At 38.1% G+C, this 576,716-nt stretch overlaps 3 protein-coding genes, 4 long non-coding RNA genes and 1 other non-coding gene across 13 annotated transcripts; 5 read left to right on the forward strand and 3 right to left on the reverse strand.

The window, feature by feature from the left end:
- Positions 1 to 675: 675 nt before the first annotated feature.
- Positions 676 to 34,176, forward strand: LOC133527182 (uncharacterized WD repeat-containing protein alr2800-like). Its single transcript, XM_061864079.1, has 16 exons — positions 676 to 3,512; positions 6,898 to 7,058; positions 7,150 to 7,375; positions 8,003 to 8,112; positions 8,279 to 8,451; positions 8,766 to 8,922; positions 9,835 to 10,010; positions 17,792 to 17,961; positions 19,441 to 19,577; positions 20,409 to 20,663; positions 25,885 to 26,023; positions 26,602 to 26,721; positions 29,273 to 29,403; positions 30,286 to 30,409; positions 32,734 to 32,916; positions 33,489 to 34,176. The coding sequence occupies exons 1-15, from the start codon at positions 2,834 to 2,836 to the stop codon at positions 32,904 to 32,906; spliced, it is 2,931 nt and encodes a 976-aa protein (XP_061720063.1). The 5' UTR covers positions 676 to 2,833; the 3' UTR covers positions 32,907 to 32,916; positions 33,489 to 34,176.
- A 639-nt stretch (positions 34,177 to 34,815) lies between these two features.
- LOC133526877 (hemicentin-2-like) lies at positions 34,816 to 247,680 on the reverse strand. The gene is made up of 10 exons (XM_061863707.1): positions 247,269 to 247,680; positions 169,614 to 169,704; positions 47,087 to 47,244; positions 46,416 to 46,556; positions 45,967 to 46,060; positions 44,987 to 45,180; positions 42,132 to 42,237; positions 39,175 to 39,214; positions 39,010 to 39,081; positions 34,816 to 36,067 (listed from the first exon to the last, which is right to left on the reverse strand). Exons 2-10 carry the CDS (start codon positions 169,681 to 169,683, stop codon positions 36,022 to 36,024), a joined length of 921 nt encoding a protein of 306 aa, XP_061719691.1. The 5' UTR covers positions 169,684 to 169,704; positions 247,269 to 247,680; the 3' UTR covers positions 34,816 to 36,021.
- On the forward strand, positions 178,127 to 178,198 carry Trnaq-cug (transfer RNA glutamine (anticodon CUG)). The gene has a single exon. It is a non-coding gene; the product is annotated as a tRNA-Gln (tRNA).
- A 156,738-nt stretch (positions 247,681 to 404,418) lies between the features above and the next one.
- On the forward strand, positions 404,419 to 409,052 carry LOC133526977 (uncharacterized). Of its 3 annotated transcripts, XR_009800799.1 has the most exons (5): positions 404,419 to 404,611; positions 404,709 to 404,832; positions 405,231 to 406,121; positions 407,446 to 407,612; positions 408,863 to 409,052. XR_009800799.1 is itself a non-coding variant. In XM_061863854.1 (4 exons), the coding sequence occupies exons 2-3, from the start codon at positions 404,772 to 404,774 to the stop codon at positions 406,106 to 406,108; spliced, it is 939 nt and encodes a 312-aa protein (XP_061719838.1). In that variant the 5' UTR covers positions 404,419 to 404,611; positions 404,709 to 404,771; the 3' UTR covers positions 406,109 to 406,121; positions 408,863 to 409,052. The 3 variants fall into 3 exon arrangements, 2 of the variants coding, with proteins under 2 accessions (XP_061719838.1, XP_061719837.1); XM_061863854.1 differs by lacking the exon at positions 407,446 to 407,612; XM_061863853.1 differs by lacking the exon at positions 408,863 to 409,052 and having other exon boundaries at positions 407,446 to 408,261.
- Positions 409,053 to 431,091: 22,039 nt separating this feature from the next.
- On the forward strand, positions 431,092 to 438,312 carry LOC133526951 (uncharacterized). Of its 2 annotated transcripts, XR_009800792.1 has the most exons (4): positions 431,092 to 431,982; positions 432,078 to 432,256; positions 434,490 to 436,374; positions 436,893 to 438,312. It is a non-coding gene; the product is annotated as an uncharacterized LOC133526951 (long non-coding RNA). The 2 variants fall into 2 exon arrangements; XR_009800793.1 differs by having other exon boundaries at positions 431,092 to 432,256; positions 437,519 to 438,312.
- A 240-nt stretch (positions 438,313 to 438,552) lies between these two features.
- On the reverse strand, positions 438,553 to 441,264 carry LOC133526953 (uncharacterized). Its single transcript, XR_009800797.1, has 3 exons — positions 440,907 to 441,264; positions 439,148 to 440,650; positions 438,553 to 438,690 (listed from the first exon to the last, which is right to left on the reverse strand). It is a non-coding gene; the product is annotated as an uncharacterized LOC133526953 (long non-coding RNA).
- Positions 441,265 to 534,555: 93,291 nt separating this feature from the next.
- Positions 534,556 to 535,720, forward strand: LOC133526954 (uncharacterized). The gene is made up of 2 exons (XR_009800798.1): positions 534,556 to 535,125; positions 535,583 to 535,720. It is a non-coding gene; the product is annotated as an uncharacterized LOC133526954 (long non-coding RNA).
- Positions 535,721 to 535,960: 240 nt separating this feature from the next.
- LOC133526952 (uncharacterized) lies at positions 535,961 to 543,238 on the reverse strand. Of its 3 annotated transcripts, XR_009800795.1 has the most exons (4): positions 542,022 to 543,238; positions 539,618 to 540,370; positions 537,901 to 537,989; positions 535,961 to 536,756 (listed from the first exon to the last, which is right to left on the reverse strand). It is a non-coding gene; the product is annotated as an uncharacterized LOC133526952 (long non-coding RNA). The 3 variants fall into 3 exon arrangements; XR_009800794.1 differs by lacking the exons at positions 535,961 to 536,756; positions 537,901 to 537,989 and having other exon boundaries at positions 538,181 to 540,370; positions 542,022 to 542,200; positions 542,296 to 543,069; XR_009800796.1 differs by lacking the exons at positions 535,961 to 536,756; positions 537,901 to 537,989 and having other exon boundaries at positions 538,181 to 539,785.
- Between the last annotated feature and the right edge of the window lie 33,478 nt (positions 543,239 to 576,716).

The raw sequence follows: 576,716 nt of genomic DNA on the forward strand, positions 1-576,716 counted from the left end.
CGGGCCCATATTATTCCGCTCATCCATAGGTGGCAGTAGTAGTACCTTTGTTTGTAGCATTACTTTTCTTATTTTTGATTTTAATATATTCAGGGCTCGTAGACGTCATCCTACTTTATTAATGCGAAAGTTTGTATTTGGATGTAAGAAGATCTAGGTATAGATAAAATCGGATGACGAGTTTCTATGAAATTTGGCACATTTGAAAGTTTGAACGCTTTACTGTGGTTTCTTTCTTTCTCTAGTTGTGACTAGAGATGGGTTGCGGGTAAATACCAGGGTTACCCGGTATTTACCTTCTAAACCCGAATGAGCGCACTGAAACCGTATAGTTGAGTTTTTACATTTCTTCATTCACTTTGACGTACTGCACCAACAGATGGCGTTAGTAGTAGCGGGTTTGGAAATTTATTTCCTTTAAGAGCATTTTCTAGCTGAGCTGAGCAACTATTAAAATCTCGAAATTTTTAAAGCTATGTTTCTGTCGCGCTGCGGTAGACGGAAGTGCGTGCGTGCGATAAGGACAACTGCAGCTCGGACTAAAATTTCCACGCAAAAAACACAAAAATCGAGGTTTCCTCCTCCAAAACACAACCAAGCTTTATGAAACTTTGGAAACTGCAAGAGGAAGAAATAATCTATGCGCTATGTTTTAATTTTTTGGGTAATTGTTGTCCTATTTGTATACTGCGCCTTTTTATGCAGCCAATTCAATGGAGCTGACTTTGTGATTTTTGTGGCGCTGTAAGTTTCTTAAAATAAAATAATCCAAAAAAGCAAAACATAGCGCCACAGATGTTGATGATATAGATCTTATTTGAAAAAAAAAAACATTGCTCTAGGTTAAAAATCCAGGGAGTAAACTAGGGTGACCAGATCTGATTTCCGGTTTTTCGGGAAAACTGCATTACAAATACGGGATTCGAGGTTAAAATACGGGACAGGCCCTTTTTACCTAAAAGTAGTAAATTTCTATTAAAAGTAGTAGTGTGTTAACTGTTAAATTTATCAACATTAATGAATTTGCTTAAAAATGTGTTTTTGACAAATATACCTCTGAAGGCAAAGTTCTCTAGTTTCACGGTACCATAGTTAAAAAAACCGCCTAAGTGTGAGTCGGACTCGCACAGGAAGGATTCCGTACCATTATCTATAAAAACGGTCAACCATCCAAGTACTGACCCCGCCCGACGTTGCTTAACTTCGGTGATTGGATGAGAACCTCGAGATTGGAAAGAAATATATATTTTATTCTGTTTTTAGTATTTGTTGTTATAGCGGCAACAGAAATACATAATCTGTAGAAATTTCAACTGGCTAACTATCACAGTTTATGGATACAGCCTGGTGACAGACGGACGGACGAACGGATGGACGGACAGCGGAGTCTCAGTAATAGGGCCCAAACCCAAAAAATACAGCGAATTTAAGTTGTAAACTAAATCCCATCAAAAACAATACTTGTCAAAAAAACCAAGTCTCGCAACTCAGTTGTTCTGCGGTAAAAAGTTGTGAGATCCATGTAATACCAAGTCGGTTATTAATTTATTCAGTCTCTACTTAAGCGACTTTCTGTCTTAATACGTTCAGTCTCTAAGACCACGATCGTGGTCCATAACAATTGAAAATCAATTGTGTCTGGAATCTCCGTACTCGAAGCATTAAGTTGTTACGTAATAATTAACAGCATCTTATAGTGACGCATATCAATATTAAAATTCTTTAATGTTTTATATAAATATATTGAGACTTGGCCAACCAAAACTTACTGTGCTTACTGTGGGACTAGGTCAATTTGTGTAGTTTTGGCCTATAATATTTATTTATTAATGCTTAAAATTCCAAACAAACTTTTTAAACTGCCATAAATCTACATAGGATACCAAGTTCATTCACTTGTGTTTTTCCATTTTTCTACTTAAATAAAATAATTGATATAATGTAAAACAATGGGATACATCACTAATCGAAAACAGTAATGATGTAAACAAACTAGAATTCTACGCTTAGAATGTTAGAATTAGAACCCAAATGTTCAGTTGCTATATTGATTCCATAGAGGTGTGCGAGTGAAGGGATGTTGACAAAAACTACGTAACCACACTGAATAAGAGTTTGCAGGTAAGCGAAATAATTACATAGTTTAAAAAAAAAGTATAACTTATTAGAGTAAGTACCACAAAATGTTTACATGCAGTTTTAAAGTTAGAATCGGACCTTTATTTTTTTTTAATTTTTATAGTATGTATGATGTAGATATATGTATGATATATTTAGAAATAGGTATGACAGATTTGCCTGGATTTTTTTAAGTGGGTACATACCTATTAGTTTTTAGTAGAAATAATACTTAATTTTACACATATGTTGCCTTTTGGTGCTTGCGAAAAGCACAAAAAGTTGTGTCAAGGTTGTATCATAAACATGTCAAGTCAAGTTGGATTTTAAACTTAGAATCAACTTCTAGTTGTAGAATAAGGCTGCAGGTGCAGGTAACAGCGCACGGCGGCCGGCGCGCGCCGCCGCCCCGCCGCCGCCGGTGCATCGCCCGCCACAGCCGACACTTCCCATCATTACATCGATCCCGTTCAATCCCTAACCGCATAGGTTAACTCGCCGAGTTCAAAGTGTTATGCTCTATAAATAGAACGGCGGCTTCTCGTACAAACATAGGTGATTAAACAATGAGTAATGACGAGCCGAAGGCCGCGCCGGATCGATAGCGCCGGACACGCGACCGGCCACGCTTCGACACTCACCAGGCGACGACCTTCATTACAATGTACACGTTAATTGCCATGTTTTCGTTAAGACTATTATACGAGTATCAGTAATGGGTGCATTAATCGAGCGGCCCGTCGTCAGTCGTCCGCGGCGCGACAGCCGCGTCGCACGCCGTCATCAATCACACGAGGCGATTGACAGGCGCGGAGTATCGGTCGCGAGCGGTGCATCGATCGTGATTAGAGCTTACGTGGCCGTCGGCGGGATGAGCACGGAGCTGGGCGCGCCGGCCCTGGTGCAGGCTCTGCGAGCGCACGCCGGAGAAGTGTCGTGCTGCGCGGCGCACGGCGCACAGCTGGCGACAGGCGGCGGCTCGGCCCTGCGGCTGTGGCGGTGGCGCGCGGGCATCGGGTGGGCGCTGGCGGGCGAGGCGCGCGCCGCTCACCGCTTCGGCGTGACCTGCGCGCGCTGGGCGCCGAGCGGCGCGCTGCTGGCGTCGTGCGGCGTGGACGGCGCGCTGCGCGTGTGGTGCGGGCGGCGGCTGGCGGCGCGGCGGCTGATGGCGGCGGGCGGCGCGGCGGCGGCGCGCGCGCTGTGCTGGGCGGGCGGGCGGCTGCTGGCGGGCCACGACGACGGCAGCGTGCGCGTGTGGGCGGTGGGGCCGGCGCGGCTGCTGGCGCGCCTGCAGCCGCTGGAGGGGGCGGTGCACGCGCTGTGCGCGCCGGCGCGCCACGCGCTGCTGCTGGTCGCCTGCACCGAGGGCGTGCTCAGGGTCTTCGACCTCGATGGTGAGTGCCGATAGAATAATAACGGTAGCTTGAAGGATAACAGACAATGGGGAAGGCGGCTACCAAACTTTGCTACTAAGGTGGCGCCAATAGAGTTTGTGACATGACATTAGTTTGCCCCCACCTTTTTTCTTTGAATAAGTAAATTATCATAATAGTTAATGGAAAAGTGAGTTATGAAATAAGTTTTGTATTAATTTAATGAGATATTTATGTACCGGTCTAAATAGTTTTTAATATTAGACATGATCAGAGGTGGGAGCTTTGAATCTGCATTGATATCTCGGTACGAATTTACATCACAGGCGAATTCTGTTGGTGCCTCATAATCGACATTTAATGCTGGACCATAGCCCCCTAGCTACACTGGATTCAATTGAAAATTATTATTTTGGTCGTAAAATATTAACTTGTTGATATTGTACATTTTCCTTGATATTTTAAGCATAATATTTTCGAGTGAAAACAGTACATAGCCAAATATACTTAACCTTTCTATGAGGTCTTTTTTTCCTTTTACGGATGCCTTGAGTTCCCGTAAAAGCGCTTTTAACTGTCTTACATAACAGTCAGACGTCTATATTTTTCATAAGGATCCATTTTATTGCGTTAAACAGACGATTATTACGTCCATGAAAATATTCTACATGCTCCTGTCAAAACAAAACTTTTTATTTGAATGGCTTTGAAACTTTATCCGACAGTTTCTCGACCTCAGATACAAAGTTTAATAAGTATTTAGAGAGTTATTTATTATATAAGAATATAGAGAGTTTAATTATGGAGTTTCTTAAACATTGGTTTATTAAATATAAATATTTTTTTTAAGTTATACATTTCATACGAGTTGGTCGAGTTGCAATTTTGGTTGTAGTAAATAGTGGTCGCCCTGCAGGGAACCAAAATTCCCTGACTTTTCCCGGTTTTCCAGGCGTTATTTCAAGTTTTTCCCTGACCATAATCGTCCTTTAACCATTTGACATTCCTTTCTAGTCATTCGATTTCGAACCGTAATTCTTATAGTAGGGATGCGTTTTTGTTTGAAGTATGATGGCAACTTGTGCGAGTATGTTGCCGCTACGGTACGGACTAAAGGGTAAAACGACAACGGAAATAATAAGTAGTATCTGAATAGCTCAGTTGGTAAGAGCGAAAGCATAGTTAGATGGAAGTCGTGGGTTCACATCCGACGTCAGGTGACGTTTTTGTACTGTTTCATTGTATTTATAAATTGTATTTTGCTATCAGACAGTTCTACATACATACATACATATAATCACGCCTATTTCCCGAAGGGGTAGGCAGAGATCACGAATTTCCACTTGCTACGATCCTGACATACCTCTTTCGCTTCCTTCACTTTCATGACATTCCTCATACACGCTCGTCGGTTTAGGGTGCTCTTGACCTGGCCTTTCTTCAGGATTTCCCCGATTTGATCAGAGAAAGTCCGCCGAGGTCTACCCCTTCCAGCTCCCTCTTCTACTTCTCCCTTATACACTCTCTTTGTTAACCTTCTTTCACTCATTCTTTCCACGTGTCCAAACCATCTCAACATACCTTTCTCAATTTTTGTCACTACATCTTCGTTCAGTCCACACTTTTCCCATCACACTGTTCCTAATTCTATCTTGTAATTTTACACCACACACACTTCTCAACGCTCTCATTTCCACAATTACCCAATAATTCATTTAATTTATGACCATTTTTAGGGTTCCGTAGCCAAATGGCAAAAAACGGAACAATCAACATAACAACAATTAACAATCAACTCACACAATATCAAATAACAGTTTTTATTCATTTAATGTTTTCTCATGGGGACTTCAGCCCTTCTGGATCAAATTGGACCTGGAATCCTGTGGTTCTTGATCAGACCCTGGCTCGCCTACAGAGTCAGCCCCACCCACAGCCTCAGCCTCAGTCCACACAAATTTCATTCCTTCTTTTATGATGATTTCATCTTGGGAATACTCCCCACCCCCCTGCTACGTCATGCTACCATAATCCGATGTCCAGACCCCCCCTCTCCCAAATTTGAAATGACGTAATTTATGAATAGCCCCTTTACAGCGAAGCCTAGGTCGATTTCTTTCGCGTTTATCTGATTAGACTCCTTTTTCAAGTCAAGCGACGTGATATTAGTGGCAGAATCCAATAATTAATTGTTGGTGCAATAAAGAATATTTACTTACTTACTTACTCGTACAACCGGTTTAACAACTCTGTATGATTTTTTCAGTGTGGCCAAAAGTGATTCGTATAAAAGTGGAGCAAGTGATGCCTCGGATTGAAATAATGTTAAAATGGCTCCACTTGCACCGCCACCGATTGAAAAAGGGGCAATTATTTATAACAAATTATTAAAGGCTAACCTTTAGTAATGTCTTTCAATGCAGCATTCACTACTGTAAAGCTTGTGCTGTCAGGTGCTTTGTTTTCGTTTTAATTTCCCTGCACATATTTTTCAACGTTGGGTATAATTTTAGTGACACGTCAACAAGTTCTCGAGCCAACGTACTGCACAAAATTTAAGTGGGAATGTACTCGAGCCTGAAAACCTTGTATATTCTTCGCGTCGCGCGAATATGTAGCTACAACCTTTGACATCCCCACCGGCGTTAACATTAACATTTATTGATTGTGTAGGCTGTAGTCCTGCCCACGTCTCATCTCATGAACTACTCTGTGTATGTTTGTACTCTGTGAATTACTGTGTATGTTAGTGCTTGAAAAAGGAGACCTAAGCTATCCGAAACATGTCGCGCGAGTGACTAAAAATACGTGAGTGTAATCCGTAGAATTATTTTAATGTTACTCTGTATATGTTATATATTAACACTAAAATTTGCATTTCAAAATATCTTCCACACTCAAATTTATTTACGTACATAGGTATAATAGAGAATTATCGTTTTTTATAAAACTGCTACTCAATTTCTTCAAAATATCAACAATTGGTTTAAGATCATTTATTCTCATAAGAATTTACAATTCACTTATCGAGATAAATACAAAACAGTATATTAAATTTTGTTTAGAGCGCACAAATAACTTAAATATTTCATTTAACTTAACTAAAACAGGTAGTTTTACAAAATACTTATTAATATAATATAACGCACGAGTATCTATGCGAAACAAGTTTACAATTGGGTACACAGAAAGGTTAATACTAGACGTGGCATGCATACACTGAGCGTAGTTGAGTAAATGCACAACGTTAATATTCAAGTTTTCACTTCTGCCGGCACTCCCGGAGTGCAACCCGATTTATTTCTATTTTAGGACAAGCCGGAGCTTTGTCATTTCTTTTAACCCATAAAATAAGCAACGTTTTAGTGTACCTATATTGTCTAAAGCTTACGGATGTTTTCTGTAGAAGTTTGCCGCGGTGGTACCGAGCAGGGCGCGGGCCCCGCGCCGCTACTGGCCGAGTGCGGCGCGCACGACCTGGGCGCGCTCAGCGCGGCTCACAGCGAGGACGGCGCCATCGCCGCCACCGGCGGCCACGACGCTGGCGTGCGGCTCTGGTGGGTGCAGGTACGAGTTGGAAAACACTGTTAATACAATCAGAATACGTCCCTGGGGGCTTTGTTTCAAGTGTTGAAATATCTCCGGTACTATTCCACAGGGCCGGGGTCGCTCTCGGCTCGTAGTGGCCGGCGCGCGCCTGGAGGGACACAGCGCGGCGGTGACGGCGCTAGCGTTCGCGCGAGGTATCCTCGCGTCCACCTCGCTAGACCGCACGGCGCGGTTGTGGGCGCCCGCTGCGCCAGCCTGCCTGCACGTGCTGCACGCGCACCCACGCTACCTCACCTGCCTCGCGCTCGCGCACGACCTCTCCTACCTCGTTACCGGTAAAGCAACTCCGAACCTCCATTCCATAGTCTTCTATACATACTACAGAGTGACGTCCACGTAACCTCGGTCGGAATCACGAAACCAATATTGGTTGTTTCATTCATTTCTTTCTAATCAGATGTCGATGCTTTCTATGGCAGACCCAGCATTTTTTTCACAATATAAAAATAGCTCAGTTTAGCGAGTAGAATCGAACCCGGTATTTAAAGCCTCATAGTTTGTTTGTTTATTTATTTGTAATAGAAACTCGCGGGTTTGCGGTTGATCCCAAAACGCTCACAAGATAATATACAATGTCAACTTAAAAAAAATACCAGAATGAACATCAAAAATATACAAATAAATGAAATAACATGGCATGCTGCATTTGCTTACCAGATCAATTTAGCTTTGAAAGACTCTAAAATCGTCAATTTCGCGGGCATTTTGAGCGCCTAATTTCCTTGAGCACATTTTTGATGAAGGGTGTCTACAGTGATATTCCTGATGGTTTGGGAGTAGTCAGGAACAACATCAATCAAAATTAAAATGATCACCATAATAATGAAGCGCTTGGTCTTAAATGCAAAAGAAATTAGGGGGAAAAAGATGTTATTAGATTTGAAAAGATTGTGTTGGCGCAGGTTCGAACGACAAGTCGATTCGCATGTGGGGGCTGCGCGGGCTGTCGCTGCAGGAAGAGCTGGTGCCGCCGTGCGACGGGCTCGCGCACTTCGCGCTAGGCGACTTGCAGGTTCACCTTGTTGCAAACATATAAGGTCCATTACATTGCACAATTCACTACATTCGACGACAGATTGCTAAACCGAAATTGTTGGCCACAACCCTCAGTCATGAGGAAACCGACGCAAGAGAAGGAAGGCGGGGAGACATCTATCTATCTGTGTATTTGTTTGCAGGGCATCAGTCCATTGGACGACGATGAACTAGTGGAGCTGGACGGAGTGCAGGAGGAGGAGGGGGAGGAGGGCGAGCGCGCGGGGGGCGCGCTGCTGGCGTGGCGCGGACGCGTGCACTCCGGTGCTGTTAACTGCTTCGTCGCGCAAGGAGACCTGCTCGCCACTGCTTCTAGGTGACAACTTTAAAAATCATATTTTAATGTTTAATAACCAAGATAATAACCTATAGATGAAAGGAAACTCTCTCTAACGAGATAATTTAGAGCTCGAATGGATTAAGATGATCAAGTTAGTTAAAACTTTCTGCAAACATCCTCTCTAGAGACTAAATATAGCAGTCAAATGAAAGGCAGCCATTAAAAGAAATATCGTTCCTGTAATTCATTTATATCATCTTAGTTGGCAACGCCCTTGGACTTTAAGGCTGATGAGGGTTACTATTGAACTAACTGGTGTTTCTTAACAAGTTTCTACATTTGTCCAATAGTGATGGATTGGTGAAGGTGTTGCGCTGCGCGGGCGGCGCGCTGGAAGAGATGCACGTGTTGGACGCGCATCAGTACCCGGCGCAGTGCGCGGCGTGGGGCCCCGGAGTGTTGCTCAGCGGTGGACTGGATGGACAGGCCGTGCTCTGGGACATACAGGTAAGCCGGCGTGGAGCCCCGGGCTGCTGCTTAGCGGCGGACTAGATGGACAAGCCGTGCTCTGAGATACACAGGTATACCCGCGTGAGGCTTCGGGGTGCCGCTCAGTGGCGGGCTGGATGGACAGGCCGTGCTCTGGGACACACAGGTATACCCGCGTGAGGCTTCGGGGTGCCGCTCAGTGGCGGGCTGGATGGACAGGCCGTGCTGTGTATTAAGGTTTTCCTGGTATTAAGCTTATCATACGGTTAACTCACGTATGTTTAGTCAGTTGCGGTCAACACGATAGTTTAAATGTTTAAATTCGATTCTCCTCGTATCTTTACAAAATTGTATACATAGTATATTTATAATTTGTGTTCTATCGCCATGAACGTGCCGTGTTTTCACCGTTTAAGCCAATTTAATATGTACATATAATACTGAATAAACTTAATGCGTTCATTTATTATTCAAATCGAGTTGTTATGAAGGTATTGCTTGGTAATTGTACAAAATGATGGCAATTGAAATCGATTTTGATCAGACCTCGATTGCTTTACGCACTTAACTCTTGATTCGCCACGAATGAGTGAATTAGCCTTGAATAGCGTAGGTGACACATATACTTGACATTTAGTGCTCATAGATTACGTGAGCATGCACCAAATTCTACTCCGAACTTGACTGACGATCCTTACTCACCTTTTTTTTTGGTAAAAAACACTATTTCTTAAATAATAGGTACAAAAATGTTCAATTCCATACACAACATTTTATATAAGGAGAATACGAGTAAGACAATATGAAGCGACGCCCCGTTTGTCTTCACCGCTCTGGCGCCCACTCACCACTTTCAGCGTAGATGGGCTTTACCTATTCTTTTTCAATTTTGTTTGGATTAGCTTATGACTAGTATGTGCACTTGTGCAGGCAGGTTGCCGGCTGCGCACACTGTCGCTCGGCGCGAGCGTGGGCGGCGGTGACGCGGGCGGCGGCGGCGTGCGAGGAGCGGCCGTGTCGCCGCACCGCCCACCGCTGCTGCTGTTGGCCACGGATGACGGCCTCGCGCCCGTGTGGAGCCTAGACGACGACCCGAAGCCCATGCAGTAACTAGATTCTAGATTGTTTTGAAATGTCTACCTACTCGTATACATACAGCATTACTTCAGCATTGTTCATCTGAAAATCTGAAGTTTCTTTAAAAAAAAACGCTTTCTCGTGAATAAAATTTGGCAACTAAAACCTCGGCGAAAAATGGGAATATACTGTATTAGGGACATGGTGGCAATGATTTACGTGAAACGCGGTGTGGACAGCTAATACGAAGACCGAAGGCAGAGTTCCGCGTAGAGTCGAAAACCCGAAGCGTCCAGGAGGTCAGTGCTCATACAAACAACAATAGGTAGTAAAAGTCCTGATTTCAACTTTCACGATTTTTACACATTATTAAGTAATATAAACGGGACCTAATCGCGTGTTAAATTATTAAAAGAGGTAAATTTCAAACTTAATAACGCGATTAAGTCCCGTTTATATTAGTTAATAATAGTAAGTGTCTAAATGCGTAGCTCGAAACCCGAGCTCTGCGTACGGCCGAAGGCCCGAAGCGTTCAGGATGTTAGTGCTTAAACACAGAACAATAGTACAAGTGTCTAAATGCAATGGCTGAACTCTGTGCAGGCGTAGGGCCAAAGGCATGAAGTGTTCAGGAGGTTGGTGCTTAATCATAGAATAATGGTTACATGTGTCTAAATGCGAAGGCCGAAGGCCTCAAGTATTCAAGAGGTCAGTGTTCAAACACAAAACCATAGTACAAGTGTCTAAATGCGAACGCCGAGCTCCGCGTAGGGCCGAAGATCTGAAGCGTCCAGGATGTTAATGCTTAAACACAGAACCATATGTTTATCAATTCAATTCAATACTTTACTTTTTCGTCCAGAATATTAGTGTTGTGATGGGGTCACGTTCGCCGGGGCGGGCGTGGCCTCATACAACTCCCTTGTTCCAGACGGGAGCAAGGGTTTCCTAGTTAGCTCAGAGGAGAGAGAGGGTGCAGGGTGAGACAAAGAAACCAAAGGTAATGCTGTAACACAAATCGGCGGGCTTTTATGCCGGTTTATTATAAAATAAAGGTTTCTTAAATCTAGATGTCCTAGGCTAGGTACGACGCGGGGGATGATTCTAATTTATAGCAACAGGATTACGGGACGGCGCGGACCCTAAGCTACTCGCGAGTTTTGGGATCGGTATCCCCTAAGAGTGAAGGGGTGGTTTTGACGGGAGCGAGATAGTATAGGGGTGGATACCCCGGGTGCCCTCACGCGTCTGTAAACACGCCGGCACAACTGGGATAAGGAATCGGGAAGGGGTACGTACTCCAGGTGCCTTCACGCGTCTGAAAACGCGCCGGCTCGACTGGGCTACGGGGTCAGGAAGGGTACGTACTCCAGGTGCCTTAACGCGTCTGTAAACACGCCGGCTCAACTGGCCTACGGGAATCAGGAAGGGTAGGGTGGCTAGGGACCGGGAGCCTTAACGCGTCTGAAAACACGCCGGCTCGTACCGGGAGAGCAGCGGTCCTCACAGCAGAAGGCTGTGAGAGCGACTGCCTGCTATCTAGGCGACCGCGCTGGCTTTTATAGTGCGCGGCTCGCGGGGCGCGGGCGGGGGCAGCGACTCTCAGTCGCTCGGCGGCCGGCATGCGGCGCGATGGGTAGCTCGGGACAGATCACGCGGCGGTGGCGTGGTATTGTGATGCGTGGCTGCGCGCGCCATCACAGTCCCGTCACCCGTCTGGAGATTTTTACCTATTGGGAAAAATCACCGAATTAGTACATGATGGTTGAAAGATGTTACCTCTCCTCGTTTATTGTTGTTTTGTCTTTTTATTGATATTTACTGGATGCTATTCTATTTATCTATTATTTTTGTATTTATCCAAAGTATTTATTTGTATACCTATTTGCTGTACCTTTATTTAATTTGAGGCTTTTTTATTTTATGCTGCACCGGTATTTTGTATGCACATGTTTCGTTTATACTTGCTATCTTAATTATGTGTCTATTTATCTTCATTTATTGTTAGCCTATGTTCTCTGTTTTACCCGCGTCGTTTGTTTTTTAAAGTTATTTATTGTAACTATATTACTTTTACACTATTATACTATTCCCACTATATTGTTGTTCACTTATCGTAATGATACCAATTCACTTAATTGTTATTTACTTACCCAGTGTATGTATCCTACTTACTATTGTTATGTGCTTCTATGGTTTTATCCATTTACTATCTCACTTATATAAATTTATTTTAAAGGTATTTTGTATTTTATATGATTATTTTGTTGCCTTTTACTTCACATATTCACGGTTTATATTTTTTTTACTTTATAATGGTTTTGTTTTTCACTGCACTGTCTATTTATTTCACTACACTTTATATTTTTATGTGTAATTTTTTTTTTTTTACTTATCTGTTCAATTTTTATAGGTCTCTTTTTTTTTAAATTATATTTACGGTTTATACTTTTATACTGGTTATTATCTTTCACTGCACTGTATTTTTATTTCACTACACTATGTATATATCTAATTTTTTTTTTGTTATCTATTCTTCTTTTCCCCCTTTTCCTTCTTGCGGTGGCGTTCGTAGGGCGGGTGCGCGTGGCTTTTTTTTTTTTAATTCTATTCTGCTCTTCTAATGTATGGGTATCCCTTTGTGTATAACTTACTTATTTTACTCGGATTTTCTGGTTCAGTCGGATTCGCACCTTATGCTGTAGCGCGTTAGTTCCATTTTTGTATTCCTCCGTATATGTATTTTTCTTACGCTAAATTGTCGTTTAAGGATCCCATGTTCCTTTTCTGAAGGTGGCTGGTGCCCTCACTGGTTTTTTTTTAATACAACGCACGGTGCAACGTATTCAGTTGCTAACTTTGCCGCATGATTACGCTTTGCTCTGGATAAATTGTGATTTCTTTTCGGGACGATATTGACTTGCGGGGCTCATCCACGTTTATTTCTGTCATAATGTCCTTTATGTATGGCCGTCGCTTGTTCTTGCTTCCTGCGCCATCTGTCGTGTCCTTTTATGTTTAATATCTTGCACACATAACTTTCATTTTGTCTCGGGGCTTGTGCTTCTCTCGATCTGTGGGGCCTTTGCTCTTGCGTAAATTTTTCCTCCTTACGTCGAGGTTCCTGGTCAGCTGATGCCATTTTTCCTGGTACTATCCTCTCGCTGTACTTACTGGATTTCTGGATAGGCCGTCTGCTATCTCGTTTTGCGTTGCGCTCCGACACACGATATAGGCTAACCGGCCTGTGGGGTCCTTTATGCTGTTCAAGCAGTGTATTGCTTGCTGGTCCGTTCCTACGGTGAACTGGTCGCCTTCTAGAAATGCTTTCATTTTCTTTATACTCCCTCGGATTGCTAAGCACCTTTTCTCTTCTGTTGTATAACTTTCTCTGTGGTATTGCGTGCGCATCTTTCTCGGATATCTGGTTAATTTTACGGAAATCTACACAGGGTTGGTACATTTCACTCACGTGTTTATCTATTATTTCTTGCTGCTTCGGATTTCGTGGATAATATCTGTGTTTTACGGGTTCTGTTTGCTTCGGTTTTATCCTATGTTGTACCTGTGTGAGCGGTGTGGTTGGCTGCTGTTGACTGGATTCGGTGGTTGTGCTTTTCTGGTTTTCTTCTAAAGTATCTACTATTTGCTTTTCCTCTCCGTTTTCCTGATTTTCTTTCTGGGTATTCTTGTCATCGGGATCTTCTTCGTCTTGGCTCTCTCCTGGCCATTGTATGGACATACCGAGTCGCTTCAATACGTCCATCCCTATTATAATGTCCGTGGCTGACGGCAACACTCTCAGCCAGTGTCGGATCGTTACCTCCTTGATTACTATGTCGACCAACAGGTTGTCGTGTGCTTGCGTCCTGATTCCATTTGCTAGTATTATTTCTCTTGTTTTTACCTTATCCTGGTACGCGCGGTCCTTACATTCATTGTATACTTGTTGATTGATGTACGAGTTGGTGGAGCCTGTGTCTATAACGCCTCGGTATCGTCTTCCCATTATGCGTAAATTCATGTATAAGCGGTTGTCGCTCGTCTGTAGACTGTCGGCTGCTCCTACCTTTTCCTGGCCTTTCCAGGTTATTTTCCTGCAGCAGGCTCTGCTCAACACTCCCAGTTTTCCACACTGGCTACAAAATACTTGGCGTCTGCCTCTGCAGGCGTCTGCGTTATGTCCCGGTTTCCCACAGGACCAGCAACTCGTCTTGGGGTCGTACCTTGGATGTACTGCTTGGCTCGTACTCTCTCTGTGTTCCGGTTTCGGTTTCAGGTTGTTGTGGCGTCTGTCGTCCCTACCTTGGGTCGCTTGCTCACTGTTTGCTTGCTCGTCGTCACTCGATTTGGCGTCGTCGCCGGTGTATCGCCATGCTCCTGATGACGTAGTTGTACCGTCTATGGGTGTCCTTATGTTTTCATACTCGGTTCCCAGTCGTAATAGCTCTGGTAAGGTCTTGTAGTCTTGTCTTTTAATGTATAGCTTGTAGCTTTGTAACATATTCTCGTGGATGCGGTATAACTTTTCTCTCTCATTGAGGTTTCCGTACCTGCGCATTAGTGTCTGTATATCCGTGACGTAATCGGTAAACCTCTCCTGGACTCTTTGCTTTCTGGTGACGATTTTGGCTATGAGATCCTCTTCATGATTGGCCGGAAAGTAGTACAACTTAAATATTTGCAGGAATTGTTCCCAATCGGTCCATGATTCAACGTAATTTCTGTACCAGAGCAGCGCCCTACCTTTTAAGATGCGTGGTAGTGCTGGTAATATATCCTCCTTCTTAATGTTGCTCGCATTGATGAGTTCTTCCAGCCTTTCTATGAACTCGACGGCGTCGTCTGTGGTACTGAATGATAGGTTCCACTCCTTTATGAGTTTTGTTATTACCTTTGCTCTGTTTTCTGCCATGTCTTCGGTTTTTTCTTCTTTCAGGATCTCTACCAAGCCCTTACGTATCTCCTCTACGGTTAAGTCTTCGGTCGGGATGCCACGTTTCGAGGCCTCTTGTATCAATTCGGGTTTCTTCAGTCGGTATATCCAACTTGTAGGCATCTATAATACCTACCGGTAAGCAGCGGTTGTACGGTGAACGGTTATCTGTGCGGGAGTTGAATTTACCTGGATGAAGCGTCGGGACTCCTGATGTACCTCTGTGCGGGCTAGATGTGATCTACGGGTGGGCGGGATGCGACAGTCCCCCCAAATCGGTGCGGTGATGCTACGTATAGCGGCTGTACGGTATATATACCCGGTACGGTATATGGCAAATATGTATTTATTTATTTATTTTTATCCCTGTCCTACGTGAGTTATTTAGTTGGGCGCTAGATGTGATGTACGGATGGGCGGGAAGCGACACTCCCCCCAAATGGATGCGGTAATGCTACGGTGTAGCAGCCCTACGGTATATATATTTATTTATTTATTTATAATTACCCCTGTCCTCTCTCGAGCACCGGTTCCTTCCAGGACACCGTATGGACTCCTACGTGAGTTATTTCGTTGGGCGCCAGATGTGATGGGGTCACGTTCGCCGGGGCGGGCGTGGCCTCATACAACTCCCTTGTTCCAGACGGGAGCAAGGGTTTCCTAGTTAGCTCAGAGGAGAGAGAGGGTGCAGGGTGAGACAAAGAAACCAAAGGTAATGCTGTAACACAAATCGGCGGGCTTTTATGCCGGTTTATTATAAAATAAAGGTTTCTTAAATCTAGATGTCCTAGGCTAGGTACGACGCGGGGGATGATTCTAATTTATAGCAACAGGATTACGGGACGGCGCGGACCCTAAGCTACTCGCGAGTTTTGGGATCGGTATCCCCTAAGAGTGAAGGGGTGGTTTTGACGGGAGCGAGATAGTATAGGGGTGGATACCCCGGGTGCCCTCACGCGTCTGTAAACACGCCGGCACAACTGGGATAAGGAATCGGGAAGGGGTACGTACTCCAGGTGCCTTCACGCGTCTGAAAACGCGCCGGCTCGACTGGGCTACGGGGTCAGGAAGGGTACGTACTCCAGGTGCCTTAACGCGTCTGTAAACACGCCGGCTCAACTGGCCTACGGGAATCAGGAAGGGTAGGGTGGCTAGGGACCGGGAGCCTTAACGCGTCTGAAAACACGCCGGCTCGTACCGGGAGAGCAGCGGTCCTCACAGCAGAAGGCTGTGAGAGCGACTGCCTGCTATCTAGGCGACCGCGCTGGCTTTTATAGTGCGCGGCTCGCGGGGCGCGGGCGGGGGCAGCGACTCTCAGTCGCTCGGCGGCCGGCATGCGGCGCGATGGGTAGCTCGGGACAGATCACGCGGCGGTGGCGTGGTATTGTGATGCGTGGCTGCGCGCGCCATCACAGTGTTAAATACATAACGATTGTACAAGTGTAGATAAGTTGGGACCTTTAATAAGCCAAATTAACCGGGATCTGAATTCTATCCGCGATTGGCATCATCATTTGGCCTTACGGCCAATGCGAAGAAGTCGCAGGCAATTTTGATTGGGAGTTCTCACTTCATCTCCAAGTTGTCTGAAGTGACAATGCCTGAAATCATCTTCGATGGAACTCGCATTCCTTTCTCGCATACCGTCCGGAATTTAGGCATTGTCATTGATCAGGCTCTGTCGTGGGCTCCCCATGTGACTGAAACCAGTAGGCGACTCTTTGCTTCCCTGCACTCGCTTCGTCGTGTCCAAAACTTTCTCCGTATTCACACTAAAGTTATGCTAGCACGTTCTCTTTTGGTTCCACTTCTGGATTATGCCGATATCGCCGTGCTAGATCTCACTGAGGAACTGCTTGATAACCTTGAACGTCTGCAAAATGTGTGTATCTGATATATTTTTGGGTTACGAAAATTTTACCACATTTCATCTTTCCGCTCCCAGCTCAAGTGGCTGCCCATCCGTCGCCGTAGACATCCATATACTTTCCCTTCTCTTTAATGTCCTGTTTTATCTTTCTTCCCCTACTTATCACTAGGGTTTTTAAAGACGTTCACCTAACGTTTCACGTCAAAAAAAAAACGGAGGTTGTTTATTTACAGCCATACGTTGTTTCTTGCTATTTACAACCGATATTTAATAAAATTTACTATATATTGTGAACAAACGTTAAATAATCAAAGTACGAGTAAAGATTTTTGTGAATGTGGTAAGCGTGGAAAAATGTTACATTTAATGCGTTTGCGTGAGTCTTTTTCGATACGAGTTGATGTTTAGGTACCTTTAATTTAACGGCGTAAGGGCGGTTCTTCGACTGTCATTAGATAAGATTGATGATGACATATCGTATCGTAATAGCCTAGTATTTAATCGTACCTGTACTATAAATTTGAAAGCTCTACTTATTTAAACAGTCGAATTGTTTTTGTAATTTTATCAGCCGCCAGCTGTGATTTCGTCCATTTAGAGGTCGTTAAAAAACTTTTGATTCCGTTGTGACGCTCCTTCGCCTCCTGTAGTGGAGTGATGATGATGATCTCATTTAAATATCTATTTTAGACTAGGTTTGGAAAATATTATAGAATGCATTGTCTGTTTTACTATCTGTTCCTTAATCATTTGGCGCTAATGCGTTCTTATGTATCTACAAATACAAATATTTATTTCTTAGAATATGGTACAAAGATGGTCAAATTAAAATATTCTACCTCTATCGGCGTAGAAATATTATAATTAGGATGCTATACCTAATTCAAATAATTGCTGACATGCATACCTATATATTATAAACTACTACTCTACTCTTTACTTTGTCAAACATGTAACAAATTGTCCTAAAATGTTCAACATTTGTTTAACGTCGTGTGTTACAGTGTGTACCTGGTGGGTGAGGCGGCAGGCGCGGCGTGGTGCGTGAGCTGGGCGCCCGACGGGGCGGCGGCGGCGCTCGGTGGAGCCGGCGGCGAGCTGCGCGTGCTGGCGCCGCCGCCGCCGTACAACCAGCCGCGGCAGCTTGCGCTAGTGCCCGACGCGCATGACCTAGGTACTAGCGTCACAGTGTGAACCAGCGCCTGCTAGCGCTGGCGCCGCCACCGCCGTACAACCAAACGCGGCCCGACGCGCAGGACCTAGGTGCCATCGTCCACGCTATTATAAACCTGAATTTATTTCAAAGGTCGGCCGATATTCAGCTAGCATTGTTGATTGTTTCTCTTCCTATTTTTTTCCTCTACGGTATACATATTGCTTTTAAGCACCGTTACCATATGTATTTCAAAATAATTTCTTAAAAAATGTTTGAACAACCTAACATTAGCAGGTTGTACTTTGTACCTTCTTTCTTCTTCTCTTCCTAATTTTACTGTTGGTCAAAAAATATGGTATTCGAGTCCTTTTTTCGTACGTTTCTTAATCTGTATTTTTCCTTTATTTTTATTTGTTTATTTTTCGGAGAACCAATTGCTATCAATTGCACAATAGTTATATATGTAAATAACAAAGAGCCAATTAATGGTTGCAACCGGTAGCAACAGGTTAATAAACAATTGGTGGTTAGCACTACATTTTTACATCGTGTTATGCTATCGCATACGACTCGCTCAGTCAAATAATTTGTCTGCTAGAATCCGTCTTACAGTTGTTATGTTGCTATTAAAAACGTCTATATCCCGCTCCTTCGTTAGTTCATTTAGACTTTTACCAGCTCGTAGTAGAAAGCTATTCTTTTCTTTTTTTACGCGTTGAAAATGGAATTGAGAGGGGAGGGAAGTATCTTTTAGACCTAGATGGAGAGTTGAAGGAGAGCTCAGAGAGCAATTCAGGGCAATCAATGTTACCATTTAAAATATTAAGTTTATAAGTAACATCTGCAATATGGGATAAGGTGATGTTTTTTACACTTATTGTCATAGTTAGATGAATTATAAGAAATTATCAATTTAAAGCAAATTTTTATTCAATAAAAAAAAAAACTGTTAATATAAATATTATAACTGGGGTTCCAAATTTGAGACGCATATTCAAGTTTACTTCTGACATATGTACAATAAAGACCTTTTGTACTCGTAGTTTTGATTTTTGGTAAAATGTAAAGAAATATGAATTATGAATCCCAATGTTTTGGTCGAACTAGTTACTATATTATCTATATGAGTATCAATTAAAAGCTTTAAATTATGGGTGAGTCCTTCATACATGATAAATTTTTGTGCAAATGATCATTAATTATATATTGTAATTTTATAAATGTGTGTAGGGTGTATTTTTGATATTACCACAAACTTAAACTAGTTGTAGAACGTAGGTTAGTGCTGCAAAACAATTCTGAAAGTTTTTTTTATTTAGTGTTAACTACCAAAGCATAATTAATTTTTGAAAATTTTTAAGCGGCAATGTATTTCGTACATCATGGTCACTTGTGACAGTTGTGACAAAATATAGCAATTTGGAAGAGTGGAAACAATTACTGATATGCACGTACATATGTATTTAGTAATATACCATTTATATTTTGTGTACGTAGGTGTAACGAGTTGCGAGTTTGCGCCGTCTGCGTCGGCGGCGGGGCTTGACGCGGAGGTGGTGGGCGTGCTGCGTATGGTACTGGCCACCGCAGGAGGGGACTCGCTTATTAAACTCTGGATCGTCGACCTCGACATGGTGGGTTCAGTAAAGAAACACCCGTAGGATTGAATACGACGAGTATTTGGCGTCATTTGCTAAAACATTTCACGTACTTAATATACCGGGTACATACTCGTAAGAGCGTTTTCACAATGTTCGGTCCGATATCGGATGTAGGATCCTACATCCGCGTAGACAGGCCACGGGGGCGCCGTCTTTAGCGGTACGCACACTACAACAAACAGTATGCCTACATACGTATACAGACAAATATGTACTATCGGTCCAAAGGCTGACGGGGGGCTCCGACATGGCTGAAATATCAGAAGCGCCTTTCCTATATCGGATATCGGAAGGCGCCTATGAGAAGAATAAAACAGCTACAGGAACTCTCCTACTAAGGCACTCTCAGCTAAGGCACTCGCCTTATGGCATTTTTGCGGTATCTATAGTGATAAATGAATAAATAAATAGAGAAAACCACATATGTCTTATATTTTACGTTCATCTCTAATTAAAATACGTGCATGTTAACCGAAGACTATTTATTGTGTGACAGAATGACATGACAGCAATTCATATCAAAAACATAATTTAGAACATAACAGTTCCATATTTAAACAAACACAGATGGCGCTGCTGGATATCAAAAACTACACCATCGGACATTGTGAAAATGTTCTAATAGTGAAGTAAATTCAAACGTACGTTTTGATATTGTAAATTTGTTATTATTCGCATGTGCATTTCGCTCGTAATTATTCATAAATGTATTGGTGCGAACGAGACGTAAGTACTTGCGTATGATAACAATCGGCCATGGTTTTACTGTGAAAATGTAAGTTCTAGGTGTTTGTGGTAATTCAGGATACGGAAGGAGGTTTAGCACGCCTCCAGCTCGCGCGCCTAGTGGGCGCGCACGGCAGCGCGGCGGCGCGCGTGTGCTGGAGCGGCGCGCTGCTCGCCAGCGCCGGCGCGGACGACTGGGCGCGCGTGTGGGCTCCGGACGGCGCGTGCCTGGCCGCCGTGCCCGCGGCGACTGCCGGCGCCGTCGACACCGTGCTGTCAGCGGCGTTGGTCAGGGAGGACGATGCGTTGTATATAGCGTTCGGCACGCTGCAGGTAATCATTTTATTTCAAATTTACGCTTTCGGCAGGACTTGAATCCCGCAACCTCCGCAATCTGTTTTGTCCGTTGCCGGATGCCAGAACGTCATAATTTCCTATTGCTAGCCGGAAAGCAACTGAAATCCTTTGGCGTAATACAACTAAGTACATGCATTGAGTCTAGGCTCCTGCATTGAAATCTTGACAAGTACTTAATAGCAAAGCTCGGAAACCGGTTAAATTTCCAAACCGTTATCATGTCCATTGTCCATGGCGCAATACCTTTTTATTTCCGTTTCGCTCGAAAAACCGTTGTTTCTGAACCGGTTTTATGAGAACAGTACTTGTCTCATTAATCGGTTTAGAGCAATAAAACCCGGTTTTTTCCTTTGTTGGTGTCTATGTTTACGTGGCACACCGACCAGGCAAGAACCGGTTGTTTTAGGTTACAATAAAGTTATTAAAACGTTCGCGTTCTTATAAAAGTTCGGATAAAAAGCGAAATAAACCGGTATTTACCGGTATTTTATAAACCGGTTCCAAGCCTTGCTTCTGAAAGGTTCTTAGTCAGCAATAAACGTGTTACCAACAAAAATCTTTAAAATACGTCCACTTTATATGTAAGATATCTGCAACGCAGGCTTATAAGGTGGATATAAATGCAGATCAGCAACATGCTTCTTCATTTTTGAATAATAAATAAAAATTAAATAAAAATTGTTTATTTCAGACATGTGTCCATATAAGTATTAGTAAAACTTAAAAAATAAAAAAACTTAAAAAGACTAGGTTAGTTAATTTACATAAGTACTAAGTATAATGGGAACAAAAATTCGTGAAACAAATCCATTGGCAGAAGCAAGCAGTGAAAATAATTTATTCACTACTTGGTCCTACCAATGACCATACTTTGTTAGCGGGCAGTCCAGGCGCTCCGCCAACACCCTCAGCATACAGTTGCTGCTGCCACGCACTCGCTTTAGCATCGAGGCAATTCTTTTCCGCCTTATGGCGAAAAAGTCATCCGCCCGTGCCTCGGCAAACATGCCTGATGCACTGCAGTGCTTTGGCAGCCCCAGCAGCATCCTGAGGATGTTGTTGAACTGCACCCTTAATGTGTTATAGGACCTCTGAGTAAAGCTTACCCACAGGCTGCACGTGTAAAAAGTTTGACAATATGCTTTAAAAAGTGTCAACTTGACTTGATTGTTACAACGTGCAAACCTGCGGGCAAGCATATTGCCCCTCACTGCCAATGCCCTTCTTTCCCTCTCCAGATCGAAATCGTCATTCAGTTCCTCAGTTAGCATGTGGCCCAAATACTTAAACTGTTTTGCTATTTTAAGAGGCTCGCCCCCCAGCATGATCTTTGGCAGGGTGTTTGGGTTATATTTTTTCGCCTTAAATATAAGTACCTCACTTTTACTCGCATTATATTTAAGACCATGCTGTAGAGCGTAGCCTTCACATACTCTGAGTAATATTCGGATGGAGTCGACCGACGGTCCCAACAGGACCATGTCGTCTGCATAACTTATGTTATTGAAACAGATATCACCTATATGACAGCCGACATGTGTCCTGCTGAGCCGTTCGATCAGCTCATTCACATATAGGCTAAATAGGACGGGGGATGACAGCCCCCCCTGCCTTACACCACAATTCAGCCTATACATATCTGAGTCAACCCCTGCCCATCTGACGCGATTGACCTGGCTGTTGTACCAATATTTTAATAAAGCCACGCACTCCCTAGGAAGATTGGTTTTTTGCAGCTTGTCCCATAGTATATCGTACACAACCAGGTCAAACGCTTTGGACAAGTCCAGAAAACACGCATAAATTGGGGTGTTCCTGTCTTTGTAGTACTTGACAGCCTGCTTAACGCACAAAATTGCACTTTCAGTCGACAGACCTGGCCTGAAGCCGAATTGAGCGTCGTGAATTTTAATATGTTTACAAAGTTGCACGTTAATCAAGCTGTCAAGCACTTTTGCTAGTACAGTGGCCAGAGAGATAGGTCTGTAGTTCCCCATGTCCGAAAGATCACCAGTCTTGTTTTTGACCAACGGAATTACCACTGTACTAGTAAGTTGCTGGGGCAGATAGGCGTGCCTCATACACAGAGTAAAGAACATTGCCAGCACTCGCGGCAAGTGAACCCCAGCGTACTTGAGGTGCTCGATGCTGAGCCCGTCATGTCCCGGTGATTTACCCCTTTGCATGTCTTTAATGATTTTGTCAACTTCACTAGCTGTAAATCTCAGGGAGCATTCACCCATGACAGTCTCAGCATCACCCACCTCACTCACATTTGAACTCAGCAAGGGACTCACGGCAAACAACCTGCTGAAATTGTCCGCGATAGCCTTCCTGTCGCTTTCTCCCCCCACGCTCACAGGGACCCCTGGTTTCTTGTTAAATTTATTAGTGTTTTTCCAGAAAGCCTTAAAATCCTGAGCTGTGCGGTTCGAGGCAAGAATATCACTCTTAATTTGTTCTTGCCTGTCCTGACACCACTTCAGCTTGGATTTAAAAAGCTTCCTGGCTTCACACATGTCCCGGTAAACTGGCCCCATTTTAGGCCTATTGGCAGACACCCAGATTTGAAATTTGTCCCTGGCATCCCTGTGAGCATGAGCCACGTACCTGTTCCAGCCGGCCACCTGTCTCTGACTGCAGTGTTTTCCCTGCATTTTCTTGCTAGACTTTTTTGCTGCCTCCGTCAGCGTATTCACTATATAACTATGCATATTATCTAATACTAGTTTATGATTAGATTCGCTACATAGCCTATCTGCGCATGACGTCAACTCAGCAGGAAAGTCTAGCAATTTTAACTTACTGTGGCAGATTGCTTGGTAGAGCTCCACTTGAGCTGCCTCTCTTTCACCCCAAACTACGCCCTCATTCCGTGACGTCACGCTATCGCAAACAATCTCAACTTTATCCAGGTCACACTCCATTACAAGCGGCAAATGGTCGGACCAATACACGTCGTAGTCAACCTTGACATTTCGCACTGTTTTTCTCGCTGCCTCTGTGACAATGCAGTGATCCAACCATCTGTCACAACCGTGGGCTTCACTTGTAAAACGAGTTGACGTATCAGAGTCAGCGCCCAAAAGCTCAATATCTATACAATGCCACTTTTGTGTTTCACAAAACTGCAATAATTCATTGCAAAAAAGCTCATCGGGATGCGCATTAAAATCCCCTAAAATGTACACTGCCGCAATACCGGGATTGTCCTGACTGATAGCGCTAATTTCACTTATACACTCAGTGAATAACGGTAAATTTTCCGGGGAATTAACTGGCATATACACACTAAATATTAGAACCTCAGTATTTGCGATTGATATCTTAATGGCCGCTAGCCTAACACTACTACACTTCACAACTGATACGTCCTTAAACGCCTTTTTCCTCCATAGTACCGCTACTCCACCGTGCGGACGCCCAGTTAGTAAACCGGCACCGCAGTCGACCGCCGTAGTCCCAGTGTAAGCGAAGTCGTTGTGTACCGTGCCGAGCAATGGCAAGTCGTGCCCCAACAGCCATGTTTCTTGTAGTAATAGGACATCAGCTAATTCACACAACTCCCTTACTCCTTCTAACGACCGCTTTAGAGACTTACAGTTAAAACTTATCATTCTGGTTATGCTACTACTCATTTCGCTTCGAAAGATCCAAATTTCCACTCTCATAGTCTTGACTCGACCGCTTATCTTGCCTATCCCTGACGATAAAGCGCCTGAAATAAACACCCTGCGGCCACAAAGATTCATCCATAAATATGTCTAATTTTGCACTTGAGACGAACAGCTTATAAGAGTTATAGTCCCTCTGTCTCCTTGTTCTCACTTTTACTAAGGACACTACTTCTTTAGTTTTATGTTGAATATATTCCTTGATGTCATTCTCCGACACTTCCTTATGCACATTGTATATAAACAAAGGTATCTTATCCTCAGCCGCTTTAAACTTTAGATTAATGGTAGGTTCCGCATTACCCTTAGACCCAATAAATTTGTTCTTAAGTTTTTTTCTTTGAACCTTTTGCCATTCCTCGTCAACTTTTTGCGGTTTCCATTGCTCCCCATTTTTCAACAGGGCCGCAAATGTTTGTTTATCATTATTTCGCTCCGTTCCGCATACCTGTTTCTTTGCCGATAATAAATGATTCATATTAGATATGTCCATATTTTGCTGCACCGGAAACTCAACCTTATTGCCCGTTGACTTGGTCGAGAACGCCTCATCATCATGCTTCGTTCCCTCGCTAGACCGGTCCGGCGTAGTACATTCGGGCGGTAACTCGCATACGTCATCGTGCGCTTGCGCTAATGGCTCTGTACCTCTATTCGGCCAACTAATCTGCGCTGGCGCTTGACCTTGGCACGGTGAATGCAACCCGGCTCGGTCATTGCCCCCTGACTCGCCCGGTGATCTATCGCCTAGCGACAATATACCCATCGGGCCGCTGTTTAACAAATAAGCACCGCGTTTTGTATTAACATTCACTTGCCCGCGCACTAGAGCTGCATATTTATCTTCATTCCACTTGCTTTCCAGATTTTCTAACTGTTTGTTAGTGGCATATGTGCATTTAATTTCCTGTACTTCATGTTTTAGCCGAGCTATGTCTTTCAACAAAGCCGATGCGTCTAAAAAATCAAACGTAACGGCCGGTAGCTTGCTTAAATCTCTGGCCACAAACGTAGGAATTAACTCACTATCTACCTCTCTGAACACTAGCATTATATCTTCTAGGTCCCTCTCTGTTTTTCCCACATTTCTTCTTGATATTTTCTTCCTTCCTGTCTCATTTAAGGCGTCAAAAAGCAATCTTTTCGCCTCACTAATTTCTGCCTGATTAAAAGCAGATAGACAAACCGTTTCATGCTTTCATTGTCCATCAAACCCGTCTTATTTTGTACATAAGTCAACAGTTCAGATACACACAGGTTACAATTAACGCACAAGACGTTAAACGTCTTTGAAGCCATTTCGCTACGCATAGAACGCGCACTCACACACCCATTCGCGATCGCATGCGCGCGCAAACTCAATATAATAATTAAAGTTATAAAATAACCGCCTCAAATCGTATCTGGCTCAAATATACGCAACACACTGGCATCCCGCCATCAGATCTGTTGGTCTAAAATTTGAATAAGTGTATATTTAAAAAAAGTTGTTTATGTACAATCTTTTGACTGTATGACTGCAGGGGCAAGTGGCGCTGTGGAGGCTGCCGGCGGGGCTGGAAAGTGCGGCGGATGAGAGCGAAGAGGAAGCGCTCGACGCGCGCTGGTGGAGCGCTGCCGGCGTGCGTCACTGGCTCCAGGAGCACGTCACTAGAGTTCCTGGTAATACTGCTCTATAAAAGTGGCCACTTTCATCTTAAACCCTTATGCTTCGATCACAAAACGCACTCATAAAATAAACCATTTAAAACAATTAAAAATCGTATTAACGTTTAATACTTTAAGTAATTCCATATGAGCCTATAGGACACGACAGTAAATTTTATTATTTTGAGTAGCTAAAATGTAGTGACTGTTCGTTTATTTTCTTTAAATACTTAGAAATGTTCAAATTGTAAACGTTACTGTTTTCAAACATGTGTTGATATTCCATAAAGCAGTTAATCTTAATGAAAATCACTATAATGTTTGCTCGATAGATCATTTTTTTGTGCGTGCGCTCTAATAGTGTACATGGATATGATTTAACTAATGTTAGGCGTTAGCGTCGAACGTGCTCGCTTAGAGCGTGTGTTCCGTGATCTTCGGGTTAGTTAGGCTGAAATGATTTAGCGACCATAAACGGCCAATACAGAAGTGTTCTATATTTACGGCCCGATTCGACACATATTCAATCCAGATCGTATCTAGGACTAATATTTGGCGTATCTTAAATATAAATTTGGCATGTTTGTTTGTAGGGCACCTGTGGGACAGTGAAGCGGAGACGGCGTTGCTGGTGGCAGCGCGCGGCGCAGAGCTCACCGGCGCGCGGCTCCTCGATGACGCGCTGCCGGACTTGATGCGCGCGCTCGACTACGGTAATTTTCGAAGTAGTTCGAACGTGGCTCACGTGGGACGTAAAGCGGGGACGGCGTTGTTGGCGGCGGCGCTCGGCGCAGAGCTCACCGGTGCGCGGCTCCTCGATGACTCGCTGTCCGACTTATTGCGCGTGCTCGACTACGGAAGTATTTGCCACGTTGCCACTTTTTTTTACTCAAGTAAATTTCATTTATTTAAAGACCAGCTGAGATCACTATCGTTAATTCAAATAAAGCTTAAATAAATGGTTAGTATTATTATACACTATAAAACGAATGTCACTATAAGGTATTATGTGTGACCTATCTAAAGCATTCGACGTGATAAGTCACCCAATGCTATTGGATAAGTTAAAGTGTTACGGCGTGACGGGTACGGCGCATCGCTTAATTGCATCATTTTTGTCGGACCGGAGACAACAGGTTAAAGTATTGTCAAATGGAAAAAGGTTCCAGTCCGACATTGGCCATGTCAAATTAGGCATTCCCCAAGGATCAGCCCTTGGAAATACTTTGTTTCTAGCCTACGCCAATGATCTCCCATCAGCCATCACCGCCGGGCTGTCAGTACTGTACGCAGATGACACTACGGTCATAATCAGCGCGCAAACATACAAACAGCTTGGCGAGAATATCAACGAGGCATGTAGGCAGTTAAAACGGTGGTTTACTGCAAATGGATTACTCCTTAACGTCAGCAAGTCTAATGTAATGATGTTCTCTGGACGGACAACTACGGTGCCCCCATGTATAGTAAACTGCTCTATGCCATTGTGTAATGAAACGAAGTTCCTTGGCTTTGTGTTGGATTCGAATCTTAACTGGAAGTGCCATGTTGACCAACTGTGCAGTAGATTGAGTAGTGCAGTGTTTGCGTTACGGAAGTTGAAACCCCTTATTTCGTACATTTCATTAAAATCGGTTTACTATGCTCACTTCCACTCGCTAATGACGTATGGTGTACTCATTTGGGGAAACTCTACGGATGCCAATCGAGTGCTCATTATGCAAAAACAGGCAATACGAACGCTAGCGGGTGTGAAGCCAAGGCATTCATGCAGGGACCTTTTCGTAACGCACAAAATAATGACGCACTACTCATTAAAACAAGAAATATTACTTTGCTAATCCGCGAGAAAATAACGTGTTAGTCAATCAGTGCTAACCCGTTATACTTACTTGCGTATTTTTACATGCAATTAATATATATTATGCAATTATTATGCTCATTGTATTTATTCGAAATTATTATGTATGTCAGAAATAACTTATCTTTGTTTAAACGCGTTGTGGTATCTGGCATAAACATTAGATCTACTGGTCGATTACGAACAGTTCCACGTCGCATGGCACTTGCAGCAAAGAACCCGCGTGTCATCGGTCCGACCTATTATGAGCGATTACCTGCAGAAATAAGGACGGAAACATCCGATTCGATTTTCAAGCGTCGATTGAGAAACTTTTTGCTGGAGAACCCATTATATTCAATTAGTGAATTTTTTGACATAACTATATAACTTATTTTTGCATATTTGACATTGTTTTTGTTTCTTGATTCTATTTCATTTTTATTTTATTATTGTTTTTCAATAAATTCTGACTTGACGATCCTTTTCAGGTGAACATTTCCATTTATTAATTGTTGCTATCTGGATTATGATGTTATTTTTTGTCATTATTAGAATTTATTTTTGACAATCACAATATAGATTCATATAAATTGACATGAATGTAATTTGTAATGCAATCGTATGTTGTGTAATAAATAAATCTAAATCTAAATCTATAATAATTAATAATAAATTAAAAGTTTTAATTTTTATTTACTTCATTTTTTTATAGTGTTTCTTGTGTAATTTTTTATACGTAATATTTAGATACTTTACACAATTCTGAGTGATTATATTTCTACTACATGTAATTCCATTTTACGTATAATTGTTCAAGATTTATTTATAGACTTCTTGTATATAAAATGCACCTATGTAGATGTGTAAATGTGCCATCGTGGCCTGATTGCTAAATAAATGTTTAAGTTTGAGCGACCACGTGGCTCACGTGGCAAAAACGCCGTTGCTGATAGCAGCTGCTGAAAATGGTTCCTACATATTTTAGCAACTTGTGTATGTATAGTCAGCAAAATCATTAGCTTAGCAAGTTGGCACCCCTACATACATGCAAACAAATGTTTGCAGAGATGCTAAGCTAAAATCATACATCAATAATATTAATGTATGATTTTAATTCTATCCGAATTACTTGATAATTTAAACTGGAAATTTTTATTAGTATTAGTATTTTTTATTTTAATGTAATGTAGTTCAATTAAATGATTGTTAATTTTACATTTAATTTCACCTTACTTAACACTATTCTTGGACAAACTATTTTAATTGCTGACATGTGAAATTCTTATATTTTACCAATCAACGAGACCTTACCTACTATTGTCCATTAATGGGGCGGCAGTTGATTTTTTAATGCCTGGCCTGAGGTGGCTGAGGTCTGTATGTACCGTGTACCTACTTTATTCGTATTTGTGTAATTGCAGATTCAGCGGACTCCGACTTGGACGAGGATGAAGACTTAGCGCTGGAGTCGGAGGCAGAAGACGAACCCCCACGCGCGAGGCTTCGTCGCGAGCTACGTTGGCTAAGGCGAGGGCTGCCTGATCCAGCTGCGGTATGACCCCATCCATAATACTCCGCTTCTCAGATTTTCTGGTTGCATCCTAAGAGCTCGGGCTCTTCAGCGGTAGCATTTAGTAGGCAACATAATCCCAAGAATTGCTTTTGACGATTGCTATCGTCACCACCTGCCACCTGAACTTCCGAGAATACCGACTATTAGAATAGAAGGTATTAATTAATATTAATATACACCGGATGTAACAAAATTAGTGGGGATCCGTTTAAAGGTATATTCGGCAAAATTTTCTTCTGCTTTTTCCTAGTCAGAACATGATACTAAATATGCGGATTGACTTAACCGGATCCCCACTCTTTTTGTTAGTAAATACCTTGTATGTAATAACGACATTCCATAAAAGTACATTTGTTTAACTGTAAATATTCTGGTAACAGTGTGTGTGGTGTGGTGGAGGTGGTGGTCACTGAATATACAATTATAATTATTGTAAAAGTGAAGTAGGTAGGTTTGACCTGGATACTTCATACGGGAACAATTATCATGGAGTATCCAAGAGATACGTCTTCAAGGGATTTTTTAAACTAGTTTTTTGGGTCCCAAGCACCTACAATGTCCCCGGGCAAAGTGCACAGTAAGTAAGGTACACAATTCTGAACGTAACATTATGGAAATTGCTTCTAAAAATACGCAAATTTATTTTTGATCAAACTCATTGATTTCTTTTTTTGTTAAAACTAACAAAAGATTAAAATTCAAAAACATGATATCCGTGATCCCGGGCACGCCCAGCCACCTCGCTCATGCTTACGCTCAGTGAGAGCGAGAGAGGAACCTGAACCCACGGGGCTTTAGGTGTCCCATCTGTGTTCGAAGCTTTGTCTCTGGCATTTGCTGAAGGCAGTAAATGATTGACAGGAAGACTCGGCCCCGCACGCGCTGCTCTGCCCGCTGTCGCACCGCCTGCTGTGGTCGCCGGCGCGCGCGGCCGACGGCCTGACCTACGAGCGAGGCGCCGCGCACGAATGGTTCCTGGCCGCGGGTATGAGTTAGGGACCCCTGGGGAAGTTCTAACCTAGCCTAACCCTCTTTTTTAGGGTTCCGTACCAAAAAGCTACAAAAGGAACCCTTATGGTGCGACTGCGTCTGTCCGTTCGTCCGTCTGTCTGTCTGTCACATCGCTAAATATCTCAAAAACTACTTAAGCTATCGATTTGAAATTTGGAATAGTTATGAACGACGCTAACGCGGATACATTGAATTGAACTATGGAAAATGCCCAATATGAAGGGGTGCAAAATTTCATAGTCTAGTGACTAGGTCAAGTGGAGTATGTATCATTTGAAAGAACTCAAATTGTATATTCCAAAGCTATTTATGATCTCTACTTAATTTGAACTCGCACTTGACCGGTTTTTTATATAAACTGATCGGCGATTGGCCCTAGTCACACCTGATGGAAAGTGAAGACAGAGCCTAAGATGGAGCTCACCGGTTCAGTAGTAGCATATTCACTTTTATTTTAAAAAGACCTAGGTCATATTTATCAGGGAATACAGATAGCGGGAGCGCATTCCATTCTTTAGCCATCCGTACCAAAAAAGAGGGACCAAATCGATTCGTACTGAACAAATGGAACGTTTACCACATACGGGTGCATTCGTTTCCCGCCCCTGTCCGATGATAAAAAGGGGAAGGTGGGATCAGGTCGTGCAGTTCCTGTACGCACTCCCCGAAATGTATCTGATAGAACTTGACGGCGATGCTCAAGGCTCTGTAACTTTAGCTTGATAGATGGGTCATCGCCAAAGAGTCTATGAGCCCGGCGGTCTATCGAGTCCAGGGCTGCCAGCTGATAAGGAACCACCCCATAGGTGGCAGTAGTATTCCATGCAAGAGCGGACCTGTGCACCGTGTGTGACCCACCCCATAGGTGGCAGCAGTATTCCATGCACGAGCGGACCTGTGCACCGTGTGTGAGCGGACGTGTTATACTTGGTATAGGAAGAGAAGCTGTTTCGGCGTGAAATACCGCTTTTGCTAGGAAGGTAATTCCAAGGTAAGAAAATTCCAACCTAACCTAACCCATTTATGTCATGCAACTAATTATGGCACACAAAAAAATTATGTAATGTCACTTGTTAAAACAAATAATATGCTTTAGAGTATGTAATAATTATGGAAATGTATATTAGACGAAGTGTAAATATGACCTTATATTAATAATAACATTATGTATGCAGTTAATTAGCTATTACGGTAGTAAGTCATTTATTACATTATTGACAATAACGATATATTGAACTATAATATATGAAAAGTAATTATAAAAAATGTAGTGCACTAAATAACGACTCCCCAATCCCAAATTAATATTCTCAAACACAACAAAAAGAAGCGAGCCACTTGGGTGACCCAAGGTAATTATTTTAGCACGCAAGTGTGCGTTGGCAAAAATGATGACCAAGGCTCAGAAACCGGATCAATTTCCAAACCGTTATCGTGTACTTGGCGCAAATCCGCAAAACCTTTGAATTTCGGCTTCCCTCGAAAAAACGTTATTTTTAAACCGGAATTTATGAGAACAGTTCTTGTCAAATTCATCGGCTTAGAGCAATAAGCAATTTTCTATCGCATGTATAACGGACAGTGCTCCGAGGAATTGTTTGGATTAATCCCTGCCGCTTCTTTTCGCCATCGCCCTACGCGACAACATTTCAATCCTCACCACTTAGACAGTCCAGTTTGGCAGTCCTCAACTGTACATTTTTCCAGAAATTTTCTGCCTCGCACAGCTAAACTGTGGAATGAACTATCGCCTGCGGTATTTCCGGACCGATATGACCTTCAAACCTTCAATAAAAGAGCGTACTCCCATCTTAAAGGCCTGTACCGCACTTACAACTGCTCTGGTGTTGCAGGTGTCCATGGACGGCGGTAATCACTTCCATCAGGTGATCCGTCTGCTCGTTTGCCTCCTGTATCATTAATAAACCGGTTTCTTCCTATGTCGGTGTCTATGTTTACGTGGCACACCACCAGGCCACTCGTCGAATAAACCGGTTTTTTTTAGGTTACAATAAAGTTATTAAAAGTTCGGAGGAAACAGAAACAAACCGGTATTTACCGATATTTTATATGCCTGTTCCGAGCCTTGATGATGACAACATTCAAGGGACTATTGAAATAATTCAATTCGAGTGGCGGTAACAAAAAAAACATCTTATCAAAGAAACTGATTGTCTTTTAAAAGTGTTGTATCATGGCCTGCCTTCAAATAGAAAATGCAGCTTTCTACAACCTTAAACTATTTTCAATTGGGTCTTTAAGAAAAATAAGATCTTATTTTGTAATTATACATTGCAGAGGGAGCGGTATCGGGCGTGTCGGGTCGGCGTCTCCGCAGCGCGCGGTTACTCCCGAACTACGGCGTCCGGCGCGCGCTGCGTCGGCATCTGCGCACCGCGCGGGCCGAGCTCCTCCCCAACCCGGCGCCAGATAACGTGGACACGGCAGACCTGCTGGGGCTTGGAGAGTGATCCTTACCAAGTGCGTCTATTCTGTATCCTTGTCTACTACCCGCGGGCTAGACCCGAGCCCGACCCAGAGGGAAACGTGAATACGACAGACTTGCTGATTCCTGGTTGATTAAGGTGCAGGGAGTTCAGGTCCTTCTCCGAAAGCAGCTCGCTGAGCACTGAGCGGATGGGCGTGGGTGCACTGAATCGCGTATATAATTGCTTTTTATAACAAAAAAAGGAGTCGACGAGTTATTAGATCTAAATAATATTACGCGTTTTTAGAAGCAATTTTCATGTTATTAATGTTTTTGCTTAAATAATTGCAGTTTTTTTAATGGTGCATTATAGACAACGTCCGTAATTTTTTGGGGTTTCAAATTGATGAAGTTACTAGAGAAAGGCCTCAAGATTGCTATTTATATTTTTTGGTAAACATCATTATGATCTAAAAAAGCGCTACTACGATTTTTTTTAAACTCTGCTCTCTGAACGCACTGCACCTTAACAAATCCTATGCAATTATAAATTACACATATAAACGTGTACATAGAATAGTGTACATACAAAGTTATTAAAATATCAACGCCTCTTTTATTTCAGATATGTCCAGGCCTAATAGTTACGCTTACGTAATCTTTGATCTCTCAATGTCGGGCGGATGTTCATTGTCGCGCTTCAAATGCAACTATCCCGAATTTCTCTTCTACTTCATACCCGTTGTGATGTGTTTCTGATTATTTGCCAATCAAGGTACCTAATAGTAGAGATAAATTATATTTAAACTGCGCTCCTGCCCAATACAACTACAGCGTTATCACAATCGAAACGCGGTAAAAATCTAAATTGGAAGAAATTGGCAATTAAATAAGTAGAAAATTAAGTGACAGCTTGAAACTGATAGCCATTTATCAGGTAGCTTACCTTGTTTATTAAGATAAAAAGGCTTTTGACACAAATTGGTGGCCGAGCTCCACGCACACATTTAAACAAATCTTGTATACATAGCGCACATATAGAGGCGCATAAAAGTATAGATTGGTGAGTGTAGTTGTAGTGCCTTGGGAGGACGCACCGTTTAAAAATGGTTTATCTCGAACCTGGGTATTTCTAATAACTAATTCATACTTGTATTTCGAGCTTATTTATAGAAGTGATGATTGTTGTTCCTAATATTCAGATATTTAAATGTGTTGTTGAATGATCTGATCTATATACGTTGTACAACGTTGAAGTGCAAGTTTCATATCTTAAATCTTTTTAAATATTTATTATTAAACTTCGTTGGAAATGATCGTAAGTATTTTCAGTGCTACCAAATTTTTTATTGTTATAATATAGTAGTTCTTTGCAAATGTAAAATGATTACTGATGATTAATGATTAAATTTGCTCAGAACTATTATCAACATTATATTATATTTGATTAAAGATGGCTAAAAACGGTCTGGGTCAGAACCGAGGTATCCGATATATTATCGGTTATATAGAAAACCAAAACTTCAGATGACGCATCAGCCTGAATCCGGACTATTTTAGCGTGAATCATCGTTAATGAATTTGGAAATTAATAAAAACTGCTTGCATAATCCGCAGCAGAAGTAATCACGTGGGCGAGGTGCTCGAAATAAACAAAACACTACTTTTTTAAACCATCAGAGCGAGTATAGGTCGTTTTCAAAACTCGTCCGCTTAGCTACTGCTGGGAACTGTCCTTCTCCCTCAGTCTGTAGTTATTTAAACAAAAGAGCTACAAAAATAAAAACGAATTCTGAAATAACTTATACATACTACCTGCGCTACTTATACGCGAATACATATTTGCATCACATTTGCTTTTACGTGGATTTGCACCTGAGAGACCTATCAGGTCGCCAGATCGGGCCGGGATCGATTCCTAGATCGGGCCATGATGGCAATGAATACACTGCTGAATGTTTCAACGATCTCATCTTTATTCGTATCCTTATCATTAATTATTTACAAGTGAGGCAGTAACAGTGTAACGAAACTCCACTGTTTAACGGTAATACATACATACTGGCATTGCAACAAAGAACGCTTCAGAACGCATGTATTACTACAAGCAGAATGATCTTGCGATCTGAAGCTTTCTTTATTATGCTTGTGATTTGTATACAATTTTACGTTTGCCTTTGGTTCGTAAGTAGAATTTTCTGCCGTAACATGCGGTAAACTGCTACTTACGACCCGGGATAACGTAAAGAACATAAGACGCCGCCGTCGTCATTTCAGACAGTTCAAGCCAGCTTACTACTTATTTTTTATCTACATCAATGTTATGACGTAACTTAAAAATGAAAGCTTGACTGATTGATTTTTGAATGATTAGCTGGCCAGATGCTCGTTAGTACCTTTAAGTTGGAGTTTAGTAAAGAAGGTACTACAGGGCTTTTGTACGCAAAAGGACTACGGCGGCCCACTGCGGCCCGTCGACCCTTCACTGTTTACTATATTTACACAGAGTCAAAATAAAATGGCTGTCCATATATGCTTGACTGTCAGTCACTGAGACACCTAAGGTATCAATACATTTTGTCACAATCACCTGGAGAACCTAGGAAAAATTTACGATGATTTTATGAAATATAATTTAAGGGTTGCATTGTATCGACTATCATGTCTTGCGCCACTCTCATGTTTATATTTATCAGAAAGCGACAGCTACGACGACAGAAAAGCTCGCCCATCCTAGCCCCCCGGGTGATCAGGTCAGGTGTTTTCAGTGACGTCACGGGAGCGGGCCGGAGTGAATAACCCACACACGCAACACAATTCCTTTAGTTTGTACTGTTAACAAATCCTGAAAATATGTAAAGTTCGATGTCTGCCGGTGGCCCGGCGGCTGTTATATTTATATTACTTCATTAATATAGTAGACGTAATATGTACAATGTACAAGGGTATAGCTATAGCGTCCTTTCACTTTCACACCCTCGAAGTATCGAAATGTACAATAAGTAATGTAAGTGGACGTGTGGCGCGGCGCCTCGAGGCGGGGCGCAGTCGACGCGGGCCTCCTAGCGCCGGGCGCCGTCGCGGCGGGCGGTGGCAGTGCGGGCCTCCTAGCGCCGGGCGCCTGCAGTGCGGCGCGCCGCGAGCGCCGGCGGGCGCCGCTAGTGTCGCACGTGCGGCTCGCGCTCTTCGTCGTGACAGAATATTCTGCAATCAGGACATAATGTTCATTCATTACTTACCGAATGGCTTTGTGTTTGCTTATACGGGTAGGTAGAGATGCGTAACTCTGTAGATTTCATGAGTATCATTTGTATGTACTATAATGATAAAAGATTGCCAGCAGGGATAAAATATCTATTTAGGTACCTAAATTACAACAGTGTTCTGCCATGTTTCTGCCTGAACACTTAAAAGGTCAGGCAACGAATGCTCAAAAAATGTTTAAAGGGAAATGCTTGGAACACAATTTTTGACTTCGTAACTTTGTTTGGACTAGTTAGGAGGTGAACATATCAAAAGTCCCCGGCCCCCTGTGGGCGGAAATTCGGCTCTCATTGACATAGAAACCAAAGTTGTTATTTTTATGTTTTTTTTTTATTGAAATAAATTTTGCCCGGCATTGTTATGGTAACCTATGAGTTTTAGACGGTTTGAAATGAAAATTGTCGAGTTACGAATTTTTTTCAAAACCAATGGAGCAGGAACGAGAAATCATTATTACTCAAGAACCGCAAAACAAACCGTAATATCCTCGCAGGTTAGTTAGGTTATACTACGAATTATTTGTGATTTTTTATACATCTATCCGTCACGGGTGCGGTTTTTTTAAAATCATTAATTGTTTCTATGGAAAAAGCAGAAAAACCAAAGTCAACATTTTAAGATATTTTGATTGAAATGGGTTTTGCCCAGTATGTTTATGCTAAGTTATACCTATAAGTTTCAGACGATTTGAGTTGAAAATAGTAGTTATGATTTTTTTTCAAAAACAATGTATAGAGCCGGAACAATAAATCAAAATATCTCAAGAACCACAACAAATACAGTAATATCCTCGCAGACGGTTTTATTACGAATTATTTGTGATTTTTTTGGCAAAATACATATACCCGTCACGTCAACATTTTTTTGATTGAAATGGGTTTTAATGGGTAAATACTGGATTGTTATGCTAACTTATGAATTTCAGGCCATTTCAATAAAAAATAATCCTTAAAATGTTGACTTTGGTTTTTATGCTTTTTCCATAGAAACAATTAATGATTAAAAAAAAACACTGATGGGTATATGTCGTATGTCAAAATATCACAAATAATTCGTAGAATAACCGTATCACATTGACACCATTCCGAAGTAAAAACAAAATTAAAAAAAGAATTGTAACTCCTTTCCACGCTTAAACCGCAGAACCGATTTCGTTGTAATTTGGTATAGATATAGTTTGAGTCTCGAGACAGGACGTAAGATAAGTTTTTATAACCAAAATATTTTTTTGTGGTTGTGGGGTGAAAGTTTGTATGGGGATTCAATACAAGTTGAACCGATTTAGATGAAATTTGGGAATTTTGATTTAGTTGAAAATTATACCATATGTTCGATATACTCCTCAAATTAAACTCTTCTGATGAAGAACTCCAGGATAGTACTATCGTATTTTTTATTAACTTAATAACTATATACAGTAACGTTTATGTATTTTTGATAATCTATAAAACTATGTGTAGCCGGTTCGGCTGTATGGTGCAGTCTGATGTAGGTACACGGAGCGGGGAGCCGTGACGTATGTGTGTGACGTCATGTGTCGTCAACCGGTCTTCGTAGGAGTACTTAGGTTGCGCCAACACCATACATGACTTCAAACCTATTAAATATAAGCAGTAACCTCAGAAATACAGCTTCGGTGAAAAAGCTGAATTCCCCCCACACCTCCTTTAAAGGATGATTTTTGAGATAAAAACTATCTTATGTCCTGTCTCAGGACTCAAAATAACTCTATGCCAAATTTCAACTAAATCGGTTAAGCGATTTAAGCGTGAAGAGGAGTTTAAAAAAGATATTTTAAAGTTTATATGTTTTTCGGCTTCGGAATAGTGTCAATGTCAATGTCCATAGACAATATAGACATAGTGAGAGCCCCAAATAACTTCCAAGAAAGGAAAACTATTCAAGATACAGAAAAATCTAGCAAATTTAATTAGCTTTCGTTTTGTGTCGCGTAGTCAAGTCGCTAAGTCACAGTTTCCAAGATATATTAAGTGAAAAACCGAAAAATGGGACCTTCAATTCCTTCAAACCTCCCTCTTTCCCCCTACCCAGCTCAAGGGCTACGGCCGGGGACTTTAGATATGTTCACTTCCTAACTAGTCCAAAAAAAATTACGAAGTCAAAAATTGTGTTCCAAGCATTTCCCTCTACGAGTATACCTTCTTGTTGTTACAATAATAACAGTTCGGCCAACCCTTGTTATTGACGTTATTGTACGTTAGTGTTGTAAACAAAAATAGAGTATTCAGTTTTTGTTAATAATATATTTTTTTCCAAAAAGTACTGTTATTTAGAAAAAAAGTGTAAAGATGAATATAGTTCTTTTTAGGGTTCCGTAGTCAACTAAGAACTTTTATAGTTTCGCCGTGTTCGTCTGTCCATCCGCGGCTTTGCTCCGTGATAAATGATAATTAGTGCTAGAAAGCTGGAACTTGGCATGGATATACATTAAATCAGTCCCGCCGACAAAGTAGTAAAATAAAAACTAGAAAAAAATGTTTTTATGGGCCTACACGAGAAGGCGAGTAACAAAGCGCCACGGTCGTACCATCCTTTTCTCGAAGCACATGAGGCCATTTTGACCCCCCCCCCCCCCCTAGATATTCATTATGGATAAAACTAGAAGCCTGAATTTTCAGTAACGAAGCAGGCATTGTATAAACACAGTATATTTCAAATTTCATTCAATTTGAACCAGTAGTTCAGGAATTATAACTAGTCAAAGTTTCTTAATTTTGTCACTCACTCAGCACTGACTGACCGATCATCAAAACTAAGGCACTTCTATCAGACAGAAAATGTGGGCATCTCTATAAGGAGTACAAGTTGGAGCTCCCCCCTCCCCTCCTCGTACAGTGCAGTGATGAGGCGCGGGTACTCACGGCAGCAGCAGCGCGAGCGCCGCGGCGAGCAGCAGGCGGCGGCCGGGCGGGGCGGGCAGCGCGGCCGGCAGCACGGCGGGCAGCACGGCCGGCAGCACGGCCGGCAGCGCGGCCGGCAGCGCGGCCGCCGCCAGCACCGCCAGCCCGCCGGCGCCCGCCCGCCGCGCCGCCGCGTTGCCGTGCTGCATCGCCGCCGGTTGCTCGCCTGCCACACGCATTTAATCATCATTTATTAATAAATCCATGAAAAACTTTTATTTCAGGCTCCATATTAGATAAATACCTTAAAGGTTGCGTACATATTATAAAAAATATATCTTAAAACTAATCACTACAATAGTAGTTTATGTGACTGCCACATAATGAAAGGCACTAAACTACGAGTGTAAGTTTAAGAAACGAACGGAGTGAGTTTCTTAAAAGGACCACACGAGTGTTTTAATGCCTAATTATGTACAGTTACATACCCACACTATTGTATCTACACGAATATGAAATATATAAAACATAGATCACTCGCGTATATTTTAAGTCGTAAAACACTCGACATGTTTCACTCCTTACCGAGGAGTGTCGTCAGGACGTGAGTGACTCGTTTGTCATTATATCCGTGTGTCACGAAATTTTTGTTATTAAAATTATCTACACACATTATTAATACTATGATGTATTCCCTAACCACGTGTTACAACCGACATTGGGGCATCGTTGCTCTCTGGTGACACTTGCGGATATGAGATGGCCTTTCCGAAATATCTTTATCGCTTATTTTATTCGAAAATTTTGCTTTATACTAACAAACTAATTAAAAGATAAAGTGTACGTCAAATGGCGGTAAATGACACTACGGAAGGTGGAGATAAGGAACCAAAAAGTGTCATCAAAAAACTTTAAATGGGTGGCGCTACAATATCTAGAGTACTTGAACAAAAAATTCAAATCATAGACAGCGCAATTAACTCCGTCAATAACGCCTAGGTTCTTAGCTACTCTAGCGCTACTCTGGAGAGATTTGGAACTATTATTTATAGCTGACAGCTGGACACTTTTGCAACAGTTCTACCATAAGAGATGCCACTCCTCTTAATTCCACACTCCATAAATGACACCTTTTCTCAGGCAGGTTAGTTTTTTTTAAATTCAGAGACAAACTAGAATTTGGGGTCGATTGACATAACGTTCGATACCAACGATCATGCGAGATTTGTGAAAATTGTTTGCAATTGACATTTCATTTCGAATAAAACGTCATCTCAACTCATAATGTTCTGTACGTCATAGGGTTGCAATACATGTCGCCCTAAGTAGATACTAAAGATAAAGATATTTTGTCCAGTCAATATTCTCGTCACCGCGCAGATTTTATGACTTTGAGCCCTAGAAGCTCCTTAGCAGTTTTGCCGTTGAACCCTTTGATTAGAGCTTTCGAGTGTTATTATCCTTTGACGAATTTCGACCAGTCGATTGCTCTCGTTTTTTCTGTTGCTGAGCAGAGAATATGCGTCCTGTTTTGTGATTCCACAGAATCGATCTGGGCCGACCAGGGGTGTGTCTGCGCCGCTCCTAGCAAGTTCGTCCGCTTCTTCATTTCCGTTAATGTCGGAGTGCCCTGGTACCCATCTAAGTGTGAATTTGTTAGAGTAAGCCAGTGCATTTAGGTTTGTTTTACAATTCTGGACTAGTTTTGAGTTTGACTGAAGGGATTCTAGTACCAGCAGATCAGCCTGGCTGTCAGAGTTGATGTAGATCTGTTGGTGTCTTAGGTTTCTATCCAGGTTTATCTCCGCATATTTGTTGATAGCGAAGACTTCTGCCTGGAAGATTGAGGCCTATCTGCCCATGCTGTCGCTAGCTCTGAGCTTAGATCTCTCACCATAGATCCCACATTCTACATCATTGCCTTTCTTGGAACCATCCGTGTACCATATGTGGCTTTGTGTTGTGGTTCCTCGACATACATTTGATCATTGGTCCATTTGTCTCTAGGAGGTATTTCTAATGTGTACAGTTTGTTAAAATTACATTCGGTCTGCTTGTCATCAGTGGGCATGCTAAGAGTTCTATTCGAAAAATCTCAGGCCTTGAGTTTGATTAATGCTTGAGAGCGCCACTTTGGCCTGATTAGTGCGCATATTATGTACACGCACTGCTTGGCTTCCTTTTGCAACTGCAAGTGGAGTCCAGCATGTCCAGCAGTGCATCTAGGGCCGCTCCCAATGTCGAAGAGAAGGCCCCTCTTACTGTTAAACAAGCCGTGCGTTGCAGGCTGTTTAAAGTTTCTATTGCCGTCATTTGGCTGGTTTTGTTACACCAGGCTGCGGAGGCGTAGGTGATTATGGGCCTCACTACCACTGTGTATAACCACATAGTAATCCATAGTAAACCATAAAGTTAAAAAAAATGGGTTTTATGCCCTATCTTGCTCCTACTATTCGACAGCATGACCACATGGCCATTTTTTCATTTTCTTTTTTGTGTTAAATTTCTAGGGTTTCTAGGGAGAACTTTTTGTCGAAAGTGACCCTAGGTACTTAACCTGATCTGAGAACGGTATTATTTGCCTTGTTTGTCCATTAAGTGTTGGTTTAAGTTTTTAAATAGATGATCATTTGAACATAGTGTTTAGAGCTCCTTGCTTTAGGTTGGATATCGTGTGGAGGCAGGGGCTTTTGATTTGAATGCTCGGCATTATTTATGGATTTTGAAAGCACCATACAGGGTTTATGATATGTGTGTAGATAAACCACATTATGTCTGCGATGCATTATAAAATCCCGCAGTGTCAGGGAGCCGGCAGCGGAACCGCCAGAGCTTGACACTCTCCGGGCAAAATAATACTTGGCGACGGTCGCTAAGTATTCAGTTGGAACGCTCACCATATAAGAATTAAAACTTCGGGACCCTTAGGACGAATCTTGTAGGTACAATATTTTACGATGCCTTCGATCTTTGTAATACACACTACACAAATCATTTTGGGATACATCGTCAAATAGTTGGGTCCAGCGGTGCGGTACCGCACTAATTCTGACGAGCTAGCTCCTGCCTCTTGTTCGCCTTTTTGAAACCATCTCTATCCATGTTTGTTGCTTGTGCGGTACACATGAGGCGGGGCTACTGACCGCTGAGCACGTGGAGCACGACGGAGGCGGAGTCCAGGTTGGAGGGCGCGCAGGAGTAGTTGCCGGAGTCCTCGCGCCGCGTGTTGTACATCACCAGGTCGCCCACCTGGAATATCAATGCAACTATTAAATACTCTGTCAAAAATAAAGCTACACGTTTGACTCCTTCTTCTTTCTTGTCGATGTTCCCCTAAACAGTGGACGTCCAGAAAGCAGCGTTGCTGACAGCCCTGGCCGTCGCGTCCCAACTTCAACGAGTCATTGATGGAATAAGATATATAAAATTTAAGAAAATTTGTTTCTATTCTGAAAGCTGGCGCTATTTTTTACGATTCAAATAACTTGTGCGCCAGGTAGCACACTGTACTATAAGGTGTCGGGCACGTGGCGGTCCATGCGTATGTTGCACGCGCTGTGGCCGTAGTCTAACACCCGGGGTTGTGTCACCAGGAGTTGTAGGCGGCTGGCCCCACTGTACGCACCGTGGTGTCGGGCGCGCGGCGCTCCATGCGTATGTCGCGGGCGCTGCGGTCGTAGTCTAACACCCGGGGTTGTGTTACCAGGAGTTGTAGGCGGCTGACCCCACTGTACGCACCGTGGTGTCGGGCGCGCGGCGCTCCATGCGTATGTCGCGGGCGCTGCGGTCGTAGTCTAACACCCGGGGTTGTGTCACCAGGAGTTGTAGGCGGCTGACCCCACTGTACGCACCGTGGTGTCGGGCGCGCGGCGCTCCATGCGTATGTCGCGGGCGCTGCGGTCGTAGTCTAACACCCGGGGTTGTGTCACCAGGAGTTGTAGGCGGCTGACCCCACTGTACGCACCGTGGTGTCGGGCGCGCGGCGCTCCATGCGTATGTCGCGGGCGCTGCGGTCGTAGTCTAACACCCGGGGTTGTGTCACCAGGAGTTGTAGGCGGCTGGCCCCACTGTACGCACCGTGGTGTCGGGCGCGCGGCGCTCCATGCGTATGTCGCGGGCGCTGCGGTCGTAGTCTAACACCCGGGGTTGTGTCACCAGGAGTTGTAGGCGGCTGGCCCCACTGTACGCACCGTGGTGTCGGGCGCGCGGCGCTCCATGCGTATGTCGCGGGCGCTGCGGTCGTAGTCTAACACCCGGGGTTGTGTCACCAGGAGTTGTAGGCGGCTGGCCCCACTGTACGCACCGTGGTGTCGGGCGCGCGGCGCTCCATGCGTATGTCGCGGGCGCTGCGGTCGTAGTCTAACACCCGGGGTTGTGTCACCAGGAGTTGTAGGCGGCTGGCCCCACTGTACGCACCGTGGTGTCGGGCGCGCGGCGCTCCATGCGTATGTCGCGGGCGCTGCGGTCGTAGTCTAACACCCGGGGTTGTGTCACCAGGAGTTGTAGGCGGCTGGCCCCACTGTACGCACCGTGGTGTCGGGCGCGCGGCGCTCCATGCGTATGTCGCGGGCGCTGCGGTCGTAGTCTAACACCCGGGGTTGTGTCACCAGGAGTTGTAGGCGGCTGGCCCCACTGTACGCACCGTGGTGTCGGGCGCGCGGCGCTCCATGCGTATGTCGCGGGCGCTGCGGTCGTAGTCTAACACCCGGGGTTGTGTCACCAGGAGTTGTAGGCGGCTGGCCCCACTGTACGCACCGTGGTGTCGGGCGCGCGGCGCTCCATGCGTATGTCGCGGGCGCTGCGGTCGTAGTCTAACACCCGGGGTTGTGTCACCAGGAGTTGTAGGCGGCTGGCCCCACTGTACGCACCGTGGTGTCGGGCGCGCGGCGCTCCATGCGTATGTCGCGGGCGCTGCGGTCGTAGTCTAACACCCGGGGTTGTGTCACCAGGAGTTGTAGGCGGCTGGCCCCACTGTACGCACCGTGGTGTCGGGCGCGCGGCGCTCCATGCGTATGTCGCGGGCGCTGCGGTCGTAGTCTAACACCCGGGGTTGTGTCACCAGGAGTTGTAGGCGGCTGGCCCCACTGTACGCACCGTGGTGTCGGGCGCGCGGCGCTCCATGCGTATGTCGCGGGCGCTGCGGTCGTAGTCTAACACCCGGGGTTGTGTCACCAGGAGTTGTAGGCGGCTGGCCCCACTGTACGCACCGTGGTGTCGGGCGCGCGGCGCTCCATGCGTATGTCGCGGGCGCTGCGGTCGTAGTCTAACACCCGGGGTTGTGTCACCAGGAGTTGTAGGCGGCTGGCCCCACTGTACGCACCGTGGTGTCGGGCGCGCGGCGCTCCATGCGTATGTCGCGGGCGCTGCGGTCGTAGTCTAACACCCGGGGTTGTGTCACCAGGAGTTGTAGGCGGCTGGCCCCACTGTACGCACCGTGGTGTCGGGCGCGCGGCGCTCCATGCGTATGTCGCGGGCGCTGCGGTCGTAGTCTAACACCCGGGGTTGTGTCACCAGGAGTTGTAGGCGGCTGGCCCCACTGTACGCACCGTGGTGTCGGGCGCGCGGCGCTCCATGCGTATGTCGCGGGCGCTGCGGTCGTAGTCTAACACCCGGGGTTGTGTCACCAGGAGTTGTAGGCGGCTGGCCCCACTGTACGCACCGTGGTGTCGGGCGCGCGGCGCTCCATGCGTATGTCGCGGGCGCTGCGGTCGTAGTCTAACACCCGGGGTTGTGTCACCAGGAGTTGTAGGCGGCTGGCCCCACTGTACGCACCGTGGTGTCGGGCGCGCGGCGCTCCATGCGTATGTCGCGGGCGCTGCGGTCGTAGTCTAACACCCGGGGTTGTGTCACCAGGAGTTGTAGGCGGCTGGCCCCACTGTACGCACCGTGGTGTCGGGCGCGCGGCGCTCCATGCGTATGTCGCGGGCGCTGCGGTCGTAGTCTAACACCCGGGGTTGTGTCACCAGGAGTTGTAGGCGGCTGGCCCCACTGTACGCACCGTGGTGTCGGGCGCGCGGCGCTCCATGCGTATGTCGCGGGCGCTGCGGTCGTAGTCCAGGACGCGGGCGCCGTTGTGGTACCAGAAGATGTAGGCGGGCTCCTCCAGCGCTTGCGTGATGACGCACGTCACGCGCACGGTGCTGCCGGCGCGCACGAACACTTCGGCTTCGCCCGCGATCTCGATTTTCGGCACTGGAATAGATTGATGTCAGTCAGACGTGCTGTGAATATCTCCCCCATATCCTTCGCTTGCGTCTTAGCGATGCGTCTAGCGTCATCTACCGTAAGAGCATTACACTTCTTAAACGGCTACCGAAGTTCCAAATCATATTGGAAATTCACCAGTAACGATGCATATTGCATAAGGCTCATTTCTAGGTTTGGTGGAAATATTCGCTGTCTTCGGGTAAGTCTTGGTGGTAAGTATCCCAGAGTCGCGAGTTCAAGTCTCGCCCGAGACAGTGAATTTTTCCACTCTTCCTTTATTGCTCTCTTTTGAAGGTTTGGATATCGTATCGGTCCGGAAATACCTCAGGCGACTCAAAATAAAGAACCAGAATATAATATAGAAAAATGTCAAAAGTAGTTCTTTTTTTGAGACAATTTATATTTAATAAATCTGATTGAACTATACAGTTAGTAACTATACCATGATGTCACTCTGTGTTTCATATAAAAGAAACTGATTTGACATTTCAGTCAAATACTTTAAAATGTGCCTTTTTTCCTCAATTTGCTCCCAAACCAAAATTTAAGATTATTTTTTATTTAATATCATTATATAAGTATTGTGGTATACTGATATTTATTATGCCGATTTAAAGAAGCCTCCTATCATATTGTTACACTTAATGAGGCTAGAACATAGTTTTAATGTAGGCATAATAACTGTTCGGGCACAATCACCCGGTGGAGAGCAAAGAGGCACATTTTAACTATTTTAAGGTATCCTGTTTGGACAATCATTGGTGTACTGACCGACGACGTTGAGCTGCACGAAGTGACTCATCTTGGGCTCCGTGCCGACCTGGCACTCGTACACGCCTGCGTCGCGCGCCTGCACGTATTTCACCTGAAACCGGCATACATTTAGATCAACAAAGAGTATAAGAAAACATTTAAAGCATAGAATAGGTACCTGCTAGAAAAAAGTTCTTGAATATTAACATAACTTGAATTAATATTCAAGTTATGTTAAGCTTTTTACACAAACCTTGCTTGCTGCTCTTTTTACTATTTGCCGAGAAGACAAGTTTCATTAATCTCCTCAATGAAAACCATGTAATTATTTGTGCTTCGATTATAATCCATTTATATCATGGAAAACTAGGACACAAAAGTCTGTGTCCCCTGTCAGATCAAAAACAGTGATCACTAGATCTACAGCCAGCATATAGCCTACTGCTGGGGTTAGTCTAGCCACACACCTGCAGCGTCCAGGTGTCGGTAGCCTCGACGAGGAAGGCCTGGAAGCGTTCGTCCGCGATAAACGTGAAGCGGTCCACGGTGAGGATGTGCGCGTCGCGTCGCCGGATCCACGACACCGATTTGTTGCTCAGCTGCCGCACCTGAAACGTAACATGAACTTAATACGTCAGAGCTGTGAATGTTGCTGGAAAATATAACAAAAAACACCAATTTTGACGATGTCTGGTCGTTACTTGAGTAACTGGCTTGAGCAAACACTTCATTAGCTGCCAATTTTAGCCACAATATATTCGTATTAGGTATCTTCTTGACATTGACACAAGACCAGAAGAGTCAACGGAGCCACGCCGCTTTGTCGCCGAAATAGTGTTTAATTTTAAGTTTATGAAACTTGTGTGTATGTTAGTTTGTAGAGTATGTGTCTATGGGCCTTTGTTGCCTGATAATTGGCATTGCGGTAGGCGTGGATCTCCCAAATGGATCGAACTAAATACCAGTGTAGAGCGTAGAGCTCTAGAAAGCGTATATTTGTTATTACCTCGCAAGGTAGTCAGATAGGTGCGGGTCCGCAACTGCGCTATATTGTTGGGAGCAGTAGGTTTGAAGCACTGGCCGGTGTAGAGCCATATGTAGAGCAGTTTATATACTAACAAGGTGGTATGTGTGTTACCTTGCAGGGTAGGTAAGCGTGTGTCCCCAGTTGCGCTGTGATGTTGTTAGGCGCGGCGGGGTCGAAGTAAGGGCCGGTGTAGAGCCCCACGTAGCGGCGCGCGCGGCCCGCGCCCGCACCGGCGCCCGCGCCGCCTCCCGCCTCGCCACACGACAACACTGGAATATAAACACACGAACGTCAAACATAGTGTGCAACACAAGATCACACGTTTTACAATAAGTATTATACCTACTCAAATTGCAACCTAGAATTGACAGTTACCACCTTTAAATAAAATTAAAAGAAAAATCTTCAAATCTTTTCTTATAATCCGCAATTTATTTGTAACAATCGTATTCGTAGAACTTATAAGTATTCTCCGTAGTTATAACATCTAGAATAGGTCCAACGTATCAAACATAATAATATTATTATGATTTGCATAGTAAGAAAAGTAACTAGGTTTAGTATGGAAACTAATGTTTGACAACCATACGATAAGACTGGTATGATACAACTTTTGAAAGACTGGAGGAAAAGCTTGGATGAGTGTTGCAAGAAATAGACCAGAATGGAAGACTTTGGAAGAGGCCTTCGTCAAGGGACGAGTTGGAGTTGCTGATGGAAATGATAAATAAATATACTTACAAATGTAAAAACTTCAATAATAAAGGCTATTTTTATTTTTATTTTCTTATGTAAACTAATAAATAAAAAGCATTTTGCTAAGTAATGCCAACGAGATTTGAGAAACTCCGTCTACTATAATCTGCTCAAATGTATATAGAAAATGTAGAAACATATACTATTATATTATGTGTTTTCAGCGAAATTCCAATGCATTCGCAACAAGTTGTTAACGTTTATTACTCAAATAATACATAATTACACGAATAAATGCGACTGAAGCACATTATTATGAATCGTAAAATTCAAGTGAGCGTCATTTTGTCGAATGTATTCGTAATAAATAAGTTCTTATTACGTTAAGTTCTTAACGTTTATTATTTTGTTCATGGAATATTGATACATAAATATAATAATGAATAAACACGAGTATTCAGGCATCATTATGAAGCGTAAAGTTCAGGTCGGCATTTAGTAAAGTTCATTTAGCATCGATCTCGCCTGTCAGCAGCCAGTCTGCACAGGTTTACACTATCTCGCCATTATGAGCGCAAAAACAATGGCGCGGAATCAATTGTCGCATAGTGGAAAGTTACAAATAGCGGGGCTGTCGCTCAATCAAGTCTGTGGTCGATCAGACGCGTCGCGGCTATCAGGGCGATTTCATAATTATTGTTTTTAATTTTAATGTCGCTATAAATAAACTCATATCATATTCTGCTATAAATAAACTCATATCATATCATATTCTGATGTAAATAAGTGACTTTTGTTATAGTTGGAAGCATAGTGATACTTTATTATAAATTTGAGACCTACTGTTGTACATACCTATGTTTAACAAATAAATAATTTGGAATTTGGAGCTATCGATTTCGCCTTTCATCAATCTACACAGGTTTACACTCTCTCGCCATTATGAGCGGCAAAAACAATGGAGCGGAATCAATTGTCGCATTGTGGAAGTTGCGAGCTGCGGCCGCCGTTAGATCACGGCGGTCGATCACACGCGTATCGCGGCAATCAGGGCTTCATATTGTTTAAATGTCGTGTAATGGACGATTTTGTTACGGTATGGCAAGATGGTTGCGATACAACAATGGTAATATATAAGTTAATATTTTCAAATTTGATAGTCTATCTTTACGCTCGAGCACGAATGGCAGAGAAAGAAACACTTGACACAGAACATCGGTTTATGCATCGACAATTTACGAGAATTGATTTCAGAGCCTACTACATATATTTTAGGTAGGTACTTAGAGACATCTCCACTTTACATAATGGCTGGAATAGGATTTCATTTGTCTGCTTATAGTACAAAGTGCGGACACGTTTTTAGTCACAACTATATCAAATGTGTGATAGATTGTTATAGGTCTATAATTGGCGAGCAAGAGGAATCGGTAATCACAATTCCTTTTCTAGTCGTAGTGAGAGTTAAAATGCAATAACATTTTTTATATTTGGCTAGACTCGGATAAATCTAACTCTGCAATGGCAAAGTAAGCATGAACGTACAATTTTTTCTAAAGCTATTTTATGCTTATTATGGCACTTTCACACTTTTCCATGTCATAGTCGGTGCCTAAGACCGATAGTGGACGACTATTTCTCCATACAAAAGTAGTCCCCATTTTCCTCTCTCTATATTATTATTATAGGAAAAAAAATATATTGACAATAACAATATACATAATGGATATATACAGATGATTACTATAACTAGCTTATATCTAAAATAGGCCCTTGAGACATTGTACCAAGGATGCTGGCGGCATTTCCTCGTTGTATCGCAATACTGATACGTTGTGCGAGGAAGCCGCCAGCTCTTATAGGAAATAGTTTTACGCAATTTGATGTACAATCACGCTCCTGATTGTAGATCCATTTAGGGTTCTAGCTAAATTGGACCCTTCATAGCGTAAATATAGAACAACCAATTTAGCTAGGACCTTATGGCTAACAATCACGGAGCGTAACCGTAGATTAACCATAACAACGAAGGGGTCGCTTAATATATTTGTTTTTTTAATTATTATCAAAATTACGAGCTTATTAAAAAAATTGGATTACCTACATATTTGGGTGGCTGCCGTTCTCGGAGCAGCAGCTGACGTTCAAGAGGGTCCATTGATATAACCATAAACCACTTTACGAGTTATCGCCCGGGATGCTTTTGGTTATGAAAATCTGTTCCTGGCCGGCGGGTAATATGGAGAAGCGGTCGTGTAATATCGTCTTAAGTCCTTGAAAACGCGCACATCACAATGCCAATCAAAACACGCGGCGTGCCACGTGTAAAATGAGTATTGTTTATCTTGAAATTCCAGCTGAAGGCCTCAGCCAAATGGCTTGCTATACATACATTAATATTGATCTTTTTCACTCGGGTAGGCAGACTAATGTAATAACTTTATACTTGGGATAACTCGTGTTGGAGATTATCAGGATTTTGGCGTGTCGGCTTCGGCCTACGCCCCGTCAAGTTTGAGACTACTTCAATATTTAACGAGACACGTAATGCGTACTCGTGTTCCGCTCATTACTTTATAATTTGCTTGGTTGCTAAGAAATGTTCGAATTAGGTGCTACCCTTTTACGATTCGCGACTCATTTCTATATTCACATTGTTGTAATGTCTTGACTCCAAGCTGAGTGGAAACCTTTTCAATTAAGTTATAACATGTTTTATGGCTTTCTATAAAGTTTTGCTGTGCCATCTACTTTACTCCTTGTACATTAGATGTAACAGTACCTACACTGCTCCAGGCGCTATCCAAGTGTCAAACTTGCAATCGCTCCAAAAACTTTGCCTAATTCTAAAATGCACAAAGTTAGTGTCGAAAACAAAAAAGCTAATCCATGTAATGGGTCGTAAAGTTTACAATTGCCTTCCGCGTGAAATTGTTACTGCAAAAAGTGCGTCAATGTTTACAATTAGACTTCGAAATTGGCTCCTCGAGCAGACGTTCTATGACCGCAAAGAGTTGTTTATAAGTAAACCTATGTCATAGCATAAGAATAATATTAAGTAATACCTACATATTGTAGTACCTATTTGACATGTAATTTTATATTATTAATAAATTATGATTATGATTACACCACACATGAGTAGTAAAGAGCCATACATGTAAGACCGAGGGCAGTGGTGAAGACTTGCATACCTACATATACCACGCTGTACAATTGCTCGGAAGTATTTGTCCAGTCAACTGACAACAGAAAACGACCCGACTCTGAATGTTGTCCAGCTCGGCTTTCACGCACTGCTTCGACTGCGAGCGCGTTCAATATAAATTGATCCCGAAATTCGTAAGAACTATGCGTGGTCGGAGCTCAGACTTAAAATGGCTGGTTTATGTCGTGGAACAGCCAGGATAATTGTAAACCGTATTCCAAAGGTGTAAGGCCCACGGTCAATTAAATTGTTGTTACGTGCGGGAAGTGCAAATGCAAAAGAAGCGATTGTTGGCGATACGTCTGCGATAGAACACGGGCGAGGGTAAATGCTTCCGTTGAGGCCGCACGCATCCGCATATCAGTTCGCTTAAACATGTGTGGGTTTTTAAATAGGTCAGTAAGGCTACTGGATGTATATTGTCGTCACGCAAAAACTGTTTTAGGAGACTTTTCTTATTAAACTTATATCTTTAGGCAGGTTTGTTGTTCAAATATAACGTGCCTTTTTTTCGTACGTCATTTTTTCACAAATGAATTGTTTGATGCCTGATCATCACAAACACGACCACAAATTAAAAAAAAAAGTATTTTCAATGACGCAAATTATTTTAATGAAATTATAATGCAAATCAATCCTGCAGTGCTGTAAAAAACACATAACGTTAAGAAGTTTTTGCCAAAAATATTATTTTTGGTGCAAGTTTTTATCGTTGACTATACATTTTTACTACAGGCAACTAATACTCATCGAGACAGTTCTAAAAACCCCAAACACAATTAGGTTGCGTTGTTTCATCACAGAGCAGAGTTCTTATGGCCACATCCTATCATCAGATCAGTTATTATAATATTGCATTGTCACCCGACTTAAGTTCAAAGATTATTAAGTATTGTTTTAAAAATATATTATTCAGGGTTGGCATATACATGCGAAACAGCAGGAATTAATTGCGATAATAAGGCATCGCAATTTTCAGCATATTTACGCACATTTTCGGCGTTTGCTCACATTTGTGTCGGATAGTCGGTTTTAACTGTTTAAATGTCATCAGCTAGCATAGACACGTAATTTTAGATAGCCCCACAGAAATAAGTCATGAGCTTGGGTGTCATTTTATCTCGAAATGAATCAAGCAAACGTGTTATAACACGTTTGCTTGATTCATTTCGAGATAAAATGAGCAACACAAGTATTTGAGAAAAAATTGCTTGCTGTTAGAGGTAGACATTTGGCAGAAATTATCTTCCGTATACAATTGCCAACCCTGAATAATATATTTATGAAAAAATATTTTAAAATTGTGCACTTAATATAATTAAAATTTAAAAACAAAGTGTATCACTCTTATTTGCCCACCCTGTATTTGACCAGTTTGGCAGTCAATATCTCTTCTGCGGTATCAGCGTTTTTTGGCCATACCCATTTTTTTTTTATGGTAGAGTAGGCAAACGAGCAGACGGATAACCTGATGGTAAGCGATTACCGCCGCCCATGGACACCTGCAACACCAGAGGGGTTGTAAGTGCATTGCCGGCCTTTAAGATGGGAGTTCGCCCTTTAAAATACCTCGATATTGGAATATAGTCATCATACTAAGCTACATTGGTAGAGACGAACTGACAGCAGATACATAATGATTATTTAACATATAAAAACATGACAGTCACTTATTTTATTTTAAATTCTTTATAACCCCTTAATTTATAGTTAACCTTACCGTTTTTTTTTAACTAGGCTATTTAAGCGCATATGGAAAGGGAAGTAACAGTGAATTCATGTGATACTGCTAAATAAACATTCTGATTTATTACAATAAACGTAGCTAAACATCCCAGGCACCTGGCAACCCTTTCCATTCGCCTATTATACAGTTCGTAAACTTTACATATAGGAGTCGTGCACAAAGTGCATCCAACTTTTCCACTGAGGCTCGTCCGCGTGTGATCTGAACCCTTTGTGGGAATCACTCGATGGTGGGCTAATTGGAGCGAGGTGACAGGTGTGAATGGACTCGCAGTGCAAAGGAGGGTGTTCTGGGGGTGGTAAGCAGGGGAGGGGGGATGACAGTCTCGCGGCGACAATTAAACACACGAGGCTCGCGGAAGCGGCTTGCTTTGTTTATTCACTTCATCAGGCTTTACATTTGAGTCTTTGTCGGTGAATTTTGATTATTAATGTGACATTTATTGTTGGCATGTTGCGGGCGTATTTTGAGTTTGCTTGTATCGATTAACAAAAATAACGCCTGCCTATTCTATGATTTTAACCTTTTCATTTTTTCAAGGGTAGGACTATAAAGACGGCGAGATACCTTCGGTCATTACCGATATGTGTTAGGTATGTGGGAAAGTTAAGCGATACTGCAGGATACTTAGTTGTTACCAACTTGGGACAAAGCCAGGTAGGTCACGAATCTACTTGCCAATATTTCGACGCTTCCCGTTCAAGATCGTAGAAATGTACGCATTGGAAATCGTAATACACTAGCTAATACTTTTTAAATTCATTTTTAGATTCAAGTTGAATAGCCAAGTTAGAATTAGAATAAAATGTACTCAATAGTTTTTATTTGATCATATTTCGCCCGTTCACTACAAAGCGCTGAAATGGCCACCCCGACAGCGCTATGGATACTAAATCCTAAAACCTTTGTGAGAGGAGGCCTATGCCGTCGAGTTTTGCTTTATGCCCCATGGTTGGCTCGTACATACCTGAAACAAGAGAGCATGGCATGAGAAGGAGCAGACGTTTCACTCGTTATTACTACGAAGGCGGAATTGAAATAAAGCTGGCGGCACTGGCGACGCGGGCATTAGCATCGCGGGCACGTTTTGCATTCGGTCGCGGTTGTCGTGCACACTCGCCTAGCCTGGGAGTCCGCCGTGGATTACCCGCGTCATTGGATTTGTTTGTATTATTTTAAGAGACAATATAAATCTTTTGTTTCGGAAGTTTTAGAGAGCCACACATTGTTGGACTCCATGTAGATACATACTACGAGAACAATGCTAATTTCAATACAAAACATGCGTGGGACTCCGAGGCATGATACAAATGAAAACGCGAGGGACCCCGCGTTTTTATATCAAAAGTTGTTCGAAAATATCACATCTGTATAAAATGTAAGTAGCCCGTATTAATAAATTACTATAAAGTGAATGTTTTAGGTAGATAACCTAAAAAGTGCCGAACAAGTTTGACGAACAACATCTGATCGACCTCTGACAGGGAGAGAAGTAGGGACCTTCTAGCGACAGTTTTGTCAAACTATAATACGAAGTCCCATCTAAGTTTAAATACACAAAGGTGGATTGAAAGTCTCTTAGGTTACTCAATAATTTGTTTCCTTAAGATATACAATACAGACATTTACTTTTTATAAAAGTACCTTCCATGAAGTTTGAAATAGTTGTAGTACAATTTGTAAATGTTAGTTTTTCTTTTACATTTAAATAGTGTTTATAGCTTCAGAAAAGTAATGAGCTCAACATTAAATTTGCTTTATTATACAACTACAATTGATTGCAATATTTACTAATGTTGACATTCGTTGCCAGTTATCACAGTTAAGACGTTTTTGATAAATTGTTAAAGAAAGTGAATAAAGTAACATCGTTTCCCAGCCTATTCGCCGCGGTTGCGGTCGGCAGGGGACCCAACAATTTACATTGCGACAGACAAAATGTCGGAAAACAGCCGCTTCTAATTCTATACAACGTGTCCCAAAACTCAACGATAAGCCGGCACCAGAGGATGGAGCTGCTTATGATTAGTCGAGAAAAAATAAGGAAAAAAATATATCTCAATTATTTTAGAAATTACAGAAAAAAAATGAAATTCATCGAAAATCGACATCCCTAATGGTATTTTTAACGACCATGTCACAAATATTCAAATATTACTGTTTTTTTTTTGTTTTTGGAAACTTAAGTAGCCCTGCTATCTAATACAGTTCTTAAAAATACCATAATACATGTAGTTTTTACACAAAAAATAATCAAAATTCATTTTGTCCCTACAATTTTGAAAGATTTTTTCTTACAGTCCACTTTCAATCATCATGGTGTAAAAAAATAGTATCGACACCATTATGGCAATTATTTTCAAAAGTTGACGCAACTAACCAAGATTCCAAAATGGTATAATACTTTAGGAAACCTAGTCACAAAAAAAAACAACGAATTTTTATACAAGAATCGACATTATTTAATGTTGGCGGTAATCACTTTTACTGTACCCAAAAAAGGATTTTTGTTGTTGAAAAATGTTGAATAAATGCAAAGAAATGGTACAAATTTTTTTCCTTTTTTTTAAATTCATTTACTACATTATTAATAAACGCTAAACAATCCAGAATACGGAAAAAGTCCAATACACAAAACACAATCACAGTCCAAAATAATGCCAGGTCAGTACAGTTTGCAGATCACCAGTCCAAAAAGCAAAGCCAAGAGTTGTTAGTATGAGAGCCACATCAATTAATACGGAACGGTGCACAGCGAACAAAGGATCAGAGTGTACTGACTTGAAAATTGTATTAACTACCCACATTTTCCATTGAAATTTTAAAACTTGCAACAACAACCCTTTTCAAAAGTGATTAATATCAACATTTAAAAATGTCGGTTCTTGTTTAAAAATTCGTTGTTTTTTGTTGTGATTAGGTTTCCAAAAGTATTATACCATTTTGGAATCTTGGTTAGTTGCGTCAACTTTTGAAAATAATTGCCATAGTGGTGTCGATACTATTTTTTTACACCATGATGATTGAAAGTGGACTGTAAGAAACAATCTTTCAAAATTGTAGGGACAAAATGAATTTTGATTATTTTTTGTGTAAAAACTACATGTATTTTGGTATTTTTAAGAACTGTGTTAGATAGCAGGGCTACTGAAGTTTCCAAAAACAAAATAAATAACAGTAATATTTGAATATTTGTAGACATGGTCGTTAAAAATACCATTAGGGATGTCGATTTTCAATGAATTTCATTTTTTTTCTGTAATTTCTAAAATAATTGAGATATATTTTTTTCCTTATTTTTTCTCGACTAATCATAAGCAGCTCCATCCTCTGGTGCCGGCTTATCGTTGAGTTTTGGGACACGTTGTATACAACATGTACATAGAAATAGCCACATAACAGTAAGATACCACACAGGACTACTTGGCAAGCTTTAGAATAAACAATACAATAGCATTCTATTGCATTTCATTAAATATGGTGGTGTGAATATATATATAACTAGCTTTAGCCCGCGGCTTCGCCAGCGTAAAGCAAAAAAAAAAGGTTCTCAGTTTGACCCTTATGTTTGTTTGAACGCATTGTATGTTTGTCCGCAATTATTAGATTTAGAATCATGTTCTGAAAAATGCATGAAGTATTTCACAACTTTATACTTGCTAAAGTACTTCCTTATGAACAACATTTTTAGCCATGTTTGAAGTGGTAGCAATGGAACCAAACTTTGAGGTGAACTTACACGGGAGCACGCCACATAGAACTGATAGAACTGACCGTGGGGGAAACAGTCCTGTCGTAGTGTCTATTAGGATAACGCGGGTCTCGTTCCATACATCAAAAGCTAAAAAAGATCCCTTATAGGAACACGTGTGGCTGTCTAACAATCCATCTGTTAGAACCGATTTGCTCTTAAACTACTGGACCGATTGAATTGCAATTTGGCAAAAATACTTTCGACATTTTTCATGTCCACAATATTAAATTTTAAAATCATTCAATGCCTTTTTCGTAAATAACGTTGCAAAAAACCATACAAACCACACCCATATTGATATTTAGTCATTTCAACCCCAATACACCCCACCAGGGGATCTGTATTTCACGTCCATCTCGTTAGATTTTAAAATCGTTGTTATTTTCGTAATCAGTGACCCGATAAACCATAGAAATAATACCCATGTTGATTTTTAAACTTAGTCAGCTTATTTCCCCCTTTTAGGGGTTGAAATCTTTAAAAAAAAACCTGAAATACGTGTTTACTCATTTATCGTTAGGAATACTCTTGTATAGTTTCGAATAAAATAGTCTAACTAATTTTGTTTCACCATACAAACTTTGGACCCCCATTTCACCCCCTTAGGGGGTGAATTTTGAAAAATCCTTTCTTAGTGCACCCCTAGACCTTGTAAAGAACCTACGTGCCACATTTGGAATCTCTAGAACCAGCGGTTTAGGCTGTTCGTTGATATGTCAGTCAGTCAGTCAGTTACTTCTTTTATAATATATTTAGATTGAACTAAAAATGAACGAGACTAATTACGAATGTGACCAGCATCAAACGTATGGAACAAGTTGAGGCGTATAAGTAAATGAGACCAAAATCGATAGGGACTGAAGAATGAGTCCTAGGAAGACCGTGACGAAAAACGAATATATTAAGAATAAGACAGTTACAGAATTGGACTTAGGAAGACAGGGACATATAGCGAACTAGATGAAAAAAGAATCAGTGATGAATACAGAATGACACGAAATTAAAAATTGAACGAAAAACGAATGGGACGAATAACGCTGATACCGTTCCCGGTGCGAAGAAAGTTAGATAAACCGTGCTGTATTCCAACTTCCATCCCTAAGGGAAGTGTTGATTATCTCGCCGATGGACTCACAACCCTCTGTATTATTTACTTTATTTTACTTCTCTCTGTTTAACAAAGTTTCAACGGTATTCCGATTCCACAAATCGTTAAAGTTTCCACATTATAGACGACATAAGACGTACTACCTTGACATCACTCGATCATCACGTTGTTATCATTCGTCCGTGCGTCTCGCTTGCCACAATACATGTATACGTTCGTACAAGCAAAATGCATGCACCAATGACTACAAAATGACATCATTTTTCTTTAAATGTAAGTGTGCATTGGCCTTGAGCAGTGTATTTTGCGACCATTAGCGCGAGCGGTTGTATCATATCAATATTAAAATATATTTTTAATCAGAATTCTGTAACTGACATAAATTCAGAATTCACCCGTCTTTGCGAGTGAATATTGGCCAAAATTTAGCTGAAGTTAGATATTTGTTTGCAGAGCAAGTAAACGGGATCACAGACTTGGGCAACAGTTCGACACAACAAATAAGAGGATTTGCGGTTCATTACAGGGGCCCCCAAAATTGAGGAAATTTTGAATTTTAGCCTGCCACATCCGCGCTTATTTGGCGGCATTCACTTGCTGGATATACCAGCCCACCAATACGGATGCATGCGGCAAACGTGACCCGCCCGGTCCCACTTCAGCCTGGCGGTCTTCTCTCCCACGTCAGCTATACGTGTTCTGCGCAATACCTACACTGCGTAGGAACAAATACCCTAATTTATATTCTCTACTTCAAAGATGAGTCACAATTCTTATTATGATTTTAATATTGATTAATATCGACATACATAACATTAAGTCGATATAAAATTATACGCGCTGGTACTTTCCCCCCCCCCCCCCCCGAAAACCAGGCTATGTGCATGTACACTATGTTCTGCATCTGAACGCTTAAATAACACGCCCTACCGGATCCACTGGTATAAACTTACGAGTATGTGTTTACAATAAGGTTCACGGCAGTCTATTAACGATGGTACACTACAGCTTGCATCTGCACGCTTGGCACGCTCAATAGGATTGAAAACGAGCCACGTCTCACAACTATAACTACCAGATATTACCTAACTTTTATCTCCATGGCACTGCTTTAAAGCGGTTACAGGAATTTATTATAGAAGTTTGTAACTAGCATGCGAGTTTACTTACACTGCCGACTACCTCCCAGCTAGGTATCTGAAATCAATTTAACTGATCGATCAAATACCGCAATGTAACAAAAGCAGCTTCAACGGGAGCACGTGATAGCGGACCGACGCAGACTGAAGCTCCTCGTTATGAAGCGAAACATGTCGAGAAATCTTTAACATAAAATTCGTGAGGAGCTCGTTTTAATAAAGTATTAATAAGTAAGAAAAACCGCATATAAATTCTCGCAATTCACCTTTTCAGAAATGAGCTTTAACTCGGATTTATACGCACATTGTAACTGGGTGGGCATCGTCTTGGGTATTTTGTGACAAATGATTGAATTATTGATACTCCACTCGCAAAGAGTTGATGAGGAGTTTAATAACAGTTGCAATAACATATTGCTACTTGAACTATTGTATTGCTGCTGGTGAAAATTATTTTAAGCTTTTACGGTCGGCAACGTGACGTTGCATGCGCCCATAGGCTGTGGTGGCTGCTTAACGTGGAGACTTAACAACTATGTTTGCCGCCGTCATGGTATTAAAAAAAGCCCCAACAGAAGATTCACTGCACGAACCTATATCTCACTGTTGTACAAAATCTTTGAAAAGGTAATACTAATTATTTTTCCTATTCCGCTTATAATGAACATTACCTATATCATTACTCCATTAATAGCCTACAGCAACACCTATTCATCATTAATTCACCTTCAATGCTGTATTAGGATGGCTCAATAATATCTATTTACCCAGTGAGTAGGACTAAATGAACGTTACAGTTACTCGCTATCGGAAACTCGTTGGTTTAATGATGGGCAAGTATTATGTTTTCTTTATCAGATTACTAATCCTACTAATGTTATAAATGTGAAAGATTATTATATATGGATGTTTGAACAAACCTCCATCACGCCATAACAACTGAACGGATTTTGGTTAACACACACTTCCTGGAAAATAACATAGGATACTTTTCTCCCAGAATTTATCCGGAGAGCAGCTTAACGATTTCAACGCGGATGAAGTCCCGGGCATACGCGCGCTGTTCAATAACAGATGTTATTAAACAGCGTTTAGTTAAAAAAAGGAAAACCGATTTCAAAAAATAAAATATTATCCTTTTTAAATGCACTAGCGACTGATGTACGTTTGAAGTCAGTGCCAAGCCAAATCTTCCCTCAAGAGCCTTGAATCTATTTGAAAAAGTAATCCAGGGTGGCAGATTTTTGGCTCGTTGATTCATGCGCTGCTAACTGAACAGCATGTTTGTGCAAAGTCAATGTTATCCAGTAAGAATGTGCAGTGCAGTGCACATTACAGGCCATTAGGACCACGCGCGTCCTGAGCCCGTTGCGGAAAATGCCCTTTTAAAACGTTCTCGGAGCTGTGCCGGGGACGGGGACTCACTCACGTAACGAAACAACAACATAACAGTGTGTGTTGAACAAAATAACATCAAGTAACACACTAGTGATTAAAGTTAGTACAAAACAATTAAATACAGCCCACAAAAGGATTCCTTAAAAATTTAAAACTTTTTTATTTTCGTTATAAAGTGCAATTTTGTAATTCCAGCATTGCCAAAATAAGATCGACTCGTAATTCATCAGGTAGGTGGAAGTAGCTTTTTATTATAGGCAGATACCTACTGTAGAAGAACTAACAAGAAACACTTTTATTATACAGTATAGTGAGAGATACTATCTTTAACACTATTTGACAGCAAAATGGATAATTCCACAAGCTAAAGAGTAACTCCAGCGCGACATAGCCTCTGTAATCTCCCACAATTACGACCAATTAATTCCCTTCATTAACTCTAATTAAAGGTAAATAAATAACTAACGAGCAGAATAACGACCTCCTCTTCCTCCTTGTGACCTCCTTCAACCCCTCCGCGCTATAAGTGTTGCTTAAAACTCATGTCCTCTCCTTTAAGACTCAACTTCGTTGTTTAGAGTCTCATGATTCAGTCGAAACTAGAGTTTCCTTCAACTTGTTAGAAAACCGATTATTTTTATGAGATTTGATTCATTTCCAGACAACAGTCTTTTTTATAATAAAATCTAAAATCTTCGAGTAAAATTCATGGGTTAGGTACCTACATTACACAATAACGCTTATTTTTTTTACTGTTACCAGTATTTCGATAAAGCCTACAAAACTGTTGACGGAGTCTTCGGAGGCGCGAGTCCTTAGACCTCGACTTGGGCTTCAAAGGCTCGGAAGTTTTTTTTCGGGCGATATCTTGGAAAAAAAGTATTTTTTTCGAATTTAGACTCCAACGAGTCGAATTTCTACCAAAACTACTCCGCGCGTGTGCTATGAGGGGCGAAGTATTTCAATCATGGAGGTATTTAAAGTATGGCGGAACTAGCGGGCGAGGATCCCAACTTTATTTAGTTTTCAGGGTTGTTGGATGGGACCGTGTGTTCATGCAGAGAAGTAAACAGGTAGATAGATTAGTGAATTATTGGAGTATTTGACATCGCATATCTTTCTGAAGCCGAATCCCTAGTAATATTGTACTCGTAAGTGCGGAAGTAACTGTCTGTCTGATGAGTCTGTTACCTCGTCGCGCGTCGCGCTTAAACCGCTAAACAGATTTATGGATTTGGTATGGAGATAGTTTGCGGCCCAAGGCCTTCCTCGTTCCTTGATACAAACTATCCTATGTCCCTACATAGGATAGTTTGTATCAACCATCATCATCATCCCACGCAGACGAAGTCGCGGGCAGAAGCTCGAAGCTTTACGCACGAACTTTAACCCTTTCAAGGAAATTTATGAATATTAATGACGATTCTATTTATACATTAAGTACCTATGTACTTTTTAAACGTGTAATGTTCTTGCGGTAGATGTCGTTAGGGTCTTCTAGACCCATATGGTGGGAAAATATGCTGGCAATGGATGTGGTCTTGTTGGCTCAGTTGGCAGAGCGCTGGAGTATCGATCCGAGGCCGTGAGTTCAAGTCTCAACCGAGGCAGCAATTTTTCCACTTTTAAATTTATTCTAAGCTTAATAACATCGTTTGTAGACGTTGTGAGACTTGTTAAAAATTAATTTATGAACTTTTTATATTTAAATGCTGAGCTAAACGCAGCGAAGACGTTGAGTTGCCCTCAATTTTCTTTCATCCTTAATTCAGATGATATTTAACGTAATTATGCCATGGAAAATACGGGAAAATTAAAATCAGTAACCAAACACAAACATATAACAATGGGATATCAACACCACTCTGAAATGTAGCCATCGGTTATATGCCAGAACATCATGGAGAAAGGTTTGCAAGTTACAAACCTCTCGTTCATCGCTTCGGTCGCTAAAAACAACACGTAACCGACGTAACTTACATAGTGGGCAGCGTTAGCGTGACACTAAAATGCAATTTAGCTCTTGTCAGGGTCCTGTTTGATGCATTCGTCGATTGCACACACAACAGCACATCGGCGATAAGGCGCGCGCAGCTCGCGGCCGCGCCCGCCAATCAGATCGCATTAGCGATGTCGATGCCAATTATACTTTCAAATTCAATGATACATGCACAGGAATTTTAAGTGGAGTGAATTTGAGCTGTATACTTATGAAGTTAAAGTGGATTTTGCGTTGTAAGGCCGTGTCGTGCGCGCGGCCCGTGTGCGCTTTCCTGTCGCTTTGTAAAATATAAATAATTTGTATCCTGTTGTAATGGTATTCGGATCGCGACGTACAACGTACCGCTACTCGTGTATGAAAATTATTATCGCACTCGTTATAAATTGCACGTCGCATTCATTTAAATATAAACGAGCCCGTGTTCCGGCCTCAAATAGAACTGTTGTAAACAATTTGTAGCGGTGGTTTTACAAGTAATATGACGTCATAAACTTTAATGTATGCATGCACTTTGTTCCGATGTTAATATGGTCCGCTGCGGTCATGCGTTTTTTATAAACTTTGCATTGCACAGGTCAAAATTGGCTATCACAGTCTTTTCAATGACAAAGTCCTCACTTTGTCGAGTCCAGTGCCATCATAAATATTAATTTCTATAAAAATATACTGCCACACTATGTTTTGTCTGAGTATATAGTAAGTAAGTAGTAAGTATAGTAAAATAAGTAGTTAAGACGCATTCTAAAGTAATCTGAATTTGGGCAAAATTATATTTAAGTCAGTTCTGTTTAGGTACGTAAACAGTTAAAAATCTACATATTAAGTAAAATATATTTCCACTAGTGGCCTGACGAAAGAGAAATATAATGGAGTAAAAACTGAATTTTTAAAGCCAACTCTGCATTTCAAGCTATCCTGGTTCACCGTACGTCCGGAGTACTAATGCTAGAGATTTATTATCCACGAAGGCTTTTTATAAATTCAACCTTGCTGACTTATAGTACTTCAGTAAATGCCTGTTTTCATCGATTGACCTGAAAACAACTGGACTCAATAAAGCAAATACCTACGAGCAAATACATGCATTTGTACCGTGTAACGTAATAGCATGTCAATCATGTTTAAACGAAGCTCCAATACGCTATAAGTATTGATATAAACTATCACAATATTTATACACTACAATCTATTAAAATGAGACTTGAAGACGAAAGTGGAGGACCTGTGCGAAACCCCCGTTACTATACAAACGTAGTCCGTATTCCCCGAGGACTACGTTTCGAGAAGCGGTCGTTCCCTTTACTCTTAATATAAATACGAGTAGACTTGAAACTTTCCTGCGACATTCCGAGCGCGCACGTCAAATTAATAATTTTTAAGAAAAAATCCGACTCGAAAGATTATTGTAGATTTTGGATTTAATACAAAGAAATTAATACAAAAAGCGGCCAAGTGCGAGTCGGACTCGCTTATGAAGGGTTCCGTACCATTTATGACGTATTAAAAAAAAACTACTTAAAGCATAGTTCATATAGAATTGGTACGCACTAGAAGATTGTTATTTTTTTAAGTTAATAAAATAAGAAAGTTATGAATGGTGAATTTTAAATAGTAATGTATTTAGCTTTCAAATATGTATAAATAAATAAATAAACTCTGTTATGTAAATAATTACGAACTGTTTTCATAATGGACCCCCGTCATTTTCTGAATAACACTTTTGTCGACATTTTTGGCGTATTGATTTCTTGTAGATCGCAATGAATTGATACCCTGGACAATTTGACTAGTCTTATTTAAATTTTTTTCATGATTGCCCAGTAGTTTTTGATAGATTGAAATTGGGAACAATTCGAAGGATTCATCTCGCGGGGTATGTAATTGGCCTGATTATTAGCATACCATACCAAAACTTTTTTTGGGTAGTGGCAGCTGGCTAAATCTGGCCAACATTTCACAGGACCGTTATGGGTTCTAATAAATACCAATACTCATTTCTCTAAGCACTCTTTAATATAAAGGTCCGACTTCATTGTTGACTATGTTATAAAACTTTTCTCTTACAGCCGAAATTATAAATTCCTTCAAAATTCAAAAATTCAAATTCAAATTGAATTTTTGAATTGCCATATCATATGTTTTTTTGCGAACTTGTCAAGTTTCACGAACTTATATTATTCGGGTAAATTACCTCTATTATTGGCCATATAAAACTTCGAACCGAGTAGTTGATTAAAATCGAGTTTTACATACGTCTTGTCGTCCAACAACAAGCAACCTTCGAATTTTGTCAATACTGGGTCGTACAATAGTCGAGCTAGTGTTTTAGCTTGTCGGATCTGTTTAACAGTCCGATTTGGCTGTTTTATTGCTCGATAGCTCTTATAGCCACCTCTGAGGTGAATCATCTTTATCTCTCTAGAAGTTTCTTTGAATTTTTGGGATAAATCGTAATTAGACCGTCCTGAATTTTGTTTGAGTGACCTTGGGACTTTTTTCCCAAAATCTTGTTATTTGTCCCAGACCTCCGATTAGTTTGTGTTTTCCTGTCGGCTGATAGAGTCTCCTTGTAACGTTTTATGACCCTACAAATACTAGCTTTTACCATCTTAAGCGACTTAGCTGTCTTGGTCCGGGATCGATAAGAATTTTCGAAGTATTTGTGCACGATCAATCTCCTGTTCTCAATTTTGATGGCCGAAAACTTTAAAATGCATAAAGCTAGGAAAATAATATTTTCACCATTAATACTTTGAAGGTTGGTAATTGAACTGTAATTGTCAATTTTTTTCCCGCCATGGAATTATTATTTTTTAAACATTGCTAATTATGTGCCAATTCTATATGAACTATGCTTTACTAGATCTCGTTCAAAACAATTTTCGGTGGAAGTTTGCATGGTAATGTACATCATAATTTTTTTTTAGTTTTATCATTCTCTTATTTTAGAAGTTACAGGGGGGGGGACACATTTTACCACTTTGGAAGTGTCTCTCGCGCAAACTATTCAGTTTGGAAAAAATGGTATTAGAAACCTCAATATCATTTTTAAAAACCTATCCATAGATACTCCACACGTATGGGTTTGATGAAAAAAAAAAGAAATTTTGAGTTTCAGTTGTAAGTATGGGGAACCCTCAAAATGTATTGTTTTTTTTTTTCTATTTCTGTGTGAAAATCTTAATGCGGTTCCTAGAATACATCTACTTACCAACACAGTAGTTGAACAGTATAGTTCTTATAGTTTTGGAAAAAAGTGACCATGACGAATCTATAAGGGTTCCGTTTTTTGCCATTTGGCTACGGAACCCTAAAAAGACAGCGTTGTACGCCTAAGTGTGTAGATAAGGAGGTAAAATGGTTTTTTTTTGTCACTGCACCCACCTTGACACATTTCATTGTATTTAATAAATAGGATAAAAATATAAATAAAGAAAATACAAAAATCACTATATGTATGCCTATATGTAATTCCTTGTCTTGAAAACCTAATTTGCCTAGCAAACATAATGTAGACGAGTTCCATTCTCATCAGCATCAGCAGTTCCAATTCATCAAATGTCACTTTTTTTAATATAAATGCTTGATTTGTTGATAAAAATACAATGAAAATTGCAAATTAACTATGCCACTTAGTTTTCTTAAACGTACTTACCCATATCCCGGAGTTAATGAATTCAATAAAAACACGGTGTATACAACCGAATTGAGAACCTCCTCTTTTTGCAATCTCGAAATCGTTTAAAAATAACTTGTGTGTTGCCCGATGGCAGAACATTCAAGTTGATATTCATAGCCCGGTTGTTAGGGGCAAAAACGTACAATTGCTTCTGATTCATTAAATGTGACGACTTGAGTGTTAACGATATCGATAGTAATTACTCGTATTTTTTAAATTACAATGACAAAATGTTATTCGTCCTTGAAGTAAACAATATTAATTAAGAGTTTTAGTTCCTTTATTAATTTTATTATCAACTTGCACACTTTTTATTGCAACGGTAAATTTCAAACATTGAGTCTAGTCATTCCGACAATAATTTAATTTATATCAAATAATAATTAAATTTTATTGTAAAAGCAATTATAATATTTAAAAAAATACATAGCCGGTAATTTAAGCTTTCAAAATTCTTTCCTAGTGCACCAATATTTGAAGTATACATATTTAAGGTTCCTCCAAAAGTCTTACTTGCAATGATTGGCTGTACGTTGTTTGACAGTATCTATAAAAGCGACTTTAAAGACAATAACAAATAACGTCTCTTCCCCCGCTTTGACCTTTTTCTGTCCGAGCTCTACGCAGGTCCACTCCACACAATCACAGAGAACTTGCCGTCTTTGACTTCGTTCTCCGCGCTCAGCGCTCGCCTGACAGTGTCATTTTGCGATTCCTTTTACAATTGTAAAACTGAATGGACAAAGAGCCACGTAATGAAATTGTCCCCGGCGTGACACAATTAGTTGTAGTCTGAGAGTCCTACACCGTAAAGTGGATAGCCTTTTAAATTATTTTTAACCGGCTTCAAAAAGGAGGACGTACTTCATTTTTCGAGATCCTGTATTTTATTATTTTGGATGTTGAAGGACGTGTTTCTCAATTCGTCGAGATTTTTTTGTTTTTCTCCGAACCCTCGAAGATGGCTGTTACAGTTTCAAAAATTCTTCTTTTATTTTAACGGCCTGATCGGGGAGGTGTTCTTAATTTTTGGTCCCATTACCATCACATCATGATCTGACGATAGGATTCTGGAGGAATCGAGAGAAGTTTCAAAATGCAAGAGTTATCCTAATTACTATTGGAAAGCGATATTTGGCGAAGTGGAGCTGATGAATTACCATACAATGATAACATGTTACTCAAATATCAAATATCAAATATCAAACATTTATTCAGCAAATAGGCCACAGGGGCACTTTTACATGTCCATTTTTACAAACAATAAATTAAAAAAAAAAAAACAATTACAAATATCGAATCTATGAAATAATAAATACTTTATTAGAGATGTATACTGTCTCTAAATGTCAAATTACACAAAAAAAAACTATGATAAAAAAATAAAACCATAAAATACTAAAATTCTTTAGAGATGTATAAGTCTCTACGTGTCAGAGATAAAATATAAAAATATATATTAAATTATCCTTAGAGATGTAGAGGGTCGCCAAGGCTTGAATTCTTATATAAATAATTAAAAGACCAAAAAATTAAAACAGACAAGAACCGAATGAAGTGTCTCACGTTAATGTCACTCAAAAGTAAAGTTACATACTTTAACATAACCTGTACCCCGTGTAAGCTTAAACAGACCGGTCTCCACAAACAGCACCCGTTCACGAGTATGACGTGTATCTCAGCCATCGCCTCCCTCAACCTTCATTCGGGAAAGTGGCGACCCGATGGCGACTCGTAGACTGTATGCCAACAGACTGGTGCAACCCAGCTGAAACATCGGGTAAGGTACAAATATTGAAATTATATCACATTAAGCCCGTTAAACTCTTTAAATATGTCTTTAAAAACGTGAGAGTTTAAAGTATAAAATATATTTTAGACTGATTTGTCAAGTCGGTTCTGTTTGTGTTTAAGATTTTAACTTGCGATATTTCAAGCGTTGTCGGCGGAAAGTGACGACATGTTAGAATTAGGTCATGTCATATGACCCGGTGCTCAGTTTAAGAGGCACTTCGGAAAATTATGAGTTGAAAAATGTGTTACTGTAACATTTTACCGATCAGATGTTAGGGTAAGGTGCCAATTTATTTTTAATTTCTAATAAACTACATATAAACAAAATTCTCTCACTCAAAAATACCGGGAGGGCCTGCCACACGAGCAAATAATTAAAATATAGATTGTACTCCTCAAACGGTGACACGGTCTTTAGACTTCCTATTTTTATAAGGTAGAAGTACTAGTGCTCGACGCTGCACTAGTCATCAACATGGGCACTTTATTTCATGGAAATATAGGTTTTTTTTTTTTAATTGAAATCTTTATTGTCATATTGTGAGTTACAATGATCTTAAAATTATGTTAGGGTAGAATCATCACAATCAACCGCGATGCGGCGTACAATGTTAATACTAAAACTAATCTAAAGTTAAATTTGAACAACGAAGATTTTTCTGTATTCGAACTTAATCCTTGTCACTTTGACATAAAGTGCCCATGTCGAGTACTAGTGCAGCGTCGAGCACTAGTACTTCTACCTTACGTATTAAATATTATCTCCAATTTACGCTATCATCATTGTAATTTTGACGTCGCGTCGCTAGTCACGCCTTAAACATCACAAAATTCACAAAAGATTGCGTTTATGAATAAACTTTAAAGTTAGTAGTAGTTAGTAAAGTTACCTTGTGTAAAAATTCTCGATAATCCGCACCTAAGAGTTCTTTACCACAGCAAGATCCCATTTTTTGCAGGTACAGTAACTAGGTACGATTTTCTGCAGGGTCCCGTTTAGTAGTACTAACTTTCACACGGGCATCCTGATTGCAGTATCCAGCAAAAAACCGAACCGTTCGAATTTTGCTATTCGGCTTTGCCACTACAATCTATGTATGTGACATTGTCCCATCTAGCTTTCTGCATACCGTCTTTTGCTGGATGTGTCCAGTTTGCTCATTCTCAACCTGTGTGAAGTGAACACACATATTATAATTTTCAGGATTACGGGATTCAGTAAAAAACCGTTCCCTCAGAACAGGACCTCAGTGGAAAAAGGCTCTAACATTAATGTGTTGTTATTAGCGCTGAATGAGTTAACTAACAACGAAGGAATGGTATTCTGTACATTTGTAGCGATTAGTCGGTGTGAGGCGTGTTGGTTTTCCATCTGGAGCATTATGGTAATTATTCATTAGCGCGATGAATAATGCAGCGCCGCATCCGAGCGCAGCGCTGTATTGGCACATCCCGCGGAGAGCGCCGCTGCAACTATACCTACAAATATCGTAGGAATATACTAGCGCTGTCTTATGGGATGCGGGGCGGTTATTTCCCATTCTACAGCGTGTATTTTCAAAATAATCGCATATTGAATCGAAGCGTAGATTTCAGTGCCATAAAAACATTTCAGAAAATTCAAACTTACATTTACATTTTATGTGTATAAATATTATCCGTATGTCCATTAGCGGGATAACTGGAGCTGGCTTCCGAATTTAGGTCAAATCTGTTAAGCCGATTTAGCGTAATTGAGGAGCAAACTTCCAAATATTATTATCAGCTGGAAATCAAACCGAATTATCAGAAAGTACTACACATATCGTGTTCGAGTTACACGCGATGGCAACAAAGTTAGCAGTCGCCCGTCCTGCTGCACGCTGTAAACTTCGACCACGTTAGAGCGGTCGCGAACCTCTTGTTGTGAAGTTGAGAATTGAGAATATTACTGCTAGTTTCAATCATACGCGAATGTGGATGGTTTCATGTAGGTACAGTCAGCATCAATAGTAGCGGACGAAACAACGCGCCAAAAGTATCTGATATTGCGGATAACTTTTCCAAATATAGATAAATCTCTAAAATTCACGTTCTAAAGTATATCTTTTACAGCCTTACTTGTTCTACATATAGAAACATCACTTTTTGTTAAGCTGTTACAGAATGGTAGATACTTTTGAAACCTTGTTTGATCCGCTACTTTTGATGCTGACTGTACCTACAGTGAATGTCTCTACAGACAAATTTAGCAATTTGCAATCCAATGAGGATTACCTCCACCTCTGACAAAAAAAGAGTTGTATTTGGTGTCGACTTTTGACACACTTTCATAAAATCTTGACACACAATGGAAAAGTAGCTCATTTAATCACTCCGAGTCGAAATGTACTCCAACATTAATAATTATGCTTAAAACTATACTTACCTAACGGTAGCGGCCGTGAATTTCATAATATTATCTCATCAACCAACCAAACAAATCTTATACTTAACCATATAAATCAGGTCTAGTAATTTACCTTCTTGACTGAAAGTAAATCTTACTTACGCTCGCGATGGTCACCTTCGTTATCATAATTTTACGTGAATTTACCTCTATAGAAATCTACAATAATAATAATTATCTATACAATAGCAATCGTTTTGTGTAACATCAAAAAACTCGGGAAAAACTTTTAACAACGGAAAAATATAATATTTTTTAATTCAAAAGATTCAGGTGTCAACAATCTTTAATAAAAAGCAAATGCTGCATTTTATTTTTTACGAATTCTGTGAATACCTTATTCAGAACACAAAGGTACAAAAGCAGCATTAAATTGAGCATATTTGGTTCAATATTTGCTTTCCTCATTCTTTCCTGAGCTTTTCGAAGGTTTTCCTTACGTCGAATTTCGTAACTCGGATGTAAATACGTATCTAATTTCGCAATTTGAAGAAAAAGTCACAGAGAGATGTGGATATGATATTACGACATGCCAATTTTTTTAATTAAAAAATACTGGAGTACTTAAAAGCTGGGTCCTTAGCAAATAGGTATGTATTCCTTTCTTTACTAAGGTATAAATTTAATTATGTTAAAATATAAGATTAAATTAGGTAGATAGGAAGGGCACCTTCAATTGTCATAATACTCTAGCTGCCTATGCCTACAAAAAAATCTCTCATCCATTCTATTTCAAATCTTTATGTTGACAAATCAATTGCACTAGCCTTGGCATGTTTTGACGCGTTTGTGACCTGACGTTAGAGGATATTGTTCGAATTTAGAACACACAATAAACTAGAAGTTACCTTACAGAAGATGTAATCTTCTATAAGATAGCTATAAGATTACTACTGCTTATTCTGCAGACATGGCATGTATAACGTGTTCCGTGGTCCCGAGAATGCATAGTATTCATGGTGTCGTTCATTCATTGTGCCCCTTAACTTTCAACTAACTATTCTACTAAAACGGATCGTCAACAATCTCTGGAGGCGCAATGCTCAATAACTTCTCTAGAAACAGTGGCTTCTTGCCGTCACGCGGCCCCTTATACATATTTGCCACTGCCCTAGTATACAAAATTAGATAACATATATGACCTGATTCCAAAGTTAACGTAGCTATCTAAACACTGAACTACATTTTACTTCCAGTATCCGCTAAATCTATACAGATACCCGTTCGAAGAGTGCAAACATTCTCCTTGTTTTAAGGTGACATTGTACATATGTGTTACGTGACAAATCGTTGGCGTCTGTCTTTCCTCTAACGGTCTTTCCGATTATACAGGGTGATTCATGAGACGTGAGCAGGACTAAGCATACACAATCAGTAAATGTTAATGAACCGTTAATCATCATATTTAAGTAAAACAATCTCGCTTTATTTCTGTTATTTAACTTTTTGGGAAGGACAAATTTGATAATCTACAATCATGGACACCCTACAACACTTAATTAAGAAAGATAAAACCTCTTTAACCGTTATGACAGCAGCTTGATTATGAAGAAAACAAAATGTCACACTTGAGTGAGATACGATTTTTCAAAAGTAACCAGACTCCGATGACATTCAATTTGTCACTTGTTATGGATAAAACAAAGAGGGTGACCATACATGGCGTAAATAAATCAAAGCATTTTTTTTTGAACAGTAAAAAATAAAAGAACGTTAATCTCACAAATACTGGTACGAAACAGTTGCTTATAACTTACTGAATGCTCAAGCTTGATCCTGCTCACGTCTCCTGAATCACCCTGTATACCTATTGACACTATTTTGCAATATATTATTTGTTTTGATATATACGTACTCACGTATATCATTGTCAATAATACTCCATCCTGAAGTGAAGCACTGTAAAACCCGCTACCAAGCACCCCGCCACGCTCCCACACTTCCCTAACGTATTATACGACACATATATTCACATACGGCACCTCATCATCGCGACAAGCAAATGAAATTAGTCTGTTTGTGAATAAGTTAGCGAAGATTTACAGACGCACCGCCACCGGCTCGGTCGTGCAATATTCAAATTGCAATAACTCGCACGATTAGTGATGGAGTAGTGACTCGAGACCGAGATTTGGCGCGAGTTTTCTTGATGACTCGAGTTAGCTGTTTCTGCACTAGCTGTATTTTTGATTCGTATACCAACTGTCCATACTATAAGCAAGTGGAGAGATGTTGCAATTGCCATCAACTCTTCATGGATCCACGCAAAACAGTGATAATATCGTTTACCAGGAAAAATACCCTTAATGCCATGGAGCAACTAATTCTTTACGGAAGTGTACTAGAAATGACCGATGAAGTGAAAAACCTAGATGTAACACAAGATAAAGAACTCTAATGCCAGCCCTGGGCACTGGTAGCCTTGATCATGATCACGATATGACGATAGCACAAACATCTATTATTATATTCTAATATTATTATTAGGCGTTAATTTTCAGACTTACGACGAATGCCCATCTGCAAGCATTAGATCGATACCAAATTGAATCTACGAATTAGCCATTACGTTTCAACCGCGTTTACCGCAGCAGCTCGAAATAAAATCAAACCTCAACTCGATAACTCGAGTCGTAAACTCGTGTCATATACTCGAGTGGTGTCACAGCATCGCGGTCGCGCCAAGTGGCACAATGGGCCTGATAAATATTTCACGAGATAATTTCATCTGGCGGTAAATCGTGTTATCTATCTTCAGATGCCGTTAAGATGTATCTTCAGGCGTTATGATATATTCGAGAAGGAATCGCGGGTACGTGCCGTATAAAATGGAATAAGATCGGGTGATGTGTGATTCTAGAGATAAGATGAGTAAATGGGTTTTAAAAGCTTTTTAGAAAGTAATGGAGATTATGTTTATCATCGTGTCTAGTTTGTGTACTCTGCTCTCATAAGTAACTAATATGCGCCATCGTTCTTTAGATTTCATGTATACAAGCATATGAATATCTAGCAAATATATAAAATATCATGTGATAAATATATATATTTTAATGTTATACTCGTAGCTACTTAAGAAGAATTAGAAAAGGTTAGTGATCGTGTGTCTCGCAAACTTGTTTAGCAGGGCTTTCGAGCCCAGAATATACCCGTACACTATGTCAACCTGTAGGGCTGAGATGGTCGGCTCTTTATCATTTGTCACCATGGCTGTCACATTCTAACAAGTATGTAAGCGCGAAAGTGACGGGCATAGTGACAAGTTATTAAAATGGAACCATGCTGCCATCGCTGGTGCGGGACATGTACAACAATGTTTCAACGAAGGTCAGAAATCTGGTTGGTTTAAGCCAATCGTTCGAAGTTAAAGTCGGGGTGCACGTTGACAGGAGTTCTTTGTGACGCAAGCTCATAAACTAAGGGCAAAGTTAATAAGTCGGTTGTCCGTGCTGCATAATGTACGGCTCCGAGTGGACAGTCAAGAAGATGACAATGTTGAGACGGCGGGAGGTGTGACTCGAATGGATAAAGTTCGGAACGAGTATATGCGGAGGAGCTTTAAAGTCGCACCAATATATGGGAGCGGCTTTTCGGCGGCAGGTTCTCATGCCTCTTAAAGAGACGCCCATTTCGTATCGATCAGGAAATACATACGACGGGAGCGATGTCTATATTTATATTATTATATTAAATGGGTACTACAGTAATTCCAAATATTATTATATCACCTTCATCCGTAGGAGAGCACTTACAATTCATAATATTCATACCCGCAGCCTGCCGCACACACGGCGATTAACTAAATTCAAATATCGTATAATAGACGAATTACCATAATAGCATGTTGGGGGATCTGGGGTAAGGTGGGTACTCGGGAAGATTGATTGTCGAATTAGAGTGTTATTAAGTACGTGTATGCACATGAAACTATTCGGTTAACTTAGCTGGGCTGATGATGGAGTGCGCGGTTACAACTCGTGTTCAGTGGCAATGTAACATTGGAATACAGTGTGGAATTGCAATACTTGGAAATAAAGGCAAAATGGAAAAACTCACTGTCTACGCCGGGATTAGAGCTCGTGATGCCGGGTACGTAAGTCTCGGTAGATAAGTTGGTAGAGAGGCGGACTGGCATCCCGGAGTCGCGTGTTCGAGTCTCGCCCACGACGGTGACTTTTTCCCACTATTCCTTTATTGCTAAGCTGCTTCTGCTTAATGCAAAATACATTTCGGGTGGAATTGGACTTTTTTTAGCAAATGCGGGGTTATTTCGGCTTTATAGTAATAATCTATTTATTTAAACTTTATTGTACAAAAGTAAAACTCAGTGTAGGTAATAAAAAACGACTTTAATGCCTTGAGGCGTCTTTAGCAATAAAAATAATAAATAAATATTATAGGACATTATTACACAAATTGACATCAAGTCCCACAGTAAGCTCAATAAGGCTTGTGTTGAGGGTACTTAGACAACGATATATATAATATATAAATATTTATAAATACTTAAATACATAGAAAACACCCATGACTCAGGAACAAATATCCATGCTCATCACACGAAATAATGCCCTTACCAGGATTTGAACCCGGGACCATCAGCTTCGTAGGCAGGGTCACTACCCACCAGGCCAAATCGGTCGTCGAAAAGCAATAATACCTTAATTCGTGACAAAAATCTAATAGGGGAGGGCATAATGTACACAAATAAAACTAAATAGTTTAACAATAAATCCGTAAAGAATTAGCAGTGCAGTTTTCCAGGGAATCTAATATTTCTACTCCTTTCGAAGAACAAATAAATAAATTAAGCAGGTTAAGCCCTAACTCGTAGGGTTAGATTAATCATTCATTATTGTTAGTACAAACACTTTTCCTCAACGAATAGGAAATTAGTTACACATTACTTAGACAGACAGTACACACAGTTACTTACAGATTACATTAATTCGTTATTATTTATTATGTGTGATGAGCATACATATTTGTACCTGAGTCATGGATGTTGTTGGATTTGTATATTATATATGTCGTCGGCTGAGTACCCACAACAAGCTAAGGTAAGCTCAAGAAGGCTTGCCTTCTTGAGCTTACCGTGGGACTTAGTCAATTTGTGTAAGAATGTCCCTATAATATTTATTTATTACATTTATAAACATTTTCAGATGAAGTTAGGAATGTAATAACTCAGGAATGTTGTCACGGCCAAACAAGCGAGAACAGTATCGAAAATGCGGCTAATTGCGTATCAATTGGGCAACTGTTGCACGCGAGTTGCGGGCCGAAGGGCTTATGAGGAATTATGGCATCATTGCTACATTCACGAGCTTCAATGATTCTGTAATTGTCCAGGAGCCGGATTCGATTTTAATGTAATAACGTCAAATAAAGCTACACCGGCTCTAACCCTACACCTTTGCCTGAAAGGATTAAATTCCCTCCTAAATCGGAGGAAGGTATCCCAATATGGGACTGGCAAGAAACTCGGCGGGACACGTGAGGTTTGAACCTTATTCCTTGTCATGGTCAGTAAAGAGTGATGCGAAAAGTGGAATTTTGAGCGTTGCGAGGGTTTACAGGAACGAGGATTAAACAAACTTTTTCTCCGAGTGAGCCACAAAATTTTTCATCACACCAACGTGAGGAAAATACTAACTATACAATACCAAAAAAATCGAACCAAATCAAATCCAAATTAACGCAATAAAGAATTTATCATCACTCAAAATCATCACTTAAAAATCAATTCTACCGGCTAACATAAGGAAACAACTCAAAATTTGCATCTGATTACTTTGCCCCACATGTGGACAAAATGCAACTTTCTAATTAGTTCTGGGCCTTTACCAGTTGGTGTGGTGAAAATTATTTTAAATGGCCGTAGAGAGATCTGATGAAACTGACGAGATAAGGAAGGGTGGGACTTTACTTGTTAGTCTTTTCACTAAAACAAGTTACAATTAACCACCGCAAAAGGATTCCTTTGCTTTGTATCGAACAAAATCAAAGTTTTTTTTATATAATTTTTTACAAAAGTTCAATTTCACCATTGTCCTGTTTGTCTAATCACGCCTTAGACTAGTTAGACTACCTTCGTGTATGTCAGACGGTTCATATAAACGCCCCAAAAATTTCTTTTCCATGTGTTAAATCAACTGGCTTAGATAGCAATATCGTAATCCTGACACCTTAACGACTCACACGCACGGAGTCAGCGCCTCTCACTGACACCATTAATGGTGTCTCAGTGGCATTCAACCTTAGCGAGTAGAGGTTCAGAGTTACAGTATAAGCAGGCATAAGACTCTTCAATTATATACATGCTTGTTATGGGTGTTGAAGTTTTGAAATTAATGTATTATGTATATGTTCAAATATCTTACTCGTACAACATTTTCTAACATCTTTGAAAAAAAGAAAAAAATTGGAACTGAAGATATATGACTTAAAGCATCAAAGTACTAGGCGCTCATTCATACTCCACAGTGAGCTATTAAGATAGCTCCTGTTGATTACGGGTGGCGGTTTCCAACCAAAACCATCAATTTCGGTTGAGATGGAAACCGTGGTTCACTCTTGTGTACACTCTTGGCGACGGTCCGTCGGGAGTGTGCCACGAGCGGTCGGACTGAACGGAGCGAAGTCAGAAGGATTGCCGAAGATAGGAAGGCATAGCGCGAGCTCGTGAAGGTCCTCAGTAAGTATCTCTGGGGTGCCTTAGGATGACAACAACAACGACAACACCTCATAACAGCGTACTAGTACCATCATCTACACTGTCAACCGACAATTCACAAACCATACTGCAAGGACATGGTCAGTGTGAGTGTTGTTCTCATAATATTCTGTACCAGCATCATCTTTTATCTTTTATTAACTTCATGACAGGTTATCTAAGCTCCGAATCCATTAAAAAATATTTATAAAATATGTATTTAAGTGGGACTACTCCAAGAAGTCAACTCGTTTGCATAGGTAACACGGCCTGTTACAGGTCATCGTGCCGTCGTGAGACGGAGGGAGGGGTGACGCCAGTGCCGACGACATTCACAGGATTAACCACTTGAAGTTACGTTTATGAGGGCAGACACATCGGCTCTGTTAAGATTTCGTTCACCGACTGAATACTTTATTATCAGTATGTACCATAACACCCTGTACTATAATTATTTGTAACAGAGAAACAAAAATTTATTGGGACAACACAAAATGATAAAATACAGTAAAATTTGTAAGTATTCTGGAAAACACAATAATTATATTCTATTCTATGGGATATAATGTTAAGTTAGCTAAGTTGCTTTGAATTCTAGGAATAGGTATTTAATTATTGTACGTGGGAAAACGTCTGTTAAAGAAATTATAAATAAGGAAATAAAGGTATTTAAAATAAATAAAACACCAGGCGTTCCCCTGTGTAGAGAGACCCAAATGATATATATGATGGAAATATTTGCCGCTATTTGATAAACTATGATAGCTCAGTTGATGGGAAGGTAAAGTGATCTCCCTGGGTTCCGCTCGTTCGAGGGCGTGATTTGTTACTCTATTATTATTTCAATATCTGATTTGCGGTGACTCCGAAATCTTTAACTTATATACTATAACTTATATGTCGTCTATAGCTTATATAAAACAGACAAACAAAATAAAATTAAAATATGTTATATACAAAGGCGAGCTTATCCTTAAAATGATGTTTTATACAAGCCTTTGAGGTTTATGAAAGATTTCCCTGAGATTATTTGTTTACCTCAAATTAAAAGTATCTTTCTTGAGATGGAATGAAATGAAATTCTTGCTTTAAATTTCAGTCAAATTACTTTGCAGTTTTCATGTTTCATTTAGTACCTAAGTTTGGCATTACAGTTTTATTTATAGCTTGGACTAGACTATTGTTTTGTCTGAGTTTAAATTTGGAGTTCGTGGAACGCAGGCCATCTGTCTATAAATAACGAAATTCTGTAGTCGGTAAACTAGACAATTAATCGTCTTTATAAACATATAACGACGACCGGCCTGGCCTAGGGCGTAGTGACTCTACCTATGAAGCCGATGGTTCTGGGTTCGAATCCCGGTAAGGGTATTTATTTGTGTGATGAGCACGGATATTTGTGACTGAGTCATGGGTGTTTTCTATGTATTGAAGTATTTATACGTATCATATTCAATTATTTATCGTTGTCTGAGTACCCACAATGCAAGCATTCTTGAGCTTACTGTGGGGCGTAGTCAATTTGTGTACGAATGTCCAATATTTATAACATAATAAAATTAATATAACCTTTGTATTTGCATGTAAATACGATTGATCTACCTACTTCAAGTTTGCGTGCATGGTACATTCAAAGGGATAATGTTTAGTAAAGCAGGAAGTAACAGTGGAAAGTCGCTGATCAGTGGAAAGACTTATAAACTGTTACAAACATGTTACAGTGAAAGGCCAACAAAAGTATATACATAATGGATACATATACATCAATAAAGACTGGCTAAGTGCGACTCGACATTTTTTTCTCAGAGTAATTCACGTTTGTCCATCTTTTATTATTTTCCGTTATCTAGAATATTTGTCTTAATTATAATACTTAATTTCAGGTTTGTAGGTAACAGCTCTACTTAGACACAATAAAAACAAAAAATACGTCTATTGTATGTCCCTTTGTTTTTTTTATATTATAATTTGTTTTATTATATTTCGTGTCATCTACGATGACGCGCAGATTTGTTGAATCCAACCTTTAATAACATGAAGACACGAGTCAAGGCTAGTGTTGGTAAAGACTTAAGTCCTTTGAGTCCTCTGCTTTAAGACTCGACTCAGTTTTTCAGACTCTCATAATTAAGATGGAACTCTAGTTCTTTTCAACTTATTAGAAACTCGATTCTTTTAAAGAGACTTGAGTCCTTGTCGGAGAACTTGTATATTTTTACAAATAACTTCGAAATGCGTTGTCTTTATGTGAAATTCATGGATGTACATAACATAAATCATACAATAATGCCTATTTACTTTACTGTTGTTTAGGTAAAACCTATAAAATTGTAGACTCAGTCTTTATGCGGAGACTCGAGTCCTTTTGAGTTGCGTTCAAAAAATACTCAATAAAGGACTCGACTCGGGACTTAAAAGACTCAGAAGTTTTTTAAGCTGTGAGTCGCGAAAAACAAGTCGAGTTCTTCAATTTAGACTCAAAAGAATCTAGTTGCTACCAACACTAGGCAAGGCACGCGTCGTCGTGAATGACACGATCTATATTTGATTTTGAAGAGGTAACTTATAGAAAACAGAATGATAATATCTCCCCATTGGTACACTATTGAAATACGGCTCTCATCTGCTGACAGAGAGACCAGCAGACGGACAACGTTAACTTAGTAACAGGGTTTCGATTGTCATATTTCAGAAACGCAATCCTAAAAAATTTTATTCACTCGTCGTTGTGATATATTAATATTATTAGTCATTTTCATCACACTTACTCGAAAAAGATCTTATTCCATGCGGGTGTACTGAAGGACAAAGGCCTATTTTGTTCCCGCGGGAGTTATGGATTGTGAAAAAACAAAAAGCTATAGCTTTTTTCTTAAAAAATGGCGGACAAAAGTTTGATATGCCATCGTATTTAAGAATTATTTCGCTTAAAATTTAGTTTTTTCTTCGCAAGTGTGATGAAAAACATTGTGTGTAACTCCAAGGGTAAGAATATTGCAAACTCGGGTCTTTAATTCCCTCCAGCCTGCGGCCACCATTACCACCCTCGTATCCAAATTTTCACTTACCCCCCTCGTTGCACAATGTACTATTGTTTTACAAGGGGGCAAAGTTGTTGTTTAACAGCTCGTGCTAATATTGATACCCGAGCAAGCGAAAGATTGTAAAATTGAACCACGAGCGTAGCGAGTGGTTCGAGAAATGGAATTTTGAGTCTTGCGAGGGTTTCAAGGCACGAGGGTAAAACAAACTTTGCCTCCGAGTGAAACAAAAAATTTCACCACACCAACACGAGGAAAATACTAACTATAAAATGCCAAAAAAATCAAATCAAATCAAATTCAAATGAACGTAATATAAAATGTATCATTCAAAATCATAATTTAAAAGTCAATTCTACCAGCTCTATAAGGAAACAACTCAAAACTTGCATCTGATTACTTTGCCCCACACGTAGATAAAATGCAACTTTCTCATTCGTTTATGAACAATCAAGAGGGCCTTTACCGGTTGTTGTGGTAAAAATGTATTTTGTAATTTTGTCTAAGGTCGGATAGAGGGCTTGCATGACAGACACCGCTTATTTCCATACGCATGGAAATGGCTTCACGAATGCTTGTCGCGCTTGTCGGCCGTACACTGTGTTTTTTTAAACTCCGTTAACTTCGGGGTATGGCTAACTACATTTAAGGAAACTGAATGGAATAATGCTTTATTATTATTTTATTCGTAAAAAAGGAATTAATAGCGTTATTCTAACACAGACGTTACGAGTATATTTAAATCCACTAAATAATTGAAGTTTGAGTTAGGACTTGCGTTTAGTAGCAAGTGTATAAACTCATACTAAACCGTAATCAATATGTAAACAGGCTCTAAGGCAAGTGTACGCGCTCGTAGGAGCCTTATCAGATAAAAATTAATCATTAATCATCTCCAAAATGAAGTTAGTTAGAATACCGGTTTCTTAGAAAAAGTAACTTAATTTAAGCTCAGAAAAGCATTCTTGAAATTAATGGATTAAAACAAAACACCGTGTATATGTAGATGTGGGTATACTTAATATAGGTAATAACAGAGTCTGCACGGATGCTTCACAGTAACATTGATGAATGTAATAACTCACGTGATGTCGTGACATAAACAACATCAAGGTCAGCTTGTGACGTGAATGTAGGGCTAGAGGCGGTGACGACAAATGTTAACTTATTTCAGGTTAACGCAATAAACTTCTCGTGGTGGTGGTATTTATGAAACAAACATTAAAATTAATATGTAATGTAGCGTAAAATACAAAAATGAGTATATATTACTTATATACCTGGGCGTCAAGATTTATATTACCATACATAATTTTCAAAACAGAGAAGAAAATAAAGCAGGGGTTATACTTTTTTGGCGTCTATTAAAATAGAGAATCGCGTGCGCAAAGCGCGTAGCGTAGCGTCATCATCTTGTGAATCGGAATAATTAGCTACTCATAAGTTTTATTGCACTTCTCAGGCCGGAAACATAATTTCCTACATATAAGTATTCTTGTGCCACACTCGACCGGTTTGGCCTTGTGGTTAGTGACCCTGCCTACGAAGCTGATGGTCCCGGGTTCAAATCCTGGTAAGGGCATGTATTTGTGTGATGAGCACGGATATTTGTTCCTGAGTCATGGGTGTTTTCTATGTATTTAAGTATTTATAAATATTTATATATTATATATATCATTGTCTAAGTACCCTCAACACAAGCCTTATTGAGCTTACTGTGGGACTTAGTCAATTTGTGTAAGAATGTCCTATTGTAACAAAATATTAAACACCAATAGCCAATATGATTAGTTAAACTAGATGCCAACTAGATGGCGCTAATAGTCCTCGATTGTAACGTAAACATTGACGATATTTTGCCTTTGCCGTAATTTTAAAATTCCAAAACCTAGCGTAACTTGTATTATGCGTTGCGTAGAATTTTATGTAAACTCAGCGAATGTCTAAATCGAGATTAAAGTAATTGATTAGTTCCTAGGCAACCTGTAGTTCAATGCAACCTCACAAGATGGCCTTAGTAGTATCCTATGTTTATACTTAAATTTCAATGTTCTCAAAGCCTTAAAATTATGACACCTTGCGTTTCATACTACTTAGATTTTTACTAAAACGTAGCAAATGTCTAGATATAGAACAATGTACCCTTGTCACCTCATATAAATAATACACCTATGTACACCTAGATGGTGTTAGTAGGCCTATCATTTCTTACTTCTGAAACCTGTAAAAATTATATAACATCACGCAATATGTTTCTAAAAATATATTGCATGAATACAAATAGTTTCACACATAAAAAGCAATGGCCATGTACAACTTAGCCGTTTACCTAATTCACCGCTAGATGTCATTGTACAGTGCGCATAGTAATTCTACATGACGGTGTTAAGATTTTTATTAGTATAAGGACCCGTTACACCAAGTAATGTTATTGTTGAGATTAGTTCGGAGCTTGCACGGATTGTGTACCATTCGGGACCACTCCGGGCCTTCTTGTTATTAGTATTTAATATAAATTCAATTGTTACCTCTGCGTCGGTAGTTGTCCTTATTGGACGCTAGCTGGCCTTAGGCAGTCTAGTACTTAAGTCATAGCGCCGTCTGGCATATACTCTTTCATCGAATTCGACTTTGCTTTCGCCTTCATCCCGCACGTCCCACCCCTCTCCGAGAAACTACCTCTACACTATAATATTTATTTATACATATATAGAACTATAGCCCAAGCCATTTCGTGCATGGGATGAGACTTGCGCCCAGCAATGAATTAACGTATACAGGCTGAAGTAATAATAATTAAATTCTTATTATAGAAAAACTATTTTAACTTACGTTAAGTAGAGGTAACAGTAGTTCTGAGGTGTGTCGGGTCTGAAAATGTCATTGTCTTATAATTGCATTTAGTTTTCCGTAACTTTGCATTGTGTTTCGGTCCGATTCGAACTTTAAGACAAGTCAAATATTAGGATTAGATACGATACGAATCGGATATGTCAGTGTCAAAAGTGACGTTTTGTTTGAAGAAAACCTTTAAACCACATAAAGCCACCAATTGAATATTGCCGACATATCTACAAATATGCAAAAACAAAAATACCTACTCCAAATAAATAACTTCACCTAAAGTCCTAAACTTAGTGGCTTTAAAAATAGCTCACGATGTTATCATTCCCCTCGTGCCTGACTCATGCTCCGCTGTCTTAATAGGCCAGGGGCAGCCGAATGGAAGACCCATTTAGTCTAGGGCATTAACTACAACTTTCAGGTATTTAGTCCCGTGGGACATTAACCGCCTTTCAGGTTAATAATGACTGAATTTTCATAATGTTGTTTTGTTCTTTTTGCTAGTCACTCATTTAAGTTAAGAGAACGTTGAACAACCGCTTATCAATACAAACGCATTTATAAACGCAATATTTTCCTTTCTGGATATTGAGATCACGATTTGATGTATTTAAAACTAATCCCCTTTTTTTGACTGTCGTTTTAATCATTATAAAGATCTCCTGAAGACACAAAGCGTAATTTTTGGAGTTATTTGAACTCCTTGTAGTCTTGGAGGAATGTGAAACTATGTTTACTGTAAAAAATTATGTTTGCTATTTTAAAAACATATTCGTGCAATTTAACAAAAGTTCCTTTGTAATGTTGAAAGTGCATTAAATTTGACACATCACTCACACACAGACACTCACCCGCAGCAGAGCACCGTAGGTCAAATAATTTTAAGTAATATTTAAAGCTGTAACGGTCTGGGAATGAATTATATTTAACATAGCAATAACTACTTTATTTAGAAGTATATAACTAAGTACGAGTATATTTGCTAAAGATCGGAGCATGCCAAGGAACAGATGAATTGTACACGATTGCCAAAACTAAGGCATTTAAGTAAGGTATATATTGTACATCTTTTTGCGTATAAATATTGATTACTTACTTTGTAACGAATTTCAGATAATGTAAAGAATTTGTTTGACGTGACCGCGGGCGGGAGGTAATAGTCCATTGAATGAGTCCCTCCAAGGGGGGTCTAGAGTGCGTGAGTTAGTAACGTAAGATGTTTCTTCGGAAACATGTCAAGAGTCCCTAGGTAATAAACATACTAAAACCCCGGGACACTAGGAGGAGCCCCGGAGTGGGGGGAGGGGGGGAAAGGGTCCATTTTTTCATTTTTCGCTTAAATCTCAAAAACGGTACATGTTAGAGAAAAACTTTCAAGGAAAAGTTGAAAGGCCATAAAATTATCTACAAGTTGTACCTAAATCATTTTTTTCTATTCCCAGCCGTTTTCGAGCTACATCCCATGAAAGGTGAAAAATTCCTCGCCCCCGTTTCTCTAGTTCACACGGATGAGCATGGGGTTTTAGCATAAGCTTAACGAGGGCGGACCCCTTCCCATGCTACGTGTGAACCTTCATCGAAAAAATCCGAACAACGGATAATGTTGGGACATTGATGTCATATGAGAGGCACTAGAGGAAAAAAAAAAGTTCAAGTATCGTAACTACCCTAATAAAATTCAATTCCTCCTAAACGCCTCCATGGTGGAATCTGGTTTTTTTATCAATGATAGACCTAATTATGAGCAATCTATCGGTACCGGTCACAAGTTGCACTTTTGAGCTTTTTGGAAGAAAAAAAATAAAAAGGTCAAGTTGCGTAACTGCCCTAATATAATATTTTGACAATCGATTCCTCCTAAAGGCTTCCATGGAGGAATGTGTTTTTTTTACCAATGATAGACCTAATTAAGAGCAATCTATCAGTACCGGTCACAAGTTGCACTTTTGAGCTTTTTGGAAGAAAAAAAATAAAAAGTTCAAGTATCGTAACTACCCTAATAAAATTCAATTCCCCGTAAACGCCTCCGTGGTGGAATCTGGTATTTTTATCAATGATAGATCTAATTATGAGCAATCTATCTGTACCGGTCACAAGTTGCACTTTTGAGTTTTTTGGAAGAAAAAAATAAAAAGATCAAGTTCAGTAACTCAAACTACCCTAATATAATATTTTGACAATCGATTCCTCCTAAAGGCTTCCATGGAGTAATGTGTTTATTTTACCAATTATAGACCTAATTAAGAGCAATCTATCAGTACCGGTCACAAGTTGCACATTTGAGTTTTTTGGAAGAAAGAAATATTTTTTGATCGATTGATGTGATAAACATGGGTATGTAGTATGGGGAAATTGTTTGAGCCAAAATAATTTTTTACTGCGTGTAACTCAGAAACGGCTGGGAATAGAAAAAAATGATTTAGGTACAACTTGTAGATAATTTTATGGCCTTTCAACTTTTCCTTGAAAGTTTTTCTCTAACATGTACCGTTTTTGAGATTTAAGCGAAAAATGAAAAAATGGACCCTTTCCCCCCCTCCCCCCACTCCGGGGCTCCTCCTAGTGTCCCGGGGTTTTAGTATGTTTATTACCTAGGGACTCTTGACATGTTTCCGAAGAAACATCTTACGTTACTAACTCACGCACTCTAGAACTTTTTATTCAATGGACTATAAGGTTATGTTCCGTTTCCGACTGTAAACAATATTGTTACGCAATGTTTCGGTGTGTATATGTTAAGGTCAAGGCTTAATGTTTTTGATATTATTATTTAGTGAATGACATTTTATATATGTATATGTAGGTACCTAGTTTGGGATGTCACATGCGTTGACACCCTTGCGCCGTCCAACCTTTCGGGCATCAGCGGTGATGCTGGGCGTGCCCCGTCCGCGGCCGAAGACCTAACACGCCGAAAATACGCAACCTTTGGCAGCAGCTACATGTTCGAGGCGTTACGTAAACGCTGGGGTCTGGTTTTCAAAGGATCTAGCTACACGCCTTATAGATGTTGCTCTGCTTTAGGTACTGAGCCCTTATGATATCCCAGATTTTTTTAAGAAAGCGAATGCCATCTGATCTGTAAACACAAAAGAGGAGCTAGGCCTTGGAATTAGCCGGTTTGTCACGGAATGTTCCTTAGCCGAGTCGTTGACAAGAGTTGTGGTTCAAACCCGCGTCCTTGAATTGAAATGTCGCACGTAATATCGCGAAGCTATATCTAAACTAAATGTTAATCAAACTGATAAGGTTTTAATTAACATATTATAGCGCCCTCATTGCATAGTCAAAAGTCAATTAATTAACATATTATTGCAACCTTTGTGGTTTCCTAATTAAAGTGGAGCCGTATTCCGGCGCTTCCAATAGAATCAGTGGATTTTATGACAAAGAATTGTGTTAAACAGTAACAGAAGTGTTATTAGTTACGCCATGCAAATTGTAGCTGGAATCAAAATAAATAACCACCAACCTACTTGCCTTTTCAAGAAAAAAACATACTCCCATTTTAAAAGCTAACAACGCGCTTACAACCCCCGTGGTTTTGCGGTTGTCCACGAATGACGATAATCGCTTACCTTCAGGTGAAATTTATATCATAAAAAAATCACATCGCAAGTGAAACTACTTACATGTCACTAAAAACCATCCCTCCTTCATCATGATACAACCACGACCATTTAGAAAAGACTTTACGTGAAAAAGACAACCATGTGAAATGAAGGCTTGGACAAGTAACCATAGACTCTCGACGTATTCCTCAAAATAAATATAATTAGAGTCATGACGTCATTAATCATAATGCAGAACGAACGAGTTGGTCGTCCGAAACTTTAAATAGAAGTGACACAGAGATATACTTTTTGCTTTTGCCATAGTCGCACTTTTTATACTTAATTACTATTTCTTCTGTGTGTAGGTGACCGATCTACATGTATATTGTGTATCAGGTTTAAATTTCATCGCTAATTTCAAAGCAAATTGCCTGTCAGCAATTTCAAAAGGGATCAAGTCGCGTGGCGTGTGTTATCCCTCAAGGGTAACACGTGTAACTTGTCTAGAGCACCTATATTTCCTTTGAAGCGTGTTCTCAGCTTGTGTTTTACCGACTGTCGCTTGACAAGTTTGGATGCCCGATACGTGTTAACTGGCTAGAAAAAATAAAACGTGTAGCCGTAAATCTTATTGATTCGTTGTGATTTAAATTTTAATTGATTAGGCAATGAATACATTTATAATATACACACAAATAGATTAAGTTACGATATAATATGTTGTTGTTAGTCTAGGGCGTCTAGGCACTTAACATAGTTGTTACTAATCCAATTTCAAACATACTATAGAACGTGTCCTTCATGAAGACGCGTGCCTTAACTCGTATTATCATTTTATTAAAGATTAGATTTGACAAATCTGCGCGTCATCTTGAATGACACGAACTATAACATCTATGGATCATGTGCTTCGAAGTAAAGAATTTATTATTCCTAGACGTATGTAGGTATAACGTATTCCGACCTAAACTTTCCGCAGAGTGAATTGAATACATTATTACGATTTTTATGATTTTACGTTTTCCTGTTGCCATGCCTTTGGGGGAAATAAAAATCACGAGATTTTTTTGTTTACAAAGCACGCTTCGAAAACAAATATGATTGGTCAATGTTGGATGCCTACAGAAATATGGATTTAGCTCAGGATTTAGAAATTGACAAAAGTAAATACCGTGTGTCCGCTACAGATATATATTATGTAAATAGTTTGGTATGTCTTGTTGTTGACTTTCCGCAATATCGCTTGCGCTATTTCATTGGATTAAGTAGCCGAGCGGATGCCAGGTTTTTTTTAAACATGCTGTGGCAAAGAGCAAAGGCCACCATAGGAAGATGATGATGATGTGAATAGGTAGCTGCCTAGATATTTATACCCTTATAAAATAAATCATTATCTTATCCTTTCTTATTTCATATAACATGTTATTTTATTCAGACCTACGCTTCCTATTAATGTCTAATAATATGACAGAATATAGTGGTAACTTCAAACATTTTTCAATATTCTTGGGGTCACAAATTTAAATATTATGACGTTTTACATTACTATTGACAACAGACGTATTTTAAAAGCGCAATCCTAGCAACACGCAAACATACTTATCGTGGCGATGACGCGGTCGTTTTACGAGCTTTTATTCGTGACACATTTCAAAAGCGGGTGCCGACGACAGGCCGTCACTGTCGACCGCGGGGGGCTGCGGGTGTGATCAGAAAAATGTTTTAGTAATATTATTTTAATAGCAATTCAATGAGAAATTTTTCTTGATAAGATACGATACGATTTATGAATTATTGTTTTTCTGGTACCTTGTTGTATATTATCGAACTTTTCGATTTCTTTTCTCATCTACTTAAATATTTTGTGGATTAGAGATAATAACACATTCCTGCTTTTACTGGTATTTTTACAGGCTTTTATTTGTGTCACATTTGACGTTGCTTATGCGTGATGGGATGAGAAAGAAATATTTATTTTATTCTGTTTTTAGTATTTCTTGTTATAGCGGCAACAGAAATACATAATCTGTAGAAATTTCAGCTGGCTAACTATCACAATTCATGAGATACAGCCTGGTGACAGACGGACGGACGAACGGACAGCGGAGTCTCAGTAATAGGGTTCCGTACCCAAAGGGTCAAACGGGACCCTTTGACCCTTTGGGTACGGAACCCTAAAAATGATTAATATAAATTCAATACCAATTTACGAGGAATTCTGCTGCCTTTTCCATTTCTTTCCTTATTTACCTATGTACCTAGTCCCAGGATTCACTAAAAGAGATACATTGAAGAATTGAGTTCGCGTTGACATTCGCCCCTTTGTAACGTTTGTTGAGATGAAAGATACCAACGATTATAGAAAACCAATAAATATAGGCACAGGCAACATTGTTTTGAAGAAAAAATTAACATGATCCTGTAATTTTTTTTTGTTAACAAACTCAAATGTCAACAGTTTGCCAGTGCCTGCGTATGGTCCAGGCTGGCGTCTTAGCCTAGTTTAATTTAGTGGTTAAAATTGACCAAGTCTGCTCTGCGGATTACATTATGTGTTAGTAGCTGACGAACGAAGCCCACTTGCTGATCATGAACTATGGATTGACGATTTTTTTCAACTTAATTTCATACCTGAATAAAATAAACGTCAAAACGGACAAACGAAATTCAATGGCGTTTTAGATCTGTCAGGCATTTATGAATGACGCCATAAGAGCCCTTTCCAACAGCCTGCCGTGCTCGTTGGTCGCATCTGCGCCCGGCGCGGCCCACGGCCCGCGGCCCGCGGCCTGAGCCACCACAAAAAGCCGCGATAACTGATCGCCCGTGATTCATACCGATCGGAAATCCGCGGCGCAGAGTGAGACGCACGCACATTTGATTAACGATAGAGCGAGACACACTATACGCCGACAGAGATAACTTTGCGGCCGAATTTCAAAGTCTATCGAAAAGAGTATTTGGGAGTTGAAGTTGGCCGTGTGTTTTGGGATGTTGGTGAAGTTGTGACGAATGCCTCCATTAGTAAAGCTTGTCATACATACTAATACAAAGGCGTTGTTTGCGCGGATCTAATTGTGTAAGAGTTGGATTCAGAAAATTGTATACAAGTTAGGTAAATAAACAATCCTTGTTAACTATTAGCATGTGTTCATCGGTAGAGCCTAGAAAAAAGAGGTAGAAACAAATCCATTAGAGATGTGTACCTTATAGAATTGTGTGCTTTGAGCTCAATTTTATGCGGCAACGCCGATGGCAAAAGGGTTATGATATGAATATCACATTCTCTAAAATTAAAACATTATGTAGGTGACAGAACGGCCTGGTCCTTTTCTTAGTTGTTATAGCTTTATTATTCAGATGGAAGGGCTACAGTTCTTTCAACTGATTTGAAAACCTCTTTGTTAAGCTGCTACTTTGATCTTCACAGCTGTCAGGCATCGGGATCTAAAAACAACACTATATAGGATACTAACTAGAGAGTTTCGTAATTTCATATGTTATAAAAGTTCAGTTAAAATAGACAACATCCATAATGCATGAAATAAATATCCGTACGTATCACACAAATAAATGCCTTTATCGGGATTCTAGCCCTCAGACGAAAAAAGCCGTATACTTTATGTAACGTAGCGAAGCGTACGAATTGCAATCCGGAGTTCGCGGGTTCGTACTAATAACTTTTTCAGGACTTACGTACGAAATATCATTTGATATTCACCAGTCGCTTTCCAGTGAAGGAAAACATCGTGAGGAAACCGGAATAATCCCAATAAGGCCTAGTTTACCCAGAGGGGTTGGAAGGTCACATATATGGCAGTCGCTTTCGTGGAAACTAGTGCCTACGCTAATTCTAGGGATTCGTTGCAAAGCGGACCCCAGGCTCCAATGAGTCGTAGCATGCCGGGACAACGCGAGGAAGAACAAGCAGATACTTTATGTAACGTAAATTGTATTTATTTCCGGCGCTTACTCCTCGCGTATAATAAATCTGGTGTATTGATTGTGAGTGCGTCCGGCCGTCCGTCACCGGCTTTGTCTGGCCTCTATTCATTGGGGACCGTTTCGGCATCCTTATTTCAAGCGATTCAATATCTAATGGCGGTTTGGAGTTGTGAATGTTACCGCTAAAGGTTTATTAAGGTGCTTTGGGATAACTTCAAAAGCGGGACAATTTTGGAAATTGCTAATATTTACTTAACTAGAAGCGATTTCTACTGTAGCAACATCGTCATCGTCTCCTAGCCGTTTTCGGCTACAGCGACTGCTTTGTACCACCGTGTCGCTGGTGCGCTCTCAGTGACTGACGGAGCCAATCTCAGTAGCAACAGTCAGCCTTGGTAAGTGTTGCCGCGCGCATGTGTTGTCAAATAATGAAGTGCTTCTAATTTAGTAGATATGAGCGATTTTCAATTTTCCTCGGTTGTCAAAGTTACCCAATGCATCTTATATATTTAGTCTGGCAGGCCAATCCGACTTCCAGTTTATAACCAAAACGGTAGTTTTGACACTGAAAGATCAATATCATATAGGAAATAGATCGAATAACAAAAGCTCAAATTGGCCTTTTATTGAAGTAGACAATAAATATATCTCAGGATGTGAATAATAAGTAAGTAAATATTCTTTATTGCACCAACAATTATACATTTTACATACATGTAAAACTACAAATGAATTTTAAAGTAAAATAGAACCAGGTAACAACAGGCTGTCTTATCACTAAAAAGCGATCTCTTCCAGACAACCTTTAGGTAGCACTTACAAAACTATAATACTTAAAACTTTTATTACTAAGGATATCAATGATTATTTTTTATTACAAAACATGAACATGAAACAATTCGATTTTATTTTAAATTACGTACCAATACACGTTACATACTTTTTACCCCCTTTCACCCCCTTAAAAATTCAAAATCATAAAATATTCCACAAGTAGGCCTCAAGGGCTATTTTACAAGTCAATACAACATTTACAGTAACATCATATATACATCATATTTAGACATATTATTCCCAAAAATGCTTTCTCAGTGGAGCTCAATTAATTAATGTATTATTAGCACGAGTACATGCAGTACATGTACGGACAAGTACGAGCGAAATGCACGATAGCTGAATAACATCATTTAGATGTCATTTTGATGTCAGTGCACAGTGCAAATTTTATTGTACGAGTAGAACCTTCAACAATTTAGGCTGTATTTATAAATATATTATATTATGTGACAATGTCTCACAAAAGCTCTCAAATAAGTACCTACACATTTCTAAATATCATGTTTCAATACAAATAATTGACACAGATACTCAAATAAAGCGTGTCAATTGATATTACGGTTGCGTGTGACAAACAGAAACCGTATCAAAGCGAAGTGCCGAGACGTATCCGACGGTTGTAGGTAATGCAATATCGGCTGTCACAACCGTCCCTGGGATCCCCTAGCTGTCATAGGCGATATACAATACACGCAACATACCTGTCTGTTGTATACAAATTTATTGTTAAAAGCCAATCGAATGAACATTTTTGATCGCTTAGCAACTTTTTTATTTATAATTGTAGTTATACTGTTAACAAGCTGCTATTGTGAAACCATCCCAAAGTGGCATTATAATAATGTTGTAAATTAGATTTGTTTAGGTGTCTGTTTTGTCAGTTCAGGTGGCTTGTTTTAGCATACGAGCCCATTTCTCATTTTAATTTCATAATTCATAATTCTTTATTTGTAAGAAACAGTACAATTAAAAAGCTAAATCCTTGATCTACCTCGCTAGAAAAGCGTTTAGAATTCTAACGCCAGAACTTATGCATAAGATGTATAAGACATATGTTAGACCCACCTTAGAGGACGCTTTTCAAGTCTGGAGTCCTTATTTCGTCAAAGATGTTGAGATGCTTGAGCAAATGCAAAGTAATTTCACAAAAATACCTAAACAACTAAAAAACATGTCTTATGAAGAAAGACTTAAAAGTGTTGAAGCTCACAACATTAAAAGATCGTCGAGAGCGCGGAGACCTGATCAAAATGTTTAAGATTTTAAGATTCTGACGGGACACTACGATATAGACCAGTTTGACCTGTCTGCGAGGCCACCAATATAAGTTAATATCGGAACTGTCTAAAAACAGCCCCCGCAGACATTTTCTCAGCAACAGAGTGGTCAAAGCGTGGAACAAACTACCAGAAGATGTGGTCTCAGCACTGAATGTCAATCAGTTTAAGAACAGACTAGACACATACTTAACCAGCGCAAAGAATACATTTTAAGTGAAGATCACTCAGATACAGGCAAATATCAGTTGTTCCAACTGCCTGCCTGATTAATAAATAATAATTTGGTATTAAAATAATAAAAAGAACTACTACTGAAACTTTTATGGATTTGATCTGTCAGCTGTCAACAGTCACATTTCTAGCCTAAAGGCCGGTTTCAGAATAATAAATTTAAATCAGAAACGCGCTCCAGGTGTCTCCAGTCATAGGAGTGCAAATAGGAAACCCATATTATCGGACAATCATAATGCAATCTCGACAGTCACAAACGTCCCCGGGCTCCCCTCGCTGTCACACACGTTATATCTACAATTCACGCAACTTACCTGTCTGTTTCGGCAGGCAAATAAAAGGTTATGCACTTTGTTTTGAAAATTTAACTATATTAATTGCAAAAAAAATATAAAACATATTTTTTTTCAGACATACCTAGGTATATTATTCAGGGTTGGCATGCGGAACATAATGTCTGTCAAATGTCTATCACTACGTAACTAAGGTTATTAACTAACACTATTAAGATCAAAACTATAACAAATTGTATTAAAAAAATTTAAACTAGAATCCACCTGCTAATCCCGTTTCAAGACGTCGATCGGCCCGATTCGAAGAATGAGTTATGATAATGATAAGTTCTGGTATAGATAAGTTCTCATTTAGATATCGTTTGTATGTCGTATAGTTGACATTCGGGCAACCGATGTCACTTTGACGTTAGAAATGTCGTAGATAGATCTGACTGGGATCACAGCGGAACTTATCGTTATCGTAACTCATTCTTCGAATCGGGCCGACTATCGTATTTTAAATACGCACTGGCTACTCGTAGCTCTACGTCGTAGCGCCGATCGTAGCGCTACGCCGCCCGTAGCGGGCTACGCTCTAAATCGCCACAGTTTATTCGGAGCCGGAGCCATTCTACTCGATCCCATAACAGTTCAGTGCCTGGAGTTAGTGCCGCTCTAAACTACGGGCGCACCAGTCACAAGTTTATGAAACTGCGGTTTAAGAGATGGCGCCAAAAGAGATACAATTTATACAGCTTAAAAATCCGCAAATATAAACTGTATTTTTTAAAATATTTTCTTTATTGGGGAAAAACCAGATACAGACCAATAACATTTACAGGCATGGTTTCAAAATGGTATATATAGTCTACATCCTAAGACAATTCCCAATAGGAGGTCTGACAGTAGTTTTAGGGCAGCACGGAATTAAATAAACAGACTTATATTATATTTACACTAATTCTTAATAGTAACGACATTTGGACGTACTTCTGCAAACAGGAACCAACCCACACGATGGCAGTTTCGAGAAAAAGTAGTTTTTGTTTAAAACGTGTAAACAAAAAACATGCGAAAGTTAAATCAAAAAGTTTCATTTAAATACCGAACAAATCCTTATTTTCTACAGTTTTTACTGGTAACTTGCTCAAAAAACAAAACGTATATCGTTTTTTTTCTTTAAAAAGTCTATGGTTCATGTTAACAAAAAAGATTCAGTGAGGGTTGGTTCCTTGTTACTTTACTAGTAGGTAATAAAAAAATAAGCTATGTTTTACTTGTTTTATTTCAAAGAATATAAAGTACAAACACTAAACAGTACTCAATACTCGTACTTTACACAAAAACACTTAATTATTCAATACTTTACTCAAACACAGTTCTATGTTATCAAAATATCCAATTTTAACTTAAGACATACTTAAAATGAAATCTGTTGCCAATTTTATTTTGTTACTACTCAGTGGTTTCTTCCTCAATTTCGAAGTCTGGTTCACCTGAAAAGCCTTCCAGGTCATCCTCAATATTTTCATCGGGCATCAATTTAACATAGAAATCATGGTTCACATGTGGAATCAGATGCAGAAGGCTTTTCAAGTCCTTCAACTTTGCATCTGGGATAGGCTTTCCAGATGGCCACAGGGGCTCCATTATATCCTTCGATATATTGGTCACCCTTCCGCGAAGCTTTTTTTTTATGTCTACTTCGTTAAATTCCTCATCATAATTAGACCTCATATAACTTCATGTTTTCTCAGCTCAATTTCTTTCGTTGTCAGCTATGATACTTTAGTGCCGTCATTGTATTTTATCACTTTCAAATTATATGAAAACATGCAGGTTTGTCCTAGTCCTGTAGTATGCCATTCTGCCGTGCTAATTCAAAAGAACCAGATTTTGGTCAAAAGAGTTCAGAGTCATAATGAAATACGATGTAGAAATGCTCTGTACAGGCATGGCACGTCAGCATACAACGTTTATAGGTTCATCGGTGAAGGCCAGAGTAGAAGACCAATAAAAGGTTGTAAAATGCATTTAAAACAATGACTCCGGTGAACTAATTTACATTTACAAGACTACCGCTACCAAAAGGAAGGGTTATGTTTTGAGCAGTCCATGTAGGTTTCGATCGATTCGTCTTTATGGCATTGAAACAATACATAGAACCTAAATCGCCGCGCACTGTGCGGTTTAAGAGAAATTTCCTCCCGCAGATGCTTCGGCGGTGGAATGAGCTCCCTGCCGAGGTTTTCCCGAGGGGCGACAGTATGGGGTTCTTCAAAAAAGGAGTGTACAAGTTTTTAAAGGGTCGGCAACGCGCATGTTATATCTCTGGTGTTGCAGGCGTCCATAGGCTACGGTGACTGCTTAACATCAGGCGGGTCGTATGCTTGTTTGCGACCGACCTGGTATAAAAAATTCGTGTCAAATCTGATTTAACTTCAAAAACTTCAAAGTGTATCCCTTAACCGAGCCGACAGTTCAAAAATGGCAATACAACGTTAGGTATACTCAACTCATTGAATATAGAACATATTATGTAAAAGGTCCTACATGTGGTCACTATATCGCTATTACCTTGACAAAATGATAGTGAGGTTTATAGTAATATATACTATTTATCTATTTAATGGAATAAAATTGTGCTATTAGTTATTCTTAGGTATATTACACTACGACATTCGTCGGTGTAAGCATATACAATCAAATTACATACGTCCATACGTATATCCATTCTAACATCTATGAATAATCACCTATTTTATACGAGCACGTTTCTAACTCCATAAAAATGCATTAAAATACCGAATAGCGTTATCCGAAGGATTTCCCTTGAGGCCTGCTGCGCTACAAATCAGGTCCTATTTCTATCTCTCTCTCTGTACAGTATTTTAATATTTGTGCGAGAGAGAGAGGTTTTATAACCCACGTCCCGCGGGTGTTAATAACTACGTAAAACAGATAAAAGCGATACCTTCTTACCCATGTCTAATAAAAGTCATCCAACGAATCTTGAGCTCCAAATCTTCCAATTCAGGTACTTATGAAGGGCCAGTGTATATTTGTCTTTAATGTTATGGCCATAAGGGCTATCGCGACAGCAGTGCAAACAATACCCGGTCATTACACGCCTACCCATCAAACGTGCCGTTCAAATCAAAACCTTGCACGTAGCTCTTAAGACGCAAAATCGTTTGTAATGCACAAACATAAGTAATGAGCGGCGGAACACTTCGCACGTAATGCGAGATCGCGGCCAAGATCGACCACTGATCGATTTTGGACTGAATTCGCTTTGCGTTAAAGTCGATAGTGTAATAAAGTACGTTTGTTTGTCTGTTTGTGGATTGCAGCCGCAAGAGCGACAACTTGATTGACTTACAGAGCAAACGAAACAGCCGCAGTGTGCTTTAAAAGGGACAATCGGTTTAGAAACTGTTTCTACAAGCTTCCAAACTCTAAACTACTCTTTGTTTAAAGAGGATTGTAAAGCCAGGAAATTAGAAGGGCACAAAAGATGGGAGAGGAGACGTGGCCGTCGCGTGTTTTTGCGGAAAAAATAATCCGTGAAAAATTTATATTAAATTTAAATTTGCTATGGTATACATGGTAATTATATACAAAAACTGAAAAAAAAATGAATATTTTCGTGTTTTTATTCTACCAAGCCAACTTTAACGTTTTGAAGCTTTATTTGGAGTTTGCCCTTGAAAATATAGTCTAGTTTTTGAGTGATTTTTTCATGGCATTAATTCTTGATAAAAACGTGTAAAAAAATAGAATTTTGCGTTTGCCCCATCATAAATTCGTGGCCGTAGCTATGTATTATAGATGTTCTATATTTTGAATAAAATATACTTATACTTAGGTAGGCAACCCGCCGTGATTCAAGTATTACCGCTTACACAAAGGTTCGCTCACCTTCAGATTAATAAGGCAGCATTAAGCCCAGACCTTATTGAAGCAAACACTCAAGAATCCACTTTGTTAACAATCAAATTAGAGCGGAGCGAAACGCGGCGCGATTCTATTTGTCAGTCGAACGGCGCCCAATGCGCCGCGATTGTTGGATATACATTCTAATTGGGCAAGTCTGAGCGAGTCGAGTTCTAAAAACTACCAGTGCAATGAGCCACCAAACCATCCAAATCAAATAAACCCATCTTTAATTAAATTAAATTTATTTATTTAAAACCACATCTTAAAATTTAATAAGTCGATGTTAATTTATGATGACTGTTATGTAATTTTGACACATTTTACTTATGTAAACTATTATACTATTATATAATGTCTACTTCAAGGTTGAGTTACACTTGTTGTTATAAAGTCGATATTAATAGATATATGGCCCCGTCAAAATGAGGTATGATTGACCACAAAATATAAAAACTATTAGTCTTCGGAGATCGCACTGATTGACTTGAGTATCTACATGCTTGGTTAGCGTTTGGAATGAAACCTCTCCTGTCGCTCGCAAGAGGCGAATGAATTTACGGAAACAAATATAAATGCGAAGTCATTATTCTGATAGTAAAAGCAAATATTCACTGTCTAATACAATGTGTAGTTAAGACGGATTCGTGCTTTCAATTTGACAGCTATTAGATGGCGATGGGCTCCATATATTATGAAGTAAGTCCAAGGGCCTGTTTCATAATCCAAGTAAAGTCCTGAATAAGCTACTTGCTACTTATCTGACGAATAAAGTCATCGTTATCGTTTCACAATTCTCAAATAAGCTTAACTGGTAGATAAATACCTTTCCAACTTATAGGTAGCTTTATCTGGCAGTTAATTTATTTGTTAATTAGCTATCCAATACTTTAATTGGACATTGTGAAACAGGCCCTAAAAGTCAAAAGTTGATGTTGCTGACAGTTGAGCTATGAAAAAAAGTGCGCTGTAAAAGTCTGACGAAATGGAACGGATGAGCGGAAGTGCTAGCTCAAAGCGAATATATGTCACGAATTTTTCCACACATGTTTGCAGATTTCCTCACATTTTCATCAAAAAGCTGTAGCCATGCATTAAATATATCTACTTCTGCGGTCGCAGTTCTAGACAACCGCGTAGGTACTCGTATACAACTTGCTCTAAGCAAGCTGCTCTCTAAGGCAACCGCCGTTTTGTTTGACAAGCTACTGCATAAATAAACTAAGCACTAGGGACTTTACTGAATTTAGGTGTATTTAAGTTGGAAATATTTAAATAATAAAAGACCATTAAGCTTAAAACAGATGCGTCTAAATATAGAATCAGCGCAGTGTTCTCACAAGCGTCTTACGTGAATGATAAGTTTTGGTCATGCATTAAATATGTCTACTTCTGATCTGAGTCTTTGCGGTCGCAGTTCAAAACAACTGCGTGCTCGGATACAATTTGCTCTGTTGACGATGTATTTATTCGGAGGCTGCTTTTGAGTTGCGTTTAAAAGAGACTCAATAAAGGCCCCGACTCGGTACTTAAAATACTCGGAAGTTTATTACGCGCTGACTTTCGAAATACGAGTCGAGTTCTTCAAATTTAAGACTCATTGGACTAAAGTTCTTACTAATACTAATTTTTTTTTATACTACGTCGGTGGCAAACAAGCATACGGCCCGCCTGATGGTAAGCAGTCTCCGTAGCCTATGTACGCCTGCAACTCCAGAGGAGTTACATGCGCGTTGCCGACCCTAAACCCGCCCCCCCTCGTTGAGCTCTAACTTGAGGTAACTTTGTATTTTTCACTTGGAGACATACGAAACATTTTGAATAATAAAAGAACATTTAAGTATAGCAACAGATGTGCTTAAATATAGAAACGGCGCACTGTTCTCACAGACATCTTTTGTGAATTAAAAGTATAAGTAAGCTCGGGAAATCATACGAGTACATGTAAATTATACGAATAATAACATCATACATATAAGTCCCGGGAGGGACGGAGGATTACCGCTGCGTGTGTGCGTGTACTTAACTATATAATATGAGTATTGTATTCGAATACATACTAACAAACATGGAGACAGGTCTTTATTAGACACCTAAGATTACATTCTACTAGACCCCAAATATAATTGTATATTCGTAGCACGCTATGAAGTTTGTACCTACGAAACAATTATTTTTAATGACATTTGCTTCATATCATCAGTGTGTACATATTAATAAGAAGGACGTTGGCAAAAACATATATACAAAATGAACGAAATAAATGTGTATTATTATAAACGGATTATTTACCATGTAATTTCTTTGTTTCCGAAAGGATGTAGAAATTAGTATGTGCAGACCAAATATCGGGAACTCCAAGAAACGAGTGTACAGTCAACTGCAGAGATAGTTGACCCTCCATGTCAGCTATCCCTGCAGCAAATTCGCCTTTAGCTTGAAGTCGTATCTGTTTGGCTTATTAATGTGTAATCAGATTTACTATGTGTGTTGTTTTTGTCTGTTTGTTTCTAAGGTTTAAATAAATAAATAAAAACCATTAAAAGCAAATGAATTAAACAAAAGGAGTACGGTACTTTTAATCATCAGAGCTAACTAAAATGTGTTCCATTGAAGCGATTACTGGCATCGTCTTCAGAAAACGTCCTTTGCTCGCAATACCCCATTTCCGCGATTACGGGTGGAGCAGAACACACGCGTCTTATTATAGAACGCAGCCTCAGACCTGTCTTACCCAGGTAGCGTCACGGTATAATGGGAAAGCAAGGATATTTATCTACATAGACAAGGGATCTTTAATCAAATGCAAGGTTACTTTATAATTATCCGAAGAGTACCTACCGCTACAGAAAAAAAGGATTAATTTTTTTAATGGCAAAATTGATTAAAATGGGTCACTCATGTTTTTTTTTTTATGTCAGAGATGGCCCAATATATTTCGCTGCATAACGAGATACTGTATTAAGAATATCTAGAATATTCCTTGAGGCGTATTCTGATTCGTTCCCTTCACTCGAAAGCGGCCACCATTCCATCAACAATTTGGTCCAGCTGCCTGCCTGTTATTACAATAAGAATACGCCTCCTTGTTGAAACTGTATTGTGCTTTATTTTAATTATTTCGAAGAATTGCTTATGAAAATATAGATTAAAAAAGGCATACTAAGAAACTATCGTGAATGCACTAAATCTGTGTTTCGCTCGTTTTAGAAACCCCCGTAGTTCTTAATTGAGGCAATTCCGTTTTGTCACAGTCTTCCCTTATTTGATCAGCTAACTTATACTTCGACTGGTAACGGATCGCGCACCTGAGCTGCCGTGACGTCTCATTGATCAGTCTCACGTTTTATTTCAGGGACCTTCTATTATAAGTTACCAATGTCAATGCCATTTGGCAGATATATCCTAAGTTGCAAAGGATCAGAGGTCTAGATGAGTAAAACAAAAGTGACACAAAGGTCTGTTTCTCAGAATATGCCTACCTATACACATTACACAAGAAAGTGTTCTATTCACCTAAGCGGTCGTATTCACTTCTATATATAACAGTTGGAGAATGTGAAGTTTGCGTGAACTTTGTTGCAACTCATCTACATAGGTTGTTGACATTGACAATGTCGAGCTGTGGCTGATGACTACACAGACCACAAAAGAAAGAGGTTTTAGGTTGACTTTCGGAGTATTCAATATTAATTTTAGTAATAAATAATGAGATCTACGACACTTCATTATATTCTGGGCCGTAGCTAAGGTAACAAAGGTCAATCGAAAAGTTATGACAGATATACAAGTAAATGGGAAAAAAAAGATAAATAAATGCTTATTAGTAAATGGCTTACTATGACATCACCTGATCATTTCCAAACATTATTGCCTGGGCAAAAACCCTTTCGTACGAGTATGTCAAACCGTTTGCGTCTACAGTTTGCATTTGTCAACCGATTTTCGTAAAATTTTGTGAACGGGTTTGATAATTAGTATTATGAATTTATTGTCCATTCTGTTTTTTTTTTATGGCGGATCGATGAGGCCTATAGGCATTCAAAAGGTCTACAGCTCACATAGCCACGGGTCTATACGATTGTCACCATCACAAAACTGGGCTTGGCTGGGGTTTAAAATGACATCCAAACGACAACACTGAGATCGTTCCAAAATTAGACTATCTAAGCATACAGAGACAAGGGAAACATACAGTGAGTACGGTCCCGTCTTCCGTCAATCTATAACCCTAATCAGGAATTTAATTACATTCGTGATTAACGTTCCAGCCTGATTAAACTAGGATGTGATGGGTCGCGAGGATCAAACGCTTGTTCCTGTTGTTGAGGCCAGGTTACTGCATAAGCATGCCATCTTCACTGTTCGGGACGGGAACGGTACAATTTTGTATGCGAAAATTTAACTGTCCACTTTTCGAGAAAATTTTCCGTCGGCAGCTGTGCTGTTTGCCACTGAAATTAATTTTACCATTTCATTTTTATTTCTATTGAGAGTTAATTAGAATACTGTCAAAGAAACAATATTGAACAATGTTATTCTTCTTATTAGGCATTATATTACAAATGAAACAATTACGAATGAAATCAAGGCGTGAGGTTTCTGAATACCAGTATTATAATACGCTAAACAGAAAAAAATAGAGAATGAGAGCAATATGCGTACACTACAGAATTTGGGTCGGGTACCGCCGTCGCCGGGTGGTCTCGTGGACAGGACGTTAGCCGCGTTAGCTGAAGATGCCGGTTTGATTCCGAACTCGGCCACCTGAGACCCTGGTCACTTTTTATTTAGACATGTATTTCATATTATAAAAAAAAGGAGTTAAAGTGCTATTTTCTGTTCTGAAACCCATTACCTAACATGCTTTTAGTGCCTTATTAACCCTAAAAACCGAATGAACTTACAACATAACCAATAAGAACATACAAAACAACGATACGGCAGCAAGAAGTAAAAACTCCATCTTAAAAATCCCCGTACCTCAAGTGTCACGAGGTGTCTAACATGACTAGGGGATAAGGTTGGAAATGAAGCACCTACTGTGAGTGGCTGATGAATAATTCTGCTGCGAACGTGCGGCGTGGGGCTCGGCTCGACCGCTCGCCGAGCCTGGGCGAGGCAAAAGTTCAAGAGCTCAATTCAGATTTTACTATTTGTTTTGATCTTATTTGATACAACCTTAAAGATCGTTCACGCGTTCCGATTTGTGCATGCGAACTGAAGTGAAAGTCATGCGTGAGATGCGTGCCAATCACCTGTACTAGTTAAAATTTAATGGGCAAGCCAAACTCGAGCAAAAATATATGCGTAGTCAGGTCAAGTTACAGTGGATCAACGAAAAACACCCTCAAGTGAGTGTTCGCGCAAGCGATGAGAGTGCAGAGCCGCAGCGCAGTCGACTCGACCGGAATAATGCACGCACTAAGCGGTTGGTTAACACTTCAAGTCTGCACTGTACACTCCTGGAGCCCGATTCTGATTTGAAAACGAGTTACAGTTCTGTCCTCATTTTGATACGGCCTTGACGATCGCTCACGCTGATTGTTGCATGTGAAATAAAAGTGAAGGCAGGGACAAACTGCTATGACCTTATATCTCATATCTGAATCAGTTCTAATAGGGGCGGCGCGTCCAACATAATTCAGCAGTCAGGGTTTGGTTTGGAGTAAACTTATTGAGTTTTAGTACAATCGGATTAGGACCAGACCAACCTCGAAATCTTTGGAATAGTCATGAAATTTGGTGTAATGTAATTTGTAGGTGTGAAATTTGTTTACTGTCACTATTGTTTGAACCCCATTTAAGACTTAAAAATCTGTTTTTGCAATCACATTATTTAGCCCTAAAAAGTTTTCCTCCGTAAATTTTAGTAACTTTGTATTGCATAGCACTCGTGTACTAATTATGTCTATTGAAATTTGCTTAATAGTTTAAGCGCTAGAAGAAAAAATATGAAATAAAATTCGGAGTCCTCTCAAGGCGGTTGTTTAATTTTTCTGTAATAAAACAAGTGTAAACAAGGATGTAAAGAATCTACCGATACGTCATTTAAAAAAATCCGTCCAGTATCCTAAGCTACAGGATGTACTGAATCATCAGTACTTTAACCCATAACCCTACTTGCTGGTTAAGTCACAGTCGAGTAAAGTGTTAATATTGGCGTAGATCACGTAGAAATGTATAGTTGAAAGTGAAATTCAAATTCCTCTGAGTTTCCTATTAAGAGAATGTCCCCTGGAAGTGTATAAGCGTTAAACTTAGATTCAACAAGTATTTATCTATAATAAAATGTATTTTTTTCGCAAAGATATCGAGGATTTTTTGGTATAGAATTTAATAAGCTTTAATATTGCCTTACACTATATTTTCACAAAGAATGTAGATTTAGAGTAAAACGCGAATTTCTCCTGGATGGTACACATTTTCCAAGATAGCTTCGATTCCTCGAGGTTCCCAAATGTCAAATGGTGTGGGCATGAAAAAGAGGCCTTTAATTTATATACATACCAAATTTCATGACTGTTCCAGAGATTTCGAGATTGGTTCTAATCCGATTGTGCTATTGGCTTCGTTTACGAGTTTTACATATTTTTTTCATAAATTGAGGCAGGTATGAATTTACCTTTACGCTCCGCCATTGATACACTCAGCATTAAAGGTACCTATGACTTAAAAAAAAATGATCCGTTCATCAATAAGGGGAATTATTTTTTGTCGATCTATGTATTAGTTCCAATTGAAGATGTGCAAGCCGTAATACCATACCAACTTTTTATTTGACAAAGATCTGTTTTGTTTCCAAAATGGTATCAGTCATTAGTCCCGTTCACGTTCATACCTGAAACAACAAAAATATATTTTAGAAAAATCCAAGCATCACAATAGGCAAATCTAAAAAGAAAAACTTGTAAGGTTAAACCCCAAAAATTCAGTTAATAATACCCTTTTTAGGGTTCCGTAGCCAAATGGCATAAAACGGAACCCTTATAGTTTCGCCATGTCCGTCTGTCTGTCTGTCTGTCTGTCTGTCTGTCTGTCAGAGGCTTTGCTCCGTGGTCGTTAGTGCTAGAAAGCTGAAATTTGGCATGGATATATAAATCAATAAAGCCGACAAAGTCGTACAATAAAATCTAAAAATTTAATTTTTTTTAGGGTACCTCCCCTACACGTAAAGTGGGGGTGAATTTTTTTTTTCGCTTCAACCCTAGAGTGTGGGATATCGTTGGAAAGGTCTTTCAAAACTAATAGGGGTTTTCAAGAAACATTTTTTGATAAAGTGAATATATTCGGAGATAATCGCTCCGAAAGAAAAAAAAAATGTGTCCCCCCCCCTCTAACTTTTGAACCATAGGTCCAAAAAATATGAAAAAAATCGTGGAAGTAGAGCTTAAGAAAGACATTAAATGAAAACTATAGCGGACATGATCAGTTTAGCTGTTTTTGAGTTATCGCAAAATGTTTTCCCTTCATAGTAAAAAGACTTACTTTAATTAGGTACTGATTATGCAAATTTGCCTATTTGTTTAACTCGGGTGAAAGGTACCATTTACTACATAAAGTGTAGTAGTAGCTCCAGTTTAGCTTATTGTGACGGAAGAGTAACTACGGAACCCTACACTGAGCGTGGCCCGACATGCTCTTGGCCGGTTATTATTAGGTTATGTATAGCGTAAAACCACCCCACCATAGTTCAAAATCACCCAATTAGTTGTGGTTTAAAATCAACTCTTGTTATAGATGTCGGTGAATATCATTTGAAATATGCACTTTTAAGGCCATTTTCATAAATTTAAGAAAAAACTCAGGCAAAAACGAAAACAAAATTACTATTGATACTTAAATAGTTACGTATTGAACTAGTGATCCATCATTATGATCATTGTAGTATTGGAGCATAGTTGGATGGTTCTACGATACATAAATCTGCACGCTATTATACTGGAAAAGGTTTTCTAGTTCATATTTCACAGCTGGCCAGAGAGAAGATAACACTCAGCCCGGAGTTACCGCGAGTCGCCGCGGTACATGCAGAATGGGGCTCCGACGCTGCTGGTGAACTAGTTTATCGAAATATCACACGGAGAACTTGCAGTATTTCTTGTAGCGCGTTTTACAGTTTCAAACGAGGAGCTTTTCTAAAGTTTACATGTAGGCATGTCATAACAATTTACAATATTATAATAACTTACCCCATCATCAGGTGGGAATAATATTTATCAAGTCGAGAATAAAATGAACCGAAATAAATGTAACATACGAAAAAACGGTATAATATAGTAGTGTTTCTATTTAAAATATAAACAAAGTATTATATTGAAAAAATTGTTCCAGTAAATTATAATGACTTTTGTTTGAGGCAATAAATATTCATTTTCTCTTTATAAATTGTCAAATAACGTAACGTCAAATTGTGGCAGTCAACCATCAAATAGTAGTATATACGTAATTTGTTTTGGCTGTGTAAACCTGCGGATAAACAAATTGGCTTGTTGAAATTGACTGCATTGCAAGTTTGAGAAAGCACTACTTATACACATCTCGGCGAGAAACAGGGTTGCCGGCCGCGTATCCTTATCCGTCTATATCTACTTGGCCTGCAACGCTTCGAGTCCCGGCCTCTATAGTAATATGCTCTTATTAACTTTTCTTGGGCCAGCCTGCATTTATTTTATTATACTGCTTGCGCCCTGGAAACGCCCGCAGGGATGAAACTAAGCGTCCCGCTATCGAGCAGCAAACTTATTAAGCAAAATACGAGTAGTGTATCGCCGGACTTGTTGAAAGTAGTTCGTTGAATAGATTTCAGTTGTTTTCGCGGAGTTTCCATTTTGTTTTCAATTTGAGAATAACGTCTATTTGCAGTGTGTTGCAGTCAGCAACAAAGGTACAACTAATTACGGGATTTGAGAGTGTTAAATTGCTTGAAAAACTGTTTTATTTCATGTTATTTTACATTCGTTTCGTAAACGCGCTGTTGTATAATTTCATTAAATATTTAAATTGTTACGTTTTTTATGTTTAGTGAATGTCATTCCTATCTCGACATTGAAAAAGTAATTTAAGAAACAGCGAACAGTTTTGAACATAAGTGTTCAAAATACCTGCTGTTTACAAAGATTTCAACTATCTTTAACTACAAGTCAACTATATATAAATCAAATATGTGCGTGAACATTTAGAAACAAGGCTAACAAACACGTCCATAAAACGGCATGTCACTTAAGTATTTCCACGAACCATTTCGAGCTACGTTTTCAGCCTCTGATATAATTAACAACTTTCATTAAATCATAGAGACGGAACTTAATCGCGTATCGAGTTTAAAACTCAATAATGTGTAAAAATCGTGAAAGTTTAAATCAGAATTAACAATTTGTTTGATAATCACTATCTTTTGTGGTATAAACTATCTTCAAATAACTTCATAATAGCGGCAAGACAAAGAGATTCATTAACAAACGACATTATGTCGTCGAAAGCAAGAGGTGTATTATGTAATATGGTGTAAGTGAGAAAGTTAGACCGCGCGGTAATCGCGTTACACTCGCGGTGGCTGTGCCTTGATGAACTGTTCACGCGGTATTTGTAAACTTTGTTGAATGTTCTCTATCTAAATTTGGCTTTCATTTTATTAGTATATCATTATAATCGCATTATCGCCTTCAGCGACTGCGTTCTACCGCTGAGAGCGTCGCTGCTGCGTACTCAGATGACTGAAGTAGTCACTGCATCTAATATGCGACCACATTTGCCCCTCCGACATAATTATAAATTATGGTCACAGCATGGGCTGGCCTTTAGCCCCAGATAAACTACAGCTGAAAGCTGATAAGGCTGCGGCGGTTAAAAGTATCCGTGGAAAATCATGTCGAAAAATCGAGTAAATATTAGGTTCGTACAGCGATAAAATATAGGAAAGTTTAATGCCTATCACTGAGTTATTGGTCTGCTTATGCGACCTGATGCGGCTCCTGTTTTATCGGGGGTAGTAGCAACTATCAGAGTACTTCGACTAATACTAAATACTTTAAACTAAGGAAGGAAGAAGGAAAGCTTATGCATCCTTCAGTGACTAAACAGCCTTGGGCGCTCGTAATCGGAGCCGACGGTGTCGAGTCGCGTCGCAATTACATAACAAAGCGAAACTGATACCGTTGTCGCACTAGCACGGAGCGATCATTTACACTTGCGACATTATCAGGACGTTATCATTGAGCGATTAGTGGAAAGCGAAAGTGATAATATCATTAAGTAAAAATCTCGTCATCATCTCGTACATCGTCCATCCTCCTAATGGAAAAATTTGGTAGAAATAGTTTAGGTGGGGAAACTCTCACCCATTTTTAGTATGCTGTTGGAAATGGCATATAGCATCACGCTTCGCGAATGTTGAGCCATTTAAGATCCTACCTAAGTTGGTTGTTCAATTATTACGCTATGGTATGCCCAATTTAGCCCGAATCCTGAATAGCAAAACAATAGCGGAGCGTGGCTGTACTTATTAAGCACACTGTTCATGAACACCTTCACAGTCCAGTGCCCCATATATGGATCACAACAACCTGTCTCCACAAGTCCGTGCCCCACTTACAATGTGTAACAAAAATAGGGATCCGTTTAAGGGCATATAAGATATCGTATTCTGATTAGAAAAGTAGATGAAATTTTTTTTTACATGAAAATCCTTTTTTTTCCTATGGGGCATGTCGTAAAAGACGACCAACCGTCCATACAAAGGCAAAAAAAAAATCGCCTCAAAAAAAAAAAAGTTTAAAATTTTTGAGCAATACATTACTCAATTTATGCCAAAATCGCAACGCTAACGTAAATAGTACCTCCTCACCGTTTTGAATGATTCACGGTTAGTTTCACTAGACTTAAATCGACCGAATCGGTGTATATCCCGGTCGATTTAAGTTTAGTACCTACTCGTTACTGCGTAAATATTGGCTGTGTCAAGCTTTGGTGTGATGGTGGCCTATCCTCTCAAAACTATACAATTTTTTTTAATCACTGGGTCACTGAAGTCAGAGTTTTAATTCCGCTGTAATCTTGCGGGCATTGAGAGTAAAGATTGCTTTGTTTGCGGTACAACTACTTACAGAGCAACATCGCGAAACTGGCGCCGCGCCGTCTGACGCCGTCCTCTACTGACCCGGGGTTCGTAGGTAAACTTTAGCCTTTCGGAACTGTTCTTGTAATCTTTCCTCCTTGTCTGATGAAATGACCCTTTACAAAATGAAAGCGATATGATCCTTGGCATGCTGCTGATAGACGACGTGCCATATACAGATCTGATCCTCAAACCAAACATGATCGACAGATTGCAATAATAAAAACTTGCCTACCATTGTTACTTACTATTAAATTTTAGTAAATAGATAGTTTTAGTAAATAAACATCGTGAAAGTTTGTTATTTACTAATTATCCTAATGATATAAGCAATATCAACACTTACTCGTAAATAGGTAGATGAAGTACAGCTGTATTATCGATTACGCCCACATTAATTAATCCATCACATTAGCTGCAGTTGAAGTGTAATGCACGTCATACGATCGCGAGTTGCCTCGTCTAATCGTGCCTCGTGCCTCTCGCCTCGGGTTATATTATCTTACTAGGGTAATTAATACCGCGTCAGCGAGATCAAGCTTCTAATCGTTCAAAGTTCAAAGTATGTAATGACGTATTATATATGATGGAAATGTATTCATAAATCACGTTGTATGCATTCATCCCTGTATTGAATATGATGTTGTCTTTTTACAACTATTGTTCGTTTTTTTAGAATTAGATAGAAGGTAAGCAATCTTAACGTGTCTTTTTATTAAAAATCATTTTTGAAAAATAAGTCACAGCAAATATGTAACAATTATAATATACGATCTTTTACATTCTTTTGCTTTCATAAGAAATATAAACTAATTTTATAAAAACGTTTTTCACTGATTTATAATGCTAAAAAATTAACTACAAATTTTGTGTTAGATTCATGTTCATCATTGAAGCTGTCTAAACCACAGACAGATGATGAACATGAATCTATTTTTCTGCTCATGATCATCCGATGTGACGGGTTCAGTTTGGCCTGTCGTTATAAAGTGGGAAGACTAGTGAAACTTACTACAGTCGATGTCGATAACATTATGACGTAAGTCTTAGAACGCATTTCGGATAATTTCTTGCGGTTCAGAATCGCACGCACTTGCAAGACTGAATCCGCAAGAAATTAATCGCAGTGAGTTCTAAGCCTAAGACAGTACCGTTACGTAATTTTTAAATTAGTTTTTACAACGAAATTAACGGAATTAATTATTCGACGTAATTTTAATTACTCTCAGAATAACTAGAATCAATGTTAGATGTCGGATATTTTCGCGATAAAAATAAATTAGAGGTTTGCAAATAGATAGTAATTGAACTAACATTCTTAATTAATATCGTTCACTGAAATAAATTGGAGGCCTTGTTCTCCTCCTCCAGTGTCCAGAGCTGAAATCCAACCAGCGTCCTCTGTTTACGCGAGAGATGCCAAGACCGCTCGGCCATCCGGTCACGGCTACATGGGTTGAAATTTCCAAATATATTAAATAGTAATGGCTCTACATCAAATAACACTAATCAAAATATTTTCACAGTAAGTAATTTAATTTGTTGTTAGAGTAATATTTTTTACTTCATGGATGAGTCACGTTTGTCAATAATGTAATTAAACGTAATTTAGAAATTGCTTGCTATTGACATCGAACAGTTGAGTCAATATTTAATTAATAATCACTAGCACTGATACATTTTTGCCTCCAAAAAACCAGGCTATACTATTGACGTTCTACTCGCATGGAGAGATCGAAAGAGTAAACTTAAAATAGTGAGAACGTATTTCAAGAGATTATCGCGTGATCATATAAAAATATATTTTTTGAACTTAAAGTTAATTTGGCTAACGTGGCCCCATGCCTTCTAAACCATATTATTATTTAAATAATCGTTCATCTAATGTACAGCTAAACAAGCTAAACAATAATGATACAATTTTCACACTGCACAAGTTTCACTATGCCACCAACCCAAAAATCTGTAAAAAAAATGACAGTCCATAGAAAACATAACCTACCTAAAGCTACCTTTCGATAGCAAAATTCCTTCACAGTTTAGCTTTCAATAGCATTGGCAATTTTCAAATTGCCTACGTGACGTACAAAAACGTGATTTTCCACATCGAGAAAGTCCACAAGAGATTACCAAAACGCGTTTTTGGTACACGAATATGTCATTATTTAATACCGCACGCGGACGTGCTCGAGAGTCATTCGAACTCCCAAAAGTGTTCTCGGATTGATTTTCCTTTGAGATTGCGTTTATGTAGTTAAAGGAGCGGCAATGGAACTTAAAAAGTCGGTGATTGATTTGATATTGTATGTTACTGAGCGCGACGTACCTCGCTCGATATCTATAATACAGGGTGTTTTTTCCAACTCATATTCTAGAATTAATTAGGTAACTAAGTCGTAATCACAACCATAATTAGGTGTTATAATAATATATTACTGTGCCACTGATGTGTTTATAGGTTGGTGTTAAGCTCATGTTTTTGGTACCAAAACGATCCACTTATATTCATCACACGTCATCTTTTCAATAAAATAAGTTCGTTTTAAAAAATGACGTTGCGGAATAGGTCATTTCTTTCTCGAATCAGGATCCGCAGTTTAAATATAGCAGTTATTTTATTTATATATTTATTGTCATGACGTGCCAGTAAAATAAAATACAATTATGTCAAATCCATTTCCGATTTTTAAAGTAAAACTCCTAGCCTCGTCCACGTCCTGCCACGTCGCCACGTCTCCGCGGCACGTAGGCACGTACGAGTCGCCTGCAATATTATCATTACTCTCCTTTCAATATACCGACCATTTTGATTCTTCGTCCACTTCGTTAAACTCTGCCCTTGCTTCAGAACGGGTAATTGCGAAGAGTGGAAAATGAAAGAAATATACGCTTTAATGATTTAAGGATTGAATTATGAGTCAAAAGATAAAAGCTGCAGCCATACAATCGAAGTTACGCCCTCATTTTGATGTTGTAATAACGTGAAACTTGGCAAGAACATTAAAGTAACATAATGTCTATTATTCGTTTTCATTACTTCAAATACTAAAACAAAGAAAATAGAAATTGTAAGTAAAACTTCTAATCCCTAGGTATATTTTCTTAGCGGTATAATGAATCAAATGCAACGCTTGTATCGCCTTTCTCATACCAGGCAACCCAAATAATGACTAGTTGTCAACTGCGACGGAACCAAATGCGTTGCCATATGTATTTATTCATTTTTCCGTCTGCCCCGTGTGAAAAAGCCCCTAATCATCAATGGGCATACGAAAGTATAGGTACCTGTGAGGTCAGTCGTTTATACACGACACTAACTTCGGACAGCCTGTATGTTTAGCACGTGGATGTCGTAATTAAACGTCCACAAGCTATAATTGGACGAAACGCTTTCAATTCCGCTCGTTTACGATAATAGTAATGAGTAGTGTCCCCCTTCCCCCCCCCCCCCCCTTCGGCCCCTCCACTGCGGGCCTTTGATCTGCCGTATCTAGTTGCGTCCCTTTTGCGACATGATACTGATCTGATACTGACCTGTCAGTGTCAAAAGTGACGTTTTTGCTTTAAAGGTTCTCATAATGCGCAATTCAGCAGGTCCTCTATAGGTGATTGGAATCACCTCATATTGGAATGATGTCAAATCATGTTAGATCAGTATCACGTTATAATTATTATTGTTGGAATTGGTCTGTTATTTTATTTTATCTTCTGCTACAATAGGATTATCATCAGCTGTATTCCATATTTTCAGAATATCGCTCTAGCTTTGATGTATTAACGCAAATAATCACAATTGTTAAGTTATTATTGCTCAGTTGAATAATAAGATATTACAACATTCAAAGGTACGGATCGATAGTTACAAAATGGATTCAAGGTTATAATGTTATATTTAGTATAATTGTATATATTTGACAATCGGAGCCTTGGCTGTTATTGTTATATTACGTACTTACAGTCGAGGGTACACGTGTACCACGTGTAGGCACGGCACTTACCATCAGGTGAGATAATAATCAGATAGGTATAGATAGATTTCCAAACAGGATTATTCCACAGGAAACAAGGGAAACTTTCATTTTAAAAATGCAAAATATCGCTTCCTGTACAATAATTGCGAATATTTGCAATTTCGGAAATCTTCCGACGTCACATCAGGGCTTTAACCGCTAAAATCAAAGTTCGTACATTTAGAACAACTATCTTTGTCACTCTAATTAAGCTTTAATAGGGTTGTTTCCAATTTTTTGAAACGCTCGTATTACGTTCTATATTAACTAAAAGTTGCCCTAAAAATCAACTTTTATACTAAAAACGGCTTTAAATATGTCAAATTAACAAAATATATTTTGACAGATGCTTTCGCGCCCAAAACGCTCTTTGAAAATTGTGTGACGTCACAGTTTACGGTTTGACACATAACTACATACGCACGTAGAAGATACGAACTGTCAACTGACATTTGTCATTTGTTGTCTATCGCCTAACTGTCAACAGTGTCAATCCGAGAGTTGTGACGTCATCAGAATGTTCAATGACGTTTCGAGTTTGGTCACGTGACGTGTGCCAAAAGATATTTTAAATTCAATATTTACAAAAATATGGTTATTACAGGTCCCCTAAAAGTAGTTTAACATGTTCTTATTATCCAAAATAATTTTTTAGGATACAATTCTGCCCTAAGATTTGTAGATGGAAACAACCCTATCGGATTAAAAGGGAAAGTTGCCCTAATTTTATAAACTAGATGTTCGAGGTAGGCCCTCAGTGGCAACGGAGCCGCAGTGTGCCGCAGATGCGTTACGGGAACACTTCCTTAGATTTATTTGCCGCTATAATTTTGCTCCACGAGTACTTTTAGCCTTCATTTTCTTTTTACCCGCTCATATTCTAGTAAAAGTGCTCTCACTATTTGCGAGAAATGTGCTTGAGAACGTTGTTTTAGCCATTTTCTGTTCTCCGTGTTATAGGACATTATAGTACATTATAATGTAATAACATACTTTTTGAAATATAAGTATATAAAAAAAATCATATAATATGTTGTATAGGATTTTGATGTAAATTTTTAGCTGATATCCTGTACTATTATTTCACATAAAAAAGTCCTTTTCGAAAAAAAGATTAAACGTAAAAAAAGTCAATTTTTGAAGACTTTTTTTATCTTAGTCATCAATCCTCGAGTAATTGTGGGAAATTTTCTGTAACATTTATGTTAGAAATTAGGGCATTACCCTAATTCATAACTTATCGAATGACTTTAATTTTTTAATGTGCGATAGGTAAATGGACAGATAATGGTACATTAACCAAGGACAGTCGTGTTTAGCGTCAAAAAAACTTTGAAGGGGTGCAGTTTTAAAATGGTTAAGAAAAAACATAGGTATGGGGGGTGATTTGTCAATGCAATTCATCTTAATATACGTGGTTAACGGCTACACTATACGTGGACAAACACATTATATGTACAGACAAAATATACCTTATAAACAGGGTAATTTCGTTATGTCAGTACTCTGAGGAGTAAATGAATGTATACAAATATGTATACATTTTTTTCCTTAATGCAATCTATTCATATTTATGAACTTGGCTGTAGGCCATACTGAACAACTTACACATGGCCAACCTCGAAATCGCAAATTAACAGTTCCAAAGAAACCTGGGGCATTTCATTTAAAGTTACTCATAAAGTACCTATTACTCTTATTAATTTATATTTTTTATGTTATTTCTCCTCAGAATCACGAGCTCCTTCTTTGAGTCAAACAATGAGTTTTAAGAACAAATTAAATGGTACCATTTGAAAACGTCATTGGTAGATACAGTGGATGTAGGTAGATACGCGTAGGGCCAAATCCGGTTATTATCGGACTCCGGCTGGACCGGCGCCGACGCCGGCTCAGTGACGAACAGTCCTCGCGTATTGTATTTGCGCGACGTTCTATTATTATAGGGTTTATAACAGTACACATGTAGGACACAGTATACGTAGGCGTAGGCGTAGAGATAATACAGGTTGTTTATTTAGTCACCTGCAATAATTTTCAGGGGGAATATATAGGTCATAATGAGCAACTTTTACTATGGGACCAACCCCGAAATCACGAAAAAAATTTGTCTGCTTACATTTTCTATGGGAGAGTAAAGTATTTTTTCCCGATTTTATTCGGGATTGGTCCGGTAGTAAAATTTGCTAATATGACCTATATATTCACCTCGTAAATTGTTGCAGGTGACTAAATAAACAGCCTGTATACGAGTTGATGTTGGATACACAGTTTACGAAATATTACCAACATCGTATCATTTATTACTATACTCTTTATAGTGATTAACACCAGTATCGGTTTCTTCTATTAAACAAACCAAACGTTCGAGTAAACTATAGGTGTAGGAATGTTAAATAATATTTAAAAAAATTGATTGTGGCCCAAAATTGGTTGGAATTGCACCTATATGTGGTGACCTTTTGCTCTAGGTATGTGCACGGCTCATAGATAGATAGATAGATAGATAGAATACTCTTTATTGGCACACCTCAGTAAAAAGATACAAAATAAACAATTGATTAAATGTAGAGGCAGACAACAGGCGGTCTTATAATGCGGTGCCTGTATAGTCTGTGTCGCATGTCCACTGTGTTCTTGGAGCTCAAGATAGCTTTAGATGCTCGTCACACACGCGGTCGATATGTCGCATGCAAATGTCAATCTATTGGAGTATTTGGAGTGTATGTTTCCCTGTTTAATATTCATGTTCTAAATCCAGCTAAACACTTGAATAATCACCTGTTTATTCGACTGTTTATTGCCATTTGGTTATTATTCGGGTCTATTTCACTCACAGATCTACAATGTGCAAGATTGCCTGCGTCAAAATTTAACATAAATTTGATATTTAATATCAAAAGTGCGACCACAATCGGAATGACGTTAAGTGTCATTAAAAGTATTGAACTTAGAAACGAATGTGATTGTGTAAAGTGCTTTTGTAGCAGTAAGTATATCACTACTCACGGTATCTCCTGAATACAGCTTTTGTAGCAGTAAGTATATCACTACTCACGGTATCTCCTGAATACAGCTTTTGTAGCAGTAAGTATATCACTACTCACGGTATCTCCTGAATACAGCTTTTGTAGCAGTAAGTATATCACTACTCACGGTATCTCCTGAATACAGCTTTTCGTGTTGTACACCACAACAACAATATATTCTGAAAGCAAGTGATATACGAGTGTGGTTCAAAATAAGTAAAAGCCGGTTGTAAAATTCGTATAATATGAAATAAAGATTAAACGTGATGGAAAGTCGTATTCCTGGTAAAAATATTAATATTTCAGTTGATTTTCAGAGAGACTTTAAAATTCTCATTTGTGACCAAATATGCAAGCTGACTGAGCAATTTTTGGAAAACTTACCAATAAAATAATAAAATTGTGTAAGTTTATATTCAGAAAGTGCCTAGTATACACTATACACAGATAAAAAAGGCCTTTCTCGACATAAGGAAACTCAAAAATGTGTTCATCTAAGGAATAAAATTAAAAAAGAAAGGTCAGTTTTAATTCAATATGTAAAATCTTGACCGAAGTAATAAAATACTTCTCACAAGACTTAATTTTGAATTTTGAGAATTTAACATTCTTGAACCGTTAGTGAGATTATCATAATCCAAATATTTTCCCTGTGTACCTTGGAATTGTTTATATTCTGTTTGAGCCTTACGCTACTGTTTTTTTCGAATTTGATATTATAAATGCTAAAGTGTCTGTCTGCCTAATCAAGCTTATTACCGGGAAAATGATTTGGATGAGATTTGGACTGAAGATAGTTTAAGTCCCGGGAATGGACATAGAACAGTTTTTATCACTGAACTCACCGCACAAAGAGGTAAAATGAAAGAGGGATACAGAAGTACTATTTCTACGCAGACCAAGTAAGCGAGAAGCTAGTACAATATAATTTATTTTTATTTGTTAGCCTGTTGTGTCCCACTGCTGGGCAAAGGCCTCCCTCTCATACTTCTACGCGTCTCGGTCTATGTCAATATTCGACGTCAAGATCGTGCCGCCATCTCCTTCAATATAAATGAATAATAATATCTACCTACGGAGTATATTTAGCCAAAGTGCTAAATGGAGTATCAAATAACAGCGACATTAACCCGACTTTGTTTACTTTTACTTCATTGTAGAATCTGGCGAAAGCTTTACTCATAATTATAGGCCCGAGAACAGTGTCCTGGGGAACTCCAGTTCGCGGTGAATAGGGAACTTTGGAGGCCGTATAAACATCCCTACTCTGTTTAAGTATATTATTCTTGTAATACGGTTTTATTAGAACTTTACACAAAAGAAGATCAGTTATGAAGTTTGTAGAAACATTGCGAAACAAATAAATGAGTAAACTGGGGTTACTTTGGATCGCGAAACATTGGTCATCGATTTCATGATGTGGTTCGCAACCATAATAGAAATACATTGTAAAACCGTTTCCTTAATTGTTTATCCGTCCCCGCGTTGCAAAATACTTTACCGGTATTTATAAATATCGAAGTAAACTTTTTATGTCACACAGCATGAAATTATTGAATGAATCGCAATAATTGGCGAGGTATTACAAATACGTAAATAACAACTAGGTTTACTTATATTTAGTTATACTTTTATATTATATAGGCTACAGAAAATATTTCATATTGTACGTGAAATTGAAATATTTAAAAAAAATAAACTAAAATATTTAAAACACTGTCATAAATCATGTAAACAGTTAGACAGCTTTAGCTCACAAGTTTTCTTTAAATTCCATATTAATTTAAATTGTATTTTTTTATGTAATGTATATTAGATAAACATGTAATGTTCTGTAAAGATGTGTCCCGCCGAGTTTCATACCGGTCCCATATTCGGTTACCCTCCTGCCATTTAGGAGAGATTTAAATCTTCTCGGGTCCTCTGACTCGGGTCCCTACACCTCTGTGTAGGGTTAGAGCAGGCGTAGCTTTATTTGACGTTCATGAACGCGTTGCGCCTACTTAGAAAATAAATTATCTCTATCTTTATCATTATAATAACTACAGATACGTTATAGGCGTTCAAAATTGAAGGGCTTACCTTGAACAAATTGAAAATGTTGCCTTTAGTCACGCCTAGGCAAGGGAGAAATGTGTACGTGCTAACGGGCTCCTGCGCAGCAAAAGAGACACCCTTATGTTTAACGAGTATAACAAAGATGAATGCTATGTGAAAATCAATCAACTAAAATAGGTTCATACGTAGGTAACGAAATAAATAAGGTAGTATTTTTTGTGCTTCTCATGTATGAGTGTAACCTATCGATAGTTATATAATATCATTGCTTTGGCTTACATTAATTTTGTTGTGTTTATCGCAATGTGTTTATTTGTTTCCGAAGTGATTAGAATATTTTATCTTTTTAAATATATATATGTATCGTCGCCTTGTTTATCCTCGTAAGGCCCAATGTGCATTACAATGTACATTCCGTTTCAATGTAATTGGAATATTTCGATAAGAAATAAGTAGCACTTCTTTTGTTTTTAATCGCTTTAACAAAGAAATGAAATTTATCCCAAATTACTTTACAATAAGGTACAAATTAAAATTAGGAAAATTTTATATGGTAGGCCTTAAAAGGCTACATTTGCCTATTACTAGTTTGGGGCTGAACGGTCTGAGTATGATGGCCCCTAAATATCTAATTTTGAGTAAAGAAGAAGAACCTCTTGATTTAAAATCTTTCAGGGTCCCTGGTTATGTCTATCGATAAATTATTTATCGATGAATTATTAAACTAAAGAAAATCAGAATAATTGGCTGCCTATTTTATGGGAAATGGTTTAAACTAACAACTCGTGTACCGATTACATTCTTTATTAATCCATTAAAGGCCCGAATTCAAAATACAACAAACATAATGCATAAAATAACAGTTATAAATTGGATCATTCAATTCAAATTTCAAATTAAGCAGCGAATAGAGTCGGCAACAAAACCGGCAAATTGTGAAATGATTTTTCCACGTCCGTCTGCACTCGTTCTGCTAATCAATTAGAGCACAAAACACGGGTAACTCGGTTACCCGGGTACCCGTCCGTCGGCGGAATTAACCGTACGTGTACCACCCATTTGCGAATGTAATCAAATTTTCAGATAAAAGTTTGCAATGTGAATATTTTAGTGGCGCGGGTGTTATTTGTATCGTTTGTATGAGGGTTGTGCGAGTGTAATTGACAACATTTCATATTTTTAAGTGCTATTTTTTATTGTCTACATCGAAAGAACGCACTAATTTAATGTACCCGTATTTTTTTTATTTTGCGTCCTATATTTTGGTCATAAAATCTATTTATATTGTTACTTGAAACAAAAGGGCGTATGTAACAAACGTCATTTGTGAGAATCGTGACGTCACGGATCTGTTTCATACACTGGAAAAAACGTTGAATTAATTTACGTTTCATCATAGACAACAGTGCGAGTGACATAACATAACCTCAAACGTTAAAAATAAAATCACAAATTAACAAATGTCACAAACGTCAAAACTCAAGTCAAACGATAGTTTTCATCCCGTTTTCAATGACAATGATAATGTCAACCCAATCGGAAGTCATTTTTTTGCTTGTAGTGGCAGAACTGAAGGAGCTGGGTGACGTCAATTTCCGTTTTAACTATTTTTTAGAGATTTTGAATACAAAAATTCGTAAAAAATATATAAAAAATTTTTTTTTTGTAATCTACAGGAGCCCCTCTCGAAATGGTTTTCGATTTAGGGATATTGAAAATTTTGAAATGTTGTCAATTTTGATGCGGCAAAAGGATAAAATGGTATCTGCGCTGGTGCGTCATTCAAGCTCCCGATGAACTACTCGGTATCGAGTGAATTTTTTTTCTCATTCCCTCAGGTAAATTTTCCTCCTTCTGGTCAGCAAAACGAATATATCACACCTAGGTGTCGGTAGTTGAGAATTGTGCACCCACCCTAGATTATTAATAAACAGTCTTGAAGTCCAACTCGAGTATCATTGACGCCTACCCTGACATGGCGCAGCCGGAAATTATTTAAATGGTTCAAACAAAGATAAAATAGTATAAAAAGTTATAATATTTAATTAACAGGACTCAGTTGTTTATATACTAAAATGGAAACAGTGCTTACGCCTCCGTTACCGTTTACTTATGATCAAAGTTTATTGAACATTACTACGGGCAGTTTAAGTGATAGTTGGAAAAAATGGAGTAAGGGATTTACAATATATTTCGACGCGTGTGAACTTTCTAAAAAAACATCGGCCATACAAATAAATATATTGCTTCATATAGTGGGTGAACAGTGCAGGGAATTGTATGAACAACTAAATGTGAAGTGTACTACGGTAGAACAGGTTTTGGACGAATTTAAAAAATATTTTGATCAAAGGAAAAACTTAACGGTTGAGAGGCATCGATTTTTTACGCGAAATCAGGCAGAAAGTGAAACAATTGAACAATATGTGTTTGATTTAAAGAAATTATCAACTTCATGTGAGTTTGGAACTTTATGTGATTCCTTAATTAAGGATAGGTTGATATGTGGCATCGCGAGCAAAGCTATTCGGGAGAGATTATTACGTGAAGCCGACTTGACTTTAGAACAAGCTATGGAGATTTGTCGAGCGGCTATAGTATCTAAAGTGTATTCGGAAAAAATTGTTGAAGACTCGCGAGAGAAATCGGTACATAACATAACGACGGGTGACAACAACAATTCATTGCAAGATAATAATGTATGGCAAATATCACAAAGAGGAGGTTACGGTCGCGGCCGTGGACGGTTCGCGGGGTCGCGAGGCGGCCGTGGCGCCGGGCGCGGCGCGGGAGCTTGGAGCAGGAGCGGTTGGCGCGCGCAGGACTCGACCGTGTCGGCGCGAGCGGCGGCTGGCGCGGGCGGGAGCGCCGCTGGTGCTCGTAGTGCGGCGCATGTGTATAATAACGGTACTCGTTGTTGTAACAAATGTGGTACAACGCACGGAAACTATGCGTGCCCAGCGTATGGGAAACGTTGTTTACGGTGTTCGCGCATGAATCACTTTTCGCGTATGTGTGGCGTATATCAAATTGAGGAGTCGGACCAACAGGTAATATATTGTCTTAATAATGAGATAGATGAATGGTCGATTGTTTTAAATATTAATAGCCATAATTTAAGGTTTAAACTTGATACGGGAGCCGAAGTTAATGTTTTGCCATTACGCTACTTATCTCAAGTTGGTTTAAGCAAAGAAAATTTAATGGTTACCACGTCGCGGCTTCACGGTTATTCTGGAAAGAACTTGGAAGTTCTAGGCAAATGTTTTTTGAAAGTGGTATATAAAGATAATGTATATTTTTTGGAATTTAAAGTGGTGGATGTGCCGTCCTCTCCTGTATTAGGTAAATATGATTGCAAGGTAATGAATTTGGTTAAAAGAGTATTCGCAGTGAGTGAAATGGAGCAATTGAACTCTCCGGCTTTTGTTACGGAATATAAAGATGTATTTCAGGGTATAGGTTGTTTGCCTGGTAGTTATAAAATTAGAGTGAATCGCGAATGCAAGCCTGTGGTGCACGCTCCAAGAAAGGTACCAATACCATTGCGAGAAAAACTAAAGGCAAAGTTAGAAGATATGGAGCAACAAGACATCATAGCAAAGGTTGAGGGCCCTACTGATTGGGTCAACAGCATGACTATCGTAAAAAAACCAAATGGAGATCTTAGGATATGTTTAGACCCGAAAGAATTGAATCAAGCTATAAAACGAGAACACTTTAGGTTGCCTACGTTAGACGAAATAGTTTCGAATTTGTCAGGGGCTCAGTATTTTAGCACACTAGATGCTACTAATGGTTTTTGGCAAGTAAAAATAGAAAATAGTGATCTTTGCACTTTTAATACACCGTTTGGGAGATATAAGTTTCTACGTATGCCCTATGGAATATCGTCTGCGTGTGAGGTTTTCCATCGCAAAATATATGAGAATTTTGACGATATCGAAGGAGTTTGTATGTACGTAGATGACATTTTAGTCTTTGCAAAAACGAAATCTGAGCATGATGAGAGGTTGAGACAGGTATTAGAGAGATGTCGTAAAATTAATTTAAAATTAAATTTTGCTAAGTGTAAATTTGGTCTTGAGGAAATTAAATACTTAGGACATAAAATTACGAGGAAAGGTCTATACCCAGATGATAGTCATATATCGGCTATTATTAATATGCCTAGGCCACAGAACAGTAAGGACGTTGAACGTTTGTTAGGATTAACAACGTACGTGGGTAATTTCATACCTAATCTTTCTAATAAAACCGAACCACTCAGAGAATTGTTGCGGAAAGATATAGAGTGGCATTGGAGTGAGAGACATGAAAACACATGGAATATCATAAAAAAATGTTTGTCCGAAAAACCAGTGCTGCAATATTACAGTATGTCTAAGCCCATAAAACTTTCAGTAGATGCGAGTAAGAGTGGCCTGGGATGTGTACTTTTACAAGATGGTCTGCCTGTGTGTTATGCCTCAAAAGCACTTACAAAAACTGAGCAGAGATACGCACAAATAGAGAAAGAGTTATATGCATGCGTATACGCATGTGAGAAGTTTTATGGTTATATTTATGGGCGGTCAGATATAACGATTGAAACTGACCATAAGCCCCTGTTGAGTATAATAAAAAAACCGATTGTGGATGCCCCACCCAGATTACAGCGCATGCTATTAAGGCTCCAACCATATTCATTTCAGCTGGTTTACAAACCAGGCAAGCAGTTGCATATCGCGGACGCTTTATCGCGCGCCTACGAGCCGCCCGCGGCCTCTTCCAGTGATCATCATGACCTGCAAGACGAACTTACAGAGGCGGTGCACACAGTGTGTGCATACAATGAGCTAACTGATACGCACTATTTAATACTACAAAAAGAAACAGATGGTGATAGTGAGATGCAGCTGTTAAGAAAGTATATTAGAAAAGGATGGCCAGAAGAAAAAAAAGACGTAGAAGATGTTGTGAAGCCGTATTGGCAATACAGAGAGGATTTAACAGAAGGAAATGGATTATTATGGAAAGGATGTCGAATAATAATACCTAAAAAGTTACGCGGTGACATGCTTCAAAATATACATTATGCGCATTTTGGCCTTGAAAAGTGTTTGTTAAGAGCGCGAGAGTTATTGTTTTGGCCCGAAATAAACAATCAATTAAAAAACTTTATATCAAATTGCCAAGCGTGTTTAACATTTAGAAAAAACAACACAAAAGAAAAACTAATTCCACACGAAGTACCAAAGAGACCATGGTCTAAAATAGGTATTGACATATTTCATATCAATCGAAAAAATTACTTACTGATTGTCGATTACTATACCAAATATGTGGAGGTACGCGAAATGCGTAGCACACTCTCTCACGCGATAATAGATGAGTTAAAATGTATATTTAGTAGTCACGGAATACCCGAGATAATTATGTCCGACGGAGGACCTCAATTTGTTTCACGTGAATTTAGTAATTTTGCAAATGAATGGCAATTTAATCACGTACGCTCTTCTCCTCACTATGCCCAGTCCAATGGACAATCAGAACGCAGCATTCAGGTAATAAAAAATATTATAAAAAAATGCACCTATACGTCGACCGATTTTCGCCTAGCCTTGCTAGAATATCTTAATACACCAATTAGCGAATACTTACCCTCTCCGGCAGAATTACTTCAAAATAGAAAATTACGTAGCATTCTACCACTACGCGAAACAGTCCTAGATGCGACAGTTAATCACAGCGTTAGGAACAGATTAATTGACCGTCAAAATAAATATAAAATGTATTACGACATAAACGCAAAAAACTTATCTCCCTTAAAAGTAGGGCAAAAAGTAAAGGTAAGGCATGACAATAACAGCATTTGGATAAGCGGAACGGTTAGTAAAATTTTAAGAGATCGGTCATATCAAATATTAATGGGAAACGGTAATAAAATAATACGGAATAGACGTCACATCATACCGGACTCCCCGCACCGTCCGGAAACCGATCCGGAGTATGGGTTCGATTACGACCACATTCTTCCGCCGCAAATGCAATTCACATCAACTTCGGTTCCCAATTCAAATATTGTTAATGTAAACACAAACCAAACTGATTCTTATGTAACTCGTTCCGGCAGGACAGTGATACCTCCCAATAGATGGGGCAATTGGAGTATATAACTGGAATTCAAGTATACCTGCCTGTTGGAGACCAGCCTGCCTAATAGGTTGTTAAAATAAGTAAAAATGAATACTCAAATATACTAAGATAATCGTTTAGTAGATTAATTTGTCAATTTCGATAAATTTAAGTAAAATATTATATTTAATGTTTATTTAGGTATGCATACATTATGTAAAAAAAAAAGATAGTACCTAATAATAAACAAACATTATAAACTAAAACGCATTTAATATTGTATAAAGAAAATAAATATGTTAGAAAGTTAAAAAAGTATGAACAATTAAAAATAATAATAAGATATGTACTTCATAAAAACAAGTAGGTACCTAAATAATGTTCAAATTCAATAAATACTTATTTTATTAGTTAAAATTGTAAATGTAGAATAATGTATTTAGTAAAAACAAAGAATTATATAATATACAAATGTTATCTAAATAACTAATATTATTGTATAGGTTCTTTACAATCTATGGAAAAGCATAGGTTTGTTTAAAGTACTAGGTTAATAGAATTAAGGTAATGCATGCTTCTTTTAAGGATGTTGTTTTCTTATTTTTGATTTTAAGAAGGAAGATGTCGGTAGTTGAGAATTGTGCACCCACCCTAGATTATTAATAAACAGTCTTGAAGTCCAACTCGAGTATCATTGACGCCTACCCTGACACTAGGAACATTTTTGTTAGTGACCGACCGAAATTCGGAGTCGGTTTTGGCAGGTTCAGCAAAAATATGTTTCTGCCGAAGGTTCAGTTTTGGCTAAAACCTTTCGGCGGCGCAGAAACTGTATTTCCGATAGTACCTGACTGTACTTGACTGGTTTCGGCAGGTTTTGTCACAAAAATCCGGTTTCGCTCGGTCATCTATCCTTTACAGTTTCAGACTAATGACCCATTTATTCGGTTCAACCTGTATGCAGCAATTGCATCAGCCCCCGACTAAACAATATAATTCGTTTACCGGGCACTGCGCCAGAAGCTCTTCGGACTAAAATGTCGTAAGCGCCACACATACGTAGACCTCATACGTGGGTTCAGTTGTAAGGTGGCTGATCATGTCTGCGTCTAAAATGTCGTATATGCCGTTAATTAGTACCGCTTATAAGTCTGTTCGGTTTTGAGAGGGCCAGTGATGTCTGCGTCCAATCACAGGGAGATAAACCTGCGCGTATGGCTTAATTCGATATTCAAAATTTATATCAAAGATACAGGTTGATTTTTGTATTCTGTGGATTAAAGTAGGCATGGTTTTTGGTAGTCTTATGTGACCTGTGTGTTATGATCACTGTGTATCATGTTTCCTTATTTAAATATCAGTGAAGGAGAGGGTGGCGAAATTTAGAGTTATTTAGAATTATTGATAAAATAATTATATAAATAATTAAGGTAAATAGTAAAGTACTGCAGACATAAGATGTAGATACAGTCAGCATCAAATAAAGAGTGCCAACCAATATAGGCATGCTAGTTTTATCCATGGACTACTAGTAAAGTTCAAAAATAAAAAAATAAAGTTTTTTCAATTCAATGTAGCTAAATAATGTCGCATCACATCGTAATTATTTCGGGACTAAGTTGTTTTGAAATATAGGACAAATAAAGGCATTATTATATTTAGATGCAATTAAACCGAAGCGAGTTTTCTTATAATGGTCTATCTAATAAACGAGGTGATCTGTCACTGATACAAACAATAATAAACAGCAGTCGTAATCCCAACAGACTATCCCTGACAGTTAACGACTCGATAAATCACTACGCTATTACATTTTTACCCCCTGCGCCGTGTTAATTTGATCGCTGACACATTAGCCTTGCCGGGGGTCGAACCCTGGACAGTGAGCTTATGAGACAGCAGGGGCGCGGATTAGGACCTCATCAGATAGTTTACTACAAGTCAGGACATAATAGGGGTGAATTTAAGAGTTTATGCATGTAACATGGCACCTGTTCGACCAACGACGAGAAAGTAACTAGCGATCGACGTTGATGTATGGGAGGACAAAATCGCTTGTGAAAAGTTACACCTCGAATAATTACAAAACTATAAAAGGCAAGTATTGTACAAAATGTAATAAATAATATGTTGTTAATTGGCGGTTTCGTTGTAACTTCAACCGTGTTTCTAATCATATTGAAAAACTGCTGAACAGGACACAAAATTGGGAAATATCCACTGGACATTTCCCTTCCCTTTCCCTTCTGTTTCCCACTCTTATTTCCTAGCCTAGTCGATAGTGATTGCCTACAAATCAGAGAGGTCCCGGGTTGTTCCTGAGTTACGGATGTTTTCTATGTATATAAGTATTTATATATAACTATACATATAGAATATTCTATATGTATACAGGCATCTAGTACCCACAACACAAGCCTTATTGAGCTCACCATGGGATGGGATAAGGTCGATCTGTGTAAAATTGTACAAAATTTATTTATTTCTTCCCTTCTATTTTTTCTTGCTTGCACAAGCTATATGTATGCCAAGTTGAATGTTTTTTTCCGGTTGACACTGTACTTGGAGCATACGAGTTTACAAGTCGTCCCGCCATCTCATTATCGGCGAGTAAAAGCATCCCGAGCGAGTGGTCGACCCTCGACCTTAACTAATTATTATGATCATTCCATTTTTCCGTAATTCCGTCAATTACTTTTTCAATTAATTATTAGTAAAATATGAAATTCATGCGCCGTAGAGCAAGTATAAAACCCGTAGAATTCGCGGAATGTAATTAAAAGTTGCAGAACGAATGTTTTATTAATAACTAGCGGAAGCTTTGCGCAGAAATATTGGAGGTTTTTGCGAAAAGTTCTAAGCTAATTTATAAGTGGGTAGTTGCACTTTGTAGCTGGCTTGTAACTTGTGGCACGAAAGGAATGCCGTTTGATTAACACTTTGAATAAGTGGTTCGAGAAAATATCGTTACTGTTACACTAAGGTTTTCCAGAAGTGATCGCTTACAACGATAAGACTGCATATCTACTTACTTACTTAAAATACCTATAACTATAAGTACGTTTCCTATTCTAGTGTGGTATTTTTCAAAAAAAATTTAATGTTATTGACCGAAGCGTTAGCGAGGTCTCTGTTTTGATTTGAGCTATCTGCTAGTATGTCCGGATGTTCTCCTCTACAATTCTTAACCGATTCACCTGAAATTTTGTGAGCAGGTTCAGTAGTTAGATTTTTTTCTTGTGTCGTGTTTTTGGAAAATATTCAAATTGATGGAATTGGGCATTAAGGACTTAAGTGCCATTAGCGTCTCTGGTACTTGAGACTATTGCGAGTACGCTGTACTAATGATTCAAAGTAAGAATTTTTTGACGACCGGTCTGGCCTAGTGGGTAATGACCCTGCTTATGAAGCCGATGGTCCCGGGTTCAAATCCTGGTAAGAACATATATTTGTGTGATGAACACGGATATCTGTTTCTGAGTCATGGGTGTTTTCCATGTATTGAAGTAATTATATATTATATATATCGTTGTCTAGGTACCTACAACACAAGCTTTACTGAGCTGACTGTGGGACTTAGTCAATTTGTGTAATAATATCCTATAATATTTACATATTCATTTATTATAATTATTTTGTTTTTACCTTTTTTAAGCTTATGAATCTTAACGCGAGGTCTACAGCTCGCATAGCCACTAGTTTTACTGTGTAACACTTGTCTTAAATTTTTATCTCTTAATATAACAGGAGTAATATTATTAAAACTCTATGGAACACGAACCTCAATGCATCTTAAATGGGTGCCATATTCAGAGTAGAGTAACCTGCAGCTTTATTTTTATATCTTATCTAAATACGCATTTTACGTAGGTACGTTATACGTGATGAGATTCCTTTGTTAAAGTCTGTAGTTTTTGGCCCTCTTAACCGTTTTAAAAATAGGTGATTTGAATCAATCAATATTTTTAATCGCTCGTAAAATTTAACTCTTAACCTAAACCTCCACGCGCAGAGTCCTTTCCTTGCATTTCCACTGGCGCCCCGCAGGGTTGTCACGCACAGTACGTCCTCGTATCTAAGTGGCCGTGTCTAGACGCATAAAGAGTCCCAGCGTGACACCCCTGCCCTCGGGGAAGCTTCAAGAAACGTTACGTTGTAAGAAGGTTCTCAAATGTTTTATGTACCTTGCGGTAAGTTTGTAAAACGTTGGCTTAATTTGCTTTATTCGCCCAGTGCACGTGAAATCTGTGGGGTGATGTAAGAAAGACAAAATATGTGTCTCTTGCGAAATGCTTGGGAATATATTTGTCTTTGCGTAAAATTCTACGATGAACATGTGAAAGTCTGTATACATATATAATTTGATATCTGTTGCGCTTGGGTAAGTACTTAAAACGGTTATGCCGGTTAAGTTACCCAAATTTTCGATTTAAAAGAACTAAGGAAATTATTTTTATCTTTATCCTGGGAATGAGGAAAAGGAAAAAGGTGAAATAAGGATAGGCGAAGTCGAGGGCAGAGGCTAACTGAAAGTAAAATATTGCCCTCGTAAGCCCAAAATATAGCTGTGTCTCAAAAGCAAATGATGTTGAAATATAATCTTAATCAGGCTCCTATGAGCCGTGGCAAATAACTCGAGGAAGAGGATGATGTTGAAAATGTAATCTTATAAAGATATAATGTATAAGTATATGTATGTATGTATTCATCAATGCGGGGTTGCGTTATGAATCGCAACCATAATATATTTAGTAGTTTTAAGTTTTAAAATATATTTTTAATATATATTTTTTTTTTAATAACTTCCTCCAACTTGAACAGCTGGCTCATCTGGACTTGGCCGGAAAGAGCTGGAAGCAGCCGCCCAGGATCGCGCCCAATGGCAAATTCTTCTGCGAGCCCTATGTCCCTAATGAGGGATAACAGGATGACATCATCATCATCATTTTCCTCCAACGGACTCATGAAAAAAAGCGGGCGGAGCTGCAGAAAGCGCTGAAATTTTAAGAGCCTCGGTAGAGTATAATTTTGTACCATTTGGCGTTGAAACTCTAGCTCCATGAGGTCTCAGCGCGCACAAGTTTTTTGCAGTAATCGCGAAGCGTCTGGTTGACATAATTGATGACCGAAGAGCTGGCGGCTTCCTCGTACAACATATAAGCATTGCAATACAACGGAGAAATGCCGCCAGCATCTTGGGTACCTAAAATACTTGAAGAGGTTATTTTAGATTTAAGCTAGTTATTAATATAGTTCAGTATGTACGTAAACTTTTTTGCACATATACAAGTTTACACAAAATGGACATAACAAAGTAAAATATGTAAGTATATTTAAAAGGCGAACTTATCCCTAATTGAGATCTCTTCCAGCTAACCTTAAACCTTAAGCTTTTAGTATTTGTACAGTTATTGTAATACCTCTGTAGGTATATATGTATTCATTATATTTATTGATATTATTTAAATATAATTTAATACTCAATATTGTACCTACATACCTCGACCTGTAACAATTGTTACAGGTCACTATGACTGGTTAATTAAATAACAACAATTTTAACAAATCTGGTGTATATGATCATATCATCATTAATAATACATTTAATTTCATATCATTAGTAACATAACTCACTATTCAATATTTATTTACTTCAAGACAGAGCCCGGGATCTATTTTCAATAGCTCAGGGCAAAGTTAGCGACCCTTCACATGTGATTGCAGGCCGGAGACGTTTTGCGCCGGTCCGGTGCCTAATTTGATCCGCACGGGAATCAAACCCGGGACCTCGGGTCAGGGTAAGTGGGTCAAGGGTACGGGAGGGCACGTTTATTAGGTGTCGTAGTATACACAAATATCTATCTATTAGCTACTAAATTTATACGTGCTATATACTAACAAATGAAAATGATACAGAGAAGGAAAAAGCCTTAAAAGCTATGTCTTCAATATCTTTGGGCTTAATATTATAAACTTAGACTAAAGTTAGACTCGCTTATCAAAATGTTTTAAAAACACCATGAACTCATGTCTCACGTCAGTTTAAATTGGAAATTCAAAAATATACACGCGAGCTCAATGATAAAAATATTGGACATGGTTGATAGTGCCTTAGAGAATTCGCATTTTTTTTAAGTGAAATTAAAGAAAAAAGTTACGTAGGTACAGTCAAAAGATTTATTTGTGACCCATTTCGTACTTTATCACGGTGACAAACAACAGAAAATCGCTAGAGACCTCGTACTATTGTCACTGTGACAAGCTACGAAATGGGTTACAAAGTAAATCTTTTGACTGTACTTTACAAATAAAATATTTAAACATATTTTTTAAATGAGCTGTATTAACAATCAATTTACTATGCAATATTACAGTCGGCATTAATAGTACCAATACGTAATAGTATTCCAAATAGGCATATTTAGTTTGCGCTTAAGAGTTTTAAAACAGGACAGGATGATTATTTAGTCACCTGCAATAATTTACGGGCTGAATTTACACGACTCTAAGACACTGACAATAAGATCGTGTAGTCGGGAACTCGTTTGTACTTTTGACATGTCATCTCATCCGCTACTATTAATGGTGAATTGCTGACTGTACACGCTACGGCAGTTCCACGACGCAGTTGTCGCCATAACGTCGCCATCGACACTACGAAAATATTTGCCATCGATCACTACCCGTATAACACCCTATTCTGTACATTCATGAAACACTACCATCAACTATTAACTCCCCAGTATAACTCGACCTATATACTCATAATACAAATTATTATTATACTAGTGAGGCTTGTAACTTTCAATCAAACTGTGGCTCGTACCAATCAGTTTCTTGGAAGTTAAGTAATTTACCAATATCTATACATATAATAAAGCTGAAGGGGGTCGAAAGTCTGTACATGGAAGATATTCGAAAAAAAGTAGGCTGGGGATACTAAGAATCGTTAACAGAACACGTTCCAACAGTTTTTAGAATTTTTGTCTGTTTGTCTGTTTCTCTGTTTGTCTGTTTATTTGACCTCGCATCACGTGACAACGGCTGAACGGATTTTGATGCAAACTTTACTAATCTGTCGAGAAAATGCCCGGCCAAGTTATAGGCTATAAAAATTCAACCCCTCGAAGGGGGGGTAGCCACTACACTCGATTGAGTTAAGTTTGCACCTGAATCTTATGGCGCTACTTAGGAAGGAGGTGCAAACTTTTACAACAAATATGTGCTACGAGTATCGAGTACCCTGCTAAACTAACAGATATGGTGCTGAAATTAAGCCACCGAGGAAGGATTTTGCCAAATTAACTCTAAAGTTAGAAGAGGGGGTACGGATATCAATTAAATTTCAATTGTGTTGATGTAATAATACAACGAAATTAAACGACAGTAAATTAATTGCCATACATTTCACAGTGCCATCTTTTGGAAAACTGAGTAAAAATTTAGTAATCAAGTAAACTAATAATTTTTAAGAAAAAAAAACCGATTTCAATGAGGTAGACCGGTGAAAGAACGATTATTATTGATTTTTGATTTCATACAATTAAATTAAAAAGACAGCGTCCTACGCCTAAAAATTTGCCTTAAAATCTAATTTACTTAACAAACACAGCGAAGAGGACAAATCGCCAAACGTGTACTGTGTATCGTTGAAGAGTTCCATTCTGATCATCATCAGCAGTTCCACTTCATGAAATATCACTTTTTTAAATGTAAATGCTAGATTTGTTAAAGAAAATACAAAAATCATTATATGTATGACTTTCATATTTGAAGAGTTCCCTCGATTCTCCTCCTTTTGAAATCTTGAAGTCGGTTAAAAATGAGTTTACTTACATAGTTAAGTAGTGGCAAAATCAACACACATATCAACACGCGTATAACTGCATAATTATTTAAAAAAATATTTTCTCCGTCATGAATGTACCTGATGTATACCTAATCGTAAGTTTATCGTATCCATATACATACGTATCGCCTCTTTTAAGCACTTAATAATATATGCCTACGTAAGTGGGTACTATGAAAAAAAATATCTCTGATGTTTGCGGTGTAAATGTCAAACGATTTGGGACTCGCATTTTATACGCGTTTAAATGCCATAAGAACTAAAAACTGAAAATGCCTTCCCGAAAAAAAGCGAACCTTTCACGAAAGTCTCGCAACGCATTGAGGTTACGAAACTATAGCGACGATCGTGATTTTAGGCGTAGCCACAACTACCAGAGACGTTATGCAGGATCGTTCCATCCATTGAAAACCTCATTTTTAGCATGTACGGAGACCTGAGCCATTCTTGGGTTTGTGAGAGATCCATACTCACGCCCATAGAGGAACGGTCCATGCTCACGCAGAAAAATGAGCAGGCGGAAATCGAAGGTGAACATGCAGTATATAATTCCATTAACACTGTCTTGAATGACGGCAATGTCACAACATACCTACCCGGTAGAGTTCCTTAGTTCCTTAGCTCATTGAGTGCTTCAGGACTCCCAGCACACACATTTACCCTGAATTGGAGTTCCAATCAAGCTTCTTCGGAATTTGTCGCCTCCAAAGTTATGCAACGGAACCCAGCTTAAGGAAAAGTAGTGCAGCTGCAGCGAAACCTCATTGAGGTGCAGATCCTGACGGGGTGCGGCGCCGCAGAAGTCGTGTTCATCCCGTGCATCCCCCTTATCCTGAGCAATTTCCCGTTCCACTTCAAGCGCCTACAGTTCTCCGTGAGCGTCTGCTTCGCCATGAACATCAACAAGTCGAAGAGGCAGACGCTGCGCGCCGCTGGCGTGGACCTGCGCACGGGCTGCTTCTTGCACGGGCAGCTCCACGTGGCGTGCTCGCGCGTTACCAGCTGCACGGAGCTATTCGTGCTGATGCTCGCCGGGGAGACTCGCAATGTGGTGTACAAATAAATATTGTAAAATGTCAATTTTATGTAAATATACTATTACATACCTACTTATTAGTATGTAACTGTAGATATAATTATATGTATACATTTAGTTGTGCATACATAAACATAACTGTAAACAAAATGTAAATACACGGCCTCAAGTTTTTGATATCTACGAGTATTCTCCTTTCCTCTAATCCTACTTCTAACTAATAGGTATTACACCTGAATTCGATAGTGTTCGGAAGTATGGATTTCTATGGGTATATTTCTTACCTTTTCATGCTTAGACTGATTGGTCTGGAGCACCGATTTGGATGATATTTTCCATGGACATGATTTGGATAGGTACAGTCAAGGACGTAAAAAAAAATACAAAAGTGGAACTGTATTGTCCGATATACATCTACTACTCTATGTCGATGTCGTTTAAATCACGTCAAAAATTTGAATAAGGACGAATTTGAAAAAAATAACTGTTGTGTTAAATTTGAACCTTATGCATGCCTGTTTAAGTATATTCCCGCCTTCTCTTTCTATTTTATATGTCCTATCAGTCGCTTAATAAACTCGTACAAGATCACACGTCTTTCTCATTTAGTTAAATGCAAAAACCACAACTTACCAAAGTGAACCTTATTACAACCATCATATGGTCGCAATCGAACCGGATAAATTAGTGCATCGGACACCGGCCTCCCGGCGGCGAGAACAATAGCGAGGCGCATTCCAGAGATAAGGAGCCGGCAAATGCTAACGAATTGCACCTCAAACTAATGAGTTATTTTGAATATAAACAAGTTTTATTGCTTAAAGTTATAACAACGTTTTATAGACTGGTACGTGAAATTGCAGTGTTTTATCGTTAACAATGACTGATAAACAAAAACAATTACTTGCTGTGCTTGAAGATAGTGCTATAGTGCTTCGGAAAACACAAACTAACTTAAAGAAATGCCCTAAAGAAAGATTAACCAAGGGTTACATCGAGTCTCGCATTAAAATGATTGATGAGTACTGGACTACGTTCAATAATGGACATCAAGAGTTGGTTAAGGCTACACCTTCGGACCAAAGGGGTGTTTTACCATACTTTTTGAATGAAGAGTTTTTTATTTACGAAGATTTATACAACGTACTCCGGGGAGATTTAATGGACAGACTTTCAAGTTTAGTGCAAGATACTTTAATGGAAACTTCTATTACGAATGCAAGCTATGCTATAGCAGGAACACAAAACAACTTTGTACGTTTGCCGCGGATCGAATTACCTACTTTTAGTGGAAGTTATGAAGAGTGGCCCGCGTTCAAGGATTTATTTATGTCACTCGTGCATAATAACAAGATGTTAAGTGACGTACAAAGGCTACATTATTTGAAGACAAGTGTTACTGCCGAAGCATCGTCGTTACTGAGGCACATTCAAATTACGTCTGATAATTATTCACAAGCATGGCTGATCCTGAAAACAAGGTATGGCAACAAACGATTAATTTTGAACAATAATTTAAAGAAATTAGTTAACCAGCGTAAAATGACCACACAATCAGCTGTTCAATTGAAAGTACTCTTAGATACAACGTCAGAGTGTTTACACAATATTCAGAACCTGAATGTTTCTGTTGACTCTTGGGATCCACTAGTGTTATTTTTGCTTGTTCAGAAATTGGACCCAGAGACGCATAAAGACTGGGAAGAACATGCTTATAAGAGTGACGCTGAACCCTTACCGAAGTGGAGCGATTTTAAGGAGTTTCTAGAGGCCAAGTTTCGTACGCTGGAACTTCTTTCTAATAATACAAGGGAAGTGAAGTCAAACAAGGAGCGAAGTACATGCCATGTTGCCACACCTACCTTCGAGAACAGGAGTTGTGTAATGTGTAAAGAAAGTCATACATTATGTCACTGCAAGGAGTTTACCAAGATGGAACCTACGGAGAGAAGCGAATATGTCAAGAATAACAACTTATGTTACAACTGTCTAGTACCAGGGCATTCAGCATCAAAATGTCGAGTACCTGTGTCCTGTAGAATATGTCACCGACGTCATCACTCCCTTCTACATCAACTAAAGCAGACTGAGCCTGTGGCCCCTACGAGTCCCTCACAACCACTGGCTTCATCATTACATGTTGTAGAAGACATAGAAGAAGTACAAGCAAACACAGTGATCGCGTTACATCTCACTACTAGACAGAAATCAGCACTACTAGCGACTGCTGTGGTGGAAGCAAGAAGCAACCAAGGTCACATCATTCCACTGCGCGCGCTAATAGACCAAGGTTCCGAAGAATCATTTATAAGCGAGAAAGCGGCTCAACTGCTCAAGCTTGACCGACAACATGTAAGGGGTAGCATCACGGGCTTGGGTCCTATGAGAACAGAAATCAACCACGTCTGTGAGCTACAAATAAAATCACAGTGGGATAAAACATTTGTCCTACCGGTCAAAGCTTATGTAATGTCGAAACAGCTGACCAAGAAGTTACCCAAGAAGCATATTGTTCAACAACCATGGCCTCATTTACAAGGATTACAGCTAGCAGATCCTAATTACAACAACTCGGGACCCATAGATATCTTGCTAGGGGTGCGAGTATATGCTAGAATACTGCAAGCAGAACTAGTCAAAGGTCCACCAGGTACACCATGCGCACAAAGAACTGACCTGGGATGGATTCTTTTTGGAGAGAGTGATAGCACATCACAAGAAGATTCTTACCTCGTCATGCACCATCAGGTCGATATAGAAGACACACTGAAATCTCTATGGGAAATAGGAACGGACACTAATAGAAAATACACCAAGGAAGAACAACTATGTGAAGAAATCTATGAAAAAACAGTCACTCGAAACCAAGAAGGAAGATACATTGTGAAGCTGCCATTTAAGACTGAGAATCCAAGGGTACTTGATGGAAATACAAAAGAGATAGCTACAAAGAGATTCATGCAATTGGAAAGAAAGTTTAAGCGTTCGCCGAACCTCAAAACAGAATTCATAAAGGGTATTAATGATTACCTGAAAGAAGGACATCTAGAAGAAGTACCTGAAAAGGAAAAGGAAGATAATTCGGTGTACTTGCCATATCACGCTGTAATTCGCGACGATAAAGAAACTACGCGCACGCGTCTTGTTTTTGACGCTTCATGCAAAGGATCCAACAACGTCTCACTAAATGATGAACTCATGATAGGCCCACAACTACAAGATGACTTGAGAAATCTTTTAATGAGATGGAGACTGAAACGAGTTGGCTTCGTGGCAGACGTTCAGAAGATGTACCGCCAAATATTGGTAACAACAGAGGACGCAAATTACCAACGCATTCTTTGGCGACAAGACGAGTCTGAAGAGTTGAAGGAATATCGTATGCTCCGAGTCACTTTCGGTACCGCTCCAGCTCCATACTTAGCGGTCAAGACACTTCAAAAGATTGCTATCGATGAAGAAGAAAAACAACTCGGTAAACGTGTAACCAACAACCACAGCAAAGTGGCAATCAAAACAATAAAAGAAGACTTTTATATGGACGACTTGCTGTCAGGGGCAGCAACCGCTGATGAAGCTATTGCAATAGCTAATGAAGTAACGCGCATCCTAAAACAAGGCGGATTCCAACTCATGAAATGGTGTTCTAATAACATTGAATTTATGAAATCTATTGATGAAGATAAGAGATCAGCTAATGCACAGGTAGAACTGAACCTTGATGGAACTATAAAAGCACTTGGAATTGCATGGAACCTTGGTGCAGATAAATTTCAATATAACTTATCACTGCCGCCAATGTCAAAGACTATAACTAAACGTGGGATATTATCAGATGTACAAAGGCTATTTGATCCACTAGGCTGGATCGCACCAAGCACTGTTATGGCGAAGATGCTGATGCAAAGGTTATGGCTTGAAAAGGTGTCGTGGGATGAATCTGTCAGCCCTGAGCTCGAAGAAGAATGGAAACAGATAAGAGATGATTTTGAAAATGTCAAAGATATAAAAATGGATAGATGGCTTGGCACAACAGAAACGGAAGAAGAAAAGATACAGATACACGGATTTAGCGACGCATCTATGCGTGCTTACGCAGCTGTCGTATACATAAGAGTTGAGAGTGAAAACAAAATAACAACAAAAATCATCGCTGCACGAACGAGAATATCTCCTTTGAAAACGATCTCTCTCCCGAGATTAGAATTATGTGGCGCCTTACTCCTGTCTAAACTAATGAAACAGATTGGATCGGCGATGAGAATACCAACTACAAGCATGTTCGCATGGACCGACTCTTCGATAGTGATCGCTTGGCTTTGTGGAGAACCCAATAGATGGAAACCGTTTGTAGCCAACCGCGTCGTAGAAATTGTTGAGAACTTAAACAACAAACACTGGTACCATGTGCAATCTAAAGATAACCCTGCAGATATCGCTTCAAGAGGAATGAAACTGTCCACACTTAAGAACTATGATCTGTGGTGGCACGGCCCGAGCTGGTTATCTGAAAAAGAAATAAATATTAGTAAACAAGAGGATTTTACAACAGATGAGGAAATAAAAGTACAAAAAATTCAAACTTACCTGAATATTGAGGACCTGGAAAAACAAGAAAAGGCATTGACTACACAATTTGGAGATTTTGATAAATTAACTGAACTACTTAAAAGTATTGTCTATTGCCGAAGATTCCTAAACTACAAGAAAAATCCAGATGGCATTGACAAAGATATAACTACAATGGAATTACAAAACGCCATGAATATTTGCATAAAAATGGCACAGCAAGAAGAATATCAAGAAGAAATAGAACGGTTGATATCAAATAAACAAGTCAAAAGAAAGAGCTGCTTACGATCCCTCGCCCCATACGTAGATGAAAACAAATTCCTCAGGGTGGGCGGTCGCCTCAGATATGCAAATATAGATGAGAACAGAAAGCATCCAATCATTCTGGGAAACAAGAACTCGTTAGTACCACTAATAATTGCTGACGCACATACGAGAACGCTTCATGGCACTATGGCTGAAATGCTATGCTACTTACGTTCTAAATACTGGATATTACGAGCAAAGTCCTTAGTCAAGAGACACATACAGAAATGCCTTACTTGTGCAAAACAAAATGCTACGTCGAAACCTCAAATCATGGGAGATTTACCGGAGACGAGAGTCACTCCTTCGAGACCATTTCTACACAGTGGAGTAGACTTTGCAGGGCCATACCAGATATTGACGTCTAAAGGCAGAGGAGGAAAAACTGTGAAGGCATACATTGCTATTTTTATTTGTATGGCCGTCAAAGCAATTCACATTGAACTAGTTGGAGACCTTACTTCAGAAGCGTTCATAGCAGCATTCAAACGCTTCGTCGCTAGAAGAGGAAAATGTACTCACCTGTGGAGCGACCAGGGTAGAAACTTTGTAGGTGCTAACAAAGAACTTGTAGAAGCCTGGAATGAAGCTAAATTGAAATTTACTGGACCAATAGCAGAGACACTTGCAATCGAAGGCACACAATGGCACTTCATTCCAGCTTATAGCCCTAACTTCGGTGGTCTTTGGGAAGCTGGCGTCAAGTCCATAAAACACCATCTAAAGAGAGTTCTGACAACAAACCTGACGTTCGAAGAGATGACGACCGTACTTTACGAGACCGAGGCATGTTTGAATTCTCGGCCCCTGTGTCCTCTCGATAACTCAGACCCTGAAAACGCTGAAATACTTACCCCAGGACATTTCTTAATAGGTGAAGCCCCTATAGTTGTTCCAGCAGCAGATTATAAAGAATGCAAAATACATACCTTGTCACGCTGGCAACTTACTCAGAAACTGCTGGCAGATTTTTGGCGTCGATGGCAAGATGAGTACCTATCCAGACTGCAACAAAGACCTAAATGGCTGAAAAAAGAGAAGGAGTTTAAAATAGGAGATATAGTGCTTATTAAAACTGATAACTTACCTCCAGGCAAATGGTCACTGGGCCGCATTATGGACAAACACCCTGCTGAAGACGGTTTTACTAGAGTGTATAGTGTGAAATCTGGTAGTGCTATAGTGAAACGGTCTGTAACTAAACTATGTGCGTTGCCCGTTGATACTGAAACTTTGTAATGTCAATTTGATTCAATTTAAATTGTACTATTGTAAGGTTATGAAAAGGACGTAAGTGTCCTTTTGGTGGGCGGTATGTTGTGTTAAATTTGAACCTTATGCATGCCTGTTTAAGTATATTCCCGCCTTCTCTTTCTATTTTATATGTCCTATCAGTCGCTTAATAAACTCGTACAAGATCACACGTCTTTCTCATTTAGTTAAATGCAAAAACCACAACTTACCAAAGTGAACCTTATTACAACCATCAATAACAATTGATTTTGGAGTGTAGTTTTATTAAGTGGTACCTAATTGTAAAATATTTTATCTAGACTACAGTCCTCTAGCGTATCCATCTGACAACTTTACTTCAAGTTCCACCTCCAGGGGAGAGGCAGAGAAATTAGCGGTGAATGAGCCGGTTACTGACACAGACCGAATACCACGCGGGCGGAGCCGCGGGCACAGCTAGTTTTAAATAAAAGGAAAAATTCACCGGTCCGGGCAAGGACTCGCTTCGGAAAACCCGATCCAGTCGCTCTAACCAACGAAGCTATCGAAGCTTACTAGACTCGTGTGATTTTTTCATTCCATCCTTTTGCTTACAATCATCAATGTTTATTAACCGCGAAGAAGAAAAACATAGAAAAATGGAATAATTCCAATATGGCCTAGTTTCTTGTCAGGGACGGAAAGTGTGCGTACTCTGTTTGATTTAGCGTCTGAGGCTCAACCGGTGTGACGTGACGCTGACATAGTCAACGGACTCGCTGCTGTTTAGGCTGAAGCAGCTGTCATGGAGCTCGTAGTGCTATTTTGCCTCGATATCTCCTTCCTTTCTTAGTCTCTTCTCCATGCCGCACATGCAGGCTGTAGCTACCACAAGAAACCTTAGACGGATCAAAAATTAAAGTCTGTGACCGTACGATATCGCACCCGAAAGAACAACAATTGTCTCGCCTTGATGATTGGATGTCTCCGGGTCAACAAAATGTGAATGCGAGAATCGTAATACGAGTTAATGCGCTCTTCTATTCAGTCGCCATCATGAGTGCTTTGCGAGAGGCTGGTCTAATTGCGATGGTACTTTTAAAACAATAATTATTTTTAAAGGAAAAGAAAAATGAAATACATCTCATTGGCATTTGCCATTTGGCTGCGACAACGTTACTAAGATGATGAGCCTGCTAATAGGTAGCCTTAACCTCTCTCGGATCCAAACTGGTTAACCTTTACCAATGACTATAGTGTTTGTTGTGAATAAACACCTGACACGGCTTCGGCACGCCCGGATGACCAACTGGGGCACTTTCCAAAACCAACAACCTCTAAACTATACCTTAATACGTGTTAGTAAGGTGTATAATAGAGGGTGGGTAAAGTGAGATGATGGCGCTGTAACTGTACCTTATTACATGTTATTAAAGTACAAAATTGAGTGAGGATAAATGTTTGCGTAAAGGCCGTTAATATCGGAACGAGCTAATAGGGTGTCTTTGAGTTGTCACAGAATTTGCTGAGCTGCTTGTATTAGAGGAAAACGGGAATGTGTTTGAAGGTTTTATCTTTGCTGAGAAATAGCCATGGATTTTGTGGTAAAATATTGGGTGAGTTGATGTGTTTTGCCAGATACATTTTATTGCTCCGCGAAAAGAAACAAAATTATCATGATTGAAATCGATTTATTTATTTTTCCTATAAATCTAGCTCGGAATTTAAAACGAGCTTAAATGTAATATGCTTATTTTTTTTATTTATTTTTTTTCAAGTACAAACCAATTCCAGTACCTAAATTTTAATCTCTAGCCGCCCACACGCCCAAACTAGTCAAGAAAAATACAATTCTGATTTGGCAAAATAAAGATTCATAATAGATTACGAAACAGTTTTACAGACTTACATAAATACCTATTACCTATATACTAACTTTACTCTTTGGGTAGAACTATTCAATATTTTAGCACACAAACACTTTGTAAGCCAATATTTCATTTCACATTCTGCATGTCTGAATATCGTATTAAGTGTATATGGTTTATCATATTTCACGTTTATGAGACAGCAAATATGTATGCCTTATGTTTGTGCTAGGTATATTGTAAAGATAGGTTACGGTATAATAATTAATAATAACATTAAATGTCGAATGTCAAATACAGCCAAAATAACAGTTAGTGACCATATTCCGGACTGATGGGGGCCATTTTGGGTTGAATAGCAGTGCGAGGGCAAATAAAAGTTGCTAAGGCGATATCGATAAACTTTGACATATCATATCACCGTTATGTAATTCCAAAATCGTGATTACAACAATATAAACTGAACTTAATATTTAATGTAATTTTCAACTTCTGTTCGAGCGACTCGAAATCAATGTCGGATGTTAGATATTTATAGTTTCTTTGCGGTTCTAACATATGTTGAAGCGGCATATGAAGAGAGCTCACATAAAGCCAACGAAATGGGAGAGTCTAGCCAGTGACCGTCCACGTTGGAGTCATATTGTACAGACGCAGGTGCGTCAGTTTGAATCTACGCGGCGCACAGAATTCGATGCTAAGCGCGACGAGTTGAAGGCCAGACCACCTGCGGCGATACTTTACAATTATGTCGGAGACAGTACCCGTCTTACAGAGAGTGTGGTTGCACATTCGCTGCAAAAATTGGCTATATCAGTCACCTGACGAGAATCGCACCAGCGACGCTCTCAGCGGTAGAACGCAGTCGCTGTGGCCGAAAACGGCAATGGTGAATTCATCACTGGTGCATTGTTGTCCCTGTCAAACCGGGCCATGTCCGTGACGGTATCTGTGTCTGTATCATATCCATAGATTTTGTAAGTTTATCTAAGCTAAGTAAATTACTAGCGTTAATATTTACCATATGATGAAGTGTCACCGCTACTATCTGCGCTAAACTAATTTAGAGCTTACCTGCAAAGAAAAACAATATTAAGTAACGTATAAAAGGTTTACTAAATGTTTACACAGTTCTAAATGAACAAATAAGTAATATTTATTTTATTATTGGTAACATTAATTACACCCGCTCGAGCAGCTCAAACTATATAAAACCTAATAACATTATATCGTTTACATACTAACGTTTTATTTATCACACAAAAATTAATTAACGTTTATTTCAAGCTCGTGTGGCTCATAAAATGTTAGTTATGCACAATAAAACTTAAAACATAACTTTTATTTATTTAAAGTACTTAGTCAGGTCACAAGTTTTACAAATAAAATGTCACATACACAATTTTTAAATACACACAAGTAAATTATTAAAAACTAAAGAAAACAAACCTTAAAATAAAATAAAAAACTTAAAACTAAAATTAATTATACGCTTAGCCTATAAAATAACCCCCCCCTGCATTGCACCTGGCCCAAAGGTCCCCATAATGCCTGCAGCATTCCCCCGCTGAACTGCTATGGAGACCTGTTGGACCAAGTACGACCCAGAACGAGGATCACCAACTCTGTCCCGCAAACGCCGGCCTAATTCTCTAAATAATTGGCGGGCTTCCATACCCCACGGCCCCGCGGTCTCTACAGCCACCGGCACAAAGTCGTACGCCGATGCCAGTGTGGAGTATTTAGCGTGTTTCTGCTTAGCAGCAGCCTCTGCCGCTGCACCAGCACGACGCACGGTCTGCCCCAAATGGGATGCAGCGAAGGTGCTCACGCAAGTCGCATCCCACAAAAGGCAACGCCCTCTCCGCCACGGCACCAACGTCAGGCCGTCCGGCCTCTTCCCATCCGTGCGGCTGAGACCCGGTGGCTCCAAAACACAGGGCACGTTCGCACAAACCATGGCCCTCCGCACAATCTCATTGATAGAGTGGTGCCTCGGAAATCGACCAGCGCATCGCCGACAACTCAGGCCATGATGTCCGTTCTCCGCTACCCATGCCCCGCAGCTACAGCGGTGAGGCTCACATACTTTTGCCCCCAATCTGAGTGCCACAGCTATCCTCAGCGAGTCATTATCTAGCATGGTACCCAGCTGAGGCGAGGGCAAAGCATGGAGCCACGCCCCTGATTCTGGCTCCGCGATGGCTTTGAGACGCGCTAAATCCGCTCCTAAGGCACCAGACACCAAAGAACTGTACACGTGCTTACTCCACACGTCGTCCCATTCCCGTTGTACAGCAGGGTTGTGAGGCCGCAGATTGCCCGGGACTGTTACCGACCATCTTGTCAGCGCCTCGGTTACGAATGGTACCGGGGAATTGTCACCGTTCAAAGAATAAATGCGAGTGACTAGACCCTCAGTTCCATATGAAGACGCCAGAAACGCCACTAGTCCCATATCCTCCACGCGACGAATCCCCAAGCCACCATACCGAACAGGGAGTGCCGCCTGAACCCACTGAGTTCCACTGAGCTCCACATTTAAAACTAGCTCCAAGGTCAACTTCAACTGCCTATCCAACTCCCTTGCTTCGTTGACAAACAGCCATGACGGAGATGTCCTAAAATTGGGCTAAAATTGTAAAATATTTTATACATAAAAAACATTTGGTACGGGAAGTGGAAAAATTACTGCCTTGGGTGGGACTTGAACTCAAGGCCTTTAGATCGAAACTCCAGCGCTCTGCCTTCTGAGCTACCAAGACCTCATCCATAGGCAGCAAATTTTTCCACCATATGGCTTTATGGCTCACCCAAAGCAGTAATTATTCCACTTTTAAATTAATTCCAAGCTTAATAGCATCGTTCGCAGACGTTTCTGCTTGTTAAAAATTATTTTGAACGGGAATTCATAAACCCCAAACAACTCCACAAGCAGTATCCTTTAGACAAAATATTGTAACTCTAAAATTTAAAAATACAAAGCAACATAGCCCGTACTCGTGTGATTGTTATGTTATAATAATCTTTTCATCACATCATTATTTATAAATATTATTTAAAAAAAAACATAAAGAAGAAGAAAACGAATTATAATAATTTATGCATATGAACAACCTAGAAATATTGAGCAAAGGGTTCCAGTCTCAGCGTGTGCAGGGCCGAGATGCCCGACGCTGGTTTTCAGACCGGTCCCAGACTACAAACTTACTATTAACTTCAACTTAATAACAAAGATGTACCTATTACCTCGTAAGTCCCGGCATACTTGTCTAAATTCGAATTTTGAACTTTTATAGAATTAAAAGAAAGTTCAAATTTCAAGAGTGCAAATATTGGCCTGGATCTAACGGGGACAGCTTCTATGGGTAACATCAGCGCCATCTGATGAGTTAAATTGTTATCAATACATAAAGTTGAAATATAGCTCAAGTACACCTACTACGCCTACGCACAGTTATTACTTGATTGCTGATAACTGCTGTCATTAGTTATAATAAGTTAAGTTCAGATTTATCATCGACCTTGGTTGATGATTGTTGTTTGGAAAATAATGTGTGGGACAACACGCAGCAATTATATTCCATACGAGTATATCAAATCATAAACAAAAACGTAATAGTTCATATCGTAATTTTATCAAATTGGAACTATTTTTGGTCTAAAGTGTTGTGTTACAAAAATATATATTTTACAGCTAGTTTTTTTAATGTATGTCAATCAGGCGTATTCTAATTTTAATAACAGGTTATGAATTAGATCTGGATTGTTTTGGATTTGGTCGGTCAGTTCAATATCACTTTTGACATAGCAGAATTGACTTTTGACAGAATACACAATGGCAATATAGAAAATTAGTACAGTGTAGAAAAATAGGCATCTATTTCAAGGCTTTCCATGAGTTGTCCCGTACAAACGCATATATTTTATTTCGTTGCTATATTATTTTTTCAACACTTCATGTCGATAATTATTTTTCATAAAATATTTTTTGGCTTAGCCTTGCTGTGCTTTGTTTTTACACAAGAATTTAAATCATGTTACCCTGGTACTCTATTATACCTACTGAAAGTCGAATGAGCAACGCCATAATACCTAACAGTTTGTTGTTGGTATAGTTTCCGATTAAACATACATTTTTAACATTTCGTCTCAAAACCAGTATTTATCCATTCATTTATATTCATACCTAACCATTTTTTTTAATCTTATTTTTATTGTAGCTTTAGACACTCTAGAAGAACATGTCAGCCTATCCATAACTATTTTTTAGCAATAAAATACTATATAGGCTTCAGAGTTACGATAGTTACTGGCGCAGTAATAAGTAGGATTAGTATAATTTTTCGGAGCCTTTTCCCAAAACTTGCTATGTGAATAGAGTATAGATTATACTGAATAACTACATGACCGACCCGAGGTTATGAATAAAGATGGTCGTTTCTTCATAAAGGGGCCGAAATACACCTATGATTTAATATTTATGTAACGTGTGGGTTTGGTGTAATGTTATTAATCAACAGACCTCGGATTCTAGGGGGCATAATTTATTTACAGGTAGGGAGTTCTTAAATCGATAAATTCAATTAACGATGCTTCTCTGATATAAATACTAGTGATCTCTCCTAGTTTTGTTTGTATAATTATAATTTTATATTTATTTATAAAAAAATATCATTAAAGAATATGTTTGTATGTATGTAATGTTACTTTATTGCACATAAACAGGTTAACATAAAACAGACAAAAAAAATGTTAATAACAAAGGCGAACATATCCCTAAAAGGAATCTCTTCCAGCTAACTTTTAAGAAAATGCGAAAGGATCAAAAACTAACAGGTGAAAGACAAATCAATATGAACAGCAGAAAAAGGCCATTTTGGGAGATTATTATAAATACAGAAATAAAATAAAAATACCCCGCAATTTAGCCCCGTCAAAAATTAACTTTTAAGCCCCGAACTGTTCCCTACCCGGCCCAAACGTTCCAAATATGCCGTCTGTGTTGCCACGCTGAATGGCTAAGGATATTTGTTGGACCAGATAAGATCTAGCCCGGGGGTCGCAGCATCTGTCCCTCAACCGGCGTCCAATCTCTCTAACCAGCTTCTTGGCCTCGGCGCATCATGGCCCAGCCGTTTCGACAGCGATCGGAATAAAGTCATAATGCAGACATTTTGCAAGCGCTCTAGCTTATCAAGCAGTTCCTCCCTGATGTCCACATAAGAAATGTCCCCATAATCGAGGGGTGGCAGTAGGAGAGATCGAGAAAGACAGATTTTAGGAGAAAGAGGAAGAAAGTTTAGCAGTCGCCTCAGAGAGTGTAGCGAAGCAAACAGCTTCCTACTGACCTCCGATATATGCGGCGTCCATGAGAGTGTGTGGTCAACGATGATACCCAAAATAATGACTAAAAATGCTTTCTTCTTCGGGGTTTTTTTCAAAAATGATTGATTATGATTTTCAACCAAACTTTTACCACAATAAAAGTTGATTAAGGCTATTTTTTATATTACTTTATTATATCGCCTTACAGCGTAAATAAAAGAGTTGTAACGGATAATAATATGATCTCATCCTGCCAACGACTGCGCCAGTTAGTTGAACCTTTTAGATTAAAGAACCTTTAAGAACTGGTGTTGTGTGTATCCATGGGCGACGGTAATCGCTTACTGTCAAGCGATTCGTCTGCTCATTTGCCTCTTATTAAAAAAAAGCGGTAAAAGTTGTCCATTAAATCCTACATTTTCGGCTCACAGGGTTCAAAAAACTGCCCGTGTAACCTTTAGCTGAACCCACCCACGTTCGTACATAATACTCCATATATTTACGAGTTACAAAAGTTTCCTGTACATTTTTGCCGGTCCGACCGAGCGCCGACAAAAACTTCCCGGCGTAATTAAATAGTTGCACACATTCGAATAATACGCGACCTTTACACACACACACAAGCATGCTTACTGTATACGTATACAAAAGATGGCTTCCTAATAGACTCCGCAATTTGAAACATACTCGCGTTTAAAGGTTTGGCTTTCCAGTTAAAGTAGTGATTCTGTTAGTATAGTGATATGATAGTTTTTGTTTTGAAAGGTGGTTCGATAATTTCCGTATCATTTCATTTCGTGCCTATTCTACACTATTATATTTTAAGTAATCAACGCGAGAAGAGCTCAGCGAGGGTGCGGAGTGTTAAAGTCGGCAACGCGCATGTAACTCCTCTGGAGTCGAAAAAAATGGTTATGGATATGATCTGTCAGTATCAATAGTGAAAGGAATGGATATATACTGGTTTTGAGAAACCGTTTGATAACCAGAAATTACTATTGGAATAGGTCTCTTCTACATTAAAAAAACTGCTATATGTTTTCATCAGCATTTTATTTGTTATGGGCGTTGGTAAATCACGTTCAACCAAACCCACGCGTCAAATATTATCACGATCCATAATTCAAGCCACTATTATGCGCATAATAATGCGCACAAATAAATTAATAACTGACCTGGTTAAATTCGGAAAGACAAAGTAAATTGATACCTTTATAAATTCATATTATCTTAAGTAGTTATGGTTAAGCAGACCAAAAAAGAGATGGCGGGATGACCTCGACGCTTTTTGCAGCGACTGGCGCGAGCGTGCACCAAGCCGTGATGAGTGGCGGAAGAAAGGGGAGGCCGTTGCCCAGCAGTGGGACACAAGATAGGCTATTTAAAAAAAATGTTATGCCCTGCCCTATCATACCATTACAACTTTTAACAATTCGTGTCTTATTTTTCAACTTTTGCTTTTTAAATTACATTGCTTAGGTTTTTTTAATACCACGTCGGTCGCAAACAAGCACGGCCCGCCTGGTGGTAAGCAGTCACTGCAGCCTATGGACTTATTGCAACACCAGCAATTATTGCAATAAAGTTATAGAGTCACTTTTGTAAAAGATGTAATATTTACGTACCCGATTCGAAGAATGATTAAGACAATTTTAAGATCTTAGAAAGTTCTTTAAAAGATCGATAACTAAACGACATGTCAAAATTGACGTTTATTTCGATTCCGCTGTGATCCCGATACGTTTTATCCACGATATTTCTAGCGTCAAAGTGACATTGGTTGCCCGAATCGAGCTGCTTCTGTCAATTATACGACATACAAACGATATCTAAATGAAACGTATCTTAACCAGAACTTATCGTTGTCGTATCGCATTCTTCGAATCGGGCCGTTAGACACATATTACCGAAATATAAACGATTATTATCAAATCAACAAACACAATGTCTTTTACTTTTTTTGAATATATTAGAAATCTTTTGTTTCTCTATCCGTTGGCTGCTTATCTACTTTCCGCAGTGTAAGGGTTGGTGCGATGACAAATAACGCAATCATTCGCATGCAGAGCGGATCGCGGCGATTTGTCGCTGGGACGTTGTGGTGCTTGTCAGGGGTAAAAAATGAGGGGGTGATGCGAAGGGTAGGGGGAGTAATGATTGAAAGGAAAACGACGTGAGTTTTCCCCGTTCGTTTGAGTCATTCTAAACGGGAAGATCAACTATTTTCAATCAAACAATGAATATAGTTACTTGCAAAAATACAATAAGGAAATTCGTGAGAAGGTAACAGGTAGGTCTACAGTTTTGTGAGGGACAATGTTTTTAGTGTATGATATCTTGAGAAGATATTAAATTACACAATTCGATACCTCATTGGTTTTTAATTGGGTATGATGCGAATTCGACACGACTCTAAAGGTGACGTTCGGTTGTCAACTGCAGCAGTGCAGCAGCGGCATTACAGTTGTGGTGTCATTGTTGCTGCCGCTGCATCTGCAAATTTTCTAGGGTTGCCTATCTCATCTCTGCAAAACATTAAATCACGAGAATTAAAGGACGAGTCACGCTAGAGCGGTCGGGGTACGGGCCCGGTGTTCGACACTGCCGTTTTCTATATAATGCATCACGTGATCACCGAGCACCCGTCATAGAAAACGAAGTGTCGGAAGTCTCAGCTCTGTTCCGGACCATTTTAGTGTGAGGCATCCTTAATGCATATTGTTATCTGAACGTCACCTTAAGTGTGGAGTGAGATCCTTAAGCGCGCGGTTGTTTTATGCGATAAACGCTGCGTCAACGGAATCTGGGATACATGACAATGAATGTGGGATATATGACAATGAATGCGGGATATATGACAATGAATGTGGGATATATGACAATGATTGTGGGATATATGACAATGAATGTAGAATATATGACAAAGAATGTGGGATATATGACAATGAATATGGAATATATGACAATGCGCTTACTGCTGCGTTGACCGCGCAAAACAATGTAGTGTCATTAGATTATCTGATGTAAAATGGGTGTGCGACAAACGCATTGCGTTTAACGTAGAATTTATCGCATAAATCTTAGGCACTGCGATCATCAATATCGTATCATAACTAAAAAATCAAAACCTTAACAAATTGTAAAATTTGAATACAGCTCGCATCGCAACTGTGTATCGATGTCAGAGTTTTTAGCGTCGCTGAAAAAGCTGTACGAGTACTCCAAAGCGTTTTACAGCACTGAAAATGGACACTGTATTCAGCCTCAGTGGGCCGCGCTGAGTTTCATTCAGCTATCACTTTCCAGTTGAAAAGTGATTGCTGGACTTTTTGAAGCAGGTTTACGATGCCTTTTTTCTTTTACTATTTCCGTGTAGGTATAGTTCCAGAATAAGTATGGATAGCTTGTGCATGTATACGATTCCAAAGGTATACTTTTACTGTATTTAATCGATACTACACAAGTTTAGTTGTGCTATATGAAGGTACTTTGGATAACGGTGAGTGTAAAGCCTTATTTAAGGCTAAGCATTTGGCCTCATTGATATCTTACCCCGTGCAGAGTTCTTCCAGGGGCCCTATCCAGATTTACGAACTTGTGCTGGTTTAGATCTTATTTATTATAATACCTTGAAGACCGCTCACGCGTGCAAAATGAAGTGAAAGTTCTGAGTGAGAGAGTTCGTTAAATCTGTATCAAGCTCAAGGGTATCTAATAAGGTATCCTAAAGCTAAAAAATCGTAGGTTATTCGATATATTGTTAATTAGCCACTACCAAGAATCAAAAACACATTGCAGCGTTAATAAAGGTCGGTAGTAACAAGCTGGTAAAATGTGATGTACCAAGGCCTTTGAATTCAATGATTTTTCGCAAGAAGCAGGACAAACGTTTGCTCGCCTACATGCACTCGTCTGGATGGAAAGAGATAGAAACATCACGCGACAAAGTCCCGCGGTACTCGTCCCAGTGAGGACAATAGTCACTCGGGTCCGCTCGGTTTGTCCCGTAATTGGATGGAGTACACAAAGTACCGCGACTCACAAAGTCCCGAGGACAAAGAGTACAGCTTAGTATGATACAATATTTAAAAAATAATTATATATATTCAAAAATGAGAATGCTAACAAAGAAATGTAAATCTAAACGTAAACAAAACCAATATTTAATAAACTATCTTAGAACGTAAGTAATTAATTTATTGTAAGAAAAATAAATCGTCTTCTCTTTATAAAAACAATAACAATAACTGTTTCATCTGTAGCAGAATTTTGATGTATAATAGAAATATATTCGAGTATAAAAATTATAAAAATATATAAGTGAAAAAAAAAACTCACCGTAGTGATAAGATTGTAGTTATTTTTTTTTAAATAAATGAATGCTTCCCTTCAGCTCATTACGTTATTTTAACGATTGACGCAATTCCTCTTACTTAATTAAATACATACAAAATTAAAATGAGATCCCCAAAAAAACACGTCCTTCAAAAAATTCACATTTGGTTTAAGTAGTTTTTAAATTAGGTTTTATTGCTGTGCCATTAGTTTTTAGGCTAGGTCAGGTTAGTATTTTTGTTTAACGTTTAAATATTATAGTAGCTCAGGGGTTCCCAATCTTTTTCAATCCGCGGTGCACGTTTGCAAGTTTAAAATTTAATCTCGGTTAGGCTATTCGAAATAGATAGGTAACATCGTGAGGAGGATTGCCTCAGGACGCCCCTCTTTACTGTATACGACCCACCACAGCGCCGCGGCGTACAGTTGGGAACCCCTGTATTAGCCACTTAGTAATTTTACTTAGGCAAATACCTACATCATATGAATATCTGAAACGTTTTTTCTCTAGTGGAGTAGGTGTATTACCAAGTTCCTGTTCCGCTCGGGTCGGCTCGGTTAAACAAAATTACTTCCCCAAACACGAGCACAAAGAGGAGCAAAAAGCGCATAACGAGCGGCTTGATTACCCGACAGACTTCCCCCCATAGACGGTTTATAGAGCGTTTACAACGAAGACAAACATACAAATAATACAACTCTTATCCCCTTATTCATAAAACTTAGCAAACTTCTGTTAATTTTTGTCCTTTTATACAATGAGAAACACAAATGTAAAAATGAACGGTAGAGACAGACGATTACCAACGGCGTATATGAATAACGCCAATAGTCACGCCGTGTGAGGTGATATAAATGTACGTCATACGTATATCCCCAATCCGATATTGCATAAAATAAATAAATAAATATTTTGGCTGTTCCATTGAATAGTTATTTTTTGGTATTCCGCCTTTTCGCCAAAGTTTTACTATCCGAATTTCACTTACCAACTAACTTTTCGCAGATGATTTTCTTTGGCAACCAATATTCAGCAAATTTTAATTATGCAATACAATACAATACAAATCCTCTTTATTGCACAACCTCTGAAAAAATGTACATGGAAACACATAGAATACATGAAGATAGAGGTAAACAACAGGCAGCCTTATCGCTACAGAGCGATCTGTTCCAGACAACCTTTAGGTAGTGGAGAAATGAAACTTAAATTAACTAATTAGGAGGTGCAAAAAAACTAAATAGCAAACTAAATTATATATAGTTTATATTCATATATAGTCTCGGTTACAAGTTCATTTACTTTAAAAGACACTGCACCTACTTAATCTTTCTGGTTTAACCCATTGGTTGACTGGTAGAGAATGCCTTAAGGCATTAAGTCCGCCATTTGTACCTTCATGTATTGTGCAATAAAGATAAAATAAATAAATTAAAACTAAAACACCCTTAAAATTTAAGTCTACAACAGTAAGACAATACATATACATACATACTACTTACATAATTATATACCTTTAATGGCATGTAGAACTGTTAATTACTTTATTATTATGAAAATAACATTTAAAATAAATCATCTGCGAAAAGTTGGTTGGTAAGTGAAATTCGGAAAATAAAGCTTCGGCAAAAAGGCGGATTATCCTAAGATGGACATAGAAATTGGTTTCTGTATAAAGAAAAATACAACATTTTAAACTTTCATCATGCTGTGCGTCAGACCAATTAGTTGCACTACTCGTACCTACATCATTATATGTAATACAGATACTTGAAACATGCTCACCATTAGAATTGAATATTTGCTGAAAAATGATAAGGTCATAATCGCGGATATAACTGAAATGAAATAATATTGAAGTGTGGTCCTATGTGTAGTGAGTGGTGATTGTGAGTCTATACTCCATCTAGTAGTACCAGTCTGTGTTACTGACCAGCGGGGACCACGAATGGACTTTTCTGTTTTAAGACCGCAATTTCGCAGGCGCGGAAATGTGTGGAGCGCTAGGCGAGGTCACAGACTTACTTCTACATCGGTACTGCATTAGGGCGTCCGCTAGATCGCGCGGGTGCACGGAGCGGGCGCCCGCACGCGGGTGCCATTGTAGCCGTTATAGGTAACATCCGTCGCGTTAGCGTCACTCATACAATTTTTCCCGCATTCATCCGCTGATCCGCTCCATTGAATCGCACCAGCTAGCGGACGTTCTAAAGGTTACATTCAGATGGCGACTGTAGTAGCGTTAAGGTGATGGTCGCATATCAACTGCAGCTGCATTACTGTTGCGGCGTCGACGTGGTCGCCTCTGTATGTGTCAATTTCCTTCATAAAATAAGTGTCAGAAGGAACTTCATAATCAGGACAGTAACACGGCGGCGAATGTCACTCATTTTACCAAAGAAATCGACAGATACCGCGGCGGCAACAACGGCGCAGCAACCGTAATACAGCTGCAGTCGACACCTGAACATCACCTTTACTCTTGATTCCACAAATGGTGAAAAGCTGCAAGGGTTTTTTGAAAATTTATTTACATGACTGTCGCGAAAATGGGCACGTAAGGCACCATAACCACATTAAACTAATCGCAAGCACAGCACAAACTTCTTGAGGCGTCGTCCTAATACCATCGATCGATTATCGCAAATTCGCGCAAATTTTACTCGCGCGAACGCGCAATCAAACATAATCGCGTAGTCGCGTTGTATCAGGATGACCCCTGAGACTATCAGGCTAATTCGTACGTACACTGACTTCGAAATTATATTTGAATCATATTACTATCCTGTTATTATATTACGTACTTCTCCGTACATGTATGGGCGCGGGCGAGACGCATATTAATAACATGATTGAAATATCATTCTGATGTCAGTATAGGTGGGAATTGGCCTGTAGGAGCAAATCGCAGCAGTAACAGCGCACACGAGCCATTCCAAGTGCAGTAGCACTTACGAGGCCTGCAGTAACGCGCGTGCATTGTTTGCGCGGTGTTGCACCCGTGGTGATAAGCTGCAGTTACATGCGCGGATATCTAGTAAACGTTATATTGGAACAAACAGGGTAAAGGTATTGTTTATTCTTCTTCTTCTTCTTCGCGTTGTCCCGGAATTTTTTGCCACGACTTGATCCGAGCCGCTTGGCAATTAATCCCTAGAATTGGCGTAGGCTCTAGTTTTTACGAAAGTGACTGCCATCTGACTTTCCATCCCAGAAGTTAAGGTATTGTTTGATGTAGTTTATTTTAATGTAAATAATTAAAACAGTTTTTTTATATGGCTACTGACAGTCTAAAGCATTAAAGCTAGATCCTTAAATTCAAATAGCTCCACTAAGGAAGCTATAATATGGGGTTCTTAAAAAAACCGGACAAATGCGAGTCGGACTCGCCCAACGAGTGTTCTGTACTTTTTAGTATTTGTTGTTATAGCGGCAACAGAAATACGTTATCTGTAAAAAAATCAACTATTCATGAGATACAGCCTGGTGACAGAATGACAGACAGACAGACGGACGGACGGCGGAGTATTAATAATAGTGTCCCGTTTAACCCTTCTGGTACAGAACCCTAAAAAGGAGAGCTACAAGTTTTTAAAGGGTCGGCAACGCGTTTGTAATACCTCTGATCTGAAGTCGCAGGCTTCTATAAGCTACAGTGACTTATTAACATCAGGCGGACCGTATACTTGTTTGCCACCGACGTAGTATAAAGAGTTACGTTTATGAATCGTAAACGGGTACAAGCAAAACATTAAACAAATAGAATTTGTCGGGAGAGGAGCAAATCGCGGCAGTAACGACACACGAGCCATTACGAAGTGCAGTAACACTTACGAAGACTGCAGTAACCGCGCGTGGCGCATTGTTCGCGCGACACTGACGCGGTAATGCACCCGTGGTGATTAGCTGCACATGTGCGCACTTACCAAACGTTCTAAAACAACGTTTAGCACTAGGAATTTCGTCCATTGACCTACCTGTAACCAGGCCTATGGAAATCTCCGCGCGAGCTCAGATTTATGCTTACGAATCTCGTCCCGTTCACGGTACAAAAGTAAGCCAGTTGGTTGCCACACGCGCTAACGCACGCACGTTACCGCGCGCTCTAATATGCTAGAGATCTTACGAAAGAAATGTCTTCCACACGAAAAAGTCACACAACTTGTAGTGTGGATGGATGCAGGCATTATTCATTATGTTTAGAATCTTCGCCACGATCAACTTTAATAACAGGTAACATAAATAAGGAAAACAATCATACAACATTACATACAAGTAAAACAATTGTAAATGAATGATTAAAATACATAATTTAAGACATAGATTTTATTTTATTTCACTCCACTGTTTAAGTAGGTACTTATTTGTAAAATCATTGCTAAGCGTAGGCAACCCTAGCGTTCTGCCGCTGCGCGCCGTGTGGAGAACGGCGCGTTGAAGGTCACTCCATTGTATTATGGATAACATTTAAACTTGTAATCTTAAAGAAAAAAACAACAGACTGTGATTTTATATAAAAAAAATTAAACTCTAGGTCTAAACTTAAGCAATATTGTATAAGTACTGTTTGTAAACGACTGTATGTTTCTAGAATATAATAAATAAATATTATTATGTATAATTAGAACTATTATAATTATAATATGTGTTGTAACTAGCTATTACACGCGCGTAATTATATTTACTTGACATCATACTGGGTCAAGTTGAAGGCAAGCGCGCTAGTGGAAGAGCCCCTGCAAGATGGTTGGATTCCATGAGACAAGCATGTGGTTCCATGCAGAAGGCAGCCCACATAGCCCTTGATCGCGTTAAATGGAGGGACATAGTTGTTGGTCACGATCCTCAGGCATGAGGGAACGACGAAGAAGAATAAGAATTTTATTGCTCTCCTTTCCATGATACCGGCGGTCAAGGCCATTGTGTGAGCGAAAAAGCAATATAATTATGCACGTGCGATAGAGATGAGAACAGGAGAGTCAATGTATGAAATTCCTCATGCTAAGCGTTATTTCTTTACGTTCAACTTACAATATAATATCTTGCGCAATGATGCAAAACAATCTGTTAGGGACATGTTTGTACAGCTCTGAAATGGCAGTCACTAGGTATGTATAAAGATTAGTCCCGCTCGATTTGTTTAAGATTGTCTCATAATATTTTATTACCGATTTCTCCGTGACTTTATCTGCGTGGGGCGATGATGGTGATGACGATGATGATAGATAAAATCATATCCCTCATCCATCCTATGTTCTTCCTCGGGCCTCAACCTATCGCCATACTTAATTTCATTTGAATCGATATAGCAGTCTAAACGTGAAGACGTAACAGACAAACAGGGCTTTTTTTGCATTCATAATATTAGTAGGGATATTATCTACCGAATTCACATTGAAGTTCACCAATGTTACTCCTTGTAATAACATCAAAAACCGCTACATTTCTGTTCAACACGGTGGCACAACTCCACGAAGAACGTGCAGAAATCTAATTCCTTGTAATCTGCTGCACTGCACGGTGTGCACTATAATGGCAGACGACGTGCGGCTTCAGTCCCCTCGGATAACACAAAGAACTGCCAGGACCCAGTTCATATGTAACAACTTGTTACGGGTTTGATCTTATTTTGACACAACCTGGGCGGCTACCACTAGCTTGATACTGACATACAATGAGAAAAAAACCATTGAAATTGCATTAAGGTTTAATGCTTTAAACTGTTCCATACTAGCCTATCAAACAAAGTAGTCAATTTTACTGTTCCGATAAGACAGTAAATTTTACTGTTTTGAGTAGGTGAAATGTAGTGACTTGACTGTTCGTTTATTTTTATTATTTTTTCAATACTTGTTGTAATGTTCAAACAGTTAATGTTACTCTTCTTCTTCCTCGCGTTGTCCCGGCATTTTGCCACGGCTCATGGGAGCCTGGGGTCCGCTTGACAACTAATCCCAAGATGTGGCGTAGGCACTAGTTTTTACGAAAGCGACTGCCATCTGACCTTCCAACCCAGAGGATAAACTAGGCCTTGTTGGGATTAGTCCGGTTTCCTCACGATGTTTTCCTTCACCGAAAAGCGACTGGTAAATATCAAATCATATTTCGTACATAAATTCCGAAAAACTCATTGGTACGAGCCGGGGTTTGAACCCGCGACCTCCGGATTGCAAGTCGCACGCTCTTACCGCTAGGCCACCAGCGCTTAATGTTACTGTTTTTCAAAAATTTGTTGATATTGTACGAGTATAAAGCAGTTAATCTTACTGAAAATCACTTTAATGTGCGTTTGGCAAATCATATTTTTTTAAGTGTTTTATTCGCGGGCGAGTGTTATCCTTTTGACAATACAGTCCTAGTTTTCAGGTGTCATCGTTTGAGTTTTGCTTCTGACGTTTTGTAATTGAAAAACCTACCTCCCTGTTAAAGTATAGAAATTTGTACAGACAGAAGTCACACTTCGCTTGTTTCTTCTCAGGTGTGCCACAGCTTCGTCTCGAGGGGCTCGAGTTGCGAGAGAGCTGCCAATGCAATTTTGTTCGCAACCATGCTATCGGTATTTACTTTGTTCTAAGGAGTTTCGTATTTTTCTTGAGTTTATTATGTATACTATGAAATACGGACAAAATATGATATCTATAAATAACCAACCAGAAACGGCAGATATAAACGTTAGAAACAATAAATTACAAAATTATTTGATGCTACTGACTATAGTTAAAAAAATTAAGTAAAAACCCTACATGTCTTCTTATGTTATGTGTGGCTGTAAATTGTTTAAGAGCTTAAATTAATTAAATAGGAGTTACTTAATGTCCTGATCCCTTCGTATTCGTTGTATAACTACGTATAACAAGGGGTTTTGCCCATACATCATTTTTATATCATATACTTAGGTATACATAGATTTTCTTGTGTAAAAATGCTTTCTTATGTGTAGTTTATTGTCTGGTTTTCGGAAATAAAATTTCTCATTACTTTAAGTTAACCCGTTAGTAGTTAACTAAATATTATTTCATTACCTCTCTTCTCTAAATATTTATTCAGTATTTTCGGTTTTGTAACTGTGCACACACAACAACAATTTACTTACATAAACCATTTACAGTAGTTCTCAGAAACAAACGAAAGCTAAACTAATTGATATTTATAAACTTACTTTCATTAATCAAGTTATGCAACAAAAGTTCAATGTTAGGTTACCGGGAACACGTTACCGAGCGTGCGGTGCGTGGCCCGGCGCCATTACCTCGGACACACGTAAACCCACTGGGCACGTATTACAGCCTTAACCACCATTGCAAACCCAGTTTTAATTTGGACTTTATGGCACAGGAACACGGTACACTATTGAATGAATTTACGATTGGCTGTTATAAGGGATGTGGATGGTGCGTTACTGTACGCACTAATCATTCGTCAAAAATATTCCAAGCAATCAAAACAGCAATATTTTGTATCGTAATCGTGAAGCCTAAAGCGACTCTTAAAAAGGAGATTCGTATGCTGATAGAGAAATACGTTTTTTCAGTGTTTCTTAAATATAAATTCAGTATTGAGATATAAAGTTTCTAGTTGATTTGGTATTGATATGATTCGACTTTAACATGACTTGCAGTGCACCTCGCGAGTGCCAATCCAGTATGAGTATCAATAAGTGATCCTGTCGTATCGATAACAAATGATTGTCAACTCATTTGATAAAATGAGTAGCGGATCGAAAGTTCTAATCGCGAAAGCCATGCTGCAACGACAGTAATACAATTATAAGTAGGTAGAGACAAACTTTAGTCGGCCCTAACTATCATATCATTCGATATCAAGTAATATGCGGGATTTCATTTTATTTTCATTTATTCACTTAAATACAATGTAAGTTTACAGTATGTCAATACACCAAAGCACTTACACGCTAAATTATTAAAATTATATATAAACAGAAAATATGTCAGAAAGAGAAATAGTCAAATAAGAAATTAAAATGTATAGATCACAAAGAAAAAAAAATAAAAAAACAAATCATGATTCATTCAAATTATTAAGGAACTGTTTGGCAACACGACATAATTGGGCAAATATTTGTCAAAATGATTTGCTATAAAAAAAAAAAACTAGCATCTAAAGTTAAACCGTCGACATATATATTCTACTACATTTCTTTACGTTGTGTTTCGTACCGCCGTAAACTCGTACGTGAACCTTTCCCGCTTCCAAGTTCCGAGCGATATATAACTTGTTTTCATTTGCCTGCCCCGCACGCTCGCAGCCTACGTCCTGCTTCCGAATAAATACAATCTTTTCATCTCGCGCGTACATTTGTTATCGCTAGAGATGTGCAACAAGCGAGTACTACGGACTAACAGTTAAAAAACCACCGTTTCAATTAGTTCTTCCACCGTTTCCCAAGTGCCGTACGAGATATAACTTGTTTTTTCATATGCCTGCCCCGCACGGTCGCAGGCTTGCGTCCTGCTTCCAAATAAGAATAATGTTTTCATCTCGCGCGTACATTTGTTATCGCTAGTGCTGGGCAAAAAGCGAGTACTGCGTGCTTGAACAGTAAGTAAGTCAGTAAGTAAGTAAAAAAACAGAACAGAACAGTAGGTATAGTTAAAACATAATACTGTCGCATGTAGTAGTTTTCCGGCTGTTCCCTCTTGCTTTTAAATAATTACAACCTATTCATCTCGCGCGATCATTTGTTATCACTAGTGATGTGCAAAAACTAGCGGTTACCGCGGACTTGAAAAATAATGTCCGTTCGACTTGACATATCACTCCGACATTTATGTCAATGATAGTCTCCGACCACGCTAACTCTGTCCCATAGAAGTGCCATACGTGAGATGACAGGATGAGACTTGGCAGAAAGACTTGAGACACTAACAAAAGAGTGCCTCAGGTTTTGAAAGCGTCAACAACGCGCCAGAGGCGAGCATTAACCATTAGCCGGGCAAATTTATTTGTTACTGACATTTTAAAATATAGCCCAAATTAGTCCAGAAGTCAGGACTTCACATCACTAGCGCCCCGTGTATCGATCCGTATAAAAGTCTGCGACATGCACAGCGCCGTGGGCTTTCGCAAACATTGGCCGCGCATAATTCGCGCATTATGTGGTTTCAAAGAACTGTCGTTCTGCGAAAGCGTCGCCTGTGGAAGGAAGACCTTGCATATATTATTTTTAATATATCACTGTATGAAGTATATACATATATGTATAATATATATTGATTTTTGATCATATAAACATGTAGGTCTCCGAAAAAACGCATTTAATCAATTCGCAAGTTCGTAATGATCCCTTAAGTGCTCCGTGAACACACTTTTATACGGAGCACTTAAAAGGAGTACTCAGGTTTCCAAAGAGACGAAGTCACCAAAAACCTCTGGAGTTGCAATCAATTCCTTTCTTATGTTATAACAGTCGTCCATGACAGTGAAACAACCGTTTTCGTCATCACCCACGTAGTATTAAATTTAAAGTACAGTCCAAATGCGAGTACTTATGTCACATCACTAGCCTTCGTGTCGCTCCGCATAAAAAGTTCCCGGCACGCACGCGGCCCGTACAAACAGCGACAATACGTCGCGGACGTGATTTAATTATGGAACCCTAACAAGGATACCTTTAATTCGATGGATGTGCGGTTTTTATTTTATTATCCTGAAAATAAAATTGTAAAAAAGTATAGTAAGAAAATAAACGAGCGCACTAAAGAATCCGACTTGACGGCAATTCATAAGGCAAATAGATTTATATGAAACAATTACTAACTTCTAAATGTGATAAAAAATACCTCAAAAACAAATCAATGCACAACACGTATGATTTTTTTCAATACTCTAAACTACTTATACAACAATTTAGCTAAATAGTTGTTCCATGTTACGAGGATAAGAATTTGAATGCAATGAATTGCTTCTAGATTATCATAAAGTGTGGAAATGATGATGATGACCCTAGAGGGAAAGTGCCTTAAAACCTAAAGTTTGCTCATAGTATGTTTTGAATGTTTTGTCGGTTCGATTCCCGGGCAACCGATTTTTTTTGTATATTAACAAATTTTGGAAATCCCGTCGCTTTCGAAGTAACTGCAATCCACCTTATTGTTTTTGAGCGTATTACATTGTTGGTATTTTTTGTTATTCTTGTTTACCCGACCAGAATGGATACACCCACCTACATATTTATAGGACTCGCAGAACCGTACTCGCAGGGGAACCTAAAAGAAATAAAAACAGTTCATGCGAACGCGAACAGAAAATGCGACTTCCTGCTTTTTGTACACAATCAAAGTGCAAAACCACCACTATTTCATCACGCTCTAATCACCCAACACTGCCGCTGTCCATCACCTCCCCTCCCCCCCCCCCCCTCTTCCTCCTCGTCGCGCGCGCACGCCGGAAGCGGAGGTAACGCGCGCGCGGCACGAACGCTAGTTTACCTAATGAATGGCTCGCGATATGTCTCGGCTTTTATAAGTGTAGTGTTTTGGATTAGTTTAAATACGGTAGGAACTTTCACAGAGGAAATTAAGTAAATACTTAGCGTAGTTAACTTTCTGACTTGACTAGAAACGAACTAGAGTTTTATACTTCGTTGTATTAATTTAACTTAGGTGAGTAACATACAAATAGACTTGGGTAAAGTTTGTAACACGCGACACGGAAATGGAGATGGATAGGATATACTACTCGGAGAGGGGAAACGAATAATGCAACCACTCGTTTCGGTTGGAAACCGCCGGACGGAAACCGTGGCTCCGGGCGGCTTGTACAGTACACTCTTGGCGACGGTCCGTTGGGACTTCAAAAGTGAGCTATGAAAGGTCATGCTGAAGGAGCGAGGCTAGAAGGATCGCTGAAGAAAGGAAGACATGGCGCGAGCTTGTCAAGGTCCTCTGTACCTCTGGGGTGACTTAGGACAACAAAGTTTGCAAGGTAAGTATGGAAAGACGTATTCAAAACTATAACTCTTAAAATGTCAGTTTGTATATCAATATGGCTTTAAAAGACCGTCAGGCTAATTCCAACGTACACTGACATCAGAATAATATCTGATTGACGTCATTTAGATATCGTGCATCTCACTCGTTCCAATGCATGTACGGACAAGTACAGCCGTAATGCACGATAACTGAATGACATCATTTAGTTGTCATTCTGATGTCAGTATACGTTCGATTGCGTGTACCTCAAAGGTCAGCATCAAGCGGATGAACCAACACGCCAAAAGTATCTACCACCCTAGAATATTTTTCCAAATATGGATTCATGTCTACAGTTTGCGTCCAGAAGTATCTGTCACAAGTAAATTTTTCTACACATGGAAACACCCCTTTTTGTTAAGCTATTAGAGAATGGTACGAGTAGATAGTTTTGACGCAGAGTCTGTACCTTCCTAACTACGAGTACCAAAGCATACGATACCGATATGTCAGTGTCAAAAGTGAGGTTTTTGGTTGAAAGGTTTTACGTAAGTGAGTACTCCATTAACTTGGCGTAAATGTACTTAGTATGACATTCATTCGTACCTATCTACTTCTCAACCGTACACAGTCCATCTTCCTTCTTCCCCGTTTGCTACTAAAACCAAATTCTTATAAAACTGCCCTGTGGTCTGTAGCATTATCGTAGGCGTGCTACGCCTGTAGCTCGTAGCACCCACTCTCGTAGCAATATTGCTTATTCAGAGCGCACTACAACCTCATTACGCCCCGGAGTGATTGTAAAATTCCTGCATTTCTATTTCATAGCGTTTCCGCGGGGCATTCGATTTACTTTGCCGCAAGTTTCTTGGAGGCTAGCTCGAGAACGTGATACAATTGGTTTTCAATATCGGATCTGTGGTCACGCGTTTTATAACTGCAAGGAAAAGCATCGCATAAAAATATTTTTATACTGAAATAGATGTTTTGGACCCGGCTATGTCCTTAAACTACGTACAAAAGAGAGATGGACACACTGTGAATGTCATCTCGCTTTGTGTGGTAGGGCACAGCACAACGGATATCATTCCAGATCTAGAGCAGAGCCCAACTGGGGAAGTACCTCACCTTACAGAAAACCAGAATTTCCGCCACTAATACAGTGCTACAAAAATATCAAGCATAAAATATGTTGTTTCCTCCAGCGGCACCCAGATGTCTCACCCGCGTAGCGATTGCTTGCAACAGCGAAACGCTAAGCCTTTTATGAGTAATCCGGCTCGGAGACGGTCTCCGCGTTTCGTTTTAAATCATAAAAAACTAGCGTAGAAAAATCTTGGAGCTGAAGGGATATAGTTTTTCTCTTAGAGATTTGTTGTTTCAGCTGATTTCTTAAACCTTAAATCCTTATACTTGCATTCTGGTTCTAATAGAAAGATAAAATCACGTAAATTTTTGCCTACTGTAAATTAGTCGCTGTAATTATGAAAACGGTATAACTGTATATACCTAGGTACAAAACTTAAGTACCTAATGGCTTGCATATAGTTGTGTACGGTTTCCAAATACGTATAATAATCAATTACTTTGATATCTAGATATTTATGCTTAATATTCATGACAATTAAACTAGTGGGTATGTGAGCTGTAGAACCTGCGAACACCCATAGCAATTTAATCATTAAACTTTCTCACAAAATTTCACGAAAATCGGTTACAAATGATATATAGACCTGCAGAGGAGAATATCCGGCCGAAATTATTAAGCCCTGCCCGCGTAGCCAACGTGCCTATCGTTCACGCTCCGTGGCGAACGAAACGCAACTGTCACAGTCGCACTAATACGGAAGAGTGATAGAGAGATGACTACGCTACGCTACGGAGCGTTAACGATTGTAGCGTTGGCTACGCGGCCAGGCAGGAAACGAATACCTTCGCTAATGCTCGGTCAATTATAAGAGAACAGGATTAAGAAATCTTACATTATTAAGCATTAATATTAACTTTAAACACGAAATGTTTAACACTTCACTACCACGTATAACGAGGGGATTAACTTACCTTTTTCACCTCTAAAACAGTCATAATATTTATTATTATTCGTATATAGTTATAAGTATACATACAAGTATTACTAATGTACAAGATAGACATCTACATTTGACAGAAGGCTTAATTTTTTTCGGAAACAAAAACAAGACAAATTACATAATATAACAAAAACAAAGGAAGTATAAAGTGCCACGAAATGGCCTCATCTCAGCATGTTGCTGGTGGCTTCCCGCGCTGATCTTCCGATGATAATTTGAAATTTAAATCGTTAGTATGACATGTCCGGACACTCCAGACGTATAATTTCACCGAAAGTTATCTCCCTTAAACCCTAAATTATTAGCTCTCATTAAAACATCATAAATAACACCCAGTTATTTTTAGCTGCAAGTAGCAAACCACGCAAAAGGTCACCTAAAGCCATTAGTCGGTCGCCACCCGCTAAATCCAGGCACTTACGAGGCAAGGCCTAGGTCTAGTTTATGGCTACAAGGGCTAGGGCACATTAGCGATTACGCAAAAGGCGCGCTCTTTTTATTGTCTAAGGTCAACGCTTGATAGTATTTTGTTCTAAGATAGCTTAGATTACGAAAGTCACGACAAAATTTGAATTTTAATCTATTTTAAGAAACGAATCTGATAAATCGCCACGCTATCCCAATGCAGGTTTAAGACTTGACACTTTATATACATCTTTGAATTACTTCGCAAAGTTTTTTCTCTATATATTATTCTGGTCAAAAAATTTGGAATTTTGCGTTACGTAATTTGTGGACGCCCCCTTAATAACTTGAATTATTTATTTATTTATTAATTATTCAAATTAGTTACACAGTATTACTACTAAGGCACTGCGAACTACAAAACATATAAAAGTACAAAGATGGGAGAAAACCTGTGTGTTGTTTGAATCATGATTTGTTTTATTAGTATTATTATTTTTTATTGTGATCTATAAATTGTAATTATTTATTTTGCTATTTTTCTTTCTGACATATTTTCTGTTTACGTATAATTAAAAAAATTGCGTGTAAGTGCTTTCCTGTAAGGACATACTGTAAACTTAGGTACATTGTATTTAAGTGAATAAATGAAATGAAATGAAATAAATATAAATGATTGATTATCTTCAAAACGGAGTTAATTAGACTACCGGTGTCTTTTAGAAATTAACTTAATTTAAGCTCAGGCCTTTACCTGCAGAGGGGTTCTGTCAGAATAACTCACAGGAAAAAGACAAGGAACGCTATCATAATAATTATAATAATAATTTTAGTTATCTTAAGGCTTTTTATTTTTTCTAGCTCAGAAATCTACCCTTCAAATTAACGGTGTTTAAAAAAACACGGTGCGCATAATGATGACTGACTTGAACTCTTTCTCTTTTAATCAATGGATAAATCGCTATACCCTGCGACACGACATCTGCCGCGCCTCAATTAAACTTGACAACACGACAGCGACAAAGGTCAGTTGAGGATTATTTAAACGAATGTTTTTATTGATTCATTGGGTATTTACAGAGTCCGCATTTGTTTTGCCTTGCCGCATTTGGTTTATACAAGCTCTATACATTAAAATTCCAAGGTTTACTCAGTAAATAATACGTGAGAGCAATCGGAAGAGGAGAATCTTTTCTAAATAAGACAGTACCGCAGGGAATCCTAGTTAGAAAGCTGGTTTTTTTTTGTTGAAAGAGAAACAACAGAAATAACGTGAACGTAACAAAATTGTTAAATGTTGACTATATCATTCCTTTATTATTACGATTATAGTGTTAAAAAAATCGTTTCTTTATATATATTCTGCATAATATTAGATTTAAAAAATCTTCATTTTAATATACGCTTATGCTTACATCATTTTGAAGAATATTATATAATAATAGCTTTGATTATAGTAGTTTTAGTAATAGACACAGACAATTACCAAAATAAAGAATATGAATTATAAAACGATGTATTTATTTACCTAATCATTGTTGCAAAAAGAAAACACATCTTTCAAAAGACGGATTTAATTGTAGGTATGTACCTAATAAATAATTCCCTAACCTCAACTTTTGGGCAAAGCAACTGGGCAACATCGTGTTGTATAAAACGATTATTTAAAGGATTAATATGATAAGGATTATTAATACAACATCATTAATTGCCTTCGGGTAGTGAGAGATAATCTCGGTGTTAATGAATAAACATGGTTGGGTATTGTAAAACCAGACCGACCTTAATCCCGGAGGACTAGTTGAGGCTGCGTTTATATTCGGAATCAATAAGACGGTCTTATCGGGGACTCCATTCGCACACATATTATTGGTTTATGATTATTTTATTACAAATAATTAATTTTATCTGCACACATCAACCCTCTATGACGATTTTGAAATCTGCAATTTTCTTATCTATTCTCATATTTTCTTATCTGTGGAAATATTATTATTGCGTATATTTTATTTATTTATTTAACATTTTAATTAGGTAATAAGGCCCAAATTACACAAGTTTAAAACGAAAAAGCGTTTTGGCGACAAAACGGCATGGTTCCGTTGAATCACATTGATCTTGTGTCGGATTCGGCAGTTTGCCCCCGAACCTCTGGAACACGACACCCTTCGGCGAGAAGTCCGCACTTGATGGTCCCCTGTACCGGATAATAACTCGGTCCTGCTCATGCATAATTAAAATTATAAAAGCGGAAGGCGTGCTTCGAAAGCTTATGCAATTTATTGTTTGAGCCAGGTATTGTTAAACAGCGGTGTAACGAGCAATTTTTCTAAGCGAGAGATACTCGTGGATTAAATAAATAATTATAACGGGACGATCTTACACACATCGATTACACACTAGAATCACAGTAAGCTTTTGTTACGGGTATCTACTAAACAACGCTATATACCGGGTGTAGCCTGTAACGCAGTGGCTTAATGTGAGCGAATAACTCGCGATGCGGCGCGGCGGCCCAACGGCATTCCGAGATCGCTCACGTAGGACACTTCCATAGGTACCTGTCAAAGGATTGAATTCACCCGCGCCGCGCCGCTTCGCGTTCTTGAGTTATTCGCTCACGTAACCAACATTTATTCAGCGATTTGTGAAAATTATGAATTCTTTAGACTTCCTATTTTTCATACAAATTAAATATTACCTTCAATGTACGTGTCATTAGTATAATTGACGTTGATTGTCACGCTTTAAACATAACAAAATTCGCAATACATTGCGCCTTAGAATAAACTGTAAAAATTAAAATAAAAAAAAATTAAAAGTTGCTTGACAAATGTCGGTCAGTTTGAGGAGTACAGCCTACAGTCTAATTTTTTGCTCCTGTTACAGGAAACACAATAGAACGAATATTCATGCAAACACACAAATGAATGCCTTACCAGGATGTCACCCTGGTACCCTCTGCTTTATTGGCAGGGTCACTACTGACTAGGCTAGGAGGCCGTTAAATGTATTGAACAAAAAATTGAAATTGCAGAACTTAGTCCCGAATCCCGATATTATCATTCGACAGATTTATAATTTGTTGGTTGAGCCGCGTGGATAATTAAAGGCAGATCAAAGATAAATCACGGCGAAGCCGCCGGCTTACCGAGGGGCCTATATATAGGCCTGGGTTTCACTCTGCTCGTGCTCGCGGATAGTTAATGTCGAAAATAAAGATAACAAAATAAATTTGCGATATACCCGGTATAAATGTGTTTTAAAGTTGGGTTTTAATATGTAAGAGCTAGAAATAGAACGAGAAACGAAATAGCAAAACTTAGTTCCGATATTATCGTTCGACAGATTTGTAATTTGTTAGTTGAGCCGCATGATAACTAAAGAAGATCAAAGATAAACCACGGAGCCGCCGGCTCACCGACGGGTCTTCGACATTCGACACGCAGACCGTGACGTGCGATATCTGCAGTCTGTCAAAAATTATATTTTGGGTTAATATAATTTTTACTACTAAAATATTTCCCTGTTTATATAAGAACTTAAGTACCCTCATCACAAAGCTTGCTCCAATTTTTAGGGCTTTCAACTAGTAAAGCCTTAAAAGGCCTTACACGATGTAACTATCGCCTACGCGGAACCCGATTATGGCGGATTATTATCATATTATGGCAGATTATTATCATACTATGGTTACTCTCCACTTCGGCTTTGTAACACCCACGTAAAAATAAGGTAAGCTCGCTAATAACAAGGCTTTTATGGAGCTTAACCCATTTGCAGTGGGTTTATTAAATGTTAAATAAAACTGTTACATTTACTACAACTTTCTTTTGTGTTTTTAATATAGTGATAATTTTATTACTGTATTTTATTATTATTATTTTATATTTTTTTGTGTTTTTAATATAGTGATGTTTATTATTATTTCACAGATGGCGATAGGCTATGCCATTTACTCGTAAAATATACAATACTACATTAAATATACATATAATTACATTACTGCTGATGCGGCGCGACGGCAGCAGTATTGCAGCACGACATTACTGCCGACTGCATCGCTGCCCCAAATATCAAAAATTCGGGGAATAACATCGATTTCAACATTTGCGGCAGCAATGCAGTCGGCAGTAATGTCGCACTGCAATACTGCTGCTGATTGCATTGCTGCAAGAAACATCAAAAAATCGAGCGTTTGCGAAAGTCTCCGTTTCAGCTTGGGCAAAAATGCTTTCGTATTCGTATGTCCTCTGCAGGTCACATTTTAAAAATGCTTTCGTATTCGTATGTCCTCTGCAGGTCACATTTTAAAAATGCTTTCGTATTCGTATGTCCTCTGCAGGTCACATTTTAAAAATGCTTTCGTATTCGTATGTCCTCTGCAGGTCACATTTTAAAAATGCTTTCGTATTCGTATGTCCTCTGCAGGTCACATTTTAAAAATGCTTTCGTATTCGTATGTCCTCTGCAGGTCACATTTAAAAAATGCTTTCGTATTCGTATGCCCTCTGCAGGTCATATTTTAAAAATGCTTTCGTATTCGTATGTCCTCTGCAGGTCACATTCTCAACGGATTCTCGTGAAAGTTCGTGAGCGGGTTCGATGGTAAGATATAATTATTCTGGCGTTTCTTTTTTTGGAAAATGTTTAAAATATTGGAAATTAACATAAAAGACCATTGTGAGTTTGAAGTCTTAACGAAGTAAGTAATTTATATCTTTACATTTCTAAGCTCACAGAACCACAAGTATTAAGGTATTGACGTGTAGACTCATTTGCTACTGGTACCTACGTAGACGATGCCCGAGGCTCGAGTATCGAGATAAACAATTCACCGCAGTTTAAACAGAATTACAGAGACAATCTATTGTACGAAAATAGGTTAGGGCATCATTACGCAACCTTTTATCTCTGTCTTTACGTATAGTGCGAAGGGGACAGATTTCTTGTATTATTGGTCGCACCAAAAAGGCAGCTGCCATTATCGTGACGTCATAACAGCAGTACCAAGGAACTTTAAAGAAACGTCAAATGTGCAGTGCAAACTCTTCGCCGTTGCGTTTTTACAAATTCAACACTTGTTTCTGCTAGTGACGTCACTCACGAAAAAAAATGATGACCTATGATTTAAATTTTGAAATAAAAAATAAATCTCATGTTTTTTATAACAAAATAATATTAATTCGTATTTATTATGATCAAAACTACAAGTATATAAATACTATACAGGGTGTAACAAAAAGAGTGGAGATACATTTAAGGGCATATTCAGCATCGTATTCTTGTTAGAAAATAGTATTTTTTTTTTGTAGTTATTATTAGTTTCATCTCTAAATTATAGTACCTATGAAACTACCCTATTGTTTACTAGCTACTGATTTCTCAATTTATGTTACGGCAGGGTGGGGTAGAGTCCGTCTAAGCCAACATTGCACCTACTTGCATAGAACAAAGTGACTAGTGTCATTATAAACGCCATATTTTCATACAAATTTAATATTAATTATGACATTCCATACATGGTCATTACAAATGCCGTGCAGAGCCAGCTTGGTCTGACTCTAGTATGGCAATCTATTTTTAATGAAGTTGCGGATTTCAAAGGATTTATTTATATTTTTTATGTCGACATTAATTATTATTTGGCAGCGAACATTTTCTGTAGGTAGCTTAAAAGCAGTCGCGTCCCAATTTTTTCCCTTCAAATAAAACTACAGCAAATTCTATTCACTAAAGCATTTGAAAGTCACAAAGCTCGAAAATGCATTCACACGTAGCTAGTGGCTTTAGGGATCTACAAGTTTGGAGCGACAGGGTTCCGCGTCGCGCCGCGCTTTGTCGGAGATAGTACTTTGGATCTTTAATGTCAGAGACAGTTGATAGAACGGTATGCTCTTACCTGATCCCGTTGGCATTATTTTGGGAGGAAATCGAAAAATAACTCACAATTTTTTTTTTAACGATAGCTATTAGACAAATATATATCATTCAAAAACATCACTTAACAGTCAATTCTACCCAGCCGAGATTACTCAAATTTTGCATGAAATTACTTTGCGACTCTTGTGGATAAACTGCAGCTATGCAGAGCGTTTACCAACCTTAGCTGTGAAAAATATTTTAAAAATTAGTCATGTAATAGCTCCGCATACGTCTAAAAGGAAAGAAATTACATTTCCAGAGTTAAAAAAGGAACATCCCGACATAAAGCAGTTTCGAGAACGTTCGCAGCACTTATTTACGAGACGGCAAACTTTCACGGTTACGACTAGTTTCTCGCTTTGCGTCTCTTTCGTTAACGACGGGATAGAAGAGGACAACTGAAGTGCAACGGTTTGACGAAATTTCGAGATTAAAATATTCATTAAAACTTGTTCGGAGCGGTACTAGTTTCGGTGGATTAATGTAAATTGCGAGTCCTGTAGGAGAAGTCATTCATACTTGTCTTGAATTATGTTGAAGTAGTTTTGTCCGTGATAAAGTCCTGCGGGTAGTTTTCTATATGAAAAAAGCCATTGATTTCTATAGTTGCTAACTATCCGTAATATTGCGCTTACTTAAATCTCTTACATCTCTGGTTAAATTATACATAAATTGTAAGCTATTTAAAAAAGAATATTTAGGAAAATCTGTCCCCGTGAAAACGTCTAATCTTTAGATACATATTTAGTAATTTTCGTTTAGGTATGTGAACGTGTGAATTTACCCGCGCATATGCCGTGTTACACGCAGCCTACAAGTTAGCCTCTGCCCACACTCACCTTTGATGAGATGCGCGGCGAACACGAGCGCGGCTGTGAACGCGTGTAGACGCCAAGCGCGCGCGCACATGTTGCGTCTTCTAGCGCCGAACTGGAACAATAACAAACACTTTGTTAGAAATTAGTAATGAAACTAAACACTGTGATCTTTTATTGTTTTGGTATTAAATACAATTGTATAAGACATTTTTTAACGATGTTTCCCACCTATGCACTGACATTAAACATCTCACAAACATCAGTGACAGTCCATAAGTCTAAATTAAAAATTCAAAGCCATCTATTGCTTAGATTAAAATGTCAAGTTATTATTGCTTGTGTATAACGAATCCATCATCCATCAAGGAGCTATATTTATTTATTTATTTTATTTATTTAAACATTATTGCACAATCAAAGAAAAATGTACAAATGGCGGACTTAATGCCAAAAGGCATTCTCTACCAGTCAACCATTGGGTCAAACAGAGACATATATGTTGGTGCAGAAAATATTCATAAATTATTAACCGAAAAACAAAATATTATACATATATTTAATCATAATAAAAATAAACCTACAAAACTATGACCAAATACTATTAATTATATGATATACATATTACTACATGCTTATACATTCAAGATGGAGAACATTATTTAAATTCTCCTGATAGAAGATGCTTGCTTTATTGACATATGTTGAACCACAGATACGACACATTAAATTCATAACCTTTCACGCTTCTCACAATATGTTTTGTATCAACAATACCACTAAAACCCTCAATAAAATACACCGATTCGACATAACGTAGCAGCTATCGATAAGCCGCGCGATAACATCGATAAATAACGTTAAGAGCGCCGTAACGCTATCGCAACGGTCCGTCATCGCTATCGGACGCCACAACACGCTACGCGACGCCCACAGACCACCTCTACAACTAGACGGATTACATGCTACATTCGCGGCTACACAAAAGGTCCGATTGGAACTTTATAATACTTCAAATATTTGGTATAGATACGATATGGATATGTCAGTGTCAAAAGTAACGTTTCTTAAAGAAAACCTCGTATTTGACCGTAACATGTATGCACTAAAAATAGTGGGGATCCATTTAAGGGCATATTCGGTATCGGGTTTTGATTAGAAAATAGAAGATTTTTTTTTTACGCCAAAAGTCGGCTAACTCTCCATACAAAAACATTTTATTTTTGCATCACAAATTTATTTTCTACTTTTTTCTAATTAAAAGATGATTTTTTGACGATATTTTTGTTACACCTTGTATATCTGGCAGGCCAATTCAAATGTAAACTAATATAACGGCCTGATTCGAAGAATGAGATACGATAACGATAAGTTCTTATTTAGATAGAGCAGCTCGATTCGGGCAACCAATGTCACTGTCACATGTCACTTTGACGTTAGAAATATCGTAGATAGATCTTATTGGGATCACAGTGGAATCGAAATAAACGTCAATTTGGACATGTCGTGACCTCGTGCTCTTTGTAAACGCTCTATATATAGGGCCTACCGCGAACCATGTTCGACATATTACCTCTCTGTCGCACTTGTAAATTCGTACGTAAGTGTGACAGGGAGGCAACACGTTGAACGTGGTTCGCGGCAGGTCCTGTGTTCTGTGTACTCTGTGGCAACGCCGCGCCGGCAGCGGGCCAAGCGGGCCTACTTATCGCGACAATTAAATTAAAGATAGCAGTTTAGTGCAACGCTATAACAGTATAATAACGCCGTTATGGCTAAACTTATTTCTGTGAGTGCTTATGTAATATCCTAATTAATATCTTAATTTTACGAGTATGCTTTGAAATGATGTGAATTTTAAACGCGAAGCTAAATGTAGAATAATATTTGTTTGTTTACTTGATACCCGAGCAAGCGAAGGGTTCCGAGTTTGTTCCATAGTTATACAGGATGGAACAAAAATAGTGGGGATCCGTCGTCGTATGGGGCAGGTCGTCCAAGTTGATCCCTCTATACAGAAACAAAGAACAAAAAAATTCGCTTCAAAAATGTTTTCTTCTACCTTGTCTCCATTTTTAGCTCCTTGCACTACCTGTTGACTTTTGTATGAGTTCTACATTTCCTGCTACCTAAAGCTTGTCTGGAAGAGATCGCTTTTTAGCGATAAGACTGCCTGTTGTTACCTGGTTCTATTTTCCTTTAAAATTTATTCGTAGTTTTACATGTATGTAAAATGTATAATTGTTGGTGCAATAAAGAATATTCACTTACTTGTCTATTTCGATGAACACAAGCACTTCAGAGTTTACTATTATATTAAGATTTAAGAACAATACATTATACGTACTTTTTTATTTTAATAAAAACAGGATACCTAATGTGCCCCTAAAGAGATCCCCGTTATTTTAGTTACACCCTGTATAGTTGGCACCGGCAATTTTATAACAAATTGTTTTACGAAGCTAAATTATGCGAAGCCTGAAATTATTTTAACTTTGAAGAATTGTTATTTTATCCATCGTCATTAATTACTGGTTATTAAAATTTAATTTATAGCAAAAGTTGTGATTAGTGTCTTTCATTTAATTTATCTTGCTTTAGAAATACATAGGTATAGGTACTAACTGCTAATAATGTTGAACTTTTTGAGGTGATTGTAAGGTGAAACGTGGGTCCATTTACTTTTAAATAAATCTAGATCTGCAAGATAAATGATGCAAACGTGTTTGTAATTGTAATAGAGAATGTGACTTTCCACGGGTAAAGGTACCTTATGTGGTTGGCGCTCGTCGCATAGCACCACATTATTGATACCTACTATTGATGGAGAGTCGTTAAAAATAGTGTAAGCGTCTACCACCATCAGGTACCTTTCAGGACGTCTGTGGTCAAATAGTTAAAAATAACCTATTTTTACGGTTCCGTACAAATAGATAAAAGAACAAATAGTCTAGGACCTGGGTAAATATTTTAAGCAAAATTGCTATTAAATAGTTTTATAAGTTTTATAAGACTGTACTTTTCTTTCCACAGGCAACTAATACTCATCGAGCCAATTCTAAAAACCCCAAACACAATTAGGTTGCGTTGTTTTATCAGAGTTCCTATGTCCACCTCTTGTCTCCATCATCAGATCAGCTCGATGGTACCATAATATTGCATTGTCACCCGACTTACATATGTATGAAAATTTTCAGCTCAATCGGAAACCGGGAAGTGGATCAAATTTAACTTGCAAGATTTAATTACAAACAGACAACGGTTAGGTGAAAGTAAATAAAAGCTTGTAAAAAGAAAGGCAAAAGCTAATTTTACGGTTTATCTCACGTATTTTTAGCCACTCGCGTGACATGTTCTTAACTAACTAACTATCTGCTGTGGCGCAGTGATCCAAAGAGGGTTTTGGCTTCCAAAGCGAGAGAACGTCACCTGTCCCGATCCTGTGCCACTTCCTACCAGTTATCGGTATTAAGTTGGCACTGATCTGCCTGTACACTGTCACTCTAGCGGTTTTTGGGCTAACCCACTGTACGGCGACGAGTCGGTCGTCCCAAATAATCTCCCTTAACACCCCCATCCTCACCCGTCCTCAGTAAATGGCCAAACCAGCGAAGCATTTTATTTCGCCGATGATATTGGGTTCGGCCACTAACTCCTCGATTTCGGCATTCTTACGGATCCTCCAGGTCATCTGTCTTGATAGGTCCCAGGATCTTCCGTAACACCTTTCTTTCCGCTACCAGGAGCTGACTCTCTTCTTTCAGTGTTAGTGTCCAAGTCTCGCAGCCATACATAAGAATTGGTCTTATTATAGTTTTATATACCCGTAACTTAGTAACCGTGACATGTCTTCATTTTCAATCACTAAACAGTGCATGAGCAACAGTCAAGTCACGAATGCCGCGCGCCGCGTACTGCCACTCGCCGCGCAGCGCGCTGGGCGCGCGATGAGTCGCGCGCCCAGCCATGCAGGTGCAGGCCAAACATGTCGAGTAAATGACTAAACATACGTGAATTAAACCGCAAAATTAGGTTAATGTTGGTATGACTCACGGCAGTTTATATTCGATAGCTTGTGTACATTCCAAACCAACTAAATTAATTCAAAGCCGATGGCTCTTTTGAAGCCGGGTAGACGTACTTACACATAATTTATCGCTTACAACAATTGTGCCTATGCAAATATACCCAAGAACTATGAATATGGGTCACAGAGTAGTTAGCCATGTTTGCTACTGAATGTAGGCAGGTACTTACATGTAAAGGTATAAAGTTATGAATTTACTTGAAGATGAAGAACGACAGTAGGTACCAAGTTATTTGTTGTTGTAAAATGAGAGTGCTTCGAGGAATTGTGAGTGAATCGGAATGAATTACCTATGAAAGCAATAAAAATACTAATTTTCATTACTGAAGAAAAAAGTGCGTATCTACTATATTTTAAAGGCGGGCAACGCACTTTCAATCCCTGTGGGCGACGGTAATCTCTTACCATCAGACGATTAAGCGCACACAGACAGCAGTAGTTAAGGTAGGTAATACGTGCCTAGTATTCTTAGTCGACGTATTAAGTGAAAGACGTTTTCTGTGTAAATGCTATTCTAGATTATCGCCAGATGTGGTCGAGTCGACCTCTACGCCTTCAATTACAGTCCTTATAGCCATTCTCATCGCTAGCTGAGCGTAGGCGAGCTGAAGTCTCTCGAGAACCAGAGTAGTTTCGACCTCCTTGTTTATGACAACTAGGTTAGCTAAATCAGAAAAGTTGGCAAATACCCCTTTGCAAGCTATAGCCTTATATTTTTAATTTTTTGAAATTTATTTTGTTTTCCTTTAAATTGGCGATACAACCGGTTTTAAATATGTTGTAAAATGTTTCAGTCTCATACTGTTCATTTTTGTTTTTAAAACTATTCGTAAAACTTTCACTCTTGAAACGCCTCTGATTTTTACAGAAAGTCCTTTTCTTAAAATGATAGTGAGGTTTTGTTTAGTCTTAGTAGGTACTAGGTACTATATCATTTTCTTGCTAAATGTAGGTATATTTAGCAAGCAATTGCTATTTCCCCGTAATGGCTCCGGCATTGCTAGACCTTGCGAGCTTTCAAACTACTACAAATCATCGGGCGAGTACGCATCGAGTGGAAATGCCATTTCCCGCACCGACCGATGTGGTGGGGCTGTTATAGCTACAGCTTCTTGAGAGGACGGTACGGGCGCTCAAGCGAACAGGCATCAAAAGACAGAACGCCATTTGTGAAACAACTTGTTCCAAATGTAGGGCACATAATTGCTTACTCCGGATGCCTGTCCTAAAACGCACTTCAGCTCGTTTGTGGTGCGCGTCCCGCGGCCGCTGCTGGAAACCATCGCGAGCGCGGACTTCTGGCCGAAAGGTGTGATATTTCGGCGGTTTCGTGGGAATCTGCCGAATCCCGCACCAGAACAGGTGGCGAAACCGAAAACTGCGTGGTCAAAATGATATTTATATTTTAAGACTTTTATTACTGTATTGTTTTTGTTAGTCTGTAAGGTATGTATATATGAGCCATAGTTGCCTGAAAATATATGATATTTAATTAAATTAAATTTAAAACATTATTCGGATTATTCAAAATATTTGATTCCGATTTGCAAAATCAAAATATACCGAATATTCGATCTTCTTCCTGGAGGGGTATTCTGATTGTACCCTAATAACATCAGGTGACATGAATTTGATTTCAATTCGTAATGGATATGATTTGTCAGTGTCAAAAGTGACATTTCATTAACCAGATACCTGTTATGGCAATCAGCATAAGCATCTTTGTCTCGGTACAATGAGGTCTATAAAAGCATGGAGAAATGAATAAGCTTAAATGCTCACTCCATACGTCAGTTTCCTTACTTAGTACATAATAAATTGTATGAATGTATGGAAAAACGTATTATTAAGTTTAAACCTCGCTTAAAACTTAAATTACAAATAGAAAATTTATTACAAATAAGTATGGACCAAATTCTTGATTTTTATATTTATGTATAGCACTCTAAGATAATAGATAGCTAAGGTGATCCATCAAAACACATCCAGAAGGCCTGAGACTATTTTTATCGAATCAGTAACCTCTGACGCCATTTTGATGTAATGTTTAATATCCTGACGAAGGACAGTGTCTACATAGTTATTTATATCCATTTGATTCGGTACTCATAAGAATGTCTAACACGTAATAGGTACAACTTGGGGTACTGTATCAAGTTAGTTTACTAAAGGCCTTATTCACAATGTCCTAGTAAAGTATTGGATAGCTAATTAACAAATACATTAACTGCCAGATAAAACTTCATCCAATACGTAGAACTTTATCTACCAGCTAAGCTTATTTGAAGATTGTGAAACGCCAAAAATTACTTTATTCGTCAGATAAGTGGCAAGTAGCTTATTCAAGACTTTCCTTGGATATTGACAAACAGGCCCTTAATATTTGTGTGTTGAATAGTCTCACTACATAGGGGTATCTGGGAGTTTGTATTCAGAAATGCAGAAGTAAGTACTTAATTAAGAGCGTGTATTCACACATTCGGAACCGGCAGACAACTAAGGAGCGAGCTATGCGTTGGACCTCCCGTAGGCGCGCCGAATGCTAACAACACATAAGTTGTTGTGATACCCTATTTGACGACCGGTTTGGCCTAGTGGGTAGTGACCCTGCCTACGAAGCTGATGGTCCCGGGTTCAAATCCTGGTAAGGGCATTTATTCGTGTGATGAGCATGGATATTTGTTCCTGAGTCATGGGTGTTTTCTATGTATTTAAGTATTTATAAATATTTATATATTATATATATCGTTGTCTAAGTACCCTCAACACAAGCCTTATTGAGCTTACTGTGGGACTTAGTCAATTTGTGTAATAATGTCGTATAATATTTATTTATTTATTTATTATTTATTTAATTAAGAGCGTGTATTCACACATTCGGAACCGGCAGACAACTAAGGAGCGAGCTATGCGTTGGACCTCCCGTAGGCGCGCCGAATGCTAACAACACATAAGTTGTTGTGATACACTATTAGGTATATATACATTATACTACGATGTTACATCCTCAAGATTTATTGTCACTCTGTAGTTCACTCTCAATGTATCAGGCATTGCACATTAGTTTAAAGCTTGCAAAAAAAAAGGACTCAAACGACTACCTTTCCCCACTCCTGCCCCACCGACACCCGGTTCTTGCGCCCGGTTCTTGCCCTTTTCGTGTCATTCTCTTTCTTTGTGCGGGCATTGCAACATCGTATTACGTAACTTAGTAATTTTCGTAAAATTGTATCGTTTTTTTGTATCGCGCAAATAAGATACAATGGGAAAACGTAAACGTAAGGATAAAAATCGTCATTTAAAAGAAAAGATTAGGCGATGTCAGGTATTCTAGAAAAAGGGACCAAGCCTTCCAAATGGCCGGTTTGCCTACTAGGCAAAACCTAGAGTTCACTTTTCCTATAGTATATAACATCTATTTCAGTTTATAATGTATTAGGTACTTATTTTGGAATAGGATTCAAATCGTTATTTATTTATGGCTATGTAACGAATGTTAAACATAAACTGGCATTTATTTTATATTAATTTTCAGATACAATAAATACAAACACACTTTATGTATAATACTTATATTTCAGTGTTCTGTGCGGCTCTGTACAAAACTTTGTTCGCGGAACACTTATAAAAGTTATAAATTGGGTTGAAATGGTACTCATTATATATTATGATTATTATCAACTATATATTTGTCCCCTTGTTTTAAAAATAGTTTCTATCAAGGACTAAAGAATGGTTTAAGGCGTTTCAATAGCTAATTCTTCATTAGCTGTTAATTTCCACGTTAGTTCACTGCATAATAGGCTGTCGATATTACACTTTAAACAATATTAATGACAAAAAACAAATTCTAGAGATGACTTCGCTATAATGTCATATTTATAGTTACTACTTACAGCTTGATTTAATGCGTGGGGTTAGAGATCAATTTCGGAGCGTCTTTCATCCGCCGTTCAGAACCATTATGTAACAGGCTCGCCTGTTGGTAGTCGTTAGTGGACACGGGCCGATATTGCACGGAATCAATAAGGCTGCACATCCATCACGCCGGTCATGACGGTAACGTCTCCGTCTATTAGGGTCATGCCCTAGTGTCTGTGGGTTGCGTCAAACAGTAAATGATTGTTTATTTTCAAATACGAATACAAGACAAAATGAACTTTATTCTTGCGCTGTTGTGACAAATTATCTATCACTGATTATAATAATTCAGCTTTTGGTTCACATCTTATAGTTAATACACTAGATGACAAGTTTTTAATGGTGACAGACGGTCATGTTTGTGACTCATTGTCTTAAAGCAATACAAGTCACATAACATTATTTTTACATTATTACATAAATATTTTCTTCCAACTTCCAACAAAGTTGCGTTAAACGTTTAACGCTATAATCGGTAACATAAAGTAGTAAGAGGTTGTGATGAGTAAATTCGTCGATTAGCTCAGCCGGTTCCATGGTGTAATGGTTAGCACTCTGGACTCTGAATCCAGCGATCCGAGTTCAAATCTCGGTGAAACCTGACTTTTTTATTTTTTCTTTTTATATTTTCTATTATTTAGGAATTTTAGAATATATATATTTAAATACATGTATTATTAAATCTATTTTATAAATCTTAATTTAAAATATTTTATATTATCTTAATTTAAAATATTTTTTGATGTGAAACTTCTTAATATAAACCATATGTATTTTAGAGCATTATTTTCATATCCACATTACGAAGTTTCACTTCTTCCGCTCGGAGGGACTCCACGCACAATTTTTTTGTATAAGACTGTTTGTTGCCTAAATAAAAAAAAGTCAGTAACAGTCAAAGTCTGACAGTCGTTCTCTATGCGCAAAACTTCCCCTACTAAACAGTACTTTATCGTGACATCATAAACAGTAGAAGTTTTGCACACAAAACTTCTATTCGCTCTATGTTCTTTATTTAACAATTTTTAGGAACGAAAAATACTAGTACCAGACATAATAATGTTACGTAAATGTTCATGCCAAGTTTCAAGTAATTTTAGCAAAGCGTTTTGAAATGGGAACGTAACTTCGATTGTATGCAAGCGGCTTACAGACCTTTATATGTGTATAATAGCATAAACTCAATACAATCAATGTAAATAAAAAAGCCAAAATAAAAGCAGATATTTTAAGGCTAAAAAAACATTTCCATAAGCTTTGTCGAGGATTATTGTCCTGATTTTCCTCGGAGGGGAAATAACAAAATGCCGCAGAGAGGGATTATTCACTGAGCTTAGAGAGGTTCCAGCAGCGACACTTGCGGGGCAACGACCAATGACCTTTAAATCGACGTTATTATAAGAGTTTTTTTTTATATAAACGACGCATTTCGTACGTAAACCAACCTGTTAGTATCTCTATCACTCGCGCTTAATTAAGTATATTGCTGTCCCGATCATGATGACGGGGATCAATGACACTATTCGAGCGGGATAGCAATATAATTGTGAAGGTTGGATAGAGATAGGAACAGGCGGGTCAATGTACGAAATACCTTGTGCTAAGCGTCTTTTATTTAAAAACAACTATACGTCTTGGTGAAACAACCAATATGAATTATGTTTGGGAGACCGCAGTTGTATTCAATACGTGATTGGACGAAATGGACTTGATAGAAGGAAATCCCAAATCGATGTTAGAATTCAAAAAGTTCTACTTTTTCGACTAATCTCTTCTCATATTAAACATCACATTTTTTATATTTAAGAAAATGATTCCGACATATTATATTAATTAACCCAACTTTGAAAGAGGAGGAAGTTATGTAATCGGTTTAAGTAAGGTTTTTCTTACGAAGTTAATTTTAGGTAAGTTATCTACAAGCCTTTTGTGTCAAGTTCACAAATAATACTAATACCTAGGTTTCATGCAGGTAGGCCCAATCATGAATACGCATAACTACCGCATGTAACACATTGATTTAAAAATACCATACGCGACGCGTCGACGTCGCGACGTTCAAAACCTCATTACATTATTTACCACATTCTCGTGCAATAAACTGTTTAAACGCAATGTAACATACGGTTGTTATACAGTCGTAAATTCCCGAAAACTAAACGAAACCACGTGTACGGGTTTTTGTATCTCCAATAAAAGTACTCGTAGCGAAAACATGCAAAACCTTCAGTACCCGTAACTCAAGTAACGTAAGGTGACGTATCCACGTAGGCCTCGCTTTACGATCTCGTAAAACTTTTGATGGAGTAAGTAAAACTGACATCACGACGATTTTGTCGCACTTTTTGATGTGGGGAAACCGAATAAAGATTGCGAAGTGCACTGCGAGTAAGCGTAACTTAATAAGGTCAAAGCGCATGACAAAATACGAGAAGATAAAAAAATACTAAGGTCAACTGGGATAAATGCAACTAATGGATTATGACGTCTATTTGTTATTTCTCGGATACGATTGGGTGGAACGCCTCTGTTACGTTTTATTGCAAAGTAGGTACCTCAGGCTTTTATCACTAGATGACGGGAGGTCTTGTACCTAATTCACGTTGTTTAATAAAATAAATGAAGTAGACGCAGTAAGTCGAATTTATCCCAGTCGACCTTATCATCTGTTACAAAATGCCCCTATAATTATTGTGTAAATTGATAGGTGATTTGACTCTTAGGTTACTTTTATGAACGATGCGGCATAGTTGTGGTAAATTAAATTAACTTTGATTTCAAGCTCAGGCTCAAACAATGTTACGGCCCGATTCGAAGAATGAGATACGATAACGATAAGTTCTGGTTTAGATAAGTTCTCATTTAGATATCGTTTGTATGTCGTATAATTGACAAAAGCAGCTCTATTCGGGCAACAAATGTTACTTTGACGTTAGAAATATCGTAGTTAGATCTTATTGGGACCACAGCGGAATTGAAATTAACGTAAATTTTAACATGTCGTTCAGTTATCGATCTTTTATAGATCTTTCCAAGATCTTAAACGTGTCTTAATCATTCTTCGAATCGGGCCGTTAGTTACAAATGTTGCAATAACATAAAAACTAAAAGCTATGTTAATAACAATAAAGCTAGACAGTTACAACTGTTCATTGTTACTGGGCTTGTGAAGTCCGCAACAGTGCACAATATACGGACAGTCGATCCTGTCCGCAATCACACTTAGGATGAAGTTAGGGCTGGCGCGCACGCGCCGTACCAGCGATGCGGCTCGCAGGCGCATTGCTGCTCTCATATACAAGAAATTGCATAAAAACATTTACTATACTGTACATATCCAGAGAGGAAAAGTGATAATCGTAGTCCCCCGTTTATCACTTGAAGTGGTGAAGTGGTAACGCGTCCCCTTTCGTTTTAATTACTGTTAAGTTTACCCTCGCTCTGATTTTGAAAACTGGTTCAAACTGAAACACGCACTTTTTATAGTGAACCATAACCACCATTTAAGTGCTAGGTTTTATTTTAAATCATAATTTCCTCGGGTTCGATTCCGCACGTCAGTTTTTATGACATAATAACCGTTGAAATAAACCGCTAACCCATTCTGGGCCTTATCTTGGGGCTGTTAAGATTGGTTTTGCTTTAAAAAAAAAAATTACGACGGGAACCAGTCGTAAAGTCGTGGTCGCGGCGCAATTATGAGCTCGTAACGTAGATCACTTATTAGACGAAGCATGTACGGTCACGTCTGAAAATATAGACAGGTACGACATACTGTCAAAAATATGTATACACATTAATATAAATAAATATCAAGTCATATTACATTATACGACTGGATGTCGTCATACATTGACGCTCCACTTACTAATTTAGTATGAGGAAGTTACCCGCCAATTTCAGTTGCGACAACCCTTAGATTCAGATTCAGATTTATTTATGACAAAACGATTACGTTACGATTGCATTACATTATGTAATTTTACATCCATGTCAATTTATATGAATCCATATTGTGATCGTCAAAAATAAATTCTAATAACAACTAAAAATAACATCATAATCCAGATAGCAACGACCAATAGTGAATTAGAATTATATAACATATTTTCTAAAGGTAAACATACACTATAGTAGTTTATAACTTTTAACAGAGAAAAGAACCGACTTTAAACCACAGGAGGTATGACATAATTTTCTGGTTTTCAACAGCACAGTAGTTCCACTTTTCAAATTTCGATGTCTTATAATATTTGCATTCCATCTTCAAATCCTGATGTAATTACAATGTTACAAAAAAGTTTAACGAAAACGGGTTGGTCTGAGGTTTGTTTATGGAGAAAATCATATCCTGTTTCCTGATGAATTCAAAACATCTCGTTTCAGTTTAAAATTTAAGTAAGTATTTGTATTTTACAATGTAATATTTTACAAGAGAAAAAACACTTGTGTGATCTCGCAGTTTTTTATGTGGGGTCTGTTGCTGGTAGTCTATGGTCCATAATGAGAGTGCCCTTATCGTGTCGGACAGTGCAAACAGGCATCGTGATTAACGCTAAAGGCAAATCACTATATTATGCGAAAGTAGGACCCGGACTTAAATTGTTGAGCCAATTAGAGTTCCAGCCAATGTAGTCGTTCAATTCTTCCCCTAGGCGTGGCCAATGTAAACCGCACTGAATGGCTTAACCATTAACATCACAGGCATTATAGTTTTCTTGCAATAAAACGGCCATGAAAGTTTAAAACTCAATTTTTGAATTAGCATAAGTTCTAAGCTTATACAATATAAGCTAGTAACGACTAGCATCATTAAATATTTGTTGAAAACGAGCTTATTTTATTTCTAGAAATCGCAAAAAATATTTTCTCTTAAATAGAAGACATTTACAGATAATTCGGCGAAATTGATGAGATAGCGGATTTTTATTGCGTTTTGGGGAATGGCTTCGTAGTAAAAATGTATTCAGTACGATCTACATTTTCACCCCTCAGAGTATACATAGACAGACATACATAACATAAGTAATGTGAATATAATCAATCAAAAGCGATATAATAATCGTCATAACATTCTTTGACTTCAGTACCATATCGTATCCTGTCAGTGATAATCAATATAAAAGTTGCTGGGGTAGGGATCGCCTACTATTGTCTTATCTTATCGTATGATATAGTTCGATCGATAGGGATCTTTTGTGTAGTTGCCCCCTTAGGAAAGATCCGTCAGCTACTCAACAGCTTTTTTGACCATCTCCATGTGCCGGATGATGGAGCTTATGGGAAGCATTTTGAATTCCTTTGGTCCCAGATAGCCTGCTCCAAAGTCCTTCATTCTTCGTCTGGCGAGGGCGTGACATTCACACATTAGGTATGTTACTATCTCTTCCTCTTCACCACACATTCGACAATCGGTGTTGTCGGAGTGTCCCATCCTGGCCAAAACCCCTTTGACCCCGTAATGGCCCGCACCCCTGTTATAATTTGGAGTTGTCCCTTGCTAAGTTTCCATAACTTTTAGCTCCAACCGGAGTCTACTCCTTGCATAAAGACTATTGTCACTGTGTCAAGGTACGAAACGGTACTGGAATTAAATTCCTTGATCGTACGAAATCTGAGCCCCTAGTGTAAATTTATTCGATTTCGAAACGTGACGTACGCGTTTGCGTTAAGTCTCATTTAGTATGGGATTTAGACACAGCACACCAAGCGGGACGTTTTGGAAACACAAAATCTCATACAAAATGAGACTTAACGCAAACGCGTACGTCACGTTACGCCATCGAATAAATGTACACTAGGGGTACTGATCATCGTCTTATCAGATAATTCGATATAAAACGACGATCGAAGCGTATTCGATTAAAAACTCTCATTTAGCGAAAATAATTTAAAAGTGTCGTTTAAAAAGCGTATCGAAGCTAAATGTCGATAATGATCATCGATATGGGCCCAAAGCTGTTTGGAGATAGCGGGCAATATGGCGTAATCGCCAAGGTACGTGACCCGATACATTGGTTAACATGTCTGCTCAAATATATACCTACGTAGATACATTCATGGTGTGTTTGTTATGTCTGAACATACTCTAAGGGGTGAATAATATACCAAAGCAAAAATTGACAAACTATAAATTTTCAATTTTACTATGGGGCAGATACAAAAATATATTTCTGAACCATAGAAAGCATTGACAAGAAAATGGCTCTTGGATTACTGTTTTTATGACGTTAAATGTAATGTATGAAATTTTATAATACAAAGTTGTACAAGGCCTGATGAATATTGTACAACAACTTAATATTTAAATTAATTTGAATGTTATACATACAGCAATTGATAATAAACATAGATTTTATCGCTATATTGCTTGTTTTAAGTTATTTATTCTGTTTTTTTTTTGTTTAATGCCTGCACGTACTACTGTTTCTGTTCTGTTTATGATTAAAAAAACCGGAAAAGTGCGAGTCGGACTCGCCCACCGAGGGTTCCGTACTTTTTAGTATTTGCTGTTATCAGCAACAGAAATTCATCATATGTGACAATTTCAACTGTATATCACGGTTCGTGCCAGACGGACAGACGGACGGACGGACGGACAGCGGAGTCTTAGTAATAGGGTCCCGTTTTACTCTTTGGGTTCGGAACCCTATAAATGCGTATCTATTGTAACCAGCACTTTTTACTAGACATTGGACCGTATGAGGTTTCGATAAAGTCGATTTTAAATATACGAAACATTAAGCCTATACAATAACGTTCAAATTCAAATATAAAATTATGCATGCATTTAGGAATGACATGGATTGTCCCTTTCCCTTCGTCAAAACTGTGTATTCTTTTTCGCTTTTTATATTCCTTTCGTGTCATATTAATCGGTTTGAAGTGTACTAGGCCGATTATAATTTGACAATTTGTTAAAGTTTTGACACGATCTTGAGGATCGTCTTGATTGGCGCTTCTCACGCACGACTTTCAGGCCACTACACACGGGTGTAGGAACATATATTAGTGCGAGCGAGACGCCCGCGCGACTACCATTAGCTAACTGATATGATTCCAATATGATTTAATTATCGGTTTCATGTCAGTACATACAGGACGAGCGCGACAATATCTCGTCAGCGAGATAGATTTTCCGCTTCATTTTCTCACTGCATTCATTTGGTGGATAGTGGCCGCAGCACGTCTAAATTGGTTTATTTCATTTTCCATGCAATAATCAGCGTGAGCGATCTTTAAGGTGGTATCAAAATTAGATGAAAACCGTAACAAGTTGTGAAGTCAGAATCGGGCTCATGGTGTATTAATCGGTTTGAAGTGTACAAAGTTAAGTGCAATATTTAAGAAGAAACACCACAATAAAGTAGCTAGTGTACTGTTATTCTCGCTCCCAACGCTACCCGTCTAAAATGCCGGTCGGCACGCTAGCAGCTCAATTCGAACGTTCACTGATATCCGACTGATATCTAACTAATTTCAATCAAATATAGAATAGAATATAAATATATTTATTGTAAAAACCTTCTACATACAGCGCCACTTCTGTAACAAAAAAGAACTTACTCACCAAACACTTAAAACTAAAAATAGATAGCACATCAGCAAAACAAAAGGAGTTGCTATAGTGGCTACAAAGGGACACCACTCAGCAAATGCTTTGGTAATACATACCACAGCGCTGGTCTTCTGTGGAGCCCCGGGCCGGAGGATAGCTTTAAGTAATTACCTAACGGTAGTGACGAGCATGTACAATATTGCATTGCTTAAGAAAACAAATATGGACGAAAACGGTTGATAACATGAAAATACTTACTATAAACATACAAAAAGATTATAGGCAGTTTTATACTTACATAGTAGCTTAAATGGTACGATGGTAAGGATACGAGTATATATTAATACACATTATATTTATATATTATGAAGAACAAATAAGTATATATACCATTATTCAGTTGAGAAATATTATTAAAATTAGAACAATTACATTGATATATCTGTAGAAACAAAATTACAATAGTAGGTATAATTTATGGGTAAATGCGTAAAAACTTTAAGTCTGGCGATTTGGGTAATTAGTAGGCGACGGAAACAGCATTTGCAGACTACAAAGATAATATAATGAATAGTGTCGTGGCGTTACGTATAGGAGAAGATATGTTATTCCAGCACTTCGTGGCAGAGTAGCGAAAGCTGCCACGAAATGCTGCTGAACTGCCGTGTCTCGGACGGATTAGTCGAATGGCATCTCTAGTCGGGCGGGTGGAAAACCTTAATTTGTTAAAGAGGTATAGAGGTTGTTGATAATGGATCACACCGAAAAGCAGAGACGCAAAATGTAGCGAACAACTTGCATCCATTTTAAACTACCACTATTAAGATAGGGTGTCACATGAGTTCATGGGGGGATGGGGAAGCAGACACGGGTGCAGGCATTTTGGATGCGTTGAATAAACGCTTTAGAACGAGCAAGTAGGCAACCGTTAATCAAAGTGTCGACATAGTTAAGCCTGGATAATACAAGGTTGTTACATAATTTTATCCTAAGATCATCAAACGAAAACAAAGAGCTCAACGAGTTTCGGCAACGCGCATGTAACTCCTCTGGAGTTGCAGACGTACATAGGCTACGGAGAGTGCTTACCATCAGGCGGGCCGTATGCTTGTTTGCCACCGACGACGTATAAAAAAAACTAAGATGTTTACGCACCTGTTACAGTACTCAATATCGTGCATTTCGCTCGTACTTCTCTGTATCCGTACATGTATTTGTATTGTATTGTATTCGGGCGATTTTTCCGCAACTCGACGACTTGCGCCTATTTTGCGTGATATGTTGGGGGTGGGCTAGTCCTGCCAGCCCAGCTCCTCGAGGAATCCTATCAAACCTTTGATGTTGAGTAGGACCTCGGGGAGGTCTCTCGGAGATCCGAGATGTTTAGCCCTGTATGGAGTCACTCCGCTGCATTCCAGCACCACGTGAGAGGCTGTTTCTTCTGTCTCCATGCAACCTCGGCATAGGGGACTGTCTGTGACACCTGTTGTGAAAAGATGTTTGTTAAATAGTCCATGACCTGTTATGACACTGGTTACCATACTCAGTCGGACCTTCCCTAGTTGCAGGAGCGCCCTTGTGAGTTTTCCGTTGATGCCAGGCATGGCTTCTTTTGCCTGTCTGCATCCAGTCTGGTTCAGCCAGTGTTCTGTGTGTAGTTTCCCTGTACGTGCCAGCAGCATTGAGCGTACCTTGCTAAATGGTATCGGAAGAATCGGTTCCGGACCAATCGCCCCCGCATTCGATCCTTGCCTGGCAAGCTCGTCCGCAGCATCGTTACCTCGGGATCCACTGTGTCCCTTGATCCATTGTAGGGTGATCTTGTTATTATGACATACCTCCATTAGTCGTTCGTGGCATTCGTGTATAAGTTTGGATGTAACTATATGGCTATTTAGAGCCATTAAGACTGCTCTACTGTCGGAGAGTATGCGGATGGAGGATCCTACTACCTTCCTTGCAGTGATGGCAGCCGCCGCGTTTATGATGCCCATGCACTCAGCTTGGAATACCGAGTTATGGGCTCCTAGCGGAGTGGTGATTGACATGTTCAGGTCTTCTGAGAAGGTTCCAGAGCCCGATCCGCTGTCTGTACATGTATTGGCACGATAACTAAATAACTGACGTTAGAATGATATTTGAATCATAATTCAAATATCATTCTATTGTCAGTGTACGCTCGAATTGGCCTGTAAGTTCTAGTAATAATTGCCTGCTACCTGCTAGTTCGGTATTACAAATTGGACCCTAATTTGATAATAGTTTAATATAGAAATATTAGATTTTAATTTTATTGAATTTTTTTATGTGTAAAGAATTTTATATTTTTGTCGTATTCTGTTTGTTTGTTTATTTTTTTAACTATAGTTTTTTGTGTATTTCACCAATTAGATACTGTATACATCTCTAAGTGATTATTGAATATTATGTGTTAAGTAATTTATTTTATAATTGTTGGTGATTTATTTGTATTGCATGTAAGCAAATTGACGTATAAAGTGCCTTTGAGGCCTATTTGCTAAATAAATGTTTGAGTTCACGTCAAAATCGTCTAAATTCTTTGTGTACACGAACAAATTGCAACTCCCCAGCGACGTACGAGCGGACGAGCAAATAAAAAGGAGCATTAATTACTAAATTAGATAATAGTAGTAAAAAGGCCGTTTCATCAAGTGTATAGTAATTACGGCGGTTTACGGCCCAGTTTACGAGGAGCAATGAAACATGGGCCTAAAGAAACGCCCGTTTTCAACCAACTACATACAACTACTAGTAGGTACAACATATGAAAACCTATTCCCCTAGTTAGTAATTAGGACTTCCATTTCATACCAAAAATTTCCTAATCAACGAAATCTGTACGGCCTTTTCTCAAAAAAGTGGCACCGCCACCTGTCAACAGGTTTACGTCTGAACTTTTTTATCTATGTATACTTTTTATATGTATAAATTATTAATATATGTTTGGCACTTTTAACATAGAGGCTTACGGTAGCTTGTAGACGTCCGGTATTATTGCCGGACAACGGACTGTGTTACGCAACTACATCCAATTTTGTATGTGGCTACCGACAGCTACAACCAAGAAAACAAGACTTCATCGCCGAACGCGGACAAATGTCCGGTGAAAACACCGGACGTCTACAAGCGACCTAATGGTTTAAATGATAGTAGACGGAATGAATATTATTTATTCACAATAAACAAATTTTAAATACGTTTTATTATTCACCTTCCGTGTCTCAGTGAGCGCGGAGTATTTCACGTTTCAAGCTATTTAAACCACACATTTATTCCCTCAACTTGAAATGAATATATATATGTAATGATCTTGAATAAGAATACGACAGAAAAAAAAACAACGGGTTGCACTCCGGGAGTGCCGGCAGAAATGAAAACTTGAATATTAACGTTGTGCATTTTTGATATTTTGGAGAAATTGAGTAGCAGTTTTATAAAAAAAGATAATTCTCTATTATACCTACGTAAATAAATTTGAGTGTGGAAGCGAATTTTAGTGTTAATATATAACATATACCAAGTAATTCATGAGACGTGAGCAGGGCTACAGCGTACACAATCGGTAAATTTTAATGAATCGTTCAACATCATATTAAGTAAAACAATCACGCTTCTTTTCTGTTATTTAACTTTTTGATAAGGAAAAATTTGAGTACCTACAATCATGGAAACTCAACAACACAAAGATTAAACCTCTTTAACCGTTATGACAACACTTTGATTATGAAGAAAATAAAATGTCACAATTGAATGAGATAGGATTTTTCAAAAGTAACCAGGCTTCAATGACATTCAATTTGCACGTCACCATGATGTCACGTGTCCGTCTTACGAATTCTCAATCTGACGGTTACGTGACACCTGACGCGAGTTTAACATTTTTTCCCCATCACAAAAAGTGCACAGCGCCGCTAAAGAAGTTTTCACTTCAAAAATAATCTTTTTCGTTATTCCTAATAAAATATATCGGATATGTTCGTTTGCCCAACTTGTCAAATAACAAAACCCCATAATATGAATCCGACCGTGACCACAAATACGTGAATAAAACATTAACTAGATAAGACAAGAGCCGGCCACAGAGGGCGTTGGCATCGACCTTGCTTTTAGAAAGGGCGACACGAACGGGTCGATTCAAAGGGTGGAATATATTCACAGGCCAATTTGAACGTAAATTATGTTATTTCGTTATCACGCGTCTCGCCCGCGCCCACATATGTACGAGCAAGTTCGAGCGAAAGACACGATAACTGAATGACATCAGTTAGATGTCATTCTGATAGCAGTTTACGTTTGAAGTGACCTGTTACTCAATTTACTGTGGAATACAGTTACGATGTTAAATTACTAATTACTCTACGTCAACGCACGATTTTCTTTTACAAATGTCTTTTGAAATTACTTCAAAAGGAATCTTTTTATATTTAGCGATGTATTCACCACTCGGAATTTAGATTGCTTTTTGTGTTAAAGAATTTGGAATTAAGTTAGAATGTATACATGAAAGTCATTGAACTTATATGATGGTTGTCAAAAGAAGTCAAATAATTAATTTGAAATTATAATATTATTCGGCTGTACTTCTAATAAGGATCTACTGCACGAAGACATTAAATTCCTTTCTACTAAAAAAAGTGTTTTTACAAGTAGACATAAAAAATCAAACTTAAGGGTCTCCCCAAACTAGTCGACGCTGTTTCGGCAAATCGCGTACGGAAAAAGCTTTATGTCAACGCAATAAGAGCGAATAAGTCGTAAATCGGCTCGGCCCACGCGAAACGACGTCTTTCGACGGGAAAACGGCGTTTTGCCGTAAAGCTGTTCGCATTCGTACGACGCTGTTTGCAGCCTACCGCACACGTTCGCATTCATAAATCTCCTTATACCGCCGTACGGTGCCGGAAAGAGTTGAACGGCTCCGATCACGGCCGAGTACCTACGATAAGGACCGGTCAGAGCTGGCGGAAGCCGATCAGCGTCTTCGACGGCCGAACATAGCTGACGACGGCCGAACAGAGCCGATGACGGCCATAATAATCGTAAAACATTTTTGGATCGAGTCTCAAACGAGGATATCGTAAATTAAATTCACCTTCACTTAATCTATATTGCCACAAATAATCAATCCACGGCCTCCGCTTTTTCTGGTGTAGGTGCTTTTCTCTTCCGACAAGTAGGCTACGATAAAAATGCTGGTAAGCCTTTTCTTCCATGCCCGTCTACGTAAAATATCCATCATCACAGGTTATTATATAATATGTAACAATTACCAAGGAAAATAATCTTACAGGTCTGTTCAATTTCAAACTCAGGTTGTTACTAACAACCAGTCTCCAAAAATGAGATTTGCGATTGCCGATCACCCGCTGTCCTACATCTGTTCGTCGGACTCAACGGCTGTACGTGTGCTGTCTGACGTCTCCACGGCAGGACGGAGCACGAGAGAGCCGACCGTCGCTTTACAACTGTTGCGATAGCAAGTCGCAGGCGATCGGGCGTCTCTACGACCGCAAGGAGGATGAGACTGCTAAACGCAGGTGTCCAACCGCGGAGACGGTCGATCGGCTAAATGCGAATAGTGTGGTGTAAAACACTCGGCGAAAGCCGACTCCGCGTCGACTGGTTTGGGGAGACCCTTAAACGAACTACAACTAATTATAAATTATAAAGCAATAACTAGACACAATTAAAATATTAAAAATAAAAACGCGTAAGCATCTTCAGCAGTAATCCGATATACATACTCGTATTTCCCTATATTCACCTTGTGGTTAAAATTGAGAAGCTTTTCGCCTTTTTCGTTTCCTCAAAAACCGGAACACGTTATTAGAAATGATCAACACATCACGTGGAAGGGATCCCGAAGGATGCCATATAAATATTCACAGAGATATCGGCTTAAGGAAAAATCCGTCGTATATCTTAAATCTAAAAATATTTCATCCGCGTTCCTGGATCTGTCAGTTGAGGACAATCAAATATTTTTATTGAAATAGGATGTTTATTTAACCCTTAGGTAAACCTTTGATATTCCGAACAAATTTCACAATGGAAATATTGTCATTACGTTCATAATAAGTTGGGAAACACGTGTGGCGTGCGCTCAAGCGAGGCGCGCCGGCAATGAGTATTCGTACAACATTTCGGCCGCCGCGCCGTCTGTAACTGGCAGGAAGTTTCGCAGGATCGGGACAGGTGGCATGCTCTCGTTTCGGAGGACAAGATTATTTTTGGATCACTCAACCAAAATAGTTAGTTTAGTTAGTTATTTGGCAAAGTTTGAAGTTTAAGATATGACAAACATTTGCTAAAGATAGTTTCTTCAAACAAAAACTTTACTTTAGACACTGACATAATCAATCCATATATTATCTTTAGGAAAATTTCGACGTGTCCAACAGCTCGAATTGGGCCGATTGATGGCCGAGGCCGGCATAATCTTACGTCACAAGTCGTATACTGAACTTAAGGTTATTGGTTTTCAGGTTGTATTTATACGCTTTTTTTGAGGAAATCACCACGTACCGGCTGGATAAGAAAATAGCTAGCTGTGATAGGTATTGCCGACCTTGTGTTCATGTAATGCCCTCGCTTCGCTCGAGTCTTTAAACTACCCTCGGGCGTCATTTTCTTATTTCCCGGTCATTTTCAATAACATAATTCATGTTGCCGTATTTTGATGTCATGGATCTGATATCTCGGTGTCAAAAGTTGCGTTTTTGGTTGAATATGATTCAAAAATGTCACTTTTGACACTGACAGATCTGATGCATTACAAATCCAGATCGAATTCGTAACTTGTTATTAAAATCAGAATACGCCTGTAAGCCTAAGAATTATTTGAATTAAGAGATTTGAATGTTGTCCCAGTCAGGTCTCTTATCACATTATAAGTCACATATTTGCCCATGCATTATAAAGTAAAATGGATAACGGCCAAGTGCGGCCAAATTATAAAGGTGCTCATAGACTTGAGCATTCACTTGTAATGAGCATACCCGCGAACCGAATAATGTAGATATTCGCGTTTGACGTACAATTCGCCGAATCTGATTTTAAATTGCGAACGCTCGACGTGTTGCTCGAGTGAATATTCAAGTCTATTAGCCCCTTGTCACACATGTAACCGATTAGAACCTAAAATCACGTAAAATGTGACTTTTGTGACCATCTGGTCACATTGGTCCCAGTCATCATAGCACGAATACTCTGCCCCGCCCCTTGCCACTTAAATCTGGCAACTGTTAATCGTGCTTGTATTTAATTACGTTAGTGGTTCGTGATGGAAGTAATATTTCATTGCTAACGGTACGTAATAAGCTAACTATTTCAGTCAATATTAACCTTTCTAACGCTACCATCGATTATACAAGAGCAGGACTAGTTCATATTTAACCAAATTGTTACAATTTTGACAAGTTGTAAATGGAATTGAAATAAAAATAAATTAGTATTATTTTACATAAGTATCTGAATACGCTCCTAACGTACACGCTGCCAAAGAAGAAGATAAATCGTATAGTTCCAAACATCTTGTGCGCGATACGTAGACGGGCTACGAGATAGCGTAGCAAGTTCGTAGCGCTACGCCGCTACGATAACACTCGCGTAAAGTTTCAGATAGTGAGTTTGCAGTGTAGTGTTTCTAGAGAAATGCAAGTTAGGTTTATTATGTACATAAAGAATAAAGTGAACTAACAAACTTATTAACTTCGTAATTTAATTAACTTCTTACTGAGTAATATAGTTGCTCGAGACGTTGCTACACATTGGTAGGTATGTTATTCAATCCTACATCGTAAAACGGCCTGAGTCGAAATTTAATACACGTCAAATATTAGGTCTAGATACGATATTGATCGGATATGTCAGTTTCAAAAGTGTCATTATTGTTTAAACAATATTTCACGTATCTTAAAGTTCGAATCGGGCCGTAAAACCGCCGCCACAATAATAGGTAAAATTGTATATGATTAACAATGTAATCTTTTTAAAACGTTCAAGTGTTTTTACCGTCTCTATGTTCAGGTATATTGTATCTTACGTTATCTGAATAAAAAAGAAACTACATAAAAAAAAAGGTTATACTCAATGTACAGAGTAAGACACACATATTTTCACATTCACGACTTATGAATCACCCTGCATAATTTTTATACTACGTACATGCAAAAAATATAGGCTATAACCCGTTTGATGGTAAGCGATTAATATGGCTTTAATAAACCTCTTTCTAAAGGAAACCTAAATTGTAGACCCTTGATAAAACCTAGACAGTAAGTTCATTCCTCAGACAAAATGTGTACCTACGAATACCTACATCATATTCTTTATAGCATGTGGTCTAGACTTTCAGTTGATTATTTTATTCACTTTACTGAAGTTTTATTTTTGTGTATATTTTTAGTGAAAGCCACCGGTCTTAAAATTTGGGTATAGAGTTTGTATGTGAGCAGTTTATTGAATACATTGTAACATTGACAGGGGTCACATCACAGGGGTAAATACATATTGTTCCTCAGACTCCCGTTGACCACGGATGCCTTTACAGCGTTCGTGGTAAATGGTTTGAAACGTCGGGACGTATTTTAAATTCATTACATGCGATATAATCCGTCTAATTAGATACATAGTTTTATTTCGTGCTATGGCTGTTATTTATTTCAAATTAAATTCAAAGTAATACAACACGATCAAGAAACATGTTGATTTAACAAAAACGATACGGTATTAAAAACTAAAGAGTAACTATCGCGGTAACCGAAGACTATATTTTGAGTATAAGTTTTATAAATTACCTTAGTTTACATGTAGTTTATAGTCTACATGCATATTTAGGTACAGGAATTATAAAGATTTTAAATTTTACATATATGGCTAATTTATAACGTTTCGCGCGTTAACATTTTGAAAATGGACATTTTCAATAAAATTACACCTTAGAAATATTTACACCCCTGCGATTTTCAAAATGACCCCGCTTTCGGAGTTAGCCTAACGCCCCTTATGTAATAAAAAAATAATCGCCCCAATCGGTAAAGTAAACAACACAACTAGCAAACCTTATTCCTGTAAAAAGTTCACATTAATTTCATAAACACTCATTTTGCCATAAAGTATGCACTGCTTGCAATAAAAGTCCCAAGGAGCCATATTATTACCGAGTCGAGTGGCCGCTAAACGGATGATCTTAACGAGTGTACAGTGCACATTGCGTGCCGCGCTCCGCCCCGTACGGGGCCGTTAATGGCGAGCCGGCAATAAACACGCTAGAGCACATGGCTCACTGCATCTTGAAAGTTTGTGGTACGAGGAACAATGAGCGTATGTTTAAAGAAGAAAAGGTCGTAAGTAGTCGGAATTGTTTATGAAGTTATGACGTTTTTGATTGGTAACTACGTGTGGCTTGGATTAAAACGGCTAGTCAATTATAGAATTCAAGTAGAGTTTTATGCTGTTATTAAAAACAAGAACAGTATTATGGTACTTAATCACTATAACCAACCAATCGGTTGTTTTGTGTGTTTTACGTAAGGAATAGGTTAGAGCGGGGTGAAAGGTTATTGAAATATATGTGATTGTTGAGTAAATTAGGCCGACCGCTAGCTGGCGCGGTTGCACGGAGCGGGTGAGCGGATTAGCGAAAAATTGTATTAGCAACGCGGATGCGGATGCACGCGACTGATTTTATCTACAATGGCACCCGCGTGCGTGTGCCCCCTCCGTGCACCCGCGCCAGCTAGCGGACGCCAGTAAACCTAAACATGAATGAGTGTATGAATGAACGTCAGGCGGTAATGCGGTGGCGAACGTCACTCATTTTTTCACGGAAATTGTAGCTGACATCGGTGCGTCATCTTAAAACATTTTGTACCTGTAAGCGACCGTTTCTATCAGAATTCTTAGAAATAGGCGTTTCTCGATACAAAATGTGCTCAATGAATCCCGTGATTTAAACAACAACTTTAAATATATAATTTCCGGGCGTCAATTGTATAGGTATTTAAATATTATCGTTGTGGTCATGTAGGGCCATGTACACTTGTACAGGGAGCGTGGATGACTTTTAGCTCCTTTGTTGATGGGAATTGATAATCAGCCCGATTCGAACTTTAAGATACGTTAAAATTTACGATACGATACGTCAGTGTCAAAAGTAATTATAAATAAGTTAGTTTATTATTCAAGTAGGCATATTAAAATGAGCTTATGAACATCAAATAAAGCTACACCGGTTCTAACCCTACAACACCTCTGACCCGAGAAGACTTAAATCACCCCTCAATTGTACCACTTTATTGGCATGAAGTATCAGTATTTACTGTTTTATATATATATATATATCACGACGGTGGCAAACAAGCATACGGCCCGCCTGGTGGTAAGCAGTCACCGTAGCTTATGGACGCCTGCAACTCCAGAGGTGTTACATGCGCGTTGCCGACCCTTTAAAAATCTGTACACTCCTTTTTTGAAGAACCTCATACTGTAGACCCTCGGGAAAACCTCAGCTCATTCCACAACCGGAGCGTGCGCGGGAGGAAGTTCCTCTTAAACCGCACAGTGCGTGACCATTTAGGTTCTAGGGTGTGAGGATGAACACCCTGCCGACGGCAAGCGGTGATAGAAAGTAGCCGTGAGCATCATGTCAAACAATTCTTCAGAGCACAGCCCATTGTACAAGCGGTAGAAATTCAATTCAAGCCACATGGTTACAAACTGGCCAATTCGTGTGGTCCCGATGTGTGGTGAATCCCAAACAGTCGCTATTTTCTACAGCTAGGCTTCACTAAAATGATGCCGCCTTGGCTCTGTTTACCGAGCGCCGCGCCGCGCCGCGCCGCGCACACAACCCTCCATCGTTGTTATAGGATGTGTCAATACAAACGGATCAAGTTTATACACCGACAGTTTCAGTTTAGAAAAACAGAAATTCTGTGGCCTACAATTTATTTCATATTTGACGATTCAAAAGGTTTATTTTACGTCAAAGTAATTATTTGTTTACGCTATGCTTAATGTTGCTTGAGGAGTAACAAATCACGTCGCATTGAGGCGGAGATGAGAGCGTTGGCTGTAATCCACATTTCTTCTCCGTTCACCTGGAACACAAGCAATGCTATTGGTCGATTCTCAAACGTCTCCTCTCATTTTCGCTCATCTCCGCCACAGTGGAAATGGAGATAGGGCAGTGAGTGTCAGCACACATATAAAAATAACTAATTAACTAACTAGCTAATGTAGCTCAGCGACCCAAACAGAGTCCTCTTTAATATAAGAATAAGAATTGTTTATTTAAAAGAAAAAAAAAAATGTGTCAATATCCTGTAGCCCCACGCCCCTGCCTATCACGTGGCAGCCAGATTCGGAAAAAGAAACATTGTAGTTATATGAAATAGCTATTCACTCCGGTAACATACAGCCAATATAAAGGTAACCTTCCAATTGGCGCTGCATGCAACATCCTGCGATGCTGTGCAATAATGCTTTGATCACCAAAATGTAATTTTAATAGAAGTTTATACTTACCGCCTGCTCTGTCGAGCTGAGTTCAATCTTGTCAAGTTAATCTCAATATGACGTCATTTAGAATCTCTCACAGACCATTGTTCTCATAAGACATATTGGTGAGAAAAGTTTCCTTGAAATAATAAGGAAAAATACCAGGAAAATAATAAAAACGTCTGCAAACCATCCCAAATATAGTGTTGCAAGGGAATTGGGAGTCTTAATATAAAACGACGCGAAGAGGAAAAGATTACGGTACCTATAAGTTGCGAGACGTTTTCAGAAATAAAGTGTTTTCAATGAGGATCCCGTTCTCGGAAAGAATTATGTCTATTATACTTAATATGAATATCGTAGGCCGTTTTAAGGATAAACAACAAAGTGGGTTCTAAAGAAGGTTTTTTCTTTTCATTTTTTTTTATATGACACTTGGTGGTAATACTAACCGTTATAAAAATTGTGTGTATATCTATTTTTAAATAAGCGCTTTTAATGAAAGTTTAAGTACTTAGGTACTATTTTCATTTAAGCATTGAAATATTTTTCTATAAATAATATTATTTTATTAAACAAGTAGTTTTAATTTGCAACTCCTGTCGGCCTAGGTCACATTGCTTGCATTACCGCAACGAAACGCTTTGTGTCTCTCTCGCTCTATCATTCTTCCATATTAGTGTACTACTCGTAGTACGAGTAACAGTTGCGTTTCATTCGCGACGGAGCGTAAGCGATTGGCATGTTGGCTACGCGGCCTGTCCTACTTTATATCGTCGATTTAAAACAACGAACAACAGTGTCAAGTTTATTTAAAAGGAAAAAAGGAAAGCAAAAACCGCACAAATTAAAAAAATGAACTTGCTCTCTTTGAGCTGACGTAAAAAGAAGATTAAATATTTTTTATAAGAGGTATAAAAGTTATAAGACACTTAAAGATTGACCTACTTAAAGATCAGGTCAAGTGGCCTAAACAAACATGAGATATGTTTTGAGAGTCAATGAATATTTTCTGGAGGCGTATTTTGACTAACGCCCTCTGTAAACTATTCGGTAAATCTAGGGTACGGCGCGTGAGGGCCTGGATTTAAACCCTAGTACCTAATAGCCATATTTTTTTTGTATGAGTAACGGGGTTATGCGAGTTTTCCGGAGAAATCATAAAATAAACGGAGTTTAAAAACTTAAACTCAAAATCAAAACTTAAAATCATTCATTCATTAAAACATTTGTTGATTGTTTAATATCTAAACATAGTTGAAAGCTCTCATGCCGTCCTCAGGTAAACGTCGACTAAACTAATTCAATGGCCGCAGCGCTGGGTTCTGGATTATTCCGCAGTTCAGCTGGCGTAAGTAAATACTATTAGCTTACTGGAGTTAAGGTGGATAAAGGAAATTATTAAACCACGTGAATATTTCTGCACATGCAAGGTAGAATGAAAATAAAGATACAGCTTAAAGAAAAACAATTGATTAAAGATAGAGGCGGATAACGAGCGATCTTATCGCGATATCTTCCAGACAACGTCAAGTTAGCTGAAACAAAGCACGTGAGTAGAGTAGTGTAGAGTGAGAGAGTACGAGTAGTTATTGAGCGTTTAAGAGAATAGTGGATGACCGCGAAATGTATAGTCCCTATTTTCGTATTTTGTTATAAGAAAAAAATTGAGTGATTATTTCCCAAAATATTTATTTTATTAAAAATAGATATTGAGGAGCCCTATTCGTATTGAAAGATACTCTCCAGCGATAAATCATAGGGTTGAAGCGAAAAGAACTCATCACTTTATTTCAGTTTTTATTTTACCATTTTGTCGGCATGATTTATATATCCATGCCAATCTGCAACTTTCTAGCACTAAGATCACAAGCCATATGTTTTTCATAAAGTCAATATCCAGAAAGAAAAGTCCTTATTTTCCTCTTTGTACGTTTAGATGGAGAAACAAGCAGTTGTCCATTTTCTTCTTAATAAACCTCGTGAGATAAAGTAACAGTATAAGTAAAAGAGAAAAAACACGAAAAACACAGTCTCAAAGTAATTGTTTCGACGGAAAACCTGCCCGTATTTCCTTTTAAGTTAAAAATAAACAACAGTTTTCCTTAACAACTAGATGGAACAGAATATATATTATGAAACAACTCGCCGCCACCACACATACTCATAGTTCCCCTGCCACACACTCGTCGTGTGGCATGGGAAGTAGCAAGGAGTCGTAATGATTTTCGTACCGACTTTTATAATGATTTTCACCGTGACAAAGTACGAAATAGTATGGAAATTAATTTATTTACTGTACGACATCGCTTCATAACGAGAATCTGAGGGCCTACTGCAATCCTCTTCGTTCGTTCGTTTGTCTCATTGCTTCTCTGTCACTCGAATATGCAACAACGATAGAGAAGCACTAACTTAACGAAATGTCGATTATAGATATTCGAGGTTCTTAGTTTGCACGCGGTCGAATGCTGATAGAGACCCCGCGGCGCTCCACTACAAGGTGGAGTCGGATTTCATTGATAGTTTTAGACGGTAAATAATAATGGAGTAAATTAATGACAATGTAAATGTAAATGTTTTTGTTTTACGAATAAATAGCTGTATCACTGTATCACGGTAGTCCTACCACTGTTTACGGCTCGATTCGAACTTTAACTTACGTCAAGAATTTCCTAAAGATACGATATAGATTAGATGTGCCGGTGTCAAAAGTCACGTTTTTGTTTGAAGACACTTCACTTTTGACACTGATATATCTAATCCATATCGTATATTTAAAAAAAATTTTGACGTATCTTAATGTTCGAATCGGGATGTTAGTTCTTTATTTTGCCTGGTTTCCCTGGAGCAGGGGCTGTAGACATGATGACAATCATTTGAAGAAAACGAAACAAAACGCACTCTCTACCACTCTTCAATATTAGTGCGATAGGAACAGACAGCGTTTCGTTTCGTTTCTCTACAAACAATTGTCCTCTTGCCTAGCCCCCCAAGTGGCAAGCGTAAACGCATTTCCCCGACATTAAAAAAGAGCCCTGTATAAAAGCCTAATTCAACAAGTATTTATTAAACAATGTGACTAGCCCGCCGGGTAAAACAACTTGCCTTTTAATTATTCTCATCAACATCCCTAAAAGAACAGTACTGACACTACACGTCCATGTGTACACAGTACACACATATGTGTGTAAAGTGTAAAGGAGCGTATTGTGTTCATTATTCTCAGGAACCTAAATAAATACTCTTTCAAATAGCGCCCTCTGTTTTTCTCTCATTACAGATCACTTACTAGATAGAAGCACGTAATGACACCTCGCCTCCTGTTTTTTGTCCACGATGTGACGGAGTGTAGCTTTCTGTATGAGATGAAATTTAGTTTTAAATTTTTCTCATGGTAAATGTAATCCACAGCTAAAAAGACATGCAGTAGCTTTCGCCATTTGTTTATTTATTTAAATGATAAAATTCAAAAATGCAAGGGTGACAGAGTAGTCCAAAACAAGAGAACGAAAATTATTTCGGCCCACCTATTCAGAATGAGAACGCGATTGCTCATGCCTAGGTTTGCAATCCAGACCTGAAATATATGAAAATGATACTCTACTCGCATGATACTACTCATGCCAGTAGCGTCCACATTTCAGATTTGAAAATATGTATCAACAAAATAATGAGTGTATTTGACAAAGGTGTGAAAGAGATACTAAAGTTTGTAAAAAGGCCACTATTAAACTTCTGGTTAACAATTAAGTTTAAGAAATAACTTATGTTTTTCGTATTATTTGTCACCGTGATAAGCAACAAAGTGACTCAGACTTTAAAATGTTGGTATAACAGCGTCACTATAAATGGTGACCGTCATATTTTCCAGTATCGTATCTTCTTTGTTACGCGGAGTCTACAAGACGTAGTCATTGCGCACACACACATGTAACGGCGAAACGAGAGCTAAAAGGAAATATTTCGCTTCCTTTGAAATTTATAGCCCGTATGATGTAGTGCAACTTTTACTTCCCACTATATTTCTTTAATATATTTCTACATCCACGTGGGAAGCGATACGTTGGTTCGTGGACGATTTATATATTTTTGTCTACTTCTTGTTCTATTTTGGTCTGTGTTTGCGATCATTTATAAATAGTTATTTGTGCAACATGAGATGAAAATTTAATATTATTAATTCCAGTGCTAATTTTGAGCGGCCTAACAACGAATTATTCTAATAAGGAATGATTTTAATGAAAAAACTTTAATTCGCGTTCCAATGGCCAATTTCTTTTCGTGTTCATTTTAAGGATATTTTTAAAACATCGACCCACGTAAGATTCTTGGAAAACATTATTTTAATTAAACAAGCAAAGCAACATCGTTAAATTTTCCTTAAACAACCCTTTGATGAATAAAAATATAAACAGGTACTTATAGTATTAGCAGGCGGTACTGAGAAGGCTTTCTTAGTAAATTATCATGAAATATAAATAAGAACATGGATCACGTGAAGCCTTTGAAAATCGTTTAATTAATTTCTATAAAGAGAAGTCTTATAATTTGAAATATTAAATCCGATCGAAACGGTTTGAATGTGAATATCAAAGTTGGAATACTTTGTTAGTGGGAGTACGTACACTTAACGGTCCTAAAGCACTGCATTGTATTTATTTGATACACATGTAAGTTAACATCTGACGGCAGTGTGACTGCGGGATAACTAAGATGTTGCTGGCTTTCACATATGGATCTGTTTACACATTCATTTCTGTGAGTTTATACATAGTAAGTCGCACCTTAATATCTGATTGCAATTAAGATTTTCTTGTAAAAAAACATGGGGTAAGTGTACTTTTCGCAACTGTTTATTAAAGCAACATATTCTCAATGAATTGTGTATTCTGAAGTTGAACCTTACATCATGGGCGTCATGTACGCAATCGTCACGCGTCATTGATTCCCCCTCTCCCTTTTCCTTTCTCCCCTTAGAGTCCTGGCAATTTATTCAAAACGCAACGCTGCGGTCTAACATATTTCTTACAACTCTGATGTATTACACGGTTAAAAGCAGCAGTATAAGGTGTTGTAACAGTAAGACACCTCAACCGCCTGGCAAGAGTTAGGAGGAACCATTAATATATGAATATAAGGAGATCGGACATGCTGGCCGATTTGTATTGAGTTCGCCTGTCGCAAGTTCTTTACACCCACACAAAGCACAAGTCATTCGCGCTTCACGCTCAAATATTCAAGAGTGATAAACATACAATAGACGAACGAGTGAACGAAGTTTGACGAATATATCGTCTCCTCTTTACTGACAGTGAACTAGCGGCAGTGTATGCCCATTGAGCTAATAACTGCGACGTGGCCACCCACGAGGCGTGCCCTTTCTCTCTCCTATTGTACCTGTGCTCTGGAGGAGGAACTTCCACTTGATGTAAAAATATGTCATTATATTATCATTCCCGTGGCCTGTTTTCAGCCCTGGGTACTGGAGGTCTTGGTCACTTTTCCTTTCGTATATGACATCTATTTCAGTTTCGAACGTAAGTACCTAAGTTACATTGGTACATCCTGCACTTAGGGTTTCAGCGCGCATTGTCGACGCCTTCTGGCGCAGTCTTTTTTGCTCTTATTGCGCAGATATAAAACTTTTGCATTTGCCGGTTCCTCGTCGATATTATGGAGACTCTTACCTTACCAAGAATTCACTCTGTGTACTATGGCCAAGTGTTGAAAATTATACAGAGATAATAAACCGATATTACAAACGAGAGTCATATTCAAATAAGACGTACGAGAGGACGTGAGGGGGGGGGGGGTTTATTACAGAACGAGATGTAAGATAAACACCTGCACTGCGGCTGACACAGGGAAGTGTTTTGTCTTTGTCTGTGACAATAAAACGAGTAGCATTTACGACGGCTTTGAACGATGTTATCACCTAAGTAAAGAACAAAGGTAGTTAGTGCAATGCATGAGACGCGAAAACAAATAAAGACGCGTAAAATGATATTGTGTTCTGTGCACGCAAATGTTATTCACTTTTAATGGATTAAGTATAGCGTACGAAGCTAGATTATTAAGCTGGTAAATTTGGATTCATGATATGCGAGATAATCTATTTCAATTGTTTTATTTCAGTTAAAATAGCAGTTCCAGAAAATGAAATACCTACCTAAGCTACCTTTAAACCTTTCGCTACGAACGAAAATATTTGAGACAACGCTCTTAGTCCCTTGATAATGTACTCGTGTTTTATATTTATGAGCTCTTCCAGAATAAAAATGTGTATTTAATATTCTATTATATAACCATTTATCCTTACGCGTACTGATAGCAACACTCCTAAGAAAGGGACAAGGTAAAATTCTAGTTTTATTTTCAATTGTTTCAGGGTTTTACGAAGGCAAACGCCACGAGAAAGAAAACACGAGGAAACTACATTATAAATATAATGTAGTTAAAGTTAGATCTAATCATGATAAAAATTGATATCTCAAAATGCTTTTTTGGATCTAATTTGTTTGGTCTAATAGCTATGCTCCGTCAATTGATTTTATTCCGTTTTTTATTGTTATAAGAGTTAGGAGCTAAAAACTAACTTCATACAAATTATTAAATGCTCCTAAGTCTTAAAATTATTGAATATTCGAAAAAAAACCATACGAAGAAGCATAGCTGTGATTAATGTACATAAAACTGTGTCTAAATATTTTTAATAATGTTAATATCCAGGGGAAAAAATGGAACTACGTTTGTATGGAAAGGCGGTTTCGGGGCGGTCGTCCACTTTCTTCTCAAGGCCGCGTTAAACTCATGATGAGAGTACAGATCTTTTAATCTAGTCTCGCAATAGTCCAGCCGTTACCGACGCCGACGCTGCAACCGCATCGATTCGCCATTACCGATCCAACAGTTTCCTCGCGATTACGGAGTCCGCTCGACCACAGAGTATAAAACAGGCAAGTAGCGATAGCGTTCCTATGGAAATGTAAGGACTCTTGGAATGGAAGGTATCTGTTTACACTTGCAAATGTGGACTGTGCATATAGTACAACTTAGGGAACAAATCCAAATTAGCGGTGACGACCGGTCTGGCGTAGTGGGTAGTGACCCTGCCTATGAAGCAGATGGTTCCGGGTTCAAATCCTGGTAAGGGCATTTATTTGTGTGATGAGCACGGATATTTGTTCTTGAGTCATGGGTGTTTTCTGTGTATTCAATTATTTTATAAATATTTATATATTATGTATATCGTTGTATAAGTACCCACAACACAAGCCTTATTGAGCTTACTGTGGGAATTAGTCAATTTGTGTAATAATTTCCTATTTAAAAAAAAATCTTCTTTTCATTTTTTTTGTTTTTCAAGTAATCTCACTACTATATATAAATTATGAACTGAAATATATGTCATATTCTAAAAAGTTACTGACCCAGCCCTCCAATGACCGAGGCCGGAATGGAACCGGCATCGTAACCTTACGCGGCTAATGCCCTGACTACTAGGCTACCCGGCCACAACCATTCGGCCATTGGAGGGCTGGGTCACTTTACTTGAGAATATCACATCTATGTCAATGTATATTAGAGTCTACATATAACAATATAGACTAGCAAGAGTCTAGCCATTACCAACTCTGCAACCGCATGGAAGCCATTACTACCCGTTCAAATAGCCTCGTGATTACGGAGTCCGCTCGACCACGGAGTATAAAACAGGCAAGTGACGTTCGTATGGAAATGCGAGGACTCTTGGAATCTAAGGCATCTGTTTAAGATGCGGACTGTACATATTGTGTTAGAGTGTTTTCACATTGTCCGATATGTTATCGGATACAGGACGGACGAATAACGTATGTATTTAACTGTTTATTCATTTAATAAATCTTCATTGCTAAAAAACACCTTAGCGGCTTTATTGCCAAGAAAAAGCGGACTTCATACTATATGGCACCCTAAAAATAGTTGTCTTTCTCATCAGAGGCCATCCGAGTTCCGATTTCGGATTGGCACTGCCGATAATTTCAGACATGTCGGAGACCCCCGTAAGCTGTCGGATCGTTAATTAATTTTTTAATTAGCTTTTTAATTCACGGCCCGATTTGAAGAATGATTAAGACACGTTTAAGATCTTCGAAAGATCTTTAAAAGATCGATAACTAAACGACATATCAAAATTGATGTTTATTTTGATTCCGCTGTGATCCCAATAAGATCTATCTACGATATTATAACGTCACAGTGAAATTGGTTGCCCGAATCGAGCTGCTTCTGTCAATTATACGACATATAAACGATATCTAAATGAAACGTATCTTAATCAGAACTTATCGTTATCGTATCTCATTCTTCGAATCAGGTCATAAGTCTTTGTGAAACAGGCCCTAAGAGAATATGATTGCATATGGCTTTGGCGCGTGCTTATTACTGCCCATCAATACAATACAAGTAGAGTATTCCGAAACTACAAACAACAAACTAATAATGGCACGTATAACAGCATTGTAAGCGACGCTCATAACTAGGTCAACATAGACTACCTCCGGCAGACACCGCATTTTGGGCCGTCTACATTGTTCTTGTAAACTTTGATGGAAAGACAAAGTATACGATTGGTCAGTTCAGTGTTGTTGTTTCTATTTACAGATTAAGAGCTCTAAGCTTGCAAACTACAATGCTGCCTGCTATCTTATCATATAAAAGAAAAATATATAGTTACCTTTATTTTACTTTATTTGTAAAAAAAATCCGTAGAAGTTTTTTTTTGCCCAAAAATTTGTAGAATTTTTTTTGGAATATCTTTCTTATTTACGCGTCTTTTACAAAATTTCATTAAAAATTAATTGTCACTTCACTAAAACAAAACATGCTCCTGTAGTTTTGATATTTAAACTCAAGTTCTTGTTAAAATTATCGACAATATCCCAGAGTCAAATTTTGCTGTATACATAGAAAATAGTTTATATTCATATCTTTACAAATTCATTTGCTTTAAAAGACACTGCGCCTACTTAATCTTTCTGGTTTAACCCATTAGTTGACTGGTAGAGAATGCCTCAAGGCATTAAGTCCGCCATTTGTACCTTCATGTATTGTGCAATAAAGATTAAGTAAATAAATAAATAATAGTTGGCTTATAGTAGTAGTAGTAGTAAAACACTTTATTGTACAAATAGAAACAAAACAGGAATGAACACACATCATTTGTACAAAGGCGAACTTTTCCCTTTCAGGGATCTCTTCCAGTTAACCTTTGAGCAATTGAGGAAGAATTGGAGAACGGTAAACATCAAAACTATACTAAACGGCATAAAAGAAAATATTCTACACAGCTACAGGGGATGGAATAACGTGTACAAAGAGTTGAGTGAAATTTACACTTCTCTTATACCCCCGCCACACTATGCTCCTGACGCTGCTCCTCGGTCTGTTCGTCGCGCTGTCGGGATGTTGGCCTCTCTAGCCACACAATGCTCTACTCGTGCATTTAATCGCGACGCTCCACACTTGGTTGTTTTCCTGTGTAACGCCATAGACGTAGAAATTATGGCAGCGTGCATTTTTAGTATAGTGAATTTACGACCACGCTCGCGTTTCAGTGGCCGGCCACTTGCGCGTGCTAGTCTTCATATTGCCGATACTTTGACTCTTTTAAAAAAACCGACAAAATAGGGAGAAGTGGGCATGACGTTGTCGCACTTACTACGTCTCTGCCTGCTTGCCTCGCTACTTGCCACGCCACTCAATGAGTGTGCGGCCGGGTCCCTTACTTGCATTTAGCGTGATGCAACAGAAACACTGAAACATATCGACGACTTACCTGCAACAAACAACAACTCATTAGTTCAAATACATAGTAAAGATTGAAAAGGTTAAAGTTGGCTCGTAGAAAAAGAAAACGTTTTTTGTTGCATTTATTTTCAATTTATAAAGTTACGATGTATATAAAATAGTTCAGGTAATTGTAGCATAAAGTAGCTCGTGATGTAGCCGCGGGATATGACGAACAATATTTTAAACAGGAATATATTTTCGGAGTAATTGAGATAAAATGTAAGAACCCGCGAAACGGCTATATCTTCCGTCGCAAGCTTCCCACGGCGTGCCATGTCTTTTGTTTCTCTTAAATGATCCATCTAATGGATATCGAGGCGATGCTCATGATGACCTACAAGTATACAAACTTGCACTAACGCATACACCTTTGTTTTATAAGTTTACTAACATGCCTATTCGAACGTATACCTCATATCAAACCGATATTTGAATCATATTGGAAAATTGGAATGATATTAGTGAGTTGTCATTCGCAAGGGTGTCTCGCTCGCACTTATATATGTACAAACAAGTCAGAGCGAAACAAACGCGCGAATGACAGCTAACTGATATGATTCTAACATGATCAAAATATCGGTTTGATGTCAGGTGCACGTTCGAATGGGCCCGTGGGACAGCCAAATAGAGGGAAGTTTTAATTGTCATCGCTCTAGTTTTGTGTTTAAGGTAGTTTAGTATCGATTTTGGGAACACACAAGTATCTCGAAAACTTGAGATTCCGATTCGAACTATTTGTCTTAGATTTTGAAGAAGGGAGATTACTTATTCATTACGAGAATAGGCATAAAGTAATCTTTTCTACAAAACTTAACATTATGGTAGATACAATACTCGTTATTGGCAGCACGTCTCAGTAAAAGATACAGCTTAAAGAAAACAATTGATTAACGATAAAGGTAGACAACAGCGGGTCTTATCACTAAATAGCGATCTCTTCTAGACACTTTGACACAGACAAACAGACTTTGGATAGCAAAAACAAATAATTTAATCAAAAAGAGTAGAGCCGGTTGTAAACGTTCGGTTATTTCGCCGGAAACCGGACTGTGTTACGCGACTATGTCCAGTTTTATACGTAGCTACCGACAGCTATACACTCAAGAAAACAATTCATCGTCGCCCAACCCGGACAATTGTCCGGCAAAAACACGGACGTCTAATACAACCGGACAAGGTGTTGCCTACTGAAGCCTACTTTCATACACACATGATTACAAGCATCAAATGGATGATTTGCGCAACTCTGGAAAGTACATACAGAATAACTATTTATTTTCAGTAACAATATACATTTAATGGATATATACAGAGGATTACTATAACCAGCTTATACCTAAAGTACATATAGGTACCTATATATTTTGTATGGCTGTTTTATTCTCAGTAGTTGGAGTTGCTATAACTGTTTCAAATTGTGGGTATCTACGTCAATCCGTCTCTGAGAAAAACACATTTAACCGATTTGTGAGACCGAAGTTAGTCCATAAGTGCTCCGTGAACAAATCTTGTACGGAGCACTAAAATTGTGTTTTTTATAGATTTTACATAGCAATTTCTATTACACAATAACATGGTAGTATATAGGTATTACTGTCGGTATAACGTAAACATTGAATACACCATAATACCAGTGTGTTCCGTAAGTAATTTTCAAACGCGTCTGCTTTGCGTGCGTTTGTTTAATTAAACAAATGAGAGTCAAACTTCGTTTGAAGATTCCAAAGCAATCAACAATCTTCCTAATGAGAATGTCGCCAAGTGGTTTTAAATAAACCAACTTTGCTTTAAAATACACGTTGAAGAGAGGCAAGTCTTCAAAACAACGACTTTTGCATTTATGATGAGCGGTCAGCTCTGAATGCTTGAATAATAGATAAGTTTCCTGTCTTCCTTGGATTAACGCTAGATGGCGCTGTAAGTAACTATGACGTGTTTAATTATGCCGTGATCTTAAGAGTAAAGGGGACAAGTTACGTGACCGCTACTCTGTACAAAGAAAATGGTTCTTCCCTAGAAATTCAATTTATGGAAAATATTTTATACAATGTATTGTATATTAACCATAGCTAGGAGCTTATAAAATATTTGTATGGAATTTGTTTTTCGCTTCTTACTCTTAAACGCGCGGTTGTGTAATAATGCGATAAACGCAACGTGTAGGGTCGGCAACGCGTATGTGACTCCTTTGGAGTTGCAGGCGTACATAGGCTACGGAGACTGCTTACCATTAGGCGGGCCGTATGCTTGTTTGCCACCGACTTAGTATAAAAAAAAACGCAGCGCACAGTCACACACCCATTTTACATCAGATAATCTAATGACCATACATATACAGTGGTAAACACAGCAGTAAGCGCAATGTCATTTTTCCTACATTCCGTTGCGTTGACGCATGCGATTAACGCTTGTTTTATCGTATGAAACAACATCTAAAATATTGTATTAAATATGTTCCATAAAGTCAATTTCCAGGGAGGAAAATGACGACTACACTTGTTTGTAGAGGTGGTCACGTGATTTCTTCCCTTTTCCTCTAGAGGTATATTTAAGCCTATTAACCACAATAAAAATATGTTTGTCATTTGACATTCATAAGATTACAAGTCAATAAGAAAGAAATGGTCACAATATGAGCATACATACCTACCGGCTACAACATTCATAAACACAACACAAACAAATGAGCCATCACTCAAGTGCCAATAAACATGAACAGTCGCCCAAGCGTATAGATACGTCGATGGCAGGTATTTCCATACATTACGTCCGCTCGGGTGGCTCCAGACAGCTCCAGTGAGTTCGAGACGAGGAATAATTATACGCAAATTAGTACCTAATAAGTATTCATCTAGGTTAATTTCATGGTAAAAACTTAATAAATATTGATCTCGCATGTATGTAACAGTTAAGAAAAAGCATTGAATACTTAATATATATAACTTTCACATTTTTTTATGTCCGTTCCAATTTTCGTGATTAATCTGCGATTCCGAGTTTACTTCTAAACTAACTAACTTATTACTACAATTTCAATATAATCTGAGTCCTTAGGTAAGATACACAAAACTCTTTACCTAACAAATAGTAATAAAACAAAGGCTAATGTTTGACAAATTGTGTTTCACCAGCGACATAATAACGTCATGACTGCTCCAGTGAACTCGACACGTGTACTCTCAACTAATCGTTGTGGACACGAGAGCTGTGAAACTAGACGTAACGATTTTTGTTGAGATAACGTTTCGGAAAACGGTTTTGGCAGCTTTGAGTATCTGTATCTACTGCAATCGAATGAACTAATTAAAAACCAATTATATTTGTTTTCCTTCAATATTGTATTGGGACTATAACTATTGAATCGGGAGAATGTCATAAATATATTTACACGTACGGTACTGTCGGTGTGTAACTGTGCGAATAATAATCCACAAATAATTGTGACGTATTTGGGGATTGGCCTTTTTCGGAAATAATTTAGTTTGAATAAAATTAAGTTTCTAGTTTTACGTAAAAATTTACCACATTATTGATTTTCGATAAGGTCTACTTAATCTAATTTCTAATTGAATATTCTGCGTAGTAGCGTTCATTACCGTTTAAAAGAAACGATTGTCGGCTGTTATTCCGTAATTTCAAAATAACTAGCTATGGAAATACTTAGCTCTAGTAAACACAAGGAAATTAATAATGGTCTCGTGTAGGATTAGTGCAAAAGGTCTGAAGACGAATGAGAGCTTGGCTATGACAGGACAAAGCGCAATCTTATTGTCGACTGCAGGCTCTCTCTAGCCACAACAAATATAGTTAAGTTAATACCGTTGAAGTATTCTGTAGGGTTATCACTTAACTCAGGTTGATATAGAAGTTCCATGGTGACATTTAAAAGATTTGGGTCTATTTTATTACAAGCTTTTATTTAACTTGCCTTGTTAGTATTTAGTATTATGTTTTTGTGGGTCAAATCTAGGAAGCTAAATTTGGCCCACTTCCCGGTTTACGATTGAGCTGAAGTTTTGTATATATGTAAGTCAGGTGACAATGCAATATTAATAATATGGTAACATCAAGTTGATCTCAGCTGTTGATGGAGACAGGTGATCATGGTAACTCTGTGATAAAATAACGCAACCTAATTTTTGCCAATAACTTATTAATTTTGATGTCGAACTGTTTGATTAGATTCAGATTCAATTTAGAATGCTGATGAACTGTTATTAAAGAGTCGCGATTAATGAACACTTCAAATAAACAACAAAGTAGAAATGGAAGTAGAAACACAAAGAGAAAATGTAAATTCTCAATCAATCTTTGAAATCACCAATAAAAGTTTTGATTGGCAATCAAAGTGCAGCTGTGAATAAAGAGCATTCTTTGATTGTTGTTATAAAATAGCGATTTGCCCTTTTTATTCTTTAAACTACTTAGCACTAGTAATGCTGGTGTCTAGACTAGTTTACTATCGATTGCTTTGAATTATTAACAGCTAAGAGCTCCGGGCGCTTACCTTGTTTAGTAATTTCTTGAGTTTCTTGACCGCACATTCTTGATAAAATACTATGAACCTCGGTAAACAATTATGTAAAATAAAAATTTAGTTAAGCATGTTTTAATTTTATACTTTTCTTTTTTGTTTGTTCTGATGTCAATGCCATATATGTTATGGGTATAAATACATAAATAATGTACCTATCTATCTATTTATTTATCGAAAACATTTGGTACGATGGATGTTGTCTACGTATAAAAGCACATTGTTATATTTATTATTATTATTATTGTTTTTATTAGTATTGATTGCGAGTGTGGAGATCCGGAACAGACAGACTATACACCACATGGTGTTCGAGTGCCCCATTACCAAATACAATGGACCTGCTGAAGATTTCAAAAACCTAACGAAGAATGCCAGTTTATATCTGTATAATTGTACATTTTGAATACTTACTGTATTTTTGTTTGTTTTTTGTTTTTGTTTTGTGGATTGGGACAGGTGGCGTTCTCTCGTTTCGGAGGCCAAGATTCTTTTTGGATCGCTGAGCCAAAGCAGTTAGTTAGTTAGTTAGTTTGAATACTTACTGTACTTTTTTTTTTTACCAGTGTGTAACCGCCATACGATAAATAAATAATTATATTTATCGTCATTTAGCACCCACAATGCAAGCCTAATTGAGTTTACTGGGTCAATCTGTATAAAATTGTCCTATAATATTTATTTATCTCTGCAACCGGGCCGTTTGCACCCTATACCGTAGGTCCCTCGGGCCATTCGTGCCCAGCGCCATCTATGATTCAGAGCATAGTCTCATTACTAATGCAGTGCTCTGTTTAACACACTTCTCTGACACGTGTAAGTCCAACACTAGGAGAACAATAGAGTTTAGGGAAGGTTGATTTATCACAATGACATGGGTTCAGCCGGTTCGGAGACATTTTGTCTGACTGTGGGCTGTCGAGTAAATATAGGTCTTACCCGTAAGGACTAGTAGGTATCATTCAGTTTTAAGAAAGGTTCGTGTGATGAATAAGGTTAATTTTCGTCAGTTTTTCCGCCTATGTTATTTTTATTAAGTATTTTTTACCTAGTTTTGCATAACAATTTGTTATGGGTTTAAAATAGATTTAATACGGTCAGACGATCGTATTGTCATATCTTACGCGCGACTTACATTTGAATTAGCATGAGCGACCTTTAAGTTCGTATCAAAATAAGATCAGATCAGTAACAAGTTGTTAAATCTGAATCGGGCTCCAAATTCATACAAGTTAGGGTCGGCAACGCGCATGTAACTCCTCTGGAGTTGCAGGCGTACATAGGCTACGGAGACTGCTTACCATCAGGCAGGCCGTATGCTTGTTTGCCACCGACGTAGTATTAAAAAAATACAAATATATATTATTATTATTTTTATCAGAAAGACATAATATTGTACAGAAACAGTAGATTAAAATAAAGCCGACTAAAAACAAAAATGTTAACACTAGATTTTTATATATGAATACAGAAATAAAATAAAAATACCCCACAAATTAGCCCCGTCAAAAATTATATATCTTTAATATAATGAGGTAAGGCAAATATTTCAAATCTTTATATTTAAATATATTTTCCGATACATTTTCTCAATATCTAAACACCACCGGTAACAATTCACGAAGAATTTCGTCGTCGACAATAAAATTTACATCAGGAAGAAATATCAAAGTGTGAAAAATTTAAGCTTCTGCAGGCATTTGAGGCATCCCAATCGCTGGAGACGGAAACGTTTCCGGGGGGTGTGAAGAAGAATTTAGGGGGGAGGGAGGACGGAAGACGCCGGACGAAACGCTTCCGACATGGCGGCACGCGACGCCGTTCGGGGACGGACTTCAAAAAAGAAAGATAAGATCGTGTGTAAATAATAAATAAAAGGCTAATTATGGCGGGCGGAGTGTTTGTTTTGTTGGTCAACACAGTAGTCGAATAGATCATATTTTGGTAGTAATAGGGCTGGACTGCAGTCCCAGCAATCATAGTTACTTATTAGTCTTTTTTTAACATTTGTATACAGCTGTGAAATTATTTCATTATAATTATTTGTATGTACGCCTCTGGGACAAACACATTTCAGAAAAAGGTCACTTCTGTGGACAAAACATCAAAAGTAATGACCAGGTCAACTAAATCAGGTTTTTTGTTATTTGAGATTTAAGTATAAGGATGCAGTTGACAAATTAGCTTTTAGCGATGTCTACAGGAAACACGAAGGTGTTAAGCATATACTAAAATGTGTATGATTCCTCTCCATTATACATAACAACTGTTTTATACAATGTGTTATAGAAAGTAAAAGACTTCCAATATACAGCGTGTATTTTCGATACGACCGCATCAACAAAGGGTAGTTAGTTTCGGTTTTAATGAATACACTTTTGTAGGTTTTATAAAAAACAGACGACTTTCATTTTTTTCATATAAAATAATTCCGCAAGCAATGTAACACTACCTTGTTCTAACTCAAAACGTCGCATTTAATGACGCGAGGTCACAACTCTCACAAATGCCTGTGATGTACGAAATACATTGCTGCTCGAAGAATTTTCAAAAAATAATTATGCTATGGTAGTTGAGACAAAATTAGAAAAATCTTTCTGAATTATTGAATAGCACTAAAACCTACGTCTACGGTTATATCAAACACACTGTAGAAATGGAAACGAAAAATATTACCATATCTATATCAGTAGAGGTCCGGCTCTGCGGTCGTATTACTAAGAAATGGAACTGTGCGGTTCAAGAGGAATTTCCTCCCGCGGACGCTCCGGCTGTGGAATGAGCTCCCTTCCGAGGTTTTCCCGAGAGTCTACAGTATGGGGTTCTTCAAAAAAGGAGTGTACAGGTTTTTAAAGGGTCGGCAACGCGCATGTAACACCTCTGGAGTTGCAGGCGTCCATAGGCTGCGGTGACTGCTTATCATCGGGCGGGCCATATGTTTGTTTGCCACCGTCGTGGTATAAAAAAAAATCTACCCAAATATTTTATATCTTACAAATTTCCCCATGCTCGCTGCTCAAAATCGCTCATAGAACCAGTTGTAAAATTAACATTTCATGCCCTCGCGGGTAAATGCTCTTATTAATAACCCTGCCACCTCGCAGTCATCGGCTGGCATTTTACAGAGTAAGGTAAATTACTTTGATCACTTAACTTAATGTTAAGAGCAGGACTTAAGCTTTCATGTTTACTTCTAAGAAGTTTTAAGGCCGGAGCTCTTTGCTGGGTTACCATGTTAGAAGGGCTACGTAAATATCGAGCTATGTAAGTAAACATTTGGAAGTATATATGTAAAAACCTACAAGTTACACGTGCAATTATATTGTTAGATACGCGTCCCAACTTTCATTGAACTAACAGACGGGAATAATGGGAATATATTAAATTATCTACCTACACGTGCCATCATACCATGTCGGTGGTAAATAAGTGTCTGGTTTAGCTGATGGTAAACGGTAACCGTAGCTAATGGACGCTATCGATTCGTAACCGCTTTATCGATGTTTTAATAACTGTAGCCCCCTTAAGAAGACTTCGGGGCTAATTTTAACAAGGTAATTTCTAACTACTAATGTATCCTGACATTAAAGGGTCTCACATAATTTTTCATCACACTTACTCGAAAAAGATCATATTTCCTTTTTTTTATTATTTATTTATTATTAACATAAAATCATACATCTCAAACAGGTACGGAGTCCCACAAAACAGTTTACACGGTTTGACTGTGGGATCGTGCAGTCTCTACTCTCTTATATTTCGCACACCTGAGAGAATGAGATTCGTTTCTATATCTATATGCTTAATAATTATCATGCAGGTGTACTGAAGGACAAATGCCTATTTTGTTCCCGCGGGAGTTATAGCTTTTTTTTTTAATAATGTCACTTATGAATACAAACCAAGTATGAATAAAATACTGACGATTATAATCTAATATTTTTGTTTATGTATAAAATTAAATAATTTGATTAATTTAACAGCCGTTTAGAATATTTTTACATAATTTGCAATCGTGGCTGAATGCCGAATAGGTCTGTGCCCTCGATTCCTGTCCTGTCATTCAACCTGTCAAGAAATTACAAAATGGCGGACGAATGTTCAATATGTCACCGTATTTAAGCATTATTTCGATTAAAATTTAGTTTTTTCTTCGCAAGTGTGATGAAAAACATTGTGTGTAACTCCGGGGGTAAAAATATTACAAACTCGTATCCAAAATTTCACTTACCCCTCTCGTTGCACAATGTACTATTTTGTTCTGATATAGCTTGTAACTATTTACAAAATTACACTTGGCCATCATAATTACTTCATACTCAATAACATAGAGCCTTTTCCCGAAAGCAAAATTATATACTCAGAAAATTAGTTAATTTTTGTTTCTGAAACATGAACTCAAAATAATATGTTTTTAAAATAAATGAGTTAAATGCAAAGTATAGGTAACATTTTTACTCTTCCTCGATGTATATACACCTAACATATGAGTGAGACGCGAACCTAAAGTTCATTATCGACAGACCGTAAACCTTAAACTTTGATAACTATTCCGAGACCCTCGGGACTATTCCGGGCCCTATTACCGAGTGTTTGAATTCAGGACCCAAACCTACCAACTTCGAGGACACCTAAAAGTCAAAAGTTTAATATATTATTTGCTCCATTTCGCACACCTGAGTCGCGATAATATTTAACTAAAATAAGTAGTTTAATTACATTAATTAGTCTGACTTGGATGATTTCGTATTTTTAATTGGATCACTTTAAAAAATTGGGCTAAAGTAATTTTTACTTAATTACTTAATTTATGTGAATATTAGTAATATGGGTTAGGGTAAATGTATAAATCAATACACGTGTTAAACTGAAACGAGACAAGGTCAATCATATTCCAGTATAGCTTAATTGTTCCTAATTTCAATAAAGTGGTATCACGGAAGGTCGAAACAATTTTCGGGATCGATTTGGGAATGGATAATCTTTTATCGGTAGCATACTCAAATGCGTAGTATATCATTACATGCAGACAAATTATGTTATTACACAGTTTTTTACTATATTTTTATCATCACCCAATGATTTTTTAACAGCGCTGTATTTTGGAGGGCGGAATGTTCACTCCTTTTTTTCCTGTTCAAACATTAACTTTTATCAGACACTTATTCGTGTTTTTCTAATTGTAAGTCACGAAGCTGTTCGTTGCGTAAAGTCGTATTAGAAAAATAAAAAAAACTTAATAAAGAAACGAATCTGGTATAATATATGCCGTATGGTCGCGCACTTTGCGGTTTAAGAGGAATTTCATACGGCGGATGCTCCGGCTGTGGAATAAACTCCCGATTATCGAATGACTACAATATGGAGTTCTTCAAAAAAGGAGTGTACAGGTTTTTAAAGGGTCGGCAACGGAGTTGCAGGAGTCTATAGGTTAAAGTGCCTGCTTAACATCAGGTGAGCCATACGGCTTATTATTTTTGCCACCGATGTGGCATAAAGAAAATAACAGTTGAGGGCAGAGAAGTCCCAAATTTTTTCATGTCAAGAAGCGCCTCAAGAAAAAGATTTAAACTAAATTTATTTTGGTTCAATGAGCTACCGTTAACATTCAAAATCATTATACATATGAAATCAAAGGGTAAATATTCTAGCAAACCTATCTGTTCTTGGGCGCTTAACCATTAACTAATTTTAGGCCTTCGATGTCATGCATAGAACACGGTGTCGCACTTAGTGCTAATTTTGAGGACGTTGCCACAGACACCTGTGAATCGATCGTTCGATCACGTGAATGCAATTAATGACGTATCAGGTATATGCTCAAGGATTATTATTGATTATATTAATAAGGAATATATTGCAACTAACCTTTGACAAAAAAAAAACCCCAACAAAAATTAAAGCGCGCCGTCCAATGAATTGAAACCTATCTGAGATCGATTTTGTCAGACAAAACATTCGATTCGAAGAAAACAGTTCAATCGGTTCATACGTTGGGGCTGGGATACTAAGATGCTGTGGCATTACAGACACACAAACAAACACGTTAAACTTAAACACCTTCTTTTCTATCAGTTAAAATCGTCATTACTCTTCCAACAGGCGTGGCTCGTTCCGTCTCAATACGACACTCATTTTATCAAGGAGATCAACAATGAAACAGTGACACCCAAGAGGCGTTTTATCACAGAAACTAGGGCCAATCACACAATAAGTAAATAGCTGTATTATTTATAAATATTTAATTATTATATATATCGTTATCTTAGTAGTCTCCACAACACAAGCCTTATTGAGCTTACTGTGGGACTTAGTCAATTTGTGTAATAATGTCCTATAATATTTATTATCTATTTAACTGACGTCTGATATTCTTATAAAAGTTAATTTATTTACTTTTTATTTGTAACTTTGTTATTAACATATGTCAATGTAATAACATAAAATTGAAGAAATAAACTAAAGCTAAAAATTAATTAAAATCCGCCACATGCTGGGTTAAAACACAAATGTAATCCGCATAAGCATCGTCACAAACTTTTTCTACATTAATACTAAAACAATCCTCAACAACATATTCCGTAACAAGCTTTGTCAAAAACATCTATAAACTAAAAGTTAATTGTTTCGAAGTTGTTATATTTCGCGTCTTTGTTATTTTCATCCATAAAGCCTTCCAACTGCACTGTCAACTCTGCGCTGATCCAGAATACACTATACTCATTGATTAAAATTTCAAGCCGAGATTAAAATTCGGCCGCCATTGTAGAAGCTGATCAATTTCGTAAAATAAAATATTATTATGAATGAAATTTCATTTAGCGAGAGACTTTTCAATATTGCTAGTATATTGCACTGTCGCTGCTGAGGCAATTTTAACGTCAATCTTAAATACAAGAAATAAAAGAAGTACGTTTATTAAAATGTAAATGTTCCTAGCTGGCGCTTTTGGAATAAAGTGCTTCAACTTTACGCTTTGTGACAGAGCAATTTATATTACGTTATGAAAAACTTAGTTATTATTTATAATCATAATTATGTATGGATGAGTCCAGTAGCCATAAGAATGTAAGCTGTTTAATATGGCCTCATTATATGGCTCAGGCTGCCTATTCAATGAGGCGGAGATAAGAGGAGACGCGCGGGAATTAACCAATAGCATTGGTTGTAATCCAGCGGAGAGGAGAGGAGAACCGATGCTATTGGTTCATTCCCGCACGTCTATATGGTAATATCTAATCATCTCTGCCTCTGTGGAAAGGTAGCCTGAAAAACATCCTCATCCAGGTTGAAAAAACATATTCCGAGAAAAGTGCGAGAAAAATACACTGCGAGTAATTTCAACCGAGACCCAAAAATAAAGTTTGAACGCTACGAGTAATGCTTCCTGTCGCTTCCTTCGTCGCTCTGAATAATAGGCTATATTTTTGCTCTAGATTTATTCATTTTCTGGGAGTTTTAATTATCTAGGTACCTACTTTGCATTAACTAGCTAGCCGTGTTCGGCGGCCCATGCTTGTATTCACACGAATTGGAGTATAAATACGGTAGCGGTAATAGCGGTATTTATTCACAGAGATTGTAATGTGAAAATAATTGCTTATTTGGATTAACCTGGTAGTTAAATAAGTAAAAGTGAGTGAGATTTAACTGATAATGCAGTGGGAAATATCTCGCAGCATAACGGCAGCGGTATTTTAATGGCTACTCGTAAAATTGCAGGTTTGAGCTGTGCCGTGATGTTAGACATTTGTTGAGTTTTATCTGGACTGCTTATACCACTTAACTATTTTATATTTTACTTAAAAGTTACTTCTACCAGTGTGCATCAATTAACAGTAACCATTTTTCACTAAACTGGCCTAAATGTCGCTATGGTAGCTTTTGTCAAAAAATGTCTCTACTTATATAGTTTCTACATTACTTTCGTGATTTAACATATATAACTCGGGTCGGGATATGATGGACATAATTATTTTGTGCTCTGCTGTATTTATCCATGTGTATATTGACACCCTTTGATTAACAGAAATATATTCTTTATCCCTTTACTGTTTACCGAATCTATATGGCCTCGGGAGTATTTGTGTATTACAGCAGTTTATTTCAACCGTTTATTATCAGCAATTATTGACACAGTCCACAATACAGCGAAACGTATCATGTTGTTTCCTCTGAGGCCCCCGGCAATACCATTCTGATTGCTTTATTGAGGACAAATCGAAGATTTATTAGACCCAGTATGAATTGAACTCTCTTCACGTAGATACTTACATATCTCAACGCTAAGTTAACTGGACATGCCCAATGCCCACGATTGTGCTTACAAAGGGAATATAAGATCAACTACTCGTATATCCTCTGTAGCATCCGATACGCTGGTAATTGCTTACTTGTTCTGATAGAGATGTTAACGATTGATTGGTTGTTAAAATTAATTATATAATAATAGCTGATATGCTCTAGTTACATTGGGATGGTTAAGCTAGCTGTAGCAATAATCAATTCAGTTGGAAGCTTTGTTAAATGGCATGTGTTAATTTTATAATAGTGGTTGAAATTATAAGCCCACAACAAGCAGAAATTTTATTTGTCTGCTGTCAATAGTGAATATAGGTAAAAACTTAAGTATGTAGTTGTGACGTGTTCGAATAAACATTTGTTTTGTTTGTGTGTGTCTTTTAAACATGTATTGTCTATTCGAACACGCCACAACTACATACAACTGGTGACTTACTTAAGTTTTTTACCTATAGTGACATTACTGGACTTCTGGACGAGTAATCCAGGTGGTTTATTTGTAAATAAGTCCAACATATTTGTAATATTCTGAGCTGCAAAAATCTTAAGCTAGTGATAGACGTGCGAATTTAAATCACGCGATTTTTAAGTTCGCGAACTCGGCGCGATGTCGGTTACACACATTTAGCTTCACGCGCTTCACCGGCGTCGACCGTCGCTATGTCGTCAACGGAGGAAATTTTGTTTGAGAAAATGGCGGCTCGCAGCTCGGGGCGGTGACAGACGTGTGAGCAAAGGCGGGCTACGAGCAAAATTTTAAACATGTCGGATCGCCAACGAATTTACTCGGCGGTTTTGAAGTACGCGTACTTAGGGTGACATGCCGGCGAAGAAGGTCGTTGAGCTTTAAGTTCGCGAACTTACTCGCACATAAAAACATCAATAAAAAGGCAAGAAACGCAAAAAATTAATCATATGTAAACCGTCAAAAGAAGAAAAAATACACGGTATATAAACATTTGTGTATCGATAGCTATGTGACGAATCAATAAAAGAGATAAAGATATCGTGAAACAATGAAACGAAATCGATGTGCGCGACATAAAAACGAATGAAAAGAAAGAAGAAAAATACGCAAAGCAACAATGTGTGATGTAATAGTATAATATTGCAGAGGCCGGGAAAGGGCAATTCGTGGATGAGTTTCGATTTCGCGTCGTCCGACAAAGAAGACGAATCCACGAATGCTGTTCCTGCCAAGGCATATATTCTTTTCTCCAAACATGCGAGGAAATATCATAATTTAAACATGAACCAGCACTCAAATCGAATCTTCACATCAAAAACGTCAAAAACAATTTCCCTCTTTAATTATTTTTTAAAAGTTAAAGGCACAACTATTTCGCCATTCAGTACCATTCAATATTCGCTCATTCAATATAATTGTGCAATATAAGCTGTATTTGCACGCATGAGATCCTTAAAAAAATATAAAAGTTATATAGTCTTTGATTTTATTAAGCAGTATTCTGATGATGCTGACCTGGTCGTGTAGACGTAGCTCGCAGCTATATTAGTTGGCTGTATGAGTATTTCTTAGTGGATACATGTTTTTAAAAAGTAAAAAACAATACAGTAATAACTTTCCCGTCTGCTAAAACACGACAATAATAGTTTGAGTTTTTTTAATTTCAGTTTGACCATAACGAAGAATTTCTCGTACTATTTTTGGTACAATAAGGTGAACATTGGAGGAATACAAGACGGTAAAAAGAGCAGGGCGTGCGGTGCAGCTGATCATGGCTTTAAGCCTAATCTGCAAATACTAGTTACGGCGTTTGACTTGCTGATAAATCCAGATTAAGCGACGTGTGCACATCATTAATATAAGATGAATACGAACATCAAATGTGATATTATAATGTAGCTTCAACTAAGTATAAAAATAAAAGATATTTCAATATTTGCAGTATACTCGTAACTTGTCTTGGCGACCAGCCAAAGCTACTAGGTTTGATTCTTAATCTAGGCCACTATCGACGTTTGATTTCCTTTTTTAAATAATAAATCAATACACCTTGTATAAAATTATGGAAGCAATGATGTAGAACCGGATTTCATTTATGCTTTATGCTAAAGTGAGGATCTTCAATTCAAATGTAAAAGCCGTGTTACTGTATGGGTGCGAAACCTGGTTTGTCCGCAAAGTACTTATAACAAAACTCCAAGTGTTTGTGAACAAATTCTTTAGGCAAATTCTACGCATCTTTTGGCCTAACTGGATCACAAACGCTCACTTATGGAGAATAACCGGACAAGCACCCGTACACAAGAAGATTCAAATGCGCAAATGACACTGGATTGGGCATATGCCCAGGATAGGATATCCTCAGGAAGCCTGACACCCACCTATCCAAAGTGGCCCTGACCTGGAAGATGCCCGAAAAACGGAAACATGGTCGCCCTAAATTTATATAGCGCCGTTCCGTGAAACAAGAGTTGGGTGTATTGGGGATGGGTTAGGAGGAGGTTATCCAAGCTGCCCAGGACCGGAGTCAGTGGAAGAAAATGGTTCGAGCCCTACACCCCAGCAGGGGGTAACAGGATGGAAAGAAGAAGAGAAGAAGATGCTTTATGCAGAGATTTGGTAATAATGGATTTATTACAAACGCTTGCTTTAGCGCATGGAGGTTAAACATAGGTATAAAAGCAAGCGCGTTTTATAACACTTTTATGGGCTCTGCCTTAAGGGGGTCCCTAATTCCAATGACCTTTGATCTGAACCCTTTAGTTTTCTAATGTTTTTTGTAGCTTCTACGCACGCGCAACTGACATCATTTAGATTTCATATTGTAAGTCTGAATGGGCCTTCTAAGAAAACTTCAAATCTTCCAAATACCTTTCGTCCAAACATTTTTCCTGCTAACCGCTAACATTTATTACGTCTGGCTGTGTACAGACTACGCGTCGAGAGGTCTCGCCCACTTAGCACTGCCCCTACACCGATAATGTTTCTCCGTCCGACTGTTCCGCATTATTTGCTCTAAATAATAAAAGGATCCGTGCTCACCGAAGCTGAAGACACCCCCTCCCCCTTTACCCCCGCGACCCTAAACAATGCGGTACGAACGGCAAAGAATTGTTTATAGGTTACGTGCGCTGGGAAGGTTACATTACATGTGAGCAGTTTGTTTTACTGCTAGTTTGGCCTACGACTTTCTCTAAACTTATTTATTTATTTAGCTGGAACACCGCTCAAGTTATATCCTCGTGTGTCATCATCATCATATATACCGAAAAATGTTCATTGTTGAATTTTAACCAAACGTAAAAATAATAATTATCGACAAACGTTTTTTGCCTCTCGGTCGCTCGAATATGCAAGAGCGACAGAGAAGCAGATAACGATTTTAGAAATTTTCAATGTTGGCGGTAGGCCCTTAGATCGTCGGTGCATCTTGTTGCGGCCTAATTTTACTACGTTCTCTGATCTATAACAACTTTTTGTGTTACATCAGCATCCCTCAAATAAACATATGAATGATAGCGCAATAATTTAGTTGTAAAAATGGCTATTCGATCAGTAGCGTTGTCGAACCATCACACTTTTTTATATTTAAGAAAGAAATTGGTTCTCATTTCTATATTTCTTCTGCAAGTTTAGGGCTATGACGAATTTTATTTAGGTAATTTATTCCAGGATAGTTTGGTTGTGCCTGTCGCATGCGAAATGAGAGGGTCCCGAGGGCCCCGTGGGCATCGGAGGACCGCTGACCTTGGGTTTTTTATGAAGATATTAGGAGGTAGTCACGTTCTCCAAAAATTAATAGGATAAAAATGTAGGAGCAGAAATAGGGAAATTGAACTGCAGCAAAAAATTGTATTAATAGTGAAAAATGAGTACCTAACTACAATTCGAACAATAAAATATAGGAACTCAACTCACGAATGTATATAATCCTAACAGTAAGTATAAGAGGAACTTAATAGCATTTTATTTGTTTCAAATGTGCTATGTGATACATCACTGTCAGTACGAAAATTTAGAGAGATAATAAATAATTTAAGAACTACATATTTGTGTGTGACACTTATCAAAATACAAAGTGCACATCAGCTCCGTCAAAATAAAAATGTTCATAACATCATAAAAGCAATGACATTTTGACGAGAGACATAAATTATATGAATATGAAAATGACTGCAGAAAAGAATAAAAAATTTCTGTCACTCTTCATTATGCAGTACAACAGATAATGATATTCGAGGTGATATATTTTCTAATATTTAAAAATATTTCGCTTTTTCACTTTTCAGTGCAGTCAATCATCATTTGAATAACTTTTTTGAAAATATGTCCTTTCTTATTGTATTTTTAAGCATTTCAGAGTCCTTCAGATCAAATGGTTCGGAAGCAATGGCCACCCTCCGACAGATCTGCCCTTACTGTAACTACTTAGCTTACACAAAAAAGCTTCACTTTCAAAGTTCATCTAAATACAAGCTCAAGGTTTTACCATGAGAGTGTAGTGACCGCTTATTTACAAGGCGTAGGCGTGTTGCATGAGCCATCACCGTAAAACATAAATCAGAAGCAAGTTTGGTAAATGTAGAATATTAGCCCAGCACAATATTTCCGCTAGCCATTTAAGGCCGGAAGGTTATATTTGCTGCCATACGTAACGCGTAACACGGCGCCGACAAGACACATGTTCGTCAAGGCTCCGCTTTATTTCGTCCATTATTCTAATGAACCGTATAACAGCCCTCCGTAAAATATGGCGCAATTATTTTTTCCGCAGCGCAGCCGAGGGACATAATTTTACTAAAAGTTGGAGCAGTCGCGCTGATGCGACGAAAGTTTGCGAAATGACGGCTTTAAACTCTGCAGTTTTAGTAAAATATCACTGACGTGTTATGTGCAGATGCTGCGTTAGTACGGAGAGATTCTTTAAAACAGTTTTAGTGTGGCCGCCGAAACTAAAACCGTCACAAGGTGATATCTTCAATCCGAGCAGAAATTCTTTTCTTCAAGGTTTTGTGGCGATTAGATTTTAGATTATTCTTGCTAGTGATGATATGATAATATTGTGATTTAAGTTCCTTTGTTTACGCACTCAATTAAACCTCATTATGGCAAGATAGATAATCGACTGTTCATGGTTGTTTTTATGAATATATTAACTAGTCAATAAATTAAATGAATTTCAAACTAAAACAAATGAGGATCAATATACTCATGAAGAAGATTAAATTATTAATATTGAGACAATTTGTAAACAAAAACGACAAAGATGCCTCGACAACAAAGTAACTCTCTTTTATGTTAGACAGAACTTACATTATTTTAATAAATTGTGAAGTGTCACTCGAGGGAAGTGGCATTCATAGCGTGACACGGCGCGCGCTAACCGACCAAAACACGCTGAATGCGCCGTGACTTGCTGAACGCGTGCCCATACAATGATTCCGTTCATAATAGTACACTTAGCTTAATCATGGAGGATATGGAACTCGTATTAGGGCTTTGTGTTGTTATTAGTGCCATTCGTTTATTGAATCGATTAGATATATTAAAAATAATAACTAGGTTTAACTCATTGAGGCTCTTTTGGAAGACGAACGATAACTGTTATTTTGTACCTATTAAGGCGGGATTCCACCAGTGTGTGGTACTGTGCGGCACAAGGATATTCAGTACAAAAATTCTTGTGCCGCACAGTGCCGCACGCTACTGGCAGAATCCCGCCTCTATGGATAAATGATTTTACAAATGGATTAAAACTAATATAAATAATCAGATGAAATTAGAGCAAATAATGTACTTGTTGCTAAATTTTTCTATGCACTAAAATAAATAATACGAAAAAAATCTTAGGTATCTAAATCACATTATACGTATAGAAGAATATAAATTTCAAGATAAGATAGAAAGAAACCGATTCCTGAAGTATTAAACATAAAATTTGTTGCTTTCTAACTTAAAATCTAACTTGAATTCAATCAAATGCTTTAGCAAAAACCATTCCAAGAAACTAAAAACGGATTTATCATTGTCAGAGCACTCTGATCAAGCGAATTGGAGTTTTAAACAGAGCTCCATTTTAATCAGTCCAGCGGCAGACAATGCACTATTTCAGTGCATCTAGATTAATGAACTAACGGACGACCCAACGCCGGAGCTGATTGGAGATTGAGACTATTCTCGCGGCTTTGCTGGTGACGGCAAAAATTATTAGTCTGTTATAGTTACTGATGAAATAGTTGAAATTTTAGTGAAGTGTTTTCAAACAAAATGATATATAAATCATTTGAAAATACTAAATGACGCGGCTTTTGTGATGCTATTCAATTACCGCTTTGAAGGAATCTTTGTCGTTATTCACTTAGGGATTATTATCTTTACAGGTCATTATTTAGGCAGCTAGTAGCCTTTAATTTCTTTTAAGATAACTATAATGTCCATTAGTTGTTAAATTTTTATTTTATATTGCTTATATATTTTATTAGTTAGGGAATTTTCTAAATTATTGTTTAGTACTAGATATTTGCAGAATGGGTTGGTGTAAGTGCGAAGCCGGTCACTCATCAGTAGTTACCGCGCCATATTATTTATTTTTAATAACTTATGAAGTGATAAACTGCAATCCATAAATACAAAAACATTGGCAAACTTAGAATCTACAATCAAATCTCTATGTGACATTGTCCGTTATTCAAACACGCCATTTCTAAATCACCCGTCAGTCACGAAGCTGGACATATTATATCAATTTACCATGTGGCAGTTTGGATCTGAAAATAGAATCGTGTAGGCATTTCCGAATCCTATTTCTTGATTATCCTATAGGTAGTACCTAATAATTATCCTCTTGTATATTAAACGTCCAAAATTTAATGAAGAATAATATTAACTTTATAGTACATTTGCGTGAATCACGTTTTTCTTTTCATTATTCCACCAATGTTTAGTTAGATGTGTTGTTAAGTTCGTAGGTACAATATATACAAAACAAAACAACTTTTCCATCTATAGATTTCCGTAACACTATCCTCAACCAACATAATCAATATAAGTGTCATAATATAATTCGATATAAAGAGGATAGAGCGATAGGTATGAATAGACGGACAATCGATTGTGCCGTGTCACCTGTTAGCTCTTACATTACTTATGTCCTGGAAGAAGTGTCGCGCAAGGAAGTATATTGGGGCATATTGTTGGTTCTGAATGTTAGAACCTTTAGAATCTGTTTAGTTTATGATACTAAAGCCGTTTCATTCAGGCTATAAATATCATGTATTTCGAGACGGAAAATAATAAAGGAACTGTTATCTATAGCTTTTATAAGGCCTATGTGTGTATTGTATATAATACCGCTGTTTGTACCTACCAAAGGCTGATTTTTCTGAACTCTGTTGGAGATCAAAACAAAAAGACGGAAAGGTAATGTTCTTCTCGTATTTCCTGTTATAGTATTTTCCTCATTTTTGTCCACAGGCAAGTTCCAAATTGTTAATATCTGTTTAAATTTACATTAAACAACAGAATATAAATTCTTAGTCAGAAATCCTGATTGCTGTTTAAACTTGAGAAAATGAGTTTATCCAGCAAAGTTTCAAACAACAAGTTAAGAAGATGAAACTATTCGTTCGTGACAGTTTCCATTTTAAACTTAATGAGTTGGCATTCAGCAAGCAAACTTTACGACGCCGCGAATAAATTCATATTACCTGATACCGCGAGAGTGCGTTATTAATTTTTATGGCGTCATAAAAACATTATATCCGAATTTATACGCACGTTTACGAGGAAAAATTACGCTGGCTCAAATATATGTTTTTTAAAATGTTTCACAAATATGTCACCCCTGAGTGAGGAGCGGACATCCGCCGACGCGAATAGATGCTTTGATGTGACTCAGCGCCAATCGATTGTGGACTTTAAACTATGCTATTCAGAGTTGCTCTCTCTTTGAGGCGAGCAGGGCTGGCGACCGGAATCTCAAATATAAAGGATTCTGCAACCTGATTCTTTTCCTTATTTGAGATTGGGCGCTCCCGGCGGATCGATGTTAATGAGATCCACAGGGATAATGAAGTGAGGCTGTTGATTAATTAAACTCGACAAGCTTGGCCTAGATGCTTAGGATTTCGGGATTGTTTGTGATACTCAAAGGAGTACTGAATAATTTAATTTAACTCAAGGTGAGTTGGAAATAATGCCTCGTTTTCGGTTGTGCGGTTTTATGCCCTGAACTTTGCTTTAGGCGCTTTGTTAGAGTTAGATTAGCCCAAAATTTGCTTGCAACAGATGAACGGGTTATACATTTACGTAGTTATTAAATAATGCGCTTCATTATATTGTGTACATTCACTGTAATTTATTCTAAGCTTAGGTACTCCTTTTAAAATGCATTTAGTTCGTTTAGCTAATCGTTGAAACATTTCGTGTCATTTATGTCATAAGTTATGACCTATGACTTTGTAGAAATAGCGTCTCTTATATTTGTTTTAAGAATTAAGATTTATTTTCAATTTGAAATTCTACAAGCGGGGCAAAGTTATTTAATAAGGTATTATATTATATAAAAAAAATATTGTAAAATCCTATTGTATTATAATATTAATAAATTAAATAAGTTATATTATATATGTCCCTTTGCAATTTAGATCTGTATTTCGTTTTAAGTTAACATTACTGCCTATAAAGTTATACAGCCATTCATAAACGAGCTTTCTGATATCTAAAAGCTCTTTCACTAAATGTACTGAACAATAATAACACTAACACATTTTGTTGGCTTTTAAACGCCCCATTTGACATTTTGTAAATGCAACGAAATCCAACAGAAACACTTGCCATCGTGAACTTCAAACTTAGGAGCCCCGCCTCTCGCCGCACCTCTTTGCTCTACCACTAACTCAGCACCTCCATTACTTTCAAAAGCAAAATGTCTTATGGAAATTCCTTCACCAAGTTTCTTACGACATTCTGGCTCCGTAGTGGCAGTCTCGCGTCCGGTTACTAAACTACCGTAATTACTTCCACCAATAGTTGCGTCTTCGCTAACAAAAAATAGTTGGAAAAGATTAATGCTGGAACAAAGTTGGGGAAGTGCGAGTAAATAACCCTTGCCGAGCTGAAGTTTCACTACCGGAGTCTACATAATGGATGTATACTTCGAGATGTTCCTTGAATGCTGATTGTTTGGTTCGCGGCCCTGCGTTTAGCCAGTTAGATTGAGTGCCAGGCATTTTAATCAATAACCAATATGAATGGATTACCACAGCCTTAATTTTTTTTAGTTTCTTAGCAACGCTGCCTAGTTTTATAATCTCTGTCTTTTGCCTTAAATCTCTGTAAGTTGCCTCATTGAATGAGGTATCATTTTCACAAGCTTTTATGTAAGTTGCTCTGTTGGGATGTATGTTAGTGTGGGTCTCCCAGATCTTGGAAGCTGAATTTGACCCACTTTCCGATTTCCGATCGAGCTGAAATTTTGCATTCATAATTATGTAAATTGGAGAAAATGATGGAGACAGGAGGTGGCCATGGGAACTCTGTGACAACGATAATTAATTGTGTTTGGGTTGTTAGAATTTTCTTGATTGAGTATTAATTGCCTGTGGAAAGAAAGTACAGTCAGTACAAAAGCTTGTACTAAAAAAATATTTTTTGCCAAAAACTTTTAGAATGTACATATTTTAGTTGTATAGAGTAGCTATTATAGTTTTAGATCGAATAAGAAATTTATCAATAAATGTTTTGTTATTGAAGATGAATAATTCATAAGACTGGATGAATAAATAATATTATATTGGATTATGGCGACTAAATTCCCAATTAAGCTGAGACAGCAGCCGCAATCTGGCCAACTATCGAGAGATCAACCGCAGAGAGATCCATCTACTGTTTTAATAATGAGTAGTGTCATAATAAACCGATGTTTAAACAAGCTTACGTAATCAACCACAATACCACAATGCTTGGATTCAATTGAATGTAATTTATACGTGTTTGCTGCAGCAGCAAATTGGTTAAAGTTTTAGAATTCATTCAAAATGTTGTTAATTGGCCTTTATCAATTATCATAATTTTTTGCAAAAGTACTAATGAATATTTCTCTGTAACTGTTTAGATCATTTAAACAGTCTTACGTATAAAAAATAAATAGTTTTAAAAAACAAAAATATACTATTTGGATAACAAAAGGATAAGCAAATTAAGGAATGCTAATATTCTCCGGAGTAAGTTATTTTGCGACTAAAATGTTGAGCTCACATAAGAGCTCCCAGGCCTCGGCATTCTAGAATTAAATTTAATATTATTTAAGTAAAAATATCGTTATAGGTTAACGCAGCCCAAAATTTTATTCAGAAAAAGCCATCTTCGAGGTTTCAAGCATTAAATTCGCATTTTCCATCCCAAATTGCTTTAGCCGTAAAAGAAGTAAATACTTTTTTCCCACCAAATTAGCTCGAATTTGTGCCCTAAAATTGAAATTCGGCTTTAAAAAAAAACTACTGGCGATATATTCCAGGCGAAATACTTATTTTAAATTCCGTTTCATTGTTTCTGGCTGGCGTAACGCCAGGCGTGACGTCACGAGATAGCGCCATCTGGCGAGGTGTGCCGCCAAGATTGTAAACTTAAGTAAGTTAAGCGATGGCTCCTTTAAGCTGTAGGGAGTCTGTTGCCGGCGGCAACTTGCCGCAGATTCCGCAAAGTGACGTTGAAGCTACAACGATTTTAGGGGGAAATCAAGTCTGACAACCACTTTTTATACTTTTTTCAATGAAAATTACGATAAAAGTATGAAAATATACTCATGCAACTAATGGATTTGTACTGTTTCAAATCGAAATTTCGTCTTAACACTTAAAAGGTATTCATTCAACTTTTGATTAAAGATGGGGTCATCTGTACATAACAAACATTTTACCTAAAACCTTCAAATATACTGAACAAATTATACTCCTTATAGCTCCCAACTGAAACTAGTTTTCTTGAAAATCAAATAACAAAAAACTTTATTCGCGCCACAGCTCGACGTCAAGAATATCAAATTTATTTGGTGACTGTACAAACATTTCAGAGGTTTTGGCACGGCACCGCAGCACTAGAGACATTGCGAAAGAGGCGGCCAAGACTGCGGCGCTTAAGTAAGTTAAATGGTGTCTTTCGAGTTCTAACGAGGAAAAAACGTCATCATTACCGCAGCGGGCTTGCTTGTACTAACATTTGGAATCTGTCAGCTGCTTTGACATTTTTGAAGAACGCTAAATCATTAATGTAATTCTTACAACGATTATTTAGGTAGTAAACTAGTTTTACTAAGCTTAATGATGAAATTTGTTAGTATTTAGGTACTTTTATAAATTATAAACTAATATGAAACTTATGGTGCACGTATGCTTTATTTTACCTCTACGAGGCCCAGCAATATAGTCAATATACTAGAAGTGTTCACGATTGTTACCACCTTAAGTTAAGCTTATAAAAATAATTATTATCTTAAAAATAACTGAATACATTGTGACATCACGTACACCCATAAAATTAAACCTCGTTAGTATTCTTTGCCTGAATTAAATACAACGTTGCAAACTTTTAATTTTCAAACGAATGTCGTAACTTTGGCCCTCGTGTCGTAACGCCTCTTAAATAATTCAAGTCTCAAAGTCATCTTCAGAATAAAGTTTGGAAGAATGCAGTTGCGCCCGTAACTGGGCTTCTGCGAGTATGACAGCGACACTTGACGTCGACAGTAACTAAGTAACTTATCGCAGATAATGCAGATACGTAGGTAATCTAAGATTATTGCGTAACAATATTAGTCATTTATTCGTCATATTAATACAATTTGCGTTGCATATTTTCAATATATAAAAGTACTCTTGACATAAAGAGCGGTAATGAATACAAACCCTTTTAAACTGCTTTTAGCACACAATTTGGAGATTTAGAAAAAACTCGAATACCTTTCGGTTTAAAACCACTTCTAAATCTTTCAATGCGCAATGAAATGTATAAAATTAAAAAAGAAATCGTAAATGCGTAGCAGTACTTGTTCTTTCTTACTTTTCCCTTTCACTATGTTATTATCGGTACATACAAGCAAAATAGTACAACTTCTTAGATGATCATAAAAACAGAAGCTCGCCAAGATCTCAGTGTGTATCGCTGTAAATAGGCCACTGTAGGCGCTGTCTCGAAACTAGTTTGCCTTCAGCACTGAAAGTGTTAACTAGTCCTAACTATGCTCGCTCCACTTTCCTGATTGCTCAGATGTTCGCGAAATTCTCTTACGTAAGGCTGTATCGTAAAGACGGATAGATTTAGTGGCTGGAATAAAAGAGTCGTAAAATAAAAACATCCGACAGTGCTCGTAGAATGGCTGCGACAGTATAGACGAAGAATAAGTTACGGCTCACAAGGTTACGACATGGTTATATGTACGCATAATGCGACTGCTTCTATTAGTAAACATTGTTCGTATTCTTTAGTTCTATGGACTTTTGGTGCATTACCTCATGTTAGTTGCATGTAAGAACCCGCACGAATTTATGTTTTTAGAATCAGTAACTCGTAGTTATAAGTGTTGTAAGTAATTCCATATTGGTAATACGATTCAAGATTTTCTATAAGTATGAACATAAACATAGTATTGCCCTTAAAAAATACGGAAGATGAATATTACTTTCATTAATAAAATAACACATATTATTTCGCCAAGAAATACTCCAAGAAAAAGTACCTAATATTTCATATCTATAGCGGTACAAAAAAGTTGGCCAAAACTCTGTTACCAAGGATCACTCGTAATGAGTAAGTCCAGACCAATTTATACTCGTATTAACAAACTTTCAGTATACCTATAAGTACAAACATATTTACTAACAAATATTTCCAACCGCAATCGAGAAATTGCGTAAGGAATAATACTTGGAAAGTTTAAGGTCTTCGCAAATACTTGCTTTAAGAGAATAAGGATAAAGTCAGTGTAAACATTCTTAAGGCTTTTCCGCTTTTTACGCATTTTTAATGGCCGCCGTCGGATTTGGGGCGTTAAGCGTCTTAGCGGGAGCTCCGCTTTATCAAAATAAATTGATTATAATTAAGTACTGTGATTATTACAGTTGAGGATAAACGTGGAAATAAACTGTGAGGTCAGTTTCAGGTTAAGTAATACGTTTAAAAACTTGGCGTTATTGATAAACATCCTCCCAATTATAAATCTCGTTGATTATCGTTTGCCCCAATTCGTCATTTTTGACATTTGTTTTTGTTAGAAAGTGTCAAATTTTAAAAGAGGTTTGCTAAGTTCTTAACAAGTCTATTTTAGTAAATTTCTGTTGCAGCTGGTACAGTCAGCATCAAAACAAAAGTAGCGAATCAAACAAGGTCTCAAATGTATCTACCATTCTGTAACAGCTTAATATATAGTGATGGTTTTATATCAAGAACAATTAAGACTGTAAAAGATATACTTTTGAATGTAAACTTTATAGTGATTTATCTATATTTGGAAAAGTTATCCGGGATGTCAGATACTTTTGGCGCGTTGTTTCATCCGCTACTATTGATGCTGACTATACTAACAAACATCAAGTTACAAACATACAGAAGTTACAGATAGGACATACAAACAATAATAACGTAATGAGTAAGGCTTGTAAAATACATATGAATAACGCCATAAGTTAAAACACTATTTACGTCACATATAACATAAAATGAATTGCAAGCAATACATACAAAATAAATGAGTACCTTTAAGCCTAGTCCCAAGAGTAAGCAACACATGCAATCTGCACATTATTTTCATAGACTTCAATTTGCTGTTCATTTAGTTACTTCTTGTTATTTAAGTTACACGGTAACATCTTGTTAAACTTTTGCTTCAGCTACAACTATCGGAGACACGTCCATAAAAGTTCTAATTTTACCTCAGATTTCTTCACCCACATACACTGCAGTCATTAGTATTAATAGATCTGTCAGTTTGTCACGGGGGCCGTGTGTCGCGGCATAATCGCGGCGTTCCCCGTGTCGCGCCGCTATTACAGCCACCCACGTCTCATTTGTAGCTGATTATGTCGATTGCTACATCTCGAGGGCTTTATTCCTTGACTTTGATTTGTTCTTTGAGCTCGCGTCTTGACTTTTTATTTTACTTACTTTTACTTAGCAGACTAAAGAATCGTTTTAAACGTATTATGGTAACGGTATTTATCTTATGTTGTGCTACAATTCAATTTACGTTAAAACCTACTGCACCTATTTAATCTTTCTGGTTTAGCATACTGTTTACCTGTTAGGTAGAGATTTTAGGCAATAACTTTCATTTGTACTATATATAAGGTGGTGAAGTATGTTCGTCAGAAGGCTAGCTAAACGCTGAAGGTGCACCAGCTTCAGTCGCGTCACTATGTGCACTTCCGTTCATTTGTGGTGCGCGTGTCGCAGCCGCTGCAGGACACCATCGCAAGCGAAGACTTCTGGCCGAATGGTTTGGTGCTTCAGCAGTTTCGGGGCAACCTGCCGAATTCTACGCCGTGTGAGATGGCGCTACGGAGCCACGCTATGACGCCGTCGCCCAAATCCAATGTTTAAATTTGATTTTATTATTTGTGTTTTCTCTTATCATTGTATTTTTATTTTTTGTAGTTCGCAGTGCCTTGGTAGTATTACTAATTTAATAATATTTACCATTTCCATTTCATTCTTCCACTTTTGTCCTCTTTCTTTTTTTATCTATTATGAAATACTAACTGCCACAAATTAAACCTCACTTTGGAACTGTGAGCTAATTTCGATCATCGTAGGTAAGATCTTAGTAAGTACTACAATCATAACATAATAATTATTAAGGATTTTTTATTTTATTTAAAATATGTTTACACGACATTACAGAAATCTAATGCGTCATGCAACCAAGATCAAACATATCAACAACAGCACATAATAAAAAGAAGATACAATAACATTGTACACAAAATAAAACAATATTTATTACATTACACTCGAAGGTCTGGCATCCATCACCTCACAGAACCTCAAGCATTCATTTCTCACACTCGCCCACCGCCATGCAATCAGATCGCACTCCGGTGCTGACGCCAAGAGCGCATTAAGTAATGAGAGAACGCGGGGCAGGGGAGAGTATCAACAGTATTTACTAAAATATTGTACAGTCATTCAATACACACACACTCTCACACACACACACATAATATCATTTTATCAATTTATTTATATGTAAATAAATACACATATATATAAAAGTTGGACTAGCTTTAAAAAATCTCATTTTCGATTTGTTCGAGTGTCAAATAATATCCTTGCTTCATAGTCGACCTCTGCTGTCAGATTGTCTCGCAAGAAACATCTGTCCACTTGATCATCCTACCCTCGTCACGCGACAAACGAAAATATTGTTTTGTACGGCCCGATCTATAACAGTTCCGTTTCAGAAAAATTCAAACTCAATAACAATGTAGGTATATACATACACCTCCTCCACCATGTACACCAATGTGAAAAATAATGTATGTTTATCGGTTATCTCTTCACGGTTAAACCGCTGAACAATGAAAGATAAAATTTGGTAAAAATTAGTATGACGCCAGAAGAAGTCATCGTCATCCAGGCAGACGAAATCGCGGCAGAAAGTAGTATATCTCCAGTGTGTAAATTCCATACGGGCGAATATTAAAACGGTGGTTATCATGGGACCTTAGAAGTATATTGAGATAAATTTTGCTTAGAAATACTATGAAAATATTAACCACAAAAAAAATCGGTCTGCAATGTTAAGCTTCACACAAATTACGAAATACGAGTTTTTTTTAAGTAACTCTCAGCGCCTGTTTGGAGTTAGTGTGAAAAGCCCGTATGTCATAATGTCATGTTACATCTCGTTATGTTTGAGTACATCCCTGCTCCGTAAAGTTTCAAAAAATAATTACGGAGTCATAATTAAGTGTAACTTAAAAAAACTTTCGACCCTGTCGTTGGCATTTTCCCACCATTTTAGGTAGAATTCGTCCAAGTCATCCCGCCATCTCCTTTTCGGTCTGCCTGCACCGTCTGTGGTGTTCCGTGGGTCCCACTCAGTAACCATTTTGGCCCACCTTTCCGGGTACTTACGGCAGACATGTCCAGCCCAGTCCCACTTGAGCTTGGCGGTCTTGACGCCTACATCTACAACTCGAGTTCTGGAGCGTAGTTCCGTGTTTCTGATCCGATCACTTCTACGAACACCTAATACTACGCTCCATCGGAATTAATTATATATCTGATTTAATTTATCGCCCGTATTGGATTTACACACAACCCCAAAATATTCTTACTGAGTTAGTTAAATTAAAACTAATAACAAATACTCATAGTATTGTATTTTCTTTGAGTTAAACAAAATGCAACATAAGTCTTACATTTTGATATAACGAGTGTGTAACAAGGACTGTTTTTAGATTGATATTAATAATAGACATTGAATCCAATGATTTATATTTTGTTGTAGATTTTTTTCCGTCAGATTCGGTTGGAAGATCTCATCGTTTTGGGTGGAATAAAAACGAAGTTCCAACTTAGGACGAAAACAAGTTATTTTTCCATGAGTTACAAAAATACCATACATACGTTTTCTTAATTCAGTGGAGGATTTTTTTAGGACATAACGATGAAATTGCGCTTATTATTTACAGAAAAGGAAACTCTATCTATCAACAACATTTTATTGGAATTTACGAAAAATAAACGAGAACAAAAAAAACGGCTATTTTAATAAATGTATTAACAAAGAGAGTTTGAAGAAAGACAATTATCCTTTACCTTTTAATATAAACCCAAAATTGTATTTGCTGGCTTCCTTATTTCTCGCAACAGCGGGCCCACGATCGATACGACTTTGCATAGAGAGTGTTTATGTACCAGACACATAAGCTACGCACTCCCGAAATATTCTCGAGGGATATGCAAAACCACACACAAAATAAATGTTATACGTCATTTTACGGCTTCAACTAACAAGACAAGCAACGTGGTTGTGCCAGACTGTACACCTTTTTGTAAAAAAATACCTTTTGACGTGTTTTTTTTTCAGTTTCATTACATTTATTTAATATTTATTTATTAAAACTAATACACTATGAAATGACAATTCCATAGTATGTACAGTCAACCAATTTGAATCCTAGGCCACTATAGAACCTTGTCGTTGTCGCTTTAACTAGTCTATACATGACATGCATCACTCAATAAGCACTGTCGTAGAAGTCATTATGACATGGTTCTATAGTGGCCTAGGAATCAAATTGGTTGACCGTACAATTATGATTAAAACACTTTTAAAACTTGCTATAACCTTGTTCTTTTCAAAAATGGCTTCCATCAAATGTATGATGATTTCGCCAATGTCAAAATTGTGCTTGTAGAACATAACGTTTTTCGGTAATTGCTTTTAGTAAAGTGACAGCTGGATTTTACAAATAGCCCCAATAGATCGCCGGACATTGACAAAATATTGTTTACAGGCATTACACTATAAATAACATTAATGAGCAAAACACAAACATTTTCGAGATGACTTCGCCATTTTGAAGTTCAGCCGGTAATCATTTTTTATACTCATGTTTCTATTTTTTTTTTAAAGTGGCTATTTATTATTTAAGTAGCTTATAGTGGTGTAAGCAGAGCATTGTAGCAAGTGCTCTCGGCTCCGCAAACTTTGAATTTTAAATCAGCAGGGGCGGTATTCTGAAATTGGTTAAGGTTTTGATTTATACGATGGGTACAATACGCTTGCGGTGAGTAGTGCGTGCGAAATGCATAAAGAGTCGAGTGATTTTAGTCACTTTGCTGGCACTTATTGGTGCATATGTGATGCACAATATAATTAACTTTATGTCTGGTTTGTTTCTGGACGTTGGCTACTAATTTGTAGTTTATAGGTAAGTCAAGTCTCCATTGAAAATCAGCGCAACGGATTGCCGCGGAATTATGTTGAGAGGTAATCATATTTTAGTGTCCAACGATTTTGTTTTTGGCATTTGATAATAACATCGCCGCAGCTGTATCGTCGCAATACTGATGCTGCTGCAGTCATCATACGAATGTCATCTTCAAGGTCATATCATAACAATATCATAATCTTAACAAATTCTTAATCTGAATGACGCACCCGCCGCAAGCTTTGAATTTAACATCAGCAGGTCCGAAGCCTGCAATATTCAACACTCGCCATCTTTATGATTTGTTGACAGAACGTTACGAACAAACTCGCCCCGAGAGCTCCCTGGGGTACAAGTTAGCCTCGATTTTCGCCCGCTGTCTATCTTTTTGAAAATAATAAAACACACTTCACGAGTAACAGAGGTAGTGAAAATGTTTGGAACTTGTAGTTTATTTTGTTAGTAGGGCGAATCAACTTTTAGATGGATAGTTACTTTTCACGTCTCTGGAGTTACCAAGAAATCACGTTTCCAATTTAATAATTTTCTCAATTATAGGTCCATTAGAAAGCAAATCTTTTGTTTTAAGGAATAACATATAACATTTACATATTTATTTATTATATTTTATTTTAATTTTTAATAAAAAATAAAAATAATAAATAAATATTTATATGACATTATTACACAAATTGACTAAGTCCCACAGTAAGTTCAATAAGGCTTGTGTTGAGGGTACTTAGACAACGATATATATAATATATAAATATTTATAAATACTTAAATACATAGAAAACACCCATGACTCAGGAACAAATATCCATGCTCATCACACGAACAAATGCCCTTACCAGGATTTGAACCCGGGACCATCAGCTTCGCAGGCAGGGTCACTACCAACTAGGCCAAACCGGTCGTCAAAAATAGTAATTGTATTTGATTTCTATAATTATGTTTTAAATGTTTTTAATTTTCTAAAATATGAATTATCTATCGTCTGAAATAAACGAATTTTACAATTTTTAGGGTTCCGTATTTTAAAAACATAATCATCGATTTAAATTTAAATGTCGTGGACAGATTAGTGTCTGTCTATAACGTGATTGAAATTTATAAATAAAGTGTATTCGCTCAGTAAATAGACCTGTAATTTCAACTTGATTTGTTATTTTTATGGTAACGACTCAAGGACTTATCAAAACAAGTTGAAAATCTGAACAAACTGTTAAATCCGAATTGTTCCATTAGTAGTTAAAAAGTCGACGTTCTACTATACCTATAATAATACATTTCACACGAATTCATTAGAAATACATGAACACAACTTACTACCCAGCAACAATATTATTCTTGTTAAACAGTTTCACATTTCATTGTTCAGCCAACTAGACGAGTCAAGAACAATATAGAATACACAAACTGCTTACGTAAGCTTAACAAAGGCAAAAGCTTTACACGAACAACTTTATAAGATCGAACATGTCTTAAAGAGCAATTACAGCAGCTGTAAGTCTTCATTCGATTTCAAATCGTTACATAATCCACTGTAATGAGAACTCTATCACTATAGGGGTAAGGATGAAGATATCAGGCCATGTTGACGCTGCAATTGCACGTCCCGCTTAGCGTTTCGAGGAATTTTCCGCGCTACTTGTTTACTTTAGATTTTCTCATCAGTTACAGTGGCAGTTAAAGGAAGAAAGTACTAAGAATGCTAGAACCTGATACTCTATTAGTACATGCTGGTTTTGGCCGCCGGCATGCCTTGGAGGAATTTGCATTAAGTCAAAGCTCTTTGCAGACGCGTAATTGGGGTAAGTAAATAGAGGTATTATTTTCTGAATCTCTGCAAACATTCGGCCCGATTCGAAGAATGATTAAGACACGTTTAAGATCTTGGAAAAATCTTTAAAAGATCGATAATATGTCAAAATCGACGTTTATTTTGATTCCGCTGTGATCCCAATAAGATCTATCTACGATCTTTCTAACGTCAAAGTGACATTAGTTGCTGAAGTGAATCGAGCTGCTTCTGTCAATTATATGACATACAAACGATATCTAAATGAGAACGTATCTAAACCAGAACTTATCGTTATCGTATTTCATTCTTCGAATCGGGCCGATTGTTAAATGATCCTTGGAAGAAAGTTACACAGACTGATGTTAATAATTTAGAGCAGGTACATGTAACGTACATTTTCTTTTTATAAGTGTGACAAATATGAACTACCTTCTGTTTTATATGAGACAATGAATAATTTATTGGATAAGATTGACAAAGCCTGTTGAGAATGAAATTATTTGTTTGTAGATGTCGAAACCTGTAGCTGATTTGCTTTTGTGTCCACTTGATTTGTCAAGCGGGCGGGATGGCTTCGGCCTGCGTTGCTGATCAAAAACTATGGATGGACTTGTTCTACTTATATTTTATTTATCTTAACCGAATGAATTGGTAGTAATAAAAATAGTAATAAACACTTTTAAAACCTTAATGGGAAATGGCGTAAATATTTTTTTTTATGCCAAAGCCAACGTTTGAGGAAAATAAATCACGTTGTATGAAAAATGTAAAGTACTGTTTTCATATATGAAAATCACATTTTATAAACGAAATTAACAAAAAAGCGGTATTCAATAGGTATACCATTTCTAAAGGCATTTCACGGAAAGTTATGAATAGCATTCGAACGAGCATATTCCCCAGAATGAATACAACGGGGTCAATGTGGCACGTCGGGGTGATTATGGCAACTTTGACCGCTGTGTCAGTGGTGAATAGTGCTATAAAAGAGATTGATATGATATGAAAACCAAGTACAAAGACGGTTCAATTACATTTTTGTTCAGGATGAAAAATCCTGTCTTTTCGAAGGTAGAAATGCGTATTCTAATATTAAGGAATAAAACGTAATGATATTTAAGTCAAAAACAAAGCAGATACAATTATTATTATTACTTATATCATTGTATTAAATAACATTTTCAGTATTTAATCAATATAATAATAATATGATAACAAATAAATTAATCGTGATGTTTCAATGAAAAACATATTTACATGTAATATTCTATAAGAGAACGGTGCATAGTTAAGAAGCATGTCATGAATAATTCGACATAGGTACACAAATCTAGAACAATACGCTTGTCCTAAAAAGGTATTCCCTAAAGAACTCACGAGCGCCCAAACACATTATTCAAAGCGAAAAAAGTAAAATACGACCTAGATCAGAGGCGGGCGTACACATTTAATCGGAATATAACCTAACGAAGGTCGGATAAGAGGATAATTTATTTAACTTGTGCTCATGAACTTTCTTATCAACTTCTATTTGGTTGTATAAAAATAATCCGTAAATAAAACAACGTCGATAATTATTAATGAAGATAAATATTCAGTAACCAACATGTACTCGTACGTCTTCACCAAAAAGATAGATTTAAAATTTCACGATTTTTACAAATTATTATTGAATTAATCGCCTTAAATTACGTTTTGAAACTATCCGACGTTTCGTGGTCTTTTCCCAGACCAAGGGGACCACATCGTCCTCGAAACGTAGGAGGTTTTAAAATTTCATTTTACGCGACTTTTTCAAGGATATCGGTCATATTATTTGTGTTAATCGTATCACATATTTTTAGATCTCGTTAATAAATAACTTTAACGTTGTGAAATCGTAAACATGAACTATCTACACTTTGGGAGTCATTTCGGAGAAACAAGATTAATTACGTATAGGAAATATGTATTGAGGTTAACCACTGAAACGATTTTTTATAATATATATAATAATATACACAGATAAATTAATTAATAGAAATTAAGATAAATAGAATCTATGGAACTCATGAAGAATATTAGACTGAGATGCATATAGAAAGTTTTTTCGAATAATTCATACTGAAATCACTTCAGTTACTTACAATCGAGCAATTTCAAATGCGTCATAATGAATGAATTAATATTAGTTGTTTTAGCAATAATTAATAAAATCGAAATATAATAAGACGCTTCATTCGTTAAAAAATAGTAAAGAAATGATAGTAGAAAAATATGATTGTCATTTTCAGTAGCTCCCAAAAAACACAAGATAAACACCAAGAAACTAAGCATAGCTGAAGCGATTATATCGAGAAGTTAATGGAAGTCGTCATGTCGTGACGGCGAACATTCTCCGTTACACGAGCATATGCATAGTCTAGAACCGATGAAACATGACCTCATGGTCAGGACAACCACGAGTAATTAGAGAGCCTCCTTATACTATTTTGGGCGATTTTTTGTTTCTGAAGGCTTTTGGAACGATACCACAGGAAGTGTCGAACGAGAATATCCCACAAAGTTCGGCAACTACGCCCCTGGGTTCCGCAAGGACAAAACTTTCCGACGCGGTGAAGTGTATCTTAAGTTGTGTTGTAAAAAAAATAATGTTTTTTGTCGGGTCCGTTCGTGCAAAGTTCGTGTGCGAAATTATTCCTTTAGTCAATATCGGCTTTCACCAAAATGACGAACTTGGTGTTTCTTTTCACTTTTCTATAGCTAAAAACAGGGTAGCAAAATTATAATTACCAATGATTTACTATTGATTATCAGTTTAATTAACGTGCCAGAAAATTAGCTCAAATTATTCTAAAAAATAACTGCATTAATTCTTATAGAACAGCCACTAGACAAGACCCTATTTAAACTAAAATGGGGTGTCCCCCTAGGTACTTTTTTGGTCAGTGGGTGGTAATACGTTTAACCAAGAACACGTCTTTAAGACAAAATATGAAAGCTATTTTAAGAGACAGTAACAGTTTTCGATGGAACCCTGGATCGGTAGTCCGCCCGCGTCTCCTGACATCGACAAATGAAATTCTGTCGCGGGCGACTCTCGCTTTGAGCTCCGACGTATTTATCCGAATCCTACGTTTTAAAGGAAAGCTTATTTATAAAGAAAACTCTTATTTCTAAAAGCTTTATTTATACGTTATAGAAACAAAGATAATCTATTGAGAACCTTTTAGTTAAAGTCTACTTAACATGTAAACTCTTTTTGTTTTTTTATTATATTACTACATCCCACAGAAATTTACTAAGTGAAAAACAGCTATTAGGAACATTACACGCTTACATTCACTTAGCGCTCCATCAAAAACTGCATTACTATCTCCAGCGTAATGGCTCCACCATTACATCGTTTCAGCCACAAAATGGACGTTTCGTACTTTTATTAGCTTTTCCCATTTGCATTGTTACTTTGGATTCAATTAGGAAGCGTCGTTCTCACGTGAGTTGAGACGGACTGTGCTCGGTATCGAATCATGTGCTCGGTGGAACACCGCCATTGAATATTGAATGCACGCTTGAAGATATCAAAGCATCATTTGAGCAACATCAAAGCTCTAAGCCTATTATTGAATTGAACACTGTTTACCTTTGCACTGAGATGAATTCAAGTTGTTGTACACATAATTGGACAAAATTGGCAAAAGAAAGCATTAAGTTTTTTTTTATATGTTAATGTATTCATGGTGGATATTGGTATGACGAGACCGAAAATGAGCAGAAGCTTAAATAAATAACTTGATATAACACACACAAAAAATTCAGTTTTTGTTTTTGAGTGACAAAATGAAGACTAAAATAACCACTAGAAGCACGCTGGCACTTAAAATATAAAATTTATATTGAATGTTACAGAAAACCAATTGCTAGTATCAAATACTTACTTAGAGGTTTTTAAGAGAAAATTCTGCCCCAACTTCATGTCTGTAATTGGAGCACAAAGACTTGCGAGTTCTTTAAATTTGTTTTAGATGTTTTCCACTTTTGTTTAGCGCCAACAATCGCTTTGTTCATTGATATTCAAAAACCTGCTGCCAATGAGGAATTTTTCCAGAAATATTTGGATAGGTAGGTACTACTCAATAGCACTCTTCATGTGTTAAGGTTGATACGTCAGAATCGCACGACGCACCATTGGTTTTCGTCGAAAATGTCACCGCACCCCTTCTGAAGAGTTCGTGACGACAATGAGAAATTTATTCCGAAAGTCCCCCACACTTACTGATACGTGCTTGCAAATATATCGTAGATACGGCAGGCCTTCAACGATGATAAAGGGAGTCGCAAAAATGCCATGTTATCATGAACATGATTCGCTATCTGATATCGACATGCCGCGGCGATATTACAATGAAAGTCTTACACAATACGCGAGCAAGAATATGTGGAGCGGAAACGTAAAGAGAGGAAAATTGTTTTCATTCTGCAGACGGTGGCGTAAGAGCCTCGTTTGTCAGACTTCAGCGCTTTCAACAAAATCACCCCGTGAAATTAAGCCGCGTTCCAATTTGTCGATGCGACGATACCGCCATAATCACGGGTTATTACGCCCGGACATTATTGTTAACGCGGTAACCTCGATCCCTCAAAACAAAACGTTATATTTCTGACGCCGTGATGAATAAATATTTGCAATATATCAGACAAGGAAGATAATTTTTCAAGGAATTCAGAAGACACGATTCCAATTTCAGCGGGGCACACCGCGCCCTATTACGGCCGTTTTCATTTGGGTGAGGAACGAGCTAATCATGGCCCCGGGATCGCCTTAATCGAACCACGCTACCAATAAAAAGCCCCGCTACGTTAATAAAGTTATACCAATCTGGAATCCAATTAACGGAGTTGATGGAAAATTATATAGACCCTCAAATATATTATAGTACTAGTACAAAATCTAGCCCGCTTTTATGTCCGCAGATTTGCATTTGGCATCGAGCGGGCAGTTTGTCCTTTATTGAATGGGATGCACTTCGGTTTAATTTTGCCGGACAGTCGATGTCGTTCACTAACATTTGCATTTCAAAACGGTTCTAATTGCTTGACATTTATGTAGATGACATCATTTATATAACACAGAAAAAAAGGGATAGGGTCACTAAGATACAAGCGAGAAAATACAATTTGTCCCAGCCGACCTAGTAGGACATCTTGTCGTGTATCCACTTAGTCGGGTCACCGTGTTGCGTGTCTTGTCATGTCTACGGATTTGAGCACGATGCTCGGCTCTGTAGGGATCGAATCGCGGTTCATCCTCTTACACCCCCTCCGGAGCTACTAGATGCGGGATCACACCTACAAAGTCTACACTTACAGCGAACTCGTTAACTTTCCCCGCGTCCTGATGTAATCTCATATTATAGGCGCTATAAAATGTGTACACAAAATGTTGCTGCCGCGGGAAAATAGCAAAAACTTACAGAAACCCCGTGCCCAATTCAATGGAGTTCACAAAAGAAATGTCCCTCTATAAAATTCCTGTTAAATTGTGGAGTTGTCAGAGCTTGACAGCGAGAAGGGTTGGCTCAAAGGGTTTCTTGTGATTTATCCACAATCGTAAAAATAGCCGCGATCGAATCAGCGGCCATTAATTTTCAATCAGTACATAAGTAATACTGGGACATGACAGGTGTTCCACAAACACGGCGATATGTCATGAACGTGTAATTAAAAGAATCGAAAAGCGATTTGAATAAATGAGTCGAGCTATTGACAAGAGATCGTATCGCGGGGTCACCCAATGCGATATGTTGGGGCCGCGACTTCATTTGAAACTATTAAGCGAGTTGACGCGCGGATAAGCATCGCACCGCAACTAATGGCCGCTCATTACAACTGTTCGGTGATATTATTGTAACCCGACGACCTATTAGAACAATAAACCTCCGGCGACCCGCTTGATAGCGACCGACATTAAGACAGTAGGTACTATCCGACAAAATGGCACTCGGAAATATAGATTAATTTCTTCAAACCTAAAGATTCATTTGAACCTCCTTTTTGAGCTAAAAGCCCGAGTCCGCGTTGAGCGTACGATTTGATTACGAAATTCGCCAAAAGAGCAATATTGCTCCACGTAATATTTCGCGAGCGACTAAGTCCGTTTGGCTGTATATATATTTGGGAGGGAGGACATTCGAGCACCCTCTTTAGGATTAGGGGCTCAAATATTTCACTTTGTATTATGAAACTGTAACACCGTGAAAGCTGGCTCACGGCTCGGTAAATATTAATTAACAACGTTAGAATAACCTTGTACACGTCGTCTCTGAACTTCTCACTTTTCACGTTTGATGTCATGATTTCGCAGTATGTCTTGGATTGTAGTTTCAGTAGTCTAAATACAAATAGTAGTCATCGCGGTCGCTATCCATTTTAGCTCGACTCAAATCGTAATCTAATTCCTCTGATACAATTTCGTGTCCGCATAGCCGAGCCATTTAACTAGCGCCGGAGCTCTGTCACCCACAATGGAGTTGGGGCGTTCGAGCGACCAAGATCATAGGCCCTTTCGGGAAACGTGGGAGTTACAGTTGTGTTGACGGGGATCTAATTTGTTCCGGTGAATAATTCAACGCTTTGTTAGGCGACAGCCCTCGACAATTATTTAATTATTTTAATCGAATATTCTTCCGTCCACAATGGGCTCGCGAGCCGCTCGATGGTTAATTGATGGGCTCTTTCAGCAAAAATTAATTTCGACGATTGCCAAAGGACTGCGAGTAATTTCGCGAACGATTTAGATTTAGAGGCAGGAGATGTAGGTCATTGTCTGAAATGACCAAGATACGGTCCGCAACAGCCATAACTCTGTGGCTTTTAGTGGAACGTTAAATCACATCAAGGAATAGTGAAGGTTTATAGAACGGGCTTATCAGGCCCCGGGGAGCGATCCGCATCGCCGGCTTTACACGGCTGCGGCGATAACGCCCGGACAAAGACGGCACTTATCTCGATGAAATTTTATTCACTCATACCAAAGTGGATTCAAGAGGAACCTTCAAAGAAACGGTGTCATCGTCTGATGCGTATCTTTTATCAATTCAGCTCGGAATATGGATAGCGAAACAAACGATGCTGTGAAAATTTATGTCTAAACCCGGTCGAAATTTATAGAAGGTTAAACGTTTGAGGTCCCAAGGAACTTAGAAGCTATTTACCCGCTGACGGACTCGCGCTATAAATGGGGTTATTCGAAGCCAATTCGAGTCCGCATATTAGTTTATCGCAGGGCTTGGAAGGGCTAATCCCATTCAACCCTCGGTAAAGCGATTCTAGCGCTGAATGCCCGGCTGCAATAAGGTTGGAACTATTTCTTGGCCGGCTATTCAGTTCCGCTATCGGATTAAAGAGGTTGCGCTTTGCACAGCCTCAGAGTGGCCGTTCCAAGGCGCACTACCACTAGAAGAGCTTCGTGTATTGCTGAAGGCTTCTTCCACTTTCCCATTTAGTGTTTGAGTATTTGTTGTGTTGTGTGTCAATAGATATTATATATCGTGTAATATATTTAGTTTTTATTTTTTGTATCGAGCCACTAACATAGTTATTAAGATAATCTATAACTAACAAGCTATGGATCAACTTAGTCTGAAATAAAATTATTATTATTAAATGAACAAAGTAGCGATTGCTATTTGACTTGAGATTGACTTAAGTTTTAGTTTTAAAGCTTGGTTTGAAAATGAGTTTCAGTCCGAATTTCCCAGAAATGATTGAGTTCCCGTTTTTTATGTGTAGGCGGTACCGGATTTGCGTTCTCGGAAGTTTTAATAAATTAAATTTTCTTCAAAGAATTTTCCTCGAGAACCTTTGTTTTTCCCTCGAGTCCGCCAGACCGCCACCCTTTACTTAAGGTTTAAGGACGTCGATCTTTTAATACGAGTGCGGTACGACGTGAGTAAGTAATCAGGCTTACGGGGTTAATCAAAGAGAGTGTTCCGAGGAGATTGAATGTTTTATTCAGGCTATCTGCGGCCGCTAATGCCGTGTAACACCTCTTGACACACTTGCCCGGCTTAATTAATGCCGCCGGCGAGAATGCAAATTCCCGCGATAACACCCACTTTTATTCAGGCTACTGCAGGCTTTTATGAATATTTAAATGAGGAACTTTAGGAAGTTCACCGTCCAGCCCAAGTTCCATTCAAAGAAAAGTCGAGGAAATTTATTTAGAACGGGGTTACCTGCGATGGTATCGCGCCTTTGATCCGTTGATCGCAGATACGGCGGAGAAACTACCTCATTATCACTTCACATCCTTCGTATTCACGCAGTCAATTCGGCCACATCCGTCTGCTAAGTTTATGTCACTGCGCAAAATTGATATCCCGCGAGTTTGAAACGGGTTCAGGGGGTAATAGTTAAAGTTTGAAAGATGAAGTTTCGCAAACTTTGGAACATCTCTAGCGAAGTTGCGGGTTTGTTTACGCAACACTTACGCGTTCAGAGCGCTCGCGTGTTCCCGCTCCTCCACATAAGCCACCACCACTGGGTCACTAGCGGCACTACACTCGATCGCGGGGATGCGGGGCGCGGGGGGCTGGCATGACAACACACGACCGTCCCGCGCGCGCGAGCCGGGCTACTGACGCGGCCGCGCCAGCGCGCGCAACCCCCGCCCCCCGGGCCCGCGCGCCGCACCCCGCCCGCGCCTGCGTACTGTGCTGCCAAACGATCGGCGGAGGCTCCGATGATTTTTATATCTGCTGTTGTGACATTGAAATTCAATTTTGAATCTCTGATTTGCCGTTTAACGTCCGAACTGCAAAATCGGAAATACAAATGTGCAGGGGATTTAAAAGCGCAATTGATTACGTGCGGGCAAGCAGGTTGTGGTTGTAGCCAGGAGTTTCTGGCGGAACTCTTCGCAAACGGGTTGAGCGGAGAGGATGTCCGTCCCGTTTCCCTGGGACCTGCAGTATTTTTATAAATTCGTATATTTCAATAACCCGCGTACGGCGGGCGTGCGTAACAGTTCCTCACAAACGGCTACGCTTCGGAATTTAATTTCCCGCATTTCTTTTACGCTATTGGATATTGTAGGGATTTGCGGATTCCCTTTATCCGGAACGTATTGAGACGCCATTTTTCCGCGGCTGTCTGAGGCCGAGTGCTTTTCAATTCAACTCCATTGTTATATAATTGCGGGCAAAAATTTGAGATAATTTGAGGCCACTCGCTGAGAGACAAAGGCCTCAAGGATTTCTCGAACTTAAGAATAATTTTGTTTGGGGAGTGTACTGGAATTAACTTTACTTCGTAATTCTTGGAACAAGAGATGCTAATCCCCGGCTGGTCGATAGAATTTGGGATGAAGATGTATCGGATTGCAACACTTTACCCATGAAAAGGTTTTCCTCGGAATCATTTTCAATATTGCTTAACCATTTTCGTAGCTTTTTTTGGCAGATTATTGGATGTAAACTTAGTAAGCAAATATTTATTTGTACTGGACCTTAGGTACATATTTATGAATGTTAAAAAAATTCACGATTTGGCCCTTTGGAAGAAAGAAATAAGACTTTCATAGCTTTGTTCTATTTAAGTTGTGATAACAAAAAATATTGTGAAATATGCAAAGTTTCTTGCACATGGTCCTTCGAACCGGATGAAGAAAAAGTTCGATTCAGAATTAACAACTTGTTACGATTTTGATATGGCCTTGATGGTGAATGTGAAATGGAGTGAAAGTCGTGCGTGACAAGAGATCCGCCAGCAACCAAGACGATCCTCAAGGTTGTATCAAAACTAGTTTAAAACCATAACAAGTTGTGAAAATTAATCCGATCCCTGCATATTACATACTGCTTGTAGTTGTTCATGTAAATATTATTTAACAGGTCCTTAACTTAATATAGCCATAGTTTTTTCAGAGAAAGTTGTTAACGAGAATAAAATACAAATAAGACATTTCGATGTTTTATTAAGTTCGTTAATTAGTTTTATTATAAGGAAGTTTTATTATACCCATGTATAAATAGCTACTTTCCACTTATGAAAATTTCGGATTTGCTCTATGTTTTGCTTGACGTGAAACATGTATTTCATACACTTTTTTATGGTTTTATTCTTTGACACTTGGAGAGCCTTTACACCTCCAAATCTTATTAATAAATAAAAAATAAAATAAAAATGTTATTTATTCAGGTATCAACCAAACGCAACAATACAATAAAATAAAATATACAATTAAAATTAAGGCTAATTATATAGGTGCAGCGGGGAAACCTTGCTCATACAGTAGCAGGTTGTATACACTACTTTAACAATACTGTTCGCCGATTCGCTCACTCTCCCGACAAACGACCAGTGCCTTTTACGCATTATAGTAATAGTATAGTAATTAATTAATGTAATTTTTGTTGTGTATTATGATTTTTCTTAGACCGTGGGGACCTTATACATATCCAAACTTAATGTATTAACCGTGGAGACTATACGTCTCAGTAATATTGTATAATATACTTGACTTGGTACATACTGTTTATGTATTTTGTAGCATTAGTTTAACCACTCACTTGCTTTTGGTAACCGTGGTGGTAACCACAGCTGGTAAGCTGTCACCCTTATTTTATTATAATAATAGAAGTCACTGAAAAATATGAAGCAAGTGAGTGGTTATGAGACTGCTAGCTTAACATTCCATACTTATTTATTTAGTACTAATTTTATTTTGACATTTGGAGATACTTTACACCTCCAAATCTTATTAGTATTAGTACTTTGACATTGGGGACCTTTTACATCGCCAGATTTAATGTATTTTTAATTATAGAGACTTTATATTTCTATTATATTATAGTAAATATTTATTTTAAGATTATTATAATGTAATGTTTACCCAGGTATTGGCTGTTGTATTTATAAATGTAGTTATGTATTTTTTATGTCACTATATGATGTTACTATAAATGTTGTATTGACTTGTAAAAGAGCCCTTGAGGCCTACTTGCAGAATAAATTTTAATTTTGAATTCAGATACTGCCTTAAGGCATTAATATTCATTGTGTGCAATATGAGAGTACCCGCGCCCCTCCTGGGGCCCATTTCTCGAATGGTATTAGACTAATATTAAGTCCACGAACTGTCAAGTCGTATGGGTTACCATGGCAACACACTAATAATATTAGACTAATACCGTTCGAGAAATGGGCCCCTGATGACTACCTTTGCACCGCTGAAACCGCATACCTGCTCTGAGCAGGACCTTCGTGATGTGATGAACAGGGCAATAAATTTAGTTTCGCCTTTAACCTTATGTTTTGAAGTCTGAAATACAGTGCACAGTCTAAAAGTCTGAAAGCATTGACACGAGAAGAATAAGATTGTGCAATATAGTTAAAAAAATTAACCAAATACTAAACTTGTGTCAATTTGCATTAATTTTAAGCTGAACTATTACAGCTAAAATCATCTTCATCGGAGCTATGAACGGCAAGTATTTATTCATAAATGAGCCAGTAGGACTCGAACTTCGGTTAATTTAAGGATATTAATTGCTGAATACCAAACGCTTTGAGCTGCAGTTTGCATTGATCTAATATTAATGCTTATGACTGGTTTCATTATAGCAGTTAGGACAGAGAGTTCAATTTACGTTCAATTCAATTTAAATATTAGTATAGAGAAATTGGGGAAATTCTTGAAATACAGTATTATTACGCATTTATTCTCATGCGGATTTGAACTAGGAAATGTAAGCTGGTTTTTATTTCTATGATAGTTCGGTGTATATCCGGTTTTTTCTATACAAATACAAACCGGTTTACACTCCCTAATTTGAACCGAATCGTAAGACAATTCGTGTAAGTAGTATTGTTGGCAATCCTATGGCGATAAAAAAATTATACTTATAATAAAATTTTACTTTTATGATAAAATTTTACTTTGTTATACCCGAAAATATTTCCCAAATGTTAAACATATTGTGGATTTAACGTTTTTGGGTGAATATGTTGTTGGACGTTATTGAACAAGGATTTTAAATATGCATGAAGCCCATTGGTGCAAGGAAATAGAAATAGTTTATTCATGGCAAAAACATACAAATAGAAAGAGGAACAAAAACAAACTTATACATAACATTACAACGTAGAACATTACATTACATGACACATATTAGCCAAGAAATGGTCCCGACTCAGCATGGTGTTAGCCTGGGTCGGCCAACGCTGGTCTTCCGCCGAAGTATCTTAAGGAGAACTGTGTCACCTTAACCAACAGCTACCAAAGCGTACTAGACGCGCGCTAATTCTTCAATTTCTTCATATTGTTTTGTTTTTCTTCAGTTGTTCAAGAACGGTTGGATCGGTGTTCCAAAGGCTTTTTCCATTGTTACTATTATTAAAAATTTGGTATGCTAAGTTTCTGGTACCTAAGCTTCCGTAGCTGCGTTGGTGGTATCTTTCGGGTCTGTTTTTCGAAAATACGCAGAGAGTCTTGCCAAACGATGAATTTTTAAAGTTTTCCTTTACTTAAAAATTTGAATGATTTAGATTTCCGTTTGAAAATTTTATTTCTCAAAAGAATAACAATTATTCACTTAAATGAGAAAAAACACAACAATCAATTACAAAATTAAATTAGTGAGCAGAAATAGTAAATACATAAATAATGGTGCCGCGCTAGTAAGTAGTAGAAATACAATCTATAATTAAAGTGGTGTGTGTCAGGTAGAACAAAAACATGCAAATGAAGTTCAAGAAGTGTGGTTGCTATTGCTAGGAGCGTACCGATTTCTTACATAAAATATCTGCTCACATTTTTTTTTCAGGTAAGTTACTATGTACCTACTTATTACAATGAGACATCTGTTTACTTATGTGTAGAAGTACATGAAGAATTATTTAGTCAAAAAGCTAAATAATTTATTCTACGAGAAATTACTCTCGTTTACCAATTTAGTAAAGTGCCTCACGAGGCTAAAACTCATTAAGCAACCACATGCCTGTTAGTAATATCTTAATCTTTAATCAAATATACTGTCGAATTATATATTGCAGATCATTGAACTTTAGACCATCAGAAATATCCAAACACAATAAGAGACACGTAAAAAATATAGCTTGGGAAACCTCCAGAATCAGAAAAAGTGAAGATTTGTATGAGTGTGTATTACTGAGCTTGAGTCCTCTTATTTTGCTGCAACGCACATAGTTCTAACTTTTTTATCTAGGTACATATTCTTCCTTTTTTTTTATTGACGTTTTTGGTAGTAGTCTTTTTTTTTGTTAGTGAAACAAGTGAATAAAATACCGTAAACCAACCACACGTCCAAACGTCATTAAGTATCAATACCAATGTTCTTTTCGGTTTTATGTAAGTTTTATTTAATTTTTAAAAATATTTTGTGACAAAACTGCGTAATTTAAATAATAAATCACACCTGAACAAAGATCTTAAAGTTAATTATTAAGCATAATTTAGAGTTTTTAGACTATTAGTTGGATGGTTTTATGATACTGAATCATTATTTACCTCCAAAATCTCATTTATGAAGAAATATAGAAAAAGAAGGACAAAGGATAAGAATTAAACGCACTGGACTAATCAAATCCACCACACTCAACATAAATGTTCTCAAAGCTTCCTGCTGTCGAGATCCGGCGTGGATGGAACATCGTATGGGAGAATCCGATCGCTTAAAGTGTCACCATCTCCTGTATTGAGATATCGACGCAAAGACGACAAGCTCCCATATTTATACTAGTATGATTTACTCCGATACTATACGATATATTTAAAAAAATGAAGCGTAGGTGTATCATGTAAGCCGCTACTTAGTTTATAAATAAAAAAATATATTTTCAAGGGAGTAGTTTCGAGTCTTCGACGTACGTGGCGCAAACATACGCTCTATTTAATTATGCGTGGTCCAACACGCAGTTGGACGGATTTTGTACTTTTATTTCGTGCATAATCCGAAATAATTTATTACAATTACAGTGAAAATCCCTATTCCTTATATTAGTAGATGTTAAGTTTCATAATAATAGAATATCGGTTGTCATTTTAATCGACATTGTATTCTTCTCTGTCAATTACGGTTTATTATATTTTTTTATAATAATCATAACTACAATATTTTATATATTTGGGTCAAAACTATTCGGGGTAACTGGCGTCTTTTCTATGGAAAATACAAAAGTTAACGATTTGGCAAACTTTACTGAGGTTTCAACTATGAAGTTGAAGGTTGTGTGGCTACGAGGTTGTATTGTAGCGAGAAAGTCTTTAATGTCCATTTATTTTATAATTTTCACAAGAAAGACACATAACCTTAACGCATACATAATACTTTTTGACCCAACTTTATTACCGTAAAACCACCCAACTAATAGTCCAATACTGCAACTATGGTCCACAAGTTCAAAAGGAAATTAAGTATCTATACCAATGTTCCTTGTGGTTTACTCCTAGTTTTACCTTCCATTTATAAACATACTTTGCCTTAGAACTACAAAAATATAGTAAAATACACACCTGAACGAGAAAAATTGAGTTTATTTGTGGACCATAGTTGGGAGCTTTGGACTATAGTTGGGTGGTTTTACGGTACCGAAAATGAGGATGCTGCCTTTATTTAATAGTATTTTATACCATCGTGATATAATAGAGAGCTTAATTATAGCACTAATACTTTTTCTACGAGTCATCTATAATATATTTTTTTTACTATAAAAAAGAAAGTAAAGAAACTGATTTGACTAGTAAGAAAGTAACCTGTGACGTAAGAACAAAATAAAATTTCTGCCCTCCGGCCGAAAAGCGTCAACTTTTGGCCCGCTGTACTAACGAAGTTGCCTCTTTCCAGCTAGAAAAATAAGTATAAAGTCCTCGGCCAGGTAAGAAGAAAGCCTCAGATAATGAAATCACATGCTATTGTCGGCCGAGGCGAAGTTGAGGTGAACAATAACATGTGATCTGAGACATTTCTTACTTAACTACCCTTGGTCATATACTATAGCGTCAAAGCATATATAATAATTTAATAAATGAAGAGCGTGGTTGTATATAAAAATAGACAGTCTATTTTTTAATTGTTTCTCTCCAAAGCAAAATACCTTCAGAAATAATCCAAAACTACGTTCTACCATCCGCTGTTAACGCTTGAAACTGACACGACCCTAGGGACTAACTAATACTGTTTCATCGGATCTCGCTCTTTTAAATATAGACTTTAATTTTAAAGGGATAGAGTTGATTTTAGGGATAGCTCTTATGATAGGCGGCGTGCGCTTGTTAAACTTATTGTTAGACCAGAACGAAGTGGTATTAACAGAATTATTATGGTAGCAGTTTGTTTAATACAACAGTGTTCAAATCATAAAACTTACAAAATAAATAAATTTCCACTTGAAGCCAATTGGAACTTGCGTTTTGATATCAAAATGATGTCATTTTGATATCATTCGCGGATTCGCTCGCGCACTTGTCTTTACGTATATTGGTGCAAGCGACACGCACGAATATCATTAAAACATCTAAATGAAAGTTTGAATTGGACTTTAAATTGTAAAGCTTTTCTAGTAAGAAAGGAGATAGAGCTTCAAAAATGTATCAAGTTTAGTCAATTTACCTACATAAAAATTAAGGGTAAACTAAATTTTAGGCTGTCTATCCACCGAGGCTGAAACGTACGGATATGAGAGCAGACGTGTGGGAATCAACCAATATCATTCGTTGTAATCGAGCGGAGCGGAAAGATATATAGAAACCTATCTCGTTTAGAAACCTATATATAGTCTTTAAAATAAATGTGGGTCGTTTGCTGAAATAGGTTGGAACGATCGGGTTAAGCCACAGAAAGCTACAAAGGGTCATATATTCATCAGCGCGAAACATCCACTCCGCTGGCTTCATTCCTATCGCAAATATATTTACTCCGATAAAATAGTAACAAACGCGAATCAGAGGGAATCTATTTTGGGTCGAACCTTTTTTTATGAAATACAGCTTTGAACCGAACGTTGGGTACGTGAGCACAGGTGTCGAAATAATGCATGCTCACTTTGAAGGGCCATACTTACCTGAAGGTGGATTCTAATTTGACAATTTGCTATGATTTTAGACTGGTTTTGATATGACCTTGCAATCTTCTTGGTGATCGGCGCGCATGTCACGCGCGACTTTTTTTTTCTTTGGACATTATTACACAAATTGACTAAGTCCCACAGTAAGTTCAATAAGGCTTGTGTTGAGGGTACTTAGACAACAATATATATAATATGTAAATATTTATAAATACTTAAATACATAGAAAACACCCATGACTTAGGAACAAATATCCATGCTCATCACACGAATAAATGCCCTTACCAGGATTTGAACCCGGGACCATCAGCTTCATAGGCAGGGTCACTACCCACTAGGCCAGACCAGTCGTCAACTTTGACTTCGCATCCACTAATCAGTGTGAGCATCTGTAAGGTCGTATCAAAAATTCAAATTAAAACCGTGAGCAATACTTAAAGCCATTTCTTATTACAAGCCTTAGTCTATGCAATAAAGTTTATGTTCAAGGTCATTTTAACAGTGTGGATTCATACAAGTTCCATTCACGGGAAGAAAAGATGGGCATAGCAGGTGTTTTTTTACCATTCGATCACTTACATTTTATTGAAAAATAAATTGTTAGACAACTAGATACATAAACGCAATATTTCGGGGTCAAAATAGCAATTTTTTTGATCCACATCCAGCTTCATCATGCGAACGGCTAAGGAGTGGAATTCACTTCCGGCAAATCTATTCCCAGTTCGCTATAACTTGGACCTTTTTAAATCGAGAGTGAATAGACATCTTTTAGGTAAGCATGTTCCATCCTAGACTACATCGGCACTTTGCCTCAAGGCCACACCGATCTATTGGCTACCAGTCCTATCCCACATACTACCACCTCATATGCGGAGAGAAAGATACCTTGGCCTTGAAATTCAAAATATGCGGGCATCCCCAAACTAACCTGTCCATAAAGACCTTCACGATTTTAAAAAGACAAGACTTAAGTCTCGCCATCCTCCAGCGCTGAGATTCCATGATCCAGCACCAATGTCTAACCTACGGGATTCTTGGGAATCTGAATGGGAATCAAGATTTCTCCGTGGCGCTGTCTCCAAGCCTAATACCAAGACACGACCTGCTGGCTTTGAGGAGCCCCGACGCATTTGGTGCATGCTGAATCGGATAAGGACGGGAGTTGGAAACTGCGCCTATCTATGGCACAAATGGAACTGGTGCGAATCACCAGTATGCCGGTGTGGAGCACCCGAGCAGACCGTTAACCACACGGTATTTGACTGTCCTCTAACCAAAAAAAAAAAAAAACTGTAAATCTTTGAAGTAGAGTAACAAAAAGCCATACGAAAAAAAATCAGGTGAGATTGAGGTCAAATGCTTATCTTTTCGTAATAAAATAAAATTATTTCATACATTTAGGACAGACTAATGTAATGTGACGTCACATTACAATATCATTTTGTTAGAGGCTATAGCAGCCCGCGGCGCTATATCAGCCGACGATAGCTCAATGGAGAAGGCACCGGGCTGTCGCCACCACTCCTACTGCCAAGACCGTGACCACGGCCCTCTACGTCGCCGCGTGAAGAGGAGCGAATACGATGCGCGAGGAGATAGCTAAATAAACTACTGTTTCGCACAAACTCACTTTTATTAAACGCGATACAAAGGTATAAAAATACTCCTACAATCCCTACTACGCGATTGAACCGCTTCTGGTTCTCTTCCGGTTGGTTTCTTCTTGAGGCTTCTGGTTGCTGGATCACTCGACGACTGACTACCATTTCTCTCCGTTCCTTCCTCGCTTATATACGAATTTCGTAGAAAAGGAACACCCTTACGATAAGGAGATAAGACGCGTTTCGATTCGTTCTGAATCAAGCCCTCTGATTGGTCGGTTACTTGATTCGGCTTTGTTCGGGTTAAATCGTGTTATCTCGTTATCGTTTACATAACTATAATTCTCACAAATATCTAATTATTGACTTAAATATTGCATAACACGCTAACTCGGTTACTAGGTCAGTGAAACAAAACAATAACACCTGTCCGACTCGCTTACTTCACGAATACAAAGCCTATTGTTCGCCCGCGCTCGGAACAATAGCCCGTTTCTCGACGGTTTACGGCATGCTATTATCTAATAGCTAGGATTACGATAATATGACCTATATTAGGGTGTTAAGCAATTCACGCTCTACGATTATACGTAACATTCATTTGTCTAATTAAAGTAATTACTGCGATAATAACCTAAATATGTGCGTCTCATAGTACAATTGAGCGTAATCGAATTCTGTACGGGAAATTGACTGACCAATCACGATCGAGATTTTCTGTCTCGCTGTTTTTTACCTTTCCTTGTCTTTATTTGCATGTGATTGGCTATAATTATGAACCAATGAATAAGTTTTCTTTATTTTCTTATTCCTTCGTTCATCTCGCTCTTCGAATAAGGAATTGGGATTTAGGGTTTGCGTGACCTAAATATCGAATAATACCTGATATAACGAACGATTACATAATTCTTATGTCTAATAACAATCTAATTATATATTTGCCCTACCTAACGGATAAAATCTTTATTTCGAATACAGCCTTAATCGCATTTAAACTTAACTAATCTTAGCGTCATCTAAGTTTTCAGTCGCGTCGCTAACATTTTGTCCCCGCAGTCGAAGACTCCTGTTGCATGGGTTGCGACGCGATGACCGCCAGTCTGCAGCTCGGCCTGCGTAGCGTCCCGTGCCTCGTCCTGACGTCTGCGGAGCGGACCCGTCCATCGGGGCCTGGATAGACGACCTCGACGACTCCTTTGGGCCATACACTGCGAGGTCCATTGGGTTCAGCGATGATGACCACGTCTCCCGGCTGGATCTGTCGTCCTCCCTCGTCGGACGATTTACGTGGTGCTAACAGTGGGAAGTACTCTTTCGTCCAGCGCCGCCAGAAGTGGTCTGCGAGCGCCTGTGCAGCCTTCCACTGCTTCTTGTCGTTTTCTTCGTAGACTCCGATCATAGGTAGGTTTGCGTTGTGCAATAGTAGAAAGTGTGCCGGTGTAAGACTTTCCTCGGATTGCGGGTCGACGTTAACGTGTGTGAGAGGTCTTCTATTAACGATATTCTCGATTTCTGCTAATAGTGTTTCGAAGACTTCTGTTCGCGGTGCTCTTGTATGGAATGTGTACGCCATTGCCGTCTTCACGGTACGCATCATGCGTTCCCAAGCTCCGCCTGCAGAGGGATTACCAGGCGGGATGAACTTCCATTCCATCCGATGATGTAGACCGTAAGCACGTAGCTGTGGTAGCCACTGCTTATATGCTTCTCGTAGCTCCGTTGATGCCGCCTTGAAGCATGTCGCGTTGTCGCTGTACATCGTGTGTGGCCATCCTCGTCGCGCAGCGAATCGTCGTAGGGCGAGTAGCGCGCTGTCCGTCGACAAACTATGCACGCTCTCCAGATGGATGGCTCTGGTGACTAGGCATGTGTATAAACAGACCCAGCGTTTTTCTCTTCGCCGGCCTATTGTCACGTACATGGGGCCTAGATAGTCTTGCGCGGTGTAGGTAAACGGTCGTTGATAAGCCTGTAGTCGCTCGGGGGGTAGGTCTCCGAAGGGCTGCGCTCGCGGTGAAGCTCGACGTAGCTTGCAAAGTGCGCAGTCTCTCGCTACAGCTTTCACTATCGGTCGTAGATGCAAAATCCAATAATCTTGACGTAACTGATTTATCACGGCTTCATTATGTATGTGCGCTGATCGTCTGTGGGCTCTCTGAATCAGCAATCGAGTGAATGAGTCTCTGCCGTCCAGTATTATCGGATGTAGTGACGTGTAGAGTACTGGAGCGTTGCCCAATCTCGTTTTCATACGTAGCACGCCGTCGTCGCATAACTCTGGTGCTAGCGTATATAGCTTCGATTTCCTGTCGATTTCGCGTCCGATGTGCAGAGTACGTATTTCGTCTGGAAAGCTTCTCCGTTGACTATTCTGTATCCACATATGCTCATTGCAGATCGTTTCTGCTAACCGTACTCCGATGACTGCCGCTGTTAGCTCCAATTTCGGTACGGATAGCACCTTCAGTGGACAAACTCTGCTTTTGCCCGCTGCTAAACTTACTCGAACCTCTTGCTCTGAGTTTTCTATGCGCCAATATGCTGCAGCGCAATATGCTTCCGTTGACGCGTCGGTGAAAATATGCAGAGTATATTTCGTAGCAGCTCTCGGTGTCTCGTACTGTCGCGGTATGCGTAGCGTAGCTACATGTTTCAGTGCATTCAGCCACTGAAAAAAGTCTTCAGCTTCTTGGTGCGGTAGCGGTGCGTCCCAATCCGTTCCTTTTGACCAAACTCGCTGAAATATTATCTTCGCGCTTATCACGAATTGAGCGATAAGTCCCATCGGGTCGTAGATTGACATTATCGCGCTGAGTAACTCTCGTTTCGTCGGTGATCGCTCGTGATTCTTTACTGCGTCCGGTACGCGCAGCATCTTCGTATTGTATCCTAGAGTATCGGTGCTAGGATCCCAAGTCATTCCTAGAACGGTCTGTTGCTTCTCGCCTAGATGCGTCGGTTCTTGTGCGTGAAGCTCTGGCTCGATGCTCGCTAACAGTCGCTCGCTGTTGCTCGCGTAGCCTCGTAGGTGAAAGTTTCCCTCGGCGTGAGAGTCTCGTACCTGCGATGACACTCTCAGTAGCTCGTCTTCAGTCTTGTAGGACGCCACATAATCATCCATGTAATGATTATTGTGTATATCGTAGACCGCCTCTGGATACTTGTCCTCGTTGTCGGTTGCGTTACGATTGCGCACTGAATGCGCGAGAAACGGTGACGATACGTTTCCGAAACAAACTCTGTTTAGTTTGTAGACTTGCGGCTCCATGTCTCTTCTCGTACCTCGCCACAAGAATAGCTGGCTCTGCTGGTCTTCGGCTCGAATCTGGATTTGCAGAAACATCTCCTGTATATCTGCTACTACTGCGAAGCTCCATTCGCGAAACCTCAGTAGTATACCCAGTAGGCTTTTTAGCAGGTCTGGTCCCGCTAAAATATAGTCGTTCAGACTATTTCCTTGACTTTTCGCGGCACAATCGAATACGGCTCTTCCTTTGCCTTTATTCAAATTAAAAACACTAAAGTGCGGCAAAAACCAAGTCTTATCGGTTTGCGGTGGTTCCATAATACGCTCGGCATATCCTTTTTTCAGCAACTTCTGAATCTGGGCTTCGTAGTCCTCTGCGAAGTCCTTGTCGCGACGCATTCTCGCTTCCAAGCTATGTAATCTTGAACGCGCCATAGCGTAGCTCGGTGGTAGCTTCACGTCGTCTGACGCCCATAGCTGGCCAACCTCGTAGCGATTTCCAACTTTTCTCACGGTTTTATTGAATATATCGATGGCTCGTTGATCGCTCGGACTCACGTTCTCCTTTTGCGTTACGCCTAACGCCTCGATCGACCAATGTTTCTTCACTTGCTCGTTGAGATCTTCATTCCCCATACGGCAGTGTAACACGGTTTGCTCGTTCGTACGAATAATGCGTGGCATTCTACCGAAAAACGCCCAACCTAGTGGTGTTTTCATAGCGCACGGCTCGTTCTCGCCGCCCTGCCTGATTTCCGTCGGTGTAATCAAGTGACTATAATCACCTCCGATTAACATCTGTGGTACGCCTGTTCCGACGTAGCATTCGTCGCCTAAGTCCGCCAGATGTTTATATTTGAGTAGTTGCTCCTTATTGAGCGACTGTGACCTGATTCCTAGGCCATCTACGGTCTTGACGGTAATCTCGTGTTCGGTACCTCCTTTCGCCGGTCTCACGGTGGCCTTAACAGTCTGTGTTATCGACGTGTGCTTGAGATTCCTTATTCCTCGAATACATAACGGCTCGTCTTGACCCACTGCACCTATCTCATCAGCAACGTCTTGATCGATCATCGACAATGTCGATCCGTCGTCGATAAAAGCGAAAATATGCGCTGTTCCTTGCGGGCCTGTTACCGTTACAGGCAACACTTTCAACAACACGTTGTAGTTCGGGGTCGATGACACGTAGACTCGTGGGTCGTTGTCCTCTCGTTGCGTAACTTGCGTAGATTGCGTCTCTTGTGCCGCCGTCGGCTCGATCGATGCCGTAGTAACTCGCGCTACGGCCGCTCGTTGCGTAGCATGAGTCATCGCCATCGCGGTATTATCACGGAGCTCCTGCGTCGTCTCCGCGTGGAGCAGACGATGATGCACGTGCGGACAGCCTGCCACACCGCACCCTTTCGCCTTGCACTGTATTTTGAGGTGCTTCGCGTCCATGCACCTATAGCATATTCGGTTGAGTTTTGCCCACTCCCATCTTGCGCCTATGCTTTGTGCGGCTAGCTTGCGACATTCCGGCGTTGAATGATTGCCGCCGCAATACAGGCACGTCGACTTCGATGTACTGGCTTGACGCGTCGCATACGTCACCTTCTGTGCTGTGGCGTATCGACCTCCGGGTGTGGTAGCGGGAATCGGATAACGCGGCGCGGATGTATTCGTACGAGTGCCGGTCGCGCGCGCGTTCGGTGCTGCTGACGGTACCTGCGCACGCCTCGGGGCTGCGCGGGCATGACAAAACGCCATTTCTTGTTCACTTTCTTCCATCAGAAAGTCAGCAAGTTGCAGGATCTCGGGTTCGTCGGTATCACGATGATTGCGTGCGTAGTCGCACCACCTGCTTCGAATATGGGGCGATAACCGGTCCGTTACTTCGCGAATCAGCAACGGGTTGTCGGCGTAGTGTCTCCGATCTATATCCATAATAGTGGACACTATGTTCATAATTTTGATTGCGAAGCTGTTGAGATCGTTCGCTGTAGGTCCCAACGCTGGCAGCTTGCGCAAATCTTCGATTGCTCTGTCTAGCAATACTTCGCTCCGACCAAATTGCTTTTTCAGTATTCGAATAATCATATCTGGACGAGTTGCGGTCGATAGGACGTGTGACACACATGTCTTCGCGTCCCCGCGTAATGCCATACGCAGTCTAGCGACGTTCTCGTAGTCGGTAAACTTGTATCTTCTCGACGTCTCGGTGTACGTGTTGTAGAAACTTCGCCACTCACTCACATCTCCGTAGAAGTGAGGTAGTTCGAAGATATCCTTCGGTGCCGGACGAGCCGCCATTTGCATCTTCTCGAATAACTGCAACATAGACTCCGCTACGGTTCCTTCCTGAGTGAGCTGTGTACGCTCCGTGTGCGGCGTACGTGGCTCGATCGGTGGCGATAACGATCGCCGACGGTCCTCGCGGCTCGGTGAGCGACGTCGAATATGCCTCTCTTCCCGCGTGGAGCGCCTTGGAGTCTCGTAATCCGGTGGGGGCTCGTTGGCTAACCTCTTCTTGGACTTGACGGGCTCGGTTAGCGTCTTGTCCTGCGATTCGTCCATCCATGTCAGGATGCGCTGGTGTTGCGGTCCGATTTCGCTCCTATCGGATGCCGCGTCGGATTCACTGGCTTCTGCACGAATTTGCAGCTTCTGGGCTTCCAACCTCTTCTTCACTAACTCGGCTTCTAACTGCAGCTCCTTCTTCTGTATCTCCGCTAGCCGCTCGCTCGCCTCCAGCTCGGCTTGCGAGAGTCTGGCCTCGATGACGGTACTCGCTTGTGAGCACACGGACTGCGCACGGGTGTGCCTACCCGGAGTGCTCGCCTCCTTTGGAGTATCCTTCGGTCGTTGCGATGTGGTAACGTCTTTAACCACTGTCTTCGAATGACGTAACGGGATCGGTGTAGGTCTCGCAAGACGTCGCAGGCGTTGGTTCAGGTCCCTCCGCCATAGCAACATCGTATCTTGCGAGGGAGACCTCGGTGGCCTCTGGTAGACGTCGTCGATCGATAATGTAGCCGCTGCGCCTAACGGTTCCGCGCTAGCAGCTCGATGGGTGACCGCTGCCGCGTCGGCCGACTCGCCAGGGGGGAGGGGAGGGCGCTCCGCGTCGGCGTCCTCAGTCCTCTCAGCGTGTTCGCGGGCAACCTCACGATGTTGGGCCGCCGCCGCGCCTTCTTCTAGGAAACGCTGCCTGTCTTCGTCGCTCTGTACCGACGTAGCCTTCTTGGTCCGAATTATCGGCATCTTGACGATGTCGCACGATGGGGTTCTTCACGCAGAGTAGAAGCTGATCTCGACGGTCTTGATGGGCTGACAGTTAATCCGGTGCTCGAAGGACCAGGAAAATATAGCAGCCCGCGGCGCTATATCTGCCGACGATAGCTCAATGGAGAAGGCACCGGGCTGTCGCCACCACTCCTACTGCCAAGACCGTGACCACGGCCCTCTACGTCGCCGCGTGAAGAGGAGCGAATACGATGCGCGAGGAGATAGCTAAATAAACTACTGTTTCGCACAAACTCACTTTTATTAAACGCGATACAAAGGTATAAAAATACTCCTACAATCCCTACTACGCGATTGAACCGCTTCTGGTTCTCTTCCGGTTGGTTTCTTCTTGAGGCTTCTGGTTGCTGGATCACTCGACGACTGACTACCATTTCTCTCCGTTCCTTCCTCGCTTATATACGAATTTCGTAGAAAAGGAACACCCTTACGATAAGGAGATAAGACGCGTTTCGATTCGTTCTGAATCAAGCCCTCTGATTGGTCGGTTACTTGATTCGGCTTTGTTCGGGTTAAATCGTGTTATCTCGTTATCGTTTACATAACTATAATTCTCACAAATATCTAATTATTGACTTAAATATTGCATAACACGCTAACTCGGTTACTAGGTCAGTGAAACAAAACAATAACACCTGTCCGACTCGCTTACTTCACGAATACAAAGCCTATTGTTCGCCCGCGCTCGGAACAATAGCCCGTTTCTCGACGGTTTACGGCATGCTATTATCTAATAGCTAGGATTACGATAATATGACCTATATTAGGGTGTTAAGCAATTCACGCTCTACGATTATACGTAACATTCATTTGTCTAATTAAAGTAATTACTGCGATAATAACCTAAATATGTGCGTCTCATAGTACAATTGAGCGTAATCGAATTCTGTACGGGAAATTGACTGACCAATCACGATCGAGATTTTCTGTCTCGCTGTTTTTTACCTTTCCTTGTCTTTATTTGCATGTGATTGGCTATAATTATGAACCAATGAATAAGTTTTCTTTATTTTCTTATTCCTTCGTTCATCTCGCTCTTCGAATAAGGAATTGGGATTTAGGGTTTGCGTGACCTAAATATCGAATAATACCTGATATAACGAACGATTACATAATTCTTATGTCTAATAACAATCTAATTATATATTTGCCCTACCTAACGGATAAAATCTTTATTTCGAATACAGCCTTAATCGCATTTAAACTTAACTAATCTTAGCGTCATCTAAGTTTTCAGTCGCGTCGCTAACAGAGGCGTTTCAATCGTCGAGAGTGAGTATCAGGCTTTAACTCTCATTTTTGACCTTTGTGATGCTTAATGCCATGAGTCCTATATAGACATTTGATCCTCAGGAAAATCAAGATCGATTGACATTATTTACAAAAAAAATAGCATATAACCAAAGTGATTCCATAAGTGTTCCGTCTCTTCTTATCTCTTAAAACATTTGATTATTTAAGTATTTTAATCCCTATAGCTAATTTTAAATCTCTAAGATAGACATAATATTGTAGTTTTACTTTCCTTTTATTCTGACTTTTGAACATATTTTAGTTAGGTACAACTGCATTGCAATAATTAGGTACCATTACGATTTTTAGGTATTTGTCTTAGGCAAATATATAACTTTTGTTAATTGATTTTTTTTGTTATACTATTCGAGAATTTATATACGTACAACACGCTTTTATTACCAACCTTTAGAGCTTCATCACATGATTCAAGAGCCCGACAAAAAGAGTTGAGAATAAAGAAAAGTACCAACATAAACTCAATTTAAATTGTATTTATTCGAACGAAGCGGAATGTGAGCGTCGAAATGTAGAGAGATTACGAAGAACATTTTGTAAAAATATATTCAAGATGGTTTCGCCGACTCATGATTGATGGGTACAAATGAATTTATTCTGAATTCGAGTGTATGAGCACTTAATCACTTTACTGAAAAAAACAGCTGTGTATTTAATTAAAAAGCAAGCGTAGTCAATAGTTCTCAAAGGCTGGGCAATGTTTTTATTTACACGCCGAGTGAAAAAATAACTTTATTTTTCAAACTGTAATTTAGATTTTTTTTATACCACGACGGTGGCAAACAAGCATACGGCCCGCCTGATGGTAAGCAGTCACCGCAGCCTATGGCCGTCTGCAACTCCAGAGGTGTTACATGCGCGTTGCCGACCCTTTAAAAACCTGAACACAACTTTTTTGAAGAACCCCATACTGTAGACCCTCGGAAAACCCTCGGAATGGAGCTCATTCCACAGCCGGAGCGTCCGCGGCGGGAAATTCCTCTTAAACCGCACAGTGCGCGACCATTTAGGTTTAATTATTCGATGATTTCTATGGCAATAAAACGATATAGCAACCCCTTTTATTAAATATTTGACAAGTAGGTACCTACATGCGTCGCGGATTTTTAATAAGAAATATTTTTACCAGCAAGAATGATATATTTTTTTTATCTCAAAGGCACACTATTAAGGTTAGGTACTGGTGCACGCAAATTATTTTCTCTTATATCTTTAGCACAATTAATACCAGGGACCTGGTGTGCGGGTTCTATGTTCGTAGACACTTTTCACTGCAAGGCTGAAAATACGTGTTATCATCTACGTTCGTAGCGCGTAGCTCTCGCTGGCAGTGAATGGCAGGCCAATTCGAACGTACACTGACATCGGAATGATGTTATTTAGTTATCGTGCATCACCACCGCGTCAATACATCTACGGAAAAGTACGAGTGAAATGCAAGATAACTTGAGTCATTGTAATGTTAGTGTATTCGAATGGGCCTGTGTGTTAAAAAGATTTTTCGTCTTAAACATCTCTAGAATTATACGAAATAAGATGGCGCTTAAAATTCCCGCTTTCTTCGACTTTATTCGTTGATATAAATCATCCGCAAACCTTGCGCAAAATATATTAAACACCTAAAATATTTGAGGTCGATTCAAATTTAACAATTTGTCATAGTTTCGAACCGATTTTGATACGACCTTGGCGATCGTTTTGACGATTGGCGCACATTTCTCGCACGACATCGATTAATTTCAACTTTCTGTTCATGCACTAATCAGCGTGAGCGATCCTCAAGGTCATGTCAAAATAAGATCGAAACCTTAACATATTGCTGGATCAGCATTGGCTTCTTGGTTAATGTATGCATTTTCTGTATTTTTAATCAAAACCATGATCTCGGTACTTTTATCCTCAGGGCCGGTAAAAACTGACTGTATGGAAACTGTGCTGTTAGCGTGCAGACAACGTGCGGTTTCCACATAAATTGCAGTCGGATTGCAGTCTGTTTGTACCGGCCGGCCCTTATAGAAGAAGAAACAGTGTCCAATAATGTCCATACGTTTTTGTAACTTTCATGATACAACATAGGTATAAAGAAAATAGTAACACGATAAAAAAATGCAGAACACTTTATCGTTTAAACTCGGTTTTGGTAACACACTCTTTTAAAGTTCATACACATCAAACAAAATCATGTTATGGTTAATAGCGGCCTGTAGCATTAGGTATTAGTTGTTGTTTCAATTGTTACTAGCTATTGTTTCAATTTCCGTTATTGTCGCACACAAGTACACATGCACCTGTTAGTACGATCGTTTGTCGTCGGCGCGGAGAGGGGGCAAATTGAGTTGTCAGCCGCGATGTACGACACGCGTGATGGTGGCACAGGGTTCTGTCGGATGGTCAACTTCTTGGGGCTTCACTTCGTATTAGCGACACAAGTTTCTGTAGAAAAAACGGCGTTCATAAAGCATATAATCATAAGCATAAGGCGTTCTGCCAAGTATTTTACACGGGTAGTCTATGGGTCAACTACACGCTGAAAGCCTATAATGCTCTTCGTATCCAGTATAATGATGCCTTCAGAATCCTGTTGAGGTTGCCACGGTTCTGTAGCGCTTCAGGAATGTTTGCCGAGGCGCACACTGACGACTTTTATGCGATCAGGCGAAAGCGGGTCGCATCTATTCTAAACCGCCATTCTAAATTGCCGACAGACCAGAGAGTTTCATCCTGTGTGCATGGGTCAAAATTATTAATTAAAATATATACCTATGCCCTTTTGTACATGAAATCATTATTTATGGGAATGTGTAATCGTAATTATTACTCAAGTCTATTTTATTTTGAAGTTGACATCCTAATTTATTAATTATTTTTGTATTCATTATTTTAACTAATTTTTATTTTACTATGAATCATGATTTCATTGTTATTATGTCAATATTATTAATTATTTATTATTCTTATTATATTTGGATTTGATTTGATTTTAATGTACTTACTAACCCCTAGCTATAACGATGGTACTAACAATGTTTTATGGAATTTTTATGGTTCTGAAATAAAAATATTTTATTTTATTTTATTTTTATTTAAAGCACCATCGGGGTTTAGTGCATTTTTAATCGACTTTCAAAAGGCTCTTTAACAAAATGTCTAAATACTCATCGTGATCCAGATATCCACTCATGAAAACCCCGTGTCTCCATTGTATCTAGCCACGGTATAATATATATGAAAAAAATTGCGCTGCTATTTTGGTTCAAAATACTAAAGGTCAAGTTCTCCAATTTTTAAAACAGTATGCCCCTATTGCACCGAGCCACGATACATTACTCAGGATTAACCAAACTACACCTGATTCGCAAAGAGCACTATACTATTTTGATTAGAATCAAATACTCAAGGTCAAGTTCTCCAATTTTTAAACCGTATGTCCACATTGCATCGTGCCACGATATATCACTCAGGATTAACTAAACTATACCTAATTCGCAAAGAACACAATCATTTACCCCAGCCGGCGCTACTATTTTGATTCTAAATACTCAAGGTCAAGGTTTTTTTAAACCGTGTGTCCTTGTACACAGTGAACCGCGCCACGATATATCACTCGGGATTAACTAAACTACATCTTATTCGCAAATAACACATTTACCCCAGCCGGTGCTGCTATCTTGGTTCTAAATACTCAAGGTCAAGTTTACCATTTTTTAAAACCGTATATCCCCATCGCACTGAGCCACGATATATCACTCGGGATTAACTAAACTACACCTGATGCGATGCATGATTTGATTTTAGTCCCGCGGGAATACGAATGGATTGGCTGTCAGTTGCTAATTGTGGATATGAGCGCCATCTGTTGAACGGAATCGGATCAGTGAAGTTTTGGGGTTAATAGGTTTCTGGTGATGGGGGTTAATTGAAAGATATTTGTTTTTTTTTTGTAATGTATAATCGTCATAACTACGAGTAAACTATTCCTCTGAATAAATTACAGATCATCATCATCATGAACTTAAGAGTTATTCTCTTGTCGGTGGAGTATCTTCCAGCTTTTCCTATCTTGCGCCAAATTTCAGATAAGTAAGTAAATAAGTAAATATTCTTTATTGCACCACAAAGAAAACAGATTTACAATGTAAAGAAAGGTAGCAACAGGTGGTCTTATCGCTGTAAGCGATCTTTTCCAGACAACCAAAGGTAAGGTTCGTATTTTAGAAAAAATAATAATATGTAGTTGTCTTGTTAAACAAAACGGTAGGAATGGCATTAGAACTTACGATAGGTACAATCTTATACATTTATTATAAGAGTGCATATACCGGATGTGGCCTGTAGCACGAACAAACTTTTAAACTGTAGGCTGAACTCAAAAACTTTTAAAAATAACTTGGATATTATTTTTTAGTGAGTTATTTCGTTAAGATGAAATGTACTGAGAATGTTGTAATGTTTGAAGCGTGAAACCAACCTCAATTAGACTGATGATAGCGTCTATTGAAGGTATGAAAAATAAGAAGTCTTAACACTTCATATAACATAACATAATTTTTTAAAAACGCTGAACAACCTTCAATGAAACTAAGTTTTTGGTTACCCGATGTTATATATACTGCTTAACGACCCGATTCAAAGAGGTCTGGTTTAAATAAGTTCTCATTTAGATATCGTTTGTATGTCGTATAATTGACAGAAGCAGCTACATTCGGGCAACCAATGTCAATTTGACGTTAGAAATATCGTAGATAGATCTTATTGTGATCAAAGCGAAATCTAAATCAAACGGAAACGTGTCTTAATCATTCTTCGAATCGGGCCGTAATTCAGTGTTTTACCCCAATAAGGTATCTTCAACCGGAGCAGTGACTGCACCGTGCCCTATCTCTAGCGGTCGAGCACGCGACTTGTTTGTGTGAGTAACGTTTAACTCACGGAAGGCTTGTAGTTATAACCACGAGGCCCATTTTTTTATAAATAATTACAATCAGCCATGAAGAACCCTCTACAGTGACTTTTTATGTATTTTCCATTTCCATTAAAGTCTAAAATCCCACTTGAATCGATGTAAACTAGGGTGAAGCAAACTACATGTAACAAAAGGCGTCTCATTTTCATCTCCTGCTTACGGCTTGGATTGGCTCCCCGCAGTGGCGATAATATAGTGTGCTAAGAGCTGGCGTCAAAAAATGCTTTTTTTTGTATATATGAAATATGTCTATTGCTCAAAAAAATTATTTTTTTACAAGTTTTTATCGCTGACTGTACTTTCCTTTCAACAGGGAATATTAATTCATCGAGACAATTCAAACAAAACCAAATACATTATGTTGCTTTGTTTTATCATAGAGTTCCTATTATGGCGGTTATGGCCATATCCTGTGTCGATCATCATATCAGATTGGTAGTACCATGATATTGCATTGTCACCCAACTTACATATGTATGTGAACCTTCGGCCTTATCGAATAAGTGGGTCTAATTTAGCTTGCAAAATATGTCCAAAATTTTTAAATACATTGCAAATTGCAAGTTAAATAAAAGATTTTATGAAATGTATTTGGTTTTTGGGTCAGTTGGGGCAGCTACCAGATTCCGTGTTGCTACGCGAAAACGGTCTTAGAAGACCTTCCATCGATTTCCAATTAATGAAGATTGGCGTTTACAGATTTTGGAAAAAACATACAGGCTACGAAAAAAGGTAATTTTTTGCACCAACTTTTTTTTTCATGCCAATATCACATTCCTCTCGAGGATCAAAAGCTTGTATAGGACCAATAAAAAAATAGCGGCTAATAAAGCCACAAATCGAGGAAACCGTTTCCCATATAATTTGTATGAAATGGAAATTATGGATTTTTGCAGTATCAATAGTTTTTTACGGATGAACTTAAGGTAATGTACTAAAAAGCCACAAGAAAACTTTTCGATACATTTAATTACCCTCAATGAACCAAAAAGAAAATTATCCCTCATAACAACCAGTTCTAGTTGTAGTTGGTGGTATCTAGTCTGGGTCAGAGTGCCTGGCTACTCTTCGTCGGTGCAGGCTACAGTGAGCAGCCAGCCATGATTTTTAGTAAACAAAAGGAGGGCAAAGAACGTAGAAGTGTCGCAGTTTCTATTTTATAAATATATCAGCTATAAAATCTTTGATTAAAAAAAATTTGGCAAAAACTTATTCCGGAGCTAACTCTCCGACTACAGGGGCATGATATTATTTACGTTAGACGCATGTGAGGGCAAGCCCCTGATTGAACAGGTTCTGAGAAAACTTACTGGATCAGGGAGTTATGAACTCGATGTTCATAAAGGTCTTAGTCGTTATTATATGCGGGTTTGTGTATAAGAGCGTTATTTAAGGTCAGAGTTCGTTTTTATTATTATGATTACTGGAGCCCGATTCAGATTTAACAATTTGTAGCAGTTTTGACACGACCTTAAAGATCGCTCACGTTGATTGGTGCATACGAAATGAAGTGAAAGTCGTGCAAGAGATGCCCGTTTCCTCAATGTTTCTCACGCGCACCAATAAGTGCAAGCGAGATGCCTATTGATGACTCATGTAGCGATACCACGAGTGCCTTGGTAGGGTCGAACTGACATATTCTCTATACATGTCGCTCGCACTAATATGCTACTACGAGCGAGATGCATAGAAAGTAAGTTACACACACGCTAGCGAATATATATTACATATTTACATATTTCTACGCTGGTGATGGCAGAATATGCTGTTCTATACCAAAAAAAAACAACGACACCATAATTGTATATACCTTATTCTATGAAATAAATTTCTGAATTATGTCAGTGTCAAACTGGAGGTAGCCGTACGTAAAAAAAAACATAGTAGGTAGGTAGGTAGGTCATTTAGTACATAATGCATTGTCGATTCATTGTTGTGAAAGTTTTATTTTCTTTTAATACTATTTCCTTTTAAGGTGTATCTATAATAATATCTACATTTGCACGCACCCCTGCCGAGCGCTGCTTCTGAGAAACAGAAGGTAGAAGATATAATGCAATACAGAGATAGAATAGGGAAATTATTCCAATATATATTTCGAGAAGGTAATTAGTAAAATTCAGGATATGAGTATCGAGTAATGATTATTGGGAATTGATGCATGGAATTTAATTATTGGCCTGTTCAGAGTAAAATTAATTTTAAAGGTAAAGTTTATACTTTTATTTATATTGTTTAAAGCACCAGTAATGTTCGTCTTTGTAACAAAATGAATACTGAATAAAATTAAATAAAGCGGCCAATTGCGAGTCGGACTCGCCCATAAAGGGTTCCGTACCATTTATGACGTATTAAAAAAAACTACTTACTAGATCTCGTTCAAACCAATCTTCGGTGGAAGTTTGCATGGTACGAGTAATGTACATCATATATTTTTTTTAGTTTTATCATTCTATTATTTTAGAAGTTACAGGGGGGGGGGGACACATTTTGCCACTTTGGAAGTGTCTCTCGCGCAAACTATTCAAACTATTCAGTTTAGAAAAAAATGATATTGGAAACCTCAATGTCATTTTTAAAGACCTATCCATAGATACCCCACACGTATGGGTTTGATGAAAAAAACATTTTTGAGTTTCAGTTCTAAGTATGGGGAACCCCCAAAATTTATTTGTTTTTTTTTATTTTTGTGTGAAAATCATAATGCGGTTCACAGAATACATCTACTCACCAAGTTTCAACAGTATAGTTCTTATAGTTTCGGAAAAAAGTGCCTGTGACATAAACGGATAGACAGACGGACATGACGAATCCATAAGAGTTCCGTTTTTTGCCATTTGGCTACGGAACCCTAATAAGCATAAATTTGCAGTTATGAAATAAAATAATGTATATAACTAAGATTTAATTTACCTGAAGAAAAATTATACATATAAAATAAAAATTATATATACAAGTCCCACAGTAAGCTCAATAAGGCTTGTGTTGAGGGTACTTATACAAATCGTTGTATCTATTTAAGTATTTATAAATATTTATATGTTATATATATCGATATATAACATATAAATATTTATAAATACTTTCTCAAATTCAAATCACTGTATTTTCCAAACATGATGGTACAAAAAATAGCAATACAAACACTGCATAGATAGATAGATAGATAGATTTTGTTTGGTATTAATCATACACTGTCACATTAAGTTCGATTGAGGCATAATTAATTACAAAATTATTATAAATTAAAATACAATGTTTATTAATTATTCCAATTCACGTAAATATTAATAATTCTAGGTTAAGTATTTACTAATTCAATGGAATTTCAACATTCATTTAAACAAACAAATTACTTTTTGTTGTCTCGTAATGTTTTTGAACAAATAAAATTCCACCTAATTAAAAAGACAACTAGATTCAAATTTCCTTAGCTATAATTCTGTATGGTGGGCAGCACGGGGCTAAAGCTATAAAACTCACTTACCAAGGATTCTCCGCTAAAAAACAAAATGAAAACTACATTTCCGCCCCATAATTTATTCATCTGTTCTCCTTCCTGGAGCCCTGCCTAATCATTTAATAATTACGCGAACCAAATTACGCTTGCAGACGTAAACCTCAAAGACTGTAACTTGTAATTAACCGAACTGTTCCCAGCCGTGCCCACTGCGTGTCCATCCTGCATTTCGATAATTGGCGAGTGCCTCCCCGAATAGTCGTAATACGGAATTATTTCTCAGCCATTATTACACCAGGAGTCTTTGAGCCGCGCTTTACTACGCTACACCGTTTTTCCTAGTGAATCGCCGTCAGTGTGGGGAGGTTAGTAGATCAGGGTAGCTTGGTTATGTAAAACACGGCGGTAATCCTCTCGCTATTGCCGGCACGTCCGTCGCGCAGTCCTGATTGCAGAATCGCTTGCAGCAGGAATGGATCGGAAGGAATTAACGAGAAGTTATTGATACCTTAGTTGGAGCTGGACTTTAAATGATCGCTTTGAAGGTTCGTGAGAAACTTATTTCCGGGGTATGTAAGGCAACTGTATAGAAGAATCTAATTTGAATGTCTTTGACACCAAATAATCTTGTCGTTGTGTTGCTACACTGCTTCTTTTTTCTTGGCACTACACTATTGATCAGTTGATTGCGCTAGTAGTAGTCTAGTAGTACAGCCAGCATGATTAGTAAGTAGCGGTTGAAACAATTCGCCTAGAGTACCTTGCACCCTCGAATACTTTTTTAAATATATATATTTTATTTAATCTTTATTGCACATAAGAAAACACACTGTACAAAAGACGAACTTAATGCCATAAGGCATTCTCTACCAGTCAACCTTTAGGTAAAGCAGATAAGTTGTAGGCGGTGCAAAAACATGAGGTATAGATGATACAATAATATTTTTAATGAGAAATAAATAAATCTAAATCTGATCTGAATCATATCTCGTGTGTAGTCGTAGTAAGATCTATCTACGATATTTATAACGTCAAAGTAGCATTGGTTGCCCGAATCCCGACATATAAACGATATCTAAATGAAAACTTATCTAAACCAGAACTTATCGTTATCGAATCGGGCCTCAAGTGATGTTTCTTCAAACAAGAACGTCATTTTGGCCATTGAAATATCCAATCCATATCATATATTTAGGAAATTTTGGACGTATCTTAAAGTTCGAATCAGGCCGGTAGTCTGATCCGCTAATGTTGATCCTGACAGTACTTAGCATAATGTGGACATAGCTTTACGGTATCCTTTCAATATGGCAGGTTAAATGTCACGAGCTGAATGTCGGTTAGAAATTGTCATTTAAGATTCGGGGTATGTAAATAAACCTTAGTTCATTAGGTAAGTAGCCCGTCTATTTAGCTGTTTACCACATGGGTTAGGTATGAGTACTCTGCATTAGTCTTAATGCTGCCTTTCGGACTATAAACACTGGAGGTATACAGGCCCGGTAAGCTCAACGAAATAATATAACTTTTAGTAAGTTATTTCTTAATATTAAGTAATATCTTGTTATGAGTTTTGTTTGATTCCTGCCTATTTAATATAAATGTAACTATTATGTCTTTATCGTCGTCTAGTCTTACGTCCAATCAACAAGTACAGTTTCAGATAAGACAACGCGCGCGCGCTAAAGTATCCTGTGCCACCCTGAAATAAGTGGGTACTTTCAAGCTTTTATTTAGCTTGCAATGTATTTATGTACCTTATTATGTACGTTTGTACTGGTCAAATCTTTCAAGTTAAATTTGAACCACATCCCGGTTTCCAATGAAGCCGGAAATTTGCATACCTACGTAAGTCAGGTGACAATGCAATATTATGGTACCATCGAACTAATCTGATGATGGAGACAGGAGGTGGCCATAGGAACTCTGTGACAAAACAACGCAACCTAATTGTGTTTAGGGTTTTTAGAATTGTCACGATGAGAATTAGTTGCCTGTAGAAAGTACAGTCAGCTGTAAAAGCTTGTACCAAAAAGAAATTGTTACAAACACTTATTTTACAAATAAGGATATATTTTTACAGTTCACGTTCAAAAGTATCCGTCTGATTGTTCTACGTTTAGAGTCGTATTCCTTATTGCTCAGTTATTTGAGATCGGTAGATTATTGTCGTACTAAATTCATATTTAAATTTAAGATTTCATTTTAATATTTCTTTATCATTTAATACACGTATATTAATTAAACTCTTATGGACTTTATCCGAAATTGCACGCAGTTAATAAGAAAACATAACATGTGAAGTAACCAAGTTTCCTAATTGTGTCCTTATAATTTCGTTGGAACGAAACGGCTTATTACAGGGCAGGGGAGACCGGGCACCTGCGGACAGGCCGTGGAATTAATTAGAGGCCCGCTTCGCCCGCATCCACTCGCGGGCGAAGGTTTTAGGGCAAATGTGACCGGCATACACACAATACGTACATACGATGTTAAATAAATTAAATGAATATTATAAGACAATTTTTCACGGATCAACCGTTTAACGGTAAGCTCAGTGAGGCTTGTGTTGTGGGTACAGTGCATAATTGTTTTCTCAGTCAACGTCAGTACCATGGCTCGGAAATCGGTTAAATTTCCAAACCGTTATCATGTACGTCGTTATGTTGGTGCAAAACCTTTTAATATCGGTTTCGTTCGAAAAACCGTTATTTTTAAACCGGTTTTTATGAGAACAGTTCTTGTCTGATTAACCGGTTTAGGGCAATAGGTTTCTTCCTATAGTATGTCGGTGATTATGTTTACGTGGTACACCACCAGGCCGACCGGCCGTTTCAGCGCTCTAAACCAGTATCATTAGGTTACATATAAAGTTCTTAAAACGATCGCGTTCATTTAAAAGTTAGAAGGAAAACTGAAAAAAACCGGTATTTACCGGTTCCTTTTATAAACTAGTTCCGACTCTTGGTCAGTACTTTTTGTACCGAGACTGACACGTCAAGACACGTCGTCAGTTTCCGTGAAAATACGATGGGAAATAATTATGCACTACATCTGTATTAGACGACATTATACTCGTATAATACATTATTACAGAACAATGCATTTCTTGTTTGAAAATTTTACTTTAAAGTTTTTAAATTTGTCTTGACAATGACAATTGATTAGCCAATTCGAAACAATTATCAACTGATGGTGTTTGCTGATGCAAAAATAGGCTTATTTTCATGGAATAATATTTAATGAAAATATGTAATAAAAACTTAATTTATAAATTGGAAAGTGGCTAAAATATGCTTAGAAAAAGATTTTCGATTAATCACTAATTAAAATATATAAAAACTATTGTATGTATTATTATTATAATTCAAGTTATTTGATCGTTGACATCACCAGATTCACCAGGGCAGTTCAAGGCAGTTCAGCTCAGAAGTGATTTCAACTTCAGAAAAAACAAAAACTAATCTCTTTATTTAATTTCCTTTTTCGTACCCTATAATTGATGGAAATAACGAAAAGCAAATGATTATTAAGTTTCCGTACCCAAAGGGTAAAACTGGACCCTATTACTAAGACTCCGCTGTCCGTCCGTCTGGCACCAGGCTGTATCTCATGAACCGTGACAGATGATGTATTTCTGTTGCTGCTATAACAACAAATACTAAAAAGCGGCCAAGTGCGAGTCGGACTCGCCCATGAAGGGTTCCGTACCATTTATGACGTATTAAAACAAACTACTTACTAGATCTGGTTCAAACCAATTTTCGTTGGAAATTTGCATGGTAATGTATATTCAATATCATATATTTTTTTTAGATTTTTCATTCTGTTATTTTAGAAGTTACAGGGGGGGGGGACACATTTTTTCACTTTGGAAGTGGCTCTCGCGCAAACTATTCAGTTTAGAAAAAAATGATATTAGAAACCTAAATATCATTTTTGAAGACCTAGATACCCCACACGTATGGGTTTAATGAAAAAAATTTTTTTTTTAATTTTTATGACGTATTAAAAAAAAACTACCTACTAGATCTCGTTCGAACCAATTTTCGGTGGAAGTTTGCATGGCAATGTATATCATATATTTTTTTTAGATTTTTCATTCTGTTATTTTAGAAGTTACGGGGGGGGGGGGTGGTGACACACTTTTTACCACTTTGGAAGTGTCTCTCGCGCAAACTATTCAGTTTAAAAAAAATGATATTAGAAACCTCAATATCATTTTAAAGACCTTTCCATAGATACCCCACACGTATGGGTTTGATGAAAAAAGACTTTTTGAGTTTCAGTTCTAAGTATGGGGAACCCCCAAAATTTATGTTTTTTTTTTCTATTTTTGTGTAAACATCATAATGCGGTTCATAGAATTACATCTACTTACCAAGTTTGAACAGTATAGCTTTTATAGTTTCGGAAAAAAGTGGCTGTGACAGAATCGGACAGACAGACGGACATGACGAACCTATAAGGGTTCCGTTTTTTGCCATTTGGCTACGGAACCCTAAAAAGTACGGAACCCTCGGTGGGCGATTCCGACTAGCACTTGTCCGGTTTATTGGCAGACGTATAGGTAAGCGAGTGATCATATCGAGAAGTATTTCTGCTGATATTCTGAAGCTGTATTTCTATATATTTTGCATAGCTTAGAAATGAAGTAATATTTGGCAATAAATTGATATTAATTTTCGAGTTCTAATGGGCCTGTGAAATGCAGTTTTTAATATAATAAGGTTTCTATATCGCTATTTGTGATGAATCTCACGTAATCTCCCCACCATCATGTTTCCCACACCCACGCTTTTATGAGCCCGAGATAAACCGCTGTTTACATATTTATGAGGCGTTGTAAGTGTTTTATTGCATGCGAAATTACGTTTTTACGTGTGGCGTTTAAGTATGATTCCTCAGCGCAGTCTTTTTGCCAAATTATCTGACGGGCGTCAGTATCTACCTACAGTATCGAATTAAAACTCTCGTGAGTCATACTAAGGGGCTCCCCGCGGTTTTCATCGATTTTGACTAGTATTGAGTCTTTAATTCTTCATTTGCACTTTAGAGAGTATTATAAGACAAACAGCTATCGGTTCTTCAATATTTTATCTCCATTCTGGTCTGCCGAATTTTCAAAATTTACATTATTTTTATTTTTATTTTTTTTAAACATTGTCTGAAAAAACACTTTTTTCGTTACGAGATTGCTGTGAAGGCTTTCACATGTATGAAATCCACACATTTGGGTTCGTCTTTGATTTTAATTTTAAACTAATTGACACAAAAGTTATGGCCAGTAAACCAGTTTTTTGGTCTAAAATTGTTCAACTTTGATGCCAAATATCTCGAAGACAGTGAACTTTGGATGTTCCGACCAAGTCGTCATTTTGTAATGCGTTTCGTATCCTGTACTGGTATTCCCTCCGTGCATATATGATAGTTGGCAGCTGTCAAATAATATGAAGATCGTCGTCCCACAAAAGTTCATATTTTCACCATACGTCGGCGTTGCTTGTTTTTTCCCTACCACCAACTTTGCACATAGCCAATAATAATATTTTCGAAATTTAGTTAAAGCTGCCTTGTCATTGAAGTGCGTCAAGTCTGTTTTCCGAGGCGCACACGGATGAATACCGTGATCAGATTTAAAAAAGTAGCCGCTATGCTGAGACGAGTGCGAGAGAGTAATAATCAATATCCTAAATATTGTGGCTGGACGCCTTCACCGTCCCAAATATTTTACTGATGGGTATGGCAAAAAAGCTTTTTTCTTTTTCTTTCTTGATTTATGTCTGTATTTAAATATTTATTAACATCTAGTTTCGATATACGATGTACATACCTACACTTAATATACACTATTCAATGTATGAATTTTTAATCTGATATACACAATTTTTAATTTTTATTAAGCTGCAAATCTTACTTTGCTGAACATCTAGCCTGATAAGTTCCTTGTGTTCAGCTAATCGTACAATCATGTGCTACAGTGGTTGTATGCTGTGCATTGCGTAGCGTGTGCTGTGTGCTGTGCAAACTGCGCTGAGAAATGTTTGCCGGTTGCGGAATTCGAGCTAACGTTACCTTGAGTGGTTAATGCGTGCTTCCATTCCCAAATATTTAACTAGCAAATGAAATACGTAATGGACGAGCACCCATTCCCACATTGGCTGTTATAAAATGTTTTACAACATCGTGTGACAGGGACATCATGATAGTATTGATAGTAATTTATTATGTTGTCCCTGTAACACGATGTTATATAACATTTTATAACAGCCAATGTTTGGTACTAGAGAAGTTTGGTTGCTAGAAATTGTAATACATAGAAATTGGAGCGAGTAGAAGTTTTTAATACAAACCTTCTACGCTTGCTGTATTTTCATTGTATGAAAATTTTATCAACGAAAACTTGTACCAGACATAGGCATATGTGTTACATAAATTTGCATGCCAGGTTTTATGTAGGAGAACGACCGTTTCTCTATACAAACGTAGTCACCATTTTCCTCTCGAAATATTAACATTATATAAAATATTTTTACTGATTTCATGTAAGACACGACATTTGCTTTTCCTTTTAGTTGCTGCTTGTAACTCGCTCGTGGTTTTCCTCTTCCTCTTCTACCTTCGATCTTGCCTTCCAAAATAGTTTTAAAGAAAGTGTCGTGTCTTATCAAATGACCTATCATTTTGCCTCGTCTATTCTCTATGGTCCATAGTAGGTTTCTTCTCTCTCTAACAATTCGCAGCACTTCCTCGTTCGTTTTTTTCTCAGTTCAACTTATTCTCTCCATCAAAAGCAAAAATCCAAGGAAAAGCAAATGTCGTGTCTTACAGGGATCTAAAGAATATGGCCGAGGACCGCGAAAACTGGCGTCTACTCCACTGACAAGAGCTATGCTTTTAAATTAAGAGAGAGATTTGATGTAATTAACCATAGCTCAACCCCGAGAGCGAAAGGGTTTTGTGCCGTGTTTGTGTTGGTGAAAGTTGCGATAATCGTTGGTATTGGTTCAGAGCGCGCACGAGAAACTTGGAGCTGACGCTTGCTTATTGCATTTTTACAGTTGTTTGATTCTTCCATACATTTTGAAAAATAAATAAAGCTGAATCGATAAAAAAATGTCACCTATTGATAAATTCTGCTGTCAACACATTTCTTCGGCCAGTTTATTGCACAAGCTGAAACGGAGAATATTCAATTCAGTTATTTATTTGATAAATTATTTACAATGATTGAAGAAACTTTTTCCGTCACAATTTATCGGTCCTTTTTGATGCTGATCACGTCTCCAAAATTACCCTGTTTATACATAATTAACATCGTCAATTGACTAAAAATCATGTAAATCTGGCTCAATTTCCGGTTTAATTTGCTTATTACATTACTGAATACCCTCACGTTCATCAGATTTTTACGCTAATCTAATTAGGGGTCCTTCATCAAGTGCTCCCACCTCCCCTCCCCCCTCCCTCCTCCCCCACTCGTTCGGGATCGCAAACATTAGTTAATTAAAGGTGATCCAAAGCTTCCTTGAGGGCCGTGAATCGTGATCCCATATTAATTACCAGTATGTTGAAAATAAACAATCATGTTTTTAGAGTCGATAATCTTCTTAGGAATTCCTTTAATCGAAAGTCTTGATTATGTTGGTGAATTAAATACTTAAATAGAATACGATGAATGTTATGTATGAAACGATTCTAGACATCTTTCTCTGATATCTAACATGGTACTCCGATTTTAAAGTCTCTGTTAAATTTGTATACTAATTAGTAATTAGTACGTGCGAGATACATTTCATCAAACATTACGAGTACATACTTACAGTTGTATTAATTACAAATTAAGTAGAGAAATCTGTAAACAGCTTCTATCTTCCCTCGGACTGACATTGGTGCAAGCGAGATGCAATGCGTTAGTTGGCCCAGTCGCTAACGGGCCGATTAAAACTTTAAGATACTTCAAAATTTTCTTAAAGATACGATATGAATTGGATGTGTCAGTGTCAAATGTGACGTATCTAATCCATATCGTATCTTTAGCAAATGTTTGACGTATCTTAAAGTTCGAATTGTGCCCTTAATACATTTAAGGCCGCGTGGAACACACAATAATAAACAAAGTAGGTACCTATTTAATTAATTTCAATAACAAATAGAGTAGGTAATTTATTAATGTTACTTTAGTATAATAATAATAATAATAAATAATTCTACGTGACATTAAAGCTCTCCAAGGGGCCTCTACGTGTTGGATCTATATCCCCACGCAAGCCTATCAAAAGACCGGGATTTATAGGCCCGTGAAATCCAAGGAGATACAATAAATAATAAATCAATATTAAAGGACATTATTACACAAATTGACTAAATCCCACAGTAAGCTCAATAAGGCTTGTGTTGAGGGTACTTAGACAACGATATATATAATATATAAATATTTTATAAATAATTAAATACATAGAAAACACCCATGACTCAGGAACAAATATCCATGCGCATCACACGAATAAATGCCCTTACCAAGATTTGAACCCGGGACCACCGGCTTCATAGGCAGGGTCACTACCCACGAGGCCAGACCGGTCGTCGTATTATAGTATTAATGTCGTCCCTGCTGATACCTAGAACTAATCTTATAATCTAACAAAGAGACACAATAATAACACTTCAGAACAGTTATTCATAAGTTATAACGGAGCACTTCTACGCTGATATGTCATTCTCACAAGAACATTCCCATGAATATTGGAGCAGTGAAACTAAAGGTCAAATGGTTGCTAGTAACATTATGTATATGCGTTTACCTAATTACCCCGGGGTTCTCTTAAACTAATGAATTAGGTCATTACCATGGAAAAGATGGGGAAAAGTGTAGTTTTTGCCGACTGGAAGTAAGAAAGGAGAAGGTTTACGTGTAATATTAAGCTGCCTTAGCTAAAGTGGTTAGCCAGCACTTTTTACCATGATACGGTTGTCAAAAAATATGAAAAGCAATCTTGAGGCCTGTCTCTACTAATACATCAACATAGTTTAGTAAAATACGTCTAAAATTGTACCTAACTAGCAGAAGACCGATTCACCAAACCGTCTGTGCGATTCTAAATCGTGGGTAATTCTACTTAATACCACAACCTAATACATAAACATAGTTTAGTAAAATACGATTAAAATAGTACCTAACTAGCAATAGATCGATCCACAGAATCGTCCGTGCGGTTCTAAATAGTGGGTGGTTCTACTTAATACCACAACCTAATACATAAACATAGTTTAGTAAAATACGATTAAAATAGTACCTAACTAGCAACAGATCGATCCACAGAATCGTCCGTGCGGTTCTAAATCGTGGGTAATTCTACTTAATACCACAACCTAATACATAAACATAGTTTAGTAAAATACGATTAAAATAGTACCTAACAAGCAACAGATCGATCCACAGAATCGTCCGTGCGGTTCTAAATAGTGGGTAGCTCTACTTAATACCACAACCTAATACATAAACATAGTTTAGTAAAATACGATTAAAATAGTACCTAACTAGCAACAGATCGATCCACAGAATCGTCCGTGCGGTTCTAAATAGTGGGTAGTTCTACTTAATACCACAACCTAATACATAAACATAGTTTAGTAAAATACGATTAAAATAGTACCTAACTGGCAACAGATCGATCCACAGAATCGTCCGTGCGGTTCTAAATAGTGGGTAGTTCTACTTAATACCACAACCTAATACATAAACATAGTTTAGTAAAATACGATTAAAATAGTACCTAACTAGCAACAGATCGATCCACAGAATCGTCCGTGCGGTTCTAAATCGTGGGTAATTCTACTTAATACCACAACCTAATACATAAACATAGTTTAGTAAATTACCCCTAAAATTGTACCGAACTAGTAATAGATCGATCCACAGAACTGTCCGTGCAATTCTAAATCGTGGGTAATTCTACTTAATACCACAACCCAATCATAAAACATAGTTTAGTAAAATACGCCTAAAATTTTACGTAACTAGCAGCAGACCGATCCACGGAATCGTCCATGCGATCCTATATCGTGGGTTATTTTACTAAATGCGGGCAATACTTATGTATTGCCCGCATTATGTTTATACATAGTTTAGTAAAATACGCCTTAAATAGTAACTAACTAGCAACAGATCGATCCACAGAATCGTCCGTGTGGTCCTAAATCGTGGGTAATTTTACTAAATGCCACAGGTAATACATAAACATAGTTTAGTAAAATACGCCTAGAATTGTACGTAGGTAACTAGCAGGCCTAGCAGCAGACCGATCTACGGAATCGGCCGTGCGATCCTAAATCGTGGGTAATTTCCGATTGCCTCCGCGACATCCGCCGCCGGGCCGGGTCTTTCATAAATTCAAGCTTAAGATACCGCCATGTTTACCGTGTCTTAGGGTTCTGTGAATAATTTCATGGGACCTGGACAATTTTTTTTATATTATTTTGTTTTTAATTTGAAAAAGATTAACAGGGCATTCGATGTCCGATGTATGTCCGAATTGGCCTGTATGTCACTTCTACCTTGAATCACAAGGTCTTCTGATATTAAGGAGAAAAATACAGTTAATTATGTGTCTACTGCCTAGGCTTTAATTTTATTATCATCTCCATATCTCTGGAGATGTTAATAAAATTAACATTAAATAGCATAAGTACTGATCTTTTTTTTATGACGCTTTGGATTGGCGGTTTCTAATACAATAGTGAATAGAATCTCAAACTTGCTCAACTTAAAGACTAAATACTATAGGTACTACAATATTTCGATCATAAACATGGCATAATATATAAATAAATAATGCGACTAAGTGCTTCCTACTACTGGGGGCTTAATCAAGATGAAAATCGCTGATAGAATACGCCAAATGAATCTTAAATTATGTACACTGAAAGAAATGTTTGCATAACAGTAACAAAATTTTGGTTACTGTTTACACAAAAATTGGGACTTGCGAACTATGTGTGGCTATCAGTGTTCAGGTACTGGGTATACACTACAAAATAAGTTTGTAAATTTATGCAAAGTTTATTTTCTTATAACCGTAGTTTAGTTATTTAGTAAAGTTACAAAACCAGTTCGGCTATCTATTTTTTTCAGTGTATGGAAATGTTCATGTGATTCTTCGTATTATCTGCCATCGGCTAGAGTTGTCCGTTCTCGTTTACTACGTTCTTGCTCGAGAACCTTCCGCATACAAAACGGAGAACGTTCTCGAAAGCGGCGAGTCTCTAGCCATCACTATACATGTTTACTTTTACTTTGGCGTTTGCACAGAGTATCTTTTGCGCTCGCTCTAATTGGTGTAGGTAAATGCGAGCAAGTTGCACTGCGAGTGAAATCTAATCAATAGGTATCAGATATACTGCGGATTCAATGCATTTCAATTTAATCCAATATAGATTAACCTTTTATTAACTTAAGCCATATTTGTGGTCGAAAACGGCTAGGAGATGATGATGATGAACTTAACCCATATTTGGGGACTATCACTGATACAGCGACATAGGTACGTAACAGCGACGATATACATGTTGTTGTTGTTGTTGTTGTTGTCCTAAAGTACCCCAGAGGTGTAAAGGGCCTTCACAAGCTTGCGCCACGCCTTCCTATCTTCAGCTCTCCTTCTGGCCTCGCTCCAGCTCAACCCGACCGCTCGTAGCTCTCTTAGGACGGACCGTTGCCAAGAGTGTACAGGACGCCCGGAGCCATGGCTTCCATCCGGCGGTTTGCATTATTCGTTTCCCCTCTTCGAATAGTACGTCCTATTCATCTCCATTTCCGTGTCGCAATTTCTTCGTCAATGGGTGTTTGCCGGCATATATTACTCCATAGGCCTTCATTTCGAAAGGTTTTTGGCCAGAAAACGCGAAGGATCGACCTGAGGGACTTGTTGACGGAGACCTGAAGTTTATTAGTTAGGCATTTAGTCACTCTCCACGTTTCGCAGCCAAAAAGCAACACAGATTTCACAATGGATTCGAAGAGGGAAAGTCTAACCCGTCGCGTGAGCACATTCGACGATATACATAGTAGTTAATTACAATATTTCAGACTACAGATCACTTAAGGTGAGGTGGGATAAGACTTTCACCGGGGCAAGACAAGCACTTGTATGGAATCTTCATACTGTTTGTCATGCCCCGACCAAAATAAACTATGTTCGTCTCACCCCACTTTAACTGAATATAAATATTCCTTAAATCTAAAAAAAGATATCGTTTCGAGGACTAAAGTAATTCCAAATAAACAGATCTGTCACAGCTTATCTCAGTTCATGGTAAACTTGTTACCCAGAGTAGGCGGAGATGTAGGTGTTTTCGGAGTAACTGCCCGGTTCGAACTTTAATATACGTAATAAAATTGCCGGCGGACCTGACGGCGGGATGATCATCTGATTCTGATGACGGACTATGAGATATAATTGGACTGGCTGTCAGACATAGTGAGCGTAGTAGGTTGGTGCGAGCAAGATGAAACGCTCAATTATTTAATTGTTAATAATTAACAACACAAATAGTACGAAACATAAAACTGTTCGTGGCCTGGTGCGTTCGCACGACAAGTGATCAACGATGATAATCCCCGTTCCAGTCGGGTGATACTGGTTTTATACCTGCAGCCCTACCACCGGTCGTGCACGAACGTCAGGCCAGACTAAGTAGAAGCGCGCCAACGCAGCGCTTGCGTTTCGTAGTCAATTGATGTCCCGTAACTACTAAATTACTTCCTGACAGATCGGATATGTTAGTGTAAGAAGTGACGTTTTTATTTGAAGAAATGTCACTTTTGACACTGACATATCCAATCCAAATCGTATCTCTAGGAAATTTTTAGTGTATCTTAAAGTTCGCCGGTGCCGTCATATAGCGGCGGTTATATATTCAATACAGCGGTGAAATGACCCTCGGCCCCATTCGAAGACTAGGATACGATAACGATAAGGTCTGGTTTAGATAAGTTCTCATTTAGATATCGTTTGTATGCCGTATAATTGACAGAAACAGCTCGATTCGGGCAACCAATGTCACTTTGACATTATCTTACTGGGATATCAGCGCAATCGAAATAAACGTCAATTTTGACATATCGTTAGTTATGGATCTTTTAAAGATCTTTCCAAAATCTTAAACGTGTCTTAATCATTCTTCGAATCGGGCCGCCTTTTACTCTTTACCCCAGGGCCGGATTTGTCCGGTCGACTCTCATTTCCATGTTAAAAAAAGGTGAAGTGACGTCACTAGAACGTTGTCGCTTAGTGAGAGTGAGAGAAAAATACGAACTTACTCCACCTTTAACTTAAGGACATTAACAAACTTAAATACAGCAGCGATATTAACGCCGCAGCAGTAATGTCGCGACAGTAATGCAGCTGCAGTCGCTACTTGAACCAGATCATTTAGTGCAAACCTTACTGTAAAGTGTTTGGTCAATATGTCCTGCTCCACAGGCATACGACTATATAATAAACATTATTTACTATAGGCTTTATTTCAGACCTAGCTTACCTGATACGAACTGATTCTTTTTATCGTTGTTACGAAGGTGTATTCCGATTCAGGAATTTGTTAAAACTAGATTTAAATCGATCGAAATATGGACCGTGATTACCTTTTGTATTGTTTCTGAGCCTCTAATAAGCTTCTGACTTTTGAAAAATGTCATCATTATCAAATATTTCGAACAAATTGTTAAAAACACTGCCAAAGATTAACACAGTGTGTTTCTTTTGGTTGTCGATTATTGCAAATAACATTTGTTCGAAAAATGTACTTTTTTGTCTTTTGTTCTAATTTAAAAAAATATTAACGTCAGATCATTCCTGAGAAGTAACCCTATTTCAGGGTTTGTCCAATGGCTAAGGTCACCCTGTAAAATTAAAAACTAGAATTCTTAAAATAATCCACGGCTTTCCGAGTCAAGTTCTTGAGCTCTTGAATGTGGTCACCGAATTTAGTGTTGGGGCATTCAAGCAATTAGTGATGGATTGTTTGTTCCGGTTTTCCAGTACTAGACATAAATATATGACTTTTAACATCCAAACGTTCCTGGAGTATTGTTTACGCTGATCGAACGAACGTGAATGCAAACGCAAACGCAATGTAAGTTGTATCATTAGGCATTTGCTGCGCATGAGATGACTGATAACACAACTCAAGACCGCCCAAAGTCAAAATTGAGATAAAATAAAAACCATATTAAGTGTTGCATCAGAATAAGCCTTCAGGCGTAAGCTGATTCTGTTTATTATTACTCTGGTTATGTAAATATGTATATACATTAAATATTTACTTTATTTACTCGTAGCGCATGCTGTGATACATATTGTAACAATATTGGGTATTGTTTTATTGCTGAACGCGCCAATAAATTCATGTTTATCCAGTTCTTTCTCATATTTTCAGAACAATTCGCAGTTCTGTTGTATTTTATATATTCTCATTAAAATCGACGTTTTCCCAAGTAGTCTACACTTTTGAGGCGGCACCGCGCAAGAGATACTGTTGTCGTTTTTCGTCATTATTTCGTATCATTCCGTATTTAATTCGTCCGTCCTAAATATTCCTTGATCTAAGTCAAATGACAAAAATCTAACATGACAGGGTAAAGAACGAGTGACGAATACAGATTGAAACGAAATAAGAAATACTCGTGACCGAAAATCTGTGAAGTCTGGAGACGTTTATACTGTCTCAATGAGGTTTCATCAATAATATTTTTATATATTTATATTATTATCTTGTTACTTCTTAAATATGTCGCAGACGACGCCGGACTTCCCCAAACTCCCGTCTTCTGTTTGCAGCTACCCTTCCAAATTTGTCCTTAGACAGTCCAAAACTTTAAATTGAGCCCATTGTGGCAGCGATGCGAATTATAAACTTACTTCAACTGGCCAGGCCTGATTGGACGGAAATAGGAATTCATCTCAGATAAAATGTCAAATCTGTATGGATTATTGGATTAAACTCCATTGATGGAAGCTTTTTTTGAGAATAGAGACATTGTGCAATTTATTGTTATATTTTTGTAGATTTACGTTCAAATTAGAATTGTTTTGTAGCCTGTGGATTAAAAATCAGTTTGAATTACTAATAGAAGTCATGTATCAGGTGCACAGTGTGAATTTTAACTATTTTGGTGAGCGTCCCGACTGAATGTCTAGCGACCGTCACCATGGAGGAGTTTTGGCCGAAGGGTGTCAAGTTCCGGCGGCTCCACGGCCGGCTCCCTGACATCGCGTCCATAATGTGTGTTTTTAGTTTTTAAATATATTCTATAATATGTATGCTTGTTTTGAGGTTTATCTATGGGCCAATAGTTTCCCGAAAAAAAAAACATTACGTTATAAAATTACATATAAAGTGAGCATATAGATCATACAGACACAGAACAGAACTTGACTTATACCAGAATAAGTATTAGTATTTCATACTCGTTCTCTCACAACCGAGGATATACGAGGAAATACGGAACAAGCGAGGTCTTTCAGTAAGTCGAGTCCATTGTTCACCCTTCAATATTTAATACCCACTGCCAATTAAAATTTGCTCACGTGAACCTACAAAGGCTCTTTGTGGCTAATTTCCTTTGTCTAAAGTATAAAAACAGAGAACTTGAATAGATGCTGGGACCATTCATGTCGAGAGAGCTGTGGTTTGTTAAACTAAACTATAGGTTAAATGTGCTGAGCCAAATTACCAATTTGGACTTAAATGTAGTAGATATTGAACCCTCGTATTGACCTAGTACGAGTATTAGACTTTTTTGCGTGACATCAACTTAACTACAACTAAACAGCAACTTCAAAAGAAAAAAGTGTTAAGCTAATTTTGCGGTATAATTTACGTATGCGTGACATATCCTTTTGACAACCTGTCTGGCCTAGTGACCCTGCCTATGAAGCCAATGGTCCCGGGTTCAAATCCCGGTAAGGGCATTTATTTGTGTGATGAGCATGGATGTTCTTTTCTAAGTCTTGGGTGTTTTCTATGTATTTAAGTATATTTGTCACAAGAGCTTAATGTGGGACTTAGTAATTTTGTGTAATTATGTATTATAATATTTAAGGACCTGAATCAAGATACAAAATTGTTATTTAAATATTTCATCTCCAAATACATTCAACAACATTTATACAAGCGACGAAAAAATATTTTTCCGTCAAATTCTCACAAGAGAATTTCGCTGTCTCCATATCAACCTACATACATAACATATAAATAACATTGAAAATGGTTAAAATCAAACATTACACGCCGTATTTATGCAACGTTGAATGCATTGTTTACTAACATGACTACTGGAATCATTTAAATAGTTTCCAGGTCATGATATTCATGATGTTTGCAAGTAACAGGCCATTTCGAGCGTACACTGACATCAGAATGACCAATTTCGGCATTTAATATATGTACAAAATTCCTTGTATTAAGCATCCTTTCGTTAACCAATTATTACTAACACAAGTTCAGAGCCATAGCTAACCGTAGTAGTACCAAAACAGGGTTGATTTTTGTTTTATTAGTTTTGTATGTGGGTTTTGGTTGTCACCTGATGATAACATAAATGCGTATGTTGCCATAGACATACTTTTACTGTAGCAAAGCCATACCAAAGAATAAAATACAACCAACAACCTGTGCCACGCGACCAAAACGTCGTAAGTGCCGTAAAGTTCATGGTATATAAGTCGCAAGATTCATGCGCCGCTTCTATGGTTTGTTGTCAAAACAATAACTCATGGCGCAAAATACTGGTTCTCTGTGCCGGTTCTATACGTAGTAATAATAGTTCAACGGCCCTGACTAACTGATTCATCAACGCAGAGCCGAAACTACAACGCAAGCAAGTTGAATTTGTACATCAGGTTACATTATTTATAATAAGTAGCGATTTTGAAAAATTTAACCCTGAAGTGGGTTGAACGGCGGATGAAAATTTGCATGTGGTTTAAGTTTTATAGCAACTAGAAACTTCGTAAAATGAAGTTTATTAAAATTCAAGCAAAAATATTTTAAATGTTTTGAAAATTCATCCCATAAGAGTTTTAAAAGGGGGTTGAACGTTGGTATTAGGAACAAATATTTTTTTAAGCGAGGGGCCAAAAACATCGTAGAAATACACTAACAGCCCGATTTGAACTTTAAGATACGTCAAATATTGGAACGTTTGTTAAAAAAAAACGTCACTTTTGACACTGACATATCCAATCGATATGTGACTTTGACCGATGACGTATTTTGACGTATTTTAAGGTTCAAATCGGGCTGTTAGTGTATTTCTACGATGTTTCTGGTCCCTCGCTTAAAAAAATATTTGTTCCTAATACCAACGTTCAACCCCCTTTTAAAACTCTTATGGGATGAATTTTCAAAACCCTTAAAATATTTATTCTTGATATCTATAGATTCTTGTCAGACTTAAAAGTCGTCGGTCGCTGGATGGTATATATTATTAATAGGTAGTATGTCAACAATGTTTGGCGAGCTACTAAACCAGGCGAGTGCAAGGCGCTCGAGTCTACTTGAACGCGATTACTGGCGCAAGTTAGGCCGGGAGCTAGGGATTGCAAACCGGATTGATTTTCAATCCGGCCGGATCCGGCCGGATTTTGGCCATGATCCGGCCGGATCCGGCCGGACCGGATCCGGATTGGTATAGGGATATTAAAGTTAATTAAGTGACATATTTTTCTAGTTTTTTGCGTAATACGTATTCCTAAATCTATAATTTGAAGTTAATAAATAAATTCTTAAAAATAAAATAGAACTTAGTAGTAAAAAGTGTTACAATGTCAATATCACTTTAAAAACAAAATATGAAATCGGTTTTTTATTATATTTAACCATTCACAAGTACTCAAATTTTCGATTATATTTATGAATTTGAGTAGTTTACAAAGCCTGATGATGGGATTTGGGGTGGGAAATGGAAGTCCTTGAAAGGACAAGTTTTCCTAACTGTTCTTTGATTGAATTCTTTGTAACGTTGACATCCATTCTAGTAACAAAAGAAGATATATATTTTACTTTTAACCAAAGTGATATTAAATGCGCTACAATATTATCTTGCTCTCATTTTTTTGTGCGTGAAAGTAGTAGAATGTATGATTTAAAAAAATGTTGTTTAGGGATAGAAGGGCAAATTATAGGGAACGAAATACGACACAGCGGAAAGGGACTCTCTAAGAAAAGTTACATGGATCAAGTAAAGAATTGGCTAGACATCATGTACGTACGAAGATGTAGGAAATTGCATAAAATTGGTTGAAATTGTGAAGACAAAAGATTCTTTCTTAAATTTGAATAGAAAAGAATCTACTAAAGATTATCAATATACATATATATGATGAGCTCAACTCAAGTCGGTTGAGTACTGCCGACTTAATCCTGTTCATTTGTTTAGTTTTAATCTTCTATCACAACATTATGACACATTAACCTTAACATTAACCTTCTCTCTAGCATAAATTACAAATGCCTTCCATGGCATCTCCATCCTTTAATTTTTCCTTTTATTACAGTATTTATGTAAACGTCATATCATGCCAACAACATGAAAGAAGAAGAAATTCTCTCCTATTCCCAGTTATCGTCATAATAAATATATTTTTATCTCACTATATTTAAACTTCTTCACTAGTTTTTTGTTCTATCCAACTTTATATCTCTCATCCGTCGCGTTTTCCTCACCTAAAACGCACAGCGCGTGCTGTATTTAGGCGTCTATTTTATTTTACCGGATCCGGTCCGGATCCGGTGATTTTTACCGGATCCGGTAGCTCCTGAAAAGTGCCGGATCCGGCCGGATTACCGGATCCGCCGGATCGGATTGCAATCCCTACCGGGAGCTGATGGTGGAGATTTGAAGCTCGGGAGATTATTTATTGGACTTATTGGTGCCTCATTTATTTATTTAAACTTCATTGCACAATAAAAATAAGTACAAATGGCGGACTTAATGCCTTAAGGCATTCTCTACCAGTGAACTATAAGGCTAAACAGAAATTCTCGAATGTGTGTGTCTTAAGCTTTATTGTATGCGTAAAACGTAGAACCTCTCTCTACTCGGTCAATAAGTAATTAAGTACGAAGGAGATGATGGGCAATTGATGTCAAAATTGGGACAAATTTAATTTAACTTGTAAGTTCAAAGCGGTCTGGTAATCTTAATGGCAATATCATGGTCATTGTACAATGACAAGTTCACTGAATCTGATGACCGATCAACAACAGTTGATCGACTAAATAATTAATTGTAATGGCCTTTGACTGCGTCCACTTGATTGGCTCGTTTGATTATTACCAGCGCTTGATTATCTATAGAATTAGCTAAACGTTGCTAATATAATGTTCGCTTAGTGTAATGTTCGCTTGCAATTGTCTCAATGTTAATTAATTGATAAAATTAAGTGTTGATTAACTAGTGTGTTGGATTTCGCTAACAAAGTAATATTTTGCAAAAATATTTCAAAGTGACGTTCGGATTACAGCCGCATTTATGTTGCAGCGTCGTTGTTGCTGCCGCTGTGTCTGTCAATTTCTTGATGACGTGACACAAATGCCATCTGCGGTAGCATGGTAGGATTTTTATCACCCGTCACTATGCCTGTCACTTTCGCACTTACATACTTGTTAGAACGTGATAGGTGATAGAACTGCGACCATGTTAGAACCGCAGAACAGCTTGATAATATTGAAACATCGCATTGTCATTGATTTGGTTGGACGTACCTTTGCAAAATTTCATCGAGTTCAGACAATTAGAAACTGGTGATGGTTTAAGTATTAATCATTTTAAATAAAATAAAAACTTATAAAACATCAAATTTCCCATGTAAAAATTGAGACTGTATCCCGTGCTGCCTCGAAATTGAACTCCGAGTGGCCGCACTCTGCGTCTTTGTGCGACAAATGTTGCTTGGATTGCTTGCGCCGCTGTACCTACAATATAGATAGATGTAGCAGAAACGTACGGCGTTCAGATTTGGATTCAGAAAATGTACGGCCACATGCAGTAGTACGTTAAGACATAACAAACGGCGGATATCCTGGATCCCTTTAGGGGCTTATAAGTCTAAGTGTCAACGTCCAGACCAGAGTCACAATGGCCTACTGTCGTGTCGTAATGGCCTTTGGTCATTGAGTCAAACTGTTTTAATGCCCCACAGCCAGAATGGCCAGTCATCAGAATAAAGGTATTCCCTACCAGCCGATTATCAAACAGTTCAATTATCCAATCTGCCACCCAATCTGTATTTTGAACTAAAATTACAAGATAAAATAAGATAGTAATTTATTTGAAAAAACCATAGGTATGGAGTGTGGAATAAAAAGCGGCCAAGTGCGAGTCGGACTCGCCCATGAAGGGTTCCGTACCATTTATGACGTATTAAAAAAAACTACTTACTAGATCTCGTTCAAACCAATTTTCGGTGGAAGTTTGCATAGTAATGTATATCATATATTTTTTTTAGATTTTTCATTCTGTTATTTTAGAAGTTACAGGGGGGAGGGGACACACATTTTTTCACTTTGGAAGTGTCTCTCGCGCAGTTTCAGTTCTAAGTATGGGGAACCCCCAAAATTTATCGTTTTTTTTTCTAGTTTTGTGTAAACATCTTAATGCGGTTCATAGAATACATCTACTTACCAAGTTTGAACAGTGTAGCTCGTATAGTTTCGGAAAAAAGTGGCTGTGACATAATCGGACAGACAGACGGACATGACGAATCTATAAGGGTTCCGTTTTTTGCCATTTGGCTACGGAACCCTAAAAAGGAGGAAAATCTCAATGTATGAAAAGTGTCCATCCAAAAAACATTAAGTAGGCGGCGCCACAATACGCCGAAATAAAATATATGTCATAGACCTAGTAGGTATTTATATAGATGTGCTATACGCGTGCGCCCGTGAGGGACAGAAATTAAAAACACGTTTCAACATTCATGACAACATACCACAAACTATCTACATAATTTGGTCGGGTTATTTGGTTATACCTCTTTGGTTCATGTAATCCATGAGCCTTCCTAGCGCCACCGGAAAGATTAGGAACTATTATTTAAATCTGAAAGCTGGCCACTTTTGCAATAGTTCTGCCTTAAGAGATTTATCTCCTTTTAATTCCACACTCCATAACCATAGGTCTATTAGAATTAGAATGTACAAGATTGCCTGTCAAACATCAAAAGCAAGCTGAAAATCAGAATGATGTCAAATGTCCTTGGAAGTTTAGAAATTCACGTATAATATTTATGTGATTGCTTTATTAATTATTTGCTTTCGTAACAGCATACAAGGTGTTACAAAATAGTGGGTACCCGTTTAAGGGCATAATATTCGATATCGTGTTATGATGAGGAAAAAGTAAAAAAAAATATTTTGACGCGAAAAAATTTTGAACTTTGTGTGGATGGTTGGCCGAAAAAAAAATTTCTTCTTCTTTTTCCTACAGTTCCACATTGCGCGTTTAGAACAGGATCCCGAATATACCCTTAAACGGATCTACGCTTTTTGTTACAGCTTTGTCGTATTGTTCGCTAAATTAACATTTGGGTGTATTCTTGTGGCCGCTAGCGGCCGCTGCGAGGCTCGAAAGTGGTCACATTCTTTTCATTTAGGTAGTTAACTTAGAATTTTGATTTTACACATGGCTTTAATTTCAGATTTCCGACTTTGTAATTTCCGAGATAAAGAGTCTTGTGACAGACGGACGGACGGACAACAAAGTAATTCCTTTCTTTTTGCTTTTGAGGTACGGAACCCTAAAAACGAGGTTAGATAAGGTAACATATTATTTGATCACAACCTGACTATTCAGCCGCTATTAAATAATTTTGACGGGCATATTAATCTGGAGTTTGAAGATTAATATTGTTCATATTAGAGGCTTTTGGGGTTACAAGTTAGTGGCGTAGTTAGTCGAAAGTCACGAGTCAATGCCAAATTCTATAATGTATGTTACAGCATGTGTCATAAAATAAATATAAACACAGACACTTCAGAAAACAAAGTGCAATAACAAAATCATTTGAAATTAGATGCAGCAAGGGCTGGTCGGTATTTTGCCCAAAGAATTAGCATCGCCATTCAATGAGGAAATGCGGCCAGTTTGCTGGGCACGCTACCTGCTGGCAGCGAGTTAAATGATGTTTTTTTATTTGTAAGGTTATTTATTGTATACTTTTAGAGTAAGTTGACGAAGACTGTTGCAGATTTCACCGCTCTTTTGTTTTGTCACGAAGCCTGTGTAGCTGATGCTGAGTTGGTTTTCACTTAACGAAGCCTGCGTTGCGGATATAAAATTATGGTCCCTGAATAAATGTCACTACTATTCAGCGAAATGAATAATTTTGTTGTAGTAAGGTAATAATTAATATTTTCTTACTCTTCTCCTCGTAGTATGTCTCTATTTAGCCCTATAGTACCTACTATGTAGTTTTTTAGAGAATGTCATCATGGGTAGTCCACCATTTGGTCAATTAGTACATTTGTTTTGGATTTCGTGCAGTAATGTTTAAATAACTACAGCTACCACGTATTGAGAGACGCGGAGTGGAAATGATCTTTTCAACCGGGAAGCGATGCTGGAAATTCGTGGAAGAGTCCTTGGAGACGTTGGCCTGGATGATGGATGATAGAAAGTATCCACAACACCAAAACACAATAAGTTTGGACGTGTTCAGGTATATTTCAGGACTAAATTTCTGCTGGTTTTCGGAGTATTTAGGTAACTTTTTCATATTACAATGGAACCTCGATAAATAATCTCGATAAGTCGAAAACCTCATTAAGGAGCATTTCTACTTAAAGTTGAAAAATAAATACAAATGCCCTAATACGAAATAAAACGCTATTTTCTTCCCTCCAATGCTCAAAACCTCCACAACTTGAAATATTCAACCTCATTAGGATGCTTACTTTTACGGTTATCTGTTGTACATATTGTTTTATCATGTCTATATCTCGAAAGTATTTACTATCAAACCTCTGTAACTTGGAGAAAATAATAGGACTTCACTGTACGTGTTGGTATAATTACCTCTAATACTATTTTCATTCCTCAACTACTTCAGTTCAAAGGATAGGAAATCTAGACATGGTACGATTTAATCGGTGGTATGTATTTGTACTGCATAATATACATACATATAATATAACCGACTGTCCCCTATTTAGTGGTATATTCTTATTTGTCCCCGCCAAGTGTACATCATGACAGTTAGGTGCATTCATAATGAATAATTCCTCGCCTCATGTATGGCGGCGGTCACGTGAGAGGACTAATGGGAATACATCTAGTAGTTATTAATATTATATTGATTGATTCGTCTGAAAAGTTCTCAGAAAGGCTTAGCACGTCTAAGACAGAAAAGCTATAATTTATTTTCTGTCTTAAAACTTGTTGTAAAATAATCCTTTAATCTATCAATATATCAAAGAAATCATAATTCTAGATTTTCAAGCTATAAAGGTTTTCTCTTTATTTTAATTATTTAAATCTAGTATTCAAATAACAACTAATAACGGTTTCGTTTGAAGAAACGTCACTTTTCACTTTTGACACTGACATATGTAATCCATCTTTAGTAAATATTTGAGTTCAAATCAGGCCGTCAGTTAAAAACATTAAAACCCTTTTTTTTTCTTATTCATACAAAGAGCGCCACGTCAACACAAAAGGCGTCCTCAATTACTCGTCCAGTGCCAACTCTAACACAGTCTACCCTAGGGACGAATGATACCCCCAAATCAAACAGGGGCATACATGATACCGGTATGATCGATCAGCTTTAATGCGTTTACTAAAACATCTGCGAATATTTTCTACGCAAAAGGAAGGAAAAGTAGGCGAAGTTTTTGGGCCAATATTGATATAGGCGTTATAATATTAGGTTGTGTGTTTAGCACTCCTTATTACACAACATGAATGATTAATGTTATACAATATGTTTATTTAGTCACCTGCAATAATTTACGGCCTGAATATATAGGTCAAATTGAATAACTTTTAGTATGGAACAAACCTCTCACAGAAAACGTCAAGGTCAGACAGCCAAACTGTATGCAACATCCAATTTTTTTAAGAAATAGAATGAAATTTTGTTTTTATAACTGTAAAAATGATAACAAAACTAAAAAGTAAGTAAGTATAAGTGATAAAAATACAAAAAGCAACACAAACCATATCAAATCTTAATAAAATAAACGGTAATAAAATATTTAAGGACTATCAAAACAATCTCTGCAACAAATATAAACTAAATACGGCAATATTTTTCCACTCAGACATTCAAATACAGCATAATTTATTATTTTCAATTTTCCCGTCAATTAGGCCTTCTAATGTGGTGCGACAGCTCTGGGCGAGATGGCGCTCCCTGGCGACTGACAGGCGCAGAGGTTACTCATATACCTATACTACCAGGCCAATTCGAACGTGCACGGATATCAAACCGATATTAGAATGATATTGGAATCATATCACTCATATCAGTTAGCGGTCATTCGCGCATTTCGCTCAGACTTGTCCACTCCACACAAGTCCGCGCAAGCGAGGCGCCTGCGCCTTTTTTTGTATGTACAACATAGGATTTTAAAGTTCAATTTTAGTTATCAGTCAAAAAAGTACGCGATTTTAGGGATTATACGGCTGCGTTTCCAACAGAGATGTGCAGGCGTAATAGAATCACTTCAGTTACCTATCCTCACTCAGCTCTAGTCTGCAAATTTCTCTTGGTTCTCAACAAACATTCCTCGATACGCATCCTCGCATATCTGTGGTGGATACGCAGCCTATGAGCCCAAGTGTGGGGGAACTTGCACTATTTGTATTTTTAATGGCACTTGAATAATGATATGTCTAGAAAACGCGTCGCGTTGTTGCGTGTTGAAAGGGTGAGTTTGATGAAGTGGGGTGATTTGTGTCATAAACAGATTTTTCGTTAGAAAGTATTATATGTAGCGGAAAATTAAAATGGGGTACAAAAAACTATTATCACACTTTGTAAGGGTACATGTCAGATGTAAGTAGGTATTCACTTAAACTCCCTTATAAATGAAATAATTAACAATTTAGATTGAGTTTTGTCTTTCACAGGTTTATTATGAAGCGCTTTCGGCTCCTCAAAATTAAACAAATATTATCTTAAATATCAAATTTTTAATAAGGACATAATTTGTTCATAAAACAAATTAAAATAAGCTATAAGAAAAAAAAAAACGACACCTGAAATTGTATATCCGGCAAATATTTTCGATTGTTACTTTGAACTATATAGAGCCGTATAGTATATAGTATAGTATAGTAGGTATAGAACCGGCACAGAGAACCAGTATTTTGCGCCATGAGTTGTTGTTATTTTGACAACAAGCCGTAGAAGCGGAGCGTGAATCTCGCGACCTTAACGCGTAAGCGCCATGAATTTTAACGGCGCTTACGACGTTTTGGTCGCGTGGTACCAGTTGCGGGTGCGACAATTTCATTGTTTGGTATGGCTTCTTTTTTTAATAAAAATAGTTTATTAAAAGAAAGAAGATACAATTACATAACTAGCTCAGTCATCCCACACTGGACTAGGCCTGTATCGTGGTAACCGCTCTACAGAATTACTATCGTAAAACCACCCAACTATAGTCCAATACTGCAACTATGGTCCACAAGTTCAAAAGGAAATTAAGTATCAATGCCAATGTTCCTTGTGGTTTTACCTTCCATTTATAAACATACTTTGCCTTAGAACTACAAAAATATAGTAAAATACACACCTGAACGAAAAAAATTGAGTTTATTTGTGGACCATACTTGGGAGCGTTGGACTATAGTTGGGTGGTTTTACGGTACGTACATTTTTGGGGTATCCTCTAAACTATCTTTATCTTATCTTATCTTTATCTAAAGTATACCTACCTTGTATAGTTGATGAAAACCATGCGCTGAAATATTCTCTTTAGCAATTATTAACTCAATTGTGTAAGTAAGCGGATTTGTTTGATTGGAAGGTTCATACGCCGCCATCAAAGTTGGCTCAACTATGGAGTTGGTATTGGAGTAGTTGAGGTATCGTTTAAGTTCCCAAATTCGCTCGTTGGCCACACTGTGCACTGTAACAAGGAGCCATTTACTAACTTACTGACTATTTAGAGCGTACATGAAGTTTCGGTAAAAATACCGACATTTATTCCAGTTCCTAGGGCAGAGCGGGGCTAGAAGTTACCGCGGTAAGTTTATATTCCGACGGTTATAACTTTGTAAAAAAGAACTATATCAATATATTTGAACTAAAGCTTGAAGCGTACTAATCATGCCAGACAAAGCGCAGATTTGGCAGCCACTTCTTAATAAGGGGAAAGTGCACGCGTTATTTAAAAAAGTTTTTGCAGCTTTACAATGTATCTGCCTAATTTTTTTCTGTTAAGATTTATTATTATGTTGGCCAGTAAAAAAATACGTTTTTCTTGTCAATACTACATAAAATACAATATTTTAATATTTTTCTAATGCCTTTGACCGGCCACCTAAGTGCAGTTATAGTATTTTTTTAATACTACGTCGGTGGCAAACAAGAATACGGCCCGCCTGATGGTAAGCAGCCTATGTACGCCTGCAACTCCAGAGGAGTTACATGCGCGTTGCCGATCCTAAACCCTAGTATTTCCCCAAAACCCTACCCCTAACCCTAGTATTTAGTTTAACTAATTTGAATATAAATAGGTAGTTATTTCATTATTTATGTAATGTGATCATTGATTTTCTCTTTAAGTTCACGTTTTTTTAGCAGTCGGGTTTTTGGTTTTTATAATAATAGTTTTTTTTTACTTGTGCTTAAATCTAAAATAATAATTGAGTCGACATATTTACAGATTAAAGGATTATTTTATAACAAGTTTCAAAGCTGGGTAAAATAAATATTGCTTTTCTGTCTTGGACATAGTCTTGCTGAAAACTTTGCAGACGAATCAATCATTAAATAAATATAAATACCTCCCAACCACGAAATTATCTCGTACGACTTAGTCTTACAGTACCTAACCCTATCAAAGACAGTATGGCGAGTACTTACATAGATAATTACTTTTTTAGAAGTATCTATGTTTATATTTATTATGTTTTTTTTTGTACAGGCCCGTCTATTCTTTTTTGGCTATTTTAAAGTTGTCTGCTAAATCATGGGTGATGAGCGCGCCCACAATAATTTTATTTAAGAATTATTTTAATAGAAATAATACTAATCATTTGTTTTGATGTATTTTTATGGTGGACAATTATTTAAATTAATTATAAAATATTACCGTGCGGCTGGGTTATATAGACTCAACAGAGGATAACTTTGACTCACAGGGATAATATATAATGAAAGGAAATATATACATATAGATGGATCTAATAAAAATTCTACCAAATAACGCATCAATAAGCTAACATTTCAATCCAATAATTAAACTTGCACCAAATGAATCCCAATTGCCGAAGTAATTCTCCAGGACCAATGTAACCCGCTTTTTTTTTATTTGAATTTTTATTTTTATTTTTTTTCTTTACTGGGGAAAAAACAGACATAGGCAGATGATACAGAAAAGAGGATATTGGTTTTTACATTATAAGTGCAACCTACATCCTGAGACAATTCCCACTAGGATTTATAAACTAATAATTTATAAGTGGCATTGCCTTCGGATTGAGGTATAAAATGTTAGTAAAATAGGTACTAAACTAATATTATTACACTGACGATAGTATTAGTAGTTACAGTACTGACAATATTCAAACATATAACATTCAAAAAGCGAAACGAGGGACTACACATATACAATGTTATATGCGCACTTTTAAGATGGTAGATTGATATCCAGAGTTATAGATACGATGAACCTTAATTCAGTTTTATCCAACTTACTTATGAGTACACGTGGAACGAGTTAAGTAGTACAATAATTTACCCATCGTCTACAGGAAATTAATTTTGTATAAAGATTAATATGATTGTGTATCAGATGCTCGGTAAATATCATCTCGTGTCGTTCTAGCAAATAAACTGAAGGTTGTACAGACTATCTCAGACAGATGGCGCATAATGCAGCGGTTATAAAGACACTGTCAGCAAACATAGCATTAGGCCGGCGCCCCACTGCTGCGCACGCTACATCCACGGCCCACGTTTTAATACAAACCGTGGGCAAGCCCACGAAATTTTGTATAGGAACGTGGGTCGTGTACATAGCGTGCGCTGCAGTGGGGCGCCGGCCTTAAATTGGTTGACTGGTAGAGAATGTCTTAAGGCATTAAGTCCGCCATTTGTACCTTTCATTTATTGTGCAATAAAGATTAAATAAATCAATAATTTTTTTAAATTCTTTTTTATAAAAATCGATTTGTGATTTACGCGACGCATCTCACATACAATTGTATAAGTACGGGCGAATTGCACAATGGCAAATAATGTTAAAATAAGATGAAATTAACATCAATTTGTAAGTTGTTCTTGTAATATAACCGGAAATCTGTTTATACCATTTTTTTTAGAAATTGCTCACCAACATTCGAAAAAACTCAATTTTATCACATTTTGATATTATTCACTATGTATTGTGAATGAGTCGAGTGACATTTCGCTCGCATTTCGTCCACATATACATGAGTATAATCATGTACCTACTCGTATCAGTAACATTTATACAATTTTTTTGTTACGATATAGGAGGCAAGGGAATTGCCTGGTAGTAAGCAATTACCGATGCCCCTGGACACCTGCAATATCAGAGAGGTTGCAAGTGCCAGCGTTTGAGGTACGTTACGAGTTATTGATCATCGGAGTACCTCATCTTTTCGATAAAGTTTACAAGTGAAGTTGGCTGATCAAAGTATTTTTTTGGGATTTAATGTTCTGGTTGATTGATTGGAATATAAAAAATTTATAGAATAAAAATAGAGACAGGTAATACCTCTGCTCGTGCCATCTATAAATACTTTTGGCAGTTTCTACCCCCATTGCCAGTTATGGTATGCTGCATCTCATACGTATATAATCTGTTTGCTTGCGCAAATAAGTATGTTCCCGATTGTTCCCACCCACGTCTCCAGACCGGAGCTGTTCTTATTTGTTCCGATACGATTGCTGGAAACGCTGGGTCAATATTGCCCCCAGGAATGTAACGAATATTGTTACTGTTATACATTTTGAGAGTAAGCACTCTGTCTTAACATGATTAAAATAGTATTTAATAATAAATAGTAATATTCTAAGAAATAAAAATATAAATGTATTGTAGCCGTCAATCGGCTGAATTATGAGACCCATAAAATCTATGTAGCACCTGTTAAATACCATAATTCACGCAGATAAATGATATCTTATCTTATCTTATCTTAATATGTTAAGATAAGATAAGATATCATTTATCTGGTAATATTTAGAAATGGAGGAAAAGTTGAAATAATCCCTGCCTCGGACGGAATCAAACGTGCGAACCTGAGATACCAGCCCGCCACTTTAAAAGCGGAGTCACCAGGACTTCTGTTTGAAGAAACGTCACTTTTGACATTCACTGACATATACAATGTGTCTCTACCCTCTGGACATAGATATTCAATTCAATTCAAATATAATTTATTCATGTAGGCCTAGCAACAAGCACTTATGAATAGTAAGACAATATTACATATAATTAATTTTATCTTAAGCTAATTATCAGAGCAATTTATTGATGTAAATATTATTCCATGTATAATACTAATGAATATAATTTATAGATCAAACTTAATACTAAAAAATTCACAAAATATAGTCATACAAAAAAAAAGTGTATAAAAATATTAGTCTAGATACGATCAGAGCAGCCTGTTAATACACGGTAATTAAAGATTATTTCAACTTAATAAACCTCTTTGAACCGCAAAACACAGGCACTCCACACCACACGCTTCCCTTTTTCAATAATGACACTAATAAAGCATGACACTGTCATGTCACTAGTGTCACTTTAATTTTATCGTTATTGTGAACAACTGATACAGTATGCTCCTCTTTATTGATGATGTATTTGAATTAATTTAAGATAAGATTTATATGTTCAAATAATTTACCATACTAGAACATTCCTGAGAAGGAACTCTACTCGGGATTTCGGTCAATAACCAGAGATTAGAGACACGTTGTATATCAATCTATATAGTCGGTTTTCTTAGCAAATTTTTGACGTGTCGTAAAGTTCGAATCGGGCCGTCGGAAGTTTTTGTAGAGTCTCGTGAAAACGAGCCGAGTTTTTCAAATTTAGCTTCAAGTGACTTACGTTCCTAGTTCCTACCAACATTACTCACAGATCGGTAAAAAAAGTTATCGAAATAACCCAACATTCATTCTCCCCAAAAATGTGCGTGGAAAAACCGCGGAAAATACTTCTAAGCCCGTAATATAATTAAGCTTCTGCGTTACACATCAATGATATTATCATCACAAATACAATTCTCACACGTAATCATTTTCCTTTCACGCACAAAAAGCCCAACTCCTCTGAAGCCACCAATCAAAAAACAATCTTATACGTCCTTAATAAGGTGACAATTCACTCACACACGCGCCCCCTTTTTAGCACAATGGCAGATGCTCTTGAAAAATATTTGCGTTCCCTTCAAAACATAGGAGACACGAAAATAAAGTTTTCCAAGTAAATAATACATCAAAGGGCTAAGTGATTGATGGGGAAAGAGGGGTTGAAGGGGGAGAGGGGAGGGTAAGCCATTAATCTTGTTGGAGCGTTCGCTAGATCGAATAGGTGAAGCCAAGAAATCAGGATGTAATTGGTGGAGGATTTTTATTGCGACGCTGATTTGACTTTCGTTGCGTTAAGTTGAGTATCGCTTGTGGAATTATGAGTTGGTTGAATAATTATGATTTGATAATGAGTTAAGGATGTTTTAAAAAAATACGAGTGGCCACATAGAGGATACGGTATCGTCTTGGCTCGTCTCAATCCTTTTTTGTCAAGTTCTTAAATTCGTCCCGTTCTGCTTTCGTCACCGATTCTTCATTCATCATTTTCGTGGGTCGTCCGTATCATCTTTGGTAATCTACACATTTTGTAAATTTCGGAAAATTTTGTTTAATAAATTAAAAAAAAACTGTTTACTACGTTACGGTTGTTAGCGGTATTTCAGGCCCGATACGTCCTTCAAACCTTTCAAACGTAAAGTAAATATTATGGGGACATTCTTCCACAAATTGACTAAATCCCACGGTAAGTAGAGAAGGCTTGTGTTGTGGGTACTCAGACATATTATAATATCAATTCAATTCAATTTATTTATTTCAATAGACAACAATGGTCCATAATGGTTAGTAACATTTAAGATTTAAAACTAAGTGTTAGTAGAACAAATACAAAAAGCGAACAGCAACAAAAAAAAACAATTACTTGGTAGCGGTCATGACACACTCAAAATGGCCCGTTATAGTAGCCAGGATGGGGTTGGAGCTGGCCCGCACTCTGCAGAGCAACGAGCCAATCCTCTTTCATATTATGGCATAGTAGTCATCTGTGCGAGTTTGTGCAAACATACCTGATGCGCTGCAGAACCGGGGCAGCCCCAACAACATCCTGAAACCATTATTATATTGGACGCGCAGGGAACTGATGGTCTTCTGCGTAAAACTAGTCCAGAGGCTGTACGTGTAGAAAACTTGACAATAGGCTTTAAATAAGGTTGCGTATGTAATATACAAATACTTAAATACATAGAAAACATCCGTGACTCAGGAACAAATATCTGTGCTCATCACACAAATAAATTAAGTTACCGGAATTCGAACCCGGGACCATCAGCTTCATTGGCGGTGTCACTACTCACTAGCCCAGACCGGTCGTCGGTACTTAGCAAATATCCGTGTTCATATCACAAATAAATGCCACAAAAACTGACAACTGATATACTTACTGACAGAAAACTCATTACAAACTTTCGAGCAGGGGTCATTTTCGATTAACTACGTCTAATTGGTTGTTCATTATCATATTTTCGGCCCGATTCGAAGAATGATTAAGACACGCTTAAGATCTTTAAAAGATCGATAACTAAACGATATGTCAAAATTGACGTTTATTTCGATTCCGCTGTGATTCCAATAAGATCTATGTACGATATTTCTAACGTCAAAGTGACATTGATTGCCCGAATCGAGCTGCTTCTGTCTATTATACGACATACAAACGATATCTAAATAAGAACTTATCTAAACCAGAACTTATCGTTACCATATCTCATTCTTCGAATCGAGCCGTAGGTATGTATATCCAATGTAAATACAAGTCTTAATGGCTCAACGATGAAAAACCGGGACTGTTAAGTTGAATGAACTTTAATTTGGTGAGCTCCAAGATGGCGTTCCGACGGCGTCCACGGCCCCGAACATGAATCCGAACAATATTTTGTGAACTCATACCAGAATCGAACCAATTTTCGCCTCAAGGGATATAAGGCTTCAAAAACAAAGTTACATTTACAGCCTTTCAACTGCACATAAGACCTATGAACTGGTAATAATGTCTGTTTTAGCGTACAATTCGTTTGGAAATGGTTAAATAATAATTTGTTTTTTGGAAGATTTTGCTGTTTGAATTTTGCTGCCTGAGGCTTATTTGTATGTGTTATTATTATCGTAGATTAATATAGGGGATATATGTAAATCCATATCCATAATAATGTACTCAAATATTTACAGGGTTTTCTGCCTCTATCTTGCCTTAGCCAGCCGGCCAGAGTGGAGTCGCAAGAGCTGCTCGTCGCAGTCCTGCAGTCGAGGATAGATGTGGAAACGTAAGTAGCGAGTTTAAAGTCCAGTGACGCCTCTCTACCTTCACCGGTGTTGCCCTTGAGCCATCCTAGATGTCGCTTCTTGTGGGGGCAAGAGTTACTGTCTGCCGGAAATAAAATTGAATTCCGTTTTATAAGTCAGGCGTCCGATTTTTTATCCCATAGCCTACTATTTAGTCCACTGCTTTCACTCAACAGCCCCCGGCGGGTGCTCAGCTACCTCTGCATGTGCCCCATGACACGGGCAATGGCAGCATCAGCATCCGCTCGGTGTACCCCTTAAATCTCATTAAAGTATCAAAAGGTACGTGTTGGCTTCGGCTCCGCGCACGACTCCCAAATGTCTAAAACACCATTGTTCCGTGATGGGTTTAGACATACAATAATAATACCTATTCTTTACTCTGCACAATCATTAGCACTTAGTCTATAGCTTTCACTCAATGGCCTAGTTCATATTAGATTCCAACATCTTCGTAGTCTGTACCTGTTCCATGATATGGGTAAGGACAGCATCCGCTCGGTGTACCACTAACATTTCATTAAAGTGTCAAAAGGTCCTCTTCGTATTAGGTTCTGCTTCGCGCACGCCTGCCAAAGGTGCGGAACCCAATAGTTCCGTGATGGACAGAAATGAAAACCTTAAATTACAGACAACTGTGTTTTCTTTACTATATTTAGCGTGGGTGGTCTCAAGCACTAAAAGACTTAAATATTTTCACTACTTAAATAAATGTAAAATACATCGGTATAAAAATAGCCATCTATAGAAACAACAACCGAAGACTATAATTTCATCGTCAAAATACAGGGAAAATGCGATATAAAATAAAATGTACAAAGACCGTGGTAAAGGATAAAAATATCAGCAGTTTTCACATCTGCAAACCCCCCCACCCCCTCCCGACCAAGACATCACCGGAACAAATGACCCTCTTTGATGTCGCGCGAACTGCAACTATCATTCAATACACTCACACTCATTGCTACTGAAAGACACAGTCTAAAAATACACCCCTTTGAAGATTTCCTAACTGCTTATTTTCGTGCAACGTTTATAGCGACTTTGTTTCGTTTGTTAAAGATTTACCGTGAATGTACACGGATTTGTGTTCAGTGGACAATCAATGTTGTTTTGCCGTGTTTAAGCAATGTAATAAGAAACAAGAATGTGGTTTCCTTTGTTCTTTGATCGTTCTTTGTTTCTGGAATTAACTAAGTTGTTTGTCGGACGGTTATTTTATTCGTTAGGGAATTTCGTTTGGTGCCCAATTTGAATTCGGTCGAATAAACCGAGGTTGTTTAATTGAGTTTGTTTTGTGTACGTTTGGATACGAGGAGGTCCGCTTGAGAACAGGCTCGACATAGCTCAGAGAGTAGCCACTTTGTTTGTTGAATCAATAAGTTATGTTAGGTAAAGGCAGACAGCACCAATCATGAATCATGAATATTTTCTACTGCTAGGCGCGTTAAAAGTTGAATTCCTATTTGTCTATTTCTGCCTGGCACTTTCATCCTTTCTGCCTCGTACAGCTAAACTGTGGAATGAACTGTCGCCTGCGGTATTTCCGGACCGAAACGACCTTCAAGAAAAGAGCGTACTCCCATCTTAAATTCCGGCAACGCAATTACAACTCTGGTGTTACAGGTGTCCATGGGCGACGGTAATCACTTACTATTATGTGATCCGTCTGCTCGTTTAAAAAAATATTAAAACTATTTTTTTTTTCAGTCATAGACATTAAGTATGCATGGCGCCAACGTCAAATTTATGCAGCTTCGCTCATAACTGTTTTTAATGGAAAAATATTTCCATTGTTTAAAAACTGATATTAGATATTTTAGATGTGTCTTAAATATTCATTATTGGTGCCATATCCATTGTAGGGGGGACTACTGCCGGAAAAAATCGATGGCTTTTAATCAGCTCACGTGGAACAAGAGGCGTTAAGGTGTTTTTTTCTCTTTAATAGTTCCTCTGCACGACGCGCCTACATACCAGCATGTAGAGAAGGTGTAGTGGTGTCGGATGGCTTACGGCGCGGCGGGATGGCGATGGGATAACAACGGTGTCGGTTTTTTCTCCGCACATCAAAGGCCAGCAATGGTGCGTGTGCATCACGTGGCCTATTCACTAGTGCGTGCTCTCAACCATCGCGTGGCCATCTCCAGAGAGCGAAACTTTGGTGCCGATGACAGACGTATGACATCAAGCTAAATACAGAGTGTTGTTATCTAGATTATAAATACTTGATAAAATAACAACTTATTAGCCTCTTCAGTTTACTGATATTGAAACTTTTTGACGACCGGTCTGGCCTAGTAGGTAGTGACCCTGCCTATGAAGCTGATGGTCCCGGGTTCAAATCCTGGTAAGAGCATATATTTGTGTGATGAACACGGAGCTTACTCTAGGGCTTAGTCAATTTGTGTAATAATGTCCTATAATATTAGGACATAATAGGATTAGGATTTTTGTTATTAGGTTTATAGGAGCGTGTGTAGAGCATCTTGAACACCTAAACCGTGTATGAAAATCTCAAATACCCCAAGAAAGAATACGCCCTATGTATAGCCTACCACCAGGTTTTTACGTTCTTATTCAGTTTGAAAATTGTGTTTTATTTTGTTCTTATTGTTCCTTTGTATGGTAGGAATTAAATATATATAGTATTATTTACACCTTGCGATGCGGAACGAATCTATAAGTGTGACTCGTACGCTGCTCGTACGTGACTGGTTTTTTAATTGACTTACAGGAAATCAAGTACAAATACTCGTGAAAAAGGTAAATGAACATACTCTTCACGTTATTGAATATCCGATTAATCAGATTACGACATGGGCGAGTGAAGCCATAATCTGATTGACAGATAAAGTCATCACGGTCGCCAACGATACGCCATTGGAGGTAAACAAAAATTACGCAAATCAGGAAATGTAATTACGGCCCTTTGGTTGTGCTTGCGGCTTTGTGAATAGGGCTTTTGTTTTTTGTCCTGGGTAAATGAGGTTACGTTTCGAGCACCTGCAAGAAGCTAATTAATATGTTGTCATCGGTTCGGGGTCTTATTTTATCAAAATTATTATCATACGGTCATTTAGATCTTGACAGGTGATTTAAGCAGCGCGCATCTGTACGTGAGAAACAACTTCTCACGAAACTATTTACCGTGTGTAAATCCAATACGAGCGATAAATTAAACCACATTAAAAAAAACGTGTAATCATTTTTTTATTAACACGCTTTTATTAGGTCAGGTCGACCTGTATATAACTAACTATCTAATGGAATCTAAGGTAACTAATTTAACCATTCTCCAAGGATCGTAAAGTCATGACAATTGGCAGCTGTATGTATGCTGATCTGATGATGGAACCGGAAGATATGAACTGGAACTTCATGATGGAACATCGTATCATAGCTGCTAACACGCGTTGACAGTTACCTTAAAAGCTTTTATTTTGCAACTTGTTTGTTGCTTTATATTGCGGGCCGAATTATTTGGAATGAAAATTTATCTGAATATACTTCTTAGATCCTACGCTAACCACCGTTTAAATATTCGCCCTATTGAATTTACACACTGTATAAGTAAATGCGAGAACGACATTCGTGCCTGCATTTGGTGGCATCTACTTAAAATGGGGGATTTAACCGTTTCTTTTCTAATCTAACTAAAATACTACTTATTAATATTATCATCGATTCGGACTGGGAAAAGTGCAAGTCGGATTTGCCCACCGAGAGTTCCGAACTTTTTAGTATTTGGCGCTAGGCAACAGAAATACAGCATCTGTGAAAATTTAAACTGTCTAGCTGTCACGGTTCACGAGATAATAGCCTGGTGACAGACGGATAGCGGAGTCTTAGCAGTAGGGCCCCGTTTTATCCTTTGGGTACGGAACTCTAAAAAAAATCGTAACTAATACGTATTAATACATAATCTGACGTCCTATTATTATGAGTACGAACGGTACCTTAAGTTACCGAGGCTCTTATTTAAGAATATAACCATTACCAACCATGATCTAAACCCTCAATGTAAATATCTCGCATAATCCTCAGACGCAGTTTCGGCAGCAAACTGCAATTAACCTGAAGGGCCCTTTGACCTACGTTGGCAACCTTTTATACGGGAGCCCTATTCAGATAGTATTATCTTGTTGTGAATCGGTTAAGGGTACCAGTCTCTCAGATGTCAGCTGTAAAAAATGACATTTGTTTAATTAGAAATGCTATAACTGTGTCATATTACCAATGAGCGGAATTCTTCATAGCAAAAATCAAACTGTCAGAGGGATTGACCTAACTGTTTTATCGACTTATCGATAAATATTTGTCACTTAACGAAACACAGGTGTCCCTAATTAGCTGACCGCCACTGTATTTTGGTATAATAGTAAAGAATAAAACAGAAAATACTTTTATGATGTAAATGAACGTAACATTTAGAGCAATATATTGTGGAAGAATCTTCTTTGAAACTGAAATAAGAATCTTTCTGTATCCATTTTTTTATTGTTTTCTTTTAGGATTAACCATTTTAGTAACATGGCACGGAAATCACTCATGAAAACTCAAGTGACATAAATGACATATGTGACGCTGACATGATTTACTTTAATACGGAGATGCAAATTGCTTATCAAAGAGGTCAAATGTTACAGAATAATCTTTTAAGTTGATTATGGATACCTAATGCGATATTATTCCGTAACATCGATAAGTCGATAAAACAGTTAGGTCAATCCCTCTGACAGTTTGATTTTTGCTATGAAGAATTCCGCTCATTGCATATTACAGTTTCATATTCATTCAATTTTTTTTTCAGAAGCTGGTTATATTCAACAATTTGATAATGTTTTGGTCTTGTTTTGATACGACTTTAACGATCGTTCACACTGATCGATGTGCGCAAAATGCAATCAGAGTTGAGAGTAGGGAATGCAAAAACCGGAGGTTTTTCAAAACCGGTTTTTTCTTCGGTTTTACCAACAAAAAAAACCGAAACCGGTTAAAACCGGTTTCGGTTCGAAGGACAAATAATTCTTAAATTCATCGCCATGGAATAAAGAAAAGATTGCTTCACGTGTAAAAACGAATGCAAGTATAGTATATACACGATTTTATCACGAAATTAAAGACAGAATATCTGACTATTTTATTGTATTGTATGGGAATTGTCAAATGACTTAATGTTATTTGTAACTAGGAGTAGGAACACACCAATTTAATTTAATTATTTTTTTGGTTTGTTGGTTAGACACCGATGGGATAGGTCATTTTTTCTTTAATATATGACAATAACTTATCTAAAGCATTTGACGTAATAAGTCACACAATGCTCCTGGATAAGTTAAAATGTTATGGCGTAACGGGTGAGGCGCATCGCTTAATTGCTTCATTTTTGTCGGGCCGAAGACAACAGGTTAAACTGTCCTCAAATGGCAAACGATTCCGTCTGACATTGGCCATATCAAGTTAGGCATTCCCCAAGGATCAGCCCTTGGAAACACTCTGTTTCTAGCCTACGTCAATGATCTCCCATCTGCCATCACAACCGGGCTGTCAGTACTATTTGCAGATGACACTACGGTCATAATCAGCGCGCAAACATACAAACAGCTTGGCGAGAATATCAATGAGGCATGTAGGCAGTTAAAACGGTGGTTTACTGCAAATGGGTTACTTCTTAACGTCAGCAAGTCTAACGTCATGTTATTCTCAGGACGGACGACTACTGCGCCCCCATGTGTAGTGGACTGCCCTATGCCAATGTGCAGTGAAACGAAGTTCCTTGGCTTTATGTTGGATTCGAATCTGAACTGGAAGTGCCATGTTGACCAGCTATGCAATAGATTGAGCAGTGCAGTCTTTGCGTTACGGAAGTTGAAACCCCTTGTTTCGTATGTTACATTAAAATCGATTTACTACGCTCACTTCCACTCACTAATGACGTATGGTGTACTCATTTGGGGAAACTCTACGCATGCTAACCGAGTGTTTATCATGCAAAAACAGGCAATAAGAACACTAGCAGGTGCGAAGCCTAGACATTCATGCAGGGGCCTTTTTGTAACGCACAAAATAATGACGCACTACTCGTTATATTTGTTCGAAATCCTTATGTATGTTAGAAATAACCTATCTTTGTTTAAACGCGTTGATGTAGCTGGTATAAACATTAGAACTACAGGTCGATTACGAACAGTTCCACGTCGCATGGCACTTGCAGCTAAGAACCCGCGTGTCATCGGTCCGACTTATTATGAGCGATTACCTGCAGAAATAAGGACGGACACATCCGATACAACATTCAAGCGTCTATTGAGAAACTTTTTACTGGACAACCCATTATATTCAATAAGTGAATTTTTTGACATAACTGTATAATTTATAATTGAATAATGATTTGACATTGTGTTTGCGTATTCTTGATATTATTTGACGATCCTTTTCAGGTGAAAATTTTCATATATATATATTATTATTGAAATTAATTTATTTAGATTATCTTGTTATTATTTAAGTTTATTTCTGACGATCACAATATAGATTCTTATAAATTGACATTGATGTAATTTGTACTGTAATCATATGTTGTGAAATAAATAAATCTAAATCTAAATCTATATCAATTTATAATTTAATGTTATTTGTCTTAAATCAAATGGCCCAATCCGAAATCTTGCTCTAAGTTTTTCGCTGTCTTCTAGTATATATTCAAGTAGTTAATTCGTTTACTGTTACTACCTTCCTTTATAAAATATTTGCTAAGTTATTATGGATTTGTAAAGTAGGAAATAAATGAAACAAGCTTTGTTTTTACTCCATAATCAACTTTAATTAGTATTTGTACTATTAATCTCAAAAAAAGGTTCTCGGTAAGTCGTTATCACCGAACCAACAAAAGACTCTAAAGCTGCCATTGATATAATTGATTACGTAGAATTTTTCTACAGTGCATCGCATAATAAAATTATAAATTATAAGTAAGACCTTTTATACCCATTTTTATTAAAAAGTACTACTATACAATTCGTACACCAGCACGGATGTCCTGCCACTGCCAGTACTTTATATTATTTAAATCTTTCGTATTTGTGTATTTTGTTCCGTAAAAATTCATTTAGCGTTACAAATGATCAAACTAACACAACACCACATTATTTGATTTGATGTCGATTCAACCGGTTTAGGACCGATTTATACCCTTATAATGGATAAAACATGCAACTTAGGTAAATAAAAAAAACCGAATAAAACCGAAACCGGTTTTTTCAAATTCTAAAAACCCGGTTTTGGGTTTCCGTCAAAAAACCGGTTTTAACCGGTTTTTTCGGTTTCGGTTAAAACCGGTTTGCATTCCCTAGTTGAGAGGTTGCACAATTGGCTACTTGACAGTTTTTTGTAAGTAATGTCAATCGATCTTGATTTTCCTGAGGATCAAATGTCTATGAGTCCTATTCATGACATTTAAGCAACACAAAGGTCAAAATATTTGACAGGTACAGTCACGTCTGAAAATATGGTTACGAACAAAGTCCCAAAAATATGTATACACGACTTTATTACCCATGTATTAAGGTGTATACATATTTTTGGTACTTTATAGTACGTGTCTATATTTTAAGACGTGACCGTACAAACAAACGCTAACCAGAAAGGTAAACGCAAACTTTTGGGGACTTTTGTACAAATGGTGCAGAGAAAAGAACATTTGTGGTTGACGTTTAAATTTTACAAGCACAAGTACGTTTAATCTATTTCTTATTCCACCGTTAAGGAAAACAAAAGTATTCTTAACTGACACCCGCCATGTTTATATTGAATTTCTATTTTTTTCCGACGCTTTCCAAAAGTAAATTATTCATTACTCAATCTCCCGTGGCTTCAGAAATTTCAGCTTTCATACCAACCAACAACCAATGATGGAATATTCATCCCAGGGGGTGCTTTGTCGGGCTGTTTCTGTGTTTTTTTATTTGATAGGGAGCCTAATTCTGATTAAAAAAATCGTTACGGTTTTGATTTTTTTTATTCGACCTTGAAGACCGCTCAGGCTAATCGGTGCATGCTGCTCGTAAATGAAGTGAAATTCGTGTGTGAGTTGCGCGCCAAACACCAAGACGATCGTCAAAGTCAAAATCACAATTAATTTTTAAATCCAAAAGTTGGGGAGTTGGGTGTATTGGGAATGGGTTGGGAGGAGGTTACCCAAGCGGGCCAGGAGCGGAGTCAGTGGAAGAAAATGGTTCAAGCCCTACACCCCAGCCCAGCAGGACGTAACAGGATGGAAAGAAAAAGTGAAATCCAAAAGGTTAGGTGAGAAGAAACCTCTCCAGCGACGTCATAATGTATTTTTGTGACAGGTTTTAGGAGAATTTTTGTTGTTTAAACGTCTTGAATACATTTTATTAAATTCTATTCTTAATCTGATTAGGGCTCCTGAACCCGTATCAAGAGTCACTGAAAATGTTAACACTGACATATACGCCAACGTCTACGTCTACTTTCTATACATCTCGCTTGCATGAATAATTATGTCAGTACACATTAGCGTATAAATGTCAGTTTTAATACTGCCAGTAACTCGTGGTAAGGGTACTAATTCGCACGTGTGTGTGCGAGCAAAGTGCTCTATCTGAATGAATGAATGTCATCTCGTTGTGTGGTAGGGCACAGCACAGCAGATGTCATTCCAGATCTAGAGCAGAGCCCAACTGGGGAAGTACCTCCACCTTACAGAAAACCGCAGCCAAATAACACTTGACCCTACTCATAGTGTTGTGTTCCTGCCGGTGAGTAAGGTGCCAGAGCTCAACGAGGGGGGTGGGGTTAGGGTCGGCAACGCGCATGTAACTCCTCTGGAGTTGCAGGTGTACATAGGCTACGGAGACTGCTTACCATCAGGCAGGCCGTATGCTTGTTTGCCACCGACGTAGTATAAAAAAAAAAAAACTCCATTTCTTCTGGTTACATTTCATCTGTTCCAATCTACCAATCAGCTGCTTGCTAACGTAGTTGCTCACGATCAAGGCCGTATAAAATTAAAACATTTTTAGCAAATTACTAAAACAGAACTGGCCACTGGGATCGAACCCGTAATTAAATTTCCAAGATCGTATAAAAATATAACTGAAACAGACGTGGGATTTCATTTCTATTCCGGGATGCAATCGTACGGAAGGGAAATATTATATAAGACACCAACAACAGTGAAATTGGAACGGAAATAAAACTCAAAAAATTCAATTCAAAAGCCTTTAGAAAGACTTTTTTTGTTAGGGTTCCTACGGCTGGCTACGGAACCCTAAAAAAAGATTGAACGTCATTATAATTAAATTTAAAATCGAAGCCATGTTTCCTAAGAACAGATGTGGCTATCTCTCATAGTTTCTGACTTCTTCATAGTTCATACTGACCGATTTGGATTGATCACCCTGTATATTAATTTATACACGTCAGTATTTTAAAAGAAAAACTCATTTATGCTACTTGGTTTGTATGAATAAGTGACATAATAAAAAAAACCGGCCAAGTGCGAGTCGGACTCGCACAGGAAGGGTTCCGTACCATTATCTATAAAAACGGTCACCCATCTAAGTACTGACCCCGCCCGACGTTGCTTAACTTCGGTGATTAGATGAGAACCTCGAGATTGGAAAGAAATATTTATTTTATTCTGTTTTTAGTATTTGTTGTTATAGCGGCAACAGAAATACATAATCTATAGAAATTTCAACTGGCTAACTATCAAGGTTCATGAGATATAGCCTGGTGACAGACGGACGGACGGACGGACGGACAGCGGAGTCTCAGTAATAGGGTCCCGGTTGAGCCTTTGGATACGGAACCCTAAAAAAGCTATACCTCCTTAGCGAGTTCGAGTTATAGCTTTTTTCACAGTCCATAACTCATGCGGGCCTTTGTCCTTCAGTATACTCGTACCTGCATGAAATAAGATCTTTTTTTAGCAAGTGTGATGAAAAAATATGAGTTATGACTACAAAATTATCGCACAAATGCGCACAGTAAAGCCAGCTTAGTCGGTAGCAGTGTTGGCTGAACGTTAATTAGAATTGACCATATTGAAAATTCGTTCGGCCAGTAGTCGGTAGTGATTTATTCCTGCAACTCTGGAGGTCCTGGTTTCAAATTTTGGTAAAGAGATTTTAACTTTCAGTAATATTGCCGTTTTTTGAATGAAATCTTTGTTATATTAGGCCTTGACTTGATAATTTCCCATCAGTTTTTGAAGCATAAAGAGATCTTTTACGAGCTGGAGTGGTGAAAAAATAATTTTCATGCATGTTCCTAATTCTGTAGACAGTGGTGCTAAGAGCAACCTGACAGACTACTAATTGACTTAATCCCTTCGCAATAAGGCTTACATTCACTTAACTGTCAACTATACTGTCCATGTTAATGTGTGGGGGCAGCCGGAAGCAGCGGGGACAAGATAAATATCCGCGGGAGCGCCGGAAGTGACGTCACGGGGGTTTCGGGTGTTGCGGGCTACGTGTTGGCTTGGCTTTGTAATAGATAAGTTTGTGTATTTTTAAATGAATATACAAACGGCGTTTAATACCGTCATCTCCAAAGGGTGCGCGATATTAACATTATTTTTACTTTATGCGACACCTCACCACCGACCGCCAGTATCGTCCAAGAATCGTGAGAGAGGCTATTGAAATTAAAAAGACATCCTGAAAGTTTCAATACAGAGAAAGCGTTCAAACTATCGCCAATGTATGGAACAGTGATTCACATATAGAAATCAGGGCATCCATGTTTGTTTCCGTGAACGGATGTTGTGAGTGTCGTGTGTCGTGCTGTCGACAACGAATATAAACCTAAACGGGTAGTTCTTTGTCGACGTTTGCTTTGCAGCTGGTGGTCGACCTTAAAAGTTAAATCGTACAGATAGTGAGATGAATATTCCTACCTACATATATTTATAATCAAAAATAACGACAGACATGTCAACACAAAGAAACTGATTTTTTTTATTTGTTTAGTGATTGGAACTGGTGTAATACGATGTAATTTCATTATTTTTACATAATCCGTTTTTATGATTCATCTGGGTTGCACCAGCTGTGAATAAAATGCCTGACGTCCCAGCAAAATATCAACGGAAAAATTGGTAACACTAAACAATCCAAAAATATTTAAGAGTTTTAAACGTCGACAAAGAACTACCCGTTTAGGTTTATTATATTCGTTGTCGACAGCACGACACACAACACTCACAACATCTGTTCACGGATACAAACATGGATGCATGGATTTCTTTTTGTAGCATTAACTAATATAGATGTATAAATCATTATACCACTTCAGGTTCCATGACAAGTTTTATAATATTTCAACATGTATTGTTTTAAAATGCTGTTTTAAACGGCCTCTTAGCCTACTTAGTCGGTAGTGACCCTGCTGCTAAAACTGGGGGTCCCAGGTTCAAATTCTTATAAGGCCTTTCATTTTGTGCGTTTATCACGGATATTTTCTCCTCACTTATGGATATTTTATATGTATCTTATATACATATATTGGTATCGTCGCCTGGTATTAATAGTACATGCAAGCTTTGCTTAGTTATTGCAATTATACTTTCTACTAACACACTTAGCCGTAAGTCATTACTAACATAATATGGATGTTTTTGTCCGAAATAAATGCTTTCATTTCATTTTTCATTTCATTTAGTTTGAGAATGGGTTGACCTGCGTAAGATTGTCCTCAAATGTTCATTTAAATATTTAATTACATGAGAGTGTAACTAAAATTGTATGTTGGAGACTAAGTTCTTGGCTTTTATTTAATAGTCCTATGATCTTACTACTATTTTGCTCCAAAATTTATTTATTTCAACTTATATATAGTATAATTGTCACACCTAGAATTACAAAAACATATCCTTTACACGTATGACCCACTTTTTCAAGCACGTGCGTTATATTATCTCCCATCCGTTTTTTCTCATCAAGTAAAATAATGATTTCTCGCAATATTATTTTGATATCGACGTAATATGACCTCGTGGAATCCGGGGATATTAAACATTCTTTCCTAATAATAATATGGAATTCCTGTACCTACATACTTTTCACGATTCCTCTTGAAATTTCAGAAATACGCTAGTAATATCTGGCAAACTTTTTAACAGTAAAAGGCTAAAAAAAATACGTTCGGGCAGAAGTGTAGGGTTAGAGCCGGTATAGCTTTATTTGACGTTCATAATTGCATTATAATATTATGCCTAGTTTAAAAATAAACTATCTTTATCTTACTCGTATTACATAATGAATATAACTCAAGATAGGTTACAGACATTCCAAAAATGAAGCGCTTAACTTGTACAAGTTGTACAAGTTGCCTTTAGTCGCACCTAGGCATGCGAGAAATGAGCACGTGCTAACGAGCTCCCACAGACAGAACGAGAAAGAGACAAGTTTATGTTTACATACCCAATCTTTATCGTATCTTTTTTGATGTATATTAAAGTTTGAATCGGGCCGTATGTCTGGTTTAATTTATTGCCCGTATTTGATTGTAAGTATACAACTGAAAACCAATGAAAATTTGATAGGTTTTCGTGACTTTTTTCAAGTCAATTTTAACCTTTTCAAGTTTTGGTTGAAATTTGCCCTTGTAAATACCTATATTATCCCCTATTTTCCGTGTGAATTTTATATGCCATAAATATTTTATTTATGGCCATGATTAACACGTAAGAATTCATTTCATAAATTATATTTTTTTACTCGTGTTCGATCAGTCTAATCGAACAACAGTACCCCTAGTGTAAATTTAGTCCATAGCGAAACGTGACGTACGCGTTTGCGTTAAGTCTCATTTTGTATGGGTTTTTAAACAGCGCGCCAAGCGGGACGTTTTGGAAAGTCAAAAATCTCATACAAAATGACACTTAACGCAAACGCGTACGTCACGTTTCGCTGTCGAAAATATTTACACTAGGGGTACTGAACAATACAGAAAATATTTACTGAATTTCAATGTCTCGAGTGCCTGAAGTACTGTGCTTGAGACATGGATTGAAGGTAGTTTCAAAACAACAGCATATACCTGAGAAAGTAGTAAAAGGTATAAATTGATGTTAAATAATATTGTTTCTAATCCTTAATTTACGATAATACATGGCGTAGAAATATTCTTAAATTACTATCTAATATTAAATTTACATTTTTTTTTCTTAAATTTATTTATCCAAAAAAGTTGGTCCAATATATATTTACATAATATTTCGCCAAACATAACGTTTATCGGCGAATATTGAAAAATAACATAAAAATGTCATATTGAAAAATAATAAAAATACAATTAATAATAAAATCATAAATTGTCAAATAGATTAATAGAGTTTGTCTAATATAAAAAAAACAGACATTATTACACTAATTGACTAAGTCCCGCAGGAAGTTCAATAATTCATTTATTAATTTCGATAACAATATAACATTGTCTTTAAAAAAACTTAAATATAGGCACTAAATTAACACGAATAAAGTAGAATGATGATTAATAAAATAAAAATGAAGTTCATACGTAATTAATATAAGTTTAGTTTAGTTAGTAATACTTAATATAAGTTTTTACCAAAAAAATCGTTTTTGGTCGAAGCATTTATCACTGACTATACGTTTATTATCCACAATAAACGTAAAAATAAACACAAAATACTCGTAGGAACTTAGTTAGATAACGTATCCAAGCATATAAGTTATTTGAGAAACATAAATACTTAATAAAACGAGCAATAAAATTATCTAAATGCTTTGGCATGCCTGAGTACAACAATCATAACGACAATAGTTCACAGTTGACTAACCTTGAATGTACCTTATGTGCTTCCAGTAAGGTTGATAATTGGTCAGTTACTTTGTCGACGATTCTGCAAGCATACTCCACTGTTCGTGCAGCTATGCAGCTTGTTTATTTATAACTCTTTTGTAGTCGACTGTATGTTCCTTCCATTATATTTTGATCCTTCTCAGTAATGTATTAAATCTTGTAAGATGTATTCTTCATTGTCGGTGCTCACGTAGCTTTGATGATACAAAAAACAGCCTAAAGCATGTCGGGCCATGCTTAGTGTAGGGTTCCGTAGTTACCCGTCCGTCAAAATGTACTTTTCGTTAACACTCAAAAACGGCTGAACCTATTAGGTTCGCCATAGTTTTCTTTGAAAGTCTTTACCAAGCTTTAATTTTACGATTTTTTTTAAATTTTGTACCTATGGTTCAAAAGTTTGAGATGGGGAGACATTTTTTTTTTCTTTTAGACCGATTATTTACGGAAAATGGGTTGTGATAACCCATATCGTTTTGAAAGACCTATCCAAAAACACCCCACACTATAGGGTTGAAGCAAAAAAAAAACAACCCCAATTTTCGTGTGGAGGAGCCGCCCTAAAAAAACAGTTTTTTGTTTTTATTTTAACGACCACGGAGCAAAGCCTTGAACAGACAGATAGACGGACATGGCGAAACTATAAGGGTTCCTAGTTGACTGCGGAACCCTAAAAGGGCAGTAATGCAGTAAGCAGTAATGCTGGTGTAATCTGGATCCGAACGGTACTTACAAGGCTTGTTTTATGAATACCCGCGAACTATAACACTCAACTACGAATGTTATACCACTCATGTTTCATACCACTTTAGTGTTTAGTTATTCAATGCGATAGTAGGTGATTGTGTAATTGTCACTAATACCTAGTAATAATTACACAAAATAAATATGACATATTTATTTTATACTGCTGTAGAGGTCATAGTATTTTCTTACCCAACAGACGGAATTGGGGCCAAGGTAGGAGTACCTAGTCGAAGATATGCACGGTACTCACGAGTAACCCGAAATATTTTTACCACGTACTTCTGAGGCCAAAAGAAGGAATTTTTTTTATATGAGTTTCAGTAAACTTCGCAAATATTTTTTTTTGCACGTATTTGTACATAAAAAGTTAATGTTATGGTAAAACTGGCACTGAAAATAATTTTTACGATTTTTTTTTCTAAAAACTAGCTCTTGCAAAGGTTACTTGTCACTTTTTGACATCTATCAATAAGGATATTTAGACTACGCCCCATAATGGCATCATCGCGATCATAAAGACGTTTTGCATTAAGTTACGAATAGAAGTTTTTTTTTACATTGGTATTAACTCTGAAACTAGGCGAAATCCAGAGAAGTTTATATGACATTTTAGTGTGAATAGTAATACACTGCACTTTCGGTTCCTCATGTAGCACCGTGTATATTATATAGTTATATAGTTAAAATACATACAAAGATACATAGATAATATATGGATATAACCATAACTCAAGAACAAATAATCAGGATGTACACACAAATAAATGACGTTACCAGTATTTGAACACGGACCCTCCTGCTTGTTAAGCAAGGTACCAAGAGGCTAGGAGGTTGATGAAAGAAATACCTACTTTAAATCATTTTCACACAAAAATAAGTCTGTAAGAAAATAATCCACAGCTTAAACAAAACGACTAAGAAGAGATAATCCCCAAAATATAGACAAGCGTTGTAATTTAAGTCCCGAGAAGTCCGCAAATGACTTATAAATACTAAATTGTATGCTGTTCCGTCCAATTATTACGTCATTCCTCTCTTTAAAGAAAAGGAACTTATGTTTACTGAGAAACTAAGGCACTTATGTCCTTTCGAAGTGAGGTTCCGACTGTTCCGAGCCCCAGGGACCGTGGTCTTGGTACTGAATAAATGTACCATCGTCAAAACTGTTAAGAGGAGGCTAAGGCAAAAATGCAGTTCTTATATTGATTTCTACTTCTTTTTCTCGTAAAAAAAATCCACAATAACTAAACTATATTTGCAAGTAAGGAAACCTTACTAGATTAAAGTTTGCTCGATAAATAAGTTTTTGGCAAAAAATTCATTTTTGGTACAAGCTTTTATCGCTGACTGTACTTTTCTTTCCACAGGCAACTAATACTCATCGAGCAAATTCTAAAAACCCCAAACACAATTAGGTTGCGTTGTTTTATCACAGAGTTCCTATGTCCACCTCTTGTCTCCATCATCAGATCAGCTCGATGGTACCATAATATTGCATTGTCACCCGATTTACATATGTATGCAAATTTTCAGCTCACTCGGACACCGGGAAGTGGATCAAATTTAACTTGCAAGATTTGATTACAAACAGACAACAGTCAGGTGAAAGTAAATAAAAGCTTGTAAAAATCACGAAAAGATGTTTAATATTCATTTAATTTCAATTGTATATGTCCAGATCAAATGCCATTTTACAATTTTATTGATCACTTCATCATATGGTTTGATTTTATAATGATGTGACCAACCGATCATTTCATAAAATGATTGCTGCATCATAAAATAATTAATCCTAAGATCTGGCCACGACATATCGTTACATTTCATACCTCATCATAGGCCTTTGCGTCTATTGCAGACGATTTAAGCATTGCTGTTTAGACAACGGGTTTGGTGACTGTGGAGGCCGATGCGTGAGCGGCACGAACTCCCACATTTTTGGCAGAGAAAGCTCATGCCACCTGAGGTTCCAGTCCCGATTTGCTTTCTGCGACACCTTCTGCTATCTAACGCAGTAAACCAGGCTTGGTCGCATAGCTTTCTCCCCTCCACAACACGCTTGCGCCATCCATCACGGTCTGCAGCTAAAGTTTCCCAGGCATGGTGGTCGATTTCAAATGCTGACATGTACATTTCATACCTAAGTAATATGATTTTAATATAAAATAGCTAGTGATATTGCGACAAATAACAACAACAAAAACAACAAAACAAACAAAGCAACATCTGCACCTGATGCCAGCAGTTGACCACAACACTCTGTAAAGAGTACAACGATAAAGAAGAAGATTGAAGAAGTATACAATACGATACAAATCTTTATTGCACAACCTCAAAATAACATTTACAGAGACACAAACATAATACATGAAGACAGAGGTAATAACAGGCGGACTTATCACTACAGAGCGATATACACTTATACACTTTCAGAGTTTGAGTTAAAACGTTAAAATGTGCAGTCATCAAATCTTCCATCACAAGTGTCGCACGGCGAATTATATAATAATATTTTCAGTTCTTTTCTGGGTTACGCCCCCTCTTAAGAGTGTTGCTGTGCTACTGACAGTCTCTAATGTCCATTGATAGCTTATGTCTGTGGGACAAGGATGATTTTCATTTAATCGAGTATGTACATTTAGAGATTTGCTTTAGACCATGATCGGAACGTTGAGGTTGACTGAGGTTAGCTAATTTAGCGCTTAGGTTTGACTTGTTGGTTAATGGTGAGGTGTTTAATATTTAGCTGAGATTTAAACGAGTCAATTATAACAGCTACTGATATTTTAAATAAAATGTACCTACAAAACTGGACAGTTTTTAGCCCCCGACGCAAAGAGCCCTTTTCCTTCCGTCTGTTTTAAGTTCAACCACTATATTGTGTATGTGTCTATCTGTGACCTCGTAGCTATTAAAAAGTAAACCGTTTTGGATGCGGTTTTTTATTTGAATGAAAGTTTTGTAGCGCTGATTCTTGAGATATGCTTAATCAGAAACCGTTTATTGGTTTCATCCGGTTTTTTTTTCAATCAAATTGAAATTAAAATTTCCATCCATTCCGCAATAATACTCCAATAATTTACCATCAATAATTTCTACAATTTAAAATAAAAGCGTTAAATCAACACAACATGCACTCGAACATACAGGCCAATTAGAACCACTGACATCAGAATGATATCGAAATGATGTCATCTAGTTATAGTGCATTGTCCGTATATGTGCATTGTTCGGACCCGGGTACGTCCTTAAACTACGTCCAAAAGAGAGGTATGGGTATTGTGAATGTCATCTCGCTTTGTGTGGTAGTGGTAGGGCATAACCAGCGGATGTCATTCCAAATCTAGAGCAGAGCCCAACTGGGGAAGTACCTCCACCTGACAGAAAACTGCAGCCAAAATAACACTAGACCCTACTCATAGTGTTGTGTTCCTGCCGGTGAGTAAGGTTGCCAGAGCTCAACGAGGGGGGGGGGGATCCTAGGGTCGGCAACGCGCATGTAACTCTTCTGGAGTTGCAGGCGTACATAGGCTACGGAGAGTGCTTACCATCAGGCGGGCCGTATGCATGTTTGCCACCGACATAGTATAAAAAAATCATGTTTTGGCGCGAGCGAGACCGATTATTAAATGACATCATTAATATATAATTCTGATGTCAGCATTCGAAGCAGCCTGATAGGCAATTAATGGATGGAAAATATGAGGTAATAATTGCAAAATTTCAGGCCGCCGTAAATTTCGATGCCACCCCAAAGGCTCCGAGGGCAAAATGGTCTCGCAACAGAAACATTATCAATTCCCTGCCACTAAATTAAGCCAGAACCAATTGGCTGCCTACGTAGATACTAGATAATACGAACAGCTACCCCGTTAACTAACCATGGACCATGGACTCTGTGTCTTCGCAATAAGGTGAAAATTCGAACGTACATTTTGACATCAAAATGATATCTAAATAAAGTCATTTAGTTATCATTTGAGAGTGCATTTCGCTCGTACTTGATGAATGATAGGTATAATTGGAGCGAGCGAGACGCACGCGCACGGACGAATGATGACAAAACTACGGCATGTAGAAAATTTACTTCCTACTTCATGTGATTGTTGTTAGTAACCAGTGTGGACTATGGTACACAGATTAGAGAGAAATAGATACTATCAATTCGTTTTCTATTTGAAAATACCAACTCAAACAAGATATTAACATGATAAACTCAGGCAAAACCAAATATAACATACGTAATTTAGTACAGTCTGCCTTGCACTTAATTACGTGCTGAACATGTGAACCATCGTTGTAGTACTGGAATATATAGTTGGATAATTTTACGGTAATAAAATGTTATGTCACAAAATGCCCGTTTGAAGCTCTCAACGCTGCATGCGTTGTTACTCGTACCTCAGTATTCTACGCTGCAATCTCTGTAGCGTTATTGGGCCGAATCAATTGTACAATGTATAGTGCAAAGGGCCGAGCTCGGTACACGGGACATTACAGGCGCGCTGTGTAGGTGCAAGCTATTAGTGTCTGCAAAACAGGGAGGCAGATTCAGATTGAACAACTTGATACAGTTTTGATACAAATTTGTTGATGGTGTTGGTGATTGGTGCCCATGTCACGTACGACTTTCACTTGATTTCGCATGCACTAATTAGCGTGAGTGATCTTCAAGATTGTATCAATACGGGATCAAAAGTGTAACGCGTTGTTAAATCTGTATCGGGCTACTGGTAAAATGTAGGCCTAGTGTTCTCTGTATCAGAACAGGACGACATTGCAAGATTTGCAAGGATCGAGTAAAGCAAGAGAATCACTTTTTTTCATACGGCGACGGTGATAAACAAGCATACGGTCCGTCTGATGGTAAGCAGATACCGCAGCCTATGGATGCCTGCAACTCCAGAGGTGTCACATGCACGTTGCCACGTGAAATAATCATTTCACAACAAGCATTTGCCAAAACAAAGTTTGACATAATCATAATTGAAGTTATGGTATTTAAATTATCACGTTACTTTGAGTTCGAATCTGTCAACCAGCAGTCCAGCAGGTGTATTATGGACGGCGTTGTCTAAGTGATAAAATAATTGTCAATGTTTGTCACCGTAAAACAGACAGACGCTATCATTATCATGCTGTCGCGTAGACAACTACGACCATCATATCCGTACATGTATACGAGTATGTCCTACCACAGACAATGAAAAGAAATTTGTGATAGACTCATAATCTTCCTAGCGTTGTCCCTGCCTTTGCCACGGTTCATGGGAGCTTGTCCGCTATGGTAATTAAGTATTTTTTATGATATAAGAGGCAAACGAGCAGACGGAACGCCTGATGGTAAGCAATTAAAACCAGAGGGAACTAATCCCAAGACTATTCTCGCACCTATTACTTTACACCTATGCGTAGGCACCAGTTTCTGAACTGCCATCTGATCTTCTTATAAGGATTAGTTAATCCCCATAAGGCCTAGTTTCTCCTCTGGGTTGGAATTCGACTGAGTTATAGTAATTGTGTTATGCTAGATAATTAATAAGCTATTAATAAATCTATTTAATTCTCTGATAACCTTGATCGTCGGCGGTGAGGCACCTGAAACGTCGCAGACATTTTCGGCGTCTGGGGGGTTAATAAAACATACTGATCCGTAGCGCAAACAGGGGCTGGTATTTATTACATGGGTTTAAGGTTCTTCGTTGAACAGTATAAAGACCCCTTGGTTTCTTTGAAGCGTCTCTAGGTTTGCCCTTTCCTTAATTTATTAATTCGTATAGGATTGAAATAGAATATGTAGGCAACAGAGCCCTTAGCTTTGCTTTGACAGGCCCAAATAGGAAGGTCAAAGCAAAGCAGCGGTGGCCCAGTCATCGCCAAAGATTGGAACGAGTGTGGGTTAGAAGACGATGTCCAGGATAAAATGAAGTGGAAGGGGAAAAGCAGGAAAGCCGATACCGTCATAGCACGGGGCAAACGCTAGGAGGATGATGATGATAGCATTAACTAACATAGGCTACGGACTCTGCTTACCATCAGGCGGGTCGTATGCTTGTTTGCCACCGATGTAGTATAAAAAATACTAATAGGTACTCTATTTTTATGGAATTATTGTTTTCTTTTGCATTTGACAATAAGATTATTCGGGGCTTCTGAGGCATCGAGCACATCATTCAGTACTGCCTATTTAACAAATACGACGGAAACCCTGCAGACTGGATTACCCTCGACAGTGACGTAGTCTAATTTCCTTAACTTAATCTTCAAATATCTTTATAAACAACTGAACAATTATACCATAGGAATAAATAAATACATTATTTAAAAGCAAGCTATGTGCCGTCTCAGATTATAATTCATAATTTACAACCGGCGTTTGCACGAGCATGTTCGTAGTAAATTCACCCTTTACATGATAGGTACAATAGTACAGCTTTGGACGCAGGAAATTTAAAACGAATTAGCCTATTGACGTACATGCATCGAGAATTAATCATTGCCTGTCATCGCTCGTTCAGACCATTTTGCCATTCTCATCATATACGCAGGCTAGCGTTAGCCTGAACTTCACCAGTTAGCATTATATGTTTGCTTTATTATTACAGTTATTAAACAACTAAATTGAAATAATTCTATATAATTATCGATCCTTCTCACGTAAATCGGTTGACAAATGCGGAAAATCCGGACAGGCCCCGGGCCTGTATAGGAGAAAATTCGGACAGGCTCTGGATAGGCTGACAGGCAATACAATAAATATTTTCGACAAGCTGAAACAATGACCTGAACAAAGAGTTAGATTTCGCTTCACTCACTCAAATTTTTTTTTCACTTAAAGTGATATTTAGGATTAGAAACAGTAAAATGGCAGCAGTTTGTGAGTGGTAATAATACACTCTCAATTTTTAACGGCCGCCCAGTCTAGTTGGCAGTGACCCTGCCTGCGAAGCGGGAAGTCCCGGGTTCGCATCTTGGTAAGGGCATTTATTTGTGTGTTTATCAGAAATATTTTTTCTTGAGATATGGAAGCTTTCTATGTTATGTATATAAGTATTTATATATAACTATAAATTGTATATTATCGTCGCTTAGTAACCCACAACACAAGCCTTATTGAGCTTACTGTGGGCTTTGGTTGATCTGTGTACTAGGTATTATACTATACTGTATAAAATAACCCGATTTTGTTTTAAAAAATTGATATACAAATAAAAATCATTTTAAAAGTTTGTTTTTTACCACAAATTTTAATGTACCAAAACCATTGTTTTTATTGCCTCGTATTTACAATCCCCATATTTAAAATCACCAGAGATCCAATTGTTCTCCTCACCCAATTTTATTTCAAAAACAACCCTTTCCAACAGTATTCACAAAACACAATCAAATTTCAGTCATTGTTCTTTATTGCGGCTTGTTTTGTCCGTAAATTTGCTCTGCTGAGCCTTATGATTGTTGCTACTAATTAAAGCAGATCACACTGTCTCCTTGATCAAAATAACGTACTGTACCCTCGTATCACTGTCTTTCTCGACACACTGACGTCTTCTATCTTAGATGTAGCACGCTGGCTTTGAATCAAGATAAGATCAAAACGAGTGCACCTGAGCGGCAATGGAGAGTGATTTTTTATTTATTTTCAAAGTATTTCTTGAAGGAATGTTTTGGGAAGTAGCAAACAAGAGGTTTTGTTTCGAGTATTGGCTTAGGCAACAATGTATTGTTCAGTTGACCTTTGGTGCCGTTCCTTTTGTCGAGGAATGTATCAACACAATACCACCATTTTATTATTCTGTAAGGTTAATTTTGGAAGACTATTTAGGTAGCTACTTACGGTACCGATATAAAGAGTGAGGGTTCATTTCAATAAAACAATATTTGCATCGAATTTCATATTGAATACCATTACGGTGACAATTAAATGTGAGAACATTTATCTTCCTAAAATTAAATAGTGCTCGCTAACCTTAAAAGTGTTGGTATATGAGTGTATCTCGTGTAAGTACATTTTGTAAATTCTTAATGAGATACTAAATATCTTAATCCACAAAATAAGAGGCCATCGTAGCCTATAAAAGCTTTTTATTCCAAATTGTCACAAGATTGCTGCTGATTTTTCTCAAAAGTTGTTGTGTCAAACAGTGACAAAATCCGCTATCCAAGTGAACACAGATATGAATTCTCTTCATTTGCCCTTAAAATGTGTTCGAATGGTTTTGCAAACTCATAAGGATTAATATTAAGGATAAATTCAACATTTTAGTCCTAACCCCCAGGCAGTCTGCCTGAAAACATACCTAAATCTGCATATTCATATGTCTTTGTACATATATAAATTGGGACGTAAATTAAAGCAGGCACACAAATGACATTCAAACAGAAATGAAGTTAGCAATTAATATAAAGCCTGCATTCGACCCGAGTCTCAAAGTCGTTTGAGTTAGATTTGTAATGCCGTCGAATAGCAAAACGCTGTAACTCGATTTACAGCGTTTTTAGTTCTGAAACAAATGATTATCCTGTATTCTTCTATCTTAGTGCCTTGTTTTCATTTTCATATTTTTGCCATCTTTATTAGTTAAGGCTGTAGGAAAATGTTAATACACTGTAAAAACAGAAGCACGCCAAAGTATTGTAACCTTAATACGTATCAATTTCGTTCGTAGACATCATAGCGTTGAACTAAAAGTTAAAACACTACAACTGGATTTTAGTATCAAAATGAGATAATTAGGAATTTACAACATTTTAATAACATATTACATATTAGATATTAAGTACGTATGTCATTTTATTGCACATAAACAGTTTGACATAAAAAAGACAAAACAAAACAAAAAAAATATATACAAAAGCGCACTTATCCCTGAAACGAATCTCTTCCAGCTAACCTTTGAGAAAATGCAAAAAGATCAAACACTTACAGGTGAAAGACAAATCAATATGAACAAAAGCAATATGAAAATTTGGGATACAAATAGAAGTAGGATGAGAGCAATAAATAATAGTAAAAAAAATAGATACCAGTAGAACATTCTATAACATATACATAAACCTATATATTATAACCTAATTTTCTGACTACAACTATTTACTAAAATGTTACCTGTCGTATTTATAAAACGTATCTATTGTGTAAAATTCAATGTTTAAACCCTTCACTTAAATCACGTCGCTATTAAACAAGTTTACGGCCCGACTAGCAGTAAGCGGTTACAGTAGCTCAAGGAAGCCTGCAACTCTAGAGGTGTTACATACGCACCAGACCCAACGCCAATCTTTTATAAACCTGCACCTGCAGTCAGTCCTTAAATGCAATTTTCTAATTTTGCACTTGTATTCTTTTGTCATTTGACGGCAGTATACAAAAGTCATAGGGTCATGCTATTCAAAACTAGGATTGAATCCTGTAACAACGGATGTTTGGGTCATGGGTTCAATTCAATCGCTTCGGCAATTAAATGCTGTTTGAATTGAATTTGGATGATGCCAGACGTTTATTATTATTATTTTATATAAAATTCTATTAGTTATGAATAAATAAGTAATCAATCAATCAATCATATTCTTTATTTCACACCAGGTCCATAATTATACATTTAATTAAAGGGCTTAGGGTAGTGGCTACAGTAAGAGGTTCTTTAAAAAAGGAGTGTACAGGTTTTTAAAGGGTCGGCAACGCGCATATAACACCACTGTTAGTTGCAGGCGTCCATAGGCTACGGTAACTGCTTACCATTAGGCGGGCCGTATGCTTGTTTTATGTTGTATGCTGGAAGAGATCGCTTACAGCGATAAGACCGCCTGTTGCTACCTTTCTTTACATTGTAAATCTGTTTTTTTTAAATTTGTCTTCTTTGTGGTGCAATAAAGAATATTTACTTACTTACTTACTTGTTTTCCACCGACGTGGTATTTAAAAAAGGGTTTTTTTTTCATAATCTTTGCCAAGTCTGTTTTTTTTTAGGGTTCCATACCCAAAGGCTAAACGGGACCCTATAAGTAAGACTCCGCTGTCCATCCATCCGTCCCTCTATCACCAGGCTGTATCTCATGAATGTTAGTTAGACACACTAGACAGTTGAAATTTTCGCAGGTAATGTATTTCTGATGCCGCTATAACAACAAATGCATTTAAGTAGGAATAATTATGTATGTATGAATCAAGAAGGTATTTCTAGCATCCCCCAGTAGGCTAGTACCCACGGTATTATTTATAGCATCACCTAGTAGGCTAGTACCCACAGTATAATTTATAGCATCACCTAGTAGGCTAGTACCCACTGTATAATTTATAGCATCACCTAGTAGGCTAGTACCCAACTACCCACAGTATAATTTATAGCATCACCTTGTAGGCTAGTACCCACAGTATAATTTATAGCATCACTTAGTAGGCTAGTACCCACAGTATAATTTATAGCATCCCCTAGTAGGCTAGTACCTACAGTATAATTTATAGCATCACCTAGTAGGCTCACCCACCCACAGTATAATTTTGCTAAGTTTGGGGCTAGTTAGGTTGATTTGTGTAAAATTATCTTAAATAAATTGGATTTTTAGCGAAAACTAAACTATTGTTTTGCTCTTCTGTGCTTCTATTGCAGAAAATTAACAATTATATTAATTTTAATATCAAAAGAGTTCATTACACTGCGTCATCAGTGTATAATTTATATCCACCATGTCGTTTCAAGGTCATTCCTTTTATACAACGTAAATTTCAACGAAAAACCGTTAATTATCCCAGATTCATCGTAATTAATTACTCGGCTAATTAAGAAGTTCAAATCATTAAATATGTTAACTTTCGCTAACTCGATTTACTTGAGGTATTTCTTTGCTTAAGTTCTTTCATAATGTTGGGTGAATTGATTTCAATTTCTATGGCCATCATAACTTTCAGGCGTACCTATTCTGATTTTATTAACAGTTTTAGAATTAGGTATGAATTGGATTGCATTTTATTGATACTTTTAACCGACTTCAAAAAAGGAAGAGGTTCTCAATTCGACTGATTTTTTTTTTGTATGTATGTTACACGATATCTCCAACAATCGTGAACCGATTTTAAATTTTTTTTTTAATCTAATGGGTATAACCCCGCGATGCTCCCGTTGGCACCAGGTCGGGGTCTGATGATGGGATCTTGGAGAAATCGAGGGAACTCTTCAAATGTTATAGGTACATGTATGGCGCTTTTGGTAATATTTGAAGTCGGTTTTATTTTTTGATAAAAAAAATTTAGCATTGACAGATCTGTACTATAACTAATCCATGAGATGAGATGGTCGGTTTTTATCATCTGTCATCATGCCTGTCATTTTACACTTCTGCACTTTCATTCTAACAAGTGACAAAAATGCGACCATGATACCGCCGCAGATCTTATTCTTTACATCATATTAGATCCAGAGTACGGCTGTTTATCTTTAAAATGTTTTCGATAAGTACCTATTTACATACACTTTGCACTATATTGTCTTTTGGTAAAGAAATCTATAGGAAATATAAAAATTCCATTTAATTTTGTAATTGATATGGACTTGCAGTTATTATTGTATTATGAGAAGCACTGATGGCATTTTCTTTTTCTTAATATCATATTAATAATAAATCAAATCAAAATAATAAATCAAACATTGAATAGGATTCAACCTCGTCAAAAGCGTTCTTTTCATTGTTTATTTCTATATATATCTTAACTTATCAAGTTCACCTAAATGCTACTTGAAACAAATTTAAGTAGCTAGGTAACAATGAAAGGTTTTATGGTACAGTGGTAGTACCATTAGAGTTACCTTCTACTTATTTTAATTGTTGTATTTTCCTTATTTGTTTCAAGTAGCAATTAAAAAGCTCTTAAGGTGTACACGATAAAAATATCGGCCCGAATTTGCTCTGAGAAAAAAAAACACATTTAAAACAATTGAAATTGCATTAACGTTTAATGCTTTAAACAGTTCCATATGAGCTTATCGAACAAAACAGTAAATTTTATTGTTCAGAAAAGACAGTATATTTTACTGTTTTCAGTAGCTAAAATTCACTACATTTTACTTTTGTTCGTTTTTTTTATCCTTTTTCCATATTTAAAAACGTTCAAACAGTAAACGTTACTGTTCTTTAAACATTTTGATATTGTTTAAATCAATTAATCTTAATGAAAATCACTTTAAATGTGAGCTCGACAGATCATATGTTATACAGTGTGGTTAAGCTTCTATAGCTCATTACTCTCATTAGGTAGAGCGGTAGCTTGTGTTTCTGACTCATCATCCATAAATACGTAGGTTCAGTGTAGACACAATAACAGTACTTTTCATCAATGGAGTGAATTCCAAACGGCGCTCTTAAATATGGAAATTCTAGTCTGTAACAATTTTTTTTACGAAATAGTTCTTTAGGGCAAATGCCCTAAAATGGAATTGGAATGCTTAAATAGGCATTCCAAATCCAGACTAAACTTATTAACTTTGACTGACAAATAACAAACGATCCAAGCAAAATCTTGGTTAGGATAAATATGTTAACTTACCTGTAACTGGCAACCCAATTCGAGTTTTAGTTATTAAATCTCATTCCAATATGATACTGATATGATACCGATCTGTCAGGGTTAACATAACGTTCTTGGATTGGACTTTTAGTTATTAGATCTCATTTCAATATCATACTGATCTGAAACTGATCTGTCAGGGTCAACATAACGTTTTTGGATTGGACTTTTAGTTTAGATCTTATTCCAATATAATACTGATCTGATACTGATCTGTCAGGGTCAACATAACGTTTTTGGATTGGACTTTTAGTTTAGATCTTATTCCAATAGAATACTGATATGATGCTGATCTGTCAGGGTCAACATAATGTTTTTGGATTGGACTTTTAGTTTTTAGAACTCATTCCAATATAATACTGATCTGATACTGATCTGTCAGTATCAAAAGTGACGTTTTTGGATTGGACTTTTAGTTATTAGATCTCATTCCAATATAATACTGATCTGATACTGATCTGTCTGGGTCAACATAACGTTTTTGGATTGGACTTTTAGTTATTAGATCTCGTTCCAATATGATACTGATCTCTTAGTGGCAAAAGTGACGTTTTTTGTTGCATGTTGACATACCTACTCGTAATGCTCAATTCAGCAGTTCCTCTTAAAAGATTGTAAATTGGAACCATCTCAGTATCATATAATATTGTTGGCATGTTACTTTAGATTGAAATCTTATCGGTGTCAAATTTTGATGGACCTTGAAAATGTATGTAAATAAGTTACTAGAGTTTCAGTAAACTTGGATGATGGAATTAGTTGCTTAAAACAGAACGTGATTTATGAGAAATATTAGGAGTGTACTGTTTGAAGTGGTTTGAACTACAGCTATCAATAGTATCAATGGCGGTAGCATGGTCGCGTTTTTATTGAATGTCGTGTTATGCATCACTTTCGCACTTTTATACTTGTTATAACGTGACAGGCGATAAAACCCGACCATGCTACCTGCGCAACACATTTTACATAACTTTACTTATCTGTACATAACGTGATATTTCAGCAGTAACTTCACACGTCTGCAAGAAAATAAAAAAAGGAAACCTCAATTCGTTAAATCAAGACCTTTTTGCGCTGGATAAAGATAAAACCGCTGAATCAATTTTAATGTGGTATGGAAATGGTTTGAGTCCCGGAGTAGGATATTTATTATAGTTAAACACGGAAGTCATAATTCTACGTAAACGAAATCGTGCGCAGGAGTTAGTTTTATAAATATCCTGATAATATGACCTTTTTGGCGTTTCTTACGGTATTGCTGCTGACTGCATTGCTGCAGGATATATTTAAATCAATGGCAGCAATACTAAACAGCGACGCAGCGCTGGTGGAATCTGAATCCGAATTTCACTAAATTCCGGATAAAAATAAAGAGTGTGTTTTCGTGTTTTTTTTTTTTTTGGAAACATACAGCACATAATAATACAATAAGGTACAAGATAAAGTTAGAACATAAGCCAAAACAGTTTCCACTTACAGCTAATACAAAATTCCTTTGCTCCGAAAAAAAGTACAATTTTTGGGTATTTTTAATTTAAAGTTGATTTTAACAGTTACATTTAGTAAATAAGATAATACACGAGCACGGTTATAGTATTTTATGCAACAGTTGTATAAGAAGGGTCAAAAAAGGCGAGTGGCGTGAGTTACAATGTGAGCCGGAGCCGAAGGCGTAGGCGAACATTGTAAAGGAATACGCCACGAGAATTTTTTGACCTACTTATACAACGTTGCATACAATATTTTACCTACGAGTCAACAAAAATAAATCTTAATTTAGGTAAACAAATTACAGCAAAAGTATATAGCCAAGACGCGCGAGCATACCTTGTTACGCGCCCGGACCGCCCCGGGCCGCGGCCGGCCGGTCGGCGACACCTTCTCGTAACTCATGAGGCCCTGGTACTTGCTACTTGCTAAATTAATTTTTTGGACAGTTTTTTCTCAATTTTGGCCACCGTAGCCTACGGAGACTAACAAGCAACGCTAAGCGGTCTTCGTAGTCTATGGGTGTTGCTATATTACGGGTGTCACATGCGTGTTTCTGACTTATGAAGTAATTATTTTTACTATGCAACTAAATGAATATTTTGTAAGTTGGCATCAATGCACTTAGTTTAAAACTGTATTCTTTTTGGTTTTGTTAGGTTGGTAGCCATTAATCGCAGTAACGTTATAGCTTATAAAAGCACAAGAGCTTTTATGAGGAATAGACAATATAGACTTTTCTTGAAATCTTTTATATATGTTCTTATATTCGTGTTAATGAATGCATAAATGACAGATAACAGTAGAGGAGTAGGAAAACAATTATAACAAGCATACTTTGGAATTTTGAAAATAACAAGCACAATTTTATTTAGACTTTGAAATTTCAAATAATAGGTACAATTACAATAACAATACAAGACAAGCTTACAATTTTATTAAGAGCTACGAAGTAGATAACGGAATTACCATTTGTTTTATTTTATTTTATTTTGTTTGTTTGATGACAGAAACAAATTTATTACACTTATGCCGGAACAAATCAATGTGTGAATATTTCTTGTTGTAAATATTGCATGATCTTGCTAAAAATTTGTTGTTTACATATTTTTTGCGAGTAAATGGAACGGATAGCAAAGCAGTGGACCGCGTACGATACGTAGGACATCTAAATAACACCTTGCTGAGAAGATCTTCCGAATCAATTAAATTATTTAATAATTTGTACAAGAAAATTACATCCCGCTTTTCTCTTCTTACTTGTAAGGACTCAAATTTCTCAGGCTTTCCAGTCGTAACTCCATTACTCCAAGGGAATCCATGTTAGTGATTGCAAATGAATCTAATGAATGACACAAAGGATCGAGTTATGCCTCAAAGCTTGTTGTGTGTACGACGCAAATATATTTACGTACGTTACAGCTGAATCGCTGGGGTGCATTTCAAGCAATAACAATAATTTTTTTGAGAAGTTTCATTGAATCTATTTGATTTTTTTTGCATTGGTTCAAAATATTATGTATTTAGAATTGTACTGCTTATTTTAGACTTATTTGAGAGAAATGTTTTAAAACTGAACTTAATTACAATAAAAGTTTGTGACAAAATTTTCATTTTTGTTACAAGACCGCTGACTGTACTTTTCTTTCAACAGGCAACTAATACTCATCGAGACAATTCTAAAAACTCCAAACACAATTAGGTTGCGTTGTTTTATCACAGAGTTCCTATGGCCACCTCCTGTCTCCATCATCAGATCAGCTCGAAGGTACCATAATATTGCATTGTCACCCGACTTGCATATATATGCAAATTTTAAGCTTCGTCGAAAAACTGGAAATGGATCAAATTGAACTTGCAAGATTTGATTACAACAGACAGACAACGGGACAGGTGAAACTAAATAAAAGCTTGTAGGGATTATATTACGAGTATTCCTTCCAGATGGTTGGATTCCATAAGACAAGCATGTGGTTCCATGCAGAGGGCAGCCCACATAGCCCTTGACTTGATCGCGTTAAATGGAGGGACATAGTTGTTGGTCACGATCCTCAGGCATGAGGGAACGACAAAGAAGAAGAAGAACAAGATTCTTCTTGTTCTTCTTGTTGTGTAATCATTTGCTCCGGTCCTTTGCATCATTCCTCTAATTTGTTTACTTTCCTATTTTTCGAACATTCTATTCCACGTCTATTCACCATTGTTTTGGCTTGCCTTGTGTTCCCTTTTGTGTCTGCTAATTAAAGTAACTATTAGTGATTAAACCCTTAGAACAATAGCAATAGTAGTTTATGTGACTGCTACATAATAAAAGGCATTAAAATAGACAAGTGTTTAATGCCTAATTATGTACAGTTACATACACTATTTTATCTACACACGTGTTATAAACTTTCTATGAAATATTCAGTAATCCAAATTACAGCCTCCGTTGGGGCATCGTTGCCAAATCGTTGCTCCCTTGTCGGAACTCGCGGATATATGGTGGCGTCACCGAAATATTTTTATCGCTTATTTTACACGAAACTTTTGCTATAGTTACCTTAAAAACAACAAAACATATTCTAAATAAAATAAAATTAAAACTTTTTTCACGCATGTAATTTATTTATTTATTTAGAGACAAACTAGAGTCGGGGCGGGGGCCTATTTCCGTATCATTCGATACAAACTAACATGCGAGATATGTCAAAAATTTATGCAATTGACATTTCATTTCAAACAAAAGGCATCTCGACTGATATTAGAATAGAGGTCAAATCGTATTGCTTTTTTTTCAGAGATATTCCAAATTTGAATGCATAACCAAATCGATTTTGATGTAGTTATGAAGTAATAACTACATTTTCACAGATAAGAAATTTGTTGTAACAAAACAGTTTATCGTAACGTTGGCCATTATTTACGGATTTTGAAGGCATCATAGAGGGTTTATGATATGTGTGTAGATAAAAAATACTTATTTATTGTATTTATACTATAGTTATAGTAAGTGTGATGCTGACTATTACAGACAGCTGACTTATTTGTTTATTTATTTTACGTTGCGTATCATTACAGAGATTTCTCAGTAACATTTTTGTTATAAAACTTAAACAAACATTTACGAAACTAGTTGTAAGCCAAAGGTGAGCAAACAAAGCGTTGCATTATTTTTGCATATTTTAAGTTCGTTAGAAAGCTGCAGCAAAAAGACTTATCTAATAAAAGCTTAAAGCAGTCCTTTAAACGGCAACAATGTTTGTTTGAGCTCATTTCTCGTTTACACCTGGCGAGTAACTGTCATTTTATTTAAGTCACTTAAATACGTATTTTTTTTAAATCCAAATATATTATTCATAATTTTATTATTGTTTAATTCTAATTATTAATTTCTGAATTATTTAGTTACATTTTTACAAATAGTAATATCTTAACCGAACTTGTAGGTTTATTTTCTATGCCTATTTGCATGCTATTATTATAACATTTGTTACGAAGCTACATTTAACTATAAGCAGGTATTGAAATACAAGACTGTACTAAAACCACTTTCCTTTTAATAAGACGGAATAGGTACCTCAATTGTAATATATCCTATAGAAAACATAAATGTTTAATTGGAAATGCCTTTTTTACAAACTTTCTAACAAACAAAAATATCAAGGACAAGTTAAACTTCAGGTGATTTTAGCTTAAACAGACGTTTGTGAACAATATTAGTTAAGTACTAGCGCAAGCACTCGTGCGGTGTAAGCGCAGTCTTATTCCCCTAGAACAGGCGCGTCCACTCGGGTCGAGAATAAATAAACTAATTAATTTCCCGGACAGCTGTATTCGCAGGCAGAACTGGTAGACTCTGAGCTAGATGCTCGCAGCTGCTTCAAATGTCTTAATTACTTTTCTATTTAATGCAATAAATGTAATATCGTGCCTTTTATTTATGGGTGCCATCAATTAAAATGCAAGAGCGTAAGCGTTGTCGGACGCAGTAGTCGTACTGTTATGTTTATTTGAATCTTAAAGTATCATATAACAGGATTTTAAACAACTCTTGCTTTTCTTGTGTCATGTTTGTGGCTTCTATTTACTATGTCGATGGCAAAAAGTAACAGCCAAAATGCAAACTTTACACCAGAGCAAAAAAATTTTTCGTGAACGCGTTATTATATTGTACTTGTAGGGCCCTATACGATCTCAAGGTGTACCTTCTCCATAGGCATTAAGGCAAGTGCCCTCCAGCAAAAAGAAACTGTGATATTAATACGACTTAAGTAGCAATCAGCTTTTATTAACACACTTTTTGAAAAAAGTAATCAAAGTTTAAGTCTAGTTTAATCATCAATTGAAAGCTTAATAGGAACAATGACCGCATTAAAACATGCATAATTATCAAGTCTTAATATATCTTCATAAAACCGTAAAAAAAAATTCAAAAAACTGCGTTACTTACAAAATTTCAATGGCTTTCAAAAGCTTGAAAATATCAAACGGCTAGAGAGAAACTTAACCGATTTTACAACCTTGTATTGATTAAAATCTCTCTTCGAAACTGAACTAACTATTAAGCTTATAATTTTTTTATTTTTATACAGAGTGGAACAGAACAAAATGACTTTTAAGTAAACAGGGTTTGTAAAGGAGATTAGGAATTGTACAGACTGAGGGCTTTATTTTTTACTAATGAAATATGTGACTTTCTACCCGTTTTTGAGCTAGTTTGTTAAACATTTCTGCACGTTTCAACTGATATAAAAAGGGTTTTAATACAATTATTTTGTTATTTGCTGGATAAAAAAAGGTCAATTGTAGATAATTTTGGTTAATCATCCTGTCAGTCCAGTCTTTTCTAGTGTTCCACTAATGTATTTTATTTTCAACTATCTCACATCACAACATAATAACAGTCATGTTAAAAATAAAACGTAAATAAAAATCTTAGAGCTAATCTCACTGTCATTGATACTCATATACTTAAACTAAACCATTAATTTCGTATGAAGTACGTTTTAAAAACTCAAAGAGCTCTTTTCTTCGGTATACTACGTACGACCTGTCGCTCCGGCGCACATATGAACGGCGGTATCGTCGAGCTGCGCTTACTTCGCGCCGTATTTCAAATATCGCAACTGCCACTTGATGTTATATTATTTTCGAAGTAAACGTAGTATGCGTCGATGATAGATAATTTATTTTACTATAATTGCAGTTATACTGATGTGTCATTTTTTCTCTACATGCATAAATGATGTATAAACCACAGGACAAAATTTTGGCAGCGCTGTCAAAGCCACTTTTGTTGAGTCATGAAAAACCGAAAACAGCGTAAGTGTGCTCGTTTAATAATTTGCTACTATTTAAAGCAATTAGAATGGGGCATGGTCAAAAAATACATTCGTTTTGAAATGCTGTTGTGTTTTTTTCTAAGCGTCGTAGAGCCATGGGACTCGGACCAAGTGGTTGTTACAGCAGTTCCGCTTTTTGCCATCGATATACAATAGTTTATATTCTAGCTGACAGCAACATTTTAACTTATCATGGCTAGATACCATTTTTTTGCAATAATGTTCGAATTTTAAACAAATGTATGAAATCTGCTAACGTATACAAAACAAATAATGAAAACCACTTAATCATCTATTTTATTCTGTAAACGAGTTCTACGAACTCCCAATGATATAATTAATCTCTCTAGTCAGTATTTAAATGTGTTACTGAAATAATTCAATGTGTATATTAAAATGAAATAATATTTCAATTAATTTTAAAGATATAGAATGTACCTGACATGTAACTTGGCGTTATTAATAAAGTATTTGTATTTGTATTTGTATTTGTATTTGTATTTGTATTTGTATTTGCACTAACGTGATATGTCAAACCCTGCCTGTGGTTATTCCTATTAGTGAGGCAGCCGCCCACAGCTGTGGTCACAAAGCTCGGACTAATTTGCCTAAGACAGCTCTGTCGCCCACTGTCGTTCAAGTTGCGAGCTACTTGCGCTACTTACTTGCTTGCGCTTACTTGCTAGTTGCAGCTTAGACGTTCGCGGTAATTTATATGCGAGTGTACGTGTACTTATGAATTATGTACAGTAAAATGACCCAAATATACGGAGCGGTATCAACTTTAGGAGGCAGTACAAGAGCCCCCTGATTATTGTCGCGAAATCGAAATGCCAAGGTTAACACAATATTAACTATCAATATCTACTACTAACAAATTATTAAATCTGTACCGGATTCCAGGTATCTCGCTCACACTTACATGTCGGTGTAAGCGAGAAGCGCTGAAAGTACTAAAATAGATAAAATAATTATTAATACCGGACGTGAGTTTTGGGTGCGAATAACGTTTAAATTGATAAACAAAATAGGTACTAAAAATTTATAAATAAGTGGGCCAGATGTTCTTTTAGTAAGGTTATAAGTTGAGCTAAACTCGATCGCAGTTCATCTCACTCGCACGTGATGCATTTGAGAGGGAATGCGATCGTAAATGTCAAATGCCAACTCGTGGTAGCCATGCTAGTAATGATCATATCAATAACAGATTTCAAAAGTTCGAACGCCTCATTTTGAGTACGAGCCAATGGAAATTAAACCCCTCGTAACGGTAATAGCGGTAACTTGGACTATAACAATCGGTACCGGCAGCGGTATCGGTGCCGGTACGTCGTAAACAATAGTTACAGCCTTAGGTTGAGATAAGAACTTACAAGTGTGCATATAGGTGGTGCAATTGTTTCCTGTGATTACAGTTCTATGTGTGTGTTCTATCGCTTGTACAATGGGCTGTGCTCTGAAGAATTGGTTGACATGATGCCCACGGCTACTTTCTATCACCGCTTCGCCCGCCGTCGGCAGGGTGTTCATCCTCACACCCTAGAACCTAAATGGTCGCGCACTGTGCGGTTTAAGAGGAACTTCCTCCCGCGCACGCTCCGGTTGTGGAATGAGCTACCTGCCGAGATTTTCCCGAGGGTCTACAGTATGAGGCTCTTCAAAAAAGGAGTGCACAGATTTTTAAAGGGTCGCGACCCTTTAAAAATCTGTGCACTCCTTTTTTGAAGAGCCTCATACTGTAGACGCGCATGTAACACCTCTGGAGTTGCAGGCGTCCATAGGCTACGGTGACTGCTTACCATCAGGCGGGCCGTATGCTTGCTTGCCACCGTCGTGGTATAAAAAAAAAAGAAAGTTAAGAGTCATTAAGGGCAGAGACGGTATGCTATGTGCATGAATCTAGTATTTAGTTTGGATTGGGCATGAGTGGTGGGGGGAACCGACAGAACGGGACAGTCATGTATCTTTCAGTAGGAGTAGCAGAGAAAGCGTTATTATTGTTTTTTATTGTCACAGTTTCATTTTTATTCCCCACCGTGAATATTAGTGTGGGCAACAAATAACCCGACCAAATTACGTAAGTTGTTTTTGGTATGTTGTCAGGAATGTTTAAGGGTGTTTTTAATTTTGTCGCATTGCGTATGTTCTGTCCCTCACGGGCGCACACGGTATAACACAGTTATCTATACGATCCTACCATCTATGGCTCTGTGTTTAGGCTGTTAATATGTTTGATTATTTTCACTACATCACCACGTAAATGAAATAACTTAAAGAGCTTTAACTTCGGACAAGATAGTCATAGTAAATTTATTACTCGTACTACATTTCAAAACGAATTCAATATAAGAAGGTAAAATATAAATTAAATAAAGGTTTTCTTTATTCTTCAAAAAGTGATATATTTTGATTTACCCAGGTTAAAAAAATAATAAATTACTACTCTAATGTATGTACTATTATCTCCAAAATGGATTAATTGGTTTTGTCATGTTATATTGTGATAAGTTTCTGTGTGTAAGTTTGATACAAAAAATATGCCGTCAGGGCAGAATTATCTTAATATCCAAAAAGAGTATTTGATAGGTTGTATATTTAAGATTTTCCATGTTTTCATAAAATAAACGGAAAATCCAACTTTTGCTGTCCTTACGACTGGTTTAAGCCATTAGCATATTTTAGTGACAAGCATAAACATTTACCGGATATTTATTCGTTCAGATTTTTCTATTAATATCAAAAACACACATTTTTCTGTAACCCGGAAGTGAACCCACATACTTTTCACAATTTATAACATACGTCCACGCCAATGAGGCATGAAGCTAAATAAAATGTAAAAAAATATTTACAGAGCGTTAGAATATTATAGCGAGACACGTTTTTCATTCGGCAAATTGCGCGTCTGGCGTGCATAGAGACGGATATAATTATGTTTTGGTAAATAATTTTTTTCATGTTACCTAAGGATTTCTTAATCTGTTTTTTGTAATAACATAGGAGGCAAACAAGCAGATGGATCGCCCAATGTTAAGCAGTTAGCATCGCGCATGGACACCCTGTAACATCAGAGGAGTTGCAAGCGTGTTGTCTATCTACCTTTTTGAAGGTTTGAAGGTCGTATCGGTCTGGAAATATTAGGTACTGCCGCGGGTGACAGCTCATTCTACAGTTTAGTTGTGCAAGGCACAGTTGAGGACCATCTAAGGGGTGAAAATGGAAATGTTGCCGCGTGGAGCGATGGCGGAAGAAGAAGAATCTGAATTTGTGTGTTTGAATCCTTATAATTACCAGTGATAATTATTTCGGTACCACTATTTGCAGACGTACCTATGTCAATTGATATGTAGCTCTGGTTTCTTGGGATAGTGGTATAATATACACACTATATGACGGTACCGCTATCCTAGGAAACCAGAGCTTAACAATGTACATAGTTACTGCTATCGCAATGAGTACTGGAACCATCCACATTCTGTTTTTTTTTCAATGAAGTGCAGCCCATACTTACATCTGGATGGTGACTGCAGCCGCTTTGTTGTTGCTGCGTTACTGTCACTGTCAATTAAATTGCGTCTTTTTGCGTCTAAAACTCGTTGCTCCGTTGCCGTCACGATTAGAACATCTAATCCGTCACTAATTTTATCATTTTCCTCATTCCAAATTTTAAAGTTTGTACTGCAACTTTTTTTAGCCTCCATACGACAAAATATAATTGGCCAAATAACTGAATCAACTGGTTTTTATTATAAGTACGTACGTTTAAATTTCGTGTGCATTAAACTTGTATCTAACGTAACATTAGAACAGAAAACTCACCCCACGACCAGCGAATGTCACTTTTGACATTGACATGTCTAATCATGTTTATATTATGGAATAAAATCTCCATGTACCAAAAAGTGTCCGTCAAAAAACCTTTAATAGGTGGTGCTACAATACCTAGAATATTTGAAGAAAAAATTCAAATCATAGACAGCGCACTTCACTCTGTCAATAATGCCTCGCCTAGGTTCTTGGCTACTCTAGCGCTACTCTGGAGAGATTTGGAACTATTATTTATAGCTGACAGCTGAACATTTTTGCAACAGTTTTGCCTATGGAGATTGTATTCCTTCCCTCCACCTTCCATAGCTTATATAATTATAATCAGTTATTAATTATAGTCATAGTTTTTTTTGCAAATATTTGACGTATCTTAAAATTAAAAACCGGCCAAGAGCATGTCGGGCCACGCTCAGTGTAGGGTTCCGTAGTTACTCTTCCGTCACAATAAGCTAAACTGGAGCTTAAAGTATAGTAAATTGTTAACTAAGGGATGAAATGGTACTTTTCACGCGAGTTAAACAAATAGCAAATTTGCATAATCAGCAGTGATCGGCACGACCCGTGTCGCACGGTGTCAATGACCTCAATCATTATGTTAACATGGATATGCCCCGAGATTTCGGTCTTTTTAGGAAGTCAGTATTTCCGATTATAGTACATATTTAAAGGTATTCCACACAGGAAGATGAATGATTTTTACCATTAAATAAAATGACATCAAGTTCGTTCGTTTGAGGAAAGGTCCGAGTTCTCCTACGCGTCATATTCAGGACACCAACGAGCAACAGTTCACTTTGTCCAATCAGCAGCCAATAGGAAGTCCAGTTAGTGTAACATAAGAGATTATCGAGTCCGTAAAATAAGCCAAAGTCGTTGAAATAAACACTGAGATAATAAGGAACTTTAACAACACGTGCGAACTTAATGAACCGAGGAACATAAGTAAACATATTTGCCATTAGAAAATAGTTGCAATCCTTATCAGTAAACTAGAAAAGGATGGCATTAACTCTTTATTTAGGCATTTCAATAAGCCGTCTTTTTTGCACCGCACCAGTTTAAACAAACGCAAACAATAGAAAATTCGCAAATGACCTTCGATAAGCCAGGTAGTCGGTCGAAGGGTTTAGTTGCACTTGAAATGGTTACACCGTTTTAACACTTACGTGTTTTGTATGAGTGCAAAATTACGTGCCGCTACTTAATATTTCACAAACTCTCAAATTGAAATATTCAACATTCGAAATATATCAATTTTTTATTTAATAATTAATTATACATTTTAAAAGCTTATTTAACACTTTATCGTATATTTGCAAATATATATCATACAATAAAATTATTCTATTTAACAAAATCACGGAGTTATGTTATAATCTAATCATGTCCATATTATGATTTCTGCTCGCAATCCCGCGGTGCGTCACGGGTCGTGCCGATCACTGATAATCAGTAACTAATTAAAGTAAGTCTTTTTACTATGAAGGGGAAACTTTTTGCGATAACTCAAAAACAGCTAAACTGATCATGTCCGCTATAGTTTTCATTGAATGTCTTTCTTAAGCTCTACTTCCACGATTGTTTCATATTTTTTGGACCTATGGTTCAAAAGTTAGAGGGGGGGGGACACATTTTTTTTTCGTTCGGAGCGAATATCTCCGAATATATACACTTTATCAAAAAATGTTTGTTGAAGACCCATATTCGTTTTGAAAGACCTTTCCAACGATACCCCACACTGTAGGGTTGAAGCAAAAAAAAAAATTCACCCCCACTTTACGTGTAGGGGCGGTACCCTCAAAAAAATTAAATTTTTAGATTTTATTGTACGGCTTTGTCGGCTTTATTAATTTATATATCCATGCCGAATTTCAGTTTTCTAGCACTAACGACCACGGAGCAAAGCCTCGGACAGACAGACAGACAGACAGACAAACGGACATGGCGAAACTATAAGGGTTCCTAGTTGACTACGGAACCCTAAAAATGGGCCATTATATTTAATTATGTCAATATCACACGGAAGGATTGATATTATAATATTTCACTCTAGAAAAAGATTGTATTTCACAAGAAGTTTTCGTTCATCTTGTGCCAGTTGTATACTCGTATATTAAAACCTCATTTTCCAAGTTGGTGAGACACACTGGGCAGACGTGAACCCGCATCACATTAGGGGCCCTCAGAATATTTAAATGAAAATTAAAACGAACCCTTTTCATGAAATATCAATTCTGGCTCCCTCCGTTTTTTAATTCTGTGTGTAAATAAGGGTCTTTAGATAAGCGTACTTTATGGGAAAGGAGCGATTTGTGTTATTTTTAGACTGGGTTGAAGCCCTTAGTAGTAACCTGACTTTAAATATAAGAATGTTACGAATTTTTTAGGTCAAGGAGAATTTCCTAATGAATTTAGAGTATAATTTGCCCAATAAATTTAAAGGTAAAAAAATTACTGCCTTGGGTGAGACTTGAACTCACGGCCTCTGGAGTTAAAGTCTTACCCAAGGCAGTAACTTTTTCCACTTTTAAGTTTTATTCTAAGCTTAATAGCATCGTTCGCAGACATTTCTGCTTATAAAAAAATAATTTGCCCAATGGTTTACCTAGAGACCAATTTAATCAAAATCCAAATTTCAATTGGTTCAATTTCGAAACTTTCACTTGCTTGTATCAATTCGCACCAAAGGGCAAATTGCAACTTTGCCCCCTTGTTGGACCAATAACTATTATACTACTCCTATTTATTTACTATAATAGGGTTGTTTCAAATTTTTTGAAACGCTTGTATTACGTTCTATATTAACTAAAAGTTGCCCTAAAATTCAACTTTTATACTAAAAACGGCTATAAATATGTTAAACTAACTAACTAACTAACTGCTTTGGCTCAGCGATCCAAATAAAAAATAAATATGTTAAATTAACAAAATATATTTTGACAGATGCTTTCGCGCCCAAAACGCTCTTTGAAAATTGTGTGACGTCACAGTTTACGGTTTGACACATAACTACATACACACGTAGAAGATACGAACTGTTAACTGACGTTTGTCACTTGTTGTTTATCGCCTAACTGTCAACAGTGTCAATCCGAGAGTTGTGACGTCATCAGAATCTTCAATGACGTTTCGAGTTTGGTCACGTGACGTGTGCGAAAATATATTTTAAATTCAATATTTACAAAAATATGGTCATTACAGGTCCCCTAAAAGTAGTTTAACATGTTCTTATAATCCAAAAGAATTTATTGGGATACAATTCTGCCCTAAGATTTGTAGATGGAAACAACCCTATTTGACATTTTTATGGTCATTTATCCAAATATATTTCACTGTATATTTAGACAGGCTACATCTTAACCCGAGATATTAGGTAATACAAGTGAAATAGAACCCCTTAATCGTCCGCGAAGACATTTCTAATACCAGCGGGTAAAAAGTGTCCAATCGGAGCCATTTATCCCGGCAGATTGACGGCCGCAATTAAAATCCCGAGGGAGCTCAAATATTTAAGGTTTCTGGCCGAGTGTTGTCGTTGAAGCGCGAGCCATGGCGAAGGTTTCTAGTATAACGTGAGCTTGAGAACCGTTACAGTTAGAACACGAATATTGTGGATTAGGGGGCTGATGGAGGGGGAGGGTGTGTGCGGAGGCGTATGGGGTAAATGAGATTCTTCATAGAGCTCGAACTTCAAGCCCAGTGCGGAAATTGATTATAAAGTATTTAAAAGAAGTAGTATTTGAACTTTAGAATGTTTATTTTTTCATGTTATTACTTCCAGGGCATCTTGCTTGCACCTTTATTCCTTCAATCTTCAAGAAAAGAGCGCACCATCTTAAAGGCCGGCAAAGCACTAATAACCCCTGTGGTGTTGTCGGTGTCTCTGGGCGACGGTTGATTGCTTACCATAGGGTGATTAATCTGCCCGTTTTCCTCCTATACCTACCTATCATTTAAAAAACCGGCCAAGTGCGAGTCGGTTCCGTACCATTATTATCTATAAAAACGGTCACCCATCCAAGTACTGACCCCGCCCGACGTTGCTTAACTTCGGTGATTGGATGAGAACCTCGATATTGGAAAGAAATATTTATTTTATTCTATTTTTAGTATTTGTTGTTATAGCGGCAACAGAAATACATAATCTGTAGAAATTTCAACTGGCTAACTATCACGGTTCATGAGATACAGCCTGGTGACAGACGCACGGACGGACGGACAGCGGAGTCTCAGTAATAGGGTCCCGTTTGACACTTTGGGTACGGAACCCTAAAAAAGGTACAAGCAAGATGCGCAAGTGAATGATAACCAAATTATATGAAATTGAAATCAGTTTATAAGATTGCTAACAGTAGCCTTCGACTTTGTTCGCTGGATTTGTATGTTGGTGGTTATATATTCGACAGCAGCATAGAACATGATGCAGCAAGAGATAGCAGTAGGGGCGGTTAATCTTTTTTTAATACTTTTACACCTGATTGATTTATTAAAACTTCCATACATAGTGACCTTTTTTCATTGCTCTTAAGTGTAGCTCGGTTCGCCAAAGCCACTCTGCAAGCAGTTGTAACGTTGCCTGGCTGCTTAGCCCGGCCCTATTTTACCTTGTATTGTATTGTAGTACGGGCGATTTTCTGCAAGTCGACGACTGGCGCCTATTTTGCGTGACACGTATTAATAATTAATAATAATTCAGCCTATATACGTCCCACTGCTGGGCACAAGCCTCTTCTCATGCGAGAGAGGGCTTTGGCTATAGTCCCCACGCTATCCCAATGCGGATTGGGGACTTCACATACACCTTTGAATTTCTTCTCAGATGTATGCAGGTTTCCTCGCGATGTTTTCCTTCACCAAAAAGCTATTGGTAAATATCCAATGATATTTCGCACATAAGTTTCGAAAAACTCATTGGTACGAGCCAGGATTTGAACCCGCGACCTCCGGATTGAAAAGTCATATCCACTCGGCTACCACCGCTCCGACGACACCTATTATACCTTAAATACGGACCAATTTTCATTGCTTTCGAGTGTAGCTTGGTTCATTAATCACTATTGCTCTGCAAGTGGACGGAACGTTGCTCGGCTGCTTAGCCCGGCCCTATTTTACCTTAAATACGAAGTTTTACTTCAAGACTGACGTGGGCCGCCATTTTGAATGAGTATTTGCTTAGACCGTTATAAATTTCAGTATTTTTAAAGCTTTATTAACTTTAGGTACCTACCTAGTAGAAATTCTGTCTATTTCATTTATGTACAGTACTATCATCTATATAGGTATCTTCTTTATTAAATTTTACGTAATTTTTCAAACTTTTTATGACAATTGGAATTTACTGATTTTTGGAAAAATGTATTCTATTAGAAACTTATCATGGGAAGGAAAAGTTTAATTTTTTTTTAATTTTTATATTACTTGTAAGGAAAAAGAAGTTTTGTATTCCACTTAATTTACAAAAAAAAAAAATTGAATTTTATCACTTTCGTGGAATATTTTACTAGAAGATTTAGTACAATTAGAAGGTAGCAGCTATACTATATCCAGTAGCTACTTAGACTGTTTTCCTTGACATATATACACCGCAAAAGATATCTCTGTAGATCAATGATGATCGCTGTTAAATACTTATTTAGGCATGTACAGTCGACATTAGAAAGGATACGTTTACATATTTCGAATTACTGTGTAATTATCTTTGTCGCAGACTGTATAAGTACGTTTAATTACCGTACGTTTAACAACCTTTCTAGACTCTGACCTCCTTAACTTTGCTCAAACTTGGTAGTAATAAAATAAATAATGCATAGGTACATAAACTTATAATTAGGCTCCATACTTGACGTTTTATATAAGTATAAGTAGTACATGATAAACATTTTGGCGTGGTCCAACTCTAGTCGGACTGACTGTTTTTTTTTTGCATAAGTAATTATTGTTTTTAGTACTTAGGTATGTTTCTTACTTCAGAACTCCGTCAAGTTTTAACTGATTTAGAAGACGTTTTTCAAAAACATATTTTTAAATTCCTATTTTCCTGAAACACGTATTCTGATAATGTATTTGCGGAAATAAATAACATACACGCATAAATTAAAAACAACTAGAGCTGTATATTAAACTCGTTTGTTTTGTAGCTGCGCAACTTATTAAGAAAAGCAAAACACAGAACGCGTATCAAAACAAGTAGCACGGAAGGAGATGGATAGCCGGGCTTATAAATAAAAACACGACGTAAGTATATAGCTGTCATTACTTCGCGAGATTGGTCCGGTTTATAGCCACGATACACCGAGAGCTCGGTTCAGATTTAACTATTTATTGGGACAGTTTTACACAATGGGTATTAAGCGATGCTGATGTTATACATACATAGATAAAGTTATCCTTAACATCCATAGCTCAAGAACAAAATCTCCGTGATGAACACACAAATAAATGCCTCTACCGAGATTTGAAACCGGGACCTCCAGCTTCATAGGTCACTACCGACTGGGCTAGGCGGTTGTTAAATTCGTTAATGTTGAGTTTATTTAGATACGACCTTGAAGATCGCTCACGCTGATAAGTGCATGCGAAATAAAGTATAAGTCGCGAGTGAGACGTGCCAATCACCAAGACGATCGTCAAGGTCGTAACATAGCCAGTTAAAAACCACAACAAATTGTGATATCTGAATCGGGCTCCGAGAGCTAGTTGTAAAACAACAAAATCGAATATGTTTATTTTCGGAAGTGGCTTTGCTTTGATCATTTAAAAACTCGAAGCCACAAAGTTTGTCAGTAATTTACTGCAATGTAAAAATCAAACACCAAACTTGTACTGTCAAAGCTATTTTGCTATGTTTCACTTTATTTTTTCTTTTCCTTCAATTAGTAAACTTGGCGTAGGAAACTGAGAGTTTTATTAGTCAGTGAAGTGATAGATCTGACGTTAGTATAATGGTTATTTTATGGGTGCATTCCTGATAAAAACAGGACATATTATAATAATTTATTTTTTATTTATTATTCAGAACACATGCAGCCATAGATATAACTTACAAAAATATATAAAAACAGACCTTCATAAATGTAAGCATGTAAACATCAAAAGAAAAGCGTTTTTGCAAAGAGGATATAAGTAAACTAACTAACTAACTATTGTGGCGCAGTGATCCAAAGAGGGTCTTGGCCTCCAAAACGAGAGAACGCCACCTGTTCCGATCCTGTGCCACTTCCTGCCAGTTATCGGCTTTGAGTTGGCACAGATCCGCCTGTACACTGTCGCTCCAGCGGTATCTGGGCCGACCCACTGAACGGCGACCAGTCGGTTGTCCCAAATAAGATCTCTTAAAAAAAAAAAAAAAGTAAAAAGAGGTATAATTTATTTTATCAACAACAGTTTGGATCTCGTATGTTGTTTTCAAGCGGTAAGAGAGTGCATAAATGGATCGAAGTCACAAAAATACTCTTTATAGTTTTTTGATAATCGTTTGTAAAAAGTATGTCTAGGATAAGTACGTGCGAAACTCACATGAAACAAATTACCAGGAAGTAAGGAGCGATACAATATATTAAACATAATATTTTGTAGTTAATTTGGGCAATTAATTTCATTTTTAAGATTTTGAAGAAGAAAAATTGTCCCCAAAAAGAGTCTTTAATTACAAAGGGAAATCATATTGAAGTGTTTGGCTGACTTGAAATTGAATGAATTTAGTTTTTTTTTTCAGACATTTGTACATTAAAGTATTAGTATATGTACATAGGTAACATAAAAGATTGCCCTATAAAATTTAAGATTACTCTTGCTAGCTCTTAAGAATTACTTAAAAAAGTCATTGCTGTTAAAGGCTTATTACAGGGGCGCCGGCTCCTGACAGTCCACGTTGTAAAATCTACTCGACCAGTTTAAGAAGGCTCCGTATCCATACATATTATTAGCAATCAGTTACCTGCTTAACTCAGTCGAATAATATAATGAAAAAGCACGAGTGTTATAATATACTGAAAAAGCACGCGTGTTAGGATTATGAGCCAAAAGTCGGTGGAATAAAAACGCCGTTTTGCGCAAGTGTGTTGAAAAGAACTTTACGAACGTCTTGGTGATTGGTGCACATCACTAGTATGATTTCCACTTCATTTTTTTTATTTTTTTTTTATTTCCATTTTGCGTGCACTTATCAACATAAGCGATCTTCAGCGATTCAAGGGTATCAAAACTATAACAAGTTGTTAAATCTGAGTCGGGCTCTTGGCCACGTAGTCAGTGCGCTCCCGCTCGATCGACCGCAACCACAATTGTTCTAGCGACATAAAACAGCCTGTTTCTACCATCGATGAACCACTCCAGCTATATTTTGAACGACAAAAATAAAAGAGGTCTGCGATGTATATGTCAGCTGCAGAGAAAATGTATTCCCCGAGCACAAAAGTTTGTACGCAAAGGTGCTAAGCTAATTCGACGACCGGTCTGGCCTAGTGGGTAGTGACCCTGCCTATGAAGCCGATGGTCTCGGGTTCAAATCCTGGTAAGGGCATTTATTCGTGTGATGAGCATGGATATTTGTTCCTGAGTCATGGGTGTTTTCTATGTTTTTAAGTATTTATAAATATTTATATATTATATATATCGTTGTCTAAGTACCCTCAACACAAGCCTTATTGAGCTTACTGTGGGACTTAGTCAATTTGTGTAATAATGTCCTATAATATTTATATTTATGTATTTATTTATAATTGTATTGCTGATTTGCTGACTATAAAAACAGCACAAGTGGCTAGCTCGACCAAGTGTCGACAAAGGATGATGACACATATGTCGTACTTTATAAAAAATGTGGTCGAACAGAAACAAAATAAGCAACTAAACGTAAACGAGAAAATGCCTCAAGGCATTAAGTCCACAATTTGTGGTTTTATATCGTAAATTAAAGTATAAATAAATAAGAATCATTGCAAGCATTTTACAGCCACCAACCATTAAGCCCCGAATGATCTCCAATAGCACATCTTTCTCCGGGTCCGCATTGCGACATTGCCAACGATTAACCACTTACGGCCCCTGTATCGTTCACCACTACTGTGCCCGGGGATTTAGCAGTACTGGAGCGGATTGGAGCCCATTCTATGTATCTTATAGAGGGTCAGATGTTATAAGGCAAAAGTTACCACCATGTAAATATTATTATAAATATTGTAGGACAAAACACAGATCGAACTAGCCCTACATTAGCTCAAAAAGGCTTGTATTGTATAGTATATATATATATATATATATATATATATATATATATATATATATATATATGTAACAAGTTTAGTAAAAAGATCCCACTTTGTCGATCCTAGTTTCCGAGTAACGGGCAGTTTAGTGTAAACAGGCAAAACCGAAAATCAGTTTTAGACAATAACTGATCCAACATATTTTTTAGAATCTGTGACTTTGATTCTAACAATTGAATTGCCAATTTAAGAACCTATTAGGGCTTGGGAGTTTAGTAATGTCCCACTTTGTCGATACCTAAAAAAATCGACCAAGGGCGTGTCGAACCACGCACAATAGAGAATAAAAAAAACCATACAAGGAATAGGGCTTGCCTTTGCGGTATTTAAGTCATTTTAATAAGAAGATAAGTTTTTTGAATAATGATAGTTAATGGTTCTACCGATAATGATCAAAAAATATTATTTAATAAAAATAATAAAATATTTATTAGGATTAAATTTCTTTTTTTCCATTTTTGTTATGACTGGTTTTGACTGAAGAGGGTGTGGGGTGCACCCTAAGTGTTGCTTGAACACACGGTGACCGTATCCCGCCATGAAGCACAGTACCTGTCGACGTATCTAGTCGAACGTATCGACAGTAATGAGGGCGATAAAATTATTTATAATTATTGTAACATGGCAACTATTGTCAATGAAAAAAAACGGCTTTTTTTCTTCTCATTCTATATAAAAACAAGGGATATTATTATATTTCATGGCTTTACGCCCCGCTTAAAACTACAAAATGTTGCTTGAACATACGGTTACTGTATCACGCCATGAATCACAGTATCTGTCGACGTATCTAGTCGGACGTATCGACAGTAATGAGGGAGATAGCGTGATATAATATTGTTGTATCGCGTCAACTATTGTCAATGGTAAAAAATAATTATTCCTTCTCATTTTATATAAAAAAAAAAACAAGGGATATTATTAGATTTCCTGGCTTTACGCTCCTCTTAAAACTACAAAATGTTGCTTGAACATACGGTGACTGTATCGCGCCATGAATCACAGTATCTGTCGACGTATCTAGTCGGACGTATCGACAGTAATGAGGGAGATAGCGTTATTTATTACGGTTGTATCGCGTCAACTATGGTCCGTGGTAAATAGTATAATATGATACAAGTGTGCTATGTTGGTCATTACACACGAGGCGATATTGCGCAATAGGAGAGCCGATGCGTGAACTTACCAATGCACATGCTTTCATACGACGTTTTTCAACACACTTGCGAGGAAAAAACAAAACTTATACCTATCTCAATTAAATTTTAGTTGTTAAAACAGTATAAGTACAGTTTTCAAAATGGTTGCTTCCACTTATAACATCGAGTAATTGCACCAAAGCGTACTGGGCTTGTAGTTACTTATTCGCCAATCCATTGTAGTAATATTTATATATACCTTATGGTAAAAACACGTTTTCCGAGAAAGACTTCACTCGATTTTGATGGTAAAACGGTTTTTACCTCTATTAGTATTTCTAGCAACGTCAAATTTATGTGTTCTTCAATATTAATACTTGAAATGGATATTTTCGACGGTATTTAAACTAAAAAAACTTGCCAAATTAGCCCAATGTCGTAACAAATATGGAGAAGGCACGTATTTTTTATCGTATCATACTTTACACACAAGTGCGATAATACAACGAAAAAAGCACGCGTGTTTATTATCTAGAATTATGAGCCTAAAAGGGGTTCAAGAAGTACTACGTTACGAGCAAGTGTGTTGAAAAAAGTTTTCACCACATCAGCTCATAAGGCCGCTGAGGAGAAAATTGCATTTTACCTACTAGAGTGGCAAAATAATTTTGATGCAATTTAAGTTGTTTCCTCATGTTGGCTGGTAAAATTGAATTTCAAGTATTTTTAATGACATAACATTTAACTGGATTTATTTCTGTCTTGTATTTTACTCTCGGATTCCCCCTTAAAAAACAATCAACTACTGTTCCTTCTATTTTTGTAAAAAAACAAGAGATATTGTAAATAACAGTAAGAAATACTTGATACATCCTTTAACGGCGCTATTCGCCCCTCAGTTATTTAATTAAGAAGGAATTTGAACTATCTCAAGTAACTAACAATCCTGTTTATCTTAGTGCATTCGGTGTTGCATTCAAACAGCGACGGAATATACAGAAGTACATACAAGACACACATATATATAGACGAGCTCTTAGTACAAGTTTAACTTAAAAAAACTATCTGCATAACTGACACTTATCCTTACCTGACTCGTATCGCTGACAGTTATCCCTTCTTCATATCTCGCTCGCAGTTTTCACTTTTAAATAAAACTATACCATCTTTCTTCAAAAAAGGAGTCGACAACGCGCATATGTAACACGTCTGTAGTTGCAAGGGTTCATAGGCTACGATGACTGCTTACCATCAGGCGGGCCGTATACTTATTTGCCACCGATTTGGTATATAAAAAAAACCTAAACTAACCTATAAAAACTAGTCAAACAACCCACCCGCATCGCTCCCAACGCATCACGCTTGCTGCTTTTCCGCGTTGAACCGCGATGGACAACCTAAAACCTGGATGGCTGACTTAAAATTATATATGTCCAACCTTTTTTGACAATATTTGACATTGTGAAGCTGTGCTGTGCGCAGTATAGTTGAGTCACTCGCGGTATGTGGGGAGATTTTTAGGTCTAGTCAGTTTTAGTGGGCGGGGCAGGGCGTGCGGCGTGCATATTAAACGAATTCAAACGTATAGGAGCGGCCTTAGTGCACGCTGCTCAATCACTTGTGAGCCCGACGCCACGCTACTCGCCCCGCCGAACGCTCCGCTTCGAGTGGCCACTCAGGCCTTTCATTTTTGTTGATCCTAAATAAGACTAGGGCTTATTTTAAGCAATCAACTCATAAGAATCGGAGCAGGCACTGATGTTTACGAGAGCGAAAGCAAACTTACCTTTTTGGGAAATCAGCTCAAAAGGTCCCAGTCGAATTCAGGCCACATCAGAGGTACAGCTGCAGTATTTCGGTGTAACATTGCTGCTGCAAATGTCAAAATTAAGGCGCCGCCTGGGTGCCAACTGTAACTGCATTACTGTTGCGATATTACTTTTTTTAGGATAGAGGAGGTAAACGAGCAGACGGATCACCTGATGGTAAGCGCCGTCGCCCATGGACACCCGCAACACCAGAGGGGTTGTAAGTGCGTTACCGGATTTAAGATGGGAGTATGCCCTTTTCTTAAAGGTTTGAAGGTCTTATCGGTAGGTATTACTGCTGTAGCCTTGACACGGGTGCTATCATTGTCAATTTTCTTGATAAAGTTTTGGCTTCGGCTACGCGTACGCCTTCCATATATCCGGAACACCATTGTTCCGTGATGGACAATTAGATTTCTAGTGTTTTTTAGGGTTCCGTACCCAAAGGTTCAAAACGAGACCCTATTACTGAGACTTCGCTGTCCGTCCGTCCATCCGTCCATCCGTCTGTCACCAGGCTGTATCTCATGAACCGTGATAGCTAAACAGTTGAAATTTTCACAGATGATATATTTCTGTTGCCGCTATAACAACAAATACTAAAAACAGAATAAAATAATTATTTAAGGGGGGCTCCCATACAACAAACATAATTTTATTGCAGTTTTTATAAATAATGGTACGGAACCCTTCGTGCGCGAGTCCAACTCGCACTTGCCCGGTTTTTTTTTCTAATGCAGCATGCATTGACTAGCTGTAAGTAGTAACATTAGATATGCAATTTTCTATACAAATGTACCGCCAGGCTGCAACACTGTATCTCCGAGTCGTAATACGTTAGCGAGTCTGCAGATTTATCTCCGGATTTATTTTTAATGCGAGGACTCGAAGATGAAGCGAGGTTGAGATATTAGCTCACATGAGCACTACTTTGTCCCTGTCACTTGCAGAATGTTAACATAAGGTACCGTTCGGTTTCAGATTTCACCACCCTTACTGTTCTATGGTGGAGTGTACTCGATCCCATAGCGCTCCCACAAACGACAAAGAGGGCGAAACGCCGGAGTGGGTTTAGTGGGTAGGGTCAAGTTCTCCCTCCCCTCTCGCCAGGAGAGAGGGGACAGGAGCGGCGAGTCCCACACACCCCCCCATAATGGCCTTCCCGTGGTCGGGGGGACGGTGCGTTGCATTCGCCCACTCCGTGAACAAAAAAAAAAACCCTTACTGTTGCAGTTCAAATAACAAGACTAACTGTCATATTAATCAGTAATGTGGTGTGACTTTGCTGTCGATTGCATTGCTGCCAGAAATGTCAAAATCCCGGGCAGAAACATCGGTTTTCGATTCGGCAGTAATATCACAAAGAAAACTACTTTAGTAAATACAGGCACAACATATTCGAGAGTAAAGTAATTTTCTTTCTTATAATCTTACTACAGTAATATATTCAGGGAAAATCTTATGTAGCCGCAAAACCTTTCCCGCCGACAGAAATCTAGAATTCAAGTTATTGTTTCTCTTAAACATTCTTGGAAAAGTTGTCTTTATGTTTGGGTTATTAAATTTCCCTATACTAGGTTTACAGTTTATACCAACTCGTTGCGTATAATATATTGTGCTGTATTTATATTGTCCTTAAGGAACTACTGTTATATTATAAATAACGGCACCAATCATGAGACATTTAAGAGAAAATTTAAAGGTTTCATTGATATTTTACCAATACTTATAAATATTTTTTTTACTTTGGGCGTTAAAGATGGAATATGCTATTCGTTTTTAGGGTTCCGTAGCCAAATGGCAAAAAACGGAACCCTTATAGATTCGTCATGTCCGTCTGTCTGTCCGATTCTGTCACAGCCACTTTTTTCCGAAACTATAAGAGCTGTACTGTTCAAACTTACATAGTAAGTGGATGTATTCTATGAACCGCATTAAGATTTTCACACAAAAATAGAAAAAAAACAATAAATTTTGGGGGTTCCCCATACTTAGAACTAAAACTCAAAAAATCTTTTTTCATCAAACCCATACGTGTGGGGTATCTATGGATAGGTCTTCAAAAATGATATTGAGGTTTCTAATATCATTTTTTTCTAAAATGAATAGTTTGCGCGAGAGACACTTCCAAAGTGGTAAAATGTGTGTCCCCCCCCCGTAACTTCTAAAATAACAGAATGAAAAATCTAAAAAAAATATATGATATACATTGCCATGTAAACTTCCACCGAAAATTGGTTTGAACGAAATCTAGTAAGTAGTTTTTTTTTAATACGTCATGAAATTAAAAAATTTTTTTTTTTCAACATACCCATACATGTGGGGTATCTATGGATAGGTCTTCAAAAATGATATTAAGGTTTCTAATATCATTTTTTTCTAAACTGAATAGTTTGCGCGAGAGAACCTCCCAAAGTAAAAAAAAGTGTGTCCCCCCCCCTGTAACTTCTAAAATAACAGAATGAAAAATCTAAAAAAAATATATGATATACATTACGATGCAAACTTCTAACGAAAATTGTTTTGAACGAGATCTAGTGAGTAGTTTCTTTTAATACGTCATAAAATTAAAAAAAAAAATTTTTCGTCAAACCCATACGTGTGGGGTATCTATGGATAGGTCTTCAAAAATGATATTTAGGTTCCTAATATAATTTTTTTCTAAAGTGAATAGTTTGCGCGAGAGACACTACCAAAGTGGTAAAATGTGTGTCCAAAGTGGTAAAATGTTGAACGAGATCTATAGTTTAAGTAGTTTTTTTTAATACGTCATAAAGGAACCCTTCATGGACGAGTCCGACTCGCACTTGGCCGCTTTTTTTACGTTTTCGACGATACTGTAATTGGGTTCAACATAATTGTCTAACCATTTTTTTCCATTCATGGGCAGTATGGCGCCAATTATTGCAAAAAAAAAACAAAAAAGTGTGTGAGTATCGTAGAACACTCGGTTGGAACAAAGTATAGGTATTTATTTAAACATTATTGCACAATACGCGAAAGTACAAAAAGCGGACTGAATGCCGGAAGGAGTATATTATTAATGATAAACGCAGCATATTATTGATTAACAAATACAAAAATAACTATATTACGGGTGTCACATGCGTGTTTCTGACTTATGAAGTGATTGTTTTTACCTACGCCTTCGGTTCCAGCTCACATTGTAACTCACGCCACTCGCCTTTTTTGAACCTTCTTATACAACTGTTGCATAAAATACTATTATCGTGCACTACTAAAAAGAATACATATTACAAACAAAGACAGGACTTTAATGAGTAGGTAACAACAGGCAGACTGAAGAATGAATTTAAACAAAAGAAGACGAAGGTCTGGCCGAGTGAGGACTCATATTCCTTTTCATATATTGTAAGTTTTATTATAAGCTTTAGAAAAGCTCAATTAGAGGTAAGAATTATAGACTAAATTAATTAAAAGTAACTAGGACAAAAAATCTTCAAGTAAAAGTCGATGTGCAGAAAATATTAAGTAGATTTAATTAAAAGCAGCTACTTAGTTATTACAAGCACGAACTTCTATGACTCCTAAAACTACTTAAAACCTGTCTTGCTCGCTCTTACAATTTATGTTTAAGAGCGAGTGAGAAAAAGATACCTTATTGTTTTTATTACGTCACGCCAAACGATTGCAGAGGTGCAATACATTTGTGAACGAATGTGAGGAAAAACATTGTAAAAACAGCAACGTATTCAGACCTTAGGTAGACCTTAAGGTCATTGAAATAAAGTTTAAGATCAGATAATAGTGTGGATGGTATGTACAATTGCGGTGCACAAACTGTAACACGGAGCTCGATTCAGATTTATGGTTTTGAACTCGTTTTGAAACGATCAAACAATGAAATGAATCATTTCTTAATGATGATGTAAATGATGTAATTTAGTTATCATTTGCGCGTGCATTTTGCTCGTACTTGTCTTCGCTTGTATTCGTTGATGCGCGGGCGAATTAAACAAAAAGACACAATTTTGATGGAATGCTGCTAGTGTGATGGGAATAGTAGATGGGCTGCGGAAACATTCCCGCTACCAGTAAGTTTCCATTTGGGAATGTTACTAGTAAGTTACCAATGTTACCGGTAACATTCCCAAAAGATGGTAAGATATGAAACTCGTGATTTATATGAGATGAATAAGATTCAGAAGTTATTTTCTTAGTACAACAAGTTATGTACAGTCACGGACTTTAATCGTTGAGCCATTTAGGGTTTACTTTACATTGGAGATGTTATAGCGTTAGTAGTTACAACCATTTTGCTTGGACCGTAAATGGTTTAACAATTGTGTCGTTCTCAAGCAAACACATTGTCGTTTCCCATAAGGACGCTCTGAAAGGTTATTCGTATAAAGATACGGGCAAATTTCGTTTTTATGGTATCGTCGTCTTGGTGACGCACGACTTTCAATTCCTTTCGCATCGACCAATGACCGTGACCTCCAGGGTTGGATTAAAATAAGATCAAAACAGTTACACATTGCTATCTCTGAATCGGGCACCCGGAAAACTGGATCACGTAACTGCTAAATGTATATTACAATAAGAACTGGGAAAGCAAGATTGCCAGCCGAGCAGGAATAGGATACTAGAGCGGCGCGAAGGTTTGTTATAAAATAAAAGAGGACAAAAAGAATAGAAAAAAACAAGATTGCCTGCCGAGTAGGAATAGGATACTAGAGCTGAAGGAAGGTTAGTTATACTCTGGCAAACCCACTTGTTCAGTAAAAAAGGCGCGAAACCTTTGCCACCTTTTTGACGAAATTAGAAGTGTACAAAAGGAACATTAAAAAAAAGTAATTCTGTAATAAGATCGAAAATACCCACGGCCCGATTCGAACAATGCTTATAAGATGTCACATCGATACGATACTGATCTGTCAGTCCCAAAAATTACGTTTATGTTTGAAGAAATGTAACTTTTGACCCTGACAAATACGTATCGTATCGGTGTAGCATCTTATAAGCATTATTATTTATTTATTTATTTTATTTAAACTTTATTGCACAAACAAAGAAAAATGTACAAATGGCGGACTTAATGCCAAAAGGCATTCTCTACCAGTCAACCATTGGGTCAAACAGAGACATATATGTTGGTGCAGAAGATATTCATAAATTATTTAACCGAAAAACAAAATATTATACATACATTTAAACATAATAAAAATAAACCTACAAAACTATGACCAAATACTATTACTTATATGATATACAGAAGATAAACGAATACATATTACTACATGCTTATACATACAAGATGGAGAACATTATTTAAATTCTCCTGACAGAAGATGCTTGCAGACTAGTTGCTAAATATTTGAGTTGTGGCATTGTCCAAATCAGGCGGTCATGCCTACAACCAACTACAACAAGGCGGCATAATTAAGGTCAATACGTATAAGCGTGACCGGCCGTCACATTTGGGGCATGTATACATTGATTAGTGTTGATTATGTGACTCCATACATTTGCTAATGCTACTTGCGTGGGGCCAAAGCTAGGAAACAATGTGTAAACAGGCCCAATATGAAAACCACGCACACATATCATCATCATTATAGACCGGTCTGGCCTAGTGGGTAGTGATCCCGCCTATGAAGCTGATGGTCCCGAGTTCAAATCCTGGTATGAGCAATTATTCGTGTGACGAGCATGGATATTTGTTCCTGAGTCATGGGTATTTTCTATTTATTTAAATATGTAGAGAGTACCATTTTGTACCATTTGGCGTTGAAACTCTAGATCCATGGGGTCCCAGCGCGCACAAGTTTTTTGGAGAAATCGCGAAACGTCTGGTTGACGTAACTGGTGACCGAAGAGCTGGCGGCTTCCTCGCACAACGTATCAGTATTGCGATACAACGAGGAAACGACTGCAGCATCCTTGGTACAATGCCTCAAGGGCCTATTTTAGATATAAGCTAGTTATAGTAATCATCTGTATATATCTAAAATGTTATTGTTATTGTAAATAAATATATGTAATATTTTTATTATATATATATGTCGTTGACTAAGTACAACACAAGCCTTATTGAGCTTACTGTGGGACTTAGTCAATTTGTGTAATAATGTCCTATAATATTGATTTATTTATTATCTCTCCATCATTTTATAATTTTAGAGTCATTGTAATTACCACTTTTGAATCAGTTTCAAATTTCAAACAGAAGCGTCATTCCAACTTTTTAAAAGTGAATGAATCTGACTTAATATTGATATCATTTTGATATCGTTATTACGAGTATAACCATCGTTCGTATTTGTAACTATAGCTGAGAGAGAGAGATGCGAACGGTGTGAAACTAAGATTCCAAATATTATTAAAAAAACATCAAGTAGTAAAATTCGAATACCTCTCTAGAACATGTCCAGTTTTATGGCCCATATAAAACACGAATACCCAATATCAGCTTTTCAAAAATGTAATAACCTATGCGGATAAAAGATTAAAATAAAATATTCCAGCAATTCCTTTCAGAAAATTTAAAAATGCATCGGCGAGTTCATTCTAAGCTCAATTTATGCACCTCACCCGCCTCATAAGTTCAGCAAAAACTGAAATAAAATCCAAGCTGACTGCGCCAGTTAAGAACACTGTATATGACCTTTCCAACCGTTTTAAATAGAAATTGTTGAATTTTTGTTTTCAAATTTTCTGAATATATGCAAGTATAGGAGTTTCTTTTTCTGTAGATATGGTCTAAAATATGCCCAGAAAAAAATATTTTTCAGCATTGAGTGTTTGTGTAGAGCCAAAGCTAGGAAACAATGTGTAAACAAGCCCAATATAAAAGCCACGCACACATATCATCATGGTGTTTTGGCCTTAAAAACACCGAAAAAAATGTTTTAATAAATGAAATAAAATACGTTATTTTGGGACAGCCTGTTAAATATTTTTTGTTCTATTTTGAAAAGTGTCTCGTGAATAGATTACGAAGTATTTTATGAGTTGTTCTACACAACAGCTGTTTTATTATATTCTGAGTTTACATATGCTGAAAATTAATTTTCTGATCTTTTGAGTCTTCGAAAAAAATCCAACTTACAGACTGAAAATTTGCGTTTATATTAAAAACATACAAAATTCTTATTAAATGTGTCTTTTATCTGGTGGCTATGTAATTAAAAATCTTTTTAAATAAATATTATACTTATCCACACTAACTGCGCCAGTAACGTATTTATTACTGTAATGGCCCGATTCGAAGAACGATTAAGACACGTTAAAGATCTTTGAAAGATCGATGACTAAACTACATGTCAAAATTGACGTTTATTTTGATTCCGCTGTGATCCTAATAAGATCTATCTACGATATTTCTAACGTCAAAGTGACATTGGTTGCCCGAATCGAGCTGCTTCTGTCAATTGTACTACATATAAACGATATCTAAATGAGAACTCAGCTAAACCAAAACTTATTGTTATCGTATCTCATTCTTCGAATCGGGCCGTAAGTCGTAAAAAAGCTCGTACTACATGTTAGTCCGCGGCAGCCGCGCGTCGTAGAGGCTCTACGCCCGTAGCCCGTAGCGTCTACGCCGTAGCGCGGTTATTACGTAAGTAAAGCGAATGTCGGTATATCTCGGCTTAGTTTTTTACCTTTTAATAAGGTTTGCTAGATTTTATTATAATATGGTAAGGAACCCCTTTGACGGTGCGAAGTAAGGTGACTTTTATGATTAAATATTTTCTGTAAAACACTGGCTTAGTGGCGTTATGAAAGATCGTAATAAAAATAGGTAGGTGAAATTAATTCTAGAGTGATACTTGTAAAAGTTTTTTTTTACTTGACACTATTCGCAGTGACGGCCCGATTCGGAGAATGATTAAGACACGTTTAAGATCTTTAAAAGATCGATAGTTTAACGACATGTCAAAATTGACGTTTATTTCGATTCCGCTGTGATCCCAGAAGATCTATCTACGATATTTCTAACGTCAAATTGACATTGGTTGCCCGAATCGAGCTGCTTCTGTCAATTATACGACAACAAACGATATCTAAATGAGAACTTATCTAAACCAGAACTTATCGTTATCGTATCTCTTTCTTCGAATCGGGCCGTAAATCTCATGCGTATCAGTCAGCATCATCTTAACATATTTTATCTCGTTCGCTGACAGTACGTTGATAGGTGGGGTACTTGTACGCTTAATGACGCTTAACGCTAGTACTATTAACGAATGTAGGAACGCAGTCAGAAATAAGAAAAATTACGAAAATAACGGATATAGTCCATACAGTATGTCAACTCAAACTGAGATGGGCAGGACACATTGCTAGAGCAAACGATGGACGTTGGAGCGAACGCATCATACAATGGTATCCAAGAGACGCCAGAAAGAAAAGCACAAGAAGCAGTGGCCAGCAGAAGACGCGCTGGAAAGACGACATAATAAAACTGGCAGGCAAAACATGGCAAAGAACAGCTAGAAACCGACACAAATGGCGTGATATGGAGGAGGCCTTTACCCAAAACTGGGCGTCCAAACGAACATAGCATGGATTAACGAAACAAATACCTATTAAAAATGTCTATAGATAATATAAATTAATGAAGTTAGAAACTGTAAAACGTTTGGAATAAAGAGCTTTAATAATAATAATAATAATATATATGTGCGCTCGGAGATGGTATCCGCCACGTATCCCTTGCTTGTAGATTAATTTGTCTTAAAGGGCCTCTGCGCTGTTGGCTTCGGCCCCACGCATGCCTCCCAAAGGTCCGGGACCCCATGGTCCCGAGATATGGTAAGACAGACAAATAATAATAATAATTAACGAATGTGTAAAAAAAAAAAATTGTGGACAATCATACACAGATCGACCTTGCCCCAAACTAAGCACAGCTTGTACTTTGGGTACTACATACATACATTATATATAGATAAATGTATACTTATATACATATCAAATACCCAAGATTCAGGATGAAATATCTGTGTCCATCACCGGATAAATGCTCTTACCGGTATATGAAGCCGGGACCATCGCATCGGCTTGATAGGCAGGTTTACTACACCAGACTAGTCGTCGATAATAATTCCGCTCCAATTTCACTTGGAAAATGGTTCTATTTTTTTTTGCTATTGGTTAATTCCCGCAGCCTAAAGGTAGACTTCCACAGGACAGCATCGCATGTAATGGATTTGAGTACAGACACACAAGTGCGTCCACTGACCCGTTGCGTGCGATGTAATCGGATGTGAACGTGATCTGAACTACATACGAGTAATTACCTCTTAAAGTACATATATTCAAATATAACAAAATAATCCTATATAGGTCAATTAAGCCCAAAGACGAATAAATGTTAAACAAAACAGGAATAAATACGGGATTATGTAAGCTTCTTATCGATGACATATGGTTGACTGAACCTCTAAATTTACTGAACCGATTTCTACGATTCTTTTGATGTCGAGAATATAATACTACTGTGAAGGACAAAGGGGTGGTTTGGAGAAAATGTATAAAGGTATATGTAGTTACATAAAGAAAATACCTTTTACGAATTAAATAAAAAGTAAATATTATAGGACATTATTTCATAAATCGACTAAGTAAATAACTTAGTAGGGCTTGTGTTATGGGTACTAAAACAACGATATATATATCGAGACCATCGGTTTCATAGGCAGGGTAATATTAGACAGGTCGTCACATACATAAGTTTTGAGGTTAAAAGGTAAATCTAAAGTTAAAGTTTGCCTTTACATCTATTTTGAAAAGAAACACACTGACATACATAACATTTTAGGGAAGACCTGGAGCCCGACTAAGATTTAAAACTTGTTACGATTTTGATCTTATTTTGCGACAAACTTGAAGATCCCTGACACTGATTGGTGCGAGACATGAGAAAACACCAATAACTAAAAATAAATGATGATAAGCGCATAAATAAGGCTGCGTTTCTACCAGAGGTATGCAAGGATGCGTAGCGTAGCGAGGGTTTGGTTAAGAACCAATATAATCACTTCATTTGTTTTCCTTGCTCAGCGTTCATTGGTTCTATTGGTTCTCTTAAACACATCCATCGCCACGCGTCCTAGCACATGTCATATCTGCTGGAAACGCAGCCTATTATAATAACATATTTACTACTCTATCTAACTATAAAACTCCCGTGAGACTCGAAAAATAATTTTAATACAACAACGGTTCATTTGCGTAACACGAGCTGTGGTAAGGCCGCTGACAGACCGCCGGTAGTCGCCAGCTCGGACGCAGTGAGGCGCGACATGATAATGACACGCTGGTTAATGTTATTTAAGAGAATAAGTAGGTACAGTCAATATGAATCGTAGGTGAGTAAATATTATATTCACTTTTCATGCTCGGTGGTGGCCGAGTGGATATGGCGTCCGACTTTCAATCCGGAGGTCGCGGGTTCAAATCCTGACTCGTACCAATGAGTTTTTCGGAACTTATGTACGAAATATCATTTGATATTTACCACTAGCTTTTCGGTGAAGGAAAACATCGTGAGGAAACCTGCTATACATCTGCGAAGAAATTCAAAGGTGTATGTGAAGTCCCCAATCCGCATTGGGCTAGCGTGGGGACTATAGCCCGAGCCCTCTTGCAGATGAGAGGAGGCCTGTGCCCAGCAGTGGGACGTATATAGGCTGAATTATTATTATTATTATTATGCTCGTAAAGTTGTTCTTTAAGTTGCATGTCAGCAGCATAAAGTTGCACTAATGCATAAAGTAAAATAATACCACCCTTAAGGGGTCCACCGATTACTCGTTCGCCGGGCGATATCGGCCTGTCAGTTATTGGCGATTACCAGCTTTTGCGAATAACTGACAGGCCGATATCGTCCGGTGAACTGGTAATCATAGGGCTCCTATACAGGATGACCTTAGCCATTGGACAAACCCTGAAATCCCACTTATCCCAATAGGGTTACTTCTCAGGAATGCTCTGACGTTTTTTTTTTAATTAGAACAAAAGATTAAAAAATAATTTTTTTAACAAAAATTATTTGAAATAATCGACAACAAAAAGAAACACACTGTGTTAATCTTTGGCAGTATTTTTGACAATTTGTTCGAAATATTTGATAATAATGACATTTTTCAAAAGTCAGAAGCTTATTACTTCAGCAGCCCGCGGCCGACGCCAGTGTTTCTTACCTCCCACCCTCTATGTGAGTCCGATTACTCATTTCCTAAGTTTTGAATAAATACCGTAAAATAACCTCAATTATTTGATATCTCTGTATAATTAACTTGCAATTTTATTGAAACGCAAAGTAACTAACGCAGTATAACTCGAGCATAAATGCCCATTTTATCCTCGACCTACTTATAGGTATCGGCCCTCGCTTATGTTCGGACCTTGATGTATAATAGTAACTATTATTGCGCCAGTAAGTAAAAAAAAACCTTTACAAAGAATTTTTCGTAGAAAATTATGAAGTAGGTGACTAATTTAATTAGATAATAAGCAGGGCCCGTACTTTTCATGCCGTTGACGCAAAAAATATGTAATTTAACATACAGGAAGTTGTTTTACAATACTACAAATTTAGATAACTTATTGACGGGTATCAAAATAAATACTTGTTACGAGAATAAAAGCTCGTTACGCTGTTAAAAATCAAAAATATGTATTATTTAATAAATTAATAATCTATTATTTATTTGGGTGACAATAAGATGATGATGATGTCAGTTAGGCGTTTCTGTACTGATTGTCAAGTATATGTATAACTTACCTAAAGAGGTTGATAAATGAATAATTATTACGAAAATACTAATTGGAATCATACTCTATGTAGCGTGACGTCATTTTTCTGTCAACGGTATGAAAGGTACGGGCCCTGATAATAAGATATACTTAGCACGCATTCCGTTGAGCCGTGCGTATTTAAAAAAACTAATCGAAATAATAAAAATTCACATCATATTACATACTTCAATAGTATATTAGGATGCAAGTGCGAAAAATAGGAAATTCGAAACGAGTGGTGATAAATTGAAACATGGCCGAAGGGAGTGTTTTTAAATCGACACGAGTTGTGAATTACCTATTCGCACATTTATCGTACAACGTTTTACAGTACTGTAAATAATTGAATAGAATTTTTGCTGCCATTGTGGTTGGGAGAACTCGTAGAATGTTAAAGCGACAACGTTTAAATCGCACTCGCTCGATGAAACCAGAGACCAAGATAAAATAGACTGTCAATCACTGACTAAAGCAGTGTTCTCCTCATGGTTTGGACCCGGGTATGTCCTTAAACTACGTCCACAAGAGAGGTATGGGCATTGTAAATGTCATCTCGCTCTGTGTGGTAGGGCACAGCACAGCGGATGTCATTCCAGATCTAGAGCAGAGCCCAACTGGGGAAGTACCTCCACCTTACAGAAAATCGCAGCCAAATAACACTAGACCCTACTCATAGTGTTGTGTTCCTGCCGGTGAGTAAGGTTGCCAGAGCTCAACGAGGGTGGGAGGGGGTTAGGGTCGGCAACGCGCATGTAACTCCTCTGGAGTTGCAGGCGTACATAGGCTACGGATACTGCTTACTATTAGGCAGGCCGTATGCTTGTTTGCCACCGACGTAGTATATAAAAAAAAAATGGTGGCCTCGTCACTGCTAGGAACGAGCCTCTTAAGAATGACTCACGCTAGACGCTACACTTTTCTATGACAGATGAAATTTAGGCCATGGTGAAAATTTGGCCATGAATTCTATTTTCCATATCGTGTGTTGCTTTCAGTTTTATTTTCTTCTCCATTACTTCTCATCATCAAATTACTTACTTCTAAGACACATAACTTAGAATTACCAGTCTTCCATATTAACTGGTCGCCAATAAAATCCGACCTTAATTACATCGATGTGATTTGTAATCACATTTGTACGATTTCAACTTTCGCCGTCTCTTTCACTCTTAGGAGGGAAATAGACGTAATTAGATTAGGGTTAGATCGTGGTTTGATTGAAACCTTAGTAGTGATATCTAATTAGGATAGTGGGCGGTCGATTTATTTTAGAAATTTACAGGTTATGTTAAAGTATGTAACTTTACTTTTGAGTGGCATTAACGTGAGACACTTCATTCGGTTCTAGTCTGTTTTAATTTTTTGTCTTTTAATTATTTATATAAGAATTCAAGCCTTGGCGACCCTCTACATCTCTAAGGATAATTTAATATCTTTTTTTATATTTTATCTCTGACACTTAGAGACTTATACATCTCTAAAGAATTTTAGTATTTGTTGGTTTTATTTTTTTATCATAGTTTTTTTGTGTAATTTGACATTTAGAGACAGTATACATCTCCAAGTATTTATTATTTCATCGATTTCATATTTGTAATTGGTTTTTTGTAATTTTTATTGTTTGTAAAAATGGACATGTAAAAGTGCCCCTGTGGCCTATTTGCTGAATAAATGTTTGATATTTGATATTTGAAATTACTTAGTTATTAACTAAATTACTTTAAAAAGAATGGAATCTTGATTTATCTGAGACCTTTATGGCTGACTTCTAAAGTTTCTAAGGAGGTTCTCAATTCTTTGACACCTTTGTTCTTTTAAATATTTGTTTCACGATTTCCTTATTCCTCGCCTTTGGCTTCGGGTTTCAATTCACACTCGTTCGCAAATTATTGTTTACCACCCTTAATAATTTACAGTCACCATAGAAATTCAAAATTCAAAAATGTATTCTGCAAGTAGGTCTCAGGAGCTTCTACAAGTTACAACTTTTATAGTAACGTCATATAGTGACATGAAAAATACATAAAAACATTTATAAATACAACAGCCGATACCTGGGTAAAAATTACATTATAATAATTTTAAATTAAATAATCATTACAATACAACGGATAATATTAATAATATACAATATTACAGAGACGTATAGTCTCCACGGTAAATACATTAAGTTTAGAGATGTATGAGGTCCCCACGGATCACATCAAACATAACGGAGCGGCCGAGGTACTCAAAACTATCTGAACACGCGTATAACGCCTTGATAATAGAGGCGTGTTCAGATATTTGTGAGCACCTTGGCCGCTCCGATATATCTGATGGCGACAGTACTTACTAATTGTGCTGCTTGTTACATAAACAAATGTTTTCTCTGATATATTTTCGACTTGTCAGCTAGATGGCGTTGTACAGTATTCAACGATCATTTTACTTATCTCGTATTTATTTACAACACAAGTATTGAAAAAGCTACCTTGTCATTAGTAAATAAAGTGCAAAGTTGTTATAAATACTAAAACAAGATACGACATAGACAAAGTATCACGTGTAAATGTTATTCGTATTCTTTTACTCATGAAACAACATTGTAGTCTTTGGCAGTGGCTTTGGTCTCAATTTGTAGTTTTATTTTCTGATGACTTTGTTGCGACTATTTGCTACGATGTTATTTCGGATTCTTAATGTAAGTACTTTAAAACTATCCAAGATTATTGTTACAGGATACGAATTTGGTTGAGGATCATCTTTTAAGGCTGTGGCCTGCACGAAAGCTGCGCGCGGAGCGGCGAGCGGCAAATCACAGCCATTGATAGTATTCATACATTACGCTCGATAAAATGTATGAACGGCGCTCGATGCGACGCTTGCGTTATAAGGAATGGTTTCAACGAAGTAAAACCAAAATTTTGCTTTATAACAGCTTTGTGAGATGTATATTAGAATATTGTAGTGTAGTGAGGCGTCCACACTACGCTGGATAATAAATAATGGAGTGGTTTCAAAAGCGGTTCTTGCGGCACTTGACTTTTGTAAAGGGCAAAGTCAGCAGTTTCTTATGCCCAGCGATTGAAGCTATTCTAACTTGAGTCATTATCGCTACGCCGGTGATGCAATGTTCTCGCATAAATTATTAAATAATGATATAGATTGTCCGCAACTCCTAGGCCTACTGCACTTCAGTGCTTCAACGAGAATATCCCGTAACCCGATAACAACCCTGTGCCCCCGCTTCGACGGACGGTCCACAGCAGAAACTCACCTGTCCCTATATTATGCAAGGTAGTAAATAGCTATAGCCACGTAATGGATACGAGTATACACTTTGACTCTGCATATAAATTTAAAACATCTTGCCCGCTACTGCTTAGCAAAAAATAATAGCATAAGTTAAATAGCATAAACGGTATATATTATGACGTCACTTTTATAGTATTTACAGCATTTTTATTGTAAACTGTATAAGGTATTATAAAATGTAATTAAAAAAATATTTACTGTGAATTCATGCATGGGGTGTTTACCTATAAGTAATTGTTACGCTTAGCGCTAATAGTCAAAACGTTTGTATTTATAACCAACGGCCCGATTCGAAGAATGATAACGATACGTTCTGGTTTAGATAGGTTCTCATTTAGATATCGTTTGTATGTCGTATAATTGACAGAAATACCTCTATTCGGGCAACCAATGTCGCGTTGACGTTAGAAATATCGTAGATAGATCTTACTGGGATAACATTACAGCTGAATCAAAATAAACGTCAATTTTGATATGTTGTTTAGTTATCGATCTTTTAAAGATCTTTCCAAGATCTTAAACGTGTCTTACTCATTTTTCGAATCAGGCCGTAACAAAGTGTTTGTGAACCAATAATAAATAAATAAATAATAAATATTGTAGGACATTATTACACAAATTGACGAAGTCCCACAGTAAGCTAAATAAGGCTTGTGTTGAGGGTACTTAGACAATGATATATATATATATTATATATAAATATTTATAAATACTTAAATACATAGAAAACACCCATGACTCAGGAACAAATATCCATACTCATCACACGAATAAATGCCCTTACCAGGATTTGAACCCGGGACCATCGGCTTCGTAGGCAGGGTCACTACCCACTAGGCCAAACTGGTCGTCAAAAAAATATATATATCATTATAGGAACATCATGCACGTAAAATGCTAGTTGAATTAAATATTCTTGTAGAAGAAGCGAATACAAGCAAGTAGCAACTTTACAGCTTGTAGTAAAGTTAAGTGCAAGTCACTAAATGTTAATAAGTCAACCTAAAAAGTTTCGGTGATATTGGCGACGCTTAAGTCTTTCATTTTTAGGACTCCTTCAATTTATAGACTAAATGTTTATAGAGTTCACTTCTAGCAAGCATGATGAAGATCGTGTTTATGTACTTAATTTCCTTCGTAACAAGTTTATTGTGTTACAGGGAGAGCGTTTAGGTTACAGTGCATCTGGACCCGGGTATGTCCTTAAACTACGTCCACAAGAGAGGTATGGGCATTGTGAATGTCATCTCGCTCTGTGTGGTAGGGCACATCACAGCGGATGTCATTCCAGATCTAGAGCAGAGCCCAACTGGGGAAGTACCTCCACCTTACAGAAAATCGCAGCCAAATAACACTAGACCCTACTCATAGTGTTGTGTTCCTGCCGGTGAGTAAGGTTGCCAGAGCTCAACGAGGGTGGGAGGGGGTTAGGGTCGGCAACGCGCATGTAACTCCTCTGGAGTTGCAGGCGTACATAGGCTACGGATACTGCTTACCATCAGGCAGGCCGTATGCTTGTTTGCCACCGACGTAGTATAAAAAAAAGTGCTTATGAGCGAATTGCTTACTTTACAGGTTTACAGGTACTTGCGTTTATTGTTATAGTTTTTCATTATATTTTTTATTAATTTATTTTTCTATATAATGCAAGGAATTCAATGGTATATTATTTTTCAAAGTAAAAAAAAAATTGTGTGGAGCCTTGCATTTTTTTAAATCTTGATATGACTTTTTAAATTTCATCTTTTTTATAATGGATGGCTCACTTTCTATCCATTTATCCATTTTGTTATAATATTCAACATGAGTGAAATACCCAATTCAAGGGTTTTAAATATTATTATTAGTTCTTTATGAAAGAGTTTTGACTATTGTAAACGGTGCAAGCGTTACCTATAAGCAATTGTTACGCTTAGCGTCAATAGTCAAAGCGTTTGTATTTATAACTAACGGCCCGATTCGAAGAATGAGATACGATAACGATAAGTTATGGTTTAGATAAGTTCTCTTTTAGATATCGTTCGTATGTCGTATAATTGACAGACGTAGCTCGATTCGGGCAACTAATGTGACTTTGACGTTAGAAATACCGTAGATAGATCTTATTGGGATCACAGCGGAATCGAAATAAACGTCAATTTTGACATGTCGTTCAGCTATCGATTTTTTAAAGATCTTTCCATAATCTTAAACGTGTCTTATTCATTCTTCGAATCGGGCCGTAAGTAGCATCTATACTATAATTAATTAAAGCCAACTTTGTGTCCAATTGCACCGGTCATATAAGAGCCGTATAAAGCCTTAAGTAAAAGGTCGCCACGTCGCGGAAGTCGTAACACAACGAATTCGTTTAGTACTTCGCTTCCTACCCTGTAAGGGGTTAGATACATTGGCTATTTTTTTAGATAAGTATAATAAAATTTGTAAAAAAATTGATGTTTTATTCGAAACCAAAGACCATTCTGTAATAACAAGATCCGATAAGGAAGGAAAAAAGCTGTTCATAAATTGGTTGGAGGTAAGTATTCGTATTATTGATTATTACTTGTTGAAAATACAAAAATCGCGCTAAAGTTGAGGAGTTGCCTCAATTCCACATAGATCCCATCAATAATCAAGATCAGATGTTTGCATTAGAAAAATTTTTGGCCTTTTTGACCACATCTCATCTTTCCGCTCCCAACTCAAATGGCTGCCCATTAGGCGTCGTAAAGACATACATGTACTTTCCCTCGTCCTATTCTCTCCTTCATTCTCCCCTTACCCTCGGAGAGATTAAATTTTTTTGCAGATGGCAGCGGGCACCGGCTCCGTTCCAGTGCAAATTTCTCTCTGGCTAAGCCTCCCGCCTTATATGATTTAAACAAATAAATAAATTGCTGTAACCTCATATGCGTCTCCACCCTGCATCGGACCCGGCTAAAAAGTCTCCATAATGCCTGCAGCATTTCCTCGCTGCACTGCAATTGAGATATTTTGTTGAACCAGTTACGATCCAGAGCGGGGGTCGCAGCCCCTCTCCCGAAGACGCCGAACCAGCTCTGCAATCAGGCGGCGAGCCTCACAGCCCCAGGGCCTCGCGACCTCGTAACTTGATTCCAAGGCGGAATTTCTTAATTAATTAATTAATTTTAGCTAGGAAATACGTTTATCGTTGCCAATCCCGGCATACTTCTACTTACAAGTACAAAATAAATTCGAGTTTTGAACTCTTTTAAAAATAAAATAAAATTTCAAATTCAAAAGCGCAAAGTTAGACCTCGGTCATTCGAAGTTTTAATACCTAAATACCAAAATAATAGTAGATTAATTTAGCGCCTATCAAATTTTGCACTTCGCCGAATAGGATAAACATGTAATTATACATACTTATTATGACATTGGTTTCAATATCAGAGATATACTATTTGACCTTCTAAATACGAGTATGTGTCCTGTTGTAGTAACTAAGCACAAAGGACTTTGAAATGCAGGGGCGACTTTGGGCGCAAAATATATTTTTATGTGGGTAAAAAAACAACAGTACATAATTATCTAACTTGTTACATTAATAGTTCGAAAAAAATATGAATAATGCGGCCATTTTTGTGGCCGTTTTAAGAAAAGTATCAAAGTAACCCCAAAATTTCCTAGAATCACCTTGTTTTGTAACTTATAAAAAAACCGGCCAAGTGGGAGTCGCACTCGCACAGGAAGGGTTCCGTACCATTATCTATAAAAACGGTCACCCATCCAAGGACTGACCCCGCCCGAGGTTGCTTAACTTCGGTGATTGGATGAGAACCTCGAGATTGGAAAGAAATATTTATTTAATTCTGTTTGTCTGTTAATATTTGTTGTTATAGCGACAATAGAAATACATAATCTGTAGAAATTTCAACTGGCTAACTATGAAGGTTTATGAGATACAGCCTGGTAACAGACGGACGGACGGACGGAGAGCGGAGTCTCAGTAATAGGGTCCCGTTGGACCCTTTGGATACGGAACCCTAAAACGGAATAGTGTTAGCCATATAAATTGTCATAATACATATAACATACAAACGCACCTCACTAGATGTTTTAAATGAAATTTGAAACCTATCCACAATTAGATAATCCAGATATATGTAGATACAGATTCAAGTTCCTGACAGTCAATGTTGCTATGTTATACCTACGAGTATATATACACAACAAAATGATGTTACATATTGAACAACTTCAAATAAAATATTTTCATTTTCATCAAACAACTTTTCTTATTATTTCAAACCTACAACTCTATAAAAAGCATCTGGACTTAATATTCTACAAACTTTACGATACGTCGCATTTTCTTTCCGTCGTCGAGACCCAGCCTTCCCCGTATAACTTTTACAAGAATTAACATTCACTTGACTGAATTTGTAGTTCGTAATTAGTGGGGGTGGCATTACCAAGTTGGTAATGGGTTGGCAATATTTTATTCATACGTATACAAGTTTGGAGTTGGTAACTTCTTGTGTAGTGTGGGTTGGTTCTGTGTATTACCTTTATGTTGTCAAGTTTTGAGTTTTCTATTTAGAAGTTAACACGGAAATCACAAATTGAGACAATCATCAATTTGTCTTAAATCGTATTCTGATTTGTAAAGCTGTTAGGGTTTTGATTGTCATTCTCATTTTAATTATAAATGCGTGTGGGATGCACTGCTAGTCATGTTAAGGTCACATCTTAAAGAAAAAACTTTATTTACTTTTATAACAAAATTAATTCACTTTACAATCGAACTCAGAATTTGAGGGATGCGACAACCCAATTCTATTTTTTGGGTGAAAATACAATATCGAGTTGCATCATCTTTGATATTGAGTTGGTAGTTGCCTCCTTGAGCTTACCGTGGGACATAGTCAATTTGTGAAAAAATGACCGTATATTATTTATTTATTTTTCATCCCAAAAATATAAACATATTAATAATTATAGCTTTTTTAATTTTATTTTATTAATTATGTTTTATGATTTTATTTTAATTTATTGTATTTTTAAACTGTTTACTAACCAATATTTTTGACACGTGTACTAACAGAAATATGAATTTTTATACATCTGAAAAAAAAATATATTTATTCACTCATTCATAATTCCTTTTTTGTTTAAGCGAAACCAGTAATAATTATTCCGAACAGATTTCTCAACAACAGGTAAAACAGACGGGAATACAAAAAGGCCCCTAAACAACACGGACCAATAGGGGCCCGTAAATAAAGGTTGACCTGGGCCCCCATAAATACGGGTTAAGCTGGCTAATGTCCCGTTTGATCGTGAAATAATGCTGTGATAGTGCGAATTACAATACTGGGAATAGCCGTTATAGTTTAGATAAATTCGAAGCCGAGAAGCCAGGTGATTTGTATTGTAGTGTTTTTGTTTACAGGAGCCCGGTTCAGATATAACAATTAGTTATGATGTTGAAATGGTTCTGATACGACATTAACAACTTTTTTGGTGATTAGCGCGCATCACGCGCACGACTTTCGCTTGAGCGCTCTTCAATGTCGTATTCTCCAGTGGAAGATTTTAAAAACACAACGAGCCGCAGTCATTACCTACTTGGAGAAATGTAGATTTAGATTATAAACTCATAGTTAATCAGTGTGTACAGTGTAGTAATTGCCATACGATAAATAAATAAATAATGTCGTATCAAAACCAGTTTAAAACGATAAAAAAATTAAATCGGCATCGGGCACCTCATTACGGTTATGATTTTATTGTAATACTATAATATACCGTGTTTTTTATGAATTCCGTTAACTCCGGGGTATGGATAAGAACGTTTAAGGAAACTATATGGCATAGTTTTTTTTTGTATTGTTATTAAAAAGTAATTAAGTCTTGCATACGTTGTTGTAACACGGGCATTATATTTAATTCAACAAAACAATTGAAAACTGTGACATATACTTAGGTTTAGTAGCAAATGTACACATTCGTACTAAAAACTAATCAATATGTGAACTGACCCTAAAAACAAAAAAAATGATTATTGACCGAAATGGATTTCATTAGAATACCAGTGTCTTTGAAAAAGTTACTTCTGAAGCTCAGAAATAAACCCTTAAAACTAACGGAAAAATATATATATCTTAATATTAAGTAGCATGCTTTCAGTGGTGGTGTTAAAACTTACAAATAATTTCAAGTGTTATTTGTAAGTTTTAACACCACCACTGAAAGCACCCCTGAACATGTTATGAACATACTATTACTTTGAGAAAATAGTTAACCACCGTATCGCAAATAGGAATTAATAAAATACTCGTCATGTCAGTAACTGACAAATAGAACACAACGAAACCATGACATTCCGTTTTAACGATTGCTCGTACACGGAATTCCGGACCCGGATGAAAATTCGCGCCACAATTTCGGGATAAAACTGCACCCGCATACTTGGTCACTGGGCAGATCGCTGTCTATATATTCTAGATATAGCATTTATACACGGTTCAATTTATTTGATGACCAGGAACAAAATTTTCTAATTCAGTCATCGTAGATTGTCACATTTATGTAGCACTAACATAATTCTAAGTTATTTTTTATTATATCCAATTGTGTAGGTATCAACATGGCTCGTAAAGTTTTTCGTTTATTTCTTATTTCGCATCATTCTATATTCGTTACTTGTTCTTTATTCGTCTAAAGATTATCCGTTTAAAGATTAATAACCGGTTTTATTATTGTTATGATACGTTTTTGATTCAATATGTAGTTAATTTTTCACGCGACAGTACATTTCATTTTCATTCATGTGAATTCTCAATACAACTTGAGAATTGGTGCCGCCTAAAGTTGTCTATATTCGCCTCTTTGAGGTGAGTATAGACAGGAATTGAGAAATTCGCTCGCCTCTGGTAAGCTTCGATAGTCCAGTTAAGAGCCATTAGACCGGTATTCAAAAAGGTTGCAAATCTTGCGGAGGTCGTGATTTTTTTCATTTTTTCTTTTAATTTAAATATTTGTAGTATTCCTGGCAGACGTAAAAATATATTTGATTAAAAAATATATACGTAAAAATCTGTTCTACGAGTCAAACTGCTGGCTCTAATTACGCACAGGCCGCAAATCTGTATTCAATTGGACATTAGGTTATAACCGTGGCCAAGTGGCAACAAATCTGTGTGTGTCAGTATGTACTTAAGTGCGTATGAGCGCGAATGCCTATGATTTATAATATCGCGTTTGTATTGAGTCTACATGTTGCAGTGAAACTACACTTGAAATCTGTCTAATGCAGAATCTAACGTGATACAATCTATCATACCGTGTAAAACGGTCCCGTTGAAAGCGGACGTATGTCCTTTCTAACTACGTCAGTTTGGGACGTTTAGCTTTAATCCGCCAACCACCGTCACCGTCAGCTGGTATGTGACAAAAGCATAACCTCCTTTGACTGCCGAGCGTCGGTAAAGAGTTAACGGGAAAGTTCTAGTCGACTTTTTGACGCAACTCTTGACAAGCCTTGTTGGTTCAAAATGCATTTTAAAACCTGAAGTTTCAATTAGAAGGCTAGTACAGGTTTACTTAAGACGACATAGAACAAAAATAAGACAATAAACAATGATGAAAATAATTCAAGAAATTGATAAGATTTTGTAACATAATATGAAATAAAAGTGGACTGAAAAGCAGAATGATCAAACTGATTAATTTCAGTTTGATTTGAATCAAGTTACTACTTTAATTAATTCTAATTGATTTGGAAACTTTAGTTGAGGTTTTACACGTGGCTTGAATCCCTCAAAAGCTGTTTGAACTTTCTATCTAACTTCAACAACATTATTTTATAATCGACCGAAAATTTTTAAGAAAAGGTTTCCCGCAAGAGTTATTAACTATCACAAATAAAACTGCAACCTTAGTTATTATCTTTTTTTAACTAACAAAAATGTTAAAATGACAGACAGGGATAAACGACTATCAACGCCATTTCATATTTGACGGACGTTTATGAATAACGCCATCTTACAAGCATTTTAAGCCAGTCCCGGGGGTCTTTGTGCGCTTGTCACCCGCTATCGCCCTGATAACTGCTTTATCGCACTTGAAGGGACGCTTCAAATGCGGAGAATGCCCTTCGGGCTGGGCACAGTGCCGAGCTTAGTTTAGTATGGGAAATGCAGTTGACTTATATTGACTTTTCGTTCAAGTCATGGATTAGGGATGTAGTTTGGAAATATTTAAAACTTATTAGATTTCATACACTCGACAATTTGGACGAATACCTCCGCGGCCACAGTTTGATTTCGGCCTTGGCCCAGTGGCCAAGCCTCCCAGTGGAGGCTTGATCACTTTTTCTTTACTTTTTAGGGTTCCGTACCTCGAAAGGAAAAAAAACGGAACCCTTATAAAGTGGATCACTTTGTTGTCCATCTGTCTGTCTGTCTGTCAAGACCCTTTTTCGCAGGAACGCGTGGAGGTATCAAGTTGGAATTTATATCAAATACTCAGGTCTACTGTCCTTTGGAGCTGTGAAAAAATCTAACTTCTAAGCTAAGACAATCAAAAGATACAGCCGTTTATGCCGCAAATTTGCGCAAACTTTCGACACTAGTAAGGGAATCAAAACCTACAAGGTACTCCCGTGAACTCAGAATCTTGAAATTTGGTACGAAGAAACGTCTTATAGCATAGATAAAATTGCGAAGACTCAGAAACAAAAAAAAATCCATACTTAAACAAAAATAAATGCCCTAACCAAGTTTTGAACCCAGGATCGTCTTCATAGACGGATAAATTGATCAGTGGGTGTGAATTATTATTTAAATATTATAATTTCAATTTATCATAACCGGAAGTGACCAATTAATTCCAATCTAATTAAAAAATACTTTGGTCAAGTTTTTTTTATTAGGTGACTGAAATATGTGTCATACTTGTTGCCATCAAATATCTCAGAGCGGTCAAGGTGTTCATAAATATTTAAACAAAGCCGTTAAAGTGCATGTTCAGATATTTTTGAGCATATTGGCCGCTCCAATATATCTGATGGCAACTGTAACAAGGAAAAAACCTCCTTCGATTCTCCATTTAGTTTACAATTCTTTTTACCGGATTTGTCGAACAAGCAATAAACGTAACCTGTCTCCTCAGCAGGCGATCCGGAAACCGATATCTCATTTGAGACCGGGATATCCTTTTATCCGGCCGTTATCAGTTCCGGTTAGTTCCAGGTACAGTCGGAGCGGTTAATAAAGCTTATATTGGTTTTTGATGGAAATTTTGTGAGCCAATTCTCAGCGAGGAATTACGAGACTTTTAGTTGTATTTTTCATATGTCTAAGTAGTTATTGGTATACGTCGAACTTTCATACGTTTTACTAAATAATACGTATTTTATTTTTCCTTTTAAAAAAATCAGCACTTAATGTTTAATTACTTCATTTTTATTCAAAGGGTCGCACGTGCTGAGGCGATATCACAACTGACACAAGTGATGGCCATGTAAATAATAAATTACCTCTCAAAAAATAGCAAAAATGAATTGCACTCTGTTAGTAAAAGTTTTTTTTTATACTACGTCGGTGGCAAACAAGCATACGGCCTGCCTGATGGTAAGCAGTCTCCGTAGCCTATGTACGCCTGCAACTCCAGAGGAGTTACATGCGCGTTGCCGACCCTAACCCCACCCCCCTCGTTGAGTTTATTTTTAAATTATCTAACTAAAATGGTTTTCAAAATACTCTGTTAAATTCAACGAATCATTTAAAATCGTTTCATTATACTGAAACCTCGTTGTATGTTGGGGATTATAGACAAGTAGATTCATTGAACCTCACAATTCAAAGAACGAAATAATATGATTTTTATTATAATTAATTCTTCATTGTGAACAAGAAGTATAATAAGTAATTACCATTACTTTCATTTTTCTATTTTACAATTCATTACTTGATAAATAATAAATTTCACGACAGTTTTCATCTAAAAAAATGGTTTTAAATTTAATATTTGTGGATTATTTTTGACAACTATATCCACAAATTGTTTAATTAAAATTCTTTAATCGTCAACGATGAAAGTTCATATTCAAAAGATAAGTAAGCAATTTAATCTTAAAATTATTGTTTTATATACGACAAGAATATTCAATTTTTTACAATGTTATTTTCAATGTGTTTACTGAATAATGTTACAAGAAAATATAAATACCTATATGTAATACGAGTATTACATTCTGTTCCAAGGACGTTATGGCTAAAGTTGTTAATAAGAATCAATTGAGTCCTGAGGGCAGAGAGTTTTTATGACACCTGTTCAAAATTTAAAATATCGCCCGTTTAAAGCTGGTTAAATTTTAACAACGTTGATTATTACAGATATTCGTCCGATGGTTTCTTTATTCATGACTGAAAGGGATAATATGTCTCAGTGTGCTCGAGCGCCAAGGTACAGTCAACCAATTTGATTCCTAGGCCACTATAGAACCATGCCGTAATGACTTCTACGACAGTGCTTATTGAGTGATGCGTGTTAAGTATCTAGTAGTTAAAGCGACAAGGTTCTATAGTGGCCTAGGATTCAAATTGGTTGAATGTACCTCGACTAAAAAAGGGATTTTTAAAAATATGCCATGAAACAGCCACAACATGGAAACTTCAAATAATTAAAACTGTCAACTAAAATGAATATATCAAAGACACTATAAATAAATATAATAAATAAAAACGAATTCAGTCAATATCCTTTTCAGTTATAATTATTGTAATCAATTGATCTGAATTATTTTGTTATTATGTGATTTTATTTTTGATTACTTTATAGATAATTATAAGTTGACATGTATGTGATTTTTTACTGCAATAATACGTTATGTAGTAAATAAATCTAAATCTACAAACCTCGACAAAGGTAACAGATTAAAAACAGAATTGCAGCCCGGGGTGACGTTAGTCATTGATCAAGCGCGTCATGAACACTCGGCGCGGACCTTTGGCTTTCAGAGTGTAATCGTTTTACACTCGGCAGGAGATAAAATTCGTGTACAACGTGTATATAAAACATCAACTATAATTATATTTATATAACCTCTACAATGATAACACATTTAAAAATTTGAATTCCACCCCAGAGTGACGTTGCTCATTGATCAAGCGCGTCATGAACACTCGGCGCGGACCTCTGGCCTTTCAGGGTGTAATAGTTTTATACTCAACAGCCGTAGTTGACATTCCAGTAGGGCTAATATGGTGGGTGTTTTATCCTCTGTCATCATGCCTGTCACTTTCTAAAGTATGTAAGCGCGAAAGTGACGCATGACATGACAAGTGATAAAAACGCGACCATGATACCGCCGCTGTACAACGTGTTTGTAAAAGGGTTATGTGCAGGGCTCAAAGTTTTAGTGTGGATGACGTATAAATTACGTCCAATTTGATGTGGAAATAAAATAAGTTTTACGCAACGTGTTGTTGTTGGATATGTCAGTATCAAAAGTGTCATTTTTGTTTGATGAAACGTCACTTTTGACAACTGACACAACCGATCCATATCGTATGTGGAATGTGGAATTAAGAGGAATGGCATCTTTTATGGTAGAACTTTTGCAAAAGTGTCCAGATGGCAGCTATAAATAATAGTTCCAAATATCTCCAGAGTAGCGCTAGAGTAGCTATGAATCTAGGGGCTATTGACGGAGTGAACTGCGCTGTCTATGATTTGATTTTTTTCTAGGTATTGTAGCACCACCTATTTATGGTTTTTTGATGACACTTTTTGGTACATGGAGATTTATTTCCTTACCACCACCTTCCGTAATAACGTATCTAGACCTAATATTTGACGTATCTTAAAGTTAGAATCGGACCGATTCTATTACTTACTTTCAAAACTAAATTTGGATTTGCAAGTCACGCTCGCGCCCATGCGCGTAATCGTTAATAAATAATATTTAAAAACAATATTAATAAAAATAAAAATAACTTGTCAGGATGTCGCCGTCGACGGATACGTCTGGGAGGACATCATCATCATCATTACTTACTTACTTACTTAATAGTTTTATTTATACAACAACTAAACAATCATAACGTCAATTTATTGTCAATCTGAATGACAGTGCCAATCAAAGACATCATGTACTCATTTCAAGTGGCGATATCGTTTTATTATAGAGGTAAGGTAATTGTATATGAAACACTACTGGCCTTAGCGTCTATATCAGACGATATATAGTGCAATGTCCGCAAAACATCTTTTTTGGTGACTGAAAAGACCGATGCGAGAGCGGCATACTTTGCCACAGAGCTGGCAAGGGAAGTGTATATGAAAAGATGATTCGAAATCATTCTATATGGGGTTTGATGTCGTCGAACCCTTGATATGTGATATACGGAACGGACGTCGCCGTCGCCGGAAAAATAACATATTAGCAAAAAAAGCTTTTTGCAAGAGCCTGCGATAATAGTGGGTATATTCCTTAAGTACATACCTTAGTAGGGCAATAAAGTAAGAAATATCTCAGATCACAATTAATTGCAAGTGAGTGACCTTTACGGCTACCACCAGTCTGACACTGATATATTTGCTCATTTATTTTATTTTTTTATTTGAACATAATATACAGCATTACAGCCGAAACCAAAGCACTGTACAATTCAGATTATAAAATAGGATTACACAATATGAAAAACTTTCGTCCATCACCTCGCAATACCGCAGACACATCTGATACACAGCCGTCCATCGTCTTGCAAACATATCACAATCTGGTGCCCATGACAGAAGGGAGTTCAGCAGCCTTAGAGCCCGCACAGCAGGCGAGTTTTTATGTGCTACAGTGCGTGTAATTGCGACGGCCAAAAGCTTGTGACTTCGCGGTCGCAGGAGATGTTTGGGCATAAATGGAATAGCTAACAGTTCGTCCTACCAGCTCAGGACAGTCTGTCCCGCCACGTAAAATTCCATATGCTGTCTTCAGGAGATTGTAATTGCGCCTTACTGTAAGAGAAGGGTCTCATGTCTGCGTAACTTACTTTCTATACATGTCGCCGGCCCTTATATGCGAGTATGAGCGAGATGCATAGAAAGTAAGTTACTCAGACGTTAGCGAATATGTCAGTGTCAGGTCAGCGTCAAGCTCGTGGTAGGGCTACTAAAGCTTTCTTATTTACTTACTGTGTGTATACTATTTTTCTGTTCGACGGAGCGGAAAACGTCAACTTTGTTTAGCGCAGCGGGCCGAAAATTGACGTTTTCTGGTCAAAGAGCGGAAAAAAACTCGAACTAGCTAGTTGGGCTTTAATAATTATTTCATTATATTACTATCATCATTTAATGATGAAAATGACGCTATTTCTTTACAAATGTAATTTTGATAGCTAATACTTCAGTGTAAAAATATGGGTCCACGCAACTTTTTTTTTAAATAGCCTATTTTGTGTCCCGCTGCTGGGCAAAGGCCTCCCCTTTTTTCCGCCACTCATCACGGTTTGAAGTATATTCCCGCCAGTCTCTGCAAAAAGCGTCGAGGTCATCCCGCCATATCTCTTTGCGCCGTCCACGCAACTTACTCAAAAAAAATTCCCATAGCTTTTAATTCGCCGACATAAGAGTTATGGGACATATTTTTGAGCTACTTGTATGGACCCATATTTTTACACTTGAGACCTACACCATTGTAGTGATTTAAACGTAAAAGACGTGCATTTTGCAACACACTACAGCAGCCAGCACGTTTTTCATTCAATATTTATATATTATATAATAATTATTAACATTGAATACATTCAGTAATAATTACGTAGAAATATTTACATGTTTAATAAATCGGTAAAATTAATATTAATTTCATAGTATTATTTTAAATTAATTTACAATTATCGCTTAATTTTTATTAATTTAGCCTGATATTTGAACTTTAACACTTTCTCTAGTTTTATTACGATTTCCTGAGGGCATAGCCAAGATGACAATCTAACATTAACAAATCTCAGACGAAAAAAAAATGCCCTGTGTTGTAATTTAAAACCAACAAAATAAGTGAACATATGCCATACTAATTCAAAAACACAAACTGCACACTTGAAATATATGGACCACTAAACGTACTCCAAAACCCACTAGTTGTTTATTGTATTTCCAGTACATAAAAAACAAACCCTAATATCTGTCGTGTTCCTAACTAATCGCTACAGCAGAACTCCCATCGTGACAACCATAAACATTCTAAAAGACTTAAGTACAACACCGTTCACGGCGGTTATGACGTTTTGGAATGAAGCATGTATTGTCCAGCTTGACCCCCGATAAATATCAAGCCCATCTCTGTCACACTTATGCATTTCACTATTTACTCGCTCCACACTTTTGAATACGTCCTCACAAAGCTGCGCTCAAAATGGAATCTTCTCGCTTCCACTTTAGGTTGGTTTTTGATTAAGAATATTTACACATAGGTCGTTATTTCTCGATTTAAGTATGTTCCCATCCCGTTCCCAAACACCTTATCTTGATGCGTAATGGAAAGGAATGTAGTGCCGGGAGTTACTTAAGGACGAAAACAAGCGCCGACAGCGCGGGTTTTTGCCTTATTTATTCGCCCGCTTGGAATTATTTGTAAGGAAAGGTTGGAGCTGGACCCGTGTTTTGAACTGGAATATATGCTGCTGAAAATTTAAGGAAATCGCTTTTTGTTAAGAACACCTTTATCTGAAATAAAGGATTTTACGACATATATTAGTTATATATAAGTCACTGACAATTTTAAAAATAGATACGTAAGTCCCTTGAGATTTGAAAACGAGAATAACCAATTCCAACAATATAATGTGATACTGACTGCTTTAACATGACTCTAAAATCAGTCCATTATGAAATGGTTCAAATCTCCATTGTGCATTTCGACCTTCAACCAAAAACTTCACTTTTGACACTGACAGATCAGTATCATCTGAATATCATATTGGAATGAGATTTAATAACTAAAACTCGAATTGGCCTGCTGGTGTGCAAAACAACCAAGTTGAAAAACAGCACCATGAGCAGGTAGTTGTAAAATACGCTTAGCTAGAAAAAGTTGATGGCAACTTTAGCCAGTCCATTTTAGAGACCACGAGATAACGCTGTCAGCAAAAGGAGTTAATTTTAAACTTTAATTATATGCGGCTAAGTCCTGTTTATGGAGGGTAAAGGTAAGGAGAACAATTTGTGTATAAAAAGTGTCCATCAAAAAACCTTAAATAGGTGGCGCCACAATGCATCGCGAACAAATTTTTGATATTGATAAAAAAAAATCAAATCACTAAGAGCGCACTTCACTCCGTCAATAAGAGATTTCAATTTTTTTTATTACAGCTACCAGCTGGACACTTTAGCAACAGTTCTTCCATAAGAGATTGCTCTCCTTACCTCTAGTCTACCCTCCATAGTCCAGTTTTTGGTAATAATAATCCATAGTAACAATCGCTTTAGTGTTCCTATTCTATCATCATATCATAGAAAACAAAAGCGGGTCAAGATGTAATTCGCTATCAGTTGATAATACGGCAATACAATTGGACAGTAAAAAGGCTGACACAGTGCCTCAGAAGCTACACGGGTAGGGAAGTTCCACACGCGACCCGAATACAGGTTAGTAGGAATACGGGTTACCAGTATCAATTGAGCTTCCTGATAAGACATGCTGATGCTACCCCTTAACCTTTCAAAAAAGCGCTTTTAACACATCAAATAACGATTATGCAAATCATTAGTAGGCAGGCGTTCGGTTTTTTATCCGTAAGCTCAGTATTTAGTGCATCGCTTTCATCCAATAGCCTAGTTCATTTTAGATTCCATCGACTCTCACTGTCTTTACATCGACATCAAAAATACTTGATTTTTATGCAGCTTGTCACTGTAACACATAAATGAAATTCCGTGACTCATGTCTACCACGAAAAACAAAATTTCTTTATCGGCCTCTCTATTGCTCGAATATGGAAGAGCGACAGAGAAGAAGGTAGGCGCTTTTGTAGTAACACTGTTTTGTAAACCGTTCCTCGCCCGCACTTTGCCTACATCGACAATACGTCCGGATCAAGGGTCCTTTTCTAAGAGGTATCACTTTACTCTATCCATTATTATTTTCCGGATTCCTGTCTGAAGTCTTTATCCGGATTTTTCTTTACGGAAAAGTATTTGTTTCCCTTTGTAATTAATTTGGAGGTCGACTTTTGTTTAAAATTCTTTTAATTAAATAGGTGTTGTTTGGAGCGAGTTCTGAAAATACCAAGTCGAGAAATCAGAGCAACGCGAACGAAGCGAGTAAATCCATACGTCGCTTCACGAGCTTCACGAGATGCCAAAATATAAGGGATGAAATGAAAAACACCGAGTAGAACAAGAAAAATTAGGCAAACATAACTCAATCCCGCTTGCACCCTCTTTAGGGATGAATTTCGGTTTTAAAAGTATAGCCGGTCCAACAACTTTGTCAGTAGAAAAGGGCACAAAATTAAGATTTGCGCGTACACTTTTTTTTTTATTTTCCGCTTTTTTCTACTGACGGAAATGGCTTGACGAACTATGTCTTATAGCCTTTTCTTTGTTTACACTTTCACGGATACAGCGCCATGATTCTCGAAACTAGGTGATGTAGCACTTGTGACGGACTGTCACACCGCATTGTCTATAAAAGTTATGCCACACTTTCACAGCTCAGTTTGTAACGTACCGTAACCGTAACACCGTAACGTCCTCAGCCGTGTCGTCCCATTGGTGGTCAAAAACTTCACTAAGCCACTTTGAAGATTCTGCTATGACAATAGAGATCCTTGTGGTGTGCCTGAACACCATTCTTTACAAAATGCATTAAGGTCATCCCACCTTCTCCGTTTTGGTCTTCCTCTGCCCCGAGATCTATCATATGTGATTCAGTCTGTGGCTAGTTTGGTCCAGCGTCCCAGGTGCATTCATTTTGACATCTTCTTCTTCTTCCTCAGCAAGTATGCGCCTACTGTTGGGCAAACGCCTCTCCAATCCATCAATTTCCAAGCAGCCCGATTTGCTGACTCTCTCGTCCAGAGTGGGCTCTGCAATCTTTTTGACATTATCCTGCCTAGTTGGAGGTCGGTGATTTAGTCTTTTTGAACGAGGCCTCCATACAATTTAATATCAAAGTAGTAAATATATGAAGCAATAAATTTCTCACATCATTCTGGTTTGTCATACGACATTGACGTCTATAGACGACAATAAAACGTCAACAAATAATTTTAAAGCGACGCCTCGCAAATCACAATTACCGTCCCGCCGGGAAATATACGGTTCCATGCCATTTCACGTTTATCACTGATTTACCGACCATGGTGTGGGTGGAGCGTGACCGTGCGTGGAAAAATTGAGAGAAACGGGAAGGGGTTATTGGTAAGAGTGAGATAACTAGCTAATTTTCTGCGTCATAGCGTAGAGATTTGTGGTATATAAGGAGCGGTATTCAAATTGTGTACCAGGGCTGAAATCGAATAAGTGTCTTCAGCTTTTGTAGCTGATGCTTTACATAGCTCATAATTAGGGTAAAACAATGTAATTTTTTGTATTTATATCATACGTTACTTATTAATTATTTAACAGTGTACATTTGAACTGACAAGAAAACTGGTTGGTAGGTTTTTAAATGAATTAATGCAGTGAAATAAGGTTTCCTCCGAATTCAATTACACTCAACTATACACTGTAAATGATAGAATGCAGGATTTTTTTAAATTAATATTTCTCTGAATTTAATCAAAATAAAATCAGGTTAAATACATCAAAGGGGTGTCCGTATTTTGCTTGTAAATATAATCGGCAGTCATTATTTGAATGATTTAATATTGCTTTTTTTTTGTTAAATTACTTTATTGCAAACCGAATAGTAAATGCTACAACCCCAAAAATTTATTTACATGTGCTTTTGTATAGTAATTAACAAACTTAAAAACTAAATCTAAAAAAATTACAATATTATATACTAGGGTCGACAGGTACCCGGGTAAATGTGCCTAGCACGCTGCTGGCGTTACCTCTTTGGACGGCCAACGAAATATGCTGGACCAAATATGCGCCGGACCTGGGGTCGCCACTTTTTTCTCGGAGGCGTTGACCCAACTTTCTTATAAATATTTTAGCATCCGCGCACTAAGGGCCACTGGTCTCAACGGCTACTGGTACAAAATCGAAGGTTGGCTCCAGATTTAACCCCGTTCAATTTGGCGGCGTTTTCGGCAGCGGCTCCAGCTTTGTGCTGCTGGTGCCCAAAAAGCTGCGCAATTTTGAAATTTATCTAGAATCAGCAAATTCAACCCCTAGCCCTTCGACAAAGCAAACCATTACCATTACCAAAAAATATTACATACTTTCACCTCCTTATTCAAAAAAATTGCAACCTCTTACAAACGCCTGTTAAAATTTGCTTATTACTAAAAACCAGAAATGTCGAAATTACGGATAGGGACAAATGAGTTTCAATGATTTATTAGATTTAACAAACCTTAATGAATAACGTTGTTATAGATTGTGTCACTCACGATGACGCGTGCTTTGACTGGTATTGACATGTTATTAAAGGTTAGATTTGACTTTGCGCGTCATCGTGGATGACACGAACTGTAGTCTCTAAACCGCTTTAGGCTAGAGTGGGGTTTTCATATAACCTGATACTTCTGTTTGAGAGGAGGCCTAAAGCTCTGGTTTCCTTGGATAGCGGTGCCATCTCCATACAAAATACTACTCCTTCATATTTAGCCGTATTAGCTATAGTATTATTTTATTTTCGCCATTGCTTTGCGCGACAACATTTCCATCCTCACCACTTAGATGGTTGGCAGTCCTCAACTATGCGTTTCTCCAGAAAATTTCTGCCTCGCACAACTAAGTAAAATATGGAATGAACTGTCGCCTGCGGTATTTCCGGACCGATACGACCTTCAAACCTGCAAGAAAAGAGCGTACTCCCATCTAAAAAGCCGGCAGCGCACTTACATGGCCGGCGATTATCGCTTACTATCAGGTGATCTGTCTGCTCGTTTGCCTCCTATATACAAAAATGGAGACAGCCGCTATATGACGGCACCGCTATCCTAGAAAAACATATATTGTCCGGCAGTGGGACGTAACTAAGCTGTGTAATAAGCAATATATCATCGTGTCTTTATTGTGTTATCTCGCGGCGACAGGTTCCCGAACAATTCAAATACAAAGTTCGTGTTTGACCAGGCCCGGCCGTCAACGCTAGATAAATGTGACCTATACAAACAGTCGTTTAACCCTTTGAACTCTAAGAATCATTAAAGGCATGAGTTGTGCCTACACTTTGCGTCAAAAAGTCACATATGCGTTATGGCGAAATTACGAAATGGTGATAAAAATGTTACATCAAACGTCGAATCAAATGGGGTTGACATCTGTCAAAGGTTTTTATAGATGGCGCCAGTTCAAGTTTTACCTGTCTCTTAGTTTTGTTTTATGAGATCTGGCTTAAAGGTCCATCTGTAAAATATTTCGATCGGCCAAGCCAATTGGGTTGGTTAATAAAAACTAGTTTTCTATTGGAGTACAGTCTAGGTGTTTTTACCACTTCCTGTTCTATTCCTAAGTTCTGAAAAACTCATTGGTACGAGCCGAGGTATGAACCCTCCAAATTGAAAGTAGCAAGCTCTTACCGCTAAGCTTCTAGCCTTTTCACTATTTTTAGTTTTTTTAACCACTTTATTACCATGCAAAAACATTGCAATTTATGAATTGCAATGTTTTAAAAACATTTTAATCTTAAAACATTCGGTGTTTCATTCCCTTTTCCAACACAAAAATTACCTTAAAAACTCCCAAATTGCTCACAAGCCGCCCTTTACAACAATTATTCATCCGACTTAAAATTTAAAGCAACGCGTTGTCACAATTTCCGACCCCAAATCTAAATCAACTTACGTCCAGTTCTGAACTCACGCGATTATACTTCTTCTTATATGACAATTAATCCCAAAATCGATTACACGGCGACGTGGACTTGATTCTATTTGGTTTTCGAATCTGAATTTTAAGGCAACCGTCCAACGAAAGTTGACCCGCGTGGGCATGTCGAAGCTTACCAGCAACGGTTCATAATTTGATTGGCCTTGGGAGCAATATTTCAGAACGCCAGATGCGTCGGTCCCACGTTACTACAGCGCACCTTTACACGTCATCGGACAAGTATCTTCTTTAGCTTTACAACTAAAAACCAACCGTAAAACGATACGAACATAGCTCAAAGTCCATGCGCGTGTGTATCCGGTAGTATCAGCTAATTAAATTAGGACTTTATGTTTATTAGAGTAAGGTGGGTTTTAGAAATGAGAGAAGCTCCCTAAGAAATCGCGAGGAATCTTTCTCGATTAATGCCAGGGGTTAGAAATGGAACTAGCAAATCATGCGCCGTGATCGTGAGTTCGGGTTTAGACAATGAATGTGCATTTATATTTGATCTATGTTACTTATTGGGTCAACGTGTTTTGCTTTAAGATGATGTCAATAGCCAAAAGAAAAAATAAATACTTTTTTATGAAAAAACCTATGATAAAAAAATAAAACCAACAAATACTAAAATTCTTTAGAGATGTATAAGACTCTAAGTGTCAGAGATAAAATATAAAAAAAGATATTAAATTATCCTTAGAGATGTAGAGGGTCTCCAACAATCAGGCGGGCCGTATGCTTGTTTGCCACCGGAATAATATATAAAAAAAACTTGCGTGCTATTTCATTATAATTGCGCTACCAATTAAGGTTATTAGAGATCGCTGTTGTTTATAAGACCGCCTATTGATTACCTTGTATTCTGTATTCTTTGTCTTGTTTCCTGTATTGAGATGTGCAATAAAGAGTATTTTGTATTGTACTGTAAGACCTAATCTCTGATTTTAACAATAATGGGTGTCATGTTACCCCAACTCACTCTCATTGTTTCCAAATATTACAATTGATATATTGTTCCGTTCTATAAATAAAATGCTTGCGAATTAATGTTTCCACACAAAGTCTTTTAATTGTTTTGTTAAATTCATGCTACTGTAAAAAGCCGGTTTTATTTTTTCATGTTACTTAGTACGTAACAGATGGAAAAAGTTATTTATTAGCTTGAAATCGGGAAACTAGATGGGTTTATGGATTAAAAGGAACGAGTTAATAATAAAAACTGTTAATGCCCCGTATTAATTCTTCTCGTTAGCGAAATAGATGTGCTTGGGACCGCTGATGTAAGGATTCGAATCAATGCATTAACTAAACAAAATACTAAAGATTGCTAATTAGACTTTTGACAACCGTATTGCGATCCAAAATAACGGTATGGTATTTTAAAACTGCGCTTTGTGAACCTACGGCATCTTGTACGATGTGTATTTATTTGTACGATGAAAATGGATGTTTTCCAATGTTATGAATATTTTCTATCGATCAATTGCCCAAAAATTAAGAATTACCTATTACCTAAAGAATATGTTACAAAAAATAGGTATATAAACCACAAGAATCTTCGGAAACATAAGGATCACTCTTAAATATATAAAAAAATATACCATTATATATTTTTTAGTATTCTTTCTTCTTTAGTATTGCAACTTACAGGCTAATTCAAACGTACACTGACATCAGAATGATATTAGAATCATATTATTTAGTTATCATGCACTTCTCTCGTACTTGTCCGTACATGTATTGGCGCGGTCGGGACGCACGATAACTAAATAACATGATCCAAATATGATTCTGATGTCAGTATACGTTCGAATTGGCCTGTGAGTTCAAGAACAGTTCAAAGGGCTCAACCTTAGTTCGACACAACATTAACTACTAAATTAAACTGGCAACCTTATTATAAAGATCAAAGCACCCAAAATTATTGATCGATTGAGGTCCTTGAGGGTCAACCCTACCCCGCTTTACCCTACCCCGGTGTATTCGGATTAAAAAAAAAAACGATACTTATATGATAGCTTTTTGCAACGATACTTGACACGAGCGAGGCACAATAGAAATTGATGTCATGTAGGATTTTTATTATTATTATGTCATGTTTGTCGATACTTCATACTTATTCAAAAGTTGTTATAAACGTAGAACGTGTTTTACATTGTGCTTTTCACTGAGTGTTTTGTAAATCTGATTTCTCAAATTCTGTGTAACCTCTTACTATTTAGCTGAACCTAAACGTAGATAGGTACTTTTCGTGCTTCTATATAAAGATATGTTTAACAAACATGGAAACTATAGGTCTAGATTAAGATAAGAAACTGTAATAATTTTTTTTTTGTATGACCGTTTGTTTCATATTTAAATAAAATAAAATAAAATAAAAAAATTTCACTTCGCAAATATTTGCAATCGTAAATTTTCCATTAATAATATATTACAATTATTTCCACAATTCATTTTTTACTAACAATGCAATTCGGGTAGTTTGTACATGAACCGGTTTCGGTAACAAGTAATAAGGCTAATAATATTTCAATATGTGTTGTTTTGGAAAGAAACACAACTACAACTGTATAAATTATACTTGAAAATAGATAAACACAAATAAAAAGTGACATTGGCTAGATATCGGCGTCTTAAGCTTACCCTGTTGCTTATGTTGTTATATTGTTGTATAAATGTTGTATTTTTCATGTCACTATATGATGTTACTATAAATGTTGTATCTATTGTTTAATTTTGAATTTGACCCGGCGCGGCTATGCCCATAAAACTTCGGGCCACTCAGTCATGACAAAATTAATGAGTTTTATTCGTATGTTTGAAATAAGTTAAATTTTGTAGAAGTTTAGTAATAAGAAGCTAGTAGTTTTACTTAGTAAATGCGCTGTTGACGCGCGCTGTGCGGACCCTTAACCTAGCAGCCGAGTAAATTGATTTGTTTTGGAGTTCTCTGTCTGACTTCACAAAGTCCACATTGTGCACATTATATTATAGGTATGCGCCATAAATTAGAATATTTTTTTGTTAATAGTTACACCGTTGTCGTAGATCTAGTACCTGTAAAGATAGTTGTAAGTGTGGGAAAATAAATATTTACGTCTAGTTTAATCATACGGGGTTTTCATTTCCTACGAAATCTAGATTTTATATACATTTACAAGCCTACTAAGTAGAGTACGGTAGACAATGTAACTAAAATTATTAGAAATTATTGTAATCCGTATTCCGCAAATAAACAATCATTCATTCATTCTTATATCACATCTATTTCAAATTCTTACCTAATTTATCTTAAAATTATCTTTGGAAGTCGGGTAAAACTAAGTTTTTGCGTACAAAGAGCCCCGATGAACCTTATTATCGCCATTACCGGAGTAATTATACTTCTGAGGCTTTTAATAATTAATTTATTCTTCATTTAGGTATTCTATTAGCGCCGGGGGTCATTCCTTTATTCACTGAACGAGCTTTTTATTCAATGTTTAGTCAGGATGGGTAAGCAAGGCTATACACATTTAATTTTATATATTGTACCTAACTCGTCCCCGTTTTTCCTGTAGATATTGCAAAGTGAAAAATAATCAAAAGCTAATTTTTAAATCCTGGTCTTCTCTATATTACTGTCTATTTTGGAAACCTGGACTCTGAAAGCGAGTACTCGCAGTAGAATTGACGCATTTGAGATATGGTGTTGGCGCAAGATGTTGGGTATTTCTCGGACGGTGCGCCGGACTAATGTGTCAATCCTGACGGAATTAAAAACTAGTGCCGGTTGTCATCCATTTGTATCCAGCGGATCCTTAGTTACTTTGGACACGTAGCCAGACGGGAGCCGGACAACTTCTAAAAGCGCATTATGTTTGGCATGGTCGATGGAGGACGGGTAGTGGACATCCACCGACCCGCTGGGTCGACATTGTAAAGAAGGCCTGCCAGGGTCTACACAGGCGCCTATTATTAGGAAGGTGGAAAATCATGCAGAATGGAGAGTCATGAATAAACCAGGACGAAGAAGAGAATTTTCAAATTACACTCTTACAGGTCTGGGGGATCCATTGTATTAAAGCAATACAAATATGAGAAACGAAAAAGTCAAAAATGTAGTAATAGTCGGTACACGTTATCTACTTAACCATGCAAACTTCCACCGAAAATTGGTTTGAACGAGATCTAGTAAGCAGTTTTTTTTTAATACGTCATAAAAAAAATTAAATTTTTTTTTTCATCAAACCCATACGTGTGGGGAATCTATGGATAGGTCTTCAAAAATGATATTTAGGTTTCTAAAATCATTTTTTTCTAAACTGAATAGTTTGCGCGAGAGACACTTCCAAAGTGAAAAAAATGTGTGTCCCCCCCCCCCCCCCTGTAACTTCTAAAATAACAGAATGAAAAATCAAAAAAAAATATATGATATACATTACCATGCAAACTTCCACCGAAAATTGGTTTGAACGAGATCTAGTAAGTAGTTTTTTTTATACGTCATAAATGTTACGGAACCCTTCATGGGCGAGTCCGACTCGCACTTGGCTGCTTTTTAAAGGTTAGATTTGTCGGAAGCATCGGACATCGAAAACATCCGAAGTGGTACTTTTTTCGTGCTTTCGGCTAATTAATTTTTTTTTACTATTTTTTCGAAACTTAGCATCACTTTTATGATCGTGTCCCATGGGGCTTATCAGGGTATCAGATGACATAGCAGATCATACGGTCGCCGCCCGCACTGATACTAAACACAATATGCTACCGACATCTCAAACGACATAAAATAACAATACAAGTAACCAATATCGACTATTTACAATCCATCCCTCTCTCAAGTACGACGGACAAGCGAGACAGGAGCTTCGCTATTGAAATACGATGACAGTTGGAGAGATTTATGGTCACGGCCCTTAAATATTAAGGGCAAGTGATTCTATCTATAGTTTAATTTAATTGAAGATATTTCGGGTCAGTGGTAAACCAACCGATATAGTTAGGGAGGCGAGGTAGCTAAATGGCGTAATTCAACGGCGCCGTCGAGACCTATCAAAATCGAAAGATAAAATAATTTCGAAAAGAAAAGCTCGTATGGTAAAAACCATTTTAGCGGTGGGTTTGGCGTGTACGGTTTTTCAAAAATGTTAAAAAAAACAGTTACTTGGGCATTCTCGAGCGCGTCAGATATTCATACTACGTATGCCCCAAGTGCCTCTGATAACAACGGTATACTAATCTGCCGGTTTGCGTGGTGGGGGTAGGAATATAAAGTAGTCAAAAATGCAAAAAAAAAAAATTTACTCGAGCGCGTCAGATTTTCGGAAGGGGTGTTAAGTAGGCCCCAAGGAAGCTCCCTCTAAAAAAACTGACGATTTCGGCGTGACGATAAGTTACGATGAATTTTTGAAAATGCAAAAAAAAAAAGTTTTTTTGAAATACTCGAGCGCGTCAGATTTTCATAGGGGAGGTTTATTTCGGTATCCTGAAAGCATATTTTCTTAATCTGACAAAAATGTTGGTGGGTTCTCTTAATCTGACCGAAAAAGGTTTTTTGGTTTCTTTTTTTTTCTTTCTTTCTCCTTGATAAAACGGGGATTTTAAGAATGACAATATAGATATACTCAAAAAACCGGGAGTTTGAGTTTTTATGATGCCTCAAGTCAAAAAGTTTTAACTTTGGACAAAAATGTAAAGAGACCTTTATTGTGTAAAATAAAATTACCTTATTTGTTTATTTAAACTTTTTTTTTGTAAAATGTATCGTTCGCGACTTATATGCCGCAACGCGTTTTTCGGAAGACGAAATGGCTCCTCCACACTTCCGGTCATGCGGAAACCGGCAGATTTTGTATTTTTAGTAAGTTTTAGATTATATTCTTCAAAATAAAAAATAAAAAAATCGCGCTCGAGAATGCCGGATTAACGTTTTTTTTTTACAAGTTCGCGACCCTATAACTCGGTGGCGTCAAGGACTTATCGTCAGATTAGTTAAATTTAGTCTTAAAACACTAAAATCAACCCCCAATATCTTAATCTGACGCGCTCGAGTATTTCAGACTATCGATTTTTTTTTACTAATCTGATCGTCTATCCTAGGCGCGCGTCACTACATATAGAGCTAAATACTTTACAAGGTTGTTCTATTAGGTCTAAGGTATCTCTCATATCTTAAACTGCCACGCTCGAGTATTACCGAAAATTCCCCTATTCGCCTCCCTAACTAATAGTAAGATACGCATTTTATGATTTGTGTGTATTTGAATACAATCATTTTAGGCACGTATTGAGATAAGTTAAGATTGGTATTAATTGAATTCAATTCAAAAATGGAATGAGAAGTTAAATAACAGAATGGAAATTATACAAAAAATATTTAAAAAAAATTGGTTACGGTAAAAAATAAAATAAAAAACTTACTAAAGTAATATACTCTAGGGCAGAAACGCATTATTTTCTGCACACTTCTTAGAATAACAACGACCCACTTTCATAATATTGCATAATTATTGCTGAGCAGTGCATAGCAGCATAACAGCACATACACAGAGCGTTTTTTCTGATATAATCGCAAACTTTAAGTACACGTACGTTTTAGTCTTCTTATTCGTGTAAAGGAAGTCAACTTTTTAAATCAAATTTTTGTCTGCCAATGCTTTGCCACTTCTAGCCCTCTGGGTGTAGCCCTCAGGAGATCGTCCTCAGTGCACATCGTTGAGTTCAAGGAACATTCGATCATGTGTTTTGTTGTTTGGAGCACTCCACACTCGCAGAAAGGTTTTAGTGCTATAAAACGATTCTGGAAGGTTTTACTACCAGAGCATAATTATTTTTTGTATGTTTTTCGAGAGGCAATGTATTTCGTACATCATAGTCACATGTGACAGTTATGACGTCGCGCATGCGTTTTGAGTTAATACAGAGTACTGATACATTGCTCGCTGATTTATTTTATATAGAAAAAAAAAATGTCGTCTGTTTTTTTATATAAAACCAATGAAAGTGTGTTCATTAATGTCTTAACTTTACTCTTTGGTTATGCGGTCGTATCAAACATACAAGCTGCCTCGGCAAAGACGTGAGCAGTGTAGGCGCATGTGTACGATACACTGAGTGCTATTGCATCCAAGATAAATAAATAATTAAGATGGCTGCAACGAACACGTTCATCATGAGATGAAGCCGAGATTACTGGCCCATTTGACCCATTACCGTTTGAAATATGTTTAGTGTAGGTAGAAAAAAAAAACAGGCAAGTGCTAGTCGGACTCGCGCACGAAGAGTTCCGTACCATTACGCAAAAAACGGCAAAAAAACACGTTTGTTGTATGAAAGCCCCACTTAAATATATATTTTATTCTGTTTTTAGTATTTGTTGTTATAATGGCAACAGAAATCACGGTTCCTGAGATACAGCATGGTGACAGACAGATAGACAGACGGACAGTGGAGTCTTAGGTAAAAGTGCCCTTTGGTTGAGGAATCTCACAAACCAAAGACGCCATCTACCATGTCGTCAGGTGACAACCAGAACTCAGTACTTAATCACAGTGAACCGTACCAGTAACAAAACAAGGTTGATTTTTGTTTTATACATTTTTTTTCCCCAACCCATAAATTCACCAAAGCTCGGTGTCGCGACACATCGATTGCCATAAGTTGCCTAGTAAAGATCCCCTTACTGCACATAACCCTAACGCGCCCCCGGGGCTGGGGATAATTGCCCCTGGGGCATCTATCCCTACCTATGCACCGTGGTGAAAGAGACCAGAGACGAAGTAGCGATAAGGACTGCGAGTCTTTGTATTAATAACTAAACCGATATGGGAATTATTACACTATTAAGATGTAGTCTATGGTTTTAGTATTTATGAAATTTAACACATATAATCAGATAATCAGAATAAATATATTACGATTATGGTTATGAATCCGTCTAATATAAATAAGAAAATGTATCTTTGTATAATTGGATGTTTGCAAAACAATCACGTTTTATTGGATAGATAGATAGAGATAGATAAAGCGTTTATTTGTTTGCTGCAAATACCCACAATTTAGAATCACATAGGTAAACAGAGGAATACACAATTAACAAAGTACACAATCAATTAAAACAAAAAACTGAATCTTATAAATATTATAAACATAACAGAAATAGAGGAATAGTAATACTCTGTGTGCATTGCAGCAACAACAAAAGGGTGCCGACTCAGCTATACGCTTCACTCTTTCGAGCAAAGTACTGGTATTCTGTCGGAACCCAGATCATGTGGTGAGTGTGATGTAAACGTGTGGATGAAGTGGTAATAATAGTACATTACGATACAAGTGCGAAAAACGCGAGTTGCGAATTACCTATTCGGACATGTATCGTACAACTTTTTACAATACATTTTCGGCCCTTTAAATGTTCGACACAGTAACGTAATATGCTAATTTTCGTACTAGTGCGGTAAAGTAGCACCATATGTACTGTTAAATACTAAATATGATCAGGTTATAAAAGTGATAATTGTTTCTAAATAAAATAAATAAATGAAATAGTACCGATAAATAAAAAAGTGATCATAAAAAAAACATATATATGATATATAAGTGTATATTGGCTTGGTGTGTAGTATATTGGCTTAAGGAATTTGTATGAAATGTAACATATATTAAGTATGACCTGGGAAAGGACATAGCTCGTGGATAAGGACATGGCGTAGTTGCTTTTCGCCAGGGAATTGACTACCTAATGGTTCAAATTAAGTACAAAATAAATAAAACTTTAACACTGCTAGGATTATCACGAGCTCAACACATGTTCAGTACGTAATATAAATAGACCGTTATCCATCATATTCATAGGTATGGAAAAAGTATAATAAATGGTGACTGTAACAAGGTGAACGCGATAAAAAATAAATGTCTCTGCAACCGCGTTTAGTACAGCGCGATGGTATCACCTATAAAACCGACAATGAAAGAAACTTTATATTGTCATTCTTAATTATTGACTCGTCTCTGATGATACCTTGTCACTTTAAATGTATCGTTAAAACTGGGATTAAATTGCCTTCGGAGTTATGTTATGTGTGAGTGTAAATTATGAAGATTTAATTGTACGATAGAGTGTGTATAGAATGGAGGGTTATTCTCATATGGGTACTTAACGTTGTTGTTGTCGAATACTGATTAATATACATAACATATTTTATAAATATTTGGGGAAAACCTTACATATATCGACCTAGCCCTAAACTAAGCAAAGCTTGTACTATGGGTACTAGGTGACGATAAACATACTTGTATAAATAAATACATACTTATATACATAGAAAACACGCATGACTCAGGAACAAATATCCATGCTCATCACACAAATAAATGCCCTTACCGGGATTCGAACCCGGGGCTACCGGCTTCGTAGGCAGGTTCACTATCCACTAGGCCAGACCGGTCGTCAAGGTCGTCATAAGTATCATAAACCACCTCACTACCTAACTATAGTACAGTTCACTTGAACTGACGACCACAAGTTCAGGACGTAATTATGTATAATTACCAAAGTTCTATTCGGTTTTGTTTATGTTTGTCTTTCATTTATATAAGTAGCCTTAGAACTAACACAGCAATATTCATTATGGGTACATATTCTTCGCCAAACTGCATGACAGTTTGTTGGCGAAAGGTAGCACTCAACAATCTACCTTAATCTTTTGTGTAAGAGTTTGTTGGCGAAAGGTAGCACTCAACAATCTACCTTAATCTTTTGTGTAAGAGTTTGTTGGCGAAAGGTAGCACTCAACAATCTACCTTAATCTTTTGTGTAAGAGTTTGTTGGCGAAAGGTAGCACTCAACAATCTACCTTAATCTACTGTGTAAGGTGTACGAGTAGGTACTAACAGCAACACTCTTATCTGACCAGTCGTTAGGCCTCATCTCGTTGCAACAAGGTTCAAAACTGGTCAGAGAACTGTGACACTGATGGAATATTTTTTCCAGGGAACATACTTAAAATACATACAATCGTATATCTAGTACTATACTATATTATAGTAATATGTAAATAATAAATAAATAAATATTATAGGACATTATTACACAAATTGAAGTCCCACAATAAGCTCAATAAGGCTTGTGTTGAGGGTACTTAGACAACGATATATATAATATACATATAAATATTTATAAATACTTAAATACATAGAAAACACCCATGACTCAGGAACAAATATCCATGCTCATCACACAAATACATGCCCTTACCAGGATTTGAACCCGGGACCATCAGCTTCGTAGGCAGGGTCACTACCCACTAGGTCAAACCGGTCGTAATAAGTTTATTCTAAGAGAATATAACTAATAGGAAGTAGTATCAGTTATCTATCTTGCACTTTAAACATTATAGGTTAGCATTACAGACTTATATAAGTACAATCAGACTCTTATTATAACCAGTCCTATCTAAATAAAAAGTTGTTTGGTTTATAACGCGCTCAGTATACAGTAGGTACAATAATTTATCTTCGGGATGTTGTTAAAGCTGCCTCGTCATTGCAGTGCGTCAGGCATGTTTGCCGAGGCGCACACGGACGGCTTCCATGCCATCAGACGCAAGAGGGTAGACTCTTTGCTGAGACGAGTGAGAAGCAGTATCAGCAACCCGAGGATGGTAGCTGGATGCCTTGACTGTACTGTAACGGGGAGTACAAAAAATAATAAGGTAAAAAAATTTTTTTTTTTTTAGTTTTGTTCAATTTTGTTACAACTTTACTAACATTTAGTTTATAGGGTTCCGAGTTTAAGTGACACTGACACGATTTTTATTTTATTTTTACGGTAAGTAGGTACTTCATTATTATCAGGGCCCGTACATGTCATGCCGTTGACGGAAAAATGACGTCACGCTACATAGAGTATGATTCCAATTACGGTCCGATTCGAAGTATGATTAAGACACGTTTAAGATCTTGGAAATATCTTTCAGAATCAGAATTATTTTGATTCCGCTGTGATCCCAATAAGATCTATCTACGATATTTCTAACGTCAAAGTGACATTGGTTGCCCGAATCGAGCTGCTTCTGTCAATTATACGACATACAAACGATATCTAAATGAGAACTTATCTAAACCAGAATATATCCTTATCGTATTTCATTCTTCGAATCGGGCCGTTAGTCTTTTCGCAATAATCAATTACTTGTCAGCCTCTTTAGTTAACTGGTTTAGATTCTTGACAATCAGTACCGAAACGTCTACCTGACTTGCATCTTATTGTCACTTAACTAAATAATAGTTTGTTAATTTATTAAATAATACATGTTTTTGATTTTCAACAGTATATTTTACGTAACTAGTAGTAGTTATCTAAAGTAGTGTTATAAAAAAACTCCCTGTATGTTAAATTACGTCATTTTTGCATCAACGGCATGAAATGTACGGGCCCTGATTATTAGGGACTAGGTAGGTATAAAAACGCTCATGCGTGTCGAGGGCGAGTATATGAGTTCGCATTATTCCATCAAATTGGGAATGTATCTGGACATTGACATCTTAAGCTCAGCAATTCTGTACATTTTTATCAATAAAGTCCATCACGAATAATAGCCAAGTTATTGATTGAAATTATAATTTCTTTCCCAACTCCTCAAAGAGCAGATTATGTTCTTTACAAAGAATAATTCAATCGGTGAACTCGCAAAAACCCAAGTTTTTTGCATTCCTAAGATGCTTACACTTCTGTTTCGTCTAAAATTATCTTCAAAGACGGCGAATTTATCAAATTTCGTCGATGCTTAGTTTGAAGAGATTCAGTTAAGCGTTATTAAGTATTTCTTGTTGATATAATTTAATGTTACTGAATTTTATTACTGCCTGTATTCTAATATAATAATAGTAACTAATAAAATTACAAATAATCCGTTTTAATAATAAACGTATTTTATTGTAAAGGTACAATTGTAGCTAGTAGTAATGTAGGTAATTCCATAGACGAGTACCAGCGCTAGCGAAGGTCTTCTTCTTTTCATCCTGTTACCCCCTGTTGGGGTGTAGGGCTCGAACCATTTTCTTCCATTGACTCCGGTCCTGGGCAGCTTGGGAAGGTCTACATTTCAGTAAAAATGCTTTGATATGTGTAGCATTACTGCAGGAACATTACTGTATCATTACTACAGGAGAACGGTTCTCCTCTGCTTTACCACGACTGCTGTAGCAGTGTCAAATTGACATATTCCCTAATGTTCGCGTAACTTACTTTCTGTACATCTCGCTCGCACTAATATGCCAGTACGAGCGAGATGTAAAAAAAACATCTTAAGTACAGTCGAGGAAATTGATTCTTTAGCAGTTAACGTGTCACGTTACAATGGATAGCTCTTAACATAAGTATGTACAGCCAAATTTACATGAACCGCAAGTTGCTAAAGAATCAATTTTCGCGACCGTACATCACATTACTTTTTTTATAATAATGTAAAGCAGACGAGCAGACGAATGATGATAAGCAATTACCGTTGCCCATGAACACCCGTATCACCACGTATTATGCTTCGAACTTTATTATAAAACAGATAAACCCAATAAGACAGAACCCTCTGTTTGCGTTCTCCTGGGGTCTTGAAACTCTTGAGATTGTGATCGAGTGCAAAATTCCACCCCTTTGTTTGTCAAGGGTTTACTCCCTACTTTCATAAATTGCTATTGCAATTACACAGCATCAGTAAAGGTACCGTTCGGATTTCGACTGCACCAACATTACTGCTACAGTAATGCGGCCTGACATTGCTGATAGTCTCTGCAGGGCGTGCATGGGGGCAGAAGACGCCGCCCACGTCACTCTCGATTGCCCAGGGGTGGCAAAGTACTCAGTGGGTCTCTCCCAGAAGTCGTCGGCAACATCACAAGGATCTGCTAGGCTTCTTGGTAGAGTTGAGACGTTGAGTTGCGGAAACCAAGCCCGCGAGTACCTATAACCTATATAACTTGACATTGCTGACTAATTAGGGACCATTGAAGGTAATTTTGATCATGAAGTTTATATATCGGGTGTTTCCTGTAACAGGAGCTGTTAAGTACTGGACATACGCACGGGAGGAGACGCGCGGGCGGCGGACAGAGCGCGACGTCATCGCGGCAAGCCGCAAGCGCCGCGCGGCACACACTCGGCTTCACATACTCCACCGGCAACGGACGAATACCGTATTAGATTTTTATAATTGTTTGGCCGGGATTTATCTGTAATTAAGGCGGAATAAACCAGCCTATTTTTATACAGTCCACGTTATTATTATTTCTACGTCCAGTAGGACCCTAACAGGAGCAATACTTTAAACTGTAGGCTCGTCAAATTGACCGACATTTTTTTTTTTTATGGTAGAGGTGGCATACGAGCAGGCGGATCACCTGATGGTAAGCGATTACCGCCGCCCATGGACACCTACAACACCAGAGGGGTTGTAAGTGCGTTGCCGGCCTTTAAGATGGGAGTACGCTCTTTTCTTGAAGGTTTGATTTGTTCAGCAACTTTGAAAAAAAAACGTATGTTTAGATTTTTATTACATTTCAGACGTCCTTCGATGATCACTTGTGTAGTCTCCCCTTTTCCATCCCTCTGGCGTCACGGATATTTTTTAAAGCATTTAAGCAGAAAAAAATATATGCCGAACAGTCCCACCTTTGCAGTTTAGTATCTGTGGCCTGTCAACTCATTCTTTTTTTCCGTGCGAAGGCGTCACATTTGCAATACGATAAAAATTAGTAAACATGCCCAAAAGGAAGAAGGATTCCGACGAATACATCTTAAAAAAGTTAAGAAAACTTGAAAAAAAGATCGCAAAAAGAAATCATCGCAGATCGAGCACTACATCTTCATCGCCGTCATCAGACTTGCCGACGCCGGCGCCGGCGCCGCCAATGGAATCACAACAAATCGAAGACATTGAAGATGTATGCGATAATACCGATAATATTAAAGGTAATCTATTTCGCATTACGAAAGCAGCGAATTTAAAGCCATTCACAACTTATCGTCTCAGGATCGATACGAGGGATCGTTCAGTAGGCGATATGTGTGTAAGATCGACACTGTGGGGTCGATTTTTGGCAGTAATCAGGTCAAGGATGGACACTGGGGGGTCCTTCGACGACTCTGTTATTGTCCTTAAAAAACGTACATTGAGACGTTTCAAGGTCAAATGCGGGCCGCCATCTTATGTCGCGCTCAACGAAATAATATATTTGGTTTCGATACCAAGAAATATATGCAATTCGAATATAAAAGGGCGACGGACATTATTGTCACTGGAGCCTACTACTTTTTGCTATTTAATCATAGTTCTCTACATTGCTTGTTTTCTATTTACCGTGTTTCAGACACACAGCCTGAAATGGCGAATCTTACCGAGGATTTAATGGCTCACCAAGATCTTATAGACCAACGAGAGCTACTACTTGATGTTCCTGAACATGATCTGGATGATTCTATTTTAAAGGTTCTTGGTAACAGCCATGAAAAACCACAACAATGGGGCAAGAAAATTCATAATCAGATTGCTGAAAGGTGGGAGAGTGTGTTAATGAATGGTCTTGATAAACAAGAAAAGGAAGACATGCTGAAGCAAAGCACGTATCTACCTCCGGAGAACTGTCCACATCTTATTGTGCCTAAATTAAATCCAGAAACGGCAGCCGCATGTTCAGAACTTAGTCGCAAGAAGGATGGATATATTGAAATAAGACAAAAGATGCTTAGTGCAAGCATTAGTGGACTTGCCTGTGCTTTAGAAAAGGTGATAAATGAGGTAGAACCTAATGATGTGAAATTACAACTTCTCGAGGTTATAAATAACACCGTGAAGATTTTAGCCGATACATTCTACAATGAAAATAAATCTCGGAGAATGCTAATACTTTCTGGTTTAGACAAGGAGATAAGAGATACACTCATTGAAACTCAACCAGATAAATATCTGTTTGGTGAAAATTTATATGAAAAAATTAAAACGGCTAAAACAATGGGAAAAACTGGACGCGAGATTAGATTTCAACCAAAAGCCCCCAGGACAAACTTCCCAAAGCAACCTTCAAACTGGAAGGGCCCACCTCGGCAGGTACAGAGAACTCAGGAGCCTCGTGCCATGAAACACCGCGGCAGTGGGCCTCGACCAGCTCCGACAAAGAGAACTTCAGCATCCAACAAGGGTTACCGGAAGCAGTACTCTTCAAGTCACCATCGTCATCACCAGCGCTGACTCAAGTTGGCAGGTTATCCCTTTTCTTTAATAACTGGTTAAAGATAACAAAGGACCCAGTCATACTGGACTGGGTTAAATATTCCTTTTCATACAACACCTGTTCAATCACATCCACCGAGAAATGATTCTTTTTCTAAAAAAGAGGAATTAATATTGGAAGATGAGATAACTAAACTTCTTCAGTTAGGTGCTATATCAGTGTGTAAACTTAGGTTTTATTATTAATAAAAACAAAAGTAACTTCATACCATCAAGAGAATGTAACTTTCTAGGCTTTATAATTGATTCCAATAAACAGGTACTAAAGCTATCGAACAATAAGAGGAAAAACATAACAGAATTAGTGGATAGTTTACTTAAAGAGAAGTCATATACAATTAGACATTTAGCTAAGGTCTTAGGGTCTCTAACATCAGTATGTCCAGCCATTTCATATGGTTGGTTATATACCAAAAAGTTAGAGAGACACAGGTATCTAGCCCTGAAAAAACATAATGACGACTATGAGTATCATATCCATACTCCATCTTGGTGTGTACCAGATCTGAAATGGTGGAAATGTACTATTTATTCAGCTGTAGGAAATATTCGAAAATTTAAGTATTCTCTTCATATTTACTCTGATGCTTCTTTGACCGGTTATGGTGCTAGTTGTAATGGACAGGTGACACATGGTTTCTGGACTACAGAAGAGCAACAGTTACACATAAATATATTAGAATTGAAGGCAGCTTTCCAAGGATTAAAAACTTTTGCTAAAAAATCAAGTAATACTGAAATTTTGTTACGCATAGACAACACAACTGCCATTAGTTATATTAATAGAATGGGTGGTGTCATGTACCCACAGCTTCACTCAGTTACTGAAGAAATATGGAAATGGTGTGAAAAAAGAAATATATGGCTATATGCCTCTTACATCAGTTCGAAGGATAATTATATTGCTGATTTTGAGTCAAGGCGACTAAAGACTGAAGTTGAATGGAGTTTAGAAGGAAATGCGTTTAAGGAAATAACATCTAAATTAGGAATTCCCAACATAGATCTTTTTGCATCTAGGCACAATTATAAATGCAAAAGATATGTGTCTTGGCACACAGACCCAGAAGCATATGCTGTGGATGCTTTTACATTTGATTGGTCCGCATTTTATTTTTATGCATTTCCTCCTTTCTCACTTGTACTCAGAACTCTGAGAAAAATTAAAATAGATGAAGCTGAGGGAATAGTCGTCATTCCATATTGGGACACGCAGGCTTTCTTTCCGCTATTCATGTCAATGCTTATATCGGATATAATAATTTTTCAACCTCGAAAAAATTTGCTGTGTTCAGATGCAGGAGATCTGCATCCTCTGTGATCAACGCTACAATTAGCTGCAGGAATCTTATCCGGGAAGCATTCATGAGGCGCGGGATGTCATCTGCGTCTGCAGATATCATGTTGGCGTCCATCACTGAATCAACGCTGAGGCAATATCATTCTGCTCTAAATGCTTGGTGTGAGTATTGCACACTAAATAACATAGATATTTATAATGGTTCTATACCAAATATAATTGCATTTTTGACATATAAATTTCATAGCGGTTCATCCTACAGTACTCTTAACTCCATAAAATCTGCGTTAACACTCATCATAGGTCCTAGATTGTCCGAAGATGATAGCGTCAAACGTTTTCTGAGAGGTGTTTTTAAATTAAGGCCCTCTATGCCCAAATATGAACAGATATGGGATGTGTCAGTAGTACTTAATTATTTAAGAAGCTTAGGCCTGAATAGCAGTCTGTCATTGAAAGAGCTGAGTAAAAAGACTGCCACATTGCTTGCCATTGCAACAGGACATAGAATACAAACTTTTTCTTTAATAAAGATACAACATATTGCAAAGTCTAGTACTAAATTAGAAATTAAAATTCCAGACGCAATAAAAACTACTAGCCCAGGTCGTTGCCAACCAATTTTAGTTTTACCATTTTTTAGAGATGACCTGGTTATTTGTCCTGCCCAAGCAGTGCTGGACTACATGTTCAGAACAAAAGATTACAGAGGAGAATTAGACAGATTATTTTTAACTTTTAAGCGGCCCTTTAAGAAGGCCTCTATTTCCACTATAAGCAGATGGATAAAAGAAACCTTAAAAGATAGTGGTATAGACATATCAGTATTTACAGCATATAGTACTAGACATGCTTCGACTACGGCTGCAGCCAACCGAGGAGTAAACATTGATGACATAAGGAGAACAGCAGGTTGGACCGCTCAATCACAAACTTTTGCTAAGTTTTATAACAGACCTATAATTAACCAAGGAGGCTTTGCAAGAGCGATTATTCAGTGATGGTTTATAATAATAGTACTTAATATTAATAATATAAATAAATTAATATTTGAGTTGAGTTTGTTGCTATTACCAGTCAGAGAGATAATTAGACTGACTAGAATAAATAACATGTTGGGTATTTTTGTAATAAATACAAGTTGATTTTTAACACATTTACTTACAATTATTTATTAGAATATGCTTTGAACATCTACACAAGTGATCATCGAAGGACGTCTGAAATGTAATGGATGATCAAACAAACTTACCTGTAAGTGATGTTCGATCATCATTATATGAAGACACAGTCCTTCGATGATCACTACAACCCACCCTAAGACCCTGTTAAGAAGAATAATGTTAATCCTTCTTCAAGACCCCAGATAAGTTGTAGTAAATGTGTGTGCTTTTAAAAGAATGAGTTGACAGGCCACAGATACTAAACTGCAAAGGTGGGACTGTTCGGCATATATTTTTTTCTGCTTAAATGCTTTAAAAAATATCCGTGACGCCAGAGGGATGGAAAAGGGGAGACTACACAAGTGATCATCGAAGGACTGTGTCTTCATATAATGATGATCGAACATCACTTACAGGTAAGTTTGTTTGATCATCCATTATACATTGAAGTTAATTCTAAAACGCAATGTATTGTGAATTTTGTTATGTTTATAGCGTGACAAGCAACGTCAAACACACTGATGTCAGCGTACATTGAAAATAATATTAAATTTGTATGAAAAACTTATCTTATTTTTTTAAAGTTGTTAATCCAAAGTAAAGCACAGCCCAACTGGGGAAGTACCTCCACCTTACAGAAAACCGCAGCCAAATAACACTAGACCCCACTCCAGTATTGTGTCCCTGCCGGTGAGTAAGGTTGCCGGAGCAAAACGAGGGGGGGGGGGGGGTGCTACGGAGACTGCTGTTATAATATATCGTTTTGAGAGTACAGTATATGGTTTAATTATTTGCTCGTGTTACAGGAAATACCCGTTATTAAATTTGACATTTCTTGCAGTAATGCATACGGTAGTATGAGTGGAGCAGTATTGAAGCAGAACATTACTGCCGCAAATGATAAGATCAGAGTTGCTGCCCGCATTTTTGACATTTGGGGCAGCAACGCAGCCGGCAGTAATGGCGCGCTGCAATACTGCTGCTGTACACTGGCTAGTGTAGTTTGAATCCGATCGGTTTCTTAATTTTCATCGCCTAGCACCTATTATTACCTACCAGCAATCCTACGTATTGACCGAAGCGTTAGTGAAGGTATCCATTTTTACTCGTAGTGGACGGCGAAAGAGCCCAATTCCAAAGAAAAACCTCAAATCAATGTACAGATTAGTCATTTTAAATTAAAACAAATAAAACACAAAATATATAAATTTTTGGCTCGTCCCGGTAACGATATGGTGGTTTTTTTTGTACATTATATCACAAATGATACATGATATCCTCATATATCAAAAATATTACATAGTGACATAGTTGAGTTCTACTTTAATTTTTTTTAAGAACTGTGGATCCAAAATTTTGCTTTGACTAAACTAAAAATCTGCACATCGATTCGCGGTTTTTTTTTTGCGTACACCTTCCACTATCGGGCAAAATGCTTTCGTGTGTCCGGATGTTCTCTACTGGTCGCAATTTTCAACCAATTCTCGTGAAATTTTGTGACTAAGTTCATTAATTGGAATTTTCCAGTCGTTTTGTTTTATGAAAAATTAAAAAAAAAGGCGTAGATTGGCATAAAGGAAGTCCTTACAACGCTCTTAATTGCCATATTTTTTTGTGGTGCATGAGCATGCACCAATTAAAACCGTTGTAAGTTCGCTCTGATATTGAATTAACTAAGTAATTATTATTCAATTTTTTAAGCTTATCGCGAGGTCTACAGCTCACAGAGCCACTAGTATTAGTTATACATTAAATTATTTGAAAACCCCCATTTAAAACATTTCATGGCCTCCGTAGCTGCATCTTCAATCTTCCCTACTTACGCTTTTATTGCGCCATCACACGCACCGTTCGATTTTAAACCGTACCGCTATAGCAATAAGGTTTGATCGTTACTCTGACGATTATTGACGAAATGTAACGACCGTTAAAAACTTTGTAATTTTACGAGCTGCGAACGAGAACAAACACCGCAGTTAGAGAGGGACAGATGATTCATTCTTTTCGACTTTATTTTTAAACCGATTTAAAATAAAGAGCTTCTTAAAGAAGGGCTCACTCTAAAACGCGCCAGTAGGTCCAAGATGGTCGGCTCTTTATCATTTGTCACCATGCCTGTCACGTTCTAACAAATATGTAAGTGCGAAAGTGACGGGCATAGTGCCAAGTGATAAAAATGGAACCATGCTGCCACCGCAGGTCCGGTCCGACTTAACGTTTTCTGTAGAATACATTACACAATCACCTTTTTAATCATCATCAATTATAGCTATTATAGTACGAAGTGCTACAGAAAATGCAATTCCCTTAACAAAGGACCTATAATAATTTATTACGTACGTAATTTGCGTTATCTATGTTGTTCTGTAACTGTGCTATAATATACTAGGTAACAGCTGTAACGCAAAGTTGTATAATTGGATTAGCGAACAATAGAGTCATTATAGCTAACTTACGAGAGTTATCTAATAAACTATTAGGTAATTGTCTGAAGGCGTACACATATTACGTAGGTAGTGCTTAGGGAAGTTACAGACGAAGATAATTAAGAATTATTTGTATGTTATAAATTTGTTCTTCCTCAGACCTCAAAAATATCTCCATACTAAATTTAATCTGAATTGGTTCACCCGTTTAAGCGTCAAGAGGTATCAGACAGACAGACAGATATAGAGTTAATATTGGTAGGGATTAGTGATGCGCAAAACAGCAAGACTTTAGAAGCCATTCACGCTTAGATTTAAATGAAGATTAATTGATATAATTAAAGATTAAGATATAAAAAGTATATGAATTAGTTTGAGTCAGTAAAATTAAATGTAGTTAGATGTGATGGTATCTACTTTCAATGCAAACTTTAGTTTTGGGACCCTTGAACCTAAGGCCGTGGATGGATACGAGTATACTGCCAAAATTGTCGAGGGTTGCATTTTGATTGAGATTTTGAGAGAGATATCCAATGTAAGATCGTTGGATATCTCGAATCTATATTCGATTAGTTTTCATACACGGAAGAAAATGCGTTTTTATTACAAGATTTTTGCCCTAATAGGATGTACGTCTGGGTCAAATCTTGAAAGCTAAATTTGACCCACTTCCCGATTTCTGATTGAGTTGAAAATTTGCATACATATGTAAGTCGGGTGGCAGTGAAATTTCATAACCGTCATATTTTCATAGAAATTCGACTTTAATTATGACATTTTAACACTTAGTAACTGCAGGTCTATGCAGAATTAGATTGGTCCAAGTCTGTGATGTATCTGTTCGTATCGGCTGTGAGCACCAAATAGCGGGCAAGTTCAGAACAAAAGTAATATTTCTGGCTTCACTAGCTAGCTCCTGCCCGCGGCATTGACAATTTTTCCTGCCAAATTGGCAATAACTGTCTGAAGTCAGAATACGCAGTTATCACGCTGTAGGAGCGGATCTGTCAATAGCATTGGTTCTCTTCTGTGCTCCGCTGGATTACAAACAATACTATTGGTTGATTCTCGACTTTAAGTCCGGAGGCAGTTTATAACTAATTATACGCAGACGACATCAAAGGAAATCATAGGATCCTGGCAGTATCGCCATGTACGGTGTGGCTTCAAGATACAACTATTTACAATACAATACAAATCCTCTTTATTGCACAACCTCTGAAAAAAATGTACATGGAAACACATAAAAAACATGAAGATAGAGGTAAACAACAGGCGGCCTTATCGCTACAGAGCGATCTCTTCCAGACAACCTTTAGGTAGTGGAGAACTGAAACTTAAATTAACTAATTAGGAGGTGCAAAAAAACTAAATAGCAAACTAAATTAAAACTAAAATACCCTTAAAATTTAAGTCTACAACAGTAAGACAATACATATACATATACACACTACTTACATAATTATATACCTACATATATACATAGGTATATACAATACTATATAATTCTTGCCAAAACTATTTGCCATTTAACTATTGGTGTTTAATTAAATACGAATATATTCTCCAAAAATAATGCGTACATGCTTTTATATACTACAGCAACGTACATGTGGGGGTGAGGCATAATACACACACTACAAAAGCTAGTACATTCAAGGTATTAAATATCGACATGGACAAAGTGCCAAAAATATGTATACACCACTTTAATGTATTGGCAATAAGGTCGTGTATACATATTTATGGCACTTTGTCCGTGTCGATATTTATTACCTTCACTGTACCTAGACAGTAATAAAGTTGTACTCTCATTCAAGTGATAAAAAAATTTGCATGAGATTAGGTACTGTTGCCATCAGATAAATCAGAGCGGCAAAGGCGCTCAAAAATATCTGAACACGCCTCTATTGTAAAGGCATTAAAGTGCTTGTTCAGATTTTTTTGAGCACCTTGGGCGCTCCGATTTATCTGATAACAACTGTAGTTACTAAAGGGGTGGACACAGTTTAACTAATTCTACGAGGATGAAATCACAGGTAAAAGCCAGTAGATATTAGTAATATTTAATAGTACATTACGATGCAAGTGCGAATTACCCATTCGCACATGTATCGTACAACGTTTTACAGTACATATGGCCCTTTAAATGTTCGATACAGTAACGTAATATGCAAATTTTCGCACTAGTGCGGTAAAGTAGTACAATATGTACTGTAATAGTACATTACGATACAAGTGCGAAAAATAGGAAATTCGAAACGAGTGGCGATAAATTAAAACACGACCGAAGGAAGTGTTTTAAATCGACACGAGTTGCGAATTACCTATTCGCACATGTATCGTACAACGTTTTACAGTACATTATGGCCCTTTAAATGTTTGACACAGTAACGTAATATGCAAATTTTCGCACTAGTGCGGTAAAGTAGCACAATATGTACTGTAAAGTAAATTATACTTCTTTTGCTATGAGATTCTCGCCTTATCTCTTTCCGCATTAATAAAATCTGCATCATAAGGTACTGTAACTTAACTGAAGCAAAAATGCATATCCAACCCCTACTATTTTCTTGGAGCTATGATGAGTCAGAGGATATTTTGAAATGACTGTAGTAGACGACTACAGATGAATCCCAAAAAGATGAATAACTTGAACAGCTACTTTTCTTTTCTACTGTTTTGTCATACATTCCGTAGTTTTTTTTTATACCACGACGGTGGCAAACAAGCATACGGCCCGCCTGATGGTAAGCAGTCACCGCAGCCTAAGGACAATTGCAACTCCAGAGGTGTTACATGCGCGTTGCCGACCCGTTATTCACACGCACATATCCATACATACATACACATCCCATAAACTCTTTCACTTACATACAACTTACTGAGACCTTTTTAACTGTCTTTGTACTTAGTTTGATAATTAGTCATATTATAAAAAAAATCTTATATATAATTTAGCTTTAACAATAATATATTCTGTTAAAGAATCGCACCATTTCGATACTTCTCTGAGATTCCCACGTTACAGGCTGAGCCTAGTGTGGGGATCAATCTACCACATCGTTTGTAATGCCAAATTATTGAAATGAATATTTAATTCTATCATTTACCACCATCTATCATAGATAAAAAAATGTAGCTTCTGTATCCGCTCATTTGTCACCAGACCCATTGTTCCATCCGTCAGTCTGTCAACATTCAGTTTCTTGAGCTAAACTGTGTTCGTCTATTCGTGCTATTTCTATTTTAGGATTCCCTAAAATAAACCTTTGTTTGATCTAAGTAAAGTAACAATTTTAAATTCAAAGTACATTTATTTTTATAAAACTAAAAAGAGTATAAGCTAATTAGTACCATCGCTAATACATTTTATTTTTAAAATAAATAATCAGAATAAAGACGAACGTAGTATTCGCCAGCAAAAACTAAATTATATACGACGTTTTGATTTAAAACATAACTTCTTACTATGACACACTTAGTATTAAAAAGATCTTAGTAAAATGGAAACAAAACGTAATTATCAACCTTAAATCACACCAAATAAAATTTAAAATTAAACTATTGCATGCAACTCATTTGATGCTTATTTATTTTTATCGTTCACCACGTGGTATACTAGTAAGCATTCCAAATTTAGATTCATTGATCTGTCAAATTTATAATTAAAAATGTACTTTATTACACCACAATAAAATTCAAAATCAAATACTCCTTGAGTGCAAGTAGAGGCATACTTGAATGCTGCCACTTCACCTCAGATGTATTTTCTAGAAATATCCACAATTAGATTCGTCTGTCGTCGCCCTGTCACCATAACGGGCCAATTCGAGTTTCAGTTATTCGATCTGTTTCCGATATGATACTGATCTGTCAGTATCAAAAGTGACATTTTTTCAGACAGAGAAGACAGATCAGTATCGTATCGGCATCCGATCGAATAACTAAAATTCAAATTGTCCTATAAATAAAGCCATACAAGGAGCAACCGATAATTGAGAATCTTATCTCGAAGCGTTAAGGGCTATTATTGAATGATCAACAAGTTGAGGGGAGGTAGGTAACTAGGTACCACAAATAGAAGTGTATTTTTGTAGTGCAGAAATAAGTTTCCCTGTTCTTGTTTTATTGAGGATGTCCTCTTGGGAAGTGATAAATCAGCAGTGAAATAATTGGTAATGAAACTGTAATATTAAGTAGTATAGTAGGTAGGTATTATACCTTTTTGCATGTCTTTATGTATACTCTTGAGTACTCTCATTATTTTACTTCGACCCGAACCCTCGGATCGGACCCGGGTATGTCCCTAAACGCCCAAAAGAGAGGTATGGGCACACTGTGAATGTCATCTCGCTTTGTGGGCTAGTGCACAGCACAGTGGATGTCATTCTAGATCTAGAAAAGAGCCCAACTGGGGAAGTACCTCCACCTTACAGAAAACCGTAGCCAAATAACACTAGACCCTACTCATCGTCTCATACTCGTATTGTTACGAGTATGTTCTGCCGGTGAGTATAGTTGCCAGAGCTCAACGAGGGTGCGGAGTCTTAGGGTCGGCAACGCGCGTGTAACATGGAGACTGCTTACCATCAGGCGGGCCGTATGCTTGTTTGCCACCGACGTAGTATAAAAACTTTATATTTTTATAGAATTCCAATAAACGTTCTGTAATAAGTCGTTTCAATTACCTCCATTATAACACAAGCTTGTTTCTAGTTAACATGCTAATAATACATTTTTATTATGGACTAGAGAGTTATTTAATCAAATTCGATAGTACTGAGTGATTATGCCCTCGAGATCCGTCCCATGCGTTGTAATTAAATTAGGGATCCTTGGGCATTGACAGGGGTCTAAATATTCGGTGGGTTAAAATACAAATTCATTGTCACTATAGTTTAAGAGAGAACTAACGAAAAATTTAGTTTTTATATTACACTTTTACCCATTTTATTTAAGGGAAAATTACATGAAAAAAATCATACGAGAACTAGACGTACAGGCCAGTTTGAACGTGCACTGACAATGACATCAAAGCGATATTACGCAGCGGCTTACGTGAGCGAATAACTGGCGAATGCGACGTGGCGCGGCGCGGCGCGGCGGCCCAACGGCATTCGCGTTCACAACGAGATCACCCACGTAGTGTCCTACGTTCCATAGATATCAAAGGTTTGACTTCACCCGCGCCGCGCCGCGCCGCTTCGCGTTCGCGAGTTATTCGCTCACGTAAGCCGCTGCGTAAAGAATGATATTGGAATCGCGTTCATTTCGCTCAGACTTGTCCGCACAAGTATTATTTAGTACGAACGAGACGCCTGCGCGAAATCTATTTATTATTATTATTGGTAGAGAATGCCTCATGGCATTAAGTCCGCCTTTTGTACTATAAGGTTTTCTTTTGTGCAATAAAGATTAAATAAATAAGTAAATAAATAATTTATTTATCATTCTAATATCGGTTTTGATGTTAGTGCACGGTCAAATTGGTCTGCATAAATATGCAAAGGCAGAATTCAATCAAAACGTTGAAAGAATCACGGAAACATGGATAATTCTCGATTATTTTCAGTTGTATAAATATCATTACTCTGCACACTAAAGCAGTATAATTTTAGTTAAAAATAGCTAGTCATTCCAGAGAGATCTAAAGAACAAAATTTGAAACAGAAATATAAATATATTCAGAGTAATTGAGATGGAAGATAAAACCAACACGACGGTCATATCTTCCGTCGAAATTGTCGCGCGGTGCCCTATACCTTTTGTTTCTTTCTGATTTACTGGCTTTAATAGATTAGGAAAGCACAACCATCTATCTCCACTGAGAACCTTTATCAGACCATTGTCAATGCCGCGTCGGGCCTCGGCCGAGTCTTTAACTTGCAGGCGTCTGGGGTACCGGCCTATCCATTCTACTAACAAACGCTTACCTAAATACAGGTGAATGTTCTATCATATCGTATAAATAGGATCACTTTAGCTGCGAGGAGTATATATAGAAATTGATATGTTATGAATTTTATTCATAAAACCAATTGACATGATAACAAAATAAACGTATAACCCATATTACGAACCTACCCGTGGACTCGGGTATGTCCTTAAACTACGTCCAAAAGAGAGGTATGGGTATTGTGAATGTCATTTCGCTTTGTGTGGTACGGCACAGCACAACAGATGTCATTCCAGATCTATAGCAGAACCTAACTGGGGAAGTACCTCCACCTTATAGAAAACCGCATCCAAATAGGTCTTCACTAGACCCTAGTCATAGTGTTGTATTTCTGCCGGTGAGTAAGGTTGCCAGAGCTCAACAAGGGTGCAGAGTGTTAGGGTCGGCAACGCGCATGTAACTCCTCTGGAGTTGCAGGTGTCCATATGCTACGGAGACTGCTTACCATCAGGCGGGCCGTATGCTTGTTTGCCAGCGACGTAGTATTAAGAAAACCTAAGAACGAAAACAGGTTTTTAAATGGTCTACAACGAGCGCGTAACACCCCTGAAGTTACAAGTGTTCATAAGCTACGGTGGCCGCTCACCATCAGGCGGGCCGTATGCTTTTTTGCCAGAGGAGGAAAAAAATACACGCCATTATTCTGATAGCATACTAACAATGCTTTAAAGTTAGTAAACACTTATCTACAGCTTACGAGTTCATCCCACTAAACTGGATTTTATTTTTAAACACATTCAGCATTTCTCAAGAAGACTTCCTTTGAAATACTTTGTTTATAGCGAACGAGATCAAAGAGTCGGACTAATCGCCCGATTTGTCGCAAGATCTGTCGGAGTCAAGAACAACGAGATGACTTGTTTATTAGTAGGTTAATTTTAGCTTGATTATTGCAAAAAGAGCTTTATTTTAGACAAGTAAGGTTCATAATGGTAGATATTTGAGAAGATAAAGTAAACTACTAGTAAGTGTCGGACCCCTTTGTAATGTTTACAAAGAAACTTCAATTATTATTAGTTTTGAGAATGATTTTATTATGGTAGCCATAAAATTCAATGGGTTTTGGGAATGGAATAACTTTGAGTTATTCAAAAGAAATTGTGATTCTATGTTGGCATTTTAAATAATCAATCGAGACTCGAATAGATTTTTGGTTATGAAATAAATTACCACTCACTCGAAAGATTTTATTTGGCGGTGGTAAGAAATTCTTAATAAAGATACGATACAGAATAGTATTTTATTTTACAAAACTTTGCCCAAGTTTAAGGATTTTTTTTGGAACGTTGGCTAGTAAAGATGTTTGGAAACTCGACCGTATAAGCCCCCGGGGGCGGGTGGTGATTCACATATGTCGCATGTTTGCTCGAGCATTAATCAAGCTGAATGCTGCATGTTAATTGACGCTAAACGGCTGTTGCAATTAGGTTGCACAGGACGAGAGACAGCGTAGGATACAGAAGGACCATTACTGTAATTGAGAGATTTTCCGACTAACATATAATAATGATAAACTTCAAAACTAAAAATCGTTTTGAATACACAACAGTTTTGTTTTGCTTCGTCACCTGCTCTGTAGTATTTGGCAGATACCTACGGTACCGCCGAAATACCACACCCTTAAGCCAAAAGTCCGTGCTTGCGATGGTTTCCAGTAGCAGCCGCGGTACGGGCACTACGAACGAGCTGAAGTGCACATAATGGCGCGATCGCAGTAGGAACAGCCTCAGCTCGTAACGGGTCTCCTTGCGAACATGTACCATCACATTAAGTTTGAACATGCCCCGGGGGCGGTTGACGGTTCACAACATGTCGCATGTTTGCTGGAGCATTAATTAAGCTGAATGCTGCATGTTAATTGACGCTAAGCGGCTGTTGTAGTTTGCACGGGATAAGATACAACTTAGAAGACAAAGGATTATTATGAATTGTCGGATTTTCCTAGATTTACATTTCTGCCAATTGTGCCTTCTGTGATTCCGAAATTGTTATAATTTTCGAAATTCGCATTTAAGATACTTGTAGAAGTTGCATCATGCCTGTCTTTCAACCCTATGCAGAGCTCGGCCTTCGGCTTTCATATTAACTCGTACTATGTATTTATTGTTCTACAGCACTAACAAACAGAAGGCGAGCTGAAGATAGGAAGGCGTGGCGCGAGCTTATGTAGGCCCTTTGCACCTCGGGGGTGCTTTAGGACAACAACAACAACAACAGCACTAACATCTCGCAGCTCGGCCTTGGGACTCTCCCAGATACTTCGGTCTTGCGCAGAGCTTGATCTTTGGCCTTTGCAATGGCTCTCCACACCACGTTTTACGTGAACCATGGCGGTTGTATCCCTGATATAGCCTACCTACATTTTTTAAGCCAAATTGGTGGCAAACAAGCATATGACCCGCCTTACTTCTAAGTGAATGAGGTCATGGGCGGGAGTGTGATATAAATAGAACCCTAAAAACTCCTTCAAAGGTGCCACCCCACCGATGTTTATATTTGTTTACTCTTGACCGACCATTTGTAGAAATAGACCCATTACCACCAAGTTATCGGGGGGTTTCATTAATACTATAAAGTTCCGAATGACGTGTCGGACGCGGACTGATGGTGGGTTCGCGTGACGTGACTTCTAGCGATACCCTTGGCTAGCTGTCACACCGTATTGAGAAAGTAACTAGAGAATTCGATCGGAATTTTTAAGGGCCCCAAATAAATGTGAGATCAAGCGTCTAAAGGCACCTACCGTTCCGATTCAAACTGCACTTCCAGCATTACCGATGCAGTGATGCGGCGCGACATTGCTGTCAACTTCATCGCTTCCGCAAATGTTAAAAATCCGGGCAGCAATCATCGAATTTAACTTAGACACACAGCTGCTTGATTTTTTTGGTTGAAGTTAGTATCATAGTCGCACAGTAAAGAAAATTATTTCTGGTTCATTTTGTACCTCGTTAAGTACGAAGCGAAATAGAAATCAATTTCCTACGTTTCGCCGTAGCCTCAAAACGACTTCGTCAATTATAATGATAATAGCATCCTGGTAAGGGCATTTATTCGTGTGATGAGCATGGATATTTGTTCCTGAGTCATGGGTGTTTTCTATGTATTTAAGTAAGTATTTATATTATATATATCGTTGTCTAAGTACCCTCAACACAAGCCTTATTGAGCTTATTGTGGGACTTAGTCAATTTGTGTAATAATGTCCTATAATATTTATTTAGTTATAATAAGTAAGGTCAGTCAGGCCGATTACAACTATGGGGCAAATGCAACTCTAAAAATACAAGAAGTACCTACATAAGTCAACAGCTAGAAGCCACTACCTTGGTATATGGGAAGGTATATGACTGGCGAATGTGTGCCGTGGATACAAGTTGCTCCAGCTCTAGATTCCTTATATTTCAAGAGTAATTGCTTTTGCCCCATACTTGCAATTGCCCTGGCTTTCTTTATGTGTAAATTAGTTTGTAGATTCGTGCTTGGTGTGACAGGCGGCCATGCAGTCTCGGAAGCCATTTGTATTGTGAGCCAACACTGATTGTCACATTTTGTTGCGATAATTTGTGTTTTTGTCCGGCCGTGTCGACCGTTTTAATTCGCCGCAATTAATCAAGTACCGGATTAATAAATTGGATGCACTATTGTACTACACTATGAAATAATATTGTATGATAATTAAATGAGACAGAGTTCACTGCCATTCTGCCACAGAGACATTCACTGCCAAAAATACGTATGTGTGTTCATTTTGAACTGTGCCCCTAGTGTAAATTTATTCGATGGGGTAACGCGATGTACGGCGTGTACGTTAAGTCTCATTTTGTATGAGATTTTGAATTTCCAAAACGTTCCGCTTGGCGCGCTGTTTCTAAACTTAATACTAAATGAGACTTAACGCAAATGCGTACGTCAGGTTTCGATATCGTATAAATTTACACTAGGGGTACTGGAAACGGGGCGCCCGGCACTGAAAGTGTTAACTTAAGAGGCTGTCAATACCTAAAGCGCGCACACTGTCTATTTGTATCGGAGTAAATGAGATAGCACTGTCGCATGTTACTGGGCCTGGGCAAGGGAATAATAAGAAAAAAATTTAAATATAAAAAAGTGGATTATTAGTGTAATATTTTACTCAATAGCGGTTTAGATATAAATGTTTTGAAATTGTGATTTTAATTGCAGACCCATAAGTCAAAACAATAAAGACATAAAACCGTTTAATTGTGATTTTAAGACCAATCTTTGCAATTATTTTCTATCGAGCCGATTTCGTTCAATCATGTATCGAGTACAACCACGGTCTTTGAAATATAATTAATATGAACATATATTTTTCTTACTTGACTAAAACAAATAGTCTTTCTTAAAAAACTGTTTAAGTAACATCAATTTCAAGGACATTGGGTGTTGACAGCCTCATAAATATTTTTCTGATGATGGATGATTAGCAGTGATAGGGGTTTGGTTTTGATTGCCACTCGGAGTAAATGATCTGAATAACAGCTTATTTGATTTTGTATATTTTCTAAATAATTTACTAACACTTTAATAGCAATTAACAGTGTAATAGGTATCACGGGCTTAAGGACGTATATGCATACGTTAGTTAATATGCATTAACTATTTCAAATTGATAAAATGTGGCATCCAAAACCCCGATCACTGATGATTAGTGACAATAAGTTATATCTACGTAATTAAGTTAAATTATAAGTATAATTTATCTTATCTATCATGGCCACATTTTAGAATTTTACGAATTGATCGGTTAGCTATATCATGAAAAGTCGAACCCATCCTAACCATATCATAAAGTGATCAATTCCAATATAGCATTTTATAAAATGGCCAATTCTATGATCTGGCGACGAGATATCCATCATCTCCCGAGGACACCCCATACTCTTAGAGAGACGAAACATCGAGGTTCTTAGAAGGTAGATTAGTGAAAGTATAACGTTACTAAGTTATTTTGTATAATTTCATATACAAAATGTAATATTTTTGGTGCCATAAAGAATATTTCATAACTTAGGTATTGAATTGAGCTTACGAATCAATACCAATACATTCATATCGGAATTTTGAATGGAAAGTGTCTGTATGCTCGCTCCAAGTCACAGCCTGTCGATCTGGCAAGTCAAATAGGCCCCCGGCCGGATATTTGATCGGTTTGTTGGCCCAAGCTTGCTTCTGTATGGATTGTTTATGTATGTATGTTTGCTTAGAGCCGGGTGGAACCGAACCCTGTGTTTATTGGTCTGAATTCTGGTAACACCTGCTTCTTACTTTTGGCTTTTTTGGTACTTTGATGTACTTTTTTTACCATCAGTTACGCATCGGCTTACGTGAGCGAATAACTCGCGAATGCGACGCGGCGCGGCGGCCCAACGACGCTTCGCGTTCGCGAGTTATTCACTCACGTAAGCCGCTGCGTTACGGTGCTTACTTTTTCTAAATAATATTAAGCATCTTAAAATTTTGGAGTAGTTACTATTTGTAAGTTTTGATATTATGACACGACTATCAGTGAATTTTGGTATCACGCCGGACTTTCGCTTCCTTTCGCATGCGTCAATCAGCGCGAGCGATCTTCAAGGTCGTATCAAAATCGTTATACGTCTTTAAATCAGAATTGGTCTCCTGAGTTATTAAAAGAGGTCTGTTAGTTTTGTTCTAAACTAATCGTGTGCTGAATATGAAATGTAATTTTTTATTTTATCCTTTGAAGTAAAATTTGTGTTCGTATTTTGATTAAATACTAAAATATGTTCTCAAATAATGATATTTTCTGAATCACTAAAATATTTATTAAGAGTCCTTGAAAATTTATCGATAAGATTCCAACTCCATCCAATTTGCTAAAAGGTCTTATAAAATATTTAGAAGAGTTTGATCATCTTTGAGTGCCTACTTACCTAGTTTAATTGAATAAATAAGTAAGTAGATATGTATTTCTTGAAGAAAATATACTTATTTTTACTCTACGAGTCGTTGCATGGGTCACATATTCGTACAAATCAAGAAGCGCGGGACTGGACTTGCAATCCGCAGGTCGCGGTTTCAAACCCCAGATCGTACCAAAGAGTTTTTCGTAACTTATGTACAAAATAATTTTGACGACCGGTTTGGCCTAGTGGGTGACCCTGCCTACGAAGCTGATAGTCCCGGGTTTAAATCCTGGTAAGGGCATTTATTTGTGTGATGAGCATGGATATTTGTTACTGAGTCATGGGTGTTTTCTATGTATTTAAGTATTTATAAATATTTATATATTATATATATCGTTGTCTAAGTACCCTCAATACAAGCCTTATTGAGCTTACTGTGGGACTTAGTCAATTTGTGTAATAATGTCCTATAATATTTATTTATTTAAATATCATTTGATATTTACCAGTCACTTTTTGGTAAAGGAAAACATCGTGAGGAAACCGGACTAATCCCAATAAGGCCTAGTTTGCCCTCTGGGTTGAAAGGTCAGGTGGCCGTCGCTTTCGTAAAAACGAGTGCCTACACCAATTCTTGGGATTGGTTGCAAAGCGGACCCCAGGCTTCCATGAGCCGTGGAAAAATGCCGGGACAACGCTAGGAAGATGATGGTACAAATCAAGTTTAAAATCACCTTATAGTGACAACTGCATGCTGGAAGCGCGTATGTCAGAATTTGATTTCTCTGCCACTCTGTACCGTGTCACAGACACAGAGGTCACAGTCCTCACAGTAGACGACCAAAGGATGAAAGGTACCCATTTCTGTCGGTAGTTTGGCGCTCGAACATAGTGCCTTTCAGTCCTTTCACCCGAGTTAAACTCTACTTTTCATATTGAATGCGAGGAAACCAGGGAGGAACAAATTTGGAAAATCGGTAATTAAAGTACGGTCTGTTACTTTAATAACCGATTTTACAAATTTGTTCCTTTCGCCATGTTTTTTTTGCAATCGGAGACTTCGCACTTCTGAAGATAAATAATTCCGAACGAAAACCATTTAGATTGCAATATTTATGACAAGACATATTTTATCAAACTGTAATAATTTTAAAATGATTTTTTCTGGAAAGTATAAAAATCAGCGGGATTGCTTCTTACTTTTAATTTTTTTTTTCGTTCTAAAACTGCCAATAGTCAAAGACATTACTCTTAATGCCAACATAATGAAATTATTTTAGAGTATTTAAATAATTAATAACAATTTAATGAGTAAAATAAGCAATTTTTATGTTATACTATAGTTTATCTATATATTTTTTTATACTACGTCGGTGGCTAACAAGCTTACGGCCCGCCTGATGGTAAACAGTTTCCGTAGCCTGTGTACGCCTGCAATTCCAGAGGAGTTACATGCGCGTTGCCGACCCTATACCCCCTTCACCCTCGTTGAGCTCTGGCAACCTTACTCACCGGCAGGAACACAACACTATGAGTAGGGTCTAGTGTTATTTGGCTGCGGTTTTCTGTAAGGTGGAGGTACTTCCCCAGTTGGGATCTGCTCTAGATCTGGAATAACATCCGCTGTGCTGTGCCATATATGATGAATGCCAGATAACTTTAAAAAAACCCATTTAATATCGTAAAAACGTTTTAGTGTGGCTGTATAAGATTCGGCCTATGCTCATTTAGGTTTAAAAAAATCGTTATGAAATCAATGTCAATCCAACTTAACAAAAGAAAATGTATTCGAAAACTTTACTGACATTGATAAAAAAAGATCCGGGATCAGTATAATTAGAACAATTACGAATTGTTCCAGACGGGGAAATAGAGAATATTTTTCCATTTGTTTCCACCTTGCTACTCATGGGACGGGGACACAGCCTCCACCACCACACCACCACACCACCACCACCACACCACACCACACACCACCACCACACCACCACACCACCACCCCACCACACACCACCACCCCACCACACACCACCACCACACCACCTCACCACCACCACACCACCACACCACCACCACCACACCACACCACACACCACCACCCCACCACACACCACCACCACACCACCTCACCACCACCACACCACCACACCACCACCACCACACCACACCACACACCACCACCACACCACCACAACACACACCACCACACCACCACCACACCACCACCACACCACCACCACACCACACACCACCACCACACCATCACACCACACACCACCACCACACCATCACACCACACACCACCACCACACCACCACCACACCACCACCACACCACCACCACACCACCACCACACCACACACCACCACACCACCACCATACCACCACACCACACACCACCACCACACCACACACCATTTTTCTGCACTAGAGCAGTAACGTATAACTTTGTGCGCACTATATACATCAACTATGACAGACTTCAGAGCTTGAGATATGAAATTCCTTGACCTTTTGACTGGTTTTGATCTAATTGCGCGTCCCCAATTATTGACTGATTTGGACAGAAATTTTACTCACGCAATGTTTAAATCAAGGCGGCCATTTTTAGGGTTCCGTACCCGAAGGGTCAAAGGACCCTATTACTGAGACTCCGCTGTCCGTCCTTCCGTCCGTCTGTCACCAGGCTGTATCTCATGAACCGTGATAGTTAGCCAGTTGAAATTTCTACAGATTATGTATTTCTGCCACTATAACAGCAAATACTAAAAACAGAATATAAATATATTTCCTGTAAGGGGGTTCCGATACAAAAAGTTTTTGGCAAAATTTTTATTTTTGGTACAAGCTTTTATCGATGTTTGTACTTTTCTTTCCACATACAACTAATACTCATCTAGCAAATTCTAAAAACCCCAAACACAATTAGGTTGCGTTGTTTTATTACAGAGTTCCTATACTTCCTATGTCCACCTCTTGTATCCATCATCAGATCAGCTCGATGGTACCATAATGTTGCATTGTCACCCGACTTACATATGTATGCAAATTTTCAGCTCAATCGAAAACCGGGAAGGGGATCAAATTTAACTTGCAAGATTTGATTACAAACAGACAACGGTCAGGTGAAAGTAAATCAAAGCTTGTAAAAAAAGTGATTTTTAGATAACGGAACGGAACTCTTCGTGCGCGAGTCCGACTCGCACTTGGCCGATTTTTTACTATTATCGTTGCAGCGTTATATATTGACAGGCCAATTCAAACGAACACTGACATCAAAATGATGTCATTTAGTTATTGTACGCCTCGCTCGCGCATTGGCATTATCCGTATTAATATGTATTGACATCTACGGGCAAGTACTAGAGAAATGCACGACACCTCTAAATTATGTCATTCTGATATCAGTGTACGTTCGAGTTGGCCTGACTGTTATTTCACGTTCAATTTATTGTACCACCCTCACTTTGTTCGGTTACTGATTTGACCATGAATACGGCTTGAGAAAAACTTCATTACCTAGTTTACTTTTTAAAAAGAGACATCTACCGAGCAATTCAGCAACTAATTCAAAGTTTCTTCTCAATACGTAAGTCAAGGAGTTTGAATTCTATTCCTAGTATCATATTCCTTGAAGTATTAATTAATTTTAATTCAATTGCGCGTCCCCGATTAGTGACCGATTTTGACAGCTGCCCTGCACACGCGGAGTTTCAATATGGTGGCCATTTTTTATATTATCATTACAGAGTTTTACAGTAAAACGAGATATATAAGAGTGCATTTATGAGGTAAGGGGACGACCTCTTCTCCATACAAACGTAGTCCCCATTTTCGTCTCTGGATATTAACATTATAGGAAATATATTTACTTAATTTCAAGCGCTAGTGGCCTAGCGGTAAGAGCGTGCAATCCGGAGGTCGCGGGTTCAAACCCCGGCTCGTACCAATGAGTTTTTCGGAACTTATGTACGAAATATCATTTGATATTTACCAGTCGCTTTTCGGTGAAGGAAAACATCGTGAGGAAACCGGACTAATCCCAACAAGGCCTAGTTTATCCTCTGGGTTGGAAGGTCTGATGGCAGTCGCTTTCGTAAAAACTAGTGCCTACGCCAAATCTTGGGATTAGTTGTCAAGCGGACCCCAGGCTCCCATGAGCCGTGGCAAATGCCGGGACAAGGCGAGGAAGAAGAAGATATTTACTCAATTTGATGTAAGTATACATGATCATAGCTATGCCCCTTCGTCTTTTTTTTTAGATTTTTTTATTATTATAAGAGCTAGGAGCGAAGAACTTGCATATGTTTCTCTGTTTTGCCTTATGATTGACTGGTAGAGAATGCCTATTTGCATTAAGTCTGCCTGTTGTACTCTTTTTTTTGTGCAATAAAGTTTAAATAATAATAATAACAATAATATGCATTTTTTGAATGCTCCCTACTCTTTAAAAAATCAAAAAGAATTAAGCGAAAGGGCATTCACATCAAATGGGGTCAAAATATTATTATCAGTAATGTTAATGTCCACAGAGGAAAATGGGGACTACATTTGTATTGAACTAGTTTTGATTTAATTCGTCCCCGATTAGTGACCGATTTGGACAGCTACCCTGCGCACGCGATGTTTCAATCACGGCGGCCATTTTTCACCGCTATCATTGCAATGATTAATGATTGGGCGGATAGTTGGGGGCGAAAGTGTTGAAACGTTAACTGTTTTGTTTAATTTAATAAACTATGCCTTAAACATTCTACCACGCTTATGTGCCATCAGAAAGTTTCCAAAATTGCGAATTTCTCCATGAAATAGTTTTGAAAAAATCATATTTGATTTATTTATTTAATCTTTATTGCACAAAACACAAAAAAAAAATGTGCAAATGGCCGGACTTAATGCCTAAAGGCATTATCTACCAGTCAACCATAGGGCTAAACAGAAATATAAAAATGGTGCAAGCAAACAAGTAAGAGAGTAATGAAATTTTCAGTTCCCAAAATTTATTTTGAAAATTGTCTGATATTTCCTAAAATTTCCCAACTGTTTTGAACATTTTCGCAACCTACACAATACAAATCTGTAACCTCGTTTATTAAGTCTTACACATAAACCTCGATAGGCCCTAGTTATGCTAGATTATGCTGTATTCCTGCATTTGTCGCCATGTGCGTTAGCTCTTATCTAATGGCCGCGAAAAACATGAATCCGTACGATTATGCGAATATTATCATAGATATAAATATATAAATATAAATATTTATAGGACATTATTACACAAATTGACTAAGTCCCACAGTAAGCTCAATAAGGCTTGTGTTGAGGGTACTTAGACAACGATATATATAATATATAAATATTTATAAATACTTAAATACATAGAAAACACCCATGACTCAGGAACAAAATATCCATGCTCATCACACGAACAAATGCCCATACCAGGATTTGAACCCGGGACCATCAGCTTCGTAGGCAGGGTCACTATCCACTAGGCCAAACCGGTCGTCAATAAAATGTTGTTTTTGTTTTTTACACTTATCGGCACTGCCAATGCCAACGTTAGCGTCTAGCAAATATCCTCGAAGTCTGTATTTGCGTGACATTCTTGTAAAGAAGCTTTAGGGTTATATTAGGTAGTTCCTGAAGGTGGGGTAGCGAGGTTAACTGAAACACTGAATTTACTAACTCGATTATATTATAAGTACATGAAAAATTGTCAGGTGTTACATGGCTGATGGTTAAGGCAAGACTGCCTTACATATAGCGGGGGGGCCCGCACTGTAGCCGCGGGCACTGCCTAGTCAGCTCATATCGCGGTACACGCGCACTTGAATATGAGCTGACTTGGCAAATGTCCCTATAAAGCCTAGGTAGGCATAGCTCGATAGGCCCTAGTTAGATGAATTCAGTTTGTATGAAAAAGCAATTAATGAAAGGTTCGTATTAAACTGAAATGGATTGTACATTGTAATGCACATTGGGTTTTATGTGGTAAAGGGCGACTTGACAAGCCATTATAATTTAGTTAGTTATCATTATGTCGACTAACATACAATTTTAGCAAGTTTTTTTTTATCAAATCCAGAGCGTAATTATAAATTCGATCAGCTAACGAGATTCAATAAAATGTATACTTCAACTAACACACCTTAATAACTCAACATTGAACTTTAAAACAGCATAGGAAACACTTGCGCACCCGTCTATACACGCCTACCGCGGCCTATTTACCCACTAGCGCTTTTGTGCACCATTGTACGCCACAATTAATGGTAAACCTATTATCTACCTTGAATGAAGTTCTTGACTTGAGGCGTACCAATATTCTATAGTTTGGGTTAAAAAGGTACTCTTAATGATAAATCCAGGTAGCAATGACAAACTCTATTCAGCGAAGCGTAGGCAAGTAGGAGAGGTATTCAAAATACAGATCTACTTACAATGACACTTATTACGCTTAAAGAGTATGGAAATATGCTAAAGGGTAGCCATCACGTACATGAACATGTCAAACGTAAGCTAAGTGGACAGGAATATACGAAAAGCTGTAGGAGATATGGTGGGAGGTTATATCTTAGAATATACTATAGTCTGTACTTTTAGGTATTTAAATGAACGTAAACAAAGGTCAGGTTGTCAGGTTGACGTCGTCTATCTCGATTTTCAGAAGGCATTCGACAGGGTGGACAACGATGTACTGCTACTTAAACTGGGGAAAATGGGATTCACCCCCCGCCTATTGCGCTTGTTTTCTTGTTACCTTAGGGACAGGAAACAATTTGTTAAGTATGGCCCATATCTTTCCAAGCCGTACACAACACGCTCGGGTATAAGTCAGGGATCAAATTTAGGGCCGTTGCTATTCTTGATTCTGATTAATGACTTGCCTGAAGTTGTCCGAACCTCTACGGTACTGCTATTTGCAGACGACGTAAAGCTGATCATGGCAGTTAAATCCGCTAGTGACTGTGAAAATCTTCAAGACGACATCGACGCGGTTTACGAATGGAGTTTGCGAAACAGGCTATTATTTAACATTGAAAAATGTGAGGTAATGACCTTTTCTCTTTCTTGCTTGCCTCTCTGTCATGACTACCGCATGGCTGGGAGCACAATGGCCCGCGTCGAAGAAGTTCGCGACCTCGGAGTAATATTCGACTCGCGGCTAACGTTCCGGCCACACATACAGGATGTTACCCGCAAGGCGTTCCAAAGGTTGGGCTTCGTACTACGCAACTCGGCCTCGCTCACTGTAGATGCGACGCGAGCACTTTATGCGGCACTCGTAAGAAGCATACTCGAGACGAACGCTGTAGTGTGGAGCCCGCATGAAAAGAAGTATACCCTGGCACTAGAACAAGTCCAAAAGAAATTCCTGCGCAACCTATATAGGAAAATACATCTATATTACCCCTTCATGTACCCGACTGGATTTCTGCAGGGGCACTTAGGCTACGATTCACTAGAGCTGCGTAGAAATCTAGGACTAGCATGCTTTATAGTTAAGGTTTTGAGGGGTAAGATAGATAGTGTTGGCCTCCTAGAAAGGTTTCTAAAACTTTCTGTACCTGATGCGTACTGTAGTAGACGGAGGCGACCGCCCCTACTGGCCATAGTGCGCACGCGTACTCGTCTGCGCCTGCACTCCCCCGTATTGCGTGCAACTGCGCTCGCTAACTCCTTACTCACGGCCCTACCAGAGTGTGATCTGTTTGCAACAGGGATAGGAAGGCTAATATCTGAGTGGAAGGGAATGCTTGAAAGGATGCACGACAGATATTCGTAGATGTAAGTTAGTTTTTAATTAATAAATAAGTAGTTTTTAAGTAATGAATCTACGTAACGCTTTGGCGTAAGCTGTAATGTTAATGTTAATGTTATAACTTGATTCAATAAATAAATAAATTAATTAAATTAAATTAATCAGGCGGGCCGTATGCTTGTTTGCCACCGACATAGTATAAAAAAAACTACCCGAAAATGTACAAATTGTTTGTTTACGTTTATTTAAATACCTAAAAGTACATACTATATGTATTACAATTTAAGTAAATAATTTACACATTTCATGTTAATTTACTTGACGTCATGTTTGTTTTGCACATTTGATATTTGACAAGCAATCTTGTACATTCTAGACCAGTCGGCCCTATTCGAAAAATGCAATACGGAAAAGATATGAGATCGTTAAGTTCTGGTTTAGATATAGATAAGTTCTCAATTAGATATCGTTTGTATGTGGTATAATTGACAGAAGCTGCACGATTCGGATGACCAATGTCACTTTGACGTTAGAATATCTTTGAAAGATCTTAGTCAGTGTTGCCAGATGGGTTTTGCGTTCCGTTACGTGCACCTCTTAAAAATAGTACGCAAATTCAAGTTGAGTACGCAGTATAAAATTTACGGTGCGTTCCTAAATAATATTAATCGGAAAACCACCGAATTTTATCGCTACTATAAAAATGTTGAAAATAGAACTTCACATATTTCGATAAAATATTTCTTGTTTAAGGAGACTCAATTCAATGCAAATTTGCCAACGGTGGCGTTTCGAAATGTAATACCGTCGCGGCGTCTGTCATACTTCGGTCTACTTAAACACGCTGCACGCTGCTGCGACGCGTCAGGGCCTACCGCGAACCACGTTCGACGTGTTGCCTCTCTGTCGCACTTATAAATTCGTACGTAAGTATGACAGGGAGGCAACACGTCGAACGTGGTTCACGGTAGGCCCTCTGTTCTGTGATTGTTAGGCAAACACAAACATTTTTTTTTACAACGGACGCCCACGAGTATTCCTCTGCGTTGAAGTCATTGTTGAAGTTTGAAAACTCATAAAGTTTTGTTTTGTGAGTGAAACCGTGAATAATACTAAATAAAAATGTGTGACAGTGATCACAGTGATGAAAATATGTTGCCCACTACTCCTCAGGAAATATTAAAGCCTTTTCCGTTTATGTTGTTCCGTTGTTTGCTATTTTGACAACTTGAAAAGTTTTATCGGCAGTTTGCGTGTTATTACTGTGAAGTGTTTGGCCAAACCGCCGCTACCACTTTTGAAAGGATGCCACCCAAAAATCCAAAAATGTAAGTTACACAAAACAAAAAGAATTTATTTGCAGAAAAATATAGCTATTTGCCAGTTCCTTTGATCGTTAACTTATGTGACTGTTTTTTTTCAGTCGCTCGAACGCAGCACAAATTAGATTGCTCGTTGAATACATGTCACAGCACACCCGGTTCGCCAACCGGGAATTTGACGGGCCTCTAAGGACCCCAGAGGTACGAGGCGCAATGGGAGGCCCTTGCACAGGCCTTAAGGGAGCACGGGCCCAATAAGTCAGTGCAGGCATGGAAAGTGGTAAGTAAATATGCTTCCCATAGTTAAGATTTCCATCACTTAGTCCGCATAGAAGTCTTCCTAAACAAGACACTTTTTTATAATTATATAATATTGAATGAAATTACAGTGCAATCTGTGCATAGTAATAAAATGAAGTATAATAACTAATAAAATTAACATCTTAATGATTACTGAGGTCATGATAATGCAGGTCAAAGAGTCAGTTGCTTATTATAATGTTTTCTAAAAAAGGTATTTAATATGTATAGTTTTGCTGTAGTGACCCACTAGGCTAAACCGGTCGTCGAACATTTGATTTGATTTTAATTTCTTAATAATATTTATGAAGTGAGTAATCTAAGCTTTCTTATTTCTCTTTGCTTAAACTAAGACCATGAAGAGTTTATTGTGTCTTGTTTATTGTATCTGTTGAGTTAATGTCAGGCTAAGTAGTTTCTAAAAGTACTTTGCGATACAAGTGCAAAAAGTAGGAAATTACCTTTTTGCATGTATATTGTACATACAACGTCTTACAGTACATATGGCACTTTTCAATATATGCATGTATAGTGCTAGTTACTGCACTAGGGCGGTAAAGTAGCACAATATGTATTGCAATAGTACATTACGATACAAGTGCGAAAAATAGTTAATTTATTTATTTAATTAAACCTTTGGGAAACAAACAGGCAAAAACAACACACATAGTTAATCAGATTACACATCCACAAGCCAAACAGTTTCCACTAATGAGTAATAACAATTATGTTGCTCAGAAATTAACATTAATATCAAAACATGCAAAACTCAAATAACTCAAACTGTTGAAAACAATATTAACAAATTGGCAAGTATGCTGAAATATAGTAACTAATCAATATTATTATTAGCTGTACATTTTATTACAGAAACAAACTGTTGTAATGATAAATGGAATATATCAATATCAGAAAAAAATTCATTATAAGTTCTACACGCTCTAGCTAAGAACTTATTTCTTGCATATGTAGTACGACCAAAGTTAATTGCAAATAGGTTTGTGGAGCGAGTTCGCCGATCAGGACATCGAATTGAAATTTTAGACAAAAGATTGGGAGAATCAATAAGGCCATGTATGATTTTGAACAAAAATATCTGATCTCGAATTTCTCTACGGGGTTGAAGAGAGAAATTGTCAGGGCAAAAAGATTTAAATTTATATTAAATTTCATTGTTCTGATAAATTTGTTCTGAATTTTTTGAATTGTGTTAATGTGAACATTGAAATGAGGATTCCAGACTGTAGTAGCGTATTCTAAGTTGGACCTAACAAATGCGTTAAAGAGAAGTTGCAGAGTCTTAGGGTTTGTAAAATCCCTGCTTTGTCGGAAAATGAATCCCAACATTCTGTATGCTTTTGCTGAAATTTTGTCAATATGTGAAATAAATTGTAGTTCGCTATCAAGATTTAACCCCAGGTCCTTCACTTCAGACAAAACCCTTAAATTTTTGTTGTTTAATGAATAATTATACTCTATCTTATTGCGTTTTCTTGTAAATGTAATGGCACAGCATTTTTCGACATTCAAGTACAGTTCATTCATAGAACAATATAAACTCAGTCTATCAAGATCAGCTTGAAGTTTCATACAATCATCACTTGATTTAATAATGGTGTATATTTTAGTATCGGCATATAATAACAAGTCAGAAAATTTGAAACGAGTGGCGATAAATTAAAACACGACTGAAGGGAGTGTTTTAAATTGACACGAGTTGCGAATTACCTATTCGCACATGTATCGTACAACGTTTTACAGTACATAAGGTACCCTTTAAATGTTTGACACAGTAACGTAATATGGTAATTTTCGCACTAGTGCGGTAAAGTAGTACCATATGTACAGTCAGCGTCAAATACTTCGTAGTACACCATACTAAATATATGGTGTACCGAACTATTTGGCTACTTTGGTTGCTACAAAGTATTTGACGCTGACTGTACTGTAAAAGCTGTTTTAATACTATTAATAAGTATAGTTAGTGTATTAATTTTGCCATAATCGCATGCAGTTATGACTATGGGTATAAATATTGTTGAATTTATATAGCCGAGTCCACACAGAGCGACCGAGGAGGCGCGTGCGTTTTCCTTGCCCGAGCGCACGTCTACACTGGCCAGTTTGTGCGTGAGAATATTGCCTCACGCGTATGCTCGCTCTGTGTGGACCCGGCTAATCATGTATAAATGACAACAGATTTTATTCTCTAGGTGGGCACCTGCTCCCCGCTGGCGACACCCTTGCAGAAGCTAGCATTTTCAGATATATTTACTTTTTAAGTTTTTGGTTTGGTTTAACCGGAATTATTTTTACCCGACTATGAGAATGGGAAGGGTTATGATTTTAGCAGTCTACGTATGGATGCCGTATATATGCCGGTATGTTTTTGTTGTGTATAAATTACTAATCAATTTTGGTGAATGAGGTGTTTATAGGTTCATTTTTATGGGGTGACATAGACTACATAATAATATTTAACTGACTTTGGACAAGGAAGAGGTGCTATAGTTAAGAAAAAAATCATAGTCGGGTAAAAGTTTTTACAATCTTTTGCTTGTTTTCATTCTTATAACAAATATTTTAAACTTGCATGTGCTCATTGCCTCAGATTGACGACTACGTTGAGTTTTCGGGTGCTGGGAACAGTGTGGCTGGCAGCACGTTTTCTGCCACTGCTGAAAATCTCGTTGTTGTTCCAACAACCGCCACCGTTACTGCGGCCTTGCTCAGCGAACAACCCCACTTCTCCACCTCTCATTTGTCCTCGTCTCCCTCTCCTTCTGCCAGCCCTATACGCTCCACGCATTCAGTACTGCCCACAAGTCCTGGACTACCCGAACGTCCCTCTCTTGCCGCCCTTTCCGCCCGCTATGCCCGTCCCGCCCTTCTCGCTAGTTCCGCAATAACCGCCCAACCCGCACGTCTTCTCCTGCCTGCACGTCAAGTACACAGCTCTGTGTACGTGGATCCGCGCCCTGCACGCGTATCCACGTACACAGAGCTGTGTACTTGCCCCGCAACCGCACGACGGAACCGGCACCTTCGACAGCACAATTTAATCATCTGCAGCATGAGCATGATAATATTTTAAGAGTAATTAATTAATTTATGAACTAATAATTCTGTTTTAAGATCAGGTTGAGTACGAGAAACATTGTTTATTTAACTTGGGACAAGAAAAACAGTAACTTGGCAGTAAGAATGCATACATAAAGCCTGTAAGCTCCATACTTGACGTACCATTCCCTACAAGTGTTTCTCTTGCCTCCATATTTCGCTTACCCCATCTGACCTTATTTGTATTGATAAAACATACAAATAATAAATATATATATACGCGAGCAATCGCAAAATCTACATTTCGGGATTTCTCGTATCGTACAGTGCCGTTTAAATAAAATAACACCACCAACTACCCATAAGAGGGTTATTATGAAACTTATAATTAACATGCATTTTATTGAAAGGCTGGAATTTTATTTATCTTGAAATCTTGACCATGGTCATATGTTTGACTGGACGGTACACGGCAATGTTATTATTACTAATATATTTCATAACACTAGACTTATTCAATCCTAAGTAACCTATTAGCTTCTCATTCGTGTGCGGTATATATCAGCGTTTGGTAGTATCATAATAGTCAAATCTGGTGTTGGTTGTTGTTAATAGTTAAATGTTCATAAAATTTGACAACTTATTATAGTTATATTTTGTGTGAGTCAGTTATCATAACAGAAATAAGATATAAAGCTGTTAATACCGTAAATTGTGTATGGATATGTTTGACTCAAATTCTGTATTCCCACAATAAGTAGGTATACGGGGAGCCCGTAAGAAATCAGTGGTATATGAAGGCTTTCTTGTGCAACTTTAGTATGAGCTGGAACAAGTAAATGTAGTTATGTAGAACAGATAATCTCCATTGTGGTAGATGGCGCTATTTATTATGTGCTCTGTGATACCACTTAGTTTAAACTTGCTATAACATATTTTATGTTGACAGGATATCCTGAACGAACTGAAAATTTTTAATGAGGCGCAGAAACAAAAATGGAGTGTTTTGAAGGAGGGGCACGACTTGTTGGCGAATCGGTAAGACTTTTAATACTGATATCAAAGAAAATTTGAAACAGGTGGATTCTCAAAGAAACCTTTGTAGCCACAGTAAATTTACTGCAATTTTTCGACACATGATTAAAACTTTTAGAACGTCATTTGACTTTGATCCTTATCCGTACACTGATATGTGTATAATTTGTTAAATATCAAAAAGTGGCGCCATCTAATAGATCAAAGGCCCGGGCCGGGTTATGCCCGGTAATATGGCGCCCCTTTCTGATATTTAACAAATTTGACACATCAGTAAAAGAATAAGGATCAAAGTCAAATGGCGTTCTAAAAGTTTTAATCGTGTGCCTAAAGATGGCAGTAAATCTGCTGTAGCTACAAAATTTTCATTGACAATCCACCTCTATTTCAAATTTTCTTTGCTCATATCAACTAACAAATAAACGTATTATTTATTGTTTAAGTAGTATGTACTAGTAATAACACGCGAACGAATGAACAAGCACTCCTACCCTGAGGTTGAACTACCTGACTAATTATAGGTTCATCCTCTGACCTTTCCAAGGAGCAAGATCTTATTTTCGTGTATGAGAGCCTTTGGAATACAATATTATTAACGCCCGAATGAGTGCTACCGCGTTTAATTTCGCCACTAGGGGTGCTAGTGTAGACGGAGGTCATTCGAAATGTCAAATGCATAGCTTTTTTATCGTGAATTTCTACTCCTCATTCATAATTGTGATAAATCTTATTTCATCTTTGATTAGTTAGTCACCAAACAAAAGTAACTCAAATAGCCGGGTCCACACAGAGCGAGCATACGCGCCAGGCAACTTCCTCACGCACAAAACGGCCAGTGTAGACGTGCCTCGGACGAGGCGGAGCGCGCGTTTTCCTCGCCCTAGTGCGCCGCCTCGGCCGAGGCACGTCTACACTGGCTGGGATTACCATCGAATCGTCTAATGTCGGTTTTGTTCCTTTGGGTTTGTTGTACCTAGTGACATGTTTTTTAAACGATTGCAACGCCATCTGCGAGTTGCTCGAGAGACTCAACTTACACACATATATGGATGTGGCTTCAAAAGTAATCACCGTTAATATCTCGTACCTTGAATAAAGGACCCACTTCTTAATTATTATTATAAATTATATTTTGGTATTGTTCCAGTATTAACACATTGGAGGACACCGAGATTATTGAGAACTTGGAAGACACAGTTATAATGGAAGAGGAAGACGTCTGAGCTAAGCGCTGTCCTCGCACCCTCCGTCTAGTTTACGTTTGCGGCCATATCAAAAATACACACCGTATGTTTATTAGGGTTCCGTACCAAAAAGGTACAAAAGGAACCCTTATGGTGCTATTGCTAAATATCTCGAGAAGTACTTAAGCTATCGATGTGAAATTTGGAATAGTAATGAATAACGCTGACCCAAACATATTGGATGTGTATTTATTTTATTTTATTTGTAAGTATTAATAATGGAAAATTCCCAATATGAAGAGGGGGTAAAATTGCAAAGTCTAGTTAAATAGGTCAAGTGGGGTATCATTTGAAAGAGCTCAAATTGAAAATTACAAAACAATTTTTTATTTTCATTGTGAAAAAAAAATTTACGTATGAAGGAAAATGTGAAAATAATACCATCCCCCCCCCCTCTCTCATCTCCGAAGTTTAAGAATAAAAATTGTTTTTTTTTTACATTGGTCAAGTCTTTCATGAGAAAATTTGAAGTTTGTACGGAACCCTCGGTGTGCGAGGTAAACGAACTCGCACTTGACCGGTTATTCTTATTGCCCATAAGGCCCGTCCTTAGATATATGTCAATGATTACGGTGATCTCGAAAATGGCTCAAATGATTTCAATTAAATTTGCTATATGGGGGTTTTCGGGGCGTTTTTGAGTTTTTACCTATTTGTTTTCCGAGCAAAAGGAATTAAAGTTTACTGATTTTGAAAACTGTGTTTTATTAGTAAAATAATGTTCTGATTACATTTCTTGAAAGAAAATACATACTTATTTAGTATATTACTACATAGAGCGGGAAAAAGGGATTTGGTTCATACACATTTTATAATATGGTTAACTCTTTCCCATTTTTCCTGTAGCCATAACAAAGTTAAGGGAATCTAAAGCATTGCGCATTTTTCTACGTTTTGTATATTAGGTAGGTATTTGTATCAGAATAAAACATAGTAATAAGCAAAATATGTATTTATTAGACGCGCACGCTTTTCCTGCGCCACTCTTAATAGTAGTCCGTTTTGCGCATGACGATGAGGAAGTTCTTGAGGAGCGTCTTCATCAATATCTCCTACGATTTCCTCGGGAACATTTCTGCAAGAAAAAGGAGAACATCGGTAAGAATATTAGAATTTAAAGAAGAAATCTAATCATCACTATAAAGAGTAAAAATGTGAAACTTTCTTCATCAATCGCTGAACAATGAAATTTATTCCATTTGCCCTTATCTTCATTTAATAGGGAATATTACGCGAAACTCTGCGTAGGGGTCACAACTACCACAATCCATCACAATCTGAGGGCCTCCGCTAGCTGACGCGGATTATCCGAACGGACGCCCCGTCTAATAACAAATTGTATGAATAGCGCTAAGTGGCGCGGGCGCGTGCGACGGAATTGGCCTGGGAGCAGGACCCGCGAGCGTGCGCACGCGGCGGGCGTCCGCGTCAGCTAGCGGAGGCCCTGAGGGTCTACCGCGAAACAAGAAAATTTCGTTACTTATCTAACCTCTCTATCACTGATGAGAATCTGCAATGTTAAGCTCACTTACCTATAATGTTGCATTATGTTGTATACTACGCAACATGCATTTATTATTGACGATGCCTTCGTCGGGCTGTAGTGTAAGACGCGGTCGTGGCCCAGGCACCGGAATACGTTTTTGAGGTACCCATTGGTACGCTTGATCGTGTTGCGCACGCGACAGTGCCAGACCGTGTACCTTGCTTCTGGGCTTCCCGGGGCAGGATTCAGCACTGGCGTCATGAGCCATGGCTCAAGAGCATACCCCGAGTCACCTGAAATTATTATTTTTTGGTTACATAATACTTAATCATCTGAACAACTAACGAAACTTCCCCCTTGCTTATGCCTTTTTAGGGTTCCGTAGCCAAATGGCATAAAACGGAACCCTTATAGTTTCGCCATGTCCGTCTGTCTGTCTGTCTGTCTGTCCGAGGCTTTGCTCCGTGGTCGTTAGTGTTAGAAAGCTGAAATTTGGCATGGATATATAAATCAATAAAGCCGACAAAGTCGTACAATAAAATCTAAAATTTTAATTTTTTTTAGGGTACCTCCCCTACACGTAAAGTGGGGGTGAATTTTTTTTTTCGCTTCAACCCTAAAGTGTGGGGTATCGTTGGAAAGGTCTTTCAAAACTAATAGGGGTTTTCAAGAAACATTTTTTGATAAAGTGAATATATTCGGAGATAATCGCTCCGAAAGAAAAAAAAAATGTGTCCCCCCCCTCTAACTTTTGAACCATAGGTCCAAAAAATATGAAAAAAATCGTGGAAGTAGAGCTTAAGAAAGACATTAAATGAAAACTATAGCGGACATGATCAGTTTAGCTGTTTTTGAGTTATCGCAAAAAGTTTTCCCTTCATAGTAAAAAGACTTCTTTAATTAGGTACTGATTATGCAAATTTGCCTATTTGTTTAACTCGGGTGAAAGGTACCATTTACTACACTTTAAGCTCCAGTTTAGCTTATTGTGACGGAAGAGTAACTACGGAACCCTACACTGAGCGTGGCCCGACATGCTCTTGGCCGGTTATTTACATTATGATAGGTATATTAACTTAGTCATGAACTATTTATTCTGTGGTCGTGATCTTAGTACATTTACTAACATGCACTTGCCCCATTCCAATAACCCGGGGTTAACCGGTTAAACCGTTAACCCAATGTGAAATTGTACTGGTAACATGGTAACTCCAGGGTTAACCAGTTAACCCCGAGTTAGTGAAATGGTGCAAGTGGTGCTAAGGGATTTAGAAACAGCGCGCCAAGCGGGATGTTTTGGAAACTCAAAATTCCATACAAAATGACAGTTAACGCAAACGCGTACGTCACGTCTCCCCATCGAATAAATTTACACTAGGTACAGATACACAATTTTCTGCTTACCCAGAAGGAAATACTCCCCAATGTGGCCATTGTACAATCTTCTTAATTCATCCTAAATGGACGAATTGTTAAATATGAAAGAGTCGTGCACACGGCCAGGAAACCTCTTGTTTACTGCCAAGATCTTACAGTTGACATCTGCAATCTGAAGATATAAGGTTATTTATATTCTTATTTGAGAATTGGTGACAACCAAGTAGTAACATATAAGTTATTATTTTAATGAATTATTATAATCAATCTAGATTAGGTACATCATTATCTTAGTCGATTTGTGTTAGATTGTCCCATAGTATTTATATTTCTTTATTTAATTATAATATACATACATTGTGGTCAGTGATGAGGATTTTATGATTAATATAAAAAAATCATTATTTGTAACTAAAATTGAAACTTACTAGCTGTACATTAAGAGCGTGAACGCCTTTCCGATTCAGATATTGCACTCCGTGTGGCACAGGTGGGAAATATTTTCACTTGAGTGCAGTCTACTACACCCAAGATATTTGGCAGACCATATGCATCCTCAAATCCTGAGGCAACTGATCGTCGGGACCGATCAGTTCCAGGAAAAACTATTATCCATTGGTCTTTAAGTCTGTAAAAAGGAGCATATTTTAGATGGCACGTTTTAGAACTTAACCTTAGTCAAACCTAGCTAGTATTGCAATTCCAGATTATGTATCCAATGTAACTAACTACCTGAACATAACTATCAAACAATACCTATCTCATTACATAATACATCAACACTGATGCTTATTCAAAAAAGTAAAAACTACTAAGATAGCCCTAGTATACTCTCACAGTTTTTGATGCCTAGTAGTTCAGTGGTCCAATAAACATAAGTACCTTCTGTTCACAGCATCTACAAATTGTTCGAGATACTGTGGCTTACAGTCGTCTGACCAATAGATAAACCATGATCCTGACCAGTCCCGTGTTGATAATTACCATCAGCCAGCAGATGTAATGCTGTTAGAATCTTATTTAAGTAGTTGTACACAGCTTAATTATTTAAGTAATTTTTTTCGCTTAAGAAATATTTAAATTTTAAGGTATAATGTAGCACCTCTGTTATGTTATAAACAACAATTTCACCCAAATATTTGTATCAGCTAATTTTGTGTGATTGTGCGGTATCTTAACATACAAACTTTTGGTACTATATGAGCAACACTGCAATATTATAGCTTTACCTTAAGGTGAGATGGCAATTCATCACCCTTGTGAGGCTGGAGGTCGGCGTTGAGTTCTTCACAAATATATAACACTAACTCCTTTCGTACTCTGTATATATGACGGAACTCTTCGTCCGGCATATCAAAGGGGTTTGCAGCGTCCCTCAAAGATCGTCGCTGAATCCTTCTTCTTTCTTTTTCCTCTGCAGCAGTTGCGAGCTGGAAGAAAAAAAATCTCGACATCCCTGCAAAGAAAATATTGACAATATTATATGCAGCGGAACTTTTTTTTTTTTGCTACGTCGGTGGCAAACAAGCATACGGCCCGCCTGATGGTAAGCAGTCTCCGTAGCCTATGTACACCTGCAACTCCAGAGGAGTTACACTACTAACTAACTAACTAACACTCAATAACTAACACTCAATAAAATCATAGAAAAACGGATACTTACTGATAATTTATACCTTAACATAGGTTTTTTCATGAGCTTTGCATCCACGACAACGCTTGTCGTGACCTAAGAAGCACGTAGATAAAATTAACTATATTGAACTGCCAAAATGGGATAATGTGTCAAATTATCCGACGACCATGTTATGCAAATTGTCGATTGTCATCTATCGCTGTCAAATGTGGATAACTCCTATTATCGTCTGCAACCGTAGTGTGAACGATAAAATCGAAGAAAACTGTCATTTTAACAACAAGATTGTCACCATATCGCGTGATAACTAAGACCATGCTAAGCCCGCAGCGTAATAAGAGTGTAGTACCAAGTACAATTCTTTCGATACATACTTTTTGCAGCTAACTGTACCTATGTTCAATTCAACTTCATGTAAGGTCAGCATGGGAAAGTGTGGCACACAGCCCATTCAGGTATGTGAGGCTGACATTGGGGTCTGTTTATACATTGATTAGTGTTTATTGCGAGTTCATACATTAGCTACTTGCATTAAATGGCAAATGTATGAACCTGCAAATAAATAATAAATAAATAAAATAAAATAGCCTTTTATTTCTTGCGAAATTTTAACATTTTAACATTGTTGTTTAGAGTTAAGTTAAAATAATTTTAGAACCAACATCAAAAAACTATAAGCAAACTTAATTACTTATAGCTTCCCAATGGCAGCTCTAAAACTATTTCAAAATGAATTTTAATATGTAGCAAGAACCCCGTCTTCACAGGTGAAGGCCTCCTCCAGAGTTTTCCACTCATCTCTATCTTGAGCTATTCGCATCCAGTTTTGACCAGCTATATTTTTTATTTCGTCTTCCCATCTAGTAACAGGTTTTCCTATACCCCGTTTCCCTAGTGGCCCTTTCCATGACGTAACATTTTTGGTCCAACGCTGGTCCGTTATTGCCTGCAAATAAGACTAACCAATTACCCTCAACACAAGCCTTATTGAGCTTACTGTGGGACTTAGTCAATTTGTGTAATAATGTCCTATAATATTTATTTATTATATCACGATTGTATAATAGTTATTTACGATACATTAGTGGCGATAAATTGAAACACGACCGAAGGGAGTCTTTTAAATCGACAAGAGTTGCGAATTACCTATTCGCACATGTGTCGTACAACGTTTTACAGTACATATGACCCTTTAAATTTTCGACATACTTAGTTACATAATGTGCTAATTTACACACTAGTGCGTAACACTATAGTAGCACCGTATGTACTGTAATAGTACATTACGATACTAGTGCGAAAATAGGAAATTCGAAACGAGTGGCGATAAATTAAAACACGACCGAAGGGAGTGTTTTAAATCGGCACGAGTTGCGAATTACCTATTTGCACATGTATCGTACAACGTTTTACAGTACATATGGGCCTTTAAATGTTCGACACAGTAACGTAATACGCTAATTTTCGCACTAGTGCGGTAAAGTAGCACCATATGTACTGTACATAGTTATTTGTGCAACAAGACAGGAAAGTTGGTTTTTCTTGCGAGTGTTGATTTTGAGTAAGCGAAAGATTCTATAATTGCATCACGAAGCGAGTGATTCTAAGTTAGAATCTTGAGCGTAGCGAGGGAGTTAAAAACACGAGATGTAAAATAACTGCTCTCGTGTGACACGCAACTTTTCACCTCAGTAGTGAGTTCATTATTAAAGGTTAATAAAATTAAACATCAAGTAAAGTTAACCACATTTATTTACATTCATGAATGAAAGGCATCATCATTATGACGAAAGCTTGTCTCACTGAGGAAAGTCGCATTTAAATTTCGGTGACAATATTTTTACGAAAGGGTGTAGCATCGGCGGTCGATACTGGAGCTGGGATTTTACGCGGTAGGCCGTACGGCGGTGCACGGTGTGGCGTTATTGTGGCGGAAATGTTTATTTACATCGGTTTCGATTGTGCATTGTAAAAGTGCGCGACTCGCTGCTGTAAAGATAGTGTTATCGGATCGTTCGCTCTTGGTGTTCTCTGTGTACATGCCCGTCGATTCTGCGGAGACTCTTACCGAATTTACGGAATGCCTAGGGGAAATGGCGGCAATAGTGGAGGAGTGCCAGGTAGACTGCGTCTTCATATTAGGGGATTTCAACGCTCACCCGGGCAGACGATTCGGTAAGGAGTTGTTAGACTTTTGTGCGGATGTTAGATGGCAATGTGCGGACATAGACATTCTAGGAGTGGCCTCGGATACATACACCTATGTTAGTGATATTAATGGTACTAAAAGCTGGCTGGATCACTGTGTAGTATCTGAAGCGGCACGGAAACTAATACGGAGTATAAAAATACATTATGACGTGTACTGGTCGGACCATCATCCGTTAGAATTAGTTTGTAATTTAAATTTAATTAGAAATAATAATATTACAAGTAATATAGTACTTATGTAATAAGATTATTTGGGGAGAGCGTGACGCAGCACAATTGACATTATATGAAAATTATTGCAATGAAAAATTTAAATATATTGATTTTCCAATTGTAGCAGGATAGCCTAGGAAAAATTGCCCCAGCGATTTTGGGCCGAAACTGTAATCAAACGATTCCTTTTGGGGAGGTTATACTCTGCACAAAGTTTCATCCCTCTGTTACCCCCTGGGGGTGAAAAACACCCGACTAACCCCAAAACTGTTTTAATTATTTTTTCCTAAACTATGAAAGTGACGAATTTCAAATTTTGTACAAATATTAATAAGATCTATGATTGATCTATGTGCTAAAAAAATATTAACCCCCTAACCATTTAAACTCTTGTAAAAAAAACAAAAATAAAAAAAGAATCAACCTGTATATCAAGTTTGGCTCATGGTACCACACCATTTTTTTTTTCAAAAATGAACCAGTTTATATTCTACATGATACAAAAGTTTCATGGACCTACTCCAGAAGGAATAACATTGCGAAATTAATATGTATTGGCTCTTTGGTGCGTACTATTCATTGAACTCCCGCTAAGAGCCTTGCATTATTAATAAACAATGGCTTGCAACCGACCGCTGGCGCTGCTCGTGCCCGATTTGAAAAAGGTGGGGATAAAGAAGTATGAATCAAACTCATTTGTATTTATAAAAACATTTTTAGGGTTCCGTAGTCAACTAGGAACCCTTATAGTTTCGCCATGTCCGTCTGCCTGTCTGTCTGTCTGTCCGAGGCTTTGCTCCGTGGTCGTTAGTGCTAGAAAGCTGAAATTTGGCATGGATATGTAAATCAATAAAGCCGACAAAGTCGTACAATAAAATCTAATTTTTTTTTTTGAGGGTACCTCCCCTTCACGTAAAGTGGGGGTGAATTTTTGTTTTTTGCTTCAATCCTACAGTGTGGAGTATCGTTGGAAAGGTATTTCAAAACTAATAGGGGTCTTCAACAAACATTTTTTGATAAAGTGAATATATTCGGAGATAATCGCTCCGAAAGAAAAAAAAATGTGTCCCCCCCTCTAACTTTTGAACCATAGGTCCAAAAAAAATGAAAAAAATCGTGGAAGTAGAGCTTAAGAAAGACATTAAATGAAAATTATAGCGGACATGATCAGTTTAGCTGTTTTTGAGTTATCGCAAAAAGTTTCCCCTTCATAGTAAATAGACATACTTTAATTAGGTACTGATTATGCAAATTTGCCTATTTGTTTAACTCGCGTGAAAGGTACCGTTTCATCCCTTGGTTAACAATTTACTATACTTAAAGCTCCAGTTTAGCTTATTGTGACGGAAGAGTAACTACGGAACCCTACACTGAGCGTGGCCCGACATGCTCTTGGCCGGTTTTTTAAAATTATCTTGGTTTCGGGTCCGAGACGTTGCGTATTAAGCATGATACGAGTATAATGATTAGTGGCTACGAAATAGTACGTTTATTTTAATTTCGCAATGTTCCTTCTGGAGTAGGTCCATGAAACTTTTATATAATATAGAATATAAATTGGTACATTTAAAAAAAAAAATGGTGTGTGTACCGTGAGCCAAACTTGAGATACAGGATGATTCTTTTTTCATTTTTGTTTTTTTTACAAGAATTTAAATGGTTAGGGGGTTAATATTTTTTTAGCACATAGCTTTTAGTCTTATTAATATTTGTACGAAATTTGAAATTCGTCACTTTCATAGTTTAGGAAAAAATAATTAAAACAGTTTTGGGGTTAATCGGGTGTTTTTCACCCCCAGGGGGTAACAGAGGGATGAAACTTTGTGCAGAGTATAACCTCCCCAAAAGGCATCGTATGATTACAGTTTCGGCCCAAAATCGCTGGGGGCAATTTTTCCTAGGCTATCCTGCTACACCCTTTTATGTATATAAATAATACGTATGCCCCTTTGTTTGATTTTTTAAGATTTTTCAAATATTATAAGTGTTTTTGATAATTGTATGGAATTTGTATTTTGTTCCACATCATTTGGCCTTTAACATCAATTAAATGATGGTTTGAACAGCGCCCATAACATTAAGGCACTTACGTAAATGACTAGTAAGTCCAATTCGAGAGCGGCAGCCGCGACCGCATGGCGGGCAGGAGAATGTCATGCCCGGTGACGAAGGTGGGAAAACAGCGCGCTGGTGTCTCAGTTCTCGCCTAGTGTGAAGGAGTTTAAGCCATGCTTCATCGTGTGCAACTACTCCATCTCCCAGGGTCTTCCTCCAGTGCTCGCGGTCTTCAGCCTCCCTTTCCCAGTTGGTGGGATCGATCCAGAAGGACAACATATCTCGCTTTGCGCTATCCTTTAAACGAAGCATTGGTCGCCCAACCGGTCGTTTCGCGTGCGCTACTTCGCTTAGGATAGTCTTATGGCTCCTCTACATGATGGCCCAGCGTAGGCCAGTCCTAGGGACGCATTTATGCGTTAGAGGGAGCAAGTGATATTGCTATCTCATTTCACCGCATAGCTGCGTCCCTTGGACTGGCCTACGCTGGGCCATCGTGTAGAGGAGCCCTTACGTGGCAAACGAGAGGGCTCCATCCTGTGCACGTGCCCCAACCACCGTAAGCGTCTCTGTTTCAAGACTGCTGTGATACTGGGTAAACGTGCGATGCTAAGTACCTTCTCATTTTGCTCCTATCTTATACCTAATAATAATAAATCGAAAAGAGGAAAACAAAGGGGCATAGCTATATATGGTTAATATACATGAAATTGTTTAAAAATATTATTCATAATGTCAATATTGAGGGAGGAAAATGGGGGAAGTGGTCGTCCACTATCCTCTAAAATATTTTGAATGTTTCAACCATAAACCTAGGTAGCAATTTAGCAACTTCTGCTAACAATCTCTGCACTACAATGTAGAATTTAAAATTGGGGGTAAAGTGTCTTTCTGATCGGTCACAAAAGGAGCATTATTTATGAACTATAGAAATAAAAAATATTTCTTTTTTAATTTTTTATTTACTACCTTGAAAGTACAGGCCTTGCTTAAATAAACATAACAAACTATTATTTTATACCAATTATTGTGTTTTTGGTTCAGATAAAAAGCAGTCAAACACATCTAACCCAGTAAATAAATAATATAAAATCCAATCATAAATAATAACAAATGTGTTGTTTTCAACAGTAAATATTAGTATGGACTACACAATGTACTAAATCATAATCATAATCATTCTTTATTGCAACCATGGTACAGTATAGATGTTATACATGATATACAATGTCTCACATGGACCCTGCAAGGGCACAGCATATAATATCTTATTATTCATAATCATAACTCATAACATATTATATTATTATTAACAATGAAGCAATTCTTATATTACACATGAGATCACTAATAAATGTCAAAATAAATTATCAAAGAATGAGTCATCAAAGAAAAAAAATAAACAGAAAACTCATCTAAGATAAGTAAATTTTCTCGCACTTATTTAATGGATAAGACCTGTAGGGCTAAGATGGTCGACTCTTTATCATTTGTCACCATGTCTGTCACGTTCTAACAAATATGTAAGCGCGAAAGTGACAGGCATAGTGACAAGTGATAAAAATGGAGCCATGATGCCACCGCTGATAAGACTAATGATTGTAGTTTAACTTTCTCTGTAGGGCTAAGGTCAACTCTTTATCATTTGTCACCACGCCTGTCACATTCTAACAAGTATGTATGTAAGTGCGAAAGTGATGGGCATAGTGACAAGTGATAAAAATAGAACCATAGTGGCACCGCTGATTTGTTCTTATTTTACTACAGGTTTTTATACTAAGTCAGTGGCAAACAAGCATACGGCCCGCCTGATGATAAGCAGTCTCCGTAGCCTATGTACGCCTGAAACTCCAGAGGAGTAGGAGAAGGAGGTAACTACAGAAACAAATTTGAAATGTTTAATTATCAGTATTAACATACTAGAAACTTAATTATGAAGTAGCTGTATTGTTAGAATGTTTTTTGAAGAACTATTAATTTCATACCTTTTTGTTTTAAAATGTTTTTTCAGTTCTGGAGCCGTTTACTGAAACGGCTTTCAAAGGAAAAAATAACTCACTGTATATTTATGTGTTATATATTTTTGTGAATATTGAACATTAAAATATTTTACTGGTAACAACTGAGAATAATCATTCCCACTAGGACCCACCAAAGTAAGTTAATGGTACTACAGATCATTATTAGAAGAAAGATGAGAAAACCCATTCTTTAGCTAGTCTATCTATAACTTAGAATATTGACCCGTTTGGGCCGCTCATCTGATTTGGAGTTTATTCAGTAAAATATTATTTTGCCTAATATTTAAACATTATAACTTACTATATTGATCACTTTCGTATATACTATAAGGGTATTGAGTTATTATGAAACAATTTGTAACTCATAAGCAGACAAGTTAGTGTACAATATTATGTATGTACCTACAACTAATCAGATAGTGGAAAGAAGCAATTTTGTGTCATACAAGGCAACATTGTTTTTAGTTTGTTACTAACTGATGGGTAAGTGCCTATATTTAAATGGGTCATCACAAGACAGTGTACGGATTTTCTGAATTAAAATAATTTTAGATAGTCTTACATATAGCAAACCTGTAATTGAGGTAACACAAACAAAAGAGGCACTATCACTTTATCTTAAATCACCACAAATAAAATTATTATCTTGACAGTCCACGTGTACCTAAATGAGTAACTAGCTGGAACCAGGCGGCGCGAACAACCACGACGTCAACACTTCCAAAAGTTTGTCGTGACACTCTTGCGACCCCAGGCTGCCTTCCTCTAGGATTCTAAGTCTGCTAGTCCATTGATACTTAGCACGAACGAATCATCTTTTAGCTTGAACAGGGGATGAATCTGCTTCGGAGAACCTTTGTTTCGTGAGGGCACGATATATAGATTTATGTTTTCCATTTACCTAGTTAATGACGATTTCGCCAGGAACTGTTCTCATAGGGGATAAAGTTGTCCCGTAGTTGCTTTTAGTAAAGTGATCGCTGGTTTTTATTAACAAATAGCCACAATGGATGGAGTGCCGGGTGTTGACTGTTGACTAAAGAATGGTTTCAAGACTAATTCTTCATTAGCTGCACACTTCCACGTTAGTTTACTGCAGTATAAGCTAACAGTTTAAATATTATCATCGAGCAAAATAACAAAAACAAACATTCTTGACCCGACTTCGCCATTTTTAAGACATGTTTTCATAATTTGACGTATCAAATTATCTGTCAAAATTGACAAGTATGCTCCACGACCAATCACGTTTATGAGCTTTCGAGAAGTCACTTAGATCTTGCTTAGATCTCTAAACCATCTCTTATTGATGTCTTATTGAAATAAGACCGGAATCAAAGTTAACGTCAATTTTGACATATCGTTTAGTTATCGATCTTTTCAATCTCTTTCCAAGAACTAACGCATCTCTAAATCATTGTTCGAATCGGGCCCAGTGTCTCAATTTAAAACTTCTATTTACTCTTTTTAATACTAATAATAATTGAAGCCAGATGACGCCTTAGCCCCTCTATGACATTCACCCCTTTATGCAAATCCTTACCAATTACTTATCTGAAATCAACAAATGAATGCCGTCTGATTGTTCCCAGTTTCGCTTAAGATTGCAACTTGAACATTACGTAATCGGGTGCCGTAATAGTTTAGTTTAGTTACGGTTAATTAAGTTTAAGGCCAATGCGTTGGGCGAGATATGCTCCAGCCTTCCAGTCACCCGTTGCGTCTATGGCTTTTTTTATTTTTTTAGGTAGTTTTAGTTTAATTTGTTTAGTTCTTAGTTTAATTTATTTATGCTACATTACCATTATGTTTTATTAATACAAAAAAAAGTTTAAAGAGTTTATGAGGGAGCTAGCGCAAAATAGTACATTACGATACAAGTGCGAAAAATAGGAAATTCGAAACGAGTGGCGATAAATTAAAACACGACCGAAGGGAGTGTTTTAAATCGACACGAGTTGCGAATTACCTATTCGCACATGTATCGTACAACGTTTTACAGTACATATGGCCCTTTAAATGTTCGATACAGTAACATAATATGCTACTTCTCGCACTAGTGCTATAAAGTAGCCCCATATGTACTGTAAAAATTGTTTCTATCTTTTGTCGCAAGTTTCACGCGGCGCGCCATATGTTTTTTTTTCTAATTTATATTTTTTAAATGGAAAATCTTCGAGTTACACTGGGAAGGGAAGGGAGTCAGCATTCGCACTATTTCCCCTCTGCCGAAGCACATGCCCAACTGGGCATAGCGCGGTGCGTGTTGTCTCGTCCGTACATAAAAAGAGATCGAGGTGTGCAAGATTGACGTGTGCGACGTGTGTGACGTGCCTTTGACGCGTGTCATTTTCTATGTATTTGTGTCGTCATTACAGATTAGATTTTGTATGTAGTGTCCCCCCACAAAATATTAGTACGATTTGCACGTTATATAGCTTAGGCTAGGAGCCGATCCCCGCCTGCGATACTTACCATCAACAACAACATTCTTGTGGGGCTTGTTTTCCTCTTTTTAGTGTGCAGTCGGGTTTTTGTTTTTTTTTTTTATAATAATATTTTTTTTATATTTAATTCTGTTTTCTGTTTGAAATACAAAAGCAAGAAACAGCGGAACAAATCGGTCGATGGGCGCCGTTTGTCACCTGATCTTCGGGATCAACACAAACACCTCATGAGCGTGACGGGTTCAAGTTATAAGTTTACAGCTGTTAGCGACGCGACTGAAAACTTAGATGACGCTAAGATTAATTAAGTTGAAATACGATTAAGGCTGTATTCGAAATAAAGATTTTATCCGTTAGGTAGGGCAAATATATAATTAGATTGTTATTAGACATAAGAATTATGTAATCGTTCGTTATATCAGATATTATTCGATATTTAGGTCACGCAAACCCTAAATCCCAATTCCTTATTCGAAGAGCGAGATGAACGAAGGAATAAGAAAATAAAGGAAACTTATTCATTGGTTCATAATTATAGCCAATCACACGCAAATAAAGACAAGGAAAGGTAAAAAACAGAGAGACAGAAAATCTCGATCGTGATTGGTCAGTCAATTTCCCGTACAGAATTCGATTACGCTCAATTGTACTATGAGACGTACATATTTAGGTTATTATCGCAGTAATTACTTTAATTAGACAAATGAATGTTACGTATAATCGTAGAGCGTGAATTGCTTAACACCCTAATATAGGTCATATTATCGTAATCCTAGCTATTAGATAATAGCATGCCGTAAACCGTCGAGAAACGGGCTATTGTTCCGAGCGCGGACGAACAATAGGCTTTGTATTCGTGAAGTAAGCGAGTCGGACAGGTGTTATTGTTTTGTTTCACTGACCTAGAAACCGAGTTAGCGTGTTATGCAATATTCAAGTCAATAATTAGATATTTGTGAGAATTATAGTGATGTAAACGATAACGAGATAACACGATTTAACCCGAACGAAGCCGAATCAAGTAACCGACCAATCAGAGGGCTTGATTCAGAACGAATCGAAACGCGTCTTATCTCCTTATCGTAAGGGTGTTCCTTTTCTACGAGATTCGTATATAAGCGAGGTAGGAACGGAGTGAAATCGTAGTCAGTCGTCGAGTGATCCAGCAACAAGAAGCCTCAAGAAAACCAAGAAGAAGCCAACCGGAAGAGAACCAGAAGCGGTTCAAGCGCGTAGTAGGGATTGTAGGAGTATTTTTATACCTTTGTATCGCGTGTAATAAAAGTCAGTTTTGTGCGTAACAGTAGTTTATTTAGCTATCTCCTCGCGCATCGTATTCGCTCCTCTTCACGCGGCGACGTAGAGGGCCGTGGTCACGGTCTTGGCAGTAGGAGTGGTGGCGACAGCCCGGTGCCTTCTCCATTGAGCTATCGTCGGCTGATATAGCGCCCCGGGCTGCTATATTTTCCTGGTCCTTCGAGAACCGGATCAACTGTCAGCCCATCAAGACCGTCGAGATCAGCTTCTACTCTGCGTGAAGAACCCCATCGTGCGACATCGTCAAGATGCCGATAATTCGGACCAAGAAGGCTACGTCGGTACAGAGCGACGAAGACAGGCAGCGTTTCCTAGAAGAAGGCGCGGCGGCGGCCCAACATCGTGAGGTTGCCCGCGAACACGCTGAGAGGACTGAGGACGCCGACGCGGAGCGCCCTCCCCTCCCCCCTGGCGAGTCGGCCGACGCGGCAGCGGTCACCCATCGAGCTGCTAGTGCGGAACCGTTAGGCGCAGCGGCTACATTATCGATCGACGACGTCTACCAGAGGCCACCGAGGTCTCCCTCGCAAGATACGATGTTGCTATGGCGTAGGGACCTGAACAAACGCCTGCGACGTCTTGCGAGACCTACACCGATCCCGTTACGTCATCCGAAGACAGTGGTTAAAGACGTTACCACATCGCAACGACCGAAGGATACTCCAAAGGAGGCGAGCACTCCGGGTAGGCACACCCGTGCGCAGTCCGTGTGCTCACAAGCGAGTACTGTCATCGAGGCCAGACTCTCGCAAGCCGAGCTGGAGGCGAGCGAGCGGCTAGCGGAGATTCAGAAGAAGGAGCTGCAGTTAGAAGCCGAGTTAGTGAAGAAGAGGCTGGAAGCCCAGAAGCTGCAAATTCGTGCAGAAGCCAGTGAATCCGACGCGGCATCCGATAGGAGCGAAATCGGACCGCAACACCAGCGCATCCTGACATGGATGGACGAATCGCAGGACAAGACGCTAACCGAGCCCATCAAGTCCAAGAAGAGGTTAGCCAACGAGCCCCCACCGGATTACGAGACTCCAAGGCGCTCCACGCGGGAAGAGAGGCATATTCGACGTCGCTCACCGAGCCGCGAGGACCGTCGGCGATCGTTATCGCCACCGATCGAGCCCCGTACGCCGCACACGGAGCGTACACAGCTCACTCAGGAAGGAACCGTAGCGGAGTCTATGTTGCAGTTATTCGAGAAGATGCAAATGGCGGCTCGACCGGCACCGAAGGATATCTTCGAACTACCTCACTTCTACGGAGATGTGAGTGAGTGGCGAAGTTTCTACAACACGTACACCGAGACATCGAGAAGATATAAGTTTACCGACTACGAGAACGTCGCTAGACTGCGTATGGCGCTACGCGGGGACGCGAAGACATGTGTGTCACACGTCCTATCGACCGCAACTCGTCCAGATATGATTATACGAATACTGAAAAAGCAATTTGGTCGGAGTGAAGTATTGCTAGACAGAGCAATCGAAGATTTGCGCAAGCTGCCAGCGTTGGGACCTACAGCGAACGATCTCAACAGCTTCGCAATCAAAATTATGAACATAGTGTCCACTATTATGGATATAGATCGGAGACACTACGCCGACAACCCGTTGCTGATTCGCGAAGTAACGGACCGGTTATCGCCCCATATTCGAAGCAGGTGGTGCGACTACGCACGCAATCATCGTGATACCGACGAACCCGAGATCCTGCAACTTGCTGACTTTCTGATGGAGGAAAGTGAACAAGAAATGGCGTTTTGTCATGCCCGCGCAGCCCCGAGGCGTGCGCAGGTACCGTCAGCAGCACCGAACGCGCGCGCGACCGGCACTCGTACGAATACATCCGCGCCGCGTTATCCGATTCCCGCTACCACAACCGGAGGTCGATACGCCACAGCACAGAAGGTGACGTATGCGACGCGTCAAGCCAGTACATCGAAGTCGACGTGCCTGTATTGCGGCGGCAATCATTCGACGCCGGAATGTCGCAAGCTAGCCGCACAAAGCATAGGCGCAAGATGGGAGTGGGCAAAACTCAACCGAATATGCTATAGGTGCATGGACGCGAAGCACCTCAAAATACAGTGCAAGGCGAAAGGGTGCGGTGTGGCAGGCTGTCCGCACGTGCATCATCGTCTGCTCCACGCGGAGACGACGCAGGAGCTCCGTGATAATACCGCGATGGCGATGACTCATGCTACGCAACGAGCGGCCGTAGCGCGAGTTACTACATCATCGATCGAGCCGACGGCGGCACAAGAGCCGCAATCTACGCAAGTTACGCAACGAGAGGACAACGACCCACGAGTCTACGTGTCATCGACCCCGAACTACAACGTGTTGTTGAAAGTGTTGCCTGTAACGGTAACAGGACCGCAAGGAACAGCGCATATTTTCGCGTTTATCGACGACGGATCGACATTGTCGATGATCGATCAAGACGTTGCTGATGAGATAGGTGCAGTGGGTCAAGACGAGCCGTTATGTATTCGAGGAATAAGGAATCTCAAGCACACGTCGATAACACAGACTGTTAAGGCCACCGTGAGACCGGCGAAAGGAGGTACCGAACACGAGATTACCGTCAAGACCGTAGATGGCCTAGGAATCAGGTCACAGTCGCTCAATAAGGAGCAACTACTCAAATATAAACATCTGGCGGACTTAGGCGACGAATGCTACGTCGGAACAGGCGTACCACAGATGTTAATCGGAGGTGATTATAGTCACTTGATTACACCGACGGAAATCAGGCAGGGCGGCGAGAACGAGCCGTGCGCTATGAAAACACCACTAGGTTGGGCGTTTTTCGGTAGAGTGCCACGCATCATTCGTACGAACGAGCAAACCGTGTTACACTGCCGTATGGGGAATGAAGATCTCAACGAGCAAGTGAAGAAACATTGGTCGATCGAGGCGTTAGGCGTAACGCAAAAGGAGAACGTGAGTCCGAGCGATCAACGAGCCATCGACATATTTAATAAAACCGTGAGAAAAGTTGGAAATCGCTACGAGGTTGGCCAGCTATGGGCGTCAGACGACGTGAAGCTACCACCGAGCTACGCTATGGCGCGTTCAAGATTACATAGCTTGGAAGCGAGAATGCGTCGCGACAAGGACTTCGCGGAGGACTACGAAGCCCAAATTCAGAAGTTGCTGAAAAAAGGATATGCCGAGCGTATTATGGAACCACCGCAAACCGACAAGACTTGGTTTTTGCCGCACTTTAGTGTTTTTAATTTAAATAAAGGCAAAGGAAGAGCCGTATTCGATTGTGCCGCGAAAAGTCAAGGAAATAGTCTGAACGACTATATTTTAGCGGGACCAGACCTGCTAAAAAGCCTACTGGGTATACTACTGAGGTTTCGCGAATGGAGCTTCGCAGTAGTAGCAGATATACAGGAGATGTTTCTGCAAATCCAGATTCGAGCCGAAGACCAGCAGAGCCAGCTATTCTTGTGGCGAGGTACGAGAAGAGACATGGAGCCGCAAGTCTACAAACTAAACAGAGTTTGTTTCGGAAACGTATCGTCACCGTTTCTCGCGCATTCAGTGCGCAATCGTAACGCAACCGACAACGAGGACAAGTATCCAGAGGCGGTCTACGATATACACAATAATCATTACATGGATGATTATGTGGCGTCCTACAAGACTGAAGACGAGCTACTGAGAGTGTCATCGCAGGTACGAGACTCTCACGCCGAGGGAAACTTTCACCTACGAGGCTACGCGAGCAACAGCGAGCGACTGTTAGCGAGCATCGAGCCAGAGCTTCACGCACAAGAACCGACGCATCTATGCGAGAAGCAACAGACCGTTCTAGGAATGACTTGGGATCCTAGCACCGATACTCTAGGATACAATACGAAGATGCTGCGCGTACCGGACGCAGTAAAGAATCACGAGCGACCACCGACGAAACGAGAGTTACTCAGCGCGATAATGTCAATTTACGACCCGATGGGACTTATCGCTCAATTCGTGATAAGCGCGAAGATAATATTTCAGCGAGTTTGGTCAAAAGGAACGGATTGGGACGCACCGCTACCATACCAAGAAGCTGAAGACTTTTTTCAGTGGCTGAATGCACTGAAACATGTAGCTACGCTACGCATACCGCGACAGTACGAGACACCGAGAGCTGCTACGAAATATACTCTGCATATTTTCACCGACGCGTCAACGGAAGCATATTGCGCTGCAGCATATTGGCGCATAGAAAACTTAGAGCAAGAGGTTCGAGTAAGTTTAGCAGCGGGCAAAAGCAGAGTTTGTCCACTGAAGGTGCTATCCGTACCGAAATTGGAGCTAACAGCAGCAGTCATCGGAGTACGGTTAGCAGAAACGATCTGCAACGAGCAACGATACGACATCGACGAAGTGATTTATTGGACGGATTCAAGAGTCCTATTAGGATGGATCAAAGACGACGCACGAAATTACAAGCCATTCGTATCACATCGATTAGCCGAGATCACCGAGAAATCGAATCGTCAAGCATGGAGATATGTACCGACCGATCTTAATCCGGCAGACCGTGCTACACGAGGCAAGCCTACAAGGAGGATCGACATACAGGATGATTGGTACAGAGGACCGCAGTTTCTCTACCTAGCCGAGGTGGAGTGGCCGAGCCGAGATACTACAGTAAGCCGCACCGAAGATCTTCCTGAAAGGAAGCTGAAAGTCAAGTCAGGAATCGTTTTATCGACTACGACATCGAAAATGGAGCCATCAAGCGTATTACCCGATATACGTCGCTTCAGTAATTACGATCGATTGATTAATTCTACAGCCTACGTGCTACTTTTCATCGATAAGCTGAAATCCAAGAATAAGGGACTACAGCTACAAGTGCAACACATTAAGCGAGCAGAGCATATGTGGATACAGAATAGTCAACGGAGGAGCTTTCCAGACGAAATACGTACTCTGCACATCGGACGCGAAATCGACAGGAAATCGAAGCTATATACGCTAGCACCAGAGTTATGCGACGACGGCGTGCTACGTATGAAAACGAGATTGGGCAACGCTCCAGTACTCTACACGTCACTACATCCGATAATACTGGACGGCAGAGACTCATTCACTCGATTGCTGATTCAGAGAGCCCACAGACGATCAGCGCACATACATAATGAAGCCGTGATAAATCAGTTACGTCAAGATTATTGGATTTTGCATCTACGACCGATAGTGAAAGCCGTAGCGAGAGACTGCGCACTTTGCAAGCTACGTCGAGCTTCACCGCGAGCGCAGCCCTTCGGAGACCTACCCCCCGAGCGACTACAGGCTTATCAACGACCGTTTACCTACACCGCGCAAGACTATCTAGGCCCCATGTACGTGACAATAGGCCGGCGAAGGGAAAAACGCTGGCTCTGTTTATACACATGCCTAGTCACCAGAGCCATCCATCTGGAGAGCGTGCATAGTTTGTCGACGGACAGCGCGCTACTCGCCCTACGACGATTCGCTGCGCGACGAGGATGGCCACACACGATGTACAGCGACAACGCGACATGCTTCAAGGCAGCATCAACGGAGCTACGAGAAGCATATAAGCAGTGGCTACCACAGCTACGTGCTTACGGTCTACATCATCGGATGGAATGGAAGTTCATCCCGCCTGGTAATCCCTCTGCAGGCGGAGCTTGGGAACGCATGGTGCGTACCGTGAAGACGGCAATGGCGTACACATTCCATACAAGAGCACCGCGAACAGAAGTCTTCGAAACACTATTAGCAGAGATCGAGAATATCGTTAATAGAAGACCTCTCACACACGTTAACGTCGACCCGCAATCCGAGGAAAGTCTTACACCGGCACACTTTCTACTACTGCACAACGCAAACCTACCTATGACCGGAGCCTACGAAGAAAACGACAAGAAGCAGTGGAAGGTTGCACAGGCGCTCGCAGATCACTTCTGGCGGCGCTGGACGAAAGAGTACTTCCCACTGTTAGCACCACGTAAATCGTCCGACGAGGGAGGACGACAGATCCAGCCGGGAGACGTGGTCATCATCGCTGAACCCAATGGACCTCGCAGTGTATGGCCCAAAGGAGTCGTCGAGGTCGTCTATCCAGGCCCCGATGGACGGGTCCGCTCCGCAGACGTCAGGACGAGGCACGGGACGCTACGCAGGCCGAGCTGCAGACTGGCGGTCATCGCGTCGCAACCCATGCACCAGGAGTCTTCGACTGCGGGGACAAAATGTTAGCGACGCGACTGAAAACTTAGATGACGCTAAGATTAATTAAGTTGAAATACGATTAAGGCTGTATTCGAAATAAAGATTTTATCCGTTAGGTAGGGCAAATATATAATTAGATTGTTATTAGACATAAGAATTATGTAATCGTTCGTTATATCAGATATTATTCGATATTTAGGTCACGCAAACCCTAAATCCCAATTCCTTATTCGAAGAGCGAGATGAACGAAGGAATAAGAAAATAAAGGAAACTTATTCATTGGTTCATAATTATAGCCAATCACACGCAAATAAAGACAAGGAAAGGTAAAAAACAGAGAGACAGAAAATCTCGATCGTGATTGGTCAGTCAATTTCCCGTACAGAATTCGATTACGCTCAATTGTACTATGAGACGTACATATTTAGGTTATTATCGCAGTAATTACTTTAATTAGACAAATGAATGTTACGTATAATCGTAGAGCGTGAATTGCTTAACACCCTAATATAGGTCATATTATCGTAATCCTAGCTATTAGATAATAGCATGCCGTAAACCGTCGAGAAACGGGCTATTGTTCCGAGCGCGGACGAACAATAGGCTTTGTATTCGTGAAGTAAGCGAGTCGGACAGGTGTTATTGTTTTGTTTCACTGACCTAGAAACCGAGTTAGCGTGTTATGCAATATTCAAGTCAATAATTAGATATTTGTGAGAATTATAGTGATGTAAACGATAACGAGATAACACGATTTAACCCGAACGAAGCCGAATCAAGTAACCGACCAATCAGAGGGCTTGATTCAGAACGAATCGAAACGCGTCTTATCTCCTTATCGTAAGGGTGTTCCTTTTCTACGAGATTCGTATATAAGCGAGGTAGGAACGGAGTGAAATCGTAGTCAGTCGTCGAGTGATCCAGCAACAAGAAGCCTCAAGAAAACCAAGAAGAAGCCAACCGGAAGAGAACCAGAAGCGGTTCAAGCGCGTAGTAGGGATTGTAGGAGTATTTTTATACCTTTGTATCGCGTGTAATAAAAGTCAGTTTTGTGCGTAACAGTAGTTTATTTAGCTATCTCCTCGCGCATCGTATTCGCTCCTCTTCACGCGGCGACGTAGAGGGCCGTGGTCACGGTCTTGGCAGTAGGAGTGGTGGCGACAGCCCGGTGCCTTCTCCATTGAGCTATCGTCGGCTGATATAGCGCCGCGGGCTGCTATAACAGCTTTGGAAGCTTTAGTATCATTACCTACACATTATTGTACGCTTAACTCGTTTGGGTCTCTCTTGTAGATATCACAAAGTAAAAAAAATCCGAATCTATTTTTTACGCTGCACCTATTAGTATTCTGTACATTATAAGCATAATGGAGTACCTTCGCAGCGGTCTCTACGTCTTTTTTCACTAAGAAAATGTCTTCTCTTTTTGCAATAATTAAAAAACCGGTCAAATGCGAGTCGGACTCGCGCACGAAGGGTTCCGTACCATTAATTAAAAATCACTTTTTTGTATGGGAGCCCCCTTAAATAATTATTTTATTCTGTTTTTAGTATTTGTTGTTGTAGTGGCAACAGAAATACATGTTCATGAAATACAGCCTAGTGACAGACGGACGGACAGCGGAGTCTCAGTAATAGGGTCCCGTTTGACCCTTTGGGTACGAAACCCTAAAAACGGCTGAACATATCCTGTTCGCTATTCGCTATGTGCACGTCTGTCACTTAACCTAGCGTCCGCAAGTCTAGGAGAAAATGTCGATTCACTACATCTTATAAAACTACTCCAAAACTAAAAACTACTGATCGGATTTTCATACGACTTTCATCTATCAATATAGTGATTCTTGAGGAAGGTTTAATTATATAATTTGTTAAGTAAAGTAAGAAATTTTTCACACTGGATAGTAGTAGCTATAGTCGAAAACGCTGCCTAATCCGTTTGAGCTATAACAACCCAAGGTATGGTTGTCTCTCTTTCATAGGTCTACAAAAAAGTCCGTGATGTTGAATGTATATCTTTTAATAATAACTTACTATACCCATTCTTAACTGCTAGAAAAAGATCACATACTATGTGGCATTTGCAAAGTTATTTACACGGATAATATTAATAATTATCAAATTAAATACGTTAGTTATATTAAGAATTCCATACAGATTACAATGGTCCCTTACATCATACAATTTAAATATTATATAATATTTCAGAATATTTCAGGAGTAATCGACAATCATAAAGTTTCGTTTCGAGCCATATAACTTGTACGAAATGTTAAAGACGCTATCCGCAGTTAGTTCTAATTCTTACCACCTTATGCGCTGGGATCGCTTTACTTACCCCCACCATGCACTTCGCACAAAACATGGTGTTGGAGACTCTCATTCGTTTTAGAAGACCTATCCAACGATACCCCTCAACCCAAATGGGTTAAAGAGAAAAAAGAACTAAAAAAAATATTTCCTATGGGTAGGTACCCTAAAAAAATCTAGTTTCCTTGCCAAATTGCAGTTTTCTAGCACTAACGATCACGGAGCAAAGCTGCGGACGGACGGATCAGACGGACATCGCGACACTATAAGGGTTTCTAGTTGACTACTGAACCCTAAAAATGGGCCATTTTCATTGACTACATTTGACCGACTTTACCAGAGATTTAAAAATTGTAAGCGATCTTCATGATGGCAGGTTACCAATATTGGATGCTATCATAAAGATCGCTGACATCTCTTTCTTGCGGCACACATGCAGCACTCCGTCTCCAAACTATCTCAAAGGGCACCGCCCCAGGGCTGTCACTGCCGATAAATTATCCCAGTTATTTATATGACGCCTTTCAGGTGCGACGGCCCGGAAACGAAGAATGCGTGAGTTACTACAGGCCAACAATGCAGACATTCCTAATACATATATTTAAGTTGACAGGAATATGCCAGCTATGTTAGTTTTCGGGAAGAATGGGCTTATTCTGAGATAAAATTAATGGGGTCATGACCCTATGCTTATAAGGCAATTCTGTGTCCTTAGGTTCTGTAGCCAAAAAAGAAGATAGGAACCATTCATGTTTCGTTTTTCGTCATGTTTGTCTATTCGTCCGCCTGTCTGTCCGTCTATCTATCTGTCCGTATGTCACAGTTATTTTACTTAAAATCGTATAAGCTATATTTTAATGAAATTTAGAACTGTAGCTGTATTTTGTGAACCACTAATTCACTTAGAACTTTTTTTTTAATACTTAGAACTTAAAATAAATAAAAAAATGGGCAAAGGGGGCACAAAGGAATAAAAAAAGGTCTTTTCTACTTTTTGACTTAACTGAAAATAATCTCGATATTTTCTAAAATACAAACACTATGTTAAACCAATTCGAGATACCATAACAGAAGTCATTTAGTAACGAAAATAAACGTTGCTGCGGGGTAAAGGGGGTATACCGAAAAAAAAAACTGTAAACTTCAAATGAAAAAAACTGTTGCGATTGATATCAAACTAAGGTTTTTAGAATAACTACAATCAAAAGCGACTTTTGATTTAGATAATTGACAGTATTTTTATTATTTCTATTTTTTCTGTAGGAGTGATAGGCAGCTTCGTCCTGGCGCATTCAGTGGCAGCTATTTACGGACCCGTTTTTCATATTTTCCTGCATCAGTCCATCACCTGCTGGAATTGTTAATGTTTTTTGACTGTTTAATTTTTCTCCTTTAATACACTTTTGATTTTAACCCAATAATCGTTGAGCAAACGGCACTGTAAGACGTTTAGTGATCTTACTCTGCTCTTCGACGATTACTTCATACGATTTCTTTACGTAGAAAATTGTATGATTTTCGACTAGGTCTAGAATTAAATAACCCAAAGTTTCGATTACTCTAACATGTACCCCATTTTTTATTAGCAATCTTTCTGATGGGCTTTGATGCCTCTGTTCACATGACAACATACTAAATTAGTTATTTATTATGAACTGCGCGAAACTTCGAGGTAATTTTAAGTGTTTCGAAATCAAGCGTAAAGGATGTTACAATTTTTTTTGCTATTTGTAAAAGACCAATTTTCAGTAATCTTTTCTATTTACCGGTGTAACGTCGCATAGCATAAAACCAGAATGATTTATATTGGAATATATATTACAATAATAAGACTTTTAATCGCGGAAAATCATAGTCTTGCTTGAAAACAAAATTACAGCCGTTTGAAATTTATAGTTTTTTTTGGGTACAGGCCTTAGGTATTTTATGTTTATTCATTGAAATAATTAACATTATTTAAATATTTTATTGTGGACCGAGGCTACGCAAAACTGTTTTAAGTGTGGTTAACATTAAAGTGTGATGGCTGGCCTTCACATTGGGGCTTGTTTACACATTGAATAGTGTTTATTATATGTAGAACATACATTTGCTAATTGCGTCTAGTGGAAAATCTATGAACTCGCAACAAACATTAATTATTGTGTAAACAGGCCCAGTATGAAGATCACTTGTCTCACAACCACAATTACCAATAACCTTATGACTTTTTGGAAAACAGACTGTATACTCAAGGCAGCGGCAGAATTTATAACAATGCACTTTGTTTCCGCAGCCCCGCCTAGTCTAGATAATATTTTGCATGCATATTGGCTAGGTCTAGAAATGCGAGGAATATTTTCTCGGGCCACATCCCAGTGGTAAAATATTCCATGCGAAACTGCGGCCAAGAAAAAATACTTTATTATGATACGAGTAGGTACTTTTTGGTAAGTACCTCTTTATAATTAAATTTTTGACAGCTCTTGCAACAATTCATTCATTCATTCTTTTAAAATTATTGCTTCAGTCCAGTGGGACTATTTCGACAGTATCAAGGTATTAGGAGCTCTTTAAATACGATTAAAAATGTACGATTAGAGAGAAGACAGTGTATTACTATTTTATTAGCTCTCGTAAAGCGATAGCTGGACTTTACAAGTAGCACGTGGACTACCGGCCGGTGACTTCAAACTGGTGGTTAAATGCGTTTTAAGATTAATTATCTATTCACTGCACACTACCACATTAGTTTACTGTATAATAAGTTTTCGATATTACACTTTAAACAATATTAATGGGCAAAAAACAAGGGAATCAATCACGAAGTCCCTATGGACTAAAAATCGAATACCATTGAAAAATGTTTTTACTTCACCAAAAAGCGACTAGTAAACATCAAATGATGTTTCGTATATAAGTTCCGAGAAACTAACCCATTGTTCGCTTTGCTCAACTGGTGTTCGAACCTGCTCACCAATTGTTGAAAAATAAATTATTAATATTATGAATGTATATTATGATCAGATAATAGGACTATTCATGGAAAAAACGAAATATAAAGTTCTCAATAATACCTTATCGTAATGGATATTTTGACCATTGTTAAAGAAGATGGCTTCCGCGATATACAGAACACGTCTGATATCTTCTTTTATATACTTAGTTGCCTGGATCAAGGGTCAAAATGTACTTTTCGTAACCCTTTCATTACGAAATCACATTTAAAGTTACCTTATAAAAACTTACCGTTGCAAGCTCAACTAAAATGCTTTATTTGCATTCACAGCGTCCACTCGAGAATTCTTTACATTTCAAATAGTCACGATCATAAATATGTACACATCTGTACACCTTATGTTATTGACATACGATTCAAAACTGTGTAGATGATAATGAAAAAACCATGAGTTCTGAAAGGGTTAAGACCCATGAATATTTGTGTACGTTTTAGTTATTTAAAGTAGTACATAGTGAACATTGCGACTTAAATAGGTATATTTGCATGAGAAGCTTAACAACTTTTTAGCTGACAAACACAGAGGTTATAATTTTATTACTTTATGTAAGTAGGGGAGACCGAGCCGAGTCAAAACAGAGGTAAGTTGAAATAATAAAATAAAATAAAATAAAATATTTTTATTTCAGAACTACTAGAATTCCATAAAATGTTTGTACCATCGTTATAGCTAGGGGTTAGTAAGTACATTAAAATCAAATCATATCCAAACATAATAAGAATAATAAATAATTAATAATATTGACATAATAACAATGATTGAGACAACGTCAAATTTGCGATATTTATAATCGCCTGGAGGCAAGAATGAGGGATCAGCAGACGGAGAGCCAAGACTAAACATTCGTTTTTTCCAGCTGGATAACAGTTATACTAAGTAAAAGTGTCAAAATTGACGTTGTTTTAACCTACCTTTGTTTCAACCCACCTCGGTCTCCCCTACATTTATTTAAGGAAATTCATTTCTGTGTCACTTTTTACCTTGTTACTGTGAAAATCACTGTGAAAACTGCTTGGAGCACAGGTTACAATATACCAGCTTGCCTGGGGGGCTAACCAAGATGATAATCGTTTGCAGAAAATGAAACGCTCTTGTATCTCTATCACTCTTCCATAATTAGTGTAATAAAGACAGATAGCCTTTCGTTTCGTTTCTCTGCGACCGATTGTCATCTTGACTAGGCCCCCAGGTAAGCTTGTATAGTGTAGACCTGTGTTCCTAGCACTTTTAAATTATTTTTAGCGAAGTAATGTGGCTACCATTAGACGTCATCCTATATCCTTATCCTTATAGGGATTAATTTTCCTTTATAAATTGCAAATATTATGTTTTATTGTATCTTCACCTGTCTTATGTGTAATAAAGTGTTTATATAAATACATCTTCCTTGCGTTGTCCCGGCATATTTCTACGGCTCATGGGATCCTAGGGTCCGCTTGGCAATTAATCCCAAAAACATCTGACCTTCCAACCCAGAGGGTAAACTAGACCTTATTGGGATTAGTCCGGTTTCCTCACGATGTTCTCCTTCACCGAAAAGCGACTGGTAAATATCAAATGATATTTCGTGCATAAGTTCCGAAATACTCATTGGTATGAGCCGGGGTTTGAACCCGCGACCTCAGGATTCCAAGTCACGTTCTTACCGTTACCCACGCCACCAGTGCTTCATACATACATACATCGAAAGTGGGACCAAAATTGGAATGATATCAAATCTCATTGGAAGTGTTGAATTCAGAAATAATATGTGATTGCGTGAAACATTTGCTTTTTGTAACATTATATTCCAAAATATAATCAATTAATCACTCACCGAACCTCCGGAATACAGCTTCTCGTATTTTCCTCCCGCCAACCTTACGTTTTGCTACATTTTTCTTATTATCGTCTTGCTATTGGTATGATATTACTCTCAGCGCATCTCGTCCGCATTTATGCTGATATAATTTATTACTCAATAAATCACGGCATGTAGCTGGGGTAGTTAGAGTAGCGCTACCTCGTTTCACGCAAATAGGTACAATGGTTGTCGAAAAATGCCGAGAAGCACTAAGTAACTAACTAACTATCACGGCATGTACAGATCATTTACAACACCTCTCCTGCTGACTGTACCCCGGTCCGGAGGAAAGTGCAGCACAGCTAATTCTTCCTCGAAGGGCCATTAAAAGAGCGATAAGCCGTAGTCGAACAAGTCGCATACGAACGGCCTGATTACTGGCTGGGGGCTATTCTGGACCACAGATTGCGATGCTTAGAAGTGAAATATCAAACATGATCAAACCAAATCAATTCAAAACGAATGCTATTATAAATATTAATCATTCAAAAGTCGAATCTACCAGCTAATATAAGAAAACAACTCAAAATTTGCATTTGATTACTTTGCCACACATGTGAATAAAATGCAACTTCCTCGTTAGTTTTTGAACAATCAAGAGGGCCTTTCCCAGCTCGTGTGATGAAAAATTATATTATGCCAATTTATATTGACACAATTTTTATTCCTATTTCGGTTTTCCTTACTTTTTGATTCTGACCAAAATCACAAAAATATCAGCGGTTTGGTAATAGCCTCTCTGGTAAGTAACTAATGAATAATGAGCGAGGCGAGGAGCTCTCGATGGTAACACATTGTTATTGCTGGAGTCAGACGAAGTCTGGAGACTCATATTTTACAGCTGTTGGGTTACCGCATTTTACTCAGCAGGCATTTAGATTTTTTAATGACATAGGTAGTAAACTACGAGGTAAGAGACAGATTGCCTTATGGTAAATAATTACCGTTACCTTATAAACACTTGCAACACAAGAACTATTGCAAGTGCGTGAACGCCATTCAAAATGGGAGTACGTTTTTTTCTTGAAGGTTTAAAGCTTTTTTTAATACTACGTCGGTGGCAAACAAGCATACGGGCCCGCCTGATGGTAAGAAGTCTCCGTAGCCTATGTATGCCTGCAACTCCAGAGGACCACCAGTCCAGTTACTTGCGCGTTGCCGACCCTAAAGCTCATATCGGTCCGGGAATACCTAATTTTATATAATAATATTATATAATACTCTGGAATTTCTAATGAAATGATAAATAGTCAAGTAATTAAAACGGAGTTATGGCATTGAAATTAAAACTAGGTAAGCCGATAGCTATCGAGTTATTTGTGTGTATAACGTTTGAGCAGCCGAAGAAATAATTGATGTCACAACGTTACTTTAATCGCATTTATCACCACAAGTCATATTTAATTTCCTAATTTTGTAAAGACTTCTAATACATAATTTCCGTGTACCATGAAAAATAAAAATAAAACTACATCCTATCGGGAACTAGACGGCTTTTCAGAATTCTAGATCAAAGCCCCCGTGGAGTCCGTCCTAACGATCTCTAATTCAGCCCTGATGGAACCTTTGTTCTAATATTGCCCTAATTTCTAGACTTGATTGTGAATTCTTTGTACAACCAGACTTATAAATATCTATACAAATTTGAACTCTATTTCAATGGATTAAGGTATAGAAATACTAACGTATTTTTGACTGTCGCTTTCCAAACACAAAAGAATGTTCTTGAATTGCCAAATTAGTCTTTTTGGGTTTTCTATAGCTCAATTTACGGTTTAAATTCGAAGGAGAAATGAGGGTTGTTAAGGTTCTTTTGTTTTAACTTTCATATGTTTTGTATTGGAATGAACTCTCTTTTGTTTTGTGATTTTATTGTTATTAAACAATTATTGTAATGAAAATTGTGTAGGTACAGTCAAAAGATTTAATTTGTGGCCTCATTTCCTACCTTGTCACAGTGACAAACAACGTGAAAGTCGCTAGAGACCTCATAATTTTGTCACTGGTACAAGGTACGAAATGGGTCACAAATATTTTTTTTGACTTTACCTATTTGTACTATATGTTACAAAATGAGTGGGGATCCGTTTAAGGGCATAATCAGGAAGATAGTGCATATTCAGATAGTTCAAAATAGAAGGTGAAGGAATACAAAAGTGTATGGAGGGTTGGCCGACTTGGATGATTTTTTAATTCTACTTTTTCATAATCAGAACGATACCGAATATGCCCTGAAACGGATCTCTACTATTTTTGCTACATCCTGTATAACACAACAACTTTCAGGCTAAATTATAGGAAATTACTTACGGCCCGATTCGAAGAATGATTAAGACACGTTTAAGATCTTGGAAAGACATTTTAAAAGATCGATACCTAAACGACATGTCAAATTTGACGTTTATTTCGATTCCGCTGTGATCCCGATAAGATCTATCTACGATATTTCTAACGTCAAAGTGACATTGGTTGCCCGAATCGAACTGCTTCTGTCAATTATACGACATACAAACGATATCTACCTAAATGAGAATTTATCTAAACCAGAACTTATCGTTATCTCATTCTTCGAATCGGGCCGTTATTCCAATTTATAAGACCAAATATCAAATATCAAACATTTATTCAGCAAATAGGCCACAGGGGCACTTTTACATGTCCATTTATACAAACAATAAAAATTAAAAAGAAAACAATTACAAATATGGAATCGATGAAATGCTGAGTGTTATCCTTTTCTGGAACCACCCGCAGCACTGTAACTTCTACTTTACTCGTACCTAGATTTAAGTCTATTTTAATGTTGTTGTGTATGTGTGTTTCGAATAAAAGCAACATTAATTAATTCATTCATTCATTCATTCAAATAATAAATACTTTATTAGAGATGTATACTGTCTCTAAATGTCAAATTACACAAAAAAAAACTATGATAAAAAAATAAAACCAACAAATACTAAAATTCTTTAAATATAAAAAAAAGATATCGAATTATCCTTAGAGATGAAGAGGGTCTCCAAGGCTTGAATTCTTATATAAATAATTAAAAGACAAAAGATTAAAACAGACAAGAACCGAATGCAGTGTCTCACGTTAATGCCACTCAAAAGTACACTTACATATATTATACTTATAACATAACCTGTGCCCCGTGTAAGCTTAAACAGACCGGTCTCCACAAACAGCACCCGTTCACGAGTATGACGCGTATCTCAGCCATCGCCTCCCTCAACCTTCATTCGGGAAAGTGGCGACCCGATCAACGACGCCACCGTAAGTAAAGACTTTTAAGCGAGCATGACATGTTCAAGCTGCCGGGTTGTATTCATATAAATATAATTTAAAAAAATGTGAGATACAATATTTGTGCTTGTAAGTTACATTAACCAATATTAGGTAGCCACATAAGAGCTCATGAGAGGAAAAACCCTTGATTGCTGAGGTCGCCGTCATCGAAATCGATGTGGAGGACTATATATATATCTAAAGACTCATAGACCAATTCCAACCTACACTGATATCAGAATGACATCTAACTGATGATATTCAGTTATCGTGTATATCGCTCGCACTTGTAAATCTTCGTGTAAATCTGAATTCAACTGTGTGTTCATACAAACTTATATCAGATATGTGCAGTTTTGAATGAAATGACTGGCTTCAAAACTATTTATTTACTCAATTTTTGGCAAAAAACAATTTGCAAGCAAAACGTCCTTTCAAACGATTCGAAAGTAAATAAACAGTTTGCTCTATTCAGTGTATTTTAGTAAAAATCTTATTATTTACACAGGAGTATCAAAGAGAGTTGGATGCTAGAAAATTATAGGTTTTTTGGCATCGAAATCATTTTTAAGGATGATTCACCTTAGACCGGCCCTGGCCCGGACCCGGGTCTGTCTAACTCACGTTAGACATCCTTTATCTAAATAAAATATAATATAAAATGTAAAAGAAAATATAAAATGTATGAGTATGTTAGTCTGTAAGGTATTTGAAATATGGGCCTTGTTGCCTGAATCAATTAAATAAATAAATAAATAAAATTTATCAAGCAAGTATTTGTACGTATTTGTTAGCTCAGTTAGTTAAGAGCGATTGGACCAGTCTTCCAAAGGGTCGCAAGTTCGAGTTTTGCCCGAAACGGTGAATTATTACATTTTTCCATTTTTTTTGGCATCGAATCTAGCAAGCCCACAGTCAATGAATATACTTCTCATGATGGTGTTTTGTTTTCTCAATTGTATCGATCGATCTCGATTATAGCCCAGGATCGGTGGTTAGATAGAATTTTTGAATTTTTGAGAGAAACTACTGGTGAGTTTCCTGTCAAAATGACTCAACGATGTATTTTTTAATTTTACTTTCTTTTAAACTGTACCCCTAGTGTAAATAAATTCGATTTCGAAACGTGACGTACGCGTTTGCGTTTAGTCTCATTTTGTATTGGATTTAGAAAGAGCGCGCCAAGCGGGACGTTTTGGAAACTCAAAATCCTATACAAAATGAGACTTAACGCAAACGCGTTCGTCACGTTATGATGTCGATCAAATTTACACTAGGGGTACTGATCGCGAGGTCTACAGCTCGCAGAGCCACTAATAGTAACATAATATTTATATGGTATTTTATACTTTCCACAGTTTTCAGCTCAATAGAATACCAAAATATGGTACAAGTCTTACTTACAAGAATTCACCTTGTAACTCTAAAATATACAATACAAATACTCTTTATTGCACACCTCAATACAGAAACAGTACAAATAATATAACACTTAAAGAAGAGGTAAATAACAGGCGATCTTATCGCTAAAAGCGATCTCTTCCAGACAACCTTCAGGTAGCGGAATTAATATATATATATATATATATATATATATACATATATATGTAATTTATGTAAAATATAAATTATTGAATAAACTTTTTTTTGACAATCATTGCCATGGTTACGGTCACCAGCCTGGGTCACTATTACAACCTTGGTTTCTGGAATAAAAAATAGTTAAGCATACATTTTTCCGGCATTATAAGCTATTTGCATAATAGGTCATCTACGTATGTACCCCGGGGTTTTTGGTGTGGGAATGATTTCGTGTATTAAAAAAAAAACACTTTTATTTCAGACCTTTATTTGTATCTTGGTTTATTGTACATTTTATCCACATTATGAGCTAAAAATAGGTAGGTCCTTCAAATGTAATTTTTTTAACTGTTAACTTATTTTTGCCTTGTGTAAAACATTTCCGCATCAAAACCCCGGGGTATGGTCATCTATTTACGTACTTTATTAGTAGATCGATGTAGAACATTTCTTCTAACAAAACTATACTACTAAGTACTATTGTCGCTGGCTGACGGAACAGAATGACAATAAAATAAAGTTGATCCATCCAAATGCTTATTATGGTAAAAACTCCTATTAAAACCCCTAACACAAACTTCATTTGAAGCGTAAACAATTCATTCCCCATCATTACCATACACTTAAAACAAACACTTAAAGGATAACAAACCGAAATTCCGATGCAAATCAACGCTCAGCGCCATCTCTCGCCGCAAACTCTAACTAAATTAAGCGTAACGCGTAAGGCGTAATGAACCGGTAACAAACCAGCTTAAATTGCTCTCTTTAACTCTCGGTCTATCTATAGAATTAAGTAACTAAGTAAAGCTCAATTTACATTGGTTAAGTCGTCGCGCCACCGCTCCTTGGACTCATTTACGCGTAATACGCCAGTATCAAGCCGTTTGATGTGCAAAGGAGGTAAATCAGGTGCTTTCGGTCGAGATTGTATGCTAATGACCCGTTTACACCGAGATTGTTGATTAGCAGGTAATGAGGCTACTGGGACGACCTTGAAGACGGTTTGGAAAACGATCTGAGGTTAGATAAATAAGGTATGATGCCAAACACTGGCCGACTGCGATGCAGGTTAACTTCCGGATGTCAACTGCATTATTCACTGTAACAGCGTTTTGTTCGTCCTTCAACTTGTGCAGTCTATGGGTGAAACATACAGTACAATGATATCTTTAGGATATTGTTAAAGCTACCTCGTTATTGCATTGCGTCAGGCATGTTTGCCGAGGCGCACACGGATGGCTTCCATGCCATCATACGCAAGAGGGTAGCCACTTTGCTGAGACGAGTGAGAGGCAGCAATAACAGCATCCTGAAGATGGTAGCCGACCGCTTCGACTGCCCTTTATTAAAGCATTTGGTCAGCATTGTAACGGGGAGTGTATAACGAGTGAGGTTTGGTAATTTTTGTATTTTAATTTTGTTATAACTGTACTAATTTGTAGTTTATATGATTCCGAGTTTAAGTGATACTAACAAGACATGGATTTAATGAGTCCTTAATAAATTATTTTTCCGTTGTTGCCGGCGCCTGTATCCGCCAATTTCGATATCTATATACACCTTACCCCGCCACATTTGTCTGTATGTTCACAATAAACTCAAAAACTACTAAACGGATTTTCATGTGGTTTTCATGTGTTTGAGGACGGTTTAGGTGTATAATTTAAGGTTCTGTGTAATCCTTGCGAAGCAGCGGCGGGTCGCTAGTCATTGATGAAATGAGTGACAGGATGAAAGTCATAATCGCGGCAGTAATGTTACTCATTGTATATAAGTTTTTGGCAAAAATTTCATTTTTGGTACAAGCTTTTATCGCTGACTGTACTTTTCTTTCCACAGGCAACTAATACTTATCGAGCAAATTCTAAAAACCCCAAACACAATTAGGTTGCGTTGTTTTATCACAGAGTTCCTATGTCCACCTCTTGTCTCCATCATCAGATCAGCTCGATGGTACCATAATATTGCATTGTCACTCGACTTACATATGTATGCAAATTTTCAGCTCAATTGGAAACCGGGAAGTGGATCAAATTTAACTTGCAAGATTTGATTACAAACAGACAACGGTCAGGTGAGAGTAAATAAAAGCTTGTAAAAAGTTTACAGATATAGCGGCGGCAATAACGACGCTGCAACAGTGATGCAGCTACAGTTGATATACGAACGTTATTTTTATTCAAATATACAATACAATACAAATACTCTTTATTACACACCTCAATACCAAAATAATACGAAGAATACAGCACATTAAGAAGAGGTAAACAACAGGCGGTCTACACCGTGTTTTTTTTGATTTGCGTTAATTTCGAGGGTGCATTCCTGAGCTTAAATAAAGTAACTTTCTCAAAGATACCGATATTCTAACTGACTCCATTTCGGAGATAATCAATCATTAATTTTTATCTTATAAGACCCTTACGAGCGTGTACACTTGCCTTAGGCCCTGTTTACTTATTGATTAGTGTTTAGTGCGAGTTCATACATTTGCTACTAAACGTAAGTACTATCTCGGACGATCGACGTTCGAAATGACATTGATATGTGACAGTTTTCAATTGTTTGGTTGAGTTAAATGTAATGCCCGTGTTACAACAACGCTATATGCAACATTTAGTTACTTTTATAAAAATAAAAATAGTAAAAAAAAACAAAAAAAAAATTTTTTTTTTGAAAACTAGCTATGCCATTTAGTTTCCTTAAACGTACTTACCGAAACCCCGGAGTTAACGCAATTCAATAAAAACACGGTGTATATATGTGACCGCGGCCGGCCGTCCCACTTTGTCGCTTGCCGTAAGGACGAGATTTACTTTTATCTTTATACTAATAACCTGCCAAGGCGTACTTATGACAAGTGACAAAGTGGGACGTTTTGCCGGCCTCAGTCGCATATCATTTATAATGCTCACTTTCATATGATAAAATATAACTCAAAAAGCTGACCCAGCGGTGGCAGCATGGTTCCATTTTTATCACTTGTCAATATGCCCGTCACTTTCGCGCTTACTCACTTGTTAGAACGTGACAGGCATGGTGACAAATGATAAAGAGCCGACCATCTTAGCCCTACTGGCTGAAACAGTTGTCAAGCTTAAATGCACTAGCTGCAGCACAATATTCTAGGCTCATATAAATAAATAAAAAAATCCTACAGTTTTTATATATTGCCGTCGTGATCCAGAAAACCTACTGTTATGGCGCGTAACATAGTGTCATGTTTAAGGCAGTAGTAACGAATGCTGAAGACGTTGGTTCGCATCCGGCCTCGCGCATTGAAGGTCTTGGTCACTTCCTTTCATTAGGTACAGTCACGTCTGAAAATATCGGTACGAAAAAAGTGCCAAAAAACATGTATACACTACCTTAATATATAGGCAATAAAGTCGTGAATACATATTATTTTTTAACGATATGTTCAGACGTGATCGTACGTGTATTCCTATGAAATGTATTTCTCTTATAAAATACCTATTTATTAGTAAAGATATTTTATTTCAAAATGATTTTAAACTTTAATTGTTCTTTCAAATCTTAAGACAAAGAAAAGTCCGCAACGATTTTGATAGCATACGCAGTGCAAGTGTTATTTTAAACGTCAAACTTGTTAAACACGTTAACATTCTGATTAATTAACTTTGCATCTAATGTTAGTAAATTTAATTATTGTATTTAGTACCTTAAGAGTAGTTATACATATTTCTGTTATACATGTTTTAGTGAGAGCTGTTAAGGAAATAAGTGAATAAATATCCTTTGTGTGTATTTTGAAACCTTATCTCCTGCTCACTTATTTCTGTTTGATTTCCAAATAAATAAAATAAAATAAAATAACTGTATGTGCTATCATAATTGTCAAATATCAAATATCAAATATCAAACATTTATTCAGCAAATAGGCCACAGGGGCACTTTTACATGTCCATTTTTACAAACAATAAATTAAAAAAAAAAACAATTACAAATATCGAATCTATGAAATAATAAATACTTTATTAGAGATGTATACTGTCTCTAAATGTCAAATTACACAAAAAAAACTATGATAAATAAATAAAACCATAAAATACTAAAATTCTTTAGAGATGTTGTTGTTGTTGCAGACTTATCTTGGTCTAACTGTACCTTCTCTTCTCCAAAAATTAATGCAAATAGTTTTGCCGGTAAAGCGGTAAACTCAACAAAAATACGGGCAACCTCTGTAAACACGCACGGGGCACATAACTTCGTCTAACAAAACGCATTCGATTAAACTTAGCAGCTAAGTTGTACTTTTAGCCTCAAGACACGTTAAAAATAAAGACTGTCAACGGTAACAGAACCGATGATGTTTCGTCATATCATACATTATGTAGTGGTTATAAGTAAGTTATTTTCATATATATTACTTACAGGGACTAGTTGGAACCTGAGAGTAAAAAGAAAAGAGGAAAACCAAACCTATAACAGAATAAACTATAACAGACACAGAGAACACCTCGTAGGAACAGAGACCTAGGTAAGATGTTACAATAGCGCTAACACGCGCCTATTAACGAGGACACAGCTCTAAACATGTTGTTGACTCCACCTTCGCTTAATAACACAGGTGTACCATACAAGGCACATAAATATGTGAAACGAAACGTTTTAGTTTAATATGGCAACCCCGCAGCTGCCCACCCAGCTCGGGCCTCTTTCTCGGTTTACCATGTGACCTGTAAATACCTTGTATTTTGGAAAGTGCATTTAATAAAAGTTTATTCATGTCTTTGAACCCATAGTTTCAATGAACAACAGGCTAATTCAGGAGAAATGAGTATGATCAAGGCGAATTCAAAGTATATTATATGTGTAAATGCATGTTTTATTTTGACGAAACCTAAGGCGGATGAGCTTTCCTTAAGATGACAGCCTGCGCTGTGGATCTGAAGGTATGCTATTTTTTTATTATATAAAGTTTTTTAGTATTCTATAAATAATAACATTTTATTGTAATATGGGTGTAATATGGGGTGAAAGGCAGATAGATCAAATTGATGAATATAATAGGATCTGTAATAGTGAATTAAAGGACATTGACTTTCCTGACTCGCTTAGGGACTGTTGTGACGGGATTTGTGATAACTGTCATCACTATAAAGTTATTGATGACTTATATATCAAGGTTATTAACACCTTATCTAATGCTGCAAAGGTAACAGCTAAATGTGGTAAGCGAGCCAGGGGTCGTTGTCTAGCAGGGTGGAACAAATATGTTGCAGAAGCACACAGAGAGGCCCGGCTTCAATTCAAGTTGTGGGAGTTAGCTGGCAAACCAAGACAGGGTAGAGTTTCTGATCTGATGCATCATACCAAGAAAGTGTTTAAATCTAGACTTAAGTGGTGTCAGAACAGACAGGAACAGATCTTAATGGATAAACTAGCTACCTCCCATAGAAATAAAAAGTTCGCAGATTTTTGGAATGGGACTAAGAAAATGAACGTGAGGCCGGGCTTGCCAGTAAGTGTGGAGGGTAAGACAGACTGCAGGGAGATTGCTAACATATTTAGAGAACACTTCAATGTCAAATCGCTGCTTGATGTGAAGTCTATCTCCCATTCGAAAGCAAATGAGAGGGCCTTCGGGGGCGGGCGTACTACCCATATTACCTCTAAACAAATTAAACTGGTTATAAGCAATATGCAGAGGGGTAAGTCGCCTGGCCACGATGGCCTTAGTATAGAGCACTTCAAATATGCAGGAGTGCACCTACCTCGAGTACTGTCGTTAATACTGAATTTATGTATGAGTCACTCGTACCTTCCGGCGGAGCTCATGAGGACGATTGTTGTACCGGTGGTTAAAAATAAAACGGGTGACCTTTCTGATAAGGCAAACTATCGGCCTATCTCGCTCGCCACCACTTCAGCTAAGATACTTGACCGTGTGCTTGATAATATGCTAGACAACTACTTAAATATTCATGACGGTCAATTCGGCTTTAGAACGGGGCTGTCCACGGATAGTGCAATTCTGTGTCTTAAGCACACGTCTATACTGATAGGAAAACCCCCGTCTATGCCTGTTTCCTCGATTTGTCCAAGGCATTTGATCGAGTTAATTATGATCTGCTTTGGCAAAAATTAAGTGAGACAGGTATACCGGCGGAGTGTGTGGGACTATTTAGGCACTGGTACAGCAATCAAGTAAACCAGGTCAGATGGGCGGGCAGCTTATCCGGTGAGTATAGGCTTGAATGTGGGGTAAGACAGGGTGGTATTACTTCACCGAAGCTCTTCAACCTATATATCAACAAGCTGATAGTCGGGCTGAGTGGCATGCATGCTGGGTGCTATGTGGGAGGCACTTGTGTCAATAGCCTAAGTTATGCCGATGATATGGTGCTACTGAGCCCGTCTGTCAGTGCGTTGGAGCAGCTGCTTGCCCACTGTGAAGCCTACGCCTTGACCCATGGACTAGAGTACAACACTAAAAAAAGTGAGGTTTTGGTGTTTAATGCGGGTAAAATCAAGCCATACCATGTACCACCTATTTTGTTGAACTCTAGCCCATTAAAGGTTGTAGATAAGGTAAAATACCTGGGGCACATCCTCACGAGCGACCTAAGGGATGACTTGGACATCGAAAGGGAGCGCAGGGCGTTGGCGGTTCGGAGTAACATGATTACCCGCAGGTTTGCTCGTTGCTCAAGTGATGTAAAAATCACGTTATTTAAATCATACTGTCAATCCTTGTACACGAGCAGCCTGTGGGTCCGGTACACGAAACGAGCCTACAACGCCTTGCGCGTACAGTACAACAATGCCTTTAGAATGCTGATGGGGCTGCCTAGCAGGTGCTCTGCATCGGGTATGTTTGTGGCAGCTCGCACGGATAGTTTTCAGACTATATTACGGAAAAATATAGTCTCATTACTAAGTCGTGTGAGATGTAGTCCCAACAGCATTCTAAAGGAAATTGCTAATAGGTTCGATTGTCCCATGTTAAAGCACTGGACCGAGCTAATTAAAAGTGTTGCGCAATTTATAATATAGATATAAATTGGCTCATCTTATTTAAATTATATTTATAAATAAGCACTAATACTAGGTTAAGATATTTTCTTGTTGTACTAACACTCTATGGATACATTGTTTGTCCGAAATAAAGAAACATTTATTATTTATTTATTTATTATCCTTTGCCCGTGCGTCTCGCTCGCGCCAATACAAATACGGACAAGTACGAGCGAAGTATATGCGCCAATGATAACCAAATTACATCTATTAGATATCATTTTGCCTTAACTCTTAACCCCATTTCAGGCTATTCTTGAGAATGTCAAGTATAAAATTATACACAGGTAAGGTTATTCTTCAGGGTCACGAGGCAGATCACCTATGCAACGGATCGACCAGATTAAAGCTGCAATAGATGGACCTTTACACGCAAGGATAAGGAAAACGGCTGTCGGAGAGGAATGGATGCATCTTGTAAAGCTTGCTACTAGCACCTAAAAAACAATTTAGATTTAAAATGATGACCACCACCACTCTGTCAAGAGTGAAAACGAACAGGAACAAAAAAGTTATTCTACAGTTAGCATATTCTTATAGCATTTCTCGTAGAAAAAGTGCAAAAAACATTTCTTAGGTTCTTGTATAAGAAGTTGTATACTTACTATCCATTCTTATATCCAGGATCATAAGGTTTTAATTCCCTTGCATTAAGACGCAATTAAAATCTCCTGGTGACAGCATGTGGAGTTTTACGTGGCGAGACAGACTGTCCTGAGCTGGTAGGACGAACTGTTAGACTCGCTATTCCATTTGTGCCCAAAAAATCTCCTGCGACCGCGAAGTCACAAGCTTTTGGCCGTCCCAATTACACGCACTGTAGCACATAGAAACTCACCAGCTGTGCGGGCTCTAAGGCTGCTGAACTCCCTTCTGTCATGGGCACCAGATTGTGATATGTTTGCAAGTCGATGGACGGCTGTGTATCAGATGTGTCTGCGGTATTGCGAGGTGATGGACGAAAGTTGAGTGTGATCTGTTTTTCCTAGTATGTAATCCTATTATATGTATAATCTGAATTGTACAGTGCTTTGGTCTCGACTGTAATGCTGTATATTATTATGTTTAAAAATAAATAAACAAAAAATATAAAAATATTTTCGTAAAATACCGACATCGTATCTCACTCAATGCATGCCGTGGCATATTGTTTTTTGCATAATATTTGCTCGGCTATACACTGTTATATCTCGTCACCCAGGCTGCCTGTTATTTATATCTTTCATTTCATTTTATTACATTTATTCGCTGCAATTATCGTATAACTTTTGGCATGTTTAAACTTTCTTGCACTGTAAAACAGGACATTCTCTACCAGGCAATATTTCACTAAAATCATGCTTTGGATTATGGCGTTTCCTTACTGTCCATATCGTCCGCTGGTCTCTAGTATACGGTGAGCGTGCAAGTGGCAATTTACTCTCCACTAGCTAGTGCACTCGCCACCTGCGGCAGATAAATGCGTTTGTTTAGCTTCATTATGCCAGTACTGGAGTGCCAGTACGATTGGGCCTTGTTACAAACACTTTGTTTACATTTACATGTTTTACAACTAAATTTTATTAATAAGAAAATTAAAACAATGCTATTATTGCTTGTAGAAGGAACCAAAACTGCTTCTTTTGTATTCGTGGCTGATACCATAATCCGCACAATCCTGGATGAAATGGGAGTCACTGTCAGGCTGTCGACAATCTGTCTCCCTGGGATCCATAGGATCTTCGAATTCTTCGGACGATTAGTAACGGGGAAATCCAAGGAGGATCAGATCCACGGCAGCACAAAATCCAAGGTTCACGATGCGTTACACACTGCCAAAGACCGCAACAAGTAGAAGGCGTTAGTCAACAAATTAATTCATGTAAGCCAGGACCCTCAGCAATTAGGAACACGGCACAAAGAGGAGGTGGACCATAATTCCTAATCCACTTGGGATTCATTCAGATTTTACAATATGTTACGATTAACCTAATTTGGATACGACCGTGATCGCTCACGCTGATTGGTGCATGCAAAATTAAGTGAAAGTCATGCGTAAGATGCGAGCTACATCAACAAGACGATCATCGAGGCCATATCAAAACTATACCAATTATTAAACTGGAATCGGCTGCTGAATCACGGCAACACTTATACAGAAATACAGACGCTTTAGACAGAAAACTTAAGAGAGGCCTCTGGCAAAGTTGCAATTTTCATTTCGAATTTTTACACAATTTAATGAAGGGCAAACGTAATGAAAAAATCATACGGAAACAAGACTATATTTCCGAGGGCACACTCCAAGAAAAACTTTAAAAGATTAAAACTAGCTATTTCGTTACCCTGCATTATATAGCAGTATAGGTAATGCAGTGTAAAAATAAATTGAGTATAAATATAGCTAGTGATACAGCAACTTTAATCAAAAGTATACTTTCAGAGTTATTCGGCTAAAACGTCAAAATTTGTGCGAATGTCAGATCTTCCGTCGCAAGTTTCGCTAGGTGAGTCATATTTTTTGTTGGTTTCTAATTACTTGGCTCTTAATAAAAAAAAATTGTGCTGCAAAAACGTAGTAAAATAAATAAACATACACACATGCTTCTTCTTCTTCCTAGACCTGTTCCCATTTACTTAGGGTCGGCCTTCCTTCTCCTCAATTTCCATATAGCACGGTTTTGCGCTTGCGGTAAGTAAGGTTGCCTGAGCTCAACGAGGGGTGGGGGTGGGGGAGTAAGGGTCGGCAACGCGCATGTAACTCCTCTGTAGTTGCAGGCGTACATAGCCTACGGAAACTGCTTACCATCAGGCGGGCCGTATGCTTGTTTGCCACCGACGTAGTATTAAAAAAAACGTCTTTTTTCCAAATGAGCGTCTTGTAGGTCTTTTTCAACCGTCGGGGTAGGTGGTCTGCCTGAGTTGCTTTTACTGGTTGGCAGTTAAAGGCAACCTTCACTTTTATGGTCCTTTGGATGCCTTTGGACGTGACCATACAATCTTAAGCGTTTCTCCTTGACCTTTTCGACAATGGGGGTAATCTTGAAACTTCTTCTGATACACTGATTCCGGATTTTATCCAGTAGCGTGACACCCGCTGACCAGCCTAGCATGCGCATTTCTGTGGCATGCAGCTTGTCTAGATGCTGTTTGTTGGTTGCCCAACATTCTGACCTATACAGAACAGCCAGTCTTATACAGATACCCTTTCAGTTTCAGCGGCATCTTTCTGTTCCACATCACGCCTGTAAATTGACGCTACTTCATCCATCCAGTTGTAGTTCTGTGCGTAACGATATTTTAAATTTTTCCTTCATTGCAGAGTACAGATAGATATTTAAATTGCGTTACCGTAGGTATAAATGTATCTCTTCCTCCTCTCCTATCTTAATCTTGATACTGTTGGCATTAGTGTTCCATCTTCTTTCTGCTAATTTTAAGGCCATTAGTTTCCAATACTTCTACCCAAGTGTCTAAATTCCTATGAAGTTCTACGCTATCCGAGATAAGACAACGTCGTCGGCGTAAAGAATTGTTCCAGGGCAAAGGCTTTATACATATTTTCGTGAGGTGATCCATGAATGTACACACATGCATATTTAAAAATAAACCAAGAACATAAATGTACATTAGAGATAACCCTTGACCTTTTAATTATTTGGCTTCTGTAAGAATCTAAAATTATAATCAGTATTTTTTATGTCTTATCTCAATCCAGAGCTCAGAAGAATAACATAATTATCAAGTTTAAATGCCGAGTCGAGCGACCCAGATAGAGAAATCTCAATTTAGTTATGAGTTTGCTCACTCATAACTTAAGTTGGCTCTCATTATGATGTAGTAGATGTAGGCTGGGAGATAGACCCGATTAGAGCTACGTCATCAATTGCGAAGCCAAGTGACCCGTAAGTATAGAGAAATCAAAAAATTATGATGTAGTAGATGTATAGGCTTAGAAACAGTGTAGTTAAAACCACGTCATAGAATAATAATATCAAGCGAAAAGAGGAATGAGATTAAATGAGATAAACGGCTGACTTGGTAGTATAGTAGTCGTGCGTGTATTCCACAAAATTTTATTGAGTCAAATCAGCTACTTCTTAAGAAACTTCAAAGTGACATGTTCCTATAAAAACCTTGAGACCTGGTACATGAATATTTGCAAATTTTAAATTTACTTACAAATATTTGCGATATTTTTTGATTTAGACTTAATGAAATTTTGGAAAAAATGTAAGTAAGAAAGTAATCAGAAAAAAAATGACAATGTATTTTTAGGCATAAACTACCTCTGGGTACTCACATTTGGGTACGAATTACAAGTCAATCAGTCCAGTAATTTCGGAGTAAATTGGCCGTGACAGCCGAATAGACAAGTTGACTCACGAATGATTATTATATTTGAGGTACGGAACTCTAAAAAATGCAAAAAAAAAACTATCTTCAATAACAATCCTGCTGGTTTGCCGCGCGTACCCGCACTCTTGCTCTGAATCTGACCTGAGAGACGCCACGGTCTGGGCTGTCAGCACTGCTCCTTTCTGGACATCCACTGTTTAGGGGAACCTCGACACAATAGAAGAAGTAGAATAACGAAATCACTCGCTACCTGTTTAGCTTCGCTATGTGTTCATAGTTTACAATTTGCTAAACTTATTACATACTCTAAATCTCGTACCTGGTGCAAAGGTTATCCATTTCCAAAAAACATAAATTATTCTCTTAATCTTACAAAACAGTGGTGAGTTCAATAACTTAAATAGTTACCTTACATAACAGCTTTTACCCTCCTGCATTCGGCACTCGCAATAAACTCTAAAATTAAATCAGTCAAAATGCCAGAAGTTCTCATAAATGACGGATTTATCCAAGTTGGAGTAATCTTGGGGATAATAAGCGGAGGAGGAGTGAATGTACTTTTAATGATGTTGAATAGGTGTACTTGTAATGATGTGGTGCGTAGAAGTCAGCGTTACTTTAATGACAGTAAACTTGAACGGGTTTTGTTTCGAAAATGTAATTTTAACCACATGATTCATTCATTTGATATCAGTGTGTAAATTTGTGTTCTATTCTTTAGAGTAACTACAATAGTAGATTGTTAACCAAGGGATGAAAGGCAACCATTTCAGGCGAGGTAGTTTGGCGCTCGAACGCAGTGAGTTCGAAAGTACAGTGCTCTAGAGCAGACACGTAGGTATCAATTTCTACAACATGTAGTTTGATGTAAATTTTGAGTTGTTTCTTTGTGTTAACATGTAGGTTTGATTATTGAGTGATTATTTTGAATTTCAATTTTTGAATTACATAATAATTTGTGTTAGCGACGCGACTGAAAAACCTTAGATGACGCTAAGATTAGTTAAGTTGAAATTCGATTAAGGCTGTATTCGAAATAAAGATTTTATCCGTTAGGTAGGGCAAATATATAATTAGATTGTTATTAGACATAAGAATTATGTAATCGTTAGTTATATCAGGTGTTATTCGATATTTAGGTCACGCAAACCCTAAATCCCAATTCCTTATTCGAAGAGCGAGATGAACGAAGGAATAAGAAAATAAAGAAAACTTATTCATAGGTTCATAATTATAGCCAATCACACGCAAATAAAGACAAGGAAAGGTAAAAAACAGCGAGACAGAAAATCTCGATCGTGATTGGTCAGTCAATTTCCCGTACAGAATTCGATTACGCTCAATTGTACTATGAGACGCACATATTTAGGTTATTATCTCAGTAATTACTTTAATTAGACTACTGAATGTTACGTATAATCGTAGAGCGTGAATTGCTTAACACCCTAATATAGGTCATGTTGTCGTAATCCTAGCTATTAGATAATAGCATGCTGTAAACCGTCGAGAAACGGGCTATTGTTCCGAGCGCGGGCGAACAATAGGCTTTGTGTTCGTGAAGTAAGCGAGTCGGACAGGTGTTATTGTTTTGTTTCACTGACCTAGTAACCGAGTTAGCGTGTTATGCAATATTTAAGTCAATAATTAGATATTTGTGAGAATTATAGTGATGTAAGCGATAACGAGATAACACGATTTGACCCGAACAAAGCCGAATTAAGTAACCGACCAATCAGAGGGCTTGATTCAGAACGAATCGAAACGCGTCTTATCTCCTTATCGTAAGGGTGTTCCTTTTCTACGAAATTCGTATATAAGCGAGGAAGGAACGGAGAGAAATCGTAGTCAGTCGTCGAGTGATCCAGCAACCAGAAGCCTCAAGAAGAAGCCAACCGGAAGAGAACCAGAAGCGGTTCAATCGCGTAGTAGGGATTGTAGGAGTATTTTTATACCTTTGTATCGCGTGTAATAAAAGTCAGTTTGTGCGAAACAGTAGTTTATTTAGCTATCTCCTCGCGCATCGTATTCGCTCCTCTTCACGCGGCGACGTAGAGGGCCGTGGTCACGGTCTTGGCAGTAGGAGTGGTGGCGACAGCCCGGTGCCTTCTCCATTGAGCTATCGTCGGCAGATATAGCGCCGCGGGCTGCTATATTTTCGCTGGTCCTTCGAGCACCGGATTAACTGTCAGCCCATCAAGACCGTCGAGATCAGCTTCTACTCTGCGTGAAGAACCCCATCGTGCGACATCGTCAAGATGCCGATAATTCGGACCAAGAAGGCTACGTCGGTACAGAGCGACGAAGACAGGCAGCGTTTCCTAGAAGAAGGCGCGGCGGCGGCCCAACATCGTGAGGTTGCCCGCGAACACGCTGAGAGGACTGAGGACGCCGACGCGGAGCGCCCTCCCCTCCCCCCGGGCGAGTCGGCCGACGCGGCAGCGGTCACCCATCGAGCTGCTAGCGCGGAACCGTTAGGCGCAGCGGCTACATTATCGATCGACGACGTCTACCAGAGGCCACCGAGGTCTCCCTCGCAAGATACGATGTTGCTATGGCGTAGGGACCTGAACAAACGCCTGCGACGTCTTGCGAGACCTACACCGATCCCGTTACGTCATTCGAAGACAGTGGTTAAAGACGTTACCACATCGCAACGACCGAAGGATACTCCAAAGGAAGCGAGCACTCCGCACGTGCACACCCGTGCGCAGTCCGTGTGCTCACAAGCGAGTACCGTCATCGAGGCCAGACTCTCGCAAGCCGAGCTGGAGGCGAGCGAGCGGCTAGCGGAGATACAGAAGAAGGAGCTGCAGTTAGAAGCCGAGTTAGTGAAGAAGAGGTTGGAAGCCCAGAAGCTGCAAATTCGTGCAGAAGCCAGTGAATCCGACGCGGCATCCGATAGGAGCGAAATCGGACCGCAACACCAGCGCATCCTGACATGGATGGACGAATCGCAGGACAAGACGCTAACCGAGCCCGTCAAGTCCAAGAAGAGGTTAGCCAACGAGCCCCCACCGGATTACGAGACTCCAAGGCGCTCCACGCGGGAAGAGAGGCATATTCGACGTCGCTCACCGAGCCGCGAGGACCGTCGGCGATCGTTATCGCCACCGATCGAGCCACGTACGCCGCACACGGAGCGTACACAGCTCACTCAAGAAGGAACCGTAGCGGAGTCTATGTTGCAGTTATTCGAGAAGATGCAAATGGCGGCTCGACCGGCACCGAAGGATATTTTCGAACTACCTCACTTCTACGGAGATGTGAGTGAGTGGCGAAGTTTCTACAACACGTACACCGAGACGTCGAGAAGATACAAGTTTACCGACTACGAGAACGTCGCTAGACTGCGTATGGCGTTACGCGGGGACGCGAAGACATGTGTGTCACACGTCCTATCGACCGCAACTCGTCCAGATATGATTATACGAATACTGAAAAAGCAGTTTGGTCGGAGTGAAGTATTGCTAGACAGAGCAATCGAAGATTTGCGCAAGCTGCCAGCGTTGGGACCTACAGCGAACGATCTCAACAGCTTCGCAATCAAAATTATGAACATAGTGTCCACTATTATGGATATAGATCGGAGACACTACGCCGACAACCCGTTGCTGATTCGCGAAGTAACGGACCGGTTATCGCCCCATATTCGAAGCAGGTGGTGCGACTACGCACGCAATCATCGTGATACCGACGAACCTGAGATCCTGCAACTTGCTGACTTTCTGATGGAAGAAAGTGAACAAGAAATGGCGTTTTGTCATGCCCGCGCAGCCCCGAGGCGTGCGCAGGTACCGTCAGCAGCACTGAACGCGCGCGCGACCGGCACTCGTACGAATACATCCGCGCCGCGTTATCCGATTCCCGCTACCACAACCGGAGGTCGATACGCCACAGCACAGAAGGTGACGTATGCGACGCGTCAAGCCAGTACATCGAAGTCGACGTGCCTGTATTGCGGCGGCAATCATTCAACGCCGGAATGTCGCAAGCTAGCCGCACAAAGCATAGGCGCAAGATGGGAGTGGGCAAAGCTCAACCGTATATGCTATAGGTGCATGGACGCGAAGCACCTCAAAATACAGTGCAAGGCGAAAGGGTGCGGTGTGGCAGGCTGTCCGCACGTGCATCATCGTCTGCTCCACGCGGAGACGACGCAGGAGCTCCGTGATAATACCGCGATGGCGATGACTCATGCTACGCAACGAGCGGCCGTAGCGCGAGTTACTACGGCATCGATCGAGCCGACGGCGGCACAAGAGACGCAATCTACGCAAGTTACGCAACGAGAGGACAACGACCCACGAGTCTACGTGTCATCGACCCCGAACTACAACGTGTTGTTGAAAGTGTTGCCTGTAACGGTAACAGGCCCACAAGGAACAGCGCATATTTTCGCTTTTATCGACGACGGATCGACATTGTCGATGATCGATCAAGACGTTGCTGATGAGATAGGTGCAGTGGGTCAAGACGAGCCGTTATGTATTCGAGGAATAAGGAATCTCAAGCACACGTCGATAACACAGACTGTTAAGGCCACCGTGAGACCGGCGAAAGGAGGTACCGAACACGAGATTACCGTCAAGACCGTAGATGGCCTAGGAATCAGGTCACAGTCGCTCAATAAGGAGCAACTACTCAAATATAAACATCTGGCGGACTTAGGCGACGAATGCTACGTCGGAACAGGCGTACCACAGATGTTAATCGGAGGTGATTATAGTCACTTGATTACACCGACGGAAATCAGGCAGGGCGGCGAGAACGAGCCGTGCGCTATGAAAACACCACTAGGTTGGGCGTTTTTCGGTAGAATGCCACGCATCATTCGTACGAACGAGCAAACCGTGCTACACTGCCGTATGGGGGATGAAGATCTCAACGAGCAAGTGAAGAAACATTGGTCGATCGAGGCGTTAGGCGTAACGCAAAAGGAGAACGTGAGTCCGAGCGATCAACGAGCCATCGACATATTTAATAAAACCGTGAGAAAAGTTGGAAATCGCTACGAGGTTGGCCAGCTATGGGCGTCAGACGACGTGAAGCTACCACCGAGCTACGCTATGGCGCGTTCAAGATTACATAGCTTGGAAGCGAGAATGCGTCGCGACAAGGACTTCGCGGAGGACTACGAAGCCCAGATTCAGAAGTTGCTGAGAAAAGGATATGCCGAGCGTATTATGGAACCACCGCAAACCGATAAGACTTGGTTTTTGCCGCACTTTAGTGTTTTCAATTTGAATAAAGGCAAAGGAAGAGCCGTATTCGATTGTGCCGCGAAAAGTCAAGGAAATAGTCTGAACGACTATATTTTAGCGGGACCAGACCTGCTAAAAAGCCTGCTGGGTATACTACTGAGGTTTCGCGAATGGAGCTTCGCAGTAGTAGCAGATATACAGGAGATGTTTCTGCAAATCCAGATTCGAGCCGAAGACCAGCAGAGCCAGCTATTCTTGTGGCGAGGTACGAGAAGAGACATGGAGCCGCAAGTCTACAAACTAAACAGAGTTTGTTTCGGAAACGTATCGTCACCGTTTCTCGCGCATTCAGTGCGCAATCGTAACGCAACCGACAACGAGGACAAGTATCCAGAGGCGGTCTACGATATACACAATAATCATTATATGGATGATTATGTGGCGTCCTACAAGACTGAAGATGAACTACTGAGAGTGTCATCGCAGGTACGAGACTCTCACGCCGAGGGAAACTTTCACCTACGAGGCTACGCGAGCAACAGCGAGCGACTGTTAGCGAGCATCGAGCCAGAGCTTCACGCACAAGAACCGACGCATCTAGGCGAGAAGCAACAGACCGTTCTAGGAATGACTTGGGATCCTAGCACCGATACTCTAGGATACAATACGAAGATGCTGCGCGTACCGGACGCAGTAAAGAATCACGAGCGATCACCGACGAAACGAGAGTTACTCAGCGCGATAATGTCAATTTACGACCCGATGGGACTTATCGCTCAATTTGTGATAAGCGCGAAGATAATATTTCAGCGAGTTTGGTCAAAGGGAACGGATTGGGACGCACCGTTACCGCACCAAGAAACTGAAGACTTTTTTCAGTGGCTGAATGCACTGAAACATGTAGCTACGCTACGCATACCGCGACAGTACGAGACACCGAGAGCTGCTACGAAATATACTCTGCATATTTTCACCGACGCGTCAACGGAAGCATATTGCGCTGCAGCATATTGGCGCATAGAAAACTCAGAGCAAGAGGTTCGAGTAAGTTTAGCAGCGGGCAAAAGCAGAGTTTGTCCACTGAAGGTGCTATCCGTACCGAAATTGGAGCTAACAGCGGCAGTCATCGGAGTACGGTTAGCAGAAACAATCTGTAACGAGCAACGATACGACATCGACGAAGTGATATATTGGACGGATTCAAGAGTCCTACTAGGATGGATTAAAGACGACGCACGAAATTACGAGCCATTCGTATCACATCGATTAGCCGAGATCACCGAGAAATCGAATCGTCAAGCATGGAGATATGTACCGACCGATCTTAATCCGGCAGACCGTGCTACACGAGGCAAGCCTACAAGGAGGATCGACATACAGGATGATTGGTACAGAGGACCGCAGTTTCTCTACCTAGACGAGGTGGAGTGGCCGAGCCGAGATATTACAGTAAGCCGCACCGAAGATCTTCCTGAAAGGAAGCTGAAAGTCAAGTCAGGAATCGTTTTATCGACTACGACATCGAAAATGGAGCCATCAAGCGTATTACCCAATATACGTCGCTTCAGTAATTACGATCGATTGATTAATTCTACAGCCTACGTGCTACTTTTCATCGATAAGCTGAAATCCAAGAATAGGAGACTACAGCTACAAGTGCAACACATTAAGCGAGCAGAGCATATGTGGATACAGAATAGTCAACGGAGAAGCTTTCCAGACGAAATACGTACTCTGCACATCGGACGCGAAATCGACAGGAAATCGAAGCTATATACGCTAGCACCAGAGTTATGCGACGACGGCGTGCTACGTATGAAAACGAGATTGGGCAACGCTCCAGTACTCTACACGTCACTACATCCGATAATACTGGACGGCAGAGACTCATTCACTCGATTGCTGATTCAGAGAGCCCACAGACGATCAGCGCACATACATAACGAAGCCGTGATAAATCAGTTACGTCAAGATTATTGGATTTTGCATCTACGACCGATAGTGAAAGCCGTAGCGAGAGACTGCGCACTTTGCAAGCTACGTCGAGCTTCACCGCGAGCGCAGCCCTTCGGAGACCTACCCCCCGAGCGACTACAGGCTTATCAACGACCGTTTACCTACACCGCGCAAGACTATCTAGGCCCCATGTACGTGACAATAGGCCGGCGAAGAGAAAAACGCTGGGTCTGTTTATACACATGCCTAGTCACCAGAGCCATCCATCTGGAGAGCGTGCATAGTTTGTCGACGGACAGCGCGCTACTCGCCCTACGACGATTCGCTGCGCGACGAGGATGGCCACACACGATGTACAGCGACAACGCGACATGCTTCAAGGCAGCATCGACGGAGCTACGAGAAGCATATAAGCAGTGGCTACCACAGCTACGTGCTTACGGTCTACATCATCGGATGGAATGGAAGTTCATCCCGCCTGGTAATCCCTCTGCAGGCGGAGCTTGGGAACGCATGGTGCGTACCGTGAAGACGGCAATGGCGTACACATTCCATACAAAAGCACCGCGAACAGAAGTCTTCGAAACACTATTAGCAGAGATCGAGAATATCGTTAATAGAAGACCTCTCACACACGTTAACGTCGACCCGCAATCCGAGGAAAGTCTCACACCGGCACACTTTCTACTACTGCACAACGCAAACCTACCTATGATCGGAGTCTACGAAGAAAACGACAAGAAGCAGTGGAAGGCTGCACAGGCGCTCGCAGACCACTTCTGGCGGCGCTGGACGAAAGAGTACTTCCCACTGTTAGCACCACGTAAATCGTCCGACGAGGGAGGACGACAGATCCAGCCGGGAGACGTGGTCATCATCGCTGAACCCAATGGACCTCGCAGCGTATGGCCCAAAGGAGTCGTCGAGGTCGTCTATCCAGGCCCCGATGGACGGGTCCGCTCCGCAGACGTCAGGACGAGGCACGGGACGCTACGCAGGCCGAGCTGCAGACTGGCGGTCATCGCGTCGCAACCCATGCACCAGGAGTCTTCGACTGCGGGGACAAAATGTTAGCGACGCGACTGAAAAACCTTAGATGACGCTAAGATTAGTTAAGTTGAAATTCGATTAAGGCTGTATTCGAAATAAAGATTTTATCCGTTAGGTAGGGCAAATATATAATTAGATTGTTATTAGACATAAGAATTATGTAATCGTTAGTTATATCAGGTGTTATTCGATATTTAGGTCACGCAAACCCTAAATCCCAATTCCTTATTCGAAGAGCGAGATGAACGAAGGAATAAGAAAATAAAGAAAACTTATTCATAGGTTCATAATTATAGCCAATCACACGCAAATAAAGACAAGGAAAGGTAAAAAACAGCGAGACAGAAAATCTCGATCGTGATTGGTCAGTCAATTTCCCGTACAGAATTCGATTACGCTCAATTGTACTATGAGACGCACATATTTAGGTTATTATCTCAGTAATTACTTTAATTAGACTACTGAATGTTACGTATAATCGTAGAGCGTGAATTGCTTAACACCCTAATATAGGTCATGTTGTCGTAATCCTAGCTATTAGATAATAGCATGCTGTAAACCGTCGAGAAACGGGCTATTGTTCCGAGCGCGGGCGAACAATAGGCTTTGTGTTCGTGAAGTAAGCGAGTCGGACAGGTGTTATTGTTTTGTTTCACTGACCTAGTAACCGAGTTAGCGTGTTATGCAATATTTAAGTCAATAATTAGATATTTGTGAGAATTATAGTGATGTAAGCGATAACGAGATAACACGATTTGACCCGAACAAAGCCGAATTAAGTAACCGACCAATCAGAGGGCTTGATTCAGAACGAATCGAAACGCGTCTTATCTCCTTATCGTAAGGGTGTTCCTTTTCTACGAAATTCGTATATAAGCGAGGAAGGAACGGAGAGAAATCGTAGTCAGTCGTCGAGTGATCCAGCAACCAGAAGCCTCAAGAAGAAGCCAACCGGAAGAGAACCAGAAGCGGTTCAATCGCGTAGTAGGGATTGTAGGAGTATTTTTATACCTTTGTATCGCGTGTAATAAAAGTCAGTTTGTGCGAAACAGTAGTTTATTTAGCTATCTCCTCGCGCATCGTATTCGCTCCTCTTCACGCGGCGACGTAGAGGGCCGTGGTCACGGTCTTGGCAGTAGGAGTGGTGGCGACAGCCCGGTGCCTTCTCCATTGAGCTATCGTCGGCAGATATAGCGCCGCGGGCTGCTATAATTTGTTTTATTGTTATATTTTCCGGTTAGTACCTACTTTATTCGCAGTGGGATGAAAAAATAGTATTTCACTCTGCAGCACAATTGAAACACTATATTTTCACGAACTCGTGAAACCCTCGTAACGCTCATGCAATCAAAAATATCACTTTTGACACAGCAGAGTTTGATATGAACTTAATTCATATAAAATGTATAACCTGTTTTTACTCACAATGTGCCTACTTCATGCTTGATGAATTTTACTATATGAAAAATTTAACTCGGCACGCAACCTTCTTAATTTACAACACAATGACTCCACTCCCCTCCAGCGCATATTCCAGAATATTGTTCCATTTATATCCAGTGCAGGTAATTCCGGAACATGTGTCCCGGAACGATCTCGATACGGCATATATATTGCGAGCGAAGCGAGGGGTTGCTGTAACCCCTTGACTTATGTTGGGGCATTTGGAGTTTGGGAATGCGATCATGATTTAATTCATGCAATTCTTCTCGAAAAAAATCTACGTATAATCAAAGAATATAATTTCAGAATCATTTCGTACCTTATCACAGTGACAATCAATATGAAAGACCCACGAGGTCCCTCGTACTATTGTCACTGTGACAATGTACGAAATGGTACTAAAACCGAAATGTACGGCTAAATAATTTAATCTCAGTACTTTGGAAGGTGGAGATAAGGAATGAAATCTCCATATACCAAAAAGTGTCATCAAAAAACATTAAATAGGTGGCGCTACAATACCTATATTACTTAAAAAAAAAATCACAGACAGCGCACTTCACTCCGTCAATAACGCCTAGGTTTTTAGCTACTCGAGCGCTACTCTGGAGACATTTAGAACTATTATTTATAGCTGACAAACTGAACACTTTTGCATCAGTTCTGCCTATGGAGATTGCGTTCCTTACCTCTACCTTCCATAGTACTGAGATTTAATTCTTTGGCCGTACATTTCGGTTTTAAAACATATCTTTCGATTCGTTGCGACCATGAGGTCGTTACGGTTTTTATTTGCGGTTGTAGTACGGTGGCATTTTATTACATGTTCTAACAGGTATGTAAGTGCAAAAGTGACAGGTATAAAAATGTAACCATGCTGCCACCGCTGGTTTTGACACGACCTTGGCGATTGTCTTGGTAATTGGCGAGCATCTCCAAACGACTTTTACTTCATTTCGCATGCACTAATCAGCGTGAGTAATAATAAGTAGAATCCGTTTATTATGACTCCGCCTATATTGACCAACCGGTTATTATGACGTAATTACACCACGAAGTTTGGTTTTCATATAAAATTCTTTATAAAAAAGTCGGATATAATGACTTCCCTTACAGTGACATGTCGCTTATTATGACCTATTTTTAATAAATTATGTCCGGTTATAATGACCGACATGATTCTTTACACCTCCGGTAATGTTCGTTGATTCCCGACGACGTTCGGCACGTGGCTCGTTTTTGTTTTGAATCTCAGTGAGTAATTGACGATTGAAGGTTTAATGAAAAATTACAGATTTCTTACAGTAAAAAATACACTTGTATGTGTTATAATGTGCTGATTATGTACAATTTTGATTTTGATTTAATATGTATGTAGACATATGTATTTACTATGTTTCTGTATTAAAATACTTAAGTACATACATATTTACATAAAAAAGGTTTTTCATTTCACAAAACGTTTTGTATGACGTCCGCTTATTATGACGTGTTTGTCAATTCCTTTCGATGTCATAATAAACGGATTCTACTGTACATTATTACAGAGGCCGGGAAAGAGCAATTTGTGGATGAGTTTCGATTTTATCGGACGATGCGTAACGGAGTCCGATAAAGAAAACGAATCCACGAATTGCTGTTCTAGCCGAGGCATATTATATAGTGCCTTTCTCCAAACATGCGAGAAAGTAAGGTAAAATAATCATCATTCTGCACTCAAATCAAACCTTCGCACGGACTAAATCCGTAAAAAAATATAAATTTATATAGTCTTTGATAGTGCTTAATAAAAAGCAGTATTTGCACGATCATATTACATGACGGTCTTGTGAGAACGAGACATGACAGCTTGAAATGATGCTGACCAGGTGGTGTAGACGCGGCGCGCGGCTATAATAATTGCCTGTTTGGGTTTTCCTTAGTGGATACGTGGTTTTAAAAAGTAAAAAAACAATACAGAAAAGACTTCCCGTCCGCTAAGACACGACAGTAATGGTTTTTTTTTTTAATTTGAGATTGACCATAATGAAGAACTTCACTCAAAAATTTACTTTTTTTACATTTTAACTTTTTTTTTTCGAAATTGAGGTCGTGGACCTGTAGTCTTTTTATTGTTAAATGATAGAACAGGATATCAGCCAAAAGATTTCATCAAAATAATATCCCTAGTTAAAACATTTTATAAGTTACACGTTTCCAAACAAGACCTTCTGTAATGAGCGTCAACTTAGTTCTAAAGAATAATTTGCCGCCGCCCGATTATCATTGGGAACTAAAGTAACTTGGCCTCGACGGAAGACCAGCGCTAGTCCAGCCAGGCTAGCACAATGCTGAGTCGGGAACATTTCGTGGCTTATATGTTATGTTTTGTTACTTGTTGTTTTCTTTTTTTTTTGCCACGAGTAAACGCTCTCTACTCTATAAATAAAGCATTAGGAAACTAGACTATATTTGCGAGCACAGAATCATAGGGCTCAATAGACAAAAATCACGAAATCGTGTCTAATTTTCACTTATTTTCAATTGTATACCGTAACCCGGCAAACGACAGCAGTATAATTTTCGTATAGCTATATTTGATATAGCCGAGGGATTTAACTACCAAAATTTTAAAGAAAAGTATATTTTCAGAGATATTGAGGAAAAACGTCAAAACATCGTAATGCGCGGGTGTTGCGAAATCTGCCATCGCAAGACTGGCCAAAAAAGGAGTGTATTGTGTTCCTTTCTAACTTTCGGGCTTTCCTGTCTAAGGTGCGAGAGAGTTCAGATTGATGTCAAGTCAAAATCAGATTTCTAAACTGCTAATGCCGCGCCTACAATCACGTGCCGTCTGGGAAAGGGCTCGAAAGTGTTTATGTGGGAAATAGAAATAAAATCTTTAAGAAAACCCGGGTTTTAGAAGCTGGGTGAATTTGGTCTATAGATCTAAGCACATTCGGCCCGATTCGAAAAATGAGATACGATAATGATAAGTTCTGGTTTAGATAAGTTCTCATTTAGATATCGTTTATATGTCGTATAATTGACAGAAGCAGCTCGATTCGGGCTACCAATGTCACTTTGACGCTAGAAATATCGTGTATAGATCTTATTGGGATTACTGCGATAAATACCGCTACTGGTACTACTACTACTTGCTACTTGGTCTTGTTTTATTTTTAATATTACGTCGGTGGCAAACAAGCATACGGCCCGCCTGGTGGTAAGCAGTCTCCATAGCCTATGTACGCCTGTAACTCCGGAGGAATTACATGCGCGTTGCTGACCCTAACACTCCGCACCCTCGTTGAGCTCTGGCAACTTTACTCACCGGCAGGAACACAACACTATGAGTAGGGCCTAGTGTTATTTGGCTGCGGTTTTCTGTCTCTAGATCTGAATGACATCTGCAGTGTTGCGCCCTACCATACAAAGCGAGATGACATTCACAGTGCACATACATGTTATGGACGTAGTTGAAGGACATACCCCCGGGTTCATTGGTATAATCAAAAATTTTTTTTGGGAATGCTACTTTTTTATTTCTTATACCACGTCCGTGGCAAACAACTATACATTCCATCCGTTTTCCTAGCCTATGAACGTAGCTTCGTGTCATATGAAGGTTACGCCTTTTAAAAACCGGGACACCATTTTTTTAAGGACCCTATGCTATAAACTCTAAATAAATAAGACTAAATTTGAAATTAAATTTAAAATATTATTCGTAGCCACAAGAATTAGATTTAGATTTGTGGTTATAAAAATATACTCGCTGCGCGCTGTAACTATTTCAATACGAGTCCAGTCGCCATAAGATATATAAAAGATTTTTAGATGAGTTTCCCAAACGCAGTTATTCCTTGCAGCTTCTTCTTCCTTCTTTTCGCATTTTTCCCCGAAAGCGATTATCCTAGTCACTTTTTTCCTCTGCAGCTTATTTTTACAGTCGCTTTGCTTCTGTTTCTGATATTTTTTTGTCTGAATTTTAACCTGCAGTTAATTTCAATCCTTTTTTTTTTCTTTGTTGTGTTTTTTTTTGTCTGCGTTTTTTATCCGTAGCCATATTTACTAATAGTTTTCTCTCACTGTTGCGTTTTTACACGACTGCGCAAAAAGGAGTGTAAAGTGTATTGTTTTCAGCGTTCATGTTTGTGGGTATGTAAGTTACTTTGTTCCACCCTAGCAGCTAAATGCCTTAACCGATTTAGATATTAGAGGTATCGTTAGAGGTACTGATGGTGACTGTACATATCATAATGACGTTCTACTCTCGTTTTTGCGTAATCGATTGTATAATTATCGCCAAGACTGAGTAATCGAATTACAAGCAATATCAAATTACGCTTAAGGTATACTAATTTCGAATCACGCAGGGCGTTAGGCTAGGTCAGAGTAACATGAGTAAGGAAACTTCGAATTCACAGTCATAAAATCAAAAGCATTTTTACAAGCTTTGACTTGTTCTGTTAGTATATACGAGTGTTATTTAGTGTGGGTCAAATCATGGAAGCTAAATTAGACTTCCGAATTTCCGATTGAGCTGAAATATTGCATACATATGTAAATCGTATGACAATGCAATATTATGAGACAGGAGGTGGCCGTGGAAAGAAAGGCAGAAGTTTGTACCAAAAAATTAACTTTCTCCAAAAAGTAAATATTACCGGTACCCCTAGTGTAAATTTTATCGACATCATAACGTGACGAACGCGTTTGCGTTAAGTCTTATTTTGTATAGGATTTAGAGTTTCCAAAACGTCCCGCTTGGCGCGCTCTTTCTAAATCCAATACAAAATGAGACTAAACGCAAACGCGTACGTCACGTTTCAAAATCGAATTTATTTACACTAGGGGTACAGTACGCGTTCGTCACGTTATGATGTCGATCAAAGTTACACTAGGGGTACAGATATAAATAGGCTACGTATATTCTGTTTTTTTATTCCGTAGACTAAAATAACATTTCATGTGGTACTAAGAAATGTCATGTCTTACATATGAAACGTCATTTTAGTCTACGGAATAAAAAACAGACCTTAGTCCAATGATGTGCGGTTGGATAAACATTTCCGTTGGCAGATATACTTACGAAGGCATTTGTTGCCTAAACTGAATCTTTCGCTTAGTCTAACCCACTGTGGCGGAGATGACTTGCGAGAAACAACTAATAGAACTGGTTGATATCCACTTTCCTTTGGTGGATTACAAACAATGCTATTATTTGTTTACCACACGGCTCCTTTCACCACCCCCTCAATTAAAACGCAGCATACATAATGCTAAAGCCAAAATCTGCTAAGGAAAAGAGATTGCAAGAGAATTTCGCAGTTTATAGCACAAATACAATACGTTAAGTAGCTATGACGTATATGCCACCAAAGCAAGGCTATGATTATGAATTAATGAGATTGTTATCTAAAGCTTGCTTTGTTACATTATTTATGTTCTGGTGTTACGTGATGAGTAAACAGAATTATGTGTCTTCCTCTAAACAGGAAAAACCGTCAATCCGCTTGGAGCGTGGAGGCTGTATATTCGTAATGCTTCACAACTTAAAGAATATACCTACTTTGTATAGAAAAGGTTTTTTTTTACCATTTCAAGTACCCCATATTTCTAAAAGGGAACGGAATGTTAATAATTAATGACGAAATATCAAACAATAATACATATATGAAAAGGACATTAAATAACTATTTAAAGTTAAACTAAACTGTAAAAGATGGGACGGGTTCTAGTGTGGGGTGCCACCTGTGTAAGTCTACACAGGTCTGTGTAGGGAGTCCCCTAGCCCCTTTTTTTTTTTTTTTTTTTTTTCTAGGGGGGAAAATGCATTCCGCATACCACCCGGGTGCGGGGGGTGACCCGAGTGGTTATGTGGGACTCCCGTCTAGGCTAATGAGGCCCACGGTATACCCACTAAAAACCCCCCATATGCCACCTCGCCGCCTTATTGGTGGGGTTACGGGAACACTTGCGTACTCATCCGCGACCCCACCGGCGGCAGCCGCCCGCGAGCGGCTCCTTCGCGGATGCCCGAAGGCCCTTCACGCGAGGCTCGCCAGATGGTTCGACGCGCCTTCCTCCTCGGCCTCCGTCCTGCAGTGTAACGGACCCCCCCGAGCCCGCCACAAGGAGGCCACGGGCGCCAGAAAACTCCCCAGCGCCCGGCGGCAGATGAGGTCCATGGTTCTGCCGCAAACCACAACTCGGCTGCAGAGGACAGGGAGAACGGCACACCGTAACACCGACACTCCTCTTCCTCTGCAGCCCCACCAACGCCGCTACAGCGGAACGGCCCCGCCAAGGTCGCAGGGGATAGGGAGAGTGGCGCATCGTGATACCATCACGCCTCTTCCCCTGCGATCCCACCTCGGCCGTCGAGGATAGGGAGAACGGCTAACCGCAATACCGACACTCCTCTTCCTCGACGGTCCACCTCCAACGCGTCACAAGCGGGCTTATCAAGCCCACTTGGAGCGTCCTCCTCGGGCCAGCCAGCACCTCAAACAGGCCGGCCCTGGTTGCCTCTTCGCTTCACCGTGGGAGACCAAGCCACGGCTACTAAGCCCCTCCACCACGACAAGGTGGGCAACCCTCGGGGGGAGTCCCCTAGCCCCGTCTCATCTCCACGGCACTCCTGCTAAGGCTGGCGCGCCGGGAGAGGCGGCCAAAAATTAAAAATGTCAAATATAGGAATCTCCGCGCCGAATACAATTTCGTACCATTTGGCGTCGAGGCCCTTGGTCCGTGGGGTCCGAGCACCCTTAACCTATCGAAAAGAATTACAGAGGTCTCCGGTAACCGCAGAGCTGGCAGCTTCCTCGCTCAAAGAATTGGTCTTGCGATACAGCGAGGAAATGCTGCTACATCTACGGCACCATGCCGCAGGGGGATAGTTAGTTTTTAGTATTTTATTTTAAGACTAGTTAGTATTATTTATTTTTAGATCTATGTTTTAAGTTTTGTAGTTTAGTCTTATGGCTCATTTACACGGTGCGAGACCTCGCATGCGAGTTTCATTACATTGCGGTATTTGATCGGTCGCCGAATTAGTTGTAACCTCAATAGTCCGCAATTTAACTAAAATCGCATGCGAGTTCGCGTGCCGTCTAAATCGGCCCTTAGTTTAAATTTAACACCCAAATAATATCTCGAAAAGTAACACATAATAATGTCAAATTCATATTAATGCGCTGAATGTGATGAAAAACTATACACATTTTTCTATTTGTCATGAAATTACAACCGAGTTATAAATTTTTCTAGAAGCCAATGAAGCTTCCCAGCAGACGAATCGCCTGATGGGAAGCGATCACTGTCACTCATGGACACCCGCAACACCAGAGATGTTGTAAGAGCGTTCCCAGACTTTAAAGGTTTGAAGGTCGTATCGGTCCGAAAATACCGCAGGCGACAGTTCATTCCTCAATTTAGCTGTGCAAGATAGAAGGTTTCTAGAGAAATGCACAGTTGAGGACTGCCAACCATTTAAGCGGTGAAGATGGAAATGTTGTCGCGTAGAGCGATGGCGGAAAGAAGGAGCAGGGATTAATCGTAACGATTCCTCAAAGCAGTCCGTTATACTCTATCCCCTTTATTCATAAACGTATACTAAAGTTACGAAGCCGTTTGTCCCTTTCCATCATACCGATACGTCGGAAAGGGACAAACGATTATTAGCGGCATCGTAACTTTAGTACACGTTTATGAATAAGGGGGTTTATGTCCAAGGTTATTATAACCTTAATCATTGCGCAGTGCAATTTGGCACTAAATCTACACGGTTGAAACCAGAAAGTTCACCTGTAATAGTAACACACACTAGAAAACATTTATTATAAATCACTTATTTTCATTACATAGTACAGTCAGCATCAAAAATAGCGGATCAATTTTTTTCATCCGCTACTTTTGATGCTGACTGTACATAGGTATATACACGAAATAGTACTGACAAACTGTGACATAGTTTGGTGACCGTTAGTTTCGGTCTTGATGTACATTTGTGTCAGTTAAATAAAATTTTAGGTGGCACGGGAAATTTAGGCATAGCTAATTAATAATTAATTAATTAATTAATTATTTGTAATGTGTCTTATGGGTGCCTGATATACCTGATTTTTTTTTTTTTTTTTTTTTTTTTTTTTTTTTTTTTTTTTTTTTTTTTTTTTTTTTTTTTTTTTTTTTTTTTTTAATACGCCACCCTAAGCCTAAGGTTGCCATACTTCAGAATTTTTCGTCGTCCTTTGTCAGAGTTTTTATAAATCTCAACTGACCACTTGAAGCTAGCTAAAAGTTGGAAGCAAATGGAGCTGGGCGGGATATGTTGCCAGGCAGAGTGATGGCAGGTGGGCCAAAATGTTAACGGAATGGTGGCCGCTTTCAGACGAAAGGAGTGCCTGGCGTCCGTTGGCTCGTTGGGTGGACGACATTCGGAAGACTGCGGGTCACTTCTGGATGAGATTGGCTCGGGACCGGGATAAGTGGCGTACTAGAAGAGAGGCCTATGCTTAGCAGTGGGCGACAAAAGGCTGATATGATGATGATGAAAAGTTGGAAGTAGCTACAGCAGCTTTTAAAAGCTTTGAAATACGAATACCAAAACTAAGAGAACCCCTGGATTTTGAGAAATTAGGAAATATCAGGACTTTTATAAGAGACGTTCAGACTTTTGACAGGATTTTCCATTTTCTCATATGGTAGGTAACCGTATGTGTAAGGGGGAATAAAAACCCTACTTATTTAATTTCCACTGCGGCTAAATCTCTGCTAACACTATTACAGAGTTAGACCAACCTAATTACGATCTAATACAATCTAAATGAGATCATTTACTAGATTGGTATCTATTGTTACATCAGCTGGCAGCGACGTAATTATGTGCGTGCTTTACTGAACGTTCATGTAATATATATTAAATAACATTTGTAACTCAAAGACAGATTATAATAGTACAATCTCACCTCGGGTGGGAAACGCATATTTCCTGTTTTTTTAGTAAAATAAGCATAATTTTGTTTTTATTTTGTGGAAGAAAGGTATTGTTTTATAGGAGTATCCGTAAATGTTGCTATGCAATTTTTCATGTCACTGTGTATGTTATATTGACTTGTGAAATAACTCTTGAATTGAAGTAGATCTTACAGAATATATTTTTGTATTTTGGATCTGAATCTAGCGAACTCTGAAAGGCCGATTCCAAATTTAAAAATTTATCTTCCAAATTTAAAAATAAAGAAAACACATGCATATATTTAACGCGGGTAGGTATGTGCCTACTAATGTTATTGCTTTTTTGTTAATGTTGATTTGTCTTAATATTCAACTTCAACTTCAACATTTATTCAGCAAATATGCCACAAGGGCACTTTTACACGTCAACATGGAATTTACAGACAAGCAAAAACAAGCACATCAACAATTATAAAATACAATTCATTGGAAATCTTAATGCAAACTACAGTATTATTGTTTAAAGAAAAAATAAGTAAAATATTATTATTACTTAGAGATGTATAAAGTCTCTAAATGTCGAATTTTCTTAATAACGTCTAGGAAAATACCTACAAACCTGATTTACTCTTGTATAGGTACGTATTTCGATATTTTTTATTACTTTCGGTGTTTGCTGCAATCTTAGAAAAAACATTGTGTGCAATGGTACACAATTAGGTCTTAATATTTTCGACCCTTAAATTTTAAGAACCCTTACTATGTTGTTGCAAAAAAATATTATTACTACACTGAATATTGCTAGAAAGAATCAAATCTTTACCCTCATTTCATTTCAGAAAGAGGTCGCCAACAGAATTCGAAACACGAATATCATAAGAAAAAGGTATATAGATTGACAAGCTGTACGATCGAAGGTCGAGTTTGATTGACACAAAACGTGACATTTCGGTTTCCTGTTGTCTTTTACATTATATAGGATTGAAGGATATGATATGATTCTTATTACAAAGTATTTTAGTGATGGACCTGGCCTGGACGTCGATTTTAATTTGATTTTATTCAGGTTTTGACACGACCTTGACGATCAACTTGGTTGGTCTATGACTCGCGTGCGTCTCACGCATGATATTAAATTCTTTTCGCATGCACCAATCAGTGCGAGCGATCTTTGAAATTGTATCAAAATAAGATCAAAACTGTAACAAATTGATAAATCTAAATCGGCCTCCAGATCGAAATTAAGAGAAATATTTATACTGTATTTTTGTTATGCTTACCTACCTAACCTACATACGTTATATATTATTAGTAAGACATCGCGCACCTAGCTGTATGACTTAGCGTGCATGTCGACTAGACACCTTAGCTTAGTCATATTATTTAGCACGCGTGTCAACTAGACGCCCAGGCTTACTCACAATCCTTGTGAAATTGACGGATCTCTGCCATCCGTAACGCTTACCGCCATGCGAGATCGATGGCCGCAGATTTTAGGGTTCCATTTAGACCTTTTACGCGTAATTTCAATCCGTCTGAGTGGGTTTTGTCAGCTATATTATTCCAGTGGGACGCCTAGTTTATTTGGACAGTCCTCAAATGGAGACATTGAAAAGTTTAAATTAATCTTTTTGAAAAAAGATACGAGCGTGATGGACTTTGACTTTTGGAAGGGAAGGGCGATTTGAACAATCCTGTTGTGAATCGGTTCTGAATATATGACCTGTCATCTGTCGACATATAATTATTATACACCGTGTTTTTTTTTGATTTCCGTTAATTTCAAGGGTGCATCCCTGAGCGTAAATTAAGTAACTTTCTCAAAGACTTCAAATTAATTTCATTTCGGAGATAATATTTTTTTTTGTTTCTTATAAGGCCCTTAGGAGCGTGTACACTTGGTTTAGGGCCTCTTTACATATTGATTAGTGTTTAGTATGAGTTAATACATTTGCTACAAAACGTAAGTATTATCTCGGACAATTGAAGTTCGAAATGACATTGATATGTCACAGTTTTCAACTGTTTGGTTAAGTTCAACGTAATGTTCGTGTTACAACAACGCTATATGCAACATTTAATTACATAAAAAAAAAAATTTAAAAAAGTTTTTTTTTTTAAATTAACTATGCCGTTTAGTTTCCTTAAACGTATAAAACGTAAAATTACGGAAAAGTCACCGATAAACTTGACACCGTTTTGTAATTTCCTTTGTACAAACTTTGACGATGCTTAAAATTTCTATCATTTGAAGAAATAGATCATGTACCTACTCGTATTCAATATGAAATGTATTGGAGACATTCTTGCTCGGGTTTATGCGTGGGAAACCAAATTGAAAAATATATCAAGCAAGTATAGTTGAACGAATGCGAATGTATATGAAATTTCGCAGAATGAATGTTATAACCAAGTGTTTGCTCAAATATAATAAAAAGTATTCCACTGTAACAGGCCAATTCGAACGTGCACCTGACATCAAAACGATATTTGAGTCATGTTGAATTCATATCAGTTAGCTGTCATCTGCATAAGTCAGTTTTATGTACCGCATAAGAAAATACATATGCCTTTCATTAAACTCAGCGTCCTTCATAGTCGCTAAATTTCAAGCTTGCCCTTACGATCAACTTATTGTCTATTGTAAGTAAAACCGCACGTGCTACTACCTGCATAAATACCTCACTCACTCACTTTAACCGGTTATTGAAATACAACTCCTATGGAAATTGGAATAAGGTTGAAAATTAAGTAATGGAATAATATGTTGCGAGTTGCTGTGTGGGCCTTCTGCGGTTACCGAGTGCCGACGAGTCGAATGCTACAGAACCAGTCTAAAATGTGTCATAGAGATACATCACAAAGGTGCGTCATCTGAGAATGCAAATACACTGGTTTTTTAGTGTTTATGTAGCCCTCGCTCGGGTACCAATTAGAATTATACGCCAATGACCGAACCTTTTTTTACAGGTAGTAGCACGTGCGGTTTTACTTAAAATAGACAAAGAGCCGTAAGGGCCAACTTGAAAACTAACGAGCATACCTTAACAAATACAAATAATAATTAGAATAATTAATTGAGAATACCTTATTGCTAATGTTACATTATGCGTGCACTTTACATAATTATTACTTAAATTATTACGTGTACCTGAACTAGGAATATAATCATGTAATTCATGTAGGTATCTTACATAAATGCCAATATATTATTATATTATAGGACATTATTACACAAATTAACTAAGTCCCACAGTAAGCTCAATAAGGCTTGTGTTGAGGGTACTTTAGACAACGATATATATAATATATAAGTATTTATAAATACTTAAATACATAGAAAACACCCATGACTCAGGAACAAATATCCATGCTCATCACACGAATAAATGCCCTTACCAGGATTTGAACCCGGGACGATCGGCTTCGTAGGTAGGGTCACTACCCACTAGGCCAGACCGGTAGTCAATAAATATATATATACATATAAAGTGACAAACAATTATAAAATGCTTGTTAAAGTTGACAGACGTTGATGGATACCACCATTACTTTATTGACATGAAGCTGTTAGCGCCATGCTAAAGTAAGAATTTTTATTAACAATTTCAGTCATCCATCAGTCAGTTATTTCCAGGTCGGATTTATGAATTTACAAGCAAATCAATTCTCCTATAAATAGACAAAAGCTTACACGCGCTTGTACACGCTAAAATATACGTATAAACGCAAATGGGGCATTACACAAAAGGTCTACTTTTCGGGAAGCAACTCGTAAAGGATGTCTCACGTTAGAACGGCATAGGTCCGGGCCGAGGCAACTGACACTTAATTTTCTATGGCAGGTGACCGATGACCACGTGGTGTTATAGAAAACGGTGTCGGACGTCTCGTCGACCTTAATAACCTGCAGAAAATTAAATTATATACAGTTGAATTTTAAGTTAAATTATCAAGAATTATCATGCCAAATATTGGCTTTTTAGCTTTATCAGCAGATTAAATAGCAGATGGTTGGCAGTCCTCAACTGTGCGTTTCTCCAGAAAGAAAGAAGTAATTTTATTTTATTATATGATTTTTTTGAATTCCATATTAATTTAAATTGTATGTTTTTATTTAATGCATGTTAGTTATAAGAAGATGTACTGTTTTGAACAGATGTTTCCCTCCGAGTTTCTTGCCGGTCCCGTATTGGAATACCCTCCTACGATTTAGGAGGGATTTAGATCTTTAGAGAGGTTAGAGCTGGCGTAGCATTATTTGACGTTCAAAAGCGCACTGTAATATGCCTTTTATTTAAAAATTAACTCTCTTTATCTTTAATTTTCTATCTCGCACAGCTAAATTGTGGAATGAACTGTTGCCTGCCGTATTCCCGCCCTTTAAACCTTCAAAAAAGAGCGTACTCCAATTTTAAACGCCGGCAACGCACTTAAAACCCTTCTGTGCTGCGGATGTCCATTGGCGATGGTAATCGCTTACCATCAGGCGGCTCGTCTGCTCGTTTGCCAACATGTCATAAAAAACACAAGTGTTAAAAAAATATATTTTTATTTTAGTATATGGAAAACCAACAGCACTATATATATCTAGAACTTCCAATAGAATTACAGAGCCAATTACAGGTTCTCACTTATAGAAATACAATAAATTATAAAAAGTTTTTGCCCATCTTAATTACACATACAAGTTCCTACAGCATAAGAACAGATCTATATATATATATATATATATATATATATATATATGATTCATTTTTACAAAAATTAATTTAAAAAAAGTAGTTGAATCCTGTAAGTACATATTCAATAATGCACCGAGCCCTGTCGTGCGCCAGAATTATTGTCACCCATGAAGTGTCTAATTTATTTATTTTTTATTACTGCTATGCTATCATTATATATGTCGATATCACAATTTATAGAAACTTTATTTAAACTCATGCCTGCCCTGCATAAGAAACTGTTTTTCCTATACCTAGTAGTAGCTTGGAAATTACTAATGGGACGAGATTGCGCCAAGTACCCGATAGTTTTCTGGAGTGCCCCAAATAAAGCACGAGTCAAAGTTCACACACTGAAGTGCAGGCCGATTAAACTGTCAACTAGTCGAAGGCAAGGACTGTAAAGTTGAGAAGACGTCAAATCGTGTGCAGTACAGTCAGCCACGGCCGAACTACTTACAAGTTGGAGTCGCTTCGAAACTTTAAGGATTACCCGAGGATTCTTGCAGATCGAGGACTAGTACTTGTAGCTGTAAAAGAAGCGATTCTTGCAGCCATTAGATACACACTCATATGAATCAATTATCAAGGTCGCATGTTTATACAATTGTAAATATTAAATTTACTTCATTAAGTTCTAAATTACACGAGTTTTTTTTATTGCGATATTTGGTTGATCGGTTGAATCAATGCGCTTATGAACGTCAAATAAAGCTATGCCGGCTCTGACCCTACACCACCCGAGAAGATTTAAATCGCCGCGTAGCCAACGTTACAATCGTTAACGCTCCGTAGCGTAACGTAGTCATCTCTCTCTATCACTCTTCCATATTAGTGCGACTGTGACAGTTGCGTTTCGTTAGCCACGGAGCGTGAACAATAGGCATCTTGTCTACGTCTGTGTCATATATATTGGAATGAGTTTTAGTAACTAAAACTCAAATGAGCCTGTAATTATTAATTAGCTGCGCACTTCTACATTAATTAACCGCAATACTCTATCAATATTACCCTTTAAACAAGACAGAGAAGTCTTCGCCATTTTAAGTTCAATCGGAAAATGTTCAAGAGGTAAAGTTGCAATGTCAAAACGAGTGAAGTACAGTCAGCTGCAGAACTACTTACAAGTTGGAGCTTTGAACGTCCTCGCGACGAAACTTTAAGGATTACACGACGATTGTTGTAGATCTTGGAAACTGCACTTGGAAAATAAAATAGAAAGTAAGTACCTATTTATATAAAATAAAATAGACTACTGTATATCAAATACAATATAGTAAAATCTTGGCTGGTCTCAGGTGTTAAAGGTGGTGAAATAATAGGTTAACGCTGGTTTACTTCCAAGTTACAAAAATACAAGTGGTAAAATTTATTGTTGTTGCTGAATTGAGTAACAAAGGTGAGTTTTAAAAGCTTGCCATAGGTAAATTTGAACAAAGAGACATTGAATTATGATTGAATTTATACAGTGCATTGAATGTTTTAATTAAAAAACCGGCCAAGTGCGAGTAGGACTCGCGCACCGAGGGTTCCGTGTAAACCTGTAGGTATATATTATTATATGATGTAACTAAAAATTTACGGTTTTTCTTTATCTGTGCTATAACACGTGGCTTCGTACCAAATTTCATGATTCTGAGTTCACCGCAAGTACCCCGTAGGATTTTATTCCCTTGCGAGTTTGCGAGTGTCGAAAATTTGCGGAAATTTGCAGCCTAAACGTCAGTATCTTTTGATTGCGTTGGCTTTGTATTTGATATAAATCCCAGCTTGATACCTCCACGCGTTCCTGAGAAAAAGGTTCATGACAGACAGACAGACGGACGGACGGACAACAAAGTGATCCTATAAGGGTTCCGTTTTTTCCTTTCGAGAAGTAAGACTATTTTGATACATTAAATTAAATTATGAAGTTATTTTTAATTTATTACAGACATTCACAATATTCATCTTTCTAATTCCAAAATCCGCTTTTACGCTAAACAAGCAAATGGACATTCCTAAAATACTTAAAACGTTACCATTTATAATTCACCAAAGTAACCTGGGAAGGACTAAATAAGCCCAAAACTGTCAGAGTAACAAACAAAACTAGCGCAACAGAAAACCTCAGAGTTCCTAATGTCTATGAAGTTTGTGTGCGGGCTAAAAAGGCGTAAATGCGGGAATCTGGGGGAGTTATAGTGTGTTTTGGGGCTTGTGGTGTTGCTAGAGCTATAGATTACGTCCCAGAGATTCAGCGTTAAGACTTGCGGCTACAAATAGACGTTAAAAGCAGATGTCTAACCTGCGGTGATAAAACGAGTAGCGATCGGCTATTTTTTCGTGCTAAAAACTGACCTGTAGGTGTACTGGTGTAGATCTCATATGAATAAAAGAGATGCTAAGTAAAGAGAGAGATATTATCAGTCGCAAATCGGTGGCTGTTTATGCCAACGACACTCATTCCAACTGTTGCCGCGCTAAGAGCGAGTTTTGATAACGATGCTCAATTTACTTTTTTTACTCGCTTAGCGATGCTTGTTTGCCTTGTTTACCCCTTTTACTCACTTGATTATCCTCCTTAGGCCCTGCCATATAAGAAAAAAAATACAAAATTTGTCAGTGAAATTTGAATCTACAGTGTAAGGACACTGACACGATTTTGTTTTGTTCGAAAATTGAACGAAATAAAACAGACGCAACTCTGTTCCTATTGAAAATTATTTAAATATCAACGTATATTTAAATGTCACGGTCCTATTTATAGGACTTAATGAGCCTTATTAAGAGGTTATACTTGCTTGGCAGTCAGAAAACACTCGTCGTAAATATGTGTTTGGTTGCACAATGCGATTATCTAGGGGTTTATGCTTCGGCGCTTGTCGATTTTTGTCTGGATATCGTGTCTGCGCTTATAGACATACGTTGGAGCAGATGGCCAGGATTTGCACTGATGTGGATGGCAGGTTGTTGAAATGACGAAGGCAGCAGGGTCTTGAAATGAATTAGATATAATTCGGTATTTTTTACATGTTTTTTGGCTTGAATAAATTTACATACAAAATGAACAAAATTCAAGTAGGTCTATGCTACGTGGTAGTTTGGTGAGAGATCGAATTGTAAGTGTCTTCATTGCCGCGCGCAAGCATGACGAGCCGCTACACCATTGGCTGCCGATTACGGCATATACGCGATGTATGCCTCTCATTGGCTGCTGGTCACATGACGCGATAACATGTATGTGCCGTAGTAGTACTTATGGTAGGTGGATTGCAGCCGGTTAGGTATAGGTATTGCTGTATTGGTATCGTGATAGCACAATTAAACCTAAAAAACAAATATTTTCAAAGTCTGTGTGACATACCAATGCCCCCAGTCGCCTTATATGCTATATCGCTTTCCATGCACCTCTATATAGTTGAGTAATATATAATGTGGTCTACCGTAGGTCCATAAATATTGGCTTCTAGTGTTAGAGTGGCACGCACTCATGTAGTCTACCGCAAAAATTTTAAATCTTCTTCTTCAGCCTGTGCTGAATGCTAATTTATAGTTTAAATCGGACAGGCCGGACGCTAATAGCTTATGCTACATCTAGCGTGTATAATCATTGTAGTCTAGCATATCGCGACTGCCAGCGTTTGTCTTAAAGCGGTCGGCTGGTCGGGTCCGGATCCAAACTGACTTTGTACCGGACATCTGTTTGTGATGAAAATTATGTTTATCTGTTTTGGCACTAATTAAATTACTTCACGTAGCCACAAAGATCATCTGATGAACATAGCCCGTTCAGACGGGGGCAATTTTGGTTTCACGTTAAGTAGTGCGAGGGTAAATGAAAGTTGCTATACATAAGTCGGTATCGATAAACTATGTACCAGAGTCGATATATCATACCACTGTTATGTAATTAGAAAATATTATAATTATATATTATAATATGAACTGATGAATTTAAACATTTGCTAGAGTGACTTAAACTAATATCAGAAGTTGGTGTTTCATTAAAGATAAATGAAAAAGGATTGCAAGGAGGTAACGTAAGAGTTGACGCTTTTAATTAATAACGTTTAATCGAGAGCAATTACATTCATTTTTATGATTTTAAATTGCTTCATATTTATAACTCTTGAGTCGGTATTTAATTAATTCCCTGCACTGGTGCATTTTTTTTTTCACAAAACTTATACATAGGATCTTAGGCATTTCTCATTTTACTGCCCTAACGTTTCTCCACACCTATTGCCATGGCTCATATGGGCCTTGGGTCCACTTCACAACTAATCGCAAGAATTGGCGTAGGCGCTGTTCCAAGCAACTTCCAACCCAGAGGAGAAACTAGGCCTTATTGGGTTAAGTTCGGTTTTTCTGAACCAAAAAGTGGTAAATATGAAATATATATCGTACATAAGTTTCGAAAAATCTATTGATATCTAGCCGAGGTTTGAACCCGTGACCTTCGGATTGAAAGTCGCACGCTCTTATCGCTAGGCTAACAGCGCTTACGTTGATTAATTAATAAGTATGATGTCATATAAAGTATTTTTTTTAAATACAAATCACCTTATATATTATCAGTTTGAACTAAATATTTGATAAGAAAAGATTCCAAAGTTGTGATACCTTTTGGTGTTAGTACACAACAGTACCCCTAGTGTAAATAAATCCGATTTCGAAACGTGACGTACGCGTTTGCGTTTAGTCTCATTTTGTATTGGATTTAGAAAGAGCCCGCCAAGCGGGACGTTTTGGAAACTCAAAATCCTATACAAAATGAGACTTAACGCAAACGCGTTCGTCACGTTATGATGTCCATTAAATTTACACTAGGGGTACTGATCATCACAAAACTTACTTATTCAATTTTGTAGATACGAGTAAATTGAAGCAAGTTACCTACTTTTTTCTTTTTTTATATTAAGTCACTTAGCAATCAAGATTGTAAGACGATTTAAATTTCACTGGTGATTTTATAAAATTTAAATTTTAATTACCAAATCAATTAAACTATTAAACCGAAACTAGCCTTAATAAATCACTCTAAGTCAGTCAAAGCTCTCTAAAGGATTCATTTGACAGCGTTATTAGCTTCAGAGGTATTATTTTAAACATAAATGATACAAATTAACGGAACGAAAGATAACATCAATCTTATATAAATAGCAATTTATCAAAGAAAAAATATGCGTTTTAATTACTTTCAGTGAGAGTGAGAGTGAATCTTGAGGCGTGGTTGTAATAACAACAATATTGAATTTGATCTGGATTTCTGGATAAAAAAAAACCGCCTTAAAAAACCCCCGCAAAAATAGATTTTTTTTACATACGAAATCCTGGTGCATTTGAAGTCGCTGTTAAGCCAAATAGGTCTCCTAGGTAAACATAATTAATGTTTAAATTTTTTAGATTATTATAGATTTTTTAAAAACCGCTCGACCGAATTCGATTAAATATAAATGGACTTGACAAGTAAACGCTTTGAATACAAATCCAAATCGGTTCAAGCATCTTCGAGTAGGTACTTAATCGGTAAACATACTTAAAAAAAGATTCCGACGTTTATGTACGGTCATGTCTGAAACTATAGATGTTATAGTATAGTCAGCAAACAAGCAGACGAGCCGCCTGATGGGAAGCGGTCATCGTCGCAAATGGACATAAGCAACATCATAAGAGCCACTTAAGCGTTGCCGACCCTCGAGAACCCTAAATACCCGCTTCTCGAAGAATCCCATGTCGTAGCGCAAAGGAAATACCTCAGGAGGCAACTCATTCCACATTCTACATACGTAGATACGGATGATGTGCCAAAAATATGTATACACCTTAGTATATCGGTAATAAGGTCGTGTATACATACTTTGAGACATTATACGTATCGATATTTTCAGACGTGGCTGTAGATATGAAATCGACAAAGTTCTACTTATATCTGCTTGAGAAGCTTAAAGTTACAGGTATATAACTGGTCTTACAGCCCGATTCAAACTTTGACCAGTTTCACCGCCCGGCCCGAACGAACTCGCACTGATATATCAGTACCCCTAGTGTAATTTTTTTCAAAAGCGAAACGTGACGTACTCGTTTGCGTTAAGTGTCATTTTGTATGAGATTTTTGAGTTTCCAAAACGTCCCGCTTGGCGCGCTGTTCAAAATCCCATACAAAATGAGACTTAACGCAAACGCGTACGTCACGTTTCGCTATCGAATAAATTTACACTAGAGGTACAGATCCATATCGTATCTAGACCTAATATTTGACATATCTAAAAGTTCGAATCGGGCCATCAGACGGTTAGTAGCCAAGTGAAGCATACATCTTAACAAAACACAAAAGAGCTTCATGCAGCCATGAGCCAAGCTTTAACCGATACGTAGCTGACCATAAATAACTTCTAACCAAACACTAAAGTGAAGTTAAACGGTAGAACTATAGTTACGTATTAAAAAAAAACGTAAGCACCATACAATCATTTATTAAGACCGTATTCGCACCGCAAACTTTTCTAAACGAGCAAAAATATAATTTATATTAACATAGCGGCTGAAACAAGTCTGTATACAGATGAAATGAATCATTAAGTTGCAAACGAGCTCAAACTTGCCTGGCCTTGGACGCAGCTTAGTTTTACAAACAGTCCACTTAATTATGGCACAGGATAGGCAGTACTTATATTAAACAAATAATATATTCATGACAGTACAAAAATATAACACACATTTTTTTTAACAATTATAACTTAAGGCTAGCTTAAGCTTAGTCAATAAGTCCCCCGCATTGCCACATTGAATGGCGATAGACAGTCAAGTGTAAAAATATGGGTGTACACATCTTACTCAAAAATATGTCCCATAGCATCTTATTCCAGTGTAATAAGAGCTAGTACCATATTTATGAGACGATTCTTTCGATACATATTTTTGCACTTGACTGGACAACCTACCACTTAATAGGTAAACTGTAAAAGATGTCATATGCAAAAGAAAGTGACCAAGACCTTCTCAGGGGCCAGGGCTGGGATCAAATTAACGTCCTCGGCATTCGTGCCTCAACTATTTGGTCACCCGAGTCACGGCGGCATGGGTCGAATTTCCGCGAGTATATGCGATCTATTCAAGGCTTATGGCGCCCTTTATCTATTTCAGTTTATAATTTATCTTGTAGTGTTCCTATTTAGGTAATTTAATTTAAATTTAATTATTCAGGTACGTATTTAAATTTAAATAAATTTGCGCATAACCTACGACGCCTAAAGCAGAGAAATATGGATTGCCAGCTGAATGTAATTGGACGAGCGCAGCTTGACCGTTTAGTAACATTAGGCTGGAAATACGTATTCTGACGAAGACTATATTGCTTTTCTGAGAAAAATGCCCAGTAACACAATATAAAAATAATTAAATTGAAAACGGCGAATTCAATTGCAAACCACTCCAATTTTTCTACCGCTGTTCAGTCCAATTATGCTAAAGTAAAAAAAAAAACTCACTAAAGAGTGATATTATAAAATTTTTGTTATTTATTTTAGCTATGCCCTTACACTGTAATAAATTTTACGTACAAGGTCCAATAAAAATGTAATATTTACACAATAAATGCTTTTAACTTTGACTATGACAATCATGATGCTTCAGAATGTTGTCTGGTCCTCAGATGCATGTGTGTCTTTATTAGTTAATATTTGCGTACTATTTCAGTTATTTTATAATAACAATCTGGTAGTTATTTGGGTCTGAATTATTTTTTGTTGTCTTGTTTTTTTGTCCCGAAAAAATGAGAAGTGAAGCTTTTTATATGAGATGAAGTTATGAATGTATTAATTTTTCTCATGTCAAATATAATCTACAGCTAGAAAAACATACAATAGCCCTAGACTTTTTTTTTTATTTGATAGAAGATTTAGAAACAAGCGTATCAGAGTGGTCAGAAACAAGACAACGAATATAATTTTGACCCATTTGTGCGCTGTGTGTGGCGCGGGCGTGACTGACCGCACTTGTAAACGGCGGATAATTAAAAAGTTACGGCGGCTCGCGGCTGCGTTTCATTATCGCACTGCGTACAGTTAAGCTGCTTTCAACACAAAACTCGTAAGCTCAAACCACGCCTCGTAACCAATGTATTTCTTAAACTTATACGATATTATCATTTAATATTCCTTTATCAGAGAGCAAATGAAGTTAAACATCGCCAGGAAACCAGACTAGTCCCAATATGGTTTCCCTTCCAGGTTAGATGGTCAGATGTTAGCCGCTTTGGTAAAAATGTGTGCCTGTGCCTATTCTTCGGGAGTACGACCCCAGGGCCCAGGCTCCTATGAGCCGGAGTAAAAGACCAGGAAAACGTGCAGAAGATGATGATTAACATACGAGTACGTTCCCATACACCCTTGGTACATAGGCGAAAAATAAAGTGAGAAGATTAATGCTATCTCTAATGGCTCTTTAATTTTAATTTCTATGTTTTACTAGTATTCCAACTTTTCAATTTGAAGTCTAGTGTTTAAAAGAATAAAATATTTATGTAAAGGAACATTAATATAAAAGTAAAGACTATTTGTGTCGAATAAAGTTTAATTTACCTAATAACGTGTCGATATTATCCCAGAAACACAAAGTGTCATAACTAGTTATTCCCGATATATGGACGAGACGTGCGGAGTAGCACTTTATACTGTAGTCGTAAAGATAAAGTTTTTATGACCAATCGGCTCAATTTAGATTTCTTCTACCATATATTCCACATTCTCATAAATACAAATTTTTGGTACAAGTTTTCATCGCTAACTGTACTTTTCTTTCAACTAATACTCATCGAGATAATTCTAAAAACCCCAAACACAGTTAGGTTGCTTTGTTTTACCATAGACTTCACATGACCACCTCCTGTCTCCATCATCAGATCAGGTCAATGGTACCATAATATTACATTGTCACCCGACTTACATATGTACTCGTATACAAATTTTTAGCTTCAGTGGAAACCGGGAAGTGGGTCAAATTTAGCTTGCAAAATTTGACCGTCAAACATAATATATACTCGTATAGTAACATACATCCATTACAAGTTAAATAAAAGCTAAAAGCTTTTAAAAAGCTTTTAAAATGACTTTTTTCCTTTTGCTTCCAAAATAAAATTTATATATCATTCATATTTCATTCTAGAAAATTTCAGATCTAACTGTTGTTGTTTTCAATTTTCTACACACTACGTACCGGTATAAAATAAACGAGTAACTTCAAAAACACAAATAGTGCTAAAAACAACCTTTTAAACATGGATCAGCTATTTTAAAAGGCCCTTAATGATCTGTCCAACGAGCCAATAGCAACACATTAATCATCTGTCAAATAACAAAGATGGCGTCAATATTTCACAGTTCATCATAATGTCGAAGGTGTTGTCAATAGACTGCAAACTTATGACGTATAGCAGAAATATTCTTGATGAAGTGTAAATAACAATAAATAATAGTACATTACGATACAAGTGCGAAAAATAGGTACATAATTCGAAACGAGTGGCGATAAATTAAAATACGACCGAAGGGAGTGTTTTAAATCGGCACGAGTTGCGAATTACCTATTCGCACATGTATCGTACAACGTTTCACAGTACATATGGGCCTTTAAATGTTCGACACAGTAACGTAATATGCTAATTTTCGCACTAGTGCGGTAAAGTAGCACCATATGTACTGTAAATACATTATAGGACATTATTACGTAAATCTACTAAGTCCTACAGTAAGCTCAATAATACTTGTGTTATGGGAACTTGGACAACGATATATGTATATAATTATTATATAAATACTTAAATATACAGAAAACATCCATGACTCAGGGACAAATATCCATGCTCATCACACGTATTTACCAGGATTTGAACCCGGGACCATCGGCTTCATAGGCAGGGTCACTATTATCCACTAGGCCATTGGTTCAACCAAAAAATGTCTGGCCTAGTGGCATATCGGAAACAGCTCGAATAACTAAAACTTGAATTGGCGTAGGTAAGTTACACAGAGAGGTCAGAGGGTCTACCGCTAAAATCGAAAATCCGTTATCTCTCTCTCTCTTAAGTTTCAAAGAAATATTTGGGACAATCTTACACAGATCGACCTAGCCCCAACCACAGCCTAAGCAAATATAAATGAGTACCCACTAGACGAAAATATATATACTTAATTCACGTTTAGTTTGTCTTTTAATTAGTTTGTAATTATAACATTACTTTGTTTTGTCGAAGCTTATGATTAGTGTGGAAAAAACAGTGTATGTAACTGTACATAATTAGGCATTAAAATACTAGTGATCATTTTATGAAACTCATTTCATTCGTTTTATAAACCCGCACTCGTATTTTAATGCCTTTCATTATGTAGCAGACACAAAAACTACTATTAAACGATGCTTAGAACATATCAAGGCCAACAGGTGGGGGCATGTTGTTCCATATTTTAGCAGAAGTCGACGTACTGACATTGATACCAAATCAGTATCGTATTTCACGTGAACTACTCGCAAGTTTATAATTACTCATTTAGTGTATCCCATTCAAAGTTGCTTACGTTTGTCGGGCACTCGAGTACATGGTAAAATTCTAATTTAACTTCATACAGAACTTCGTTGGATTTGAATCTGGTTAGTACCCTGAAATAGATGGGAAATGGAATTATGTTCAACAGTTGGATAAAAGTTGTTGTAAAATATAAATGTGTTTTGGTTTTGGAATGTTAGTTGCAGTTGAATGATTTGGCTTACGGTTCGTTTTTTTTGCGTTAGAAATAAGATAAACAATCTTGACATCTCTTTTAAATCAGGAACTATTACTTATGTATATGCTTTATAATTGTTACCAATACGTAAAATACGGCAAATATGCCGTGACTTCTTTTTCAAAAGTGTTTTTCAATAAAAGGACGCATCAAAATAGCTTACCTTCTTTTTAAAGCTACATAAAAAAACAGACTGTAGGGTTATATTTATAAATGATTTGATTTTACTGTTCTGCGTAAATACTCGTACTAGACCGCGAGGAAGGAACAATTTCCATAACCAATCGCCTCCCGGCTGAAAATTCGTGTAGTGGTTAACGGCTACGAATGACGAACCCTCGTGGACGTCAGCTGCCGTTGTTGGGTTGAGGAATGGCAGCCAGCGAAACACGTAAAAAAAAATGGTCATCGCCTCCCGTTTGATACTTTGTCAAATGATAGTTCAGATGCTGTTGTTGATTTAAAAAACCTCCTTGCAAAATACCCTTGGTATATTTACCTTCATGCAAAATTTATGAAAAACGGTAACGGAATGGTAAAAAATAAAATGGAACACTTTTTTTCTCCGATTAGGACTGAAAGAGCTCATTATTTTAAGTAGAAATAACATAAAAAATGCAAATTTAAAGATTGTAATATACATGTAATTATTTTTTTTTAGTACCTGCAATCACATACCAACTGTGCCTACAATAATTTACGGGGTGAATACATAGGTCACACTGAGCTTTTACTATGGGATCAACCCCGAAATCGCGAACCAAAAATTGAGTGTTTCATGCATTTTGGTTGTCTGACCTTGACATTTTCTATGGGACACTTTTTTTGGGTTTTCTGGTTGGTCCCATAGAATTTTTTTTTAATCATTATGACCTATATATTCAGCAAGTCAATTATTACAGGTGACTAAATAAACAACCTTTATAATGGCCCACCTCAAAGAAAATTGTTTTACCTATGTAAGATTGTATACTTTATCATGTGCCCTTTAGGTTAAGTATTTATAACCTAAACAAAATAATGCTGATAATATCCATCAACGCGTTTCATTTCTTAACTTCGTTGTAAAACAAATGTACAAATGTCTCATAAAATAATATTTCTCGTTACTCTGATGCCACAGTTTAGGAACAGAGACCGTCACCTAACATGGTAATCATACTGATGCCAATTCGCACGTTCGCCGTTATGCGCGTGACAGCGCTATGTGCGTATAAAGAGTGGTGTCCCGCTCACACAGGTAGCGGCGTGCGAATCCGCGTGTGTGTGCGTTAAGACCGCTTAACTAAATAAATATATATATTATAGGAAATTCTTACACAAATCGACTAAGCCCACCAGTAAACTCAAGAAGGCTTGTGTTGTGGGTACTCAGATAACGATATATCTAACATACAAACACCTATGAGACAGGAACAAAATAACTATGTTAATCACACAAGCAAATGTTCTTACCGTGATTAGAACTCAGGACAATCGGCTTCATAGACAGGGTCACAGCACTACCGACTAGGCCATACCGGTCGTCAAGGTTTATTAATACACATTCGTTGTTAAAATCTCGGACATACGTATATATACAGGTTTAAACTAATTTTGTTTAATTTAGGCAAGTTATGTTACTGAAAAATAATCTTCATGTTTAAAAAAAAGTGAATGCTGTGATTTAATTCTAGTAGCCAAAAATCTATTATGTGGCAGCTATTCATAAAATATTAACAATTGTGGCCTGTTTAACAAAACGCTATTACAAAATGTAGGAAACTCCTTTAGGTCTATAGTACATACAGGCAAGAAAGCATCATCTAATTTCCTAATAAAAAAATTACTAGGATAAGCCATCACCGTAGCTTATAGACGCCCGCAATACGTCATACGAGTTGCCGGTTCTTTGAAACCGTGCACACTCCTTTTTTTTTTCAAAGATGGGCTACTTTAAACAACTCTACTCTGCTAGTGCTATACATCTAGTGTAATAAATATATTCGAGCCGAGACGACACTCGCAGTTATCATAATAAAATCAACTGGTCCTCGGCAAACAGAATAAGATATACAAATGCAAAATATTATTATATTAAAACATTTTATTAAAATATATCATAGGAGAGAAACTGATATTGCTTTTGATCGTATTGAAATCAAATGCTTTTCTGTAAAATCTGAACTTCAAGAGCAATATTCAGGGTTTTATCATTTTATTCTTTCGAGTTTATAGTTAAATGCGAAACATCTAAGTAAAGGCATTTTTTGAGTTTTAAAACATATTTGAGTGCAGTTGGTTCTGAAAGCGGATTAAAAAAAGACGTAGCTCTTTTTTAAATCAAGAGGGCCTTTACCAGTTAGTGTGGTGGACAATTCTTTTTGTTGTCTTGTTTCTGACCACTCTGTCACGATGTATGTCTTCAATCAAATAAATAAAAAAGTCGAGGGCCATTGTATATCTTTCTAGCTGTAGATTAAATTTTACACAAGAAAAATTGAAAACAAAATTCCTCTAGTACAAAAACCACTCCGTCACAAAAACTCTTGTTCGGTCTCAGCTGTCTGTGACAGCGAAAAGAATTTTGACCCAAGTATAAAAATTGCCTAATATTAGGATGGGGCAAAATTTTAGTCTATATAATTTGTTGAACAGAATCTCCATATACCAAAAAGTGTCCGACAAAAACTATAAATAGGTGGCTTGAGAAAAAAATCTAATCATAGACAGCGCACTTTACTCCGTCAATAACGCCCGGTTCTTAGCTACTCTAGCGCTACTCTGGAGAGATTTGGAACTATTATTTATAGCTGACAGCTGGACAATTTTGCAACAGTTCTGCCTATGGAGATTCTGCTCCTTGCCTCTACCTTCCATAACCCCGTACATTAGAACATAAATTGAATAAATCATAAGCAAAGCATCATTTTGCGAAGTCACTGTCACTGGTGGTTGGTCACACCGTGAGTCTGCGCGTGCGCTGCTAGGTCCCGGCAGACTACCTGACCAGCGCTGCGGCAGAAATGTTGCAGCAATTGTTGGCGCTTTCTCGACTACACACGCATGACAAAAAAAATCCTAGTACAGTCAACATGAAAAGTAATGAATCAAATAACGCTTCATAAGTATCTACCATTCTGTAACAGCTTAACAAAAAGTGATGTCTTATATCTGTGGCCCTAGTGAAAAAGGGTACAAGTCTCTGGCAGTTTAGGTCTATAAGGGCATAAGTGTTACGTGGAACTTACACCCCTTTACACCTGCGCTGCCCTTGTACCCTTTTTCACTAGGGCCACAGATATATAGAACAACAAAGACTGTAAAAGATATACTTTTGAATGTGAATTTTAGAAATTTATGTATATTTGGAAAAGTTATCTGGTATGTCAGATACTTTTGGCGCGTTGTTTCATCAGCTACTATTGATGCTGACTGTACCCAATTAGTAATTAGTTTGTTTAGTATACGAGTACTAGACCTCATCATCATCATCATTCGCTTGCCCTTATCCCATTCATTTGGGGTCGGCGCAGCATGTCTTTTTCTTCCATATCTTTCTGTCACCCGTCATCTCATCATTCACTCGCGTTCGTTTCATGTCATCTCTCACACAATCCATCCACCTTTTCCTAGGTTTTCCTCTCCCGTTCCATCCCTCCACATTCATTCGTAATACCTTTCTCGTCACATGACTTTCATCCCTCCGCATCAAATGCCCATACCACGCTAGGCGATTCGCTCTTACTTTATCTATTGGTTTGTTTAGTATACGAGTACTAGACCTAAGTTTTAGTTATTTATTTGGCACGAGAATGTTTTTGAAATAAAGTTTTTATCTGTCAATCTATCTAAGTCGCTACTGAAAATTAAATAAATATAAAATTATGGTTTTTAAACTGACTTGTAAAGTTGGTTCGGTTTTTGTTAAGTTTTTGTGATTTCGAATTTATATTTAATATTATATAAAATATTTTTACAAGCAGAACTTCAGCTAAGCTAATTCAATGCACGGCACAAATAAAATTGAACTCTATGTCAATATCACAAAGTCCATTCTCCTTTAATTCAAACTGCCTAAGCACGTAGCAAATGTTAGTACAGCGGGCAAACACAACATGGAGTTTTATGTTTAAATCAGTAGGGTGTGTTGGGGTTATTCGCATAAGTTCCTATTTAAGGTGAGGCGGTATTTCACGCCGAAACCGCTTCTCTCCCTATACCAAGCACAGGTCCGCTCGAGCATGGAATACTGCTGCCACCTATGGGACGGTTGCGCTCCCGCCCTCTGTATTCCCTGATAAATATGACCTCGGTCTCTTTAAAGCAAGAGTGAATAGGCTACTACTGAACCGGTGAGCTCCATCTTAGACCCTGTCTTCACTTTCCATCAGGTGTGACTAGAGCCAATCGCCGATCAGTTTTTAATAAAAAAAAAAGTAATATCTTATTTCTCGGTACTATTTAATTTACTTATTGTATTTAGAAACAATTACCACTTAAAATCTGATCATATTTAGTATTTTATTACCACTTCATCCACACTTTTACATCACACTCACCACGTGATCTGGGTTCCGACATAATACCAGTGCTTTGCTCGTAAGAGTGAAGCGTATAGCTGAGTCGGCACCCGTTTGTTGTTGCTGCAATGCACACATTGTAACTACTTATTCCACTATTCCTGTTTGTTTATAATATTTATAAGATTCTGCAAACAAATCAACGCTTTATCTATCTATCTATCTATAATATTATTACTAGTGGCTCTATGAGCTGTAGACCTTGCGTTCAGCTTAAAAAATGTAAAAGTGAAAAATATTTAGTTGAATCGTTATCACAGTGAACTCATAATAGTCTTAAGGGCCCATATACGCTATTTGATCTTCCGCATTTAGAAAAATAATAATAAGGAGGGACAAACGAAAGCAAAATGAGTTAAAACGGAGGCCTTCGCTAACGCTACGGTCAATTAGGCGTATCGTAAAACCACTCAAATCTAGTCGAAAAAATTCCCACCATAATTTTTTATATTAAAGGATAAGTGGGAAATTTCACCGCTTTTTGGAACACTGGTGGTGTTCCAAAAAGGTGGCAAGTTCGCTCTTAACCAACAGTTGGTTAAGTAAGAGCGATTGGACTGGAGTTCCAATCGGTGTTCCGATGTAAGCTTCCGTAGCTCAGATACTGATCCATTCCTTCCTTTCTGAATATACGCCTTAGCGTGACTCCCCACTATGCTAAAATATTAACTCAAATTCTTTCTTCCTCGCGTTTTCCCGGTATTTTGCCACGGCTCATAGGAGCCTGGGGTTCGCTTGACAACTAATCCCCAGAATTGGCGTAGGCACTAGTTTTCACGAAAGCGACTGCCATCTGACCTTCCAACCCAGAGGGTAAACTAGGCCTTATTGAGATTAGTCCGATTTCGTCACGATGTTTTCCTTCACCGAAAAGCGACTGGTAAATATCAAATGATATTTCGTACATAAGTACTGAAAAACTCATTGGTACGAGCCGGGGTTTGAACCCGCGACCTCCGGATTGAAAGTCACACGCTCTTATCACTAGGCCTAAATAATAAATAAATATATATATAGGATAATTTTACACACATGTACCTGGTCCCACAGTAAGCTCAATAAGGCTTGTGTTGTGAATACTAGACGACGATATATATAATGTATAGTTATAGTTATAAAAGATCTTTCTCTTTTAATATTTAATTCAGTCAGTGTATGGTGGAATAATAGGAAGGAATAAGCATTTACAGAATGACCCTAGCGAAGGTTATAGAATGAACAGCGCTTACAGAAATACCCCAAGATACCTCGTACAGTAGGCAAATAGAACGGAATAAGCGTTAACTGAATTACCTCAACACACCTTGCACGGTGGGCAAATAAGTTTTATGTTTAAATCAGTCAGTGTACGGTGGGCAAATAGGACGGAATAAGCGAGCGGCGATGAATTATTCACCGCCCAAACCAATTGTTTACCGACCATCGTCGGCTCGCAGGGATGGTGCGAGAGAGTTCACAACATTCTGAAAACGCACGTTAATTTAAATATGAGTACAGTGATCATTGGGATGATTACTTGGGCAAGGAATAGAAATTTAGCGGATATTGCCATTAACTAATTTTATTAGGGTGGAGGGTACCCACCCTAATAAAATGTAGGTAGGTTAAAAGGGAATGTAGGTTAAAAGGGAATTAACGCAAAATGTAGTTTTTATCAGGGATCGGAAACCGGTATTTTTTGTATGGGAACGAAAACGGTATTTTTTCGTTCTTTGTTAATTACTTCATTTCTAATTAGGCAATCTAATAATACGAAGTCGTTATCTGAAAACACAACTGAGTCCTACATTTAGAGTATAAAATAAATCGAAATATATGGTTATTTCGATGTTTTTGCAAAAAACCGGTTCCGATCCCTGGTTTTTATATTGAATTGTTATATGTTTTTATAAAAGCAAATGCCATGACAAAAATCACAATGAAACTTCTTCTTCAGTCGGTCCCTCAATGCTGTTGATCGTAACATCATACCCTTCTGTTGAAGACCAGGTTCCTCCAGAAGCTTCTATTCCTCGCCAAGCGCATGGCCTCGTGCAGTTTTAATTGCATACGTCCAGTGATTTGAGCACACTATGGCCCTGAGGTCTGGTGATGATAACTCTGAAACTAGCTAAGGTTAGGTACCTACTAGGTTAGGTACCTTTACTTTTTTCAAATATTTGCAAGAGCAAACTCCAAGCAACACCTCTACATAGGTTAAAGTTGGCTAAATAGAAAAAAAAACACGAAAGCATGTCTAACTTTCATTTATTTTCAACAAACCAATTAGTATACGTTCAGTTTAAAATAGCTGGTGATATTAAATGGGCGATCAGGGCTACAACCACAAAAATCGAACTTTCTTTGTCACTCCTATTACGCCTTAATTCAAGTAAAAACTAATGATGCCCGTCATTTACGAACTTCGGTGTTCGTGGTAGACCCTCAGACGAGCAAAATATTAAACAAAAAAAAACAACTTTTTTTAAACTTATTTACTGGCATTTCGCCCCGTCTTAAATAAAATACAGTCAGACCAAGATAAGTCTGCAACGATTTTGATAGCACACGCAGTGCAAGTGTTATTTTGAATGTCAATCTTCTATGAAATTATGACGTATAAATAAACACATGCACTGCGTGTGCTATCAAAATCTTTGCAGACTTGTCTTGGTCTGACTCTACATACCTTTCTCTCGCGCTTTATCTCTGTTCCAGCGCTCAACACTATCTGCATATATATTAAAGGTTCAGGAGCAATTTTTCTTAAAGAATAAACATCTTAACTCTCTAGGCGTTCGCGTCGCTGGGAAATTTGAAAAACCCGCATTTTCCACGATAATACAGGTGGGAGTAGATAATAGTTTTCCATCTTTCATTTCCAGGGTTAATTGAAGATTATGTCATATGTTGTCGCGAACGTATTGCGAACCGGCTAATATTTGCCAACGTCATGGAGTAGATGGCGCTAGTAGTCACGTTTAAGTTAAATAACCGCTTCTAGGTTATTCGGATTTTTTGGCTGAAGTTGAGAGGGTAGATGAGAACGACAGGAGGAAAAAGGAGGTTGTGTACGAACAAATCTACGGGGAGTGATATTTGCTTTTAGATCAAGTCAAGGACGTTCTTATGGTGTTATTAGAATAATGATGCGTATCTTGTAGATTGTGACCAACGTTATCAGTACCTACTTAGAGTGAACACTGATCCAGTGAGGCTAAAATGAACTTAAGGTAAACCTTGTGTGAGGAACGGGGTCGCTATAAAGGGAGGTTTGGAGGCGACTATTAAGCTCAAGAAACCAGGTGGATAATCATGTAAAACTCATGTTATATGTAGGCAATAAAGTCGGACACCAGCACAACTCATATCGTCATCTCACTAACGTCCAGGCCTAGTTACAATGTGCTAGGGCTAGTTACAATATATGTGACCCAAGTTTAGAGAGCGATCCGATTTTGGATGAATAATTTGCTCTGTACCTAATATTATATTATATTGCTGTCAAGCTCGCACAGTGACATTGACAGCCGGGATCATGGGCGGGACAGCAGCAATATAATTATGCGCGTGCAATAGAGATAGCAACAGGCGGGTCTGCTTTACCAAAGCACAGGGCCCGATTCGAACAATGATTTAGAGATGCGTTAGTTCTTGGAAAGAGATTGAAAAGATCGATAACTAAACGATATGTCAAAATTGACGTTAACTTTGATTCCGGTCTTATTTCAATAAGACATCAATAAGAGATGGTTTAGAGATCTAAGCAAGATCTAAGTGACTTCTCGAAAGCTCATAAACGTGATTGGTCGTGGAGCATACTTGTCAATTTTGACAGATAATTTGATACGTCAAATTATGAAAACATGTCTTAAAAATGGCGAAGTCGGGTCAAGAATGTTTGTTTTTGTTATTTTGCTCGATGATAATATTTAAACTGTTAGCTTATACTGCAGTAAACTAACGTGGAAGTGTGCAGCTAATGAAGAATTAGTCTTGAAACCATTCTTTAGTCAACAGTCAACACCCGGCACTCCATCCATTGTGGCTATTTGTTAATAAAAACCAGCGATCACTTTACTAAAAGCAACTACGGGACAACTTTATCCCCTATGAGAACAGTTCCTGGCGAAATCGTCATTAACTAGGTAAATGGAAAACATAAATCTATATATCGTGCCCTCACGAAACAAAGGTTCTCCGAAGCAGATTCATCCCCTGTTCAAGCTAAAAGATGATTCGTTCGTGCTAAGTATCAATGGACTAGCAGACTTAGAATCCTAGAGGAAGGCAGCCTGGGGTCGCAAGAGTGTCACGACAAACTTTTGGAAGTGTTGACGTCGTGGTTGTTCGCGCCGCCTGGTTCCAGCTAGTTACTCATTTAGGTACACGTGGACTGTCAAGATAATAATTTTATTTGTGGTGATTTAAGATAAAGTGATAGTGCCTCTTTTGTTTGTGTTACCTCAATTACAGGTTTGCTATATGTAAGACTATCTAAAATTATTTTAATTCAGAAAATCCGTACACTGTCTTGTGATGACCCATTTAAATATAGGCACTTACCCATCAGTTAGTAACAAACTAAAAACAATGTTGCCTTGTATGACACAAAATTGCTTCTTTCCACTATCTGATTAGTTGTAGGTACATACATAATATTGTACACTAACTTGTCTGCTTATGAGTTACAAATTGTTTCATAATAACTCAATACCCTTATAGTATATACGAAAGTGATCAATATAGTAAGTTATAATGTTTAAATATTAGGCAAAATAATATTTTACTGAATAAACTCCAAATCAGATGAGCGGCCCAAACGGGTCAATATTCTAAGTTATAGATAGACTAGCTAAAGAATGGGTTTTCTCATCTTTCTTCTAATAATGATCTGTAGTACCATTAACTTACTTTGGTGGGTCTTAGTGGGAATGATTATTCTCAGTTGTTACCAGTAAAATATTTTAATGTTCAATATTCACAAAAATATATAACACATAAATATACAGTGAGTTATTTTTTCCTTTGAAAGCCGTTTCAGTAAACGGCTCCAGAACTGAAAAAACATTTTAAAACAAAAAGGTATGAAATTAATAGTTCTTCAAAAAACATTCTAACAATACAGCTACTTCATAATTAAGTTTCTAGTATGTTAATACTGATAATTAAACATTTCAAATTTGTTTCTGTAGTTACCTCCTTCTCCTACTCCTCTGGAGTTTCAGGCGTACATAGGCTACGGAGACTGCTTATCATCAGGCGGGCCGTATGCTTGTTTGCCACTGACTTAGTATAAAAACCTGTAGTAAAATAAGAACAAATCAGCGGTGCCACTATGGTTCTATTTTTATCACTTGTCACTATGCCCATCACTTTCGCACTTACATACATACTTGTTAGAATGTGACAGGCGTGGTGACAAATGATAAAGAGTTGACCTTAGCCCTACAGAGAAAGTTAAACTACAATCATTAGTCTTATCAACGGTGGCATCATGGCTCCATTTTTATCACTTGTCACTATGCCTGTCACTTTCGCGCTTACATATTTGTTAGAACGTGACAGACATGGTGACAAATGATAAAGAGTCGACCATCTTAGCCCTACAGGTCTTATCCATTAAATAAGTGCGAGAAAATTTACTTATCTTAGATGAGTTTTCTGTTTATTTTTTTTCTTTGATGACTCATTCTTTGATAATTTATTTTGACATTTATTAGTGATCTCATGTGTAATATAAGAATTGCTTCATTGTTAATAATAATATAATATGTTATGAGTTATGATTATGAATAATAAGATATTATATGCTGTGCCCTTGCAGGGTCCATGTGAGACATTGTATATCATGTATAACATCTATACTGTACCATGGTTGCAATAAAGAATGATTATGATTATGATTTAGTACATTGTGTAGTCCATACTAATATTTACTGTTGAAAACAACACATTTGTTATTATTTATGATTGGATTTTATATTATTTATTTACTGGGTTAGATGTGTTTGACTGCTTTTTATCTGAACCAAAAACCCAATAATTGGTATAAAATAATAGTTTGTTATGTTTATTTAAGCAAGGCCTGTACTTTCAAGGTAGTAAATAAAAAATTAAAAAAGAAATATTTTTTATTTCTATAGTTCATAAATAATGCTCCTTTTGTGACCGATCAGAAAGACACTTTACCCCCAATTTTAAATTCTACATTGTAGTGCAGAGATTGTTAGCAGAAGTTGCTAAATTGCTACCTAGGTTTATGGTTGAAACATTCAAAATATTTTAGAGGATAGTGGACGACCACTTCCCCCATTTTCCTCCCTCAATATTGACATTATGAATAATATTTTTAAACAATTTCATGTATATTAACCATATATAGCTATGCCCCTTTGTTTTCCTCTTTTCGATTTATTATTATTAGGTATAAGATAGGAGCAAAATGAGAAGGTACTTAGCATCGCACGTTTACCCAGTATCACAGCAGTCTTGAAACAGAGACGCTTACGGTGGTTGGGGCACGTGCACAGGATGGAGCCCTCTCGTTTGCCACGTAAGGGCTCCTCTACACGATGGCCCAGCGTAGGCCAGTCCAAGGGACGCAGCTATGCGGTGAAATGAGATAGCAATATCACTTGCTCCCTCTAACGCATAAATGCGTCCCTAGGACTGGCCTACGCTGGGCCATCATGTAGAGGAGCCATAAGACTATCCTAAGCGAAGTAGCGCACGCGAAACGACCGGTTGGGCGACCAATGCTTCGTTTAAAGGATAGCGCAAAGCGAGATATGTTGTCCTTCCGGATCGATCCCACCAACTGGGAAAGGGAGGCTGAAGACCGCGAGCACTGGAGGAAGACCCTGGGAGATGGAGTAGTTGCACACGATGAAGCATGGCTTAAACTCCTTCACACTAGGCGAGAACTGAGACACCAGCGCGCTGTTTTCCCACCTTCGTCACCGGGCATGACATTCTCCTGCCCGCCATGCGGTCGCGGCTGCCGCTCTCGAATTGGGCTTACTAGTCATTTACGTAAGTGCCTTAATGTTATGGGCGCTGTTCAAACCATCATTTAATTGATGTTAAAGGCCAAATGATGTGGAACAAAATACAAATTCCATACAATTATCAAAAACACTTATAATATTTGAAAAATCTTAAAAAATCAAACAAAGGGGCATACGTATTATTTATATACATAAAAGGGTGTAGCAGGATAGCCTAGGAAAAATTGCCCCCAGCGATTTTGGGCCGAAACTGTAATCATACGATGCCTTTTGGGGAGGTTATACTCTGCACAAAGTTTCATCCCTCTGTTACCCCCTGGGGGTGAAAAACACCCGATTAACCCCAAAACTGTTTTAATTATTTTTTCCTAAACTATGAAAGTGACGAATTTCAAATTTCGTACAAATATTAATAAGACTAAAAGCTATGTGCTAAAAAAATATTAACCCCCTAACCATTTAAATTCTTGTAAAAAAAACAAAAATGAAAAAAGAATCATCCTGTATCTCAAGTTTGGCTCACGGTACACACACCATTTTTTTTTTTAAATGTACCAATTTATATTCTATATTATATAAAAGTTTCATGGACCTACTCCAGAAGGAACATTGCGAAATTAAAATAAACGTACTATTTCGTAGCCACTAATCATTATACTCGTATCATGCTTAATACGCAACGTCTCGGACCCGAAACCAAGATAATTTTAAAAAACCGGCCAAGAGCATGTCGGGCCACGCTCAGTGTAGGGTTCCGTAGTTACTCTTCCGTCACAATAAGCTAAACTGGAGCTTTAAGTATAGTAAATTGTTAACCAAGGGATGAAACGGTACCTTTCACGCGAGTTAAACAAATAGGCAAATTTGCATAATCAGTACCTAATTAAAGTATGTCTTTTTACTATGAAGGGGAAACTTTTTGCGATAACTCAAAAACAGCTAAACTGATCATGTCCGCTATAGTTTTCATTTAATGTCTTTCTTAAGCTCTACTTCCACGATTTTTTTCATTTTTTTTGGACCTATGGTTCAAAAGTTAGAGGGGGGGGGACACATTTTTTTTTCTTTCGGAGCGATTATCTCCGAATATATTCACTTTATCAAAAAATGTTTGTTGAAAACCCCTATTAGTTTTGAAATACCTTTCCAACGATACTCCACACTGTAGGATTGAAGCAAAAAACAAAAATTCACCCCCACTTTACGTGAAGGGGAGGTACCCTCAAAAAAAAAAATTAGATTTTATTGTACGACTTTGTCGGCTTTATTGATTTACATATCCATGCCAAATTTCAGCTTTCTAGCACTAACGACCACGGAGCAAAGCCTCGGACAGACAGACAGACAGGCAGACGGACATGGCGAAACTATAAGGGTTCCTAGTTGACTACGGAACCCTAAAAATGTTTTTATAAATACAAATGAGTTTGATTCATACTTCTTTATCCCCACCTTTTTCAAATCGGGCACGAGCAGCGCCAGCGGTCCGATCGCAAGCCATTGTTTATTAATAATGCAAGGCTCTTAGTGGGAGTTCAATGAATAGTACGCACCAAAGAGCCAATACATATTAATTTCGCAATGTTATTCCTTCTGGAGTAGGTCCATGAAACTTTTGTATCATGTAGAATATAAACTGGTTCATTTTTGAAAAAAAAAATGGTGTGGTACCATGAGCCAAACTTGATATACAGGTTGATTCTTTTTTTATTTTTGTTTTTTTTACAAGAGTTTAAATGGTTAGGGGGTTAATATTTTTTTAGCACATAGATCAATCATAGATCTTATTAATATTTGTACAAAATTTGAAATTCGTCACTTTCATAGTTTAGGAAAAAATAATTAAAACAGTTTTGGGGTTAGTCGGGTGTTTTTCACCCCCAGGGGGTAACAGAGGGATGAAACTTTGTGCAGAGTATAACCTCCCCAAAAGGAATCGTTTGATTACAGTTTCGGCCCAAAATCGCTGGGGCAATTTTTCCTAGGCTATCCTGCTACAATTGGAAAATCAATATATTTAAATTTTTCATTGCAATAATTTTCATATAATGTCAATTGTGCTGCGTCACGCTCTCCCCAAATAATCTTATTACATAAGTACTATATTACTTGTAATATTATTATTTCTAATTAAATTTAAATTACAAACTAATTCTAACGGATGATGGTCCGACCAGTACACGTCATAATGTATTTTTATACTCCGTATTAGTTTCCGTGCCGCTTCAGATACTACACAGTGATCCAGCCAGCTTTTAGTACCATTAATATCACTAACATAGGTGTATGTATCCGAGGCCACTCCTAGAATGTCTATGTCCGCACATTGCCATCTAACATCCGCACAAAAGTCTAACAACTCCTTACCGAATCGTCTGCCCGGGTGAGCGTTGAAATCCCCTAATATGAAGACGCAGTCTACCTGGCACTCCTCCACTATTGCCGCCATTTCCCCTAGGCATTCCGTAAATTCGGTAAGAGTCTCCGCAGAATCGACGGGCATGTACACAGAGAACACCAAGAGCGAACGATCCGATAACACTATCTTTACAGCAGCGAGTCGCGCACTTTTACAATGCACAATCGAAACCGATGTAAATAAACATTTCCGCCACAATAACGCCACACCGTGCACCGCCGTACGGCCTACCGCGTAAAATCCCAGCTCCAGTATCGACCGCCGATGCTACACCCTTTCGTAAAAATATTGTCACCGAAATTTAAATGCGACTTTCCTCACTCCAGTGAGTGAGACAAGCTTTCGTCATAATGATGATGCCTTTCATTCATGAATGTAAATAAATGTGGTTAACTTTACTTGATGTTTAATTTTATTAACCTTTAATAATGAACTCACTACTGAGGTGAAAAGTTGCGTGTCACACGAGAGCAGTTATTTTACATCTCGTGTTTTTAACTCCCTCGCTACGCTCAAGATTCTAACTTAGAATCACTCGCTTCGTGATGCAATTATAGAATCTTTCGCTTACTCAAAATCAACACTCGCAAGAAAAACCAACTTTCCTGTCTTGTTGCACAAATAACTATGTACAGTACATATGGTGCTACTTTACCGCACTAGTGCGAAAATTAGCGTATTACGTTACTGTGTCGAACATTTAAAGGCCCATATGTACTGTAAAACGTTGTACGATACATGTGCAAATAGGTAATTCGCAACTCGTGCCGATTTAAAACACTCCCTTCGGTCGTGTTTTAATTTATCGCCACTCGTTTCGAATTTCCTATTTTCGCACTAGTATCGTAATGTACTATTACAGTACATACGGTGCTACTATAGTGTTACGCACTAGTGTGTAAATTAGCACATTATGTAACTAAGTATGTCGAAAATTTAAAGGGTCATATGTACTGTAAAACGTTGTACGACACATGTGCGAATAGGTAATTCGCAACTCTTGTCGATTTAAAAGACTCCCTTCGGTCGTGTTTCAATTTATCGCCACTAATGTATCGTAAATAACTATTATACAATCGTGATATAATAAATAAATATTATAGGACATTATTACACAAATTGACTAAGTCCCACAGTAAGCTCAATAAGGCTTGTGTTGAGGGTAATTGGTTAGTCTTATTTGCAGGCAATAACGGACCAGCGTTGGACCAAAAATGTTACGTCATGGAAAGGGCCACTAGGGAAACGGGGTATAGGAAAACCTGTTACTAGATGGGAAGACGAAATAAAAAATATAGCTGGTCAAAACTGGATGCGAATAGCTCAAGATAGAGATGAGTGGAAAACTCTGGAGGAGGCCTTCACCTGTGAAGACGGGGTTCTTGCTACATATTAAAATTCATTTTGAAATAGTTTTAGAGCTGCCATTGGGAAGCTATAAGTACCTAATTAAGTTTGCTTATAGTTTTTTGATGTTGGTTCTAAAATTATTTTAACTTAACTCTAAACAACAATGTTAAAATGTTAAAATTTCGCAAGAAATAAAAGGCTATTTTATTTTATTTACTTATTTATTATTTATTTGCAGGTTCATACATTTGCCATTTAATGCAAGTAGCTAATGTATGAACTCGCAATAAACACTAATCAATGTATAAACAGACCCCAATGTCAGCCTCACATACCTGAATGGGCTGTGTGCCACACTTTCCCATGCTGACCTTACATGAAGTTGAATTGAACATAGGTACAGTCAGCTGCAAAAAGTATGTATCGAAAGAATTGTACTTGGTACTACACTCTTATTACGCTGCGGGCTTAGCATGGTCTTAGTTATCACGCGATATGGTGACAATCTTGTTGTTAAAATGACAGTTTTCTTCGATTTTATCGTTCACACTACGGTTGCAGACGATAATAGGAGTTATCCACATTTGACAGCGATAGATGACAATCGACAATTTGCATAACATGGTCGTCGGATAATTTGACACATTATCCCATTTTGGCAGTTCAATATAGTTAATTTTATCTACGTGCTTCTTAGGTCACGACAAGCGTTGTCGTGGATGCAAAGCTCATGAAAAAACCTATGTTAAGGTATAAATTATCAGTAAGTATCCGTTTTTCTATGATTTTATTGAGTGTTAGTTAGTGAGTGTTAGTTAGTTAGTTAGTAGTGTAACTCCTCTGGAGTTGCAGGTGTACATAGGCTACGGAGACTGCTTACCATCAGGCGGGCCGTATGCTTGTTTGCCACCGACGTAGCAAAAAAAAAAAAAGTTCCGCTGCATATAATATTGTCAATATTTTCTTTGCAGGGATGTCGAGATTTTTTTTCTTCCAGCTCGCAACTGCTGCAGAGGAAAAAGAAAGAAGAAGGATTCAGCGACGATCTTTGAGGGACGCTGCAAACCCCTTTGATATGCCGGACGAAGAGTTCCGTCATATATACAGAGTACGAAAGGAGTTAGTGTTATATATTTGTGAAGAACTCAACGCCGACCTCCAGCCTCACAAGGGTGATGGATTGCCATCTCACCTTAAGGTAAAGCTATAATATTGCAGTGTTGCTCATATAGTACCAAAAGTTTGTATGTTAAGATACCGCACAATCACACAAAATTAGCTGATACAAATATTTGGGTGAAATTGTTGTTTATAACATAACAGAGGTGCTACATTATACCTTAAAATTTAAATATTTCTTAAGCGAAAAAATTTACTTAAATAATTAAGCTGTGTACAACTACTTAAATAAGATTCTAACAGCATTACATCTGCTGGCTGATGGCAATTATCAACACGGGACTGGTCAGGATCATGGTTTATCTATTGGTCAGACGACTGTAAGCCACAGTATCTCGAACAATTTGTAGATGCTGTGAACAGAAGGTATGTTTATTGGACCACTGAACTACTAGGCATCAAAAACTGTGAGAGTATACTAGGGCTATCTTAGTAGTTTTTACTTTTTTGAATAAGCATCAGTGTTGATGTATTGTGTAATGAGATAGGTATTGTTTGATAGTTATGTTCAGGTAGTTAGTTACATTGGATACATAATCTGGAATTGCAATACTAGCTAGGTTTGACTAAGGTTAAGTTCTAAAACGTGCCATCTAAAATATGCTCCTTTTTACAGACTTAAAGACCAATGGATAATAGTTTTTCCTGGAACTGATCGGTCCCGACGATCAGTTGCCTCAGGATTTGAGGATGCATATGGTCTGCCAAATATCTTGGGTGCAGTAGACTGCACTCAAGTGAAAATATTTCCCACCTGTGCCACACGGAGTGCAATATCTGAATCGGAAAGGCGTTCACGCTCTTAATGTACAGCTAGTAAGTTTCAATTTTAGTTACAAATAATGATTTTTTTATATTAATCATAAAATCCTCATCACTGACCACAATGTATGTATATTATAATTAAATAAAGAAATATAAATACTATGGGACAATCTAACACAAATCCACTAAGATAATGATGTACCTAATCTAGATTGATTATAATAATTCATTAAAATAATAACTTATATGTTACTACTTGGTTGTCACCAATTCTCAAATAAGAATATAAATAACCTTATATCTTCAGATTGCAGATGTCAACTGTAAGATCTTGGCAGTAAACACGAGGTTTCCTGGCCGTGTGCACGACTCTTTCATATTTAACAATTCGTCCATTTAGGATGAATTAAGAAGATTGTACAATGGCCACATTGGGGAGTATTTCCTTCTGGGTAAGCAGAAAATTGTGTATCTGTACCTAGTGTAAATTTATTCGATGGGGAGACGTGACGTACGCGTTTGCGTTAACTGTCATTTTGTATGGAATTTTGAGTTTCCAAAACATCCCGCTTGGCGCGCTGTTTCTAAATCCCTTAGCACCACTTCACTAACTCGGGGTTAACTGGTTAACCCTGGAGTTACCATGTTACCAGTACAATTTCACATTGGGTTAACGGTTTAACCGGTTAACCCCGGGTTATTGGAATGGGGCAAGTGCATGTTAGTAAATGTACTAAGATCACGACCACAGAATAAATAGTTCATGACTAAGTTAATATACCTATCATAATGTAAATAACCGGCCAAGAGCATGTCGGGCCACGCTCAGTGTAGGGTTCCGTAGTTACTCTTCTGTCACAATAAGCTAAACTGGAGCTTAAAGTGTAGTAAATGGTACCTTTCACCCGAGTTAAACAAATAGGCAAATTTGCATAATCAGTACCTAATTAAAGAAGTCTTTTTACTATGAAGGGAAAACTTTTTGCGATAACTCAAAAACAGCTAAACTGATCATGTCCGCTATAGTTTTCATTTAATGTCTTTCTTAAGCTCTACTTCCACGATTTTTTTCATATTTTTTGGACCTATGGTTCAAAAGTTAGAGGGGGGGGACACATTTTTTTTTTCTTTCGGAGCGATTATCTCCGAATATATTCACTTTATCAAAAAATGTTTCTTGAAAACCCCTATTAGTTTTGAAAGACCTTTCCAACGATACCCCACATTTTGGGTTGAAGCGAAAAAAAAAATTCACCCCCACTTTACGTGTAGGGGAGGTACCCTAAAAAAAATTAAAATTTTAGATTTTATTGTACGACTTTGTCGGCTTTATTGATTTATATATCCATGCCAAATTTCAGCTTTCTAACACTAACGGCCACGGAGCAAAGCCTCGGACAGACAGACAGACAGACAGACAGACGGACATGGCGAAACTATAAGGGTTCCGTTTTATGCCATTTGGCTACGGAACCCTAAAAAGGCATAAGCAAGGGGGAAGTTTCGTTAGTTGTTCAGATGATTAAGTATTATGTAACCAAAAAATAATAATTTCAGGTGACTCGGGGTATGCTCTTGAGCCATGGCTCATGACGCCAGTGCTGAATCCTGCCCCGGGAAGCCCAGAAGCAAGGTAGGTACACGGTCTGGCACTGTCGCGTGCGCAACACGATCAAGCGTACCAATGGGTACCTCAAAAACGTATTCCGGTGCCTGGGCCACGACCGCGTCTTACACTACAGCCCGACGAAGGCATCGTCAATAATAAATGCATGTTGCGTAGTATACAACATAATGCAACATTATAGGTAAGTGAGCTTAACATTGCAGATTCTCATCAGTGATAGAGAGGTTAGATAAGTAACGAAATTTTCTTGTTTCGCGGTAGACCCTCAGGGCCTCCGCTAGCTGACGCGGACGCCCGCCGCGTGCGCACGCTCGCGGGTCCTGCTCCCAGGCCAATTCCGTCGCACGCGCCCGCGCCACTTAGCGCTATTCATACAATTTGTTATTAGACGGGGCGTCCGTTCGGATAATCCGCGTCAGCTAGCGGAGGCCCTCAGATTGTGATGGATTGTGGTAGTTGTGACCCCTACGCAGAGTTTCGCGTAATATTCCCTATTAAATGAAGATAAGGGCAAATGGAATAAATTTCATTGTTCAGCGATTGATGAAGAAAGTTTCACATTTTTACTCTTTATAGTGATGATTAGATTTCTTCTTTAAATTCTAATATTCTTACCGATGTTCTCCTTTTTCTTGCAGAAATGTTCCCGAGGAAATCGTAGGAGATATTGATGAAGACGCTCCTCAAGAACTTCCTCATCGTCATGCGCAAAACGGACTACTATTAAGAGTGGCGCAGGAAAAGCGTGCGCGTCTAATAAATACATATTTTGCTTATTACTATGTTTTATTCTGATACAAATACCTACCTAATATACAAAACGTAGAAAAATGCGCAATGCTTTAGATTCCCTTAACTTTGTTATGGCTACAGGAAAAATGGGAAAGAGTTAACCATATTATAAAATGTGTATGAACCAAATCCCTTTTTCCCGCTCTATGTAGTAATATACTAAATAAGTATGTATTTTCTTTCAAGAAATGTAATCAGAACATTATTTTACTAATAAAACACAGTTTTCAAAATCAGTAAACTTTAATTCCTTTTGCTCGGAAAACAAATAGGTAAAAACTCAAAAACGCCCCGAAAACCCCCATATAGCAAATTTAATTGAAATCATTTGAGCCATTTTCGAGATCACCGTAATGATTGACATATATCTAAGGACGGGCCTTATGGGCAATAAGAATAACCGGTCAAGTGCGAGTTCGTTTACCTCGCACACCGAGGGTTCCGTACAAACTTCAAATTTTCTCATGAAAGACTTGACCAATGTAAAAAAAACAATTTTTATTCTTAAACTTCGGAGATGAGAGAGGGGGGGGGGATGGTATTATTTTCACATTTTCCTTCATACGTAAATTTTTTTTTCACAATGAAAATAAAAAATTGTTTTGTAATTTTCAATTTGAGCTCTTTCAAATGATACCCCACTTGACCTATTTAACTAGACTTTGCAATTTTACCCCCTCTTCATATTGGGAATTTTCCATTATTAATACTTACAAATAAAATAAAATAAATACACAGTCATCCAATATGTTTGGGTCAGCGTTATTCATTACTATTCCAAATTTCACATCGATAGCTTAAGTACTTCTCCAGATATTTAGCAATAGCACCATAAGGGTTCCTTTTGTACCTTTTTGGTACGGAACCCTAATAAACATACGGTGTGTATTTTTGATATGGCCGCAAACGTAAACTAGACGGAGGGTGCGAGGACAGCGCTTAGCTCAGACGTCTTCCTCTTCCATTATAACTGTGTCTTCCAAGTTCTCAATAATCTCGGTGTCCTCCAATGTGTTAATACTGGAACAATACCAAAATATAATTTATAATAATAATTAAGAAGTGGGTCCTTTATTTAAGGTACGAGATATTAACGGTGATTACTTTTGAAGCCACATCCATATATGTGTGTAAGTTGAGTCTCTCGAGCAACTCGCAGATGGCGTTGCAATCGTTTAAAAAACATGTCACTAGGTACAACAAACCCAAAGGAACAAAACCGACATTAGACGATTCGATGGTAATCCCAGCCAGTGTAGACGTGCCTCGGCCGAGGCGGCGCACTAGGGCGAGGAAAACGCGCGCTCCGCCTCGTCCGAGGCACGTCTACACTGGCCGTTTTGTGCGTGAGGAAGTTGCCTGGCGCGTATGCTCGCTCTGTGTGGACCCGGCTATTTGAGTTACTTTTGTTTGGTGACTAACTAATCAAAGATGAAATAAGATTTACCACAATTATGAATGAGGAGTAGAAATTCACGATAAAAAAGCTATGCATTTGACATTTCGAAAGACCTCCGTCTACACTAGCACCCCTAGTGGCGAAATTAAACGCGGTAGCACTCATTCGGGCGTTAATAATATTGTATTCCAAAGGCTCTCATACACGAAAATAAGATCTTGCTCCTTGGAAAGGTCAGAGGATGAACCTATAATTAGTCAGGTAGTTCAACCTCAGGGTAGGAGTGCTTGTTCATTCGTTCGCGTGTTATTACTAGTACATACTACTTAAACAATAAATAATACGTTTATTTGTTAGTTGATATGAGCAAAGAAAATTTGAAATAGAGGTGGATTGTCAATGAAAATTTTGTAGCTACAGCAGATTTACTGCCATCTTTAGGCACACGATTAAAACTTTTAGAACGCCATTTGACTTTGATCCTTATTCTTTTACTGATGTGTCAAATTTGTTAAATATCAGAAAGGGGCGCCATATTACCGGGCATAACCCGGCCCGGGCCTTTGATCTATTAGATGGCGCCACTTTTTGATATTTAACAAATTATACACATATCAGTGTACGGATAAGGATCAAAGTCAAATGACGTTCTAAAAGTTTTAATCATGTGTCGAAAAATTGCAGTAAATTTACTGTGGCTACAAAGGTTTCTTTGAGAATCCACCTGTTTCAAATTTTCTTTGATATCAGTATTAAAAGTCTTACCGATTCGCCAACAAGTCGTGCCCCTCCTTCAAAACACTCCATTTTTGTTTCTGCGCCTCATTAAAAATTTTCAGTTCGTTCAGGATATCCTGTCAACATAAAATATGTTATAGCAAGTTTAATCTAAGTGGTATCACAGAGCACATAATAAATAGCGCCATCTACCACAATGGAGATTATCTGTTCTACATAACTACATTTACTTGTTCCAGCTCATACTAAAGTTGCACAAGAAAGCCTTCATATACCACTGATTTCTTACGGGCTCCCCGTATACCTACTTATTGTGGGAATACAGAATTTGAGTCAAACATATCCATACACAATTTACGGTATTAACAGCTTTATATCTTATTTCTGTTATGATAACTGACTCACACAAAATATAACTATAATAAGTTGTCAAATTTTATGAACATTTAACTATTAACAACAACCAACACCAGATTTGACTATTATGATACTACCAAACGCTGATATATACCGCACACGAATGAGAAGCTAATAGGTTACTTAGGATTGAATAAGTCTAGTGTTATGAAATATATTAGTAATAATAACATTGCCGTGTACCGTCCAGTCAAACATATGACCATGGTCAAGATTTCAAGATAAATAAAATTCCAGCCTTTCAATAAAATGCATGTTAATTATAAGTTTCATAATAACCCTCTTATGGGTAGTTGGTGGTGTTATTTTATTTAAACGGCACTGTACGATACGAGAAATCCCGAAATGTAGATTTTGCGATTGCTCGCGTATATATATATTTATTATTTGTATGTTTTATCAATACAAATAAGGTCAGATGGGGTAAGCGAAATATGGAGGCAAGAGAAACACTTGTAGGGAATGGTACGTCAAGTATGGAGCTTACAGGCTTTATGTATGCATTCTTACTGCCAAGTTACTGTTTTTCTTGTCCCAAGTTAAATAAACAATGTTTCTCGTACTCAACCTGATCTTAAAACAGAATTATTAGTTCATAAATTAATTAATTACTCTTAAAATATTATCATGCTCATGCTGCAGATGATTAAATTGTGCTGTCGAAGGTGCCGGTTCCGTCGTGCGGTTGCGGGGCAAGTACACAGCTCTGTGTACGTGGATACGCGTGCAGGGCGCGGATCCACGTACACAGAGCTGTGTACTTGACGTGCAGGCAGGACAAGACGTGCGGGTTGGGCGGTTATTGCGGAACGAGCGAGAAGGGCGGGACGGGCATAGCGGGCGGAAAGGGCGGCAAGAGAGGGACGTTCGGGTAGTCCAGGACTTGTGGGCAGTACTGAATGCGTGGAGCGTATAGGGCTGGCAGAAGGAGAGGGAGACGAGGACAAATGAGAGGTGGAGAAGTGGGGTTGTTCGCTGAGCAAGGCCGCAGTAACGGTGGCGGTTGTTGGAACAACAACGAGATTTTCAGCAGTGGCAGAAAACGTGCTGCCAGCCACACTGTTCCCAGCACCCGAAAACTCAACGTAGTCGTCAATCTGAGGCAATGAGCACATGCAAGTTTAAAATATTTGTTATAAGAATGAAAACAAGCAAAAGATTGTAAAAACTTTTACCCGACTATGATTTTTTTCTTAACTATAGCACCTCTTCCTTGTCCAAAGTCAGTTAAATATTATTATGTAGTCTATGTCACCCCATAAAAATGAACCTATAAACACCTCATTCACCAAAATTGATTAGTAATTTATACACAACAAAAACATACCGGCATATATACGGCATCCATACGTAGACTGCTAAAATCATAACCCTTCCCATTCTCATAGTCGGGTAAAAATAATTCCGGTTAAACCAAACCAAAAACTTAAAAAGTAAATATATCTGAAAATGCTAGCTTCTGCAAGGGTGTCGCCAGCGGGGAGCAGGTGCCCACCTAGAGAATAAAATCTGTTGTCATTTATACATGATTAGCCGGGTCCACACAGAGCGAGCATACGCGTGAGGCAATATTCTCACGCACAAACTGGCCAGTGTAGACGTGCGCTCGGGCAAGGAAAACGCACGCGCCTCCTCGGTCGCTCTGTGTGGACTCGGCTATATAAATTCAACAATATTTATACCCATAGTCATAACTGCATGCGATTATGGCAAAATTAATACACTAACTATACTTATTAATAGTATTAAAACAGCTTTTACAGTACAGTCAGCGTCAAATACTTTGTAGCAACCAAAGTAGCCAAATAGTTCGGTACACCATATATTTAGTATGGTGTACTACGAAGTATTTGACGCTGACTGTACATATGGTACTACTTTACCGCACTAGTGCGAAAATTACCATATTACGTTACTGTGTCAAACATTTAAAGGGTACCTTATGTACTGTAAAACGTTGTACGATACATGTGCGAATAGGTAATTCGCAACTCGTGTCAATTTAAAACACTCCCTTCAGTCGTGTTTTAATTTATCGCCACTCGTTTCAAATTTTCTGACTTGTTATTATATGCCGATACTAAAATATACACCATTATTAAATCAAGTGATGATTGTATGAAACTTCAAGCTGATCTTGATAGACTGAGTTTATATTGTTCTATGAATGAACTGTACTTGAATGTCGAAAAATGCTGTGCCATTACATTTACAAGAAAACGCAATAAGATAGAGTATAATTATTCATTAAACAACAAAAATTTAAGGGTTTTGTCTGAAGTGAAGGACCTGGGGTTAAATCTTGATAGCGAACTACAATTTATTTCACATATTGACAAAATTTCAGCAAAAGCATACAGAATGTTGGGATTCATTTTCCGACAAAGCAGGGATTTTACAAACCCTAAGACTCTGCAACTTCTCTTTAACGCATTTGTTAGGTCCAACTTAGAATACGCTACTACAGTCTGGAATCCTCATTTCAATGTTCACATTAACACAATTCAAAAAATTCAGAACAAATTTATCAGAACAATGAAATTTAATATAAATTTAAATCTTTTTGCCCTGACAATTTCTCTCTTCAACCCCGTAGAGAAATTCGAGATCAGATATTTTTGTTCAAAATCATACATGGCCTTATTGATTCTCCCAATCTTTTGTCTAAAATTTCAATTCGATGTCCTGATCGGCGAACTCGCTCCACAAACCTATTTGCAATTAACTTTGGTCGTACTACATATGCAAGAAATAAGTTCTTAGCTAGAGCGTGTAGAACTTATAATGAAATTTTTTCTGATATTGATATATTCCATTTATCATTACAACAGTTTGTTTCTGTAATAAAATGTACAGCTAATAATAATAATATTGATTAGTTACTATATTTCAGCATACTTGCCAATTTGTTAATATTGTTTTCAACAGTTTGAGTTATTTGAGTTTTGCATGTTTTGATATTAATGTTAATTTCTGAGCAACATAATTGTTATTACTCATTAGTGGAAACTGTTTGGCTTGTGGATGTGTAATCTGATTAACTATGTGTGTTGTTTTTGCCTGTTTGTTTCCCAAAGGTTTAATTAAATAAATAAATTAACTATTTTTCGCACTTGTATCGTAATGTACTATTGCAATACATATTGTGCTACTTTACCGCCCTAGTGCAGTAACTAGCACTATACATGCATATATTGAAAAGTGCCATATGTACTGTAAGACGTTGTATGTACAATATACATGCAAAAAGGTAATTTCCTACTTTTTGCACTTGTATCGCAAAGTACTTTTAGAAACTACTTAGCCTGACATTAACTCAACAGATACAATAAACAAGACACAATAAACTCTTCATGATCTTAGTTTAAGCAAAGAGAAATAAGAAAGCTTAGATTACTCACTTCATAAATATTATTAAGAAATTAAAATCAAATCAAATGTTCGACGACCGGTTTAGCCTAGTGGGTCACTACAGCAAAACTATACATATTAAATACCTTTTTTAGAAAACATTATAATAAGCAACTGACTCTTTGACCTGCATTATCATGACCTCAGTAATCATTAAGATGTTAATTTTATTAGTTATTATACTTCATTTTATTACTATGCACAGATTGCACTGTAATTTCATTCAATATTATATAATTATAAAAAAGTGTCTTGTTTAGGAAGACTTCTATGCGGACTAAGTGATGGAAATCTTAACTATGGGAAGCATATTTACTTACCACTTTCCATGCCTGCACTGACTTATTGGGCCCGTGCTCCCTTAAGGCCTGTGCAAGGGCCTCCCATTGCGCCTCGTACCTCTGGGGTCCTTAGAGGCCCGTCAAATTCCCGGTTGGCGAACCGGGTGTGCTGTGACATGTATTCAACGAGCAATCTAATTTGTGCTGCGTTCGAGCGACTGAAAAAAAACAGTCACATAAGTTAACGATCAAAGGAACTGGCAAATAGCTATATTTTTCTGCAAATAAATTCTTTTTGTTTTGTGTAACTTACATTTTTGGATTTTTGGGTGGCATCCTTTCAAAAGTGGTAGCGGCGGTTTGGCCAAACACTTCACAGTAATAACACGCAAACTGCCGATAAAACTTTTCAAGTTGTCAAAATAGCAAACAACGGAACAACATAAACGGAAAAGGCTTTAATATTTCCTGAGGAGTAGTGGGCAACATATTTTCATCACTGTGATCACTGTCACACATTTTTATTTAGTATTATTCACGGTTTCACTCACAAAACAAAACTTTATGAGTTTTCAAACTTCAACAATGACTTCAACGCAGAGGAATACTCGTGGGCGTCCGTTGTAAAAAAAAATGTTTGTGTTTGCCTAACAATCACAGAACAGAGGGCCTACCGTGAACCACGTTCGACGTGTTGCCTCCCTGTCATACTTACGTACGAATTTATAAGTGCGACAGAGAGGCAACACGTCGAACGTGGTTCGCGGTAGGCCCTGACGCGTCGCAGCAGCGTGCAGCGTGTTTAAGTAGACCGAAGTATGACAGACGCCGCGACGGTATTACATTTCGAAACGCCACCGTTGGCAAATTTGCATTGAATTGAGTCTCCTTAAACAAGAAATATTTTATCGAAATATGTGAAGTTCTATTTTCAACATTTTTATAGTAGCGATAAAATTCGGTGGTTTTCCGATTAATATTATTTAGGAACGCACCGTAAATTTTATACTGCGTACTCAACTTGAATTTGCGTTGTATTTTTAAGAGGTGCACGTAACGGAACGCAAAACCCATCTGGCAACACTGACTAAGATCTTCAAAGATATTCTAACGTCAAAGTGACATTGGTCATCCGAATCGTGTAGCTTCTGTCAATTATACCACATACAAACGATATCTAATTGAGAACTTATCTATATCTAAACCAGAACTTAACGATCTCATATCTTTTCCGTATTGCATTTTTCGAATAGGGCCGACAGTCTAAGAAATAATACAGTCGGTCGACGAAGGTGTCTAGTCTAGACAGACCTACCGTGCGGGGTGCGAGGGGCGGCGGGCGGGAGGGGCGGTCCCTGAGTTTCATACACGCCATTGTTAGTATTCAGGGATATGATTTTAAGGGCGTTATTGTAATTGGGTACTTGATACCTGTTGAATATTATAACAATATTTAGTTAAATGGATAGAAAATGTGCCATCCATTATAAAAAAGTGGAATTTAAAGAATTATATTGAGATTATAAAAAAATACAATGCTCCGAAGTCTCAAAAAAAAAAAATATCTTTCAAAAATAGAAAAGAAAATGGTACCATTCGATTCCTTACATTTTATTGAAAAATAAATTGTATGACAACTATACACATAACGCAATATTTCAGAGTCAAAATGGCAATTTTCGTTGATCTTCCATACATTTAGGACAGACTTATATAATGTGACGTCACATCACATTATCATTTTGTTACAGGCGTTTCAATCGTCGACTGCGAGCGTCAGACTTTAACTCTCATTTCTGACCTTTGTGTTTCTTAAATGCCATGAGTCCTATATAGACATTTGATCCTCAGGAAAATCAAGATCGTTTGACATTTTTTACAGAAAACAGTCAAGTAGCCAATTATCAATCTATTTGTGCACAATGAAAATATTGCATACGACATGTCAATAGAAATAGTTTATCAGTTTTATCACTAATAAATGCAATGATTTCTGATTTCTGACATGTGCTAACTGTATGTTTCAGTGTAAACAAAATCATATCATATGATATCAATTTTTAAGTTCAAAATGCCGGACATGTTTTATTAAGCTTATTTTAAGAAATTACGAGTTGTGCATGTGCTAACTGTATGTTTCAGTGTAAACAAAATCATATCATATGATATCAATTTTTAAGTTCAAAATGCCGGACATGTTTTATTAAGCTTATTTTAAGAAATTACGAGTTGTGCATGTGCTAACTGTATGTTTCAGTGTAAACAAAATCATATCATATGATATCAATTTTTAAGTTCAAAATGCCGGACATGTTTTATTAAGCTTATTTTAAGAAATTACGAGTTGTTTCTTGCTTCTGTTTGTATATCTATGATGTTTTAATTATTTTTCCTACTCCTCTACTGTTATCTGTCATTTATGCATTCATTAACACGAATATAAGAACATACATAAAAGATTTCAAGAAAAGTCTATATTGTCTATTCCTCATAAAAGCTCTTGTGCTTTTATACGCTATAACGTTACTGCGATTAATGGCTACCAACCTAACAAAACCAAAACGAATACGGTTTTAAACTAAGTGCATTGATGCCAACTTACAAAATATTCATTTGGTTGCATAGTAAAAATAATTACTTCATAAGTCAGAAACACGCATGTGACACCCGTAATATAGCAACACCCATAGACTACGAAGACCGCTTAGCGTTGCTTGTTAGTCTCCGTAGGCTACGGTGGCCAAAATTGAGAAAAAACTGTCCAAAAAATTAATTTAGCAAGTACCAGGGCCTCATGAGTTACGAGGAGGTGTCGCCGACCGGCCGGCCGCGGCCCGGGGCGGGCCGGGCGCGTAACAAGGTATGCTCGCGCGTCTTGGCTATATACTTTTGCTGTAATTTGTTTACCTAAATTAAGATTTATTTTTGTTGACTCGTAGGAAAAATATTGTATGCAACGTTGTATAAGTAGGTCAAAAAATTCTCGTGGCGTATTCCTTTACAATGTTCGCCTACGCCTTCGGCTCCGGCTCACATTGTAACTCACGCCACTCGCCTTTTTTGACCCTTCTTATACAACTGATGCATAAAATACTATATGAGAGTCCTCGGAGTGCCGATTACAAAAATGACACCCATTTTGAAATCCAAGATAGCGGACATTATTTTTTCTTAAAAATCGATATGGGTGTCATCTCCGAGGTTCCTCGGGGTTCCGATTACGAAAATGACGTCCTTTTTGGAATCCAAGATGGCGGACATTATTTTTTCTTAAAAATTGATATAGGTGTCATCTCCATAGTGCCTCGGGGTTCCAATGACGAAAATGACATCTATTTTGAAATCCAAGATGGCGGACATTATTTTTTCTTAAAAATCGATATGGGTGTCATCTCCGAGGTTCCTCGGGGTTCTGATTACGAAAATGACGTCCATTTTGGGGGTGCAGATTTCAAAATAGAATCCATTTTAGAATTAAAGATGGTTGACATCATTGCTACACGCATCGACACGCCCGCCCCGTAACGTCCGCCATCATTATTTTCAAAATAGATGCCATTTTTTAAATCTACACCCCCAAAAACCCAGAAAACAAAACCCATGACGACTTTAAAAAAAAGTGACGTCCGCCATCTTTATTTCCAAAATGGACGCCATTTGTAAAATTAGTACACATACATGAAACCTAAAAACATTTCCCTCCTCTTTTGGGCAGTTGTGTAAGTCTGTGACAACCCTAGGTAGGTGCGGTGACCTTGAGCGGTGTCGGCATTTACGCAAACATCAAAGGCGTCGGCCCACTGTTACTTTTTACACTGTGACCAAATCTTACGATTTTTTTCCATTCCTTCCTTTTATGTACACGCCTTAGCAATGAAAAGGTTTATCTTCTTGATAAAAAAATATTTAGGTAATATCAGGACTAAATTTGAACAAGAGGGTATATTATTATTAAAAAAAAATCAAGCAACAGTGTTTTATGAAAGAAGGTCTTACGCACGGAACCGGAAAATATATTTGATGTTGAGCGAAAATAAGAAATATATTTTTAATTTTAATGTTTCTTAGACTAATTACATACGCTTGAAAATAAAATAGATTTTCGTTCCTCAATACGAGCATTAAATACGCTGGAATTTAATAATTATTAAATACTGGAATTTAATTTTTAATTTTATCTACTGCCTTTGTGATTATTATAACATTTATAAGATTCCCTAATTTCTAGACTAAAGGCATTTTTGGAACTTATTTTATTAAATGTCGCAGTTTTTATAAATTTAAAAATATTTGGGTTCTTAATATAGTTAGTAGTAATAAGATTTTTTTTGTAAGTTAATTACGCGATTTATTGGACATTTTAAAGATAAACTATTAAAAGAATCGACTTTGTTTTCAGCAAAAAGTTAAGTAGAGCTGAACAGCCCATTTTTATTTTATTGCCTATTTTTAGGGTTCCTTACTCAACATGGAACCCTTATAGTGTCGCCATGTCCGTCTGTCTGTCTGGCCGTTTGTGTGACAAACTGGCTAAATAATATGATATGTCTTTTAAAAATAATAGGTATCTTCAAAAATAATTGTTGATAAAGTGATCATTATCGCTCCGAATTAAAATAATTAAGCATTCGCTAAATACTTGTATGTCATTTATCATAAAATATATACTTTTCGTAACCTTAAATTACCTATATACCTACTTTACATGAAAGAAATTCTTAAAAAATAATACCATTGATAACAAGATGGCAAATAAGTCCGTCACTTTATTTCAACATAAATATGCATTTTTTTTTACATGTGCTTAATTATCGCTATAGCAAAATACGCTTTGACTCCGTTTTTACAATAATATTCACACTAGTGTCAATACTAAGCCTTTTATTGGCTTATTTATTTAATTAAACAGTCATTAAGTAAAAAGGGCTTAGCTTTAATTCAAAGTTCAAAAATATAAATTTATTACGAAGCTAAAAATACACCTAACATTTATTCACATCGTACATTAATCCATTTAATGTTTAATATAATATTCAACGACTATCTCACAATTTACATTCGCGTAAGATTAATCGTAGCGGTGTGACCTGAGCCTTATTAATTCACGAAATTGCCTACTTAGAACATTCCTCTGTTTATTAACTTGTTATAAAGCTGGGTCCATATATGCGTTAAAAAACGATACAAGTGTAACTGTTGTTTGAATCGCTGGTGTGGAGGTAGCATACAGTCAAAATAAAAACATAAAATATTTCGACACACTTAATTATATTGCAAGCGCTGTTGGCCTAGCGGTAAGAGCGTGCGACTTGCAATCCAGAGGTCTTGGATTCTAACCCGGCTGGTACCAATGAGTTTTTCGTAACTTATGTATGAAATATCATTTGATATTTACCAGTCGCTTTTCGGTGAAGGAAAACATTGTGAGGAAACCGGACTAACCCAACCAGGCCTAGTTTACCCTCTGGGTTTGAAGGTCAGATGGCAGTTGCTTTCGTAAAAACTAGTGCCTACGCCAAATCTTGGGATTAGTTGTCAAGCGGACCCCAGGCTCCCATGAGCCGTGGCAAATAGGGGGACAAACTTAATTATATTATAAGAGCTCAGAGCATTTCATGAGTGGGAATGAGACAGAGTAGGAATGAAAACACAGACTTTAATAGTTGAGCCATTTAGGGTTCAAGCTAATTTGGTTCTCTATACTAACGGTATAAAATTTCCAATGTAAAGTGAACCCTAAATAGGTCAACAAAAAGACCGTGACAGTTACCAAACAAAACGTAAGATTAGCGATCAGAATAAACGAAATTTTTATCTTAGGATATACTGTTAGAAACACAAATCATTTACGCAATTAGGTACATAATTATTTTTATAACATTTCCATCCTCACCACTTAGATGGTTGGCAGTCCTCAACTGTGCATTTTTCCAGGAACTTTCTGCCTCGCACTGCTAAACTGTGGAATGAACTGTCGCCTGCGGTATTTCCGGACCGATACGACCTTCAAACCTTCAAGAAAAGAGCGTACTCCCATCTTAAAGGCCGGTAACGCACTTACAACCCCTCTGGTGTTGCAGGTGTCCATGGGCGGCGGTAATCGCTTACCATCAGGTGATCCATCCTCGTTTGCCTCCTCTACCATAATAAAAATACAAACGTTTCAGTTTATGGGCCATTGCTTGCATAAATAAGCGCCTATTTTTTCCCTTTCAAATATTCGAACGAGCGAGCGAAGCGAAGTGAAGTTCTTAAGAGGCCCACTGATTAACAGTCCGCCGGACGGTATCGGCCTGTCAGTTGTTGGGAGCTGTCAACTTTTGTTCTAACTGACAGCCCCTTTACATGTAGATAAGTTAGCTATTAAAAAAAAATATTCTAGGACATTATTACACAAATTGACTAAGTCCCACAGTAAGCTCAATAAGGCTTGTGTTTGAGGGTACTTAGACAACGATATATATATATATATAATATATAAATATTTATAAATACTTAAATACATAGAAAACACCCATGACTCAGGAACAAATATCCATGCTCATCACACGAATAAATGCCCTTACCAGGATTTGAACCCGGGACCATCAGCTTCGTAGGCAGGGTCACTACTCACTAGGCCAAACCGGTCGTTGGTCAGCTATTAATCGATTCTATAAATGATTTCCTTTCATCTAGTATGAGCGGGCAGTCATTTTGCTGGAGTAATGTAGAAAAAGTGAAGCCGTGTCCCAATTTTTTCATTCACAATTTTCCCAGTAAACATTTTATGTATCGTCAATCGTAACCAGTACCCCTAGTGTAAATATTTTCGACAGCGAAATGTGACGTACGCGAGTGTCATTTTGTATGAGATTTTTGACTTTCCAAAACGTCCCGCTTGGCGCGCAGTTCAAAAACCCAAACAAAATGAGACTTACGTCACGTTTCGCTATCGACTAAATTTACACTAGGGGTACAGAATCCGATTTCACAAACGTCCATATTCCTAAGCGGCATTTCAACCTTTAAAATCTGATTTTGATTTGATATTAATTTCACGTTACTATCTTAAGCTTCTTAACTGACATATAACTCGTTATTATTGTCAATGTAAATAGTTATGACGACATTCATAAACACGCTACAAGTTTCAATTTGTCCTTTTATTATTTAATAAAAACTTAATGGGTAGGGCGACATCGACAGGACGGTGTCATCTTCATATGATTTATAACCACAGGCAAACACACAAAATTAACTCAATAGTAATTCCATAATAATTTCTTCTAATAAAAATAAAATATAAAAAATCTAGTAGTATTTTTTTTTATTTAATTTTATTTATAAAAGAGAAGTTACATCGGCTATGATCACTTATCTGCCAAACTGCATAGCAGTTTGTTGGCAGAAAACTTAATCTACCCTCCAACATTGTTAAGTAAGTTATTGCTTACTTGATTTATAGCTATATTTATAGTGCGAGTGCGATTTCTTACAAACAATTGTAATAGCTTAATTAATACAATAATAAGCAATTAAAATAATCAATAATATCTATAAATTACGGATTACATTATTGTGTGTAAATGACCTCTGTGAACTCAGTAAGAGAACAGCTAAACAAATCATATTTCTATAATCCGAATACCCCCCCGCCGCTCCAGTCACAATCCGAGCCCCGAGAGGACAAATTTAATATAAAACTATAGCCGCCATATTTCAGCGGCGACACATCTGCGCCAACTCGTGTTTTTTTACTGAAAAATTTTAAATTAGTTCAGAAAATGTAAGCAGAGATGTGTTTGAAGGGTAAACTTTAACGCTGGCAGCGTTACCTGATTATGGAGGGGAAAACGGTTATGTTTTAAAAGTTTTATGGAAGCTTTTTGTCTGATGATGTTGGTTTTACCAGTTTTCTTGTACATACAGCTACAATATACGTCAATATAGCTATACACAGTCACTATCAGATGTTTCTGACAGCGACTGTACAATAACAGTCAATGAGAAAATGAAAATTAAGGGAAAATTTTAACTTTGGATCAATCAGTACTCAAAATTAACTGTAAACGTTACTAATAATAATACTATTAAGAGAAAAAAAAACATGAAACCGTCTTATTTACTTTGTAGCAGAAAATTTTATAAAATTGGAAAACGCAATGAAAAATATACAACTGTGTGTAATTATTTCAATTTAATATCTTGGCCACTATTTTCAATAAAACCTTTAAATACGAGTATACACCCGTCCAAAAACTTTGGTATATGGATGCATAAACTGTAGGGGGAAATATAGTTGTCGTCAGGAATGTCTGAAATGTAGTTTATGCTTCGAATATAGCCGTAGACCCACAAGAAAACATACGAAGACGGTAGATGGCAGCACTTGTGTCAATGTACATGTTCTGATCCTGAATCGACCTCCACAAGATGGCAGATCTTTCAACGCGCACGGTCCCTCTACGACGATCTTTTTTGCTGAGTGTACTGATCCATCATTTTGACTTTGTTGTTGATTTTTGACCGGTTTGTTTGTTTGCTTGAGGCTCAGAGGCTCGCGAACCACGTTCGATTTGTTGCCTCCCTGTCACATGTACCTACGAATTTACAAGTGCGACAGAGGAACAACACGTCGAACGTGGTTCGCAGTAGGCCTTCTGGTGATAGCGCGGTCCACGGCAAACCATAACTGTCTATAACTTTTTTTTTCCTTGGGATCAATAGAAATGTAGGTAACTCATGTAGTACCATAATGAAGAACTAATAAATACTTAATGCTTCAATCATTCAATCTATTTTAGATGGTAGGAAGAAACATTTATTCTTTCCGTAATCAAGTAATAACATTTTTTATATACTACGTTGGTTGCAATCAAGCATACGGCCCGCCTGATGGTAAGCAGTCTCCGTGGCCTATGTACGCCTGCAACTCCAGAGGAGTTACATGCGCGTTGCCGACCCTAAAACCCCCCCTCGTTCGTACCTATTAAACTATGTTATTAAACAATCCATTTTATACCAAAATTAAAAAAAAAATTCTGAATACCTCAAGGGCCCTTTCATCAAAAATACTTTACATAATTTTGGAAAAGAGCTAACATTCTTCAAACTGCTGGATTGTTTTTTTTTATTAAACGTAGCAAGGAAACTCGCATTCACGTAAACAAAAACCCACAATGACATTTTATGAACAATCTTTTCCGCTTAACCCTAAGGTTGACTGGCAGAGAATGCATCATGACATGAAGTTCACCTTTTGTACATTAAGTTTTTCTTTTGTGCGCTTAAGTTTAAATAAATAAACAAACTAGGTAATATTTACACTAGACAATTTTTTTTTTGTATCTTCGTTTCGGGGTAAAGGCACCAATTCCGCACCACTCCTCAAGATTGCGGGGCCATAAACAAGAGGCTATCACTAAGCCGGCAAAATTGTAAACGTCCGAATATTCTCAATAACTCAGCAGCCAATTAGCTCGCAGCTCCAATTCGGACTGCGTTCACAGGCAACGATACGCAGAAGTGTAAGGCTTGAGTGGACGCTCGAAGCGAAGTGTTCGGTGTGGCGTGCAGCGTGGCGTCGGGCTCATAAGTGATTGATCAGCGTACACTAAGGGCGCTCCTATGCGTATGCATTTATTTAACATGCACGCCGCACGCCCAACTCGAGCGTCCGCTCGGGCCTTACACGAAGAGATACTAGGAGTTTGAAAACATCAATCATCAACAATCAGATTTAAAAACCTGTCACGGTTTTGAACTGGTTTTGATACGACCTTTACGATCGTCTTGTTTGGCGCGCATCTCACGTGCGATATGATCTCGTATATACACAATTCATTCGCATGTACTAATCACTGTGAGCGATCCTTAAGTTGGTATCAAAATAAGAAGTAAACCGTATCAAGTTGTTAAATCTGAATCGGGCCCTAGGTTTATTCCGACATATTTCACTGATCATTTATATATAGTGTCTGATTATAAACAATCATTCATACATTTCTATCCAGAAATGTATGAATGATTGTTTATAATCAGACACTATATTGCATATCCATAGTGATATAGTGTCTGATTATAAACAATCATTCATACGTTTCTATCCAGAAATGTATGAATGATTGTTTATAATCAGACACTATATATAAATAATGAAAATTAATGACTGATTAAATGTATCCACATTTAATCAGTCATTCATTATAACATTCATTTATTCAATCGTTCATTTATTTATTCATTCATTAATACGTTAATTATAATTCATTATACTCGTAAGTACCACTCGTATGCATGCTAAAACAAAGTTATAATGTTAACCTACTGTCTGTCTCTGTTTTGCGCGTCTGCCGAAAGGGATGGGCGACAGAGACAAACGACCGGCATATTTCAACGGCGCTAAGTCAGTTTTTGCAACTGCCATCTCTTAAAACTCCGGTAATTACGTTAGTTCCGTATCGGTTAACTTTTATTGTAGTTTAACTTGTCCTTATTGGTCTTGGGTTTTAAGGTTTTAACCTCACTTTAACGAAGTTGGTAAACGGTTTTTGACTTTTAGATTCAAAGCCATCGTTTTAGTTTCTAAGGGCGTTTACGAGCTGGCGCGGTTGCACGGAGCGGATCTGCTGTGCGAAAATGGTATGAGCGACGCCAACTGGCGCGGCGTACGGAGTGAAACATGTCGAGCGTTTTCGAAATTAAAATATATTAAATATTCAATACGGGTCACTCACGCCGTATTTAATACATTTAATATTTATTTATTTTAAGCAATTGTATATAAAAAAAGAATACAACAGGCAGACTTAATGCCACTAGGCATTCTCTACAAGTCAACCATAAGGCAAACAGAAAAGCTTCAAGGTGGGTGCAGTGAGAAGTAAACAAAAAACCGTAACTTTTGAGCGAAGTAAATTTTCTAAATAAATACTATGGTATGTTTAAGTATACCTTATGACTAATAGGTCAGTATCTCATTAAAGTTTTGTTATTAAAACGATATGCAATTGAAAATAAATGAAAATTAGATGTTACGTGATTTTCTTTCTATCAAGCCAACTTTAACCGTTTTTGTTAATCTGCCCTCAGAAATATAGTCTAGTTTCCGTGTGAATTGCATTCATTGCATTTGCCCTTCATTAAAACTAAAACGTGTTAGAATTCAAAATAAAAAATACAACTTTGCGAGAGAGGTCTTACCGGTTAATGTCCAATATTTCATACGTTATCGTATTAAGGAACCTCTGACCCTTTTTCGTTCGTTTGGTTTTTTTTAGGTATAATTATTTAGGTACAAAGAGCTTTGGAGCGCAGCATAGTAGGAGTAAAACAAATAGACCGAATCCGTAACTTCACGCTGCGCCCTAAAACACGTATTACTGATGTTGGAGCTAAGGCTGCCAAGCTGGAATGGAACTGGGCCGGCCATGTCTGCCGCATGCACCCACAGAGGTGGGCCAAAATAACCACGCTATGGGTGCCGCAAGACGGGCGAGGATCGGGTAGGCCCAATTGATCGAATCCATAACTTCACGCTGCGCCCTAAAGCACGCATTACTGATGTTGGAGCTAAGGCCGCCATGCTGAAATGGGACTAGACCGGCCATGTCTGCCGCATGCACCCACAGAGGTGGGCCAAAATAACCACGGTATGGGTGCCACAAGATGGGCGAGGATCGGGTAGGCCCAATTGATCGAATCCATAACTTCACGCTGCGCCCTAAAGCACGCATTACTGATGTTGGAGCTAAGGCCGCCATGCTGAAATGGGACTAGACCGGCCATGTCTGCCGCATGCACCCACAGAGGTGGGCCAAAATAACCACGGTATGGGTGCCGCAAGATGGGCGAGGGTCGGGTAGGCCCAGACGTCGATGGCGGGACGACCTGGACGCATATCTCAACGACTGGCCGGAGATTGCCCAAAACCGAGAAGTGTAAAAATCGAGAGGGGAGGCCTGTACCTAGCAGTGGGACACCGTACAGGCTTATAATAAAATAGATACAAATATTGATCGCGGAGTTTGAATTACTTACCTTTGCTTTTTTGTGTTGGATGAAATTTTAACCAGGAAATAATATAAACATACTTTTTCAATCGGCGAGCATTTTTTTACATTTAACATGATTTTGTTTTTTGATAAGAATGATATAATATGTCTACAATATTAGGTAATAAATATCCCGAGAAATCAAAGGAAATGCAATTCAATGACATGTAAACGATTTATCTAGGTTTTTTCTGTTAAAAAAATAAACGAATAATATCTAATTAGAAATCAAAATTTATTGTTTCTTTCATGATAAAGGTGAAGATACTGGTTTTGTACAGCGTGATGTAGTTCTATTACTTATCCCATTAAATATAAATATTTAATGCTAAAAAATATAAAAGGACCACCACCACTTTCCTCAGCATGCAATTAAACCGTGGAAAATAAAAACCGTGTAAACTAACAAAATTACCAAGAACATTTAATAACGTGCTAACTGCCTGTACATGTATCAAGAAACTACGCAACTTTATTCATTCCGACGAAGTTGAGCTCGGACGGGGTTGACATAAGTGTGTGTAAATTATGTGTTGCACGCGAAGGGTTACGCGTAGTTTTGCTAAGTGGACAAAATATAATTTAGAACTAGTCGTAGTTTTATTTTATTTTGTTGGTTTGGGTGGTAAATAATCTCATCGTCTTAGCTCAAACGATGTTTCAATTGTTTGTCTTAAGTACATACAAGTATAACGGCCAAGGGCAGCTTTATTGTGCACAGTGCGACCGGGCATTTAAGATTAAGTTCGGTTTCGCGAGCCATATACCTGCTCATCAGAGGAAATTGTAAAGGTCGCCGTTGTCGGATACGACATGGAGGACTATAGTTTAAGTACATGAGATAATGGAACTGTTTAGTACCTACTAGAGTAGATTACGATACAAGGGCGAAAAGTAGGAAATTCTCAACGAGTGGTGATAAATTAAAACAGTTGCAAATTGCCTATTCGCACGTGTATCGTACAACGTGTTACAATACATATGGCCCATATTTTTTCGATTTAGGCGCGTATAGTACTAATAATTTTATTATCGTACTAGGGCAGTAAAGTAGCACAGTAAGTAGGATTTTAATGGCCTCCTAGCCTAGTCGTTAGTGATCCTGCCTACGAAGCAGGAGTTCCCGGGTTTGGAACCTGGTATGGGTATATTTTTCACTACGGTAGTATATTCTATAAAAAGATAATAATAACCTAGCGATAATTTGAAGTTTATAATTAATATAAATCTACTTTATCACTGTCTCCATACCTACGAAATATATTCACAAAAAGAAAAAACACTTCCAAATAAAGCAATTAGCGACCACTATTACATAGGAAAGGCATTGGTAATTTGATTTTCTGCCCTCCGGGCGGAAAGCGTCAACTTTGCTCCCGCTGCGTTAAACGAAGTTGCCGCTTTACGCCTCCGTCGAGCAGAAAAATAGTATGCGCAATATAAAATCCAGGAACATAGGAATGGGAAGTCTAGGTATCAGCAGTATAAACACTAGATGCGATTCGTAGGAGGTTTAATTATAGTATTTTATGCAACAGTTGTATAAGAAGGGTCAAAAAAGGCGAGTGGCGTGAGTTACAATGTGAGCCGGAGCCGAAGGCGTAGGCGAACATTGTACAGGAATACGCCACGAGAATCTTTTGACCTACTTATACAACGTTGCATACAATATTTTTCCTACGAGTCAACAAAAATAAATCTTAATTTAGGTAAACGAATTACAGCAAAAGTACATATATAGCCAAGACGCGCGAGCATACCTTGTTACGCGCCCGGCCCGCCCCGGGCCGCGGCCGGCCGGTCGGCGACACCTCCTCCTAACTCATGAGGCCCTGGTACTTGCTACTTGCTAAATTAATTTTTTGGACAGTTTTTTCTCAATTTTGGCCACCGTAGCCTACGGAGACTAACAAGCAACGCTAAGCGGTCTTCGTAGTCTATGAGTGTTGCTATATTACGGGTGTCACATGCGTATTTCTGACTTATGAAGTAATTTTTTTTTACTATGCAACCAAATGAATATTTTGTACGTTGGCAGCAATGCACTTAGTTTAAAACTGTATTCGTTTTGGTTTTGTTAGGTTGGTAGCCATTAATCGCAGTAACATTATAGCTTATAAAAGCACAAGAGCTGTTATGAGGAATAGACAATATAGACTTTTCTTGAAATCTTTTATGTATGTTCTTATATTCGTGTTAATGAATGCATAAATGACAGATAACAGTAGAGGAGTAGGAAAAAGACTGCAAATTACATCTACCCTAACCTGAGTTAACGTGTTGTAGGTGTACCCACATTACATATAGCACACGGGAAGAATCCAAAAATTCAAAATTCAAAAATTTATTCTGCAAGTTGGCCTCACGGGCTCTTTTACAAGGACAATCTAGGAGATTCCATCCCGCGTGTTGCCACCCGAGCCGAATTTTCCTCCCTTGGGACACAAATAACTATTATCAATGTAAGAAGAAACTCCCTAACTGTGATTTAATCTCGCTACCAATATATATAGTCCTCCTCATCGATTTCGATGACGGCGACCTGAGCAATTATGGATTACGCCGATTATGGGCCCTAATGTGGCTGGCCAGGCCGAACTTGGTCTTAAAGACTCTTTTGCAGGTGTTACAATTGAGTTGGCCAGACGTGTTGTATGTATACGTGTAAGAGGGCTTCGGTCTCTCTTTACGTTGTTGGCGTTTGGTATCTAAGGCATTGAGGCGGTTTTCCTCAAACGATTTGATGTGGTTAAAAATGGTGGACCGCCAAGATGCTCTGTCTGCAGCAAGCTCCTCCCAGCCGATCCCAGTCCGATATCGGTCAACTCGGTCATTATAATCTCAAAACTCTTACAAATTATAATACTTAAGTATCTGAATATTTTCACTTTACAAAACATGGATTTGCTGTTCCTTTTTAGAGTTCCGTAGCCAAATGGCAAAAAACGGAACCTTTATAGATTCGTCATGTCCGTCTGTCTGTCCGTTTATGTCACAGCCACTTTTTTCCGAAACTATAAGAACTATACTGTTCAAACTTGGTAAGTAGGTGTATTCTATGAACCGCATTAAGATTTTCACACAAAAATAGAAAAAAAACAATAAATTTTGGGGTTTCCCCATACTTAGAACTGAAACTCAAAATTTATTTTTTCATCAAACCCATACGTGTGGGGTATTCAAAAATAATATTGAGGTTTCTAATATCATTTTTTTCTAAACTGAATAGTTTGCGCGAGAGACACTTCCAAAGTGGTAAAATGTGTGTCCTCCCCCCCCCCTGTAATTTCTAAAATAAGAGAATGATAAAACTAAAAAAAAATATATGATGTACATTACCATTCAAACTTCCACCGAAAGTTAGTTTGAACGAGATCTAGTAAGTAGTTTTTTTTAATACGTCATAAATGGTACGGAACCCTTCATGGGCAAGTCCGACTCGCACTTGGCCGCTTTTTAAAATAAACATTCTGCCACTGCTCAAGTTGTATTTGAATCTATTTCAGAATTTCAAACGCATCGCTCGTGCTTTGATCACTAACGAGATATTTACAAACCAAACTACAGCCAACATCAGACATATCGGAGCAGACAAGGCGCTCACAAATATCTGAACACGCCTCTATTTTCAAGCCGTCACAGTGCATGTTCAGTTATTTTTGAACACCTCGGCCGCTTTGATATATCTGTAGGCGACTGTACGCTCTTTAAAAATGTTCGCTCTTTGACATGGAAATGTAAACTTTGTTGTATTGTTTCAAGAGTCATTATTGTACGTTTATGTTGTTTGTGTTCGAGGTAATTGAGGACAAAGAGTGTTTGATGTATTGTGTTAGTGTTTAAATATTTATGTGTGGGTGGCGTTGTGATTGTTAGATTAGTGTTCAGTTATTGCGTCGTTACTATTATGGGATCAATAGTATAGTTAAGTTTGCAATTAAGAGAACTGATTTCATTAGGTTCCTAGTACAAAAACTCAGACAAGCAAAAATACTCAAAAGGTCTTTTTTTACTGTTGCTTCAGTAAAAAGTGCTTATAGTTTAGTAGATGTTTTGTTCTCAAATTACCCCGTTTTAGAAGGTCAATGCAATGTGCATTAAACTTTGAAACTAAAATATTATAATATTAAATATTAAACCGCAGCCAAATAACACTAGACCCTACTCATAGTGTTGTGTTCCTGCCGGTGAGTAAGGTTGCCAGAGCTCAACGAGGGGGGGCGGGTTTAGGGTCGGCAACGCGCATGTAACTTCTCTGGAGTTGCAGGCGTACATAGGCTACGGACACTGCTTACCATCAGGCGGGCCGTATGCTTGATTGCCACCGACGTAGTATAAAAAAAATATTATGGAATATAATTTTTTATTATGTATATAGGTAAATTAAATAAATGCACCTACTGCGAATATAACTAATAAATAAACATGATGTGTTTGTAGCCACCTGACGAAGCTAGCGTTGCAAATTAAATGAATAATAAATAATTATTACATTCTTACACAAAATATACTAACAAGGAAAGGTACCCAACTGTCCGGTTCCGATTTGTTTTATATTTATATATGTTATAGAGTACCTACTCTAAAATAACAGATACGTATTTTTTTAGCTGCCCAAACTCAACCTATTAAGAGGAATTGTCCTCCAAAGTATAAAAAAAAATACAAAATCTTGTAACTCCTATAGAAAGTGATGCTTAAGCAACTTGCAAGTTAATGGCTTATTTGAGTTTAGGTTTGAGAACAGGAAAAAATAATGAGCACGTGTTTTGTTATTTCTGCTTAAACTCAAGTTTTCCTAAAAAAAACACATAAAGACTTATGTGTATCTTTAGCGATAAGATATTACCTATAAAACTTCGAATGTCGATTTTTTTAGGAAAAAATGAATTTCTGCCGATATAAAAAAACACGTGCTCATTATTTTTTGTTGTAGTGTTTGTGTTGTGAGTACTTAGAAAACTACATATATAATATATATATATATATATATATATATATATATATATATAAATACTTAAATACTTAGAAAACATTCATAGCTCAGGAAAAAAATCCTGTGCTCATCATACAAATACATGCCCTTACCGGGTTTCGAACTCAGGACCATCGGCTTCACAGGCAGGGTCACTACCCACTAGGCCTCACCGGTTTAATATAAGTAACTTAATACATAACTACTGTACTAAAGTACTTTAATCTTATTAACACAAAGTCTTCACCAAATTTTATTTTCTTTTTAGTGCCCTAATTTCATTGCCATTTAATCAGTAAAACGTCCAAAAGTTTGCCTATCAAGTTTAGTGAGTCTTCATTTTTAAACGGCTAGTCACTTAAACGTCTATTTCTAGATTAGTCTAGATTCTCTAGTCAGATTATATTACCAAAAAACCGGCTAAGAGCATGTTGGACCATAATCAGTGTGGTTTCGTATCATTACACGTTATAAAACAAAGCCACACAAGTTAACATTATGAACTTAATAATGAACCTCCAGGTTTATGATTCTTAAGTATGTTAAGTATACATTGTACTTCAAGTCCATTTGTATAATTGTGTTCTAAATAAATTAAAAATTAAAGTCCCGAGTCTCTCTGTGTGTATATATATGTTCGTGATAAACTCAAAAACTACTCAATGGATTTTCATGTGGTTTTCACCTATCAATAGAGTGATTCTTGAGGAAGGTTTAGATGTATAATTTGTTAAGTTTTTGTGTAACCCGTGCAAAGCCGGGGCGCGTAGTCAATATGGTCGTGTTACACGCGAATAAAAAATTAAAATTCACCTGCTAATTTTGATATCAGGAAGACAGTTTTCTAGTAGGTAATATAGGTCACCGAGCTAAACTAAGGACGAAAAAAATATTAAATCTATTAAGCTGCCTTTTCGCTGAGTAAGAAATAAGCGGAGATGAGAGGACACACGCGAGAATCAAACAACAGCATTAGTATTTGAAATTAATGGTTCTGAAGCTGATTAAACAAGATACAATAAAATTTACAGAATAAAAGATACAGAAAAATAAAAAGTATAAAACTAACTAAATGAAACTAAAACATTATAAAATTACAACTTGAGAGAGTTGAACCTAAAATTAAAACGAAATTAGAAAGGAAATATAAAGTATGTTTTGCTTACAAAATATACCCAACACCCCGTCCAATAAATCGGCATGCGGCATGGACCCCATGACACTGGCGGCGTTACCTCTCTATATTGCAAGGGAGACACGTTGATAGGTACGCGCCAGTCCTGGGGTCCCCTGTGGTGTCGACCAGCCGACAGTGCCCTCATGAATGCTTTCATGTCGGCTGACCAGGAACCCAAAGTCTCAACTCATAGACGATGAGTACCTAAGGACGAATATTCTCAGCGCTTGATATAAATAAATTAATAAATATTATAGGACATTATTACACAAATTGACTAAGTCCCACAGTAAGCTCAACAAGGCTTGTGTTGAGGGTACTTAGACAACGATATATATAATATATAAATATTTATAAATACTTAAATACATAGAAAACACCCATGACTCAGGAACAAATATCCATGCTCATCACACGAATAAATGCCCTTACCAGGATTTGACCCCGGGACCATCAGCTTCGTAGGCAGGGTCACTAGCCACTAGGCCAACCGGTCGTCAGTTTTGGGTTCAATCCGTCAGTATAGTTACTTCACCTGACGTTACTGAGTTATGGCAAGGATAGGTATTAGGTAAGCAGAGTAACGATCCCGTTTAGGCGTTCATTGTTTTTTTCATGATCTTCGTTTGTTTTGTTACATATGTCTAGTTTTTAAACTAAGCATTTACGGTTGGAATACTTATAAATAAGCCTTGGCCTGGTCACAGCATAGCATTAATTGTAATCAAGCGGAACGGAAAGAGAAGAGAATGGAATTGGTTGGGTCCCGCACTAAAGCAAGCCTTTTGATTTCTTTTTGCGTACGGAACCCTAAAATGTGCCGTTAACTCAAAGCTAACATTTAAATTAATGAGCAAGACGAAAGTATTTCTAAACTGCCCTTGTAAGCCCTACAAACTCATTATAATAAGTGTTCTCGACTAAAAATATTCTGCACTTTAAACTTTGGGACTTGAGAAGTCAAACTTTGCGATCAGATTGGGAAAATAATGTTTAAAATGGAATTTGTAGGTGTTTTCTATTGGAGGTTGTATATGTGTATGCTGGCACAATAGTAAACTTATTACGACACATATATGACACCCGTTTGAATTTGTTATGTTTTTGTACAGCTGTCTGATGTCAATCACTTGCAATATAATATTCACCACGAGAACTAGTGTTTTACCTATCAGCTCCACTACTCTGCTTAAGAGCCTAAACTAGGGTTCTTCCAATATTTTCTAGTGAACTGTCTAGTAGTTTGAAAACCTCTTGTAAATTGTTTTGCAATTCATACTTTCCTATTCAAAGCAAGTAGTATTGCTCATCTGAACTCTCCTAGTAAAATTTTTTGGGTGACACTCAACAAACTATGCATATCTACACCAATTCTAGTTTTAGTTATTTAACCTCATTCCAATAGGATACTGATGATTGATACTGATCTCATACTGATCTGATACTGATCAGATACTGATCTGTCAGTGCCAAAAGTAACGTTTTTGGATTCATGTTTTAGTTATTAGATCTCATTCTAATATTAGTACCTGGGCAACCGAGCTTTGCTCGGTTATAACTATTTATTGTAATATGGTGGTGTATAGGTGATAATCTTAACTACATTTTTTTACTAAATTAAACTTGTCTAAAACAATAAAATAAAAAAAATTATATATAAAGTTGAACATATTAAAAAAAAGTTAGTCACCGGGCGAGATTCGAACCCGTAACACTCGTTTAGCAGTCCGCGTCTTAACCCGCTGGACCAGACGGACAGTGGCCGGCAACACGCAATTAGCGACCATATTCTGCGTCGAAAGAAAAACGCATGAAAACTCAAAAACACGCGTTTACCCAAACATAAGAATAATCTAGATAGATTGTATACCCCCAAAAACCCCCATATACCAAATTACAGCGAATTCGTTAGAGCCGTTTCCGAGATCACAGAAATATATATATATATATAAATATATATACAAGAATTGCTCGTTTAAATACTGATCTGATACTGGCCGCGTAGCCAACATGCCAATGGTTAACGCATGCACGATTATTGGCATTTTGTCTACGCGGGCTGATCTATCAGTGACGTTTTTGTTTGAAGATTGACATAATTCAGCAGGTCCTCTAAAGGAGATCGGAACCACCTCATACTAGATTCATGTCAGAACATTATATTGTGGGAATTGGCCTGCCTTTTTATAAATGTTATGTTCAGTACAACTTACAACTTGGTCTGGTTTACCATTTTGAAAAGTTTGACTTTAAAAAATACAATCATTGATATTTATTTTATACTTTAAATAGATTTTAGTGAATACTCTATAAACTAAAAACTAACTACAGTTGAACTAAATTAATAAAATAATTACTTTGTAAATTATATTTACAGTAAAGTTAGTTAAACGAATAAAGAATCATTCAATTCAATTCAAATATAGTTTATAATTATTTATTTTAAGATTAGTTTTATTTATTTTTAGATTTAGATTTTAAGTTTTATATGTATTATGTTGTGTTTTTAAATAAATTGTATTGTAAATTATAGATTACCTAACTCTAAAAATATAAAAATACTTCATTGTTAAACGATTGAAATATATCACATTTATAATTCAAATGAGAAACTTGTCATAAAAATAAAATCCATTAACATATTTCAGATATAATTTATAAGGATCTGTATTAATTTCTGAGTTAGTCTCAGTTATAAGTCTTTCTATCGTAAGTGTGATGTTGGAGAGTGGAATTAAAAGAAGGAAAATCTCTTATGGGAGAACTATTGCAAAAGTGACCAGCTTTCAGCTTTAAATAATAGTTTGTAATCTCTCCGGTGGCGCTAGGTAGGCTTATGGATTACATGGACCATAGAGGTATAATCCGCTGGAGAGACGAAGTGCAAAAAGACCTTAGCGAACTCGGCGCCGTCGACTGGACAGAAACGGTTTTGGACAGAGAAGCATGGCGGTCTTTGGTGTCGGAGGCCAAGATCCATTTCGGGTCGCTGCACCACAGCAGTAAGTATAGAGGTATAATAATATAGAGATAAAATGGGGGAGGGGCAACAAATATTCCGGTGTATTGTGGCTCCGCCGATTTAATGTTTTTTGATGGACACTTTTCATACATAGAGATTTTCCTCCATTTAATTCCACACTCCATACGTAATTGCTTAGTTTAAAAACTAGACAAATGTCAAACAAACGAAGATCAAAACAAAAATCATGAACATCTAAACAGGATCGTTACTCTGCTTACCCATGCTTGCCACAAACCAGTGACGTCAGGTAGAGTAACTATACTGACGGATTGAACCCAAAACTGCCAAAGGCTGAAATTCTATCGCGAAACATGTTAGCTTATAAAACCCCATTGCAGTGTCCCGACTGGCGCGTTACTCTACCTCGCAGCAATAGCCGCTGATTGCAGGCGCCCCACGTTGCGCCGGAACCAAGTGGAGCCGCTAAACAGGCGGGCATACAAAAATCGAACTATTGAGAAACATGTTGCCTTATAAAATCCATTGTAGTGTCCCGACTGGCGCGTTACTCTACCTCGCAGCAATAGCCGCTGATTGCAGGCGCCCCACGTTGCGCCGGAACCAGGTGGAGCCGCTAAACAGGCGGGCATACAAAAATCGAACTATTGATAAACATGTTGCCTTATAAAATCCAATGTAGTGTCCCGACTGGCGCGTTACTCAACCTCGCAGCAATAGCCGCTGATTGCAGGCGCCCCACGTTGCGCCGGAACCAGGTGGAGCCGCTAAACAGGCGGGCATACAAAAATCGAACTATTGAAAAACATGTTGCCTTATAAAATCCAATGTAGTGTCCCGACTGGCGCGTTACTCAACCTCGCAGCAATAGCCGCTGATTGCAGGCGCCCCACGTTGCGCCGGAACCAGGTGGAGCCGCTAAACAGGCGGGGCATACAAAAATTTAACTATTGAGAAACATGTTACCTTATAAAACCCATTTTAGTGTCCCAACTGGCGTGTTACTCCACCTCACAGCAATAGCCGCTGATTGCAGGCGCCCCGCGTTGCGCCGGAACCAGGTGGAGCCGCTAAAGTACAAAAATTAAACTTTTGAGAAACGTGTTGCCTTTTAAAACCCATTGCAGTGTCCCGACTGACACGTTACTTCACCTCGCAGCAATAGCCGCTGATTGCAGGCGCCCTGCGTGGCATCGGAACCAGGTGGAGCCGCTAAACAGGCGGGACATACAAAACTGAACTATTGAGAAACAGATAAAGGTCCCTTTATAGTTTTTCTTAAATAACTCGAGAACGGTGACCCGTAACTGTGAATATTTAGTGAATATTTACTTAACATCGATGCTGAAACCGGATTCTTAACATTTGGGGTATAAATGCAGTAATTCTGAAAACTGCATTACTGCAGGAAAAGAGAATATTAAAATGACTTTTTTTACGTCCCGTTGTTGTTCGGACAAAAATTAGCTCGAAAAACCGACTATTATCAAGGCTTGAAGGCAGAGCCGACGAATTATGCCTAAATTCCGCTAATATTCTCATATTCAGAACCGCTGTTCCTATGGCTCCACAGCTGAGCCGACGATTTGCGCCGCGTCGTTACCGCCGATACAATTTGCACATAAAGGCTCAAATATGCCGCTCTTCACCGCCAATGAACACCAACACTGAGGCCCAACTGACTGAACTTTTACTGTACAACTGTACCTAGTTACTGTACTAAAGTGAGCATTACGTGTATATGTGAATAATTTTGATAGGCTTATTTTGATCGCTATAACAGGTTATGAATTTGATCTGGTTTTGCTTAGGTACATATAGTCTGTCAGTGTCAAAAATGACATTATTTCAATCAAAAACCTCACTTTTGACACTGGCAGAGCATGAATACATAACCTGAATAAGTCCTCCTGGAGTTTTCAGCATTATATCAGTACATTTCAATTGTATGTATAGTTTGTGTCATTCAGGATGACGCGCGGATTTGTCAAATCTAACCTTTATTAACAGGACATACAGGACATTAAGAGACAAGGTACCCGTCGTCGTGAATGATACGATCTATATCTATTTTCTCACTGTAACTGTAGCCATATAAGTCTCGTTTTTCATGAAAATTGTCATTTGTTTTAAAACCTCCTGAAGCGGAGAACTCAGTAACGGCTTTTAGTCAAGGAGTTTTAATGACAAAGGTCCAAATTAATAGTCCATGTTTATGTGTCGGAATAAGGGATATGACGGTTGTCGCCATTTGCAAATGAGCGCAAATAAACGCCAGTGCAAAGCCCCATAAATATAAATTTTAAGAAATTAATGAAGAGAAAGAAATATAAGAGAAAGTGTTTAACATTGTGTTGATAAATAATATAAAATAATAAATAAATGTTTATTGCCACACAAACAAAATTTACAATTTACGTGAAAATATTTGAATCTTATTTCAGTTACCATAGGAGTTCTAATTAAATAACCGCTTAAAGTTACCCGGCCCTTTTTTGCAGGTAGTGGCACGCGCGGTTTTAGTTAACAATAGACAAAGGATAAGCCGTTGGGAGCCAGCTACAAAGCTAACAACTATAAACCTGAATTTTGTAATGATGATGATGTAAATCCGGTCAAGGACAATAGTACTTTTATGAGTTCCCAAGAGACTAGCATATTGATAGTAACTTGAATAAAAAATGGTGATAAAAAATCGCCTCAACATTGTTTTTGCAATAAAGGTTTTCTAAGCTAATTTACAGTTAAATTAACGTATTTTTAGTCACATCGGCTATTATGACTAGTGACAGGACTGAGTGAGTGACTCACGGCCCGATTCGATAAATGAGATAACGATAAGTTCTAGTTAAGATAATTTCGCATTTAGATATAGTTTGTTAATTTAAAATTTGTCGTATAATTAATATAAGCAGCATTCGGGCAACCAATGTCACTTTGACGTTAGAATTATCGGAGATAGATCTTGTTAGGATCACAGCGGAATCGAAATAAACGTCAATTCTTACATGTCGTTTATTATCGATCTTTTAAAGATCTTTCCAAGATCTTAATCGTGTCTTAATCATTCTTCGAATCAGGCCGATTATTAGTGCTCGAAAATGGATACATAATTATATAGGCTCTCCAAAACGTGTCGCGCGAGGTATTATTTAATAATAATAATAAGCCTCCTTATTTCGTAATTGCTTATCTAAATAAATATTAGAATGCATAATTTAATTCCTAAGATTTACATATTGATTACAATTAAATTAGCATATTTAAATCACATGACAGGTTAATTAAAAAAAAAAGTTATTTGCTGTTGTATCGTCTATAGTTATAATATTTTACAATAATAATTATCAAGAATCATACAGTAGATATTTAAATTTTGTAAAATTATTGTAATAATTAATTAATATTCAACATGGCCCCCTCAACAGGTAGAGGCCTCCTCCATTTTGCTCCACATCTAATCTAATCTGCATCCACATCGATAGTACCGGATACTGTGCTTTTGTGATCCAGTCACTGCTGATTTTTATTATGATTTCTTCGACCCATTTTTGAGTGAATACTCGTAATTAATACACCTGTATATAATCTCCAAGTATATCCAAGCCCATGCGATGACAATAAGAATGTATTAATTAGCGGCGTGAATATTAACTCGGGACTTTTAAACGAAACGAGGGCTTAAAACTCAAAAGGGTAAACACCCATAACTTAAAAAAATGGAGGTTTAAATACGAAAATTTCAATTTTGATTTGTGATAGTAAAGATTAAAGTACAATAAATGGGAGATTTTATTTTAGGCATCTGATAGTATAGGATATATTAATTTGATTAAATACTAAGGGCACGCGCGGTTTTAATGCGCGCGCGGTAACAATAGACATAGGATAAGCCGTTGCGGGCCAGCTACAAAGCTAAAAACTATACTACTTGATTGAATATAATATTATGTTGAATATCAACAGTTTGTAACAAGTATTCTATTTCATTTGAATGGGTATTTTATTTCATAAATTCTCAATAGAATGAAATTTATTCAAACAGACTTAATTATTTAAATTTCCAGTCTGGCTTACTGAATACCTAAAATTCAAGGTCAGTTAAAGAATAAACGCATTAAGTGAAGGTCGCTCTCAGTGTGCCACCAGCCTAAAGGGTAAATCACGAAGTAATTTGCCAAGTGACTTTTAGTACAACGGAAATTATTCCCGGCCATGTCAGTTACAGATCACCTACTAGATGTAGCATTTAAACATGAAGAATTACGCACACTGAGCAGCTATTCCCTTTCTCTATTGCACGTGCGTAGTTGCAATATTGGTGACCCGTTCGCACAGTGGTATTGATCGCCGGCATCATTGTTGGGACAGCTATATAATTATGCGCGTGCGATGGAGAGAGGAATAGGCGGCTCAATGTATGAAATTCTTTGCCTTACTTTACCACACACATAAATAATATTTAGCTTTTAACTCAGATAATGAAAATGGGTCACTTTTTATTTAAAAAAACCAAACAACGTATCCCATGAAAGAAATAAAGAAAAATGAAGAAATCCCTTAAAGGGATGAGTTCGCCTTTGTTATGTACTGCCTATTCCACATGTACAATAAAGAGTTTATACATACATGAAAGTACACTACAGCCTCGAGCAACGCTCGAACTCGCAACTTCGTAATACCAGCCCTACCAACAGAGCTCTCGCGAATTACAGGCCAATTCGAACGTGATATTTGAATAATATTGGAATCATTTCATTTCGCACTGACTTGTCCGTACATGTATTAGTGCGAGCAAGACGCCCGCGCGAATGATAGCTGATATGATTCCAATATGATTATCAGTTTGATGTCAGGTGCACAATCGAATTAGCCTGATTCCCGCCTGCAGTAGTTATTTAACCCTATATTTAGTTGTTCAAGCACGTCATAACGCGTTATCGTTTCTGTTTGGTTCAAAATTAATCTTCTGTGAAAGTTGCGCAGTCTATTTATGGTGGTCTATGACGTCAGGACAAAGGGGACTTAATGTGTCAAGGTTGCTACGATTGCCCATACTCTTCGGTAGTTCGCCGAGCAGCCGGACAAACGTCGTCCATACGAAAGCATATTTGCCCAAGCTGAAATGGAGACGCTGCGCTTGCTTTCGATTGCTCAGCTAATAACTGTCTGGGCCATCATACTGGCATATTATCATATACTGACATATGAGTAAAATCATTCATGTGTTGTACTAACGGTACTTTCGAATCGTATTCTGAGTGTGGTCGAGTAATACTACGATACGATTCGTGAATCAATCAATGCACATCGTAGATTTCCACGCTGCGGCGCCACAACGTGACACGACGTCATATAATGCCCAGACGCGACGTCGTAATGTGCCACGACACGACGTCATATCGCGCCACGATACGACGTCGTAACGCTGCATGACGTCGCGACGTCTTATCGTGGGTATGTGTGTTGACCCGTAGCAAGCGAAGCTCCTGATAGATTTAAAAACAAATACATCGAGATTTAAGTCTTGAGAAGTACTTTATAGGATATGGATCAATAAAAGTGTTTATCACAAAATATTTCTCTGACAGTAACTCTAACTTTTTTAATTATAATGATTGTATGTATGTTAGTCTGTAAGGTCTATAGGCCGTTTTTGCTTGACAATAAATGATGATAAAACATTATCAAAATCCTTTATTTCGACTCACGTGATATCAGAGCTACCCATTGGCTCTATAGTCTACATAGTTATATGTTCAGATAGACGTAGACTACAGATTATGTTTTCTTTTCTGACGAATCTTTGGTTACACTATACGGTTTAATTATTTGTCAAAGGCATGTACTCAATTCGGTATTTCTACCCGATTCCACGAGGGCCTTTCAGCAGAGCCGCGGCTCGAATATTGAGTTTTTCTGTAAATGTCGCCGATTTAGGTTCAGCCTCGTTAGTAGTCTAGATGCGAAGCTTTTTAGAGCTTCGTGTAATATTAAAGAGGTTTGAGTGTGAGTTAGTCATCAGAGAAAAAGAAGAAACCTCTACTTAACTAGATGGAACGTACACACAAAGGCAGGAATGTTTAAAGCACTGTGAGTCCGAACTCGACCAATTTTAATGTGTATCTTTAGAATTTAATGAAACATTTCTTTCATCTTCTTTTTAATGAACATACACTTTTATTTATCTATTTTTACTGCACCATCTCGTAAGAGCTCTCTTTACTCGTCAAAACATAAGAAAGTTCCATTTTATCTACAAGAGCGGCAAAGCAATTAAGTGCAAATGTAGAATGGTTTCCTCACGTTGAATGGTGGAATTGACTTTTAAGTGATGTTTTTGAATAATAATTATAAAATAGCATTCATTTGTAATGTAACTTTCCGGTTGTCCTAATACCTACCAGATATTAGTAGAAAAAAAAAATACAATTTATCCGATAATTAATGAAACAGACAGTAATGTCAAACCTACTTACTGTATTACTACTTATTGTATTTTTTTTCTCCTCTGAAGACTAGTAAATAGAATTTAAGTATGGCTCATGATTTCATTTTATTTATGCTGTTAGTATGTATGTTAACATTATGTACTTAATAATGAACCTCCAGGTCTATGATTCTTAAGTATGTTAAGTACTCTACATTGTACTTCAAATCTATTTGTATATGTGACTGTTTGTGTTCTAAATAAATTAAAAAAAAAATTGGATTTGATTTGTAATAATTCATAATTAATCCGTGTAAAGAACTTTTTAAACAAAATGGCATCATGACACACTTCTCTCTATACATATTTTAAGTACTAATGTTTGTGAGAAATAATTTACATAAATGTTCAAACGTATCGAGGTTACGGGTAAGCAACTCCGATCTACAGGGAGACTACGTACAGTGCCGCGTCACATGGGACTTGGCACTTTCAGTCAAAAATCCGAGGGTGATAGGGCCGACGTATTACGAGCGTCAACCTGCCAAATTGCGAACCGAACCATCTGACGAAGCATTTTAACGCCAATTAAGAGTCCTTATTCCTACAGACGAGCGTATTTTGTAAAATGCTTCCTTTTTCATTCAAGATTACGACGTAACTATTAGTATTTATTCAAACACTGGTAACGTACTTAAATAATCGTTTCCTAAACTAGCGGCTCCAACAGTTCAAATTTTCATTTTCTCTTTTAAACCTCTTTTTTAATGAGTTTTTTTGGGAGTCTTTTCCAAATTTTGCAGTGAGATGTGGCGTTTCGGTTCTCAATTTTGCTGTAAACAAGAATCATTTGGTACATGAATGACTACAATTTGATTCAACATATCTCGTACGAGGGGCTGGAATAATGAACAATCGAAGATTCATTTGAAAAAACTGATAAAATACCTTCCGAGTTTTCTTCATTTTTTTGGCGAAAACAGGGTTTTATTATATTTTTTTTCCGCAAATTGTACGCATATTTTGCTTTAAAAATAATATTATAGCAAACTGTAACTTTATGTTAACCTATAAAAAAAAAATCATAACTATGGGACCTACATTGCCGTAAATTTATATTTTTTTAAAACACGTATAAATCACGCAGTATTGACGCCACGCTCTCATTCTGCGCGGAGCGCGCTTAGAGGACGGACCTGTGCTCGATTGTAAGGCATTCGTTACGTTCGTAATCAGCTACGGAGTTCCGAGAAGTGCTATATACTGCGATTAGAAAATCTTAATAAAAGTTCATTTTTTACACTATGCTTAACAACAGACTCTCGCTTATCGATGGATTTTCAGTGGTCCTTTTTTTATACTACGTCGGTGGCAAACAAGCTTACGGCCCGCCTGATGGTAAGCAGTATCCGTAGCCTATGTATGCCTGCAACTCCAGAGGAGTTACATGCGCGTTGCCGACCCTAACCCCCTCCCGACCCTCGTTGAGCTTTGGCAACCTTACTCACCGGCAGGAACACAACACTATGAGTAGGGTCTAGTGTTATTTGGCGGCGATATTCTGAAAAACGCATTTTTACTTGAAATTACGTTAGGGTTTGCATTATTATTTTTGACCCGGATGAAGTCCAAGTTCTCATGATGGAGTCAGGAGTTGGTCACCAGAACTCCTAATCTACTCATTATAATCCCATCGTGTTTGGGCTCAAAAGATTTGCCCTGACGAACACCATCGATCTAGATGAGGTCCAGGGTCTCATGATGGAGTCAGGAGTTGGTCACCAGGACTCTTAATCTACTTATCATAACTCCATCGTGTTTGGGCTCAATAGATTTGCCCTGACGAGCACCATCAAAAGTCCAGGGTCTCATGATGGAGTAAGGAGTTGGTCACTAGAACTCCTAATCTACTCATTATAATTCCATCGTGTTTGGGCTCAAAAGATTTGCCCTGACGAGCACCATAGATCTAGATGAGGTCCAGGGTCTCATGATGGAGTCAGGAGTTGGTCACCAGAACTCCTAAACTACTCATCATAACACGATGGAGTTATGATGAGTAGATTAGGAGTTCTGGTGACCAACTCCTGACTCCAGCATGAGACCCCGGACCTCATCTAGATCGATGGTACTCGTCAGGGTAAATCTATTGAGCCCAAACACGATGGAATTATAATTAGTAGATTAGGAGTTCTAGTGATCAACTCCTGACTCCATTCTGAGACCCTGAACTTCATCTAGATTGATGGTGCTCATCAGGGCAAATCTATTGAGCCCAAACACGATGGAGTTATGATGAGTAGATTAGCTGGAGTTCTGGGGAGTTCTGGTGACCAACTCCTGACTCCGTCATGTGACCCTGGATCTCATCTAGATCGATGGTGTTCGTCAGGGCAAATCTTTTGAGCCCAAACACGATGGAATTATAATGAATAGATTAGGAGTTCAGAGGGCCTACCGCGAACCACGTTCGACAAGTTAGCTCCCTATCACACTTACGTACGAATTTACAAGTGCGACAGAGAGGCAACACGTCGAACGTGGTTCGCGGTAGGCCTCCTGGTGACCAACTCCTGACTCCATCATGAGAACCTGGATGGATTTCATTCGGGTCAAAAATAATATACAAACCCTAACGTGATTTCAAATAAAACTGAAACTCTATAGCACTAATGTGCGCAAACGATTGGCATCTTGACTAGGCAGCATGGGTGCGTAGCCACCATGCCAAACGTTTACGATACGACAAGGAAACACTATCTGTCTCTCTATCGCACTAATATGTGCAATCGATTGGCTTCTTGGCTAGGTATCATGGGTGCGTAGCCAACATGCCAATCGTTTATGATACGACAACGAAACACTACTGTCTCTCTATAGCACTAACATGCGCAAACGATTGTCATGTTGGCTAGGCGCCATGGGTGCATAGCCAACATGACAATCTTTTACGTCACGACAACGAAACACTATCTGTCTCTCTATCGCACTAATATACTTTATTTATACCTGCAGTTATTTACTAACTTTTTCATTTTCCATTGGTGTGAAAGAGACAGAATAAAGAGCAAGGGTTATAGTACACTCTGTAGTCTGTACACTTAGTAGTAGTGTACATAAAAAAAAACTACTGTGCATATAAAATAAAATAAAGTGTGCCCATATGATATCATATAACACTAAAATTAATGTTGCTTGACATTATATTGAAAACTATCAAGATTATTCTAGTCTGCATTGAAACGCGCGTCGCGTTGCCGGCGCTCGCGTACCGAGCGCCAACGCCATCTATCGAGCGTTATTTCGTGAAATCGGAGAACGCTCCAAGGAATAAGGGCTCTTAAGATCTTTTTTATTGGATAATCCATTATATTTCGTAAAAAAATACATGAAAATAACATGTAATATAATAAATTGATTTTACGAGTAATATATGCTAATTGTTATTTTATTCTTATATGCAATGCCTTGTACTTTAATTTGACGATCATTACGAGATACCTACTACTACTACTTATACCTGTAGCCATATTGACATATTTTCTGTATTATTTTATTTGACATTGTGATAAATTTATTTTGCTATTGATATTTGATGATTTTTTCTGTCTTGATTGTATATAATAAATAGTTGACGATTATAATATAAATTCATATAGATTGGCTTGAAATCATTTATATTGTAATTTAATATTATGAAAGAAATAAATCTAAATCTTAATATTTTACTGGCATTAAAATTTTACCTTAAGACCTTCGCTACGCTCCAAAATCTACTTTTAGAACCATTTTCGAAATCATAATACATTAATCAAACTAGATATAAATATCAATTTTAGGTATTCCGCGTATTTTTGTAAGCGGCACCTCAGGATGCAATTTAATGCATGGGCATCTCATGCTGGGGCATCTTATAATGATTGTCAATACCGTACGCAGCAATGGCAAATCCAGAACACGTAAGCAAATACACAGAGACTCGTCTCTTCTAACTTGAAAGCGAATATTTGGAAGGAATGTTGCATACACAAGCCTATCATATCTAGCCTAGTTAAATCCCGGCTATCCGTCGATCATCTGTCCGTCTGTACGTCCATCACGAATATAAAGCGTATCACTGCTTATCCAACGGTAAATCTCATCTTACCTCAGGTGAACATAAATGACCGAAAATGGTACGATGTCAATAGAAACGCCACTTTCAAAAACAAACAATACCAAAGAACCTTCAAAACAATTGTTTTGTAGGTAGTTTGTTTTCTAAGCCATACCATGACCAGAGTCCAACATGGATGGATGGGCCTAATCTCATTAGTAATTAGTTTTAGTTATAAGTATATTGCCATATACCCTACATGGACCCTATGTGAACACTAGCTGTAAAATGCTCTTTGTAAGACCATATGTACATATGTACACATGATTATTAATGCAATAAATGAATTATGAATTAATCTCATGGCAAGTCAGTCGATGTTTGCCAGTCGAGTATATGGCGAGAATAATGACACTAAGCTAAATTGGGCCAGAATAATGTAAGGACCCTGTGTTTTCAAATGAGTGGCCGTAACTACTCGTTTATAAAGACTATCTTCCATGTAAACATCTGAAGTTAAGTCACCATTTACAAAAAACTGGCGCTTGCATACCACATTGAGAAATAGCTTGCCAAAACACCAGCAAACGGCTCCTAAGGGTTTCAAAAAAATACCCTTATTATTCAATCATCAACGCGTTCTACTTGACTGTTTATCCCTCCCGACATTTCCCTTGCAAAGCGTGGTAAGTACGCACAGAAATTAAAGTTGTAAATACATTCAAGAGACTCTCAAATTGTTTCCCCATTAGCGATCATTTGCATAAATATTACACGCCGGAAATTCTGGAGCTCCATTCGACCTTCAAAAATCAGTTTTAGATATGTTATTACTCGCGCACATCTCACTCGCACAAGTCACCACAAGTGAGATATAAGCGAGTGACTACAAAGTCACATAAAATTTATATCGATTTGTAAATTCGAATCGGCCTCCGGGATGGAATTCTGTACTTTCTTAAATGGAAGACGGTAGTTAATAAATAAAGTTGGGTAATAATTTAGCTATAAGTACGTAAGTATTTCGTCTTGTTTTGGGCAGTTAGCACCTTAAGGTATTACAGCAACATTTAAAAAAAATACTATGAGGACTGAAGTAAGGTAGATGGTGCAGGTACTCATTGGTAACTACGAATTCGTAATGATACACTCACGTCTGAAAATATCGATACGAAAAAAGTGCCAAAAATATTTATACATTACCTTAATATATGGGCAGTAAAGTCGTGTATACATATTATTGGTACTTTTTCGTATCGATATTTTCAGACGTCAATTTCGCAATTTCATTATCTGCCTCTCTATCGCTTGAATGTCATTGTATAAATAGGATAACGAAATATCGATTTTCGAGTTTCGTGGTAAGCCTTCCTCAGACCAAACAACGTTGGGGTGTTGTGGGCCTTTGAGTGCTACATTGACCAGCGGACCTTTAAAGTTCGTTACTAATGCCGGTTGAATCCAGGAAGTTCTACATTCTATGGGCCGTAATTTTCTGTACCTCATAGGGTTGCAATACATGTTGCCCTAAGTGGGTACTTCTTTTTGACACTGGTGGTCCACAGGAACAGACAATGTTCATTGCAGTCTCCTCTGACTCCTGGCAGATCCTGCTTATCGCATCTTGCTTCATTCCAAACATGATGCCCTAAACTGGCATGTATAAGTAAATTGACATTATACTCAATATCCTTTTATAAGTTAGAGATAATATTATTTTCATGGTACTATTTCCTGAACATATTTATGAGGAGTTCTAAACATGTTAATTCACAATTCACAATGTAAATCACATTTTTTTTTCTCTAGCTCTGAATGTCGTTGAAGTTCTAAGTGTGCCGAAAATAATAAATTTCTGCGCTAGAGCATTTTACTTTCGTAGTATTTGTTCAGCCTCTTTGAAGTTATATGTCAAATGTACTCTTTGGTTTATTTGATGAAATATAAAACGTTAGTCATTAAAGTCATGTTGTAATAAAAATACGTTTTCCTTACTAAAATTCAATAATTCACAGTAAAAGAGTGAACATGGTCCAAAACCGAACCGGATAGTTAAAATAAACAGAATAGTAAAGTTGTGTAAAAAGAGTGCACGTTACATTTACGTACTTTAGATAAAATTTTCGAAATTCATATTGAATATGTCAACAGCCGAGAAACTTGTAAGTCTTATAACACTTCAACAAGACAGCTTAGAAATAACAGAAAAGGCCCACGTTAATTTCAAAAAGTCGCCAAAGGAAAGAATTACTGTAGGATACGTACAAGGGCGGCTAGAAACATTGGAAAATAACTACAAGGAATTCAAATCCATCCATCAAAAGTTGATAACCGCCGTTTCAAAGGAAGATAAATGCAAATTATCCTATTTTACGGAAGATCTATACGACACGTTTGAAGAACGTTATTATATATATATAAGGGTGAATTAAAGACAGTTTTGCTGAAGTTTAATGCCGAAACAAGAGACAGCCAAATTACAGAAAATAGTTCAGGCAATCAAGCGTCAAGCAGTGATATAAAATTACCCCGTATTACTATTCCGACTTTCAGCGGTGAGTACACGGAGTGGCAATCCTTCCACGATTTGTTTAACACCTTAATTCATAAAAATAACTCGCTAGATGATGTGCAACGCATGCACTACCTCAAAGTTAACCTGAAAGGTGACGCGGAATACCTATTAAGACAATTTTCAATTACCGCCGAAAATTACAAACAAGCATGGACTATTTTGAAGAAAAGGTACGATAACAAAAGGTACATCGCAAATTGCCATTTTAAAAGGTTTTTTGGCCAGAAGACAATTGTCAAAGAATCAGCCACCGCTTTGAAACAACTGCTCGACACGTCTGTCGAATGTCTGAACTCTCTCAAAAATCTCGGTTTACCCATATCTCAATGGGATGCCATTGTAATTTACATCATTGTTTCAAAATTGGATACTGATAGCCATAAATATTGGGAAGAGTTAATAAATGGAGAAGATTCATCAGTATTTCCAACTTTCGAAAGATTGAAGTCTTTCCTAGAAACTC

This window comes from Cydia pomonella, chromosome 17 (assembly GCF_033807575.1).
Source record: "Cydia pomonella isolate Wapato2018A chromosome 17, ilCydPomo1, whole genome shotgun sequence".
NCBI lineage: Eukaryota > Metazoa > Arthropoda > Insecta > Lepidoptera > Tortricidae > Cydia > Cydia pomonella.

Coding starts and splice junctions, on each gene's coding strand:
- LOC133527182 (XM_061864079.1), top strand. CDS start 2,834: ATGGGTGCATTAATCGAGCGGCCCGTCGTCAGTCGTCCGCGGCGCGAC. Junction 7,059..7,149: donor TGCGGCTCTGGTGGGTGCAG/GTACGAGTTGGA, acceptor ACTATTCCACAG/GGCCGGGGTCGCTCTCGGCT. Junction 17,962..19,440: donor GCCCGACGCGCATGACCTAG/GTACTAGCGTCA, acceptor TTGTGTACGTAG/GTGTAACGAGTTGCGAGTTT.
- LOC133526877 (XM_061863707.1), bottom strand. CDS start 169,683: ATGTGCGCGCGCGCTTGGCGTCTACACGCGTTCACAGCCGCGCTCGTG. Junction 46,061..46,415: donor CCGACACCTGGACGCTGCAG/GTGTGTGGCTAG, acceptor TGCCGGTTTCAG/GTGAAATACGTGCAGGCGCG. Junction 36,068..39,009: donor GCGCTCGCGCTGCTGCTGCC/GTGAGTACCCGC, acceptor TCCTGATTGCAG/AATATTCTGTCACGACGAAG.
- LOC133526977 (XM_061863854.1), top strand. CDS start 404,772: ATGGAATCACAACAAATCGAAGACATTGAAGATGTATGCGATAATACC. Junction 404,833..405,230: donor TAATACCGATAATATTAAAG/GTAATCTATTTC, acceptor ACCGTGTTTCAG/ACACACAGCCTGAAATGGCG.